This window comes from Natator depressus, chromosome 10 (genome assembly GCF_965152275.1).
Source record: "Natator depressus isolate rNatDep1 chromosome 10, rNatDep2.hap1, whole genome shotgun sequence".
Classification (NCBI taxonomy): domain Eukaryota; kingdom Metazoa; phylum Chordata; order Testudines; family Cheloniidae; genus Natator; species Natator depressus.
This window is the reverse complement of record NC_134243.1, coordinates 66206335-66783050: the sequence shown is the minus strand read 5'-3', so window position 1 is coordinate 66783050 and position 576716 is coordinate 66206335. Positions and strand designations below refer to the sequence as shown.

General features: G+C 40.1%; 5 protein-coding genes across 17 annotated transcripts; 2 read left to right on the top strand and 3 right to left on the bottom strand.

Annotated features, from left to right (window-relative positions):
• Window positions 1–8503: 8503 nt before the first annotated feature.
• On the bottom strand, window positions 8504–159456 carry EFL1 (elongation factor like GTPase 1). 2 transcript variants are annotated; one of them, XM_074966436.1, is made up of 20 exons: window positions 159383–159456; window positions 157914–158016; window positions 156288–156355; window positions 156023–156107; window positions 150634–150767; window positions 149804–149941; window positions 148651–148865; window positions 144234–144357; window positions 143084–143160; window positions 142806–142942; window positions 141007–141129; window positions 136532–136631; window positions 112470–112621; window positions 111239–111414; window positions 106942–107077; window positions 53226–53357; window positions 47369–47516; window positions 38053–39065; window positions 27335–27519; window positions 8504–9997 (listed from the first exon to the last, which is right to left on the bottom strand). In XM_074966436.1, the coding sequence occupies exons 2-20, from the start codon at window positions 158002–158004 to the stop codon at window positions 9809–9811; spliced, it is 3423 nt and encodes a 1140-aa protein (XP_074822537.1). In that variant the 5' UTR covers window positions 158005–158016; window positions 159383–159456; the 3' UTR covers window positions 8504–9808. The 2 variants fall into 2 exon arrangements, with proteins under 2 accessions (XP_074822537.1, XP_074822538.1); XM_074966437.1 differs by lacking the exon at window positions 159383–159456 and adding an exon at window positions 159171–159276.
• Window positions 159457–159522: 66 nt separating this feature from the next.
• SAXO2 (stabilizer of axonemal microtubules 2) lies at window positions 159523–179927 on the top strand. 2 transcript variants are annotated; one of them, XM_074964795.1, is made up of 5 exons: window positions 159531–159653; window positions 164813–164993; window positions 174622–174801; window positions 175763–175965; window positions 177649–179927. In XM_074964795.1, exons 3-5 carry the CDS (start codon window positions 174683–174685, stop codon window positions 178638–178640), a joined length of 1314 nt encoding a protein of 437 aa, XP_074820896.1. In that variant the 5' UTR covers window positions 159531–159653; window positions 164813–164993; window positions 174622–174682; the 3' UTR covers window positions 178641–179927. The 2 variants fall into 2 exon arrangements, with proteins under 2 accessions (XP_074820894.1, XP_074820896.1); XM_074964793.1 differs by lacking the exon at window positions 164813–164993 and having other exon boundaries at window positions 159523–159653.
• A 4499-nt stretch (window positions 179928–184426) lies between these two features.
• Window positions 184427–462892, bottom strand: ADAMTSL3 (ADAMTS like 3). Of its 7 annotated transcripts, none has more exons than XM_074966433.1 (31): window positions 462332–462474; window positions 460505–460594; window positions 420477–420596; window positions 332966–333093; window positions 328641–328686; window positions 321242–321478; window positions 295312–295438; window positions 277234–277308; window positions 267661–267818; window positions 263785–263896; window positions 260227–260365; window positions 258239–258289; window positions 254203–254407; window positions 252718–252865; window positions 250676–250760; window positions 243433–243719; window positions 233128–233257; window positions 230858–231050; window positions 230005–230184; window positions 228305–228458; window positions 222406–223498; window positions 217601–217728; window positions 217166–217294; window positions 201546–201728; window positions 200739–200858; window positions 199178–199390; window positions 195419–195602; window positions 191631–191835; window positions 190207–190316; window positions 187835–188049; window positions 184427–186138 (listed from the first exon to the last, which is right to left on the bottom strand). In XM_074966433.1, the coding sequence occupies exons 2-31, from the start codon at window positions 460577–460579 to the stop codon at window positions 186032–186034; spliced, it is 5337 nt and encodes a 1778-aa protein (XP_074822534.1). In that variant the 5' UTR covers window positions 460580–460594; window positions 462332–462474; the 3' UTR covers window positions 184427–186031. The 7 variants fall into 7 exon arrangements, with proteins under 7 accessions (XP_074822534.1, XP_074822532.1, XP_074822531.1 ...); XM_074966431.1 differs by lacking the exon at window positions 462332–462474 and adding an exon at window positions 462839–462892 and having other exon boundaries at window positions 184428–186141; XM_074966430.1 differs by lacking the exon at window positions 462332–462474 and adding an exon at window positions 462797–462843 and having other exon boundaries at window positions 184428–186141; window positions 460505–460597.
• Window positions 462893–475742: 12850 nt separating this feature from the next.
• On the top strand, window positions 475743–506492 carry LOC141995311 (lamin-B3-like). Of its 5 annotated transcripts, XR_012641297.1 has the most exons (14): window positions 475744–476328; window positions 480018–480174; window positions 481488–481613; window positions 482860–483030; window positions 484578–484703; window positions 484875–485095; window positions 485775–486003; window positions 488555–488662; window positions 489470–489586; window positions 489682–489792; window positions 489936–490001; window positions 493304–493338; window positions 493470–493522; window positions 505998–506016. XR_012641297.1 is itself a non-coding variant. In XM_074966426.1 (12 exons), the coding sequence occupies exons 1-11, from the start codon at window positions 475865–475867 to the stop codon at window positions 493313–493315; spliced, it is 1842 nt and encodes a 613-aa protein (XP_074822527.1). In that variant the 5' UTR covers window positions 475745–475864; the 3' UTR covers window positions 493316–493338; window positions 493470–495019. The 5 variants fall into 5 exon arrangements, 3 of the variants coding, with proteins under 3 accessions (XP_074822525.1, XP_074822526.1, XP_074822527.1); XR_012641296.1 differs by lacking the exon at window positions 505998–506016 and having other exon boundaries at window positions 493470–495019; XM_074966426.1 differs by lacking the exons at window positions 489936–490001; window positions 505998–506016 and having other exon boundaries at window positions 475745–476328; window positions 493470–495019.
• SH3GL3 (SH3 domain containing GRB2 like 3, endophilin A3) lies at window positions 500248–572521 on the bottom strand. The gene is made up of 9 exons (XM_074966427.1): window positions 572201–572521; window positions 517729–517797; window positions 516337–516409; window positions 514335–514478; window positions 511321–511454; window positions 509778–509936; window positions 507963–508066; window positions 506849–506976; window positions 500248–501071 (listed from the first exon to the last, which is right to left on the bottom strand). Exons 1-9 carry the CDS (start codon window positions 572243–572245, stop codon window positions 500866–500868), a joined length of 1062 nt encoding a protein of 353 aa, XP_074822528.1. The 5' UTR covers window positions 572246–572521; the 3' UTR covers window positions 500248–500865.
• Between the last annotated feature and the right edge of the window lie 4195 nt (window positions 572522–576716).

The following is a 576716-nucleotide window of genomic DNA, read 5'->3' as shown; positions in this document are numbered from 1 at the left end:
CTAACAGTGAAACGAGTTGAAAAAAACCATACATTTTAGACCATCTCTGTTTGTCAGCAGCAGTATGCTGTCGCCTTCTGGTCTGGTTCTGCATTTCAGCCAGTTTAGGTGCCTCCCCACCCATAATTAACATCTCACTGTGTAACTAGGGACCCACATATATAATTCTCTGGGACAATGTGCAATACGTGCAAAACTCTTTGATTAGCATGATGCATATCACCTCACCCTGTAGCTCTAATCTTAGGACACAATTACAGATGTATTTCCAAGTGAAAACATACTCGATCAGGTTCATTGACCCTTTTTAATTTCCTCCTAGTCTGCACTGACTGCATATTGGGCATTCCAAATTTTCTTGAACCTGTGTATAAGGCCACTCTACAGAATACACACACCTTACAATGGACGATTTCACACTTTAACGTGTGTTAAGTGCTACTATAACATACAACTGGTTTTGAAGCAAGTAATAATTTTGCTATATCCTTTTCTAAAATGCTGCCTATTGCTTTCTGTATAGACATCTTATTAAAATGAAGGCACTGAGATTCTCTTTTGAACACCTTATAGACAAAGGCTATTTTTTGCAAGGTAGATTTCAGAAAAACACATCTACAGGAGTGTGTGACAGAGGAGAGACTGGTACACACAAACATTACACAAGCTAAAGAGGAAGCTACATGCTCATTAAGTCCTGTCTCTGGTTCTGAGGCTTTCTATTCCAGCAACAGAATTACAGAACATTCCTGGGTAGTTTACATAAGTCTAAGTCATTTGGAGAAGCAGTGAAACGTGAGTGATTCACTACCTGATTTCATTTGTTATTACAGTGCAAAGGACCATATGAAAAATTCTGGAAAAGCTCTCCGCAGATGGGAAAAATGGGCACTGAATTGGTGATGACGAGCAATTTGCCTTCCATTTGTAGTTCCGCTTAAAGATCTGCATATTTTAGATGTGCTGTATGCCCATCTCACAAAAAGATTACTGACGAGGGGGAAAATGGTGTTTGTGCAGATTTAGGAAATGTGGGGGTTAAAAAGTCTGTAGATTCTTTTGACAAAAGTCCATTTCTGCTTCCTGTGCAGATGATTATTTATTGTTAACCTTTTATCCTATCAGCTTTTCTGGGGGAAAATGTACCTAGAAATCTCACTGGAGAATAGTGAGACATCCCAATTTCATAAGGGTGAAGGACAAGCCTTTTATATTGCTGTCAGAAATTCTAACAGGAAAACACTATTGAATTTTGCTTTCTTTTGTTCGGAATTCAGTATCAGTAACTCTTACAAAGACATGCAGTTCCTATATAAAAATCCCTGTAAAGACTAAGACAAAGGGTAGGGGGTCAGCTCCCTGGAGAAATGGAAAAAAAGGCTAACGAGAGGTAAAAAAGAAAGAAAAAGCTTCTGTAGAAAAACAGCATCTGTTGAAACAGTGATCTCCTTGCCAAACAGCCCAAACCACAACATTTCATGGCGTCTATTTTTTTTCCCTCTTGTTTGTCAGGGTTTGAGAGATTTTTATAATCATGAAGTGATACAGCTGTAACAGAGCAATAATCCCAAACTGGCTCTCTCAATAGCAGGAGTATGCCAATCAATACTGACTACCCTCTTTATTAATAGAAATTTTCATCAAACTAGATTTTTCTCCCATTCTCTTTTCAGTAAACACAAACCAGCCCAGAACATAAATAAAAGCAAATGTTCACAACATTGTTGATACCATAAAACAGACTGGCAGAATTGAACTCCATTATAGGGAATTGGGCCACCGGTCAAGAAAGTAACCTAATCAGAACAGCACTTAAGCATGTGTTTAAATATACACTTAAGTGCTACTGAAATCAACTGGGCTTAAGCACATGCTTAAAATTAAACACATACTTCCGTGCATTCCTGAATCAGAGCCATAATGGCTAAATAAGTCAGATGCACTTGTGAATTTGCTGAAGATAGCAACAAGCTCCCTGATAATGTAACTCCTTCCACAATTGCATTATCAAACTGGTAAAGACAGAACTAACAAGAAACAGTTGTATACATTATTAATTATTATTATATATGCACATTCATGCAGGCTTTAAAATAAAGAAAACCTAATTTGGCTGGGCATTCGCTCTTCTCCCCAAACTCTTTTGAACCCAGTTCTGCAGAAAACTCCCAATAAGTGAGCGCTAGGGATGAACAACTGGCATCAGCTCTTCATAAAAGCAACTTTCTGCCTGGTAATAGTGTAAAAAATAAATAGGTTGACAGGTGTCAGTCACAAAGCTGACATGCAACAAGCAAATCCCAAGATGTCTGCCCACTCAAATTACAAGCAAAATAAAGTTAGAGAGTATTTGTTCTCATTTGAACTATTTCCCCCTTGTTTAAACATGATTAAAAGCCAATGGAGAGGGGAGGGGAAAAAAAGATGGAAAAATATACCAGTATGAAAATAAAAACATTGGGTCAGCCATGCTTTACTACAATGCTTCATCGGTACAGGGACCATGTTTGTTTTGAAGTAGTTTTTTTTTAAAATACGAAAACAAAGTACGCTGCCAGAGAAAAGCCATAGCCATGTAAAATGACTTTTTGATTCATAATCAAAGTTTTGGCTCCACTGAGTTTAAGTATATAGCGGAGTATAACATTCCATTGATATCTCGGCAATGATAGACCACCACCACCTTACAAGTTTACATAAATATTTGATCTCCAGAATCGCACATTTCAGAGAGGTTTTCATTCCCATGGATTTTACATATCAAAGGAGATGACAGTTGATTCAGCTTTCTTGTAAGTATGCTGTGAACATGTGTTCAATAGTAGGTAATGAATAAATACTAATGATATTTTGCACTTTTATAGCACCTTCCATGAAAAAGACTCTCAAAGCACTTTGCGAATACTGATGGATTATGGTTCAACACCCATCTCAGGTACAGACAGTGAAGGGTTTTGGGGTCCCCCTTTGTTTTTAATCATTTTTCTACAGAAGGGGCAACAACGGCACAGACTGTTTAAGCTATCTGCCAGTGTCACACAACGATGGTAGAGACTGGAATCCAAATCTCAACTCCCTATCCTGCATTTTAACCACTAGATTGTGCTTCTTCTCATTTCCACTAGACCTATGTTTTTTTAACAGTAAGGATGGATAAACTGGTTTGAACAATCTCTGAACCAACCTGTGGCTGAGACAGAACTCAAACTAAACACCAAATATTTGATGGTAGAATCATAGAAGATTAGGGTTGGGCGAGACCTCAAGAGGTCATCTAGTCCAATCCCCTGATCAAAGTAGGACCAACCTCAACTAAATCATCCCAACCAGGGCTTTGTCAAGCTGGGCCTTAAAAACCTCTAAGGATGGAGATTTCACCACGTCCCTAGGCAACCCATTCCAGTGCTTCACCACCCTTTTAGTGAAATAGTTTTTTTTCCTAATATCCAGCCTAGACCTTCCCCACTGCAACTTGAGACCATTGTTGCTCCTTGTTATGTCATCTGCCACCACTGAGAACAGCCTAGTTCCATTCTCTTTGGAATCCCCATTCAGGTAGTTGAAGGCTGCTAATAAATCCCCTGCTCACTCTTCTCTTCTGCAGACTAAATAAGCCCAGTTCCCTCAGCCTCTCCTCATAAGTCATGTGCCCCAGCCCTCTAATCATTTATGTTGCCCTCCGCTGGAAAAATAAGTTAATTCATTCACATATTCCCTGCACGTCCACTTTTGTTTCTAAAGAAAACCAGGGAGTGACACAAGAAAGACTCTCAGTATTTTTAACCAGGTCACAACGAGAAATAGGTGGACATCTCATAAAAAAGCATAATCTCAATACTTTCAGTTCAAAGCATTTTGCCTGAAAGAAGCTTTGGTTCTATTCCCAGCAATGGCACCAAATCACTATGAGAGAGACTTTGAGCAATTACCCAACTGTGCCTCCATTTTCTCTTCTGTGAGATGATACTTTCCTGCCATTAAGACATTATACGTGAAGCATAATTCATTAATGTTTCTAAAGCACTTCGAAGGTCTCTGATGAAAGCAGCTACTTGTACGTGCACAAGTGCAAACTACCGGTCATATTTTCCTTCTGAACAAAAACATACAAAGGAAACAAATTAATGCTTGAATTCCACGGCGTCACTGGAGATGTGGAGTCCACATATTCTACTCCCCCCATCCCTCATCAGTCTCTGGGACTGAGGAACATACAGGAGTGGGGCTCAAAAAGAAAGTAAAGGTTGAGACCCTACAGAGAACTTCACCCTCAGTTTCACTGATCTCAGGCAGCTGGGTGGCTTCTTGCTTCCATGCAGCACACCCTTTTTCCTTGATATGGCAGCATGGCAAGTCCAGAAGCAGCAAAGCACTTAACTCACTGCTCCCTTTAAATCTGAGTAGGACTGACAGAACACTCCAGTAACATTAATGTTCCCTCAAGCAGTAACCCTGCCACTTTTTCAGTGAATCAAGCCCACAAGTTTTCATGGGAGGTGGGGGAAATCATGTTGCTTAGTGTGTCATCTACTCCAATCCCTGGCCCCACCCACTTTTTCCACATGCCCCAGGAGCAAACTCAGATGGTTTGACAAAATGGCAAGGTGCCTGAACTGTGCTACTTTCACCCCCCAACATGTGCGCCCACTGCAGCTCTCTCGGCATATTGGTTACTTTCCATCATGGACAATCACGGAGGAGCACATGGTTCTACTATACATTGCAACAAATTCAGAGGACATCCGAACTTTTGGATGCTTAGCCAAACCCAATTCGCAAATCTGAGGTTCACCCCAAACCAGTTAATGTTTGGAGTCCAAACACTTTGAAAATCCATCTGTGCTATCAAAATAAAAACCTGACCAATTAAGGGAAGAATCCCAAATCAGCTACATCCAAAACTGCCATTCAGGGCTCAAAACTGTCTTATGCAGTGTATAGCTCAATATTTCTCTCTTCTCATTAGGTCTAATGACAAGCACGACGGACCTTGTGAATGAGTGAGGTGCTCTATTTCTCTCTGAGTATGATTCCAAGTATAATATACTATCCTGTACCCTGAAAAAAGGGTGGCTTAGTCCCCAAGAACCAGGGGGCTTGATAGTTATTTAACCAGAGCTGTTTTTGGAATTATACATTTTGGTGCAGAAGAAGTCTGCTTCTTGCCTTCTCCCTTCCCCACCTCCCCTGTTGTAATACTCTAGGGACTGCCTAATTCCTAAGCTAATACAGAAAAATGAGAAGCAGGAAAAAAACCATACTGCCCAACATTCCTGCCATGCTTTGATTACTATTAACCTACTGTTCTAGTCTTTCAGCTGAAAGTTTTGTCTTACTGCACTCTGCAGACAGGTTAATCTACTAAATTACTTGTGTTTGAGAAAAGGAAAGGTTTCCTAATGTAAGAAGATAAAAGGAGGACCCTATAGACAACTATTATAAGGGATTTGATTGCCACCGGATGGGCCTGGTTTTCTCCAAGTAAACCCAACTCTTACTCCTGCTTGTTCACATCATGATGCAAAATAATCTGGGGCATCAAGAATGGTCATTGCTCTGTGAAGGGTTATAACTGCACAGCTATGCAGAAGCTTGATGTGTTTTTGCACACTAAGGGGCAGACCCTCAGCTGGTTCAAGTTGTCACAGCTCTACTGAAGTCACTGGAGCTATGCCAATTTACATCAGCTGAGGATCTGCCACTGAAAACTTAAAAATGCATTGAAAAATAAAGGCTGAGAAATACATCTTAAAAGAGGCTTGTATTTATTTTAATCAAGCATTACATTTAGCAATAAAGCTGGCAATGGAGGATCAGTTGATTTAATGGTTGAGCTCTCCCAATTAAATCTTACCATGGTTTGCTTCATCAGCAAGTTATCTGTCACGCTTAGCAGAGAGTTTCCAAAACTCTGTCATATTGTCATATGCATGTAACAAGCAGGGAAAAACCGTTCCACGAAGTTGCTTTTGGAATAAAACAGAGAAGTGTGGTTTGAGATTCATGCTTCATAGGCGATCGGATTCTCCTCCCACCAGTGGCTGTTACTGAGAAAACAGATTCTAGATAAAGCTGCTAGAGTGTTTCCAGGTTAGTTACATTTTCTCAGTTCGGTTACTTATTTCAATACATTTTATTTAAAAACTATTTATGTTAAGCACGTGTCCAAGAAAGATACTCAGCTTTATTCATTACCTGATCATTTACAAACATGCACTATAGCAGCATCTTACATTGTCCCCATGCTACATATTTTTTGATGCACTTGAAGACAGACCATGGCAAAATATGAAAATTACTGCAAAATAACATATTTAAACAGCCTCTCCCTGGTTAGTCAAGTTTAATAGCTCAAAACCATTTAAATATTCTAGAATCACCCCTGAAGAGTTGCTGAACGTGGGCAAAATGAGAGGTTTTACCCACCCATCTCTCATGTAGACACTGCTCAGAAGACAAGTAATTTATGGATCACCCTTCTGGAGAGGGTAATATTTCATCTGCTTGAATAAGGTTTCAATAAAATCTTTAGGTGAAACATTATATTTCTATAATGAAAGCAAAGAGGTTGGAAAAGAAAAAGGGTTACTATTACAGTAAAAGTTAAACATTACATCAATTATACACTTGTGCAACACTTAACAGTTGCCTTTACCTTAGGGAGCACGGGCCGTATAAATTACTTCTGACTACTCTCTCTAATTGCCACTCAGAATATTTACATGGAAATGCCAGGTAGGTGCTAAAGGAACAGTGCCCAGCAGTAGCGTATTAAAAATGTGGAGATACTCTGGGAAGAAAATAACCTCGACAACTATGGTTTTATGGTTGTTTGAAACTGAGCACATACTGTCCTCTTCTTCACTATTTGCAGTAAGGTTCTAAAAATAGTTGGAAGAAGACTCTAAAGAACTTATTCCCCTTCAGCTTTATGAAATATCAACAGCCCTCCAAGGATACTTATCTGGATTATTCAGCCTTAAACCCTCCTGAATACACAATAGTTGTCTCCCCTTGGTTGCAGAGCTCTAAACACTTAACAATTAAATGAGTGGATACCTTATGTAGTATGTTTTCCCTCCTCTTTTCAGCTTTCTATTTCATTCAACAGCAAGTTATGGCCACTGAAGAATTTCTTTTCATGTTAATTTAGTTCTGACCCATATAGAGCCTTCTGACTACCACACAGATGCCTGAATCAAATAGCAAAACATCTTGTATACTTTCCTAAGGGGATTCATCTTCACTGGATTTGAGGTTCACTGTGTTTGAAATATTTTCTACTCTAAGACTTAGTGGGCAGAAATTTATTTTATTATAAGTGTGAGTATGTATAAACGAGTGAGAGAGTGCACATCCCAAGCTAATAGTTAGTTCAGAGAGACCAGCTGTCTAAACTTAATTACTTGAGATTTTTGATGGATCTATGCTGGGGAGCAGTATAAAATAAGACAAAGCAGAGTTTCATGTGGCCACCGTTGCAAAATATTACGACTTTTGAACAGTGGCAGGAATCTTTTGCTGTGGAACAGAAGCAGCTTGTAAATCCAACAGAGCTGAAATTACAGATTAATAAAGTATTTATCATGTTTGGCTCTAGGTGATGTGGTGCATTAATGCACCAGCCTTTCAACTCCAGAAAGCTGAATCTAAATCCACATTAAATCACAAATTACAATGAATTCGGTGGTCAGCACAAACAGCAGTTGTTCAAGATAGGTCCAGGGACCATCTTTCTCCTCTGTGTTTATATAGTGCCTAGCACAAGGGAACCCTAAACCATGACAGGCTCCTAGTTGATATTGCAATACAAATAAACAAACAGTAATAATTACAGTTGAGATTCACATCGTAACAAGGGTAAAGGTAACAAGGTAAAGTTTGAGGTGTTTGAGCAGAGCTCTGAGGAAACACACACAACACTACTGTCAAGGTTCCTTCCCCACTCTGAACTCTAGGGTACAGATGTGGGGACCTGCATGAAAACCTCCTAAGCTTACTTTTACCAGCTTAGGTTAAAACTTCCCCAAGGTACAAACTATTTTGCCCTTTGCCCTTGGACTTCCACTGCCACCACCAAACTTTATCTGGGTTCCTGAGAAAACGTAGTTTGGAAACATCTTTCCCCCCAAAATCCTCCCAACCCTTGCACCCCACTTCCTGGGAAAGGTTTGGTAAAAATCCTCACCAATTTGCATAGGTGACCACAGACCCAAACCCTTGGATCTTAGAACAATGAAAAAGCATTCAGTTTTCTTACAAGAAAACTTTTAATTGAAGTAAAAAAAGAATCACCTCTGTAAAATCAGGATGGTAAATACCTTACAGGGTAATTAGATTCAAAACATAGAGAATCCCTCTAGGCAAAACCTTAAGTTACAAAAAAGACACACAGATAGGAATATTCATTCTATTCAGCACAGCTATTTTCTCAGCCATTTAAAGAAATCATAATCTAACACATACCTAGCTAGATTACTTACTAAGTTCTAAGACTCCATTCCTGTTCTGTCCCCGGCAAAAGCATCACACAGACAGACACAGACCCTTTGTTTTTCTCCCTCCTCCCAGCTTTTGAAAGTATCTTGTCTCCTCATTGGTCAGGTGCCAGCGAGATTACCTTTAGCTTCTTAACCCTTTACAGGTGAAAGGATTTTTCCTCTGGCCAGGAGGGATTTTAAAGGTGATTACCCTTCCCTTTATATTTATGACAACTACCAAGCCAGTGCTATTAGTTCCATGCTTTCACATTAGCTCAAAAATTACAAATTTTGAGCTAGAGTTAAGAACTGGTGACATTGGCAAGTCTGTGACCTTGTACTGATCCCAAAGTTCAATTGATTACAGTAATTAAAAACTGAAAAAATCTGATTTTGAATATTTTTCCCCCGCAAAACCTCCCTTGTTTTTTAAAAACAAAGCTTACTTTATAATTGTTTTCCATGTCAGCGTGGGTTATTCAGAACATATAACAAGAATTTTTATTACCTTATCTACAAAACAGGCTAATGAACTGTGCAACTTTATTGTGATTACCTGCAAAAAGAGTGCTGGTGAACTATGACTATTTGCAAACATGTATAATAATGAGGTTTTGTTGACACAAATATTTGGTGAATAGCTGTTCTTTGTACAAACAATAGTATTCAAGTGAGTAACAGGTGTATCCATGCGCTAACAGGAGTATTCACTCTTTCCTATTTGCTATTCCTCTCCTCTTGGAAGAGTTTAAATAATCCAATTTGGGAGCAGAAAGAAGACCATATGATTTAGATGACAACTCACACACCATGAATAGTGCAGAGTGAACAGTTCATGAACATCACACAGGCTGAAATGTGTAGTTATGGCAAATACTTGTGAACAATAAACGCATAAAGAGAAATCAGGATCAATTTGCAACAGAGTTAAGAACAGAAGAAAAGAGCTAAATTCATTGCCTAATTTATTTGCAATGAATAACTGGACCAGGTCTAGTTTTGATTATATCAGGTAAATTAGAAAGAAGAAAGTTTAAGCAAATAACTTGCAATCCAAGGACAGCAGCTGGGGGAGAGTCTGAAAATCGGAGAGAATAATTCCATTGAATTTCTTGTTATGTCTCATTCAAATAAATTACACAAACTGTAGTCTCTATATAAAAGGTTGGAGAGGCTCAAGTTTATTAAAACTGAAGCCAGAGACAAATTACAGCATATAAGAAATCTTGTGTAAAACCTGAAGTCCAAGATGACATTTTGAATCTGCTGTACAGAAAATAATCCACCTGCACTTAGCTGAGTTAGTGTAGAACTGAAAGTAGAGGCAGTTACTTATTTCTACTGAGAGTTCTTTGCTTCTCAGCATGCTCCACGATTTTTTCTTCTACGTAAAGTCCTTTTCGCTTTCTCACTGAATTCATGTACTTGCGGGCCTGGTTCTCAGAGTCTGCCTTTTCCCCAAAGTGCAAATATTCCTCCTCAGTAGTTGGTACCCAGAATGGGTCACCTGAAATTACCTAAAAAGAAAAAATTGTAGAAAGAGGTACATAAATTTTTTAAAAAGCAGATTAGAGCATTTCGGGTAAGTTTTTGTGTTCTAAATTACCATATTTTTAGAAGTGAAATCTGAAAAAAAAAGAAAAGAAAAGAAAAAAAGGTAGGTATGGCTTCCTAGGTGGCGCACAATAAGCTATTCAAGCCAAACGCATTTAAGCAGCCTTAACATGTTCAATGAGTGAAGTACTCACTTTTTGTAACTTATCTTTATGCATTTGCTCTTGGATTTAAAAAAAAAAAAAGCAGAGATTTGGCAGAATGATCATAGAGGCATTAAAATCAAACTAAAAAACTCATTTTAAGTTTCAAAAAGCCACTTCTCATTTAGATTTTTGCTGGATTTGCCCAGCCTGTGATTTTACTGGCGTTCAGTTGCACTCAGAGAAAACACTCATTTCTATGTCTCAGATTCCTCAATCCCTGTGCAAAACCTTAGTAAAACCAGCCAGTGTTCTTGACAAGGCCTGGGGAGAGATGAAATCCTCATTCCTGGAGCTAAAGCTTGCCCCTGGAGCTGCTCTTGTAGCCTAAAGTCTGTCATAATGCCTGTGGGCCTTGTGAAACCTCCTCTATAGGAGGTTTTGGTTGGTGGATCTACATAGTCATGGACTAAACAGACATGCCCTTATCCCAGCCTTGTACCCAAAACCCAACACTCAGCACAGAAAGAGTGGCAGAGGTGTAGAGACCCCCCCTGCATAATCTCCTTGAAGCCTTCCCCACTTTACCCTGGACAGAAGCTGGGAGACTCTTTTTATCATATAACGATACATGGTATTCATATTCACCATCCATTCAACGGTGGGCTACCAGGGATAGCCAATCTTCATTATAAAGATTCTCTGTGCTCTTGAGTAGCTCGACACCAGACTGAAACTGGTCCAATATGCTTCCTTACACAGTGTAAAAATGACACCCACAACTTATGGATATTAACTACGGTAAGCTGTGTTAATATTATGAATTTAAAAGGTAATTAGGGTCTGAGAACGTATTTACATTTCTCTTTATTAGATCAGAACAAATGGAATATTTCATGTGTGATGAAACAAGTAATATTGGATCTTATCATTGGAATTCATATTTTTTATAAGAACACATTACAGAAAAGAATTGAATGGACAACTCTTCACTCACTAACTGAATGAAGCAAACCACAGGCTGGGTCTGTAGGGGCTATATTCACAAAGGGGACTTAGGGACCAACATCCAACTTTTAGGCACCACTGTCATTCACAAAACCATGACTCAGCTGCTGCATAAAACTCTGCAGGGATGTAAAGTCTCTACGCACCCAATTTGCCACTGCTAAAGTCCTTAAGGTGCCTCATTTTTGGTTGCTGGGCATGCACATAGACACTTTAGTCTTGACACTGCTCAGCAGTTTGGCATCTAAATCATGCCTAAGCCCTGGCAAGATTCACAAACTATGTTCCCCTGCCTATCTTGTCTCTGGGTCCTGATCCGGGATGCATGCTTTGAGCACACCTAAACCTACCTTCTGCCCAGTAGTTAGGGAACCCTCCTGGGAGGTGGGAGAACCAAGTTCAAGTCCCTGCTGCATGTCAGGGAAAGTGGGGAGTCAAACCAAGCCTCCCATCTCCTGGGTGAATGCTCTAACCACTAGGCTAAAGGTTATAAGGTGGGCAGCCTTGTCACCACTACCTCTTTTTTTAAGGACTGACTCAGCTTAGGTGCCTAACTCCAGGAGAGGGTTCGCAGTTGTGAATCCTGAGTGGACCTAGGTGTCTCCCTCCCTGAAGTTAGGCACGGTCCTCCATTTGAGGGGCAGGGCTTAGGCAGGCCACATCCTTGTCCTTAGCTTTTCTTACTAGCTAACTCAAGCAGCTCTCTGTTCAATGTGCTGGCTTTTGTGAATCCCTTTTTGGGTGCCTAACTCTCCCCATGCACTGCAGAGGGAGCCAAGGTGCAGAACTTGGGATGGCATATTCCACTAGGCAGGCATGGTGCCTAAAAGTGAGGTGTTGCAGTGCCTCAGACCTCCTTGTGAATCTCACAGTAGGCCTCTATTATCTAAAAAAAACCTGGACTTTTTGATAAGCCACTGGGCGGGCGCGCGCGCGAGAGAAACAGCCATGATAAACTGATAAAGAGAAGACCTGACAACAATGTGTTTGTTCCAGTTATAAAAGATACTTAATTCAAGAGCTCTCAAGATCCCAACTGATATATCCAGATAAAAAGAAAATGTTGACTTTTATACTGGATGGTCAAAGCAATTATTTTTGAGTTCTTGGAAGTCCAAAAAGCCAAGAAATAAACACCAGATAACATGAAGGTCTAGTAACCTGTAGGTGCCCTTTGTTGCTGTTGGGATTCTCGTACAAAGACACTTTAAACATGTCTTCTGACTCATTAAAGATCTTTTCTTGGAAGAGACATAGCATAGGGGGATGTACCCCTCAAAACAGAATAGGGCTGCTTGTTCCAATTAATTGCTTTTCTTAAGCTGAAGAACATATGTGGACAGGAGATTGGAAAAAGCTGGATTCTCCTAGATTGAAGTCACAAAGAAATCCTTACTGGAAACATAATAAGATTTATCATGAATACAGCTACCTGTTAAATGTATCTGTTTTCCAGTCTATAACGAATGATTGCTAGAATCCTAGACTAAAGATTACCATTATCTCCTTCATTTACACTTGTAATACAGTTTTTAACTGTGAATTGCTGAACTATAAGTTCAGCTAAATGTGGACAAATAATCAAGATCTTGTAATAGTTAACAGATATTTTTCCACTGGAAAATGATAAATTTTTTTGTTAATCATGTCCTGAATAAGAGCACTTAAATCAGTAACTCTGTGTTTGTATGTGTGAATGAGAGATCAAGTTACATTCAAGCCCAAATACAGACAAGTACTACTCAGACTACTGTGTTTGAACTTTGAGTTAGTACAGTGCTATCATCAGCTGAGATTGTGGAATTCTGTACACTGAATGAGTATGCAATAATGAAACTCATTTGATTTTACTACTGTTAGTGACTACCATACTGAATTAAGAAGTTATAGATGTATACATGAATGTTCTAAGGACTACATTTAAGAATCCATTTTAGACTTATTCTTACTTAGTAAACTTTATCATAGGTACAAGGAATTAGTCCTAAATCATTAAGAGTGTTCATCAAATCTTAGGCTCATATAAAATGTGTGGGTAATCAAATCTGGGAAACGGTCCTTGGTGAATTGATGTTTGGGTAATTAACCAAAATTGTATGGGGCTTTAGTCCTGAGATTCAACTTTTCCTTTCCATTAGTGGACTATTATCTATGAAGGAGCCTAAAAGTAACTGGAATTAATAAGGCATTGAGGAACTTATAGTTACAATTAACAAGGTCACCTTGCAAGAATGTTACGTACGAATACTGAATGATAAATTTGACTACTGAATGTCAGTTTAAGTTATTCAGTTGATAAGTTTCAAAATCATATGTTAAGTTTCTAATAATCATCAATGCACTACCCCAACAGAAATTAATGAAACCAATACATTTGATAAAAGACCATGTTTCTTTAATTAAATCCCATGAATTACTGAGAACAGCAGTATAGGTAAATATCAATTGTGTTTTACACATTTTTCTCACAATAATCAAAAAGGACATTATTTTAAATTATTTTTGAAATACATGGTTAGAGCTGTTTTAGTACTGAGACAAAGACCAGGAACTTCCAATTTTAGACAGTTTTACCCCCAAATCTGGAATTTTTGAGTGTGGAGGGGGGGAAGGAGTCTTATTGTATTTATTGTACTTGACTCTGTTTTTAACTGCCATATGGCATTTTAAGACAAGGAGCGCCATTTAAAACTATTTAAATTGAACAAAAACAGGATAAGGAGATATTGACTTAAAATTGGCAAAATATGAAGAAAAATTCCCTAAAAGCATCACATTTTATCAACTATTAATTTAAAAACCCAGGTTTTAGAAAGCCCAGTTTTGCTGACATATTTGTAAATTATGAAGCTTAGTGTAATTCAAAAGTAAGAAATTACATTGCACTGTAAATCATGCAGTATCTGTTTCATAATGAGGTTACAGTGACTAAAGCTGGAGATGGCTATTTTGGACAAGATGACTTAAAAGTGCACCATAAGCTCAATCTTGCAAAGCACTAAGCACACTGACCCAGAGCCATCAAAGTGCTGAAACGTGCTTAAAATTAAGCGTGTGCATAATCCCAGTGAAATAAATGGGATGATTCATACACAAAGTTACACCCAAACTCCCACTTCTGTTGGTGCAAACCGAACATGCTCATGGTGGTCTGGCAGGAAACCAAGGAAAAAAATCAGTGCACTATATTAATATGAAAATTAGCTTCCCTAACAGGACTAGATTTTTTTTTTTTAATATGCACATTTGTGATTCACTGACCACAGGAATATCTGTGAAAATAACCTAAATCTGCATGTGTCTCTGGCAGTGGCACTTCTGATTAACCAAGGCTCACAATGCATAGCCATTCTGATATTTTGAACAAGAACTCATGCTCTCATAATCTATACTTAAAACACAAAGACCGTCTCTTGTTTATGCTTATAAGTATGGGAACTTGGCTGCACAAAACTTCCAAAAAAGATTAGAATGATCCAGACTTGGGCCACTTACAAGGCATGTTACTAATTGCTCCACTTTGCTGAAGCTTCCCCATCATCGCAGGAAAATTAACCCAGGCATGCACATATCCGCATGCACACACAATATGCCTCAAGAAAAGCCTCCTCTAACCAAGGAAGGGATATGACAGAACACTCTATGGAGTCCATTAGAAACCTCATTATACAGATTTAATTTAATTGAGAAATGTTTAGATACTATGTGGATGGGTGCTTGAGGAAAAACCTAAGATGGACACATTTTCCCATTAGTGTAGGAAGAAGTTATTTCACTTACATTAACTAAAATTTTATGCCTGGATGCCTTTTCTGTTGATGAAAGAACAGGTGCTATGGACTTCACAGGCATTTCTAGCTCTCAAGAAAGTAGACTGTGTAGAAACAGGCTCCAAGAAAAAGTAACCACATTGTAGTAACAGTTAACAATAGGTTACGAAAAGGCAAGGCTGGCCTGGGCACATTAGATAATATCATGCTAAATTATATAGCATGATAGATAATATCATGCTAAATTATAGCTAAATTATAGCAAAGAAGATACAACTAGAAAGAATTTCCGAGAATTCAGGAAATAAATTGTGCATTTTCCCTGAGAAGTCACCAAACCAGCCACAGAAGTATGACCCTAACATAGCGTGCAGAGCTCTTGTGTGAGGCATAGAAAAAGAAAACTTTACATTGTCGGTCTGTGAAATATCCCCGACTCAGTGGGGTGAAGGCAAGAGCACAGAAGAGAGATCATCTATCTCTTAGTAACAATCAGCCAATGGACCGAAGCAGATGAATGTACCCGGTGGTGACCATCCATATCCTGTTCAGAGAGTGCAGGCAGGCGTAAGAATGAAACACTTCCCTATAATACTGCAGAGCAGTTCTCATTATTTGCTTCCATTGGGGAGCTGTCAGAACACTGGGCATAGGTTCCATAGGAGCAGTGCTGAGTAAGTTTTTGGCTCTTGAACTACTGTTTGTATATTTGGGGGCCACACAGGAAAAGGTTCTCGATGTCTATGTGGCTGAAATGGAATTTTTATCAAAACAGAACCCTAAATGATTCATTATGTTCTCAATGGAATAATCCTCTTGGCATAGTCTGAGCTGCTAAAGAGAAAGCAGTTAAGGTTGATCTTGGAGAGGAAAAAAAAAAAAAAAAAAAAAAGACATCCACAAATGTTATTTATCTTATGCTCCAAGTCATTTTCACTTAAAATTCCATTTGTAAGTTTCCAAATACTTTTTGTTCCAATGCAAAACTTTAAAATATAAGATAAAAGTATATCTTATAATACATTTTAAAAATAGACATACCAAACTATACTGCACATACATGTTAAATATGACAGTTTATTAACATTGCTTTTTGCAGTGGAAAATGTTATATTCCCACACAAAAACCTCTGTCAAAACAGAATTAGGGTTGAGAATGTACTGTCCTAAAACAATAAAATGTTACAGTTAAAAAAAAATCAGGAAATTCAATTAATAATCTAACAACCTTTACTCTGCCCTATTTTCTATGCCCATCCTCCACTTGGCGATTGATAATGCTGACCAGAGGCCACATGAAACTTATCTTAGCCTAGCTATTCACACTAATTCTAATATTGTCTGAGAGACATTGCTGGGAGGCACTATATAAACTATGAAGAGAAAAAATAAACATTGTAATTGTAAATGTAAACTTCACCTGAATTTTTTTTTCAATCTGTGAGATTATGGTTTTCCTGCCATTATGGAATAAATGCTTTTGAGAGAATAGCAAGAAATCCCGAAGTATATTTTAAAATGCCACTACAGTGGATGCAATTTGACAGAGTTACAGAAATAAACATATTCTTTTCTTTATGCAACTAAGAGTTCTCACTACTATATATGAGCTGATTTTTGCTGTAGCATGACCCAACCACTAGATAACAACCTGGTCAATGTTCAAAGGAAGTAGTAGGGAGGATAGTGACAATCCACAGCTACGCAAATATCATCTCAGAGTGGAAAATGGCTACTTCTCAAAAGGGCATACATTATAATTAGAAGAAAAAATGATTTTAAAGTTGATTTGCAAAGCTAATTAAAATTGTGGCTTTTAAAAAGTATATTTTGATTGAACATTTAGGTAACGGATCGTTGAAACATAATTTACTTCATTACAGGTGAAGTACTTTTCTAAACACATCAATATAAAACATGATACAATAAAATGAACTCGAGCACACTTCTGCTGATAATAGATTTTGAGAATGGGATTTCTTAAATGCAAAGCAATCTGTTTATGATGGAAGTGTTTTTATTCTTCCATTTAATAATTATTTCACTGATCTACTTTATATAAAGCTTTTGGAATTTATATTTTCTCTTTATTTAAGATTAAACTAAAAGCAAGTCACTACTAAAATTCCACTATAATTAAATACATCAGTGAAATACATGCTGAAAATTGTGACAGAATAATGGCTAACCTCTTGTGTTCACCAACTCCCTTGCAAAAGTATAAGCCAATTGAAGATATAAATAAGTGGTGTTTATAATAACATCAGTCAAGGGGTGATGTATTTTTAGTAGATGAACACATTAACTCAAATACTGTAGGGTATTCTTGAGAAAAAAAATTGTAAAGCCTAGAAAGATTTAACTACACAGAATCAACAACCTTTAATACCAAATTTCCTAAACAAATCCTCAAAAGAAAGCACACACAACTCATTTACTACAGCAAGCTGAATACTAAAAGGAAAACGAACCTAATTTTCTCTTAATCTAATTGTCTACATGTTAACCATTCAAGGCAGAAATGTCTTTGTGCCTTCAACACAGACACAACTCCTTATTAGAGAGACAGTCTCTAATAATTAACTCATAAAAATGTTCATTTCTATTTAAATACTATTGAGCATGGATTTTTTCTTAAATCCTACAAACAGGTATATAACATGCTTATATGTAAATACAGTAAATAAATTGTTTAACACTTGATATTAATAAGGATTCATTCCAATTCTAATAATACTTGGATTATATTAGCATGGTTTTGATGATGGTGATCCATGTGTATTGCAGTAGCACTCTTGGCTCTATTGTGCGAGGCACTGTAACAACGTATGGCAAGAGACATTTCCCAAGCCTTGCAGCCTAATTAGACAAGACAAGAATGACCAGACACCTCCATTTTCTGAGTCCATTAAGAAGACAGCACTTATACGTTATAGTGATAGGTGCTATTTAAAAAACAAACAAAGAGAGCTCTCCCCTTCTTAGTCTCCTGAGTTCGAAGATCACCATCTGATGGGGGCATATCCTCCAGGGTTTCAGTGACAGATATTGCTTCTCCCTTATCCATATCTGAAGCCATCTTCGAATTTTATTCGGATACAGTTAATTTGCAACTTGTATCCTAACAAACATGCACTCTTTCTCATACACACATGCTTTTTTTTGGTTCCTCGTAATTTCTCAAGCAAATTCCTTTGAAATTATTTTCCATACTTTGTGCTGGCTGAAAGTTATTTTTGGAAAGTTTGAGCCAAGTCCATTCTATTTTTGAGTTGTGAGTGGAGGGGAAATACTTTCCCTATAGTTCCGATTGGGGTGTCTGTTCTTGCATATCTTTTTAAAATGGCCGAGATTAAAAACTTCAAACCTGACTTCGTTTATAGCCCTCATCAAGACGAAAACAAAAATGAAGAATCCACTTTTGAAGAAAACTGGGCTCAGCAGTTTTAAAGTTGTGTATGTTTAACCTCAGCAGTTCTGTATGTGCCCATTACACTGTTTCTGTTTTGGCTTTGAAGGATCCCCTTAATTAAAGGTGCACTACAGTTTAGCAGTCTTCTTTCATTATTTCTACCTTCCAAAAAGGAAGGAAATCCAAACAGGAATATTTGATCCAAAAAGCTAGTGTTAATGCAGTTTTAAGGATGAAAAATGTAGCACACAAGTCATACAAAATCCAAAGGTTAAAGTTTCTGTAACATTAATTGATACTTTTTTTTGGCTGGGAATAGAACTGTTTGCCAGATAGTAACTGTCCCATTCCCTAGTGTATGAACTGGATATATGGTTGTTTTAGGACCATTCATCAAATACCATGGTGAGGAGTGTGGAACATAAGTAGAACAAAATAGAAGACTAATAGTAGTGAAGAGAAGGAGTACCTGTGGCACCTTAGAGACCAACAAATTTATTTGAGCATAAGCTTTTGTGAGCTACAGCTCACTTCATGAAAGCTTATGCTCAAATAAATTTGTTAGTCTCTAAGGTGCCACAAGTATTCCTTTTCTTTTTGCAAATGCAGACTAACACGGCTGCTACTCTGAAAGTAGTGAAGAGATATCTTTAAAAGGAAAGGAGGGGGGGCATACTCAATAAGTGATTTCTCTCCAAATTTACTCTATGCCCAGAGTGAGGAAATAAGAGTAAAGCATTGCACTACATTCTGAGTCAGCTGCTGGCGACAAACGTGGAGGATCTTTTCCATACTGACTCGCACTCTTCGCCACTTATCCTCATCCCCAACTAGATGTTTCGTGTAAGACCTCAGAATCCAAGATCTTTAATGACTGTGATCCCATTTGTTCCCATTATTTAGAAAAAGTAATGGCCCTGGTTCAATATTGCTCGGTTCAAGAATTATATCACTTTGTATTGCTGCAAATACGGAATGGGTTAACATACAAGATAACAAGTTCTGAACCAAAGAATTATAAAGAGTACAATATTTTCTTTTCAAGTCTATTACATGTACTTTCATACAGGTATCTGAAGAGTGAAACTGTAAAAACAGATTGCTGACTTCAGTGACTAACTTGGGAAAGGTATGTAATTTTATTTCTTCTTTCTACTCCTTAAACTATTTTCCCTCAAAAGCTTGACTGGAAATTACATAGGTTTGGTAGAATACAATTGAAAAAAATGACAGAAGTCAGAAACTGGAGAGCAAAGACCATTTATTCCAATTCTAAAACCAACTTCCAAAAGCCTCTACAGACCAAAGCAGTATTTTGATCCATGATATTTAATTCTCTTTCAGTGGCTGGAGATTTCAAGAGAGTCCTACTCTCCCATCAAATACTTTATGGAAAAAGTTTATATTTTTACGACAGTTTTTCCCCTAAGCCAAAGAGCAAAAGTGACATTTTGGAGTACTCTGTAGCTCTTAATATCCTCCGAGGGGACTGATAGGTGGTTTTTCAATTTCTAAAATTTTCCTGGGGGTCAACCAGGGTTAATATCTGCATAGACCATGCAGCACCTTCTGGTTATCAGACCAACACTCGAGGTACCTGATCACTCAATGCTCTGAAAAGGTGGTTAAAAACCTAAAACAGGATCTAGCAGCCAATGAGATTTGTAGCTAGAAGTCACAAATCAGTTTGTTTAATGAAAACAATGACTAAGAATAATGATTTACATTTGTGTAGCACCTTTCAGCCTCAAAACTTATGTCAATACAAGGATTTTTTCTATAGGATTTCCCAACATAGCAACCACTGGTGCATGCCTTTGGTGGTAGCAACAGTGGCAAATTTTATTTTTCTACTCCTTTGACTTCACTTATTCCACAATTTTTATTTCATACAATATGCTGACCTATTCCCAAAACGAGAGGAAAAAAAGATAGCATAAAACCTTGGCAGGTTACACAGCTGTCAGAAAAGGATTAGATTGTTTGGCAGTTCACCAGTATATGTTTCAAACCCAGCTTAGCAAGATATTTAAATTTTAAAATGTGTTCTTCAGTTATGGAATTGCCCTACCACAAAACTAAAGTCACTGAACTAGGGCATACAGTTGCTTGTGTTTATAGTACTGAATTAAGAACAGCCCAGTTTCTCAGCTCAGTGTTACTCATAACATTAAAGTCTTTTCATGAGGTGTTAGACCCTGATCCTGCACTTTGACATAGAAGTAGTCGCCAAGAAATTGACGAGATCACTTGTGTGTGCAAAATAAAGCATATGACTAACTACGCATTTGTGTGGGGTTTCTGTTATTTGCATCCAAAAGTGGAACGGAGACCTTTGTTTGTAAATGCCATAAAGCCAGGCGCACATACTTACATTTGTAAGTTGTGAACTACAAACTGACAAGGTGCATCAGAGATTTTAAAAAAGTTAACCAAAAAAAAGAAATTTACTAACTCACGTAGGCAGACACACATTATGTTATTTTTTTAAAGATGTTTTAGTGTGCGGGGAAAAACTTGAATTTGGTATTTCTAAAAATGACTTATCTTTACAGACAGCAAATTCACTGCTTTGTTCTTCCTCTGTTTTGAATATTAAAATTATCTATCATCTTAGGTAAACATTAAAATTCTCTTTGGAGACATATGACATTTCGAGACTTTAGAAAATTTCCCTAATTAAATTTCTTCAGCTCCTGTTAGGGTGACCAGATAGCAACTGTGAAAAATTGGGACAGGAGGGTGGGGGGCAATAGGCACTTATATAGGAAAAAGCTCCGAATACCAGGACTGTCCCTATAAAATCAGGACCTATGGTCACCCTAGGTCCAGTCCCACAAATTGATCTGTTAAGGTGGACCCTTAATGCCTCCCTTTGCAGTACAAGAGGCTTATGCAGCAAGTGTGAAAGTAGAAGCTGCTATATAAAGATGGAAGTTTCTCCAGTGGAACTCATCACACAGTCTTAATGTTTTGCAAAAACACAGCTTTTTACAGGATGGTGAAGGGTAATATTTTTCAATCTTAATTACCCAGAATGAAATATTTATGTATCAATTTATATTTTACACTCACAAAAACTGCATTAAAAGAACACTGAGGTTGCGAAGTCAAGCGCTCGAAAGACAGGAATGCCAGAATGAATGTTGCCCAGGCAACCCTAGTTCAGGTTCCTTGTGTGAAAGCATTGTGATAATCTTCAATTATATGACCACATACTAATTTTTCTACAGTACCCTTCCTCTTTCAGTGCACAGGCTGGACTTGCTCTGGGAATGAATCAAGGTTGTTTAGTGAAGAAGACTTATCTGTAGTAGTCCTGACTTACTTGTTGAAGAAGTTAGAAAATGTGTATTATTATTTTTTCCCACATATTTAACAAGTGTGAGTGGAAGGAAAAGAAAATTATAGCCACGCTTTAATGAACACTAAAATCACAAAATCGGCTCAAGGAACCCTCTTGTCATTTTTATTTATTTTAAAACCCCACAACTGTTCTGGCTAATTAAATAGCCACCATTTAATATGCCTAACATCTGGAGACAGGGTTGAAAGGTTCCAGATGACTTCCAAGAATTACTTAAGTGTCAGGACTACCATCAAGATGATGATTCATTTGGAGCTCAGTCTGATTTCAGATTAATAGATTTTAAGGACAAAAGAACTGTTATGTCACCCCTTGTCTGACCACCTCAGACAATAGCACAGACCAAAGAACCTCACCCAATAATTTCTGCATCAAGCCCATAACTTCTGTTTGAGTTTTAAATTTTTAAAAGATATAGGCTTGATTTATAGACTTCAGGTGAAGAAGAATCCACCATGTACCACATTCAACCTTCTTTTCTCTAACTTTTCCTTTAACTTTATAGTAAATTGTGGAGATTATTCTAATATTTATCTAACACTACTCTAAAGAATTTGGACAAAGTCACATATTTACTTTTGAAATATGTTTCTTTTACCTTGAAATAATTAAAACACTAAAATAATAGCTATCGTTGCCCAATTTGGAGTGTGTAAATTAGCTTCGACAGGAGAGATTGAGAGAGACATGCCCCAGAACACTCATGCCCCAGTAGTTAATAAGGGAGCTTTCTTGATAGGAAGGGAGACCAAGTTCACATCTCTACCATACATCTGGCAGAGCAGAGACTTCAGCTTGCGTCTCTTACAGCCTGAGTGAGTGCCCTAACCACTGGGCTAAGAATTACAAGTGGGGACCACCTTCCCCACCATGCTGCCCTTCTGGCTGTTTTGTGAATCTAGCCCTTTCAAAATGCCCAGAAACAAAATGTTGTGTTGAATTACATTTCATTTGACACAAACTGGACTTTTTATGTTTGCTGGAAAATGTTGGCATTTTTGGATTTGGTTCAACGTGAACCAATTTTTCCCTCCTGATTTTACAGAACTGCCAGCTAACTGAAAAATCAGTTATTCTCCCAGCTCTAGTCACATATTTCTTCTGCCCTGACCAATGAATCAGGATATCATTTCAATCAAATCTAGAAAATCCCATGACAAACAGATAGATTGTACAAAGTGCACCTATAATGCCAGAGAGTCGTTGTCAGAAACAGATTTGCCCACATTTCCGTAACAGCAGCAATTACATTTTCGGAACTGGAAATTTGCTAAGCAGTTACTGAAACTATGGCTCAGTTGCAGAAACTGTGATATCATACTACACATGAGCATATTCTTTCCATCCTCTTGCGAAAATCTGGGTGTTTACATACATATGGGTTCATTTAGTGGGAGCATAGTAGTTATGAATCCTAAAGAAAGTCAAAGGGAAAATTCATTTTCTGGAAACTTCCTATCTGGAATTAACACCCCCCCCCCCCCCGATTGATTTACCTGCTGGGCATGGATACTGGAGGCACCTGAGATTTGGTACAAAGGTGCTCTGAAGATAAGCCACCCCCCATCAGTTGCTCATAACCTCAGCCATGCAGAACACAATGCCATCCACAGCCTAAGGAACAACTCTGAAATCATAATCAAAAAGGCTGACAAAGGAGGTGCTGTCGTCATCATGAATAGGTCGGAATATGAATGAGAGGCTGCTAGGCAGCTCTCTAACACCATATTCTACAGGCCATTACCCTCTGATCCCACTGAGGGTTACCAAAAGAAACTACACCATCTGCTCAAGAAACTCCTTGAAAAAGCACAGGAACAAATCTGCACAGACACCCCTAGAACTCTGACCAGGGGTATTCTATTTGCTACCCAAGATCCATAAACCTGGATATCCTGGACGCCCCATCATCTCAGGCATTGGCACCATGACAGCAGGATTGTCTGGCTATGTAGACTCTCTCCTCAGGCCCCATGCTACCAGCACTCCCAGCTATCTTCGAGACACCACTGACTTCCTGAGGAAACTACAATCCATTTGTGATCTTCCAGAAAACACCATCCTAGCCAATATGGATGTAGAAGCCCTCTACATCAACATTCTATACAAAGATGGACTACAAGCCATCAGGAACAGTATCCCCGATAATGTCACAGCAAACCTGGTGGCTAAACTTTGTGACTTTATCCTCACCCACAACTATTTCACATTTGGGGACAATGTATACCTTCAAGTCAGCGGCACTGCTATGGGTATCCGCATGGCCCCACAGTATGCCAACATTTTTATGGCTGACTTAGAACGCTTCCTCAGCTCTCATCCCCTAACGCCCCTACTCTACTTGTGCTACATTGATGACAGCTTCATCATCTGGATCCATGGAAAAGAAGCCCTTGAGGAATTCCACCATGATTTCAACAATTTCCATCCCACCATCAACCTCAGCCTGGACCAGTCCACGCAAGAGATCCACTTCCTGGACACTACAGTGCAAATAAGCGATGGTCACATAACCACCACCCTATACCGGAACGCTACTGACTGCTATACTTACCTACATGCCTCCAGCTTTCATCCAGACCACATCACACAATCCACTGTCTTCAGCCAAGCTCTAAGATACAACCACATTTGCTCCAATCCCTCAGACAGAGAAACACCTATAGGATCTCTATCAAGCGTTCTTAAAACGACAATACCCACCTGCTGAAGTGAAGAAAGATTGACAGAGCCAGAAGAGTACCCAGAAGTCACCTACTACAGGACAGACCCACCAAAGAAAGTAACAGAACACCACTAGCCGTCACCTTCAGCCCCCAACTAAAACCTCTCCAGCGCATCATCTACAACCTATCCTGAAGGACGATCCCTTACTCTCACAGACCTTGGGAGACAGGCCAGTCCTCGCTTACAGACAGCCCTCCAAACTGAAGCAAATACTCACCAGCAACCACACACCACACAACAAAAACACTAACCCAGGAACAACAAACCCCATTGCCAACTCTGTCCACATATCTATTCAAGGGACACCATCATAGGACCCAATCACATCAGCCACACCATCAGGGGCTCGTTCACCTGCACATCTACCAATGTGATCTATGCCATCATGTGCCAGCAATGCCCCTCTGCCATGTACATTGGCCAAACCAGACAGTCTCTATGCAAAAGAATAAATGGACACAAATCAGACATCAAGAATTATAACATTCAAAAACCAGTCAGAAAACACTTCAGCCTCCCTGAACACTCAATTACAGACCTAAAAGTGGCAATTCTTCAAGAAAAAAACTTCAAAACCAGACTCCAATGAGAAACTGCAGAAGTGGAATTAACTTGCAAACTGGACACCATCAAAATTAGGCCTGAATAAAGACTGGGAGTGGATGAGTCATTACACAAACTAAAAACTATTTCTCCATGCTAATTTCTACCCCCTACTGTTACTCAGACCTTCTTGTCAACAGTTTGAAATGGGCCATCCTGATTACCACTATAGAAGTGATTTTTCCTCCTGCTGATAGTAGCCCACTGTTATTGATTTCGTCTCATTAGAGTTGGTAAGGCAACCCCCATCTTTTCATGGTGTGTGTGTGTGCGCGCGCGTGCGTATGTATGTATTATATATTTATATTCCTACTGTATTTGATGAAGTGGATTTTAGCCCACGAAAGCTTATGCCCAAATAAATTTTTTAGTCTCTAAGGTGCCACAAGTACTCCTCGTTCTTTTTTCTCCAGATGAGTACTCCCAAAATCGTAGAAATACTTAACACAGTGGTTCTACCCCTTTTTTTTGGTTTGGAGCATCTCATTTGTAATGAATTTGAATGTAAATCATCCCCCCACCCCAACCCCCCGCCCATATTCCTAAAGCTGTCACTGAATCTCACCTATTTTCTGTCTCTTTTCTTTCCCTTCGTTCTGGTCTGTTTTTTAAGGTTTCCTTTTTAAGTACTTTTGAGGTTTTGCTCTCCATTTTTTTAAAACTTTGTTTTCTTTCTACCCCATTGTTTCCCCAAATCTCCTCTCCTCTTCTTTGCCTTTCTGTGAAGCCTGAGTTCTCAGTCTTTTCCCTTTCTTCCTCTCTACAGGTTATTGCATGACCTGTATGTATACTAAACTAAAATTACATAATGCTGAAAGAAGCTGAGAAAGCTACAGTATTATTGCTGCCTGAGAAGGTTAAGCACTTGGCACACCACATTTTGTAATACTGGTGTATGGTACCACCACTGAGAAAGAACAAAAGTAGTTTCTACATGTACTACATCAGGTGTTCCCACACTCTTTCACAGTGTGGACCTCTCCATTGTGACTGCATAGACCCTTCCTCCTTTCCACCATTAGTGATCACATAATATTCCTGTTGTGACTACAGCAATAGTTCACACAGAAATAATATTAAGAATGTATTTTTAGCAGTCTTTCAGTGCAATTTAGAAGCTGGAAATAAAGAAGAGGAGCCAGCATCATGACCAGCCATTTTCTCTGTGGATCACCAGCAAGCATTTCATTGACAAAGAGTGCTCTACAGACCATAGTTAGCAACCACTGTTCTATACTATCACTGTAAGAAACAGATCTCAGACACACTGGGAAGAACTGATTTATGAAATCACAAAATAGCAACTCCACAGAAGATAAAGAGAATATAAATTTGATTTTTAATTAATTTTTCAAAGTCTGATTTCTCACTTTGAAAACAGATTTTAAAAAGTAACCAAAAAAGTTAAACTGCAGCTAAATATTATTTTAAAATATACAGTTTAAATGGATAGTACAGACCTGCTGACTGCTGTTACTCATGAACCTGCTTTTAGCTCCTTTGATGGGTCTGCTGAGTCTTTTTACTATTCACTTTTGTTCCTCTTGAACAAAGAACTGAAACTGAAAGCTTGCCCTGCCTTCTATACTTCAGGATCAACTATCCCTATGATGGGAACAGAGTGGCATGTCTCTGAACTGATTTCATTTCTTAGAAGTTCCCCCACCCTCATTTGTCCCTATGTAGAGGCATCACTTTCATCTCCCCATTTCTTTTTGAAGTGCCAAAGGCAGACACCGTTTCCTTTCCTGCCAATCCTGGCTTGGAATTATCCAAACATATTTAGATACTAGAAAGCACAAGAAATAGATGTTGATTAGTGCCTTATAACTACTGAAACAGGAGTATTGTCTAGAAAAGTTTGCTGATCAACAGAATATTTTACTGACCAATAAAAAGATTACTTCTCATATGCCAGGAATTATATTTATTGCCACATTTGTGTCTTAATGGTAACATTTATTTGAAGCAAGTTACCACAGAACCCACATGAAAACAGCAGCATATCAACTCCAGAGAAAATATTTTGTGAAAAAGTTATTTTGTTATCCAAAACACTTTTTACTTTTCAGAACAATCTATAAATAGCCAAACAGGACAGAAATATTTATTTCTGAAGAGTATAAAAGCTACTTTTTCATCTTTAGTTTGAAAAGAATGAATCAAATGCATGTCTTGACCAAAACATAACCTTTTCTCCCCTTTTTTTTTTGCTGCCACATCTACAGGAAATAGATCACCAAGACAGATGGAATGAATAGATCTTTTACCTCCCAGTGGCTGAACACCAGCTGCGGACTGGCCAGGCCACTTGTCCTCTTCCTGATTTCATCGGCAAACCCAAAGCTTTCTGCTACTGGCAGCACTGCCTTAATAATAAACATGTCAGTCCCCTCTTTCATCTCCTCTTGTAACACTCGGCCTTCTCTTTTGGACAAGACAGCATATACACGACCTGCAAAGGCATAAGTCTTATTAGTTTGCCGAGCCTTTCTTATCCTTTGCTTTAAGGCAAATACATATTTATTTATTTAGGAAAGCTAAGTACTGAATATGGGATATATTTTCTATGACTCAGTCTCTTTCCTGTAAGATTGTGGGTGGACTAATTAAAATCATACAAGGCATACATTTGTTAGTAAAACATGCAAATCTACAGTATATACATCTTTAATAAATTACTACTACTGTGTGGTTGTTACACTGTGTACATTTTATGACAATACTATGTATATTTCTCAAAGGCATACTATAGAAAGAAAGATTTTGCATAAATATCCATTAAGCTTGAATATTTTAAATTGTATTACCTGAAAAGAACGTGGGAGTGTGCTGTTAGGAATATTTTATTTGTAAATAACCCCATTGTCAGTTAACTCACCTTTGCTACAGTACTTGAAAGTTATTATCCGTCACTCCCCACTACTTATTACCTATTCTCACACACTGTATAAACATTCCACACACAAAGATATAGATGCAAAGAGTAATTATTATAAAGTGAAATTAAATCCTCCAAGGCCAATGAATTGGGCTTTCTGTGGGGAACTTCGCAGAGGATGTGAGGTGATGGAATCTAACCCACAGACAGGCCATAACACTTCAGTGCAGCCCCTATGAATGGGAACAATGGCTAGTGCATCTTTGCAGCCTCACTGCAGGATCTGCAGGACAGTAGATTCAAATAATGTGGATCCAACAGCTCTTGCCTATCACCTCCAATAACATTTTCTGCTCTTGCCAGGACACCCCCCACTCCTACCCCACCCCTCATTTGGTCCTCTGCATGTGGGTGAATTTCACCTTTATTGTGTACCTTGTCTTCTTGTTACTTACAAAATTTGAAAAAAAGTGTTTTAGGTTCTAAACTGAAATCAGACACAAAGGTCAAAGCATTTTCAAGACAAATGTACTGGATGTGGCATGCACGTATGAGATTTGTTGATACAAGCTACACAATTTCAAGCCTAAGGAATCCTTGAGAGTGTGTAGAGAATTCTGAAACACCAAAAGGTTATATTCTTATACAGCTCACAACTGCTGATTTATTGTACAAATGCACATTACTGTAAAACACAAGCTTAGACATACATTGCTCAAGAGCATTACCAAGGTCACTGGAAATATTGATGGTAATGTACAGAATTTATTAAAATTATTAAAGGCAAATAAGTTCCAAACTACATTACAGGATATTAATATTATATTTTAAAATATTCATTTTATTCCTTATGTTTAATTGCAGAGCTGAAACCTTATATACAGATACACCAGATATTATCAGCACCATTTATTACAAAGAACTAGTCTGTCAAACCTACTGTAGAGGCACATGTTGAGCTATATTCTGGGTTAAGTGTTATTGAAGTCTGTTTTCCCAAAACATACAAGCTAGTAGAGATTTTTTTTCATCTCTCTAAAGGTTTTTCAATGATATGTATTTCATCCAACCAGTTTGGATTGTTGTTTCAGTCATTTCTACCAGAGAGAAGTTATGAGGATCTGAGTCTAAAAAGTACAACTGTTCTTTGGGATAAATCCTGAAATCCACCCCCACCCCCCACCCCCCCCCGCCACTCCTCCTTTTGGACTATACTGCATAGAGAACTGGGATAGGTGAGAGAGTCAGGATCTTGGAGGCCACAGGGGTTTGTGTGTAAATGTTCTGAATGCTTCAGAGCCTAGCCCTTGAGGAGAGGAGGGGGATTCTGAATCACTGGAAGAGGTGCTGAGGGTAGGCTAGATTAGTACACTGTTTTACCTAATAGGTTAAATACTGGCCACAGAGGGTCTGATCATAGCTGCATGCCCAACTGCAAGTGGGTTTCTAACCTGTGCTAAGTTATCTTTTTGACTGGTTGTGTATGCACATGTACTTGTATGTATGCTGGAAACACTTTTTTTGATCTCTAAATACCTGAAAAGGAAATTTATTCTGAAGTCATGACAGTATCTCAAAAGTAGAGCAATATTGTGATGCTGCAATATACCAAAAAGCCTGAATAAGATGTAATTTACTTATGCATTTGCTCTTAATGAAGTTCAACTCTTTAAAAATAAAGATGCAAACAAAAGTTCTAAGGTATCTATTCATAGCTTTATGTACAGTAAATATGAAATTAACATGAAACTGACTACTCAGGCTCTATGAAGTGAACAGAATTTCTTCCTATATAGTTTTATCTATATATGAGCTAGAGCTGTAAAGAACAGTACCAATGTTTATGTTATCAGTAGAACAGTGCTATGGTAAAAAGCATTTCATCAAAATTTCACTAACGTCAGCAAAATCCAAGACAGATACTTGCCAAAGGAAAAAGAAAAAAAGATCAACAGCCTAAATGATAAATTTCTTACCCGATCATTTTCTTACTGTTAGCAGCTTCTCTCCGAATTCATTACTAATGGGCTAATGCCATTGCCCTCATCTGTGGAATTCAGAAGTGGTCCAATGTTGTTGCTGGAGGCTCTGAGACTAAGCTCTGCCCTTCAGCTCAGGCCACCAGAAGAGTTTTTCCACAGCTGTAGAAACACTTCAGCAGCCAATTAGCATTAGGACAACTTGACAAAACATATTAAATTAACCGCTCCCTTTTGGTTAAAAATTCAATTTATATTCTGGTCATTGAATTTGAAGAGGAGCTGCTAAACAAAGAAAATTATCAGGTAAGAAATTTCTCATTCTGTTGCACACCATCTCTCGTCATTCGTTACTAATGGGAAGTAGTGAGCAGTGAAGCCCAGAAGTAAGGAGGGGAAGGATAAGCAGAGTTTAATTATTATAGTAGAAAAACAGACAGGAATGGAAGTTCACCCCATATAAAGCAAGTGCTTTATAAATTAAGTAGTTATTTGAGAACCAACCCAGTAGCACCTTCCTGCCCAAGGATGCCTCTGCAGAGGAATGGAAACATACTTTGCAAATCTTTCTCTGATGAGGCTCACACACTTTCCCCCCCCGCTTTCTCTCTGGACTTCTGTGAACAGCTTTCCAGATGTACAGCACACCAACTGCTGCAGGATTCTTACATCTTGCCTGCAGCAACCTTGAGGCCCTAAAGCATTGGCAATTTGGATACAATGAGATGAACAGGGTACAACTGGCATATGTAATCCATATGCTTAAAATACATCTTTAGACATCTAGGAATGCCCATTTATGCCGCAACTTTCCAAGGGTCAGAACAAAGTGACGAGAAAAGTTTTTCCCAGGAACTGTGAAAGAGGAGCTTACCTTGAACTGAAAGGTTACTGGAGCTATATGAATAACCTTTTCCTCATGACTAAAGCAGCATGGTTCTTGCATAGCTACGGTAGCTAATTGCAAAATTTACTTTTTGGAGATTACGGTGACTAGAAAGGACAGCCACAGACTTGCCTAATTTGTCACTGTGATTAAACTTGGCAGCTGACACTCAAAAGGAAGATCCGATGTACTTGTCTACAAGATATTGCTAGGGCTGATATCCATGTTTTTAAGGTGCTTCTCTGTAGGATCCAACCAGACTGCCTAGAGAAACGCTAGTGTAGCTGAGATCACCACAGAACTTTGGGATTATTATAATATCTGTATCACAACAGCATCCAGAGGTCAGGGACCCACTGTGCTTGACTGTGCACAAAGAAAGAGGCAATCATCTATGCCCCAAAGAATTTTCTGTTTCCCCTCACATCAGAAACATACATTTGACCAGATCAATGAATAAAATATTCTGGTTGAGTTCTGGATACTAAACTCTGAGAGGAAAACGGAGAATCTGAAATGAACTACAGTTCTCTTCCGATGCCCATGCTGTTAGCTGTAGGTGTTCCCAGTCTGAATGAAGGAGTTCCTGCTTCAAGAGGTCTGATGTTTTCTGCATGGGCAATGTGAGATCCTTGGTTACCTAGCAGGTCCAAAGTGCCTTCTAGATAGGTGGAGGACTAGGAGGACCACAACTCTCCCTTTTCCTCTTTCCTGTATCCTTTATGTGAGCTGTCTTGAAAGGTAGCAGATTCTTCTCTATCAAGGACATCATTTCCATTGCCATGAAGAAGCTTTGCTCTCTGGTTATTCCTTGGTTTCGGAACAGATATAAACACTCACCCCTCAGTCATAAGCCAACCTCAACAGGAGGTAGGAGGAGGTTTCTTCTGTGAGTACCCACTACATTGTTTCTTGCACGTTCTACTGATGCAGCTGGTACTGAGCACTCTCATAGACAAGATACTGGGCTCAATGGACCACTCATCGGATCCCATTTTGCCATGTTTGTTTTTTGAAAAGACACTCAGAGAGGTGTAAAAATGAACTAACAGGATGTGTACCATGGGATTTTTGAAAGTTGTTTTTCCAATGCTTCCATATCGAGTACAGTATGCAAAGGTCTAGAATGAAAGTTGAGGTGGCTCTCAGCATGTTGTTTGTACCTACCTGCCTACAAAGGGGCATTCAGATGTGATCTGAAAATGACGCCTAATTTTGCACTGCATAAAGTGCATAGTTCTATGCCCAAAGAAGAAATTTCAGCAGGTACATTTTGAGAAAACCATGCAGGGGATGAAACTGATGCATGGCACCAGCAAGACTAGGCATTGGAGAAAATTGACAACTGATGACATCTCAGGAAATGAGGGGTACAATTAAGTTTTGGATCTTTGCAAATACTTACCATTATTGTAATTATGCCCAGAGCCATGTTTGTTTTGACCTATGGATTAGCAATTCTCTGCATTAGGATCAAAAGCTCTTCTTGATTTTGAAGAACTGGTAGCTATGGATCCTTTCCGGCAACTGTTCACTTATTGTCTATGCACGGATATAGGTGCATAATATGCAGCCTGTGCCTTGCTCTGACTACAGCAGCCACTTCATACTCTGGGTGCAGCTGGTGGATCAGAAAGGAGAATCTGTGGGGTCTTGTACACAAATGCTTTTTTTTTTGTTTGTGTTGTGCTGAGGATTTTCTTAGTTTGGAGGAAAATCTATCTAGGCATCCTTGGAAACTTCTGCTCCAGATTTTTCCCTCTGCCAGGGGAAGAGATCCTTCTCGGAATTGCTATGGTGGCTTTGACAGTGAGGATAGAGGCCTCTCTGCAGTCCAGCTATTAGTCTCTCTAATGTTTCCCCAATAGCTCCTTCCCTGTAAGTTTACATGCACAAAATATCCATTTAGGATGACCAATGGCTATTCCCGGGTATAACATGGCTGCCTTATAGCCATCAGGTTAGAATGCACTGCTTGTCACAAATCACATCAAGCGTTTGACCAAGACAGAACCTAAGACATCTTGCTCCAAGCAAAGTTCATACTCCTAGAAGATAAGCCACTTTTTTGCCACAAAGTAGGCTTTCCTTATTAAATATATGAAAAACCTTTGGTCTGAATAGCTACAGCTGTGTAGTGTGTCATCACTTTTATGGTCTATGGGGTCTTTTGGAAGGAAGTCCCTTTCTGACGGTGTGACTATGTCTTTCACTACTGGAGCTACTGCTGTACCAGAATTTGGCTCCCAAAATTATACAAAAACAAAGAAATTCCTTAAAATGGTTGAATTTAACATTTAGTTTAATCAGGTGTCCTCATTTGGATCTTATGACTCCCTCAAGGCATCAATGAGAAAATAGGTATCTAATAAGGCTTAACAGGGAAGATATTTGATTAATATTAATGAGTGCCTTGCAAGCCATTGACTGACGTCCTGTTCTGGAAATGTTATGTAGGTTTTTTGTTTTTGTTTTTAATGCATGTGTGGTACTTCTTTCCTCAGCTGTTTACAGGCGGGAGGATAGTACACTATTCATCATGGCACTGGGATCACACAACAGAAGAGGGGTGCTGGTACACATCTCTCGACTATTGCAGGCAGCCTTTCATTCTCACAGGGACAACTAGCACCCAAATAAGTATGGTAGGAGCAACCTAGTACTACTCAGAGCTTTGCTCAGTAAATCTGTGTCATTTTGAACGTCGGAAGGGATTTACCCGTCTGTAATCTCATGAAGGTGTAGCTTCATGGGGAATGGAATCCTCATATGCCTCTGTTCTGGTCACAAATGGCCTGAAGTGCTCCTAAGGCTTTCATGTGGGGTCAGCATGTGGAACAGTGGTGTGCAGGAGAGACTGTTTCCCACCTTTCAGCACCTCAAGCGCATTTCCCTGCTAGAGCAAGGGTTTATGACTGATAAGGCACAATTCCCTGGCAGAATGAGGGCCTTTGGGTTGAAAACCAGATAGGCAAAATTTGCAGTAGGTTGCAGCCTGACGCAGGGCTACACAGGCATCCTGCAAGGTAGGGGAGAGACAGTGAGCATGGTACAGAAGAGAGAACTTGTAGGAGAAGTTCCAAACACTCTCCTAGGGAGAGGGCAAAGGAGAAGGGTTTTAACCCCTAATTTTCGTCTCACCTCTTCATTAACAATATTAATCGCTGCCTTGGGAAGGACAAATTTGCTTTTGCCTTTTTGAGACCTGGAGTTTTCAGAACTTACTCCTGATTATCATGAGAATCCCCTGGTTCACAGTGGGAGAAAGGGGAGCTGTGTAGGAGTTCTGATTCTTTCCGCAAAGAGCTGAGGATCCACGTTAGTATCTGGGGTGGGGGACGGGAGGAGAGGATCCTTTCAGGGTTTCTTCTCCATCCAGCCCAGGTCACCTGTGGGATTTATCCCCTGAGCTGGCCGGATAGCTTGCTCCTGGTCCTTTGACTCTTGCCCCAAAAGCTCCGAAGGCTCCTCATTGGGCTTTTCTGCAATGGACTGGTGCTCCTCGGTGCAGGGTGGGGACCTGACATGCTTGTTTGACTCCAAGTCCTATGCTCTGGCAGTGTGAGGATTGGCTGGCTGGGAACAAGTAGGGCATAATTCACTCTTTGTAGTGCTTGTAAATGCTGCCTCACATAGGGAACACTGCTTAGATTTAAGGCAGGTGTTTTCAAGACAGCTCTGCCATGCCTGAGTGGGAGCAGAGTCATCCAGCAAGGAGGTGCTGTAGCAGCAGATCCAGGTGGCTGAAATCACCACACTGCTATTTACCCAATCCACGGGAGGAAGAAGATTCTAAGTTGCAACTGCATGAAAATGTATAAAAATAAAGATTTTACAACAAAATGGTCAAGAGAAACTGAACCATGAACTTGTTCCATGCCAGAGGCAGCAAATCTGGTGGCCTGAGCTTAGTCCTGGGGTTTCCAGCAAAAACAACCTCGTAATTCTTCACAGGTGGGGGAGCATTGCCCCATTAGTAGCGAATGAGGAGAGAAGCTGTGCAAAAGAAAGACAGCAATATCACAGGGAGCACCAGTTAAATAATCATTGAGCATATGATACTAAGAAGGTTCACGATGTATTTGGAGTTTTCCAGAAGAGAGAGGAGAAGTGGGTATAGAAGGAGTTTTGCAGTGAATGACCTAGAGGAATCAAACACTAAATATACAGTACAATCTACTGGAAAGGAGCAGGTGCTTGTGGGAAAGTTTGAAGGTGTTTGTGAGAGCCAGGTATATAATTTAAAATGAAGTCTCATTCAATTAGACATATGCAAGCTTACAACATATTTCTGCCCCTCCCCCCATTTTCATAATGTCTTCACTGCCAAAAACAGTGGGCTTTTACAACGAGATAGCTAACGGGTGTAAAATCCTAGTGGAAACATGGCGCAAGCAGTTTTTACTGCAGTGCGCCTTGGCAATGTCAATGCAATACTTCCTATCCAGGTTTGACCTTACCTAGCTACATCATGGTAAAAACTGGCTGCGCCTTGTCTCCACTAGGATTTTAGAGTGAAATAGCTAATGTATATTAGTTATCTCGCTGTAAAAACCTCACCTTTTTTGGCAGTGAAAACATAGCCTTAAGCCTGTAAATTACACTGAACTTATAGTTTCAGAATTGGTGTATTTACTTAAAATCTTATGTAGTCAGGGAACCAGGAAGTTTTAAAAGGTAATATATATTGCTGAAGCAGTAATGGGTAATACTTTTAAAACATGCATTTGTTGGAAAAGTCTGAAATTATTTCCAGGGCTACACTGAAAAATATAAAATTGCTCTTACATAACGTCAGGAGTTGTTTCATCTCATTTTTAAAACTCACTCACTCTCTTCTCTAACTTTCCCATCTTTCTTAATAGCATTAATAGCCATTTCAGTCCATTTTGGCCAATTTCCATTATCTAGCACTCAACTCAAGTAGACAAAATGGACACTGAGGAGATATGCAAGCAGGAGGCTGTCAGGGTGGAAGTGGGGGATGCCATGGGGTGAATGACAGGAGGATCTGAATCAGCAACTGTCGCAGATGCCCCAGTCTCACCCACATGCTGCATTCTGCTGCACGGGAAGCTTGCACAGAGCAGGGCGCACTGCTGGGCAGGTGCGTACACCTCAGCATCCAGCAGGACTATACCAGTTCTGTTGTACATGGGCAGTCTGCAGTAGAGGAAGATGGGTGGCTGAAATTACCCATATATGTTAATAAGTATCTCTTGCTTTGATGTGAGGTCTTATATGCACAGAATAGATTAAGTTATAAAAGCTACTTTATTACATATGAAAGTCATATTTCATAATACACTTTTATGGAGAGAAACACTTTTATGTTAAGTTTGTTGTGTGCCTCCTCCCGTGTATGAGACCTATTCCAGGCTTTTGGATCTCAGAGTGTCTCTTGCACCAAACGGAAGTATGAGAGGTATACAAAGCACTACCTAAATCCAAAGCATCTCTCTTCACTAACTACTACCACACACATTCATTCTCATGTTTTGCTCATGAAATGAGTTTCTTGTTTTGTATAACTGCTACCAACCTATATCTATTTACAACCTTAACTCTATTTTAAAGTATTGTGTGTGGCTTCACTTGTGAGCAGTATTTTGTACTAAGTCAAAGTAGATACATTTGTGGCTTTGGGGCAATGGAAAGTTAGTTTAAATATAACCTGAATGTACTGGGCCAAATTCATTGCATCAGTAAGTGGCTGCAACTCCCATGGAAATCTCTGGGTCAAAATCAGAAGCAACAAATGGTGATGAAAGTAGGTCATAAAATGGGTTTAAGTAGGTGTAAGTAATAAAGTAATATAAATTACACAGGTTTGCATTCAATGGGTTTGCCAAATGAGTAATTTACACACTAGTGGGAGAAAAGTGAAGGTTTAAAAAAAAAGGCAGAAAAAGCTACTAACTGGATATGAAGAAGGGTGTAGGATTCCCTTTTTATCTTACTTTTCCTGCTATCCTACCTAAATACACCACTGATTATTTTAACTTCTTAAATCAATGGGGACCTGGGACCTACAATCAAGACTTGGCTCCTCGTTTACAGCAAGGAGAGATTTCCTTTCAATTTTTTGAAGTATGATTTCAGCTTTATATTTAGTGCTCACTGCCTCTTGGATACTACAAAAGCATAAACATTTAAATTGTGAAACAGTATTTTAAATATTTGTGTGCCTATTAAAGCTGCAATTTAATTCTTGTCAGACAATGAATGCTTTCACCTGGCGTCTCCAGAAGCATAATATATTCCTATTGCTGTATGATGCAAATGCATAAAGATCTTTTGTAATTTTTCAGTATGGAAAATTTCAAAATTTCAATTTTTCTAATCTCTATTAGAGAACCAGAGATTCATGACAGTCATCAACTGGACAATTATAAAATACTTCTGGTAAAACTTTTAATTAAGTTAAGCTTTCTGACACAGTATAATGCAGGGACGGGCAAACTTTTTGGCCTGAGGGCCGCATCGGGTTTCCGAAATTGTATGGAGGGCCGGTTAGGGGAGGCTGAGCCTCCCCAAACAGCCAGGCGTGGCCCGGCCCCCACCCCCTAACCGACCCCCCCTGCTTCTCACCCCTAACAGCCCCGCCAGGACTCCTGCCCCATCCAACCCCCCCTGTTTCCTGACAGCCCCCCCCCCCCAGGACTCCTGCCCCATCCGCCCCCCTCTTCTCATTCCTGACTGCCCCCCCGCAAGACCCCTGCCCTATCCAACCACCCCTTCTCCCTGTCCTCTGACCACCCCTGGAACTCCTCCCCTGACTGCCCCCTGCCGCCTGATCCAACCCTCCCTCTCCTTCCTGACTGCCCCCCCAACCCCTGCCCCCATTCAACCCCCCCGTTCCCTGCCCTCTGACCACCCCACTCCCATCCACACCCCCGCCCCCTGATCACCCTCCCCGAAACTCCCCTGCATTCTAGCCAACCCCCACTGCTCCCTTACCGCACTGCCTGGAGCACCAGTGGCTGGCGGCGCTACAGCTGCACCGCCCAGAGCACCAGGACAGGCAGCCGCAGCTCTGCAGCCCCGCCGCCCAGAGCACTGCGCTGGCGGCACAGTGAGCTGAGGCTGCAGGGGAGGGGCTGGGGGCCAGCCTCCTGGGCCAGGAGCTCAGGGGCCGGGCACGAGGGTCCCGCGGGCCATAGTTTGCCCATCTCTGGTCAAATGCATAAAACTATGTGATTTAACATTTAGCAATGGAATTATTTATATTTTCTTTCTTACCTAGAACTTCTGCAGTGGCCATAATTTCACACGTGTACATGGCTGCCATAAGTCTCTGTGGTTTCACTTGTAACGCGTAACGACAAGCTTCCTTCATGGTGGCAATTAGTTGTCCAGAGAAAGGGCCATAACAATCTGCAAGCAAAGTTTCCCCCTTGCGTTTGCTTGATTTCTCAGATGAATTTAGACTACCTTGACAGCTATCTTGGAGTTCTTTATTTTCGCTGGATGATTCAGTGGTATAACTACTTGACAGAGAGGTGACTTTGTCTTCATTTTTTGTCTGTTCTGTAGCATCCAATTCCTCTGAATCCTGCCTATTAGCTGACGTTTGCTCTTCTGCTTTACTCATGTCCCATTTCTCCACTATAAAACAGACACCCATGAGAGGTTCTTCACACATGGGACCTGAAAGCGTCGCCAACTGAAATCCACTTACTATGCTGTTGTCAAAATCTCGATATTTACTCACTTCTTTAGTAGTCTTATCAAGGCATTGCCACACAGTTTTTTTGTAGCCTTCAAATTTACTTAACAGAATATTAGGCCCACATTTCCGTGGGCCAAATGACCAGATCTGATCAACAGCATTTCTCCACTTTCTTCCTTGCAGATTTTGCTCTAATTTTTGTTTAAATTCCTGGATCCTGTCAAGGATCTTTTGATTAATTTCATGCATTTTTTTATCCTCATTCAAAGATGAGTTGAACTGCTCCATAGTACGAATTAAGTCACTGTTTTCTTCAAGGAGTTGAGTTACCTCTTCTGGAAGTGGCATGGCTCTTACACTGAGAGTGGCATATTTATTTGGGGTAGACATTGTTATGAGGCCATCAGAATCAACCTGAACTCCTTCAGGGATTTTATTCTGGTCCTCTTTAGCCTGGTGTATGACTGCGACTTTCTGCTGTTTTCCTATTTCCTCATTCACCATGTCAACTTTTGGGGGTCTTGTTATTGTCTCCCTGAATGGGATAATTGGTTCTGATACACTAATTTGTATCTTTGCAAACCTACAAAAAATTGTAAAAATATTAGTTTATAAACTTCTTAAAATAATGCTCTATATTGTGAAGCAAATATCCATAAATAAACCCAATTACCAAAAAAAGGGCCAGATTGTGGCATTTTGGCTTCTGACTGCGGTAGAGTTGGTGCAAAAGCACACCCACAATGGCAGTGTCCAAAGGCAGTGCACTTCGAAAACAAAGCATGGACACTGTGATATTTTTTAAAAGAGCGCAGTATTGGGCAAGCTTAATTAGCTCTTGTGGAGAGGCGTGAGGCCATCTCCCTATGCCATTCTGGGAGGTGATTACCACTGTGGGTATTAGCCTTGCTCCCTGTATGCAAGGACTATGATTAGGAAATGGAAAGCGTCTTAGCCACCCCTCCCTCTTGCAGACCCATAGATCAGATCATAATCTAGTCCAAAACATATTTCATAAAGCACTGCTCTGACGCTAGAAGTTAGTAACAATCTCTTCTATGCTTATTTGTTCAGTTATACAAAAATCCCTTAACTAATACATTTCAAGTGAAAAACATTACATTATACAGTAGCTCTAAATGGAAAACATCTGAAAGCAAATAAATGGTTTCAAGTGGCCTTCTTGTATAAGCAAGAAGACGACCACACAAGATTGTCAGACACAACAACATAGAATGTAACTACAGGAAATAATTAAAATAAATTTGACACACTACAGAAAAATACTAAACCTTTACACAGCAGCAGGAATGCCAATGACCTATTACTACAGCTCCTAAAATAAGAGTCCAGAATGTTAAAAAAGGGAAAGGTTTTTGAAGAGGGTTCTAAAAATCAAAATACAATAAAAATACCACCAAGCTGTTGGTGAACCCCTTTATTGGACTACGTGAAGAAAGGCAAGTTTTTGATCATTGCCTTCATCAGGTCATAGAAAAACAGAGCAGCAAGGGTGGGGATACAGTGGGTCAGGGTGTTGATTAATAATTCATTTATTAATTAATCATAATTAAAATCTATTGAAAAGTTTAATCAATACTTTCAAACAGATACCAAAAGAAAGGAAAAAATCATCTAAACCCAGCAGCTCAGCTTCCATCTGCCCATTATGCTGTTTCTGTTCTTCTCTGCTACTCAGCATCTCAGAAATCTTTATACAAGTAATTATTTTAGGGTAAGAGTTTGAAGATATGCTCTGAAAAGAACTTTTTATAAATTGATGAGTGTTGCTGTATACAGCTCAAAAAAGGTGTTTTGTAAGCAAAAGACAAACAGAGCAGAGCAAGGGCAAAGCAGGAAACAACTAGTCTGAGTTAAAAGAAATTTCAGCAACATCACAGTATGCTCATAAAACATTTATAAGCACAATTACTGAAGTGCCAATATATTGTTCACCACCAAAATAATAATGAATGGACATTTCTTTTCAGATTTAGCTTCCATTAATTCATTTTCTTGAAGAGAGTATTCTCCATGAAAACCTTCACCTCTTTTCAATCTTGGGTGCTTGTAGCAGCTTTTGAAGGCACAAAGAAAAATGCTTATAATGTCAGAAGCATCACGGGACTCAAACTGCCACTTGTAATTTTCTCAGACAAGAAATTATACTTAAACAAAACTTCATGAAACTACTAAGAAATATTATATATATAATAGTCAACAAGATAATGAAAAATTAATGTATTAGATGATATGCAAGATTTAAAGACCCAGTGGATTATGATTTGCCTGGGCAAAAATGTACTTTTGTGGGACTAGTACTAATGCTTTCAGGACCAGTAAAAACTTTTCTAATCCTTGATTCTAGTTCAATGATCAGAAAGACAGCGTGCTTCAGCATCAAAGTCCCAGACAGATCAACCCTAACCTTCGAGTCAGTAACCCCACTACCCAATAATCACAATGCAAGTAAATTAAGGTGGGACTCTGCACTAAAGAAGGTATACCCAAAGAGAAGGGTCACAGTTAAATTATCAATTTTGACCATCTTGAGTAACAGTTGACTCCTCCATTTTACTCTGTGTGGATTATATAAATTTGGGGACTCTGATACAGTTTACTCCAAATAAACATAGCCAAGCCTTGAGGGCAGAGAGATTTATCCTTAATGCATATTGGCTCTGTTCCCTTTGACCGGCAATGGTGGTGTGTTTAAATTTTTTGATTAGGTCTTGTACTGAACCTTCACAGAGGGTGCAATTCCTTGCATTGGAAGTTGTTTTGAAACAGATTTTTCAGAAACAACTGGTATCTGCCAAAAGTCAGGAATCCACAGGGTGAGGATCTCTTGGGGGAAAAAAAAGAGAGTCTGACCAGGATTGTGTTTGAGTTTGCTCTGCATCCAAGCATGAATATAAAGTGCCAGGATGGTTGCTTCAGTGGAACCTGAAATGAAGCATAGCATCACTGAGACAACCAGCACTAAATTCAATATTTTTACCTTCGGTCTAAGGACTTCCATTATAATGCTTTCTCACTAGAAGGTGATAATGCCTTAAATTAAGTCAGATGAAAAGATTCTAAGCCTACAAAACATTGGATGTGGTGGTATGAGGCAAATGCTATCACAGGAAAGAGCACATTTTTTACATTCCCCTAATAATAAGGATCCAGAACACTGGCAGAGCTGTGAGGTTCCAGGCAGGTTGGGGAGCAGGGTAGTTGGGGTGCCCTGGCATAGCTTTGGAGTGGCTGGGTTGGAGCTTATTGGCAGAGCTGGTGGGTTGGGGTGCACTGGCAGAGCTAAGGGTGCAGGTTGGTTAGGATGCATGGATGATGGGGTGCACTGGGAGACCTGGAGGGTACAGAGAGTTGGGGGGCAAGATGGTTGAGGTACAACTGGCAGAGTTGTGCAATGTAGGGTGGTTGGGGTGCCCTGGCAGAACTAGTACACCCGAAGCATCCAATGAAAGATGCTTGGGGTGTACTAGCAGTGCAGAGGGTTGGGGTACACTGGCAGAGCTGGTGTGGAAGGTGGTTGGGGTGTAATGCCTCCCTCATCTGAGTCCCTAACCACTCTCAGCTCCCCTAACATCCCATTTGTCTTCCTCCCGTCATTGTAGCCCCAAATCCCTCTTCCCCAATACCTCTTCCCCTACCATCTAATGCCCCTCCTCTCCCAGAAAGCATTCACATGTCTAATTATTTCTCCCCAAAGTCTTTGATTACTTTCCCCCTGGAATGAAATTGCTACCCATGACTCTCAAATTGTAGCAACTTCCAGCCACTCAGTCAAAAACTCCTTCTCTCCTAGGTAAGGGCTTGTGATTAACTTCTCCTTAGTTATGTTAACTGAAGGATGATTTCACAGCCATCTAGAGGTCTGTGATTCATCTAGTCATTAGTACCTATGAGGTTAACTTTACCAGGTAGCAAAGTGAAACTGATTTTGGGGGGAGCCCTGCAACTCATGAACAACTCAGTCAAATAACCCCAAATGTGGACCACTAATGCTACCCCAACAGGTACACCAAGTTTCAAAGTAATCAGAGTAATCATTTGGATTTTAGAGCACTTACAAGATTAAGCTTTAAATCATATAAAATGACAGGAATGGCAACTCTCCAGCACTTTTCTTATATTAGTGCACATGCCATGTAAAAATGTACATTTTCTTCAATACCATTCTCAGTTTGGGTCCCTGTTGCGTGGTAGGAAGAATCAAGGAGAATAGAGAGGCACATCTGTTTGCATCTGAGACAAATGCTTTATAAATGATAACTCTAAAGAAACACAGATGAGTCAATACGACCTCCAGATGTAGTGAAATATACAACATTAAGTCTATGGCTACACTACAGCTTAAGTTGACATAAATTATGTCGCTCACGGTGTGAATTAGCCACCCCCTGAGCAACATAATTTACGCTGACTTAAACAGCGGTTTGGACAGCACTATGCTGGTGAGAGAGCTTCTCCCACTGACATAACTATGTACTGACATACACTGCTCCTGGGGGGCTGGTGTAATTAAGCTGATGGGAGAGCTCTCTTCTGTTGGCTTAGAGCAGCTACACTAGAGAGCTTAGAGCGGTGCAGCTGCACCACTGTAAGCTCTCTAGTTTAGCCATAGCCTAGTTTTCAAGTGCTTTCCAGCACTTGTACCTCTTTGTGGCAGAGATGGAGGCCTCTCTCCTAATCTGTATTAGATTTAGGGATAAAATCCAGTCCTTCTAATTCCTGGCACTGCGTTTTCATCACTAGACCATTCTTCTAGGAACTTTCATTAACAACTAGGTTAAAATAAAAGAGGAGAGACCATCTTAAGCACAGGACTAACCAGAAAATCCACATTTTATTTCCATCTTTTTCACAGACTTCCTGCGTCACGAGTAATACACAATCTATGCCTCAGATTCCCATCTGTAAAATGGGGATAATTACATCTCAAGGATGATGTGAGGCTTAACTTTTTACTGTTTGTAAAGTGCTTTAAGATACTTGAAAAGTTCTACAGAAATGAAACCACCATATAGTAGAAAAAAATGCGAAACATTAACTGCGATAGTGAGTCTCCTGGAAAGATCTGATATGTTAGTCTATAAACTCAGCTAAATAGGAAAGAAAATAAAAGCAATTACTAAAACTTTGAAACATGGATTCTTAAAATTAGGCTCCTGAATACATATTTAAGCACTTGAACAAAAGTGGCTTGATTTTCAAAGATGCTGAGCTCCCATTGGCGTCCATGACAGTTCAGCATCTTTGAAAATTAGTGCCCTTTTTATCTGGGTCTCTAAATATATAATTAGAAAACTAAATTTTGTTTTCCAGATTTGAAAAGTTCGACTAACAATGTTACATCATAGCCTCCATGATGGAGATTCTGTTCTGTGAGACTCAGTCACTTAGAATTTCCTTTTAATCTCCAGACTTTTAAATCTCTTTTCTGTACATTCCCACAGATATAGGCCAATTTCCTTTTAGATCCATACTTATTGCAATCAATATATAGGATAAGGATTCAAAATGACTAAGTGACTTCGGAGCCTAAATCCTATTTTCAAAAACTGCAAAGGTACTTAGGAGGCTAAGTCTCATTGATAGGCAATGGGACTTATCCTAAATTCTCCTGGCTGTACAGCAATTTTCTTAAAGAAATTGTTTCCAGAGTTCAACTAACATTGATAAAAAAAAGAAAGACAGAATATCTTAGAAAAGGAAAGTACTACAAAACTGTAACAGAAAATAGTCAAGATAATTTTTGCTCTTTTCTGCATATTGGGGTAACGTGGAAGGGGAAAATACTGTAACACTTATATTTTGAAAATGTACATTTAAATCATTGATCCTCCCATCAACCTTGTGAGGTTAGCAAACATCTCTGTTTTACAAATTAAATACTGTTTACCAAATAGGAAATCAGCTTTGGAAATATTAACCTGATCCTACCAACACACGTGAATAAGAAAGTAAAATACTTGTGTGTAAGTGACTACAAGGCTGAGCCCTTATATCTGTAAGGCTCTGAAATATTAGAAAGAACAAAAAGAGTGGAAAGAGTTGAAAAAGCTATAAAAATGTTTTGATGCTGAAGCTTCCATGCTAAAGTTTATTTTCCATCTACCATACATATTAAATTTAGATTATGTAATAAGAGAAATTAACACAAACAAAATCCAAAATAAATAGGGATTATTTTTTCTTAGTGTTATCTTTTACACATTGCTTTTTCATTAGAATCTTAGCCATGAATAATAGTGAGAATGAAAGTTACTGCTACAGTTATGGTTACATGTATGTTTCTATTCTGACTTTTTTTCAGTCAGTCATTCATAAAACTTTTATCTTTCATAGAATCATAGAAGATTAGGGTTGGAAGAGACCTCAGGAGGTCATCTAGTCCACCCCCCTGCTCAAAGCAGGACGAACCTCAACTACATCATCCCAGCCAGGGCTTTGTCAAGCCAGGCCTCAAAAACCTCTAAGGATGGAGATTCCACCACCTCCCTAGGTAACCCAGTCCAGTGCTTCACCACCCTCCTAGTGAAATAGTTTTTCCTAATATCCAACCTACACCTCACCCACTGCAACTTGAGACCATTGCTCCTTGTTTTGTCATCTGCCACCATTGAGAACAGCCTAGCTCCATCACCTTTGGTAACCCCCTTTAGGTAGTTGAAGGCTGCTATCAAATCCCCCCTCACTCTTCTCTTCTGCAGATTAAATAAGCCCAGCCTCTCCTCATAAATCATGTGCCCCAGCCTCCTAATCATTTTCGTTGCCCTCTGCTGGTCTCTCTCCAATTTGTCCGTATCCTTTCTGTAGTGGGGGGCCCAAAACTGGATGCAATACTCCAGATGTGGCCTCACCAGTGCTGAATAGAGGGGAATAATCACTTCCCTCAATCTGATGGCAATGCTACTACTAATGCGCCCAATATGCCGTTAGCCTTCTTGGCAACCAGGGCACACTGTTGACTCATATCCAGCTTCTTGACCACTGTAATCCCCAGCTCCTTTTCTGCAAAACTGCTGCTTAGCCAGCCTGTAGCAGTGCATGAGTTTCTTCCGTCTTAAGTGCAGGACTTTGCACTTGTCCTTGTTGAACCTCAGAATTCTTTTGGCCTGATCCTCCAAATTTGTCTAGGTCACTCTGGACCCTATCCCTGCCCTCCAGCATATCTACCTTTCCCGCCAGTTTAGTGTCATCCGCAAACTTGCTGAGGGTGCAATCCATCCCATCATCCAGATCAGAAACTTTCTGAAACTTTCTAGAAGGAAACTAGAAACTTTCTAGTTAAAGTTTCCCAGGCTCGCTTTTTGCTCAAAAGATGATTTTCTTCTTCTTCTTTTAATATTCAGCAAAAACAGTTTAGCCTATTTTCGGTAGGAGAGTAAAGTTTAACACAAGCACAAGTAAAACTTTTCCCCATTACGAAAAAAGTTCTTGGGACTTATCTACCTCTAGCTATTTTGGCTGTTCAGAATGATCATTAATAGCCCTCACTGAAGGCCCCTTTGGGTGATCTGGTGAAAAGTGCATACTGAATCATACTTATATATAACCTACAACTCAAGCTGTATAACAGAGAGTAATAGTAAAAAATGTGTATATATCATCTAATTTTATAACTCTGGGCTATTCCAACGTCCATAAGAATCAAATGGAAATAGGCTTTCATAGGAGTCGGAATGGGCCCAGGGCCCTAAATTAGCATCATAGTAATAGTCTCATTTCCTGAACTGCACCTAAGGCAGGTTGTGCTGCTGATTTAAAAGAAAAGGAAGTGTAATTATGTGGGTGCTGACATTACTAATAAAACACACCTTAGGCTTTGTCTACACTGGCAGTGGCATGTTCGATATGTGTAGCTACATGCCACAGTGAAAAACAGGCTGCGTCCACACTGTTGTGTGCAGCCACAAGTGACAGTGAAAGGCTCTGGCACTAGGCAGCGGGAAAAGGCTCTGGCTGTGGGGAGCTGCTGGAGCCTTTTCCTGCTGTCTCTCCCTGCTGCCTGAGTCTTTCACTGCAACAGGCAAAGGCTCTGTCATCTCCTTTCCCTGTAGTGGGGAAGGACTCAGACAACGGGACACTACACTGCTAAAACTAGCAGCATAGATGTGGAAGCAGGGGTTGAGCGTGCAGTGAGCCATGTAGGGTATACATCCTAAGGTTCTGGCATGCCTTTATTCTGTTTGCCTAAGCAGTGCCTCACCATCTACACTGTTATTTATACTCGTGCTAAGGGAGCTGTGCAGTGTACGTACACTGCACATCACTGTAAGTCTAGACATAACCTTAGAGAAAAAGTCTGAGTCAATTAAGGTATACCGGGAATGCAAATAGCGTAAAAGTAAAAAAAAGAAGAAATAAAACAAGATTCTAAACATATGTCTCTAAGACTGGAGAAAGTTCAGTGACATATAGTATATGAGAAATAGCATAGGCTAATGCAATTAAAAACTGTCTTCTGCACAAGGGAGCAGAGTTAAGGGTGCATGTGCAGCCCCAGGCTTTGTTATTTCTTGACTCTAGAGGGCTGAACTCTGAAACCTAAACATTTTCCTAACCATTTATTTTTGGTACAGAATGTTTACTACAATTCAGAATGAAACTCTGAAACTATTGCAATTTATTACTTCTGTAGAGAAATAACCTGCCAAAAAGGTGGTTAAGCCATGCATGAGTAGGAAGTCAGTGGCATTTTCAGCTGTAGATAATTTTATAGCTATTAAAATTTATATTTATGATCCAACAGCAGTGCAAAAAGTCTTGGCTGAGGAGGCTTCAACCTCACTAGAAAATTAATCACAGTTAACTGACTGAGAAATACCACACAAAGCCCTTGAACCTGAAATATTTCTTTTTTCCCCTCCTAACCTTTCTTTCAAGTCATCCAAGCAGCGCTGGAGATGGACTTCTCCTGCTGTAACTAATACATGCTCTCCTGTCTCCTGGATTAAAACTTGGACACATGGGTCAGCTTGGTTTAAAAGCTTCATTCCTCTGACCAACTGAGGCATCTCACCTAGGAAGATAGAAATAAACCACTCTTAATAAACTACTATTGAAGAAACAAATATTTGTATCAGGACATATTTTGGGGCAAAGAGAAAAATTTAGAGGATACTTTTTAAGATAGCACCAACAGAATACATACATAAAACTGATTAGGGGAGGATTAGAAATTTTTTATCAGTAAATGCTGGTAACAGTTGATTTCACCATATGCATTCAAACCGATGAAAAACTATTATGATGATGATCAAAATTTACAGACAGGCAAAGGAAGAAAAATGCTGCTTGAAAACACAGTTTTATTTAAGGTTATTTACTTTTTATATGTTGACAGTTTGTGCTTTGATTGTTATAAAGCTTTAACTTTTTGAATCTCAGCATTTACTGTCATTAAATTATTATAGTCTGTCCGACCTATAATTTCCCGTAACTGTGAAAATTTAAATAAAAATAAAAATACTTAAAAATAAACATCAATATTATCTGTTGAAATTAAAAAAAAAAAAAGAAAAAGAAAAAAGAAATGGATTTCTACCCAAGCCAAGTTTAGCAACACTTGAATACCCTGAACTCAGTCCTGAGGTCCTTACTTACCACTGATTATGAACTAAGTAAAAACTGATCAAGGACCTCAGGATTTGGCCCCTTATTTGTACTGATTGTCAAAAGATAATATATACAATGCTAAATAGATACATTTTTATTTGTCAAAAAGTACCACCACCACTTATTTACTAAAAGCTAATTTAAACTATACACACAAAAAATGATTTGCAAAACTGTACTTGCAAACCTATATGATGCTACGAAAAGTATTCAAATTTAAATAATACTGTATCACTGTTACTAATATCCAAACAGAAATCTTCCAAAAGCACTACTGGAAGGGAGTAAGATTGAAGGAAGCACAGAAAGGATTTAAATACACAAACTGGAAAATACTCAGAGTTATCAAGCTGTGATATTCCGAAAAATGGAAAACTCCCCTATGAGATTTTCATTATTTTGTGTGAAATACATAACAAATTTTTTAAGAGGAAGATGCTTTAAGAACAGAACTGTCTTAAAATTAATGGAAAATTAGGGAATAACCCTCCATATGAGGGAGGCATGGCAGGTGTATGTTGTAATTGTGTGCAGAATTTTTTTAAATCAGTATTTCATGTGTGTCAATAGATTTTCATAATGTAATCAATACAATTTGAAAGCTTTAATTGTTTTTCTCTTTTCTTACTTGACATACAAGGCACAGAATACACATTGATTTTCTATGATCAAATGTTCATATTCCAAGGAAGAGTATGACATCCTGTTTGTTGTCTGCTCCCAAAGGTTATTAAAATAAATATGACTTTACTCATTTATGCTAAGTTCATAAATGTACAAGACAACGTGGGAAGCTGGATAAACTGCAAACATGGAAAAAAAACAAGGGGGAGTTTCTTCAGGCCATATGCCCTAGGATTGCAGGTTTTTGTTCAGCGTCTTTAGCACCTGGCTCCTCAGGAGCAGATAAGTAGGTGGACTTGTGTTGAGAGCTAATGGAAACTCTACATGAAGATTTTGACACAATGTGCAGGACTTGCACCCAGTGCAAACATTTGCAGGGACAGTTATCAATAATTATATTTATTAACAATAATTTTCTCCAAATTAAAACACAGATGCCATTTCAGAGCAGATTAAAAGGAAACTTCTTTCTAAAAACATCTGAGTGGTAACTGTTAGAGCTACACAACATTACTGAAATTGATCTGAACATCTTCCTACCAAAAATACTTTGCAGTGCCACAATCACATTTACTTAATGTTTTCAAGTAAGAAATAGTTTTACACAAGATAAAGTCTTAATGTGTTAGTATAAATGGATTAACGATGGACCCACCCCAAAACTCAGTGGATCTAGAAAATTTCAATCCAGAACACTTCCAAAATTCCATGAACAACTGCAGGATGCATGAGATGTTCTTATCTATTACTCCAGAAGTGAGGAACCTTTTTCGTATCAGTGGCCATAGTCCAACTGAAAATATAAATGGCAGGCCATGCATGTTAAACTCACCTGCCGGGGAGGGGGCTGAGACTCAGCTTCCTGTCTGCGTCAGGGAGAGCCGGCGCTCGTGTAGCCCCGTGCACGCACGGGGGGGGGGGCAAGATTTGGAGTCCCATCCCGCTCCCTGCAGTGGGGCAAACCAGCGCTCGCGGCTCCAGCCCCGCGGGTGGGAAGCCCTGAGTTTCAGCGCCCCAGGGCCGGATCTGTGAGCACCAGCTTGCCCCGCTGCAGGAGGAAGCCCCAAACCTTCGCTCCCCCCTGCCCCTCAGTTGAGTTGAACATGTGTGGATGAAAATGAGTAAGGGGCCAGATCCAGCCCGCAGGTTCCCCACGCCTGCATTATTCAAAACACTGGAACAGTCAATGGTACACTGCCCAGTAATTTGTAACCCACTAACCCCCTTTTTGTCCTATGACTACAGGGGTGTTCATGGGCCACTTCACCTTGAATGGTCCCTTAGAATATGTGCTAAATACTTATGCTGAACCATTTGTTCAATCTTGTACGTAGCTGTGATCCTCTCAGTATCTTTCTCAGACCTGAAGAAGAGCTCTGTGTAGCTCAAAAGCTTGTCTCTCTCAACAACAGAAGTTGGTCCAATAAAAGACATTACCTCACCCTCCTTGTCTCTCTAACTGTCCAGTAACACAGTCCAACCCTAATCTGAAGAACATATAGTCTTAATGTTACAGAAAATTTTATAATTGAATAGAAAGACAGTTACTTTGATTCTGTCAACATTTCAGGAGCAAACGGAAACTGGACAAATTGAAATATGATGAGATTACAATAAAAGTATTCTTCAGCAAAAAAGGTTATTCAGTTGGAAGTAAGGTTCTAAATATGTATCAATACACTAATGATATACCCTAAAAAAACAGCAGTGTTAAAAAGTCAAAGCCAGGCATGTTTACATTTAACGAAACACAAGGATTTTGAAAGTATGGAAATAAAAAATCCAGCTATCAAGTGGTTCCACAGTTGTGGAATTCTGAGGCTAGAAAGTTCATCAGGAGCATGGGTACACCATCACAACTGCCGATCTACTCGGGACCAGAGATGACTGGCTCACACAGTCCACAAAGAGAGGATGAGGCCAGGCCATTCAGGAGATATGCTGATTCAGCACATGTCATGTCAACCTCTCCTGACAGGACTGCAATAGTCAGAATTTAAAGCTATTTCCCTTTCCCCCCCAAGCAAATCCTGGCAGGGATAGGGGGAGGAAGCTGATATGGTGCTGCAGGAGTGAATCTGGCCCACTAGCTCCACTCAGCTTTATTCATGCATTTTTGTTTGATATGCAGTTCGTAACTATTTCTTTATTCAATTTAAAAGCAATATACCATCCGTCTAATGATCATGCAGGAGTTTCAAAGGCTTATGGTTCAAAAGTTTTACTTTCCCCCCCAACATAAGTTGTACATGTACAAAAAACAGAGTTATCCTCTTTGGTATATTCAATGATGTAGTCCCCTCAGAGGATCTGATAGCATACTTCTCTTTTTTGGTCGCTGGTATGTTGTCTGAGTTCTAGTACCAGCACAGATTCATCGCTAAATAATTCTGTTACTAACCAGATTTCATATTTGAGCTGAAAATACACCAGCAATGTCTAATTTGAAAGTTAACAGTTTTAAAGTATATTAAAAAAGCATGAACTAAATGTTATTGTTTACTCTCTATTCTGTTGGAGGCATATTTATTAAACTTATCTTTGGCATTATAATGGAATTGCAGATCAAAATGTGTGCGAGAGAGGGTGGGAGAAAGAGAGTACTTCAAAGAATGAGTCTTGAAGTTCTGAGAGTGCAAAGAGGCCTCCAAAACAAAAGATGGGAACAAAAGAGCCGGATCCCACCTGACCTAAGGGATGAGTGTAATGGGAGATGTGTCAGGTAGTGACAATGACAGGTAAATCATGATAAGACCTTAAGATCATTTAGCTTAGCGTTTACATTTTCTTGTCTTCCTTACTGCAACAGTCATTATTTTAAGATAGACACAGGTGAAGGATTCTGTTTGTTTAGACTTATTTCTTTGTGTGGAATGTTTTAGCCTCATTTTCATAAATATCTGTAAAATAAATGCTAACAGTCTATGACTGAATCCAAATATGAGAGACAAGTGAGTGAGGTACTATCTTTTACTGGATCAACCTTTGTTGGTGAGAGAGACAAGCTTTCAAGCCACACAAAACTCTTCTTCAGGTCTGAGAAAGGTACCAAATATGGTACGCCTAAAGAGAGGAACTATCAAAGTTAACATTGTCAGCCTACGATCTGGGGACCAAAGGGGAAGAACATTAATCTCAGAGTTTCTAAGGTGCCACAAGTACTCCTTTTCTTTTTGCGAATACAGACTAACACGGCTGTTACTCTGAAATCTCAGAGTGTTATACAGAAGGGAATTGTATTTACCAGTGCAACTCCTGAGTGTCTGAGGCTGTATGTCTGAATCACAATGATGAGTACAAATGAGGGTACTCAGGGGAGACAGAGGGGAAAAAAGTCTTTCAAATAGATAGTAGTTTTTTGTTTCCATGTAATAACACATTTAATCCCTTTGTGATTCAATGACTGTCTTTCTTAATCTTTTTCTCACAGCACTTTTCTCCACTACAGTAAGAAATGTGTCCCACCCCACATTAATAAAATGAAAAAAAAACACAAGTTCACACAAATACTTCACAAGTTAAAAAGTTCTCCAGTTACCATTAATTTTGGTGAGTGCATGATGCTATAAAAGTTAAGCACATTTGTTTGGTTCTGTACATTATATTTTCAATATGTAAACATAGGATGAAACTCATGAACCATATGGATTTTAGCTGGAGTTTACTTCTTTAGGTTTTTCTCTCACACCCTCCATTTGTCACTACATTTATTTTGGGCTGTGTTTGTTTGAAGTTTAACTCAGCTTTAGCTTGGTAATCACGATTGTTTTCCAGTAACTGTGACATTTACCCTGTTATCGAAGGGGCTGATTTGGATTTCCAGTAAAAAAAATGTAACTTTAACAAATAAAAAAAGTCTTACATACATCATACAGCAGACTTCTGAAAATATTTTTGTTCTCTTCTGATGCCATAGAAACTAGAGGAATTTGGTTTATGTTCCTTTTTAGTATACCATAATTACAACTAAAAGTGATATTTTAAAAAGATGAGTCCTATGTTCCATAGTTCTAATGCAATTTTTAAAAATTGTTAGAAACAATTGCCCTGATTATGGGCAATCCTGTAAATACTTTTGCAAATGAGAAGTTAATGGCACGAAAACCCTTGTACAAGGGTATTTTCTCTTGGAATGTAAATAAACTGCTATTTGGAAAAGACAAAATTTACAGTTCAGAAATATCTGTGAGCTCAAGAGAAGGTCTTCCCTCCAAGGAAAGCTTCTGGCAGTATGTATGCACATGTAATATATGCATATGATTGTTTTTATTATTTATTACAGTCGTTTCCAGAAACGTATATCAGTATCAATGCCTACTGTAGGACTGGGGCCATGAATAACACCACATTTTATACTGAAAAACATGATACTTCCCTCCCTGCTTAAGGAAAAAGTTAATACTCAAAGACCACCATGTCAAAACTTCACTTATAAAGCTATTATTCAAAAATGAGTTTCACTTATAAAAGAGAAAAACTAAACTCTTACTTGGATGTTTTGGTTCAACAGCAACTCGCACAATAGGGGTAGCTTCAAAGTTGAGAGGCGTAAATGGTGGGCAAGCTGGTGATGTTGATAAAGTTGCTGACTTCAGTACGAACTCTTGCAAACCTCCTATTCCTAATAAGCACAGAAAACAGACGTTTGCGTGTATAAAAGAGGAAAAGTTACCATAATAAAGTACAGTATATTTTAACAAAATCGAATAAAAATTACCTTACCCTGTCAAAGCAATACTAGAAAAAACATACTCTGATTAAAACAAGGATGTGGCAACAAGAGTCTTTAAAAAGTTCTCACTGTTCTTACAAGACATTTGCTAAGCTACCTTTATGCAATTTGGATATGAAAAGATTCAGTTTGGGGTGGGGAGATCATATTTTCTGGCCTCAATACACACTGATTTCCCTTTTTATTTTTTGAATGAACAATGTATACTAGATACAGGTTAAGAAAGGCAGGTTTTAAAACACAGTGATACATGCTAGAAAAAAGATGAGGACTTTTTCCTCTGATATTCCAACTTTTTCCATTAATGCGAAGTTATTCTGTGGTGGTTTGACTTTGCAACATGAAATACTTGATGTAACCTGACACTGAGTCAGTGAGTCACAAGGTCTTAACCTAAAACATTGAGTCCTGTTGGAGAGGATGAAGGGAATTAGCCCAACATTTAGTGATAAAAAAAAACAGAAAAACCACTGAGGAGACAAATGAATAACAGTTGTGCTTATGTAAAATAGCTGTTGTAAATACACATTTAGTTTTGGCTGCCAGGTACAGTATAGCTGGTTCATGCCTGCTGCCTTCAAATTATAAATATGAGGAGCAACCCCCCCAGCACACATGGACATTGTTTATAACTCACTAGTTATAGCTGTTCCAATGACAACCTGACATAGTAAAAAATGACAAAGGTTATATAGATAAATGCAACCATTTTTACTGGTTTTACAACAAATGCTCATTGAAATTTTGAAATTGGAAACATATCTGAAGCACAGGATACATTAATAATGCACACCCTTAATAACTAAGGATTTCAGAAGCAAACCTCTTAAACTTGAAGTTCTCAATTTTAAGCAAGTGTAGGATATTAAATTTGAATGTGCAGGATGAGTGTGTGCTCCCCTTTACAACAGACCAGCAACCAAGTACGAGCAGAACAATTCTTTCCTTGAGCCTTCACTGCCACAACTCACTTATACTTTTTTTTTTTTTTTTTTTTTTTTTTTTAAACACACAAGTCTGGTAGACTTGAGGCCAGGCCCAGAGTTGGTCTGTTCTCACACCACCACGTTGGCCTGAACAAGGGAGCTACTGCATCTCTCGAAAAGCCAACCCATCGTGGAATCAGCATCTGCAGCATTAGGCTGCTTCTACAGCTCAGAAGGCTTCATTTTTTGGCCAACTGGATACATTGTATCTGGAAATAGTACTGCTTGGGGAAAACCTGCCTGGAAGTAATAGAAAATCCAAATGTTTAAAAATAGCACAGCAGATGCTATGAAGGAAAAACTTCTTCATAAACAGATCCTGCACCTGACCTATGACCTGCATACACTTCCTCTTTTTGCTCATGAAATGAAAACCAAACACTGGACCTTCATCATCACTAAGGACTGAGTCAATGGATGCTCAGTTTTTTCTGTTCTTCATCTGGTAAAGAAATGATGTACGGGGAAGTGAGCTGCTTCTTTTCACAGCACAATATGAACCAGAGGAATCAAGTTACCAAATCTGTTATCTCAGATCAAACTTACCTCTTTGCTGATGCATATTAGAGTATAAAAAAAATCAAGTAAAAAACTAAAAAGGCACAGAGTGAGTGTGTATTATATTGGCATCTGGCAATGCAGTCAAAACCTGTCAGTGTTTCCATCAAAATCACAGTATGAGAGGTTTATAGCTTTGCATGCTAAATTACAGCATGAAGCAATTACAATAGCCAACTCCCAACCCAGATGTGAGTTTTAATTTATTTAGTGTGGCCAATTTTGATGTAAATCTGTGCAAAACCTATAAAGATACAGGGGCTTCAGATGTTTTGCCTGCTTAACAGATTTCAACAGGACATTGAAGATTTACAGGTGAAATTTATGTGCACCAATAAGGTGATTATGAAAGTGTAATTTTGATACATAATATTTTAGTACACAAAATTTTGATGACGGGAGTACATAAACAATTCCAATTTACCAGATAAAACGGGAATAAAAGGATTATAGTAGTTACATAGCCATCATGAAAATACCTTAAACATTTAATCATTATGTTTAAACCACTGCAAAGTCTATAAAGATAGACTATTTCAGATATTCTAAACAACAATACTCAATATATTAACAACTATTTGCATTATGGATACAGAGCAGCTACTCCTTAGTTAAGTCGGTAATTGGTTTCCATTGTAAGACTGTTTTTGTTCCCTCCAGCACCTAACTTCATTAAAACAAGGCCATTTTGCCCGACCATTCTTATTTGTGATGTGATCATCTTGCAGAGGAAGATTTTGGGGGACCAGAGGGAAGACGGAATTTGACAGAAAAAAGATAAACTGTTTGAGATAAGAGTTTGAAAAATTATTGGTATTTTCCTTTTAAAAATGCTCTCTAAATCATTTTGAATAGTCATCTCTCAAAAACAGTCTACAAAATCTAAATTTGGTTAATTCATGAAGAATTATGCCTTTAGGAAGTTTTATGGTTAATTTTCAAATTATTTGGTATGATTTTTTTAAACCACTCCAGTCAGCAAGGTCAGGAAACGTGTTGTAGTTTATAAACTCTGCAGGACTAGTATATGTCACTTAGGTCATGGTGTGACATTCCCCTCTGGTGTTATCCAGACCGGTGATCTGCTAGGTCATGCCAATCCTTGACTCTGGGAGCCAGCCTTACCCTGCTCTGCTGTGAGAACCCCCACTCCTAGGCTGTTCATGCACAGCCTTTGGCATGTAAGGTGCTCCTTGGATTGTGTAACCAAATGACACTAGCCAATATCTCTGGTCCCAGACACAACCCTAGGAACCTCCGTCTTGCAACGTCCAGTTATGCCCGCTGGACGCTGCAAGCTTATATGAGTTTGTCAATTTAACAAAGAACTTGATATGTACCAGACTTGTTATCCAAGGGGAGTCTCTGACACACTTCAAACCAAACACACTGCTTCAGGTAGAATAAACAAACAAATCTATTAACTACAAAGATTGACTTTTTGCCTATCACGTAATATCACTTAAAATCTGAGTGGTTACCAAACTAAAAGAAAATATAAGCACGCAGTCTAAACTCTCAACCCTATTAGACTGGGTAACATCTAGATTAAGCAGTTTTTCTCAGCCCACTGGATTATACTAATGTAACACGTCCTCATTTTATTTCCTAGCTGAAAGCAAGGGCTCAAAGTCCAGTTCTGATGGCAAAGAGCCCTATTCAGCAAACCGTTATTGTCCATATCTTTTCTCCTGTGCATAGTCCCACTGACGTTAAAATAACTACAGTTGGGAGTAAGGATATACATGGTACTGTTTGTAGGATCTGGCCCCTAAATTGAAATGTGGTTCCCAGGGATTGGACAGGAAATGTCCAAACAGGAGGTTATGTGAAGACACAACACTACAAAAGGTCCCCCTCTCTCCCTCTGCTCTCCTACTGGTAATATCTCACCTTAAGTGATCACTCTCGTTACAGTGTGTATGGTAACACCCATTGTTTCATGTTCTCTATGTATATAAATCTCCCCACTGTATTTTCCACTGAATGCATCCGATGAAGTGAGCTGTAGCTCACGAAAGCTTATGCTCAAATAAATTTGTTAGTCTCTAAGGTGCCACAAGTACTCCTTTTAACAACAGAACAGTCACTTCCCTCACTCTCTGCCTTCTACTCTGAGGTCTTGTTTATACTAGAGATTTCAACCATCTAGGGTGACCAGATGTCCCAATTTTGGGGTCTTTTTCTTATATAGGCTCCTATTACCCTCCACCCCCTGCCCTGATTTTTCACACTTGCTGTCTGGTTACCCTACAACCATCAGAGGTCACCTATTGGTGCAGCTGCACCAATGCAAACATTTGATGAAGGTAGGATAAACCACTATAAGCTACCTTTGCTCTGGTACAACTGACCCCTGCTTGAAACCTGGGTAAGCTACATCAATGTAAATTGTGGCTTATACTGGCCTTTTTACTAGAGATTTCCACTGGTGGCTGGCCACTGCCTCCTGAAATTGGGGACCATTCCCAAATTGATGAAGTCTAAGGAGCAAGACTAGGAAGGCAAACAAAAGAGTAGACCACAGTGCAAAAGCATTACTGTTATATTTACCACATACAAAACTATTTAAGAATTTACTTGTGCAAAAATCAGAAAAAAAATTTGTAAAAGATAACCCAACTTCTTATGCAAAATAAGACATATTGATACCTTTTGAAATGCACTGTATCTTGAATGTCATCTCTGACCGTAGCAGAGCTGCTCTGTAATACTTTATGAATAGTATACTTTATGTTGAACTGGTTATTGGGATATTTATTTTATTAATATACTAGTTTAATTAGGGAGCTATGGGAAAAACAAGCAGGATGGGAACGGATGGCTCAAGACTAGCCACTTCTCACGAAACACTTGAGATTTGTTAAGACTCTTGGAAGCACAAGATATGAAAAGAACTGTGGCACATTTAAAAAGAAAAATACCCTCAAGAGATTGGAGGAGTTGTTTGGGGGAACTAGACTGAGATACATGAGACCCTACTGGGGGAGTCTGAAGAAATTAGGTCTGCCTAGCTTATCACGGGATAGTAAACCTGTGGGTAAGGTAGGCATGTGTGTTAAAATCTGGTGTTTTAAAATCCTTCTTCTGTAAATGCTTTGTTCCAACTGAAAAACAAAAAATGCTTTTGTGTTAAAAAAGACTGTATGATCACTGTGTACCACTGATCACAGATGCTCAAAGAACTGCAGATGTACAAACTCAGTCGGACTTGCAGAGTAAGAATGATTGATGCACAGGGTATTTCAGTACATGGTCTAAGAGTTATTATTATTTATTTGTATTATTGCAACTTTAGGCACCCCAGGCATGGACAAAGCCCCCCCCTCCCCTTGTGTTAGGTGCTGTACAAACACAAAACTAAAAGACGGTTCCTGCCTCAAAGAGCTTACAATTTAAGCATAAGAGGGGAGACAACAGATGGATAGACAGAAGGGAGAGTACAAGGAAACAATGAGACAATAAGAGTGGTAAACCTGTGGAATTCTACCCCAGGTTAGTTAAAGGTAAGAGGCATCAGACCTGAGGGCATGCATACAGAGAGTCCAGAAAGGGGAAAGAGGTGCACATTGGCCTAGCAACTGTGACATCATGCATAACAAATACAACCTGGCTTTTTAATACCTGGCATAAAGGGTGAGATTTCAAAAATGCTTACCAGTGGCCTTACTCTTGTCCCACTGAAATCAATCCTGTCCAGAATTGCTAGCTGAAAGTCGTACACATTTTTAGCTGTTTTCAAAATGGATTTTTTTTTTTTTTTTTTTGGTTTTCAGCTTTTCAACCAAAACAGAATCAAGACAACAAAAGTTTTTGATGAAAACAAAAAATCCTGTTTTCTTCAAAAATGCTTAGTGGAAAATAAAATAGATTTTTCAACCAGCTGAACTCAGAAGGCTGACCATGCTACAAAGAGAACCGTACAGAAAATAGGGAAGGGAGAATGTTTAAAAAGGATACAAACGAAGGTTGTTTTCTTTTGGGATTGGATCATTTTGATTTTAAAGTTACATATTAAGAACACAGTCCACATAAAGCGTAACTACAACCTCATTTTTTACATAGGCTATGTTCAGATTGGTTTGGCAAATTGTTCACATTGTGAAAGTGAATTTTAATTATCATTAGAGATAGCATCTCTATAGTGGTTACCAACCTGTGAGTTCAAAAGAAACACTGGATTAACATAACTGCCCTACTATACAGACCATGGAATAGGGTTAAGAAAAATGCTGGAAGCCCAAATCACTTGTACGTTTATAATTAGTCTGAACAAATCACTAGCAAATGTGCAATAAGGAGCAAACCTGCACTGATAGGAATAGATTAGATTAACTAAGGTCTTTCCTATTTCTAGAGTATTATAACTATTTGTATTAGTAGCTTCGAGCAACAAATCAACAATATGTGTAGTTGTATGTTCTGGCCAAAGTATGAAAAGTAAATAATGATGTGGTTAACAAAAAAAGTAAATAAAAGTGTCAATATATTATGGCCGAAATTTTCAAAGTGGTCTAGGAGGTTTAGGACATATCTTTATTTGCTTTTTGGTTCTGTATTTAGCTGTCACCCATCACACCTGACACAAAACAACTGTGACCTTTAAAGGTAAAGTATACCTTGTCAAGATATGGACACATGATAGATATATTACAGGATACAAATAATTAATCTCTCTTGAGGTGAAAAGAATTAGTATGTTCCTTCTAGATGCAAGAAAATGCACCAAGGCACAAGCTATTAGAAAACTATTTCGATCAGATAAGGAAATCATTTACTTTGCTGTGTGAAAACCAAACAAAACAAAACAAGGGCTGTTTAAATTTTAACCTCTATCACATTGTTATTAGTCTCAGCACATCAGTTCAGAGGATCTTTATCTACTCTCAGGGATGACATCACCACTTAAGGATCCTTGACTGCTTTGGAATGGAGACCTGTCATGTTTTGGACTAACACTTTAAGTGAACTGAGTAAAACAAAGAGCTAATGGAATAAGCTTCCCAATGAGATACTGTCTCCACTCAAATGTATCACTTCTTATCAATGCTGTTTGTTTAGAAAGATTAAGGTTTCATGACACACAAAGCCTTGGGATTGAAATGCTACAGGCATACCACTCTGGCCAGTGAAGAAAGACTGAGTACTAATGCTTGGTTCATGTAAATAGAGACATGATAAGATTTTCTGTAAATGCACAAAATCTTAAAACTAGTATGTATACCTCATTTTGAAGCGTTTAAAAATAAAGGCTTTTATAACTCTTTAATACAGTACAAAAAGACCAAAGTCAGTATTATTTTCTAAAATATAAGTAATCTATTTGGAAAGAAACATTTTGTAAAGAGCTATTATTAGAAACATCCATGATTACAACTGTCAGCAGGAGACTTACAATTCAAGCAAATCTAGGTTGAAAAACTGTAATTGACTCGGAAGTTCCTAACCTCTTTTCAAAGCACACTGAAAATAAACTTACTTATGCATAGTATTAGTTTGTCCAATACTGCTAATACCAGCTAATATTCATATATTTGGAAATAATATATTTATGAGGCTTTCCCTATAAACATCCACAAATCTACCTCATTCTCCTTTAAATCCCTTCTTAAAACTCTCCTTTGCAATAATGTGTACAATAAACTTGACAATGTCTCGGCCACTGGTGTGCTAATACCACTGCCTATCATGCCAAGCAGTGTTGTTTCACTGTTGCCTTGTATTCCCGTCTCCATCTATTGCCTCTCATCTCATGCTTAGATTGCAAGCTCTTTGGGGTAGGGGTACTGGTCATGACACTATGGATATACAAATAATACATAATAAGATAACTACTGATGATATCTGTGGTATTCTGAAAATTTGTGAAAGCAGTAGATCCAGGGCTATAAGGCGGAAGAGAAGAAGTTGTTTCCTTTACTCTGCCCAACTACTTGCCTCCTTTTTTGGAGAACAAGATTTCCTCCGAATCCCCACTTCTGGGGGACTAGAGTGCAAGACACCTATTTCTGTATTTTACACACACAAAGCAGCAACTGTGTTAACACAGTCCACCTCAGTGCACGTAATTTACAACCATTTTACCTATTTCATTTAACTTCCAAGGTGATGATCATAGGGGAGGAACTCCACTGTCATTTTAAGAAGAGACCTTTTTTCAGGGAGAAGAATGCTTTTGGTAAAAGAGTAGAATTTGATTTAAGAATATGCCTTTCATATTCCAGGTATCTCAAAGTATTTTACAAAGCAGAGTTAAATAATGCTAACTGAAGTGACTTTAGGCAAGCCAAAGTAGCTATTACTGCATAACAATAGTTCACATACAGCTTTGGACACCTATTATGTCCTCAGATTCACCATGGACTCCAGTGAATCCAATAAATGTTGCACTCTGGACATCTGAGGGAAGAATTTATCCTTTATACCTTAGAATCTGTTTTACTAAGGTGGGGGTTGGAGATGGGGAGGGTATGCTAGTCAAGACAAAAAGGCTATCTCCTAGTAGAGATTTTATCAACCTTTTTCAGTGTGGACACCTTTACTCCTATTTGCGATTGTCTGGACCACCTCCCTAATCAATCATGATCATATGATCCCTGCAGCAACTTCAGAATTGCTAAGGTAGAAAAGTAATATTAGGAAATTATTTGCGTGTTCATAGCTGTTTTCAGCATAACTGTTTTGTTCTTTCTGAATAAAAGAGTTAAACACATTATCTTTTTATTCTTCATTTCCTTGTCCGATCAGTTCTATTTCTCTCAGCAGGAAAAATGTGGAGCCCATATCGTGTATCCAAGCCAGGTCTCTTAAAATCACCACAGACCACAGCTTTAGAAATCTTTACACTAAAGTCTTTCAAGAAAACGGACTTCTATCTCTAACTCTAAAGAAGCTTTAAGTCAGTGGTTCCCTAATGGTGGGCCATAACCTACCAGTGGGTCACATAAAAAAGTTCTAAGTGGGTTGCAAAAACAGACAACATGTGGTTGGTGCGTCGCCTTAGGGCTTGTCTACACTGGCAAATTCTGTCACCAAAAACTGCCTTTGGTGACAAAACAGCGATAGCGTACACAGTGCACTGTGACTTTTTTTGAAAAAAAGAAAAAAAAACCACACCCAGTTTTGGTGACAAAAAACTTCCACCCCCCGCGAGAGACTTTTGTCTTTTCCCCTCCCTTTATTGTCAACAGCCAGCCAGTGTAGACACCAAAGCTTTTTTTCCCCCGATTTTACTGGCCTCCAGAAAGTGTCCTACAATTCCCATGCTGCGCTCTGGTCAGCAGTTTGAACTCCGCTGCCCTGCAGCCAACCCGCCCCTCCCCCTTGCAAGCCCCAGGAATTTTAAATCTCATTTCCTGCTTGCTGGCTTCCCAGAGGAGCTTCTCAGGTGGCTTCGCAGGTGAGCATGGCTGACTATCACACCAAACGCGCCCCTGCTTGGACCACGGCTGAGTTGTTGGATCTGATCAGTATACGGGAAGAGGAGTCTGTTCAGTCACAGCTGCGAGTGACCCATAGGAATCGGGACACATATGGGCAAATTTCTCGAGGCTTGTGTGAAAGGACATGTGTGATCAGGACACGCAGCAGTGCAGAGCGAAGATAAAGGAGCTGAGGCAGGCGTACCATAAGGCGTGGGAGGCGAACCATCGCTCTGGTACTGTACCTAAGACTTGCTGCTTCTATAGGGAGCTGAATGCTATCTTCAGTGGTGACCCCACCTCTATCGCCGATAGCCCGGTGGATACATCGGAGGCAGCAGAAAGAGGGGGTAACCCAGAGGCTGAAATTCTGGATGAAGAAGTCGAACTAGAAGAGGATGTGATGCTCCCAGTGGGGCAGGCAGCCAGGAACTTTTCTCCACTCCAGAAGTGCTCAACGGGGAGCAGGAAGCAGATGAGACGCCAGGTAAGTTGCTGTGGCTTGGGTAGGGAATCGAGAAGTGGGAGGCAGACAGTGTTTTCTGTGATCTGGACACTGCCCTGTGTAGTTAATCTGCATGGCCAATCTTGGACCTTGAGACCTGCAGGGAATTCTCCAGAGTCTCTGGAAAGTTTCCAAGAGCTACTTGTTAATCCTCTGCTACAGATTCCAAGGGATTGCAGCCTTGTTAGTTCTCCCATTGTAGGAAACTGCACCATGCCATTTGGCAATCACTGGAGCTGGGACCAAAGTGGCACAAAGCTGAGCTGCATATAGACTGGAGCGAAAGACGCAAGCATGCAACAGTTGTGCGCTCGCTTTCCTGGCAGCAGCGAGATGTCAGCCAGCAGGTTGGCTGCCGGTGAAAAAGTGTGTGATAATTTTAGAATCAGTTCCCAGCAAAGCTGCCCTGCAAGCCGTGACCGTTTTGTCCATACGCACAACCGCCTTCCCTCCACTCCCGACACTCATCATGACTGGGGCTGCTCGCAGAGCTGTGTGTCTGCCTAGAGTCTCAGAGAGAAAGTGAATTCTACTAGAAAAAGGCCCTTGTTACTAAAATGTTTCAATCGTTTGCTGGAATGTAACAATCCCTCTTCTGTTCAGCACAGACCTTGAGGAACACACCACACAGACCAACTTCACCAGATAAGGAAGAACCAAGGCGCAGCAAAGACGACGTGTTGCAGTGCGATGAGAGACAGACCAGGGAATGCAAAGAGTGCTGGAAAGCCGAAAGGCAGGACAGAAAAGAGAATGCTGCATTTGCTAGGCAAGCGACAGAGTGGATGATAAAAGTGATGGAGGATCAGACAGAGATGCTGAAGTCTTTGATACAGCTGCAGACTGAGCAGATCCGTGGTCGACCTCCACTGCAGCACATGCAGATGCACAATTCTTTGCCACCCCCCACCCCTATACCCACACATTCCTTTTCACTTCACAGCACTCCTGAGTTTCCCCGTCACTCCACCCCCTCTCACAGCTTGCACAATGATAGCTGGAGCTACACACAGATGTGAGATTTTACCCTTTTTAACAATAAATAAATGCTAAGGTATTTAATGGTACAACATTTTTATTCTGTGTTCTACAAAAGCGTATAGCAATCAATTCACTCACGGGAACACGTTCTAGAGCATTTTGTTGCATGGATCTTGGGCCCCAAAATTGTACATGGATGCACCAGGGAAGCAACTCCAAAGCAGACGTGTTACTGCCCCTCATTGTCAAAGTGGTTCCTCAAAGCCTCTCTGATGTTAATAGCAGACCTCTGGGCTCCTCTGACAGCCCTAGCATCTGGCTGTTCAAACTGTGCAGCCAAGCGCTCTGCCTCAGTGCTTCACACCTCAGCAAACATTTCACCCTTAGATTCACACACATTATGCAAAGTGCAGCACGCGGCTATGACCATGGGAATATTATTCTTGGTAAGGTCTAGCCTGCCATTGAGACACCTCCAGCGACCTTTCAAATGGCCAAAGGCACATTCGACTACCATGTGGCACCTGCTCAGCCTATTAAAATGCTCCTTGCTGCTGTCCAGGAGTCTGGTGTAAGGTTTCATGAGCCAGGGCTGTAAGGGGTAAGCCGGGTCTCCCAGGATTACTATGGACATTTCCACGGCCCCCACTGTGATCTTGTGGTCTGGAAAGAAAGTCCCTGCCTGCAGCTTTCTGTACAGGCCACTGTTCCTGAAGATGTGTGCGTCATGCACCTTTCCAGACCAGCCTGCACTGATGTCCATGAAATGCCACCGGTGATCCACAAGCGCCTGCAACAACATGGAGAAGTATCCCTTCCTACTGATGTATTCAGAGGCAAGGTGGTCTGGCGCTAAAATTGGAATGCGTGTGCTATCAATTGCCTTGCCACAGGGAAACCCATCTCTGCAAAGCCATCCACTATTTCATACACATTTCCCAGAGTCACAGTCCTCCGCAGCAGGATGCGATTTATTGCCCTGCACGCTTGGAGTAATACAGCCCCAACAGTGGACTTTCCTACTCCAAATTGATTTGCAACTGACCGGTAGCAGTCTGGATTCACCAGCTTCCATACAGCAATTGCAACACACTTCTCTACCAAAAGGGCAGCTCTCAATCTGGTGCCCTTGTGCCGCAGGTCGGGGGACAGCTCAGCACATAGCTCCAGGAAGGTTGCTTTACGCATCGTAAAGTTATGTACCCACTGGTCTTAATCCCACACCTGCATGACAATGCAATCCCACCAATCAGTGCTTGCTTCCCTAGCTCAAAAGCAACAGTCTACCGTATGCAGCTGCTCTGTAAATGCATAAAGCACTGACAAGTTGCTGCTGTCCGTATCACACTCGAGTGCCTGTGATTCATCCTCTGTCAGTAACTTGCGAGTAACTCTGCGAGTAACTGTGCTGCTATGTGTGATGTTGTCACGACAGTTAACAGCGCATAGGAAAGTAGTACAGGATCCATCCTCTCTCACTGCAGATGCTGCACACACTACAAAAGAATGACAGTTGGAAAACCTGCGCGAAAGGAAGCCAGAAACCATTGGAGGGCTGGGACAAAAAGTGGTGCATGAGGGTACACTTTGCACATCCCAGGATGCGCCGCACTCCGTTTCCACATTCCCACAACACCTAGCGACGATGGTGTTGTCAGGCACTGTGGGATACATACCCACAGTCCATTGCTCTCGCCGTCGACAATGGTGCCCCGAATGTGGGCACAATCTGTTGACAGAGGGAGTAAATGTAGACACGCTTTGGCGACTTCGCTTTGTCGATTTTTCCTTGTTGACATTAGTTTAATCGACAAAACTTGCCAGTGCAGACAAGCCCATTACTAAAAAGTTTAGGAACCACTGCTTTAAGTCATACAAAAGACACCCAGGACTGAACTACATTTGAGGTGGGACTTGAACATATGACCTTCTGGCCAGGGTGGAAAGAACTATCAACCAAGGCATTAGCTCAGCTATAATATATTCCCCACTTAAGGATTTCGATACTGTGATGGTGCACTAAATGCAGTTGCATGAAAAACCTCGATTTTTATTGAAGTAATGAGAAATAAGACATACCAATGCACCAAGATGGACATCTAAGTTTTTAAGAACAAAAAAATTGACAGTTCAAAAGCCAAACAGTATATGTGCTTTCTAAAGAGCTATGCAGGTTCCAGATAAAAATGAGAGTTTTTAGGTTGGAATACTATAAGCGGAGCTAGTATCGCCAACTATTAAGATTCCCTGACAATTTACATAAAGTCCTTTATTCAGTTGTTTTGTAACTCTGACAATCTCTAACACTTAGGCTGAAATCTTCCATGCTGGGTGTCTGCCTCAGCCTAAATTTTTTTCTGGAAAATTTCTGAAAAAATGGTTTTCGTTTCCAAGAAAGAGGATAGACAAGAATACATTTTGCCCATGTTAAAAAGTTATGGTGACTCTTTCTTGGAACAGTTCTGGTGCCCCCTTAGCAGGGACTTCAACTTTGGCACTGGGGTGTGGACGTTACACTCCATATTCTTCATAGAAATACTGTTATGATATGAATATGGCATAACTAAGATATGTTTTATGCAAGACTGGTCATTTGAGGTATCATTGGAAAAGTTATGATTTACCCAACGTGATTATCCAATTTGTATGCATGTATCATTTCTGTATCTAAAATTAGGAATATTGACTATATAACAATTACAGCTGTCTGTGTACTTGGGAAACACCCATCAGATAGCAGGCCATCAGCCTTGACGGGCCATTAGAAAGAAACAATAAGACTTTGAGGATATTAATCACTTTCCTTCCTGAGAAGCTAGGACATTGCTTTGACACTACAAAGTCAGGTGGTCATGTCACCTGGTACTAAACACCATCTTGAACTTAATGATTTTCCACTAAAAGGAGGGAGAGGTCAAGACTGGGAAACAAAGGGTTCCCGCCGTATGTAAATTCTATTTAAGGCTGGGCAGTAAGTTGATCTGGGTACACTCCTCACTGAATCCCCACCCAAGATGACAGCTGGAAAGTTCTGAGAAATAAAAAAAAAAAAATGGGGGGGGGGGAGAGGAGTTCAGCTCAGGCTGGAAAACGGATCTGGTCTGTGAATATGGTGTTTGAAGATTTAAGTTGCAAGCAGGGTACCTAATCTTCAAGAATTTCTGCACCCTGCCCCAAAGCAACATTTAGGGTGATAAATTACTTCTTGAAACCAGTCTCTTTAAGATCTTAAGCTTAATATGCGTGTTTTGTTTTATTTGCTTAGTAATCTGCTTTGTTCTGTGTGCTATCCCTTAAAATCTGCCTTTTGTAGTTAATAAACTTGTTTTTGTTTATTATAAAACCCAGTTTGTGCAATTTATAACTGGGGAGGGCAAGAAGTTGTGCATATTCTCCTCCATATTGAGGGAGGGGGCCAATTTTGAGCTTACATTGTATATATTTCTCTACAGCGCAAGACAATATTATTTTGGGTGTACTTTCCAGAGGGGAGCTGCACTTGAGTGCTGGGCAATTCCCACAGCGAGTTATTTGCAGACTCTGTGATTCTACAGTGCATCCCTGCCTGTGGTATGTGTGCTGCGGGAAAGCCTGATTCAGCAAAACAGGGAGAGGGAGCCCAGGTTGGTGGAGCAGGCAGGCTCAGTGAAACCCCAGTACATCAGGTGGCATCTCAAAAGGGGGGGGTCCAACCCATTACAGGGTGGACTTGCATAATGTGCCTCCTGCAGTTGCCATTAAAAATCCAGCCAAATTTGGCCAAGTTATATGCCTTTGAAAAATTGCAATTCGCACATGCTCAGTAGAGACTTTGATTTTAGCAGCTAAAATCTCCAGAGTCTGTCCTCACTGACCAGGCTCAAACTTTTTACACCTCTTCGTGCTGAACAGACTGTGCGTCAGACACAGACCAAATAAGCGTACTCCATCCAGTCCTGGGTTACCAGGGTGAAGTTGGACTTTCCCTGTAATGGGTTCTACCAGATGTTCCAGGGTGGGGCTGAGCACTGGAAATGAGAGGGTCTGTCTCTCTTGTGCTCTCAATGACATCCTCCTGCTCCTTGCTAGCACCTAGGCACCACTGAGGAAGGAAGCTGTTGGATTTGAATGCCGAGGGGAGGGGACTGAGGAACGGAGAGATTAAGATTAAGTATCCACCAATTCCGGGTGCCCAATTTGAAACACCCAGGATCTGATTTCTCCAAGTACTTGGCATCATATAGCACTTGATAGGTAGAAAGAAGTACAGCTCCCATTGACTTCAGCTGCAGCTCTGAGTGCTTAACATGTTGGCAAATGTGTTAAGTTGGGCACCCAGAAAATGAAGAACACAATCAATGATCACTTTAGAAAAGTTTGGTTTAAGTGACTTGATGACCATCACATAGGAACTCTATGGCAAAGGCCAGAACAGAAACCACTTGTCCAGCGCGCTATTTAACGTGTCTTAATCATAAGACGTCCTTCCTCTTCCTGCAGACTTCCTGCTTCATTTACTATACACCTTCCATCTTCTGCAACAAAGGAGGAAGGTCCTATGGCCAACAGCCTCCTCTACTACAAAACCCTGATTCATCCCCAGAGCAGGGCTATTCTGTGCACTCAGTAAGGCAGAGGCGCTGTTGAAAAATAGTATGTGATCATGTAATTTAAGACTATATCATAATGCATAAACACCAGGGGCTGAATTAAGGTTGCACAAGAAATCTTACTTTTGCCATTTCCTAACTTCTGAGTGCTTGACTTTGCAACATTAATTTTTTTCAGCATACAGTTTTTTGCGTTTAATTCTACATAAATCCTTTTCAGGATTAGAATAAGAACTAGGAAAGAAAATGTTTTTTTAGAAAAATTATATAGAAATATGAATATTTCTTAAAACTCTTGGTTAAAATACTTTTAAGTGATAAAATGAACATATGGCAGACAATATGGAAAGCAGACATCCAAAGACATGCTGATGTAATCAGGAGGTTCTTTGCTAAAACATACAAATTTACTCTGAAGAGTGTAAAATCTGAGGCCAACATTACTTGATAGTCCATATAGGTTGAGTGGATTTCACAAACGGCTGAAGCCAAAATTAACTTAATATACAATTCCAAAGTTTTAACATATTATGTTACATTTAGCTTGCTAAATATTACTAATAAAATACATAAAAACTGTCCAATTATATTGTGAATAATGTTTCCCCTGTACTGACAAACACATTCAAGGAACCTATACAAACATTCCATGTGCCATGAGGAGCTAATCTCTGTGGCTCAGAAACAAGTAAATGAACCTGATTTTCAAATAGCTCCAGTGAAACTTCATTTTAATCTAACATTCTTAAAAAACCTGCATGTAAGAGTGTGTTAAGACTGCACAATTAAGCACTGAAAAGCCATGCAATTATAAAGTTCAGGTTTGTGTTCATAACTTTAGCTCTGTCCCCTTATTTATAAGCACCGACAGACTTTAAGAACACGATTACATGCTACACGATCAAACAATGCAATGTTTTATATTTATATATTTTATACTTATTATTCTTATCAGCATGACTCGGTGTCTTTTTGTATAATATATTAACTTCTCTTCTCTCTAAGCTATACATCTAACAATTTTGTCAAGAGTCCACATACTACACATTTTCTTTCTGATTAGCAGCGCAACCTGCTTTAGGCGCAAGTCAGGAGATGAAGCAGTGAAAGGTATTTCAGCTGCACATATATGCTAATACACTGGAATTCTACTGCAGTGGTGGTTTTTGTAACGTGACCACATGCCCACTGTAAAATAGATTAAGGACACAACAAATAATTTAGTATGAAAGTTTAAATCTTAATAGGTAGCCTGTCCATTAAATTAATGTTTCCATTATTATATGTGGAATGTGTTTAACACTATCCAAAGCATCTTAATGCTAAAGGCTCTCTGAAACAAACCAAATTTGAGTGATAATTACTTGGAGTAAATTATTTTAATTTGACCTGACAGGGATACATCTGAACTTACTTAAGACTTGAAAAAAAATGACCATCAGAACTTTAGAGGCAGTTTAATGTGCTTGCTGTAGCAAACAACTGAGATGTAAGAAAGTTTGTTTCAATACAGTCAGCCTGAAATCACGCTGAAATCCTGAACTAGTATCTTTCATTTCACTGTGCTTGAGGGAAACCATGAAACTGCATGTTACTAAAAAAACAGATGTTCCATTTGAATTGAGTAACCATAGATAAAGGAAATAACTTTGCCTAAAAGCATTAAGATAAAAACGAAGAAAACCTTCCATAAAACTGGAGATACTCAACTTTCTGACTAACAAAGTCATCATTTTTTCTTTCAGCATGGTAACAGTGATTTTCTAAGGGTGTCAAACTGACAGCACTGGAAATTGCTGAGAAGCTTCCTTACACTGCTGCACTACTGTCTCAGGGCTCACCTGGAGATAATCACCTTTAGGCCTGAGGCAAGAGTAATTCAGTCAAAAATGTTCCTTCCTTGGCCCCTATGCTGACACCATCAACAAAGGTTCCAGTTACAATGTGGACACCTGCCCACTAGAATCTGAACAAAGAACATTAACTGATCATCAGTGATACTTCACAAGACTGCTCTGCACAAATTATAAGATATAAAATTAATACTCTTAAAATTGCAATTGTGAAAATTTAAATTCATCCAATCCCACAAAAAATGAACAACGAATGAACTAATTTTCCAGTACAGGACTGGTGATAACCACAAAGAGAGATGAATATGATGCAAGCCCAGAGATATTTCCACAAAACCACGATTATATTTGGCCTACACACAAGTTATATAAAGAAAGATTTTTCTGTGTATATTTGGCAGCTGTTTGTCCCTTTCAGCTGTGTTTCTGGGTAATTTCTTCAAAACTGGCAAAACAATCTGATTCTGCAGCTTTGAACCTGTGTATTTATGATTTTTGAAAGCTTGAGGTTTTTAACTTGTTTTATCTTGATCTTTTATTTACACAAGTAAGCCTTACAACAAGAAACCAAGAGAGAAAATAACTGTGAAAAAGAATTGCCTACCACTAATCTGAAATTAATGCCTGTCCTGTTAATATTGAAATTATCAAAGATGGAAAATAGGCCAAAAAAAGCCCTAGAATGACTGAAATTTGTGACCATCTGCCCTCAAGGTTAGTTTTTTAAATATTAAAAAACGAACCTCAAAGGTCTGTCATTAATGTACTTCTGATTGCCCAACACAAATATTGCTCTTTTTCAACTACCCCACAGTCATATGGCAATGAGCACACATGCTATGTACCACCATGGTGCTTCTGTTTACATTCAATAATTACATATACTGTAGGAAAATTAAATACTTCAAGCATGCAAATTCAGTCTCCAACCTTAGGCTCAAATCTTGAGGACCCTAAAGGGTGGCTACAGAAGATCAAAATTACAGCAGGAAATATACAGAGCAGAGGCACTTTGTGGAGACTCCACTCCATCCACAATACCCAAAAGAACTATGCTACATGGTGGCTTTTTTCGTGGGCCCATGTTGGGATTTGGGAAGGCTATTGTAGGTGAGTCTGGAAAGTAGAAGACTCTTGCATGTGCTTACATTAACTAGAGAAATTCTCTGAGCGCTAAGATGCATGTATTTAAGGGGGGGTAGGGTGTGGCTGCTACTACCACTCATGTAGTCATTATTATGGCCATGCTGTGCAATAGCTCAGTGTGCCACGCCTCTTGGTGAGGAGGGAAGATTCAGTTCCTGACAGACGTCTATGATAGTTCTATGATAAAGTTCAATGATCAAGGGAAACTTGGAACAACTTTTCTAACCCCCACATTAGATACAATGATGAAAAAGGTGTTAAGGTATATCTACTAAAAATATGCTTTCTGCGCTACAAGGATCATGAATATATTTTTAAAAGTGATGTTGAAAGGAATTTTATGACATTAAAAAAGACTTGAAAAGTTTGTTGTTGCTGCTGCTGCTGCTTTAAAGGATGATTACTATTTTTCTGCATTTGAAATTCAAGTCCCATCTAGACTACCAGTCTAGATGGGACTTGAATTGAAGAATTGAAGAATCTACGATGCCTGGAGAGCTTGTGAAAACCACCACAAGAAGTAAACAAGTGAAAGTTGAGCTGGTCAGAGGGGAAGATGTTTTTAGTCAGAGTGACTACAACTCTTTTTTGGGTTTGTTCACATCTATTTCATTCCAATAGCTAATTAACACTGTGACTAAAGATAGCTTCTGTTAAAGATCCAACTTCATCGACCTTCAGTTAAAGTGCCAGGAGCTCAAAATAAATCTCCCATATTTTCCAATGGTCCTCCAATAAAGCCAGGCAAGACCAGACAGTACATTCATTACATTTTTAAGGTTGAAAAAAAGGAGGGGGAGGGGGAATCAAAACTTTAAAAAAAAAAAAACTTTTCAGGGCCACTTCATACATCATAGGAAGCAAAAAAAAAAAAAATTACAAATAAAAACCCCAAACAAAAACGAATAAAAAACCAACCCCTTCTCCCACCCCCCCACCCCCCTCAATAAATGGATACACCCAATTTTATGATGTCCTTTGCTGGTCACCTTTAACAGTTCCCTATCCTGTAGAGAAAGTAAAGTGACTATAAAACCACAGATTTGTTTAGTTCTGGAAATATAACAGATAAATTTGGATCTCACATGATTTTGTCAGACACACACACACACACACACACACACACACACACACACACAGAGTGTGCTGTTTTTTAATGAATTTCAAAAGGGTAGGAGAGAGAGGAGGGAAGAAACTTTCTGATCCAAAATTTGCTTGTGGATTTAAAAAAAGGCATCAGCATTATCTTCCTTGTTTGTTTACATACAACTGGAAATCTCTAAAGGCCAAGAACAAAAGTGTTTAGTTAATACGTGGCTTATTCAAAAAATAATCTCTTTCAATAGTAAATATTTATGCAAACATAGTGCTGTCATAATATCCATGTCTGTCAAACTAAATGGTAGCAAGAGTGACACAGGCTTTAGCTGAAAGCCCAGGCACTGCAAAATCATACAAGTTAGAGAAATAACTACTGTGTGAAATTCAATCCTGGTGTAAACTCACTGGCTTCACTGAAGATGTGCCTGTTTATGCTAGGACTAGATTTGGCCCACTAAGTCATCTTTTCTCGTTCCCTGCTCACTCCAGAAGATTCATCACAGTGCATTTTTTCTTCTTGTAGTTTAGATTTTTTTTTAAAATTATCTATTTGTTTTTAAGAGACCCTTTTGAAAATGTACCCCTTGGTCTTTTGTCCGCTATCAATCCCTCCAGCACTCCTCTTTGAAGTTCCTGAAATTTGTCAGTATCCTCCTGATAATGTAATGATCACACTGAACACAATACACAGTGGGACAGATTGCATTACTAAGGATTGCAGGAACCCTACATTTATATATTTTTCTTAATTTCCCCTTCAAAATAATGATCCTCATGCTGTCAGCACACTACAACACTTGTACTCACAGTTAGGCATGCACCAGCCTGTGCAGGCCTGTTTTCAAAATGGGTCTATTCTTGATGCTTCAAATGGAAAGTGTGCTTTACACATTTAAAGAAACCAAAAGGCCTGTTGAGCTATTCAGGCTTCTCTTACCAGAAGAGACCAAAAGTTAAGTCCCTTTTTCCCTCAATTCTTTTATTTTAAACACCAAAGACTGGTTTTAAATGGTACTGAAGTCAGAAGGAGCTGCTCAGCACTTCTGAGAAAATAAAGTTTAATTTTTTCCCCTGCAAATATTGGGAAGGAATGGAAAATTCATATTATAGCAGACTCATGCTCTATTTTCATTTCTAAATTGACTCGTGTTATTTTTTTTTAAAAAGCCATACAGTGTTGGAGGCCTGATGTAGGTAAGTGTTAAGAGTAAGAATATAGTAACATATTATACAGCAGAGACTCTAGACACTACAGTGCACTAAATTTTTTGATCCAAATATTTCCTACAAGTAAACAAATTCACTAATTTCAATTCACATATTAGTAACACGAAAGGACTTCTCTTACAGTTAGACAAGAGCAAATGTGGTCTAACCATCCGCAGAACATTGGGAGGGACTGCTGTTTTCCTTGTTTTTACCCTTAGCGCTATGCCCCAAACATGGGCAGACTGAATTTAGATACTGTTTTCTTAATTTGTAGATTATAAAAGACAAGTAGCATCTGTTACTTGCCAGATGTCGACTATAAATGGTGTTAAAATTAATGAGGCCTTCAGGCAGTGAGCAAAAAATTTGTGGTAATCTGTAGGAGTCTTGGAGGTTTTGTCTTCTTTGCATAGAAAGGGCTAGAGGAACATATTGCTACAAATTCTGCCATTGAAGAAACAGAGAATCTTTGGGATTTAGAAATTAGCTAACTCCTATTTAAAATTTAGGTGGGAAGCCTGGAAGACAAAATGAACTAGATAATTCAAAACTTGCTAAAAGTCTCTGCTCTCACATGGTAGATTTATAAATTGTCTAGATTAAGGGTCCAAATTTGGTTGATTTGCATTAGTTGTTAAAAGTATTCCTTCTAGATTATAAATCACATTCCATTCAAATGCTAGGTGACTGCAAGAATAGAACAGTCAGTTACTAATACGTTTTAAACATTATAAAGATGCATATAAATTAACATCTATGTATAATATCCTGTGGGAAATGCCTTATTAATCGTATTTGATCATTTATCCTGTGAACTTTCAAGAGATGCAAGTACAGTAGAACTTCATAGTTACGGACACCTCGGGAATGGAGGTTGCCCAGAACTCTGAAATGTTCCGGAACTCTGAACAAAAGGTTACAGACTCCAGCCAAGGGGAGGTTGGGGCAGCAGCCGCGTAGGGGAGGGGGCGTCGGGGCTTAGGGCTTTAGACCTGGGGGGAGTGCTGGAGTTTGGGGCTTCAGCCCCAAGGCTTCGCTCCTGGTTTCAGCCTCAGTGCTCCTGAGGGTCAGAAGCCCCGAAGCCCTCCCTCTGCCCTGACCCCGCCTCCTGCAGCTGTAGCCACCCCCCACAACGGCTGAAGCCCTGAGCCCCAGGGCCAAAGCCCCTAAGTAGTACAGTATTTGCTGGGGGTTTTGGGGGGTTTTTTGGTCTGTACTGCTGCCTGATTGATTACTTCCTGTTCCACAAGGCTTTAGATAACTAATTTGTACCTTCAGTCAATATGATGGGGGCATCAGCAATGAGAAGAAATATGCTAACAAAAGTATCTTTCCAACTCCTTTGACATAGAGCCTTTGACACAGTGGGTGTGTCAAGAGACGGCTTGAAATGGAACATGGAGAATGCCTTAAATACACTTGAGAGACAAAGTAGATGAGGTAACCTTGAGTTCCAAACTTCAGATCTCAAAACGCATCTTCTGTTTTTATCTCATGCTCATTCTGAAGGTATCAGAGCAGTCTACAATTGCATGTGAATCCATATAAATGGAATACCCAAAGATTTAATTTACATTCCTATTTCCAAGGACTGGGAAAAAATAAACTGGGGAGAAATTGTCTAGAACGGACCTGTCCTATGATTCTTAAAGTCCTTTTGAATTTCTTTTTTTTTAAAAAAGGAAATCTTATTATCTCACAAGTCTTCCTATATGAAATAATTACCTCCCCAAGCGTGTTCCATCAATTGCTAAAAACCTATACATGTGCAGACACACACAGAGCAAAATGAAATGTTTAAAATACCAACTATTTTATAATCACTAATTGAAAATTGGTCTGAGGTCCAGGGTCTTCTATATTCAGTCCTGGGCCAGCACTCAAACAAGCACTTCTAGAATAAACACCAGAGGGTAAAAATCTAGCCCCACTGACTTCAGTAGAGCCAGTATTTCACCCCTGGAGAGGCTTGACAGTTTTAAGATCTGACATCTCACAAACAATACAATTTCAGTATTCCAATGCTATAAAACAGTATCTCTATCTCCTGGCTTATGAGATAAAGAAGGGTAAAAAAAAAAGTGAAATGATAGCTGCAAAAGCAATTAGTTGGTGAGCCAGTAAATATGCTATCCAGACCAGTAAGCTGTTCTAAATATATTTTTTCAGGGATCAAAAAGATTTGATCACCAATATCATCTAGTCTGTGAATATTTTTTCATACATATTTGAAAGGATTACACACTTTAAAAAAATGATTGACTAAAGGAGAGGTGGGATGAGAAAAGAGTAATTGTGTTTGAGTGCAGTTGAGAAACAAAGCCTGTAGCCAAAAGTGTGTGCACTTCTAAAGAGTAATAAGAAAAGCAAATTACAATTATTACAGCAAAAGACCTAGAGGGTAAGAAAGCCAACAGGAAGAAGCAACAGCAACCTACAGTGTTGCTTTAACAATCAGTCCATTGTATAACTAGTTAGGAGACCTCCTTTCCTTTTATCCTAGCAGCATGTGGAGCAAACACCTCATGATATTGAAACAAGCTAATTTCTCTCAGTGTCTCCCTGACACCAAAGGCCCCTCAGAAACTAGACTGGTCTAGCTAATATTCTGCTGACTTAACAGAGTGCTTCACAAGCACAGTATCATATATCACCCACAAGCAACCCGTGGCTGGGCTGCCTCTTCAAGACAAAGTAAAACCTTAAAACTCAGAATGTCAGCTGCTTTTCTGAACAACAGAAATTTGACCATTTGCTACTGCTAGATATCAGCTTAATATATTGTGTAGAAGTACAACTCAGGCGCCTTACATTTCCACAAAAATGGTTCATGTGGTATTTGATTACTTTAAAGTCTATCAGTTGCGAAGAAATGCCTGTAACACAATGCCATGCCTCCCCGCTGGGATAGAACAGGTTCCTTTAAAAAGGAAAAAAAAGAAAAAAAAAAAAAGAAAAAGGTCTATAAAAATTGTACAGAAATCCCAAAACAATTAGCTTCTTGTGGAAAAACTCCGAAAAGTTTTAGACTTCAGGAACATTTAACTATTAATTCAGACTCAACACTTTTGGGGTCTGGTTTTGAATGGGTCTGCAATTGAAGTACAATGTTGCTCCCAGAATTATGTGCAGGCACAAATCAGATAGTCTGTCATCAGAACATATCATTTTTCCTTACAATTACTTATACTCTCTAATTGGTTAAAAACGGGAAGACAATTTTTAAGACTCTAACCTTGGATTTTATAGCAATATTATTTCTTTGTAAGAATCAAACTTAGGTTCATGTTACCCATGTAAAAGATGTGAAATTATGCCACTGCCAAAGGATGACTCAATTTAATATTGCGTAATTTATTATTAATGAAAATCTCAAAATGCTGCGCTTCCATAGCACTTTTCAAGGAAGTGTATCAAAGAGCAGTGCTCAATAAATTAAAAACTTTAAATATCAGAATAGTAAAGAACGTAGATCACCTTTCATTCAAACCAGAAATGGCAAAGCCTTACCCTCCTCCATTTATAATGATAAACACAAGATTATTAAATGAAAGCTTTACTGAGCCACCAAAATTTTAACCAAAAACTCTCCAATATTATAAATTATACATATTTTCAGTATAAGATTTTTTAAAAAGTACACAGTGCTGGCTTAACTCTGTTCCCACTGAAGTAAATAGGGGCAGGATTAAGCCAAAGCTAAGTGCTTTTGAGAAACTCAATTTCAAATCTATCTTTAGAGAGGAACCTCACTAGCCCTGAAGGAAAGCCTTCACTAAAAAATCCCTAGCCTGTTCCTTTATGTCATTACAGGGTTACTGCCGAGTTCCCACTACCTCTTACCCTCCAATTCAGCTCAGGATCAAAAGCTGGCAGTACACAAATTTCAAAATTAAATTGGTTGAACAATTTACACTCACATCCCCCCACTACAAAAAAATTTAGCAAACATCATAACAAAAAAACGAAAAACAGAAATCAAAGTCCATAACTCCTATGGAAGAGCTACAGCCTTAATAATGGGGCATGAAGTCTTTCATTTTGAAGTCACTTGTTTGTTGTGATGTGCTATGGATCTGGACCTAATTCAGAGGGAAGTAGATTGTAGAAATGAGAAAGAACTGTATGTATTTCAATTTATATTACATAGAAAAAAGCTTCTATCCTTGGTTCCAGGTGTCTTTGCCAAAAATGTAAAATACAATCAAATTAAGAGTAAAGTCAGCAGCTGCTCCTCTTCTTAAGCCAAAAAATATCCCAAAACAAATAACCCTCCCACCAAACCTCAGCCCTTATGCCCTTTCTTACCTAAAAGCCTGCGTAAAGAGAAAGGTTTTCATTAAAAAATGAAGTTCCTTTACTTTTGTTACCAAATTTAGTTGACAAATAAAAATGTTTTATTTATGTGGTTTGCTGTTTGCAGTTTCATTTTCATGAAACTAGAATAGTTAATTTCAACTTTGTTTTCACTTGGCTGTTAGTCAGTCACACTATTTGGGCTGTGAGATCTACAGCAAAATGTGTCAACTAAAAACATTTTTGTTTGGATATAATTTTACTTTTGCTTTCATGAAAGCATTTCTATTAGCTTTTATAATTCCTTTTTCTTTAATAACACACCCACACAACATCTAAATTTGGGGTCTAAGCTATCTGATGGTGTCCCTTTCACATTGCTGATTTTTGCAGTGTTCTACAGAGTTTGACATCACTTGATATTCCTAAATATAGCTCTGCCTTAACTCCCCCCACAGTTCACAAACCAGACAAAGCCAACTTTATGACTCACACCCTTCTTCAGGCCAAAACAACCCTCAAAAACACTTCTGCAATTTACCGTGCCGCATAAAACAAAATGGAAATCTCAGCAAAATACTTCAAAAATATCTCATTAAATGTAGTCTTTTATATAAACCTTCTGACTTACAACTTCCACTTTTAAGAAATAGGATCTCAATCATCTCACCTCTGTGCTGACATACACCAGGATTAGTTGCAGAAAGGAATCCAAAATTGGTAGCAAATATATTTTTCTCTATTCTGTTGCAACTCCTTCAGCAAATTTTAGAAATGGTAGTAACAAAGGATAATGAAAATTATGCAGAAGTAAGCAAAGCAATAAATGGCTTTTGTGGTTAGTTAAAATGCTGAAGTAGACTGAGGCATTTCATAACCACATTACAACAATATCCCACATATGAACACTAGACCTATTACACAAGATACAAATTTAAAATAAACATTTCTTCACATCTGAGGGTCTGAAAGAGTATATGATGCTCTATCAGTTACAAAGGTGGCATGGCTAAGGTAGGAACTCTTCTAGGAGAATTTAAAAAGGATTCAAGGGAATGTCCCTTATCAATTAGTGGTTTAAAATACATAAACAGTGTAAGTGAATAGGGGATAGTATTCGAGTTTGCTAAGCTGTAATTGGCTAAAATGCTCTCAGACAATATCTCATTAACATGGAATAACTTGAGAGTCATCAAAAAGAAAAACCAGGGCACAAGAGGGACCAGCATGTGAAAAGGAGGAGAGAATGGAGGAGTCAGAAGAGGAAGATTTGCTTAACGTTAAAACTGGAGAAAACATGGGAGAAACGGGGGTGGAGGGATTTCAAAGCCACATCAACACTCCACAGACAGGCTGACAAGAATTGAAGCCTAATTTCCACAATCTGCCTGTTATTTTGTGCGGAGAGCAGCTCGTGCAGACACATCAAAGTTCAGAGCTGCCCTGGAGAAGGCAGTAGCACCACCTGCCACTGAAATATTTGTGGCAGCTTTTCTCAGGCCAGATAAAGTGGCACTTTTAAAAACAAGATTCTCATCCCTACACTTCTTCTGGTAATGACAGTGCTTCAGCCTCAGCCATATTGTCCCTGAAGCCATTATGGTATTCATGATTTGGGCTAAAGTAGAAAACCAAGTGCCACACACTGCAGATTTTAGGCTCCTAGGGTTTTATTTATTTAAATTTATTTATTCAATTTAAAATTATTATGATTACGAGGCTGTGTGCGCACATATACACAAAGTTTTTAAAAAATAGATCTGGAGTCAGTATGATATCAAAAGCATCCTGAATCTATCTTTATAACTTTATCCATGACTGAGATCATTAGAAATGCTTTCATTTTATGAAAACTAGTACCCGCCCTATGACTGCAGTCCGTAAATACATCAGGGGGTTAACACCTGTGAAGGTGAAGAGCCATTTAAGTTAAATGACAATGTTGGCACAAGAACAAAGGATATAAACGGGCCATGAACTGTTTCAGGCTGGAAATCAGAAAGTTTCTAACCATCAGAGAAGTGAAGTTCTGGAACAGCCTCTGAACAGTAGTCATGTGGGCAAACAACTTAATTAGCTTTGAGAGAGAGCTGGACAAATGTATGACTACGATTGTAAGATGGGCTTGCTTGTGGTGGTAGGGGGCAGGGCTCAGCAGCCCTGGGGCTCACTTCTGGTCTACATCTTATGTTCCTAAACGCTTCCCTCAGGGCTTCAGCTGGCCACCTACAGGTATCAGTGGTTTGAGCATTGGCCTACTAAACCCAGGGTTGTGAGTTCAATCCTTGAGGGGGCCATTTAGGGATCTGGGGCAAAAATTGGGGATTGGTCCTGCTTTGAGCAGGGGGTTGGACTAGATGACCTCTTGAGGTCCCTTCCAACCCTGATATTCTATGATTCTATGATCAGGAAGGGGAACTGCACACACACTGTATTCTGAGGGGGTTTGGTCTTCTTCCTCTCAAGCCTCAGGGATGGCCACAGCTGAATATGGGACACTGGATAAGATGAGCCAGTGCTCTGAGGTGGCACCAGGAATTCTCTCTCTCAACCACTTCTCTGACATTGCATGTCGTTAAATTTGGTATGTGGGTGGTGTTGGTGGCCTGTGATATACAGGAGTTCTGACTAGATGATCTAGTGAACCCTTTTGGCTTTAAACTCTATGACATTATATTAAATGGAAGACAGCATGGCTCAGAGGATATGGCAACAGTCAGATCACCTCGGTTTTGTTCCCAGTTCTTTTAAGGAGACATTGGGCAAGTCACGTGACCAGTCTCCTCCTTTAGTTTCCCATCTGTAAAATAGGGATAATAATAATTAACTGTTTTTATAAAGCACTGTGAATTTTACAGGTTCTATGTCATTGCACAAGCACTTTCTATTGCAGGTAAACTAAATTACTGCCCAACATCAATAGTCTAAAAATGCATCCTGTAAAAAAAAAAAAAAAACAAAAAAAAAAAACAAACATAGCTGAGATGGAATTTTCACTCTAAACTTGCAAGATTCTTCTCCCATCAACAGCAAAACCTGACAACAGAAAATCTAAAATATAAAGGTGAGTCATAAATACACTAATAGAATCTTGTACCTTTTAGATCAGTGGTTCCCAAATTAGGGGTGCCGCTTGTTCAGGGAAAGCCCCTGGTGGGCTGGGCCAGTTTGTTTACCTGCTGCGTCTGCAGGTTTGGCCGATTGCGGCTCTCATTAGCCGCAGTTCGCCACTCCAGGCCAATGAGGGCTGCCGAAAGCGGTGTGGTCCGAGGGACGTGCTGGCTGCCCTTCCCGCAGCCCCCATTGGCCTGGAGCGGCGAACCACGGCCAGTGGGAGCTGTGATCGGCCGAACCTGCGGATGCAGCAGGTAAACAAACAGGCCCGGCCCGCCGGGGCTTCCCCTGAACAAGCTGCGCCCCTAATTTGGGAACCACTGTTTAGATTATTCAGCTCTTCCAAAGTCCACAGGGGCCCTCGCATGCCCTGCTATAGCACTATTTGGTAAGGGGCAGCACATGTCCATGACCTTACAGTCAGGCAGTTAATGATTTCAGTTAACTCTCTTGCGATAGGCCTCTTTGCAACTTTTCTAAATGCAACTGCTCCAACCAAATCTCCAATCATAATTATTTGATTTAAAATAAATAATATTTTATTGGCACCTGTAGAGAAAGGCAGAACCAAATATACGCTTAAGACTATGATTTTGTGGTGATCTTCCGCAATGTAATTGGATGAATTTCTGTGATAAATTTGATAAATAAGTGGTTTCTAACAGATGAGTTAGAGTGTCTGGCCTGAGTCAGGCAGAGCACATCCACATCCACATCCAGTGCCACAACCACTGAGCTACTGGCTGACTGGGGTCTGGTCATTTTTACCAAAAATTCCATCCTGGATTAGAGAAACCTTCCCAAAGAAATTTTTGTAAAACTGATACCTTTTATTGAACAGTTTTGGTTTTCATAAATTTGGCATTTAAAAACGTTTAGTCAAAAAGTTCCTCTTCAGCTCTAGTTTTAATATTCAAAAACTTAAAAGCACAAAGACGGGGAGCAGTATTATTTATACAACTAGGGCTCAACATACAACTGTCTTCAAGCGTTTGCGTTTTCTGTAACCTGAAAACCAGGGACTTAGAAGGGAATACAGAATTTTAGCAATTAAAGACCCATAATTTAAATTCTGATTTATGAAGAGCTGCATAGGTTGAGACAGATTTCAGGATAAATGAAGGACCAGGAAAGGGAGGATGGTTAAGGAAAAATTAGTTAAGAGGCATGAACTGAGCCACCTAAAGGGCAAACTGCATAAAACCTCTGAAATTTAGGCTGGCCTTTCCCAGAAGTTATTTTTCTGCACTACAGATGCACTGCCTACTTACATGCATGGAGTGAGGACAGCATACTGAGGTGATCAAAAACTTTAATTTCTGCATCCCACCTCTCCCAATTTGCCGAGCAAATTAAAATGTGGTATCTTTCAAAATAAAGGGATACTGCCTAAACATCAGAAATTAGAGACGAATGGCTCTTTGTATTTGCTTTGATTAGCCAAAAATACATTGGAGAGTAGAGCAGATGGTTAATGTAGTTTAGAGAAGTTTTGGGAAAAGCACATTCTTTTCCTTCAAGTTGAAGGAGAAGGAACACTCTACGTAGCAAGATAAAACCTAACTCCAGATAGGAGGGTGAACAGGAATATAAAAAGGTGTCTTTGAGATGTATAGACAAGTTATTTAAATTGACCAATTCCAGGACCTAATCAAAGGAAGTCTCCACTTCGAATTTTGCCTTTCCATTCCCATGTCTTACTAAATGCCTCAGCTGACAAGTATGAAGTAAGTATGCGGTTTCTCTCTCTGGGTTATTCAGTGAAGGGGAAAAAAAGAAAGAAAGAAATAACTAAGCCAGGCACTATAATATGGTAGATATTTACACTTTATAACCACCTTACCATACATCACTTGATTACCTCTTCAATGAAAGTAAAGGCCTTACTTTCTCTGATAGAAAGTAAACCATATCTGAATTGGAACAGATGCAGCAGCATGAGCTGATTAGAACTGCAGATGACTTTTGTAAAGATGTCACCATCTGATTAAAACAAAGAGCACTTCTAAAATAAGACTATAAAAATAAAGTTGCATTTTTCATATAGTCTGTTAAATATAAAGCTGAAGAGGAATTCTAGTCCACAAGGATTTTCTTTCAGTAACATTCACACATTTAAAATAAAATTAAGTGGATTCATGGTGTCTCATTTCATATCTCGAGGCTTTTTTTTTTTTTTTTTTAAATAGACACATTGGTCCAAACTCATTCCAATGTGTGGCTCCACTGACTTCAATCGCAGTACACCAGAGTTGAGTTTTGTCATGAGTTTAATGTTCACAAATGTGCCTTTTTTCCATGTATCATTTGGATGATATAGTTCCAACTAAATCATCTGTCAGTAAGGGTTTGGAATAACCACCACGAGTATAAAACAAATTGAATTGAGCTGGCTAGTTTAAAATTAAAATAAAAGGGAAAACATATGTATTGGTACAATTTTCATTTATTCACTCAGATTTTAAAAAGCCATTATTAAAATTAAATACCACACATTAGTATTAAAGCACCTTTTAACCTGCTGCATATGAAATAGAGATATAACTTATTAATCATTTTAACCAGTTTGTTCTATTCTGCGCAGAACACTGGAATTCTCGATGCATAACAATGTTTTCTCCAAACATTTAAGTGTGCTAGCCTCACCGAAAAATAGAAGGTTAATGGCTCAAGTGCGATAGGCTTGAGTTAAAATCACTGCTTACCCGGATGTCAGATGCACATGACTACATTATGGAGGATGTAGATGTATGTAAAGGGGAGGAGGGGGCAGGGCAGAGATTGGTTACTATGGAATACAGTTGGGCAAATACTTCAAATGTTCTGCAAGTATTTTTCCACTGAAAAACTAGATTTCCTGTGTTCATACTCCTGGTGTGTTCATTTCCCAAGCTGTTTCTGCTAAACAAGTCTGTAGGCCAGAAATATTCACGGAAACAGCAAACATTCAAAAATAATCACTGAAAGAAGATTTTACGCCCATATATGCAAGTAGTTAGACTGGAAACATGACTAAGATTTAAGCTCAACCATGCTGGGAAGGAAACAATACTATTTGTCCAATCAAAACTAAGCAGCACAGCTTGAATCTCACATATGGGATATTTAAATCACTACTTGCTATTAATCTACAGACCAAGAACAATTTATAGAAAATATTCAGCAAATAGGTTCTGATTCAGCTAGGTACTTGTGGGTGCCTAATTTTAAGATCATGAATAATTCTATTAAGACTTCAAATATCCCATTGTACACTCCACACATCCCCTTTCTCTTGTAAACTTCTCTTCAGATCTTCAACTTAAAACTAAAATAAGACCAAAAACTTTCTTATTTCAAACATTTGGCACTTATTTTGTGTCTATATCTGGAATGTCCATGGGTATGTTCAGATTTTGAATAACAGAAGACGTTTAGCTATATGTAACAAAGGAAAAGTTCAGAAATACTTCTTCAAACAGCTTTCTGAAAGTTTTGTTAGGCAAATTTTTACAGCAAAATACTTCTGCAAAGGAGATCTTCCAGGTTGGTTGGTTATTTTAAACAAAGGAAAATAATCCTAATGCCTCTCTCCCCAGAAGAATAAAAAGATCCAGCTGCATAACTTACAGGGGGATCCATGTTAAACCAGCAGTATGCTTCTGTGCTCAAGACTGAACATTGTACACTAATCCCTCAGATTACCTATTCTTAACTTGTTCACCCTGGGGCCTGAAAATCCAGGTTCCTCACTAAATTGAGGTCTCCCAGTTCATCATGCAATATTTCTCAGATACACCCGTAGGCAGGATGCAGTTACATATGAGATTCTAGTTGATGCCCTTGAATCCAGAATTGAAATAGGTGAGGTTCACCAATGCTTTCCAGTTTTAGAGGCAGATACAGTCTTGAAACTTTCAAACATCTAAGATAAGTCAGATGGAAGCCTTCAGAACTGTATCACAAGAATGTAATGAACACATGGCTACACAGCAGACTCATTTATTGAATAGCAGTACTAACATTTCACTCAAGGAAAAAACAAGTGATATTACTGAAGACAGAAAACTACTATGGAATTTATTTCTCATATAGATTTAGGATACAATTTTCAGAATCTCTGAGGAGTACTTCTTTAAATGAAACTTTTGAATGAAACAGTCTGAAAAATATCAAAATAATCTAAAGGCATTCAAGACTGCATTGTAGTGAATCTCTACAAGCAGGAAGGCTTCACTCACATTTTTCTCCTTAACAGGAGTATATTCATTTCCACGGCAGACACTGCTGTAAACGGCTCTATTTTTACTACTGTCAAAATGATTGAAAACAAGGACAATGACTTCTATAACACTTGTGAGCATTTAGAATATGTAATCAGCATAAACTTGGTTGGCTAGGCTCAGAGGAATTCTTAAATATAAGGCAACAAGCACTGTCTACTTCTGCTTAAAAATTAATGAGTTCCTCAAATTATTAAGTACTAGGTGTCATCATGGGAGTTGTATCCCTTTCAACATTCAAAAGATCTGCTGCTAAGTTTATGGACTTTTGAGAGCCACTATGAAAAACCATCAAAATGTACATCCTCTATCTATAGTTCACTGGACAAGTAATTTGAACATTCTCAAGGTGGCTTTGGTAAGATTTTATTTAAACCCACTATATATACCATTCCCCCATCTTTGCTGTTTGGTATTTGTCTATATTGATCTTTAGTGGGGATTATATTATTCCAGCAGCTGTATTTAAGCTTGTTGGCAAAACAGCTAGGAAGTAACTGATTTTGTTTTTCAGCAGTGACCCATCGTCTTTTGAATAAGTCCTTCTGAACTTGCCTTTTGATTTAATGGAACTAGTCAATGCTAAAAAGGTAGATATTAAAAGATTTAAAATGTTAGTTATAGTGAGATCCTAACAAAAGGCGTCTGTGTATTTTGGGGAAAGAAAAAGAAGAGGCTAAACCCAGAACTACACGTAACAGATACATTTGAAAAAAAATTAAAGAAAATAAAATTAACCAGTTAAACTAGTTTCTGTTCCTTTATTTTTTTTTAGTCAATAACTTGCCTTGGTATTTTCTCATTAACAACTCTTTCTGTTAAACCATAATGAAAAAATATGCAAAAAAACCCACCTTTCTTCCTTTCGTCAAGTACAAAGGTGTGGAATTTCTATACATTTTTTAATGGTCTTTTCCATAAGTAGCATTAGTCCGTGATTCAAAATAAAGTTTTAAGACTGTACAGGCTGACATGGTTTTAACACTGTTCACTCAGTAGTTACCGTATTATTTTTTTCTTAAATATATCCACTGCTGCTACCATGGGGTGCAGCTCCCCTGGGGGCGGGGTGTGTGTGTGTGTGTGTGTGTGTGTGTGTGTGTGTGTGTGTGTGTTCCTGCCCAGGTAATTTAATACTTCAGGTCTAGACAATACAGTGGTTAAGATGCCAACAGCTACCAGCACTCTGTATACATACACTGCCACTCTCATTGGTGGAATTACGCAAGTGATAACAATGGTGGGAATCCTCTGTAAAAAAGCCTTATATAAACAAGTTCTTGGTGTGGACCAGGCACAGAAAGTTATAATAGTCAGAGATAGGAATGACCTACTAGGTTAACCAGCCCATCTCCTGCAAACACAGATTAATACCTATAGTCCACATTCAAGCAATGGTTTTTCCAGTGCATTTTTCAAACGTCCAAAAGCAACGGCACTTCCATCACTTGGCAGATCCCTTTACAGCCTAAAAGAGTCATTAGAAAATTTTCCAGATAGTCATCCTAATTTTTTCTTCAATGTTAAGTATATTGCACAGGAATCAAATATTCTTATATCACAATGCAACAGAATGAAGATAGTGTTTTCTTTAAAGAAAACTATATTAAAAATGACATTCTAAACAGAAATTCAACAATGAAATGATCTGTACATCTCAAGAAAGTGTTTTTACATACTGCTTTAGAAACTGAGGGTGGGATTTTCAAAACGTTCAGCGCTGGCCTGACTCTGCTACCACTGAAGTCAATAATAATACTCCCATTTGATTTCAATGGAAACAGAGTTAAGCTAATGCTGACTGCTTTTAAAAATCTCACCCTGGTTTTTTTTTTTTTTTTTTTTTAAACACTATTCTCACTCTATGCTGGTGATAGTCACAATCCTAATGCTCTTGTGCTATATGATATTCACAAGGTTTGGAATGAAGTGCTGTGAAAAATAAAAGTCAACAATAATATGCGTAGCATTAGCCAAAGGAAATGACTGTCAGATAATGGAAAAGATCACTATTCTCAGATATAAAAGGCACTCACACCCAATCAGGCAGTCACACAAAGGGTTCTGAAATTTTACAAGACAGCTAGAACCAGAGGACTAAACCTACAATCAACACAGGTATTGAAACGTCAAGGACCAAGTGTGCAGAGGCAATGACTAGGTAAGAAGCCAATTCTCCCCTCCTCTCTTCCCCACCTCCTCCGCAGTTGCTGGGAAAGGATAGTGTACTGAGATTCCTCTCTAGGGGTTGTCCCTGAATCCTGCTCAGGACTTCACCTTTTGTGCTCTTTGACTGGTAGGAGTCTGAGAATCTGAAAGCCCAATTCTCCAAAACCCTCTCTTGCTGCAGCAAGGTGGGCAGAGGGAGTGTCTGCTACTCTAACCTCTCCCAAGTCTAGTTTTGGAGTCGTCCTCTCCACTGCAATAGCTGCAGTGCTCTCTGCTGCCAGCTTTCCTAAGCAGCAATGGTGTGTAATTGAGCTGATTCTTGTTAGTTTCACTGCTGCCCAGAGGCATATGAGTAACAGCAGTGAACAGTGGCAAGCCCAGGCAGTTTTCACTCTGCTGCTAGGAAAAGCTCAAAGCAGTATTGCATTAGAGCTGTTTGCACACAGACTCCACAATATCAGTTTGTACTTGGTTCATGTAAGGAAGGTTACCTAGAAATATATTATTTTAAATGAAAGCTCAAATTCTGCAGAAGATGATAGCACTTGCCCAGGAAAGATTATTACTTGCCCTAGGCAAGTTGATTCTTCAAATCCTACTTACATTACAGTATTATATAATCATAAAAATTTGCATCCTTAGCTTTAACAATTTTTTGCCACTGTATATTTTGTGGTATTTTTATGTTAGTTTAAAAGTTACTAACTTTAACTTTTGCATATTATAATCCAACAGCCAGGAAGAACTAATTTAAAAGTTCTTTGGTCATTTGAACAGTAATATTACTTAAGTTTATAATTATCCGACACAGCTTTTTTATTTAAAAAAACAGTAATGCATAAAAAGCTTTCCCCCAGAGCTGAAATAGAAGAAGTTTTTATGACCTCATCACAAGAGCCTGGAAAATTAGAGCAGTGCTTATAAAAATTTGGATAGCTGTAAATTGCAAAACTAGAATATTCCAGGTGGCTAACAAAATGAAACTTATATGAACATTTATTCACAAAAAAAATTACTAAATTGACGTGGTATTTTCTTTGGTAATCTTAAACAGGGAAGACTGTAGAAAAACTACACAATTTCCTAAAAACTCTCGAAATGTGATACACAACCCTACTTAAACTTCATTAAGTTTTTTTTAAAGTCAGCAACTTACATCAGCTGTAGATAACCTTCAAAAACATTAGTGTAAAATAAGTTATACTCACATTGTTACTGTACAAAAGATATAGAAGAAATAGACTATTAGAGACATGCATTATGCCTCTGACTCTCAAAACCTCTTACATTTCCTCCTCTCCAATATCTTACATTCAAATAATATGTCAACATTAGGTACAACCACAATGTAATAAACACCTGTTCCTTCATTTTTGCAATGGAGTCTACAAAATAAAACCCTTTGAAATTAGATCATCAGTACAATAATATGCAGACAGTTGCTTGGAAGCATAAAACTTAACAATTGATAAGCATAATACATTTCTAATTGCACTGGATACCAGTTTATTACCAATGTACTATACTATGCAACAATGCCCAATAAGCAACACAAGTGACACGCCTGCTTCTTGGAACTATCAGCACACAAAGAACAATAATTTAACTGAACAATGACTGAGCACACTGCACTAGACAACTATACAACTGAGACAATGGCATTAATATAAAGCACTCAGAAAAAGGCAAACTGGATTCAAATGATAGGTTTATGATTATTCCTTTGGTTCAAAACAGCAATGTGAATACATTACAGTTTGACCAATTTAGTGTTTCATGATATTTATAAAACACTGTACTCAAATGGGAGGCTAACAGACATGAAAAGATACTGGATAGCCTTGATACTTAACAGAGATACAGCCCATTAAATAACAAAATCTATTCAATTATGTATCTTTAACCCAGTAATATTGTCAATGTTATACACCTCTTCAAAATGCTACGCTTCTTGTTTTTGTAATCAGCAAACAGCTACTAGCAAAAATTGTCAATATTATAGAAATAAAGACAAAGGTTCCAGCTTTCTTTGTTTCCTTTACTGTTTTCCCCTCTGTTCAATAACATTCTTGAGAAAGACTGCCCTCCTGTGTTCATTAATCGAGGCTGAGTCAAGATCCTCCATACAGTCGGAATCACTTTAAGCTGGCTACTTTTTACAATCATATCACATTTTCAGAGAGCAAAATTAGTCCACCAAATGTTTGCACAGAAATAAAAGGCTGGTGTAACAGCAGGACTGTTCCGAGGGCTTTCACAAAAGGTGGTAACGGCTTGCTAGTTGGCACTGATCCTGGAAAGCCTTTCTGGGCCTTTAAAATGGCATCATGGCTTACAGCTGCTCTTAGCTCTAAGCAGAGGCTACTTATGAAAAGCTCCCAAATCGTTAGAAGAAATCCCAAAGGGATAAAATACTCGCTAGACACCCTGCAATGAACATAGCCATACTACTCTATACCCCACTCTACGTACTGCCTATAGCATCCTGTGCTTACCTTTAGAGAACAACAAAAAAAACTGGCCATCCAGTAAAGTAAATCCATAATTATGGCGACTCCAGATTTCTTAGTAATGTGAAATTCTAAAAGGCTTTTAATTCCAGAATCTTAAAGTGCTTTACAAAACAACTAAGCCTTGCAAAGCCACATGAGAGAAGCAAGAATGACTGTTTCACATGGGGGAAACTGAGGCACAGAAAGGTCAAGTGATTTGCCAACAGCCATACAGAAAGTCTGTGGCAGAAATGGGAATAGAAGTGACTTCTAGTCCTCTGATTTTAACAGGATCCTTCCCCCTGTAATAGCAAGTTAAAGAAATAAACTCTGTTAGTTTTTCAGAACAGTTCAAAAAAATTCACATGTCCAAATAACTGCATAGGAAAGAATCAGAAAATCACCTCGCCTGTTACGAGTGTCTAAAACAGATCTTAGTTAGGTAACAAGTCACACAATTCTAGAAGTTAGCGAGAGTTTCCCTCTAAAACTTACTCAGCAATATACCAACCCCACTGCAATAAACAGCTATAAGAATCTACTGATTATCGCCTAGTATGTCAGCATACAGCCGAACATCACTGTGGTATATCAGGCAGAAAATACAGTACATGTACTTCTCTGAATTCCAGGGTGCAAAAGCTGTTCTGAACTGTAAACAGCAAACCCTTCAATTTACGTACGCTGATATACATGCTGCAACTGAGAGAAGTGACTCATTTTCCCCTGGAGAACAAAGTCACACTAAGTATTTAAGTTATTGCTCCTCGAATTAACATTTGTTGTGAGCTAACTGTATGAGCAAAAATTGCTAGCACGAGGTACATATACAAGATAAAAGGATCAACAATTAGACAGACATATAGATAGCAATGAGGTTCTGAATATTTGGTACTGATTTACAAGCGTCAAGTTCTGTTTTCAGAAATGTTATTTTGTTTGTAATCAGCCTTTAGCCTAAATCACTTGGCAATATAGCATGCATTCTGAAGTCTATGAAGCATTACCGTGACTTCCATATTCACCACAAAAATACCAAGTCAGCACTTTTTTTGCCTGCTTAAAATAAATCCTATGCATCACCACAAACACAACTGTTTCTGAATCAAAGAGATGACAAACTTATTTTCTTCCATCAAAGAAGAAAAAAGTGCATTTTGCTTCCAATTAAAGGACAGCAGTAAGAAAAATAAATTCCAGGCCAAAATGCTTTTAAGAAGCAGATGCACATAGTAGCTTCCTGTTTTTCCTCATGTGGGCATGCCCTTGCACAACCTCTGAGCTTGTGAGCCAAATTTATTTTCTCTTCAAACATCAGAATCTAATTTTTAACTGTCACCTAGGGGACAGCTGACTAAATTATTTTTATGCTCTTCAATCACAAAAATATCAAAACAAGGGTTACAAATCTACCAGGCTCTATTTGTACTTTTCTTCTGTCTTGCTGAGAAACAAACATGTTCTGACATAGAAACCAACAAATTATCCTTCCCTGCTTCTCCAACTATGTTACTCCAAAAAGAACTTACTATTGCTTTATAAATCATATTAGCCCTGTTATAGCAGCAATTACTGATTTGGACAAACCCTTCTTAAAATACTTTTAACTAACTCCAACTATAAATGTTTGTGATCATCTACTTTGGGTAATTAAAAAATAATAATCTTACTCTCCTTTGTTTTCCCTACTCTCGTGGAAGCAAAATTTCTTCATTCTCTAAAGGTCTTTTCCTACCTGGCAAATATTGCTTTTAAAACTAATTTCACATGCAGTCCTGTGTTCATAGTAGAAATGAAATTTAGTTGTATTTTGTTAATGTCTTTATTTGTGCACTTGCTTCATCAGTCCAGTTATATGTATTTAATAAAGAATGCCCAGCCAACAGGATAACTTACATGTTTTGCATAAGAGATTTAAATTAAATCTATTAGCCTTTCAGTAATGAATTATTCATTTATACCGTTTTCTGTTTTGCTTTTTTGTGAGTGAATTTAAGTAGTATTAATAGGTGCTGAGTTTAACACTCCTAGTGACCAAAGAGGAGGAATTCAAAGGCATTCACTCTGTAGCCATAAGACCCTCCTTGAGAATACCTCTGGTGTAGAAGCTTCAATGGTAGCACAAGACTCTAGTACAGCAGATGTTTCCAGGGTGGGAGATGCCTGGCTGTTATGTGTAGAGGCTATTGTAGCCAGGAGGAGACAAAGAGATTTTTTAAAAAGCAGGGGCTATCCTAATGTACTACTATTTTCAGGGCACTGGGAAAGAATAGCAGTGTCAGTTACAAAAATCTAAAAAGTGTGGTGAGATGTTACCCAAGTACCATTTCAGAGTTTATTACAAAATATTAATTGTCTCCTTTTTTTAAGAAATAAGGCCAATATTTTCAAAACAATTTAAGCACCTCAATGACCATCTAGGTGCCTAATAAATCATCTGACTTCTATTTGGGTGCTTCAGTGATTTTTCAAATGATGGGCACTGTATGTTCCCAGGATCTATGGGCATCCATAAATGATCGTGCCTATTTTTGGGATACTCAGGACCTGGCCAAGTGTTTAGGAATGGAACTGGAATTTTCAAATTTGATGTGGGGGAGCCAAGGAACACTTGGAAGTTAGGTATAGTCAGGATATACATAACTCATTAGGTACATCTTATATTCAACTCCACACTGGCTGATGAGGCTATAGCACAGCTACAAAAAAGGCCACACATACACAAAAGCAGGAACAGAAAGAGGTGGAAGGGGCAAACTCAGGGACAGGTAGATGGACAATGTGCAAGATAGCACACAGAGTCAGGGTTTGTGTTGCATTGTGGTGGGGAGGGGGAGTAGAGGAAGAGGCCAAGGAACAACCTATAAACTGTGCCTCTACATTCTAAGGAAGCTGAAGGAGGAGGAGGAAATGCTCTTATCTTTTTAACAGCGTCTACCAGCTGTGCCAAAACTTGCTGGGGTTCTCAGAGCTGGAGACCATACAGGGGTCCAAAATCAGCCAAAATGCCAAATAAGTGTGATACTCTCAAGGATGAACTAGAGAACATAACACAGGTAGATAAGCCATCCTCTGTTTTTCCTGAGAAGGTGACCATAGGCCTGGGCAAGCTAGCCACCATCTCTTTGCAAAGAACAACGGGTGTGACCACAGGCATCAATTAGTCAATTTTCTCGCCAGCTCTAGAGCATTTCTGAAGGCTCTGATTCTTAAGACTAATGATATCATCTTTCCCAATAACAGGCAAAACAACAGAGGAGAAAGAAACTTATGTAATTATGCTCTGGGACTCTGATTCGACTATGGGGCCATGAGCAGGCACAATGGGATAATCCACAACTCCTGTAAATTAGCGTTGACAGTAAGGGCATTTGTCCTGGAGTTAGACCCATAAAGTGTGTATGTTTTAACCCAAACTTATAATGCAACTGGAATATAGTCCACGGATCTCCTTTATTACTCTGAGGGCAGGGTTGACAATATATTGTTTTCAGAAGGTGTAAGATGGCTACTAATAAACTATTTTCCACAAAGTGCCAACCATAAAGGGCTTGGAAAATTTTACTGATACCTGCTAGCCCAGCCCTAACAATCAGGATGAGAAAAAATGAAAACATGAGCAGCCATGTCCAAGCCCCAATTTCATGATTCCTGCAATTGAAAGGAAACATTTTGTACTGTTTTATGCAGTCTATATTTTATGGTAGTATTATCATCATAATTTACTAGAGTCTCAGGCTGCATTAACGTTTCTGCAAATTTGCTGTTTCTTGCAGCTGGAATGAAACATAGCACAACTATCCTCCTCACATGCTGATCTCTCAACAAGAAGTGGAAGGGGCAAGCTTGACAAGAGGTGGAAGGGACCTCTCTCCTATACTGATTACCAGACCAGAGGAGGACCATAAAATGGTCACGTACGGTGCAGTCAGTTGATACTTCCATATAAGATGGGACAATACCTGTATGGATTCTCGGCGTGTGACAGGGGCACAATGAAGCCCTCTTGTGTTGCAAATACCTCAAATGCAGCAAGATGCTTAATGATGAAATTAAATAAAAATACACTTTCTAGATTGGCTAGCTTCATAGACAATGGCAAATACATGTTATATGACAACATAATGTAAAAAAAATGTTTATATTTAAGACTCCATACTGAATCAGGAAGTTTTCTGGCTAGCTATTTTTCTTTTTAAATCATTATTTGCTAGTCTAATTTAATCCACACATTTACCTCAAGCAAAAGATGTCTTGGTATCATATTCTAAAAAGAGTTACTGTTTGCACAGTTAAGATATAGCTGGCATATGCTTATGATTCTCAAATTAAACTTTTTGCATTTTTAAAGGCCTAGTTTTCCAGTAAGAAATTTATTTGTGTAATAAAAATAAAGAAATGGGCAGCCCTTCAAGATGCTGAATTATATAGTAAAATTATAGGCAAGAAAACATGACTGAAAAGATTGAGATATCTAAAATTTTAGAGCACAGCCAATGAAAGTATCTAAAATTAAAACAAAATTAAGTAGGTTTAAGTTACTGGCTAATTATTTTGCCTTACAATGTTTTCCAAAGTTTGCTTGTATCAATATAGTTGAGGAAGAGTATAATGAAAACCATGCAGTTTCTTTCCATTTGACTTTGTGCTTATGCAAAGTATTATCAGTTGAAAGGATCTGGCTGTGGAACTAACTTCCAGAGGAGCTTAGACAATCCCAGATTCTGACCATTTTCAGAAAAAGCAACAAATAGAGTTGGCTAGAAAACCAGATTTTTGTTTGGTGAAAAAAAAAAAAACCACTGACATTTCAAAATTTGTTTCCATTTTACATCAGAACAAAAATGAGACCTTTCAAAATGTTTTGGAAAAAACATGAAAGCCTTCCACCCCAGAAATAGCCAGTAGCATGGTTTTGGCACTCACCTGGGATGTGGGAAACCCAGGTTCAAGTCCCTGCTCTGAATCAGGCAGTGTGCCCAGACTGCTGGCTATTTTGGGGGGTGGCTCTCTCTTTCTGAGTCCATGCATGGGGGAAAAAAAAACAGATGATGTAGTCATATCATATTTTAACACTCTTCCCATTCCACTAGTATCTCAGGAGGATGTTAAACTGCAGTTACTAAAGTTAGACATTTTTAAATCAGCAGATCTGGATAATTTGCATACATGAATTTTAAAAGAGCTGACTGAGGCGCTCGGTGGACTGTGACTGTTGATCTTCAACAGAGGGGAAGTTCCAGAAGACTAGAAGAAAGCGAACGTTGTGAAAATATTTAAAAAGGATAAACAGGATGACCCAGGTAATTACAGGCCTATCAGTCCGAGATCAATTCTGGGCAAGAAAATGGAGCAGCTGATAGGGGACTGGATTCATAAAGAATTAAAGGAGGGTAATGTAATTAATGGAAAATAGATCCTGTTTAACGAAAATCGATTTTTTTTTAAACGAGCCTACAAGTTTGGTTGATAAAGATAACACTGTTGATATAAGATACTTAGACATTGGGTGAGGTGTTTGATTTGGTATTGCACAACAGTTTGATTAAAAAACTAAAATGATATAAAATTAGTAAGGATCAGTTCTTGGTGTTACAATATTTAACATTTAAATCAATGACCTGGAAGAATGTAGGCCAGGGGTGGACAAACTTTTTGGGTAGAGGGCCACATCTGGGTGGGGAAACTGTATTCAGGGCCGGGGCAGGGGGTTGGGGTGCGCAGGAACCAGCTCATGGCAAGGGATTGGGGCAGAGGAGGGGTGTGGAGTGTATGAGGGGGTTCAGGGAAGAGGGTTGGGGTGCAGGAGGGGGCTCAGGGCAGTGGTGCAGGAGGGGTGCGGACAGCGGGAGGGAGCTCAGGGCAGGGGGTTCAGGTGCAGGGACTGCGGGAGGGAGCTCAGGGCAGGGGGTTGGGATGCAGGAGGGGTGCAGTGTGCGATGAGGCTCAGCGCAGGGAGCTGGGGTGCAGGCAGTGGGCTTAGGGCAGGGGGGTGTGAGGTGCAGGCAGGGGGCTTAGGGCAGGGAGTTGTGGGGGCCAGGTGCAGGAGGGGTTCGGGCTCCGGCCCTGCGCCGCTTACCTAAAGCAGCTCCGGGGTGGCAGTGGCCTGCGCCGGGGCCAGGGCAGGCTCCCTGCATGCCTGCCCTAGCCCCATATAGTGCTGCTCTGGGAAGCGGCTGGCATCATGTCTCTGCACAGCCCCTGGGGGAGGGTGGGGCACAGGGCTCCGTGCGCTGCCCTTGCCACATCTCCAGGTACCTCCCCCGAAGCTCTTATTGGCCGCGGTTCCTCGTTCCCAGCCAACGGGAGCTGTGGGGGGCGGTGTCTGGAAGCAAGAGCAATGCACAGAGCCCTGTGCCCCGCCCCTCTCTCACCCCCAGGCCCCAGGGACATGGTGCCGGTTGCTTCTGAGAGCAGCGTGGGGCCTGCGGCACCACAGGGGACAATCCCGCGGGCCGGATCCAAAGTCCTGAGGGGCCGGATCTGGCCCGTGGGCCGTAGTTTGCCCACCCCGATGTAGGCCATACTTACAGGATGGGGAACTCTATCCTGGAAAGCAAAGACTCTGAAAAAGACTTGGGGGTGGATAATCAGCTGAACATGAGTTCCCAGTGTGATGCTGTGGCCAAAAGGGTTAATGCAATCCTTGGATGCATAAACAGCGGTATTTCAAGTGGGAGTAGAGAGGTTATTTTACCTCTGTATTTGGCATTGGGGTGGACTGCTGCTAGAATACTGGGTCCTTTTCTAGTGTCCACAATTCAAGAAGGATGTTGACAAATTGGAGAGGATTCAGAGAGGAGCCATAAGAATGATTAAAGGATTAGAAAACATGCATGATAGTTATAGACTCAAGCTCAATCTATTCATTTTAACAAAGAGAAGGCTAAGGGGTAACTTGATTACAGTCTATAACTACCTACAGAACAAATATTTGATAATGGTCTCTTCAATCTAGCAGAGAAAGAGATAACATAATCCAATGGCTGGAAGCTGAAGCTAGACAAATTCAGACTGGAAATAAGGTGTAACATTTTTTTAACAGTGAGGAAAATTATTTACCAAGAGGCATGGCAGATTCCCCATTATAAGCAATTTTAAAATCAAGACTGAATAACAAAGATATGCTCTAGGAATTATTTTTGGGGAAGGTCTCTAACCTATGTTATACAGAAGGTCAGATTAATGGTCCCTTTTTGCTGGGACTCTATGAACATCCCTCTATATTCCATGCTGGACTGGAAAAACCTTCCTCACATAAATTTAGTTGAGTAATTCTCTTCAAAAAGTTTCAGTTTCAACAAACTGGCATTTTTTTTTATAAAAATATTTTGTCAAAACATTCCTGACCATCTGCAGCTGCAAAGCCTTCTGTGCTTAAACTTTTCCACCAAAACCAGAATGACAATATTGAACCGTCTCCCACCCACATTCTTAAGTGTTTTGATGGACTGGGACTTTTCACTGAAAAAAATGTAATTCCTACATTCAGTATATGTCCCTTAAAATTCTCTCTGTCCTGCAAGAAGACAATGTGTTTTTAAACAAGAAGTCACTTTTCTGAATGGAATTCATCCTTCAAAGAAAGAAATCCCCTACAGGACAGGAGGAATTTTGACACCAGGACTGAATGAACTCACTACATTCATGCAACCAGATGATGCCAGTGTAAATGATAGTACTGTGATAGTAAATATTTGATTACGAGTGTCCTGAATTCTGCTCTTCAGTTGTTTTAATATGAAACTTATCAAGATGAAATGGTGGTGGTCCTTGAATTTTACACAGTTTTATTCTAAAATAATGCTTTTGTATTTGGTAGAAATTAGAGTTTTTCTGCCTAGATTTTTAAGAAAACAGTTTCATGTTCTAGGATCTTCAAATACCCTTTTTTTCCTTTTGTATTACCTGTATATTGCCACCATTTATGAAAATATAGTTCAAGATACCTCAGCACTTCCATCCTACACCATAATATGCAGGAGCATAAAATTACATTTGCAGAGTCAGTTCAGGATGAATTTAGGCATACAGCTATAAAAGATAACCTGCAAATATTTTAAAAAGCAATATTTAAAGGCATAAGTATCAGGACACATTTAATTTATTCATTTGGTTATTGAGACTGCACACATTATATACGCGAGGGCAGCTAAGTATCCAGTTTTGAGCTCATTTAGCCATCTGTACATACAACCACTAATTGGATGCAAAATTAGGCGCACAATAGCATACCTAAATTTTCTGAATATTTGGACTTTGAAGTTCCAGACTGAGATTGCAGGACTGGCAGTTTGAAAGAAAACATTTTATTTGTAAAATGCATAAATGTGCAATTTTTATTTCAATTTAATTAATAATTTTCTCTATGGTATTCCTCACCACGGTGACTCAACCCCTCAAAACTTTCATGAGTGTACAGTATCCCTACAACATGAAGGAAAGTAGCATTATTAACTTCATTTTACGTTTTAGGAACTCCGGAACAGAAAGATTATGAGACCTGCCTAAATTTACACAGTCTATGGCAGAACCAGGAACTGGACTCAGACCTCCCGAGTTCTTGTCCAGTGCTTTTAACCACAAAACTATCCTCCTCTTTTGCCTATGAGTAAGGCTGCGAGTCTGTCACAGAGGTCATGGATTCCGTGACTTTCCGGGACCACCATGCGCCTCCCTCCCCACCCCCTGGAGCACCATCAGTGGTCTCGGACTGCAAGCCCTCCCCTCCCCCCAAAGCACCAGTGCCGGTCTCAGACTGCACGCCCTTCCCTCCTGCCCAGAGCACCAGTGGCGGTCTGGGATTGCACGCCCTCCCCTCCAGGCCAACGCCCCCCCAGCACCAGCAGTGCCCCCAGGCCGCCGCCCCTGCCCCAGAGCACCCATGGCGCCCCTGGGAGCCCCCGCCCCACAGCACTCGCGGCGCCCCCGGGAACCCTCGCGGCGCCCCCGGGAGCCTCTGCCCCAGAGCACCCAAGATTTAGTCAGGGGTATATAGTAGAAGTCATGGACAGGTCATGGGCTGTGAATTTTTGCTTACTGCCCATGACCTGTCCATGACTTTTACCAACAATACTTATCACTCAATCTTAGTCTTACCTATGAGAAATAAATACACTGAAATTAATGGGGATCCTTATCAGAAGTGTGGATCAGTACTGAACTGATCCAAGGGGAAAAAAAACTTCTATGCATAACATTCATGGACCATTTGGGCTCACGTGTTTTCAAATGGATTTCACAACAGCTTTCATGGGGCGGAGGGAGGGTGAAACAGCTATGGCTGAATATGTCTTAGTTACCTAAACCTTTCTAGCTATATTATAAGACAGGCAGGCATCACCACTGGAAGAATGGGAAAGTGTGAATAAATATTAATTTAAAAATAAAGAGAAAAAAACTTACTTGAGGTGAATATGAAAAAAGTGTAAGTTTTATAGGATGGCCAGAGGGTCAGTCAACTTTTAGGGCCTGAGGAGAAAAATCAGGATAAAACCAAAGGAGGCCTCAGTCTCCCTCTCACTGGGTGAATATGCACAACAGATTTCCAGAAAAAAAAAAAAAGTTTAAATACCATTAAACAAAAGCCTACTAAGATGATGCGGAAATGGGCTATTCAAAACAACTGTGCATACACATAGTTTTCTATATGCAACTCTGCAAGGTCAAAGACCCAGAAGGGAACCTTGCTTGTAAGTAATTGTTTGTTTGTCACAGGTCTCTTTTCTCCCATCCTAGAAGAGACAGAAGACTGACAATGGTAGTTACTTCATCTACCAGAAAGGAAAATATCTATCAAGGATAAGTATTAGCCAACCAACTTCCTGTCAGAAAACTTCGAAAGTAAGAAACGAGTGCATTAAATCTCTCTCAATAAGCAGCATGTCTTAAAGGGGAAGGGAAGAATGCAGCAGAAGAAAAACTACTTTAACCAACAGGAGTTATCACCCTTGTTTTATGACTCTCTCATTCTATCAGAGACAGTAGGGACTGACAAGTGATGTAGCAAGCAATGTACAAAAGAAGGAGGAAAAACTTTAATGTGCCACTTGAAACTTTTTCCAGCTAAATTAAGTTCTTGGAAGTTGACAGGTCCAACTGGTAAAGCTGGATAAATCCACATCCAGAAGACAAAGTGGCCACCTTCTCAATTTGAATGACCGGTGCCCCACATCAAGAAGTCATTATGCTCCTGCCAAAGTGACATTTAACATATTTAGGACGGGGGTGTTTGGCCAAATGATGCGGCAAAAAATACATTTTTTAAAATCTACTTACAGTGGTCTTACAGGCACCTGTTGCTGCAACAATCAAAATATAAAATAATGTTTTAACTCCCTGACGCTATTTATGGGTCAGATAAAACTTCAGGGCACGCGTTACGTAGAAGAGATACGGACTGCTCTTTCCTAAGAAAAAGGCTCAGAGCACTAAGAAGTCAAGTCAAAAGATTTGTTATGTGGAAATAAGAATTAACCTTCAGAAGAAATTTCTGGGAAGTGGAAAATACATACTACAATGATACTACAATGCACAGGGCATATGGGCAGTCAGGTGAAAACTGCCCTGTCCTTTAAAAATTAGGGGCTAAAGAAGAGAGGTAATCAAGAAATATCTGTGAAAAGTGGCTATAACAAAAAGGGCTACAGGATCTTAAAACATCTTGCACTGAATAAATCCTTAATTATTTATAAGAGACAGATTTAGAATCCAAATCACTCTACCTCTTGGTCATAAGACAATACTTTAAGGGTTATATATGTTATGTTTTTAGATATTTTTCAGTGTCTTAGGATTCCGGTCAAGGCTTTTTCTCAGCCCAACTTAAAGAATTTTTCCATACTTCAGTTCAATGGCTCTTAGCTTTTTCAGCCAACAGTCTCAACTAAATCATGCTTCTACAATAGCCCTGAAAACATGTATATTCTAATACAGTGATAACTCCTAAGTGCATTTTTCCAAATCTTTTCCGAGGACTTTGTAAATTTAAGAGACTACAAGTAGGATCTTAATATCTAACTGCTGGCACAGGGCCTCTCCTGGAAGTAAGTGCAGAGGAGAAAGATGAAAAGTAATTAACTGATTACAGTAGCACTCACACTATTGACAAAAGAAATTTTTCGCACATACACATTTGTTGTTGTAAACCTAACAGAGTAGATCAATCATTAGTGCATATAAATCTCTGGGTTTGTCTACATAGTTAGTACACATCAGCATGTTGCACACCAACTGGCTGCATGGATCCTGCTGGCGTACAAAGTTCCTTAATGCGCATAGATGTAGCCCTGTTTGAAGCAAGCAATCATCAATGCACATTAGGGAACTTTTAGTGTGTTCCAGCAGATTCCACATGGCCAGTTAGTGTTCAACACACTGGCACGCACAGGAATTTATACCCTACCTGGTGCACACTAACACGCTATATAGACAAGCTCACAGAGTCTACAAGTCAAATGCTTTTGTTACCAAAGAGCATTCCACATAAGAAAGCAGAGCTCCTGATAAGCAAGTAGTTCAAAATGACCACATTCTTATCCAAGAGACCCCAGAAACATTTTTATTTACTCTGACTGTAAGATATAACTAATTTCTTAACCAAAAACAGTGCAGAAATCAATAACTCATCCAATAGATTTTGGAGAACTGAAATTGCAAATTGCAGGTGGGTACGCTGAGGGAAACGGTATTTTGCTTCTATCAGGATAGATTATGCACGGCAATAGGCCTACTGTTTAAGAGTTTTTAAGAAAGGGTCTATGAAGAATGGTAAATATACACAGAACATTCTTGACGTAAGGTTTAATACAAATTAACAAAAGCAAAATGGAATCTCACTCCTTATACCCTTCTACTTCTATGTAATAGCATACGAAAACATGTTGCCTACCTCTTGAAATTCCCTGCAACATTTATAGATATTAGGGAAGGATTGAGAATGGTGTTTCAGTCCTAACTCTGAATCTCTTTGATTTTGTTTGTCTGTGTTGTAACTCAACCTTACTGTTATTTGAATACAAGTTTGTCTTGTTAGCAAAGTTCCTTGCAGTACTAGGAAGAAGTTTTTGCACATTACAGACATCAACCCCAAATTTCTCAGATTCTTAAACACTTATAAAAATCTTAATTTGTCAAGGAAAAGTAAGTTGAACGTAATGACCAATAGGTGAACACTTTCTCCATCTTCATTTATATACCTTCACATCAAACAATTTATTTGGCCATTACATCTGATTAGAAACCAAAAAGTAACACAAGGCTGCTCATTAGGACATGGCTGAGATTGTGACTTGTTAGAATTCGATCAGATACAACCTATAGCAGAAAAAGTAAAAACTATACAGTAAAATTTTAAAAAGAGAAACAGGCAGTCATGATTAACTCTATATTCCATATGGCAAAAATTTAATTACAAAGGGTAAAACTCAGCTTCCTTAATTTACTACATAATTTACAAGTAATTTCCTTGTATGGCTGGAGAGAAAGCACTTATGCATCCTTTGAAGCTGAAAGATAAATTGGCTTTGAAACAGAAATCACTGTTATTAACTGCAATCATAAAAGCCTAGCACCAGCAATTATTACAAGTTCCCTTTTATATGGAAGATATTGCATTCTGTCATTGAGAAGTCAGAAAAGGTGTTTGTTCAAGCTACATAAATTAACAATGTACCTTTACGGGAAGAAAAAGAAACAAATGAACTAGAAGACAGACAGGGCTTTTAACTCTTTTGGAAATGCTTAAAATGACATCAGATTACTACTGATGCTTCAGTTTGCATGTTCTAGATAAGTATTAATTCAAACCCATTTGTCAATATACTCAGAGATCAGATGTAAGTGTGCTAGAAGTGTGAAATACTAAATATATTTTGGCTAACAGCCTTAATTGCTTTAGTGCCAATTCTGATCTTATGCTACTGGAGAATAATTTTGCTCATAAAATCCAGACAAAGCTTGGGATGTTTCATATTTCTGAAAGGATCTACACTTCAGTTCAATTAAAAAATTGCATATCCAGATGCTCATTATGCAATGGGTGAACTTAATAAAGTTCCAAGATTTTGAAAGAGTTTTTTTGATTTCAGAAATATTCCTTAAAAAAAAAAAAAAAAATAGGAATTTTCTGGAAACAGCAGACTTTCAGACCAGCAAACTTTTCTAAGGGTGCCTACAGCACAACGGTAAATTGCAATGACAGCTATAATAGACTGTTTTTATGGGTCAGATCAACACTTAAAGAGCTGGTTTTGTTCTTTTAAATATTTCATACTCATTCCGTTTACTCTCTGCAATATCAAAAATATACCGGGTGTATATTTATCCACTTATTTTTAACTGAAAAAGGGCAACCTAGCATATTCAAACTACTTTAAGATCCAGTACAAAGCTCTAACAGAAGATGCTTGCAAATAAACTCAGGCTTTGTCTACATCAGTGGTTCCCAAACTAGGGGCGCCACTTGTTCAGGAAAAGTGCCTGGAGGGCCGGACCAGTTTGTTTACCTGCCACATGCGCAGGTTCGGCCGATCGCGGCTCCCAGTGGCCACGGTTCGCTGCTCCAGGCCAACAGGGGCTGCGGGAACTGGCGCGGGCCGACAGACTTGCTGGCCGCCCTTCCCGCAGCCCCTATTGGCCTGGTGCGGCGAACCATGGCCAGTGAGAGCAGCGATCGGCCAAACCTGCGGACGTGGCAGGTAAACAAACCGGCCTGCCCCGCCAGGGGCTTTGTCTGAACAAGCAGCGCCCCTAGTTCGGGAACCACTGGTCTACACTACCACTTTTGTCAGTCAGGGGTGTGAAAAAAACCACACCTCCTGACCGACTTAAGTTTCACTAGCAAAAGTGCTGGTGTGGACACGCTATGTCAGCACGAGAGGCTCTCCTGCTGACATAGCCAACGCCGCTCGTTGGGGGTGGCTTAATTATGCCAGCAGAAGAGCTCTGTCTCTCCAGCTAACAAAGAGCAGCTACACGGGAGACATTACAGCTGTGCTGTTTTAAGGTCCGTAGTGTAGACATAGCCTCACATTCACCAGCTGCTGAGGATTTAGACAGTAGGCAATACACAGTAATTAGAATGTGATACTAAGTGATTACCATGGTTAAATGCCTAGACTACTGGAGCCAGTATATACTAACCTTTCTTTAATTTTTAAAAAGGAACACACTACAATACAAAAAGTTGGAGCAGGGTTATTTCTTCTAGCACCTGACCCAACATGAACAGAGGGCTTTTTTTCTTTTAAAAAGCTGGGTAGCATTTAACAGTCACTGTAATGCAAAATCTGGAATTCTTTAGGTTAGCATGAGAAAGGTAAGTTTATGACAGAATTCATGTTGGCAGAAATCATGGCTTCACCTTGCCCTGATTATCTGAGCTCCATTTGCTCTCTGTCCACTCTGAGTCTTTGTTCCCAGCAGCAATCTGAACAGCAGTCAGTTCACACCTGCCTTCCCTTTGTCTTCAGCTCAAGAGTCAGTTTTTTGGGGAAGTATGAAGTAAAATATAGCATATAACATAAGCTGCTTCAGTCTATATTCTCATTTAGATGATTGTGCTTTATTCAAATGCACTGGATTCATGTAATTTTGAATAATTTGTTTTACACTAAATGTATTAAAATATACTGTTCTTAACTATAGATCCATAGGGTATTGTGTAGGTCTTGGTAAGAAAGTGTCATATACCATGATGTGTAAGCCATAACTATAATGTCCATTTGAATGGAATAAAGGCAAACAACTAACTCTATCACCACGTTTCAGCAAAGGACAAAAATATATTGAACGGGATTAGCTAACGTCTTCTACAAATGATGGATTTCAGCTATCATTTACTAGAGAAATCTGATACTTAGGAAATGTCCCAATAAGGAAGGGAACAGCATCACTGCTTTACATGAAAGAAGCTTTTTAGACTTAGTAGGACACATTTATTCCTTGAAATATACCCTTAGTTGAAACAGTTAACACACCATCTTTACATTATTATATGACTAAGTATCTACACAACATAGGAAAGTTACTTACTAGCACTACACTAAATGGTCCTCAAAATACATAATCATGACAAGTATGGACAAAAATGCAGTTTATTGGTATTCATTAATTTCTCAACACTGACAAAAGATTAATATATTGTGTCTGAGGATGTTTCTGCAGCACTTTAAAGGAGAATGACTTAAAAACATCTGGAACTGATTTAAGTTTCCATGATAGGTCTAAAGATTTGGAAACTTAATTTAATTTCCTGCAGATTTTATGAGAAGCTAGCAAACATCTATTTTTAGAAATACATGTGTGCTTTCACAAAAAGATGATGTATATTAAGAGACTGTTAGCCACTTCTAATTTCATCACTTTCAACCATAGTTAGATTAACATTGACTGGTATTAAATGCTAGATCATCAACAGTTTCACTTCTAGACCATGAGCTGTTTTTATACTAAATCACTTCAAGACTTCCTACTTTCTGTAGCTGAGGTCAAATGTGAGAAGTGCTATATTTACTGGGCTTCATGAGTCACACAAAGTGAACCTTCTACTGTTTATACAAAATACAGTCACCAAACAATCATGAATTGTTCAAGCTAACCATATGAAGTATTTATCTGTTTTTTTGACAGAATTTTACATCTGGAATTTATAAGCCACACTCTTAAGTATCATATGGGTATTTTTATAAACTGGTTTCTATTTTTCTTTAAGCTTCTATTACAAAAATATGACTGATATTTTACTGATGCTGGTTAACACAAGAGCTACAAAATAATGAAAAGTTAGTTGAATCAATAATACTACATAACAGTTTGAACATGGAAGTTCTCTGACATAAAAATTAGTACCCTTGTTTTAAAAATACAACTCTAGTAATATATACAGAAGACCGACCATACCAGATTGCTGTGTTATATTCACAATATGAAACGTATTTTTACATTTCATATGAATCAATTTATAGATTTCAAAATGCTAAGTTTTATTATAATGCAGGCAAATTTTGAAGGAAAACCATAAATATAATGTCAAATTAAGGCCAGGATCATAAGAACAAAATGCTGTTTTTGAGGTAAAAAGATAATTAATAAAAGAAATAAGTAGCAGGAAATGGTCAGTAACTGAAGCACCAAAGCAAAATGTTCAGCACGGAACATTCAGTATAGAGCAGAACAAAAGGATGAGGGCAACTTATTTATTCTTCAAAGAGGTAAGGGCGGGGGCAGGGGGAGAAGTGTGAGAATTTGTCACAGGCATAAGAACGTTTCTTAGCTATCACTGGTCTGAGATGAGGATTTGAAAAGTTTAGTGGTTGGGAAGAATCTGTATTGCTCTAAAGTATTTCCGGTATTGACAGGTTGAGAGATAATCAACCTTAAAAATCACAATTATTTCCAAATACCATATTGATTAACTATCCTCCTACCCCCTCAAAAAAGTCAATGATGATATGATTTTAGCAACCAGTATCAAACAGACATTACAATATGCGTGTAAGCACTTTGGGGAAGAAATATGTAATTTTATGATTTGTATACAAAAGCTGACACAATGGACACCAATCCTGATAATGGCCTCTCGATGCTACCAAACCACAACACAAATATTGCAATTAAAATGGCCTAGTCCTTTTTCATCTTCAATTCACTTAAACCATGAAGTTCAAAGTTTTAAGCGAATATTTATTTCTTATGGACTTTAATCACATCTGAAGGATTTCTACATCTTTTATATACTGAATGACCTCAGGATTCAAGGCTCTATGAACTGAACCATTAACACAGTCCTACCTAGAACATTGCCTGAAGGCACTTCTTCTAGATCCTCCAGTCCTCTTCCCATCAGCAAATAGAGATTCTCTAATGTACAGCAAGCCATGTGAGGTACTGATGGCAGATCATCTGCAGCAGAACAACCTGACGGTAACTAGGTACAGAGAAAAATAATCAGTGCTGGATATTTATCTCTAAGTAACTGCTATTAACTTGGTTCTGAAGTGACTCTAGAACTCCAGAACTGAAAACAAATACATACCTAAAGCATTTTTAGTTTAACAAAGTTATCTGTCAGAAGAAATTCTGATAAAATAGTTTAACACTGATTTCTAAATCAAACTTGTGAGGAAACAGAGTTCATACAGGGAACCCATGAAAAATTACTGTTAGAATGACATAGTAGCATGAGTATAATGTGATTTGTTACTTTTATTAATTTTTATCTCCGAACATATTTTATTTTAAGGGTAACACAGATATTTTCATAAGTAAAAAATTAGTTTTTATGAACACAGTTCCAAAATACCAAAAGCCAAAATTTATCACAATTCATTAACTAGTATTTTCCCCTGCAAAGGGAAACATTTCATTCCTAATCATTTTCTTGAGTTCTAATGGTCTAGATATCGGAGTTAGCAGTGGAGACAGTACTCAAACTATTTTGACAACGTTAACTCTAAATATATGTAACGAGATTGTTGGCTCAACACAGTCAGCTGAAACTTCAAAAACAGTCAAAGAACACCTTCACAGCAACATACTTGCAACATGATATTAGACTATAAGGATATAGAGGGTGTCAGAGTAATGGAGTCTGGACTCAAGTATCAGGGGGTAACCGTGTTAGTCTGTATCCACAAAAACAACAAGGAGTCTGGTGGCACCTTAAAGGCTAACAGATTTATTTGAGCACAAGCTTTTGTGAGTAAAAACCCCACTTCTTCAGATGCATGGAGTGAAAATTATGGATGCAGACATAAATATACTGGCACACGAAGAGAGTTACCTCACAAGTGGAGAACCAGTGTTGACAGGGCCAATTCGATCAGGGTAGATGTAGTCCACTCCCAATAATAGATGAGGAGGTGTCAATTCCAGGAGAGGCAAAGCTGCTTTTGTAATGAGCCAGCCACTCCCAGTCCCTATTCAAGCCCAAATTCATTCAATTTGCAAATGAATTTTAGTTCTGCTGTTTTGCAAATTTAACACCATTAATTTGGGCTTGAATAGGGACTGAAGAAGTGGGGTTTTTACCCATGAAAGCTTATGCTCAAATAAATCTGTTAGTCTTTAAGGTACCACCAGACTCCTCGTAGTCTGGACTGGATTAGAAGATCCTGAAGAAGAAAGTTACCAAATAGGAAAAGTTTCACATTTTCTCTTCAATCTTTTGTGTCAATCCAGACAGTATTTATGAAATAGAAGGGAAGGATTAGTGTTAACAATGCACTGCAAGATGTCCACAGAAGCCAAATTTTCAAGTGACCTCTAATTTTGGGTGTCTAACTTCAGTCATGTAAAGCCTGTGTTTTGTAAGTCCAGAGCACTAACAATTCCAACTTTAGTTAAAGTCAGTATGAGTTTCAAAAGCTCAGCACTTCTGAAAATTAGGCTATAGCTGTCTGGCACTGAACAACCAAAATTAGCTGTCACTTTTGAAAATTCAGGCCTAATTCTATAATGCATTAAAGCATGAAATGAAGCTCAAGTAGTTACATTAAATATCAAAAAACATGTGTCCACCTTCTCTGTTCTAGAAGAGACCATTGATCTAGTAGACTGATCTCAAAGATTTTAGTATTTCCTTTCCACTAATGCAGTAAGCCTCTCGGAGGAATTATTTTATCCAATTAGGTAAAATAGACTTGGCAGAGCCCTTGTGCAGAATGAATATACTTTCTGACATTTACGGTCTTGAACCTTCCTAAGATAAATCATGCTCTAGTAATGTACAAACATTCCTGGCTTCTTAAGTCTTACTTGGACAGGACAAAATAGGGTAAAAGGCTTTGGTCATGCCTGAAATACAAGGAATTGACTTTTGGTGACAGTGTGGAAGAATCCCGGCACTACCTTATCCAAAGTAAAAAATACGATTGCAGCACAGGAATTAAAGTTCACTAACTTGTCTAGCTGAGCAGACATCTATTAGAAACAAAACTATGACAAATCAACTGGGCTCTCTTCCAGAGTTTCAAAGCCTCTCGGAATGCCTTCTAAGGAACATGTCATCATGCTCCCTGCTAGGAGATGGGGAAATGCTAATGAGCAAACAGGGTGGAGGGTGAGAGGAAATGGAGCACAGTTTGGCTTTGAAAGGTGAAGAGCTGGAAGGAATACAAGAAAGAATGCAAGTGTGGGAGACTCCTCTAGTTTCCTCCCAATGAGCATCTATGCCACTGAAGGAGGATCACAGCACTGATGACCTGAAAGCCATTCATACCTCCCTCAAAGGCAGCTTAGTCAGATGCACATTATTGGATATCCAAACCCAAAAGGTGATCCTCTTAAAAAAGATCTTAGATGTTTTTGAAAAAGCAACAATAAAATCAATTTGGCATAATTTAACAGAAAAAGGAATTTAGAAACATCACAGTAACCTTCATAATACTTACTTAGTATACACACTAACTTAAAACCTCCTGCTACAGCATCCAAAAAAAATCCCCCAACAGATGCTACCCATTACAAAGTAGTTTTTTTTATTTATTCTGCATTCAAAACTTAGGTCAGTTCTTCTGTCTGTGCCTGTGTGTCACAATCCAATTATAAAATATGAATTTGCATACCGAAATACTGATTCTAGCAATTCACTGAAGCTAACAGTAAATAAATATGTTTTAAGTAAATTCTGTGTATGTGCAAGTGTGTGTTCAGACAGTGCCTGTGTGTGTTCTGTATGACAACATCTACATCAAATTCTATTTTTACCTTTCCGAATTTCATATTAAATTCAACCAAAATTTATTGAAATGTATGCATTTATCACAAATCTTTATGCATTCATCTGAAAGCACAGCACTGCACAAAACTGAGCACTCTTCACTAGCCTGAAATTAAACCAAGATACTTTGTGCACATTAAGTTTTAATTAGTCAGCTGTCCCTTCCTCCTCATAAAGGTGACCTGCAAAGAAAAAAGAACCTGGACTTATGTTCTATCTTGATAAAGAAGCAGAGAAAGTTCAGAATATTCACCTCCCACACACAACTTTTTTCTTCCTGCTTATATTTTACATTAGAAATTCAGGTTCTGTCTAGCTTGAAAGACTCTGAGATGACTGCAGAACTAGTGAACTAAATGACCTTACCAAAGTCAAAAAAGTGGAAGTTGAGTAACTGAGAAAAGAATTTTTAGCCAGAGCAAAACTAGACATGATGAGAACTGAATTGTCTGATATTCCTAAAGGTAAAAAACACCGAAAATGAAAAAACTTTACACAAAAATTTTCAGGCTCTTTATCATTATGAAGCAGCTAAAAAAGGCACAGGCTCAAATTCTTTGAAATCCTTTGCAGGTCATCTTTAAGCTACCCTATTGGCTTAGTTCTAACATCTGGAAAAGGCTAACTGTTATAGTCATCAAGCTAAGGTTTATTATCTGATCTTTTCCAGTAAAATCAAAGGGTGATCCATTATGAATTGATGAGCACAAATTAAAAAAAATAAAATAAAACCACAGCTGTAGATCTTTGTGGAATAACTACATAAACCCTACCCTAGAGCGTAGTCTGTGTCTCCCATAAGAACAAGGACCCAATCACATATCCATAAAAAGGCATCTCTTACATACTAGGCAAAATCCCATCTTTCATAGATTAACGTTCAGAAATCCTGATTTAAAACCTCCAAAACTTAAGTGATAGCAATGAGTTGGCATTTAGACAACATACAACAACATTCAGATACAAGCCAATTGACTAAAATAGTCACATTATTACAAGTCACATGAAAAAATAGCTAATGTAACACACACACTATGCATAGATTTTATATACACTCTTAAAACAGGACACATGACATACAAAACCACCAATACTTACTTTATCAAATTTCCACTCAGAACTACAATGCAAGTGAGACTGATAGCCCCTCATTTTACAATCTATGATTAGGCACATAATGCTTAATTTTGTTATAATAAAAAATAATAAGTAAAATTTTGGTAATTAAGTTTCCTAACTCACTTTGACTTTTCTGTAAAAAAGTTATCTGAAATTATTAATTGGTGAACAGCATTTAAAAAGCTGTTTAAGTTATCAATGTTGTGAAACAATCCCAAACTATGTTAACATTTTACTATCACCTCTTACCTTGTTCAACGATTCAGCAGGATCATATTTTGGTCCCAGAACGAAGATCTTTTGCCCTCTTCGCACCACACCACTGAACACTCTAGCAAAAGCAATGAAAGACTCTTTGTCTGCTTCTTGTTTCACAGTTTTTGGGGCCATGCTCTCTGTTTGACTAGTGAGCTCCTGCTCATCACCTAATCAAAGTTAAAGAATAATGAAATGTAAAAACAGTTTCTGTACCATCTTGAGAAAAAATAATAATGAATCAAAGCGTCCAGTCACTTATGAAGAAATATGAGGAGAAAGCAAGGAACTGCTGTTATGACTCAAGAGTCAGGCCTTATCCACACGTTTTTTGTTCTGGTATAACCATTTAGGTTAGGGGCAAAATTTTTGTATCAGAATAGTTTTAGCAGTATAACCCCTATGGTGGGCAGAGTTATATTAGGATAAAGGTGCCTAACACTAACATAGCTTATTCCCCTCCCACATAGGAATCTCTATCCAGGTATGAAGCACCTTTATACTGAAATAACTGCGCCCACACCAGGGGGTTGTACTGGGGGTGAAGGCATACACAGTGTGTGTAGACAAGCCCTCAGACAAAGCATTACTAAGAACCACGGAGCCAAATGTCCCTACCAGATGTTCTTTTAAATAGACAAATTAAATGCTTTTGGGAGGTGAAGGAGATTGGTGGAGACAGTCTGTAAGTAACACCACTACCATTAGGGATTAACCTTTTCATTTATTTAAAAGTCCATCATGCATACTTAACAGGCTATATACATATAACCACACTCAGGTTAAAGATTTTTGATTGGTTATTTGCTCCAACCCCTCCCACTCCTTCCCTCATACTCTTCTTCACCTCATCCTCACTCCACCTGGCCTCGAGGCTCCTCTCTTTCCTTCCCTCCCTTTTCATCCCTGCCCTACCCTCTTATCCACCTCCCTTGTCTTTCCATCTAGTTAATCCCACATCTAGAACACTTAAAAAATGAAACAAATACCTAATATGGTATCTGCAAACCATCACTCTGTTTGTGTATATATACACCTTTGTCTTGTCTATTTAGATTGTAAATTCTTCGGGGAGGTAGTCTCTCCAATTCTATGTTTGTACAGTGCATACCCAGCACAATCAGGTCCTGTTCTCAGCTGATCCCCAAGCACTACTGTAATAAACGCAGAGTATCTCCCCATGAGAAAAATGGATGACAAAAGACAGTCCTGAGAAATACTGTACCTTTTGTCTCACCAGTCTTCACAGTCAATTCAGATTCATTTCCAGAAAGGGCCTGTTCTGGTAGCTCTTGTCCTTGACTGGCTATCAATTTTTCTGCATGTCTTCGTCTTGCAAGCTCACGTCTTTGAGCAATTTCTTCTTGTGTTAAACGCCTATATTCCATTTGGAAATACCATTCATTTTCCAATAAATACAAAGTAACTGAAATATTATGTCTTAGAGAGACAAAACTGAACTTAAATTTCCCAAAAAATTTCAAGGTTTGTTAGTGAAGTATTTCCGGCAGTTTTTAAGGCAGTAATAAAATATCCCATTCTTCTGCTACATCCAGGAGGAATCTATTATGCTACATTTCTGCTGATACTTGTGGTGTTAAAAGAAACCCATCACATGTGTAATTGTTCTGAGAATTATCACTCTTTTGGTGAATAGTGACTTGATAACCGTCATGATAACTAGAATCACAAGCTAGTATGCTACACTAGTAGCGGAGAATAAAATGGAGTAAGTGTGCAGTTTAGAAATATTTATACCACACTAACTTCGAACAAATTGCAAGAAAAATTACCATCTATCAGTGAATACATTCATTTTAGATTACTTGTACTATTTTTGGCATTTAAATTTATTTCTCTAAGCCAATATTGGAAGCTACTCAGAGCAGAGAAAAGATTTTGTTTGGTTTACCTGCCCTCTAAGCTGGTTAGTATCTACCCTAAATAGCATGTGAAACCAGGAACACTTGGAACACTTAAGGAACAGCTTAAAAAAAATTCCTAACAAATACTCAGAGTGAAATCCTGGCTTCACTGAAGTCAACGGCAGTTTTACCAACGAAATCAATGGAACCAGGATTTTACTTCCTGTATTTCATACACCAATTCACTGGTTACTTCTACCTTACACTAATCAAAATTAATTCCTATCCAAAATAACTGCATCTTATGTGTCTTGTGGAGCAAAGGAATTGTGTTTAAACAGCCAAAGAGAACTGTAATATTCCCTTTCTTTAAAAAACAAAAACAAAAACAACCTATAGTACATTTGTTTTTGTTTGAAATAAGTAACAAGCAGAATGACCAGGAAAAAAACTAGATTTAAAGAACTTAACAACAAGATTAGCTAGCCCTGAGGGAACCTGATATTTATCATTTTTTATTTTCCTTAGCAGCATAATTCCTTCCAAAAGGTAATATAGGTAGAATTGCTTCTAAATACAATAATTAAATTTTTCTCAGACATTTTTATTGCATGTCGATGGCTTATTTTAAATGTACTTTTAAATTATCTGTGCATTTTTCAAAATCTGGCCATAAATAAAACTTGTGATATGAGGAGGCCATATAAACACTTAATTTCAGTCCAACCACAGTTGCTCCCAGAACACCTTCCATTAGCTTCCCCTCTGTGATGGCTCATCTGTGAGTGTACCTGTGATCTGTTCCATGAGCACTGTTTCCAAGTGACAGGTCTCTGCCTGAACTCCTTCCAGAGTGGAACTCTGCAGTTCATTAGGTTGTAACCATCCCTATTCCCACTGTACCACCAGAGTTACAGGGTAAGTGGTACTTTATACCTCCCTGTAATCTCTCATGAGGGCATCCTCAGATGACAGGTTTTGCTACCTTCACCTCTTTCAGGGTGGAACCCACAGTTCTACCAGTCTCCAACTGGATCATGGGATAGCAGTCCCCATTTCCAACTGTGTTAACAGGGCTGGCCCAATTTTAGTTGTTAACTGCCAGATGCTTCTATCCAGGAGCATGTGACTAGTGGCTGATTAAAGTGACTCAAAACAGCTCCTTCCAAACAGATGTACTGTCCCTATTCTCAGAGGTCCATGGCAAACAGAGAAAAGGGTGAAGAGACAAAAGATCTACATGTCTGGGTCCCACCCAAAACTCAAACTCCCTCAAAGCTCAGGTGAGCCCAGTTACCTCACACACATCACACGGAGTTTATGCCTTACTTCCACCTCCCTAGAGTACTCAGCAAGGTATAGAACTATTTCTGGGCAGGGAGAGACAGGCTGCCCTCCTGCACATTCTCTCTCTCCCCCTGAGCAGCTGCTGGTTGAGCTCCACCTCCTTCATTCTCTTGGCAGAGTTTTTTAAGGGATTAGTGTTCATCTGATTTTAGGACCCTGGAAAAAATCAGCCAGGTTAACCTGGCTGGAAACAGGAAGGTAGATAGATAGGTAGGCATTTTCCAATGAACAGCTAACCCACTGTCCTGTTATGGACTGCTGGTATTTTCCCCAGGTGATACACCTTATCTCTGTTATTGGTTCATTTCCTCCTTGTTTTCAGCTAACAGCCTTCTTTGATTTAACTCCATGAAGTCAGACAAAAAAAATATCAAACAGGTAAAATGAAGTACACATAATATTCATACAAAACACTACAGAACTCCCTCATCCTTCCTATTATATGACAACATTCAATTCAAAGTCCTCCTCACATTCAAGGCCTCGCATAATTTGCCCCCACCTAGATCTCTGCTCTCATTTCCTCTTAGACTGTACATCTTCAAATCCTATTGTCTTTCTTTCCTTTTTTCCTCTTCCTTTGTGGTTCACAGTCTTTATCCTTATACCCCATAAGCCGGGAAGATTCTCTCTTTTCTTGTCCACCAATCACCTTTCCTCTTCTTCACAGCTTCTGATAGTACTTCCAATATTGTCCCCATAAATCGTTCCCTTTCCTCAACTATTGAGGCATGTCTCGTCTTGGTTTTTCCAAAGAAAAATCTCTTTAGGGCATTTTGTAAACATACAAATAGTAATGCTGCAAAATACACTGCTGTTAAGAGAAGGTTTCTGTTATATCTGATGTTGAAAAAAATAAAGCAAAAGCCACACAGAAACTTGAACAAAAATATAAAAGACTGTCCTAGTCACCTTAAAACCGGTTCAGATTTTTTCTCCCACCCCCAGTTCTCTCTCCACCAACTTCTCTTCACTGAAAGATAGGTCACACAAAGTGTTAAGAATAACTAGACAATAAGCGAAAATTTTACCGGACCAGTATGGTGAAAGCTGGGAAACTAAAAATCCCCTCTTTAAACTGCTAAAAAGAAGAGGAAAATGACAAGTGAAGGTCATGACACACTACAAATCTGTAACACAGATGTTTCAACAGGCACAAAGAGGTGGTTTAAAACTTTGTAGACCCTAATATCATGCCCAGAGAACAGGAGATCCTAAGTTCGGGATCATTACTTTAAGGAATTGCATTTTCCATGAAAAATGGATGAAGGGTCCACCCAAACTGATATTCAAGCCTCAAGAGAAGCTTACTTTTTGCTGATGTGTTTCCACTATTAAATCCTCACACATAACTTTTTTTTTTTTTAAGATAAATACTGTACTAAATGTTAACAGTTCTTTCTGAGAGAACGCATAGCTCAACAACTATCACGGCCCAAATAAATCCACTTTGTTGTCCCCCTCCTTAATTTTGAATTTTCAAGCTGACAACTGCTGACATCTTCTCAATCAAACAGGAACCTTACGGATTTTTACACTTTAATAGATATTTACAATTTTAACTACATCTTAAAGATTTTCCCCTAAAATTCAGATTAGTGAAGTAATATACTATTTGTGATATTGTTTATATATTTTAAGGTTCATTTACTCTCTCACTGTAGGCAAATCTTTAATGTTATGCTATGATGATAATTACCAATTATTTATTAGAAATATATCCCATCATAATGCTGCAAAACTGGAGAGAAACTATGGTCAATGGTGGTGGTAAAGGGAAAAAAGGAAAGAACGGACAAAACAAAGAGGTGGAATACCTCCAGTGAAATACTGGCTTATATTTCAACTCTGGAAGCAAATAATAATATCTAGTTAAGATTAAAGGGGCAACACACACGCAACCCTAATTCTATTAATGTTTTGGTGCCAAGCTGTGCATCATGAAGAATCACTTCAAAGCCATAATGGTACTTAACCAAAGTATGTCATAACAACTCTTGATATCACACATGCCCGTAACTAATTTTGTTTTGTTTGGGTAACATTTTAGGATTTACTGGTAGAATTTAGCTAGTGAGACTCCCAGTTCAGAAAACACAACAAGGAGTCCTTGTGGCACCTTAGAGACAAACAAATTTATTTGGGTATAAGCTTTCGTGGGCTAGAACCCACTTCATCAGATGCATGGAGTGGAAAATACAGGAGCAGGTAGGTATAAATACATGAAAAGATGGGAGTTGCCTTACCAAGTGTGAGGTCAGTCTAACGAGACAATTGAATTAACAGTAGGATACCAAGGGAGGAAGAATAACTTTTGTAGTGAGAGCGGCCCATTTCAAACCGTTGACAAGAGGGTGTGAGTAACAGTAGGGGGAAATTAGTATGGGGGAAATTGGGTTTAAGTTTTGTAATGACCCAACCACTCCCAGTCTTTATTCAGACCTAATGTGATGGTGTCCAGTTTGCAAATTAATTCCAGTTCTACAGTTTCACTTTGGAGTCTGTTTTTTAAGTTTTTTTGTTGAAGAGTTGCCACTTTTAGGTCTGTTATTGAGTGACCAGGGAGATTGAAGTGTTCTCCTATGGGTTTTTTAATGTTATAATTCCTGATGTCAGACTTGTGTCCATTTATTCTTTTGCGTAGAGACTGTCCAGACACAAGGAGCCACAAGGACTCCTCATTGTTTTTGCTGATACAGACTAACACAGCTACCACTCTGAAACAAGTTCAGAAAAGCACTTAAGCATGTGCGTAAGTCCATCCCTATTCAGGATACCACGTGTTTCAATCATGACTTCAATTAAGTGCTGTCCTGAATAGAGATGGACTTACGCACATGCTTTAGGCTCCAATTCAGAAAGCACTTAAAGCATTTCTGCATGCTTTATGGATCTGGAGAGAAGTAGAAAGCCTATTCTGAGAAAGTGAGAAGAGAGCACTTCACAGGGCAGTTGTGAAAGGAGTGCTCCCATATGGGAGGCAGTTTAGAGGAAAAAAGTTTTCTTTCTCCCTCCAATCTGTCCATGGAGAGATTACTCTTCAAATAAACCCACTTTGTTGTGTCCCCCCTGAATATTTGAATTTCCAAGCTGACGACTGTTGTGTTTCAACCAAAACAGGCAACATTAGGATTTTTACACTTTAATAGATATTTAAAACTTCAACTACATTTTAAAGATTTTTACTTATATCTAATCTCCACTGAATACATACACAAAAAATTGATTTGATCCAAGAACAAGATGTCACCTTCATCAGCACAGTGCGGGAGCAGAGCTTTATTTACAGATTCCAAGAGAAGAATGAAATCTAATGGGTCACTAGCAACACTCCCTGAAACATCTGGTTATCTTTGGAGGGCTTCCAAAAGTACTGCCTACGCCCAACAATATTTAGTTTATTAGAGGTCATCAGATTACAAAGATTATGTGGCATTATTATTCATTATTCTATCTCAAGAATTAAGTAGTCATCTCAATTGATTACATCATATAAGCAGTGATGGAAAGTGAAATTATTTATTGTCAAGTGCATAATTTTTTTTAAAAAAGACTCTACTCCTGTGCTCTAAAAGACAGAACACTGGTAAATTTATGGAAGGCATATTGTTTTCTAATTGAAGCGGTACTTTTTCTATTTTTAAGAAGTTCACATTTTTTGCCGCCAGACTCATAAGTTACATAACTTCTTTGGTACATTTAACCATTTTTAGTTAGCAAACCATTTTGAGGTTAGGCGGTATGGAGTGCAAACACATCTGAATTGCATATTTATTCTAGTGCAGCTTTTTAGACAAAATGATGAGGGGTTCCTAAAAATAAATTTGTCATTTTCCACTCCTGAATTTTCCTGTATAAAGTTTTATTTGCCATGCTTTCTCTATCATCCTCAAGTAATACCCTAAATAGGCATAGCTTTAGCTAAGCAAAGAAACATAAGCATGACTGATCAAAGAACATTTCTTCCGAACTAAAATTCCTATTATAGGGTTATTATAAAGTATTAAAAATGGACAGAGATTTGAGTCCATTTGAAAACATATAGCAAATTCTATACAGAACTTCTTAGTAACCTTTGCACAAAGTGAAAATTACAACATGCAGATATTTATCAGCATAGTTCTGTTTTTAAGTTTATGTAGAATGTCATGGGAAGAGGATTTAAACAGTCAAATGTTCAAAGTCAAAAGACAGAGTGGTTAACAATATGCAAAGAAAAGTCAGTTTGTCTGAAAAGATGAAACCAAAAACAGAGATGATAAAGCAGGAGTAAACAATGCAGATCAGTTTGCGGTTTCCTTCCTTTCCCTTAGCCTTATTTTCTTCTCCTGTTTTTCTAGTTAGTTTAAAATAAAGCAATGGTCCAACCACAACTCAAGAAATAATCACTTGATGCTGGTCTTCTTGCTTCTTATCAGCCAGTATCACATCTTCCTTTTTAAAGCAAGCTGACCAAAAAGTCAGAAAAAGAAAGGCTTTTGACAAAGTCCCACATGACATTCTGATAAGTAAGCTGGAGAAATGTGGGCTCAACAGAACTACCATTAAGTGCATATATAATTGGTTAAACAACCACAAAGAGTAACTTTTAATGGAATGATGTCTGATTGGAGGGAGGTCCCAAGTGGGATTCCACAGGGATCTGTTCTGGGTCCAGTGTTTAACATCTTTATTAATGACCTGGATATAGGTCCAGAGAGCATACTGATCAAGTTTGCAGATGACACAAAGCTATGCGGGGTTGCCAATACTTTGGAGGCTAGAGCTAAAATTAAGAGGGATCGTGATAAATTGGAGAGCTGGGCGATAGACAACAAAATGAAATGAAAAACAAATGTAAAGTGCTACACTTAGAGAAGAAAAAAGAAATACACAGCTACAGAATGGGGGAAAATTGGCTTGGCAGCAGCACTGCTGAGAAGGATCTGGGAGTTGTGGCATATCACCACCTCAACATGAGCCAGCAATCTGGCTCATGTGATGCCGTTGCAAAAAAAAAAAGGGGGGGGGGCCGGGGGGAGGGGGGCAAATTCCATTTTAGGTTGCATTAACAGAGGCATAGCATGCAAGTCATGGGAGGTGATAGTATCACTCTACTCGGTGCTGGTTAGGTCTCAGCTGGAGTACTGTGTCCAATTTTGGTCACCAATGTATAGAAAGGATGGAGAGAAACTGGAAAGAATCCGGAGGCAAGTGACAAAGATGATCAAAGGGATGGAATGCAAGCCAATAGAGCAAAAGCTGAAGTAACTAGGTACATTTAGTTTGGAAAGAGGAGATATGATAGCAGTCTTCAGATACTTGAAAGGCTGTGTTCCGGGATGTACCAGATCCTCTGAGGCCCCCTGCCAGAGGCCTCATCGTCCTGCCACACCACACCCTTGACAAGGGCCATGGAGAGGGTCCTCCAAGCTGCCTAGGATACAGTCAGTCAGGGCCGAGCAAGCTAGTATAAGAAGAGCTGCAGGGCCAGAGTGAGTTCAGTTCCTTGTTGGAGCTGGAGGACTGTGGATGGTGTGTGGCTGGCTGAGAGAGCTGCAGGACCTCAGAAAAGGCAGTGCTGGCAGAAGTCGGGCAGAGTGAGAAGGCGCTCTTGGCTGGTTGCTGGGACTCCATCAGGACAAGGCCCGGAGGTGAGGGCCTAGGGAATTAGAGCAGCAGCATGGCTTAGATAAAGAGACACAGCGACAGCTCTTATCTACAGGGTCTCTGGGCTGGGACCCGGACTGGTGGGTAGGCCCGGGTTCCCCCCACCCTCAGTTAGCTATTGGGGGAAGTGGCCTGGACTTTGAGGCACCCCAAAAGGGGGAACTGAAGCCTTTAGTGGGCCAGCAGGAGAGCTGGGGCCTGAAACACTCAGAGAGGGTGAGGACACTACCTCCAGGGGGAAGCCCTGGAGTACAGCTCGATACCAGGGCTGAGACCATTGATAGACTACAGGACTAATTAAGGACCTAAGCCGAAGGAGCAATTAATACAGTTTACCACATGTGGTGCCATATATATATATATATACAGTATGTGTGTGTGTGTGTGCGCGCGCGCACACGCGCATGCACCCACACACCTCACCACACCTTAAAAAACATATCCAACAATTTTCGTTTGGATAAATCAACCCTGAGATTCATAGGAAAAAAAGCAGAATGTATACTTTAAATAGCGTATAGTTTGATGTAGGACAGCTCTGATTCCAATTGCTAAAGGAAGAACTAGAAAATATCATGCGTGAGCTGATTTAAGTTAATTATATTCTTGGTCTGACACGTAATCCATTAAATTAGGGTTGTTGTTTAGCCAGTAGGTTCCATCGGGATTTTATCCTGGCTCCTCTCAATGTCAATTCCCACATGACTAGTCATTCCAAGTACCATTATTAGAAATTATATTTAAAAAATAACGCTTTCAAATGAAGTTTATATATGTTACAGCATAAGGGAGCAGAACACAAGATTAATGCACATCAGGCACTGGATCTATAAACATACTAATGACAGTTCATATTTTGATTTTAAGGCCCACGTTCTGCCCAGCTGGTAAAATCAAGGAGAGGTAAAAGCAAACTTGAACTACTGGCTCACCCACACAGACAACTTCGGACTTTCAACTCTCAAGGAAGAGGGATCTGCAGCTAAATGGAGTGGTCAGGACAAAGAGAACTGAAATTGCACAGGAAAGACTGAAAGAGGGAACTAGAGCAGGATGAGAGGCCTTAGGTCCCAATTCCACACATCACAGAGAATCCTCATGACACAAAGACTAAACACTGCTCAGCTAGCACAAGTAGCACTGCTCACTTAATAGGGCTTTCATGCTGTCACTGACTCCTCTGTAGCCGCATACTAGTTCTGCTGCAAGGTAAATAGAAGCCATGAAAACGTAATGGGGGGGCAGTGATAGCTTAGTGGTTTGAGCATTGGCCTGCTAAACCCAGGGTTGTGAGTTCAATCCTTGAGGGGGCCATTGAGGGATCTGGGGCAAAAATTGGGGATTGGTTCTGCTTTGAGCAGGGGGTTGGACTAGATGACCTCCTGAGGTCCCTTCCAACTCTGATATTCTGTGATTCTGCAATGTGTACAACCAACATCAAGCATTCATTGAATTACTATCAAGTAGGTTTTAGCTTGGAAATCCATCGATTTTTTTGGGCAAAGCAACCTTCCCACTGCTTTGCTTGTTCTCTTGCAGGCAGCTCAGAAGCAATCCATGGACTTCCAGCTGCAGAGTGTTTGTGAAGAGGGGCTGAGAGAAAAATCAACCTCTCCCCCCGCAACTTCTGCTTTTTTGATGACCTTTCAGCCTCTTCAGATTCTCCGTTCCTCCTCTCTGGACCTCAGTGCTATGGAAAAAAGCATTCTATGCTAGGATTAAACCATTGCACTACAGTATTAAGGACAGGTATTTCAAATTGAATAAAACAAAAACTCACAAATTACAGGTTAATATAGTTATTATTTTCAAAATAAACTTGAGGTTTATTAAACTTTTAAGTTTAAACTTACATTCTAGTAAGGAACTATTGACTTTGTCTGACATATTAATCAAGAAATAAGTAAATATTAGATTTTAAAGGATTAATTAGATTACCTATGTAGAAATAATAGGTAGTCGGTAGTATTCTTTAGGTTGCAAAAGCATTTATGAGTTCCTTAACTTTTCCCTCATTGACTAAAATTTTCCATGCTTGATCTCAGCTTCAAAATGGTTTTAAATAAATAAATAAATAAATAAATAAATAAAAAGGGGGAGCAACATTTGTTCATGAACTATTCCCCACTCTCAAAACTCAAACACTAATTGAAAATATTTTTCAAAATTTTTGATTTTCCACTAGGGCTGTTGATTTATCGCAGTTAACTCACGCCATTAACTCAAAAAAATTAATTGCATTGTTAAACAAGACAATACCAATTGAAATTTATTAAATATTTTTGGATGTTTTTCTACATTTTAAAAATATATTGATTTCTATTGCAGCACAGAATACAAAGTGTACAGTGCACACTTTATATTTATTACAAATATTTGCACTGTAAAAATGATAAAAGTAGTAGTATTTTTCAATTCACCTCATATAAGTACTGTAGTGCAATCTCTTTATCATGAAAGTGTAACTTACAAATGTAGATTTTTTTTTGTTACATAGCTGCACTCAAAAACAAAACAATTTAAAACTTTAAAGTCTACAAGTTCAGTCCTACTTCTTGTTCAGCCAATCGCTAAGACAAACAAGTTTGTTTGCATTTTCGGGAGATACTGCTGCCTGTTTCTTATTTATAATGTCACCTGAAAGTGAGAAAAGGCGTTCGCATGGCACTTTTGTAGCCGGCATTGCAAGGTATTTACATGTCATATATGCTAAACATTCGTATGCCCCTTCGTGCTTCGGCTACCATTACGGAGGACTGGCTTCCATGCTGCTGATGCTCGTTAAAAAAATTATGCGTTAATTACATTTGTGACTGAACGCCTTGGGGGAGAATTGTAGGTCTCCTGTTCTGTTTTACCCGCATTCTGCAATATATTTCATGTTATTGCAGTCTCGCATGATGACCCAGCACACATTCGTTTTAAGATCACTTTCACAGCAGATCTGACAAAACGCAAAGAAGGTACCAATGTGAGATTTCTAAAAATAGCTACAGCACTCTACCCAAGATTTAAGAATCTGAAGTGCCTTCCAAAATCTGAGAGGGATGAGGTGTGGAGCATGCTTTCAGAAGTCTTAAAAGAGCAACACTCCGATGCAGAAACTACAGAACCCAAACCACCAAAAAAGAAAATCAACCTTCTGCTGGTGGCATCTGACTCAGATGATGAAAATGAACATGTGTTGGTCCACTCTGCTTTGCATCATTATCGAGCAGAACCCATCATCAGTATGGATGCATGTCCTCTGGAATGGTGGTTGAAGCATGAAGGGACATATGAATCTTTAGCACATCTGGCATGTAAATAACTTGCAACACCAGCTACAACAGTGCCTTTTCTCACTTTCAGGTGACGTAAACAAAAAGCGGGTAGCATGATCTCCTGCAAATTCTAACCGAACTTGTTTGTCTGAGCGACTGACTGAACAAGAAGTAGCACTGAGTGGACTTTTAGGTCAAAAGTTTTACACTGCTTTATTTTTGAATGCAGGTTTTTTTGTACATAATTCTACATTTGTAAATTCAACTTTCATGATAAAGAGATTGCACTACAGTACTTGTATTAGGTGAACTGAAAAATACTATTTCTTGTTTTTTTACAGCGAATATTTGCAATCAAAAATAAATATAAAATGAGCACTGTACACTTTGTATTCAGAGTTGTAATTTAAATCAATATATTTGAAAATGTAGAAAACATCCAAAAATATTTAAATAAATGGTATTCTATTAACAACATGATTAATTTTTTTAATCACTTGACAGCCCTAGTTTCTACATATCTCAAAGTTGATGTTTAATATATTAAGATGTTATAATTACTTAAAAGTTATCTGAAAAGGATTAAATAAAGTTGAGCATGTTCGCTGTTTGTTCATTTATGGTATACAAAGAAAGTTTTGATTTTTAAAATTTTTCCCTATTTGTTTTTTTACCTTAGAAATACCAGGAGCATCAACACTGGTTTCCTGTGGTTTTCCTGAAGGAGTCGCTAGAATGTCTCTGAAGATGTAAGCTCTCACACCTCTACTATGAGGGTGGCCAGTTGACTCCCTAAAAGTCTTCCTTTTTCTATAATGTGGGAAATTAGTAGAGGAAGAGTGGGGCGCTATATTTTCTTCTTATATTTTGAAACTTAATTGTACAGCATAAACTTTTAGATAATAAAATATTACTCATGTTTCTTTCTTGGGGCTTGAAACACCCTACCAGACACCTGGTCATTGGGGAACTATAAAACGGAGACGAAGAGCTACATCCTCAGTCCAACTTATGGCCGCTTTGCAGAACCAGTCAAAATAATTTTGACAATGCCAAAACATTTCCATGAAAGGTCTCTCAGATCCAGAATGGAATTTCTGGTGGAGAAAGAGACAGAGAGAGAACGAGAGACAGACACACACACCCAACCTCCACTATGACCCCACCCCCTCAAAAGCCAACAACCTGGGGGTTAGGGCTCTGTCAAGGTTCCTCCCCCACTCTGAACTCTAGGGTACAGATGTGGGGACCTGCATGAAAAACCTCCTAAGCTTTACCAGCTTAGGTCAAAACTTCCCCAAGGTACAAAATATTTCACCCTTTGTCCTTGGATTGGCCGCTACCACCACCAAACTAATACTGGTTACTGGGGAAGAGTTGTTTGGACACGTCTTTCCCCCCAAAATACTTCCCAAAACCTTGCACCCCACTTCCTGGACAAGATTTGGTAAAAAGCCTCACCAATTTGCCTAGGTGACTACAGACCCAGACCCTTGGATCTTAAGAACAATGAACAATCCTCCCAACACTTGCACCCCCCCTTTCCTGGGAAATGTTGGATAAAAAGCCTCACCAATTTGCATAGGTGACCACAGACCCAAACCCTTGGATCTGAGAAGAATGAAAAAGCATTCAGTTTTCTTACAAAAAGACTTTTAATAGAAATAGAAGTAAATAGAGATAAAGAAATCCCCCCTGTAAAATCAGGATGGTAGATACCTTACAGGGTAATTAGATTCAAAACATAGAGAACCCCTCTAGGCAAAACCTTAAGTTACAAAAAAGATACACAGACAGAAATAGTTATTCTATTCAGCACAATTCTTGTCTCAGCCATTTAAAGAAATCATAATCTAACACGTACCTAGCTAGATTACTTACTAAAAGTTCTAAGACTCCACTCCTGGTCTATCCCTGGCAAAGACAGAATATAGACAGACACACAGACCCTTTGTTTCTCTCCCTCCTCCCAGCTTTTGAAAGTATCTTGTCTCCTCATTGGTCATTTTGGTCAGGTGCCAGCGAGGTTACCTTTAGCTTCTTAACCCTTTACAGGTGAGAGGAGCTTCCCCCTGGCCAGGAGGGATTTCAAAGGGGTTTACCCTTCCCTTTATATTTATGACAGGCTCTCACCTGGAACATGTGACACCCAGGGTCAAATTGTTGCTCTGAATCAGGAAGTGCAGGGACTTGAATCAGCATCCAAGGTGAGTGCCCTTACCATCAAGCTACTGGTTATTCTGACCAGGTCTGGGTCTCCCTCTTTCTTAGGTGTTTTCACACCTTTTTTTTTTTTTTTTTTTTGAACGATCTGATGGGGATTTAAAACACAAGAGCAAAAAGTCTCAAAAATTTAAAGTTTTTCCTGAAATGTAATTTCATGCTCTGTTTTCTGGCTGTTCCTTGACAACAAAATAGCCCGTATGGGGCCATTTCTAGCTAAAGTTAGGGCAATTCTTACTTATGACAGCTTATAATGGTCCTCTGACTCTTTCCATTCAATTGCACCAAGGACTGGCTGATCCACTAGTAGGCCTGGGTAATCTCTTGGTGAGAAAATCTAGTCCAGCTTCTGAGAAAGGGGAGGGTGTGTGGGACTGAATCTTTAGTATTAGCTACTGTTAGATATGGTCATTTGAAGCTACACTCCCCTCAAGAGATAAATGTAATCTTAACTCTGCTGTCCTTTGGTCCTTCTGTATACACCTCTTTACCAAACTATTTTTCCCCTCCAGCAGTAGCTGTGGATGTTTGGTGTAGCAGTTGGTTCTGCACAGTGCTTACAAATGTGATTGATTGGGACTGGGTTTACATATACCTGATTAAAGGCTCGTGGGCACACAAACTGTCAGATGAAACTTTCTCCATCAGAAGCTACTCCTTCATGTCAGATATTACTGTACAACAGAGAAGGTGCACAAGGGTCCATAAATAGTTGCTGATGGCTAAAATCTTCTCTGACAGCAGAAATAGCATTTCTGACACAAACTCACAAAACCAAGGAAATCAAAGGTTAGATAACTTAACACTACATACCTTCTTCTCCCTCACCCACAAACACACACAAAACCTTTACCACAACTACTGTACACTACAGACCATGCACTGCAAACTTAACTCTGTTTCCCAAGGGTTGCCAGCTAACCATGTCTCTAACTGAGGTACTTATATGGCCACATCATCACAGAATCTGAACACTTCAAAATCATATCCTTTCAACACCCATGTGAGGTAGGGAAGAGCTATTATGCCCATTTTACAAATGGGGAAAATGAGACATATAGAGACTGACTTGTCAAAGGTCACCTAGGAAGTCTGTGTTGGAACTGAGACCTCGGTGAGTGACCTAACCACTGGATCAGTGCTTCCTCTTCTGCACAAACTCCTTTGCTAAAGTTCCCTCTCCCAACACAACATTCAGTTATAGTTACTGAATGAACAATGGCTAAAAAATTACCCTAAATCCAAATATTAAAACAAAAATAAAAGAGCAGTTAGTTGTAACAGATTTACTCAAGATAGTCCTCTTTTTTAAAAAGATTTCAGTCAATGAAAAGTAGGATTAACATGGACAAATTTCAGACACAACCCAATATCAGACTTGGCATTAATAACTTAAGAAGAAAAACCAAACAAAAATACAAAGAAAATTTGAATGGCATAAAAATTAACACGGTGTGAAATTTCATACCAATTGGCCATCTACTTTTAGAGGTAAACAGGAATTTTTGTCCTTTTAAAATAGCAATCCTAATGGTGAAGTTACCAGGCACCTCCATAATTTCAGACACTGATAGTTCTTTCAGGAAATGTCTAGAGATACCTTTCCTATGTACTCATGAATAGCTAAAGAAGCCTTGTGATCAAAACTGTACTTTAACAACAAAGTCTGAGGGCAATGTGTCTCCAATTTATCTTTTCTAGTTGTTTAACTGCCATGAAGTCATGGACACAAGCAAAATCCTAGCAGTCAAACTAAGTAGGAACCTGCCATCTATAAAAAGCCTTAAAACTGAGCAAATTCCATGAGTGCTATGAGCTAATGCCATATAGAGTGCTTCATGATTATGCGCTTTGTGATTAAATCCAACCCATACAGGCTTTTCTGCCTAGTAAGAGGCAAGATAAATATTTGTTGAATTACATCCTTAACACAAAACTCACAAGGGCAGATTCTGATCATTGAAATTTAGTACACAGATATGACCAAATGGTCTTCCTGCCCCTTCTTAATTTCAAAACATGTTTGTCAGTCTGAGTCCAAGATGACACAATGCTCAAATCCCAACCATGAATTAATACCCAGAAAGCTGACTTTGTGTACAGCAACACCGTAAAAAGCTGAACTTGTAAGAGCAATTTCCATTCACAATAATTTAGAACATAGTAATGAGAAAAATATTTTTTTGCCTCTGCTAGAGATAACTAGAAATTCTAGACAGCTCGTAGTAGAGATAAATGTGGTATAGCAATAAACCAACCAACTGAAAATAACTACAATCAATATATAAGAAAACATAAAACCACAGAGGTCTTATAAAGATGATGCAAAGAGAAAGGTGAATTGAACAGTTTTTCCATGCTCTCTTGTAATAGCAGCAGTCATTAAATTTAATTTCACTATGTATACTTCAAAATTCAATAAGAAGCTACAAAGTATCATCTAGAAAAGTTCTAGTATGCAGCTCAGTGGTTTGAGCATTAGCCTGCTAAACCCAGGGTTGTGAGTTCAATCCTTGTAGGGGGCCATTTAGGGATCTGGGGCAAAAATTGGGGATTGGTCCTGCTTTGAGCAGGGGGTTGGACTAGATGACCTCCTGAGGTCCCTTCCAACCCTGATATTCTATGATTCTATATTCTATATCTGAACTACGATTAGTATGCAAGAGCAACTATAAATGTGTGATTGTGAACCTAAGAGCCCCTCAATGCCAGCTGGTAAAGGGTCCACCATACTGTAGCTCATATCAAGCCTGACACCCTCATTACCTCCAACATACTGTTGTCATAATATGTATCTAGAAGTTGTCATGTAAGGCAGTGGTTCTCAAACTAGGGCCGCTACTTGTTCAAGGAAAGCCCCTGGTGGGCCGGGCCGGTTTACCTGCCGCTCCAGGCCAATGAGGGCTGCAGGAAGGGCAGCCAGCACATCCCTCGGCCTGCACCACTTCCCGCAGCCCCCATTGGCCTGGAGTGGTGAACCGTGGCCAGTGGGAGCCGCGATCAGCCGAACCTGCGGACGTGGTAGGTAAACAAACTAGCCTGGCCTGCCAGGGGCTTTCCCTGCACAAGCGGCGACCCTAGTTTGAGAACCAATGATGTAAGGTATCATATGTAAACTGGTGACACGCTGGTCCTGAAAATCACTGCGTGATGTATGTACAGATTGGGTACAACGAGTTGTATATTTGCACTGGAAATATGTTCTTAAAATTGGTTTGGGAGGCAGTGCATACACCAAGCTGACAAAGCCTAGACAAAGGAATGTGGATTTACCTGTCTAACCAATTTGATTACAGGCAGAGAACAAGACAAGTACATTTACATATAAGGTAAACAAAGCTATCAAGTGGCAGAGGAGACAGCTTAGTAAGCATGCTGGATGACAGAGTCTGCACTCTAGGACAACTTCCTGGCTCTTGAAGCAGAGACAATGGACTTTGGACAACAAAAGGGAGAAAAAAGACATCTGAGTTTCCCATCACTTAATGTACAAAAGAGACCAGAGCCCTTGGAATCTGTGAACGGTAGATCCTCCAACCATGTGGGCTGAAGACTCTGAGAAATGAATACAGGTAAGGAATTGCCTGAGGCCAAGATTGTAGTCTATTAAATTTTAGACACTAGACAGCATGCTTTATTTGTTTTGTTTGTAACCATACCTGTTTGTGTGTCTCTTGCTTAGTATCACTTAATGTCTGTTCTTTATTGATGAATTTATTCTTGTTTTATTATAAAACCCTCTTAAGTGCTGTGGAATATTGTGAAGTGTGAATCTTCAGCTAACTTAACAGGCTAGAGTGTACACTGTCTCTTTGGAGGCAGCACAAATTTAACAATTTCTGTGAGTGTCACACAGAGGGACTGGACAACGGAGAAAGATGTCTCTGGGGGAGTCAGGTTCACTGACTATTCCCTGCAAGGCCAGGTTTAAACTGGCAGAACCTTGAGGAGTTTGCTGGTAGACCTGTGTGGCAGGAAGCTGACACACATTCTAATCTCCAGCTGAGGCAAAGGGATAACACAGTGGTTTACTGTTCTGGGTGTCCTGAACAGAATGTCACAATGATAAATAAAATAAAATCAACGTTTGCTGTGATACTTTTGTACGATGCTTTAAGCTACTCCTTTGTAATCTCACAAATACTCAAAGAGATCCAAATTTCACCCATTAATGCAAACTGTACCTTCAATCAGTTCCATATGTTTTAGTTGAACTCATATGTAGCATGTTTCCATACAAATGAAGAATGTATTTCAAATCAAACACATTAAATAGGTTTTTTCCTTTTCTGAGACCATATTTTACTTTGTTAATTACATAAATAGGTGTCATTCCCAAATGTTGCCCTGTAATTCTGACAGGATGTTCAACTGAATAGTGTCAGTGTTCACTGTTACAGATTACTTAAATAAGGTTCAGTGCAAACCACAAATGCAATCCAGGAACAGATCAGCTCAGAGCAATAAATGTAGCTGCACTACAAGGCACAGAGCACTTTAAATGCAAGTGTCAATTTACCTGCAAGAAGATGGTGAGTTTTCACACAGTTTAGAGCTTTATAAATGTTCACTTCTTTTGATTAAACACATTCGCAATGTTGTTCGTTAAAGTGTAGCAAATTTTAACTGTTTATATTTCTTTAAATATAATCTTTAGGGAATATCAGACAGGAAAGTGAGTGCATTAACAGTTGAAGTATACACCAACCTGTTGGTTTAAGACATGCAAACAAGCAGCTAGCAGAAAAAGAGACAGTCATCATAGTAATTTCATGGAGAATTGTTGGGGAAGTGCCAATTTAATGGTGATATCTAAGGAAAAATGCCGATTTCATGCAGATGGAGCAGAAAGTATCTTTGATATCATTCAGAGGAAAGTGGTAGGGATATTATGAGATCCATACCACCTGCAATAGTCATAAAAAAAGGCAGAACCCCATATAGCTTTTATGTGACTAGTGTATGTGTTCTGTAGGTAACACTAATCAGTTCAAGATAAATGGAGCTTTGGAACTTTTGTATATTTTAATCCCAAATTAGGTGGATAATACCTGCTAACCAGGTATAGCCTGGGTAGATCCCAAGCATTTTCCATCTTGCACTAATGGCTTAACAGCAGAAGAACTATTTGTTTCAATAGTAAGAGATTAACATATATTTCTGATTACAAACATATTTAATCTTATCATTGAACAGTCTGAAGGTAGAAGACATTACTTGTTAATTTCACAACCTTTCAGCAAGATAAAGGCTTCTAGTAGCAGACTCAGAAGAGGGAATTTTAACCAAAATCCCCCCCACCCCTGACCTCCATTACAAAACATGTTTATACAGGACTTAGTAATACCTACTTTTTAATTACTCAGTTTCTAAAATACTTTACTAGAGTAAAACGGGCAAGGTCCTCTTTCAATGTTTTTTCTACCTAGAAGGCAGGACACATCACAAGGATGAAGTTCTTCGGTTTTGTGAACTCATCCTCTCGCTACTGAATATCTCATGAAAATGCATTTTAAATCTAAATATGATATGGATTTTATTTACTCATATTTGTGGTACTTGAGGTTTATCAAATTAGAAGATTTCAAGTCAACAGAATACTATGTCTGAGCTACTTCTCACATGAAACTGAAGGGTTGGTTAGTGAATTTCAATTTTATGTATATAACATGAAAAGTTATGTAATGCTCTCCTTATACTTCAGGTTTATGAAATTAGTATTCAGTACTACTTTCTTGGCAGTCAGACTCTAATCTGGTTTATGATGGGGAGTTCACAAGCTAAAAAATGAAGCAGGTAATTAAAAAAAAAAAAGCAGTGGTTGGCCCAGAAAACAGTTTCATGAATGAATGTAATGTGACTTTAAAAAAACCCATGAGGTTACAAAATTAGACAAGTCTACTTTGTGAGACAGATGCCTAGTAGGTAACCTACATTGACAGTGACCTTCCACAATGCAATAATATTTTCACTCTGATGAACTACTGTTTTCTTCTTCTTCTTCTCTACTAGGCACAAACATGCTTTTCTTCAGTTTCATGGCTTCTTATCGGTCATCCACCTACCCTTTACTATAGTAAAAAATTTCTGTGGCCCAAACAAGAAAAAATTTCCAACCATTCATGTATGTTCGAATAGCCATATTCCTCTCATAAAGAAGGGTCTGCCTCCTCTCTCTTCTCCTTCTTGCCGTTTTAAGAATTTAGGACTGAATGTTATAGAGCAGACTTATGACAAAAGCTGAGCCAAGAATAATAATCACTTTTATGCCCAAGTCATGCCAAGCTGTAGAACAAAGCACATTTACCTTGAAGTTCTAAACTACTAAATGCAGTTGTTTATGATAGATATGCAGGCAAAATACAGTAGATGCTCATCTCCCAGACCTGACACCTTTTTTTCCAGTTGCTGATTTTACAGCAGAGAAAAAAATATGAAGTGTCATCCCAGAAAGCAATTCAGGGCAATTACTTGTCACTAGCTGTGGACAACTGGTTGCTGACTTACAATACACTATCAATAGATTCCTTAACAGGCTGAGCCTCTCCACAGACTAACCTGCCACGTCCATTGCTAATTCCCAGATTCAAAATTTAATTATCTCTTATTCTGAAATTATACAGAATTTATAGGAGTAGGAATATTCTGTTATATGAGAACCCAACAGTTATGAAAAAAAATACAATTTTTTGCTTTGAAGTTTACCCACACAGGACAAAGCCATCACAAAGTGTTGAGCAGGGAACAAACCTTCCTTGGAAGGGAGATGGACACCCAAATTAGTCTAATCTATTTCCAGCCTGTATAAATCCTGTTCTAATTTATTTAGTTTCTTCAGTTTATTATTTCAGTTTGTTTTTGTTATTATAACTAATGCCCTAACAGATTAATTTTAATGCTTATTTCTAGATATTAATTTTTATTTAAAAGATCTAAAAGTATTTCCCCATCCCCGTTTCTTCCTATTGTTGAGCAAGACCCTGTCCTCTCCATGTTAATCACTCCCCATCTGCACAGGATGGGAAGGTTAACCACCCCAAAGCACTGTTGTACCCCAAACCCAGAAGAGCTTTCTCCACCTGGTATTGGAGTTAGTACAGGGAGCAGGGAATAGAGACTGGGGCAGGCCAGGAGGAAAAGCGGATGGTAAGAGATTGCAAATTGTCTCCCCTCCACCCTCTACAGAACTTATGCACATAACCCTTCCCCCACTCTGGGGAACTGTCATGGCCACAGAAGAAACTGTGTGCACTGTGGCCAAGTTAAGATAGCTGGAGCAACTTTCTGGAATTCTTGATCTTGCAGTTAGTACTGCCTTACAGCTGTTTTTGCTGTTAACTATGTATATAGAACACAATGACTGCTGTAATTACAAACACACTTTCAAATCTCTCTCTGCAAAATTAATTTTTTTTTAATAAGGACCATACTTTGCTTCACTAAGGTATTTTTTTCTCTTAAAAACATGAATGGCATACATTTGTGGATTGTTTAGGAATTGTTTAGCTTTAAACTCGAAGACTAAATACAAAAGAATTTATAATTGGCTAAGTCACTGACTTTCATAATGGCATTCAGTGTTTAATCAGATCATTATTTCAATGTGAAATTAATAGAACTGTCTAATCACTAAACCTCTATGGTTTTGATAATGAGAAGAAGTCCTGGCAAAAACAAAAGTGTAATTTAACGATACTATTCAATTATCAACCAAGTTAAACACTTTAATTGGCTCGTTAAAGCTAATCATCTATTAAAATACTTTTGATGTGAATACGAAAACATGAGGCACTAAGTCTTTTAAATGTATTGAAAATGGGGGGGAACACTTTTTTTTAAATCTTCACAATCATGAATATGTCTAAAGTCTTCCAGGAAGAAGTCAATTACAACTAACACCTGCTTTTGATGAAAGTTCTGAAACCTTAACTTTTGATGAAATAATCCAGATACCAAAAAAAGATTAGATCAGAGGGTTTCTGCACCAATAATACATTACTTAAAAACTGCCAGATAGATGCAGGTTTCTCCAGATTTATGGAAGTAGCTTACTCAGCACAGATGCATTGTTAGAGGTTTTTCAAAGCAGGTCAGTGATACTCAGAACTATGGATTTATGTTTCAAAATACCTACCAGAGTGCAAAAGCATAATCCTATTTGTGACTACCTGTATTCAACTAATACTAGCAGAATTTATTCAACTGAAGAGAAAATGCAACAAACATTAAAATTTTGCAAATATATTTTGCACGTAAGTGCAATTTTCACAAACTACAGTCAGTGGTGCATGTCTTCATGTTACAAATCATTCATTAAACGGCAGATGGGTTTGTTTTGGAAACATGACTTTTTAAAAAAAATACATATCCTAAAGAATAAAAAGTGGGATACAAGTCTCTACAAATATCTGAAACATGTAAAGCATCAAGGAGGGAGATGAATGGCTAAGGAGGGTAAAACAGACAAAAGAAAATGTAGGCCGAATACCCAGGGAGAATGGGGGTAGGAGGTTAAGAGTGAATTCTAATGAGCAGTGGAAGAAGTAAGGGGAAGAAGAACATAGATGAATGCTGGCGTCTGAGGAAACCATTAGCTTTGCAAAGTCAATATCAAACGCAATCTGTTTTTTAGGAGCCCAGATTCCACTTAGAGCATAGGACTGACAATTATTACCATGTAATTTTGGCCAGAAATTTGAAATTAAAACTAGCTTATTAATGTTTTGGCCTTTTGTGATCCGCTTGCGTAAAAGCTGACAGCATTTGTCTGAAACACCCCCATTTCATAAACAGGTTTTGATCCTGCTGTGAAAGTGGGCTCTTCTTTCTAATTATTCCACTTAGATATTGGAGTAGCACAATTGGCTCACTAGGGAGAAAATATCTAAGGTTTGGACTCTACACAGTGTGTGGGCTATATCTGTAAAGCAGGCTGAGAAAGGTGCCTTCTCATGGAATGGAAGAAAAAATAGCCACAATGAATGTTAATTAAAAGTTAAGACTAAGAAGACGACAAAGTTGGTAAATTACATCACAGATATGAAAAAAACATGCACTAGATATGATTTGTATCCAATGAAATAATAAACAGAACAGCACCATCTAGTGTTCAAATTCATTCTCCATAAATCCAATGCATCATTCCCATTTGTGAATGACTATTCAAATCGACATAATCTAAAGGAAAATACTTTATAAGCATAATACCTGAAAAAACAGAAGAAGCTAATAGCATAGCTCTCTTTGCACATCACCAGCCAATAATTCATTTTAAAAATGTAGTCAAACATCTCATCTCAAACTTGTTTCAGAAAATGTATCTATTTTCAGGAAAGAAAATGTATCTGTGTGCTGGAAAGGGAAGATTTTATATTGCCTTCATCTGGAGGTTATTTTGGCAATTAAGCATTTGAGTTCTTGAAAAATCAACTGTGTAATCAGTTTAAATGTAATTGTGCTAATTGGTATTCGCACAACCAAAATTACAGCTTAAAACCAAGTATTTTTTTCTTATAAAGTTCCGAAACTCTCAGCAGTCGATCATAAACAAATCTTTTTTGCATAATATCCAGGTAACTGTATTAAATCTATAGCTATATTAAGTCTAATGCTGAATGGAATATATTAAAATGATCACTCAAATACTATATATTACAACTGTGATGTTTCTGCATCTCACAATGTTAGAAATGCAAAACACATTTAGAAATAGTTAACCTTATGATCAAACTGAAGTTTTTAGGGCCTCCTTGAAAAATAAATATGACAAGAGAAAAATGGTTTGCTTAATTCACTGCTATTATACCTCTTTTTTAGGCTGGATAGGGCAAAAAATGAAAATGTAGAGATTGTAAATTACAAAACTGTGTACTGAATTCTTTATCAGTGTTTACAAATGAACATGTGGAGAAAATAAAAATATTTAATTACAGAATTACAAAACTGTGGTTACACAAACAATTTCATTGCCAATTCAGACTCAAATGCAGATTTAAAATAATCTCCAACTAGGAAAATATACCATATAAAACATTCAGAAAATATAAAAAGACTTAAAATGTTGTCTAGAAGATTTTGTTAGATCACAATATAAAGGAAAGAAAATTCATGTGAGATTTTAGCATCAATGAATTGTCTGTGTGTAAAAACTATAGAGATAGTAGTCCTAATTTTCAAACATTAAATATGGCAATAAGCCACACCAAATTCCATTAAGTAAGCGAGTTTCAGCATATGAAGACTAAGTGAAACAGTAATAGGCAAAGATCTAATATAGTAAGAGGACAAGTATTTTCTTAAATGCTTTTCCACATCTATATTCATTCATTCTGAAAAAAGCAGTCCTAGTATTCACAATCATACAGACATGAAGAGGCTACTTAATAGCGTTGTAAACTATTTAAAATGCCCTAGAGATTTACAGAGATTAAAGGTTACAACTAATCCCATTATTATGAATGTCTCAAGGAAATGTAGTTCCTCTTAATTGAATCTGATAAATTATTTGAGTCAGTTTCACCTAAAGCACTCCACTGTCACAACAAAAGGGTGTCAGAGAAACATGTTACCAGACAGTGATCTTTGAATAATAATGAGCAATACAGGTATCATGATGGGCTTTTGAGTAATAATGTTGTTTTCCAAATAATAAGAGTACTTTTTAGATTTTGACAAAAGATTTAAATTAATCTTCAACATGTACACTAAATTTTCAAAATGAAACATGAAGCAAAAGAGTCAGTCTTAAATTTATTTAGTGCTCCTTCTCCTTGTTTAAATCACTTGATATTATTTCAAAGAATAATGAATAACTTCCTTACACCAAAAGCAATCTATCAAAACTTTCATTATAACTTAGTTACATTGGAGTGATGGAACCTTAGTTGGAGGTATCTAGTGTTATCAACGTGGATGATGGCCGAGTGGCACATTTTTCTTACCTTGGTTTGTTGTGTGGTAATGTTTTAGCGTCAATTGCAAACATTTTGGAAACAAAGACAATGACTGGGGCTGTGTCTTCACTGCTGCATTTCATGAACACTAAACAAATGTGAAAGGAAATGAGGAGGCAATTTTGCAAAACTGTGGATACAAGATGTCTATTTTTTTTATGCATTATACATACTTTTTCTTTCTGAACATGTCAAAGGGTAAATTAACAGGAGCAGGGGACACTGATTTAGCATTAATATTCAATAAGTTTGCTTATACCTTCAAGTCTGTTCCACAACATGAAATCAGAAGGGGAGAAAATTTGTGAAAATGAAAATTCTGAGTAATGGATGACAAGTTACAAACACACAAATAAAATGAAATAATCTTAAAATATCAAAATAACATTTAGGACGTTGGTTTAGATTAGACTGAAAAAGAAGGCACAATTTAACAGTAGAATGCTGAACCATCTAGCGTACTGTCTCAAGTTCTTTTATTTCTTTCAAAAGTAAGGCCATGGTCCTCCAAGTAGCTATAAATGAACTGGATGTCAGTGTCTGCATGAATCTCCACTGATTTTAATGGGAGTCCAGCAAACATGGAGCTCCTTGCAGGATGACTGACCTAAAACCTCAATACGAGGTGTTTGTATGTTATTTCCCTCTTTTCAAATTCTGTACTTTTGAGACCATTGTAAATGATTTCCATGACACTACAACTGCCTTTACATTTATTTTTGTACATCTCTGAGCACATTTTGTATATCTACAGTAATTTTTCTTTAACTGGTAAAAACCAATGTCAAATGGTAAACAAAATAACAAATTCCTCTGACCAACTTATAAACATGGAAAACTAACTCTTCTCTTGACCTGATATAGTCAGAAAACACCCTGTAAATTATTTGGCCAAACAACCTACAGGACTATTACTATGAAGCAATAAGACACTCACTAAAATAGCTAGGAATACAATTGTATTTTCATAACTGAAAACAATCAAGAGACATAACAAGGAGGAGATTTCCTCTGATTAACTTTTATTGCCGTAATTTTCAATGTGGCTTATGGAGGTCAATATATTTGATTGCCTTGCTTCATTAAGGAATGCGTTAAACAGTTCCCACTAGTTGAGAAAACAAAACCGAAGGACTGTCAACTGGACAATGATAAGCTCCATCCCCATGGATTTCTTGAAGTTCTCTCAAACATAATGTCTTCACTATAGAAATGAAATTATGTAAATATTTAGGTAGCCAATGTTCAGATATATACTTTGAGCGGTTATTAGCATTTTAAACATATATCTTCCCTCTATTGTTAGTTCTCCTGGAATACTTCCTAAAGCAGAACAGAGGGGATCTTTTTTATTAAATTGTATTACAATCGTATTCTGTAATAAACATGGGTCCAATGCAAATCAAACTTTTCACACAACCCAAAAATGTGTGGTTTCCTATTTGATTACATCCTTTCCTACAGAAAGCTGAAAAATCTGATTACATTTTCTTTAGGATTACTAGAATGTAGGGGGAAAATAAGATGTTTTCTATTGAAATTTCCTTCCTGGAGAGGGCATGGTCACATATGTACTTGGCATTATATCTAACCAGTGTCATTTTTAATATTTTTCAACTTTGATTTTCAACTCTGTTCAATATTTAATACAACTTCACCATCTCCAGCTCTATCAGAAAAAACAAAGATTTGTTAATTACCCTTTCAAGACATCCATAATTTCCGTCCGTATCTTTAATTCAAACATGTATTAAGAGTGAGTTATACCCCTTCAATTTAGTTTCAAAATTTAGTAATGTAGTTTAGTTGTGAAGTGGAAATATACGAGGGAATCAGTTTTCTCCAGGATAAATTATTTTGATCACAGATTAGCAAACATTAACCTGGACAAACGTATTTTCTTCCCATTAAACTATTTTTGATTGTTAACTTGAAATCTGGTGGATCATTAGCACTGTCTATTTTGGGGTAAAGCACTGACATTCACAGATGCCCACCATTTGTGAGGGTAGGGGATAGAAGGAGGGAAGAAAAATAATCACATGGAAAGATCTCTCATATTTAACAGAATCAGCATGGCTTCCAATTCTCAAAGAAAAGCAGCACGCAGTCGATACGTTATCTGTACAAAAGAATTTTAGGACTGCCTCACTATCAAGCCCCAATCTTGCAAGAGCTTCCATGTACGTGATCCCGTACAAATGCAGAGCTCCACTGACTCCAGTGTAGCTGTGCACAGACACGGGGATCTGTACATGTAGAGGCACTTGCAGGATTAGGACCACTATGTGCTTGTTCATATGTGAGCTCATGATTAGTCTGTAAGCTTAAAATCATGTATAGCTCTTAATAGCTCTTCTATTACTGCCTTTATCTGAGCGTAATTATTGAACTTGGGTCATTCTAGTTCCTGTTATTTTTAATAGTTCTGAACTCAGTGCTGATATCAGTCTTGACACACTTTGCTTACAGAGCTTCAGAAACCCAACATCTGTTCCATCCATTAGTAAGATCTGTGGTTATTGGTGATATGGTTCTTCAAAGAAGAAATAGTTTGGTTGAGGTTGGTAGTGCTGCGAGAACCTGAGGTGAAATCCTCGCCCCACTGAAGTTTATGGCAAAATTTCCATTGGCTTCAATGGGATCAAGATTTCACAACTGCTTTGGACTCTCTCACAAGAACGGGAAACTAAGTTGTTGCCCAGTTAATCTTTCATTTAGTAATCTCTCTGATCATTCTGCCAAAATAGTAAAATTATGAAATCTAGATTACATTTTAAGAAATGAAGTTATGTAAGTATTTCACCAATATTATGTACAATGTTTAAAATGTAGGAAAGCAAATGATGCATAAGTCCTCATTTTTTCTGTTTTTTGTTTTGTTTTTTTGCCTAATTTTCCGATTGTGTGTGACCAGATTACACTCAAGCAGAATGTTTTATAATTATTTTGTTTGGCTGAAGATGACCTTGTGAGTGTTGCTGTATTTTTTAGATGATATACCACAGCAGATTGTCACAAAACTAAAAAGTTTAAAAGACAAACACACACCTAGAACTAAAAAGAAAAAAGAAAAGGAGTACTTGTGGCACCTTAGAGACTAACCAGTTTATTTGAGCATGAGCTTTCGTGAGCTACAGCTCACTTCATCAGATGCATAGCATCTGTATCTGTACATAGCTGTAGCTCACGAAAGCTCATGCTCAAATAAACTGGTTAGTCTCTAAGGTGCCACAAGTACTCCTTTTCTTTTTTCTTTTTACGAATACAGACTAACACGGCTGTTACTCTGACACCTAGAACTGACAACTATTAACTGATCAAATGTTCTCCTATACAGATAAGTCATAACTATTCTTAATGGACATCTGCAACACTCAGTACAAAAAAGGTTTCCCCATTCAAATGCCAGAATTAATTTCCACACTATTTTTAAAATAAATAATGAAGCATTTTCTCAATAATAAATCCATATGTAATCATGGTTTAAATTCTTAATGCTATCTTCAAGCTTTCTACAATGAAGTTACTGCCTGTACAGACTCAACGGAACAGCTTTCTTTGTTATGAACAACAGTTTCCCATGGAAACAGGTGAAGATGAGCCTGCTGGACTACCTTTCCACACATTACTAGGGTACGCTAGACTAATTTGTTCTAACACAGATTTAAAGGTTATTTAAAGACACAGCCAAATCAACTGAACATGATTTTTACACTATGATAACATCAGATGGGCATAGCTGATCAATATACCTATAAACATCAGATCCAAGTTTAAACATTGTGACAAAGTTCCTCCTCTGCCTTGGTGGGTTCTGCGCTTATTGGCGGCTTTGCTCACCTCAGAGATTCACGGCAGCCCTGATTAGCCTGTCTTAATTGATTCTAGTAGCTTCTTGATTGGCTGCAGGTGTTCTAATCAGACTGTCTGCCTTAATTGTTTCTGGAAAGTTCCTGATTGTTCTGGAACCTTCCCTGTTACCTTATCCAGGGAAAAGGGACCTACTTAACCTGGGACTAATACATCTGCTTTCTATCACTTTCTTGTAGCCATCTGGCCTGACCCCATCACAACACCTAGTGACTATATATTTAACTTGGTATAGCAGTCAATTCCCTCTCCATTACATTTGCATTTAGTTCTAGACAACAGGAGACAATGCTTACCTCCTACCCTTCTCTCAAAACCCTTACACATAATTTCAAGCCATCAATATACTCTATTTGCAACCTGAGGGGGTCGAAAAGCCATGCAATACACACGGTCTCAAAAACATACTGAACAATAAAATAAGATGCCTAATACTCTAGCACAGCATAATCAAAGATCTGGTGAACAACAGCATGTACACTAAATGACAGTAGCAAAGCAGAGGTTATACAGATAGTTAAAGACAGATATGGTGAGTGCATTTAAAAAAAACCTGACATTTTCAAGCTGTTGAGAGAACATTTACTTACCCTTTTTCAGTTCTTGAGTTTCTGGGGGTAGAGAATCAAAAGTTCTAGCTCCAACACACATCAACTTCTCTACCCTCTCAACAGTAATATCAAGAGGACTGGGAAGTTTACTACACACCATAGCTAAAGCACTTTGTTAAGGATGTACAGAAACTTCATATACGATTCTTTATTAACTAGAAATTAGGTATATGCATCAGATATTGTATTTATCAAAAATGTTACCATTTGTGTGCACCAACTGCCAATGTAGTAATCCTTCAAAAAAAGACTTTTTAAAATATATATATTTATGATCAAATAAACTACAAAATAGAAGCATATTGTAAGCCCATCCGACCTCAAAAAACTTCATAAAATTATTTCTTTTAAATGTACGCATACATGCAGGAACACCAAGATGGTGGAAATCAGAGATTAAGTACTTTAATGTCACTGAATATTAGAACAGAGAAAATAGGTCAATCAGTATACTTATTTGGATAGTATAAACTGCTTTAAATTTAAATCTCAATCATTCTATCAATAAGGGAAACAGACTGAAAACATAACAGGTAAGATTTTTTTAAATTCATTAGGACTATATCAGCAAACATCAGATTACAAAGGAACAAAACCACTTCCAGTGGTGACAAAATAGAATTGAAACTAGAATTGATACGGAGTATAACCCTGGTGAGAAGCTGAATCAGAAATGGAAGACATGTAGGGAAAGATGACTCCATGCAGAGAGATGCCATGTTCACATGCCTCACTAACTAGTCCACAACAGATACAGAATTTAGAAAAATTTTATATGGATAATTAATGGACAAGATCTACAAAGTGACTTGACAAAAATGCAGCTTACTAGAAAAAAGTAACAGGAAAAGAAAGAATTAAGAGGGTATTGAACTGATAAAGTAGACTAAATTATTAGATGAAACTAACGGGAATTTATTGCAGTCCCAAGACATCCTCCCTTGCCAACAGAATAACCACTGAAACAAGTTCTTGGAAGACTGGAGCAACTTTTGACATCAGTAAGTCCTCCCAGCATCAGAAAGCAAAAGTGTTTAACTTGCAAAATATGGCTAAACATGATCTCTTTTTGGAAAAAAATGACTTTTTTTTTTTTAACATAAACACCAGCTTGATTAACTTATTAGCTTCTTTTCAAATAATTATAGTCAACTGTTCGATATACAGTGGGCAACATTATAAACTATTTCCCAGTGTGCAGTGATTCTGGTACACATCATATTCCATGTTGTGATAGGTGCAGGAAAACTATCTGGGCCCATTAAACAAAGAGTTAACTACAGTGCGGTTTCCCTCTCCCCTTGTGCTCAAGAGAAAAACTATAAAGAACAGCTATCTTGGAAGAAGGGGATGGGAGGGAGAATGCCTTCAACTACATTTTTATAATCACATATATTAGTTCAGGGGTTCTCAAACTGGTGGTCAGGACCCCTCAGTGGGTCGTGAGGTTATTACATGGGGGGTCACGAGCTATCAGCCTCCACCGCAAACCCTGCTTTGCATCCAGCATTTATAATGGTGTTAAATATATAAAAACAGTGTTTTTAATTTATAAGGGGGATCGCACTCAGAGGCTTGCTATTTGAAAGGGGTCACCAGTACAAAAGTTTGAGAACCACTATACTAGTTAAAAAGACAAAGATGTATAAAACTAGATTTCTAGGTGATATCTTTTTTTAAAAAAACATTTTACACAAATTATACAAAAATACATAGGTAACCCTTTGAAGTCTAAGAACTGCTGGTAAACAACCAAATAGCTTTTTTCTTAAGGATACAGAGCACTGCCTGGGATATGGGTAACCATTGACTGCAAATGGCATTGAGATGAACTTTAGGATCCGCATGATGTGACTCACGTGTACCAATTTTCAATCCCAAAGAGGTGACAATTTTATCTATTTTCTCTTTGTCTCTATGGAAAAAAACAGCAACAGAATGATGTGTCACAAGCATCTACAGTATTTGATTGTGATAATCAGAATATTTCAAGAATCTTCATCTCTGCAAAAAGCATGTGAAAAGGATTCAAAGAGAACATTGGGACTTCTCCTACCTTTTCAGGACAGCTTCATATAGACTCCAGATGTTGTCCAACACCAATTGCACGAACAGAGGTTTCTTTCCTTTTGACTAGAAGAGCACACACAGTATTTTGGAGCTTCAATAAACATTACATAGCCGATAGCTTAGCACTGATCAGTTTCACAATGAATAGGTCTGTATGATTAAACTACCAACCTCCATAAGTAGTGTTTAAAACTAGTCATATTAGATGAAATCTGTTGTTAATCTGTCTGTATATAAAGTGAGGTAAATCAACAGCCCTAATCAAATCTGGATGGAGTAAATTATTGGACCACATGCCATCAAAAAAGTCAAAGGACAAAAGGTTTAATTTTTAATAAGAGAGACTTATCAATACTGATCATGTCTGTCCTGAGTCTGGTTATACTTAATAAGTATTAATTCTCACTTCTACAGACAGAAGAAAAACTATATTAAATGAAGAGGGAGAGAAACTGCTCTGCTCTCCCAGGTTTAATAGTGGAAATACTTCATACAAGAGAACTGAAGATTCCCAGCCATGGTCTTCATAGGCTAAAAATACCATATTCACTCCATGAAGCAATGGAGTGACTAATGAGGCAATAATCTCTAGTCTGGGAGGGTACGTTTATGATGCTTTCCTGGAGCAAAACTGCTCTAAAGCTGGAAGACTCCACAAATAGCATAGAACTGCCTTAGTGGCTCCTACACACCCTTCCTCTCCTACCAGCTCTCATCTTTCATTATAGAAGCATGGCTAGCATCTCCGTACCCTGATGCCTGGCTGCTGGTATGCCCTGTATGTTGGGCATGGAAATGAGGCATGTAGGAGGGGTTATGCTGGCTCTAAGATATCTGAGGGTTCCTTTGTGCAAGAGGAATCCCTCCAATAGCCAGATTCACCACCAATCTCCTGAGGCAAAGCCGCCCCAATGAATGAGAGGCTATTACTTCTATTTATGCAATATGAATTTTAAAAAATATTGAGGGCAGAATTTTCATGCCATACTGTGAGGAATGGAATTAGAGACTATCAGGCTACAGCTCAAATAATGTATTACCCATGGATATTTGACAGAAAACCTTTTTATTTGTTGGAAAGAAATTATAAAGGTCAACAAGGAGCTTCAAAGTAACATGTATCCCAGCAATATTACCTGGTCACCCTTCATTATCTTCTTTGCCTTTGCATTTAGATAATAATCTCCCCACAAGGTCTTCAAAAGTACTGCATGTTTGATTCCAATCTTTTGGCTATACAGTTTTGCAAAATGTTCAATGCTAAAAGAAAGAAAAATCTATCTTGATACAAATTGGTATGCACAACATTACACTTATAAATGTAAGCCTGTGTCAACTTATGTGATATTCATATCTAAGTAGTCTTGCATCCCTATTTTACCCCCACAGTTTCTACTGTTTTCTCTTTAGTTCAGGACACTTAATTTTAAAAATAACAATATTTAACATACATTTGTATTAGTTTGAACATTTTTTTTTTTTTTCATAAAGGCCAACTTGAAGTCTGAATCTGTATCCTAACTAAAGTAACTGATGTTTGTATAATGTCATTGCAACATGACAGGACACAACATAAATTATTATTCATATTAAGTCAGGAATTTCAAATTCAATCTGCGGAGAGGACCATGTTGTTTTTTAATTAGGGTCCGTGGCCAGAATTGCAAACTTAAAACCTAAAGCCACGTGAGGATTATGATATGCTACTGATTATTTTTATATATACACAAAAAAAGAAAGAACGTGTATCCACAGCTCCCGTGACTTTGCCAATATTTATAGATACAATTTAACAAATCTATTAGCTGCTGTAACTACTCCAAAAATTCCTCCTAACTCCCATACACATCAATATCAAGGGAAAAAGAAAGAATTAAATAAAAACCCTAACACCTGCATAATGGTTCCTCACATGGTTTCAACAGCAAGGGAGAATAAATGGGCTTTACAGTGGACACTGAAAGACAACAAATGCAGACTATTTTAGACCAAGGGAAGAGAGTGAGTTCTAAAACCCCCTTGCTGAGAACACTACCAGCAATTCCCTTTCTTTTATATTGTGAAGTCTCCAGCTGGGGCTCCTCTGCTCATCGGGACTGCAGAGGAGTAATATCTCTGCAGTACAGTAATATCAAAAGGGAATAGAGCCACTCTTTCAGACAGGTAGATCTTAAGATGTTAGCCCTAAATGGCCTAACTCCCACCCAGAAATCAATCAATAGCTACTACAGATCATAGATCACCTGAGTAATATACTCACAGGAAGATCTATGTAAATCTTGTTAAGCTGTGTCAGCCATAAAACGAAAACATCTCTCTTTAAGTATAGATTTCATGATCATATATTCTTCAATATTGCTTTTGGCACTTACGGAATATGCTTCCAAATTTTTAGAATACACACTACTATTGTACTGTCTGACCATACAAAAAATACATTCATGGAAAAAGGCCAAAAGCAAAGTATGTTATATTTTATAAAATAAATCTTTTTACGTGACACTTTTGGCAGTTTTTCTTGGTATTTATATGACTTAATTATCCAGTACATTCAAACAAGAAGGATATATCTATTTTGTGTCAAACAAGTCTTGCTAATTGACTTCTGATTTGATTCACTGTGCACAAAAAAGCTATCTTTTCAATCCAAAAAGATTTCTCTTTAAACAGTAAGAAGGGAGAGAGAAATAATCATTGTAAAACATTTCATTTCTACACATTGTAGTTTGTACATTATCCCTTGTAAAGAGAGAAAATAAAAGTGAGATTTTATACAGAGAGGAGACACAGAAAAATGTATACGTGTGTATAAAATTAGGGCAATGATATTTATACCACACTGGTACCCGATAATCTATCTTCGGAACCTGTAAAAGCTTCTAATTAGGACTTCACACTCCTAACAAAAGACATTAATAACCTGTCCAAGCCAGCAACAATTATGCCTATAAAAAAATTTCAAAAATGTACCTTTTTCAGCAGCTTACCCTAAGGCTTTGGAAGGGAAAAAACCCTCATGATTTGTTGTATGTCAGTGACTGCTGTATATAGATTTACTGCATCCTTTCAACACCTGGACTTGATGAGAAAAGCAGATGCACCATTCACTGCACTGGATCTGGCTAACACTATATAATGACTTCATTTACTCTACCATGAAAACATGGAATCTCCTTAGGAATCGTACCACAAAACAGCCAGAACCTGCCTTGATTAAGGCAAATGCTTCATTGATCCACATTTCACCAGATGGTCATGCTGGCAGCCTGGACAGATCCTCCTGAGATTAATTAAGAAGAAAATGCTCCTTTTTTCATTTAAAGGAAACTCTACCACTGCCATCACTAAACCAGACCATGCCAGCTACTTGAAAGAAAGAAAGAAAGAAAGAAAAAGAAAAAGAAAAAGAAAAAGAAAAAGAAAGAAAGAAAAAGGAATGGTCCCTTGGATCAAACAGTTTTCATCCAACTTTAGCAAAATCAGTAAAGCATTTTTCTGATGACGGAAAAATTACAGAATAAGCAGCATGAGGAAACTACTATAAACAACACCATCACTGTTCTGTTTAAGCTGTAGGATGCTGTATACTTCAGAGAACAGAGTAACAGAAGCTAATCTATTACTTATATATAGATTCAAGAATGAAAAAAGTTGACTTAAGTCAAATAGGATTCCAACAGAAGACTCATGAGCTCCAGGAGTGCTCCCTTGGCTGAAATACTGTCCTGTACATGGAGAACCCAAAATAATTTACTAAGAATTTCAAGTCTTAAAACCGAAGGAAAAAGCTTCCACATTTTAGTAATCCATCAAATTAACCTGTGGGGAATCTTAACATTGAGTTGTATTATCTTTTTGCAAACAAACTTGGGCCTATTTTCAAACTTTTTCTTATGTCTGTATTGTACTGCCATATTATAATCAAAAAGCTTCTCTATCCTCTCTAGCACACCAAGGTATCAAATGCACAAATGAGCTCAGGTCATATTCTTAAATCCTTCTACCATGGGAAGCTTAAACAACAATAAATCAGTTTGTGATTATTTATTTAGATTTCAGTCTTTCAAAAGCTTGACATCCGAAGCTCTGGGCACCCCAGCTTAAATTTTAAACACACAAGAACCAGCCCACAGCAGATACAAAGTAAACATTAAAGTAAAAACAGACCAACACAACTCCCTACCTTACATCCACTTAATTTAATCACCAGTCACGTGACCAATAAAGCTTAAAAACCCATCAAACTTTCTACTAGACAGAAATACTATTTTGTTACAGTTACATATCAAACGTTAACTGATTTGAAATAAAGCACACACACACAAAAAACCACGATACACAAAAACGGTGTCCGAGAAAAAATATTTGAGCTCATTATAAATTGCAGCTCCAATCTCAATCAGTGCCCCTTTCAACTACTTCCATCCAATTTAGCCTTAAAAATTCCCACATGACTGTTATGAACACTTTTCCCTCAAAGTCAAATAAACTTTGTTCTACACCATTCTCTGTGTGTGAATCAAACTTACATCAAGAATGATATAGGACAAGTGCTCCCTGAAAGTATATCAGGGAATTTTCACCAGTGTCAAACTCTCAAGACTGAGGTCATCCCATATTCTTTTCATCTAGCTCTTTGTGTTAGAAAAATAAATAGATTTTCTGACATGTTTGCATACAAACCATCTGCAAAGGAACTATTAGGGGAACAGAAGTGACAAAAAAAAGAAGTTAGCCAATCAGACCATATATAGCATCGCTTTTACCAAAAAGTATTACATTCACGCAACATTTATGAACAAGATATATTTAACTTTTTTTTAAAATCAACAGATTTTAATTTTGTCAAATCATCAACAAAAAATATAAAATTTGAACCTAAATTAATGGGTTGTATCCCTTTAAGTACATGTTAAAGACAAAGACAAGCACTCCACCTTGTGGTAAACAATCAGAATGTTTACAAATCTTTATTACGACCCACCTACCCTTTCTGAAACAAAAAGCTAAAAACAGACACTTAATAAGAACGTAAGCAAAGAAATTCAAAAAACATATGCCCTTAACAACACACTATGAAATACGGAATTCTATAATGTTTTCTGTAGCTGTTTAATGCTTGATTTCTTATGATTTAATGTAATATCTCTGCCATCACTGTGTAACTGATCTACAAATATCTGCTGAAATACAAAAAAAAAAAAAAAAAACTTTATAGAAGGTCACAAGAAAACAAATATGAAATTTGTGTGCATGCAGAAACCTAAAAGAAAGACAGCAACTAACCATCACAGTATAAGAAAATATTTTTGGAAGAACATAAAATCCTCGAAACTGTAACTGTCAAGAACCAAAATAGTGATTTATTTCAAGGTCATGAATTGAAACTTTGGAAAAAAAACTATTCAGCTTTCGCATGCCATTGGATGTACAGGAAAATGTAAAATGGTTACCTCTAAAAAGTATTTAGACCAGTTCAAAAGATTTTCCAGCTGCCTTAGTATTAAATATGGTAAATGACACTTTAATGAAATCCTACACTTATTTACTTACCCAAAGCCCCAACCATCAATTGCACTGGCAAATACCACATTCCCCAGGTCTGGCGAGAAATAAAGATGTGAATCATCAGTATCTTCCAAGCCAGCACTCCAGTCATAAACGTGATCTCCATGTATAGAATCTGAATTCCCTTGAGTTTCTGTTTCTTTCTCAGCTCTTTCTTCTAAGACTTTAGAGGTGAAAAGAGCTCCAGTGATTGCATTAACCTAGGAAGCATATGTAAAACCACAGAAAATTATAGTTAGTGCTCTAAAACACTGCAACCAACCTGTGAAATCTTTTCACAAAGAAGATTTCAATTATCTAATCATATGACTGTTGCTTAAACATCCAAAGGCAGTTTGCTTAAGCTTAGCAAAAAAGTTTATATATAGACATTGTGGATGAAATCCTGGTCCCACTGAAGTCAATGGGAGTTGTCCCAGTGAATTCAGTGGGACCAGGATTTCACCCCATGTCTGTAATACTTCACAAATCATATCTAGTCTTAATGTGATTTAGTTCTCAGCTTTAAAAAAAAAGTATCCTTTTTCACAATGAGAAATGGTGAATTATTATTTCCAATATGTAAAATAAATAAAAACAGAAAGGAAGATATGACATATAAGGAAATAGCTGTAAATATAGTTATCTCAAACCATTAATGAGAAATCAAATTATAATTAAATATTTAAAGATGACTATTTAACAATTCCAACCCCAAATCAGGCAGTCAGTATTTCTGAGATTATAAATATAGTCTTATTTCAGCCTCCAAAAAACTCAAAATACACAGTAAATAGGGGTTTTAAAAATATTATATCGATCAAATCTCTGAGATATGCCATTAACACTGTGAGTATGCCTCCTGCTAACTTGTAGAGAAGAACTCAATATTCTTTTCAGAGCTGTGTACATTATAAATGCCCAGAAAGATAAAGAGGAATAGGTATTAAATAATCATACGTTTTCTTAAAAAGGTTTAATTAAAATAGACAACAATGCATGACTATCAGAAGGTAGGGAAAACTGGTTATCTCACACTACAGTTTGCACTGCTTCTAGTCCAAATAAAAAGGGCAGAAAGTGGCAATTAGAGCATTGAGAAAAAGGGGAAAAAACTACAAAAGGTGTTCTCTTAATGTTGCACTGTAAAGCCTCATACCTGTTCTAAGATATTCTTAAGGTGAGAATATGCTTCCTGAGGAGTTAACTTGAGCTCCACTATCAAACGATCAATTTTATTAATCACCAAGACTGGACGGATATTTTCTAGCCATGCTTGTCGCAGAACTGCTTGAGTCTAGCAGGGGAAAGAAAGTGTTAAAAAAGGCAGGAAAGAGTTAAGGAAACCCTAACATCACAAAATTAATACTTACAATGTTAAAGAAAAAGTCACTAAGTTTAGAAGCAAAATTTAAATAAATACATTATCGACTTCTGATTCTAAACATCTGTGGATTGTAACCCAAAATACATAGAGTTAGTTATTACAGAATTATGCCATAGTAAGCATTTTCATAGCAATATAAATTTTAAAAACATTTCTTATAAAAAAACCTTATAATCATAGGAGGATAAATATACTAGGGATATTCTTTTATTTTGGATAATTTTGCTCTTTAAATACACTAAAATAAGAAAAATATGTAACCTTTAAAAAAAAACACACTCTATACTCCCCTTTATTTTTATCTCTTCTGTGTAATAATATTCCATTGCCAGTGAGAGCATGTACTTGTATCTCCAACACCAAGGCAACAGTATCTCAACCACATATTCATGAACACATTCTATGGTTAATCTCTCAATCACTCAGCAGTAAATCAGACTTCATATGCAATACACAATTTATTAAAAGAGAGTAGCATTTTACAGAAATTCTGACCGTTGGTTTGTATGTCTCTTCTGTTTAATGTATTTAAGACAGCTAAACAGTAACATTTTTGTCTAGTCTCATCTCCATCCTTTCTCAATCATTTTTTAAAATCTCACCTGTGGACAGACTCCTTCCACAGCATCCAGCACTATGATACAACCATCACAGAGTCGGACAGCAGTTGATACTTCTGAAGAGAAATCCACATGCCCTGGGGAGTCTATTAGATTAATAAGATACTCCTGATCACCTAGAATCAAACAACAATTTACTTTTAAATACACAAAGTGACTGCTATAAAAGTTTCTATGTTCATTACTTAGCTATAGACATTAATATTAGCAAGGACACCAGGAGCCTGACTGTCAAACATATTTAGACAACTAAAAATGTAGATGGTGGAATTTTCAAAAGTGCCTAAGCAGGTTAGGAACTTAACTCCCAATGACTCCTGCTTAGGTACTTTTGCAAATCACAATCGGTGCCTAGTTACATCTTTAGGCAGTAAGTACCTTTGAAAATCTGGCCTTACCTAGCTCAGGAGAAAGCATACCAATTTTGGAATGCCAATAGCCAAATCGCCGAACAACCATATTAAAATCTGTGTTTAAAAGACACTAACAGTAGCTCACCATGAAAGTCAACCCTTTACTCTTAAAAGATAAATTTGCTGAAGTATCACTTAAGGTAGAAGCTACATTTTTTTAAAACAATTTTCATTATCTGCATTACTAGCGTATATCTTTAGATTATTAAAAAATGGAAGAATTTTTTAAATCTACTGTCATCATTTGTTCATTTTTGCACTCTACTCATCTTAGAAATGACAATATGGTCGACTATGTTTCAATTTCTAATTTTCATGTACAGTCACAAAATTAAAATGCGTCTGCAAACACTGGAGGGGAACGTTTCTATAATAATAGCTGAAAGAAGTTTTCCTCAAGCTTAAAGAAAACATTTGCATGATGCTGTTAGACTTTATTTTTACAAAATTTAGATTTCAGTCATTCACTATTGAAAGTTGCCCTTTAAAATATATACCTGAACACTGAACAACTTCCATACCTAGCCACCCAAATTTTTATTTCAGATATAGTAATATATTTAATATTGTAATACCTTCCTTTAATAAAGTCTGAAAGAAAACAAATATAGAATATAGCAGAATATTCTAACCAGTTACAGCAGTTTTCATTTCTAATATACCTACTAGGTAGAAAAAAGAAATAAAGACTTATGACATCTAATCCAATCCCCCCATTAGCATAGGTTTGTTCACCACTAGTGTTTTGTCCAACTTCATTTTACACATCACAAGTGAAAAGCTTCTAACACTAACCTTGGGAGGATAAGTCTTCTCTACTACAACTCCTAGGAGATTATCACACAGCCTAACAGATCTCCCAGTCAGGACATTTACCCTGATACAAATAGTGCACTTAACTTGAGCTAGAAAGAATGTTTTTTAATTGAGAACTCGTGAACCTTTTCCCCACTCCATTCTACTGCTGTTGGATGGGACAAGTGGAGGAGAAAGATGAGTTTGCTGAAGAGCTGCAGTTGTGTTGAAAGAGAAAATACACTCAAAAGCAAAAATATACACAAGACGAATCAGGACCACCAAAAAATAAATATTTAAAACAAAAAAAACAAATCTACATTTGTAAATAAGAAATCCAAACCACACTCATCAGCAAACAGCTAATGCCTAAACAACCAAGAAAAATTCACACTCTAAAACAGTGGCTCCAGCATAAGATGTGTCTCTGAACTCAACATCCAAGTATGTAACAAAATTAGTTACGCAATACTCCTCGATAAGCCAAGAGAGACTAACAACAGCCCCAACACCACTTAAACAAGATGTGCTGGGCCAGGAATCTTCATCATGCCTTGATAAGTCAAAAAAAATTCGGTTTATGTATCACTTTTACTCCTGAACAATGTTTATTGCACTTCGAAAGAATAAACATAATTAGTTTCAGTGGCTTTTAGCTGTTTATTCTTTATATACTATGACTTAATTATAGGAATTTCCTAACCAGTTCTTTAGCTTGGCCAAAATTATAGAAATGTGTTTAGGACAGAACAGACTGCATATTTAAGAACATGTTTTGATAAAAAGTGATGTATATTAACTATTATTGCATTAAATTATAATTAATGGAACAAAAATTATTCTCTGTAACTGAGTCAAGACAGTAGGTACTGCAGCATGTAAAGATAAAACACAGGAAGCTATCACTTATGGAGATAAGCTTCACTCATGATATCCCAAATTCAGAAGTGAATTTTTCTTATTGAAAATTGTTGTTTTTAAAGTAACTTTAAAAAAGACAAGTCTGAGCCAGAACCCTAAATGTTCAAATACTATAAAACATCATAAAATTACCAACAAGATTTCCAAATTCTGCAGCAGGCTAGCACCAAATTCATATATTCTTCTTCATTAGTTTTGTGGAGTTAGACACATTGAGATTCTTTAAATTTCATATGAAACTCTAATCTTAAAGCTGGTTTTGTGTAACAGATCCACAAAGTCTCACAATGCTCAAACCAACTGTCAAAGGACAGTTGGCCCTTTAAGGGGAGTTGAGCCCTCCCCACCTGAGACTGATCGGCTACCTCCCAACTAATATTGATATCACTATAATCCAATGATTATAAAAGCCAACTAGTGGATTAGGTGAGTAGGGGAGCTGTTGGAAGTAAATGGGTCCCTTATGGCTAACCCTAGAGCTGGGATGACAGACGAGAAGAAAGGCCTCTGGACCCCTGAAGCCTGCTTTGGGCAGGGAAATAGCTTCATGAGTTTTAGGTGGAAAGAATAAAGCTATGCCCAGAAGGAAGAGCCTGAACAGATTGTGGGCATGGCATTAGTCCTTCCTGGGCTGGGGGAAACACGCCAGGAGCCTCCCACCAACATACACGGAAATGTATTTTAATTCTTTCATGGCTATTCTTTTCAAAATGGACAATCTAAGCACAAGTGAGCCAATTCCCCAACACCTTAACCAAATGGTTAAACTGAAACCAGGAAGATGAAGAAAGAATAATCACAGTCTGGAAGTTCTCTGGTTGTCATTCAAAAATAAGTAAATACAACAGTCTCCCACTTTCCCCAGAAAAGTTGTCTTGTTTCACAGAGACACCAGTAAATGCCTCATGGAGACATTGAAAGCTTAGTTTAAAACTGCTCCCTAACTGAATAGGAAATTAAAGTGGAGAGTTCAACATTTCTATTTTCAAAATGTCACAAATACTAATGAAAAAGATGCATGCAGTTTTATAAAAATCTAACCAATTCTGTGTTAAGAAGCAATAAAAGAATTAATCTAAATGTCAGCACAAACGCTAAAGAGCATAAAGATAGTGGAAAAAAATTAAAAGCAAGGCAATGCTATTCAAGCATAAAGCTAGCCATGTCTTCCAATGCTTGCATACCCCACATTGCCCTCAACTACTTTATAATCACAATGTAACTAAAACGGAAAGGCTTACATAGGTTATTAGTGCCCATGTGTTTATTTTATCTCTCAAAGTTAGCTCTACTATATCAGCCTGGTAGAAATCTACTCTGCCCAATCGCTCCCATACTTGAAGATGGGGGGAGAGAAAGAAGAAAGGGCACTCAGGCAAATTTAGCTTATCCAAACCTACAACTAACATTGTGGCAAACAGACATCCTGAAATAAGAGTATAGCAGACTCTAAATAGGACTGTGTGCAATTATTACAGAATTAGTCAGATGTACTTAGAGAAGTAGTCAAAAGAAGGTGGTGTTCATTGATACCATTGTTTCAGGGCCGAGGACTAGAAAAATAAAAATAGGAAAATTTGGACTTAAAGTAACAAGACATCAAAACCAAAATATACAGGGAACAAATATGGAAGATAATGAACAGTTGATCATCCTACAATGTAGTACTTTTTAAAAGAAAATACAAAATACAGGTTTGTACAAAAATTCACCCCACACACTTACAAAGGCCAACTTTAACAAATCCCACTTCTTACATTTTCCCATCATCATTTCCATTCCAGGAGACAAAGGAAAATAACGTAACTGTAATGAATAATATCTAAAAACAGCATGGAGAGGGTAAGGGAAAGTTCAAATATTAGCAAACTCAGAGCAACAGCAGGTATTTGGGTCTCATCCAATGACGTTCCTATTGCTCTCAAGAGTCAGCAGTTGGGAAATGTGTGGTTAGTTTCATGTATTATCAATGTGGGCAAAACTTTTTTGAGTAACTTCTTCTATATCAATTGATGTAGGCATGTTTTTACTACAAAAAACAAGCATTTCTCTCTCTGATGCTAAGATATCAGCATCACTTACTCAGCACAGGTGAACATTTACTAAATTTAGTGAAATAAAATCTAATTATCCAATCTGGGAAAATTCTGTATATCCATCAAATAGTACTAATGTTGCATTTGCCTACAATCATTCTATCAAGAAGTTAATTGTTCTATATTGTGGCCAAGTTATTTAAAAAACTGATGCTATTTCCGAGTTCGGCAATCTTAGATACATAAAAATGCTAATTAAAAACTATTTCTGTGCATATGATGGAAAGTTTCCACAACTTTGGGAGCAGAGACTGAACCATCCTCCCCATCACTTCCACCTCTAAAATAGAAGGTAGCATGAAAACTGAAGTTCCAAGCATCCACAGAACATTTACACTAGAGGTAGAAACTTCCCAAATACTGTTCCAATCAACATGCTTCCACCATGTAGGAGTGAAAGAACACTTCATTTCCACATGATTCTTCTTGGAATACTCAGCAGAGAAAGGTTTCAGAGTAGCAGCCGTGTTAGTCGGTATTCGCAAAAAGAAAAGGAGTACTTGTCGCACCTTAGAGACTAACAAATTTATTTGAGCATAAGCTTTCGTGAGCTACAGCTCACTTCATCAGATGAAGTCTCTAAGGTGCCACAAGTATTCCTTTTCTTTCAGCAGAGAAAAGATTTCAACTTTAAAGGGGATTTAAGTGATGAACACTTAACCAGTTTTCAACAAATTTATGCTGTGTGTTACATATTTGCATACAGTGGCCATTTTTGCATGAAGAGCTATAGAAAAAAAGATCCTTTCCTCCACAATTCACTTGTAAAGCAGACTCCAAGATGAAGAAAGATATGCTGCACAATGTTCATACGATGTTATCACTCATAAATGTCTACATCTGGCTCATTTAGGCCTTGATCCTCCAAAGACTTTCTCACATCCTGAACTTTAAGCACAAGTGGGTCCCACTGAATTCCCGAATGCATGTGCACCACAGAGAAGTAAAACTGTGGTTATGTTTTTTAATTAGAATTGTTAAAAACACAAGGTTGCAAAATGTAAATCTCTGCAGAACCAAGGCCTAAGGGAGAGATCCAGGAGTTAACTGCAGGAAAAAACTTGAAAGTGATAATTAATAGAAGGAAAAGCAAAGCAAAAAAAATCTCAGTAGTCTGTACATTTTTGTGCAGCATCTCTACCTTACCTTTTTCAAAGTGCAGTGATATAGCACTAGATTTCATAGTAATTCCTCGGATCTGCTCATCTTCTCTACTGTCTAGATATCTCAGCTAAAATAAAAGACCACAAAAAGAGGTGATAAATTTGTACACAGATATTTTCCTAAGCTATTCTTTTAAATGTGAAAGGGTATGTCTGGAAGAAAATTTGTAGGAACTCTCAAAAATGAGACTAATTAATTATATTTAATTATATAATTATATTATAATTATAATTAATTATAACTGTACCTTTCCTGCCAATCGATTGGAGATTATTCCATTGCTAGATATCAGACAGTCAGCTAGAGTGGTTTTGCCTTTAAAGAAAAATAAGTGACTTTGTTTAAATACACACACACCAATGGGTTATCAAACTTGATATTGTTACAACCTAGTAACTATCAACAGGCACACAGGTTTCTTTAAAAAAATTAATAAAAATGCTTTATTAAAAACCAGTTATGGTTACTCAATATCACCTACATCTGCCTCTGACAAGATATGCCTCTCATCTCCATCTCCACAAAAAACATGCAACCTTAACTGTGACCAAAAGAATATGTTGAAGAAACAACAACAAAAACCCAACCATAACTTCTCATTACAACATGGAAATAAAGATTAACCACTACTATTAAACAATAACCTCCCAAAACAATAAACACTATTTCAAATTATTTCCACTTAAACAGCAAAATATTTCTTCCATTAATCATCCAGCACAACACAATTAAAAAAAAATCAACTAAAAAAACACTATATAGACACCTACCATTTACTACAACACACTACCAATTAAACATTCTAAACAATAAAAAAATATTAATTTCTAACCACTCCACATGATCAAAGTTCCATGTTTTACGTAGAAGCCATAGGAAAAGACAACTTAGGTAGGCAGTGAAAGCAAGATAGGTAAATTCACAGTTTTCGGCTTAACTAGGGATTTCCTGGCTTTTATATGGTTGTGTTGGTCATATGTGCCCTTGAGTAACGTTAACCAATTTTAAACAAAGTTCTTCATTTTCTGGAACACATATATCATTTAATGTGTGCATGCACATACACAACCTAGTCCCATGTACACACGTGTTTTGATTACTTTTATTACAATGTGGCTTGGGAGGGTTTTTTTTTTTTGTTTTTTTTTATTATAGCCTACTCCCCACATTTAAAAGCCACATATTATAGCAGCCCTCCCACGCCCATTAATGCCACCCTGCCTCGGCACAAAAATGCAAGGCAGTTAGTCTATACCAAGGGAAGAAAGGGACTTTTCAGATTTCAATGTACGCTGATCCAGCGAGTGAAGAGACATCACTTGACTTCATTATACTTTCCCTTTCATTTTTTCCCCCCAAATAGTATGGATGAGCGCAGTTTTCACAAGTAATACCACTGCCCACTAGTGCGGTGTGAGGTTGGGGGGCAATTTATACCACCTTTCACCAGGGATCAGTGCTGCACCCTACAGCAGATTCACACTCCACTAAATGTTTAAGTTACAGCCAGAGTTCCACAGCCAGCTATGTAAGGGGGAGGGGGAATATGAATAGCATATCACCCAGCAGTTGTTGAGATGCCCCGTTATTGGCCATTACTGTCCACTTTAGGGGCTATGTTGCCTACCACCCCCACCAACACCATAGGACATTGATTGCAGGGGTGCCTTCTAGGAGGACTTCTCACTATCAGTGGCCCTGTGCCTAGGGTCAAATCAGCCCTGAACTGAACCCATGAATTTAAACACATGAGAAATCAATGGTTTGAAACACTTATCTTCAGCAAAATGACAGAAATATTCTTTTACAATTTAATCCGAACACATAAGAACATATCTCTAAATGACTGCTTATAGCAAAAAGTCCCTCTTACCATGGTCCACATGAGCCAGTATACAGATATTCCTGATACTGGCAGGCTTTTTCTGGAGTCCAATCATCTTCTCCAAACTAGAGAGAACCATGATTACCTATTTCTGTGAATAAGGAAAAAGCATTTTATACTAGCATAACTCAAGAAATATCTGAATTTTTTAAATGCACACACAAGTGTTTATAGTTTAGTTTATATATAAATATCAACTAAACCTAAACCCATCCATGGGCAGTACTTAGGTAGCTAATAAATTATGTTTCTATAGCACCAATCACTCCAAATCAGATACCAAAAAGATTTACAAACAGAAAGACAAATTTTCAGTTTTTAATCATATACATTTTTCATGTATTTGTTTATAAATACAACAAATACACAGTGGAAATCTGTCCATTTAAACTGGGCAGAACCACACACAGAATTTAAAGGGACAGTAAATTTGGCAGCCACCACTCTTTAAAAAAATAGGTAAAAATTCCTGTGGCGACTATAATTGAATCACGGATCTCTCTTTTTCCAGTGTGCTTACTTTGTGTGTTTGACAGCACTCTGCATAAATAATACGTTTGACTGTTTCCCCAGATAGTTATGCAAGCCCTGATCCTGCAAACAATTAAACAAGCGTGCAACTTTACTCACGCAAGTAGTCCCATTGGCATCAGTGGGAACACTCATGAGTAAAGTAACACGTGCTTAGATGCTTGTAAGCTTCATCATGTGCGTCTTGCAGAGCAACAAAGTAGAGAAAAAAGAAAAGGAGGACTTGTGGCACCTTAGAGACTAACCAATTTATTTGAGCATAAGCTTTCGTGAGCTACAGCTCACTTCATCAGATGTAGCTCACGAAAGCTTATGCTCAAATAAATTGGTTAGTCTCTAAGGAGCCACAAGTACTCCTTTTCTTTTTGCGAATACAGACTAACACGGCTGTTACTCTGAAACCTGTCAAAGTAGAGAAAATCATTTTTAAAGAAGGAAAAGCACAGTGTAAAACCACAATGGCTGTCGCGGGGCTTGGGGAGCACATGTGCAGTACCCACACGTATTTGATCTTTATTTATGTTTAACTGATTGCAGGTCACACTAATGGTGCCCCTTTCGTGCAAACCCCTCTGGCAAGGAGGGCAACGCAACCGCCAGGTAGACAAGACACTGCACAGCGGAGCGTGGGTGTGCGTGGGGACACCCCAACTCTTATTACGAGTGGCCGGGCCCACCCACCGCAGGAGTGACCGTGGGCCCCGCCCGCTGTACCGTGGGTGTGGAGGATGAAGAGCCGGGGGGACCCCGGAAGGCAGGGCCGGTGGAGTGGATTAAACACACCGTCTGCCGCCCACTCTGGCTGATCCGGAGATGACCTCAGCCTGGTGTGAGGCAATTGAGAGACCCCGCAGCTCTCTTCCACTGGGGGCAGGGGGCACAGGCCGGGCCCCCGGGGGAAGGACAGAGCCCGGCTGGTCACTCACCCCGAGAATACCCCCCTCTCCTCGTGACAGCACAGCCAACTGCCCACAACCGGAAGTCGCTGCGACTGCGCGCACCTTTTGTCTCCACCCTCTTTGTGACGACTTACGGAAGCCGGGAGAGGGCCGTCGGAAGCACGCCGAGGCGGTTGCCAGGCGACGGGGCGCTTGCCTGGTTACCGTGGCTCTGGGGGGCGGGTCAGGAGAGCCGGGCAGGTAGCGGTAGCGGGAGGATGAAGGAGAAGCGGTGCCTGTGCGAGATTTGTACCTGCGGGTAAGAAGCAAAGGGGACCTCCGAAGAGCGGCCCCTTCCCCGAGTCCCCTAAGCCTGATCCACTGGGAGACCTAAATCCCCCCACAGGGACCCGCCCTCGCAGGGCCGAACCCCCTTCCCAGGGAGCCTCAAACCGCGCCCTCCTCCCCCGTCCCCGAGCAGCCCGGGGACCAGCGCCCCTTGCCTCCGGACCAGAACCCGAACGCCAGCCCCGTAACAGGACCCGAACTTCCTCTGCCCCGGGACCGCGCCCAGCCTCCCTGGACACGAACTTCCCGGGATCCAAAACCTCCTGCCCAGCCCAGGCGCTGCCGTGCCCCTTGGCTGGAAGTGGTTAACGTTATATACAGGGTTTACAGTTTGGGTCAATGGATCTTACAAATTGTTCCAGCACCATTGTGCCCCAGGACCCGAATCAGCAAATCCCATCTGGATCCAAAAACCCCCTGTCCCGAGAACCAAACTTTTTGGGACCAAACTGCCCTAGGGCCAAAGCCCAAACCCCCTGGACCCTGGGTCAAACCTCGCTGAGCATGTACCTCCCCTATCCTAAACATGAACTTTCCCTCCACACACCAGATCCCCTGCGTCTGGAGACTGAACCTTTGGGGCCCAAAATCTGCTTTTTCCAAGCAGCCCAAACTGTCCCTCCTTCCCTTCAAACACTCTGATACTGTTCAAGAGCAGGTTTCAGAGTAGCAGCCGTGTTAGTCTGTAGCCGCAAAAAGAAAAGGAGTACTTGTGGCACCTTAGAGACTAACAAATGTAGTTGAGCATAAGCATTCATGAGCTACAGCTCGCTTCGTCGGATGCATGCATGTAGCTCATGAAAGCTTATGCTCAAACAAATTTGTTAGTCTCTAAGGTGCCACAAGTACTCCTTTTCTTTTTGTTCAAGGGCAGTTTCATTGCGACCCTGTCTAAGGGCATGTGCATTTTACCACCATCTCTTCTAGACCCAAGGTGGAAGATTTCCCTAAATTTTTGAATGAGGATACAGCCAAAAATGAAAAAAAAAAATCTACAGAACATTGTTTCACTGTGGATTAGCCAGCTTGTATACTGCTACTCACACACCCGTATATGCTTTATCTCAACGTAGCCTAGCATAGTGGTTTTCAAAGTGCGGGTCACAACCCAGTACTGGATCATGGACTAGAAGGCACTGGGTTGCGGTGGCTCTGGTCAGCACCGCCGACCAGGCTATTAAAAGTCCCATCAGCGGTGCTGCCTGGCTAAGGCAGCCTAGTTCCTGCCTATTCTGACACTGCGCTGCGCCCCGGAAGCAGCCAACAGCAGGTCTGGCTCCTAGGTGGGGGGCCCATGGGGCTCCTCATGGTGCCACCGCCCCGAGCACCGGCTCCGCACTGCCACTGGCCAGGAACCAGCCAGTGGGAGCTGAGGAAGGGGATCGGTGCCTGCAGATGAGAGCCTCAAGGAGACACTTGCTCGCCTCCACCTAGGAGTCGGACCTGCTGCTGGCTACTTCTGGGGCACAGCATGGGTCTGCAGTGCCAGGACAGGCAGGAAGCCTGCCTTAGCACCCCCACTGCACCGCTGACCGGGAGCCGCCCAAGGTAAGCCCGCGCCTCAACCCTGTGCCTCAATCTCCTGCCCCAGCCCTGAGCCCCCCACAACCAAGAGCCCCTTACTGCACCCCAAACCTCTCTTCCATGGCCCCAGCCCAGAGCCTGCGTCCCCAGCCCAGAACCCTAAACCCCTCCTGCACCCCAACCCACTACCCCAGCCCAGAGCCCCCTCCCACACCATCAACCACTCATTCCCAGCCCCACCCCGCAGCCCTCACCCCCGCACCGCAACCCTCTACCCCAGCCCTGAGCCCCTCCCATACCCAAACCTGTCATCCCTAGCTCCGTTGGGTCATGGGCATTAACAATTTTCTTCAACTGGGTCACCAGAAAAAAAGTTTGAAAACCACTGGCCTAGCACACCCTTGTTCCAAGGGCTCCAGGGAAAAGGAGGCGTTTCAGAACCAGTTATGCGAGTTCTGACTGCCCAGGAGGACTTCTGAAACCCAGTGGAGAAGGCTTTACAGCTGTTCCGTGGTCTCTTACACTAGCAGAGTTGACATAAAGGGGACACAATACAACTGTGAATTCCTGCCCTTGACTTTTGTTTTAAGCTCTGTGAACTGTAGCCACATTTTACAGCCCTAATATACATCTGCCACTATGGCCTGATTAAGTCTGGAGAAGTAAAAACAGCTTTTTAAGAAAGTATCTGGTTTCTTTAGAAAAGGGAATTCAGAGACAGGTTTCAACTCTCTTTGGAGTACTGTTCTGAAAAAGGAAAAGAATGTGGGTTCTTCTTAGTAGAAGTGAAATACACTTAGGCTTTGTCTAGACTAAGAAAAGGTGGTTTTAAAATGTTAATTCATTTTTTTTAAACACCTTTTTATGTAGTCTAGACTGGGTCTTAAATTTAGATTGTGCCTTAAAGCATGGCCCTACTTTAATGTGTTTGCAGACGGGCTGCACAGCAGTGGGAGCAATTCTGGCTAACTCATCTAGAATTCATCCTGGGTAGAAAACACTGCCACACCAGCTCTTCATCCTTTTTAAATAAGTGCAACATGCTAATCCTTTCCCTGCTCACAGCCAACTCCGCTCACTATTACGGAGCGGAGCTTGGCCATTGTCTTACTTTCAACCATGTCCTTTGGAAGAGGCCCAATTCGTCATTGTCCTACAGCCTGTTCAAGCCAGTGAGGCTCATGCAAAAGGGTAGGTCAGGAAGAAGGTGTCCTACAGGGAATACTACCTCCTCCCACTATGGGTAGTACACTGGAATGCAGTATTACCTACCTCAGAAAATTTCAAAATCATGACTCAGACTTGAAAAAAATCATATGATTGGCTTAAAACTTATGAGATTTAAAAAATAATACAAGTTGGGGTGTTTTTATTTGCATTCAGTACTGGAACTGTTAGGGTTCACATTTTAGCCCTCATTCAATCATGAGAGCTAAACATTTACAAAGCAAGCAAGCAAGCTGAGATTCTCACATAAATCCTGGATCTGTGCCTTTAAGAAAAACATCAAGTATCATGAGACTTGTGAAATAAAACCATGAGAGTTGGCATCACTTTGTACAGGAGCACAGAACCAGCTTTCCCAACTCTCTACCACCTCTCTCACATGCAGGGGGCATTGCAAGTTCCAGGACAAATAGGACACGCCAGATTAATTGGAGAGGGAAGTGGCGGGGTGGTGGTAACCATAATACAGTGGTCACTTGCAAGGACACAGAATCATCAGGGCATGTGAACACCCCAGCCCTGTGGTGGGGCATCGGCTTTCTGCCCTTAGCTGCAAGTGAGTCTAATGCTGGTCCTCCTTGGCGGACCCCCTGAAACCTGCTCGGGGCTCCCTAGGGGGCCCTGGAGGCCTGGTTGAGAACCACTGGGTTAAAATACACATTGCTGAAGGCTTTGCAGTCAATAAAATCTCAAGAGGTTATTGTTTTAGGCAGCTCATTAAATTTGCTTTGCTGTAGCACTACAGTGTTTCTGTTTTTATGGGAAGACTAGTTGCTTGGCAGTGTTACCTGGGCATTATGATGTACACACAAGAAAACTGTGATATATTGCACAAGTTCTATTTAGCAATCTGCTAGAGTCTTACATACCGTAATTCTGAATTATTTTAGATACATTTATATTTCATTCTGAATATTAAAACAGAGGGAATAATTCTGCTACCTGTAGTTAGGTCCTGGGAACAAAAATGTCAGCCAGAAGGTGTTTCTGTGTCTCAGAATAGACAGTGCATTAAAGGTTAGATTCTGCAGCCATTACCCATACTGAACAGCATTTACTCATGAATAGTCCCTTTTAATTCGGGTAGTAAAGTCTTCGGCATTTGTATCCAGAGGTTCTAGGTTCAATCCCCACTGCCAGCAATACAGTCTAGGGTATTGTGTTACAAATGGTGGCCCTGGCCCATATAGTGAATTGAGCTTGGGTGGTGAATCTCTGAAGTTCAGGAAGAGCTTCCCTAGGGGAAGTGTGTAACCACCTCACTGTAGTGCTTAGTGGGATTTCTCATGCGAATAAGTGCTAATCACTATAGCTAAGGGTTGTAAGATCTGGCCCTTATTTGTTGAATATTAACATTACTAAGAGTATTTTAAGAATATGGAGAGTAGACACCCTTCTCCCTAGGCTGAATCCCCTTTTCAGTGCCAATTAAAAATGTATGCTTTCAACAACTTTTTCCTACAAATAATTGTGCTGCCAAAAAGACTGGGTGTCTGCAGGGGCTGAGCACAGTCAGCTCCCATCAGCTTGTAAATGCTTAACACTTCTCAGGGTCAGAGTCAGTGCTGGAGACTTTTCTGTATACCAGTCACCACTAAAGTTCCTAGCTTCTCAAGTCTAGGATGTGTCTAGCAGTAATATAGGATTGCCCCAAAGTGTACAAATGATCATCTCCCAGTTGGTTTGCTTAAAAGGCAAGTTTTGGTTGTTATTTTTTAAACCAGAAAAATGTTCTTGTAACTGCATTTGTTCAGAATAATGGTTAAATCCTTTATTGCTATCCCTGGAGTATATATCCCCAGACCCCCTTCCCAGTTTCCAAGTAATATTTTTTGAGAATGGACCAGGTATCAACTACCAACTGTTCTTGGGATATTTCCATAATAAGAAGCAAACATTTTTATTTCCTTATTTCCCATGAGTTGCTAATGTGCTACGTTAATATTAAAGAAAATGAACCCCTGCCTGTGAACAGAGTCAGGATTCAGATTGCTTGCTTGATATAAAAGTCGTTAACAGTTGGCAAACATAGGATGTGAATTCTGGCCTTCAGGAGCAGAGAATAGCTGTGCAGTAGTTAGATGACCTCCCAGACTATATCTAAGAGTAATATTTGTTTATAGACAAGAAAGTTGCCCATATACAAGAGTTTCTCCCTATACTTATCTTCATTTTGGTATATAAAGATATAGAACTATTTACTAAAACTTATTTTTTTAGTCAATCTCCCAGTCCTTTTACACTCCCCTCATGCTTTTTATAATTTCCTGAGGAAGATAATAATTTCTCAATAAATGATAGATAAAAGGAAAGGGGAAGTTTGAATGAAATGTTAGATACTTAATACTCAATACATCTAAATGCTTGTAAACCCAACAGAAAATTAAGGATGGAATTAGGGAGTACTAGAGCACTGTGGAAGAGAATGTTTAGTCTTTGTTAGGAAGTCCATCCACTGTCGGAAAAGGAAACAGGAAGGATTAATCAAATGGAACACTACAGAACAGTTCACAGGAAAATGGAATAAGCAAGAAAGTCCCAGGAGCTCTTCATTCAGCAGGTAAATGGAGAATTTAAATATATATTTTTCAGTTAAAATAATCAGAACAATTAAAAAATAGACATTCCAAATAGTTAAAAAGAAAACAAACTGGCCTCATTGCGGTGAGGAGTGCCCTATGGGAGGATCCCTGCAGCCACACACAGCCTCGTTGACTTCAGTGGGGCTCCACTCAGGCACAAATATCTGCTAGTGCAGAATTCCTTGCAGGACTGGAGGCCTAAATAACCTTCACACACACTGTAAATTATGCAATCTTTTAGTTTTTATTATAGGTTTCCTGACACTTTCCTTTATAAAACTGTTTTCAGTTGGATATAACTTTGCCAAATTTTAACCGTTTGGTTTGAAAGTTTCCATGCTGGGTGTCTGCCTCTGGAAGATTATTATTTGTTTGTTTGTTTAATGTAATCAAGATCAGTTTAGCTATTTCTCAGAACGAGGTTAGGAAAAAATAAGTTATTTTCCCATGTTAAAAAATTCTTACAACCATTTTGTTGAGACATTCTAGCACCTCCATGCTTTAGAGCAGGGTCTTGAAATTTGGCAGGAGGGTCACTCTGGTGTCAGGGATATACCTTTTGTTGTCCCTGGAAAAATAATTGAAAATTTTGCCAAATTATGAGTTTACATGTGCTTGGTAAAGGCTTGTTAGCATTTGGCAGCAAAATTCTCCGAATATTCCATTTCTACTGAGCATACTCCATTCCAGGGCTACAATGGCTGAGCAGGACTTTCCCTACAATAGCTCTACTGGCAGACAGAGACTGCTGTGGTGACAGGCACAAGAACTGAGGGCACGGAGACTGTCTCCCCAGTATTCTCAAACTTCCCACTGCTGGTGCTCAGGCAGCAAGGAGAAGGAGAAATAGGTTGATTGGAATGCAAAGAGGGTGAGAAGCTGAGCCTATGAAGGTGGTGAGTCAGGGAAAGTGAGACAGTGTCCAGACAGGAATGGGAAGAGGAGCTGAGGAGGGATTATGGGGGCTGAGCCAAGGAGTCAAGGGAGAGTGGGGAACTGGGACATGGACATGGACCTGGGGAGGACTGAGGGTGTGGCAGTTAGGCACTGAGGTGCTTTTGCAAAACCCACTAAATGCCTATCTGCTTCTTTAGGCTCCTAAAAATATGCCCCATAGTCTCTGCTGAAGTCAATGGAAGTTTTGTCTCCCAGGGGCTTCAGGAGCAGGCCCTCTGAAATGACTAATACAGCAGCCCAGAGCAATGTTAACTAATCATAATACATACTCAAGGTGCCTCCTGGTTGGCTACAACTGACTTTGGTGAAAACTCTTCATAACCTTGGCATCAGTCAGACAATATATGCATCTTGATTGGCACTACAGATAATAGATTTCTTTCCGGACTTGTAATTCAATCTCCCACTTAGAATGCAACTTTTTAAAAAAATTGTTACATGTGGGGCTGTATATACATACCAAAAAACTGTCCAGATATTTCTGATGAGGAATTTCAGAATGTATGTAACAATATACTGATCATGACTACATATTTAAGTAAATATAAACATTTATTGTTCCTCAAGATAACAAGCATTTTTTTTCAGTCCTCCTTACCCCTCAGGTAAAGAAATCTTGATGTTCAAGAGAAGTGAATGCCTGGTTAATATTGGTGAATTGGATTTGTCTGATATTATTTATACAGAAAAAACAAGAAAAGCAATAGGAAACCAAGAGAAAGCACAATAAAATGGTGGAAGGGAAGGATACAAGGGGAGGTCAGATCAGTGATGTCAGAAGAGACAGGCATGTAGGCTACGAAGCAGTAGGTTCATCTCTAGGTGAAGGAAACAGGCAGTTAAATTAGGGTGTGGTTTGAGGATTTTTATGCTCATTAGCAAGGCAGGCAGCAAAGCCCATGGTTCCTCACTTATAGAAACATTAGAAACTTTTAGAGACATTTATCCTCCTTGACATCTCAAAGATACTATATATTACATTTTAGCTGTCTTTATTGAGTCTTTTTATTTAACTTTTTGTATCTATCTGCTAGCGTGCTAGCACCAAGCAAAGAGTAGGCCTGAGACAAAGATAACAGAGAGCCCAGTACACAACTACTAATTCTCCCTTGGAGGATAGTCTGCAGCTGACTCAGTAGAGAAAACAAACCCACCCTACCTCCAGTCGCATTGGATGAATGAGGAGTCCCCTTCTGTCAGTCAGTCAGTCAAGGGATTGCCCTGGGGATTTTCATACCCCAGTTTCTCCTCCTTCTGGTGTGCTGGCAGGCTTCCCCAGTGACATTCCAGAACTGAAGAAAAATAATGGGAAGCCTACACTACTTAGGTTTTCTAGCCATTTTGCCCAGAGCATCCTGGGTGAATGTCCGTAATGGTGTGCTCCCATAATGGAAATTAATTAGCTAGGTAGGAAAATTTCACTCTCAGCCTTCTATTCAAAAAATAAGGTTTAGGACTTTAAACACTTTCAGATAGAGGCTTGCAGTGTGTGAAAGGATGAAGGGAAAAGAGGAAGACAAGGAGGAGGATGACATGCTGACTTACCTTTAATGTTACAATCCAACCCAACATCAAACTGATCATCTAGCAGCACCAGAGGCAAATGCAGGCAGGAAAGGAGGTTACATTTCTTCTGACTGTGCAGGTATTCATCTAGCTGTTTGGAGCACTTTGAGATAGTTGCAAGAATCTAACTATGTAAATATCATAGATGAGGTATGACAGTCACAAAAATTCTCTTTATAGAATCTGTTGTCCCCTCAGTCTATGTGTATAACGCTCATTGATGTTAATGTTTCAAGGTGTTGTCCTTTGGCAGGCAGATATACAGTATGCCTCTCTCAATGGTAGTCAATCCATGACACAATTATAAAGGACTCTGAGGAATCAGCAAAAACAGACAACAACCTTCTCTTTGCACATTCACATAAGAGAATAACTACTTGCTAAAGATTAATTTTGCTTTTGTCATGAAAACTGGATTTCCACATTCCTCAGTTTACTAGTTCTACTTAAAGAGTTTCAATGAGACGTTTCTTTGTCTATAAATCATGTATGTTCCCCCCAGAATTATTTTTCCTGCCAGCACTAGGGAACTCAGGTCATTTAAGCAGCAGAATAGTTTCAGTAATCTAGTGTCCAAATATAATTTCTTTCACTCAGATGGTGATGTTTACCTTGGCAATTAAAAACCTTATTGAGATATTTATTTTGTTTATAAACTCTTAATGATTTAAAGTCTCCTAAAGGAGACTTTTCTCATAATAAATCTTATTCTATGGGAGGGAATGCTCTAGAAAGCTCTCAGGGATGAATCTTGTTGGCATGAGAAAACAAATTATGTGCCAGATCTTTGGCTGATGTAAGTCAGCATAGCTCTGTTAAGTCAACGGAGCTACACCAGTTTATACAAGCTGAGGTGCTCGCCCAAATGGTGTCTATTTAAATTTTTTGAAATTTATCTGTTAACATGTTATCTAAGCAATAAATTAGCAGTCTTGCTCATGGAAGGAAGAAAACATAACCCACCAGAGCTGACATCAATCATTCATGAGTCAGGAACACATGCACTTCAAAGTACATTAAAAGATCAATAATTCTAGCATAAAAGATAATAATGAAGTGTAGGTAACATGTTTGTAGGCAAGACACATAAATCAGAGACTCAAATAGTTCTCAATTAGCCAAATTATAAGTAACCTATTTCATTAGTCATGTCTCATCCTTTGATTGATGGGTTCTCAACAGATATTTAGAATTCAGATCTCATTCTCCACTCTCTCTCTCTAAAAGTTGTGATTTGGTTGTAATCATTTCTAGAAAGATAATAAAAAAATTATCATTAAGAGACTATCATTTGGATTAAACCCCAAACTGGATCTGTCAGTTATCCAAAGCCATGAAGTATACTCTCTGAGGCTGATTCCCATTTACATTAAGGCCTCCTTGACACTGCCACTTACTCCCACTTTCAGTCCTCTTTACACTGCCAGGACAACGTAAAAAAGCCTCAGTGTCAATGAGAATCAGGCCGTGTATGTTTTTTGGTGCATATCTTTTATATTTCACAATTTGTAAGCCCTAGTCTGCTACCATTACTCACATTGATAGTACCTTACTCCTGAATAGTCCCATTAAAATCAAGTAACTGTTTGTATATTATGGGATTATTCAATCTGAGTTAACAATTTTGACTCATCAGAAATAATGGAGTCTTATGCAGTCATGCATAATTACTTTTTGCTAGAGATGCTTTGGCTCTCTTTGACAAAAATAAAATGTCATGGCACATTTTGATCATTCAAACACTGATGGACTCCATTTAAATTTTTAATTCATTATAATCTTCAGGGTCCTTCAGGAGGAAAGTATTTTTCTAATGGATGTTGTTTCTGCTTGTAGCAAGTATGATAAGTGCAGGAGATATAACAATGATGAGGGTAGTGTGGGGGATGCTGCAGAACAGAGTACAGAATGTAGAGACAGCTGAGTGTATGAATCTGATGATATCAGAACAGCCATTTGGAATAGATAGGGTCCTATCAAATTCACAGTCCATTTCATGGTCATAGGATTTAATAATCATAAATTTCAAGATTTCAGCTATTTCAATCAGAAATTTCATAGCATTGTAATTGTAGGGGTCCTGACCCAAAAAGGAGTTGGGGGGGGTCACAAAGTTATTGTAGGGGGGGGGTTGCAGTACTGCTACCTTTACTTCATTGCAGTTGCTGGTGGCAGCACTGCCTTCAGAGCTGGGCAGCCTGAGAGCAGCGGCTGCTGGCCAGGATCCCAGCTCTGAAGGCAGAACCTCTACCAGAAGCAGCACAGAAGTAAGGATGGCATGGTATGTGTGACAGGTTGGATCACAGAAAGCCCCTTGGGAACTGCCAACTTGTAAATTCCATCCTATTCAAATTATGACCTGATACTTGGTAACAGTGTTTAGATGGTTTTGTTTATTGTTCGCCCTTTTGGTTTGTAAAGAAGAAGTAGGCCGCCATGTTGGAAAGGAAAGAATAGGCGGGAAATCTAGTAGCTAGTTGCTAGGCAACAGAAGGATTATATAGCCTGGGAAAGAGCGGGAAGGCGTTGCTTCTCCTTTTGCTCTCACCTTGGAAGGAAGGGAAGTGGTCAGACACCAGTTATCTGCCTATTTAACAGCTCACCTCGGAAGGGAAAAAATTTAGATTATTGTTGGGGTTTATTATTTGAAGGGAAGCATCCATCCATCCATGGGATTTTACCTCGAGTGGTTAGGGCTCTCACCTGCAGACAGGACGTCGCAAAGGGGTTAGGGTGGGAAGTTAGTTGGGCCTCTCACCTGAATCATCGTCATTCATCGCCATTATCCGCTGCGGTAGCTGTTCCAGTGGTGATCATGGTCCGGAGAGTCGTCATCATCTATCGAGTCCCGGTCTCAGCAGCAGCTCCTGGACAGGGTAGAGAGAGCAGTTATCACTCGTCCCGTTGTAATTCCTGTGTGAAAGAGTGCATGGTTGTTAATCTGTTCAGTATTATTAATCCTTCCTCTCATTCCTTTGTTCATTCCATTCCTTTTCCCCCTAATGAATAAAAGTTTGGTTGTTTCACTTGTGGTTTCTGTAATGATTTTATATAATCTCTGATAGATAAGCTACACTGAGGGAATCATGGGAGACTTCTGTTGGCTCCCCGCAGTTTTCTGAAAGTAGGATCCTGAAATAAACAACAAAAACTAACAAACTGATGTCTCAAGACTACTTCTGCCCCTGCTTTCCTGCCTGGCAGCTTAGGACTTCAGAGCCCTGCCTGGTTTGAGCCAGACCTGCTAGCCTGCTGCAAACCCAGACCCAGGTCTGAACCACGTCCCCTAACAGCTGTAGACTTAACTGAAAGCAACTTACAGAAGTGTTCCTGAATTTAACACTCAGATGCCCAACTCCCAATGGAGTCCAATCCCTAAATAAATCCTTTTTACCCTGTATAAAGCTTATACAGGATTAACTCATAAATTGTTCGCCCTCTATAACACTGATAGAGAGATATGCACAGCTGTTCCCCCGCCCTCCCAGGTATTAATACATACTCTGGGTTAATTAATAAGTAAAAAGTGATTTTATTAAATACAGAAAGTAGGATTTAAGTGGTTCCAAGTAGTAATAGACAGAACAAAGTGAATTACCAAGCAAAATAAAATAAAACATGCAAGTCTAAACCTAATACAGTAAGAAAACTGAATACAGATAAAATCTCACCCTCAGAGATGTTTCAGTAAGCTTCTATCACAGACTGGACGCCTTCCAGTCTGGGCACAATCCTTTACCCTGGTACAGCCCTTGTTCCAGCTCAGGTGGTAGCTAGGGGATTTCTCATGATGACTCTACTCCTTTTTCTGTTCCACCCACTTATATATCTTTTGCATAAGGCGGGAATCCTTTGTTCCTCTGGGTTCCCACCCCTCCTTTTCAATGGAAAAACACCAGGTTAAAGATGGATTCCAGTTCAGGTGACATGATCACATATCACTGTAAGACCCCAAGCCTTCATTCCTCCCAGCCTGACTCACAGGAAGGCCTGCCTGCAAACAGAGCCATCCACAGTTAATTGTCCTGGTTGATGGGAGCCATCAAGATTCCAAACCACCATTAATGGCCCACACTTTGCATAATTATAATAGGCCCTCAGAGTTATATTTCATATTTCTAGTTTTAGATTCAAGAGTGATACATTTATACAAATAGGATGACCACACTCAGTAGATTATAAACTTTGTAATGATACCTTACAAGAGACCTTTTGCATGAAGCATATTTTAGTTACATTATATTCACACTCATCAGCATACTTTCATAAAATCATATATAGAGTGCAACGTCACAGTATGGTATTGCCACCCTTACTTCTGCGCTCCTGCCTGCAGAGCTGGGCCTTTAATCAGCAGCCGCCACTCTCTGGTCACCCAGCTCTGAAGGCAGCAGTGCAGAAGTAAGGGTGGCAATACCATACCATGCCATCCTTACTTCTGCACTGCTGCTGGCTGGGTGCTGCCTTCAGAGCTGGGTGCTCGGCCAACAGCTGCCGCTCTCCAGCTGACCAGCTCTGAAGGCAGCACAGAAGTAAGCGTGGCAATACCGTGACTCCCCTGCAACTCCCTTTTGGGTCAGGACCCCCAATCTGAGAAACATTAGTCTCCCCTGTGAAATCTCTATAATATAGGGTAAAAGCACACAAAAGACTAGATTTCATGGGGATAGACCAGATTTCACAGTCCGTGACATGTTTTTCCTGGCTGTGAATTTGGTAGGGTCCTAGGAATAGGTATTGTGGTAGGTGCATGGTTTTCTGAAATAAGGTGATGAAAAAGGTATGAGGATGCAAAAATGAAGCTGCTGTTTGTGTGAATATTATGCTGTTTGTTTCAACGTCTCGTGGGCTGTATGCTTAAAATCCATGTGATAAGTGCCTGTTGGAATAAACTATTTCTGATGGCATGTATGAATCTGATAGTCTGTTTTGTTAACTAGCTTTTGATAGTTATATATAGTATTTTCTATTTGCTCCTTAAGATGATGTTTTTAGTTGTGAAATCTGGAGTACATGCTGTACTTTGTGAATGAATATTATACAGCATAGATGAATCCCTGGAAAAATTCAGGGTGGGTGGAGCTATGTGATCAGAAGAAACACCTTCTCACTTCCCTTTTAATCTCTTCTCTTCCTGTTTTTCCTTCCCTCCCCTAGTGCTTTTCGAACTGCTCAGTTCATTGTTAAGTGGTGGGATTGTGACATCAGAGGTAACGCAACCTTCTCTTCTCTCCCTCCCATTTTTCTTTGCTGCTGCCCTGCCGTCAGGTCGCAGTTAATGGTGGGATTGGAGCATTAGTGATAAATAAGTGACATGGGAGTATTATCTTTTACAGAACCTTCTACTTTATTGTGCAATTTTCAGTTGTTATTGTTATCCCTTTGGTAGACCAGTTTGATTGAAAATAAATTGGCAGCTTGAGGCTCAAACAGACCATACACTCCACATGATGCATCTGCTGAGACTGACTTGTTATGTAAGGTTATTTACTTAACCATTTAATCTAACTAGTGAGCTCCAAAATCACATGGCCCAAAGTGCAACTAAAACTAGCTTTAGGGATTTCCAATCACAGGTAATTCCTTTCTCTGTTTCCTTTTTTACTTTTCTCAGCAGGAATCCTATATGCCTGTTTCTTTAGTCTATTTAATTTTTTATTTCACTTTGATTCAATTTTTTCTTCTTCTCAGTATTCACTGCTAGCCCAATTTTTCTGCAGGTCTTCACTCTGTTCTTTGAATGTCTAGTTTCCTGCGGTTGAAGGGTATTTTTATCTAGTAATTGACATACACTTTTGCCCTTCCAGATCTTGTCACTGTGTCTGCGATTCTTGTACAGCCTTTCATTAAGTTCACTTATTCACCAAGTAACATTTTATATTTGGTAACCTCTCATTAGCTTGTACCTGAACCACTGCTGGAATTGAGCTAGCAGATATAGGAGGACCTACTTTCATTTCGTCTGTCCTCTAAGGGAGAGAGAGGCTAGCATAATTCCAGTGCACACTACACAAAGCAAATTAAGAAATTCTGACCATTCATTCTTGTTTAATGAGTCTTCTCTTTGCTAATGGTTCATTCAATCAAATCTGAAGAAGTATTTTTTAATAAATACGTCAAGAGACAGAAAGCACCCACTAGTTCCTGTAATACTGTTCTATACAATCCGGCTGCATTTTGTATATAAACTGTGATTGAGATTAATGGAAGATGATTCTGAATCACATTTAAACTAAGCTCCTTTATCCTGCTAGCGAGGTGTAAAGAAGCTCTGTGTAAATGACAATTAGGCCCAATGTGTCTAAACCTTAACCTGTATATTATAATTTCTTGCAAATCATATCCCAAAATTACTAGAGTTAAATAGTACAAGACATAATACAGCATATACACCCAATAACAAAAATAAAGCCAGTACTTTTGGGGGATAGAGAATTTCAGAGATATGGGTGTGAAAAAAATAAATTGAGATGAGAATTGAGGAGGGATAGATCCAGGAGATTTATTCTAGAGATCTGGAGCTGCAGTTCAGAATGCCATAGCACCAGCTGTGATGAGATTGTGTAAAGTAGGGAGGTGACTGGCACTGTTATGAGAAATGGTGAAAGACGTATTGAAATACACAGGGAGAAAAGGAATGAGGAAAAGAGAAAGGGCAAGATATCAGAGAAGTAGGGAGAGGTATTGAGTTATTGTTACAGATTAGGGAAATAATAGCATGAAAGAAGGAAGCCAGTGCTTGGCAGAGAAAAGAATGCAAGGAAAGAGTGAGTTGGGTAGGTGACTGATTACCATTTAGAAGACTGACAGCTATATTCATCCTCCCTATTCTGTACTAAGGATGCAATAAATATTCTTTCTTCCTGTGCTGTTGTGGCCTATGCAGTGCTACATAAATGGTAACATCCTTCATAACTACAGAACAAAATAATTTGTTTCCCTTTCACGCTCAAGAAGAAGTGCTCTAGATGCAAGATACCTGTGATGACAATCCTATTTCTTGTTATACACTCAGAATATCTGAAGTGTGTTTCCCATAGATAAAAACTATTTGAAATTATCTTGTTTCAATTTCTTATATAGGCGCCATCATTGCCCTCATAAATCCACAAGGATTTATGATACTGGAGGACAAGCTTGCCTCATGACAGAATACGTGGACAAATATCCCCAGTATGGCAATCTCCCTCCACCCCAGAGTCTTAAGCCAAAGGAGGAGTACCAAACACATCATGGAAGAATGGAAGGAATCACTACATTTAAGTAAATATTTTGAAGCAATGTGTTTTGGAGCTGATGTTATTCTATAGTGTCCTCGTATTTTTTCATTTAGGGAAGACAGCTCTGTTTATTGGAATCATTTTCCATTGTGAAATAATTTGATTATTCATTCTCTTCAAGGATATATATGCATAAAGTTTGAGTATAAGATGGCACAAGTCAATCATGTTTTAGAGTTGGCAGATGGCATGCACAGGAATTTTTTTTTGTCCTTTGGGGATTCATTTTTATCTCTAAAAAAGATCTGAAAGGTTTTTTTGTGGTGGGGATGGTTTTTCTGCTTCGTTTATACATTAGAAATCCAGGACTCACCAAAAGTCAGTACCTGTGTGCTGAAACAGTCTTTTGCATGTAGATATTGTACCTGTTTGGGTGCCCAACTATCCAATGTCCACATACAAAAGCAGTTACCCAGGAAAATGCTGGATCCTTTTGCTTTCAGTTCTCCACCTGCACTGTTTAAATACTTGGCCCTGAATGAAGTTTAATTTTTTCCCCTGGGTTCTCTCTACTTACTGGTTGATCACTTTTTATATAACTGCATAGAAGTTTTTCAAGTCAGATAAGGTATGAAACAATACTGAAAACACATTTATTTTTATTTATCAGAGTTTAGAAATATGAATATTTGTTAAATTATGAATAAAGGTAAATTGCTGTCAGGTTTGAAAAAGGGATTCCACCACCTTACTACATACAAAGAATACACCATATGTCAGACTCCAAATATCTGTTGAATGATTATTTTCTCATTATTGATCCTATGATGTTGATGATGCTGATCCTAAATCAGCAATTGCTTTCAAAGAGTTAACGTTTTAGTCCTTCCACAGTGGATACAATGTAGTTTTTGTTAAGTTTCTATATATGGAAAAATGTCACAAATGTCTCGATCAGAAAAAGGTAACATTGTGAAGCAGTACTGCATGTTTCTCCTTTTCAGGTCTGATTATCTTCCATACGATGTTGTAAATCGACCTCTTCGGGTACAAGAAGAGTATAAACCAAAACCCGGAGAGATTGATTTTGGAACTACATACAGGAGAGATTATAATCTTCATAAAATACAACCAGTGACATTAGTAAGACCATTAGAAAGAAAACAGATTAAGGGAGGAAAATTAGACACCATACCAACCTATCAAGGTAATTACATATGCCATTTTTAAAGAGAGAAACAGCCACAATGATGGTAGTATTCTGAACTGCCATATTGGAGTTGAGGTTTGATTTCTGACTTTGGTCTCTTACTCTCTGGCCCAATAGGTGACAGTAGTGAAGAGGGAATACCCTATGTTTCTCAGCAATGGATTCTATTAATTTAAGAATTAACGTTAATAGGCTCTGAAAGAGAAGCCCTCTCCAGGTTTTCCCAACTGGAAGGAGGGCAGCTGTTAGATTGTGGCAGAAATATAGGAAACCAGCTAAGGGAAGGAGAGAGAAACTTTGGGTTCTAATGCTAGTTATAATCTAAGCACATCTTCAAGATACATTTGGAGAAAATTGTAACTCCTTTGGTAAGAAAGATTATTAAACAATGTCAAATAGAAACATGTTAATATTATTATGGACGCAATGTGCCAAGAGTCTCGCTTTCCTGCTTTGCTGCTGGACTTAATTGAAGCTTTGGATATCAATAATATTTAGCAATGCTTTTGGAAGAGCTAACATTTGGTACAACTCAGGTGTTTTCAGACTCGGCATGGTGATGGGCACCTTCTGAATCCAGTTTTTAGAATGGGACTGGAGCTTGCTGGAAGGACAATATACCTTGTTTTAAGACCATCACTGTCTCCACTATGAGGTCCAAGCATACCTTAGTTTCTATTGTGGTTGAGTTCACAATTACTGTTTTTCTACATAGACTGATGAAACAAACTTGATTTCAGATTCGTCTTTACTATATACTTGGTATAGCATTCTGCTGATGACCTGTTTCAACAAGATGATCTTCTGTTACTTATTGATGCAACAGTTCCTAAACAGCGTCCCTGTAGATTATCCTGACAGGTTACCTTGGTATACAAATAATCTTTTACATATGAGATGTTGTACTTAAAATTTGATTGTAGCACATCTGCTCTACAATCCAGATTAAAAATATCTGAATGTGGATTATGAGCTATGACCTATTAGAGCTGCCTGCATGAAAGGCAAGAGATGCTCTGATGGTAAAGACCAAGGACTAGAAGAGAAAGATACTTAAGATGCTGAAGATCAGGTGAGGCCACTCAGAGTAGGAAGTTAGAAGAATCGGGGTAGAGTTGTTAGAAAGTGAAGAGCGCGTAGTGGCAAAAGTAGAGGTAGTAGAAAGAATTGGGCAGCACTGGGCCTGAGGGGAAAGAATATCTTTGATAACAATATTATTATTCACCAGCTTCTGTACACTTGTAGTTTAAGATGTCACCAGCATCTGTCACTAAAATTATAGTTCATAATTCAGTCACCTTTTGTTTATATGTATTTCATCCACAGTCCTGAGATAAAATGTAGACTTTTGTAGACATATCCTCTATACAGATATTTGTGTGCAATAGAAAACAGAAATCAAGTATGTACATAGAAAATATTTCTTTTTTCTAAAAGAAATAATCATCTTGTGGTACCAGGTGGCATTTTACTGGCTGTTTGGTCTATTCCCATAGTAGCAGGTAAACAGAACTCCTGTATCTAATAGTAAAACAGAATTATCTTTGTTACTGAAACTCAACTCTTTTGATCAAAAGGGTTGGTGGGAGAAGAAATTAGATTTTTTAATATGGGACAGCCACAAATCAATAATAAAATCTGTAATCTTTCTTTCTATCAAGTATTGTTTTTGTCTTAAAGATGACTATAGATCATGGGAAGTTCAAAGAAGGGAGCCAAATAAATTGGGACACACCTATCATCCCCCTACAGAAAAGTTTGGGAATTCTACTACATTTCAAGATGACTTTGTTCCTAGGGAGCTGAACCCCAGACAAAGCTTTAAGCCTCCAGGTGTGGCCAAACTTTCAGATGTACCTTTTGATGGTGTTACTAATCATCGCAGTTCTTACATCGCTCATCAACTGGAACCAAAATTTGTAAGACCAAAGGAAGAATACAAGCCAAGCAGCCAACCCTTTGAAGATCTGACAACCCACCGGAATGATTTTAAAGGGCTACTTGGAGAGTTTACAAAAAGCTGCAAGCCTGAATACACTAAAGTTGGGTCTAATGCTCACTTTGATGGATGCACTGAATTCCGGGATCGTTTTCAGCCATGGTCAGTCTCGTTGCCTGAGGCTCGCAAGATAAGAGATTATGTTCCACCTCCAGGTAATATGGATTTACACTCCACAAGCCATCTTGATTATGTTCCACACGTGATCTGTCCTGTTGCCCCCATAAGACCAGTTTCTTATGGAAGAAGAAGTAATGTCCCTTTCCAGGGGAACACCACAATGAAGGAAGACTTTCAAGCTTGGGCCAGCTGTCGGCAAGAAATTATTAGAAGACATCAGGAAATTCCAAAACCTACTGGAAAATTTGATGGCTTGACCACATTCAGGTCTCACTATATACCACATGAGATAATTCCAGTTCAGAGTTTCAAACCTCTACGTGTTGTAGTCCCTAGTTCTGCTCATTTTGAAGATGAAACCATGTATCGTACAGAGTATACTCCAAAGAAACAAGAGATCTGCCCAGCAAACTATCCATCTCCTCCAGGATACGTCTTTGTAGACACAGATTCTCGTGGTCACAAGTTCTTCTGCAGAGTTACTCCAGAAATCAATACATTTTCCCAGTCAAATGGTAATCATATTCCAAAAGAAGTAGCTGTTACTTCATAATTTTTTAATTTTAGTAGTTTACATATTTTTAAAAATGTTTAGAATCCTATAGCTTAATTTTTTTCCAGGCTAAACCTCAATGACAGTTGGCAAGTAGAAGTTGTTATTGTAATTTTAAAATTGTTAAATCACTTAAACTCATTATAGCTTTTTTTAAAAAACTGGGAATGATTTTATTACAAGATTGATGAAGATTAGGCAGCCTTAAGATGCATCTGAACATTTTGTATGGAATCTGTTCTCTCTAATTATGCATTTTACAATTATTGTGCTTTTCAGTTTTTACTGTCTTCCAGCCCAAGCACATACTGTGTACATTTAAATGAGATTATGACTTGCTGGAAATCATTTTGGAATCACTGAATCTGCCCACACTACTTTTGAAATGTTTTAACATGGCTTCTGTGACCAGTATGGAAAATAATTCCCCCCCCTCCCCCCAGAAATCTTGATAGCCAAATTGCATTACAAACTAGCCTCGCACGTAGCCTATAACATAATCATAAAATAGACTTCAGACAACAAATACCCTTTTTATGCTGGTCCAGGAAACTATGCTAGGACACTGCTAACACTAGTCTTTAACTTAGCTATTATTAATACAGTTTCAGCTACTATGGCCAGAGCCTAACGGTGAGATTCTAACTTCTGATGCATGGTACATATTGACCATATAATAAAAAAGATAATCTGCTAACTTTTGCATACAAATGCAATAGCAGATTTTTTTTCTGAGACACAAAACAGAGCTGATTTGACTTTGGTCCTTAGTTTCCCAACTAAAGAATTTTAACATGTTTCAAATAAGTAGACAAAATAAATGGTTTATTAAGATAATGTGTGTGTGCATATAGGAGATGTTAAGCATTATTTCAAAGTATTATCTCAGTTTCAGTCATCATGTCCAGGATTTACAGTGATCCCTTCTTACAATACTTATTTAACAATATTATGTTGTCTTATCACTTTCAGTATGAGTATCAGTAACTTATATATTATCTTTTACTCATTACTATAGGAAAGCCATTTTAGCTTTGACGTGTCATGTATTTGTATGTATACCAAATCTCCAATAAAAGAACTGAAATCAAGTACAGTACGATGTTGAAAGCAGGAACTGAATCCCATGCGCTCCACTCAGAAAGGCAGAAAAAGAGACCAGGACTGCTGGAAATGCTTGTTTTGTATAACTGTTACACCAGGCTCCCGCTGTTCTTACAAGAGTGGTTGTTTTTAAATGTTCTTGTTTCTCTTTGTGCTATGTCAATTTGCTTTAGTCTAATTGAAAAATCAAGTCAATTAAATTTTTTTTTAAGTTCATACATGTTTTCCAGTTTGTAAAGGGATATTTTGGATTGGATTTTTCATTAAATGTTTAGGGCTGGACTCGCTTGAGCAAGTAGCACCATACAGCGGGCAGGGACTGAATTCTGATTTAGTTGCAGTTATGTCCCTGAGAGGTATTTAAGTGCTTTGCTTCCCTGACTGGACACTTCCCTGAATCAGAGTCTGACCACTGAGTCCTTTTCATTTTTATTTAGCAGATCTCAAATTTCTTATCCTCACTATAGATATATTGTCCTGATATGCATTTTCTTTTCTTGCCTAAATAATTTAAGGAAACTCATATGCTGACTCTACCACCTACTCACAGATACAAAAATGTAATGATAAATACCGAGGGGAAACAGAAGTGCAAACTCAAATAGGTGTAATAGAGTTTGAAGCAGGTGTATTTGGAGATCAGGTATTTGGGGGGATTTTTTTCTCTCTCTCTTATGGCCCTGAATACTGCCTCTAAACTCATTATCTGAAGGATGGAGTGCCTAGGGTGGGGACCCCTACCCATGGGAACCCAAACCCAAGGGCAGGGACCCTACCCATAGGAACCCTAACCTTAGACCCAAATCCCCTACCCATAGGACCACTAACCCTAGGGCAAGGACCCTTTCCCTTGAGAACCCTAACCATAGCCCCAAGTCTCCTACCCATAGCAACCCTAACCCTAGAGTGGGGACCCCTACCCATAGGAACTCTAACTCTAAAGCAGGGATCCGTACTCAAAGGAACCCTAACCCTAGGGAGGGGACCCCTATCCACAGTCACCCTAACCCTAGCCCCAATTCCCCTACCCATATGAACCTTAAGTCTAGCCCCAAATCCCATACCCATAGGAACCCTAACCCTAAGGTGGGGTACCTACCGTTAGGAACCCTAACCCAAGGCCCAAGTCCCCTGTCCATAGGAACCTTAAGCCTAGCCCCAAATGCCACACCCATAGGAACCCTAACCCTATGGTGGGACCTCTACTCATAGGAACACTAACTCTAGCCCCAAGTCCCCGACCCATAGGAACCATAATCCTAGGGCAGGGACCCCTACCCATAGCAATCTTAACCTTAGGCCCAAGTTCCCGACCCACAGGGATACTAACCCTGGAGCAGGGACCCCTACCCATAGGAACCCTAACCGTAGGGCAGGGACCCCAACCCATAAGAACTCTAAGCCTAGGGCTGGGACCCCTACCCATAGGAACCCTCACTCTAGCCCCAAGTCCCCCACCTATAGAAACCCTAACCCTAGCCCCATTCCCCTACCCATAGAAAGCCTAAGACGGGAACCCCTACCCATAGGAACCCTAACCCTAGGGCTGGGACCCCTATCCATAGGAACCTTAAACCTAGCCCCAAATCCCCTGAAATAGGAACCCTAACCCTAGGGTGGGGACTCATACCCATAGAAACCATAACACTAGTGCAGGGACCCCCTACCAATAGGAACTCCCAGTATGATTTGCACCCTCCAGACCTTGTTCCTGCCTACTGCAGACCCCCCCGTCCCCCGGGCCTCAGCTCACCCCGCTAAGTGTAGTCTGAGCCCAGAGAAGAATGGCTGTGCCACAGGCAGGGCAGAGGAGAGACTGGACCGTCCCTCTGCACACCAGTGCCCTGACACAAACTGGTAACTGATATGATGGGGATGTGATGTTGGCTTATGAACTAAATTCTCTGCCTGCTCTCTTCTGGGTGGGGGTTTTTATTTTCTTAAAGGTAAAAACAAAATTCAGAATATATTATCTTAATATAGTTGACTTAATATATCAACCACAGTTGCCAGCTTTCACACAGTAAATAAGCACCCCGACTTGCACAATAAGCCAAAAATCAAGTTAATCCCATTTCAAAACCAGGCCAAAACAAGCCAATCCCTAAGAACCCCAACACTCTATGTGACTAGATCTCCCCCTCCCCCCACGACATGCAGTCTGGGACTGTGGTGGGCCTGCTGTGCATTCCTGACTCTCTCCACCCTTTGCCTCTGCTTGCCCCTTGCCCCGGCTTGCCAGGAGCTGATAAAAAAAAGAAGCAACAAGCTACACCAAGCCACAAACTACAAGCTACACCAAGCAACAAGCTACAAGCCAAAAAACTAGCCAGCAAGCAACTCGCAAGCCAATTAAGCCAAAAACAAGCCCAATTCCTGTGGTTTTTTGCAGGTTTGGCACGTCTGATATCAACATGTTAGTGCCTTGTTTTGTTAATCTTGAGATAGCTGGTATCAAATGTAAATTATATTATCTTATAGTTTTTACATCAATTTTGTCATGGCTTACTAATACTCTGCTAAACATGGCAAATGGTGAAACTGTAAGCATGCAGGTTTATGTTTGATGTGCTCGCTGCAGCAGTTTGTGCTGTTCCCAGAAGGGTGCTAATTGAACCAATGCAAATTTACAGAGATGGCCTTGCAGAATTGGATGTTACACAAACTGGGCAAAATACCTACGTTAACTTTAGCTCCCCTGAAAACAGAAAAATTGTAATTAAGCATCCACCTTGGGTTTATGCAAATACTATGGCACAGATCAGATCAAATCAAACAATAAAATCTCACCATCATTTTCACTACGCTAGCAGGCTCTAATTTAATTATAAGTCAATGGGGAGATTAAGTGAACTCAGGAAAAGCTCAGTACAGTTGTACATTGAAATAGAAAGAATAGGAAAGGGGAGTATTAAAAGGCTGTGAGTGTGCTAACCAGGGGTAGTCAATAGGCAGACCGCGAGCCAAATCCAGACTGCCAGACGCTTTTGAACAGACCCCAAAATCTTTTTATTTACTTATCATCATCATTATTGTTTTTTATTATTTTCTCTGGTGTCTGGATCTCCACTATACCTTGACCAAGAAATGCGGCCCTTGACAAAAAACAATTGACTACCCTGGTGCTAACTATGCTCCTTTTCTGAGCCAGAGCCCAACCGCTGTGCCCCAACTGGGCAGGTGGGCAGGCTCCGCATCAGCTCCTCCCAGCCAGGCTCTGCAGGCAGCAGGTGAGTCCCGGGAGAGAGGGGAGTGAGCGAGGTGGGAAGTGGAGAGCGAGTGACAGAGGGAGGGGGCACAGGAGTGAGCAGGGGCGGGGCCTCAGGGGAAGAGGCAGGGCCCCAGGGAAGGGATGGGGCGGGGGGTGGGGCCAGGCTGTTTGGTTTTCAGCAATTAGAAAATTAGCAACCCTTTGCCTTTCTGATGTTACTGTTGAAAATACTGGAGGTGATGCTTCTAAGAATAACAACATCAAAAGCACAGCAGCCCAACAGTGCTGCAGGTAGTTTCGGTATTATCAAGATTCCTACAGCAACAGACATTTTCAAGTTTTTATGTCAATTCTTCTCCATACAAAGTGGTATTAAAAATGTCAGAATAAATAGGTTGGAATACTAATATTCCCAGTGAAATATCCTTCTTGACCGTTAAAATCAAGATTTTAGGGTGCCCCAGTATTCAAAGATGAAAAAGTAGAAAAATTACTGAAACAGGCTCAATCACAATTCTAAAAGATATTTTATACACCATGCCACCAGAATGGTTATGCAGAATTCCTTATCTCTAAAGGCTAGTCAGAAAAAGAGCTGGTTGGTGGCACATAAACGACACTGAAAATAGGATTCCATGTATAGTATTTCATTATTAACATCTAGGATTACTCTTCAAACACAATTATTTCCTCAGCAGGGAAGAGTGGAAGGGCTGTACTCCACATTTCCATGCAATCCTGGTTCAGTGCTCCGTGCAACTTACGACAGCCCCAGGCGTGTTCTAATTCACACCCATCCGCAATGGCGTCCAAGGAGCTGTTTCAGCAGCTGGGGTTGCTAGTGCACAGCAGCATTTTGGCTATCTCCTCCCCTCTACCACCCACACATATTCCATATGCCGGGAGTTACAAGGGGTGAATGAGAGAAAGAGTGAGAGTGTATTACAGAGCTGCTCACAAGAATTTGTTGGTACTGGAAGAATCTTCTACCTATGTAAGGCAGTTTTAAGTCTGCATCACATCTCTAGAGCAGTGTCACGCAAACTGTAGTGGGGCTGAAGATCTGGTCCAGAAACCAGCAAAATTAGAGAAATACTGCTGTTTTTGAGAAGTTAAAAATAGGGAAGGAACAGAATGGTAACATAACACTGGTAACAGCAACATACCGTACCTTCTATGAAAATGACTTAATAAACAATCTCTGTATAATAGTGCAGATGAATAACTAAAGTAGAGTTTATTTCAGAAATATCAATGAAAAATAAATGTTAGCCATCTTTGGTTACTGGAGTAGCAGTAAAAATAACCTAGAGGAATGTCATGCCAATTGCAATAACAATCATTTACAGCACTGCCTCCAAATAGCATGCATACTTAACCAAAGATAAAATAAAAGAAGCAAAGGAGTGCTATGTGTTAACATTTAAAAACTTTAAATACAAAGAAAAAACATGAATAAGAAATTTTGGTAATAAGAAAAATATATGTCCCAAAATCTTTATTACACACTGTACAAAACAAAATATTGCACTTTAAAATCAGACAATAAATATATACAAAAGTATTTTACAAGTGTTTTCTTTTAATTTAAAAAACTGCTTAAGCAATCAAGACCCATTATTGATTAAAAAGGTAATGATCAGGAATATCCTCCCTTTGCAGTCAGCTAGGACACAACTGCCCACTTTAAACACTTTCTATACAGTAGTGCTAGTCTAATTTTCAGTGATGCAAACCCATGGTATAGGAATACTGTTTCTAAAATTGTTCTTACAGCATGCCTACTAATCACAATTCAATGCAGTCTAATCTACTAACGCAGGCTCCAATTCAAGATATGCATGCAGGCTTCCAATTTGTGCAACAGTTGGAAGCTGCAAAAGAAAAAAAATGCCATCTTCAGCCTTGTGCAGGCTTATCTGGGGTAAAGCAAAATGTTTAGCCCTATCAGGCATATAATTTGTAGTCCAGAAAAAGATTTACTTAAGAATGTCATGGTCAGAATTTACTAACACACAAAAGGCTTGAATGGATAATGATCATGATGAAAAATCAGCTTGAATGAAATTGATTTCTTACACAGTTATCTTCATATATAACAACTCTTTCATCTTACTTTTTTCCATGACTGGAAAATAGAAAATATTTATTGAAGGGATAGAGTTGGACAGGCACATTTGACCAGTTATTGGCTTTAGGTCCCCAATTGACTGTGAGCAAGAGAATAGTGCTCATGAACATTTCATTCACAGCTCTTATAAGAAAGTCTTGAGTCTAATTTAAGATCAATAGAGAAGATTAATCATGCCACTATTTTGATCATATTTCAGTGAGACTGGAGTACAAAAATAGGAGCAAAGGAAAATGACACCTCATTTATTCAAAAACAGAACCATTGCTGTTTTGAAAATCATAACAGCATCTACAATGCATACACATAAATACAGGAATGAAAAATGAAATGTACTGCTGTGTATCCAGCCGACAGCTAATCTCAATAAAATTGTCCTGTGAGATTGACCCTTATTCATAGTTTAAGCTCAGGCTGTTTATGAAAATGTAATCACTGCCAAAAAACGTTATAGCTACAAGCCACTGCTTCTATAGATTTAAATATCTTGTTAAATTTGATAACACAATGAAAATAAAAAGGGACATCAGTTGCTGCATTCCAAAATTCTTCAAAGGATTTTGTGATTTAGACTTTCTTATAAGTAAAGGGAAGTAAGCATTACCTGGTGCTTTCTAGATAAGGTTGTTTTTTCCCAATAAAATTATACTATGATGACCTGTGACGTTCCACAGATGATGTGCCATGATATTCTCCTCTTAATCCAGACATGAAAATGTTTAAAACATTAAATGTTCCACTGCAGTAGAGTGGCCAATGTAAGCTTCCAGCAAAATTTCCGCTCAGGCATATCAATCTACAATGCTGTTTTTCATCAATCCCATGTATCCATTTAACTATTAGGCCTACTGTCTTATTTACAAGTATATTCTTTGAACAGTCTAGATTTAATGAACCTGTTTTCTCATCTCTTCACTGCAGCATCATGAACTTTCCACAGAAGAATTACACTTCTTGACATGACTGACAACACCTTTGCTTGTAGAGGTCTATTAAGCATAACTTTAGATGTTTTACAAATGTACAGTAGTGAGTGGTATCCTTGCATTCGCCTTCTGAAAAATATATTTAAACATTAAAAGGCTTTATAATGAATAAGGGATAAATAGTAAATCATAGTTTCACACAAACAATAGTTTGATGGTAACCAGTGGTGAGCTGGAGCCGGTTCGCACCGGTTCACTAGAACCGTTTGTTAAATTTAAAAGCCCTTTCAGAACCGGTTGTCCTGCGAGGGACAACCGGTTCTAAAAGGGCTTCTAAATTTAACCACCGGCCAAAAGTGGCGCCTTAGGCGCCGACTCCGTGGGTGCTCCAGGGCTGGAGCGCCCACAGGGAAAATTTGGTGGGTGCAGAGCACCCACCAGCAGCTCCCTGCCCCACACCTGGCCCCAGCTCGCCTTACCTCCGCTCCGCCTCCTCCCCTGAATGCACCGCCCCGCCTGCTTCTCCGCCCCCCCCCCCCCCCCGGCTTCCCACGAATCAGCTGTTCGGCAGGAAGCCTGGGAGGGCTGAGAAGCAGGCGGCAGCTTTGCGCTCAGGCCCAGGAAGGCAGAGGTGAGCTGGGGTGGGGGGGCGCGAGGAGGGCCGCCCGCGCCGCAGCAGGTAACCCGGGGGCGCGCAGGGGAATCGCTCCCCGCCTCAGCTCACCTCCACCTTCCTGGGCCTGAGCGCAAAGCCGCCGCCTGCGTCTCAGCCCTCCCAGGCTTCCCATGCGAACAGCTGGCAGCGGGGGAGGGGGGCGGAGAAGCGGGGCGGGGCGGCGCATTCAGGGGAGGAGGTGGAGGCAGAGCGGAGGTGAGCTGGGGCTGGGCGCGGGGCAGGGAGCTGCCGGTGGGTGCTCTGCACCCACCAAATTTTCCTCGTGGGGGCTCCAGCCCTGGAGCACCCAGGGAGTCGGCGCCTAAGGTGCCACTTTTGATGAGACCAGTGTGGGAGCGGCCGCTCTCCCTGCTGCCCCCCCCAGCTATGCTCCCTCGCCCCTAGGAGCCAGAGAGACCTGCCGGATGCTTCCTGGGAGCTGCCCCAGGGAAGCACCTCCGGGACTTCCCACCTCGCCCCAGCAGGTCCCTCTGGCTCTTAGGGGTGGGGTGGGTACCCACTATAGTGGCCCACGAGACCCTCCTGCCCGGTTCTGGGGGCAGTCAGGGGACAGGGGAGGGGGGTATATGGGACAGGGGTCCCAGGGGGGCGCGCGTCAAGGAATGCGGGGGGTTGGATGGGACAGGAGTCCCGGAGGGCGGGGGTGGCCCACGACCCTCTCGTGGGGTGAGGTGGGAGCCAGTTGTTAAGATTTTGGCAGCTCATCACTGATGGTAACAATTATTATGCTAGCATTTCATCTCTAGCAACAGGGGTTCAAACGCCGTCACAAATAAAATGACTGGTGATCTCATCATATCCACTTATCTATTGTCCATTTCACAAAACTACCCCACAATTTGGTAAAATCAGCAATGTGCTCAGAGATTCATAAATGAGTTGTACTGGCACGGCTGTGTTGGGGAAACCTGTATATGATTAACCCATAATATGCCTGATGCTAACTGGTGCTTTTAATTCTTAAATATCAAAGTGACCCAGAACGGGAGAAAAGTATAGCAGGGATAATGAAGTTTTTGTTGGAGAAAAACCTTTGATGTGCAAACAGACGCTTGCAAAATCATTAGGGTACAGTTTGGAGTTGCTCTCTAAATATAACTACTACAAACTATGACTATGCTCAGATATAAATAAATGTTTACATACTGCCACAGGAAGTGACATTGCAATGTTGCCAGGTCATTGGTCTCTTCCTCCACCCACAGTACTGATCAGCCACAGGTTTATTCTTCTTCCTGTGTACACAGTTTACTCGTCGTGACTGGAATCCACTTCCACAGTCTACACTGCAGGGCCTCCAGGGACCTGTCCGCCAATACACATCACACATCTCTGAAGAACAGTTTCTTCTGACAGCTGATCTGTGGAGAAAAAACATGATAGTTAAACAGTTCTGTGCTAGATGCTTCTTAGCACAGAGTTATTTGTTATACGTCAGTCATCACAAAATGAGAAGAAATATGTCCCAGTTTATTTTAACTACTGCTCCTTTACCTTGGGACAGAAGAAACTGTTGGTGTTTATGCAAAATATTGACAAGAAAGTTTTTAGTTAGAAAACAAAACCCCATTTTAAAGTCAATTCACCTTTTAATGTATTGAATGCTATAGATGCTTTATACATAAGCACTCCGATACAGAATAGCATCCTCCCATCCCACTGATACTAAAACTTCTCAAACATTTTTACCTTCTGGGGTGAAATCTTGGCCTGTTGAAGTAAGGGGGAGTTTTGACATTTACTTTCTGGGGCAAAGATTTCAGCCCTAATGTTTAGTGAAAATGCCTTTAAAATGCTCACAATTTAGAAAGACAAGGTGGGTGAGGTAATTTCTTTTATTGAATGAAGATTATCTCTCTCACCAACAGAAGTTGGTCCAATAAAAGATACTGGATATTAGTCACCCACCTTGTCTCTCTAATATACTGGGACCAACATGGCTACAATTCCACAATTTAGAAACACTTTTATTAGAGAAATATACAGAGATTCAGGTCTAATTAATCTAAAAACGTGATAAAAAGTCAAATGTATGTGTGCAGATTACATGTTCTTCCCATACTTTTCATTATCTGTTCACCTACCCACCTAGACATTTGATCCCATATGGGACAAAGTTTTCCTCCCACAGGTCAGTTTAAGTCAGTCCTTATTATCGGGCAAATTGTCCTATTAATTTTTGAGGTTATGCCCATCCTATGTAGGCCCTGATTCAGTAAAACATTTAAGCACATGCCAAAAAAATCTCACATACGCCAACACAATCTGCTGGAATTAAGATCTTGTGATGTCAAAGCTGTAATTTTCCTTTAACAGGGAGCTACTTAGAAGCTAAAAACAAAAGAAAAGGATGCCTAGAAAGAACACGGCTCTGGAGAACAGATTATCAGAGTCATATGCTCATATTTATTCAATTTTATATTTCTTGGCCTAAATGTAAAAGGGTGTACAGCTTTGGCATCATACACTTAGAGGAAGCATAGTGTGTGCTTTCAAAGAAACATCTGCCTTATTTCAGTGCTCACAAAACGTCAAATTGATCCATATGCTGCATATTATGATGCCCAGAAGAACTTTGTAATTTTACAAAACTTAATCTTCAGCACAGTACTCTGAGATCAGTATTATCAGTAGAGGCCCAATTCAACAATGACAAGAAAACTATGGCAGGCCTCTACATATTTAATTAGACTTATTTAATTTTAATTTTTTACTGGACCCAAACATATAGTAGGATATTTAAAAAGTAAAAATCTATCATATACAATATATGTGTGTCACAGAGCAAAAAATACCCCATTTCTCTTGGCCTGTTTAGTCATTAAAGTTGTTCTAAGTCAAAGACACACACTGTGGCCCATTTAGGATTCAAACAGTGAAAAGGCAAGTGACTTTTCTGTTCTGGAGGAATGTAGGGCGTGGACTGTATTGTGGTATCTGACAAGTAGTTCCCTTACCCTCTCTTTCAGCAGGGGAGGGTTTCAATGCAAGGGTGAGGGGGATTCAAAAATAGTAAAGGGTGGTGTTTTATTTCTAATTTTTTTCAGCTTCCATTACAATTAACAGTGATAATTAATTCGAGTGATGCCTGAAAAAAACTCATATACAATCTCTAACCTAAAATTAAGCAGCTTGATTCTATATTTTCTCTCCATCTCTCTTTCTTGTCCATCATCCTTAGATTTTTCTGGACCTGCTCCCTATCCTGGACTAACATCCTTTGCATGGTTAATGTTGTCTCGTGTGCTTTAAACATGGGACTGGGACTCAAGACTCCATGGTTCTAGTCCTGGCTTTGCCATTAACATACTAAGTGACACTTGGGAAGTCAGTTAACTTCTCTAGACCTGGAGTTCACTCAATCTGTAGCACTGGAATATTAATAATTACCTATTTCCTGGGGGATTGGCTTAATTCATTGTTTATAAAAGTGCACTGAAATATTGGATGAAAGATACTATAAAGTAAAAAGTATTATCTAAAGCAGGACAATTTCTATACTATATCAAACTGCGTACCTTTTTTTTTCGTCACAATAAGAATCTGGAACGAGAGATCCATTGTGATGTTTACATATAATGTGACGGTGCTGTAAACCCACAGCATGGCCAACACAGCGACCAGAACACTAAAAATAAAATTTAAAAAATCTTCTATTAAAAAAGATAATCTTTATGTATGTCCACATAAAGTGTAAGTTTTACCTGCTTGTTTGGATATGATAGTGCATGGTCCATTAAAACATTGTTTCTTTGTTATACCGTAGTAAACAGAGCTAAGAAAATAATTCAGAGTGAAAACTTAACTTGCCAAAGTATCTTTTTTTGTGTGTGTGAATTGTCCATCAGAAGCTTTTGAAATTACTACTTGAAATTATTTGCAAATAATTCTTGGTCTGTAGATTGCTCACAAGCAGTTTCTTGTGAGTATTTGATATTTAAAATTCAAACTGTATTTATTAATTTTGACTGGGCACATGGAACAGAATCTGTTCCATGATTGGTTATATGTATCACTTTGAATCAGGCTTTCAGGATGAATATTTGCAAGTACAAGTTCAAAATTTCATTTTACAATAGTTTCTAAAATTCACTTAAAATTAACCATTTCTTCAAGCTAATTCTTCTGGTAAATGCCTTTGTTAAAAGAGCTACTGAAGATGGACATAAAAGGGAAATAATCATAACTGAACACAAATCAATTTTATTTGAGTGAATATTCAGGGAAATGTTTCTGAAATGTTTATTAAGGTCAAATAGTAAACACCAGACCAGTCCTCTTGAAAAAACATAGTAAATTCAAAAGCTATTGCAATTTGTAACATGAAAGTAAAGAGCACAATTCCTCTTGTTTAAATATTGTGTCATCTACTGTTAAAGCACATCCACATGCCTGCCTTTTCACAGATACAGTACAAGTGCAATAAAAGCAATGTACCAGTATTGGGGCGGGAGAGAGAGAGAGAGAAACAGACTAGGTTATAAAATAAAGTGATGCTAACATTAGGGTTTCAAAGCATATGTTTTGTTTTCTGTGCAGGACTCACTTGTCAGATAAAACTTGCATATACCCTGCCTACATCTCCACAGAATATCTTTTCTTTGACCGATAAAGTAAACTTACTAGACATAGCAAAATAAAGGAGCCAAGACTTGTAAAACATTGTTTGAAAGCTAACATTAACCACACCTTTGGGGCTCTTCCTATATGCCAGTGTACAGCGCCTTGCACAACAGACCCTAATGCTGATTAAGGCCTTCTAGGTACCACCACAAAACAAATAATATTAACTACTGTAATATGAAGAAATATCTACAAAGATTTCCAACAGTAAGAGAACTACCAAGCATGGAGGTCAGAACATAAATTTGAAGATTGCGGTATGATGGCATAGCTGTATTTACAGTGAGTTTCAAGTCAAGATTTTCAAAGGGTAGATTACCTGTCCCCATGACTGAATTATCCACTCTGTACATGAACGAACTGTGCACCTTTTCTTTCCCAGTGGACTATCCTTGTTGACACAGGCATCTGGTGACAACATCAATGTAGTGCCATTTGCTTTTGTTTGTTGACAAGATACTTGTCGTTGGCGAAATCCATTACCACAAGAAGCAGAGCACTCAGACCATGGACTAGTTACCCATCTGAGGATGTAAGATAAACTGACAGTAAATAGGAAAGTAATGCAAACACAATAGTATATCACAGCAAATTCTCTAAAAATAAAAACTACAGGAACTTACTATCGTTTGCCTAAAGTCAGCTCCTTAACATGAGAAAAATATGAGCCAGTATTATGACCTCCTAAGCAATGTTTCTTCTGAGCCAGGACTGATAGGGATGATTTTCAGAAGACATCCTTTTAAGAAAATATGCCATACAGAAGTTATGGACTTTATGTAGAAACTATTGGATGAATTTCTTTGGCCTGTATTATGCTGGAGGTCAGGCTACATGATTACTCATAGACTCATAGACTTTAAGGTTAGAAGGGACCACCATGATCATCTCGTCTGACCTCCTGCACATTGCAGGCCACAGAACCTCATCCACCCACTCCTGTGATAGACCCCTAACCTCTGGCTGAGTTACTGAAGTCCTCAAATCATGGTTTAAAAACTTCAAGTTACAGAGAATCCACCATTGATCATAATGGTCCCTTCTGGCTTTAAAAATCTATGAATCCAAGAGATTCTTTCAGAACTGATAACAGACCTCTCTTTCATAGCTTATAAAATGACATGTAGTGACCCAAATGTAATTAATATAACAGGTGTCACAGGTCACCAAAATCTGCTAGATAAAGCACTTGTTATATAAAGGACTGACCTGAACATTTTTCTATCGATGATAAGTTGAATAATTTAGTGTTTATCTGAACAGCTGGGAACAACAGGCACAACAGAAGAAGCAAGAGGTGGTTCAATTTATTCTATTTAATATTTTTCTAAATCCAACCTAAAAATAGGGATTGGGAAATTACTTGTCGTATAATTGTGAAAATAGGAGGGATATGCTATTCTAATCAGCAATTATCTAGTTCCCTTGTGGCCAAGTAGTTTGTCCACTCAGGATGGATTACTGCCTTTAAAAATAGGACACCCATTCTTTTCTTCATTTTACTTTTCTTGCAAGTACTGTACAAATTTACAGTATCTGTACAATAGATCAGTAAGGCCCCAATTCAGCAAGTACTTAAGTGCATTTTAAGCATGTGCTGAAGTCCCAGCATGAGCTTAAAGATAAGCATATGCTGAAATGCTTTGCTGAATTGGTGCCTATGACTTTGACTTTACACTGAAATTCCATATACTTCTATGAGTCATCCTGGGAGTGGCCCAGTGGGTTAATAACAGTGCACAGGCCACTTATGTGGGGAATGGAGTTGGAAGTTCAAATGTTTTCTACTTCCCTTCCCTGGTCAGTGACCATACTGGAGGCAACAGGAAAAGCGACAGTTTGTGCCAGTCACTAGCAGCTCCTGCTACACCCATTTCTTAGGGATCAGGAGGCTCTCTTTATGTAAGAGATATGAGATTCTTTTATTAAAGGAAATAAATATGCTCAAATATTTTCATACTGCTCTAATACAAAATCCCAATATAAATATAGAAAAATTTAAGTACTGTAGATATGGAAACAAACATTTCAATTCATGCAAACAAATGCAAAATTCTAATTCTAATTAACTATATGCAGATTAATAGATATATTCTAAAATTCTAATAATTCTATGCAAAATACACAATACAAGTAAAACAGTACGTTAAAGCACTTTAGTGAATATTTTAGGTCAGAGAGAACTCAGGTATTAGTATGTTTTGTCATATGAATTAACTGTGAGAGTTTTGATGTAATTGCTCTCGGACCAGTTTAATACAGTTTGCCAAGTTGTGTGCCAGAGTTCACTACATGTTCCCAATTCTCCTCAGAGGTGCATTAGTGCCTCAAGTATTTACATTACTCTCTCCTTCTTTCTTTCACCTGAGTCGACTGGCCCGATTTTAGAAGAAAGCCTGCAGTGGAGTCCATGCTTCTCAAACTCCTTCAGATTATTATTTCTGTTTTAATATTTTTCCATTGGCAGGAAATTCACTTGTTATGGGATGGCTTGAGTTCAGACTCACAATTTCGAGTGATCTGTTTTTTGGCTGCCAATATTGAAATATAAACACATTTCTTCTTATATTTATCTGTTGCTATGTTTTGTTTTTTTATATATTTAGAATACAAAGTTTAGAACATACTGGCAATTGTAACTTCCACAATGTCAGTTAAGGACTTAACACTTCCTGCCAACAATTTTCCAATGACCAGCAACTCCAACACATGTGCATGAGTTTTCCCTCCCTCGTGAATTTTACATTGCTGGCAGTTAGGAGACACCCTTTCCTGACAGGAGATGCAAAGTGCTTGTATTCATGTGGCAGCAAGTGTTGCTGCTGCAGGCTGGGAACAGAACTTTGACAGGGAGGAAAGTTCCTTGCAAGCCGTGGGAAGTGAGTGGTAAAACTGGAGTTGAGTTCTTGGCTGTTACAGCTAAAGCTTTTGGTGTGTCTGCATCACGTGCACAGACATGTTGTCCCAAGAGCAGTTCCCAGAGGCATTCTAGTTGACTTAGCCAGAAGGCCAACAAGATTGGTGAGGAACTGCATGCCAGAAAGCGAGCTGCAACACAGTCTGAAAGACTGAGATACTATGGTGATAGGTCCTGTAGGTATATGATAGGTAGATCAGACAGATAAGCAGTTACAGTACATATTCCCCCTCTGCATCAACCCTGTTCCTCTAGCCAGTGGGTAACAATGGTCCATGGCAAGCTCCGCTGTCTAGCACCACTGTTCGTGATAAATTTCAGAGTAGCAGCCGTGTTAGTCTGTATTCGCAAAAAGAAAAGGAGTACTTGTGGCACCTTAGAGACTAACACATTTATTAGAGCATAAGCTTTCGTGAGCTACAGCTCACTTCATCGGATGCATCTAAGGTGCCACAAGTACTCCTTTTCTTTTTGTTCACGATAAACACACTCTAACTTTGTCCTCTGCAAGTGCAAACACCAAGCCTTTGGCTCCTGTGCAAGTGCACAAGGAAGAGAAAGAACACCTTGCACCACTCTCTTCCAAACACCTTGTGAACCCAAGCAGAGCTAGACACAATCTACTTCACAGACAGATTAGCCAGCCCTGGGGATGTCCCCACTCCACTCGGAAACTGTCAGGAATTTTGGGAAGGCCTCAAGTCTATCTAGGACAGGATGCATGGCCAAACTAGATCTCTATCTAAAAGTAATATGCAAGTATATCAATATTTCAGCTGTTTGATTGATTACCATTAACACTTCCTTAGCAAGTATGTTTTACAAGGCGTTTACCATCTAATCCACAAATATGAACTGTTCCATCTTGAGAGTCCACTGTGGTGTTAAAAATGACTTCAGGATGACCCCTCTGGTAGATACTTTGAAATTTAGAGCTCTGAACCATGCTGTTCTGATATCAAGTTGCTTAAAATTCTGACTGAATGCTGCCCTGTCTCTAAAAGAATTAGTATTCCTGTAATTGCTGATGGCAGGTCTTCACATTTCCCTTGCCTTAGGACTCATCACTGCACAAAAGCTAGAATATTTCAGAGTCACAGTAGAACACATGGAAACAATTTCAGGGGTTCATGTACATATTTTAAAAGGAAGTATTAATACAGATTGAAACACAACAGGAAGGGGTTTACCTGGCAGGGCAGTCATGTATGTTGCAGGACTGATAACTAACCACTGGCTTCTGACGGTCTTCACATAACGATTCATTCACTTTTTGTTCTTCGGAATTCACACACTGCAGCCTTCTGAAGTGGGTTCCTGAATTCCCACAGGTAGCAGAGCAAGGCCTCCACTCAGCATACTCCCATTTATAGTCTGTCAATAGGAGAAGAAATGCAAATGAAAATTAGTGAGAGAAACCATTAGATAGTAACTGTGTAGCAATTGTATTTGTGCTACAGCAGTTTCCGTGAGACAGAAGCCGCCATGCTCGTTGTGGAAAAAATCTTAGTTCCTGTCTAACATGTAAAGTCAAATTCTGCCATCAGGTATGCACATGAACCTCCCAAGGAAGTCAATAGGATCAGCGTGTGTGCAGAAGGACAGAATTTGCTCACAGTAGGAACTGATGAACCTCTTTAAAGGCTTTCATAGCATTCTTTATATAGTGAGCATTAAAAAAGGAAACTGTAAATAATGCTCTCCATGTTGCTTGCTGTTCTGTAAAGAACCTATTCTGTATAGAGCTTATCAATACTCCAGACCCCTTGCATAATTTCAAGATTTAAGAGAATCTTGCCTGGTATAAACTACAGAAAATGCACCTAATGCATAAATAATTAGCCACTAAAGCATATGGCAAGATGAAAAAGGATTTTTTTTTTTTTGGAAAAAAGAACCCACTATATTAAAGACTAGTCATCTCCAACAATTATAGCCCTTATATTTGATCACAATTCCAAATGAGTTCCTTTCCACACACTCTTCCCCCCCTCCCCCGTTTTTTGACACTTGGTAAAAGATGAAGTACTATGCAATGCTGACAGATTTTTATGTGATTACAGAAGGAGTCAGATTTTTCTGTAATAACCAAGAATAATTGATAGCTACCAGCTGTATCCACAGCCTCAGTCCAACAGCACATACTGAATTCTTTAACTCATTGTTTTTCAGTGTTTCCTAATTACTTCTGGGTTTCTTAAAATAATACCAAAGGGCTTTTTTCAAAGCAGAAATGGTTAAATTTACTGGCTGAACAGTGATGGAGAAACTGTATTGTTTGTTTCAGAGTAACAGCTGTGTTAGTCTGTATTCCCAAAAAGAAAAGGAGTACTTGTGGCACCTTAGAGACTAACCAATTTATTTGAGCATAAGCTTTCGTGAGCTACAGCTACATCTGATGAAGTGCTGTAGCTCACGAAAGCTTATGCTCAAATAAATTGGTTAGTCTCTAAGGTGCCACAAGTACTCCTTTTCTTTTTGTATTGTTTGTTTAACTATGATGCCACTGTGCAGCAGTGCCCTCAGTATGCCTACTGTACAAAAACCACCAATGAAGTCCTCACATTTTCAAAAAGGTTTGGATACATAAATGATGAACCATCCACATGTGCAATTCTCAAAATCAAAGCTCATGATTGAAAAAAAATCCCCAGTAAAAATACGGACCAATATCAATATGAAATGTATTGGTAAACAAACAAAATGCAGGCAGACAAAAGACACCAGATGCCATATACTTAACTAGATCTATACGCAGAACTCCACTAGCTTCAATAACATACACACTCATGGACTGAGGGCAGGATATGACCCTCACATGTAATGTTTTCTAATAGTTTTAATAAATTAATACTTAGCTTTACTTTTAATTTCAGATTTGTCATCAATAGGCCATATTTTGACCATGGATATATTTCTAGTAAAATCACTACACCGTAGTAATCAGATAACTCTGGCTCTGATCCTGCAAGCACTTACATACTAAAGTAGTCCTCATTCACATACACAGTCTAGTGGCAGTCATTGGACTACTCATGCTTATCGAAGTAAAGGATTGCAGGATCACACATTATATCTTCTGTTGATCTTTTGTCCATAAACAGTAAGCCAAATAATATTGCTATCCGTAAAATATGAGCAAGGCCCTTTATTTCTGATTTTTATGTTGTTTAAAATTCCTCAGGAATTTATCAGTGTTTATAATAAAAATTTAAAAACAGGTGAAAATCAGTGCAAAAAAGTAACATCACAGTTTTCTACATAAATATCAGAATTATTAGGGGACAGGAGGACAACAAAACAGCAACAAATGGAGAAAAGTAAGAGTACTTCCAACCCAGCTCCCCACTCCAGAATGAGAGATGGCTGCTTGGTAACCTGTATGGACCCCAGGGATTCCCAGAGGGAGAGATGGCGACTGGTAACCTGTGCAGCCCAGATAACTGACCTGCCATCTCTCTTTCCAGAGCAAGCCTAGAAGCGGAAGAGGTGGAGGAGGCCAGGGTGCCATCTCACACTGCCTTCTCCACCTCTTCTGCTTTCAGGCTCGCTCCAGAAGGAGAGATGGCAGCCCAGAATTACTTCAACTGCTTAGGTTACCAAGTCACCATCTTCCCTTCTGGAGCAGGGAGCCGGCTCTGGCGAGTTCCTGCCCTTCTTTTTTTGAGGAACTGAGCACTGACATATACATACGTATGCCTACATATACACATACCTCTACCTAATGTAATGTACTGGATTTTCTTTTAGCAATCAGTATTCTCATGTTCTTGAGTGGTCCAAAATTCAGGTGAAAATTGGTAAAAAAAATCCATAATATCTTTTGTAAACCCTGGGGGGGGGGGGGGTTGGTTAAAAAAAAATCAGTAAAAACTGAAAATGAAAGGCCTTGTACATGAGATATATGAAAAATAACTGATTCCAATTTTCCAAAACATTTGCTTTTAAAATCCCTTTAGAATTCTCCTGTTATTGAGTTATTGGGTGAGAATTTCAAAAATGTCTAAGGGAGGCAGGTGCCTAACTCCCAGACTTTCAGTGGGACTTGGGTACATAGCTTTGTTAGGTGCTTTTCAAAATCACACTTCCTACTTTTATTATTTATTATTCAATATGAATGAATTATAGGGCACATTGAAGACTTATGAACTTCACAATATAGTGTTTGCAGATGGGGTCTACTCTCCTGTAAGCACGTATGTAAGGTATCTCTCTAACACCCTCTCTCCCTCAGGCCCCATTCCTACACTCTGTAGCTGAAGGAAGCTAATGGGGCTCTGTACGTGCACATATCACAATGCAGGATCAGGGCCTTACTGGTTACTCTTAAAAATTTAAAATAGCTTAAAATTTAACATTGCTTTGGTATCTTCAGTATTTTCCAGGTATGACCTACAGTAAATACAGAGTAGTATAATAATACAGCCAGCACTGAGGTTACCCTATCTATGTATTAAAGGCAAACTGGTAAATTTAAGGGAAACCACTGGAATAGATTTAACATCATATTACCAATGAAATGTTAATATTCTAATTAATATATTTTCATACACATTCTAAATCATCTAATATTTACAATCTTTATCCCAAAAACAATTTTGCTAGTCAGATAGTACTATCAAGATGATAATATATATGGCCTGTTGAAGCAGAAGTTTGTGTATGATTGGCCTGATTTAATATCTGTGTAACATATCAAGTCACTGAATTGAGCAGTATTATCTTAGCTTTTTGATGACATACTATAAAATAAATTAATAAAATAAGCATTCACATCAAATTCAAGGCCTTGATCCTGCAAACATGTATGCACCTGCTTAACTTTAACTGATTGAAATGGGACTTAATACTTTATATATAAAAATAAGCAATAGAGCAATAAAATTCTCAAAACATTAGGGAGAAATATAATTAAAAAGTAAGAATTTGTCATAGAACTTTCAACAAACCTTCCTTCTTGACATTTACCCAAACAGACAATGGCTTTACACTAGTTGAAGTGTGACATCTGTATTGTCCAGCAAATTGACCAGACACAGTGTTCACCTCTAGGATACGTCCCCCAACCAAGGCTCTATATACCAAGTCTTTAACTTCCTCAACCGGACGATTTCTGAAGAACCAACGAATCATGTTTCTGTGATTAGGATGCACTGGACAACCTAGAAATAAATGGAATTTTAGTATTTTTTCTAAGTTTAATGTATATATTGTGATATCTGTGTTTTCTATTTGTGCACGGGTGTGTGGAAGCTTCCCGCAGTATAAGTAAAAAGAGGAGTATGTATTAATTTACAAAAGTCTGAGGTAAAGCAAAACTAGTCTCAAGTGCTCCCAGGTGAGCTATCTTCCACATAAGCTAAAGTGGAGGCTCTTTTGTATATTTGCCACAATAATTTACATTCTCTCTCCACTTTAAGTGAGAGTTTATTATGTTCTTTATGAACCATAGGTGAAACCCTGACCCCATTTAAGTCAATGGTAAAACTCCCATTGACTTTGACGGAGTCAGGATTTCACTCCAAGACTGTGAACCATGTTTAAACGTGGCTTAAATGTTGCTGCATACCACTTTATAGAAACAGAAAAGAATGGAAACAGACATATTAGTTTAGATGGAGAACTCAAAATCAAGTCGACAGTCCAGGTGGATCTCTCACAGTTTTCAAGGGCAGCTCAAAGAGAAACTTTACTATTCAGTCCAGTGATGATTCATTTAGATAGACCCTATGATACGCAGAGTTACCATTTTAAAAACAGTTTTTGAAAAATTCCTTATATAAAAATTAGACTCCATCATTTCTTACTTTCTCCCGCCTCAGTAAAAATCTGGGAGAGCAAATAGCATGTCCTGATGGCTAACAAATCAGGGCTCTGACAAACCAAGGCAGAAGTAAAGACCATGACCCATAGGAAAATTGGAAGAACCCTCAATATTTCAACAGGAATGTGATGAACCCCTCAGAATGACAAAATTTGGCTAAAAACAATAAATCGGTTTAGCATGCAATCACGATATATTGGCACAGCTATATTTACATGCAGGATCTACACTAAATAGCAAGATGGTTGTGAGCAACTAAGAACCAACAAAATAAAATCACTTATATGTCTGTTATATCTTTATTGTTCCTCCTCCAGTTTTGTTTCTATATTTTTAAGTTTTAAAAATCAGTCCTGAACTACTAGTGCCTTTGTTTGTCAGGTGGTACAATTTTTAACAGCAGTTACGATAATGTTGGAGAATTCACTGCAGACCATAACACAGCACCATTGCTTCTTTCATCACATTGCACCACAGTTGGGGCAGCGTAGAATGTGGTGATGAGGCAGAGTTTCGGGACATCCTCCAGTTCCTGATTGCAGATGTTTCTCAAGAGATAAAAATAGATACTTCTAGGGGTTTAGTCTTTGTGATGGAGCCATCCTAATCATGTCCTTTCCATTTTAATAAAATTATTACTAACAAAAACTTTTAATTCTAACAAGAATGAAGCCAAGGCAACATACCTATCCTTAGCAGATCACCACGTATCACACTAATATTTGTACCAATTCCAGATGCCATCATGACACGCTTCCTCCTGCTACCTTTTGTTGATACAGTGTTAGTCTCTGGAAACTTTTGTTCTGGAAAACAATGCATTTTAATACTTGATAAAAAAATATTTACAAGGATGATTTTGATCAAATTGTCCAATGTTCTATTTATGAAAAGGAAGAATTACAGTATTTTGGAACTCTTTAGGACCACCATCTTGTACATTAATGCACCGGAACACAAAAACCATCTCTCTTTCTTTTGGAGGCTTTTCAGAGCAACATTTGTAACTGACTCTCTTTCAAAATTTCATCTTTTAACAGAACAACCTTGTTATCCTTCCACTGTAATAAAAGATTTACCAAAACTTTGGCCTTGTTTATTGTTTCTCATGACAATGCCATTTATCATTTCATTATCAGACATTCATATAAAGCAATTTTTAAAAACCCTCTCATTGGAGTCAGGTCAACTCCTTGGTTCCTTCTGATGGAAATATGACAAATTGTTAAAATAATAAAAAGAAATCTCTTAAAAATCTGCTCTGCCTGGTAGAGGTTGCATAATATGGATGGAATTATATGCCTGTCAATATAGTACCTTCTTTTCTCAAATTAATGCCAGAATAACTGCTAAAAACATGGGCAATCTGTCAATAACCCATGTCAGGATTAAATATTTCTCCAAACACATCCCTATCCATTCTAAGAACAACACTTTATAACCACAATGGTTTGTCATTGCTTATGAATGATGAACTATGATTTAACACTTACCAAATAAGTAAAGGACAGATGTGGCTACTGCTTTTCCAAGAGCACTGGTTGCTGTGCAAGTATATGTTCCTGCATTTTCAAATGAAACATTCTGCAGAAATAAGGACCCATTCAAAAGCAAGAACGAATTGTTTCGTAGGGATTCTTTCTTCTTAAGCCACGTTACTTTCGGTTGGGGAACACCTTAAAAAGGCAAATAATAAAAATGCTGATTACCTTATATAAATCTTGGGTTTTATCTTTTGCACTGCTGCCCCTCACTGTAGTATCTAAGTGCCTTGAGTTCTAATGTCATTTTTCAGACAGCGCAATCTAAAACAACAACAGTTTTAACAAAATAAGCACATTTTTGCATTCACAACAAAATATCCTCAAATGGCTAGTTCTCATTTATAATACTCAGTTCTAGTAGTATTTCAGCACAGAGCAGCGATGAAAGGTTAAGCACTCTGGGGGATGCTAACAGAACGGCTCTACAAATGATTGTCAATCCTTAGAAAGTAATATATTACAATTTAAGGGCCTAAGCTCTATACCAATGTTCAAGTGATTATTCCCACTGGATGACATGAGACTGCTCACATGAATAAGGACAACTCATGTAAAGGTTTGCAGGATCAGGTCCTTATTTCAAATAGCATTCTTTATACAAACTACATCCCAGAACAAATCACAGGATAAAATAAAGTTACAACATTTTAAAAACAAAAGCAGAGACAGACAGAGTAATTAGGAGGCATAGTATACACCTGGGGCGAAATATACACATATTTGCACATGAGATTTGAGAATAGATGGGGTCAATGTGTACCAAGAATACAAGAAGGCTGTTCCATATGACAGGAGCTGCAGAGATTACTTATATCAGCAGCACGTGAAGGGATAGAGAGGGGAACAGTCTGACATAGAACCTCAATCATTAACATTCTTATTTGTTGTTCTGCAGAAGGCTAACTGTATTCTAGTTGCTTTTTAATTAAAATTCTGTCATCTTTCCTATTATAACCATTAACTTCCAAGAATTCACTCTTGTCTGATACTTGACATCCCAACTGTCAAACTATGAATTTTTTTCTTTTAAAGGAGTGATGTTTGTCAATCAAATAGCATTATCAATACTGGATGCTTTCTAAAGTTTCTCCTATCCCCAAACATCTGCCTTTAAATGGAAATTTTGCAAGCCATTAATTCCAGCACATTAAAAGCACTTTGTTGCTGGCTCTTCATGCCTGCTGCTGGATCAGGGGCATTCTTCTGAAGTCCCAAAGGTCCAGTGAAATCACACTGAATCACTCTGTCATATCTGGCACAATGGCCAACCCGAGAGGGGCAATAAGCATGATGCACATGAAGACGCTAAATTGTCTTCTGCACAGTGTTTTCTTGCCTAAAAACACTTATCATTGGCCATTTAAGGATATTATAATGGGTGGACCTACCTGATTATGTGGGACATTTGGAAATATTAACCATATTGAATGCTAATTCAGCCCCCTTTCTTCACAGATCATTGTGTGGTGTTGCTTTACAGATTATGTCTTCATGATGTGGAATGGCCCTTAAGAAGAACTTTAACAATTCAATCACTGGCTTAGTACTTTCAATGCACACCTCACATTTTTCCTCCAGTTTAATAGAAACCAGATATATTTTTTGGATTCCGCTATTATTTCACTGAAGGAAAATGTTCCTCACACCAATTTGTCTAGAAAGCCACCAGACAGAAACACTCTACCACATTATCAGATATTAAAGATAGACAATTTAGCAACTAGTAAAAGTGTTTTTAGGTTCAAAAGATTGTGTACCACTGAACAAAACAGCACAAAAGAAGCTATGGTCTGTAGAGTGCACAACTGTCCAAAATCAGAAGTTATCCTTCTACTTTTCCAGAAGAAGTTTTACACCATTTTGAGAAATCCTGCTGGGATTAGGAAGAGCTCCTGTTTTAAGTGTCCTTTTTGTAATTAACTCAAAATTTCTGGCTAACATAAATCCTTCTCAGATAATAATGGGCCTGTAATGGGCCAGTTTAAATCAGAGATAGTGTTATTTGTTTGATTCACTAAGCCCTGTGGGACATTGCTCTCAACACAGCATGCACGCGCACACACACACACACACACCCCATCCAAACTGTACCCAATTCCTAGGTTTATCTGTATTCTTAATTTAAATAAAATATAAACCACAAAGTGCAGTCTAAGCTTTCTTACAAGGTAGTCTTGTTTCTACGGTTTCTCCCTGTGAGGTCGCTCTGACCCTGCTCCTCGTTCTTTCCAACTCTCGTTGGGTACATCTACATAGAGAGTGGTAGCCTGTGGCAGCAAGTCTCAGAGCCAGGTTAACAGACTTGGGCTGCCAGGGCTTGGGCTACCGTGCTAAAAATAGCTGTGGATTTGTTGTGACGTGGGCTTTGAAGCCTAGGGAGGGGAGTAGATTTCAGAGCCCAGGCCACAACATCTAAGCCTTTTTGGGCCTGTACTGGAGCAAGTGAGCTCCCCCGACCTGGGCTCCAAAATAAACAAGGAGTCTGAAGAACAGTCCTGCCTCTTCCAGCGGGTCCCAAACCCCACTACCTGTCACACCCCCTTTGTAAATCAACTGGAATTATTAGTAAATAATCCTTCTTTCTGCTTCAATGGCCTCTGTGAATTTCTGCCCGGTAAAGACTAGCAAGCAGTACTGCCCATGCTGGGAGATGGGCCGAGTTCCTCAAGCAAATAAAGATTGAAGCACTGATTTTTCAGACCCTGCCCCTGACAAGGAGGATGGGGCTAAGGAGTAAACAAAGCTTCATGTGGCTGTTTAGCAGTTTACCCCCAACAGAAATGCACAATTATCCTTAAATCTGCTCCGTAATGTCACCATGAGGGGAAAAATATGAAGAAAATCTAACGTCTTTAAAAATGTAATCTAATCTGGGACAACGAACACTATTATGAACTAATCATGATTGTATGGTTATTACATGGTATCACTACAGTGCAGAGCTGAGGTTGTTTGAATTCCTTTACTGTTCATTTCCATGCCTCAATATGTTTGGATTTCTTTTAAGGTTAACCTTAGCTCTGAATTTCCTGGGATGATAATATTTGTTTTGCAGATAACTGCAATGTATTTTACCTTAAATTACTGAATGATACTTGCGTGCAAGTTGTGTTTTTATCTGGAAATTGATAATAATTAAGCTTACCTCTGATACAGAGTGTGTTTATATTACATTTAGTTCAGTTGGCCTCCTTGAGGCCATTCTGGGGCTCTTCCTCTAGTTTTTGCATTTAATATTCCTTCTTCGTTTCCCCCAATCTTCTTATTAACTGAAAAATGATCTTTCTGTGAGTGGGGCTGAGGGCTACTGGGCTTTTTGGTTAAGGGTGGTTGGATTTGCCCTTGGGCTGTCTTTCTTGTTCTTTTAAACACTGAGTGGCAGCACCTGCCTTACAGCCAAGCTAACTGCAGTAAAGACATTCCCGTAGGGCAGTGGTTCTCAGCCTATGGGCTGCTTGTGGCTCAATCAACACACAGCTATGGCCCATAAGACATCCTTGGGGCCATACAGGTAGTCGATATAGTGTGTGGATGTGGCCCACAATAACACAGAGAGAGCTGCATACGCAGCCTACAGTGGTAAATAGGTTGAGAATCACTGCCTTAGGGTATATCTACACAGCAAAGAAAAACCCGCGGCTGGCCTGTGCCAGCCAACTCGGGCTCACAGGGCTCAGGCTGTGGGACTGTTTCATTGCTATGTAGGCTTCTGGGCTCAGGCTGGAGCCCAAGCGCTAGTTTCCAAATCCTGCTATGTCTCTGTCATACTATTCTGGAGGTGACCAGAGGCCATAGAGGACATGGAGCAGGGCAGGGCAGTGCAGGGCCAGTGTATGCTGCTGTGCTCCACCATTCAGAGCAGCCCATAGGCTGCAAAGTCAGATTGCTGTAAATTAGAGCAGCCCCATACTCCATTCCTTGGTGCAGCCCAGAATCTGGGAAGCATAAAGATGGCACAAAGCTTTCCAGGCCGTGCCTTATGAGATGTGTATCCAGAGACATGAAGCAGTCTGTCCAGAAACTGGTTTTTATTGTATGATGCTTTCAGGTCTGGAGATATGCATCCTACAAATGGATTAAAGAAACAAAAGAAAAATATAAAGCAACCCTTTGAACTGCTCCTTTACTTTCTCATAGTGTCCCCTGGCCACTCTTTGCTCTTGGGTATGGAAGCATGCACATTGTAAGCTGTTTTGCACCCCTTCAGTTTATCTGTATGTTCATGCTTCCAGTGACAGATCTATTTCTGCCCTGCCTCTCACTCAAGACACTGAGTTCTTGCACACACTGTGATTTCTCAAATTCCTATCAGTAGAAACTCTGACTTTTGGAAAATACTCTCGAAAAATTATTTTTAGAAGTGCATTTACCTTTTGCACGTAGCCTACATTCAACAGTGCCTTAAATACAACCCTTTCTCTCAAGATTACACACAGTGCCAGAGCCAATTCAAACCTCATTTTTACACTTTTGTTGATTAGCCTTTCATTATGTAGCTTCCCTCTAATTTGACTTCAAAAACTACCCCATATTTAATACGAATGCGCTGAGATATTACTTTTATTTTTGCTTTTGTGCTGCATAACGAACGAACTATCATCAGGTCTTGTGAACAGCGGGGCAAGGCATACTGATTTCTCCCATTCCTCCCGTGACAGGGCTCTTACAGTACTACTTTAAGAAGCACTGAATCAGCTGCCCAGAGGATTGTTCACATACTCAGGATGTGGTACACAGCATGGCATACAAATCAAGAGCTGCCTTTCCTAGAAAAAATAGTTAAGGCTTGTGTTTTACCCTTTTAAAGCTCATGTAAATAAGCTTTAAAAGTTATTATAAATATTAAGACGGTTTCTTTGCCAAACTAGTAATAGGACTATGTGGAGGTTTTCCCTCTTAGCAGTGACAAATTGAACAGAAGCCAAAATGTTATGTAATCCTATTTACTTAAGTAGAACTTAAGCGGTACCTAGCCCTCTGCACAGGAGTGAATTTTACCCTGTGGATCTGATTCTCATTTCCACAAAGGGCCATTAACTGGGCCTTTAAAAAAGCATAAATTATATTTACTCCCGTTTAGGGCCCCTTTACATTCCCAGAATGGTGTGAAGCAGGGGTGGGCAAACTTTTTGGCCCGAGGGCCACACCGGGGTTGCAAAACTGTATGGAGGGCCAGGTAGGGAAGGCTGTGCCTCCCCAAACAGCCTGGCCCCCACCTCCTATACGCCCCCTCCCACTTTCCATCCCCTGACTGCCCCCCTCAGAACCCCTAACCCATCCAACCCCCCCTGCTCCCTGTCCCCTGACCACCCCCCGACCTCTATCCACACCCCCACCCCCTGACAGGCCCCCCGGGACTCCACTCCCAACCCTCCCTGTTCCCCGTCTCCTGACTGCCCCCCCAGAACCTCCACCCCATCCAACCGCCCCCTGCTCCCTGACTGCCCCCCGGGACCCTCTGCCCCCTTACCCAACCCCCCTGCTCCCCGCCCCCTTACCGTGCTGTTCAGAGCAGCAGGAGCTCGCAGCCCCGCTGCAGCCAGCTGCGCTCCCTGCGCTGCCCAGTAGGAGCGGCGGGCCAGAGCGTTGCCCATGCAGCGGTGACAGATGGGTGCCAGCAGAGGAGGGGCCGGGGGCTAGCCTCCCCGGCCAGGAGCTCAGGGGCCGGGCAGGACGGTCCCGCGGGCCGGATGTGGCCTGCGGGCCGTAGTTTGCTCACCTCTGGTGTAAAGTGTCCTTAGTGTACGGTATGTCTGCACTGCAGATGGAAGCGTGCTTTGCAGCTCGAGCAGACAGACGTGCTAGTTCTGCTCAAGCTAGCATGGTAAAAATAGCCGTGCAGCTGGGAGTAGCATGGGTTGCAGCTCAGGCTAGCCACCTGAGTGCAAACTTGCCTGGACCCATTGGGTACATATTTGTGCAGCTAACCTGAGTCACCAACGATGCTACTCCAGGCTATTCTGCTATCTTTTTGAATCCATGGCCCTGTGACTGCTTTAACTTATGCTGAGGGCAGGTTTGACTGCCAGATAAACCAAGAATTAAGGGAGGCAGAAAGGTAGCAGTCACCCTCCCTGGGATCAGTGCAACTGAGGAACAAACCCATGGGTATCTAACCTTCCCCAAACAATCATAAGGTTCTGAAACTCTGGGCACAATCCAGTTCCCACTGATGTCAATGGGGGTTTTGTCATCATACCCTATGGCTTCAACTGAAGAAACCAAGAAAACACATGATTAAATCCATCCCTATTAGGGAAAGCAATTAAGCACATGCTAAAAGTTCAGCGTGTGCATTACTGCCCTTCCTGAACAGAGATGCTTTCCTGAACTGAGGCCTGATTAGGTTTTAAAATAATCTTTACAACTCTAAAAATCAGAATTTTAATCCTGCAATGGATCTAAACCCTCTGATGTCAAAACTGTGTGCTATAGACCTAAGGAGCTATAAAACCAATTTTAAAGTTTAATCTATTTCTCTGACATCAAACAGAGGTTACTTTCCACCAGCACCAGAGCAGCTCTAAAACACTTAATGTTCCATGGAGGAAAAAGAAAGTTATTTCCTACAATGAGTGGCCTTGGAACAGCAAATATTGTGGAAAAATATTTCAGCTCTGGAGGGACTGTGAAACAAGCCTTTTAAAAAAAATCTGCACTATAGGGTATCCTTAAAATATTCAGTGTTCAAAAACAAATTTCCTCCAACCTTGAAAGCCCTATGAATTATTACACACTATAAAAATCTTGGCCTACTAAATGGTTACTCTAAAACATTAGATATTTCTTAAGAACTTTTTCCCCCAGCCATGTAGAGTCTCATAAAGTATCCTGTATTTCCCATTCAAGAGCAAGGCAGAATTGTGCTGGCACAAATCACTTATTGCTGAACACTTTCTTTTTCCAAAAGTTTACTTAACTTAAGAAGCTAAACTAGCATGTCTTCTTTAAGAGGAAAATACCATGGCTCAGTAACTTACTCCATGAAAGTCACCTGAATATTGCTTATCCTACAAACATATCTACAGCAGTCAAACTTTTATTTCTGATAAACTTTTTGAGCTCATTTCAAAAATTCTTCTCTCTAGCAGAAGTGACTTAAATCCTTCTTTACTCACCTGAATTATCTCACAGTGAGCAATGCTGGGTCACAAACCTTCTATGGACCCATTAATTGATTCTACTGAAGTTCACTGCAAGCTAACACTGACTTCAGAAGGAGCAGAATCTGGTCCGCCCTTTGGTTCTCTAGTTGCCACTCAAGGAGAACTCAATCTCTGCTCCACCTACTGAAATTTAAGGCCAAGATTTTTAAAAATAGGAGCCTAAAATAAGGCTCTAAATCCCTATTTAGGCATCCAAATAAGTGGACTCACTTTCAAAAGTGCTAAGTTCTCATTAGCTCCCTCTGAAGTCAATGGGGGCTGCTTAGTGCTCAGCTTTTAAGTCAGGTCACTTATTCAGACACCTAAATATTGATTTAGGAGCCTAGAATTATTTTTGAAAATCATGACCTATTTCTAAGGGACAATATAAGAATTCATAATGTCTGACTGTGTCCCTACAAACCAAAGTAATCACAGCAACAGTAATTCAGACAATTGTTGGATTATCTTGCTTCTACACCTGTGAGCTGCTAGTGCAAGTAATCCCACTGACAAACATTTTGGTGGAACCGAACACTGCAATCCTGCAACATACCCTTGAGTTCAGAGAGTTTTGCCTGAGCAAAAACTAAAGGGAAAAATGCCACCCACATGCATCAATGTGGAGGGAAAATTGTTGGTGCATGTAGTGAAAGGATGAGAATCTCGGTAGCAAGGGAGGAAGACACTTGCCAAGGGTCAATAAATAGCTCCTTCCTCTGGGAGTCTCTGACAACAATTGGCCAGCTGGAAGACAGGGGTGCTGATGGGCCAGCATTCTCCTGGCCTCAGGATTCAGCCCAGTGAAGCAGTCATGTGGAGCTTCTTTCAGCTCCATTCCAGCAGCTCACCCTACCCACCTGAACTAGGAATGGGAATCCGGCCTGACAGATGCTATGGGTTGAGCCAATTGTGTGATTAGGGAATCAGTAGGAATTTTCTCTCCTCTGGGGCAAATGGCAAAGGACCAGTGAGGTTTTTTGCCTTCCTCGTAGCACCTACAAGCCACTATGGGTTAAGTAGGAACGTGCTTAGTGCCTAACTGAGGTACTAAAGTAGTGTTGTTTATTCGTCGCAACTTGCGGCTGGTGTGCAGTGCGGTTAAGAGTATAAAATGAATGGATCCCAGAGATAAAATACCTGAAATTTCAGTGATGGACCTTGGGCTCATGTGAAAGAGTGAGACCTTGCGGCCTTCACAGGCCAAGGTCCCCACTGTGCTGCACTCTCTGTCCCCCTTGCACGGGGAAGGATGCTAGGATTAAGGGAGAGCTGGGTCCTGTGGGTAGGCTGAGGAGAGCCACCCCACATTATAGGTTATATGTTTAGGAGCCCTGTAAACCTGGCACCAGTTACAGGTTATATGGTAAGGAGCCCTGTAACCCACACACTGGAACCAGTTAAATGCCTGGTATCGGAAAATATTGGTGACGGGCAAGTAGCGCCCCTCCCGAGTTAAAGTTTAATGAAAGTTGCAGGCTGCCGCTTCATTTCATGCATTTGTCTGGCCTCATTTTGCCTTTGTGTCCACATCAATGGCCTTTAGTTTCTAAAGTGTAATTGTTCCTCACCAGGCCTCCTCTCTGACCAAGATTAACATTGCCTCAATTCATGTTTCTTTTGTCTTAAAAAGGTAATGCAGCCTCAGGATGGAGAACCCCTCAGTGTCATGGAATAATTTCCCCAGGCCCTTTTTTAGGGAGACTCCAATGGCAATGGTCGCAGGAGGCATCCTGTCCACAGGAAGTGGAGGGGACTGGTGAGCCACAGGTGTCCAGGAGTCAGCATAAAGTCAAATGGACTATCTGGGCATCCACCAAGATCCAGGCAGATTTCTGGGGATCTGTGTGTTCTGGGTTTGTAACTCTTAGCCATTCTTTGTGGAGGTAGTGCTCGTGGTGGGGGGGAATTCCCCTTCCCAGCCCCCTCCCACTCCTACTGCAGAATAATTACTGCAATCTCCATGTAAAAATCTCACTGACTTTTCATTCCCTTGTGCCCTCCAGTGGATTTTTCAGCAGGAGAGGCTAGTCTGGTTCTTAATCACTAATGACCAATATATCTATGGTCACAAAGGGAAGTAAATATAAAGATTTGGGAAAGAGAAACGTGCCAGAAAGTTTCCTTGACTGGCGTGTGTTGTCTGCTGAAGGGAGTTGAGGCAAATGAGGTGGTGGAGGGGGCACAAAAAAGAAAAAAACCCAACAATGTGAACAGGTAACATTTTACGATCAGTCCATATAAAGGACAGAGAGATAAGATTAAGACACTTTCCCTTCATTAAGCTAGTTAGGAATAGGAACATTTTGTTCTGTATTCCTACTACTATATTTGATACTTTTACAAAATACTATAGTGCTTCCCTCCACAGACTTTTGAAACCCACTATTAATTTGCATTTAGAAGCACAAAAAGGAAGCTAAACAACATGAATGATTCATAAACCCAGAGATTTTACTGTTATAGCCTTCTCATCCCCTGCCCCGATTTTTCTGAAGTGAAAAATAAAATATAAAGGATAGAATGACAACATCAAAGGCACATTTGGAATAGTGTAGCTAAATGAAAATGACAGATGGAAGATCAAATTGTTGGTTTCATCTGCAACGATTTCAATTGTGTAAAATTGCTTATCTGATACTCATGATATATAACTGGTTCATATTTGTTTAATGTGTGTAAACAAGAACTTCTAACAAGCTAACACAGAGGTTCAATATGTTTCAATAATGTTTGTATCATTAATGGATTTTAACAGTATATTACTATATGTAGAGCAGCAAAAGTACGTTCAGCGCTATACAAAATATGGATTAAAATGTGGTCCCCTACTCTGAGAAGCTTCCAATACGAAATAAGTTCAGAGGTGCAATAAAATGTGTGTAATCTATACCACTTAATACTCAGCAGTTTTCCTTTCTATTTTCTCACCAGAAGGTGGCACACGATGCACAGTTTATACATATTTGTCCATTTCCCACTCCCCCATTTTACTTCAGCTTAGAACTTTCAGCCTTTTAGAATAAATAGAGTCTGACAGGTTTAATTTATTTTGTGTAATAATCACAAAAGATCCTTTCTGCAAATACAAAAAATGTTATCCAGGCGCAATTTGGAGCAAGTGCTATTGATATTTACACCACATATGTTGATTGAAAAGTAGCTGGCTATAACAGTGCAATATAAATCTCTCCAGAATGCTATAAATATCTCCTAACATACGTGGTGTGGGACCTATAAAAGTGAGTTTATTACAATTAGTGGGAAAATATTTTTATTATAAATTGAAAGGAAAATAGAAATCTATACTCTTAGCTTCAGCAAATCAGTAGAAATAACTTTCTTAGCCCTTGCCATGATGGTCTGTTACTTATTAGAGTATATGCTTTACACGACATATCTCCATTTTTGTAATTTGAAACTGATGATTAGAGCATGAGAGAGTCTTTTGGAGAGAGAGAAAATCAAATTAATGAAACAGTGAGACAGGAAAAAATATGTGGCACATATTACATAATATTAAACCTTTTTGTTTGATGATGTTAACGGATACTTAAATTGCTCCATGTAACACAGGCTAATAAACCTAGCATCCCAAAGCATTCTGTTCAGAGGCATTATTTTTGTAGGCTTGTTGGTCAAGAGTAATTCAATTACAGAGTATACTGTACAGCCACTAGCTGGCCACTAGGGGATGCTAGAAAGTTCATCCCTCCCCCAGTCCTCACATCTGCAGCTCTCAGCATACTCTTTGCCAGTTTGCGTGGCAGGCTGCTCCTAGTCCCAGAAATTCTGCACTGTGGAACAGTGTTCTGTTGCATGAACCACTAAAGTGTCATTTTTGTACGGATCCATCACTAATATTTTCTCTATGTTGCCGTAAGAAAATTGCTACATGCACATCCACATGGCAAGAGAGAGGGAAGTGTGTGTACAGTGAGACAGAATGCAAAAGTACAGTATGTAAAGAATTTCCCAGAGAGAAACCCCTGGATTGCACAGCTGTAACTGAAAGTAGAATTTGGTTCAACTTTAAAAACACCAAAGCCAAGAAATTGCGTAGGCATTTAAAAATTCTGCCAAGAACATGGCACTACATAAAATATGCCATAGTGCACACACACACAGACACCTTGTGGTCCTCTCTAAATACATCCTTTTTTGTGGCATGGCAAGCATCTAAATGGCCCACAGGCAACCATAGTAGCTCAACATCAATGGGACAGCTGCATGAATAAGGTCTGCAGGATAGGGCCTTGCTGAGCCCACCTCAGCATGCCTTGCTGAGCCTTGTCTGGTAATACTTAATGTGCAAAAACAGGCAAGCTGTCATTCAAAGAAAAGAAGTTAGACATTGCAGCTGTATCCTTCTTTTTGCCTACTTACGAGAAAGGATAGTGGGGGAAAAACTCCTCCAGGTCTAATCAGGGTCTCCTGGACACTAAAAGAAGAAGCCTACCTTCTAATCAGCATTATCTGTAGGTACTGATGATGAGGAGAAAGAATGTGTAAACCCATAAATCCTACAGACCTACATTTGATATCACATATGTTGGGATACTCATTCAAATGAATTTCCTAAGGGATGAATGAATAAATAAATACAAAAGTAACAACAACAACATGTGCTTATCACTTTTCATCCTAAAGTCTCAAAATCACTTTGCAAATATGGGAATATATCGACATTTCCAGTTTGCAGGTGAAGTAACTCAGACACAAGTTAGTTACACAGCAAGTCAATGGCAGAATCAGGAATGGAACCCAGGTCTCCTGGATGGCAGTCCACTTGCAATCATGAAACTATGAAGATTCTACATGAAAAGCAAAGCCATGATTTTATCAAAAGTATTGGATATGTTTTATTTACTACTTGAGCTTCAGCTGAACCGTTCACAAATAGGATATGAAAGATAAGGCCAATAACATAACATAGTACACTATTTCCTTTTCCTACATATATGGACTAAGCAGTTTGGAAACTGCAATTTTAGCCAAAAATTGCTTATTCCTCAGCTAGGGCCCTATTCAACATAGCACTTAGAGCATGCTCAACTTTAAGCACATGATGTAATCCACATGGGGACTTGTAGCGAGGCGGTGTGGCTCCCCGCTGCCACGGAAAGGGTCGAGCCCCTCCAGACACCAAAGTGGGCAGAGCCAGGAATCTCTGAGCCCAACCCTCAGAGGGACAGGTGGCGACATGGAAGTAGAAAGGCGCGGCCTGGAAGTATAAAGGGGGGCCCTCAGAGCTCACTAGAAGACCAGCTGTGGGGGAGGCCAGACATAGCCAGCCGAGCCTGCGACTGGGAAAACCCCATGGCCCCAGGTCCGTGCCAAGACTGGCCGGACCTGCCCTGTGCCCGCTCTCCAGGGGAGTTGCCGGGCCTGCCACTTGTCCACTACCCTGAGGAACCCCTGGTGCTGGACCCCCCGGAGAACGCCGCCGAGATCCAGGTACCAGAAGGAGGGGAGCTAGGAAGTAGCCCGGGGACAGCTGACCCTAGTCTGGCTGTAACTCTGCCAGAACCCATGTCAGTGTGTTGCGGTCAGGATCCCCACTGACCCAGCAGCGGGTCGTTTGCCGTGCTCGGATGCAGTGCAGTGGGTGGGCCTGTGTCCCCCCTGCCATGCAACTTGTGGGTGGCAGTCTCCCCCTCTTCCAGGTCCTTGGAGGCCTGGGCCAACTCACACATGCTGTGCTGCTCAGCCCCTGCCTGAGGGCCTGAGCTATTGACTGTTTGTTGCCCTGCCCTGACCCAGGGCCTGGCCTGCTAACATTGGGCTATTTGCTCAGTCCCTGCCCGAGGGCCTGAGCTACTGACTGTTTGGGGCCCCGCCCTGACCCAGGCCCGGGCCTACAGTGCTCCTTCCAGTTACTACAAGGGCTGCTGAGGGAGACTCTGGTGGCCGGACAAAGTCCCCGCCAAAGTCAATGGTGTGTAGCAAGCTGGTGTGGCTCCCTGCTGCCCTAGAGAGGGTCGAGCCCCGGCCTAGCCCCTTTACAGGACTACTTACATTAGCAAAGTTATGCATAAGTGTCTGGAGGATCCGGTTTTAAATATGCTGTCCTTATAGCAGTGGATCATATTATGTAATATGTGCCACATATTTCTTTTGGGGACCACTTGAAAATTGCTGAGGGTCTCGGTGGACGGCTTAATGATCTTTCCAAATGTTGTCTGTACCGTTAGCTATTGTAAAGTGCTTTGGATAAAAGCGCTATATAAATAAAAAAAACCTTAATAATAAACGTTTGTTTGTTCTACAAATAAAAGCACACAACTCATATTTTAAAATCAGTAGCCTTTCTAATGTGATGGATGTGCCCTCTCCCACCGGCTGCGGCAGCCCCCGAGCTGGAGCTGGGAAGGAGGGGGGGCGTGTCTCCCCTGCCACAGAGCTGGGGCTGGGAAGGAGGGCCATCTCTCTCCAGCAGCCCTGGAGCTGGGGAAAGTCATCTATTTCTCTGGCCGCCGCAGCCCTGCAGGTCCCAAATTCCCCCCACCACCTCTTCTCACCCCACTGCCCCCTCCCACCTACCCCTTATTCCCCCCAAGGCCACCACCTCACCTTACATGTGTGTCTTCTCCAGGGTCCAGGCACCTAATTAGTGGAGCTACACCTGCGCGGCTCTACTCATTAGGTGGGTGGCCATTCATTCTCTTGTGTGCGGCCGCCCAGGCGCGCACCTCAGAGGGAAGTATCCACGGACGACCTGAATGGACCTCGTGGACCACTGGTGGTCCACGGATCACAGTTTGAGAACCACTGCCTTATAGAGTACAGAGACAGTCAATTCATTTCCAGTGCACTTTTTCAGAGATCAATCCCTAAAGTGTCCTGCATTTTCACCAGGGTTTGAAGAAATCTGTAAACATTGTGTTACTAATAGTCTTAACAAAAGTTCTCATTTTCGCTACAAAGCAAACTCTGGCAGGTTTCTTCCCCGCTCTTTTAATAAAACAGATTAATAAGGCTATTTAGCTCTCTACTCCTGGCGCAATTCAGTGGTGCACTATTTTTGATTAATGTGTCCTTAGCTCATTTTCTAAGTTAATTTTTCTGCTATTAATTTGATGGAAGTTTTAAAAAATGCAAGCTACATTTGTAATTCACAAATAACTTCTACTTCCTCAGCAATTACAGGAAATCAATAAGATGAATCATTTTTAAGTCAACAGTAGTGTCAGTTTTAGCATAACTAAAGCCTGCCCCACTAACCTACACAACTCCCAAGTGTGTGGAAATCAAAAGTCCCATGTGTGAATATTAATTGATATTTAGATTACTAAATGCTCACCCATCCTAAGAAAATTAATACTAACAGTGTGGCTTAAATTCTGCTGAATCTGAGATGTAGGTCAGTTGTACAAAAAGTTGCCAAAGTATAGCTGGAAAATATTACTTCCCCAAAGCAATAGCTTTGATGCGAATAGCGGGGCCACATGGCCCAATATCCGTCTGTCTGGCACCACCATTATTTAAAGCTATTTGTAGAACTATTCATGTTCATATATTTCTATCACTATTTTGGTCTAATATCAACATCTTTCTTCTGGACAACTGCAAATACAGTTTCCCAAAAACAATAAAAATGGAAATGGCACGCTGACTTGTCTAACAATTTATTTTCAATTAGTTGTAACTCTCATTGTTTCCAAATTCATGTTCTTGATTAAACAAGACACGAAATGTTGACTCATATTTTATGAAAATAATTGGCAAGGTACTATTGTTACGGTGAATTAACTTTTAAGGTGATCAGTTTAAAGCACAGTGAGAAAGAGATTAACAGGTAAAATATCTACCTTGCCTGCACAAACTGAGATCAAGAAAATAAGATGAGACACAGAATTACTTAATATATGTAGCTTCTACTCACTATAAGTGCTGTTCAGAGGTGTTGACCTAAAGAAGCTCTATAGACTTTTGTGACGTGGCATCTAATGAGCCTCTTTGTCTCTTTCCTGCAGCTGCAAAATGCTAGTTGTAATAGACAAACTTATTTTACCATCAAGTTTAAAGTTCTGTGAAGGTGAGACTGGAGATTTTATTTGCAGTTCTATATGGCCGAGACACATGAGCATTTCCTACGAGGGCAAGAGACCAAAAGGGTGCAGCAAATTTTCTGATGAGCAACTCAGCTAGCTGTGGAGCCAGTACCTAAGATGGGCATCAGTTTTGTGGTCCTTAAGTACTGCGGTGGATCACAGACCATTTCACAGACAAGAATTTTCAGAGCGAGAGAGACTCTGTCTGTCTGTCTCAAGAAAAGAAATAGAGAGATGAAATAGAGTGACCAAGGTTGACATGCCTAGTAAAAAGGAATAACATTCTGCTGCTACTGGTAACTTTTTTCGAGACTCCAGGTGAGCTTCTTATTCCAACACTACAAGGAACTCCAATGGTGTTCTTGCTTACCTGTCACGGGACAGTCAATTCTAATGTTTGCTCCAATTCTTCCCACTATCACACCTCCAACAGTTACAGAGAGATTACTAACTTCCAGCTTTGTGACATTTATTCCAGGGGACAAAATGACAGGAGCCTCTTCAAAAGAAAAGGAAAGGAATTATATTTATTTTAAGTTTTGTGCTTTATAGATCTTGTATTCAAAATGATCATTTAAGCAGAATTAAGTTTGAAAAGAAACGTACAGATAGTAGGGTGGATCAGCTAACTTAGCTCATGGCTGTTGTGGCTTTAGTTGAAATACAATTTAACAGCAATCAGAAATCCCTATTTCTAGTTACTAATTCAGTCAAACTCAATCCAGATTTGGGACTGGAGGATGGGTGTTAGTGCTAAACAAAGAAATGACACTCATGATACTACAGATGCCATGATCAACATTACCTGCATACAACAGCAAAGAAGTTTCCATGTCAGAACCAAAGTCATTGACCACCATGCATCCATACACACCAAGTTCCTTTCGGGTAGGACTGAGAATCTGTACTTTTCCAGTGACATCCAAAACCACTCTGAAGAATGTTTAAGGGGAAAAAAGGGTTTATTCATGTAGGAACAAATCTCATGCCCAGCTCACATATCTCAGCTGTAAACCAAGTCTCCCTTCAAGAATATAGGAGAGAGAATCTTCCCATCAAGGATACAGAACAGAAGCAGAACTGCCCTGTAGAAGCTACCCTAATCCAATGAGGAGAGCAGCCTCCATGCCTGCAGTGTGCCCTCTTTCTGGTAGCAAGGAGAAGCACTGAAGGATATGTGCAGAGATGGCTCCTCCAACTCATCCTCTCCTCTCAAACAGCAATGTGGAGCTGCAGTCTGTGCCATGCAGGAGATGGACAGCATCTGCATGTCCTCACCAAACCCTTTCTCTTCACTGTGCAGCACAACAACCCTGCTTCTGCTGCCAAGAGACCCCCCCCCATACCCACAGAGGAAGGAGCAGGATTGGACCTGAAATGAACACGTTTCTGTGGGACAATAATAAAAAATTATGAGCAATTTTTAGAAAAAATTACTGTATGCCCCATGAACAGCCCTCTAGAGCAGGGTGGCCAACCTGAGCCTGAGAAGGAGCCAGAATTTACCAATGCACGTTGCCAGAGAGCTACAATAATAGGTCAGCAGCCCCCCATCAGTTCCCCTCCCAGTGCCTCCCACCCACCGGCAGCTCCGCTGATCAGTGCCTCCCCCAGCTCCCAATCAGCTGTTTTGTGGCATGCAGGAGGCTCTGGGGGGAGAGGAGCGAGGGCACAGCAGGCTCAGGGGAGGGGGCAGGAAGGGGTGGAGTGGGGGTAGGGCTTGTGCCAGAGCCAGGGGTTGAGCACTGAGCACCCCCTGGAAAGTTGGCGCCTGTAGCTCCAGCCCTGGAGTCGGTGCCTATACAAGGAGCCGCATATTAACCTCTGAAGAGCCGCATGTGGCTCCTGAGCCTCAGGTTGGCCACCTCTGCCCTGGAGCATAGTGGGCTTGTCACCTCAGACCAGCAGTTTTGGGAACAACACGGGCAAGGTGGCTGGGGTATGACTTATGGAAAGTCTGAGGCCTGGCACGTGGTGGGACCTTGGGTTCTCAGCAGGGGGAGGAAATAAGGATCAAGGATTTACAATTTTAAGGGTTACCTGACTTTGTGTATTGATATAGTTTAATTATTTTTCCCATTAGCAATAAAGCTGCAGTCTTTCCACAAAATACTGTTTTCCATCTGAACCCCTTTCCTAGTATCTCAGTGGCAAGGTATGTGACCCAAAACCATGTGGGAAGATTCTGAGAATGCCAACCTGGTGTATTTATACTTTTTTCCCCTTGTTAGATTTCCCAGCACTTAGTAACTTCAGCTACAGTGTGCACCAATGCATATATACATACACTGTTGATCTGACATCCTACTTGATTGGCTAAACATACAAAAATAAAGCTATATTATGTGGGGAAACACAAAAGCATGTTAAAAATGAAGTCCTGCTTCATGTATGGGACAAAACCTGGCTTTCCCCCACCCCTGGGGCAAATTAATACTTGTATAGCACAGCACCCATACCTACAACATATTTTGCAGAGACATTAGTATTTGTCTCATACATTTCTAAATATATAGATATAATTTATCTCTAAACAAAAAAGAAGGGAATGGAGACCCAGTTGCTAGTGAAACCCTCAAATGGTAAGGATCTCTATTAGAAAGTGCAGTTTATAATTGTAGACGTTAGAAATAAAAAAATACTTACATATCAACAAAACGTACTAAAAATGAAAACATCAGTTGCAACAAATAAATGGGAAATTACAAATGCCCCACAAACTAAAGAATAATTGGCAGGAGCATCATGCTCCAAAAACATTTTCATTCTTAAAAAAATCTTATTTTTGGCATCCCTGCTTTAACTGATAGCCCTGCAGAACTATATTTTTCTTGGCAATTGGGTTAATCAGTTAAGTATGTTGAGAAATGTCCAAAAATGCCTTTTATCATTTCAGAATAATTCCTTCATTACTGAAAGGCTAGTTAAAATTCCAACAGGCTAAACCATGAAGCTAATGTTAATGTTATCCGGTGAGTTTCTCAATTCCCAGCAGTGGAGTAAAAGTATTTGCTCAAAACTGAACAAATATCTGATAATATGATAACTTTTCTCCAAGTATATTTCCAAACTGTGGTTGTAATATAGGGTCCTTTTAAATTTTGACATTCCATTATCTTTAATAGAAAGATCTGTAGGTAATGAAGGATTAAAAAAATTCACAAGAATTTGTGGTTTCTTTCTAAAACAATATTGTGTTGTACAAATTATGCACAGTGGGCACATCTAAAAGTTCATTCTAGTTTTAGAGAAAGTAAAATTTTCAGAGATGTTTCCTGTACATAAAATGGTGAATAATATGAGAATTGGTAATATCTCTAGAACTGGAAGGAACTTTTAAAGTGATCCCCCTATCTGGTATAGAATCATAGGACTGGAAGGGACCACAAGAGATCATCTAGTTCAGTCCCCTGCACTCATGGCAGGAATAAGTATTATCCAGACCAGTGGTTCTCAAACTAGGGCCGCTGCTTGTTCAGGGAAAGCCCTTGGCGGGCTGGGCCAGTTTGTTTACCTGCTGCGTCCGCAGGTTCGGCCGATCGCGGCTCCCGCTGGCCACGGTTCGCTGCTCCAGGCCAATGGGGATTGCGGGAAGCAGCGCAGGCCAAGGGATGTGCTGGCCACCCTTCCTGCAGCCCCAATTGGCCTGGAGCTGCGAACCGTGGCCAGTGGGAGCCACGATCGGCCGAACCTGCGGACGCAGCAGGTAAACAAACCGGCCCAGCCTGCCAGGGGCTTTCCCTGAACAAGCGGCAGCCCTAGTTTCAGAACCACTGATCTAGACCATCCCTGACAGGTGTTTGTGTAACCTGCTCCTAAAAATCTCTAATGACGGCGATTCCACAGCCTCCCTAGGCAATTTATTCCAGCGTTTAACTACCCTGACAGGACGTTTTTCCTAATGTTCAGTTGGTTTACCTCTTGCTGCAATTTAAGCCCACTGCTTCTTGTCCTATCCTCAGAGATTAAGAAGAACAATTTTTCTCCCTTCTCCTTTGTAACAACTTTATATGTACTTGAAAACTGTTATGTTGTCTTCTCTTCTCCAGACTAAACCAACCCAATTTTCCCAATCTTCCCTCAGAGGTCATGTTTTTTTAGACCTTTAATCATTTTTGTTGCTGTTCTCTGGACTTTCTCCAATTTGTCCACATCTTTCCTGAAATGTGGCACCCAGAACTGGACACAATACTCCAGCTGAGGCGGAAGAATTACTGCTCAGGTCTTGCTCACAACACTCCTGCTAATACATCCCAAAATGATGTTTGCTTTTTTTTTGCAACAGTGTTACACTGTTGACTCATATTTAGCTTGTGATACACAATGACCCCCAGATCCCTTTCTGCAGTACTCCTTCCTAGGCAGGCATTTCCCATTTTGTATGTGTGCAACTGATCATTGCTGCCTGAGTGGAGTGCTTTGCATTTGTCCTTATTGAATTTCATCCTATTTACTTCAGACCATTTCTCCAGTTTGTCTAGATCAGGGGTTCGGGACCCCTCAGGGGGTCTTGAGGTTATTACATGGGGGGGGGTCATGAGCTGTCAGCCTCCACCGCAAACCCCAGTTTGTCTCCCGCATTTATAATGGTGTTAAATATATTTTAAAAGTGTTTTTAATGTATAAGGGGGGTCGCACTCAGAGGCTTGCTATGTGAAAGGCGTCACCAGTACAAAAGTTTGAGAACCACTGGTCTAGATCATTTTGAATTTTAATCCTATCCTCCAAAGCACTTGCAACCTCTCCCAGCTTGGTATCATCCACAAACTTTATAAGTGTACTCTCTATGCCTGCGGTTCTCAAACTGTGGGTCGGGACCCCAAAGTGGGTCATGACCCTGTTTTAATGGGGTCGCCAGGGCTGGCTTAGATTTGCTGGGGCCTGGGGCCGAAGCCAAACCCTGAGGACTTCAACCCTGGGCAGTGAGGCCCAGGTTGGGCTTTGGCTTCGGTCCCCCGCCTGAGAGGGTGGGGCTCGGTTGGGCTCAGACTTCAGACCCCCGTCCTGGGGTTGTGTAGTAATTTTTATTGTCAGAAGGGGGTCACGGTGCAATGAAGTTTGAGAACCGCTGCTCTATGCCATTATCTAAATCATTGATGAAGATTATTGAACAGAACTGGACCCAGAACTGACCCCTGTGGGACCCCACTGATATGCCCTTCCAGCTTGACTGTGAACCACCAATAACTACTCTCTGGGAACTACTCTCTCTACCCCATGGTATATCAAAAATGCTGTCACACATTTTTCCCTTTTATATTTACTTTAGTACACGTCTATTTATTCTCTAATGCAGATAAGTTACTTTAGGCAGAATGTATAAAACACATACAGTATAGCCTCATTTGTGGTATAAAATTCAATCCTGCCATATAATATCATAGACTTATATGTGCACTGTTTCCTTAATAAATGATTTGTGACACAATCTAACACAAATTTCAAATAAAAGTATAAATTTTGTAATAAAGAGATGAAAAGCACAGTGCTCACATTTACTTCATTTTCACAATACATTTTTAACATTACACAACACAGTAGATTTTAGTTTTTGCCAATAACAACATAAAGAAGATCCATATAAAACCAAAAGAATCCATATTTACTTACTTCTCAGAGGATTTTAATGCTTCTCCATCTTTTGTCCAAGTATATTTAGGCTCATTAATGTCTGCAGTTTCACACAGTAAATTGACAGCGCTAGTACTCTGGGTCAGAAAAACTGTATTTCCAATTCGTGCAGTTATTGTTTTATTAAAGGAAATTCTGGGCACTTGTTTTTGCCTTATAATACCAGGTCCTTTTTGATTGAACATCGGCTTGACTAGGGTTTTTGTGTTGAAACGTTCAGATACGTTTGGTGATTTACTGGTGAGCTTTGAGGCTAACTTTTCTTCATTCAAGCCTTTCCATTTTTCAGTAGTAAGTTGTAGTGGTCTAGATAATTCAGCAACTAACTGATATATGACTTGGGATGCCAGGTCATCACTGACCTCTCCAGCTTCAATGAGTTGACTCATGTTTCCTATCAGTCTGTCGAACTGTACAGTGTCCATGCTGTAAGCTCCTTGAAGAATTGCTGCCTCCAGATGTTTGTTCTCGAATTCATGAGGGCTGTATTCTTCTGCTGAATTACTCACATGGGTTTCACCATGTCTCAGAAATGGCTGATCATTAACTTGTCCATCCCCAAGATACAGCTCATTCTTTTTACTCCATATTTGCCACATTTTGCTCATTTTATGCCATTTGGCTCCAAAACTGTTCGCTTCATTGTGATCTGTACCTCTGGTCTCACTTGCGTGTTTTCTAAAAGTTGGAGGTTCTATCAGCCGGTTGTCAGTGCCAATAAGTTTGAGAACAAATGTTTTATGCACAGAGCCTGCAATACACCTGTACACTCCGATATCTGTAGCCCCAAGGCTATGTATTTTCAGTGATCCTGATTTAGTGATGCCAAGTCTTTTAGAGTTTTGTAGATGTTGTCCATCTTTCTCCCATTGGATAAGTGACTTTTGAAACCTTCGTACTGGGCACTTAATTACAACGGATGTTTTTGGAAGCAGATAGGCTCGGCTTCCAATGGTAAAATTAATGCGTTTCTCTTGTCGTGTCTGTATGTAGACTCTGTGTATACTGACAATCTGAGGTCCATGGGCAGCATGCTTCTCTGGACGCTTGGGTTTAATTTCTTGTTTAATCTCTGAAACAGCAATCAAGTGTTGAAAACGATTGAATCACTGGCACTCTCCCTAACAGATTCTGCTTTTCTGAGAATGCTGGTTATAGCATTTTCTCTGATTTGGTTCAGGTCAGCTCCCAACTTGCTGACTTTTTATCTGTGTCACATACACACAAACAGGAACAATGACATAGTCAAATTTTCTGGCCCCAATTTAGGCATTCTCCTGCTTCTCTCTAAATCTCCTGCAGCTCTTATCATATCAATGAGAAAGCACATATAACACATATCTGTACAGAGGACAATACTTGGAAGAGGGGGAAGAGTGCAATAAGGTAGGCATGCTATATCTGCTATTCTTATTGCTGCCAGTTGAAAGGGAAAGAAAGGGGGTAAAGGAAGAGGAAAAAGCAAATAAAAGGTAGAGCACAACATCACTCTTCCCGCATTTGGGCACTGCAGCAAGTGCAGGGAACCTAAATAACACAAAGTCCATTAGAAAAAGCAGGACTCTCTTTTCTCTGGCTGTTAGACCTGCTGGCTGGCTGGCCTTACTGGCTGGCAGGCAGATTGAAATCAAGTAGACAGCAGCCCAGGAGATGAGAACAGGAGTCAATGAATGGGCAGTAAGGGAACAGAGAAGGCCATGCTACTATCATTGGACTGGTGATCACTTTCTTTGCCTAGAAGAGGCTTTGGTCACAGAGTCCTGCTGTTGGCAGGGGTCAGGAATACAGGAAGGAAGGGGGAAAGAAAGAGAGAAAAAAGTCAGATCCCGGAGAGGGCTGGTAAGTCAGAAGATGCCTGTGGGCAAGCTGAAGAGAAAACTGAGGAGAGTTTCATGCAGGAAGATGCGGAGGCAGAATGTTGAGTATGATGAAGCGCCTCCTGATTTACGCAGCAGGAATTTGAACTCTACATGGTTTCTGGAGAGCTGCCTCCATGATGATAGCCAAAGACAGGCCTTCCCAGCAGTGGCCGGATAGACACGGGAACACAGTGTGAAAATGACTACAGTATTTCAGATACCATTTTGTTGACTCATTACTGGCCACTACTATGCCCCTTTCTGATCAGCAGAACTAATCTTACTAAGAAAGCATTAGGTAGCTGAGAAACAGAACAATGCAGAAGGAACGTAACAGAAGCATACACCTCAGCTATTCACTTTGTGCAAGGCAAGGTGAAACTGGCCAGCCAGGGGAGTCAGGAAACTCCCTAGACGAGTGTTAGACAACACTCAGTTTTTACTAGTGACCCATTCTGTTGGTATGTGACAGAGAACAAAACCCAGCAAGCTGCAGAATGACTTGAATGAGTCAGAGAAACAGACAAATTGATCAAACACTCCTGCATGTGGTTGAATCTAAAATCATTACTACTCTACCATTTGGTGAGAACATAAATAAATAAAATGACAAAGCTTGACAGCAAGTTATTGCAAAAATTTGAGTGCTTCAGATATCGTATACTTACATTTTGGATAGGTTGTAAAGGAAGAGGTAAAAAGCTAAATGCTTCAAGCATTCAAAAAGTGTGCACACTGTCTGAACTACAGCCCAGAGTACATTCTTATGCTTATAAAACAGAATAGTTATTTTCGATATTTTGGCTAATGAGTTCTGACCAATGTGGATATCCTGATTTCATAATTACATAGCTCTTAAGTCAGTATTTGTTATCTAGATGCATGGTTCCCTCAACCAACCATTTTATATTGTTCAACAAATAAACTGTTTCAGGCACTGAGAGGAGTAAGATTATTAAAAGAGTGTCCTGTTTTTAATAACTATTGGGCTCAAAATATTAGTTTTAATGAAAATGTTCCAGTATTAAAGCTTCAATTTCCAAAACCCAGCATACATACACAGTAAGTGTAACTTTATACACACAAAATACTTTGTGCTATGCTATGTTTACATTAGTTATTCCAATACAGAATTAAACCCAGCGCGTGTTTATAAATACGTTCAAGTCTGACTGATCAATTTTTCTTTTTTTAAAGAAAGACGTCATCAATTCTTCTTAACAGTGCAACAACAGAGGGCACGTGTGTGTGTGGGGGGGTGTAAGTATGTACTGGCAGAAGAGTTAAAAGTGAGAGAGCATTCAGTTTTGTGTACTGCAGGAGAATAGTCCACAATGAACTTTCTGGATCCCTGGAAGCATCATAATTTGCAGCTTTGGAAGGGGTGATCTTTTTGGGAGGGATTCCATGAAAGGTAAAGCTGCTGAATACATTAGCCTGCACTAGTGCCACAGGGCCTGATCTTCAGCTGATGTAAACTGGTGTAGCTCTGTTGCCTCCAATGGAGCTACACACATTTTTACCAACTGGAGATCTGGCTCATAAACTGTAAGCTCCTAAACTATTTCCCAGGACCTAGGAAGTCAGAGATATTTCTGCCTGGATTGGGCCTTCATAAAGTAAAGAGCATGCCCAGATACTGTGTCTAGGGAGTCAGGCTTAGACTAACAAGCCCCATCACCATAAGCAGATAGTAAAAATTAAGCGCTCAGTTGTGCCCTGAAGTCTGAGCCCTGAAGAGGGGGCATTGAAGAATGCCACTTTAGTGCAAGCTCTGGGAGGCACCACCTCTCCCAAAGCAGCCCTGCTTGGTGACAAAGTGTGCATGGTGCACCATCCCTAAGAACAGTGCAGCCTGCTCTCCTCTTTGTAGCCTCGAGCTCTACTTTTTGGGGTGATGCCAAGTTCCTGTCTCCCACCCACTCCCTTCAGGTGATTTGAGCTGAGCCCCTGGATGTAGTAGGAGGAAACAGTCCCTGAATGTTCCTATGAAGCCCAGGATTGCTACTGTCCCTGGGCCCTGGTGCAAGAAGCAAAGTGAGGATCTGGAGCGTGCTCTCCACTCTCACCTTTTGTGTACTCATATAAATGCCAGGCAGAATCCAGCCTTAGAGGCTAATGCATCTAAAACCTTGTCCTGAACAGTTTGAGAACTTGAAGGGAGAGGCTGGTCACTGGCCTTCTTTCATCATTTCAGTCTGCACCCCATTACCTGCCCTAATAACTACTGTATGTCTTCACATGTTGCTCCCTTCTTACTACAATGGAAGCTGAAATGTTACTTTAACATCACTCTCCACTAAGCAATTTGCAGGCCACATTGCCATTCAACTATCCACAATTAATTAAATTCAGATAGATATGCAGCTCAAAATATTTTATTAAACCTTATGCCAAGGACATTCCTGAAAGTCCATGGGGCTTTATTTAAGTGGTGTTTTGAACCTCAGGATTCTGGCATGTTAATCTGAAATGAAGTCCAGGAAAAGAAGTTTCATATTATGTATGAATCAGAATTGCACTATTATTTTGTGTTGTGAATAACCATTTATACAAAGCTAGAAAACACATAACCAAGTAGCTATTTCTGGACAAGACCATTAACTGGATCAAAACCAAAAAGACTGCACATATTACCGGATATTTACAGATCTGTATGATGCAAAACTTTCAATTCTTCCAAACCTAGAGTGAATGTTTTCAATTGAATAGTTGTCATTAAATATATTGTGTTCAGTAGAGTTTTATCAAATTGTATCTGACATTTAGGCCATTCATAAGAGCCTTCTTTTATAAAGGCACAAATTTATATCCTCCTTTCTAAAGGAAGAAAAACAGAGGCCCACATTGAGGAATGGTTGCACATTCTTCACTAAAAAGAAAAAAGAAAAGGAGTACTTGTGGCACCTTAGAGACTAAACTGGTTAGTCTCTAAGGTGCCACAAGTACTCCTTTTCTTTTTTCTTTTTACGAATACAGACTAACACGGCTGTTACTCTGAAACCTGACATTCTTCACTGTAACTGTACCTAAAAGAAGAAAAGGAGGACTTGTGGCACCTTAGAGATGAACAAATTTATTTGAGCTGTAGCTTATGCTCAAATAAATTTGTTAGTCTCTAAGGTGCCACAAGTCCTCCTCTTCTTTTTGTAGATACAGACTAACACGGCTGCTACTCTGAAACCTGTACCTAAAAGAGACGTCTACCTGGCTACTTTACATGTGCAGTTAACACAGTAGTCTGCCTTGCTATTTTGCATGAGCTGTTAGCACAATTACAATCATTATCATGACAAGATCATGCTCAAATTACAAAACATGCATTTTTCTGGGAACATTTCTAGAAGTAATGAGCCAAATGTTGTATTTTTTTTTAAAGGTGTCTACTCCTGCTACGACTGTGCCTGCAAAACACCTTGTGAAGCCAAAGGGAGTAGGTTTCACACTCCCTTAGGCACTGATAGAAATTATTTCTGCACCTGCCACTGGAATGGGAGTTTTGTAACTTTTAACAGCACTGACGGGAGTGTAACGCCCAGTGTTCTAAGAACACACACTGAACAGATACACATTGGGCCCAATTCTCATTTACACCAAGGCCCCCTTTTACTGCTCTGGCAGTGTAAATGGGCTCTATAGCGGGTATAAAAATAATTTATACCCACTCAAAGGCACCTTTATACCATCAGTATGGTGCAAAGGGTAAATAAGAATCAGGCCAAATATATTTAAGTACATAGAGAGACCAAAAAACCAACCCCTTAACATGTATTCGTATATTACATTTAAAAAAAATTTAAACTGGAACCATTGCTTTGGGCTGAGAAGGTATAAATTTCATAAAATTAAAATAATCCTATTATTGTTGGTCTTGTGATCACAATGCCTAAGTTGCTCTCAGATCAGTAACGTTATGAAATGTAGCAAGGATAGAGAAATGAATTAATTTAGCAGCACATACACAGGTTTTTCTTGATCACGTCAAATCAGCAGGGCACTAGGTAAAGTAACACACTTACTGTTACAGTCATTCACGTGACAGGACCTTACAAGTGAGGAAGTAGGGAGACTGCTACACATTGATACATTTAATGTGACATTTTGGCCCTTTGCTGTTAGCTTTTGGCAGGCAAGTTTCCTTCTCTGGATTCCAACACCACAGCTTAGAGAGCACTGCGAAAGGAAGGATGTAGTCAGAGTGAATTTTGTGTCGTGTCTCATACATGCTACTTTTAAAGTGAATTCTTTAAAGGATGCTGTTTCAGATGGATCCCCATGCTCTCCAAAGCTCTAAGTGCTCTCCAGGCTTTAAGTCAATATGAATATAAAGTGACTAACCCTTTCCACCAAACAGCTCAGAAACAATGATAGGAAAATGACAGTATTTCTTATGGTCCCACTGTGGATGTAATGCAGAATGAGACTTGTTATTCTCAGATGTAGAATTCAGCGAGTTCTAAATTGCCTGGGCCAAGTCTCTCAAGTCACTCTGCATGTTCATATTACATTTGAACAGGATTTTTAATTGTAATCTTTAACTATTATGACAGGGTCGGGCCGGATGGCTACAGGAGCGTAATAGAAGGCAGATATATTAGCCCCAGACTAAGTAGGTCCCTTTTCCCTGGGTAAGGTAACAGGGAAGGTTCCAGAACAATCAGGAACCTTCTGGAGACAATTAAGACAGGCTGATTAGAACACCTGCAGCCAATCAAGAAGCTGCTAGAATCAATTAAGGCAGGCTAATCAGGGCACCTGGGTTTTAAAAAGGAGCTCACTTCAGTTTGTGGTGTGCGTGTGAGGAGCTGGGAGCAAGAGGCACTAGGAGCTGAGAGTGAGAACGCGGACTGTTGGAGGACTGAGGTGTACAAGCATTATCAGACACCAGGAAAAAGGTCCTATGGTGAGGATAAAGAAGGTGTTGGGAGGAGGCCATGGAGAAATAGCCCAGGGAGTTGTAGCTGTCGCCCAGCTGTTCCAGGAGGCACTCTAGACAGCTGCATTCCACAGGGCCCTGGGCTGGAACCCGGAGTAGAGGGTGGGCCCAGGTTCCCCCCAAATCCTCCCAACTCCTGGTCAGACACAGGAGGAGTCGACCTGGACTGTGAATTCAGAAAAACAGCCAAGCTGAGGGCTGCCGTGAAGCTCCAAGGTGAGCAAATCTGCCAATAAGCGCAAGACCCACCAAGGTTGAGCAGGAACTTTGTCACACTATATTTATGCCTCTTAGTGGATCTTTTTTAGGAGGAGACTGGAGGCTTGGATTAAAGGAGAGGGAGAAAAATAGCATTCAATGCACTACTGTGCCTTTCAGAAATTCAACTAGGGAATAAATCTGAGTGTTTGGAAGCTAAACATGCTCCAACCCGAGGCAACCATACTGGAAACAAACAAGAAGCATTATGGCCTCTTGTTTTTCAGTTTAAACATGAGTGCAGAAAGGGGCTACAGTTAGTTGGGTCTCAGGTAGGGAGCTATGTTTTGGGGCTGGGTGCACCTGGATCTGTTGTAGCAGGCCTCTTGAAGTGCTCTACCTCCTTCCTCCCCACAACTGCAAGAACTGCGTTGGGTGGGTAGGGCCTTTTGCCTAATTGCATTCCCTCTGGAGTCCATGCTACTCTATGTACTTTAATGATTATCTGGTAGTCCCCCAGCTAGAAATCCCTTGAGTTCCCTTTGTATTGGGAGGTTTGGTGAACTCTTACTCTGGACCACTCACCTTGGACCATTCCCCTACAACTAGCTGAGGGGGACAATCAACTTTGGCACACAATTTACGAGCAGCCAATCTAGGCTCCTGGCAGATCTCATCAGAAAGTTTCAGGAAGCTTCCATCTGTCAACAACTGCTTACAGTGAACTTTGCGACTCTGAGTCCCTCCGCCACAGGTACGGGAACACTGCAACGAAGATAAGAATGTGGAAAGCCTAGCCGCATGCACACCTGTCTTCACTCATTTATACTGTTATTTTATACAGGCATTTTTAAGGCAGCTATCACCATGTTTTCTTTGAACACTACTGGTTTAGATTAAAAAGTGAGCAGCATTTTCCAAAAACCAAGCAGCATATGCTCCTGGTAGCACTGATTTAGTGAATGGGCTGTGAGCCAGGAAAACCTAACGAATGAGCTCAGTGCCAGACAACTGCAGTGCAAGTACTTAGTGGAAAGCCTAGAAAAAGATGTACACTTTACATTTGAACTGGCCAAGTTAAGGCTCAGGTGCATATCTGGCATGAGCTTGGGAAGCTGCACCTTTGGGACAGGTAAGTTAAGTATTGCTTCCAAATGCAGGTGATCTCACTTGTGGGGGTATGGGGAGAGAGGTGAGCTCTGGACTAACTGGGATCTAGGCCTTTTTGGACTTCCAAGATGTTAACTATCACCTTGAATTTCACCCAGAAGTGAAGTGAAGAATGGAGACTACAAGTATAATTAGTTTGATGTCAGCTGAAACCATGAACAATCACAAACTTCTGAGTGACCTTCCAGGTTACTCTAATTAGAGCACATTAGGAAACTAACCAGAAGAAAAATGCTTACAACTAAACCATTTCCATAATCTGTTGTACCTGCTGCCATTCTTCAACATGCCAAGCAGGGGGACAGTCAATCTGGTTACAGGCTTGTAAAACATGAGGCTTTTCATCATCGCAGTCTTCATTAGTAACAATGGGTCCCTCAGGTTGCTGGCAGTACACATCTCTTGTCTGAATCCCAACTCCACAAGTAGCAGAACACTTTCTCCAAGGGCCAGTTTCCCACCTGTGCCAAAAACACATCGGCAAAAAAATTCACTCTAATTAAACAATGCAGAAGAATGGTGTATTGGGGAGGGATTATCCGGACACAAATGATACCCATACAGAGCAAAACAAAGCAGAAGCAAAGGCATATTTATATTGCGAGGGTCAGACTATCATCTACATTTGCCATAAAAAATATGAATTACATTTATAAGCTTGAATGTAAGGAAGATATGTATTTTATTTACTATAAATACTAAAGTAGTAAAGAGCTAATCCAAATAAATGTTTTGTGGTTCCAGAATTCACATTTAGAACATTCCTCATACGATAATCAGCTTCCTGTTAGCTTCATGCTGACATTTATATGGTTTAAGGGGACTTTTCTTTTATCTATTAAATTTTTATTACATTTGTATACATTTTCTATCAAACATCCTGCTCCTGTTAACTTTCAATCCACATGTTTTGCAGGAGAAAGTCTCTGTAAACAACTTATTGTTTTGGCTTTGACCTTTTCCTCTGAACCATAATTTTCTCACTGAATGCAATATTCTAAGTTTTTGATAGTTTAATTATATTTTACAATTAAAAGGGGAGATCAGAGTTTCCTTCACAAAACATATATCACTTTCTGAACTAAGGCTACGCCCTTTAACTCTATGCAATTACTATTTTAACACTGGGCTCTTGGGAAAAGGAATCTCTCAGAAGGGTTAATGCAAGGTCTGTTGAAGAGCTTTGTATAAAAGTGGTTTCCACAAAGACCTCTGCATTGTGAAGCTAAAAAATTACATCACAGTATATAATAATATCTTCATTCCGTTTTCTTAGGTGAATAAAAAAAGGCTCTGCAGCTGATGTATTTGTTAAATCCTGCCCTGCCTTTCTGAGATGGCTATATTTTCCAAACAGTAAATTGTACTGTTTGAAGATAAGAAAAATAATCCAACACACAGATCTACTTTAGCAATAAATAGTAAATAGATAAGGAACCACATTTATAGATTTTGCACACACACTTATTTTCAAGGAATAAGACTGTCGTTTGTTCTTCCCACAGTATTCCCTCAGAAGACTAACTCAGATTAGTTAAAGAAATTAAACTGAAAGTATTATATGGCTCCTGAAAACAGCATTCCATAACAGGAGTATAACATTCAATCTACAAGAGGATTTCATTTGGGTTTTTAATTTCTGCAAGTGAAAGAGTAAACAGTCAGTCCATGTAAGTGAGGATGTAGCTAGTTTCAAGAAAAGTGAAACACTGTGTCTTTGCATCAAATTTTTATTCCCCCCTCCACACACACAAAAATGAAGAGCAATTTATTTGGTAATATACTATTATTCTTGGGTATTGTGCTGTTTTCACTGAGAAAATGTGGCTTTTTCACTTGTCGCGTTGTCTGAAGATAGTGGGCAAGAGGGGGATCAGGGCTGGGGCAGGGGGTTGGGGTTAGGGTGTGTTGGGGGGTGAGGGCCGGAGCGGCTGGGGGTGCGGGCTCTGGGATGGTGATGGTGATGAGGGGTTTGGGACACAGGAGGGTGCTCTGGGCTGGGACCAACGGGTTCGGAGGGTGGGAGGAGGGAGCAGGGCTGAGGCAGGGGGTTCAGGAATGGGGCATGGGAGGAGGTCAAGAGTGCAGGCTCCAGGAGGTGCTTACTCCCGGAAGCAGTGGCATGTCCCGCCTCCGGCTCCTATGTGGAGGCATAGCCAGGCAGCTCTGCGCACTGCCCTGTCCGCAGGTGCCGCCTCCGCAGCTCCCATTGGCCATGTTTCCCAGGGGCAGTGCACAGAGGCGCTTGGGGCAGGGGCAGCGCCTGGGGCGAGGGCAGTGTGTGGAGCTCCCTGGCTGCCCCTACATCTAGGAGCTGCAGGGAGGACATGCTGCTGCTTCCAGACTTTTAACATCCTGGTTGGCAGTGCTGACTGGAGCCACCAGGATCCCTTTTCAACAGGGCATTCCGGTCAAAAAACAGACACTTGGCAACCCTAAGCCTGATCCTTGTCTGAGAAAGTCAGTAGACAATGTGTGGTTATTTAAGTCGTATTAACCATTTCTTTTCCACAATGTGATTTCATTATTACAGCGTACCTTGGTGGGCACAGTTTCATGTTGCAAGTGCGAGTCATTGCTGGTGGTCGCATGGCATTGTCACACAGGGTGTCGTTGACAGCTTGTTTTGTCAGCACATGCAGGCACACTGCAATGGCTTCTTGTATCCCTAGATTTAAAAATAAAAACACACACATGAGATGCTCTATGGACAGATGAACAATTTTAATAACCTCTTCTTTCTTACCCCCGGTCTCAACCTGAACTCATGCTGGATGCCAAATTAGATGGCGGGTTTAAAATTAATAATTTGACTCATAAAAGCACTGGAAATATTTTAGAATATGTTTGAAAGTCAGAAGACGTTTTTTAAATTAAAAACCGAGTTACAGTGCAACATTTCTGGGATTTCTTATTCACAGCCAGCAATGCCCCAATTTAGGATTTCTTTTCTAGATTCAAATCAGCTCTTTGAGTGGATACAAATAAGCAATATTTATAGGTGCCAGTTTGTCATTGTGCCCCTCAGAAAAACAGAAAATTGGTGACAGATTTTGTCTTTCTCGCTGTAACACCCAGAAAACAAGAAACCATGACTGGCACCCCGATGACACTGATTTTTGGAAAGCTCTCTCTATTTAATCGTGCTACCCCAAGGCAATTAGAGTGATTTGGTTGGCAGTCAGTGTATAATAAATGCCTTTTCATAGGGCTGGAGTCACCCCATAGGAGCAGAATGCTGTTTTATTCCTACTGATTTAAATGGGATTTCAAAGAGCTAAGTATTTGAAGAGACAAAAATGACATAAATCTTTCTAAACTACAGCCAAGACAATGGCTGACTCAGCATGTAGAGATACCCGCTGGGCCAGATCCTCAGCCGATGGACACTGATGTAGCTCCCTTAAAGCCAATGGATCCTCAGCTCCAGCTAAGGGTCTAGACCCAGTGTATACAGCATTCCCTGACACAGATTTTCCCTCAGCTTCTCTCCAAAGTGTAGCTATAATTATAGTTATGCTGAGACATGAAAGAATATTAATAATTAAACTTTTATCAGTCAGAAAAAATGAAGTCCGATAAGTCTGGTTTAGATCAACACAACTCGGTGAACACTTGTCAATTAGTGAGCTTCATCGTTTATTTCAAAATTGCATGGTGTATTCCATTTCACATATACCGTTATTCTGCAAGGCAGTATTATGTCTTCAGTGTGCAAACCCTATTCACTTAATGGAGAAATGCACGTAGAAATAAAGGACACAAAACTTAGTGAAGTGCTTTGGAAATCTTCTGTATCTATGCAATAAAAACAACAGTCATTATCATTGACCTATTGAACAGCACAGCACTGAAATGCACTCTAACATGCACTTTTGTTGGTACCATTTTCATGTGAAAATGGCTAATACAACAGGTAACATGGTCACAGTTCAGAGAATCTGCTTCCTTCCTTCTAATTTCCTTTCCCCCCAAGAGATCTCCTAGGGCTACAAATGTGTTTTCCATAGTAGGTTATATTCTTTGTCTTATGTCTAAAAGCGTGAAAGGTTTCTAATATGTTTGTATTTCTAACTGGAATTCCTCTTGTTATTTATGTATGGTACATTAAAACATCACAGGTGTTTCTGTTTTATCTAACTACCACTAGACAATGATGGTTATAAATACCCTTGCTTCTAGATAAATTCGTACACCATTAATTGTTTCTTAACACTTGTTGGTTATTTAATAATCCGTTTGATTTCAACTGACTCCATGAAATATTCTGTGTTGGAAAATTTTCTGCCTAAGGTTAGTGGTGCATGTTTTATGACTTTCAGGTAATAACTGGTCTTTTTCTTTCCTAGTGAGAGTTACAAATGATTTTAATGTGCTCTGAAATGCTTCCATCTGCCACTATCATCTCAGACTTTGCACTTGTATAGCCAGTGGCCATCATAATGGTATGTAGAAGAACAAACTGAGCTGCCTCATGCACTTTAGCCAGAAGACATATTTTTCTTCATTATTATAATTTAGTAGCAGGTGCCCAGCATTTGAAGTTACTCTGTTAATCATTATTGCAATTGTCTCTCTGTCAAGAGCTAGTACAATCCATTCTGGAACACTGGCAATTCCTATCACAAACCAATATTGCCCACATCTATGAATTATCTTGATACAATCCAGCATATTTATTCTTTCAAGACCAAGGCTGCAAGTCTTCATTGTGATGATACAGGTACCAATGTAACAATTTCAAGCATAATACAAACCATACGTGTAGCAGGAGTGGATGTATACAACACTATGGATTCTAGCTTTCTTTTAGGCTTTCACTGGGATCCATCTTAATCCCTTTTGGGGCTCATGTTCATTCCAGGAAGCCTTTGCTGTGTAATTGTTTTGACTATGTCTGCACAGTGCTGAGTTTTTATGTAACAGGAGCACTGACCTTGTGCATAACTGACCGCCTAGTCACTTCTATTAAATAAAAGTCATTAAGTGTTGAAAATTGCGTTACCAGCAACACATACATTTAATGAAATGTTCTTTCACACTAGGGACTAGATTATATCCTTTACATCAAATGTCCGCACAACATGATCCAAGGGTGAAAATGCAGAATCAAAGCAAATCACTACACACAAGTTTTACAGAACTCCAAGGTTCTATCCCAGAGACTAAAGACCAGGGAACCCTGGATACTGCAGCACCTCCTAAATGATGGATGCGCCTTCAGAAGAATTTATTCAAACATTTTGGTTTCCTTCAGTTTCCTTGAATAAGAAATATGTTGCTTGTAATGTACAATTCAGAAATAAAGATCCAGATGTACAGTTTTGCTGAGGTAGAGCTGTGGAAGAGGTTATCAGATGAGCACTGAAACATATATTTATCATTCATCCAGTTGCAAGGCCCAGGCCTTCACTGAGGATAGTGTTAAGGGTTTGTTTCTGCTTCAAGTGCCTTGTTCTGGCTAGCAAGACAAAATTGGCTTCTTAGTTGTTATTTTAGAACATAACATAAGAACATAAGAATGGCCCTACTGGGTCAGACCAAAGGTCCATCTAGCCCAGTATCCTGTCTTCCGAGAGTGGCCAGTGCCAGGTGCCCAAGAGGGAATGAACAGAACAGGTGATCATCAAGTGATCCATCCCCTGTTGCTCATTCCCAGATTCTGGCAAACAGAGGTTAGGGACACCATTCCTGCCCATCCTGGCTAATAGCCATTGATGGACCTGTCCTCCATGAATTTATCTAGTTCTTTTTTGAACCTTGCTATGGTCTTGACCTTCACAACATCCTCTGGCAAGGAGTTCCACAGGTTGACTGTGTGTTGTGTGAAGAAATATTTCCTTTTATTTGTTTTAAACCTGCTGCCTATTCATTTCATTTGGTGACCCCTAGTTCTTGTGTTATGAGAAGCAGTAAACAGCACTTCCTTATCTACTTTCTCTACACCAGCCATGATTTTATAGACCTCAATCATATCTCCCCTTAGCCGTCTCTTTTCCAAGCTGAAAAGTCCCAGTTTTATTAATCTCTCCTCAAACGGAAGCTGTTCTATACCCCTAATCATTTTTGTTGCCCTTTTCTGAACCTTTTCCGATTCTAATATATCTTTTTTCAGATGGGGCGACCACATCTGCACACAGTATTCAAGATGTGGGCATACCATGGATTTATATAGAGGCAACATGATATTTTCTGTCCTATTATCTACACTTTCTTAATTCCCACCGTTCTGTTCCCCCCACCCCCCTTTTTTTTAAAAAATTTTAGGCCAAATTTTGCCCTTAGAACAGATTTAAATTACATGTCTTTTACAGGGATTGGAATGGAAACATTCATGTTTGTGCAAAAACAAAAAACAGTCAAAGCTGATAACCAAAAGAGCTATTTTGCAATGGGTTATGCTGTATAATATTTTCTAAACTTCTTACACAGAGGGTGATATGATAAGAGATTCCTATATTGAGCCCTCTGCAAGTCAGCATTTCTCTCATCAGCAGTTTATATTACAATGTTGTGGTGAGTATATCCATGGGAAAAAAAAGGCATGTCACACCTTTTCTTTTCTTTTGGCTGTGACATGCCACCTTGGTTTGGTCGGTGTATGAGATGTCTTTCATTTCACTCATCAGAGTGCCACAAACTACTGCAATTCTCTACTCCAAATGCTTTAAGAAAATAAGAAAATAAAAGCTGTAGTGTTTTGGTGTTTTAAGGTATAACAGAACAGATATTGTAAAAAGTTTGTACAAAAACAGACTTGTTTTTCAGATCTATGGTGCTTTCCAATAAACAGTTACACTCCACTGATGCAGCATTTTCTTATAATTTACTTATAAAATGTGTAAGAGATTGATCTTAATTATAAATTTGTTTGCAACCACAATTTAATATTGACTTGTAATGTGAATCAGTGACAAAACTTCTTATATTGCAGGGTTTGGGAAGCATCTTGCAAACCATAAAAGTGATAAAATCTTCAGGCAAACAAACACAGCGTCATATGTGTGAAGTTCTTGCCTTGTGATGCTAACATAGTAGAACATTTACACCCACCCCCCCCCCAAAAAAAGTATTAGATAAGTTACTCAGGCAGGTCTCAATAAAGCACTAAGTATTTTTACAGTATTTTGATGTACTATTACAGTAATTATTCTACTAATCAGTGCAACAGAATATTTTCTATTTTAACTGAGCACACGACCCTCACAAACTCACAGTTTTTGACAGCTGTGGGAAGAAATATACAGAGCACAAAGTTGTGTTTAAAGATCAGAGTGTTTGCAAAATGTGTACTTTACTTTTACTCTAGAAAGGGAAAACAGTAAAGAGTTAGGACAGAAGATGCTAAATGTAAATGGTAGAAGGATGGTCTCTTCACTCAACCTTACACCTAGAAAAGGAAAAAAAAAAGTTTACTTATTTCAGATTACTTTTGCCTTGCTGTCAACTTAAAGAGAAATTGTCGTCAATTGTCTATTAAAAAGTGAGTTAGAAGAAATTTCATATATGACACATGCCTGAGTCTCTCTGCCAATTTTTGTAGATGTACAGTCATATTTCCCTCTGTTAAGGAACAGATTGTAAATCGACCACTCAACGGTGAGCAGTTTTTCTCAAAAAGCCAACAGGACTAGTCATGGGAGTAACTGCTCACCAGCAAGAACACCACAGTATTGCCAAGACACATCATTTTATTGTGAGTCCTGTAATACTTGGTGCTTTACTTAAAGCCCCAGTGCCTGGAGTCCTGTGATTTTGTAAGAATCTCATGTTTCATAAAATAATACATTTCTAGCCCTCAGGATTAGAGAGAAAAGCTTGAAAATGTAACCTAAGTGTACCCTAACATCACAAAATCCAGAAAGCAAAGAAAAAGAGTTGCACGTTTATTGTTTGTTTTTGTTCGTTTGTTGGTTTTTTAAATCTTATGATTTTTAAACCAATCTCATGATTTTGGGGGCTTGGCTCCAGAATGGATGTTCAGTTGTATAGAGGTTCAAAGTCTGTCCCTCTATGTTTTTCTCTCCTCTGTTACTGTGTGAAAGGTCCACACAGCTAAAGCACAAACAGTGAAATCAGCTATATGAAAAGTGCTAACAAATTCCAAAAGTACAAGTAGAGGTATTTCTCCAGTCTCTTTCACCTTTCTTGGATGTTAGGTACAACAATTTCAGAGACAAGCAGGATTCTTAAGCTGATGGCATCTTTTAAAGGGATTATTGAGTTAAATATGGTCCAATTTTTTTGTGCAAGCAAGCTTTTGTAGAACCTTCAACTAAAAGAAACTTTCCCACAATTTAAAATAAAATCCAGTGAAAACAGTTGATAAACACACATTCCCCTTCCATGTTTAAAACCCAAATATTGCAGCCCTAGGAATCTTAAAATGAAACTGGTAATTACTGAAAGTGAAATAGAGTTAACTCATTCCTATTGTCCAAGTAGAAAGAAATGCAAAGAAGTATTCAGAGCATTAATAATGACAAGTACATTGGACTGGCAATTTTTCTTTTATAATCAAAAGCATTATTAGGAAAGTAGGTAAAGAAATCTGTTTTTAAAATTAGACTATAATTTTGAAATAGAGAGAATCTATTTAGAATACTGCATATTCATTAACGAATTGACATAAAGACTGAAGAAATACTGCAGATTTAAAACAAAAACCAAAAAATCTCATAACCAGGCATTTACAAGTACTGGCATTATTTCTTGCAGACAGTATCATGAATATCAATCTTATGCATACGTCCCATGTGCTTGCATCAGGGCCATAGTTCTTCAAACAGTGAAAAAAACACTCACCCTTTCTTTGGACAAATGAGGCAAAACCTGGAGTTCCCCACACAATTTTTACTCAAGCCAAACCCTAAATAAATCAATGGGAGTTGGTCTGATTAATGGCTCATATGAGCAAAGTCCTTGAGATTTGACCCATCATTTTTGTGGTGTGTGGACTTTCTTTAGGTACTAAACGAAATATAGACAATTCTTCACATTTCTGGAAATTTCTGTCTCACTAGGAATCTTTAAAATGATGCCTACTTCATAATTAATTAACATGGAAGAACTCTTACTTGCCTTAATAGAAAGACTGACGACAGAAGTAATAATTAGGATAAGAGACATAACATAGGCTAATGGTCATAAGGCAGTAACTTTTATGACACCCAAAATGCTGCTGCATCATGGGCCGTAACGGTTTATATAGATGCAGTGCAGAATAATCATAAAGAATAACCAAAGAGTTCTTGTCAACAGCACTATTATAATTATTATTACTTGTATTACTATAGCGTGTAGGAGCTGTAGTCAATAGATCAGGACCCATTGTGTTAGGTGCTGTACAAAGAGAGACCAAAAGAAGGTCTGTTCCTCAGAGTGCATACAGTCTAACACAATAAAAAGCCTGGCTAAAATAATTAATTTGAAGAGAAAGAAGCTGTTGGATAATGAATGGAAGACAGGTCTTTCTCCATATTTCTAATAAAAAAGAATGTTACTACGTGCATTTTTACCTCTTTTTAGGAGAGGCTGAGGGAGTTTACACTGAATGCATAGTTAAGGCTATGTTTTAGTCACAGTTATTTTGAGTAAAAGTCACGGTCAGTAAACAAAAATTCACTGCCCATGACGTGTCCATGGCTTTTACTATACACCCCTAATTAAAACTTGGGGGTGGGTGGTGGCTCAGGGGGACGGCCCGGGGGCGCCATGGGTGCTTGGGGGGGGGGTGGTTCTGCAGGTGCTCGGGGAGGGGGCCAGCCTGGGGGGTGCCGTGGGTGCTCGTGGGGGAGGGTTGGCAGGGCTGGGGCAGGCTCCCTACCCAGCTCCTGACCTCCATGTGCTGCCTCTGTTCTACCCCAAGCCCTGGTTCTGCAGTTCCCATTGGCTGGGAACTGCAGCCAATGGGAGCTACCGGGGCGGTGCCTGCTGGCAGAGGCAGCACATGGAGCTAGGAGCTGAGGGAGGGGAGTTCCTGTCGCCTTTCCAGGAAGCCTGGCCTAGGTAAGTGCCACCCCACACCCCAACCCCCAGCCCTGAGCCCCCCGACACCCAAACTCCTGCTGCTGGAGGGTAAGGGGGGAGCGAGATTGCACCAGCAGTAGCTGGTGTGCCTGGCCCAGGGGCTGCCTGAGCTGCTCAGGCGGCCCCTGGGCCAGGCACACCAGCCGCTGCAGAAATCACAGAAAGTCACAGAATCCATGACTTCTGTGACCTCTGTGACAAACACGGAGTCTTATGCATAGTCCACATGAGGATTTGGGGGTAAGGTATAATAAAAATGACAAGCCTTGCAACACAGATTCATTCCTTGCTCAAGCAATATATGACATAGTGACAATAAAGTCTGCAGCTTGGTTAGACTGAGCAGGCCTCCTCTCGGTCAGGGAAAAGTGGGCATTAAGAAACTGAGGGAAAAGTTCCAAATATAGAAATCTTAAGGAATGTACTTTAAAAGCCCTTGATAGATATATGCATGTTAGAGACACAGAAGCTCTAATACTTTACATTAAATTTTGATATTCCTAACTTAAAATGTTATATTTCTTTCCTTATAACTAAAAAGTTAATCTTACTGAAATGAGATACGGACTTAAAACTGAGCTGAAATTGATCAGGCCCTTTGAACTACACAATAGAAAAAAACAGACATTGTGAGATCATTAGTTAGTACACTGCAATCAGTTGGAAACAGAAGAGAAGTCTGGTTTCTTAAAACAATTTATCCACAGGTAATTTTTAGTCTGTTTGAAAGTGTTTGCTAAGGCAGCTAGATGAACAGCATTGATAGGAGAACAAAGTCATGATTATCTAACTAGCATAACAGCAAAGGTATTGCTGTTCAACTTTGATCAAATAGTCTCAAAACTTCCCACATTTCCTAGGAGTAGCACTTATGAAGAACATCTAGACATCTGGTGCTACAGATTCTACAGAAGTCTCAAGAACACATATGAAAAGTCTCTTCATTTCAAACGTTCTGCATTACATGCTGAAGAAATAGTTTCAATTCATGTATATCCAGAGGCGAATGTTTGGTTGAACTGCCTCTTTAAATCACAAAGGACCAATACTGTTCTCAATGAAGTCAATGTCCAAACTCCCATTTGGCTATAACAGGAGCAGAATCAGGCCTTGATTCTGATTCTTAGCCATTTAAAAAAAAAACGCTTTTTGCTTCTCGCATATGAAATTATGGGCCTCAACACAGCCTCCGAAATTTAATCGTCAACTTGCAGGTACAATTTTTCACATGTAAGTTTTTACACTTACAAGGCATATATATGATATCAGTTAAAATTTGAGAGGCTGTTTTTGAAAATCTGGCTTATGTGTCCCCCGTTCTGTGCTCAAAATTCAAAACTACCAGAGAGAATTCAACACCTTTTGAAAACAGGTGGGTTGAGAAGTCCTCCAGTAGCATTGGTAAAATGGATTAAATATGGAGATAAAATGACTAAATGTTACAAAATTAAATGTAGTTAGTAAAATCAAGAGAACTGAAAAAACTTATAGCTCGTGAAAGCCTTGTTGCTAATTTAAAATACCATTTCCTTTATTGTTTTTAAATATTTTGTCAATTTTTTTAAAGCAGATAGATATAACAATCGATCACAATAGTCATTGTCAAAACTGCAAACAAATCATACATACATATAAGTCATATCCTCCTGGGGCTAAGTTCCTGTAATGCCCAATGAAACAAGTGAGGAATGGCAGAAAGCAACACTTTTCATGATCAGGTACATTGTCATTATTAGGGATCAATGCCATCAATAAAACAAGAATGTTAAATGTTAAGGGAGGCTTTTATATTGGTCACTTACCAACATGCTGATAGTTATCTGGGCATCTTTCCCAACTTCTCCTGTCTTCAAACTTCCAGATGGTGACCACTACAAAGGAGGCCACTTTCTATGAGCTCCAGATTGGCTCTTGACTTCCAAACTGTTGCTGCTCAGCCCTTTTCTACTTATTATATTTCTTCTGTGGGTACAACTGTCTTCACTTCCCATTGATGTCATCATTCCTGTCACATACAGGTGTGTTCACAATTCCACTGCTTCCACTTCGCACTTCATAACTCACTTCTACGGCCAGTTCCAAAGTACAGTACATAGTAGCAACACTAGCAACATTGTCTAGCAATATGTACTTCAGAGAGATTAGATTACATCTAAAGGAGGAATGTGCCTAACTACTTGCAGACAGATGTATGGCACAGACTTCCTACAGAAGGATACGCTGGACCAAATCCTAAACAACATCCTATTTGAGTTCCATCTCAGCCATTTCTGGAGAGATGTCTCCCTGTGCTACCATACCACAGATCTACAATACCATAAAAATGGCAGCATTTTGAAGACAGTGAATAGTTAATATGCACATTTTAGTTCAGAAACTGCACATATAAATTCCTTGGAGAAAAATGAACATTTAGGCATATTTGTCATTGATTTGTCACATATATTTTCATTTATCTAAACCCATAAACCAGCTGATAGTCTGAAGTGATTCCTTGTAACTTATCTTTCGATAATACAAGACTAACTGCTGCATCAACACTGACAGAAACTTTTCGTAACTTGACTGACTGAATACAGCCCAGTTTCTCATTCAAAGATTTATAGAAAACCAATTTTATCTCTATTACTACCTTGTGAGGCATGTGGAAGCAAGGGACATTTAGATGCTATCGTCAAAGGTAAAAAGAATTAACACAAGTTAGAAGTTCAGAATTTTTTTTAAATGTCAATGGTAACTAATTTGGAATAATATCAAACAGTTATTTGACAATGTCAAATTTAAACACCATTGATGAAAACATGTTTAAATTACCTCCAACACATGTGGCTGAACATGGAGTAAAACCAATGTATTCCCAATCATAAATCAAACTGCTATCTTCCGCACGTGAAAATTCTGGGGTGTATGGGACAGGATCACTGTCGCAGGACGGCTGGTGGCATATTCGTTCTGTTGCTGGTTTGGGGTCTTCACATTCCTCATCAGGCAGATCCATTTCAGTCTGAGTAAATGTGAGAAGAACACGGCACTTCACATCTCGCACCTGAATGCCATGACCACAAGTAGTACTGCATGGAGACCAGGGTTCTGGAATAAACCTGCAAATAATCATAGTGCAGCAACTTAAAGAAAACTGAAGGAGGAGAAATTTGCACTTGATATGTGTATGCACGTGCAAATGTATGTGGAGAGTTAAAATATTGCTACAAAAAGTTAATGTAATATAACACTGCAAATGTGGCCAACATGCTAACAAAGCACATGATGAATAATATGGGTTATACTGAGATACAGTTTCAGCATGTACCCAAATCCTATCATTAAATCCCAGGAATACATCCTCTTCACTTTCCCCCTACCCACAATTCCACATAACTAAATGAAGACAACAGACAAGATTGTGCGGGAGAGGAAGAAAGGTCATATGGAGCAATGAAAAGCAACTCACCTTTCTGGGGAAAAAAGACAATACCAAAAGGTAGCTCAAAACTCCTGGAGCACTCAGCGGGCCAAACTGTATACATAGGTCTACACATTGAGTTACAGTAGCTCTCAAAGCACACAATGTCATACATATGCCAAAAGCACATCTGCACTCTATTCACATTTCCCAGAAGGGCTACCACAGGACATCATTGTAATGACATTTAATAGACCTAGTGAAAGGTACTTTTTTAAATGTAGCCACCTCCAATGCAGAACGTTACAGGATGCTATTTAGATTTCATCTTGTAGGAGGCCCAACTTTGATGAAGTGATTAACTTGCTCAGTGGACTATCACTTTCATCTGAGTGTCGTTATGCTCCTGATTAACTATAATTAATTCTTTTTGTACACATCTCATTAATATATGGACCAGAGGTAATATTTTAAAAAATGTGTAATCTTCTATTACTTCAAGGGCCTTTATTATGTCACATATTAATGTTCAAACTAGACCATTACAATAGGGCTGAATTCCACAAATCATCTTGGGTGGATTTGTGGATAATTTAACAATAAGTTAAATACATAATTGCATAGGTCATTTTCTTAAGGTTTCAAACACTTTGGTGAAAGAACTAGTTTTTTTTTAAATTTTCCAACTGGAGCAGATGTACGTGAAACAGAGGAAATGAAAACATTTCTTTATTATCTCCTAAAATATCAGCAAAGGACACCTCTTTAGGATCCAAATTAGACATCTATTTGTTCCAACAGCTTTTCCTCCCCTTTCTTCAATTAAAAAATCCATTGCTTTGTTGCAGAGAATTTTTTTTTAAATTTAAAAGCAGCCAGTTATGTAAGACTGAGACACGTATACACAGCATGGTTGATACTCTGAGCTCAAGCTCAGAGTGTTGCTAAATTTGAAGAATAGAGTTTGTGGACAGACTACTATGTCAAGCCAACTGCCTTTTTCCACTGCAGAGAGGCATGAGGAGACAAGAGCATCTGATGACACAGTAGTTATGCTATAGATATATTCCCACTAGGCCTCTGGGCTACTTTCCAAAGAGCACCTGCTGTGGAGAAGAGGGAAGAGTAAATCTTTCCCCTCCTCTAAAGAGCACTGGCTAATATGGGTTAGGAAGAAGCTGATCACCCCTGAGGAGCTGCTGCTGCTGAACTTCCCTGACAAGTTCTGCCCAATAATGATTTCCAAATTTGTCAAGATTTGGCCTTTTTTGAAGTTTACCTGAATGGAACCATCCCAAACTTTGGCCTGATCCTGCAGGATGCTGAGTGCATCCAGAAAGGTGCTGAGCACCTTCACCTCCTACTGAAGTCAACAGGAACTGAGAGTGTTCAGCATGTCACAGGTTTGACAACATTTGAAGTGCACTAAAAGAATCTTCTACATTGGAAGAGTATTGCCAGAAACAAATTACAGGTGCTCATTTACTGCAGTGACAGGAAACATAGGAAATCCCATACTGGGACAAAATAGTTGTCCATCTAGTCCAGCAACTTGTCTCTGACAGCTGCTTATGAGTGAGAAACCCTGAAGTACACAGCAATGGGCAAACCTGCTAACAAAGAAAGTTACCTCAGAACCTGAATAGAGACTAGATTAAGGTCCAAAGGGAGCCATATAAAATTTCTTGATAGTTATGTCAAAAATGGCCCTGATCCTCCAAAACAATAAGCATGTGGTTAACTTCAAGCACTTTAGTAGTCCCTTGAAATCAACGTGATAGTAACATGCTTAGAGTTAAACACGTGCTTATGTGTTTTGTTGAATCAGGGCAATTGTGCATAATGCTTTGACAAAATTCTGATCTTCTCTCCATAAAAAGAACCATATCTGGGTAATATTATACATACATAGAATTTATAAAGAAACTCAGAAAATTCTAAGCAATTATTCCTTGACTTACACCTGACCTAAATTTTACTAGTGGGTTTCCTGTTGAATATTTGTGCATGGGATTTCATAGCAAAGTTCAAGATTAAAAAAATTAAAACATGGGTTTTGAAATTCTACTTTGTCATTTGCTAAACCAAATCACATGACTGTAGAGTTAATTAGAACGACCCCATGTTACAGCAATTCTTTTCAAGTTGATGACCTCATCAAAGGCATGCTGTAGTTGAAATAGCTAAAATTCAGCAAAAACCTATGGAGACTACTAGTACAAAATGAGTTCATATAGCTGATCGGGCAGCGTTACAGAGCAGTAGAACTCTGGAGACAGGACAGTACTCTGTCGAAATCATGAATCTGGATCAGGTGCCAGTTTTGTATTAATTAGCTAAATCCACAGCCTGAAGCAGAAATTATGGAACTTTGCCTTAAGTGTTTGACGGAGGTAGTAAAAAGGAATAATCCATCAACATCAGAGGCTGTATATTTTTCATTGTGTGGCATATTCAGCATACAATTGGCAACATATTGAGCCTGATACTTCTCCATTGAAGTCATTGGTAACTTTGCCTTTGACTTCAATGGGAACAGGCCCAGACTGAGTTTAGATCAGGATTACGTAGCATCAAAGCAGCTCCCAAATTATTGTCCCTTGCAAGTCATCAGGTAGGTTATAATGGAATGTTTAGGATTCTGAAGGTTTTTTGAGGCCTTTAATGAATTTCATAGACAAGGCTCCAGTTTTTAAGATGTGTTCACAGTGATTTGCATGAATGCTTAAAAAAAATCAACCAAATCAAATTGAAAAATCTATTTATGCAAGTCACAGGAGGCCTGATTCTCCATTGTCTTGTCACCTTGTGCAATCACTTACATCTGTGCAAAGTGGGGGTAAAATGCTATCATTATGATTTGGCACACTTTGCACATGTGTAAATGACCAAACACAAGGTGCAATGCAGTGGAGATCAGGCCCACCAATCATGACCTAATGGGGAGGAAAGTGGGTGTTCAGAAGGGCCATGTCGGGATGGCTGGGAAAAAGAAGCAGTGATCTAAACTATTGATGAGCAAATTGGTAAAGAGAAGGCAACAGTCAACCCAAATCTTTGCTCAAACTCAACCCTCTCTGTGTTTCAGAAGATCTGGAAAACTTAACTTCTCTCATTATTATTAAGCTTTCCCATGCCTGCACTTTTGGGTTGGGACCAGAAATGCCAAAATCCCTCAAGAAAGGCTGTTCTTTTGATATTTCCAGTCCAACTTTGCAGATCCAAGGAGACTGGATAAGGTTTGCAGAAGCATCTAAATGTTTGGGTGCTTATCTGAATAGAACCTCTGAAACATTGGAATCCTGCCCATCACTGAACTACCTCTTTAAAATCCAGAGCCACAGATTTTATCATGTTGAGTGGTTACTTACTGGGCAAAATGTATGACCACCTTTCTGTGGAGAGGCTGCAAGAAAGCCTGAAATACATGTACTTACAATAAAAAGGGCACAAATGGGGGAATTTTTCTAAATGCAATGAACAGGAACCTTCAAGGACCCCACCACATTTCAGTTTTAGTAAATGCAATTCTATACAAACCCAGTGAACAATTATTTTTGATGTTCTCATGTTGCTGAGAAAACATACCAGCTTTTGAAAGCATTCTAAATTTATCCTCTATTTCTCTAAGTTATTAAAAGAAAAGGCTGCAGAGGTGTCTATTTCTTTAACTTATTATTAAAAGAAAAGGTTGTAAAATCTTGCTGAAGCCTCATTGCGAATCCTACTGTAACTAAGAAGGCTCAAGGGAGGAACATTTAAAATAATGATGGGTATCAACTGTCATCACATTCCACAACTAAAAACTAAAAAGGTCAAACCTACATTTTTCTTGGCCTTCCTTTACAAGCAGTCATTTTTAAATTTTCCTAATAATAATAAAAAAAGGCTTTTGAACATTCACCCTCTATGTAAATTCAGGACACCAGCCATGGTAGACCACAGCGGCAGAGGTATTTGTCTTCCTGGTTTGGCAAATCCCCTGTTTGTGGGGTTTGAAAACACAGCTGCATTTATTCCCTTATTCATTATCAACTAAAATATCGCCTGAAGGCACAAAAGACAGCTGTAATAAAAGGATGAACTAGGAGCTGAGATTTCATGTTGCGGTTTTAGTTCGGATGACAAAAGAATAAATAAAGTTAAAAGTGGCAACATACCAAGAAAATTGTAAACCCTATGCTAGCCAGAGTTGGGCTAGAAGTTGTCATACTGTGTCACGTATAAACTACAAAAGCAAAGTTAAACATACTCCAAGCAGGAGGGAATTATTGTTACTGTTCTCTCTGGGGGAAGTAACAACCGTGTGTTACAGTTTTCTTTAGACCCTATGCTCTGACCCCAAAAAAGCTTATTCCAGCTGGAAAAGGCCAGATCAGATAGAATACAAGATTCAGAAAGGTGGTGTGACAAATCGTTGTGATTGCAAAGCACTGTTCATGTAACTGAAGGGCAAGCGGAGAGAGAGAATGAAGGCAGAATCCTTCCATTTTGCTGGAAAATGGTGGCCTCAGTAGCCAGTCTCAAGGACTGTAATGAATTTTAATCCATATTCTATTGTTACAGCTTAGTACTACATACAGTATTTTCATTCAAATAAGGAGGTTAGCTGGGAAGTGGCCTACTCTAGTTCATCTACTTTCGTTCAAGGTCAGCTTCACTTGTAGATCTATTTAATGGTGTTTGAGTTCCCTTTACCTACCAGCCTCCTCAGAAGAAAGGGGAAAGAACAGGTCTAGCATCCTAGTGGTGATAGGAGAAGACAGCAGCAACTTATGTAGGTGAATGGGGGATCTGGCTGGGGTAGTAGAGTTGGGTACCAGGGGAGCACAGAGTACCCAGAGTATGAAGACCTGAGGACCCCATGAAAATTAGTAGAGAAAAGGTGTGTCATGGACTCACTAGTGATGAGTGGCTGAGGGGCCTTTTGGACCCAGGTCCAGACATTTTTGCTATGACAATGGTAAAGTCAGATCCTTGAAGGTGGGGCAGGGTAGGATGGTTGAAAGGTGAGCAGGAGTTAGGTCTCCAAGGTGGGAATAAAGATTGTTCAGAAGGGAGGACCAAAGGCAGGAGAATGAGGAGATGTGACAGGGCATGCACTGAAAACCTAATTACATGCATGGTGACTTTCAGAATGTGGGACACCTGAGAGAAAAGGCATCAGTACAGTAATTCAGCCATATTAAAGTGTGTATCTGGTGTAGTTATATAAAAGTAAACCCATTAGAAAGTTTCTGGTTCCACTGCCATTTTAAGACATTCAGACTGCTAAGCTGGGATGATCTGTTCCACTAGTTTGTGCTTTGCTTGTTCTGTAGGGATATCACTGAGAACCCTAAGGGCCTGGAGAGTACATTAGTTCTTGCTTCCCACCAGCATAAACCAGCACACCTGATTTTGGATGGCCAAAGAAGCATTTCTTTATTTTTTCAGGCTGAATCCTCTTTAGAGGAGGTTTCACATCTGTCCATTCCCAGATGCAGACACTCAACATGAAGAGGCTCATTCAGCTAGCATTACTGTCCTCAACAATCACAGTTCACATTCAGACATGGCTTCTGCATTCATGGCCACCAATTTAGAGAGGAGGGTAACCACTCACGAATAGTCAACTCTTGGCCATAGGTGCCAGTCAATGAAAAATTTCCAATGGCAGCTAGCATAATAGTGCAAGTAACACCTGTTTGGCAGGAGGTTTCCTTTGTGAGGCAGTGCAGGTGTCAAATGCTTTATTACTCTTACTGTCATCTGTTAATATGTATGAGCCAAAATAAAGAATAGCTAAGCAGCAGAAGAAAAATAAAATATCAGAGGCCCATATTCTTGCTCTCAGGTACAGTGGTGTAAATCTTGAGCTCCTCTGAGTAACTTCAGATTTACATAATTATAAATAAGAGCAGAATTTGGCCCAGACACAACACATTACAGTGAATGCCTTGGAAACCCATGTAAACACCTGCTGTAATTAAAATATATGAAGGAGATAAGCACCACTCGCAGTTATTCTACACACACGTGACTCTATGAATGCTCATTGCATCACAGATATGAACTAAACTAAAGGGGTGTGAATAGAGCTGGACTCAAGGGAATGCCAGTTATGCACATGCTGTGAACACAACTATTTCTCAGCCCCAGGGCCAAAGTGGTGGGTGGCCCAAGCAACATCTTCTGAATGGCTCAGATTATTATAATTAACTCCCCTCAATTCACGAGCATGGTGTGTAATATTTGGGGGTGGAGGCATAGGGGTATTTCTCTCTCCAGCAATGTGCCCCTCTCCATCTCCAACACAATGATTACATTATGGAGAGGGAGGGAATGGTTAGCTTAAAGCAGCATACACTTGCTTTACATCAGTTGAGGATTCTCCCACACTGGGGAAATCCTCAACAGCTTTCATGGCTAAATTAAGGTCCCCTTGCACTGCTCCACTGATGCATAGGGAGCCATCAATCTGGCCCATATATTCTATGCCACTCAGGACAGCTGTTCCAAAAGCCAGGCAGTCAAGATATAAAACCAGGAATAAAAGCCCACAAGGTAGCCCAGTCCCACAGAGCGTCAAATGCCAAATCCATCTGCATGACAACAGGCTTGACTTGTACAATATATCAGCAACATTTTTTCCACCCAGAAAGGGGAACTTACATTGGTTCTTCTGATGCTGTTCTGGTCTCTTCTATTTCTTGTGCTTGTTTGAACCAGGGTAGTTTAGCTTCTACAGGAGTTTTTTCTGGTAGGGAAAAAAGCATAATTCATTCCATCAAATTCAGAAGCAGTTAATACATATTGCATTATTCACTTTAGCACATTAGTGTCTATATAGTGCATTGATTAAAGATGGGTCCAAAACAAAATACCCAGATCCAAAAATCCTCTTCTGAACTATAGAAAAGTTTGGAACTGAATCTGCCCACAGGCCCATCTCTGCTATTGAAACCACTTTTTCTTCTACTGTTATCCCACACTGTGATTTTGGAAATTAATATTAGTGACACATATTACAGTTGAAGTATTAGCTGTTACTTTTTGAGACTGACAGCTGCCTTAATCTCTATTCATTAAGTTTTTATATAATATTCCATGTGATTTGTCTGCACCTGGGCAAAAGTACAAGCATTTTGCTTGGCAGGTCTCACATCAAGAGGGGAGAAAGCTGCAGCAAGAACAAATTTGGCATTGCTTTGTTTTATTAATAATTGTTGGCATTTTAAATGCAAATTTTTTATTATTTACTCACTTCAGTGTCACTCTATCTATGGAAAGGTAGAACTTAAACAGGAAGTGAATGAGTATTTATGGCAAATTGAATACGACTTGTCTCAATTTCTATTCCTAGCCTTTTCCTTATTCCAACAATACTAAACAAAATGCCACAATATTTCTAAATCTGCAATTTTGAGCAGGGCTGAAGCCCTGTGGCCGAAGGGGTGGAGGCTGGAGTCCCGCATCCCATAGGGCTGAAGGTAAGGGGTCACAATTTTTTCTGGTAGCGGGGGGTCACAACCTTTTTTTTTTTTTTTAAAAGTCCAAAGGGAGTCGCCAGCACAAAAAGGTTAAGAAACACTGGTCTAAGCTCTGAAGTCTTCCAATATATTCTCCATGTACTGAAAAGAATGAAACTTCAAAGAACTTTATCTAAACTCCTTTTGGACCGTGCAGATACACACCACATTCATACCAAGTTCTTCTCCTTGCAGGTCCCCTGAAGTTCCATAATACTTTCGTTACCATTTTTACTGCAAGACTTAGAGAATTCTGTTGTATTTGTCCCTTCATGGTTTTTTGCCTGGAGAACTCCCTAAAACCTCAAAATATCCTGCTCTACCAACTTATCTGTGGTAAGTCATTGGGTTTCAATAGCACTTAACTACATTTGCTATTAATTTTACTATGTAAATCTTACTGTTGAGTTGTGAATATTCCCGACAAGTTTTTCCAATAAATATGAAAAGACTGAAAAGACCTTCCAAGCCTAAGGTTCAGGGACCAGGACTGAGACAGGAGACAGAGAAGCCTACCTAGCTATCTACCTACCGATCTACTGTACTTATGAGATAAGAATGGAACAGGAAATGTCACTTTTATATCGTTTCATACATCTTGCTCTTTGTTTCCTCTTATTTCCCTACATCATCTCATCTACCTTTTATTCCTCAATTAATTTTTAAAGGACATTTGTTAATCCATGTCATTAAGCATTAAAGATTATTTTAAAAAAATTAAAAAGTGGGAAAGAAGAGGAGAGGGAAATCAGCATGGACATTATTTAAGGTTTTTCCATGTTGCCTGCAAAATTCTGTAGTTCTAGCTGTCGATATAGAGGAACAAGGGCCATGGTTATATGTACCATAAGCTCTACGAACATATTACTCTTCCCATTGAAAATGTTATTGAGCAATCCCCTGGCACCTAATGTATTGCTCCCACTTTCCCCCTATTTAACTTAAGTTATGTATTTTAATTTAAAGAGCTTGTCGTTTTCATTACATGATATCATGTTATCAGCAAAAAATATCACACATATACCTTTCTTACCACCAATGGCAACAGCACTTCCGTTTACCAACACTGGAACAAGTCCTGGCAAATTTGAGCTTCTGGTACTTCTGGGAGAGGTGACCACGGACCCTTTACTTCTGTTAACAAAAATGCAAAACAATAACACACGCAGACAAAGTTCCAGTTACCTCTTGGTTTGCAACATGGTACTGGCACAATGCACTCTTCTTTTATATGTAGCTTAAGTTGTGGATTACAGCCCCCGACATGCTGGCCACGGTGGTCAATACACAATACCACTCGGTAACGTAAGCCTCGGCCACAGGTCACCGTGCACTAAGGGAGACAATACAATAATCTTACTCCACAGATTCTTTTAAAATAATTTTTAAAAATAATGTCTTTCATAAATATGATTTTGGAAGCTTTAAGTCCTTACCCAAAGCCCACTGAAGTAAAGTGGAGTCTTTCCATTGACTTCAGTGGGTGTGGCATCAGGCCTTAAGTGAAAACTATAATAGCTGTTCCATCAGATTTCAGATGAACATTATTTAAATATAATCTTGCATTGCCAAGTGACTAAAGTATATTAGTGATGGCTAGTAATGGACAAACCTCTAAAGATGTGTGTGTGGGGGGCAGGGGGGAATGTCTTCCTGGGTTCTGCAAAGCTTATCTGAACAGCTACAGTCTATAATGGAACTGTGAATCTACTGAGAATAAGCTCTCTCAGAACATTTTTAGTGGTTTTTGGTTTAAGTTGGGTCAGAAAAAACATCAGAATGCTTCTCCAACTGTATTTCAGTGATCTTATTTGGATGAACTCAGGAAACATAGAAGTGTTATCTGTCCATGTCAGATAAGCAGAACCAAGATATGTTGGCTCTGTATTCCTGTTACTATAATGAAAGGTAAGGAGAATGCTAGGAAAACCACCCGTACAGATATCTCTCAATTCCCAAACAGCCATGTTCTTGGCAAATTATCTGCAGTGGAGGATTACATCCAGAGGTGAAAGTAAGCCGGTACAGTCCGGTACGGTGTACCGGTAAGAGCCGGTACACAGTTGACCCTACTGGCAGGGGGCAGCTTCCCCAGGGCCTGGCAATTTAAAAGGGCCTAGGGCTCCCAGCAGCGGCCAGAGCCCCTGGCCCTTTAAATCGCCACCAGAGCCCCGGGGCTCCCAGCCGCTGCCGCCACTATCATGGGGCTCCGGCGGTGATTTAAAGGCCTGAGGGCTCCCAGCCGCCGCTAATGCAACTGGAGCCCCCAGCCCTTTAAATCACCAACAGAGCCCCAGCGTGGTGGCGGTGGCCAGGAACCCCTGACCCCAACCCCGCCCCTTCTGGTTGAGCCGCCCACCCACCTTGCTCAGGACCCGGGCTGCCCTGCATACCAGTAAGTCCCTTAAGTTACTTTCACCCCTGATTACATCTATCAAGAAGTGGGAGACAAAAGTCCTGAAGCACAGTTCTGCAGGCACAAAAACCTGTGCATGCATTTTATTCCACAGAGATCTCTTACATCATGAATTGTAGGCTAAATCAGGTAGACAAATATCTACTGCTCAGTACCACAAAATGTGCCTGCAATTATTTTTGCCCACAATTATATCACTGCACACAATTAGAGGCTGCCTTTCAAAATTAGGTACAAATAATTTTTCAGTTTACCTGAGACCATTCCATAGCTACCCACTTAGGACAGTCAAACAGATTACAGGTTTGCATGACCTTGGGCTTGGGGGCATACATGCATTTCCATTCCTCCACTTGCAGTATCTCTCCATGTATGGTCTCCTCTACACAAACAAAGCTCCTCCTCTGAATTCCACCTCCACAGGAAACAGAACATGCAGTCCAAGGATTATGTTCCCATCTAGGGGGAAAAAATAACCAAACCCCAAATACATTAAAAATAATGCCATCTATAAAGCATAGCAAAATATTGAACCCAATCTTATTTCCACTGATGTGAATGGAAATTTTGTCACTGACTTCAAAAGGGAGCAGAATCAGGTCTATTTTCTGACATTTGTACAAAAATGTATTTAGAATCAGAAACATATTGTGCCTTTGTTTCAGGCTTTCTTTCTGCTATGTGCCAAAATGAACACACAAATAAATGGACTAATGTGCCCAGGTAAATTTCCTGAAGTGTTTGGAATAACCTGATTCTCTTGTATACATTTTGAGGATTTAAAGCAGGAATACAATGTATTTGATTATTTGAATAATGTCTAGAATGAATCAACATAATGAAGTGTGTTCCACACTTAGGCTACTACTTTACATGGCTACATGTAATTTTTCATCATTATTATTTGGTTAGCACCAACAATGTGCTTGAGGCTGTATAAAAATAAAAGCCCCTACCCTGAAAAGCTTACAGCCCCAGAGATAAACATACTGAAGATCAAACTTGCTGTGACATCAGAAGTGGGAAGAACGGTAAAGTTATACATTTTCAGTGGCTTTATCTCATACTCTAAGCACAAACCACACATTTAGGCATCTACTCTTTCACAGAAGACAGTAAATAAATATTGAAGACATACTCAAGGATCTTCCTGACGTAAGTGTATCATTGACAATTACAAACTAAAAGGCCTCAATCCTGGGCTCCTACTTTGGTTCTCACACAGCCCTACTCAATCCCTCATTGCCCCATCCACCTGCCCCCACAAAGAAACCTGGGGAAATAGTTGGGTCCTGCACCTGGTCTTTAAAGCTCGTCATATCTTAGCTTTGGCAAATCAAGGCAGGAAGTGAGTAAGAAGACTTTACTATAGCCAGTCTAAAACCTTTAAATATTACAATTGCAGTGGCACAGAAAAGAACTGTGAAAAAAATTACATCATTTATGAATGATAGACTCAGCCAGTACAGAAATATCCCACCTAAATCAATTCATCAAGAGTAACATAGGTTTTGTAAAGGAAGTCATAATATCAGAGTAGATGGAGCAGAAGCCTATAAATCAAAGGCAGACATCAGTAAGTACTACCTACTCCCTACGATACAGAAGGTAACTCAAGAATACTTCCTATTTTAAATAATTCATTAAACTGTCTACAAGAAACATATCAATCATGTTCAAACACTATAGCACAGAGTCAATTTTAAACATACAAAAACCTCCTTTGAACTTTAAACATAGGATATATGCTCAAAAGCAGACAACATATAGCTGACTGACTAAATATTCATTTCACATTACCAGAGAAAAAGGCTTTTAAAATGTCACAGTTATACTTTTCACTATTTTACCTAAACAAATGGCCAGTGTTAAAATCAACTCATTTTCTTTGAAAATATCAGGAACTAAAGAGCAATTAGCTGTTCAATGAGTTAGCAGCTCATGGATTCATATGTGTAAGGCTGACTGTACTAGATGTAATACTACTCTTAGAAGTGTTTATAGCATAAAGTTTTATAGTTGTTTTTCTTTATCTCATCAGTTTCAAACACACTCCAGTTCCCATATTCCCTTGAGCATTTTCAAGATGGAGTGAGGTCCAGGGCTACTGGGGGGAGGAGGGGAAGTGTCGTGGGCAGGCAGTCAAGGAGACACTTTCCAGAACCCACAACTGTCAAGGGATCCTCAACAGTCCAGCAAGTCTGAGATATATGGAGGCATTCCAAAAGCCTTAAAAGAAAATTTTTATCCTGGGAAATTTTTCTGTTTATTTCAAAGATCTCCATCTGTAGAAATATTTCAGTAGGACGTTTACAGCTCCAGCCGCAAGAGAACTCTTTCAAGAGCCTGCAGTGTGCATTGTGACTTTCTCACAACTTCCTCATTTGAATGAGAAAATGGTGGTGAATGCCACAGGATTGCAAAGCAGCCCTCCACGTGGCCTTTGTATTACATGGGAGGTGACTGCTGCTCAAGAAAAGCGAGCCAGTAAAGCTGTGGTGAAGAGCATCTACAGCACTTTGTTTTATGCCTGTTATGCGTGAACAGCCGGGCTCAGCACTTGAACAGGTAAAAAGCAGAATTAATGTGGAGTATCTGCAACAACTTTACAGGCAACAAGCACAGAGTGTATATATGTGAGAATTGCTGCAGTATTTAGCTCCTAACTGGACCAGATTCACCAGCTGGTGCAAGAATGTGCAAAGTGGCCAGGTGTTTCCACTATCACCCTCTTCTAATTCTGTTAGAGAAGGGCAGCTTTCTTCTCCCACTGAAGCTCTTTAAGAGCGCTCCCAGTGAAGGCTAGAGCAGCGATACATTGAATCAGCCTGCCTTGTTCTCGCCCCTTCCTTAAGCAATGCCACCAACTTTTGGGTGTATGCTTGCTGCTCGCTGGTCTCTGAGTGGATGGGGTGATCATGACTGCTTTAAACCAACAAAACTAACACAGCCCCCAGTGAGATTTCACACATGGGGACTAGGCCAGTGTCTGCTGGCACAGACCTGGAGTGATGTGAGCCCTTATCTGCAGTTCTTAATGCTTGAAATGAGAGCAGCTGCCCATGACTTCACCCTCCTTATGATCTCCTTCACCATGGACAGTGCTGTACAGACTCTACAGGCATAGTGCAGCACAGAAGGGAAACGAAACCTTAATTTCAACTGGTTTCCTGAGCCACTCAGAACACGAAGCATTGATATAAAGAAATTGTGTTGAGGTCAACACAGAGAAATCTGCAGTCTGGCAGCAGAAGGAAAAGAGGAAAGGGGAAAAGATAGGAGCAGGATAATTGCAAAACTCCAGTACTAAGCCACAGGAGAAAACATCTCCACCTATCTGACAAAGCCAAAAAACATCAGAGAGCAGCATATCCTCCGCCGTGTAAATTGTCAAGTCAATGGAGCTATGATAATTTACACCAGTTGATGGAATCCAAAGAGTTCCACTCAGTCAAGTGAGTCTGCAAGCTCACTCTTCTCCCACCATATTCAGAAAAATATATTTTTAATTTTAGTTTTTCATTAAACAATTGACCAAATCCTCAGATGGTGTAAATCTGCTTACCTCCACTGACTACACTGATTTAAACCAGCTGCAGATCTGACCCAGTATTTTTAAATTGAAGTCCCTAACTTCTTTAGAAAAAAAACATCTAGCACGTTTCAGAGGAGCATTAAATTAATTTTCTGACCATCTCAGGTGAAACGATGCTCTCAAACCACTTAGGTAATGAAGAAGCACAGAAAATTCCATATCTGCAAAGTACTAAAGCAGTGTGTATATGAACAAACAGCATGTAGGAATAAACAACAAAAAGAACAGAAGAGCAATATATTTTAACAAGCAAAGAATTCATTCCCAGAGTGCCACATTACATGAATAGTTACACTGAATGCACGCATTTTTTATTAATCAAACCAAAATATACCTTCACAGAAAAAAATGAATAAATACATGAATTTTAGAGGAAATTTTAACAGACTATTACTTCTGCACTAAACAGTTATGCACTTAGCAGGTTTTTGCTGCAGTAACAGAGGGCCCAATCCTGCAACGCTTTACTTAGGAATAGTCCCATTCAAGTCACTCACATGCACAGTGTTTGCAGGATTGAGCCCAAGATCTACTCTCTTCTGTATAACTTGGAAGATCAACTACTACGATAGCATGCAAAGACAGTAGATAATGTTCTAAACTATACAGTGATTTGAGTCTTTGTATTTGAATCTTGAATTCCCACGGAAATCTCATCCTAATGCTGACCCACATGTTTTAGTCCCCATACATACCGAGGAAGAGGCTGGAAGTGATCATAGGGCATGATTTCTTTAAATCCATCACTGTCAATAAAAGAAATATGGCATCATTATTTCTCATATCCGAGATGGTATTTGCTCTACATGTTATGCACAATCATATTTAAAAGTGAACAAATCCCACCATGAGATCAGGAAATGTGAGACCATCTACAGGATCTTCCTGTGGAACAAGCTGACCCATTATGTACCCATCATTTCTGAAGATGCTGGAAACGCTCAGTCTATTAACTCCTTAATTCATTCCACAAAAATGGAAAAAGCGATTTCTCCTCAAAAGGCAATGAATGACCATTAAACAGTTCTACGTAATCCTCCTGTGTGTGACTCCTCCCAGGTTGTGCCACTTCCCCGGGATGCATAGTCATTTCTTAACAAAGAAATGGACACCACAGAGAAATCTGTAATGAAGGGATCCGTGGAAGGTGCATGCAGCTGAAAAAATGCATGATAAGGGTTCAATCTATGGAGGTGCTGAGCACTTCCTGGAAGGTGCTCAGCACCCTCAACTGCTGCTTACTTGAATTACAGAAGTTGCTCAGCACCTAGCAGGAGTAGGCTCCGAGGTTAAGGGAAGGTCTATTCCTCAGGTCTGCAAGGAGAAGTGAAATAGGACATTATTTCCCCTCATCCCCTGGTCTGTCTTTGTAGGGTAAATCTGTATAGCAAGAGCTCATAATTTCTACTTTTTTACCTGTCGTGCTCCCACAGCTTTTTCAGATATCCTGTATTAAAATCTTGCTATTCTATCAACTAGCATTTTAGAAAAGAACTTTTAAAGTCTGTGCATCTATACTTAGTAGAGGTCACCATCAATGATTATATTTAACACGGATTAAAGGAAATGGACAGTTTAGCTATAGGAAATGAAATCCATTCAGAGTGTTTCCTCCTCTTCTTATATATAACTCTAGTCCAGCCAGATGGCATATTAATGTGAGGTTCTGGGACCTGACACTGTGAAGTATTTTAAGATACTTCAGCAGAGCCAGGAAACCTCACCAGAGAATCCAAAAGTAAGTTAGTTTTAAATACCACTGTGCAATTCAATACAGTTTATGTATACTGTAGCCTTTATAATTTGGCAATAATATTCAGTGGTATTTGCACCAGAAGTACCTTTATTTGAATTGATTTTTTTCTGACTACCTTGTAACTTTAAAAAATATCCCCCCAAAACTTTAAATATTATGTGACCAATTGTAGAGTGAAAATGGCGAATGAAATTTTTATACCAGACAGATGGACAAACCAGAATAAACCACGTGCAAAAACGTCATGCTGAATGAGGAATGGAGCTACTACCTGCCTTTAATGAGAAATCCTGAATAACATATGACAGCATCGATAAATCCAAAAGCAGACATACAGTCCCGCATGTTCACATAATCCAACAAAATGTGTGCACTGGTGCCATAGGGTATGTCTACACCACAATCGGGAGGTACCAGTACAGCCTGTGTAGACACATCCAAGCTAGCTTTGATTAAGGTAGCTTGCTAAAAATCGTGATGTTGCCACAGCGGCCCGGGCTAGCTATCCGAGTACAACTTCACCTGGGACCATAGGCACATATTTGGGGGGGCTAGTCCATACTGTTGTTTGTGCCACAGCAGCCATATTGCTATGTTTAGTGAGCTAGTTCAACCAAAGCTAGCTTGAATATTTCTACATGTGCTGTTCTGATGGCAGGGTAGACATATCCATAGAGCTCGGCAAGAAATCTGCAGCAAAGGTAGGCCACGAACAAAAACAAATGGACTATTGAAACCACCTCTGTGTAAGATTGAGGAAGTGCTACAAGTCTGTTCGTGTTGGTGCAAATGCCATTTCTTTAATGTCCTGAACAATTAAGATTAAGCAGTCCTGAAGATCAAAGTGTGTCAAAAGTCAAATAAATATGCTTACTTGCTCCTTAGTAACTAAAAATACCATCCCACTTACATATTTGTCATACAAACCTAGAAGGACAGGGATCCATGTTGCATTCCTTAAGTTTAGGCTTTGGTTTCTTATTTTCTGGGTAGTAGTGACAGTAGTGATCAGGAACAACTCGCTTCAAACGAATATCCACACATTCAGCAGAGTTAAGTTGATAACCTAACATGGGAGCAAAAGATGAACATGCTAATGCTTGTGATGAAGGAAGATAAATTCAAACGGCTTTCTTTTCTCAAATACTAAACTATACATCCAGTTAAATGCAGTGATTTTTGTAGGGTTTTTTTTAAATAAGGAAACGCTGGGGTTTTTTTTAATAAGGAAATGCTGTACTCGGACATATAGGGCCAGATCTTCAGTCCGCAACTGAAGTCAAGGAAGCTATATCAATTAACATCAACTGAGAGTCTGGCCCTTTGTTCTGAGAGTGTTTTAGGAAGACACTCAAAATAACAAATTTTTAACAGATGCAGTTATACACATACTAGGACACCTCACTGGTCACTTTCTTGAGGTGCACAATTAGATGGCCGTGTTGTACGTCCACATTTATAAAATCCACACAGAAGGGTTTACTGAGTGCACTACTGAGAGGTGTATTAGGTGGTCATGCGTGGTATGAAAAATACTTAAAACAGAAAGCCAGAGGAATTGGAGATGAGGTCCAAAGACATTGTTAAGTTAAACTTTAGAAAACAAAGAAATATTTTCAAGAACTTTCCTAGTTAAAGAGCCAAGAAAAGAAAACCTGAAGTAACTACTTGGTGCAAATATCTGCATAAAAGGACTGGTTAACAGAAAAGATCTGAGTTTAATAAACCACTAGGTTGCTTTCTTGGCTAAAAAAAAAGCTTATTTACAGGAATTGTCTTTCACTGAAACAGAGAAGACAAGAAGGATGTTCTGATATGTGCTAAAAAAGAAAAAGGATGAAACCACAAGAATGAAAATCCAAATAGAGTCAATAAACTAATAACATAACTGTGTCTACTGAAAATGCTGAAGTATCATATAGCAATAGCTTCACTTATGTGTCTCTTGGCTGATCCAAAGTGTCATCATGCATGAGAGTGATAATCATAAAGAAAAACGAAGCAGTTCCAGCACCTTAAGCATGCATGTGCCAGTTCTTGTAAGCACCCAGCAGACCAAGAAGAATTACCAGCTGCAAAGAAAATTCAGGTTTTTAAAACTTTCCTGTTTATTTGTATTTGTTTTTACAAATACAACCACACCTCTCCTCTCTGCACTCCCGGACTCTCCCTCACCCACACAGAGATTACAGAACTGAATGTGGAGTGATCCAACTGAGACATGATATCCTGGTGAACAGCTGATTCTAATTTTTTGTTGCATGGAACTTTTTCTATCTGAAATGTCTGAGTCATTTTAGTGCTGGTGAAAGAGCTCAGACAGCATCTGGAGACCAAATCTTCGAGAAGATAATAGGTTCAGGCTGGGCAGCAGCAGTGCAAGTTTCCACAGTAACATACAGCCCTCAACACTGCTTCTGTCTGGGGTCAGTGTGTAGCTTAGTCTCCAGGCTCATTTATTTACTGGCCTTTCTCTCAGGACTGCCAACAAGAAACACCAAGCTTTGTTGATAAAGATGGTGTGATTTCCTAATACGGACATCCATCCACAAGGAATTGCACTGAAGCTACCAGCTAATTTCAAAGAGAATAAGCAGCCATTAGATAGTAATAATTTTTCAAGACAACACTCTCTTAGACTGGATTTGAGCCATCAACCTAGAAGGGAAGGTGTCCATTGAGCTATCCAGTGTTTGCAATGCTCACAATAAAAAATATTATACTGTACACTTCTTCCCCTGTGAGGAACATCAGGGAAAAACACTTAGGCTTGCAATTCTACTTCTTTGACGATACCATCCCACAGGATTAGCATTCACATTTCAAATGAGAGTCATGTCTCAGAGGGCCAAAAAATCTTCTGAGATAGAGGAGTTTCCCACCATGACTCTGGCTAGAGGCATGGGACCTAGGAATAGTAATTGTGAGTGTATGTTATTTCCATTTTTATGATGGGGAAACTGAGGCACAAAGAGATGTTGTGACTGGTCTGAGACAGCTGCAAAGAGAACCAGACTCTTCACTTGTACTTTAAGCACTTGACAAGGCTCTCTTATTTTTTTAATAAACAAACACACGAGCCATTCTTTGAAAAACAGCATTTTAATGGGTCCTGCAATAGTGGGGTAATTATTTAGACTATTTTGATTTTTTTTAGTCTATATGAATAATACTAGTGTATTCTCTAAGAGAATGAGTATAGGAGCATTATTATCAGACTCCCCTGGAGAACTTCCCTGTATTAGATGAATCTGCACCGGTGTAAAGCAGGTATAGGTGGTATAATCATTTCCTATGCCAACTGCTTCTCCAACCACCACCTCTGCATAAGGAGAAGATAGCCTTGCACTTGTGATGTCCTGAGGCAGGAGGAGGGGGGGGATGGTGGAACTGAACTATCTTAATCCCCTGGTTGTATAAATTCTGGAGTTTAAACTAGCAGTGGAAGTTGGAGTAGGCCCCCTGCTGGTCTGACTTTCACCAGGACCAACCTGCTGGGGTTCAGAGTGCCATACAGGGGTCACTGCAGCTACCACTGTCTACATCATCCACTTGTAGTGGAGAATCAGGGGCAAAGCAAATAAAATTGTAGTCAAGTGAATAAGCTTTAAAAGTGGATCTCAAACACTGTGCTATTTCTTTTGCATCACTCCATTTCTATCCCTCACTCTTTCTTCTTTCCCAGCTTTTTATTGTCTATAATGTTCCTGTCTTTCCAGGTGGTTCCACTAGAAACTCTGATGTTACCTTTGACCCTCAATGTCCTCTCTCCATACACATTTCTCATGTTGCTAAATATTAGAAATTTCACCTTCTAAACACTTCACATATCCACAAGTTTCATACTTTTGATACAGCAAAAATACTGCCCATGTGCCTCTATTTCTGCAAAGATGAGTATGCTAGTTTGTCAAAAAACCTCTCTTTGGCCACTTCACTTGGTCCAATACCATGCACCAAGTCTACAGTGTTTTGCCTCATTGTTCACCTACCTCATCTCTCTTTTATTCACTCCACCGACTTTCCTATCTATTAGCACCGCTCTAATATTCTCACTCTAACGTTTAAATTTATAGCCAGAAATGCCTCCTTCCTCCCTTCTAGCTCTTAATCTCTATCTTCCCATTTGATCTCTTTGTTCATCTTCCTGTGATCTTCATACTGCTATCCATTCTTTCTCACTTCTAGCCCCACATCACTCCGACTCTCCTCTCTTTATTTTTCTGAATCTCTTTCTCATAAGGTAATTCATTATCTGTACACTGACATTTGATAGTATGTAAAACAATAAAATATGACTAATACGTTTATATTAACCTCAGATATTACCTTGTACTCAGTCACTTATTTATCTGAACAACCACCAACGTGCAAAGCGGCATAACCTTATTTAACTGATTTAAAAAATGACACTGTATGAAAGTTATAAATCAGCCATGTATAATCCACAGTTGTAAACACTCTTGAGCCACAGCCATTACTTACCTCCTCCACATGTTACAGTACACGGGAAGAACTCTGTCTGTCTCCACTGATGACTTATGGGTTGATAGAAAAAGAACTGAACCACACTGTCTTTTGGGGCAGTATACCTGGTCTAAAGAGATTTCCATTACAACACATTTGTATACTGTATGCCAGTATTCATGACATTTCACAACATAACTCATATGTAATAATAATGCAGAGAGCTATTTGGCAATAAAGCAGAAAACCACACAGAAATCTGGAGCAATGCAAACAGAAGTTTCTAATAATCAAACATTTGCATGTTGCCTTTTTCAAATTATTCTCCTGTAATTATGTAACAGTGCTGAGAAGCCCCTCTGGTGATTTTTCTTCCCTTGCTGGCCAAGCTCCTGGGATGTGCCCTGCTGCTTTATAGCACTATAGGCTACATTTTCAAAATTCCGTGGCAAATATATGGGTCTAGAACTTGAACTGAGTACGGGGCATACAGAATCAGGTTCAGATAAGACATTGATCAAATTGGATGTGCACACAATATCTGAGGTGTAAAATATTGTGCATTAGTGTATTTCTACAACATGCAAAACCAATGGCCTGCATCGAAGTGGAGTTATGACATAGGATCATTTGGCTCCAGTGTTGCTGTAGCTGTATTGGTCCCAGGATACGAGAGAGAGACCTGAAGAAGAGTTCTGTGGCGCTTGAAACCCTGTCTCTTTCATGAACAGAAGTTGGTCCCATAAAAGATACTACCTTGTAAGATCATTTGTCATTTTCAATGGAAAAAAACTATGAGTACCTTCCTTTGGGTACAGGCAAATTATTGATATTTTTGCGCACTTTTAATAGCTGCACAGAGTCAGTCTGTGACCTGGGCAGATCAATAACTAATAACCTGGTATAATCAGTACTTGGATGGGCAACTCCAAAGGGTACATCTATGCTTGATAAAAGACCCACGGCATGGCTGTGGCTGTCCTGCGTCAGCTGACGGGCTTGCGGGGCTCAGGCTGTGGGGCTATAAAACTGCACAAGGTGGGAGCCCACACATCTACACTGCAATTTTTAGCCCACGCTCTGCAAGCTCAAATCAGCTGACCCACGCTCTGAGAATTGGTGCTGGGGTTTTTATTGCAATGTAAAGATACCCGAAGGGAAACCTGGGGTGCTGCCGAAAGTGAGGCTGTTGCTTCAGGAAGTGGCAATCGTCCCTTTGATTTAATACTGAACCAATGCTACATCGTTTTGCCAGGGAGCATTGCAACACCATCTGTTGGATTACATTCAGAACAGAGATCCTGGTTGCTTGGGTCATTAATGATCCCATGATGCTTTACGCTACAGTAAGGCTGTTAGCCCCAGAGTCTGGCCAAATTTCAGTTTGGCTCGTTATATTCTGCCCATCTAAATTACTTCCGCAGCTTTAATTAGACAGAATTTCTCCTTCCCTTTGCTTCCTAAACTCTATTGTTGTGTTTGCTGCATGCTGTAAAACAGCTTCTACTTTCTACCCTAAAGTAGGTAAAAGAACATCTATATATAATTTGTACTGTACTTTGGTATCTTGGGGATGAAGTGTGCCCTATAAATGTAAGACATTATTTATAAATTAAAACATGACAGGCTCCAGTCATTCGCCTTAGCTACTAAATGCTTTTCTAGGGCTGCATTAGAAAGATCAGAATGCTGAGTCCTATCTGGGCCCATATCCACACAGGAATAATACCTACAGGATCTTCACAAAGAAATGAAAGTGTCAAGCTAACAGGAGTCAGGCTTTGTCACCAACAGTGAGAGCTAAATTATCTATCCCCATTTGAGCAACACTCTTATTTGAAAAGCAGCTTTAAAAAAAATAAATCATAATTTCTTTCTGCTGTCAAGGACGGAGGCTGGGAAATTTCAGTGCAGGGACCCTGACTGTAGAACGGGCTTCCCTTGCATGATCCAACAAAGACAGAGTTTAAAAATCTTCAGAGCATGGGAGAAGGCACATCTTTCATATTAGACATTTGTTTGATTATGGATGATGGTTCCTGGGGAAAATCTTAATTTTTATGTTGGTGGATAGTTTAATGTAAACACTGTTTGGTTTTTCAGAGGTGCATATGCCATTGTGATTAAAAAAAAATCATAGTAATAACAATAAAAATAATTGGAAGCCATAAATGAACTGTATTAAACCTTAGTAATTTTCCTTCCCTCCTGGGAGTTACGTGTTATGCACCTAGAACTTTTGGCATCGTCTTCAAAGAAAACATTATTTTAAACTCAGAAAGGCATTTCATTCCTTATATATATTACCCAAAATGGGAGAGAAAATTTCCAGGAACCAATCAGCCAATGGCAACTTATACAGAAATTATTTGAGGGTGCAGTGAAAGAAAACAATTCAGAAAAAAGAACAAACATTTTTCAGTGTATCTTAAATTTGGAATGTTTTAATAATTAGGGAGACAAGGTGAGTGAGGCAATATCTTTTATTTACTTCACCCACCTTGTCTCTCTAATATCCTGGGATAAACATGGCTACAACACCACTGCATCCTATTAATAATTAGGATTATTTACCTTGCAATTAATTGAACCTAGACAAGCATAGAGCTCAAACCACTACAGAGAGGAAATGTTTAGAAATGCTAATAACTTCCATTTTCAAAACGGGCAATTAAAATCAGAGTCCATAAAAATACAAGCCCGTATGTTTGAGCATACCAAATAGGAATGTACAAATAATGCATGTGCAAATATGCACATACATTTATCACCATCTTCATAGTCCCCTGCTTGACCCAATATTCATTAGAAGGCATGCTTTCACCCAGTGCACAAAGGCACATAGAATGTTCTTTACATTTAATTCCTGTAGGAAAAACCTCGCCCACACTCCTAAAAATGTAGTCTTTAATCTCCTGATTTGCACCGACCTGAATTTGTAAATCTGATGATTCTGGGAATCTTCAGACACAAAATTCAGTCTCTTAAGAGAATGAAGCTAGGATTGTTTCATATTATTTTGGGGGAGGGGAAATCCACCAATCCTGCTGTTTCTTTATTAACTTGAATTATCTCATATCAGGGCTATAACATGGCTTTGAAATGAAATCATGTGAAATTCACTAGTTTCAAGTGAATTTCACTTTGAGAATTTAAGTTTATTCAAACTTTTAAATTTAAAACAAAAACTAATATGTGTGCTCCCTGATACCTCCCTTCTCTTCCCTTCCCTTGTGAGATAAGCAGGCCCTAGAAAGCTAAAAAGATTAGACCCAACTAACCTGCCTCTTCCAGTTCATCTCAGTCTTGCCTTTCTGATATCTGTATGCACCATTCAATCCCCCCTTTTAATATACATATATCTACTTTTAAGATAGAGCACTAAATTCACCACCAGAGTGAATGCCAGAAAAAGTGTTTACAGCATCTTGTGCCATTGTAAATAATGGTGGAGATCCTTAGGAATGGACAAGGTTCCCATAATGACTGGAAGAAATTAGTTGCATCTTTCCTTGTGTGAAAACTGTGTGTAAAATCCTTCACCATTCTCAGTGGCTTATTCAAAGCTGATAAGGTTCTGACTCTGCAATCAATCAGGTTTGTACACACAGACTGCTGCACTTATGCAGACCTCCACTGAAGTCAATGGAAATACATACAGGAGTGTGCCAATGCGGATCTGACTGACGTATCAAGGCCATAGTTCAGTGCTATATGCAGTGGTCCATTAGAACAAACATATAAAGAACAAGGGAATATACAAATTGCCTTGGAACTATAGCACAGTTGCATACTCTTAAGTATAACATCTTCACTCGCCTTTGCTTTACATCCCAATATACTTCAAATATATTGGCAGACACAGCTTACAGCATGCCTAAACACATATCCTACCTTGATAATGAAATCTGCTCCCAGAGGTCCTTGAATCTTTATAGTTTCTCTATCCAAACTCTTCTGAAATTCAACAGTTGTGTTTTCTACGATAAATATTCCAGGGACAGTAAAGCTGTGTTCTCCCTGGTCTCCCTGCAGTGTCTTTGACTCAATAACTAACAAATAAAACATATAATTGATTAGGTCAAACAGAGTATATTTTTTATTTTCAAGTAAGTCAGAAAGCAATTTGAACAAATCATGACTTGCAAGAAGTAGCAGGTGTGTGCATAGGAAAACTGCATGAGCAGAGAACACTTCAGCTTTTGTGTTGTAGGATGATATATACATTCATGAAGTAGTTCGCTCAGCATTCTTTGGACACAATAATTATCTGCCTGATCATGCCATTCTTTTACATGGGATATAAAGAAAAGTACTGTTAATACCATTGAACACAAATCAATTGCCTCAATATTATGTATTAAGCAATAGATTCAGTATGACAAACTGCAGGTGTTGATACAAACATTTACATCTTGAAGTTTCCACTATCAATGGACAACCACCTCAATATCTTTACCCTTCTAAGCATCTGAAAGCCATAACATAATTCTGAATATTTACTATGTTAACAAAGAGTTAGGCGAGTAGGGATGTCATATTCTTGGAACAGGTGATGATGAAAACCTTTCCACTGCTATTTTGCATTCTTTAGAAACAGAGTAAGCCAGTAAGCTACAATTTCCAAAATACAGAAAAAACTCCCACATATCGACTGTCCTATGTTGTCTGAAACTGGATGAAGAAGATATTAAGGAAGGAAAACTTCAGGGCACCCCATAACATGGTACGTGCCAGTGCTGAAAGGTAATATTGAATGCATGCGTTGGAATCAGGGGTTGGCTATGCTCTTATTGAAGGGGTGTTTCAGAGTAAGACATGGTCTACGCACAGATTTTGTATTGCATAACTATGTCAGTTATGGGAGTGATTTATAATGAAATAGTTATACCAGAACAACCCCTATCATCGATGCAGTTATACTAGTTTAAGGTGCCTTATACCAGTAAAGTTTATTCCTCTTCCCATACTGGAATAGCTATACCAGTATACCAGTATAAGAACCTTTATGAGGTTACCTTTATGTCCATATGAGGGGAAGTTGTACTACCTTATATATAGCATTACAGTTAAAGCAATACAAACTGTGTGTGTAGACAAGCCCCAAGAGATCAGACTGGAGGAATTAAGGGATCTCAGTCATTTCTCCCTACTATCTTCTTTAAAATGACTTTGGATTAATCACCTCTCAATTTTTTCTGTCCAAAGTGCCAACTTCTCTCCCCCACTCCGAACATCTTAAAGGATAAAGCAATTATTTTGCAACATAGAAATTTGTGTTTTTTTCAAGAAATATGCAAAGGACAATTGATGTTTGTAAACCACATTTTTGTCACATATTTGTACATTTGATGGAGTGCCTATTTCCTTTCTTTAGTGACCTAAGTTTACTAGTGAAAGTAGGCCCTTAACCAGGCTAGAAGGGTCCTGTCAAAAGCGTCCTTTCAGTCCAGTTATGACAGAGGAAAAGAAGTAGTCATAGGAAAGGGCAAATTGGCGGACAATGAATGTTTAAGGGAAAAGAAAAGGCAATTGTTTAACGATTAGTAACTGAATTTGTATAATTCACTCCTCAGCACTCATGAGTTGGTTTATCAGCCCACTGAACAATTAAGAGTATCAGCAGCAAAGGGACTATGGGTCAGTGTAGTTGAGGACCTGTCTTCATAATCTCCGACACTGTATGGATTCATAATGCCTGGTGAAGGTGCTACTACACGCCCAAGATAGAGTCTTACAAAATATCCAGGAAGAAGAGCATTTGCAAGAGTCAACTGAGAAATCTGGACCACTGGTCCACTGAAAGCAGTGGAGTTAGAACAGGGAATAATTTGGCTCACTACATCTAGACAGTAAAAATAAAAATATTTGCTTTAAGGGATATAATTAATTAGTTAGATTTCTTTAAAAAGAATTGACATCATTTAAATAGCTTTTTGAGCCATTCTAAGCCTTAATGAGATAATAGAATCTGCCCTTTTGGAGACTTGGTGGACATGCAAACAGAGCTTCAAGACTTACTTTGAAATAGATGTTAAAATCTATGTTTACTTTGGGGGTTAGCAGATATGTTTTATATGATAAAAATTAACTCTTTAAAATAATATTTTTAAAAGGCCTCTTGGTGACAAGAGCCTATACCCTTCACGAAGAAATGTAGTTTATATGCCACAGTAAATACACTATCTCTTCCCAATCTGGAGCCTTGGATTAAAATCCTGAATAAATCCCAAAATGAAATAAGTGTAGAGAAATTAACCTATTTCTTAATTTACTAGTTAAAAAAATCCCTTTGATTCATAGCCATTTTTAGATTCTGTTTTAGAATGACCTGGGAATGCAGTGGTGTCTAGGTTAGGAATGAAGTACATAGACAGAACCGTGTAAGGAGATTTTTTTTAAATCAGAGCCTATAGCATGACTGATTCACACAAATTCCCATAAGTCACACAGAAATGGAAAAAAAAAAAAAAGGGATGAATAATAAAAAGGATACTTTACAAAATACATACCTATTTTCAAGAGGGATTAAAGGTAGCTTGTTAAGGCACTTTAAAATATTACCAGATCCAAGCATTTTGGTTAAAGTTTTCTTCAATATGGATATAGACAGGGTCTGATCCTGCTCCCATTGAAGTGGTTTGAGTTTTGCCATTTACTTCAAAAAGAGCAGGAACAGACCCTTAATTCCTAATCCCATTACTGAAATAAGATCCAAGGGTGTTAAATTACTCTCAGAGACTGTACAGGAGCAAGGAAAGCTGAAATTATGCTAAAATTGCCTTAAAATACAGGGTTATATTAAATTAAATTTTAAAAGGTTTGTCTAAAATACTGGCATTTTACAGGTTGTGGAATTTTGATGGCTATCTAGGCACAAGGCAGAAAAGTGTTGTCATTTGGTGCAATAAATTCTGTACTGTATCATACAATAAAACTTTTTGTTATTGTACTTATTATACTCAAATTATTTAAAGAGTTACTATTTTGCTCATACTTACCCTGATCATGTGACCAGAATTGTCTCAGGGGAATTTCCTGCAGAAGCCAAACTTCTAAAACCAAGCTAGGAGTTGACTAATAGGCTAGCTGTAAATTTCAACTTAATTTCTGTGGCAGTGATGCTCTTGGACTGTTAACACTAGAGAATTACCTAGATCATAAATAAAAGTAAGGAAAATGGCTATTGGACACTCCTTTTCACGTAAGAGATGCATTCCTGAAGCAGCCTCTCTCATTTTCTAATCTCTTTTTAGACTCAAAAGTAGCTTCTTGTGTCCCTAACCAAAAAAGGAGACATACAGTTGTCACTTTAGAAGAAGCAGTCATATCCTTGAACAACTACAGGTGTAAAACTGTAAAAACTGTATAAAATCTGTATTAATCTAACCAGTGCCCACCAAATGCGTTCTAAAGATTGTCTTCTACTCTTCTAATGGATAGAACAGTGAGGGGATCCTGTACATGCTTTGACAGAAATTTCAGTAAAAGAAACTCCTCCAATAAACAATTCCAGCATGGTCATGGGTTAGAAATGTAGCATGAAGTTGAATATAATTATTTTGAGAACCATCAAAAAAGTGATCAGAAATTAAAATGCCCCATTTTCTAAGCAATTGCAATCAGGAACAGATAAAAAATAACCACAGAGAGATCAACAAATTTTTTATAATACTTTAACTCTTATTTTAGTTTCTCTCTCATGTCTTTTCCCTGCTATTATTTTTATTTGAGTATTTTTCCTATAATTTCAGGAAAAGACTGTTTGCCACAGGCTTCAGAGATACTGGTACATTTTGAGGTTCACTTCTGCTAAGAAAAAGACAAAAACCTATTTATGGGTAGCAGTGACTTTTTTATTTTTCAGGAACTGAGTACATGGCTACACTAGAGAAATTCATTAAGGGAAATTGCTGAGCACTTGCAACTCTTGATCTAGTCAATGGGAACTGCAGGTGTTTAGCACCTCTCAGAATCAGGCCTTAGAAGAGCATGAAAAAAGACACCCGAGTATCAGAGAAAGGTGTGAGACACCTGAAGGTTAATCCATCCAGGGAGCTGAGCCAAATCAGTATGTTAACGTTTCCAGTCTTTAAGCTTTTCTTAATAAAGTAATTAAACACAATTTACAAAAAAGGTCGAACGGAGAATACTGGCTAGGAACTGACAATCTGAAAATACAGTGGGTCAAATTCATCCTTGGTGCAATGCCAGCAAATGTAATTAAAGTCTACAGAGCTACACCAGAGAGGAATTCAATATGTTTAACAATTTGTAAGATACAGCTGTGCAGAGACAATCTGTATTTCAGGGGCAGGTCTCTGCTGAACTTAGAACTAGCTACTCAGATTTTCCAAGGAAATGTGTCACCCAGTGAGATGAAGAAGTGTTCCACAGCACAATAGATAACCTTTGCTGCAATATATTCTCACTCAGCCTAAGCCACTGCCTGTCATCTTAAGCGTCCCATACAGAATAAAATCAAACAACTGACATGTAACATTATAACATTACTTCTGAAAACACTTAGGTAAAACACTGAGGATTTTTTTTTCAGGCTACCATCTAGGCATCTAGAAATATCTACAAATAACCTTCCAGGGGCTTCAGCAAATGGCTCTCTGAAAAACAAATATTTAGAATAGCCCTACATTTACCACTCACATCTAGAGAGCTCTGTGTATGTCTATAAAGTTACTACCCACATAGACTTCGATTGTGAACCCCCTATTCCTATTGGGGAACAATTACCTGCCCAAGTGCTCCCACTGATTTCAATGCAGTAAGTAACTGCTAGCTGAGAAAGGAGTCCACAGGGAATGGTAGGAAAAGAGTTCACCAAACACTCACCCAAAACTCAGAAGAACTCTGAGCCCTGTGCTCCTGCAGAAGTGGGAAGCTATACCTCCAAAGCATGCTCCTCAGCCCTGACCCATGGAAGCCTTTCAGGGTGGGGAGCGGAGAGTTCCAACTTCAGAGAGTCAGATGGGGTAGGAAACCCAGCTGGGCTCCTACAGATTCTCTCCTTGACAAACCCCTGAGGAAAGCAGACCAAGTTTATACAGGCTAAGGCTGAGTTAACCTGTTTTGGTGCCTTAAGGGTTTTATCAAGTATGCTGAGGACCCAGGGCTGTACTATCTTGTACTGTTTCCCCCTTCACACTGTGGAACCTCTCTTTCCAGAGGGGAATTTGTGGGGCTAGCTGTGGTTGTGGGATCCCCTGGAAAAATGGCTCCCTGTGCTTTCAGAGGCAGGCTACAGCCCTTAGGGCTCAGCAGCACAGGAGACAGTACTGCTCAGCAGCTCTGCAGTGGCTTGGGACGTTCACAAGGAAGCCCTGTGTAGATCTCCCATCTTCTGCGTAGATATTAGGAGAATATGTTGGTTAAATAGGGGGAAATCCATAAGTGATGGCTATTCCATGCCCAACGTAAGGATGCGCAGGAAATTCTACATGTTAAATTAATGGAGTTTCCTCTCCTCTGCATAGATTATTCTCACATAGGGGGAAATGGGACCCTGGATTAAAAGCAGCTATTCTTTTCCAATTATAAACTGCATACTACTTCTTTTAATACTAGCCAAGAACAAAAACAAGTATTTGTATGTATGGCTAAATACTTAATAGCTCAACTAATGCAAGTAGCATAATCTAAAGTAGAAATCCACATAAGGGGGAAAAGATACAGCATCTTTCAGTTTCTTCTAGTTAAGCTCACTCTCCCAAAGTTCATGAACTCAGTTATCTAGCATTAGCCACTTGTAAAAATATTAGCTTCTGGTTTTCCTGTTTTTTCTGCAGGAGGATTATTTTCAGAGGACTCTCTGTCTTTCTTTTGATTCTAAAGCTCTTTAAACAACTATTAGAAAACCCATAATTTATTCCAAAACAAAACAAAAAATGTTATTTCATAAACCAATTAGGTGCAAAGTGACAATGCTGTTGCCTGTTGCATTATTCACAAAACGCGGGCATTAAAAAGTGAGGCTATGAGAACTGTAAGCTCCCGGGAACAGGGACTAGGGTTTCTTATGTGTTGCATCCAATGAAGTGAGTTGTAGCTCACGAAAGCTTATGCTCAAATAAATTGGTTAGTCTCTAAGGTGCCACAAGTACTCCTTTTCTTTATGTGTTAGTAAAGAGACTAGTGTGGAGTCCCCTCCTGATTGCTTCATAATATGTCATACATCTTAAACTATTCACAAAATAAACAAAAAAAGTGGACTCTTTCCAGCATGCTTGGATACCGACAAAAAACTAATTTTGTGGAGCACTTTTTTGTTTGGAATTTGCTACCTGCTACATGAAAGACCAAATTTTAGTCTATGAATCACCATGACAGCTGTGCTATTCTGGGACAATGCAGATCACAGAGACCAGGATGAAACATGTGAAAGCTGGGGCATAGCATTCTCTGTCAAGGAGACCCAGCTGTGGAACTATCTTCTAGAGGAGATCAGGCAAATCCAAAGTCTGATCATCTTTATGAAATGCTGCAACACCTTCTTCTTTGAGAAAGTCTTTCCAGCATAAGTGGCAATCACAATTCAAAACCCCCTTTTATTCCCAAACCTCTCACAATTCTTTTCCTCTCCCCTCTCTGCACAAAAATGTACCCCAAACAGAGTTCTGACTCCCTAAAAGGGAGAAATGCCAGACTCTATGAAGTCCACTAGAAACATGGCTACTGCTATTGATTTTACATAGAAGGCGCTCAGACACTCTGACATGGGTGGCAATAAAACTGAGAGAGAGAGAGAGAGAATCTACCCCAAAACAAACCGACAAAAGAGCCTCAAATAACCAGAACAGTGTCTGGTATTTTAAAAAAGTCTTCCTAAAATTCTGCCCATAAGTATGCGAACACACTCCCATTGAAGTCAATAGAGTTGCATGAGAATAACAGACTAGCATTTGGCTCTGTCATTAAGTGACCTTTACGACATCAACACACTTCAGTCACAGGAGGGGGTCAGGCAGATTGTTCAGTAGCATATTTCCAAGTGTCTCTACTGTAAAGATTTGACCACAGAGTGAGAAAAATTGTTGTTTCTGCCCAGCACTCACTTTTTTCACTTTTGTCATATTTAAGATTATAAGTGAAATGAATGTGGAGTGTGAGCTAATGGTTTAAATGTGTCTGACTCCTCCCAGATTTGCAGAGGGATTGGTTGGGGAGAGGGTAAGAGTTAAAAAAGGAGCCTCCCTTAAGCTTTCTACCCCAAGGGTATGTCTAGACTGCAGCTGGGAGTGTGCTTCTCAGCATGAGTAGACAGACACTGGCTAGCTCAACTGGAGCTAGAGTGCTAAAAATAGCAATGTAGCTGGGGAACATTGGCTCCACTGGATTCATTGAAGCTGAGGCAACAATCAGCTCCCTTCTACAAGTACTAACAATTAAAACAGGCTAAAACAAAATCAGAGAACAATAGTTCTGCTATGAACTAATCATGACCACTGCATTAAATAGCTCTTGCAACATTTTAAAAAAGCAATATCATTTATGTTGACAGAAGTTTCTGTTTTGTAGACAGTATGGGAGGAAGAATAGCTTATTTTATACATTCATGAAACCTTTCGAAGTTACACTCAGGGGTTACATTAATGTTCTCAGCTGCAAAATTTAAACCTAATATCATTTGAAGTTCTTTTAAATAAAACCACGATGACATTGTCTTAGACCAGTGGTTCCCAAACTTGTTCTGCTGCTTGTGCAGGGAAAGCCCCTGGCGGGCCGGGCCGGTTTGTTTACCTGCCACGTCCGCAGGTTCGGCTGATTGCGGCTCCCACTGGCCATGGTTCACTGCTCCAGGCCAATGGGAGCTGCTGGAAGCGGCGGCCAGTACGTCCCTCAGCCCACGCCGCTTCCAGCAGCTCCCATTAGCCTAGAGCAGCGAACCGCGGCCAGTAGGAGCCGCGATCGGCCAAACCTGCGGACGTGGCAGGTAAACAAACTGGCCCGGCCCGCCAGGGCTTTCCCTGCACAAACAGCGGAACCACTGTCTTAGAAGAAACACATGATACATGGAGGCAAAATATGTTTAATTCTCACTGTTTACACTTCTCACAGAAATGGAAGTCCTTTTAATGATCATGATTCAGACTAATAGCCCTAAAATATTTTAATTTCACTAATAAAATATTGTTTGAAATATCAGATTAAAAAGTTTATTTCATTGTCTGCGAGGATGTTCACACTTTCCATTTAAATGATAAGTTCGATATGGAAAAACTGCTCATTTGTAAAGAAATGAATTCTAAGTAATAACCACAAATGTAACCAAAAGCCACCCGGAAAACATTTGAAAAATAAATGCTTCACAAAGGCACCAAACTCTTGATGAAAGGTGGGAAACACACAAAGATTTTGTACATCAGTTAGAGAGGAAGTACCACACACCTGCATCAACTGTTTGGGAAACCTGTTGAGGTCGGTGGTGAAAGAGGGACAGTCACAGTAGCAAGTGAGGGAGACACTAGGTAGCTTCTCCTCCTGGGAGTCTCTGGCACCCACTGTCCAGCTGTGGGAGAGGGTGCTTATTTGGCCAGTGTTCCCCATTTCCCAGGATTAAACCCGGTGCGGGAGCCACATGGAGCCTCCTTTGACTTTGTTCCAGGATAGGCTTTTTGTAAGTTACTTTACTAGTTTTCTTTGCATTCTTTAACTTTGCTCAGACTTTGTTTTTTCATTTATTTATTTTACTGAGCAGCAGATTTAGGGATGTGACACTGCTCATACACTTAGAGTTAAGCATGTGCATAAGTGCTTTGATGAATCAAGGGCAGAATGCTCAACACCTTTTGCAGGATCAAGCCCTCAAAACTCCATGGTCAGTCATTCTTTGGCCTCTATGCTAAGACTGCCAAGAGTATTACCTATTAATCCCAGTTGTAATAATGGTAGGTTTTGTAACACATATCCATGGGGAACTAGTCTGAGATCACGTTACTCATTTCACAGAGGCCATGGAACCTATTTTGGGTCATTATCAGCCTTTTCTGGATTTGAACTGGTGACTTGGGCTCTAAATCTGATTACCAGTCATCTCTCTCTCTCTCTCTCAAAGATCTGTAAATAGTGCCTACTACTGGTGTATATAAGTGTTGTTGATCTAAATCCCATTCAGTCCTGCACTGAACATAGTTTTGATGGAAGTTTTTCCAAGTCTCGTGAACAGTGTACTTTATTTTAGATACTCTATACAAGAATTCTTGTATAGTTCAGCATTATAAAGAAACCAAAACTACACATATATTCATACCATTGTGATTTTTAAACCAACTTCTTTGAAAACAAGCCAAATGTAATGTTAATGTTCTGTATGAACAATTTGGGTTGAAAATTAAAAAGGGGAAGAGGAATCAAGGCTTTGACCTTGCCAAAACACTTCAAGTTTGGATGCACTCAGATAAAAGTTTCTGGTTTTATTCTCTGTCTAGTAATAATATATAAAACTGTTCATACCAAGGTGTGCTGGTCCTTTCAGTGTAAGTCTCACACTGCGGCTCCCATGAGGTATAGCAATCACAATTTCTTCCCCTAGGAAAATTAAGAAACTGTTTTAGAAATCATCTTGCACCAGGGAATTATCACATCACATAACTAGACTGAAAACTGTCAAATGTGTCTCAGAAAATATTTAACAGGTTCCACAATTTTTCTATTAAAAATAATGTGTTATTTTATTAAGTATAATACACCAAGTCTGTTTGCTGAGCTATGCAGCTATTAAGACCTACATATGGACTTGTAAATCTTTCCTGCTATTGGTAAATTATTTTCTATTAACAAAAACAACTAAAATGTCAGTAGTACATTAAGTACATATTTATACTTTGTTGTCCTAGTTTTATTTCCTAATCACTGGACAGACTTAAGGGATTTGCTAAGTTGTGTTTCCCCTGGCAAACCTTACATACCCCCAGCTGTTCAGTTTCATTTTGCCCACACCTCATTTCCTAGAGCAGGTCACAACTTTAATAAGTGGCAGGATTTACAGGAAATAAATCATCTACATAACACTAACCCTTAACCAATTACAGACCAGTTAAGAGAAAATTATAACAAGGTCTGCTTGTAACTTACAATATAAGATCATTCCTTCCAGGAACAGTCCCAAGTTAAAACTATAAACCAAACCAGCATCAAACAGGACAATCCAACAGAAAAAAGCTTTTGTTTGCCTGAAATACCCCTTAACAATAATCACACTTAACACATATATAACTATTTTTATCTGTAGATCTCGGGGGGGCTTTACAAAGGTGGGTGGGTATTACTACCTCCATTTTATAGATGGGAAACCTGTGATTTACCCAAGGTCCAATGGCAAACCAATGGAGAAGCCAACAGACCCTGGGATCTAATGATTCTGGATACTGGGCCTCTCCACTCCATCATGTGCCACACCAAAGAAGGAGGAAGAGTCAGTGTGCAAAAGGGATCAACACTGTCCTGAGTTTTAAACCCCCATAGGTTCTGGAAGGGAGGGGGATGATGCCACAGAGACCTGACAGCCCCTAGACCTTGCCCCTTTCCACATCCATCATGTTCCAACCCAAACATCATAAAGCCGCAAACCCATTTCTGCACAGATCAACCACATTGGCCAATATCTACCCAGAGACATTCTCTGCAGGCACATCCCATACAGGTTAATCTGTCCTTTAAATTACCTACAATAACACCCAGGTGCTATTAGGTTGCATTGAAGTAGGTTTCTACATCAGAAGTCCATGAAAAAATGTAGAGAGAGATGGAAGATAGATTAATCCTACTTTCATTTAATTCAATAGGAAGTTTGCCATTTGATTCAATATAAACAGCGTCAGGCCCTCAGAAAGTTAAAAATAATGTAGCTGAGGCTAAAGGAATGGTGAAAATCTGATAAGGTTTGCTAGCCCAGTGCCTTGAGAGACCAAAAAAACATAACTTTTCTTTCGCAAAAGAAGAACAAATCCTGCAAAGTTATCACAAAACCATGAACATAATGTAGGATAAACACATTTTACATTTCTCCTAGCAAACTGCCCTGGTATTGCCAAATACCCAGAGGAACAGTAAAGTCTCATATTCAATCGATTCTGTAGATAAGTCTACCCTTATGCTATGTGTTTGATGAGATGGATTTCACTGTAGTGGGTTCAAGAAAATAATGGTAACCTATTCACTGAAGTTCAGTGGTACATTGCTTCAGAAACACTCACACAGTATTTTGAGAATATTTGCGTAATAATTTTTACCTAAAATAATTGAAGAATTTTTTCTTTCCATGTGAAACGAGGCCTTTTTACAGTAGATGCTAAATTATCAGTTTCGGGTTTACCTCTCCTTAGCATAAAGTATAAAATGCTTCCAAATGTTCAGGATACTTCAAGCAAACACTGCAATTATTTTCTTCTGAAATAATCACCTTCTTACATTACAGTTTTTATATTTCCAATCTCTAGGAAGGTTATTTAAATATAACCATTTATTTTGGACATAATGAAATGTGATCCTTATTAATTTCATATATAAGTATTCCATCAGCGTGCAAAATACTACAGTCAGAACCAAAATACAGCTAAGGAGCCCTGGAAAACACATTAACTACTCAGCCACTTAATATCTCTTTGCTTCTTGGTTTTTCATCAACTGAATTGCAATCAATAGCCAAAAGGTAATGAATGACTATACCTTTAAATACAATGAAATAACTGCTGAATTCGGGACTAGGCATTACGGTGATACAAATAATAAACAAACAATAATAAGAGCCCTCCAGCATTAGAAACAAGACAGGTTTCCAGGGGCCTGTCTGATCCCACTTAATCGATGACTCTACCTCTCCTTGTAAGCCAAACAGACCCTGGTCAGGGCACACAGCCTCTAAGAAGGGTTTGATCCTGGAAAGCACTGAGCACCCTGAGCCACTGGTTTCAGTGAGACTTTGGGCGTAATCTGTGAAGTGCCTCAAAGTGGCAAATTTGTAGGGTTGTGTGCTAGGGGTGACTATAACTCTGGTCTTTTAAGAGGGTCAAGGGCCGATCACAGGGTGACACTGGCCCTAAGAGGGAAGAGGCCAGTGCACCTGTGACTGGTCAGCTGACCCCAACTGGGGCTCAGAAGAGGGTCTGGGGGCCCTAGAAAGGAGGATACCTGTTTAGTCAGAGACCTAGCAAATCACAGCGTGAGGGAACCAGGAAGGGGCAGGTGAGAGGTGCTTGCGACCCAAAGGAGAGAGAAGCAGCAAAGAAGAGCTGCCAGGAGTTACTTGGCAGAGGCTGAGTTTGGAAGCAGAGCTGTAACTGAGTTGGAGGAGCTTGGAGGAAGCTGTTGGTAAAAACTGACAAAGCTAGGGACCCCTGAGTAGGAGGCGGCTTGGGCAGTGGCCCCAAGGTAAAGGGGAAGATCCAGCTTGGTCACAAGAAGCCAACTCTGGAAGCAAGAGGGTTGTTGCAGGAGGGTGGATCCCCTGAACAGGGGTATGACTCCCAGGCAGGGAGGTTTGCGGGAGTGGAACCATGCAGGATGAGCAGGCCTGAAGCCTTGAGTGAAGGGCAGTGGGAAGACTGGTCAGTCTCAGTCAGGGAGTCCTAGAGAGTGGTGCCCTGGATCAGGGGCCAAAGGAACTGAGAACAAGTGCTGCTATTGACTCTTGCTGGTAATGTCTGTGGAGAGAGGAACAGGAAAAAGGTTTCTTTACTGTGGCTACTGGAAGTTGGTTTTACTACAAGGTTTGGGGGAAGTATTGCACTGGTGCATGTGAATAAATTATGCCCAGAGGCAGGCTTTGTATCAGACACAAAGAAATAATGTTCCTTTGCACTGGCCGTGGAAAGGGGAAACTGAGACAGGCACGCTTGTCATGCTGCGGCCTGCTGAAGGAGGGTGCTCCAGGCGAAGCCACCCTATGACTTCTGCCATTCTTCCCCCACTTCACTAGTCTAGTTCAATCAAGTAATCCTGAAAGCTCCCGTTTCACATTCCTTCAGCAGAACCTCCGGCATATTCCACACTTGCTGCAATGTTCCCTGGTATGGCCCAAAGTTCTGGTGGGGGTGCTCAGTTCGCTACCATGCTACTTGGGAAGGCTGGCACCACAGCAGGACTTTGCTTGCCTCGTGGGAGACAAAGTGGGCATACACAACAATGTATTGGACCAGCCCAGCCACTACTGCTGCTCAAAACAATATTTCCAGCTGCCAAAGAAAAACTGAGGAGTTTGAAAATGGGACACTCCCAGAGGCAATGATGAGCTGAGACGGCATTCAGAAACTCAGGCAAATGTTCACTCTTACCAGCAACAGAGGCAAATTTCAGGATGAGCAAGGACCATCAGTGTTTCTGTGGCGAATGCAGGGAAAGAACATGATGCTGCTTCTCTGCTGGGCCTGAGCTACTCCTGGATATCACTGGGCCAAGCGTAATGCTTGTATGCACAAACAGAGCTCCTTTTCCTGGTGTTGGAAGCCTTCCTACACCAGTGGTTGCCCTGTATCCAGCCAACAAATGAATTAGTTAGAGAAGGCCCTCAGGAAATGGGCACATTATAAGTGGCTTCCCAATTCATATTATGATCATGGACAATAGTGCTGGCAAGGCATAGCAGTGTGAGTTTTTGGATTGTAAGCTCTCTGGGGACAGGACCATCTTTTGTGTTCTGGGTTTATACAGCACTTAGCACAATGGAGTCCGGGGTCTATGACTAGGGCTCCTAGGCACTACAGTAACATTAATAATGGAGGGGATGAGCGGATATGGAAAGAGCTAGCCTAGGTAGCTCTACATCAACCGAGAATTCCCCATGCCATGGGAATCCTTAGCTACCCCTGCCTTTAGGGGAGCTTTATATCAGTGCAAAGGGGACTTAGCATGAGCCAGGATCTGGCCCCAAATCTAACAATTTAAAAAGTCTCTGGTTCTCACTGTAAAGTACATACTCCACATGCTTACTGGAACACAAGCCCTTGTATTTCCAAAGTGGTGTGCAGTGGTTTTTCAGTGGCACAGTTCCCGTTAAATCAATGGGACTCCTACTGTTAAAAGCATACAACCGCCTATAAAAATTTAAGAGGAAGTGGCTACTCCAGGTTCTGTACTTAGAGATTCCAAAACCATTTTTATACTATTTCTGTATCTTTGAAGGTTAATTAGTAGCTTTTCTCTACAGCTGAAAATCAAATGAGCCAAAAATCATAACACTACCATGCACGAAAGCTGGAAAGAAATGCCTGGCATTAGGTCACCACCGTTCCCATTAAAAACCAAGGCACACATGACTAGCATCTTGTATCTCCTGCCTGAGACTGTTTATTTTATGGACTCCTGTTTTTTTAAAGTCATCATTATCCTGCATCTTGCTGTGTTGGAGTAATATTCCACCTTCTGTCGTAGCTCAAGGACTGGTCACGATCCTCTGTCAAATATCTCAAACACACACAACATTCAGATGCACGTAATAAATTTGGCACTCACTTTTCAGCATATTGGATCACTTCAATTTTAGATGATAATTTAAGATGATCCTGTGGGAGTTTGGACATTGGATTTCAGAGAGAGCCCCAGCGACAGTAAGATCACACCCAGATTCCCCTGGGACTGAAAATGGGGGAGCCACATTCCTGAGTCCCCTCTGAGACTGTTATGCAAATACAAGTGAGAACCTAAAATACATCCTTATCTTCATCAGCTTCCCAATATATGTGATGGAACAATGTAGTCTCTCTCCTGTCTAATTATAAAGCAGACTTACAAAAGGCTCCTAGAATATTCATGCTTTCCTGGAATGCTTTCCAAAGGGAGTTGCATGAAACACTCTTATTACAAACTTGAAGACTGGGGCAGAGAAAGGGTGGCATGACACAATGCAGTAAAGCTGCTCAATTTAAGTTGGTCCAGCCCAGCATAGTTAAAAGTTAAATACATCGTGAGTGGAAAAGTGAACTCACTACAGGCTTGTCTACAGGGGAAGCTAGTGTTGTAAATTTAAAGCACAGCAGCTATTTGGCACTAACTCCCTATGTGGACACTCATATTCCCACACTAAAAATGCCTTTGTGCCATTTAGCCTAGTTCATTTCAACGTGTACTAAAGCTAAACTGCAAAAAGGTTCTCTCAGCGTAGAATAAGGAAGTGCCCACACGCGGAGTTCATGAGTAGCTATTGGACTTCAAAATCACAACCTAGCTTTTTCACGCTAACTTTCTGTGCAGACAGGCCTTAACATTGAAACATTTATGGCAAGTTTTATAAAATAAAAAGGATAATGAATCATTAGAGAGAGGAAAAAAATCAGCTGAGACTGGTGCCACTCAAGACGATGAAATACCAGTTGCTGACACTTCTTCTAAGCTAATGTCGGATCTCCAAGCAGAATCCCCAGAGATGTCCTAGAGTAGGGGATGGGGTGAAATTACATAAATCACAGGATAGCACCAACATTTGGGAATGCTGTTATATTTGCGTAGCCTGCGGCAGAAGCTTAAGTTATTGTAGCTTTAGGGTATTTGTTAGGATACAGCCTTTGAGTCAAACACATATGACTGGTTTAAGGCAAAAACCAAGATGATTCTCATGCTGCCTTTGGACAGTGACTAGACTGTTGAATAGTTGCTGAAATTATTAAAAATATTGTTCCTATAAAGGACACTAGATAAATGAGACTCCATAACTCCTATGAGCTCATGAATGGAAGCTCTAATGTCACTGGCAATGACTCCACATCAAGTAAGGCATGAATCATGCGCAAGACTGGAACTGGCTGTCAACTGTGCATTGGAGAATACAGACTACTTCTGCAATCTCTCCTCTTTCACATATATATAATCTTTAACATTTATATAGCATTTTGCAATAATTAGGTAACTATTAATCCCATTTTTCACCGATGGGGAAACTGAGGCAGAGAGAGGTTAAGATACTTGCTGCAAGTCACTGGCAGAGATGGGAACAAACCCCAGGTGTCTTGAATCCCAGTTCCTGCATCCAAGTCTGAGAGAAATAAATACTGAAGGTTTTATTTTTTCTATCTTTGTCTTATCAGAACCTGATAAATTTAACAAATGAAAGCATTGCGAGTGTTTGTTTTACTAAATCCTAACTTGATTGTTTAGGGTGTATCTTATTTAAATAGCTCGGCAATATGAATATTAAGTATCCTATTGCAATGCACATCCAAACCGCAAATTGCCTATGAATGCCAATACTTCACCACATCTATGGTGCTATGAAGGTGCAATCTCTGGAGTCAAATGATTTGAACAGCACAGACCGCAAGTCTGCTTTTCCCCTCTAGTAGCTGTCTGGAAATCTTGGGCTTTTTGTTTGCTTATAGCTTTTTATAGATCACATTATACGCCTATGCTATAAAATTATTATTATAAAATTACACCCACAATTATTCCCTGTAACTACAGTATGAAGGCAAAGATAACCCACTTCACAGTATCACTGCCAGTTATGTCAACCAACAAGCAATTTATAGTCAGGTTCTAGCCAGTGACCAGTGTGCACATCACTAGCCCACGTTCCTGTGCGCGTTTTACTGTTATTGTCATCATTTCACTTTCATGTTGCATCTTGTCATAAATTAGATAGAAAGCTCACTGAGGCAGGGGCCACATCATCCTGTGTGTTTGTACAGAGCCTAACACATTAAGGGTGCCTGAGCCTGACTGAGGCCTTTGGGTGCTACTATAATAATAATAATAAACAGAAGAAGAAGTCCAACAGAAATATTACATCGCTGTGCATTCATGGCCAACACCACTTGGGACCTTGGCATGTTGGAGCATCATTATCTTAACCAAAATCAAAACCCAAGATGAGAAGAAAAATGGTCTCTTTGTGGCAGGGTTTAATCCAGTTGCCCTAACCTAAATTAATAGTTGTGTAAGAGCTTCCAATCAGCTCCCATTGCAATAAAATACACCAGCCCCCAATACTGTCCTAACAACTTTCTCTTGATAGAAGCTGTTGCTGGGCGCTATCCAACTTGTTATCAGTCCTGGCTCTCACCCCTGTATTCTAAGTGATGCCCTAGCTTGGATCACACTCTACTTTGCAGATGCAGTGAGGCCATTACATTAGCAGAGCAAGTTACATGATGCCTTCTACACTGCTCTGATTGTGTCTGATTACACTCGAGTACATGACATGTCTTTACAGAGGAAAGCTGGACAAATATAGAAGTGTTTGCTTTCCTTCATTTGACTTACTTTCTAGACCATACCCTGCTCAGATTACTTACGTGAGTAGTGCCACTGACTTATGTGGGACTACTCACAAGAACCAGCCATGATTTGGCCCTTTATTTTCAGTTCAAGCAATGTATCAGCTATCCGGCATAGGCAGACAACTTTTGGTGTAGCTCTTAATTCAAAGACAGGTTATTATTCAGTGTTCTTTTTTATTGCTATTTTTAATTGTTTGATAATCAGGCAGCAGTGCAGTATTCTGAACGATACAGGAATAAAGACCACTGATCTGAATGAAAATGAATTGTATTATTATTATCCTGTGATATAGCCTTTATATTGAGATTATTGATTATTATTATTAAAAGCTGATCTACAAACAGAATATACAGCATAAATCATACTCAAATAACATAAAACAGGGGGTCTATATAGCATCCTTGCTTTCTGGTATTCTGTGGCAAGTAACTAGCTTGGCAAGTGAGCTCAGGCTCTGAGCCTGCAATGAACTCTGCATAGGTAGATCCTCACACCCATGGTGAATTTAATTGACACAGGGGTCTGCTTGCACTGACCTCATTGCCTAAGACTACAAATGAAAATACTTATTATATACTAAGCTTCTGTACTATACAACACAGAGACACATTTAAAAAACAGGACAGACACTGTTGAGTTTGAGACCAAGCTTTGTTTTAGATCTATCAGAAGTATCATCAGCCTCTTTTATAGGGAATTTTAGCGTAGGAGTAAGAATTTTTTCCAGTTAAAATTTGGAACAGAACGACTCAGGCTGTAACTTAAATCAACAAAACTCTCTCACTGATTTTTATGAATAAAAACATACAATTAGCAGCCCATCAGGCAAATGGATCTCAGGGAAATGAAATGTACAATACACAATGGGATAGCCAATGCCCATAAACCAGAGTTTTTCTACACAAGCCAAGACAGATCAGGAAAGCAAGCAAGTCTCGTAAGTCCCAGAGTACTTCCAAACCAACCAACAAAACAAACTCCGATGAAGAGAAAGTAATAGACTGTTCTTCCTTCACAGAAGTATGGCTGTTTAGAAAAAACTGGATGGATTTCACTCTGTAGAGTTACTGGTTCATTCTCCATTTGGGGTGGGAATAAAGAAGAGAAGAAAACAGCTCATGCATTACACACAGTGAACAAGCCTTACATTCTAAAATGCGTTTTACACACACACACAAACACTCTTCTTCAGGCAACCACTTACAGAAAAACAAAGTTCCTCTGCATAACAGACTACGTAATGAGAGCTGGTCAAATAGCACTGAACATTTTTTGTGAGCTACTAAGTGAAATACATAATGAATTCTGGGGCACAATGTTTCCAAACCAATTATTTGTTTTGTATGAGTCAAGAACTCAAAAGTTAGGAAATGCCAGAATTAATGTTTCCTTAATTTGTCCCCCTTAAGATTATGCATTATGATATTGTGTTTAATTACATTATCATATGCTATTTTTTCCACAAGATCCCTTCTTCATTCAGTGCACACAATGGACAGTGCTCACTCACTTTTGTTTACTCCTCATTGTTCCAGGTCTTATTTGCTGCACACTAATCGAACCTGCTCTGAAGGAACTCCCTAGGAGGAAATTGATAATTCTGGCATTTCCTAACTTTTGAGTGCTTGAATTGCAACGTAATTATTCTCCTATAACACAGTTTTCCTAGGTTTTTAAAAAAGCAAACTGAAAAAAATTCCACACCCATGAAAAACGCCCATGAAAACCCCCCATGAAAAACACGTCATGGACCGTGAAGTCTGGTGTCCCCCTGTGAAATCTGGTCTTTTGTATGCTTTTACCCTATACTATACAGATTTCACTGGGGGAGACCAGTGTCTCTCAAATTGGGGATCCTGACCCAAAAAGGAGTTGCGGGGGGGGGGGTAACAAGGTTATTTTAGGGGGGTTGTGGTATTGCCACCCTTACTTCTGCACTGCTTTCAGAGCTGGGCAGTCAGAGAGTGGCAGCTGTTGGCCAGGCGCCCAGCTCTGAAGGCAGCTCCCTGCCAGCAGCAGCACAGAAGTAGGGTGGCAATACCATGCCACTGTTACTTCTGCGCTGCTACCTTCAGAGTTGGGTGTCCAGAGAGCAGCGGCTGCTGAGTGAGGGCCCAGCTCTGCAGGCAGCAATGCAGAAGGGTGGAAATACCATACCATGCCAGCCTTACTTCTGCGCAAGTCCTGATGGCAGCTCTGCCTTCAGAGCTGGGCTCCCAGCCAGCAGCCACTGCTTTCCAGCTGCCCAGCTCTGAAGGCAGCTCCACCGCCAGCAGCAACACAAAAGTAAGGGTAGCACTACCACAACCCTCCCTACAATAACCTTGTGACCTCCCCCAATTCCTTTATGGGTCAGGACCCCTACAATTACAACATCATGAAATTTCAGTTTTAAATAGTTGAAATCATGAAATTTACAATTTTAAAAATCCTATCTCCGTGAAATTGACCAAAGTGGACCGTGAATTTGGCAGGGCCCTAATTATGTGGCATCATATTGATACCCATGTGGGTCATCAGAGGGGTGGAATCTTTAGATGCATTGCACAGACTTCAGCCTTTAAAGGAGTAACTAATAGCAGAACTGTAATAGGCCACCATGCTCCATGTGGAACAACATGGGGGATAAGATACTTTGCCAGAGGGTTTCACAGATATCTGCTGACAGAAGAGGAATAGTGAGACTTAGGAATCTTCCATTCCAAGCTCTGGAGGGAAGTGCGCTCTAGTGGGCATAGCCTCTTCTGGCCATTTCCTCTAAGCTTGACTCCTTCTGCCTCGTCCTCTTCAACCTGTCCCTGACCCAGTCCAGTCTCTTCCTCACACCTGTCTCTTTGTCCCAAGTCCTCTCGCTGATCGAGTCCCAGTCTCCACTCCTCTAGCTTCTCATCCCAGTACTAGTCTCTTTACCCAGCTAGTTCTATTCTTCCCCTCCAGGCTCACTGTCTGATTCCTAGTTTCTCCTCCTTCCCACACCCAGCTGAAGTCTCCTTGTCCAGCCGTTCCCAGTTTTTTCCTCCCAACTCTTTGTCCAATCTGTCTCTCCCCTCCCCACCCACTGGCTCACAGTCCTGGTCTCCCTCCCCAGACTCCTTATCCAATCTCAGTCTCCCCACCAAACCCGTTGTGGTTTCTTTTCCAAGTCTCTTTGGCCAGCCACTCACAGGTCTCCCCAGCTCCTTGTCAGATCTATCTCTCCCGCTACACTCCTGGCCCTGTTCTTTGCATTAGTTCATAGTCCCAGTTTCCTTGTCCACCCAGCCCCAATCTCCTCCTCTCTCCCCAGCTCCACATCCAGTCTCATTGTTCTCCCCACAACAAGCCAACTGGGTCCCAGTCCCCCCATATTTCCCTCATAGGCTCCCAGTCTTTCCCCTTCCTCCAGCACCCAGGACGAGTTTCTCTCTTCCTTCTCCCGTCCCAGTTTTACTAGACTCCTTGTCCCACTCTACTCCTTTTCCTCCCTCCAGCCTGGTTTCTGTCCCCAGGGGGTCATTAAGAGTACAGCAGAGACAGGCTTTCTGCTCTCAATTCCAATGCCCACCCCCACCCTGTCCTGGAGCACCTGGAAGCGCAATTACAGGGAAAATCCTTCTGATCCACTGCAGCCTTAGACTGGAGCATGCTAAGGCGCTCTGTGGGGCTGGTGCATACACAGAGGGGTCAGCACTATGTAAGCAGTGTCGGGATGAGCTCCACCCTGACATCTGGTGGTGAGGTGTGGCAAGTTGTGGAAAAGAACTTCAGGGGCCGATCTCATTTGCATAGGCACACCCACCCCGCCTAGAATGAGGCCATAGCTGCCCAAATGGTCACTTTGGCTGCTGTGGGATCCCCAGTGTCTCTGTTATTGGGGCAGGAAGAATAAATTGGTATTATCCTGATTATGGGAACTGTGCTTGGAACTGTACTTGGCCTTTTGTTATGATGGAGGGACTCACCATCAACTAAGTAGCACTCGCTAGGCAAGGGTCATGGGTTCCAAAACTGTGTGAATAGAGAGAGGCTGGGGATAAGTATTAATACTTGGTGGCATGGGCTCCTTAGTGAGGGCCTTACATGCTAATTGCACTTCCTCGTCTCTCCACTGTGGAATATCAGAGCTAATTTGGATTTCATTAGAAGTCTAGCTACAGGCCACTGAGCTCACTTTGGGCTAATAGTGCACCAGCACTGAGGCTCCCCTACTACAAGCTGAATTCACCAAAGAGCTGAACTGACTAAGAGCCGAAATCACTGAGTGTTGTGTTAAGTAGTGGGGGAGCCGGAAGATATATTGTGGAGCAGTTCATAGGACGGTGGGAGCTGCTGGTGGGACGCGGAGCAGTTTGTGGACCGGCTGGTGGAGCAGTTTGTGGGATGGCGGGAGCTGCTTGTGGGCCGCAGAGCAGAGCTGAGCGAAGCAGTTCGTGGGGCGGCTGGCGGAGCGGAGCCCTATGGAGCTGTGGGGCGGTCAGCTTCAGATCATGTAAGGTACCTCTTACCCCCGCCCCCATCTCCACCCGGGTTGGGAGGTAAAGCTCTGCAGATAAACTTTCGAACTCTGGGGCTGCCCTGACCAGGGACAGACACTTTTGCGTCATTGGACTTTTGGGACTTTGAGTGATTTGGGGTTGCTGGACTCAAGAACCAAAGGGAAAGGGCATGCCCCAATTTGCTTGGGGTGGGTTTTTTTGCTCATGGGTTGTGTTACGAATCCTGTTGGTGGTGTTTCCCCAACATAATGCCACATTTTTTCTCTCTGTTATTAAAAGGCTTTTTGCTACACTCAGACTCTGTGCTTGCGAGAGGGGAAGTATTGCCTCTTGGAGGCACCCAGCAGGGGTGGTATATATTTGTCCCAGGTCACTGGGTGGGGGCTCAAGCCGGTTTGCATTGTGTTATTGGAATGGATCCCCTAGATATTGAACCCGGCTCTTGTTGCTGCCAACTCTGACGGGCAGAAGGGTTACAACTAGAAGCTGTGATGGGTGGACCATGCTGCTAAAAATCAAATAATTCTCTTCTGGGCATATGCGAACTGTAATTTTTCAATGGCTTATAAATTTGCCAAATTTGGGCAGGTTTTGATAGGGGTGGCAAAAGGGATCCCTGATGCAAAGGCCCCCTCTCTGACTTATGTGAATTCCCTGCTTCAAAGCATGGAGGAACTAGAACATTTCAAAGATATCTGGAGGGAAAATTTCAGCACTAATGGTCATAGTTTGGCAAAGTTATAAGCAACCAAAAACAAGGTCTTGTAATGGGAAGTATCAGGCTACCTTAATAATAGGCGGTACCTACCAGTCCTACCTATATTATGGTCAAATTTAAATTAGTTTTGTGATTAAATAAATTATGTTTTGGAATGAAATTGTAAAGTGACAATCAGTGACCAACTGTAAACTGCACATTGACAGTAAGAAATAATAAATAATGAGAAAATTAAATTATAATAGTTTGCATCTAAAATCTTTTGTGTAAAGTGTTTAGTGAAAAAAATGACAAAATTTAAAAATCTACAGCTAGCAAAGAATTTTTATGAATTGAGTAAGGCCAGATTTCATTAACTCCCCATTTCAAATTCTACTTCCTGTTAGTGTCAGATCCAGAATCTTTCCTTCTCTGTTGCTACAGAACCAGAACACTTTCCTATCATCTCTTACCAGTCACTGGGCAGAAAACAAACAAAAGGCCCAATCCTGCAAGCTTTCCATGTGCACAACTCACTTGCAAGTTAATGGGAGTCCTATGTATAGAGTACCAACCACATCAGGCCCAGGATATTCTGTTTCCCAATGGGATGGTACATTTTACAATCTATTACGCTTTCTGTTTGAATATCATTAGTCAAACCTTTAATCCTTTTACCAGAAAGTTAGAATCAGACTTGTTCACAGAAGTCTAACTTAGTTTGTCTTGAAAAGACAATTAAGTGTTATTGGGGAAAAAATGTTCAAGAACTTTTAAAATGACCGTTTCATATTTGCAAAACAGTATGTTTCCTTTCAATGTTGTTCAACCTTATGACCCAAGAAAAACATTCCATGTCAAAGATATAAAAGGAGATGATAAAACAAAATATTGAGTCCATTTATGGGTAACCATTTGCTATCAATGTCTCCATTTTTAATAAAAATTATGTCCAACATATCTAGACACTTATTTTATTCTTACATTTTAATACCAATCCTTTTTTTCAAAATGTCATTTAAATATTGTCTCTGGATAAATGTCTCCTTTTTCCATAATAAAGCCTTTGGCTCTCGCTCTCTCCCAAAATCTTTAATTTGCTTCACTGTATAATGGATTTTACGTCTCATTCACAACCTTGCATGCTCTCTCTTTAACAGAGATACATCAGCTTGCCAATGTTGTGCATCTGAACACTAACTCAATAACATTCCTAGATACAAATACGCTCTTGGTAAAGTTTTCTTAAGGGCTGCACTTATTATGTACACCTTTACTGATACACTATCACAAAAGAAACATGGCTTTATTTCCACATTTAATTCACACAAAGGATGATTATATGGAACTACTTCCATATGGTATGTGAACAATCAAAGCCAAAAAACGTTTTAAGTCTGCTAGTATCACAGCAATAACGCCAAGGCAAGAGTGACGTGTGTGTGTGTGTGTGTGTGTGTGTGTTGTATTGCTTATGTGTCTGATATATTCATTTTGATAACCAAACCTACCACAATGAAAGATAACATTGAGGAGAGAGAAAACTGAGCCAAAGGAAAAAGCTTTTGTTTCTCTGCTGCTCTCAAATCAAATTCTTCTTAAGAAATTGTGGCAGCAGAATGAAGAAAACAATGAGCTATGAGTCTAATCCAAAGCTGTCAAAGACAATGGAGGAGTCTTTCCATTGACTTCATAAGGACTTTAGATCAGGCCCCCCCAATCCTTAGCCATGCTGCAAGATCACAAGAACTGAACTAGTATTTACTTGGACCATTTGCCAACTATCTTACCACTACGGTTCCAAAAACCTGGAGCTCTGCTCCTATTTACAAGCTCTTTCTATTATTACTACTAAATATACCCTGAAACTCTACTTCAATTGTCACACACTGGCCACATTCCTCAGTCTGACAAATTTACTGTGTGCTACTCAAGTGGTACAAAGTGCATTTAAACCACCTGGGTTTTACTCCTACACCAGAGGTGGGCAAACTACGGCCCACAGGACCTGGCCCCTGAGCTCCTGTTCCGGGAGGCTAGCCCCCAGCCCGTCCCTCACTGTCCCCCCTCCCCTGCAGCCTCGGCGCAATGCTCTGGGGGGCCGGGCAGCGCAGTTGCAGAGCCACCGCCTGACCCGGTGCTCTGGGTGGTGCGGCTGTAGCGCCACCAGCCGCTGGTGCTCCAGGCAGTGCGGTAAGGGGGCAGGGAGCAGGGGGGGTTGGAGAGAGGGCAGGGAAGTTGGGGGTGGTGGTCAGGGGGTGTGGGTGTGGATAGAGGTCAGGGCAGTCAGAGAGTGGGGAACAGGGGGGTTCAATGGGGCAAGGGTCCCGGGGGGGCAGTCAGGAAGGAGAGAGGAGGTTGGATGGGGCAGCGGGGGGCAATCAGGGCAGGGGTTCCGGAGGCAGTCAGGGAACAGGGAGAAGGGGTGGTTGGATAGGGCAGGGGTCCCAGGGGGAAAGTCAGGAATGAGAGCAGGGGTTGGATGGGGCGGCAGGGGGAAGTCAGGGGTGGGGGATCCGGGGGTGCTCAGGGGACAGGGAGCAGGGGGTGGTGGATGGGGCAGGAGTCCCGGGGGAGCCGTCAGGGGGCGAGAAGCAGGGTAGGTCAGATAGGAGGAGGGGGCCGGGCCATGCCTGGCTGTTTGGGGAGACCGGCCCTCCATACAATTTTGGAAACCCGATGTGGCCCTCAGGCCAAAAAGTTTGCCTGCCCCTGCCCTAGACAATTCACACTGTGCCGGGGAATCCCTGCTGGTTTAAATGTGGTGTAGCCACCTCCTATGGCAGCTGTCCTCCATCCCTGGCATAACGGGAGGAGATAAGACAGAGGCGGGCATGTTGTGCACAAGGCTGGAGTGGGAGGGGGCATGGTGGAACAGAGATCCGTACAGAGCTTATGCCAGCAGCATAGAACAGGCCTCCTGCCACTCTGACTTCCACTGGGGCTAAGAGGCTGGGGGTCAGGAAGCCATAGCCTACGCCTTCTGGCTGCCACTGTTCACTATGTCAGAGTTGTGCTAGGATGCATCAGAGAATCAAAAATAGACTTTACTTAGAAATGTTGGGCCAAATTCTATTCTCAGTTACATCCATTGCAAACCCCATGGAAGTGAAGGGAGTTGGAGAGGTACAACTGAGAACAAAGTTTGGCCATGCATAAAGAGGCCATATGTCTTGATTTTTCATATGAAGTCCAAATGTCCCAAGAACTTGCTTGGGGACACCTGAAATGTCCTGTTTTGATTACATAAAAAACATTTGGTTTTGTAATAATTACCATTTTTCCTCCTGCTAAATTAAATAGAATTTGCTCTGTTTACTGGGGGCAACCAGTCTAGTGAAATGAGCGTTCAGCACAATGAGCAGTGCGCAGAGCGAAGAGAACAGTCAAATGAGCTGCTGTTTTGCTCTACATGAACATTAATCACACCTGTTCAATGTTTTATGATGAACACATTCAGAACACTAAATTACTCGATAAAATCCTCCACTCCGAGAAATATGCCTGTGTCTCTACTGAGTCAGAAGGTAGCACTAGCAACACCAGTGCAGACAAATATTATTATGTGCTTTTGTCTTCTAGAAAAGAATTCCTTGACCCTAAAAAGTATTGCAACAAACGTGTCCCTTTTCAAAATTTTGTTACATTCGCTATACATAATTGTCAAATAACATGAAATATAAATCACAGTGTTGGGGAAGCTCTGGCATGAAATTTTACAGCCCAGTCTACGTCATCACAATGTAATGTAATGTGCATCACCAAGACAAACTGTAATGTATTTCAAATTATGTTCACATTTAAGCAAAGTGTAATATACGAGCCATGTCACAAACAGCATAAAAATATTTAGAGCTCCTGCAACAGGTATTACATATGACTTTACGTACAACAACTCTTTCCAAATCTTATTGATAGTGAACTGTTTACAGGCTGAATTACAATGATTAACCCCGCAGTGCTACAATTGGTGCAGTCCTCCAAGATGGGCAGTTACTCCACTCTTGATCATTGCTAAAATGTCTGTTCATACTTGCACTGATCTCTCTGATTTCAGAGGGGCTAGACTGTCACTCCACCCTATGCGGCTCTGCAGGGGAGTAAGGAGCCAACAGGGCCCCATTCCACTGCATGGTACTGGATTTATCCGCACTGTGAGTCCAGGAACAGTTGTGGGGGGAACAGGCTCCATGCAGCTGCTACTCACCCACTGTGAGCAAGTGGGAAGGGAGGAGGTGAGGATGGAGGCAGAGAGGGAGTTGTGAGGACTGGAGAGCGGGCAAAGCCACAGCTCTGTCCACGCAAACACCTACTACCAGAGCTGGTTGAACAGGAGAAGCAAAACCTGAGCTGTGGAGAAACAGTCAGAGGGGTACCTCTGAGCCGCAAATCCTTCCTGTGGCGCCTCCTGGGGCAACACAACTACATGCCGCCCTCTACTCAATTCTAACCCAAAGGGCCCAATTCTGCCTCCTTCTCACTCTGGTAAGTACCTTAACCCATTAATAGTGTTCCTGAGGTCGACAGAACCACTAGCAGGGTAAGGTGCTACTCACCATGAGTAAAGATGGCAGAATCTGCCGCAAAATGTACAGATTAACTCAAACACACAATAATGAGCAGACACAATCTTACTCCTAATTCTTTAAACCTTGTATGTCCCGCACCATGGAAGTAGTTAACTTGCCTCTGAACCACAATTGTCTCAGAAGCTTAAAAAAGGAGTAGAGTTAACTTAAAAACCAGGCATTTTCAGTCACATGCAACAATTTCCATAAGACCGTCCATAAGATGTTTCCCTGATTTGAAAATGTTGCCACAGTGTCACATACATTGCAACATGAGGATACCCTATAAAATGAGATGCATATCTTGATGGTTATTCCTGAGAGAATAAATTGAATGGCTCTTTAAAAAAAAAAAAAGGAGAAAAAAAGCATATCTCAAATTCTTTCCTAGCTATACTCCAATGTGTGGTATCCCTCACGGAATTTCAATAGACTAATCTAGCACAGACTTTATATTAAGTAGCTTTGGATAACTGCAAACAAGTATACAGTGAAAAGGTCAGACTCTGCAATAGGTTGGGTTAATATATAAGCAGAAAACATAGGCAAGGATAAATCAACATAGGATCAATTTGCAACCTACTTTTTTCTGGTGAAACATGAGCCTTAGCTTGCCCCCTCACAAGCCTGCATGCGGAACCATCTCCTGCGCAGATTCCACAGTTGTCTTCCTTGGCGTTACTCCCAAGTTGTCGATCACAGCCTACTGCCTGCCAACAGCAACATCACAGTCAGAAGAGGGCAAAGTTATAGTAGACATGCTCAGGTTTCTGGAATTTCATTTATTATGTTATCCTTTTGATTTTATGAGCTGGCCTCATTCTTTCAAAGCATACCTTGCTTTTCAAATTTAAGCCACATAGGGTCTTAAAAGCAATTTCTATGATTTTAATGATGAGCTACAACAATCAAATACATTAAGATATCCAAGCACAGAAATACAGGAGTCACTTTCCCACTGTTTTTCCAAATGTATAAAGCTGGGTGTTATTCGCTATAACATACAAGGGTCAGCTGTTACTTGGTTATTTAGAATTTGTCTTTCATCACCTGCTAAATTCAGTCTGAGAGAAGAAAATCATTTAAACAACCAAAGCTAAATATTAAAGAAGCACATTGGTTTTAGATCCGTAGTTAAGAAACTCTTGGCAGTTTTCATGATCTAATATCTTGGTTTTTCAAAATTTAACTGATATGGGCCCAGATCACTAGATACATTTTTTTTTCCAGTTAGTTAGTTCACATCAGCTATTTTGGATTTAGAAAACCCTAGAGGTTTCAATTCTGTTTTATCTGAGTTTATTTTGTGCCCCTGTCTCCAAACTAAACTTCTTAATGCTGACGCAAATTCTACCTATGGGAAAAAAATCTTCAGAAAAGCAAAGTGTTAAAGCAGGCTCTTTGAAAAAATGCTAAATGAAAACCCTCCAAACTATAAAGCACACAGATGTTATATCTGTCCATTTTTATTTGAATCAGTTTCTTCATAAGAAATATGGGGCTCAGGAGGGAAAACAGTTGAAGAGCAGTACACAGAATTTATTTAAAAAGTCTATTTGTTGAAAGGGAGATCAATATTTTGTCCCACATTTTTTTCACCTGAGATTTTGTACCAAGACATGTGCAGGTGGCATCAAATATTAAGTAACATGTTAAGTACTATCTTGCAGCCTTAAGCCTGCCTTGTATGACAAGCTGCTCTAAGCAAGTACCCCCCAAAGGTGCAGCTAATCCATTATGGAGAGAAATTCTTTGCAAACCCAGAAGTGACAATGTGAAAAATGCTGTGGAAACTCACAACTTACAGGTTAGCTGCCAAGAAATGACACCTGCTTTCCTTGGAGAATTAGGGATGGAGTCAGCACATAAAAGGCAGAGTCCTACAATTTCTGTGTAAGCCAGAGATCCATGAACATAGAAGGCCCAAATCATGCAGACAGGTGCTGGAACTAGGGGTGTTGCCACACCTCCTGACTTGATGTGGTTTCCATCATATACATGATTTACACTTTGGTTCAATGGTTCCCAGCACTCCCACTGCAGGCAGATCCATAGCCAGACATGAAGAGGTGGAGCTGCACCATGTCTATGATTTTGTTCCCCTCTGTGCTACATGGCAGAGAGGCACAAATAGCACATTTTGCTTGGTAGTTCAGAACTGGGTAATGTGTCACAATGTGCTGAGTGTCAGGAATCTAAAGGATGTAACCAAGGAACCCTCTTGGGCTAGCCAGCTTCTACCTCCTCCCTCCCACCAAAAGGGCCATCTGGGGGAACTGGAGCCTCATGGCTGGATCCTGAGTGTTGGGGACACACAGTGGTTGCCTCACCACAAATTTGGACCCCTTAGACTTTTGCTTTGAAGGAGACCACAAATATTTTATTAGATAGCTGGGTAACAGATATTTGAGATTCTGATTACTCAGCTGTGGTTTATTGCTTAAACCAAGCAGGACTGTTTGGCATTGCTATATAATTAATGAGTAGCAGAATCAACATTAACTTGCTTTTGAAGATCAAAAAACAAGTGAAAGATAAGATATAAGAAATAAGGGAGAAGGAGCGATAAGGAAAAGGGGAAGGAAGCATTGTGAAAAAAGAGAAAGGAGGAGAGCGTAGGGAGACGCAAGCGTCTCAGGACAGTACCCATTAATTTAGCATTTTACTGTTAACAAAGAAACAAGCAGTGTTTCAGCTTTGTTATTCCTGTCTCCAGGAGGCTTACCAGCCTTCTCTGAATCTCAAATCCACAGCTGAAAGGAAGCAGATCCAGAATTGGAACAAAATGATGGGAAGGCCAGGAGGCTTCTCAGAGTTACTGGACTAGATTCTGTCCTCAGAGTGGCTTGCAGTCCTCTTGAGACAAAGGACAGTCTCCCTGAAGTCAGTGGCAGAATTCCACCAATTCCAAGGGATCAGGATTTGGCCCATTGACTTCAATGGAAGGTGCATACAATTAGCTGAGTTCTGAATTAAGGTGAATGGTAAAACGAGGGTTCAGTATGAAAGGCTCAACACTGTTCCTACTCAGGTCAGTGGGAGATTTACTATTAGTCTCAGAGAGAGCTGAACTGGTGGCAGAAAAACAAAAACAAAGCAAACCCTCAACTGATCTGCAACTACAGATTGTTTATGACTACTAAACAGTATGGAGCATGACACACTGCAATTTTGGGCACATTTTTGGGGGGCAACTCTTCAACTGATCAAGGCATTTTCCTTACCATTCTATGGAACATATGCTTCTCTAGGTACATATGAAGTTGACTAGCAGAAAAAGGGTTATGAATATGCAAAGCAAAGAAAGCAGACTTCCAAATGCCTGCCCCTTAGGCTCTGATCTTTGATTTCCTCGTTAACTGTTTTAAGAAACAAAACTTGTCAATTCTTAACCCAAGGTCAGATGATTTCTGAATTGGTTTTCTCTAATCTAGACATTATTTTGTATACTGTGATGTCAAGATAGAAAGAAAAACTTAGTTTAGGTGTACCAGGAAAGTGCTTACTTAAAAGGAAGTGGCTTTAGTATCATGGTAGGTACTGCTGCAAAATAATACATTTCCAAGAGGAAACTTTTCTTTTTCTGCAAGTATAAAGGACTTTGGTGTGTGCTAACCTGAGAGGTTTAAACCCAGTATTAATTTAAAAAAGAAATACGTGCCAGTCTTGAGCAATTATGCACGGGTCTATAAGAGGGTGCAAAACAATTTAGACAATGTTGCCCATAAACAGCTTAACCCAGGAAAAGTTGTAGAAGATGACAAATGCTGCCAACATCATACGTCAGGACTGAGTTAAGGATTTAAAAGCCAGGACCTCGGATCTTATACTATGATTCTACCCCCTTAGATAAAAGACTGGATGTAAAATTTTACAGAGCTAGGATGCTTTTATAACTTCCACTAAATGCCCATCTGCATCTCTAGGTGCCTAAATATGTTTGAAAATTTGGACCTTAGTCCCTTTGGAAATTTTACCTCAGGTCCATTACTTCAGAGGTAGAATGAGACTCATAACCCTCAATACTTGGTCCAGCCACTAGAGGGGGACAAAGAGTTACAGTGTGTTAATGTGTTACATTTGCATATGCTTTATAAGGCAGAGAAGGGGTATGTTCTTGAGAAGCAGGATGAGCCAGTGGTCAGGGCACAGGGCTGCAACTTGGGTTCAATTTCCTTCTCCACCACAGTCTTCCTGTGTGACCTTGGGCAAGTCATTTAGTCTTTTGGGGTATATCTACACTGCTATAAAAAGTCCGCAGCACCGAGTCTCAGAGCCTGGGCCAGTGGACTTGGGCTTATGGGGCATAGGCTGCGGGGCTAAAAATTGCAGTGTTCGGGCTTGTGCTGGAACCCAGCCTCTGAGACCCTCCCTCCTCATGGGATATCAGCGTCCGGGCTCCACCATGAGCCTGAATTTCTACACTGTAATTTTATAGCCCTGCAGCCCGAGCCCTGTGAGCCTGAGTCAACTGACCCAGGCCAGCCATGGGTCTTTTATCACAGTGTAGACATACCCTTTGGGCCTCAGTTCCTCAGCTGTAAAATGGATAACAACACTTCCCTACCTCACCAGCATGTTGTAAGGATAAATACACTAAAGGTTGTAAGGCTGTCAGGTACTACAGTGATGGGGGCTATCAGGGCTTGATTAACCATTTGTGGGCCCAGTGCCAAATATATTTGTGGGCCCCTGACATAAATATAAAGGGAAGGGTAAACCCCTTTAAAATGCCTCCTGGCCAGAGGAAAAATCCTCTCACCTGTAAAGGGTTAAGAAGCTAGGATAACCTCGCTGGCACCTGACCAAAATGACCAATGAGGAGACAAGATACTTTCAAAAGCTGGGGGGAGGGAAAAACAAAGGCTCTGTCTGTGTGATGCTTTTGCCGGGGACAGAACAGGAATGGAGTCTTAGAACTTAGTAAGTAATCTAGCTAGATATGCGTTAGATTATGATTTCTTTAAATGGCTGAGAAATTAAGCTGTGCTGAATAGAATGGATATTCCTGTCTGTGTGTCTTTTTGTAACTTAAGGTTTTGCCTAGAGGAATTCTCTATGTTTTGAGTCTAATTACCCTGTAAGGTATTTACCATCCTGATTTTACAGAGGTGATTCTTTTTATTGTTACTTCTTTTTTACTGTTACTTCTATTAAAATTCTACTTTTCAAGAACTGAATGCTTTTTTTTATTGTTCTTAAGATCCAAGGGTTTGGGTCTGTGGTCACCTATGCAAATTGGTGAGGATTTTTATCAAACCTTCCCCAGGAAGTGGGGTGCAAGGGTTGGGAGGATTTTGGGGGGAAAGATGTTTCCAAACAACGCTTTTCTAATAAATAAACCCAGATAAATGTTTGGTGGTGGTAGTGGAAGTCCAAGGGCAAAGGGTAAATAGTTTATACCTTGGGGAAGTTTTAACCTAAGCTGGTAAAAGTAAGCTTAGGAGGTTTTCAGGCAGGTCCCCACACCTGTACCCTAGAGTTCAGAGTGGAGAAGGAACCTTGACAGCCCCCATGGCGAGGCAGGGGCCAGGGGCAAGAGCACAGCAGGACAAAGAGAGGGAGAGGTCCGCAGAACAAGGCAGGGGCCAGGGGGAAACGCACAGTGGGACCAGGGTGGCGGTCAGTTCCTGGAGCAAGGCAGGGGCCAGAGGAAAGCAAAATGGGCGGGGGGGCAGAGAGGATCCCCCATCAGGGTGGCACGGAGCCGGTACCTACCTCTCTCCATTGGAGCTGGGTCTTTGAGAGCGGGGAGGCTGGTTGCAGTTACTCCTGTAACCAGACTTTTAGTGTCCAGTCAGCAGTGCTACTCACAAGATTACAGTTAAGTATATGTGTACATATTTTGCTGGATTGAGGCCTTAATGAATATGGCATACATAATAGGTCAATGTTTTCCAATGTGGATGCCTGAAGTTAGCCTCTTAGATCTGTATTTTGATACCTATATAGAGCTGGCCTGAATTTCAGAGTTGCTAAGCACGAACTAATCCCACGAAAACCTGTAGAAGCTGCAGGTTGCTTGGCATCTTTGAAAGTCAGGCCACTTCTACTTGAGTGACAAAATATGCATTTTGGAGCCTAACTGTAGACACTCAGGTTTGAAAATTTTGGCCAAGGGTTTTATTGAAAAATAGTCAGAAATCACTAATTTGGGATAAACATTTAAAACGGGTAGTGTTATATTTTGTTTCAGGAGAGAAATTCAGTGTGGAATCCAGCAATATGCAATAATGAATTACCTTCCACAGCTTGATACTCCATGTCAGCCAGCCAGAAAGGTCTGAAGATTTTAATGATTAAGGCATTTGTTAGGGTTAATCTACCCCATATTGTTGGCTATTTACAGAGCAAAGGGATCAACTATAAATGTTATAGGCAGACTGGGAGAACATCTGCAGGCTTTCAGGGCATATTCAGAAATAATTATATTAGGTGATTTTAACATAGATTGCATAAATGAAACAAGTGACAATATAAGCTGTGTAATGTAAGAATAGGGACCATATTAAGTTATAAAAGAACCAACATGACATAATTATAAAAAGTGATAAAAATACTATAATGAGTGGGTTGTAAGTAAATATCCCCAAACAGATAAATTGAACTGGTACATTTTCAGAGAGAATCAGTGGCCAATAGAATATAATGTAACATAACTGGAAATTTAAAATAAAGAGAGTTTTGAGAAATCAGTGCACAGTGTATCTAATAAAGTTTTTACAATAACTGCATTGATTGGGCACCTGCAAATTTGGATAGACTGCAATTATTTTCAGAAAATGTTTCAACCAGATAACATTTTAGGGCTGTATCTGAATAAATTATTTTGTTACTGTGCTCTCTTAAATAAAAAGGTACTCAAAAACTATGCCGAGGACCCGATTCTCTGCTGGTATAAATAGGCAGAGTAGCACACGCTTATGCTAACAGTGAATAGAGCCCAAATGTTCAACAGCTTTTCCAAAATTTAATATAAGCTGAATATTGTTTCAACTGAGGAAGTAGATTTAAATGAAAAACACGAACATAGGATATTTAATTTTGATTTGTGAAGGTTAATGTACAATCTGTCAAATTCAAGAATCTCCATTTTTTAAACAGATGCTTAGATTTAATTATAATGAGAAAATGGATAGGACTGGAAAGCATTAGCATTATTAAGGCCCCAATCCTGCAAAGAGAACCATCCTGGTGGACCCCTATCGCCACGCCAAACCCCCTTTTAGTCAACAGGGCTCCATGCAGGCACTTGGTTTGCCCATGCAGAGCTCAGTCCAGCATCAGGTCCCAAGCTTCAAATCTTTGGGCATTTGAAAGGTTGTCAGAGTTGCATTTCTTAGAACTGCTTAATCTTACTTTTCCCCTGCAGCTTCCCACTCACCCACCCACAGACACATCCAATTTACTTGAAAATATGAAGTATGCTCTTTTTTTGGTGTGGAATACTAATGCTTCTTGGGCACTTGAGTGTCATGGACACATACATTTCATGAAGCATTGGAGTTAAAATGCACTAACTCCATTCTGAGTTTGTTTTATGCCTGTGTTGTCTTAGACTAAGCTCCTCAGCACAGGGACAACTTGACTTTTCAGAACACTTCAGGACTGAAGTCATTATATACAATAAATAATAATTACTTCCCTGAACTTTCTTTGATGTTACATAGTGCCCTAATTTAATGGATCTGCCTGTCACTTATTCATCTCCTGTTTCATTAAAAAATTGACACTAATTCATTGTGCTTTTCAATAGTCTATATTCCACTGGGAAAGAGGCAGTGAATGCATCACTGCTCTTTCTTAGCATGATGATTTTTTAATAGAACAGAAATAGAAAACCAGTTCAGTCTTATCTCACAATGACACAATTATCGCTTTACTCACTAGTGATATATGGCAAGCCAAACAATGCATTCTGAAATTCAATCTGCTCCCTGTACATTAGTACCTTTGAGTTTCTACTTGCAATGCTAATTTTGAAAGCTGCATAAATGTTTGCACCCATGCAAAATGCTGGTAAGGAAATGAGAAATAGAAACATGAAAATGTAAGTGAAAATCTCCCAAAGCAAAACAAAAACAAAAAATAATTAATTTCGGGAAAAGTCTTGGCTTCCTCTCCACTGGCACATAAGGGTTGAAATACAAAAGGAACACCACATTTCTGCTGAGCAAGAAGACAGACCACAGCCAGGCAGGGTAAGGGGTAGTCCAGTGATGCGCAAACAGGGGGCAAGAGATTCTCCTCGGGAAGCTTGAAGAACCTGGGATCTCGCGGGTCCCACAGGGTTCGCTGTCATAATAGCGGGAGAGGGATAAAAACGGAGTGGGTATTGTGGGGCAGGATTGAAAAATAGTCCTCCTGCTCTGCAAACAACATGAAGACCCAGCCAGCAGCCGCTGCTCTCCGGCCACCCAGCTCTGAAGGCAGTGCTGCTGCCAGCAACAGCGCAGAAGTCAGGGATTACTTCCGATTACAAGTAATGGAGCGGGGACGTGACAAATTCCGTGAACGGTAAAGGAGACCATGATTGGAAGTTTGCACACCCTTGAGGTAATATATGATTCTCCGTCAAATGAGCTCTGTAGAAGTGCTGTACATGGGAACATGGCAGAAGGCATTTTGTTTCAGGGCATAAGCCAACCTCTAGCTATCAGGGGGTAGGAGTAAATTTTCTCTGATAGCAGGTATCCCACAACTGTCTATTGCTTTTTTTTAAACCTTCCTCTGAAGTACTATATCTAGTACTGGCCACTCTTGGTGAAAGAATGATGTATTAGCTGGACCACTGGTCTGATCCAGGATGGCAGGTTCCATGTTCCTATATTCTGGGTGGACAGAGTGTAGAAGGGAGGCAGTCAATGGACTTGCCCACACTATGGATCCATCAAGCCACAAAACCCCACAGGAGGTGATCACAAAGAGCAGTAGCTGCTGCTTTAATCCTGCAGCTATCTCCAGGTTGTCCCACCACAGTTTCCACACCCAAAGTATTTTTAACTGGGCTTTGCATGGGGGAAACCAAGATATGACATTTAATTTTGTATCTTCAGCCTTACAATACTAGGAATTAAAACTGAGCTCAGAAACAGCTACATAAGCTACATATTGCAAAAGGCAACAAGCACTGTGCGAGATAAACATTTCCTCAGTAGTCTCTGGCAGAAATCTCTCCTTCAAGCATTGAATGGGCTGAAAGGGGCCATAACGTTTCTTTCAATGCTTGTAGTTAAAAAAAAAAAAAAGAGTATGGCAAATCCCTGAGTGCTTACTCAAGCAAATTTCCTTTTAAATCGATTGGAGTTTGCCTGCTTATGGCTGATTATAATCCTCAGGACTTTGCCAGAGAAAAAGGATTAATTTGTTGTTGTTGTTGTAAACCACAAAATTGAAAAACAAAAGCTGTAGTGGAATTTATGCTCACATAAGCTCACACACTGCACAGCTCTTATTCCATGAATGACAGTTACCTACTGTACTTTCTCCTGCCTTATTTGTCTGACAACAAAACCACATGACAGGCAGATGGTAAGGATTTTGGCATCTATACAACAGATAGTGAATTTTAAATATGGTCATGGGAATTCCTTTTTATGACCACACAAACATGATTATAAAATCCATCATGGGAAATTTATACTGCATCTTACTCTACCATTTCCCATGTATCTTTGCCCTGTTGTAAATTGCAGAGTTCTATCATGTAAAGCATCTCTCTTTACTCACAATGTAACCCATACTCAACCTTCTGAATCATGATAGAATCAGCAGATAGCTTATGTGAAAGTAGAATGAATTATATTGAAATTATAATTCATTAAAGAAATGCTACTTGAAGGGTTTGTTGAAATATAGTTGTCAGGAAGAGAAACATTAAGGAGTGTGAGACAATGGGTCCTCAAACTAATTAACTTAGAGCTCCTACTGAGCTAGGAGATTGGTAAATGTTAGTATGCAAATAAGATATGTATGTATATTTGTCAGTTTCTGCTTTCTTTTGTCTCTTATGTTAAATTGGCTTTGGCTTAGCTGTATAAATAAGTTATCTTGAGCCTCAGAGAGGGGCTCACATCTGGGTGCATTAGCAAAGCGCTTTGCTAATAAACAGAGTGGTCTGACAAATTATGTGAGTCCTGAATCTGACTTTGACAATTTGGAGGTTCCACCGAGATGGCAACCGTCTTCACTGGGGCCGTGTGACTCCTGACTGTTCTTAGGACGGCCGTGGCAAGCCGGCACCTGGGCATTTGGCCCGAGCAGTCCTCCACCAGAACGGAAGGGTGCATGACCACAGTGAAGTCTACGCCATCGAACCTGTTGGTTCCCACTCTGTTCTGGTAGGGATCCCGGGATCTGACATCAGGAATCTGGTCAGGTAATTATTTCTGTGTTTTGTCCGGACTGAGAACTGTCTTGTCTCTGTGTCTATCCGTCCTCCCTGTGGTGTGTTTGAGTCTGGGCGCCGTCTCCATCCGGGGATCAGCTGACCAAAGGGTTCCTGTCCCCACAGTCTGAGTGAGTGAAATCTGCACAATCGCAGCCGCACTGCGCCTTGGGTAAAACCCTTGGTGTGAAAGCAAGGGCGACTGAGGCAGTAGCCTGTGGGCTCCTTTTGTGCGTTGCACCGGGCATCGCTCTGACGAACCCGACTTTCCTTCTTGTGTGATTGGTGTGTAAAGTCCTCCTGTATGGGTAACCAGACGTCTAAGTCGGGACAGTTCCCTAAAGGAACGCCGGCTCAGTTTATGTATTTTAGGAAGAGTCCGGACTCCCGTAAATTTCTGGAAAAATTGTCTAGGCTAAGGGGGTCAGGTAGAGTTGCTACTACCACCACTACGCTTCTGTCCCCAGAAGCCTTTACAGCTATTCTGAGGGAAAATGGGCCCTTTTCCCACAGAAACGGTCTGTAAGGGACTGCTGCAGGCAGCAGGCAGAGAGAGAATCTGATCAAAATTGTTTGACTATTGGGTAATGTAATCAAAATCACTAAAGGATGTAAGGGGTTTCTATTGGAACTTAACTTGGCTGCTCCTGGGTGTGTCTAGTTGTACAAGATGGAAGTGTAATCGGGGTACAGTTGTGTAAAAGAGTAATCACAGTGCAAGGGATGTTAGGCAAAAGAGAATTGTGTGTGTGTGAATAGTGCTAAAATCTGAAGCTGTGTCTCAGCTATTACCTGAGAATAAACTTATCGCTTGGTACAGCAGAGAAACTATTGCAAACATGGTCTGTTGCACAAGAGGGGAAACTGAGGTACACCACCTCATGAATTTCATAAATGACCAGTGAGTGGGGTAATTCACTAGCCTGACTATAGAACAGCCTGACTATAGAACAAAATAAGTACAGCCTGGAGGTAATTCTTCTGTTTTTCCTGCAATTAGCAAGGAAATTTGTAAAAGAAAGTGGTATTATTATTAAGCAATAATCTGTCCCCACCAGGGGGGTGGAAATTGTTTCTTTTGTTTTTAGACTCTACAAGCAAGCTGGCGACAGCGGAAGAATAACTCAGAATACCATGGATCTATGTTTTGTGTTGTTTGTCTGTGGTGTTTGTCTTGTCGCTAGCATTGTTGTGTTTTAATGAACAGAAAACCTCATGACATGGGTGGGGGATGGCTTCAAAAGGCTGACCTTGAGGGTGGGAGGGGGAAAGATGTGTATGGGAATTCAAAGGGCTAACTCAGGAGAATCCCAAAATTCAGTGGCCACTGTTAGGATCTTGGGACAAAGACCGAGTAGACGTCTTAAAAGACAAACTCGGCCAACCTAAAACTAAATTGGCAAAAGGAGAGGTTGATTGTTTCATGCAGTGGTGTGAAGAGGCAAATCATAGGTGGACAGAATCAAAACTTGCCTTTCTCAAAGATTCTGGCTTCTATCCCACCAGATGCAACTCATTTTACTGTTGTTGATTTGTGCTCTGCTTTCTTTTCTGTCCTGGTTCACCCTGACTCCCAGTTCCTGTTTGCCTTTTCTTACAAGGGGCAACAGTACACATGGACCACACTGCCCCAGGGGTATACTGAAAGCCCGTCATATTTTTCCCAGGCATTAGCCCGAGACCTTGCTGACCTTGTTTTCCCGTCCAGGTCCACACTAGTCCAATATGTAGATGATCTACTCCTCTGTTCCCCTTCATTGTCTGCCTCTGAAACTGACTCTTTAGTGCTCCTTACTGCCCTAGCAAATAAGGGTCACAAAGCTTCTCGCTCTAAACTACAACTCTGTCAAGCTTCTGTCACATACCTTGGCTTTCTTCTCTCCCAGGGTTCCCGTGCACTTTCTCTCACCCGCGTCCAAGCTATCCTTAGCTTTATCCGACCCTGCTCCCCACGCCAGGTCCGGAAGTTTTTAGGCATGGCTGGATTTTGCAGACAATGGATTCCCCAGTATGCCTCCCTTGCAAAACCTCTCCAGGAACTCACTCGATTCTCTGTGCCTGACCCCATGCCGTGGCCCCCTGAGGCCAATTCTGCCTTTGTTTCCCTCAAACAGGGTTTGGCTTCTGCTCCTGCCTTAGGGCTGCCTGACTGTTCTAAGCCTTTTACCCTTTTCTGCCACGAACAATCTGGGTCTGCACTTGGAGTTCTCACTCAGATGCACGGAGAAAGGAAATGCCCAGTGGCTTATTTCTCTGCCACTTTAGACCCTGTTGCCCAAGGCTTACCCCCCTGCCTGCGTGCTGTGGCTGCTGCAGCGTGCCTAGTCAAAATGTCTGATTCCCTTGTTCTCCGCTCTCCTCTTACCCTCCTGGTCCCTCACTGACCTCACCCTGCTCCAAGACTCTGTCCCAGAAACCGAGAAAGAATCCTGGGTTGCCCAAGGTTGCTCTCTACATCCCGATTCCTTTTGGCGCTCGCCTACTGGCGCCTTTGTAGCCCCCTTTTCACTCTACCCATCTCTGGCCGTCCTGCTACACGGTGTTTCGCATGTCGGAAAGGAGGGGATGGTCTCTGCTGTAACAAAGACAGGATGGTGGGCCCCCCCCAATTTTAGCTCTTTTGCAGCCCGCCACTGTGCAGCCTGTACCATTTGCCAAAGCCATAATATTGGTAAACCTGTAAAAGTGGCCCAGGGGTTCCGGAGCCTGCCTCAAGCACCGTTCCTGCACAAATGCCTAAGTGTCAACAATATGAATTTATATTGGTTATGGTATGTTTATTCTCTGGTTGGATTGAAGCCTTTCTTTGTCGCAAGGCTGACTCACTGTCTGTTGCCAAATGTTTGTTAAATCATATTATGCCTGCCAAGGGAATTCGTACTACTCTGTCCAGTGATCGGGGTACACATTTTACTGGACAACTTGTTCAACACCTGGACCGTATATTGCATATCAAACACCTGTTGCACTGTCCCTACCACGCACAGAGTGCAGGTGCAGTTGAAAGACAAAATGGTGTACTTAAGAATAAGCTTGCTAAAATTTGTGACTCTAAGGATTAAGCTGGCCAGTAGCCTTACCATAAGCCCTTATGGACATGAGATCCACTCCATCCCAAAGGCATAAATTAAGTCCCTTTGAAATTGTTATGGGACGCCCTATGCGAGCTATGACTACCATTACTCCCGTTCCAGATTTGAACTTGACTCACAGTGCACTCCTTCAGTATTGCAAGGGACTAATGCATGCTGTAAGTCACTTCCATTCACAGGTTCGAGCTGCCTGGCCCACGGAACCCACCTCCGACGCTTGCCACAACCTCGAGCCAGGTGATTGGGTCTATGTACGGCGCCATCATCGAAAGCACGCCTTGGAGCTCCGGTGGAAGGGTCCTCATCAGGTACTGCTTACTACACAGACAGCTGTTAAACTATCTGGCATCGCAGCGTGGATACATGCTTCACAGTGTAAGAAGGCACCATCCCCAGAGAACCAATCATCACCTCAGGACAACGCAGAGTCAATTTTGACTCCAGAAGAAGATGTAGAGGAAAAGTCTGCAATACCTTACAATCTACGCTCTCGTAAGGGTTGCCAGAAGCAGACGCTGTTCCTCGGCTGCTAGTATCTTATAATCTGGGGAGACCACGATGACAATTCTTTTATTCAGCAGCAGGTGTGGATAGCTCAGACCCTTAATATTTCTAATTGCTGGGTCTGCAGCCACATCCCAGCCCACTCTCAAACTGGTGTTCCTGAGCTGGCTATCCCACTCAAGTCCCTAGACCTCACTGGAGGGCCTCGTCCGTTTAACAAAATATGGAACAGCAATGACACTTGGGAAGCGGTGGGAATAAATGCATCTAAATGGATAAGTGTGGTGGAGGGAAAAGGTCATTGGTGTTGGGTGTGTAATGGGACAGGGCTGGATCTGGGGAAAAGCCATTGCCTTCAGCATATTGTGGCCAATGGTGTATGGGATTATTCAAACAAAACTAAAAAGTGGCGGGCAGGGTATGGAGATATGAATTGAAACAGAGAAATCAATCTCATGTTCCCCCTACAGTCATGCAAATAACACCACTCCTTGTAAGGAGAATTACCCTGAACCCTTTGGGGGATACTCCTCCTCCTTTGCAAACACCTATATGACAAATGGGTGCAACCGACCCTTCCCAGCCTTAATAGGTCATCACTGGGTGTGTGGGACCAGAGCTTATACTGCACTACCAGCTAATTGGTCAGGAATCTGTTATTCCACCCGACTCTTCCCACAATTCCGAGTGCTAGGAACCTTCCTTCGAGAACGCCTCCGCAATTTCAGGTGAAAAAGAAGGGACTTACAGATGCCCAATGGTATGTAAATAACATAAGCCCCTTAACCTGGGAAGAGGCCATTGGCGGTTCCTTCATGCCATTAGGGGGAGTAATACACCATGCAAAAAGGCTCCTAAGGTTACAAGCAGTAGTTGAAATAATGGCAAATGAAACCGGAGAAAGTTTAAGAGCCCTGGCCAAAGAAACAGGGGCAATCCGACAGATGGCCCTCCAAAACCGTCAGGCATTGGACATAGTGCTGGCGGCAAAAGGAGGGACTTGTGCTCTCATTGGAAAAGACTGCTGTGTGTATATACCAGACAACACCAATGAGGTAACAGATTGTGCTAGCCACTTAGAACAAATCGCATATCTTCCCCACAGAGCCAAGTTCTTTATGGAAGTGGCTAAGTAACCTTTTCAATTTCTCTGGCATAGGAAACTGGTTGTTTCAGGTTTCAGAGTAACAGCCGTGTTAGTCTGTATTTGCAAAAAGAAAAAGAGTACTTGTGGCACCTTAGAGACTAACCAATTTATTTGAGCATAAGCTTTCGTGAGCTACAGCTCACTTCATCGGATGCATACTGTGGAAATTGTAGAAGATCTTTTTATATACACACAAAGCATGAAAAAATACCTCCTCTCACCCCACTCTCCTGCTGGTAATAGCTTATCTAAAGTGATCACTCTCCTTACAATGTGTATGATAATCAAGGTGGGCCATTTCCAGCACAAATCCAGGGTTTAACAAGAACGTCTGAGGGGGGAGGGTAGGAAAAAACAAGGGGAAATAGGTTACCTTGCATAATGACTTAGCCACTCCCAGTCTCTATTCAAGCCTAAGTTAATTGTATCCAATTTGCAAATGAATTCCAATTCAACAGTTTCTCGCTGGAGTCTGGATTTGAAGTTTTTTTGTTGTAATATAGCAACTTTCATGTCTGTAATCGCGTGACCAGAGAGATTGAAGTGTTCTCCGACTGGTTTATGAATGTTATAATTCTTGACATCTGATTTGTGTCCATTTATTCTTTTACGTAGAGACTGTCCAGTTTGACCAATGTACATGGCAGAGGGGCATTGCTGGCACATGATGGCATATATCACATTGGTGGATGTGCAGGTGAACGAGCCTCTGATAGTGTGGCTGATGTTATTAAGCCCTGTGATGGTGTCCCCTGAATAGATATGTGGGCACAGTTGGCAACGGGCTTTGTTGCAAGGATAGGTTCCTGGGTTAGTGGTTCTGTTGTGTGGTATGTGGTTGTTGGTGAGTATTTGCTTCAGGTTGGGGGGCTGTCTGTAGGCAAGGACTGGCCTGTCTCCCAAGATTTGTGAGAGTGTTGGGTCATCCTTCAGGATAGGTTGTAGATCCTTAATAATGCGTTGGAGGGGTTTTAGTTGGGGGCTGAAGGTGAGGGCTAGTGGCGTCCTGTTATTTTCTTTGTTAGGCCTGTCCTGTTGTAGGTGACTTCTGGGAACTCTTCTGGCTCTATCAATCTGTTTCTTCACTTCTGCAGGTGGGTATTGTAGTTGTAAGAATGCTTGATAGAGATCTTGTAGGTGTTTGTCTCTGTCTGAGGGGTTGGAGCAAATGCGGTTGTATCGCAGAGCTTGGCTGTAGACGATGGATCGTGTGGTGTGGTCAGGTTGAAAGCTGGAGGCATGTAGGTAGGAATAGCGGTCAGTAGGTTTCCGGTATAGGGTGGTATTTATGTGACCATCGTTTATTAGCACTGTAGTGTCCAGGAAGTGGATCTCTTGTGTGGACTGGACCAGGCTGAGGTTGATGGTGGGATGGAAATTGTTGAAATCATGGTGGAATTCCTCAAGGGCTTCTTTTCCATGGGTCCAGATGATGAAGATGTCATCAATATAGCGCAAGTAGAGTAGGGGCATTAGGGGACGAGAGCTGAGGAAGCGTTGTTCTAAGTCAGCCATAAAAATGTTGGCATACCGTGGGGCCATGCGGGTACCCATAGCAGTGCCGCTGATCTGAAGGTATACATTGTCCCCAAATGTAAAATAGTTATGGGTAAGGACAAAGTCACAAAGTTCAGCCACCAGGTTAGCCGTGACATTATCGGGGATAGTGTTCTTGACGGCTTGTAGTCCATCTTTGTGTGGAATGTTGGTGTAGAGGGCTTCTACATCCATAGTGGCCAGGATGGTGTTATCAGGAAGATCACCGATGGATTGTAGTTTCCTCAGGAAGTCAGTGGTGTCTCGAAGGTAGCTGGGAGTGCTGGTAGCGTAGGGCCTGAGGAGGGAGTCTACATAGCCAGACAATCCTGCTGTCAGGGTGCCAATGCCTGAGATGATGGGGCCCCCAGGATTTCCAGGTTTATGGATCTTGGGTAGTAGATAGAATATCCCAGGTCGGCGTTCCAGGGGTGTGTCTGTGCGGATTTAGGAGAGTGGTCACTTTAGATAAGCTATTACCAGCAGGAGAGTGGGTTTGTGTGTGGGGCGGGGGGTGAGAAAACCTGGATTTGTGCTGGAAATGGCCCAACTTGATTATCATACACATTGTAAGGAGAGTGATCACTTTAGATAAGCTATTACCAGCAGGAGAGTGGGGTGAGAGGAGGTATTTTTTCATGCTTTGTGTGTATATAAAAAGATCTTCTACACTTTCCACAGTATGCATCCGATGAAGTGATCTGTAGCTCACGAAAGCTTATGCTCAAATAAATTGGTTAGTCTCTAAGGTGCCAAAAGTACCCCTTTTCTTGGTTGTTTCAGGGAGCCCTAACTCTCCTGTTTGGAATCCTAATAATTTTTATATGTTTTCAGTTACTTATGTGAGTCCTGAATCTGACTTTGATGCTTATTTCTAAAACGGGTGAAATAAAAGTCAAGTAGAGCATGGAGAAAAGGCTCACAAAGCTCCTTCTCCACACTGAAGATCAGCAACTCAGTCCCCGCAAAAAGATGGACAGATAACAGGACCTGCATACATTAAGGAAAATATCTAATAATTTCCTGCCATCATTAATAGCACATCACCTCCATCAGTGTTATCCCTAGCTTGGATGGCTCATTAGCTGCCACAGACATTTAAAAGTTTTGGTTTTGGCTTCACTGGTTTTGGCTTCACTGTAACTCAGTGAGAGACACAAGGTTAATATGCTCTGTTTTCAGATATCAGTACCTTTCAGTCATGCCATACTGCTTTGGGCATGAATACATGACACAGCATTAAAATGGCTGCAGATACCAATGGGCTGTCTATTCTAGGGCTTCCAACACCCCCCTCCCCCCACCTCGTGGAACTGGACTGATATTAGCGGCAGTGGGAAATGTTAAGAAAAATTTCCCTTGAGTGAATGTGGCCTCTCATGTATGTATGGGGCAAGGAAGTTGGGGGTTGAGAGATAAAGAAGGCAGGGAAAGAAAAAATGAGGTTTGAGGCTTGGGGAATAGGAGCATAACATAAACCAGATTAATGGGGTTTACCATCAAGAGACATAATCAGATGCCCAAATCCCTCTGTCCTCAATACCGGGGAAAGGAATGTTAAGCAATGAAGAAAACAGAAGAAAAAGAAACGCAATACCAAATATTCACTGCGTACTAAGAGGGTCCTCAAAAGACTTCCCACATATTTTGCAACATTTTATATATGAAGGCAAGAAGCTAAAGAATGTGTTCCAGAACATTAAATCCACTTCCATCAAATAAAACCGAGTATTTCAAAACTATTCAATTTTTATGAAAGAACATATTAAAGCACTAGGGGCAGCTCTGAGATTACAGGACCACCCACTATTGGAGCAAGTGCCCCTTCCCACACACCACTGTTTCCAGTTCATAAATATACAGGATAGTACAATAGGATTCCATTGAACTCAGTGGGAGTGGGCTTTGGCCCAATGTGGTTAATCTATAAGAATGCTGTCAACTAACTAACTAAATAAATATACAGAATCAGATTACTCTGTCTCCTGCTTTTCTGATTGGGTGCATACACTTTTACTTTATATTAAGGCAAATTTGGCTTAGAGAGATTTGAAGGTGATTAAGATCCCAATTCAGCAATATACTTAAGCATGTACCTAACTTTAACCATCTGAGTTGTGCCACTGAAAGAAATGTCACTATCCACATGCTTAAGTACCTCGCTGAATTGGGACCTACAACCACATCTGTGCAAAGCTAACACAACAAAAGAAAACATAGCAAACTGAGTACTAGCAGTCTCTTAGATAAGAAAAGTGTGGATAAGACAAATTAGAGATCAGAGGGAATCCACTACATATTTGACAGCTTTATAGAAAGAAGCGATAAAGTGGTAGGAAGTAAAAGTGCCTGCAGGCAATACTCCAGCATTAGCAACAGTAGTTTGGAAAACAAGGTAACTGGCAAAAAGTTACAATGTTAAGCAAAAGTAGAAAGTTACTAGGCACTAAATATAAATAAGGGCTTCTGAAAGACCTTAAAAATGCCTTATTAACACCTTAAATGCCTTCACCATAAGCGCTTTCTGATGCTTGGTGAACGGTGTCTGATGTGAATCACTGTACATACACACCCTGGGGAGTTCACACTGCAGGCACTTTTGGATGTTAGTAAAGTATTTACACACACACACACACACACACACACACACAGAGTAATGTATTATTTTATTGTTGTGTGTATAAAAATTCAGGCTGAGAATACAAAGAAACTGCCTGAATTTAGAGGTCCATTCAAAAGATAATATACTTCAATCAAAAGATATTTCCTCACAGACCCAGTTACGTCTACCCTGGAGCTGGAGATCTGGCTTCCAGTTCAGGTAAGCCTACATGCACTGACTTTGATTGCTTCAGCACACTAAAAATAGCTGTGCAGCCCCTGCAGGATAGGTGGTGGGAAAGGCTCGCTGCACCAAGAACAATCCCATCCAAGACCCTAGGTTGTCACTTGGATGGCTAATCCATCCCTCCACCCGCCCTACTGCAGCTACACTGCTACTCTCAGCATGCTAGCTTGATCAAAGCTGGCATGCATACATGTACCCGAGCAGGGCATGACACCTCCAGCTCCAATGTAGACAGACCCACCTTGGGAAGTGGTTATATTTTGAGACAATGCGAAGCAGCACCAAGGAGAGCATTTTTAATTGTATATGCCCCAAACCTTTACACACTATGAACAGAAAAATGAGAGGAAGGATGGTCTCGTGATTAAAGCACTGGGTTGGGATTCAACGGATTTGGGCTGAGTTCTTAACTCTGCCATAGACTTCCTGTGTGGCGATATGCAAGTGCCTCAGATCCCAATCATTAAAATGAAGTTAATAAATCTTCAGCCAGCCTTGGCCTTTCTTGTCTATTTAGATTGTAAATTCTTCAGGGCAGAGACTTTGTCTTACTACGTGGATGTATAGTACTTAGAACAACGGGGGCCCTGATCACAGTTGACACTTCTATTTGTGACTGTAATATAAATAATAACAAAGACAAGGAATACACAGACGTTATTTCCATGCATATTAGTGGCAAAATTTTCCTACCAGATTTACATAAACTTATATCTGAAACATATTTTAACTGAGGTCTGTTATGGACCAATCCATTTAACTGATACTTTTTGGGATTCTTTATACTCCAACATGTGGTTAGCTCCTGACCCACATTTGCTACATAATGCAGCTAATGCAGATCATAAAGAGAATATGATTTTGGCATAAAGGCTATCTTAGCACAAAGCACCATGAAATCAATTCTTCCCATCAGTAACTTGCTTTAAGTTGAACTACTAAGAGGATGGGGAAGAGGACTCGTGCCTTTTTTTGCTTCTTTCTGCAGCATAAAGAAGACCTGAAAGGTTTTATTTTCTGCTGTTTTTCTTAATTAGAAATTCAGCTTCTCTATAGCCTACACGTCTAGGAGGACTAGAGAACCAGTGGCATCACAAAAGCCAAGAGCAACTTTATTTATTTTTATTAGCAATTAAGTACTAAGACCAATTAATATTTTGGAAAAGGGACATTTCTGGTGAAACCTCAACACTACTTCCCCTTCAATTACAGTGTGAGAATAATAATATATACAAACTCAGATTCCAGTCAAGTGCTCCAGCAAACCCAGTAAAGAACGGACTGAAGATACTTGATATTTTAAGGTTAAAAAAACAAAAACAAAAAACCTATTAAAAACAAATTAAACCAAAAATATTTTCTGTGCTTCTTTAGACATTATAAGAAAGCAAAATAGGAAACAAGCCCTTTTTCAAAATATTTCTTGAAAGTTACATCTGAGATTGAACAATCCCTTAGTGAAAATAGTTGCGCATTAACAAACAAACCCAAAGGGAAAGTACACAAAATACCTCAGACTAGCACTCTGAAGAAATAACATTCAGAATGAAGGAAGTCAGGTTCAGATCAGATGACTAATTCAATCTGATTTTAAGAATTAAGCATAGAAAACAGGCAGGACAGACTACTAACAGCTTATGATAACCATATTTAAGAGATCAAACCAAGAAATATTTACACCTGGGTCAGAGTGTGTTTTATTATTAATTATTATTAATTATTATTATTATGTGGCAAGTGTGAAAGGTACATGACATACCCAGCACAGAACTAATATGGCAGAAGTTGATGGCACTCCACATGACAGCTAAATTTATACCATATGCTACAAAATATAGCACAGTAACTGTCTTTCTTTTAGACCACAGACTGGCTGACACTTGATGGAAAGTTCAGCTGAGAGTTTATATCAGTTTTGACCAGTTTGTGACAAAACTGCCCTGGTTATTCATTAGGACTCCAGTATTTCAGCAGATGCACATACATGCTTCCAAAAGCATTGTTTCAGGTTGGGAAGATTATCAGTTCCAGGTGGTAAAATGAGAAAGGTTTCTGTGTTTGGCAGACAAAATACGGCTTCATGAGTTAAAAAAAAACAAAAAAACAAACCACACACACAAAAACCAAAATGAAGGGTTGGCCCTGATACAGGGATTGTCACTGGTTAAATGCTGCCCACATGTTTCTGACATGCAGATTTTTTTTAAACCTCCCTGCCCACAGACCTCCCGCACCCAGACGGACACAGCAGGAACACATTATAGGGAGAAGTAAGGTAGGAGTTGTGCTGCTGTGCTCATGTACAGAGACCAGCTAAATATCAGAAGTTAAGTGTGAAAATCTTCTTGACAGCAGACCTTTGACTCATTCCTGTTTAACATAAGAGCTCCAGATATTTTCTTTGGTAGCAGGAGCTAGGCAGTGGCAAACGAAGACATGATTGAATGGTTTGGCTGAGTTGAGCCTCAAGCAGCCCCCAAAATAACTTAATGGTTTTCCCCAGAAGCTTTTCCTTGCTGCATTCTCCTCAGATTTTACTCTCCCAGAAGCACCAAACCTCTCTTATCCAGAGAGCAGTTTTGTGGTCTCATGTTTTTGTTTGATAAGGGGTTTTATTTAGTTTGAATCCATCTGTTACGTCAAGTACATCTAGTGAATGAGAAATCAAGCTGGATAACACTGATTTAATGCTACAGTAAATATGCACTGTACTAAGGAGAGTATACTAGGATCTGGGTTGAATGAGAGAATTAGTGAACCAGATCAACCCTACTAAGAATATGAAAACAGATGGAAGTGAAATCATGCTTATGTTAACAAGGCTGAGATCTTATAAAACTTGCCAACATTTTAAGACACTAAATGAGCAAAAACAGGAATAGTTGGAGAAGAGAATCAGGCAGGCCCATCGCCTCATACTAGTTTTTAGTGCTCCCAGGCACAAAAGCAAAGATCTCCACATCAGCAGTGTGACATGTTTATTTAGATGAGTTAACTATAAAAACACTTGCCAAGGTATTTGCAGTCTATGCCAAGTATATGTCAGGACTCAACAGACTGATCTTATAGCAACAACTGTGGAGAATCACAACTTGTGCTGTCTCTCTCCTTAACAGCTGTTGACTACGCAACCACATTTTTCAGGAAAGATTATATAGCAATTTGTTTATTTTCCCTGCTTAAGTAGAGGTATCGAGAAACATTTGTGTCAGCTTCTGAGGAAGTCTCCAAATATTACTTTTTACTAGAGCAACCTCCCTTTTGCCCCATACCAAAAAAAATTCCACGCCCAACTTTTACAGCAATTGATATTATTACACAATAAATGCAATGTACTGTCATTCAATATGATTCAAGATGTAAGAAGTAATGATATCAATTAGTCACACTTCTTTAATAAGAGAGTTCAAGTACTAATGAAAAAAGAACTGCAAGTTAATAAATCCTTTAAACCACGGGTTCTCAGCCTTTTTTCTTTCTGTGCCACAACAACTGCTTTTCTTCATATAAAAGCCAGGGCACACGTTAGTGGGTAGCAAGCATGGCAATTGCCTAGGGCCCCATGCCACAGGGGAACCCACAAAGCTAAGTGGCTCAGGCTTTGACTTCAGCCCTGGATGGCAGGGCATGGGGCCCCGGGCTTCAGCCCCATGGGATGGGGCTTCAGATTTCTGTACTGGGCCCCAGCAAGTCTAATGCCGGCCCTGCTTGGCAGACCCTCTGAAACCTGCATACAGGCCCCCCTGGGGCCATGGGCCCCTGGTTGAGAACCACTGCTTTAAAATATTCATTCACCAAAGTATAATACGTTTTGATTTTTATTCTCTCTGTGGAGCAAAAGCCCATACTGGGTTGTGCCATCACAAAAGGATTTCAGCAGCAAGAGCAGGCTAAAGAAGGAATCTTATGTTTGTGCACAAATACTGTGGCAATAAGCAGTAACTTAGAGGGATCAGAGAAAAAGTGTCTAACAGTTTATTGAGGTTGGATGAAATTAGGAAGCACTGGACCCAAACCCACAAGTCATAGCACAGAGCACACTAGTGTTCTAAGCATTTATTTTTTCCCCCAACAGATGCTGAAGAATCTTCGCACTTAAATTAGTAGAAACAACAATGAAAAGAGGCACGATGAAGAAGAGTTCTTGGGTCATTCCATTACCTTTAACTATGTAACAGGGCTCCCTACGCCTGTCTCAGGAATTACGCTAACACTACCATCTGGGTTATTCTAATAACTGAACATATATAGCTCAAAGTACTTGGTGTCAGCCATACAGAGCATAGGAGCACCTCGTGATACTAGAAAGAGACACTCAGGGAAGCCCTTATAAATATACATTTAAATTGTTCTCCACAAGTTCAAATACTGGTGGGCTGGATTCAAACTTCTCAGATATATAAACTCCATGCAGCATACTTGGGGAGAGGGTAGGAATTTACAGTAGACACTGGAAGTCCCATGGCGTTCTTTGTGAGAGCCCCAAAATCCTGGCAAAACACACACTTCTGTGCTGCTTGCAGTGTGTTATATCCCACATGGCTGCCACTCTGCACCCCAACAGCAGTGGTTGTGTTTAAATGATACTCTATGCACCTCAGTGATACTCTGTGAAGCACTTTGTCATCCTCCAAGGTGAAAGCTGCTCTAAATACTGGAGATACCACTAAAAAAATAATAAAAATCAATATTTGCCAACTGCTCCCACAGTTACTACAGTTAACTTCTATTTCAAAGATAAGGGGAAATGGGGCAGTATCAGAGACCACTGTGTGGTTCTGTTGGCAAATGCTGACTCTTTAATGGGATCACTGTATAAAATTGTTTTTCTATTTCAGAGGCAGCGGATGAATTATGTGTTGGCGTGACTGGTATTGGGAGTACAGAATACATAAAAGTCACATAAAACCAACAGTAAGGTCCAGATCACATACTAGGGTTGCTGTAATCCATGCACCAGTCTTTTGCCAAATGTGTCAAATTTTCCCCTATAACAGAACTACTTCACTCATCAGGCCATGTCATGCATTTCTAAGTCACACAAGTTTTAGGCATTTAATAGAGCAATAGCCACTTGCAGAGAGAAGGAGTCTAATTGCAATACCATATCCATGCTATATAAATGTGTACTATACATTAAACCAGGAGCACAATATTCCTTTGCTAATGGGAAACTGGCAAGGCTGGCAAGCCTCAAATATGACCATTCTTTTCTTCTTCTGTACTTGCTTGCATGAATGACATAATTCCAATTATATATATTATTGCGCCTAGTTAAATTATCCTAAAAATCTATTAGGTTAGGCACAGCACATACTGACTAGCCCTTCTACAATGATTCTCAACACCTGGAACGATAGCTTCTTGGAACAGCTAGTTCTACAGTACACAACAAGAAAAGTTATTCTCAACATTGTCCTAAGTAAAACAGGTGAGTAGGTTCCGATTGAGCCACTAAGAAGTATTGCCCACAGTGGCCCAAATAATGCCTCATATAACCATGCATGCAGAGCACCCTTTGTACGGTTATTTCACCCCTTCCATGCACAAGTGGAGCTCCCTTGCCTGTGCACCACCATCCCCCACCCACCTCCAGAAGCCTCTCAGCCTGGGTAGTTTCCAAGTAAGGAGAAGGGGTGTATACTGGGTAGGCTAGAGGGAGCGGGGAAGGAACATGAGTGGAGCCAGGAGGGTTGCACACCTGAATGAGTATCAGATGGCTAAAAAAGCAGAGAGGAGAAGAGATGATTAAGGTAAAAGGGAAGTTTTTTAAAGAACTGTGCAAAGCTATGGCATCCCCCCATCATGCATATTTGTCCCTGGATTGTCAAGGTAGCACACAGTACTGAGGCCCTGCTGGATGTCTTGCTATTCCAGGACACCCACATAATAACAGTAGCCAGAAATGCTGTGTACATCTTTGGGTTCCAGGCCTAGCCATGGAGATCCATGCATTCATCCCCACCAGGCTCCGGTACTGCAATGGGCTAAACCTGGATATGAAAGTAAAAGCCACAAGAAAGTTTCATTCGGTTCTACAAGCAGTGGACCACCTGCCAGCTAATACAGACCAACAGCAAAATTTCACTCTGATGCAGTGGGTGCTACACTCATTTCCAATACTAGATTCACTCCAGTGTTAGTCTTGCTCCTAATCTACAGAACACTCCCTGGGCTGGGCCCTGACAGCCAGGCATTGGCTCTCTCTTCAAGGCACAGCACAGCAGCCATGTTAAGCAGGAATTTGGTGTCTGATAGAGCTTCGCATATGGTTAAGGGTGCTGTGGGTAAAGCTCTCTCAGTGCCAGGTCTTCTACTATAGAATTTCTGTCCATAAATGAGAAGTTCCCTGGATCTTACTATACAGAAGCATGTCTTTGTGAAAGCCTTCTCACAATAAGAAGACTTGGTGCACAGGCTAGGAATGCTTCCCTAGAAATAAATAATAGGAGTAACACACACATTACCCCAATCCTGCAGCCACAGACGTTAATAGCAAGCCTGTTATTGCTTCAGTGGGGACAGGAGCGAGGCCTTAATGAAATACAAGGCTAGAGTGAAGAATAAACTCCTTCAGAACAAGTGTTATTTTATCCAATTTGCTCAGATGCCAGAGTGATGGGCATACTAGAGAACAGCAAACTAGCTCGTTTTGATAGAGTACACAGATTATAGTTGGCTAGATGTCTGAGAACCAAGCTCTGAATATGGATGCTATTTAATATTATTAACCTATACAATATCTATGGCCATGACAGTTAGGTGCTTATGAATAAACGTAGAAGACAAAACTTTCTACAATGGGTTGTATTTAAGAACTGCTAGTGCCTACAGAAATGTTAGTAGTCATGTTCCAGGGTATAAAGATAAACAAGAACAGAACAAAACAATTTTACATGCAAAACCCAAACAAATGTGCCTTCCATCATGCCTTAATATTCTATAATAAAAGAAAAATGTCTCATGAAAGGACACTTTAGACAGACAATACTGACATACCTGACATATTCCACTGATACACATATCCAGGGATTCAATATTACAGCGAGTACCATCTAGTACTTTTGGGGCAAGCTCCACAACCAATTGTTTCCCCAAAGCTTGACACTTTAAGGCACATGGTGCACTGGGATCATTATATACAGGAAGCCACTCATAAAAATGTCCTTGGTACTTGACATCATTGTAGGCTGAACACTGTTCTGCTCTGAAGTCACCAACATCTGAAGGGCAGTCCTAAAAACAAATAATAGGAAATCATTTAAAAAAAGAAACCACCTCTCATTTGCAATCATTGTGTCTGATGAATTATATAGAAACTACCCACGTTGGCTTGGAGAAGGATTGGCCCAGCCTAACAGACAGCCCATATTAGAGGTCCTACTTTAAGGATTAAAACAATCTATTTTGCTTAATCCTCTATTTGCTGTGAAGGTTACAGTGTAAAGCATGTTACCATAATAGTGACCCCACTGACACAAGTTCATATCCCTAGCTTTTTTACAATGGTCCATACAGCAAATAAATTGTTTTTCAAATTGGATTCTGTAGTAAAAATTGGCTCTAAAAGAATACATATTTTTAATCACTAAGATGAGGTCTCCAATATATTTAATACTTCATACTTTCATAGTTCCTTTTCACCTCAGGATCTCAAAGCGTTTTACAATCATTCAAGAAGTTTCATACAAGGTATGGCTTGCTAGCCCCATTTTACTGATAGAGAAACAGAAACACAGAGAAGTGAAGTGGCTTGCCCACTTTCACACAGGGAGCAAGTGGCAGAATCAGGAGTAGAGCCCAGAACTTCTGATTCCCAGTCCTATAATCTTACACAAAAACATGCTCCTTTTCATGGGAAAACAGTTTTAAAAATAAAACATACCTCAAGTTTGTCATGATGGATCATGTAATTTAAGTTTTATTTAGAGAACTCAATTTCTTCGTTCCCCAAGCACATACTGCTGAATTATTAAATATATGGAATTTCTCATTTACAAACATTTAAATAAATGATTTTTAAAGGTTTAGTACATGTAAGCATTTAACCCAAACATAATATAAAATTCTAGTGGCAGCAGTGAAGGCATACATAGATTAATATGAAAAGAACTTTGGGAAGGATCTGACAAAAGAATTTGGTGTGTCAAACAATCTCTCACGAAAGACTCCATTTAAAAGTATGGCCAGTGTCAAAAAGTCTATATGTTAGACTGAATGCATATTCTTCCAAGAATTCCAACCACACGTACATACCGTATGTGAGACTGATTCCAATAAACAAAGTTTTATTTTCATTTGACATAAAGATGAAAGACTGTGACATGTAAACTAAATTCAAGGAACTAGTTGCTAAGTGTCAGCTAGCCGTGCTGCACCTGAACAATGCATCAATGCCATTCAGATTGATGGATTTAAATCCTCCCTGGAAAATGCTAATGCATTTACAACTACATTTCACAGCACTGGCTACAGCTTGCAGTAGCTGGAAGAGAGATTTATATGAGAAGGGTAAGATTTCCTCTCCGATTATGAGTCCCTTTTAAAGGCATCCTCTTGCCGCCGCCTCAACCACATGCATACAGCAGGACGAACTGTAGAGAAGCCATTTCATTAGCCTACACCACTTTGCAATGATCTACCTTGTTTATTTTAGTTTTAGTATGAAGTAGCAATCAAATTATGTTACTGGCTTCTTTGTACAACGTGTAAAATATTTTATTAAAAGAATAATCCTTAATGTTTCAGACTGGTGTGCAGAGTTTTAGCCAAACATCTTCTGTAAGTCAATGGGTCCCATGCAGTAAAACCCCTGCCAGTGCTTTGAAACTTCATCCAGCGCTAACCCGTAACAGTGAAAGTAGCTCAAAAAGATGTTACTACATTGCATTATTATTGTATTTAACATAGGGCAATTTCATTTGGCAGTTATGAGTCAGATTTGTTTAGAAAATCCACAGTGAGTGAAAAAGAGAAGTTACTTAGCTGTAGCTCAAGAAAGCTTGTACTCAGATAAATTGGTTAGTCTCTAAGGTGCCACAAGTACTCCTTTTCTTTTTGAGAATACAGACTAACACGGCTGCTACTCTGAAACTTAACAATTACTGTAGCTCTTTGAGTGTGTTGCCTCTGCACATTCCTACAAATGGGAATATGCAGAGGCTACCTCAAATAACATCATATATATGCTGCACCAAATTCTTCTCTCATGTGCAGCACTCCCACTTCAGAGAAATTCACAGGACTTTCACTGTTATAATTGACAACAGAATTTGACTTTCTCGTATCTTCCACAGAAGAGAACCTAAAGAGCAGAGAGGAGTCAAGAGACCCTAAAGTTTTTATGGGCACAGCACGGTTCTCTTCTGTCACAGCAAATTCAGTTGCAGCTAGAGGAGAAGAATAACTTACGGAAGTCAGTTCTGAGTCAAGTTAGAAGTTGCATGTCAGACTACAGAGCAGTGCCACTCAGCTCTAAGCAGCTGCAGAGCCACCTTTCCATCACACAGACAGAAGCATAGGCAGCCACCCACAAAATAACTAGGGAGTGATGTCATTAGACAGGGTTGTGACATGATGTTGTTACAACTCATGATCACCAGGTGCTGATGCAATGTCAGGACGTAAACATCATAATGTCAAGACATCACTCACCGGTTATTTTGCAGCTCCCACCAGCTCAACACTACACAACAGCTACTTTTTCCTCCCACTCACTTCTTGCTGCTTGAAAGAAGAGATATTTCTCTTTTTTCCCTATTCTCTCTTGGCTACTTGGAGGGACATGAAGGAACCGTAGCAGCTCTTGTTTCTTTGCTCACTCCACCTGCCTCACATTTCAGCTTTACTCAAACATAGAGACTCAACAGGTGCCCCAGGAGTGACCCCAAAGAACTACATTTTTATTATTTACTATTTGTATTATAGCAGCACCTAGAGACCAACCAAGATCGGGGCCCTGTTGTGCTATGTACAGTACACATATACGGAGAGAGCAGAGCTTACAATCTAAACAGAGAAGATAGACAAGAGGTGGGAAGAAAGGGATGTAGAGGATACAAGCAGAGTGAACAATATAATGATTTGTGAAAAATATGACAGTTTGCAAACGTTAGTTCCAATTTTGTGGGAAGAGGGCGATTAGATAAACAGAAAGGAAAGGAGAGAAGATGTGAATGGAAAGAGGTTCAAAAGTTCAGAAAACAGGCATGAAAGGCGGCCTGAGGGAAGTGATTGCACTAATCAGCTACGTGTGGCCTGAGAGCCATAGGTTCTACGGTGATGAGTGCATCAGCGGCATGATTGCTACAGCTAAAATTAAAAGTGAGTGATACAGGAACATAGATGAGAGATATACAGATAGAAATATTATTGGACTAAAAATATTTATAGGTCAGGCAAGATGCTCAGAGTGGGGTACAATGAGGTTAACATTACTTGGTGATTAATATGTGAAAGCGAAGGAGAGGATTTGAATGCACTGTATTTTGAACAGGTGTAAGAATTATCTGTGCATAATGGAAGTTGATAATGGAGTTTGTGTGGGTAAATCTCTGTTACTACATAGTGTTATTTCTGACTCGGGGAAAGTCACTCTGGCAAATAAACGTGACTTTCTGGCACATAAGAACACAAAATGTATGCAGAAATGGCCCAAATAACTTGTTCTATGAATAGGACCCTAAGGGATTATCTTTAACACTTCCACATACTGCACATCATAGCATTAGAATTTAACAGTGTATATGAAAATGGAAATATAAAACAGAGGGCTTAAGAAAGATTGAAAATCTCACTGGGTAGCGTATAATGAATAGCCTATATAGTTTATTTCTCTGAAGTACCCATAAAAAGGTTTGACACATGCATACATTTTTAAAGAATCAAGTAACTGGAATCTGAGTTATGATCAAAAAAGGTAAGCAGGTTTATAATGTAGATTAATGTAGGTTTATAATGTAGATTTCTTTTGTTCAAACTCATTTTCTGATTGAAATATCATGAATATTACTCTGGGACCTCCATACGGTGCTTGAGTTTTGTGAACTTACTACTATTTTATTAGAAATCCAGATGAAACCAATTTTCTGGTAAAATGATTCTTGTTCTTTTCATTAAAATCACATATATATTAAGTTGTGCTTCATTTGTACTCCTCAATATAGATTTTAGTGGTGCAATGTATCATGTAGCAAAATTACATTTGCAGACAATCAGTTTTATGCAGTATATATACTGAATTTCTCATGTGGTTAACAATAACACCTACTAACACAGAAAGAAGATGGTATAAAATCCTAATTTTCAAACTAAAATTGTGCTCATAGAAGAAGTATTCTTTTAAAATAATACTATAGATATAACAATTCATTTTAAATAAAGTCGGGCTGGATTGGTCAGATCTGGATTAGATGTAGGCTGGAGGGTTGCATTCAAGCTAAAATCGGGACTAGAGTTCAGGTTTTAATTCAGTGGGGCCAAAATGTTATGAGCTCTTTTCTTGAGATTTCAGCCCAAATAAGTGGTAATCTCACCACAGCAACTCTTCTCAGGAGTTTTCCCATCATCTATGCTGAAAGCTCAGGAGAACAGCGGTCCTTGAGAGATTCTGGCCACATCTGAACTGAAATTGGAAACTAGGCTCCTTCCAGACATGGCACAGAACCACAACTGTAAAGGCAGGTTCAGACCTCAATCAGATTCTGAACTACCACAACATTCAAAGGGATTCAGATTCAAGATTCCAGTTTGGGGCCACCTGTCACTTTAAAATATAAAATTCAAACACTCATTGATTTCAGTGGGACTAGGAATTCACCCTGAATCTCTAACTACTTCAATTTTATAAACCAGACTGTTAATTCTCAAAATCAATCCTTTAAATGCATCATCCTTTAAATCCTGAGTGCCCGCAATAGCTCTAACTTTGTGATTGCTCAAGCTTTCGAAAATGCAGCCCGCCGTTTATTACATAAAGATGCTCACAGATGGGTCTCAAATGTTTCTTCCCTTTTTCTATATGCTGCATGTGTATTTTTTTTCTGTAGTTGCTTTTGCAAGATGAGTCACAGATTTTATGTTTAATTTTTTGTATTAGTGTGTAGGTAGAGTTACAGTACATATGTTCAAATGAGCCTAGGCATTATTTCTTTATACACGGCACAGAGTTTATCCAGATCAGGAATGCACCAAATGTATAATTTATATAGTGGCTTGTTTATTTTAGTGCCTGAGTACTTGCTGGCTGCATTTTTGTTTATGACAGCTTAAACTACTTATGTTATTTTCTTGTACATGGTATTTTCATTTTGGGATCATAGCTGTTGTAGCACTGATATTACCCTTTTACTCTTGAAAGGGTGAGTGACTGGATTTATTTCCAGAATCCAATGTTTGCATGCATTGGGCTTGACTCAAATGGTTTCCACTAGCTTCTGCCAGCAGAAACCTGGGCTTCTGGCCCCAGTGGTGGAAAGTTAAGCCCAAGCTGGGGTGCATGGTATCAAAGCAATTCAAGGTGCTTGTGTGCCCCATTCTGCAGGGTTCTACTAGTGACTGGAGAATTGGGAGCCCTAGGGCCTCACACTCCACTAAAGGTACCACCCACAGGGACCTGACTGGAGGATCTCTGGAGTCCCTGATTGAGCTGGGTGCAGTATTTAAGCTGGAGAGAGACATAGGAAATTATCTGTGCAACAAGTGGAACCTAGCTTGCTGCTGATACAGACTCTGCCATATGCAACCTGACTCCCTGCCTCATCCTGTTTCCTGCCTTTGACCCATCCCAGTTCCTGCCCTCAGCCTTGTTCTGCCCCTGAACCCTGTCACCTTGGTGACTGACTGCTCTGGTGCCAACCCTAGGCTAAGGCTCTTCGGCTTCCAACTCAGCGCTGATCCTTGGCTTTAGCTCCTATTTCCTGTCTGACCCCGCCTCCAGCAGCTGACTCCTGACCTATCCATTCATTTCTGATTCCTAAACACCACAACAAGTCAGAAGTCCCAGTCACTAGTACCGGTCATCCACAGACCCTGATCGCCAGATGGCACATCAGAGAAAGTAGGTGTGGTGGGTTGAGTATTGGGTGTAGCCAGGGCTCCCTGGAGATGTAGTGATTCACCATATCTCCTGTGTAGCCACCAATATCAGGCCTCTGATAGTCACACTTTACCCCTGCCCAGTACTGAGGCTGGCAGCGATGCAAACACCATCTGCACTTCACTGGGTAAAATTGCACTGCAAGCCTCACTGGTTAAGGGGTGCTTGTGTGAAAACTGTTGCCCCTTCCCCAGAATCAGTGGGGCTGAATCAAGTTCACAACAACAAAACATAAATGGGGATCTTTTTAAATAATAAAACTATATGCTTCTGTCTTAATTTTTTAACAACCTTCCCTCCTGTCTTGAATGGGATTACCTCTGTGTCAAATTACTCTGGGAGGTAAACCATGATAGGAATTGACTGCTTGTCATGAAACCAACCTATAACAATTTACAGTATATTTACGCATAGGCTTTTATTCAGAGGGATCACAAAGTACTTTACTAACTACAAACCAAAGAAATGCAGCAACTTCTGGGAGAAATGTGACAGCTATTTAACAGCACAAAACAACATAACAAGACAATTTAGCACAACACAGGGATAATTTAGTTGGGGACTGGTCCTGCTTTGAGCAAGGGATTGGACTAGATGACCTCCTGAGGTCTCTTCCAACCCTAATCTTCTATAATTCTATGAAGTGTGCCATATACAATTGATTTTCATAAACACATGTGCAAAAATGCATGCAAAATTTCCACATGCAATTATCGCAGTTATGACAACAGCATACCCACATGTCAACTCATATATGAATTTACTGAAACTGCTTACACAATTGTGGGAATTGCGCATGAAATATAATATACAAAATTGTGTGTGTAAGTAAGAAAATCTGGGCCTGACAGTGCAGAGGAAATACTGGTAGTAATTACCCAATTTGAAATGTGAAAAGGGCACAGGGGTTAAGTGTCCTTGCTCTTGTGAAAAGTGCCATGGGATCTTTCATGACCACAAGTGCTCAAGAACTCAGTTTTATGCCTCATCTGAAAGGCAAAGGCACTAGCTAGTTTAGGATGAAAACAGATTAATTAGTCTAATAATTCACATAAAATATTCTCAATCATAAATGGCATAAAATTCCACAATATAATGTCCGTTCAGGAAACGTAAATTCGAAACCTGATGGTGTCAATTAGGCAAAGAGTCAAATCTTTAACAGTGGGCAATAATACAGAATGGGAAGAAAATGATCCACCATTAGATTTCAAACAAGAATTAGAATTTATGAAACTTTACGTATTATTTGATTTGAAGAAATAAGAAAAGTAGTAAAACTAAATTACAGGCCAGACTCACGTTATTGCTGCAGGTTTTGTATCGAATATTCCGACCTTCACAATTCCTGAAAAACACAAGGGCTTTGACTAGAAGTAAAGTTAAAAAAATAGCATGTTTTACAACTAGTTATTCTCTTGAAAACTGGAATTTTATCACTACTGCCATTACATAATCTGTCCCCAAAATGCAAGGTTTAAACACAAACCTCCACCATAGGTTTTGGGAACTGAATAGGTTACATTGCTGTCCACCTTATGAAACACAGTTTGGCTTTTCCTGTTAGGTTTCATTTATATTGTGATCCTAACCCTTTGCAAAGTTTATGAAAGACAAATTTACTTTCTGAGAAGGTTTCACAGTGTACCCTACACCTGATTCTGAGCCTAACTCAATGGACTTCAATAGAATTTCTTCTGATGTACGTGAGGCAAGTCAGAGAAGAATCTACATTCTGCACATAACTAATGTGTATTGATTTCATTTTGATCATTTTTGTTTTTGCAAAGAAACAGCCGCCTGCATTTCAACCCAAACTTCTTCCTTTTCTCTCCCATTTTTCTCCAGTGGTGTGCGCAATTCTCCTGACCCACAGCCAAATGAGCAGAATGCATTAGAAAAACTTCCTCTACACTCATACCAGTCTTATTTGAACTGAAACACTATAAAGGTAATGTATGTATTTCTCCAATGACCATAAAATGAAATGCATGTAGCCTAGACAATTCAAGTCTTTTACAGTCTTCTGTTGGAAGCTGAAATGGCACTGATTTAAAAAGGGAATTGTCCTATAACTGTCATTTCATTTAAGCACTGTAACCTCTTTGTATTTATATATGTATCAGTGGAGGCTTACACACCACTGATTAAGGGCTAGGTTTGCCACCCTTACACAGAGCACTTAATTCATAAGCAGCCCCACTGGCTGGAACTTTTCATGGAATAAGGCACTACCCATCATGAGTACAGGTGATTGAATCTAGCCCTAAATCCTAAATTCTGATTTTAAATGACTTGATAAGCAATTAGTTAAAATTAACATTGTTTCTAAAACTTAGAATAGTTTTAGTGTTGATAAAGAACTGCTTTCCATGGAGAGAAAATGAGTGATACCCAGTAATTTGCATCTAGTGTACTGAATTTCTTTCTTTTTGTATTATTTCCATTTCAAAAAAATTAGAAAAATATCCAATAAAATTTATATGAAACTGAAAAAAATATTACTAGAAAAAGAATGGTCAACGGAGGCTGGAGCAAGAGCAAAGCCAGCTGTGCTGAAGAGGCAGCTCCCCTAGCTCAGGATAGCACTGCTTTGTTGCCTCCAATTCCCTACCTTGCACAGAGATGGTGTGTGTTAATTATGTTTTCAGCATATAAAAATGTGAAAATGTTGTTTCACAATGTGTATTTCCTGGACATAACAATAATAAAAAAAAATACACAAAAAAAGCTTGGAAACTATAAATTTGTCAAGGTATAGAAAACATGTGTTTTTCCCACAGGGGAATATATTAAAAATATTAATGAAACCACACTGGAATTTATATTGCAACAATTTATTGCATTCATTTCACAGTTACTAACACATTGATAGAGTATTGCGGCTGTTTTCTGCAAATGTTAGTACATTCAAAGATCCCTGTGCAAAATGCACACTGGGAAACAGGAACTGTTTTAATAATGGTCAGCTTTAGCTATGTATTTCATATTGCTGGGACTTGACTGGCATATCACATTACAAGCCTTCATTAAGAGAAGTTGACTTTCTGGCTATCATACCATATATTGTGTAATCATAACAAAATGGGAATTTAAATACAATTGATAAAGGTTTTGAACAATGTAAATCAGCAGGAATTCAATAACAAAAGCAATTATGGACCGAATGGTGAAACCCTTAACCATGTCCGTAATCCTTTCTTATAGTAACAGACCCACTGGATTACTCTTGGGTGAAAGGACCACAGGGCCATATATTAATCCATCTTTACACTTCTAGGAATATTGAATTTAAAGGGTTACAGTCAAATACTTTTGTACTGTTTGGTGGCTGGTTTGGTTTTCCGATTGTTTTGTTTTTACAGACTCTTCACTGAGGGCAGTTTCCTCCCAGGCCCAATCAAGGTTTGTTTGTGAGATTTGTGTGAGCTTTCTGGGCTGCAAGGTTATGGGTAAGTAGCCCTTCTCTCACAGATGTGGAATGCTATATTAGCAGGGCGGATAAAATCAATTATTTTTTTAAAAATAAATGGATTTATTTACTTTAATTTAAATAAAAATTTAATTTAGTGCAGGTTTATTTAAAACAATAAACCTATTTAAAATTAGTGTTGAAATTGACAACCTATGTCAAGGACTAATCTATTAAAATAATTTAAATTGAATACTAAAATATTATTAAGCGGTACATGTTTGCTGCCAAGTTTTAAAGAAAGTCAAATCCCTGAATGGTGGAAGTCACTGACTTAAGCACCTGGCAACAGAATTTGTTGAAGAATTAAACCAGCTTTTGACAGCAGTTGACTCTTCTGCAAGTGCAGAGAGAATATTGTCTTCAGTTAATTCAACTAGTCCAGTTCAATGGCTGACTAATTCAAAGTTTAAAAAGCAATTGGGAGATGTCAAGGTAGGAAAGTTTGTTTTCTTCTTCCAATCTGTGGATAAAGGCAAGGTGTGAGAAGGCAAGATCTACTGGTTTTAGAATCTTTTGAGGACATGGTGACCAGAAACAATCAGTTCAATTCATTATCTAGAGATACTTCCTTTGTTTAATGTATCAGTTTATTTTAAAATTTAAAACATTTCAAAGTCCATTTTTTCTTATGTATCCAGCACTTTTAAGATAGCTTTAAAAACACGTTAAAATGCTGGTTTTGTGCATTTATAATTGTATTTGAATTCCCATCCAAATGAAGCTTAACACAAATCACAAGGAAAAAATAATCATCCTCTAGTAAATAAGAAATGCATCATTCACCATTTTCTAATATAATAAAAATATAAAAATTAAGAATCTGAATAAATATAAGTTAAGTTAAATAATTGCTTAAATAAATACATATAAATATAGTGTATTCTTCTGGCTATCAAAATGAAGCCCCAAAATTTAGTGTAAAGGCTACATTTAGTTCCAAATGAATGTGTTCTAATGGTTACCAACTGATGACAATCAACCTTTCTTTAGGAAAATTACTAAAAGATACAAATACAAAACACAATTAAAATAATCAACTTTAATGAAGGTTTCCTGCTTTCAGATTTAAATCATGCTTAAAATCAGCAATTTAAATTGCTTTGATTTAAATCAATCCACCCTGCTTACTACACATTCTACAGATACCCCTTTCGCCATGCAGTCTGATCACACAATGTTAAACTCAGGGGAAGACATGCAGGTACTACTGGGGACAGGCTGTTCACTAGCAGTCTGATCTAGGAAAAATTTAAATGCACTGTGTATCTGAAGTCTTTGTTCTCTATACTTCCTTTACAAAGTATAGCTAGAGAGAGAGAGATCTGAGGCCACAGTGATGAAGAGTTCCTGTTCAGTCCACCATTGCTCATCCAGGGATAGGCACAGGAGAAACTACAGTTGTTAGTACGGGATGGATGGACTGAAACCCCCTAGAACTGCATGGGAGGGCAGGGAGAATTTGAAGCCCATCACCACTACTAAATGGGACAAAGCCCCCGCGGGCCATTACCCATCTCCAGTGACTGGGGATGGGAAAGCCACAGGAGACAGCTGCTCATGGGAGTTACTCCAGCCTATAGGACTATTGTAACTTCTGAGATCTTCATGGCCCCAGCAGGGCAAAGAGGACAGGAGCCACAAGGGAGAGAAGCAATATGATACATCTCCTGCATGTGGAATGAGTTGTTTTTGATAAGAAGGTGGTCGCAGGCGATCTTCCCCTTACACACTGGGCTAAAGTACACAGCTAGTTTGACATAGACTTGCATATCCCTTTTTATACTGGAGGGGGCTTTTCTGCTGTGCTGAATAGGGATGCTTTCCTGAATCAGGGCCTTAAATAGCAAGAATGACTCACTTAATGTTATAAAAAAACGTTGAGTCATTCTTGTCATTTAAGGCAACAATTCAAGAAAGCCTCCCTGTTCAGCACAGCAGTTAACCATGTACTTACATTTTTTCCTGAATTGGGGCCTAAATTATTTATCTGAGTACTCCCAGAGATTTATAAAAAACACTAGATTTCACACATACGCACAGTCATTGGTTCACAAAGAGAATACAACAATACTTCCCAACATAGTACGGGAGGAGAGGAAATCACACCATAGTTGATGAGGAGTAAAACCATAGCTGTAGGTATGGGGCTAACCTGCCATTTAAACATCTCCTTAGAGAATATGATGCTCCCCCTCCACAAGTCCGCGAGCAATCGCTCCATGCTCCCCACGCATCCCAGGCCCCTTCTTTATCTTCATCAGAACGTGCAATTCTGGAGGTCTGTAAATGCGGGGGGGAAAAAAAAAGTAACTGAATTTGCTTGGAGTATTTTACATTCTTTTGCTGATTATTTACCTTTGGAAGATTACTGCTCTGGTACATGGCAACAAGATTCATATTCAAAGATTTATTTTTCAGATTAAGTTAATATTTTAATGAAAAAGATGTGATAGTTACAATGAGAAAAGAAACAGACTACTTGAACATGAGGTTTCCTCAATACCAGGCCCATTGTTTTACAGCTATTGGTTGGTGCTGTCCAACCCCACACTGAAGTCTGTTATCCACTTCCCCCTTTATTACATGCTTCAGAATGTAGCTCTCAAGAGAGCACAAAGAAAGTGTGCATGGTTTTTCTGTGCCATCTTACTATTTCCTACATTTCCTGTAGTACTAATAGGGATGGAAGGATTAGATTTTTATCAGTAAATGTTGGTAAACATCAATGTCACTGTACACACACAAACCAATGACAAAATTTCCATCCATAATAATAAAAATGTACAGATAGCAAAGAAAAATGCTGCCTGAGTTTAATTTAAAGATACTTACTTTGTATATTTTGACAGATGATGTGAACAATTTGTATTTTAATGGTTATAAAGCTTTAACTTATTGAATCTCAACATCTATCATTAAATAATTATTGGTCTGACAACCTCCCCATTATCTGAGCTCCTCCCATAATATCCCACAACTATGAACATTATTTATTTATTTAAATCTAAAAATTTTCTTAAAACAAAAATATATATTTTCCGTCAAAATTTTAAAAAATTGTATTCTGCCAACCCTAGGTATCAGGCAGTTATATTCCAATACTCAAATGCCAGAATGGGGATGTGGTGGTGTCATGGTTACAGGGCAGGCTGTGCTTTAGATACCTTTCAGTCCCTCTAAAGTGCACCCTTCAGATGACAAGCCTGGCTCATTGCATATCTCCCAAAGAGTGGGACCCCACAATTCAGCCACACTTGGACTGGATCTCTGGCAGCCCACTTATCTACTGGAGAAGTCTGGATGTCCAGCAAACTGTTTCCAGGAAAGAAAGGGAAGACTTGAGAGGCAGGTTGGGTCCTGTGATTAAGGCACTGAACTGGGACTAGGAAAGCTGGGTCTAAGTCCTGGCTTTGATATATACTTGTGTTCACTTATGTTCTGTGCCTCAGTTCCCGCTCTGTAAACTGGAGATAATACTTCCTTTGTCCCATCCATTACCTGTCCCGTAAAATCTTTGGGGGCAGAGACTGTCCCTGACTAAGTTATAAGCATAAAAACTAGCCCTTTACTCAGCTGGGGCCTCTGGGAGCTACCGTAATACAACTAGAATAGCAATAAATTATTATAAATAATGTATAATAACAATAAATGCAACTAACAACAATAATAAGCATCAGTAAAAGGGAAGTAGTCCAATGTAAAAAAGCTGCCATATCCATTAACACAGCAGCCTGAATAGTTTCTTTAACTAGAGACAAGGTGCTAAGAAGATTCTGAAGGAATTATGGAAGATGATATAAAGTACAAAGAAAAAGCCAGTAATCCTAGTTTATCATTCAAAATTTTAAGCAGAGTCTTTTTTCTTCCCCCATAATATTAATATTAAATGCCCCCAAGATGGAGTTGCTGCGAAGTGAATTTAAAACATAATTCACAGTTGTTCATAGTCTGAAATTTTGCAGATGAGCACATTATATTTTGTCCTAGCAGGATACACAAATGATAATCCCTGCACAGGAAATGTACTTCCCAGTACTACAGACTGTCAAGAAATCTATCAGTCTGCACATTAGACCATTTGGTATGAGAAGGATCTTAAACTGTTTTCATTGGCAAAACAACAGTATTTTGACTTTTGCATAAGTTATTGTATGCATTCCAATTTGGTTACTTTTAACAATTTCTCTTAGATACAATTAAAAACACATCATATTATCAATACTCATTTCCTATGCAAACAAAGACACCTCAAGAACTGCTGATTATTCACAGTTCTCACTGAGGTCACAGGGATCTGCAGAGGCTCAGCACCTATCAGGATCAGGGCCACTGTGAATAGTTCCATGGTTTTATTGAAAATGAGCATGACACATCAAAGACCGAGTAGCTTTTTATCATTCAGAAGAGTGTTGAAATATATGGATGCATTTCTGTTACTGTGGTGTGGCAGGACAAGGGCAGGATCTGCTGTGGGATAATTTTCCAAAGGAAATCAGGGAGAGTGAGATTCTGATCATTTTCAGGTCTATATGCAAGACCCATCTCTTTCATAAGTGCTATGACCAACCCCCAAATGAGAAAACGGGACAGAGAGAAGTAGAAGGTAAGAAGAAACAATACCAAAAGCAAAATAAAATGCATATCTAGACCTAGGGCAGCCTGTGAAAGAATTGCCTTTTTGATCACACTGCGTACTATCAAACTGTTGTATGAGCTTAGACACCACTGTGTTTCTCTCTAGACATCTTTTTGAGGTACTTATGTGGTCACCATTACCATACCATCAGGACGTCTCATGAGCATTTGAAAATTACACCCCCCAAGCTCTGCAATCTTGGAGGTGAATCAAGTCTTGAGTTTTACAACCAAATTCTGGTTGCAGTGAAGTCACTTGGAATTATTCTAGTAACTTTTAAAAGAGGACCAAGACTAAAGACCTAATAAGTAATTTTAAAGCTATTTGAAAATTGAACTACTTAATTAGGGAGCCTGAGGCTCCTCCAACAGACTTCAACAGAAGCAGAGTAGACTTCCCCCAACAAACTTTGATTTCTTTGAAAAATGAATAAAATTATGTTCCTCCCTATTCCCTGCTTTATAAAACACACTGCCTTTCCATTTCGTAGAATTATCCAAAATCCCCAACAAGCAATATTTTGGAATGTGGCAATTCCTTAATCCAAACAGGCCACAGTTAAAATGTAATATAATCAGAATTAAGGGCTAACCATATCCTGTTTAAAAGAATTGTGGTTCTGTTCATTATTCTGAATCTATATCCAGCCTATGCTTCATGATGAAAGAATGGGAAAATCAAGTAGCAATTTTCTCAAGCATTCCCCTCTTTTTCAGTACAATTCTTTAATGGCTGTTCTATTTACATCCTACTTTTACCCTTCAATGTTTGAAATTTCTAAAAAACTTTTCCCTGGGGGAAAAAAAAAAGACACACTGTGCAGATCTTCTGTAACCAAGAGACAAACGATGACAAATCCATGATTGCTAGTGCATTTACATGATGGAACTGCTATCCTAAGAAAATCAGAATTTTTATAAACAAACTACACTCTATGAGGAACAGCAGCCATCAATTACACATGGAATGAGAACATCACAATCAGGTGATTTCTGTGTTCCACAAAGCTAATGCTTAGTTATAACCTACTGTAAACTCATAATGTAAATATGCTACTAATATCACTAAAGAATGAAAGATATATTGTGGATAAAATGAAGTAAAAGAAATAGCTTCCCTAAGATGATACAGAACATGAATCAACATCTACCTCAGTACAATCATAGATTGACCAAACACAAAAAATATTCATCAAAGCTTTATTGAAATGATTATATATATACAGTCAGTTATCTCAACAGCAGATCATTTCAACCAATCAACCCATAGCAAACCCACTTATGTAATTAAGAACCTTAAATCTCTGTACTAGAAATTAAGAACCTGATTCAGTGCTCTACGAAGTCAGTGGAGATACTCCCATTGATATCAGTGGGCATAGAATTAGGCCTCATATAGCTAAACAGGAGCATACAACCTCATGTAAGAATGGTGCATCCTATCAAAAGGTGCTGCACAACCCTAACCAATCACTCATCCTCTCTCTCTCTCTCTCACACACACACACACACAGTCTCCAGTAAGAGGATGAATATATTGCCAGTAAACACCATGAGACAAATTAGAAACTACACGAACCTCCGCTCCAGTTTAGAAGAGTCTTTAAAATAGACAAAAATATTTACCTTGATCTCAGCTGTATGAATAAACCCAAGAAATTAGGCCATGTCTTAACACCCAAACTAATGAACATGTAACCATCTGTTTGCTCCACATATCAAACAAAATTTCCTGGATCCTTACCTAGTCCATTTACACAGCACTGCTGAGATCAACGGGATACTAGGGAAAGTTCTCTGCAGAGCCACAAGAGTACTTCTTAAGTTTATTCAACTATTTTTAAGTTTGTCTGAAACTAGATGGTTCTGAGAATGGACCATTTACCTCTACGTAAATAGTTTACGTTTAAACCAGGTCACTAGTGACCAAAAGCTGTTACCAATTGATGATCGGTGACTTACTATATGGGAAATGTGTTGGTTGTCACTGTCCTGTTCCTGAAGGATACTTTTAAATAGGCAAATAGACAGACAGACCCGGGCTGGGATGCTTACACTGCTGCAGTCAATTTTATACTTGTTCTAGGGATACACAAAGGACTTCTTTTTTCACTCCTGTCAACATGGCACTTTGCGCTAGCATTAAACTTATTTAAAAAATAAGCAATATCATTGTTGGATCACCTGATTCAACCCGCTGGGGATAAACCTCACTGAGCAGTAGCCTTAAAAGTTTGCATTAATTATTTCTATGGCCATCTCCTTTCTTCGCCTCATTTACCAATCCAGATGATTCTTAAGAAACAAGTTAACTGAACTCAGAAGAGATCAAGATCTGATCTTATTTTCTTCCAAGGGTATGCCCCAAATCAATCATTTAAAAGGAATCTTGGGTATTGTAATTCAATTGTTATGGTGTAAGAAAATGAAAAATGGTAACATATACAAAGGTCACTGTAAACTCCTCTTAAATCAGAGCAGTGCTGGTATACTTAGCTCCATTGCAAGCCTTGTGAAAGCTGAACCAAGACAGGAAACCCAGGGACGTCTGAGCCAAAAGAGACAAAATCACCAAAGTATTGTTTAAAACAGCACCATGCCAGTAATATTCCATTGGTTAGATATCACTTATGTCAAAATGGATTATCATCCTGCTACTGACAAAATTTAAAGTAATCCTGTAATGCAGAATATAAGTAAATGTCTAGTCTGTTACATTTAGCCAACACTGTTACTTTACCTCTGCCTCACTGATCTTTTTCTCTCACTGCTATTGTAAGGAGTGACTGTTGAACCAAGCAGCATTCTAGATATCCAAAGAGCAAAAATTTAATAACCTTGCCTTACACAAATAAAGTTAAGGACAATTCAGACAATTATTTAGAAACTTCAATAAAGGCAGTCAGATCTACTGTAATAGAAGCATTCCCAATTTTAAAGTATATTCCTAGCCATAGATGGGTAAGTAGGTTTCAGAAAAATAAAAGAACAAATCTCTTGTTACCAAATTTATTATATAAAATATGAACTAAGCAATCTCCATTTGAGCAATAATAAACTGCAGAACTTGGTCTAAACATTTAAATTAGCAGCTTCCTTACCTTCTTGCTCCCAAAGGTTAAAATTTAAGAAACACTTACTGTAAACTTTAAAAATACACTGAGGCCATCTTACTGTTCCAGAAATGATAGATCCTTGCTCTGCCAAGATCCCCTAGGAATTTTAGAATCTGCATTGGGTTTACTTTCACATCAGAAGCAAGGCCAGTGTTGAAATGCCTGACACAGACAACTGAACCAACTGACTTCAGATATGGATAGAGAGCTCTTTAATACTACTGGGAATCATGTCATAATGGGAGACTAACTTCTCAAATATAGATTGGAGAATAAATGCTACTAATACTGGTAAGGACCAGTTATCCCTGAATGTGACAGATAATAGTTTTCTTAATCAAATCATCACTGACACGATGCAATTTTAGACTTGGTTTTGGTGAGTAGTGAAGACATAATACTCAGTCCAGTCTAGAGTGCAAGGGACTGGACTAGACCACCTTCCAGTCCTACACTTCTATGATGCTATGATATCATAGAAGGGCTAGTCATAAAAAATAAACTTGGATCAAGTGATCATGAGTTGATTCACTTTAAATTAAATGGAACGATAACCAAAACCAGACTGAGAACTATGGTTTGTGATTGGGAAAAAGACTTTGGGAAATTACGGGAATTACTTAAAGAAGTCAACTGGACTGAAAGGCTCAAGGATTTAAATGTGGAGGAGGCTTGGAGTTTCTTTAAATCAACTATTAAAAAAACCCCAAAACTATCTGCATCTTGAGCAAGAGGAAACAACTTGTTGGGAAAGACCCAACTGGATGAATAAGCATATCAAAAAGATTATTAGGAGTAAGCAGAGATTCTACAGAAAATGGAAAAGGGGACTGATCAGCAAAAAAAGCTACATTTTGGAGGTTAGAAAATACAAGAATAAAGTGAAAATTGCTAAGAGTCCAGCTGAAATAGCTCTTACCAAGGAAATTAAAAATAAATAACAGAGGGGTTTTAGTTATATAAATAAAAGGAGAATAAGGACGGATGAGGTTGGGCTGCTATGCTGGGGAGGAGATTAAAGTTAATCTAGATATGGCCCCAAAACTCAATGAATACTTTGCCTTGGATTTCAATAAGGATGATAATATGGAACACGGGTATGAAGCCAGAATGGATGATGGAAATGAGTATACAAATATGGAAATTACTACATGGGATGTGGAAGCAAAACTTTCAGAGCTTAATGCATTCAAATCAGGGGACTGGATAATTTGCATCCCAGACAGGGCTGGCTGTAGGCACCAGCAAAACAAGCGGGTGCTTGGGGAGGCACATTTCTAGGGGCGGCATTCCGGCGCCGGCCATGCTGCCCCTAGAAATGTGCCCCCGCCGCCCCAGCTCGCCTCTGCCTGCTCCCCTGAGCGCACCACCACCGCTCCGCTTCTCCCCACTCCCTCCCAGGCTTGCCGCGCATGAAACAGCTGTTTCGGGGGAGGCGGCGGTGGTGGAGCGGAGGCGAGCTGGGACAGGGAGCGGTTCCTCTACCCCCCCCGTTACTTCCTGCGCTCCCCCCACCCTTGCTCACCTCCACTCCGCCTGCTCCCCTGAATGCGCTGCCTCTCCCTCGCCTGAGAGGGAGGGGGAGAAGCGGAGTGGCGGCGTGTTCAGAGGAGCAGGCGGACCGGAGGTGAGCTAGGGCGGGGGTTGCAGGGTGGGAGCCGCAGGAAGCAATGGGGGGAGGGGGAAATGCAGCACACCTGGGGGAGGAGGCGGAGCCGGGGATTTGGGAAAGGGTTTGGGAAGGGGCGGAGTTGGGGCGGGGGGGGCACGGAAAAAAAGCGGGGGCGGCCAAAAATTTTTTTGCTTGGGGCGGCAAAAATCCTAGAGCCAGCCCTGATCCCAGAATACTGGAGAAACGACACATGAGATTGCTAGTCCAGTAGCAAGGATTTCTAATAAATCTACCTATTTGGTGGTAGTACCAACTGGAGAATAGCTAACATTGTACTTATATTTAAGAAAGGGGAAAAAATGTGACTAAGGCAATGACAGACCTGTTAGTCTGACCTCAGTAGTATGCAAAGAAAAAATAATGAAGATAAACTGAAAAGGGGATGTAAAGCAATATGGGTTTCCCAAAAGGTACATCGTGCAAGACTAATCTGATTTCCTTCTTTGAGAAAATAACTAGATTTTTTAGATGACAGGAATGCAGTACATCTAATATACTTGGACTTCAGTAAAGCATCTGACTTGGTACCACATGGGAAATTATTAAATGTAGAAGATGTACAAAACCTGTAAGGTGGATAAGGAACTGGCTAAAGGGGAGAGGGCAATGGGTTGTATTGACAGGTGAATTACTGGGGTGGAGGGAGGTTTCCAGTGGAGTTCCTCAAGGATCAGTCTTAGTATCAATCTGATCCAATATTGTTATGAATGACCTGGGCACAAAAAGCAGGAGAGTGCTAATGAAATTTGCTGATGATGCAAAGTTGGGGGGCATCATCACTGCATGGTAGAATTGGCATATTATACAGGAAGAGCTAGATGACACTGAAAACAGAGGTAACAGATATGGAATGAAATTCGGTAGCACAGAGTGCAGGGTCATGCACTTATGGTCTAATAATAAGAATCTCTGCTACAAGCTGGGGGCTCCTCAGCTAGAAGCAACAGAGGAGGAGACAGCTGTGTGTGTTGGTCCATCAAAGTATGACATTCAGCCACCAATGTGATGAGGCTGCAAAAAAGGCAAATGCAATCCCAGGATGTACCAGGTAAGGCATCTCCAGTAGACACAGAGCAGTATTAATGCCATTGCACAAGGCACGGGTAAGACCTCATTTAGAATACTGTGTACAATTCTGATCAAGCATGTTCAAGAAAGATGAATTCAAACAAACAGGTGCAGAGAAAAGCTACTAGGATGATCAGGGGAATGGAGGGCCTATCTTACGAGAGGAGACTGGAAGAGCTTGACTTATTAAGCCTAGCAAAAAGAAGGCTGAGGGGAATATGATTGTGCTTTGTAAACACATTACGAGTGGAGGGGTATAACCAGGGAGAGGGAAGAGCTATTTAAGCTAAAAGACGATGTTGGCACCAGAACAAATGAGTATAAACTAGCCCTGACCAAATTCAGGCTGAAAATTAAAAGGTTTCTAACTATCAGAGGAGTGAAGTTCTGGAACAGCCTCTCAGTAGGAGTTGTGAGGACAAACAACTTAATTAGTTTGAAGAGGAAGCTGGACAAATTGGTGAGTGGTGTTGTATGCCAGAGTTGCTTCTGATGGTAGGGGGCAGGATTCAGCAGCCCTGGGTACCTACCTACTACTTGCAAGGTAGATATTCTGGGTTGTTTTTTTGTTTTTTCCACCAAAGCATCAGAGATGGCTGTGGCTGGAGATAGCAAACTGAACAGGGTGGGCCAGGGCTCTGAGGTGGCACCGAGCATTCTTTCTCTCGTGTGCTTGGCAGACTGGTTCTTGCTCACATGCTCAGGCTTTAACTGTTCACTATATGTGGGGTTGGGAAATAACTTTCTCTCAGATCAGATTGGCAGTGACCTGGGGGGTGGGGGGTTACCTGTCTCTGCAGCATGGGGTAGAGGTCACTTGCTGTCTTATCTGGGAATATCTCAATTAATCAATTCCTTGCCACTGCAGGGGCCTTAAGCACTGATGAACATCGGACTCTCCTATTCTCTGCCAGTAGCATATAATAGTTTAGGCTCCTGTCGGCTGCAATACTTCAGTCTAATTTCAGTTGTTTAGTGTGTGGATGCTGGGTAGTATTGGTGGCCTGTGATATAGAGGAGGTTGGACTAGATGATCTCTGGTCCCTTCTGTCCTTCAACTCTATGACTCAATGAGAGTAGAAGGTGCTCAGCACCTCTCAGGAAATCACATAACAAGATCAGGCCCTAAAGCAAATGAGAGACAAAAGGAACACAAGAATTATATCATTTAAAATCTATGCGCTAAATCAGAATGTATAATTACCTCATCCAATCCAAAGAGAAATGATATTTTATCCTATTACAAAGAAACCAGAAAAGTGAAGAACCTCATGATACCAAAGATGACAAGTCAAACCAGTCTCTCGCTTTTAGAATAACTGGCTTCTTTGGACAGTGCAGTGATAACATCTAACCTAGTCATCATAACTTCGTTATTTGTATTAAAACCAGTCACATGATGCTAGCAGGCAGAATATCATTTAGACCCCTAAACAATGTACAGTTGTTCACTTACTAAATGGCTTAGATAAAACTATTGTTCTGAACTGTAACTAATTCAAAAACTCCAACTACTAGGCTGATCAAAGCACAGGTTTGTGCCAACAAAGCCTTCTTCATAATCACCAACCTAATCAGTGCCCAGAGTGTTGACTTAAACTTCAGCCAGTTCAAATAATTTATCCCATGGGAAAGAGTTAAAAGCAGCTTGAGCTGGCCTGGTAATTTACTAGCAAAATAATATTGATTTACTAGCTGTCAGCTTTCATAAACTCTATATATTACATTTGTCTACATTGTGGTACCAAATTCAAGTATAAGAAAGAAAAGATTACCAAAGCTATGATTTAAATTCAAAAGAGCTTGAAAGTTCACAGTTAGGAATTAAATCAAGAGCTAATTACAATAGGACACAGAAGAGCTGAATTGTGCATAGGGACCATATTCATACTTTGCTTCTGAACTCTGAGTTTTCATGCTTCTGAAATTTTAAGACAGGATTCTAATGCTCTTTGATAATGAAGGTTTTGTGTGATTTTCCTTTCAAATTTTTTTTAAATGAAGAAGTGTTATGTATATAAGTGTGAGTGTGTGTGAGAGTGAGAAAGAGAGACAGAGAGAGAGAGAGAGATTGAATAACATCACTGCGGCTATAGCGAATCCAGACACAATAACTGACAACAGCTACAAATGTAATTCGGTGGAAAACTTGGGTGATTTGGTGGTTCTTTATATAGAGTTTGATGGCAGTTGGGTCCCATACCATCACACTTCTATTTAGTCCAGCTAGTCTAGATGGGATTGTATCCATTCCCAATGTACTTTATCTGAAATCAGGATTAGAATACATTCATTGCATTTAACAGAATTTTACTTCAAAAAACAGTGCAATGTGTCACAAAAAAGTCACTCCGACTTATAGGCAACAGTTGGTTTTTTTTTAATATTTCATCACAATTTTCACTTCATCTATAACCATTTCTTTAAAAAACAAGACAACAATCCATCCCAATGCAGAGGGTCTGTGCAAGGCTTTCCACAATTCGGAAAGGTTTCAGAGTAGCAGCCGTGTTGTCTTTCTGTATCCGCAAAAAGAACAGGAGTACTTGTGGCACCTTAGAGACTAACAAATTTATTTGAGCATAAACTTTTGTGGGCTAAAACCCACTTCATCAGCTGCATGCAGTGGAAAATACAGTAGGAAGATTTTATATACACAGAGAACATGAAACAATGGGTGTTACCATACACACTATAACGAGAGTGATCAGTTAAGGTGAGCTATTACCAGCAGGAGAGAAAAAAAACCTTTTGTAGTGATAATCAAGATGGGCCATTTCCAGTAGTTGACAAGAATGTGTGAGGAACAGTAGGGGGGAAAAATAAACATGGGGAAATAGTTTTACTTTGTGTAATGACACATCCACTTCTAGTCTTTATTCAAGCCTAATTTAATGGTGTCCAGTTTGCAAATTAATTCCAATTCAGCAGTCTCTCATTGGAGTCTGTTTTTGAATTTTTGTTGTTGTAATATTGTGACTTTTAGGTCTGTAATCGAGTGACCAGAGAGGTTGAAGTGTTCTCCGACTGGTTTATGAATGTTATAATTCTTGACGTCTGATTTGTGTCCATTTATTCTTTTACGTAGAGACTGTCCAGTTTGACCAATGTTAGTCTCTAAGGTGCCACAAGTATTCCTGTTCTTTTCACAATCCTGAAAGTATCTGAGCAGCTACTGAGAGGTGCTAAGTGCTCGCAACTCCCCAAATCTATGGCTATGTCTGCATGGCAATCATGAGATGTGACTGCAGCTCATGTAGACATACCCAAGCAAACTTTAATCTCGCAAGCTCAGGTACTGGGAGGAGTAAAGTTGTGGCAGCCGCACAAGCTTCAGCATGGTCTAGCCGGGCAAGTAAGTACCCAGGGTTCCAGCAGGGTTTGTACTGCCTGCATTAATGCCTGCGCTGCCATGGCTTCTCCGCTCCCATACTCGTGATAGATAGACTAAAGCTAGCTCAGGTATGTCTACCCACCCTTCAGTTGGACGGAATGATTGCAGCATAGGCATCTCCTGTAACAGGAGTTGAGGGTGCCAAATATCTTGCAGGTATGAGGCCCACTTAGGTATAACGTGAGCCCCTAATATGGTCCTTAGGTAGTGAAGAGGGCCTTGCCCTTGGCAAATTTTACTGGAAGTGTTACACTATCAAATATGACAGGTTTCAGAGTAACAGCCATGTTAGTCTGTATTCGCAAAAAGAAAAAGAGTACTAGTGGCACCTTAGAGACTAACCAATTTATTTGAGCATAAGCTTTCGTGAGCTACAGCTCACTTCATCGGATGCATCCGATGAAGTGAGCTGTAGCTCACAAAAGCTTATGCTCAAATAAATTGGTTAGTCTCTAAGGTGCCACAAGTACTCCTTTTCTTTTTACTATCAAATATGAATTTGTATGAAGGAAAGAAAGCCTCATTCTCACCACCTCGCTCTCTCTCTCTTTTGGGGCCCCATTCTGCCTTTGTTACCTTAGCTCATGTTTAGCAGCACCTTATTCTGAAAGCAACCTCATTCATTTTGATGGGACTAAGCGAGTAAGCATTGTAGAAGCAGGCCCTTGAAAAAGCCCAGGGCTGCCGATCAACATAAAACAAAGTGATATTGTATTGTACAGTGTCACGCCCAGTAATCAGTCAATCATAAGAGCTGCACTGACATATATTACAGTGTCAAATACAAAGCTGTAATGAGGCAGAAAAATGGTTATTTGGCCAAACTTTTGTTTGGCTATTATGAGGAATGACATAATTGTATTGAATTTGGTCATGCAGACTTCAAAGGAGATATGGTGCCAAAGAATGAAGGTCAGTTTATGTAGTTTTAGTATTATTCAGACATCCATTACATAAGGCTTGGATATGTGAATGTTTAGCATTCAGTAGAACAAAGATTCTGCTTCTTAACACAAATGCCCTGGTACATTAAATGTTTGTCTTTTCACAATTGTTATACATAATTTAACTTTAACCATACACATACACACAAGACAAGTACAAACATTTTATTCTGTGCCTCAAGTTTGGGTTCTGAATACTTTTTATATGTTTGAATTGGTGCAACTCACAGAAAGTGTTGCAACTGAAACTAAAATAAATGAGAGAGAAGAGGCCAGATTCACATCCTGGGCCCGGACGCTGGTAAATCCATGTGCAACAATGCAAGCTGCCCTAAACTCCTAATCCACCAGGAGCCCAAGAGCCAGTGGGGATAGACCCAAAGTGGACAGGACTGGCCTGGGAAAAGGAAGGGCCAGATCAGCCAGAATTACCACCCTCCTGCATTTAACAAATCCTGCTGCAGGGTCGGTGTGAATGAACCAGGGAGCAGCTGGACTAAGAGCTGCAGGATGGAACTAGAGCCCAGCTCCTGCTGCAGAACTTGGAGCCCAAGCTGATCCCTCAGAGAGTGAGGAGATGGTCATAGCTGTGGGGTGGGTATGTCAGGGCAGGGGAAGGGGTTCAGAGCTGCAGCACTGGTGGAGAAGAAATGGCTGGAGCTGGGAATTGTGGGTGGCCCTTTGACACTGAAACTTTGGGGTATGTTGGTGCATGGGTAGCTTCAGAGGTGGTGTTTTGGGGAGACCATGTTCAGATCCAGCATTATCGGTATGCTGGGAGTTAGACCTGGGGAAGTTGTGAGGGGAAATGTCTGAAGCTGCTTGTTTAGGGTACGTTGGTGGGGCTAGAGGATGTTTGGAGCTGGGGTTTTGGGCTGCAACTCTGTCATTTTGCCACATGTTCCTGATTTTTTTCCTCTGGAAAATCTGGTCCCCTTTTCAACATCCCACCTCAAAACTGACATAAATTGGGGGAGTGGTAAATTATGAAGAGGAATGGTCATTGATGTAGAACAATCTGGATTGCTTGGTAAAGTGGTCGCAAGCAAACCTTCTGTTTTAATACAGCTAAATGTAATATGCATCCATCTAGGAACAAAGAGTGTAGACCATAATTATAGGATGGGGCGAGGGGCAGGGAGCAGGGAATGGGTGTGGGGGGAAGGGCGGTTCTATCCTGGGAACCAGTGACCGAAAAAGATTTGGGGATTGTAGTAGCTAATCAGCTGCAAATGAGCTCCCTGTGCAACATTGTGACCAAAAGAGCTAATGCAATCCTTGGATGCATAAAGGGTAGGAGTAAAGAGGTTATTTTACCTCTGTACTTGGCACTGGTGTGACCATTGCTAGAATACTGTGTTCAGTCCTGGTGCCCACAATTTGAAAGAGATGTTGATAAATTGGGGAAGGTTCAGAGAAGAGCTATGAGAATGTTTAAAGGATTAAAAAACGTGCCTTAGAATGATAGACTCCAAGAGCTCAATCTGTTTAGCTATACAAAGAGAAAGTTAAGAAGTTAGTTGATTACAGTCTACAACTACCTATATGGGGAATGAATATTTAATAATGGGTTCTTCTTCAATCTAGCAGAGAAAGATAAAACAGGATTCAATATTTGGAAGTTGAAGCTAGACAAATTCAGACAGGAAATAAAGCATAAAACGTTTAACTGTGAGAATAATTAACCTTTGGAACAATTTACCAAGAGTTGTGGTGGATTCTCCATCATTGATCATTTTCTAATCAAGATTGGATGTTTTCTAAGACATATGCTCTAGGAATTATTCTGGCAAAGTTCTATGGCCTGTGTTATGCAAGAAGTCAGACAAGATTAACACGATTGTCCCTTCTGGCCTTGGAATCTACAAATTTGTAAGAGCAGATTCACTGCAACTTCCTGGCAGCCTCTGCATGTGAGGTGCTGTGGAGCCCTGAATGGATTTTAAAGATGCCTTTGTCCAGCGGAACTGGTACTCAAAGGGACAAGGCTCATGAATAAAGAATAGTCATGGGAGTAAGGGCTTTTCTACATGGGGAAATTTACTGGAATAGCTATACTTATGCCGGTATGACTCTTCATGTGGCCCTTCTCAGGATTTAGATGGCTTTCTTTGGTTTCACCTTATGTCTCTTTGGAAGTGGTTTATTCTAAACTGAAAAAAGGCACTCTAAATTACAAAGGATATTATACCACTCTACCTATGCTGGACAATTATACTGATATGGCTATACCAGTAATTCCCCCACATTGACAAGCTCTAAGAGTTTATAGGATGAGGCCCTTCAACATATAAGGTGAAATTCACCCCACTTCAGAGGTCCCACTCAAGGGTATGAAAACCATTTAAATCCTGTTGAAGTTCTAAACTACGGAGATAAGTGGTACGTAGGGCCTGGTGCTGGCCCTTTGCACTGAGATGAATTTCATCCCTTGATGGTATTTTTGAACAGAGATTAAACCATTTCATTTTTATTAATTCTTTTCATTCCGGCAACCCATAAATATTAACTCCATCCCAACATTCAGGGTCTTCCAAACCAGAAGGGTATTTTGGTATTCACTGACCTTTATGCATAGCACAACACGCTGCAATTTCTTTTGGTCACACTTATGATGCCTCCAAACAGAGGTAGCTCAAGGAATTATGGCATTGCAGGAAAAATATGCTTCCTGAGTGCCTCTGTGATGTGATTCCCAGATTCTTCTTTCCAGACACTCGACTTAATGGGAAAGATATCAAATTGCACTGTTGAGTGTATCCATGAGCAGAGCTGGTATCTGAAAGAACCAGTATTTACCTGTGGATAATTGGTGGAAATGCCATTCGGCTGTACAATCATATCTTTTTTGGACTGTTATGTCTATGGCTTCACAACAGTCTATACTAGAACTTTGTCTACATGTTATGATCACATGAAAATGATTTATTCCTATAGGTTTAATACAATTTAAATAAGGTATAAGATGTAGATTACATACTTGAAAGGAATGATTTGATTTATTGCAGCAACTAAATAGGCGAACAGTCAAAACATATTTCCTGACAAGTAGGAATAATGAGTGAAATCCTGAGTGCATTGAAATTAATGACAAAACTCCCACTTGACTTCAGCGGGGTTAGGTTTTCATCCCATATGCTTATATTTTTGTGCCATTGTTCATGCATTATACTGAGCTGTTTGCTAATGTAAATGCTATTTAATTAATATTGTTGACCTTATTTTACCTCTTGATAACAAAGTATTAGGGGTTGGTTTTTTTACCTTAACAGGGTTGCACCTGGAGTTATAAGTTACTGAACAGGAAACCAGGTGGTGGGGAGGGGGAAATAGAGATATGCCCACTTTTGATAAAGGTAAATTATGATGTATATACTTGGAAATAATTTTACCCACTTTAAACCGATTTAACATTTTTAGCTACCAATTATAAGTAAATCATTTTAGTATTACTAACACTAACTTTGTTTACACTTATTAATAATTCCTTGTTTCAGGCTTTGCCCTGCAATTGTACTCAGGGATCCCTTAACGTGAATCCAGGTGCAGGATAGAGTCCTTAATTGGGTGTAGAAAAGAACATTTTTAAAAACCAACCTGGTGAAGTTATCAGCCAAGTGGAAGTACCAACACTAAATGAGCTGCGGAAACAAAGGATAGCTCCACCAAGCAGCACAGGAGAATACATGTAGAGCCCCACATAGTGTGGGTCCTTTAGTGCTCAATCCTGCAGCACACTGACATTTCTACAGCAGCTTTGAGTACAGTACATTGAAAACTAGGCTTTTGTGGAATTAAATATGCAAATGAATCATGCACCCAGATAGCATTCACTGGATAATTGTATTTTGATATTAAATTGAAAGCAAATGTCTATATTGGAACGCTTTTTAATGTTATACTGTACCCTAATTTTCATTTGTCAATGTGCTGCAGAATTTCATATTGACAACACAGAACTGCACCATAGGAGTTGTCAGGACAAAGATGGATGTTTTGGCAGCTAGACCTGGGATACTTGAGGCTTTTGATATCCAGAAAGGGATGAAAAGTAGTTTGGCTGCTTGGCATCTAGGAACCAGCCAAGACTTTTGGCACTGATGAGAGTCTGTGTCTCCTCCTTCCCTTCCTGTGAGCAGCAACAGAGGGGAATTGGAATCTGTGGGCATGCAGGAGTTGAATGCCTGGTTCCCGTTCCAACAACCTGTGACAGCAAAGAAATACAACTTTATCCCACCCCAAAATATATCACTGTGTCCAACAACAATGGATAACACGTTACCCGCATGTTTCTGCTCAAATGATAAGCAGTGATGTAGTTAATAAAATATTGACATTTAAATTAGTGTCAGTAGGGTTCATGAGACAGCAAGCCTATTGAGATGGATGAAAGAAGATATGGTATAGCTCAAACAGAAGTTATGGGCTTGATAAAGAGTTTCTGGGTGAGATTTTCAGGCCCGTATTTTGCAGGTGGTCAGACTAGATCAGCTGTGCTCAAACTTTTGAGGGTCATGTCCACTCCTTACCCCTGTCTGTGCCCCCAGCCCCTCCCCCTCACAGAGCTGGGGCTTGGGGGGGGGCATGGGCAAGGGGACTGAGCTGGGGTTCCAGCTGGGGGTGGGTCTGGGGCCGGGAGTGGGGCCACAGCCAGGGGCCAAGGCTGGGGGAAGGAGCAGAGCCACAGCCAGGCTGTGGTGGGGGCCAGCAGGAACAGAGCCGTGGCCAGAGGTGGGGGAGGACCTGTGGATACAAGGCCAGGCGCAGGGACGGGAGCCAGGGACGCAGCTGGGGGCAAGACCAGAGCAGAGCTGGGATCAGAGCAGTGCTGGGTGGTGCTCCCTCCTCGCCCACATGGGGGCTGGCTTGCCACGCACTCCCAGATGTTCCTCCCCGCTCCCCTATGGGGGCACTCCCTACAGTTTGGGGACTTCTGGACTAGATGATCACAATGGTTCCTTCCAGTCTTAAATAGTTCACTCATTCTAGGCTGCCAACACTGCACTGGTTACATTCAGTTCACAATCATTAGGCAAAGAAACTTAGGCCAAAATTTTCAAACCTGAATATCAGGCCACTTATTTAAATGTCTAAATATGGATCTAAGCAACTAACATGAGGCATACAGAACTGAACATTTCAATCTTTAAAGAAAAACATGTTAGTTTCTATAATAAGAGGTGGATTCTGCCAATTTCACCTACAGGTTCACAAATAATTCACAAACAACTCAATACTCTAATATATCTTCACTCTAGACAAACCCTAATAAATTCACTGAACCAGCAGTAAAAATCTTGCAGATACTTAGGTGACGAAAGCTCCACACTTTGAGGTTGCCCATCACTGAAAAGAACACAGTTCTGATTATTTAAGACAGGAGTGGCCAGCCTGTGGTTCCAGAGCCACATACGGCTCTTCAGAGGCCGTGCCCTCGCTCCTCCTCCTCCCCCACACAGAGCTTCCTGCATGCCACGAAACAGCTGATCGGGAGGTGCAGGGAGGGAGGAGGAGGCGCTGATCCACGAGGCTGCCAGTGGGCGGGAGGGGGGAGCTTATGGGGGCTGCTGATGTATTATTGTGGCTCTTTGGCAATGTAATTGGTAAATTCTGGCTCCTTCTCAGGGTCAGGTAGGCCACCCCTGATTTAAGCCAAAACACAGGGTAGAATCATAGAATATCAGGGTTGGAAGGGACCTCAGGAGGTCATCTAGTCCAACCCCCTGCTCAAAGCAGGACCAATCCCCAACTAAATCATCCCAGCCAGGGCTTTGTCAAGCCTGACCTTAAAAATATCTAAGGAAGGAGATTCCACCACCTCCCTAGGTAACACATTCCAGTGTTTCACCACCCTCCTAGTGAAAAAGTTTTTCCTAATATCCAACCTAAACCTCCCCCACTGCAACTTGAGACCATTACTCCTTGTTCTGTCATCTGGTACCACTGAGAACAGTCTAGATCCATCCTCTTTGGAATCCCCTTTCAGGTAGTTGAAAGCAGCTATCAAATCCCCCTTCATTCTTCTCTTCTGCAGACTAAACAATCCCAGTTCCCTCAGTCTCTCCTCATAAGTCATGTGTTCCAGTCCCCTAATCATTTTTGTTGCTCTCCGCTGGACTCTTTCCAATTTCTCCACATCCTTCTAGTAGTGTGGGGCCCAAAACTGGACACAGTACTCCAGATGAGGCCTCACCAATGTCGAATAGAGGGGAACAATCACGTCCCTCGATCTGCTGGCAATGCCCTGACATATACATCCCAAAATGCCATTGGCCTTCTTGGCAACAAGGGCACACTGTTGACTCATATCCAGCTTCTTGTCCACTGTAACCCCTAGGTCCTTTTCTGCAGAACTGCTGCCGAGCCATTCAGTCCCTAGTCTGTAGCGGTGCATAGGATTCTTCCGTCCTAAGTGCAGGACTCTGCACTTGTCCTTGTTGAACCTCATCAGATTTCTTTTGGTCCAATCCTTTAATTTCTCTAGGGCCCTCTGTATCCTATCCCTATCCTCCAGCGTATCTACCTCTCCTCCCAGTTTAGTGTCATCTGCAAACTTGCTGAGGGTGCAATCCACACCATCCTCCAGATCATTTATGAAGATATTGAACAAAACCGGCCAGAGGACCGAACCTTGGGGCACTCCACTTGATACCAGCTGCCAACTAGACATGCAGCCATTGATCACTACCCGTTGACCCCGGCAATCTAGCCAACTTTCTTTCCACCTTATAGTCCATTCATCCAGCCCATACTTCTTTAACTTGCTTGCAAGAATACTGTGGGAGACCATGTCAAAAGCTTTGCTAAAGTCAAGGAACAACACGTCCATCGCTTTCCCCTCATCCACAGAGCCAGTTATCTCATCATAGAAGGCAATTAGATTAGTCAGGCATGACTTGCCCTTGGTGAATCCATGCTGACTGTTCCCGATCACTTTCCTCTCCTCTAAGTGCTTCAGAATTGATTCCTCGAGGACCTGCTCCATGATTTTTCCAGGGACTGAGGTGAGGCTGACTGGCCTGTAGTTCCCAGGATCCCCCTTCTTCTCTTTTTTAAAGATGGGCACTACGTTAGCCTTTTTCCAGTCGTCCAGGACTTCCCCCGATTGCCATGAGTTTTCAAAGATAATGGCCAATGGCTCTGCAATCACATCTGCCAACTCCTTTAGCACTCTCGGATGCAGTGCATCTGGCCCCATGGACTTGTGCTCGTCCAGCTTTTCTAAATAGTCCCGAACCACTTCTTTCTCCACAGAGGGCTGCTCACCTCCTCCCCATGCTGTGCTGCCCAGTGCAGTAGTCTGGGAGCTGACCTTGTTCGTGAAGACAGAGGCAAAAAAAGCATTGAGTACATTAGCTTTTTCCACATCCTCTGTCACTAGGTTGCCTCCCTCATTCAGTAAGGGGCCCACACTTTCCTTGTCTTTCTTCTTGTTGCTAACATACCTGAAGAAACCCTTCTTGTTACTCTTAACATCTCTTGCTAGCTGCAACTCCAGGTGTGATTTGGCCTTCCTGATTTCACTCCTGCATGCCCGAGCAATATTTTTATACTCTTCCCTGGTCATTTATCCAATCTTCCACTTCTTGTAAGCTTCTTTTTTGTGTTTAAGATCAGCAAGGATTTCACTGTTAAGCCAAGCTGGTTGCCTGCCCTATTTACTATTCTTTCTACACATCGGGATGGTTTAAAATACAGCCAGCTCTCCTGGACTCCTTTCCCCCTCATGTTATTCTCCCAGGGGATCTTGCCCATCAGTTCCCTGAGCGAGTCAAAGTCTGCTTTTCTGAAGTCCAGGGTCCATATTCTGCTGCTCTCCTTTCTTCCCTGTGTCAGGATCCTGAACTCGACCATCTCATGGTCACTGCCTCCCAGGTTCCCATCCACTTTAGCTTCCCCTACTAATTCTTCCCGGTACATTTTAATTACAGGATAGATTTTTACAGATAGAGTATTTGCCTCTGCTCCTCATTCTACTGAGATCTTGCTTCTCTGAATCAAGGCAGTCAATCTTATTTTCCTGAATGATATTCTGTAAATCATGACATTTCATACAACATATGTTTAACAAAGAAAGTTCCATTTTTTAAAAACCATGCAAATTTTGTGACAAAAACAGGTGTTTCCCACTAGTCATACAACACAGGCAGTCTACAAATATAGATAGACCTCTACGTGACAACCGTGACAGCCATGTCAAATTTTCTGACTGCAAAGAAAATTCCATAGAAATATGATGCAATTCTCATGTGATAGTAAGGGGTGATGAAAAATCCATTAAAGTGTAATCTTGTTTTGCAGATGAGTTACTGTATTTAAGCATTTGTGCAACAGAGGAAAATGTTAGCTAAAACCACAGTAAGACAATGGATGTGGCTGTACACCAAATGTAAAACACTACAAGGTTCATGATAACATTGGACCAATCTCGAGGCCCCTTACTCAGGCAAACTGCCATTGATTTCAATGGACTGAGAACAAATGGAGCAAGGACCTCAAGATTTAACTATCTGACTTGATTTTATTTCTGGCCAGTAGTGCTCGTTCTGATGCTACACCCTTTGCCTACAATGCTTACTATTTGAATGCACTGTTCAATTAAACTGGTAACCAACTCTAAGAGCTGTCATGCTTCATGCCCTCTGGCTGATTCAGCTTTAGGAAAAGAATACAGAAAAAAAAAACAGTTGAAAGAAAAATGTAATTTTATGTCAGTTGAGCAGAGTGATGAGCGAATTTGGAACTTTTCAGAGTTCATGTTTGGATAATTACCTAAATGTTAGGGGAGTCCATCCGATGCTTGTCCAAGCTCTCTGAGGTGGAAACCCAATCCCCCTACAAGCTGTAACTCTGCTAACTCTGTCCCCATGCACACCCAGAGAGATATCCTGGTCCCACTGAAGTCAATGGGAGTTTTGTCATTGACTTCAACGGGGCCAGGATTTCACACACTCATTCCCTCACGATTTCCAACAGACCCTGCATCCATCCTATCCATCTAAGGATTTATTCCACATTCATCAGTGCAATATTTGAGAAGAGGTTTCATCTTCCGGGGTGTGTGAGAAAGACGAGTAGCCAGCCTCATCTACAGCCTTGGTGGTATCCATTTCAGAGAAGCCAACGCTCCACTAATGCTTTTAGGTACTATCATCCAAGACAGAAACAAGAGATCTCAGGAACTTCTCTACTGGCTGCCAGTACTTTATCTTGTTCAAGATTTAAAAGCACTAGCACAACATGGCTACATGACTGCGAATATATATCTGAAGTCCAATAATATGTTCACTCCACACCCAAAGTAGAAATTACACTGAGAAAGTTCTAAGCGTCACTCTGTTTCTCTCCATCTGCAGAGCTAAGCTGCTTGGAGAACTGTGAAATAAAGATTTGTACATGCAATTGGCAAACAATCTAGAAGCCACAAGACCTGGGAAACATGCACAATTTCTGAAGAGGAACAGAAAGCAAGAGAATAAAATGAACTGCAGCAACCTTTGCACTTCTCTTCAATAACCAGCCAGTAGCAGATACTTGCCTGGGCCTGGAAAAGAAGATGACAAAAAAGGAAAAAGCAAAAGGGAAGGAATGGGATTCTTTAAAATCTTTATATGAAACAGGATATTCGTTTTAAAAATACCATCTATTTTATGTTAATATTCTCAATGCAGAATTTAAAATGCATGATGCATTATTCAAATAAAATTATTTCTACTTTTTTCATGGTAATGAATTACACAGGAACTTGTTACGGTATTATATATGAATGCAAGGACCATTTCTTAAACCATAAATAATATTTATTAATTATTATTATTATCAAAGAAGCAGTCCTTGCATTTGGTTCTGTGGAAGAATTCTTGCCACTCATTCTTCTTCATGAAGAAAAAAAACCCATTTTCATGTAATAACATCTAGTATTACATAGTGCTTTTCAAAAGGAAGTATCATTGTGTCCATTTTACAGATAGGGAACCTGAGGCTCAGAAAGGTGAATGATCTTGCCAAAGGCTACCAAGCATGCTAGTAGCAGAGGTAGGAATAGCACCCATGTCTCCTGCATTCCGTTCCAGTGTCCTATCCATCGGACCACACTGCCTCCCACACTGTGAATACAATCATTCTCCCCCATAATACTGAGTCTATGATAATGAATACAAAATGTGAAGGGGAAAAATAACATATTCTTTATGACCTTTTGGATATGATTATTTCTCAGTCCATCAATAAAATCTGCGTTAGCAACATGCCATGTCTAATCTGGAGTCCATAAAAGGAATAAAATTCATCCATGTCTTATTGAATGCTTCTTTTAGAGCTGCAGTTGGATACACTTTCCCCTCAGCACCAAGCACACACACTTTCACACTGTGCACTGCATGGTCCTCATCCAGCATAAATGTGTGTACGGGGGAGTGCAATATGCAGCAGTCCTCAGAAGCATCACAGAAAAAGGGATTCCCATTTCAGAAACATGTCTGGCATTATTTCTTCTAACTCATTTCACAGATATATTTGCTAATACCTGGGTAAAGTTACTTTCAGTTTATCTCTCAGTTTCATAACCTGGGCCCAAAAGTTACAAACTGCATCACAGTCCTGAACACAGTGGAGTGAAAACAACTACTACTGATTATGAGAACAGGGACACTTGCCTCAAAGTAGGGACCTATTAGGCTGTGGCTTATTCAGACATGCTTGCTAAAAATGAGCTACTTGAATAACACAGTAAAGTGCTAAATGCAACCTAATAAAGAACAATGTGGATTAAAGGCTGATCCTTCTTCCACGGAATTCAGGTGCAATCTGAGCAGGTTTGGGCCCAGAATCTATTAGTAGATTTAAAACAATATTATATAACTGACACTCCACCCATAATATCTGGCAAAGAGTCTGTGGTGTGCTCAGTTTGTTTAAGCATTGGTTTAGCCTCTGCTCTTGCGTACAGAATTTGCATTTCAATTATAGGTTTGTAAATAATATGAAAACTGAGAGTGTAGGTATTTAGATAACTTTTAAGCTACATAATTATTTACCTGACAGTCTACAACAGCTTGTTTGGACACATAAAAAGGTATTATCGGTCTACGATGACTCATGTTACAATGACAGCATGTAGGTGTAAAGTTTAATTTATAATGTTATTCTAAAAGCAAATCACTTTGCAGTAGGTGAGCTATTAATGATTGAAATTTTGCTACTATGCTTATTCAAATATACAGTAGTTAAGAAAGTGCCTAGTCCATATTAACTAAGGAACTTGTCAATTCTTTGGGGGCAGCATGACCAAAAGCACCCCTGTATTCATACCCTGCGCACTAATAATCTTTGTGCAAAATATGCCTTGTGAAGTATCATTTAAAAACTAAAAACACACAGCTCATCAATATTCTTGTGTAATGTATGTACAAAATGCATATTAAGAGTTTTTAACATAAACTGAAATTATGACTACAATGTGTTTACCAGACAAGTCTGGGGATGGAGTAAACCGGTTTCCCAAAGACAAAGGACAAGCTGATGCCTTAGCCAGGTGTCATAAAGGTGATTGTCTGTCACTTGTCAAGTGGCTATTCTTTGGCAATGAAGCGGGGGCAGGAATAGATTGATGTGCATTTTGGCAAACAACATGGAACCTCTATCACCACTAGACCCCACCTCTCCTTCCTCAGAGATGGAATGAACTTTATCTAGGGGTAATCCTTAGGAAAATGCGTTTCAAAAGGTGACTAGATTATAAAAATGAGGTTGCGGGGCAGGAAGTAACAACCTCTCACTGGTCTGGATTGCACCACAGACATGACAGGCAGGGACTATCTTTTTGTTCTGGGCTTGTACAGCACCTAGCTCAATGGGGGCTTGGTCTAGGACTGAGGTTCCCAGGCTCTACAATAATATAAATAATAATTAATAGTATTAATTAGATTTTTATAGAATAAACATTTGAGTAACAGGAATTAAAATAAAAAAGGATTGAAAACAATACATTTACAATTCATTTATTTAAAATTTTAAAATGCTCACTTCTATATTACAACATATATATTTAAAATTTGTTAAAAATAATTTTCCTGGCTTGAGATGATGTCTACCAAATTTAGCTAGAAGCAAAAATTTATGGCTAAATTCAAAACCCATGAATATGGGAATTTATAGGGGAAACATGAACATGAGAATAAACTGTTGCAGAACTAGCTGCTATAGAAAAGACTTCTCCATACATTTTTGCCTGCTCAGAACCTGTAAAACCCTGGTATTCCAATCTTGACTCTGTCTAATGCAGAGATTGTTGTGCCAAATTGTTTTGATAGTTTCATTACATGTTTTTATACCACATCACTCAGATGAGACTTTCAACATCTTCTTCATTTGTGACCTAAACAGAGATTTGACCCACATCTCCTGACTCACCCTGCTATTTAATACTATATATATAATTTTAAATAGTAATATTTCTATAAAACTAATGCAAAACAGATCATAGAATATGTAGCAGATACTCCTGGCAATTGAACAAATCTGTCAATCGGGAAAAAAATTAAAGCCATATTGTTAGCTGACAGCAATTTTAAGAATCTAATTCTCCTTTCCAGAAAGGTTAAAAAAGATAACAAAATTCAGATTACAGAAAATCCATTACATTTATTTCATAGCAGCTTTGTCCTAATTTGTGGTGGCAACTACTGAATTGTATGGGGCTTTTGTTAATTAATAAACTACAGCATAATTCTGTCTTTTCCCTCATCTGAGAAGTGGTTTGAGTGTACTTTATGTTGTCCAAAGTAAATCTAAGATCTATGAGCCTCATTATGCTGCCATTTATACCAGTATAAATCCAGAGTAACTCTACCAACTTTTGTGGAGTAACTCAGTTTACATTTATGTAAGAAAGGGCAGAAATTGACACTAACTGCAGGCTATTCTATCAGCCAATGTGGTATGATTGATTCAGAATCTAAACATAGTTTTAGGGATTCTCTTTATTAACCCCATTTGGCAGCAGTCTCTGTCTTAGGGCCAAATTCACCTCTAGAAGATGCATGCTTAGCTCCACTGCCATCACTGGATTTGCTGCTACTTTACCCAGGTATGGATTTGGGCCTTACTGTGAAAAGTACCCTTTACACAACGGTACTCTGACTCGAATGGGTTGTGAGCCTTAATCAGTGGTTAAATGTGCAAGAATGACAAATGACTTTCAGCCAAGGAAAATTAATGTATGAATTGCTTCTATCTATGCTGATGGCCCTGATACTGCCATATCTAATGCTGAGAGAGACAAGGTGGGTGAGATAATATCTTTTATTGGACCAACTTCTGTTAGTGAGAGAGACAAGCATCTCTCTCACCAACAGAAGTTGGTCCAATAAAAGATATTACCCACCCACCTTGTCTGTCTAATATCCTGGGACTGACACGGCTACAACATTGCATATCGAATATTTGAAAGATGTATCTTTCCATACTCTGCAAGTGCCAATCCATACTCAAAGGCTTGCATACATTCTACTGTCTCCATCCTCCTTTAGATTTCCACACTTATCTACCTCAGAGCATACAGCAAGACACACACCAAAGTTTTGGAGGAAGCATACACCTTTCATGTAATTTAAGTGCAAAAACTACCTGTCTCTAGATATTTTTCCGATGGAGAAGTCTAAGATATGAAGGTGTCAAGGCAAAACAATGTTCTTGGTGTGCAGATTTGTGATGGCAACTCTGTGTAGGTTTCAGTGGAGAGATTTGTTAAGCAAAAATTGCAGAATTAAGGCCTATACTCAGTTTTATAGAATAGTCTTGTTATTTGGGATTTTTAAAAGTATAATATTCTTGTGTGAGGAGGTGTACCAGGCTCTCTCTGTCCCCTGCTGTAGGCAGTACTACCATGACACACCCACTAGAAGGAAAACTGTCATCTAAGAAAGACAGGCATTGAGTTTTGAGCAGCACCTAGAGCAGCCACTCAGACTCTTGTACCAAAAGAACCACCAAGACTTGGTCCTCCAGTGGCTTGAAGGGCTGAAGGAGGCAATAACCAATCAGGATCTATAGGGCTGGCCCACAACATTTTGGCACCTGAGGCGGGGAGCTCAAATGACGCCCCCATGCCTCCTCGCTTGGGCCAAAACTTTGAAAGGTCTCAATTCTGCCTTCTTCCTGTTCTACTCCTCTAATGGTACTGCTCTGCTACCTACCCCAATAAAGGAGAACTTAAAATGCCTTGTTCAAAAATTTGAAGTAACACTTAACTTTTAAACGCCTGAACAGCAAATGTAACATTTCTTGTCTGCGTAGTAAACACTGGCATTTTTATCTGTTTGAATAATCAAAGTGGTGCTTTCCGTGCCTTCTTGGTTGCAAAGATTTGAACTACTTCCTGAAGATCCACAGTCTGGGCCAGCTCATGCTCTGTTGAGATGGTTGCAAGGCTGACCAGCCTCTCCTGTGTCATTGTGGAGCGTAGATGTGTTTTTATTAACTTCAGCTTGGAGAAGCTGTGTTTTCCACTGGCAACTGTTACAGGAAATGTTAGAAGTATGTGCAGAGCAATAAAAGCATTTGGAAAGAGGGTGGTCATCTTATTTGTGCACATATATTCCAGAACAGCCTTTGGAGTTGATCCTGCTGAAATGTATCTTGAAAGGGCTTTCGGTTCATCACCTAAATCACTCACATCAATATCGCGCGTGTCATCATGTGTCAACACTGTCTCTAGTGCCGTGCATTGCTGGTGTAGGTATTCTTCAGGTACAGTGAGGAGTTTTGGAATATCATACAACATCCCAAATATACTGCTGTGTTCCTTGAACAGCATGAAACGTTCTTCAACTGACTGTATTGCATAATCTAGCACTTGGTTAAAGAATTCAACTTTGAATTGTTGTTTGGGGTCTCTTATGGGATTATCCTGTGTCTCGTAATCAAAATGTCGTCTTCTTCCGTGGCTCTTGTATTCTTGAATGGGAAAATAGCTTCAGTGTGAAGTTCCTCTGCCAACTTCTGTGCACTCTTCAGAACGTTTTGAAATCCCCCATCTGACCGATAAGACTGTCGGTATGACTTTGCTTTGTCCAGTTGTTCCATTGTTCCAGATATATCAAGGTCAATACCTTGGAGTCTCTTGCTTACAACATTTATTTCAAACAGTATGTCATGCCACAACACTAAGCCACACAGAAATTTGAAGTTATGTATGTTTCCGGTGATTCCATTTCCCTCTGCCACTGTTCTCCCACGAACAGTTCCTGTCATAGCATTATCCTCTATAATGGCAATTATGGCACCATCTATCTTCCCAGTTTTGTGTTTGATAGGCTTTATTGCCTCCACTTGACTTTCCCATCATGTGGCACTCAGTGGTTTCAGTGTCAGAGAGGATGTTCCCAGATGTTGCTTCAAAATTTGCCATCGATGAGTTGATGCAGAGAAAAATACATAGATGCTTTGAATTACATTAAAAAATTCAGCAGCCTCACTAGAAACTGATGCTGCATCACTGACCACCAAGTTCAATGAATGAGAACTGCATGGGACAAAAAAAAGCTTGAGGCTTTAACTCTCGGTTCCGTGTCTGCACTCCTCTGTTCTTTCCTCTCATGGGCACCATTATCGTAGCCCTGACCTCTCTTGTCAACTATTGCAATTCGCGTATCTTCCAACTTTTAAAGAAGCACATTTGTCATACCAGCTCCTGTAGTATCATCAATGTCAATAAGTTATAGAAAATGCTCTCTGACAGTCACCATTGCAAGGACATTTTCACTAGGTTCTGCTGTTGTTACAAAATGCACCATTAATTTGTTCCGTATGGCTGATGTCAGGTGGGCAGTCCAGAATAACAGAGTAATATCTTGCTGACTTCAGATCTGCCACAATCTTCTGTTTGACTTTTGTTGCCAGTAACTGTATGATCTCATTTTGAATTGTTTTTCCAAGGTAGTTGTGTGTGTACATTCCTTGGGTGGTGACTCTTCTTCGATGCTCCTGGAGTACAGCATCAAACTCAGCCATCAGCTCCACAATTTTAAGGAAGTTTCCATTGTTTGGCACATACAGCTGATCTGAAGTGTCACACTATGCTAGGTTTTGGGTAGCAAGCATTCTCACAAGGGCAATGAGCCTTTTCAGAACATTTTGCAAGTAAAGAGACTCTGATGCAATCTTCTCTTGATGCTCATCATCTATGGTGGCCTTTAACCTTTGTCTCATCTGAAGCTCTTTCCACCTATGGAATACTCTCTGGTGATTTGCTGCCTTCTCATGGCATGCCAGATTTCTAGCCAGATTTTTCCAGTCCTTTGTTCCTGCAGAACCCAATGTGACTGGAACATTAGACTGGAAGAGTTTGCAACAAAAACATATGCAGCATTCTGGGTTTTTGAGTACATAAGCCATGGCCTCTCCACTTTGTCACCATTGGGGATTTCACACCAGTAATATGTTGGATGGAAACTTCTATTTTCATTGTCTTTGGGGAACATGACGTTTTTCACTTGCTGTGGCCCATGCAGTACAAGGAAGTCCCTCAGGCTACTGCTCAAGTGGGTCCACGTCCCTGGATCATCTAGACCAGAGGTTTTCAAAGCTGGTCCGCCTCTTGTTCAGGGAAAGCCCCTGGCGGGCTGGACCGGTTTGTTTATCTGCCGCGTCCGCAGGTTCGGCCGATCGTGGCTCCCACTGGCCTCAGTTCGCCACTCCAGGCCAATGGGGGCTGAGGGAAGCGGCGCGGGCCAAGGGACGTGCTGACCGCCCTTCCCGCAGCCCCAATTGGCCTGGAGCTGCGAACCCCGGCCAGTGGGGAGCCGTGATCGGCCGAACCTGCGGACGCTGCAGGTAAACAAACCAGTCTGGCCCGCCAGGGGCTTTCCCTGAACAAGTGGCGGACCGGCTTTGAGAACCAATGATCTAGACTTAAGGAACTAAACTTAGCAGCAGCTGTTTCTTGTGCCTCCACCATACTCTTCTCTGATCTACACTTTTCTTCAGGAAAGTGCATGGTTACATCCATTTGAGATGGAGATATGGACGCTGCAGTAGCTGCCAGGTTACCCGCACTCTGACTAACTAGAAGATCAGGCACCTCCTCACATCCTTACTGGGGCCAGAAGGCTCCCCATGAACATTTGTGTCTGTGTATCTCAGGAGAGCTCCTTCCTGCTTAGATATAAAAGCTTCCTTTGCTTTCTTTCTTTTTCTGAATGCTGCCCCAGGGGTGCATTTTTTTCTTTCACTCATGACTGCTGTTCTGTGCCAGCTATAGTGGCTCTCAACACTCAGTTGAACGATTGAGTAGCAGGCTGGTAGCAGGGCCTGAGTGAGGGAAGATATCAGCGTCTTAAGGGCCTAACTGGCTCCTACTACTTCAGTTGACTGCCTGTTCTCCTCAAGTGGGTTCAGGGAAGTAGCAGGAAGCTCCCTGAGAAGCTGGTGTTAATCAGTTCAGGCTCCTGGGGGTGCTAGAGAGGTACATAAGAGGCTCCTCCTCCTCTCTCTCCCTGCAGCTCCTGCTGCTTTCTGTTATTCCCTCTCACCTTTTCTCCTGCCTGCCTGTTATGTCTCTTGTGCCCTCCTTCCTCCAGCACAGCACTCCACCATCTCTGTGCATCTAGAGCAGAGAGAATACATATGCACCAGCAGCAGACACAATTTTCTATACTCTGGGTCCTAGTGGTGCCCCCCCCCCCCCCCGACACACACAGACACAGCCTGGCACCCGAGGCGGCCGCCTCAGTTCGCCTCATGGTAAGGCCAGCCCTGAGGATCTACCAAATGAAATAAGAAAGCTTGCTTGATACCCATATGGAGAACTGCTGGGTGGAGCTCAGACAGGAGAGGAGAACCAAGCTACAAGCCCTGGGACAGTGCCTCACAACCTGACTGCACTTTGTTAAACTGCACAACAAACTGTTTCTTTTCGTTGTGGCATTAAAAGGCCAGGCAGCCATTTTGTAGCTAAATTTCAACTGTTACGGGAGTAGCAAGGGGCATACAGCATGAGACTCCTTGTTTCTGGTGAGCTGTGACATCTATATATTTCTCCTGTTATTTCTTTCTATTTTATTGCTACAAATAAAATGCAGTCTAGTGTAACTTACTTGCTATCTGGAGAATAATACTTTCCTTTATTGATTTCCTAGCTCCTAACTTAAAAAATAGGCATCCTGGGAAAAGTTGCACATGAATCGTAGGGTTTGGTTCAATTCCCAATTAAGTTATTAACAAAACTCCCACTGACTTCAATTGAAACAGGACAAAGGCCATACTACATATTTTGTGTAATGCAATACATTCTCTGTTCTGAAACAAGTTAGAAAGTAAGACAGTTTATATTATTTTGTGTCTGGCTTCCCTGTTCTTATTCCCAGAGCATAAAAATTTCAAGTCCTAATTATGGATGATCAGGGAAGAGAGATTATTTTATCTTGAGTCTTCATCTTGACTTTATTCCAGATCTCTACGACTGTGTATACCTAATTACAGCATCTTTAGTACTGGCCCAGGGTAACTAGAAATAACCAATATTAGCATAGGCTATCTCAATAACTATCCAGTGGTACTGTTTCCTATTATCAGTCCAATATGTTATGGTAACTATATTAGCTGCCCAGCAATATTGTCTGAAACCTCCATTAGCAGATGCTAAATACAAAAGTTAGTTTTTTACTTCTAGGTCTTGCAAAAGGCCATAAAAATGAGTGGTCAGCTTGTCCAATTTCTAAAGAATTTTTCCAAGATTTGAATGGGCAACATATAAAAATACTAAAAGTGCTCTTGGCAGGCTATTCATTTGGATTGAGTTCCTACTGCCAAGCCAACTAATGAATAGCTTACTCCAAGATAGGACTTCCGTACGAATTTTCTATAGCAATGGTAAGAGTTTCTATTTATATAATTCTGATAGGTTGCCAGTATGTGAAGGTTTTTGGGATTTTTCCCTCCTTCCTTTCCCTCTTCATTAAAAGGGACATTAGTATTACAGGTTTGATGTATTTGGGACAAACCTACCAGCAAAGCTCCCAAATTCTGTTGCTAAACTTTATACCTTGATAAACTCAATTAATTTAAAACAGAAATAAGAGTTGGCAAGACATTTCTGAGTTGGCAAATAAAGCCTGATCCAAAGCCTACTGAAGCCAATGGAAAGCCTCTCATTCCCTTTAGAGGGCTTTGTATCAGGTCCTAAAAGAAGAGTTGAAATTTGTGCTCTATTTGACATAAAACCAGAGATTCATATTTCATTTCATACTTGTATTGCTAGATAAAGATCAAAGGGGAGAAGGAAAGCCCCTGTTTAATTGCTCCCCTAAAATGTAGTTTTTTGCCAGTTCCACATTTATAAGGATCCTGCTATAAAGTAAGACATCCAGTATCTAAATCTGAGTCCAAAACTATACCTCTCCAAACATCCCAAAAGAAAGGAACATTTAACCCAGTCAAATGCTTTATTTGTGTCAAGAGAAAGGATCAGTTACTTGTTATTTAATCAGCCCAAACGGATGCAGTTCAAGGTATGCCTCAGATTATCAAGGATTCCCCTCCAATAATAAAGTCCAGTTGATAGTTATTAACCAATTTATGGTTAATCTCAAGCCTCATTTCTAGAATATCTGCAGAGATCTTCACATCCATGTTGAAAAGTGTGATTGGAACATACTCAAGAGGAAGATTTCTGATTGTTAACATGTAACTGGAGACTTTTCACAACCAAAGTCTGATATGCTTCTAAGCAACCTAAAAGAAATGTAGCCACAGGTTTTGCTCCAATTTTAAGCTAACAAAGGACTTCTCCACTACTTTAAACAGACAGAAAAGCTCATGTAGTGCTTCTTTTTTAAAAATGATCAAAATCAGGTGGACCTGTTTTTATTTTATCATTATAATGGGATATGTGCAATTTTGTTTTCAAATCTTAAAAACTTGCCTAATGATCTTTGGATCTCTGTAATCATTTCAATTTTTTTCTTATTCTTCCCTATAATCCTTTTCTTCAGAAAGATTTTCCAGAACGATAATAAGTTTTAATTAGACTATCCATTCTATTAAACCCACCAGGTAAGGGATTTTACCAAAGTTCACCACAGTATTGTTTAATCTTTCTGAATCTTTTATATCCGAAGACAATTCTCCTCCTTCTAAGCTTCCAGGTGCATATCTTTTCCCCACAAATAAAGATCAGCATTTCATTCCATATCAATATAGTGATCACTTCAATTACATTCACACTTCTTAACCTACTATGGAGACCAGCATCCACCGTTTTTCTCTTTAGAGTGTCATGGTGCTTCTAACAAACAATTTCTTCTCTCATATACAAACCCACACACCATACATATCTACAAGAAAATATCCGTGTAATAGTAACAACACAACATCTCACTCAGTTACACATAATAAAAGAGACTTGTCTGTATCTTTAAAGAGAGAGATAATTATGAAAGTGAAAAAAATAATACTTGGTTTGTGTTCTTGATCTCCTTTTTTTTTGTGTATCCAGAGCAGGATCCATATAAGAATAAAGGATAAATAAATAAAACCTTTTCTTTCCCCCCGTTTTGTCTCCCATGTGCTTATAGTGTTAACAACTTGAGACTTTTTTCCTTCTTCCAATTTAATGTAGTTAGCAAATGTAGATAAATCAAACACTTTTTTCTCCCCCATCCAGGGAAAACTTCCAGTAGTAATTACAGAAAATTCAGACTTGATCAGCCAGTGTATATGATGCCATATTGGAAATTTGTTGCATGACCTGGAGGGTAGTTTAGTTTCTCTACGAGAAGTGAGGCTACCCTGCCTATGAACATATTCTAGGATGTCAAGAAATGTTTTGGCTTCCTCTGACATTGTCAAGAATTTGGACATTCTATTGTGACTATAATAGTACGGCTGTGCCAGATACTAGAGTGCAAATTGCATGCCCAAGTCCTTATGCTTTTTTCCCCTTCTTTTTTCTGTAGAAGCATGGGAATAAATTCTTCCTCGGGTTTCTGCACTGAAATCAGGAAAAAACACTTAATGATTTCCATTATATTGTACAGAATCCACCTCATGCTAGCCATAGGAACGTTTCCCTTATCCTAATATTTTAATTACATCTGCACAAGTTCTATATCTCAGGGGTAGATTTGGCTGTACGTTTCTATGAGTCCACTCCAGGAGCAGTATTTTTTGTGGGAAAATCCCCTTTAGCAAAGAGTTAAATGGAAGGATGTGACTATCCCATCTCCCATCTGTTTATCCAACCAGTCTGTAACTGATCTGCAGAATCTTCCATATTATCAGACAGTCTTAAGTTCAGTGTTCCTTTTACTTAGGTAGGTAGAGGCAGAGAACTTGCCAAGCTACTACATTTCCCATCCACAGTTCAGCATCCGACTCTTTTGTATCCTCCCCCTCATCTCTTCCAGCTTGAGCAGGGAGCAAGATGCTGACTTCTCTTCAGATTATGCCATAAAGTCTATCCAGAATTCTATTGTTTTCTCACTCCCACTCCCTGCCCCCCACTTGTAGAATGTTTCCCCCAGGTTTATATTTGAGTTATACTTCGGGGGAGGGGGACGGATATAATGTAGTGATTCTGGTGGGGCAGCTGGGATTCAGGAACCCAGAGCTTAGAATGAATCAAGTTACTACCATTTGGATCATTCCCCCCCCCCAGCCCCCATTTAATGCACCGAGCTGGATTCTGTGCTGCACCTCCTAAGAAGGGAAATACAGAAGGCATGGGAGAGGGGAAGGAATGGGTGCAGAGTGAGTTTTATAACACCTTTGTCCCATCTGGATTCTGGGCTGCTGCAGAGGTCAAAATGCCCCCTGGTATAAGTTAAAGCATCCCCAGTGACTGCTCTAGCTTACAGCAGCTTCCCCACAGCTGTGTGTCTATGGGCTTTACTGAAGCCCAGAATCTCTGTAGCACTCAACTCTACAGGCACACCCTTTCTTGCCTATGGAACTCCCCTTATGCTGTTAAAAGAGGGCAGCACGGTGCAGCCCACAACAATCCTATACTTCTCATGCCAAGTGAATTCTCCCAAGCCCCGGGTATCTCCTGCAGAGCCCCTATGCACAGAGGTGTATAAGGGCATGAATGCAAGGCAGAATCAGTCTCACTGTTTTTGATCCCTATTTTAGTCATCTCATTCAATTAAGATTGTTGCTCTCCCTACTGTTAAGTACGGTCTCTCTCAGCTATTACATATACTGCTAGTGTAACCCAAGGTGTGTGGGTTACACTAACAAGGTGGCAAATACAATTTTTCACATCTATATCCTAGCCAGGAGTTTACAAATACAGCAACAAAATCCATAAGATGTCAATACAGGGTTTTAAAAATAAAACTATGAAAACATGACAGGGAAGTTAAACCTACTTTGTGTAATTTGGCTAAAGTTATCAAGTTGCAAGACGATTTATTCATGGGCAATCACAAGGGTTTTTAAAGTCTAGTTCTCACTAGAGAATAAGAAAAAATATTATATAATAAGGAAACAATGCCTTTTTATAGTCTTGGCTAAATCCAAGAATATTTTCAGTTTAAGAGTGTTCATAATCTCATAAAAACTGACACAATTATTGCATTACTTACCCATACAAGTAAGACATCTAAAAATATGTTTCCTGGACAGTTTTCTAAATGTGACCTACAGTATGATAAACAGTACTGTACGCTTGAGCCACATTTACATGTAGGTCCTATCCTGTAATTAAAGACAGATTTCAAGTGTGTCTGTGCATACGGGAAAAAAAATACATGAATATCCCAGAGTCAAAGATGCTCCAAAGGAAAGTAAGGTTCTGCTGGCATAAGGCCCCTCGGACATGCAATGAATATCACCAAATAAAATACATTTCCTCCGTTAACAGTAAAACTCCTTATGGTCTCAAAAAAGCTTCCCTAAAATTACAGCTACTGAAAAGATTTTTCTAAACAGAATGACAAGCAATAGGACATAGCAAGGTCCAGTCAAATTAACCTTGGTTCTGGTACAAAGTATAATAATAAAATAAGATATAATTTGTATTTATATAGCACCTTAAGAAGCTCAGGATACTAATGTGCTTAAATCATTAATAAATTAAACCTCAAGCACTTCTGTGAAATAGGAATAATTTTATGGATTCACAGATTTTTTAAGGCCAGAAGAGACCATTATGTCTTCCAGTCTGACCTCCTGTAACATACTGAAGAATCTGGCACTCAGCTGGCACAGCTGCACTTGTTATAGTGGATTCATAGATTTCAAGGCCAGAAGGGACCGTTGTGATCATCTAGTCGGGATTAGGGTGACTAGATGTCCCAATTTTATAGGGACAGTCCCGATTTTGGGGTCTTTTTCTTATATAGGCTCCTATTACCTCCCTGTCCCAATTTTTCACAATTGCTGTCTGGTCACCCTACATCGGATTCCTGTATAGCACAGCCCATTTAATCTAGTTTCTCCCGAACTAAGCCCAATACAGGAATAAGTATAACAACATTTTCCAATTTTTCATATGGGAAGAGATGAGGTACAGAGTTTTTCTTGACTAGGCTAAAAGGCACTATTTTAGATGGTGTTAGTTAGCCTTTTCTAATTAACATGTTCTTTTGTAGAACAAGGGAATTATAGTTTAGCCCATGCTAATTTGTTAGAATGAAGTTTATGCTGCCTGCATAGGATGATACTGTGTATCTGCTTCCTAAAAGTTACACAACTTTTTTTTTTAAAACAGACTCAACATATTACTTTCATTTGCTCTCCAATATGGAGAACCTGGCAGTCTGGATAACAGCTCAAGGATACGAGCAAGTCAGTTTGTATCAAAGCACAGCTCAATGAGAGAGCAGCACAAATACCAGCTAATGAAACACTTATTCTATTGAAAACTAGTTCAGACATTACACTAATTAATACAAAGGATTATAATCAATCCAATCACTTCATGACTACAACATGGTAGTAAAATCCACTTAATCAGAAAGCCATTAAATGCGAGGACTGGTTAATTGGGATGCTTGCTAGGGAATCCTAATAGCTCTTGATGTTATCTTAGAAGACAATTCTATGGTTAATTGGTATAGGTTTGCCTAATTACCCACTTATAGCCAAATCCTGCAATCCTTTCTCTGTCCTTCAGTAGAAGTTTTGAATAAAGACTGAAGAAATTGGCTCTCAGTTGGCACAATTGCACCTTTTTATAGTGTATTCATAGATTCAAAGGCCAGAAGGGATCACTGTGATCATCTAGTCTGATTCCAGAATAACACAGGTCATAGAACTTCCCCAAATAAATTTCTAGAGCAGATCTTTCAGAAAAACAATCAAACTTGATTTAAAAATTGTTAGTGATGGAGAATCCACAACTCTTGGTAAATTGTTCCAATGGTAAATTAGTATCGCTGTTAAAAATGTACACCTTACATCCACCTGAATTTGTCTAGCTTCAACTTCCAGCCATTGCATCCTGTTATATTTTTCTCTGCTAGACTGAAGAGCCCATTATTAAATATTAGTTCCCTTTGTAGATATGTATAGACTGTAATCAAGTCACCCCTTAACTTTCCCTTTGTTGAGATAAATAGATTGAGCTCTTTGACTCTATCACTATTAGGCATGTTTTCCTAATCCTTTATTCATTCTTGTGGCTCTTCTCTGAACCCCTCCAATTTATCAACATCCTTCTTGAATTGTGGGCACCAGAACTGCGCACGGTATTCCGGCAGTGGTCACACTAGTGCTAAGTAGAGAGGTAAAATAACCTCTGTACTCCTATCTGAAATTCTTGTTCATGTATCTCAGGATGATATTAGCTCTTTTGGCCACTGTGTCACACTGGGAGCTCATGTTCAGCTGGTTATCCACCATAACCCCCAAATCTTTTTCAGAGTCACTGCTTCCCAGGATAGTCCCTCATCTTGTAAGTATGGCCTATATTCTTAGTTCCTAGATGTATACATTTAGCCATATTAAAACACATTTTTTGCTTGCACCCAGTTTACCAAGTGACCCAGCGTGCTCTGAATCACTCACCTGTGCTTTTTATTTACCACTCCCACAACTGTGTGTCATCTACAAACGTTATCAGAGATGATTTTGTGCATTTTTCCAGGTCATTGAATAAAATGTCAGCATAGGGCCAAGAACCAATCTCTGTGGCATCCCACTGGAAACATACCCACTCAATGACTATTCCCCATTTACAAATACATTTTGAGGCCTATCAGTTATCCAGCTTTTAATCCATTTAACATGTGCCATGTTCATTTTATGTTGCTCTAGTTTTTTACATCAAAATCTCCTGCAATACCTAGTCAAACCCCTTTCAGAAGTCTAAGTTCCTTATGTTAATACTATTACCTTTAGCAACCCAACTTGTAATCTCATCAAAAAAAGATATCAAGTTAGTTTGATGGTATCTATTTTCCATAAACCCATGCTGATTTGCATTAATTACATTACCCCCCTTTAATTCTTTATTAATTAAGTTCCATATCACCCTCTCCATTATCTTGTCCGGGATCGATGTCAGGCTGACTGTCCTATAACTACCCAGGTCATCCCATTTAACCTTTTCACATTGGCACAATAGTTTTCTTCCAGTCTTCTGGAAGTTTCTCAGTGCTCCAAGACTTATTGAATATCAATATTAATGGTCCAATGAGCTCCTCAGCCAATTTTTCAAAAACTCTTGGATGCAAGTTATCTGGACCTGCTGCTTTAAAAATGTCTAACTTTAGTAGCTTCTAACATCCTCCAGAGATACTACTGGAATACAAAAAGTGTTATCACCATATGATGAGACTATATCATTTGTTTTTTCACAAAATGCAGAACAAGGGTCTTAATTGAACGTGTCCGCATAGTCTGCATTATTATTGATAATTCTGCCATTTCCATCTAGTTATGACCAATACCATTGTCAGGATTCTTTTTTGTTTCTAATGTATTTAAAAAACTCCTTATTGTCCTCAGCTCTGCTGGCATAGATTTCAGCTTCTATCCCTTTGCTTCCCTTATCAATTTCTACAATTCCTAACTTCAGATTTGTATTCTTTACTGTCAGCTTCCCCTTTCTTCCATTTCTTATATTTTTTATAGCGGTCTTCACTTCCTCTCTAAACCAGGTTGGTTTTTTAACCCATACAAGCCTTCTTCCTTGACTATAGCTTTTTTTTTGGGCATCGAGTAAGATGTTCTTAAATTTTCCCAATCATCATTCGCATTTTTCTGATCAAATTTTTCCTCCCAGCTGATTTGGCTCATAATTGTTTTCAGCTCTGTGAAACTGGCCCTATTAAAGCTCCAAGTACTTATATATTACTTGTCTGGACTTTATTCTGCTTGCACTTTATAAATATGATAAATCATGATCACTTGTCCCTAAGCTACCATTAATTTTTAGTTCTGTGATCAGTCCCTCTTTATCTGTTAAAACAAGGTCTAATAAAAGAATGCCCCGTTTTGGCTGCAGCACCTTTTGAGTTAGGAAATTCTCATATATAATGTTTAGAAATTCCAGGCCTGCTTTATTACTGGCAGCATGAGACCTCCACCATATGCCACTCAAACTGAAGTCCCCCCATGATTACACAGTTTTTTCCCCCCTATAATGTGCATAAGGAGGCGGTCATCCTGTTCCCTAGTGTGATTTATTGGTCTGTAGCAGACACTAACTAATATCCCTATCTTGTGCTTTATCTGTTAGGACATTGATCCATATGCATTCAAGATAATTTTTTTCTGCATTATCAGTGAGGGTGTATTGGTAATTTCCACCCAATTTGGACCTGTTAATAACTTGCTTTCTTCCTGCTGCACTGCTAATCAAAGCAACCTGATAAGACTACAGTGTTTGACACACCTGAACCTCCCCTCAAGTTGCCCTCATCATTAGTAAGGGATTTTAATATTTCAAAGTGCCTGTCTTGGAGAATTACACCTCATGCAGGAATCTTATCATTTCAGGGTCATAAAAATGTTAGTTTGCAGTATAAATGACAGGAAGAGGGGACAATGTGTCGAAGTGACCAAGATGTCTAGCCGAAGAAACTAGGATTTCTGGACCAACGTTGACGCAAAAGCCATTAACTAGCTACAGGACAATGATTAGGCTGCTTGTAGCTAAGCTTAATACACTGATTTGTACTTCCCAAATCTGTTTGTCTGTTTACAGCTGGTGGCTCTTGCCTTATACTTAGATTGTACACTCTTTGGGGGCAGGGCTTGCCTCTTTGTTTTCTGTTTGTACAACAGCTAGCACAGTGGGGTCCTGATCCATGACTAGGGCTCCTATGCTCTACAGTACTATTACTACTTATAACAACAGTAATAAAAGTGAAGAAAACTGTTAACCAGTCGGCTGTCACACCTGAGTGACTGATCTATTACCGATCTATTACCTTCCTCAAAAAATAAGAGTTAAGGTGAACAAACCTACACACTAGTTCCGTTCTTCTAAATAACTTCCAATAAAGGGGATTCTCACTTAACTGGCACATTTGGCTGTCCATGGAAGCCAGTGAATGAGATATCATAATGTTAATACAAGTCCTTTTTAATAAAATGATAAAGGTGAAAGACTGCTTCTGGAGAAACAGCAAAGTGGTGAGCACAAGGTGAAGATGGACAACACAAAATATTCAGTGGGTCCCATTCTTCCACTACTACATACAAGTCTCAGGCAGTCTGGCTGTGGAGCATGGCGGTAGCACAAGGCATCCTATCCGATGGAGCTGAGCAAGAGAACAGACTCCATTCCAAGTACATATATGTCCAATGAAGACAAAATGGGTCACCGAGGTGGTGGGCACTGTTTCTTTCAGGGAAAGCAGTGCAGGCTTCACAGGACGATATTCTATAGTTTATGGTTCTTCATTAAAGGTAGAGACTTAAAAAAATGGGACAGCAAAATTCTACAGTGAGATGATCAATCACCTCACTAGCAGCAATAGAAGGTTACTATAAATATCAGATTAGTAGGGGTCTGGAGAAACTAGGGTATCTCAGAGCTAAAACTAAAACCAATACTTAAGGATGCTTTCCAATCATGCAGAACAAAAGGGGTCAAATCCTGCCCTCAGATGGGTGAAGGTCTGCAAGACTTCAGTGCAAATTACATTCATGGATATGAGGGCAGGATTTAACTCTAGGGCTCCCTTGTTAAGATTTTAATTTTATTGTTGTCTGTCAAGGGATCTTCCCACTGAGCCCTTTCGAATGGGGAGTGCCTCAGATTGCGTGTGTGGAGAGGAAGAATCAAAAGATTAGAGGGAAGGTTTTACTCTAACTCTCTCCCACCAACCGAGGTAGCAATGATAGCTAGTTGGGACTGATAGCCGAAAGGAACTCTGATATCATCAGACACTGTGAAGGTTTGCTTTTATTTCCTGAACTTTCTCGGGCCATTCCTGCTTCCTTAAGGGTTAGGGTTGCCAATTTTGGTTGGAGGTATTCCTGGAGGTTTCATCACTTGACGTAATCTTTCATTCCTAGAGACTCCAGGACAATCCTGGGGGATTGGCAACTGTATTAAATGTAGTTCAGTTCCCCTTTTCACAGTTCCCTGCCCCCTACTACAGTGAACTGCTAGAGCGGCTTCTCTGTAATAGAGCTGCCGCCACCATGTTTCTGCCCCAATTAATTAAAGAGCTGAATGGGGCTGTAGTTCCTGCTGCTGCTGCTCGGCAAAAATCTTCCACATCCTTTGTATTGCAGAAGGCAGTGGGGGAAGGAGAGGCTTTAGGCCACACTCCTTGTTTTGGCACAGTAGCTAGCGAGTGGGGACTTCATCTTCTACTACCCTTCTCAGAATTGGTGGGCACTGAGGCAGAAGAGCTCAGAAGCTGTCACATACCACAGATCCAGCCGTCCAGTAATTGTCAGGCAGAGCCACAGCCCCTGTTCAGCACTGACTCCAGGCCCACTCTTACCTAGTAGTAGCCTCCACTTGAGAACAAGAATTGCCTTTGAATAGCCATGTGCTCCCCACAGTCATGCAGGGACTGTAACACACTGCTCGATGAACTTGCATAAATCTCAGTGATGCCAAGAGAATAGTTCATGTACCGGGGAAAAAGACCACACTCCTTAGTTGTTCAAAACCACAAAGCAAAGGTATCCTTTCACACCATGTATTATCTTCCATTAATTTAATTTTTCCCTGTGCCGCCTTTCAATGAATAAGGAAATGGAAGCACGACTTCTTCCAAAGTGTTGTGATCTCAGCCAGTTTTGTGTCTCTCAATTATATTTGAAACATAATGACAGATTACAGGAAATGAGCATATGGACAGGGTGATTTATAAACTTGTTTAAACAATGTAACTTTTATCAGTTGTGCTACATTAATCACAAATATAGGAACAATTATTTTCTTGTATATGATACTCACAAGAGTGATCAGGACAAGATTTGCTGACAACACATTTTAAAAACTAAATATTACATTGCATTTGCTTTCTGGGCCAATTTAATAGTTTCATACAGATAAGAGAAATCATGTACTTTCCGCAAACAGCCAAGAGTGAACACAGAATCAAAGAACATTTTGTTATGTATGCTGATGGAAAATAGGTCTTGACAAACAATTTTATTCTTTGATGAGATTAGAAGTGTGGTGGACAAAGGTAACGGCATACATGTAGTGTACTTAGTAAAGCCTTACAAAAGGTTTAGGCTTCAGTACTGCACAATATTCCAGTTAAAAATTAGCCCCATACAATATAAATAAAGCATACATTAAATGGATTAAGAACTGGCTAACAGACAGATCTCAAAAAGCAGCTGGCAGTAGGGAGTCATTGAATGGGGGTGTTGCTAGTCGGCTTCTGCAGGGATCGGTACTAGGCCCAGTGCTATTTAAATATTTTCATTGATGATTTGGAAGTAAATATAAAGTTGCTGTGAATAAAATTTACAGATAACACAAAGATTGGAGAAGTGGTAAATAATGAGGAGGACAAGGAAGTCAAACAGAGCAATATGGATCACTCAATAAGCTGGGCCCATTAAAACACATTTTCTTTGAACACAGCCAAATGCAAAGTTATATATCTAGGAAACAGGAATGCAGGCCATACCTACAGGGCAGGTGGGGCAAGGTAGCACTATATACTGGAAAACAAATGCATTGGGGGGGGGGGGGGTGTCAAAGCAAACAAGCCACTAAACTGTGGCCAAAATGGCTAATGAGATCCTTGGATGAATAAAATGAAAATAAACAGTCCAGTACTGACTAGGCGTAGGGACCTGATTTTACCTCTGTGTACAACATTGGTGAGACATACTGGAATACTGTGTATGGTTCTGGAGTCCAGATTTTTAAAAGAACATTGAAAAACTGGAGACTGTGCAGAAGAGATCCACAAAAATAATTCAAGGGCTAGAGAAAATGCCTTACAGTGAAAGACTTAGAGAACTTGATCTATTTAGTTTATAAAAAAAATTTCTTTTTTGAGCGGTGACTTGATTACTGTGTATAAGTATCTACAAGGGGAGAATATACCAAGTACTAAAGGGCTCTTTAATCTCGCACAGAAAGGCATAAGAAGTAGCAATGGCTGAAAGCTGAAGCCAGACAACTACAAATTAGAAATAATGCAGAATATTTTTTTTAATTTTTAATTTTTATTTTTAAACAGGGAGGGTGATTAATCACTGGAACAAACTACCAAGGGAAGTGGCAGATTCCCCATCACTTTTTGTTTTCAGCTCAAAACTGGAAGCCTTTCTGAAAGATATGCTTTAGCCAAACCCAAGTTACTTGGCTTTATACAGGGGTAACTCGATGAAATTTAATGGCATGTGATATAAAGGAGGTCAGATGATCTAATGTTCCCTTCTGGCTTTAATCTCTATGAAAATTGGGAAAAATTAAGGCTAATGTGAATATTTATTAAGGGTATGAGAGAGAGAGAGAGAGAGAGAGAGAGAGAGAGAGAGAGAGAGAGAGAGAGAGAGAGAGAGAGAGAGAGAGAGAGAGAGAGAGAGAGAGGCAAATAGCTTAGGAATATTTAAAGAGAATACAAGTGTTTGTTTTGTCTCTGTATAGCGGTGTGTAAATAGATACAAAGACTGCTCATTAAAAGAATGCTACTAAGGTTGAGAAGTCAAGCACTCAAAAGTTAGGAAATGCAAGAATGAAATTTGCCCACTCCCTATCTGTACATATCCTGAAAGAGAGAAAATATATTCCATATTATCATTTGGGGTGTGAAGCAGTAATCAGGTACTTCTGAAGTGTGCTCTTCATCGTTCACACAAGTACCAAAATGAAACATAGCGGGCTAAAATTCCAAGCTGCCACCACACTAATTCAATCACCTGAGGAATTCAAAATTAACTGGCAACCTGCATGGCTGGCTGTCAGGGAGCCTACCAGCAAATTGTACATTTAAAATGCTGAATGAAATGGAATGTGTGGTCTGGTGTACATATAATTACACACAAGAGGTGCTAAGCTCCCCTAGCTTTGCTTGCCCTGGAGAGAGAGAGCTATAGCTGGAGGAACCGGGGGTGGCGAAGTCAGGGTGTCATCCAAGGCAGCAGCACCCACTCTTCTGCTTGATTCCATTGCGTGGAGTCCATGGAAATCCTTTCAAAGTTGAAGGTCAGTAGAAGTGGAGGGGCAGAGCAGGAGGAACAGCTAGAGTATGTGGAATGCTCTCTATTGAGCCAGTTGGATTTCTCAGTGGTAATTAACCCAGAAGGTAATTCTGGGCCAAAGAAGCATTAACTTACTGTCTGAGCCTTCTATCTCCTCTGGGGTGTTGGATGGGTTGGGCGCAGCACAGGGGCTGGGACAGAGCCGACTGCAGTGTGGCTGCAGAATAAACCATACAGGCAGAAGAGAGGGAGCAGACACAAGAAGCCAGAATTCTGTGCCACAACTCTTGGATCATCAGGGTGGCAAACTGGTTTCACAATGTTGCCTAGGGATATTTTACATTTCCAAGCCACACATTTTGCTGATGACACAAAACAACTTAGGTTAATCTGGAAGGGATAGGTGGGGACGGGGGAATTTATGAATTCCAGAATAACCTAAAAAATATTATTTGATCATCTCAGTTTACAGCATTCACTGTTGGTCACTTCATCTCAGGAATTCCATATGGAAAGCCAGAAAAGGTGCAAAGCAAGTGAACAGAAATTATTGAGGCAGTGGTTTCCATAACAGAAGAGATTCCCAAAGACTTGGACCCTTTTGTATGGAAAACAAAATACAGAAGATTACAGAGAGTTAAGTCTCCGCACTGTTCCCTAAAAGAATGACTATAAGGATACTTCCCACCTTCCTACAAAGACTATCTCAGCTCAGTCTGCATGGCAGCTCCTGGCCTACCATCCATCAAAGATTCTGGAAAGGATGTTGCAAGCCACCAAACCATAACCCAGTGTGACAATATTAATCTGAGGGAGGGTCTATCATAGCACCTATTGGAAGGATGGAGGGTCAAGGGCATGATATGGGTCTCCATGTATTCAGGTAGTCTGGATCAGATAAGCACCCAAATTAAAGCTCTTTAACCCTGATTTTCAATTTAAGGTTATGGACACCCACTTCAGTGGAAGCTGTGGGTGCTTAGCACCTCTGAAAATCAGGCCCTAAACATTTCCATTTTGAGATCCAAAAACTGAGGCCCCCACCAGTAGAAAACATTTGTGAAAATGTCTAATCCTTTCTCTACTCTCTTGCTGTAAGCAAGTTGACACAAATAAAACACACCAATGCTCTCAATCTGAATCATGTTGTAGTCATAGAAAGAAAAAACATCTCTTCAGAGAGGTGAATTTTTAGCACAACACATATAGTTTTTCAGCACAATACATATACAGAGACACCCATGATTATCACGAGGAATTTCACAGTGTAGTGGCCATTAGCCCAAAAGAGAAAGTAAAACAAAATTAAAGAGACTATGGCTTTTTTAAAAAGCAAGAAAATAGCACTATTTAATAGAGCAGTAGAGGGCACTAAAGCCCAAATGTCGTTCTGGAGAAAAGGAGCTGCCAATATCACACTCAAAGCATGGTCTAATGGTTAGAACACAGGATTCCGAATCAGGAGACCTGGATTCTAATTCTCCTCTGACAGCGACATGCTGTGTCCTTGACAAGTGTGTGACCTTGAATAAATCACTAAGCCTCCCGCTGACCCAGTTTCCCCATCAGTAAATGGGATTAAATAAGGTTTACCCTAACTAGCTCACACAGGCATTGTCAGTCTTAGTAAACTAAGGCCTGATTTTCAGAGATGCCAAGTGCCTGCAGCCTCCACTTTAGTCAATGGATGCTGAGGATTCACAACACTTCTGACTATCAGATTAATACATAAGAACGGCCATACTGGGTCAGACTAAAGGTCCATCTAGCCCAGTATCCTGCCTTCTGATAGTGGCAGATGTCAGGTGCTTCAGAAGGAATTAATAGAGCAGGTAATCATCAAATGATCCATCCCCTGTTGCCCATTCTGGCTAATATTGGAGAATGTTTAAGAAGCACTTTGTGAGCCTCAGAGAGGAAGATGCTATTTAAATGCTAAGTAATGTTACTACAATATACTCCTAAGGGCTACAGTTAGATTATTATTATTGTATATTAATCAAGGCAAGGCTTAGACTACCTTAAAATGAGAAGTTTTGATCTTTGCCACTTCAAATAGCAAGTCATACCACAAGGTCTCCAAAAGGAGAGACTTCTATTTGGAAACACTGCATGGTCCCAGATTTTATAGAGGTGCACAAATCTGATTTATGTTTGCCCCTAAATGCTGATGACTCTAGATAAATAGTTGCTATTAAACTTTGTTACAAGGCCTAACCAGCATAGAAGAAACCAAAGTCAGTGGAAAGTATATTATGCAGGAAAGTCCTTCCTGTTATACTGATGCATTCTCACTAGCCAGTGTCATTCAAAAAAGGGACCATCCCCTAGCCCCAAAACAGGAGACCTTTCAAATGACTCGCTAGAAAGAGAGCTAGGTCTGCTCTGTGATATTCGTGTCTGACTTCAGCATCAGTAATGAGGTGAATGATAGATTTGTAGTCCCTGAAGCCATACTTGACGCATCTGGAGGCTTATGCAAATAGTATATTTCTGAGTGCATATATATGAGTGCATATATAATGCACCAGAACTGCATAGTAGGAAGGGAAATCAGTCATTATTTTATCTCTGTGTGCGGTAGAGGTTCTTCTGCTCCATTCATATTTTGCATGTGAAATGCTCAGCTGAGAAAGCCTCCACCAATAGTATCAGTGACTGCACCATGAGCTACAAATCAATCACTTCATTATTGCTGCTGAAGCACAGAGTCAGTTTCTGATCGCTGACAACTATTCTGCTCATTTGAGGAGGTTAGGGAAGTAAAAATACATCAGAAAGGGTGAAATACACACACCCACACACACCGTATTTCATACTCAGGATATCCTGAAGTATGTTGTTATGATAGATATAGGTAATGAAGTGACTCAAAAGGCCACAGGCATATAATGGGGTCAGAGTAGCCAAAAGCAGCACTATAGAGTTGAGCTCCCAGGTTCCCAAATGATTTCCTCACTCCTTACTCGCTCCCCAGATCTATACCTGCTGCCCAGATCTTGTGTTTGTTTCCTTTCATGGTTCACAGTACCTTCCACCCAATGCATTCTAGAATACTTTGTGTAAATGGGACGTTGCCATGGTGCCTTTGATGACCTGGAAAGTTGAATCCAGGTGTAGCAAGTTCTCTTGCTTAAGGACATATTATATTTGTTTCAGCACATGCATATCAGCAGAACCCAAGAGCGGAGGAATGTTCCTGGGGGACTATAACCAAAAGGAAAAGGCAAAAGTCAGAGCTTTGCAGAAGAGTTATTGCTCCCTGGGTAGATTTAAGGGACAAAGATTAAAATCTGCTAGAGGCCAGATTATTAAAAAGTGTCATGTACAAATACAAAAAGAACCTTTCTATTCTTCAGTACATAGACTATCCCCTCTCCCTATAGAAGGTGGATTTGTTCCAAAACACTGTTTTAGGATCTTCTCCTGGTCCCATTGAAGACAATGGCAACACTCTCATTAGCTTCAATTGGAAAAGGATCAGGTCATTACAGGCAAATCCAACGTGTGTGTGCACATTAAACATGGAGGTCCCCAGATGCAGTGTAGCCAGTGTGATTCCATTTGCACAGGGACCTAGCTATCTTTGCAGACTCATGTGAAGGATCTGCTCTCCCTGTAAAGATCTCAGAGGTACCACAGGGTCTGCATGTTTTTTCCTCATCTACACTACAATTTACAACCATGTTAGTTAACTAGTGTAGAAGAGCTGCAACTGAATACTTCTTGATTTTCTACTGTTTGGATTTGAAATGTTGATGTCCCACAATCCAGAAGGTACTAGGATAAGGTCCTGTTGTGTGGCTGCAACCTTCATTCCACCTTCATGTAATTTTTCTATATGTGAATTTGCTATCCAAAGAAAGATGAAAATATGATAACAACAGGATCTGACAAGGATTTACAGGTAGCCTAGAAAAGAACAAATGTTTGTTTCTGGTCATGATTAACCCTCAAGTTCATGCAGCATTTGGCATCCACCTGAGAGTTAAACATGACTAGGATCAAATATCTGTTCATTTTGTCTGCACTACAATATACAATCCGGTTAGCTAACACCACTAGTTAAGACTCAATTAGATGTTGTAGTCTGGACTACTGCACAATGTCTCCAGACATATTCCTGAAAACCTGGAGAGTGACTAGAAGAAAACCCAAAAAACCCCAAACCTTCTGAAGACCAGCAAATGTACATGTAAGGTGTGGATTCACATACAGCCCCATGACTTTTGAAAATAACTCAGGAACCCCTTGTTCAAAAAACTTCAACTCCCGCACGCATCCTCCCGCCTCGGAAATCGACCTCAGCCTCAGATGAAACTTTCCAACTTTCAGGCTGATCCGAGTTTTGTTTGTTTGTATGTTTGTTCGGGGTGGGGGGCGGGAAATAGATCTTGGATGGGACATGAAAATGTGGCTTTTCACAGAAAATCAGTTGCAACCTTGCTAGGAAGAGGCAACTACCTTCCTACTATCAACAAAGCCTTAGGAAATAATAATCTAGCCCTGTGGCAATTGACACATTTCTTTCCTTGCTGTCCAGAGAAAGAAGTTAAAGAATGCTGGTGCAGCTAACAACAAGTTTTTGAAATTGAATCTTAAAACCTCAAACCCAGTAGCTGACTTCAAGTCTTCACCTATCAGAGTCTGCCTGAGCACCAGGCAACACATCCTTGTTTGGAAAGTGGCTCTGGCAGTAACAACTACAACTGTCATTTTACAGTTAGGGAATAAAAGAAGACAATTATATTGCAGGGGAAAATCACCCCCAAGTCTCATCATGTGAAGGGAGATTTTCAAAGTACTACCCAGGCTTTGTGCCAAAGATACACAATATTTATACTGTGTCTACACTACCACTTGTGTCAGTATAACTTATTAGTCATTCAGGGGTCTGAATACCCCTCCCCCCGAGCAATGTAAGTTACATTGACATAAGCACCGGTGTGGACAGCACTATGTTGCTCTCCCACCAACATAGCTACCGTCGCTCATTGTGGGTGGATTAGTTATGTCGACAGGAGAGCTCTCGCCCATCGACATAGAGCGGCTACACTCGAGATCTTACAGAGGCGCAGCTACTTCGCTGTAGTGTAAACATAGCCTTAGTGTACATAAATGGATGCAATCTTTTTTTAAGCCATTTATGGTACCCATCAACCAAAGCTCCTGTTGAGTGCAAACCTTCCACAAGACAAAACACCAGAAGTGGAGATATGAGATAAAAATAACAAACTGGGTTATTTCATTTCTGGGCTGTCAAATAATGTTTCTTCCAGAAGCTTGTTTAAAAACAGTGCCCTAAAAAAATTGATCTGGGTTATGTTCCCAATGATTTTTGGCACAAAAAACAATGTTTCTCTATATTAAGTAGCCAACGATGAATAGAAGTAAATCACCAAGTTAAAGAAAAAAAGCTTTCTCTATATATTTTGAAACATTATAAAGCATGTTTATTCCCTTGGCCATAAGAAGAAAAATTCACTTGGGTTTCTCAGTTGATTTAGTGTCTTCATATGGATTTAAGATTTTAGATTAGAACTATTTCTGAAAAACAGTTTTGTGGTACTTACAGTAAATTCACAGGGAAGGACTGTACTCAGTCCTTCTGTAAAGGGGAGGAAAGGTCCAAGGAGCACAGGGATGCAGGATAACAAGCAGCTTTGTGTGGAGGGAACACAAGAACTGCTCAAAGCTAGCACTGTTGCTGGGGCAGACAAGAGCAGGTGTCACACCCTCGTCAGTGGCCATGCTCTTCCTGCCCACCCTGTAACACAATGCCTTCCCACTGGGACAACTGGTTCCACCTACAACAATGGACAGCCATATTCTCATACAACATTCATATGCCAAATATGGAAAACAAAAACATATTGATATTATCATTGATATTAACATCAAATACCATTATTTTAAAAAGCTGAGCATTCTCCCAATGGGGAAAAAGGTAAGTCTTGCTGAATAAGGAATAAAGGAAAGTTGTCTGGTGTCTACATAAGAGAAGCTGGAGTGGCTGGAGTCTGAGTGTATCACAGAAGGAGAGTGCCTGGTAGGGCCTACTGTCTAGTGGGGGTTAGGGAGCACCTAGAAATCTGAAGCTCTCACTGGGGGGAAGAGTGAATGAGTGAAGCAGACGAAGTCTGATCCTGCAATATTTAAGTCAATGTGAGTTTTGCCACTGACTTCAATGAGAGCAGGATCTGTGCCCTAAAAATGAGCAGATGGAAGCAATAGTCTACAGGCTTTAGGAGCAGATATGAAGCATCATTTCAGACATCAACAAAAATCCAGAGTTAAACCCCACATAAAAAGGTCATTGTGCAAACAAATGGAAGAACAGGGTGGAAAGCACTTAAAATTAACCCTCTTAAATACATTTCTTTTCAAAAATTCTTTCAGTAACTTGCCCCCATAACTACATTTAACCTAGCAGATTCTGAATGCTTAATTAAACAGCAAAAGTTACAAACCTTCCATTCATTTAAATGCCTGTTTTGGAGAAAAATTTGTAACTGAGAAAAGGTAATTTAAATTTAATGACTATTTTGTTGCTAGAGTTAAATAAAGTGAATTTTTATAAGCAGGGCAACTTAATAAAAAGTATCAGTGCAATAGAAATATAACTGAAATAATAACCCAGAGATGGCTAACAATATAAGCTAAAAGAAAAGCAGTACTTGTGGCACCTTAGAGACTAACCAATTTATTTGAGCATAAGCTTTCGTGAGCTACATCCGTGATACATTTCATGATGCATCCGATGAAGTGAGCTGTAGCTCACGAAAGCTTATGCTCAAATAAATTGGTTAGTCTCTGAGGTGCCACAAGTACTCCTTTTCTTTTTGCGAATACAGACTAACACGGCTGCTTCTCTGAAACCTGTCATTATGCAATATAAGCTAAAAGAACACAAGAGTTTGTGAAGCTGAACTAAATTTGGTGAGACAAACTTCAAGGTGACAAAGCAAACAAAGAGCCCACAGTGTCTATGATTTAGTTATGAAGCAGTAGTACAGAAGGTACTAAAATAGTTTTTCCTCTAGCCTATTGAATTACATGTTAAGTTTGTCATTTCTAATTAATTTGGTCATAGAGTATACATGTGGAGAAAAGATTTATTAAAGAAAAATAAACGTTATATATACACAGACGATCATTCATTCTAATTAAACAGCATTCCAGACAGAAATACTGTTCCAACTATAGACTGCTTCATCAGGGAAGATGGAAAAAGCACAGATGAAAGGAGCACCCAGAAACAGGCCTGATTCTGCACATAGAACAATACTGCCATGAACACAAAAAATCTTAACCATGGTAATAAATCCAGGCCCTAGCCCTCATGCTAGCAATTTTAAAAACTCCTTGTGTGTTATTGGAAGGATCTTCAGGTGGCAGGGGATACACAATTATTCTGCAAATAATGTAGTTTTCCCCTAGCGTCAGCCTCAGAGCTGTGACTCAACATGAGAGGGTAGCTATTCTGGGAGCCTGGCATACAGAGTAAGTGGGGAAGAACCCAATACAGTGTAGTGTCGCCAAATCTTGTGATTTTATCATCAGTATCTCTATATTTGGAGGTTTCTGAAAACCCCATCTTCTGGAGTCATGTTAATACATCAGTCTCAGCTTTCATTTAAAAGAAAAAAAATACAAATATGTTTCTAGCCCTCATGGTTGTAGAGAAAAGCTTGAAAATATACCCAGGAAAAAAACCTAAATTATTGTTTTTTAGAATCTCATGATTTTTTGGGGACTTGGCCTGTGATTTTTGAGGTTGAAAATACTGCACTGCCTCTCCATTCTCAAGCAAGATAGACAGGCCAACAGAACCCTCTGCAGCACGTAAAGTAGCCATTGATCCAATATGTGGCTTGATTTAATACTGGAAGCAGCGCATAGGCTGGAAAGTACTTTAAAGAGTTAATGATGTAGACAACCACCAGAAATGCGGATTCCTCTGTTACTTCTGGGTAATTGCCAATGAAGTATTTAACAGGTGTCTGTGGTCCTTACTCCTGCACAACCCAACAGTAGCCTGATCCAGATGATACTACCCTAAGTGGAGGACGAATCCAAATTACTCCAGTGTAGTTCCCCACATCTGAAATCAATGGGATTATTTTGGTGAGTAAACATAGGCAGGATTAGGTGCTTGGATTGTTTCCTACTCAAAAGAAAGTGAATACAGTGGGCTGTTTGATACTATACTATGGGGTTTACCAACAGTGCCTCTTACAGCATGTACTCAAAGGTAACAGGCGCCTTCACAAATCACAGTCTGTCATGCTCATTGAAATATCAACCCAACCAATTTTCAATGCCTATCTCTGTGTTTGGCAGCAGCACCACCTTTCCTTTGGAGCCATTCTAGTTTATCGTAACTGTTTAGGTAAGCAGTTCATAAAAAAGATGCTTTTGGAACTGGCAGACCTCACAGCTCCGCTTCAGACATTATGTGGCTGTCTAAACAAGCTGCACTGTCATATCTATTCAGGGGACACCATCACAGGGCCTAATAACATCAGCCACACTATCAGAGGCTTGTTCACCTGCACATCCACCAATGTGATATATGCCATCATGTGCCAGCAATGCCCCTCTGCCATGTACATTAGTCAAACTGGACAGTCTCTATGTAAAAGAATAAATGGACACAAATCAGATGTCAAGAATTATAACATTCATAAACCAGTCGGAGAACACTTCAATCTCTCTGGTCACGCAATCACAGACATGAAGGTCGCTATCTTACAACAAAAAAACTTCAAATCCAGACTCCACCGAGAAACTGCTGAATTGGAATTCATTTGCAAATTGGATACTATTAATTTAGGCTTAAATAGAGACTGGGAGTGGCTAAGTCATTATGCAAGGTAGCCTATTTCCCCTTGTTTTTTCCTACCCCCCCCCAGACGTTCTGGTTAAACTTGGATTTATGCTGGAAATGGCCCACCTTGATTGTCATGCACATTGTAGGGAGAGTGGTCTCTTTGGATGAGCTATTACCAGCAGGAGAGTGAGTTTGTGTGTGTATGAGGGTGGTAGGGTGAGAAAACCTGGATTTGTGCTGGAAATGGCCCACCTTGATTATCATGCACATTGTAGGGAGAGTGGTCACTTTGGATAAGCTATTACCAGCAGGAAAGTGAGTTTGTGTGTGTGTGTGTTTTTTGGAAAAAAAAAGGGGGGGGGCGGTGAGAAAACCTGTATTTGTGCTGGAAATGGCCCACCTTGATTTTCATGCACGTTGTAAGGAGAGTGGTCACTTTGGATAGGCTATTACCAGCAGGAGAGTGAGTTTGTGTGTGTGGTTTTTGGAGGGGGGTGAGGGAACCTGGATTTGTGCTGGAAATGGCCCACCTTGATTATCATACACATTGTGAAGAGCGTGGTCACTTTGGATGGGCTATTACCAGCAGGAGAGTGAGTTTGTGTTGCGGGGGGCGGAGGGTGAGAAAACCTGGATTTGTGCTGGAAATGGCCCAACTTGATGATCACTTTAGATAAGCTATTACCAGCAGGAGAGTTGGGTGGGAGGAGGTATTGTTTCATGGTCTCTGTGTATATAATGTCTTCTGCAGTTTCCACAGTATGCATCCGATGAAGTGAGCTGTAGCTCACGAAAGCTCATGCTCAAATAAATTGGTTAGTCTCTAAGGTGCCACAAGTACTCCTTTTCTTTTTATTAACTCAACCATTTTCATTTTTAATGCCAACTCCAAATAAAATAATGACTGATACCACTTTGACCTTTTACAGTGCCTTCCATCCATGGATCTCGAAGCACTTACTAACCCTCACAACCCCCTGGGAGGTAGGTATGTGTCATTTCCCTCGTCTGTTAAAAGTAAGGGACAATGAGATACATACTAGTCACAGGGGTATTGTGAGGCTTCATTAATTAATTACAAGACTTCTAATGGCATCTTCCCTTTGGAATAAATGACATGCTCCGTATCACACAGCAAGATAGTGGCAGAGCTGGGAATATAATTATAGATTTCAGATTCACACGATTTTAGTGTAAGTGACTGATTTTAGTGATGCCTTTCTGTGATGAGCATCAATAAAAACTAACCGTATATTTTTTGGAAAACAAGAGTGTTTGGGGATCAAATTTTACAACAACCATTAAAATAAAATAAAAAGTCAAGAAAATTTAAAATTCCTATAATTTAAAATCGTGACCAAATAGATTTTTAAAGCCTCTGAAACTTAAAAGGGTAGAAAGGAAAAGAGCCATAGTGCCAGGCCCAAGGTAGGCCTAGTTTCAGTTCTGAGCGTGTTTTTACAGCCAACTGAAAACTTCAAGGGGAAAAAAATAGGGTTTATAATGGAAAAAGGTGGTAACTAAAAGGTGAAGAATATTTCACTCCTTTTAACCATGTTAACAGTACAGGAAACAGTATTAAAACATTTAAAAAATCATTAGCATTCACAAATATTAACAGAGATGGAAATACAACAAGAAGGGCTCATCCCTTGGTAGGTCAATGAGAATTTTTGAGCTGCTTCTCCGCTGATAGCACCCAGACAGTCTTTTAAACATGATCAGCACTCCAGGCGGAACGGTCAAGTTCAAATGCACAAAATGGGCAACTCTAGTAGGCCTTGCTCAGGCAAACCTTTCACTGAAGTTACTGGGAATTTTGTTTGAATAAGGATTGACAGAATTATCCCTCTGTCTCCCACAATAGTGTCCCATTTCCTTGGCTAGCTCCTTAAAGTTCATAAACCACTGATGTTAACAATACAGAAGCAGAGTTCCAGACTTTTTACATATGCGCACCAATGGTATTACAACCTCCCTCAACATAAACACAGACTGTGCTTCTATTTGGCATCTTTCCTTTAAAATGAAGGAAAATATTGTACCTTTCACTACTAATTAAGAGAAAACCTCTGCTATTAAACTCTGCCACCTCTGACTCAGTGTAGGGCACTCTAGTCTAGTCTCATTTAGGCATAACACCTGACCAGAAGTCAGCCCTGGATGTCACAAACCACCCAAGAAATTAATATTTTATGTATTTTGTACACTACTGAATTATCAGGAATCTACAAAGTTTGGGCTAGAACTGTGAGAAGGAACAATGTTACATATTAATATTTACAAAACTAGCTCAAAGATAAATTGGTCTAAGCAGGCAGTAGCATATTTTTAGAAAGTTATCTTCAAATGATATTCAGATAGTCAAACTGTACAGTGTTGTAGCCGTGTCGGTCCCAGGATATTAAAGAGACAAGGTAGGAGAGGTAATATCTTTTATTGAACCAACTTCTGTTGGTGAGTCAAGCTTTTGACCTGAAGAAGAGCTCTGTGTAAGCTTGAAAGCTTGTCTCTCTCACCAACAGAAGCTGATCCAATAAAAGATATTACCTCACCCACCTTGTCTCCCTAAATGTAGAATAGCAACGTTGCTAAGTGTTACATAACTTTATCAGTGTTGATACGAAGCATTGAGCCAACATTTAATAACCAAAATGGCAACAGATTAGGGCTCCAGTGTCTGTGCATAAACAGAACCTTCCGCATGCAAATGTCCTTTTACACCTCCCTCATGGAAAGGGGTTAGCTGTACCTATGACACTGTCCTGTCCACTCCCATTCCCACCCATCATGGCCCACCAACTCCACAGCACATGTTCAGAGAAGCTGATACTATTTTCATCATAGAACTGTAACTATAAGGAAATGTTTTGTCCTTGAATGCAGCTCATTCTTAATTATTGCAGCATGGTATTGAAGCACAGCAGAGGTACTGGTTGGCACAGCTCAGTCACAAAGACTTTTGGATCTCAAGCACTAGAAAGTGTTCATTTATATGGAAAAAGGGCATAACACTTCTCCATTCAAGAAGAACACAACAGGAATAATACAACGAACAGGGATGATGGATACTTTCACATTATACAGTAGTGAAACAATTTGCTTTTACCATAAAAGGGGCTTTGCCTTCAGCTCATATAAGGAATTTGTATATAGCCTTATTCTCAAATGCATTGTAGCCAATAGCAAATTCCCTGCAATCACAGACGAGTCAAAGGAAAAATGTCCAGAGCCACGTGCCAACAGACGACTGATTATGCATCAGACCCAGAGGCTGTTTTGCAGCCAATTTAGGCCAGCAGTTAAGATTAGCCAAAGGAGCAAATCAGTGCCAAATCAGTATTGCAATTGTTTGTTCCATTAAGCATAAGGAATGCCTTTGCTTCAGAATTTGATATAGCAAAACGTAATATAGGGTTAATGGTAATTACTAGCTCATAAACTATCCTTTAAAAAGTCACTGTCAAAATTTCACTGATCAGATGTCAGAAAAAGATTTTTCTTAACAATTTTTAAATCTGTTTTTAGAAATGATCACAACAAAATTATTGTAAAAAATCTGACTGTAGGATTCTGTATGATGAAGGTTTTCAATAATGTTTCATGGTGTGGTTTCTCCCTTGAATCCACTATCATATATAAAAGCAAAGCGGTAATGAAATAGTGAAAAAATTTCATCAGCAAGTTCTGGTGATGTGATATAAACTACTCAGCCTTGCCTACTGCCAGGCCTGCCAACAAGGATTATCTGAGAAGCAAGAACAGAACAACAAGTAATTTGCACTGTTGTGCCATAAAGATACACACAAACTTTCCACACTTATGCAGGTAGAACTCAGTTTGTCTTTTTTGTCTATCATGTTAGAAATATGTATTACCAGTGTACTGGTGTGTATCTTTGTCTAAATGGGAATTGGTATCCTGAGTGGGAAGCTGGCATACAATACCTTTAGCAAGTATGTGTCTATTAGCATATGTGCTCTGTATAATGAAGCAAATATCATTACTATTTTTATATGGCTATGTGTCTCAGACACAGACCAACCATACATTTTTCTCAAAACGAAGAGACATAAAGAGAAAACTTTTATGCCACAAAATGAACTCAATTATCCTGCCCCATTTTCCTCAAATACCAGCACCACACATACACAGTCTTACAGAATTCTGGCAATTCCAAAGTGAAATATTTTTTAATGTCATTTTTAATTAGCATTTCTAAAAGCATTTATTTAATAAGTCATTTTAAAGTTCAGGATGTTGATTTTTCACAACACTGGCTCATTTCAGTTGAAGCTTTGGGGATTGTAGCAGCTTCCATTCACTACTAACCTAGACTAACTTTGAACCAGTTAGTTTGAGATACAAGACTCCATACCTATCACTGACTGCTTGGACCATTCCATATTCTGTAAGAAATTTTTTTAAAAAAGAACTTCAGCACCTCTGCAGGGAAAAAATAATACCCCCACTTTTAAAAAAAAACTAATAAAGCATAAAATTCAATATATATTTTGACTTAATTATGATGTATGCACGTAACTCATTGATTTTGGGAGAACACGTCCCGAGGTGTTTTTGTTCAACGTTTTATTACTTATGCACTAACACAGAGGTTCTCCAAATTCTCATTCTGTGGACTGTTTTAGAACAGAAACAGTCCTCAGGGATCATCTTCCTTCCAACTGGCCTCTGGGCATGCCTTGTCCGTTCTGATGTGTTACAAAACTAAGGAATGTACTCTGCAGTTCTTAATCAGCAACTCTAACTTCAAAGGAAGTTTTGGTCAATTAAGGATGGTAGAAGTTTGGCCCCCAGTTTGAGAAACATGGCACTAGCATACCCAGTTGTCTAGAAGAGGCAGCCTCCCTAATCTTAGAGGAAGATGTGCCATACACTGCACATTTAAATCCTGCCTGTGTTGATCCTCTTTTCAGTACCTACTTAAACAGAAACTTAGATAAAGGCATTCCATCTGCATGCAGCAAGAACTTAACCTCCTTTCAGTGCAAGTGGATGTAACTGGATACAGTCTGAAGTGCACAGAAAGCAAGAGTTTCTCTGTCTGTGCTGTCCCCCTCTCTCTTCTACTTCATCCTAGATTGCCCACTGGAACCCTGACCGTAGCACCCAGACAGAAAACATGTTTCTTCAGAACTCACAGGTAGTCTAGTGCTATCTTTGGAAGAAGGGCACCAATTCTCTGACCAACTAGAAATAATGATAATTAATGCCGGAATAATAAATGAGTTGAATTCAGGTAATTTCACAGTGTTTACAAAGATTAGCAGTGTTGCGTTAAGTATTTAATTGACCCTTCTAAGTAGAAGAGAGAACTGTGCTACCTATAGGCATTGGGTTATGATATTCTTTTACTGCTTTCTCCCCCTCCCCCCTCCCATCTAAGATGTGCCTATCATATCCTATGGGAACATGTCCAAAAATAAATGAAGTACATATGTCAATATAAATTGATGTATGGTCTTCCAATAAGAACTACTCAAACAAAAAAACTACTTAGACCAGCTTCATGCCACACCTTCAGAAAAACAGGGGAGAAGCAGAGTCCAAAGCCTTCCATTGAGAACTCCAGGCCCCTATGTGTACGAACTGAAGGACAGTCACCAACACTTTTCCAGTTATTCTCAACTGCCAGACAGAAACAAGGAGATGGCACTCTAAAGTACACTGGAAATGAACCTCAAATGGCTTTATACATTAGACCAAAATCAATCACCTGGAAACAAGCTGTCAGTCAGTGCTGTCGATGGCGTTACAAGCGTAATATGCTCCATTGTGAGAAACACAGGTAAAGTAAGTGGGCGGCTGCACTGTGCACTAACTGACGTTTCCATGTAATCTTGAAGGCTCACCCTATTAAAGCATATTGCAAAAGCCAATTTGGATGGTGCAAAGGCATGGGTAAGAATGATGAAGTCTGCACATGAAAAGGAGAAGTTGCAACTCTTCTCAATAAAGATGGGACTCTTGGAACTACCATCATCAGGACATCCAGGAGGAAATAAGGAACCAATGGGAATTCAAGATTGCAAACTTCATTAACCGTACTAAATGAGCACCATTTCCTCTATATGTAAACTTGCAACACTAGGTCATGGTAAAGCAAACTCTGCATATATGCTCCTGTTGACATATTGAAACCAATGGTTTAGAATCTGGAAAGTTTCCCCTGCTTCAAAGGAACCAGTTATTTTTTCCGAAATACTGAAAGCATTGCATCATATTGCTTATCTAAATTCTTTCATAAATTCAAACATTAGCCCTGGCACAATCACAACATTTATGTTTAAAGCTCTGTTCACAGTCATGGCCTGTTTGCTCTGTTATTTCAGTAATTTTGTCCCAGTGAAAACTGACCTAACTCTCTCACAGTCCTTGGTGAATAACTAAGCTTGCTTTTAAAGTCTGCATTAGAAAACAATTTACTGATAACTTAAGCCCTCAAAAGGGCATCACTTTTTGGGGATTTTTTTAAACCATGCACACTATAAACTGCCTTTGTTGTTAGAGAAGTCAAAATAAAGTTCATTTTCCAAAACAATACAAAGATTTCTAACTTAAAATGTAGCCAGAATATCTCTAAGGGATACATCAAGGTAAAAGAGGCACAAAAATTGAGTTCAGTTTTTTTTTTTAAATGCAGAACTTACTAAAGAAATGTTTAATTAAAAAAAAAAAACCAAAAAATGAGAAATTACATTTGCTCCCCCCACAATATTTGCAACCCTAGCATTGCAGCATTGTGTGAATGCAAGAGGTCAATAAGAGAGACTAACTAGTTTACTTCCCCTGTTCCAGGAAAGTGAAACTCAAAGACTAAACAAACAGCATGAACAGTGAAAACTGACTTTGATTTTTAAAGTATTTCTTCTTTCCGTAATTTAAGGAATTATAAGTAGATAATGTAAGGGAATTTTGAATAAAATAAATAGGACTTTTCACCTAATATTATTTTACACCAAAAATTATATGCCATGTGAAATAAAGTGACTACTGATTTTAGACCCTTGTTACACAAGAACGTACGGTGTATATATAGATATATATGTTGTAAAACAAAGAAACAAAACAACAACAACAAAAACTTTGTTTAGGCCTGTGGAAGTTTGAGAATGAAAGCAAAGCATGAACTGCATGATCAGTTGTTAATATGTTCTAATCTGATCTGTATAAACATACAAGCAAAGCTACATAATAGGATTTTTTTCTCAGTTTTGTCTTATTGGCATTGGTATTAGGGGGTGACATAGATACTTGGAATGTAAACATTGTTTACAAAATTGCCTTTGTGAAGTTATTAATCCAACTGGCTGATGATTCGTTGTGTAGGAATCTGACCTAACTGCACAGGTCCCAATTCATTAGCCAGCTGTTGCAAAAATACAAACAGAAAAGCTCTACAAAGACAGTCATTTTGATACCAATGGCTCAAGATCAACCTCCCCATGAATGCTGGCTCTTGCAAGCAGTGGTATGAGGTTTTTGCTTGCTCTGAGCTTTCTGAAAGTGCCCTGCAAGTTCTAGAGCTCAACCTGAAAGTCCTGGAGAGCTACTAAAATTAAGAGAGCAACAGCAGGGCCTAGCTAAGAGGCTGTCAGGCCCCAACACCATGCTAGGTGACTTTGGGGAGACAGGAGGTGCTTTTGGGAAACATCCAGCTTCCCGCCTCTGCTGAAGATATTCTCCACTAGCAAAGCCCCATAATTAGACTTTGTTACTCTCAGCAGCGAGAGAACGAGAGAGAGAGAGAAAAAAACTGTTATACAGTAACCATGCACACACACTAAAGATATGTTCCTACCAAAAAGACAGGGGTGACCACAGGTAGGGTAGGTATGTCCCATTCAGAGGATTTATTTGCCTGCAAGAAGGAAAGAAACCATTTAAAAGGGTTTCTTATAGATTAAGTAAACTGAATTTTTAGGGGTTTATATAAAAGCTGAACCTTCAGACTATTCTGAAGACTCTTGCATTGCTACAGATCTGATACACTGATGAGCATCTCCTAGAGGCCATCTCTGCTACAACGAATGACTTCACAACTAAAGTGGGGCAAAGTTTGTCTGGGACTTACCCAAAGAAGGGCAGCTCTGCTTGGGGGAGAATGAATAATGTGTGTGAATAATATGCACAGGAGGAAGTAATTAATTGCTACTGGAGATTCAAGGGGGGAAGGGGAGGAGATCAGAAACTGCTGTAAAAAAGGTGCTCAGTGGTCAGCTTTGCAGCAGTGACTCACCCCCAGCCCCCAGGAATGTGCATAAATGTACGAAACCTGAGTGGGACTAGTCTCTTTGCTCCACGCAGCGAGGAAGCCAGCACCCACCCTCCCTCCTCTAGTGGATGCAAATGGCAGGCTGGGATGGACCTGCTGTGGGCTTTACACGAGTTGCCCCTTTTAAAGGGGGGCTGGGAAGGAATTTTTCCCGCACCACAATTGGCTTCGGTGGAGTGTGGTTTTTTCGCCTTCCCTACAGCGGGTGTGAGGGAAGACCTTTTCTGGTGAGAAGAAAAAGTGGTAGGCTATATGTCGCAACTTATTTTGTAAGGTTGGGTGGATGTTCAGTGCAGGTACTCCATAGGGAGGGCAGCCAGTGACCGGATAAGTGGCCTGGTAAAGGACTTAAAAGGAGGTACTGCATAATGGAACAGAACGGGGGAGGGGGTTGGGGACTCCTATGATTGGTATGATGGGGAGCCAATCCCCCGGTTCACATAGCCCTCCTTAACCCTCTTACGAGGGTGGTGGATGGTAAGGTCCAAGCCATGGATCGGCTGGGGGACCTGGATGGAAACAAAGAGAGGCTGGTGGAAGCCCCGGAGAACTGCTTTGAATAAGCATAGATTTGCCTGCACTGTACACTTAATCTGCTGGGTAGTCCCAGACATCTATATAATAAAGTTGCGGCCTGATTAAAACCCATAACAAGTCTCCTGTCCTTCTTGCAGTGTACCCAGACACTCACCCAGATAGACTATATATCATGTGCTCCATTATTAGTGTCAGAGAGAACAGGCAACACACTCCTTTTAAATTCTTTTTCTGCCGTTGCATGTTCTTTGGATGCTCAATTGGAGGATATCTACTTCTACAAAAAGGGTCTAATTAATGGCAAACTATACACTTCATAAAGTAAGTGCCCTATTCACAATTGACACATGCCAAGAAAAATCAAATTAATTTTAAGTTACAGTAATGCAGAATTATTATTTACCTCTTGTAGGTAAGTAACTTTCTGTCTCTGACTTCATCTCCTCTTTCAAATGTTGCTTCCTCAACAGAAAGAAGTAATTAAGATTTTCAGAGCACTCTGGAGATGCAGAGCACTATTTTAGTACCTAGCACTGTATCCTGCTTATTATTTTGCCCCCAACCCCCATCCAGCCTCCTATCACAAATCGGGAAAGAACACGCCAACAGAAAAGTTCCCTCCACATCTGTCCCATTTTAAGGGAAAATGAAAGTCAGTTCAAGTACTTTCAAGTGTGCCCTTAATTCATCAGTTATTGTATTATAAAGATTTTAAATTTGTTTTTTCTTTGTAATTGACATTTTCATTTTCATTCTGACTTCCAGTACCAACCTGGAAGTCAGAACCAACCAACCTGTGGTTTCATTAATGCTACCCACAATAAAACATTAATGAGGCTTTTAATTTTATTAAAATATCAACACCAGAAGAGTTAAACACATCCTGGTTTCAATTCTAAATAATCATTTAAAAGCCACAGCGGCAGCTTGAGAAAACTTGTGTCTTTGTATTTTCAATACATTTTGAAGTTTGCACTCTCCTGCAATTTATCCCATATAAAGCTTTAAAATAGTTCAAATAAAAAGAAATACAAACCCATTTCTTGACATTTTTATTTTTGTATAATGAGTCCTCTTCACATGCTAATGTTTAAAGTGATGCAGTTTTTAGTTTCATAATAAGTGTAACAGTTGTGACAAAGCTCTGTTCTTGTCTCCATGGGTCCCACGTTTCCTGGTGGATTTCACTAGCCTCAGAAGCTCACTGTGACCCTCCACGTAGCCGTTCTCTTTCTAGAGGCAAGGGTCACAGCCTACTGAGCCATTTTCATCATAAGCCAGCGAGGGAGGTGAGGAGAAGCTATCCTCCCTTGCACAGTCTCTGTTGTCTCCCAGTCTCAGTGATTAATCAGGGGGCGAAAGGGGAGCCTCTACTCCAGCCCAGGGACCCTAATAGTATCAGCTATGGTCGCTGACTTTTTAGAAACAGGACGTGTACAATTCCCTGGGCTACTTCTCCACAGCAGCCCCCACTTCCTCAAGCTCCACTTCACCCTTACCTCAGGGCCTCCTTCCTTGTGCCTAATATGGTGTGTACTGCTCAGTCTCTCCAACAGCACAACTTCCTCCTACAGCTCCTGACATGCGCACCCACCTGACTATCTGGGAGGCTTTTAACTAGTTTCAGCCAGCCCCTGATTGGCTTCAGGTGCCCCAATCAACCTAGCTGTCCTCCCTGCCTTCTGGAAAGATCTTAATTTGCCCCAGGTGTCTTAATTAACCTGGAGCAGCTGCCATTTGCTTATTCTGGTAACAGGGATTTGTTTAGCCTGTGGCTAATATAGCCATCTCCCATTACTTTACTATAGCCTTCTAGCCTTGCCCCGTCACACAGTATTGTCACTAACTATGTAGCACCTTCAATCCACGGATCTCAAAGTGCTTTACAAACAAATATAGTCCCATATCACACAGAGGATGTGTGTCTGACCCATCAAGCCCTTTTCTATGCCAGAAGTCCCACTATAAGGCCAACTCACATGAAGAAGGCTTTGACGATCAGCCGCATCCTGCAAGGTGCTCAGCACCTTGTATGATCTCACAGGAAGCCTGTGGCAAAATCTAGACTATATCCCAAAATCTGATCCCCGCTTCTGTGCCTTAACCACAAGAACATACTCTACCTTCTTCTGGTCTTTTAAAACCACCACAATATTCTTAATTTTTAAAAAATGAAACAACAGCAACAGGTTTTTGATCTTGTGACTTAAATAGGGTAAGAGAGATGGGCATGGAGATTTTTTTTCTTGCTTTGATGGCCTCATTCAGCATTCTAGATCTCTAATGACAGTGGCAGTTCTCTCACACATGTGAAGAAATAAATACAAGAGCCAACAAGTTTAGTTTTGTCTCTAATATATATTTGAATGCTGAAAAAAATAAGTATAAGGAAGCCAGCTTAATTCACAAGCCTCATCAGGTTGTATTCCCAGGGGGCATTAAGGCAGCCTTTGCATTTAATTCATGCTACTGTAATAAATGCACCATCTCCTATATAAAAAAGAAGCTAGTGACTCGCTCTTTGTTTTTATATTTAGAGTCACAATAGCAACCCAAACTCAAGTTAGAAGAGGAGCATTCAGTTCCTACCTGTGCAGGCTCAAAGCTGATGACTGTGACAGTATCCAGCACTGAGGCATTCTGGGCATGCTTTTGAACAAACATATTCCTCTCTCAGATCACAGCCAAAGACAGGTGGCCATTCTTTCAGCCATCCGCTTTATGACTGACAAACACCTATCAGGCTTCATAGTGATTACTGCTCAATCTGAGTATACACAGAATATCCTCAAATGACCTTATCTATAGAGCAGAGATTTTTAAGGCTGTGCAGAGGAGCTATGCTGCTGATGTCAAGTGGGTCCTTTTTTATCTGGAAGGCCAAATGTTACACGTGCCTTGCAATCAGGTACCAAATTAAATTATTTTCAGCCAAGTTTACAAGTGCAACTTCTAAAGCCCAATGGATATATTACAACACCAAGAGTGGTAAAGCCTGTTGGTTTTCATAGGATTCTCTGCTTGGCAGAAATGTGGGATAACATAATCACTCTCCATAACTGGTCAGAACTACCACAAGGAAATTGATGGCAGTATTTAAGCAGCTATTAGTGTTTCTAAGGCAAACACATAAAATGCAAGGATGACTGATCAGAGATGGAGACACACCTCAATACTAATGCAAAAGTGCTATTAATAAAATGGTTATAACTTTTTTTATCATTAAGCTTGTGTGTGCCTTTACTGAAGCTTACAATATATTTATTATTACTTTCATATAAAGGGTGCTTGGAGAAAAAGTACCTCACATACATATAATTTTGTTTATGTAATTATATGAAATATTCATGTTAAACAAAATCATTCCAGGAGACTTCTACTTTGTCTTCCGACAAAAAAAATGTCTGGAAGATAAACAGCCCTTAGCAATAAAACCATGTTTATTACCCCTAAAAGTGTTATACAAACTCAGAAAAGCTGCATTTTAAACTTCACATTGCTTTAACTTTGTACTAATTTCTTTTGTGCTATGTTTAAAAGATGTATTTGTTATTGAAATTTGTGCTTTTATTAAATATTTTGTATGACTTCTAATTGCTGTAACACATTGCAATTCTAAGGAGCTTGCATCAAGAGATAACAAACCACTAAGAGTACAGTGCTTTATGTACCAACATGGAATCTATAACCTTGTTAAATTATGAAGAAGCCATTTAAGTAGAATATTTATATTAATCGGAAATTAATTAATTATTGGTAGAGCTCAAGCAATTCTCTCACCCAGCTCAGGCAGTCTTTTATATAAAGAACAGGAGCTTTTGGACTTTTTGATAACAGAATTGCATTTTCTGTCAAAATAATAAAATTGAAAAATTTATCTCAGAAAATGGACTGAATAAAAAAAAGTTAAAATTAACGTAAAAAGTTATCTTATGTTTTTCCGCCATGAGAAGAACAAAGGCAAGTAGAAGAGTGTGGCATATTCATTAAGCAGACGGCGTATTCAGGAGCTGAAGGTGTCACCTAGACCAACCCTGAAAGCATGGAGCTAATAGAAGAGTGAAGGCAACCAACTCTGAATCTAAACTACCCTGAAAGAGGTGCATTTTCCTAGTTTCATAGAAATAGGAAGGAGAAGAGTATAAAAAAACCTCTCTCACACACACACACTCACACCCCCTCTTAAAAGCAAGCACTCTACAACTTATCCTGCCCATCTCTACAATCAAGCTGCCATGACAGCTAAGAAGAACAGAAAAGACTCAAGAAGAGACCAGCCCAAGAAAAAACACCCCAACATAGGTGAGAGAATGTTACTAAAATGCTGCCAAGAGATTCAATTTTAAAAATAAACAAACAACTGTCCAGTTATTATTCTGACTGATTAATAATTATTGATAATAATTTGATGGGCTCCACTTGTCCTTAAACAAATATTTTGATATATAAAAAGTTTTCAAGTATCTATAATAAGATACTAAGATTGAATTCACAATAATTTTGGGAAACAATACACTTTGGTCTTAACTTACCAAATGAACAACATCCCACACATGTCCACTCTCAAAAGATGTAATCTCTGCTTAAAGCTCTCCACCAGAAAAGGTTGTAATGGAAATAACCAGTTTATTATTTATTGACTGTCATTTGTGTTGTTTTATTTAATGTTTTCTTCTCCTTTCTTTAAAAATAAAATAACCATCATTATTAACCAGGGCTATTTTGCTTGTTTTTGATTATGGTGTCCCCTAAGGTATGTAAAAGAACCCAGGACTAAAATAGCGGAAGTCATATGCCCTGAGATAGTCTTATGAATAGCCTGTATCAATAATTTCATCTTTTAATTCTGGTTTTCCCTAAATTGGCAGTAAGACAAACCATTAGTAAGAGCTGGCCAGCCATTTCCTGTTTCTCTGGACTAAGTGTTTTAGTAATTTTTAAAATAAAATTACATGGCTGCAGCAATTTAAAATTACACTTTCCACCTCACAGAATATTTTCCTTCCATGCTTTTGCTTTAGTTTTTAAATCATATTTATGATTTTAGCTCAGAAACCTGAACAGAAGTTTAGATGCAATGGCCTGCACTAAGAACCACCTGTGCATTAGTTTCACATTAATGGCTGAACTACACATCTCTCTTCATCGGAGTACTAAGCAGCAGAGAATGCAAGCCCATGCAAAATCTGTCTCCAAGAGCACAATGGATGACAGCTAGTGCTGTTCACATTTCTGGGTGAGGGCAGATGATTGCCCCCTGGACTGTACTGAGGGAGCTCTGGACACACCTCTTGCTACATCTGTTAAGAAAAGCACATCTCCCTATGCTCCCCATGAGGCCTCTCAAAAGACACAGTATTTCCAAGCACTACCATTTAATGATCTTTCCTCCTTCCCCAGAGTAGTTCAGGCTTCAGAGCCATAACTGAGTCCTAAACTGAAAACATATTGATCCCCAAATTTTCTCTGACGGTACAATCCAGTCGTAACTACACCAAAATGTCAATGAAAGAACACACAACATATTAACACTACGATATCACATCCTTCTGCAAAAGTGTAACAATAAAATAATGCATCATGGCTTGGGGCCAGATCCAATACCCAATTAAGTCAATGAAAAGACTCCCACGGTGAAATCTTGGTCCCAATAAAGTCAATGGGAGTTTGGTGACTAACTTCAGTAGAGCCAGGACTTCAACGGGTTTGGATCAGGTCCTGAAGCAGCAGGGCAGGGTACACGTGAGACGCAAAGCCAAGACAAAAGGAAGGAAGGAACCAAGTACACATTTCAGCATCAACATTTTAACAATGCTACCTGTTGACTTGGTAAGAAATATATAATGTGCTGAACAACTTAGCCCAATACATGGTTCTCATACTGACCTGAAGCACCCTAATCTTATCATGATTTAACTAGCTTTTGTGTCTCTTGCATGAACCAAAGGTAATGCCACTAAACAGGAAAGCAAAACCCTGGCTTGACATGCAAACTTCCACGGGTGATCAGAGTTTAACCAAATCATGCGGGTTTGGAAGTGCATTGCATTTGCAATTCCATATGAGCAATAACAGAAACCAGGTAAGTAATACCTTTACTTATTATACACTAAAACAAATGGTTTCAGGCAGGTTTTCATATGACAAAAATCTACCCTCTAGATAATACTTAAAATCAGCAGGAGCCATCCTACTCGAAGGCAAATATACATAGAAAATTTCAGTACTATTGCCAAACAAACTTAAATAGTATCTGCGTGCATTTCTGTTACTATTCATTGGCAAAAAATCTGCTGGAAATGTATTCTTCACTACATATCACCTATGGTATGTTAATTTAGCGGAAAGAATTTTACTTTTAACAAAAAGGTTAATAATTATAAGGGTAGTAAGATAAACTGTAGTAACAAGGGAACATAAATCTTTATAAGTAGTACATGGAGTACTATCACCTAACAGCAGCCCAGGAATGCTCCTAAATCTAGTTTTTTATGTGTATCTTTTCACTTTTAATTTGATATGTATTGCAAAAAATAGTTACAATTTTTTTAAAGGGGCAATTTATATTGTGGACCTATGTATAATAAAACTTGATGGTCCCTGTATAACCATCACTGATAACTATTTAAATCAGCATTCCTTCATGAAGTGGTAGCTAATTAATTCATACATTACAAAATGTGAAATGCTGCTGCAAGCTGAAGGCAAAAAAAAAAAAAGATCTAGATTATTCTTTACAGTGTGCATTTTATTTAACATTATTATTTTCATTCTGTTCTAACAATTACAACAATTAATTCTGTTCAAGACATGAAACGTATCCTATTTATGGCTCAGGATAAGTGATAAGTAGCAATTATGTGTTTTTTTTAAAATGCAGTAAGCCAGAAAATATTTCCATTTTAAAATATAACTACACAGCTCAAAGAAACAAGCAGAAAAATGGGCTACACAATACTCTTACTAGTTTGCTGTTCACAGGTAATGCAGATTCAGAAACGTTATATCTCACGTTGTATTGTATTACCTTTCTACTGAATCAGCAACATAGAGAGTACAATGTGAAAGAGAGTAAATCATTTTGCTCCTGGCACTAGTATTTATGCCTACAGTAGAATTTGTTATATCTGGACACAACAGATAAGATAGAAACACAGCTGTCTGCTGTGGCTGCTGCTTTTTTGTTCAGGCAGCAAAACTGAAACCAACATGAAAGTGAGGTTTTGCACTGGAGAAGTGTTTTTGCTCAAACGTTTAAAGGGACAGGACATTACAGTCCTCTACCCTATTTTAAAATCTTTCCAAATACATAAACATTATTATTCACATAGCTAACATAAAACACTATATAACCTAACTAAAAGTTGTGGGTGGACTATCCCAGACTCTCAAATTGCAAGGAATTATTCTGCCCTGGAATAGCAACTCATTAACTTCACAATTTATAAATTCAGGCTCACAACTGGTTTAGCAGGACATCACAGAATTTGTTACCAATTTTTATACAAAATGGTCTTTAATAGATAAGGTGTTGACACTAACTATAGATTTCCTCCAGTGGTTCTACAGCTGGTACAACATGATTATTAAATTCCAACTGAGAATCAAGCACACATCCTTTATTTTTAATCTGAAACTACTCTTCTAAGCAAGTCCTCAGTATTAGTAACAAAACAAAATAAAGTTGTTCTGTATGGTTTAACTTAATCCATATAATCTAATGCTGTTCAGATAACATAGGTCCCGACTGGGAGTTCTGTCTGCATCAGGAACACAGGATCAGATCCCTACAGTGAGAAACCGGACAGAAACACAAATGAGGCTGTCTTGCTTTTAAAAATATCCCAGTTCCTTAGTCCCCTTTGCACCCCGTTCCACTGCTGCCTCTCTTTTCCTCCAGCCAATTCATTTTGGTTTGTACTTAACAGATACTTGCTCAAGTATATATTACTTAAGCCCAAACCCATGTGGAAGTGCCTTGTAGTTAGTTGACATCATATTCTTGCTTAAAATAATGTTTTGATTCAGGCAGAAATGTTGTTTTTCTAAATGCACCTCATTTATAGTCTCTAAAGAAGTGAAAATTATTCTGAATAGAAGAACAACTAGCTTGCAGAGATGGAAAAATGTTTTACCTGAGCTGACTGGAAGCCCTAGAAACAGATGACTGAAACTTACATGTTTCAGAGTAGCAGCCCTGTTAGTCTGTATTCACAAAAAGAAAAGGAGTACTTGTGGCACCTTAGAGACTAACAAATTCATTTGAGCATAAGCTTTCGTGAGCTTAAATAAATTTGTTAGTCTCTAAGGTGCCACAAGTACTCCTTTTCTTTTTGCAAAACTTACATGAATCTTGTTAATTTCATAGCCACTCACTACTGAATAGCAGTGATGAAACTGACCAGACTTGTTAACTTGACTTGATAACGTTCATGTTTTTGGCATTTTGTCCCAGTTTGGGAGAACAAATATTCCCAAAACCTCAAAAATTTTCATGAAGTTGAAATCAGACTACTTGGCTAGCTGTACTTAAATTCCTAAGTCACTTAGACACTTCTGAAAATTTTACCCAAAGCCCCATAATTTTTAGAGCTCACCTCTCACAGGGGAAGTGCCTCAGTCAATGGCCAACAACATCTCAACATGAAACAAACAAAAAGAATCCTTACTTAAGAATGTAGCATAAAAACCAGGGCATGGAGCGCATGATCCCTTTTTGAAGAAAGCAGCTCCCTCCTTGTCTGTTGTAACCTTTTGAGATCTGGTCTTACGGTCTCCCAACTCTTATGAGAACATAAGAATAACCACACTGGATCAGACCAATGGCCCATCTAGCTCAGTATTCTGTTTTACAACAGGTTTCAGAGTAGCAGCCGTGTAGTGGCCTGGCCAGTGCCAGATGCTTAAAGAGAATGAACACAACAGGGCAACTATTGAGCAATCTATTCTCTAGCATCCACTCCCAGCTTCAGGCAGCAAGAAGTTTAGAGACACTCAGAGCATGGGGTGGTGTCCCAAACCATCTCGGCTAATGGCTAGAGACCTGCATGGATACAAATTTATATCTGTGGATGCGGATATAAATCGGTATGTGTGAAACCGCAGGGCTCTCCTGGGAACCGCAGCAGCGAAAGGAGCAGAATGTGGGGCCTCTGGCACAGCTGTACCACCCTCAGCCCCTCTCACTGGGGTGGGCAACAGGTAGCTGTCCCTGGTCACGCTCTTGTGTTCAAGCAGCACGTATGCCCCAAGACAGGAGATACCTATCCTCCATGAACTTATCTGATTCTTTTTTGAACCCAATCATGCTTTTGGCCTTCACAAGATCTCCTGTCAGCAAGTTTCAAATGTAGTCACTTAAGTTGTTTCTAGTCAACTCATAAAATCTGTCTTTAGCACTTTTTTCCTACAAGAAAAAAAACTAAAAGAAAAGAAACCCTGACATACCTTAAGATAAGATTCTGGATATAATACCAATATGACTTCATTGAGTATCTCGTAAAGCTCCAAAACAATACTAGATGAAAGTTTATATATAAAGTATGAGGCATCTGCCAAAATGAAAGCAAAAACCTAGCAAATTGTATTTCAGGTACGTTGACACATTATGTATGGTCAGTTTCACTGTCCTTTCCTATGCTGTAGGCCGAAATCTTGAATACCAATCTTATTAAACTACAGCTCTGAATTTATCCACTATATGTAACATTCCAGATGTTGTACCAGCTGGGAACAGGCCCTTAGGCCATCTTAGTTGATCTCTTAGTCACTTTCCAGCTTTTGCCAGGCATTCTTCCAAAAATATGAGGGAAAGTGTTAAAAACAGATGTCAGAATTAATGTTTTTTTCTTAGTGGTAGGAAATACAGAAAACTTGCACCCCACACCTATTTTATGAAATATGAATGTTGTCAACAACCATAAGTTAATTTAAAATTAAATCATAACACAGTCAACTTAATTCTTACAGTGCTTTTTTGACAACGGGCCAGTCTCCATCAGTTTGTTCTTTGAAAATATTACAGTCATTTGGATTTTTTCATAAGTTGGAGAAAACCTCTGATGTTGTCAATGCACAAAAAGGAATTTATATCCCTCTTTCTTAAAAAAAAAGTAGCATAAAATGTAAAATGTAGGCTAGAATGACTGATTCACTATAAGCTTTATGAGAATGCTTAAATAACCATACATTATTAAACTAGTCTTGTGCATTGCTGTATTGTGTGTAAAAGAAAGCATGATGGACATAATCACACAAGATGAGTTATTTCAACTTTCATTCACTACAATGTGAGCGGAAGGTGCTTGCTTCCTCTCAGGAGCTGTTTGCTATGGTCAGGAATGGGTCTGATGGGAGTTTTGCCATGTACTTCAAAAGGACTGAATTGAGAACTACACCCTGATCCCTGAATCACTTCTCCATGTGTGTAACTTATGTGAACAGTCCGACTGATGTCACATGAATTAAGTTATACATGTGCATAAAAGTGTTTTCAGGGTCAGGTTGTAGACTGTAAGGTTTTGGGGGCAGGGACCATCTGTTCTGTATGTTCTGTGTACAATCCTAAAAACATTCTGTCCAAACTCACAGAAGTACTTAACAAAACCATGCAGAATGAATCTTCTGACAGACTTCAGCAAAACCTTTGTGCCCTATGTAGTACTTTAAGTCTGCCTTGCAGCATATTTCAGAGGATGATCTGGGATGTGATTAGAAACTGCAGAGCTTTATACCCTGCTTTGGGACAATTTTTACACTGTCTCTTTGTACCTGAAGATTGGGCCCAATCTTTTAAATAGGGTTGCCACCTTTCTAATGCTGGTAACTGGATCCCCAGGGCCCCATCCCACTCCGCTTCTTCCCCCCACAAGGTACCACCCCCATCACTCACAGGGTCTTCATCAGCACAGCTGAGGCTGCCTTGCCCACTACCTGCAGGCTACACAGAGCCATGCACCACCGCAAGCTGGACAAGTAGCCTGGCCCCAGAGGTGGAGCGGCTGCTGCTGTTGTGATGCCTCCTTCCTTCTGCTTATGGTTGCCATCTTTTCCACAGATCAAAAAAAACAGGACATCAGGGCTTGTCAAATGGCATCCGGACACACAAGCCGAAACCCAGACTGTCTAGGTAAAAATGGGATGGGTGGCAACCTTACTTTTAAACCAATTCTGGGGTGTAGTCTACTAAAAGACAGCAAGTCAACTTGACAGGGACATTGGATACACAAGACTTTCACTCACTCCCTTCATGTTCATTAGAACACAGAGCTGAAAATATGAGAAAAACAGAACATTTTCTAGCCTTAACATTAATGCCGCAGAGAAGAATGAACATTAACTGGCAGGTTCATGGCAAAAAGTATTAAAAAAAATTTGCAGAAGGAACAAAACTTCTCTTTGAATTGGAATGATAAAAAGGGAAGGGCAGGCTTTGATTTAGCCCAAGTAATAAAATGTTCTCTTTAGGAGCCAATTCTGTTATGTATATTCACCTAGAATATTACCTTGCTATTGCAAGTAGACCTCCCCCCACACACACACACACACAAATCAACATTTAAGGTGGCAGAACTGGGGTTTCAGAACATAATATTTACTCGTAAGAGAATACATTTTGTACCGTCTACTATTAAAAAGAAAACAGAAAAGGAGTACTTGTGGCACCTTAGAGACTAACCAGTTTATTTGAGCATGAGCTTTCGTGAGCTACAGCTCACTTCATCGGATGCATAGCATATCGTGGAAACTGCAGAAGACATTATATACACACAGAGACCATGAAACAAAACTTCCTCCCACCCCACTCTCCTGCTGGTAAAGTGATCTTCAAGTAGGGCCATTTCCAGCACAAATCCAGGTTTTCTCACCCTTCCCCCCCCCCCCACATACACACATACAAACTCACTCTCCTGCTGGTAATAGCCCATCCCTCTTTGAAACCTCTCTTTATAATGCGCATGATAATCAAGGTGGGTCATTTCCAGCACTAATCCAGGTTTTCTCACCCCCACACACACACACACCCCCCTCCAAAAACCACACACACAAACTCACTCTCCTGCTGGCAATAGCTCATCTTACAATGTGCACAGCAATAATCCAAGTTTAACCAGAACGTCTTGGGGGGGGGTTTGTAGGAAAAAAACAAGGGGAGATAGGCTACCTTGCATAATGACTTAGCCACTCCCAGTCTCTATTCAAGCCCAAATTAATAGTATCCAATTTGCAAATGAATTCCAATTCAGCAGTTTCTCGCTGGAGTCTGGATTTGAAGTTTTTTTGCTTTAAGATAGTGACCCTCATGTCTGTGATTGCGTGACCAGAGAGATTGAAGTGTTCTCCGACTGGTTTATGAATGTTATAATTCTTAACATCTGATTTGTGTCCATTTATTCTTTTACGTAGAGACTGTCCAGTTTGACCAATGTACATGGCAGAGGGGCATTGCTGGCACATGATGGCATATATCACATTGGTGGATGTGCAGGTGAACGAGCCTCTGATAGTGTGGCTGATGTTGTTAGGCCCTGTGATGGTGTCCCCTGAATAGATATGTGGGCACAGTTGGCAACGGGCTTTGTTGCAAGGATAGGTTCCTGGGTTAGTGGTTCTGTTGTGTGGTATGTGGTTGTTGGTGAGTATTCGCTTCAGGTTGGGGGGCTGTCTGTAGGCAAGGACTGGCCTTTCTCCCAAGATTTGTGAGAGTGTTGGGTCATCCTTCAGGATAGGCTGTAGATCCTTAATAATGCGTTGGAGGGGTTTTAGTTGGGGGCTGAAGGTGACGGCTAGTGGCGTTCTGTTATGAGGGGTTTTAGTTGGGGGCTGAAGGTGATGGCTAGTGGCGTTCTGTTATTTTCTTTGTTAGGCCTGTCCTGTAGTAGGTGACTTCTGGGAACTCTTCTGGCTCTATCAATCTGTTTCTTCACTTCCGCAGGTGGGTATTGTAGTTGTAAGAATGCTTGATAGAGATCTTGTAGGTGTTTGTCTCTGTCTGAGGGGTTGGAGCAAATGCGGTTGTATCGCAGAGCTTGGCTGTAGACGATGGATCGTGTGGTGTGGTCAGGGTGAAAGCTGGAGGCATGTAGGTAGGAATAGCGGTCAGTAGGTTTCCGGTATAGGGTGGTGTTGATGTGACCATCGTTTATTAGCACTGTAGTGTCCAGGAAGTGGATCTCTTGTGTGGACTGGACCAGGCTGAGGTTGATGGTGGGATGGAAATTGTTGAAATCATGGTGGAATTCCTCAAGGGCTTCTTTTCCATGGGTCCAGATGATGAAGATGTCATCAATATAGCGCAAGTAAAGTAGGGGCGTTAGGGGACGAGAGCTGAGGAAGCGTTGTTCTAAATCAGCCATAAAAATGTTGGCATACTGTGGGGCCATGCGGGTACCCATAGCAGTGCCGCTGATCTGAAGGTATACATTGTCCCCAAATGTAAAATAGTTATGGGTAAGGACGAAAGCTCATGCTCAAATAAACTGGTTAGTCTCTAAGGTGCCACAAGTACTCCTTTTCTTTTTTCTTTTTACGAATACAGACTAACACGGCTGTTACTCTGAAACCCGTCTACTATTACTATCCAAAAGGCCAAATTAGAAAAAAAAATACCTTTAAGCCAGTGCATTCTATTACAAATATTGACATATTTTAAGTACTTAATTTTTGCAGTGTAAGCAATATGCCAAGTAAGTTTATTTTTGTAGGTGGTGTAACAACAAGAAGTATTTTGTTACAGTGCCTCGTACTGAAGTTTGAAGAGTTGGCTTAGGGAGTGGGGTTTGTTACAACAGCTTAACTACATACAAGATTATCAAAATTAAAAGCACCCAGAAGAACTTCACTGATCCACAGGATACATAAATAATACAAAACGTTATTCACATTGTCACTAAAGATACAGTAGGAGAGTACTAAAGAGAGGTCCATTTTGCTAAGACTTCATGATGTGCTGTGGCACACCATACAAATAATGAAGTAGAAAATCATTAGAACTAACATTATTAAAACACAGTACATTTCATGATTTCTGCTTTGTGTGCATTTGCTCACTTACTTGCTAATTCAGAAAATTCTATTATTGTCAAGGAATCTGTCCATCACTGGTGCAACTTAGTGAGGTTTTTCTATGTGATGTGTTTTTTCCTACAGCTTTTTGCATTTATTACATCAGATTTGAAAATATTATAGCTAAGGGTCTTTCCCTGAAGAGTAATGAAGCAACAGGGGTGTTCATGTTCTCTAGTATTTATCCAATTTTCCATTACCTGCTTAACCTGGCATTAGACAATATTTCTGTTGGTGTATCTATAACACCTCAGTGCCTGATCCTGACCCCACTGAAGTCAGTGGCAAAACTTCCATTGACGTTAATGGTGTAGGGCCTGAACCAAAGCCCATTAAAATCAATGGGAGTTTTTGGATCAAGTCCTAAATCAGCAAGCAAAGTGAAACCTATAGATTTCTTACTACACTCACAACCAGCTCCTACAGGTTAATTTAAAAGCTACACTTCAGCAAATTTTTGCTGTTGAGCCTAATCAGTCACAAATTATCTTGTCCGTCCTTCATAAACTGGGAAAGCAGTTGCCCATCCTCCAGCCCACGCCGTGGATGGGTCCCATTACAGTTTCTGCAGTGGGAACAGTCAACTGTCATCTTTTCCTTTGCTCAGGAACGGACTTTTTGACCTTCTCTCTGAGCATCTGTCAAACAAAGGTAGAGGCTTTAGACATCATATAACAGGAGTGTTGTTCCAAACTGAGAAATTTGTTTATAAAGCAACCAAACATTTTAGCATGTATGGAATCATGAGGAAAGGGAGAGAGTGGCTACCTTAAATCACATTGTGACTGGATCACTGGTTACATTCACAAAGACATATTATTACAGTATTTATAGGTAACATGGCAGCTACTGAGAGCTGGGAAATAAAGAATGTAATCCCCTTTTTACTGTTAATTAGCAGCACTTTAGTATTTCATGTTACAAAGCCTAGTACAGTTTATGGCTGACATTAAGAGCATTAAAAGGCTCAGAATGCCTCTTAGTCTATGTTGACATGTATCACAATGTGTAATCCTTGGTAAATGTTAAAAATAATAATAAGAAACACAGATGTCAACAACTACTAAAATAAATCCAAAAAGGGGAAGATCCACTCAGATATCTACGTTTAGTGTTTTGGCTATTTCCACCAAAATCTTTAATGAGTGTATGCAATCCTCCTTGTGGCCAAACAGCTTTTGAAGACCCTGAGCCAGTGTAAATAAATCAAAATCATTGTCAATGTTGACAATTATTTTTAAGATAGTGTGGAGTGAAATAAATGTTTTAAGTGGCAAAACTACCATACGTTAGCTGGAATTAATGGGTCTGTCCCATGGTTGGTTCATTATACAAGTGTTAACAATATCTGCCACTTTAACTATTTCTAGAAATAGTTAATGAATGCAGATTAATAAAAGAATGTATCTGCATAATTAGTAGCAGATATAAATTAAACAGGACTTTGTTTAGCTTCAAGTATTTGGAGATCGACATGACATGCAATATGTACCATAAATTTACATGCCATGATGGAGAGACATTGAAAGGATAATTGCTGATTCAATGTGAATGTAAGGAGATTTTTCCACATAACCATACGCACTATATTGGTTCTGACACACTATTTTATTTAAATTATCCAGACTATCTTGCAAAGTGATGAGACTATATTAGTTGAAACTTCTTCAGCATGGTGAATTCTGCAAGGCCACAGTTGCACTCAGAATCCTTCTTGAGCCAAATTAACTGAAGCATCTTCAGGGTTGTTTTTACACTAAGTATTTATATGTTTAGCATGTCGCTAACATACAGTAGCTACTACAGATTCTCACAGCAACTCTAAATGTTGTCTGTGATGAAAGCAGCCCAGAAAAGATATCAAATTAAACATACATATTTTTGTTAAAACACTCAGCAATTAAATAATTATTTTACTTGATAATTTGTGTAATTTTTCAGACAGCTTTTAAACAGTTTACCCTTATTATTTAAAAATAAAATGCAATCTATGTTTTCCATGACTGAGAAAAAATATCCTAAAATAAACCTGTGAAAAACTATTGCTACAAAATGTATCTATACCACTTTAGTAACAGAATTGTGTTAATAAGTTGATTATAGGCAGAAAAAGTCCATTGACATATTAATGTCTTCTCTCCATGCAGAGGCCAAAGAATGGCTTTCCTTGACATACAAATACAGCTCCAAATGACATGCTTCCTGCAGTACTTGAAGTATATCTTTTCTGAATTAGAAGCATCCACTGCTCTACTGTATTTCAATGAACTCTCAGTGATAGGTGAGAGCAGTGATGTGTCAGAGCTGTTTAAGCAAGGGATCTCTTCAGCTAGCTCCAGCCTTTTTAGCATCTTAATTTAGAAGGCAAAAGCTAAACCTTTATCAATGTCACAATTCTTGGATAAGTACATGAGCCAACTGGTGGGGAGGGAAATGTGCTAATTATCTTGTACAAATCTGAAAAAAAATGCTACTGTGCAATGCTAAAGAGGGTTTAACAATTTTTACATTTCACTCTATTTATTCATCTTTCAGTGAAAGGATGTCATGTAAAAGATCTGGTATATACATTGTTAATTTAAATCAGATGTTTTCTTTGTTACTAACGGATTATAACAGAAACAAATAAAAAACTTCAAGATGGATTTGTTTTCATGTGCACCACTTTCTAGTAGCTCTTAGAGAATTAAAGCGCTAATCTAAAAATACCACTAGGAATTTAAAAACAATTTGTGAGTTATAAATAGAAAGCCTTGAAACTGGAAAAAATTAGTAAAGTGGATTTTAAAAAAGAGTCTGAAACATTCACAGTAAGCACAGAAGAGGATGGAGAGATAAAACAGAAAGACAAGAGATGAAGGGTTCTGTCCTACGGCAAACCTTACTTATGAGAATAGTCCTGACACATGCACATTCATGTACTCATCAGGGTGGATCCTGCAGATTCCCTTCTCATGTAACTCATGTGTTTCAGTGAGATTACTTGCATGAGTAGAGGTCTGCAGGATCACCCCATTCGGGAGAGAGACAGGGCAAAAGAGAGAGAGAGAGGCACACACACAAACTCACATCACACACAAACGTATATTTTCAAAATAAAATTAGACCTCAAATACAACTGAGAGATACAATTTATTGTTGAAAATATAATTAACCAAACAAGGAAAATACTAAAATGGACAAAAAGATCAGAAAATAATGTTTTAATAATCCAATTGTGTTCACCCTATTAAAAAATAAATCTAAATCAGCTGTCATAACTAAAATGTTTCTTCTCATCTTAGGGCCTGATCCTATTCCCGCTCAAGTCAATGACCCAATCCTGGGCTGTGCCCAAGATGTTCCTAGCACAGTGCAGGGTCTGGCATATGGGAGAAAAAAAGCTAACTTTATGCCACCCTCATTCTTCCTCTTCCCCGCTCTCCCCTGATCCTGGAACCAGCTGGAGTCAGTTGGTCCCTTGTGTAAAAAAATGAGCCCTTCCAGCATCCAAGAACTGTTACAGAGTAGGGAAGTCTTGGCCATGCTCCTTTCTTCCCAGACAAGCCCTCTCTGGGAAGCAGCTGGAGAAGGTTAATGCAGGAGCTGCTCTGGCAGCTTCATGCTATGGGGAACCTCCACCACTAGTTAGGTAAAGACAGAATTATCTCAACCACAGTAAGGCCAAGTTTCTGGCGCAAAACAGACTTCATGGGGACAGGACCAAACTCTTACTTGCTGTTTGTGGCAGGTATTTAATTAACCAAACCTTAAATAATATAGTTTATAACTGGCTAACTATATTTTCAAGCAGGCATAGTGTTTTCAAACTCTTTGTTAAGGCACTGATCTTGCAAAAGGGCCTGTGCAGAGACCCACTTGCTGCAGCACATAAGGGTCCACCTGCACTGATCTTTTTCCAGAGTCAGAACTTATACAGTAATACTAGGTTTGGAAGCCCTTCCCTCCCCAGTCCCATTGTCTGACCCCCTATAACTTCCCACAGCTGTGAAAATTTAAAATTAATAAAAATTGAAAACTATGCTTAAAAATAAACACCAATATTATCTGTCAATTTTTTTTAATTACAATTGAATTCTGCCAAACCTAAGTAACATGAACAAAACCAAACCAAGAAAAGTCTCTACCTACTATATGTGGCATTTATAGTATAAAGTGCAAACAACAAAACCCTTGAACCTAAAAATGTTAGTCAGAGCTTAAGGACAGGTTTCAGAGTAACAGCCGTGTTAGTCTGTATTCGTAAGAAGAAAAAAGAAAAGGAGTACTTGTGGCACCTTAGAGACTAACCAGTTTATTTGAGCATGAGCTTTCGTGAGCTACAGCTCACTTCATCGGAAAGTGAGCTGTAGCTCACGAAAGCTCATGCTCAAATAAACTGGTTAGTCTCTAAGGTGCCACAAGTACTCCTTTTCTTTTTTCTTTTTAGAGCTTAAGGAGTTACCAATCCACAATCCACTTCGCCAAAAGAACTAACATTTGTTTAAAAAGACTATTTAGCTCATCAATCTATCATGCAAAGAATATACTACTACTGCTTTAATTACTTAGGAATAAGCTGGCTACAAACTACCCACAAGTGGTTAACTGAAATGCAGCCAACCAGTTAGCCTAAACAAACGTAAACACATCTACAATTTCAAACAAGGCTATAATGTTTGATTTATAATATATCAACTCATGAGACAAGATCTGCCTTGAACTGTAAGTGATTTTCATTAGTCTTTCATTGATGCCTCCCAGCCCCAACTTCTGACTCCCCAAATCAAAAACACATTTCAGCTGATTAAGGAACTAAAATTCTTTATTCAAATATTTAAATTATTTTCTTTAAATTCACAAAAACACTAGTGACAAACAAACAGAAAACAAAAAAGACAGAGAGTAAAGGAAAGGGAAAAGAGAAGTCAATATAAATGAGCATCTAAAATCATCCTTAGTTAAATTTCACAAACAACGAAACACCTATTCATGATTATATCTTTATATAGCTTTATCAACCTTATGACCTTATTCAACTCCCTTTGAAGTCTGAGGAGCCATCAAAATGCCAACCTCTTCATAAGCCACTTTGAAGAAGAATTTCAAGACAAATGCACCAGGAAACCAATGCTGTATCTGAGATACATCAAAGATATTTTCATCATCTGGACAGACAACTTAAACTCACTCATAGATTTCCATCACAACTTCAACAACCACCACCCATCCATTAAACTCTCTGTGGAACACTGCCACACCAGCATCAACTTCCTGGACACCACAATCAGCTTCAACAATGGAACCCTCCAGAAACCATATACAAGAAACCCAAGGATCATCACACCTACCTTCATAGATCCAGTAGCCACCCCAAACAAACCAAGAGATCTGTTATCTACAGCCAGGCATTCAGATACCACAGAATATGCTCAGAGGAGAAAGTCCAGGATATATACCTCTACACACTCAGAACCGCCTACACCAAACAAGAACACTCCACCCAAGAAGTACATCGCATCATGGAATGGTCCACACAAATACCCTGAGAGAACCTGATTCAATACGGAAATAAAACCCCCTCCAACCAGACGCCCTTAGTTGTCACCTGCCACCCCAAACTGGAACCCATACCAGATATCAAACAACTACAATCCATACTCAATGGGGACTCCATCCTGAAAGAAATCTTTCCTGAACCTCCTCTTCTGACTTTCAAACAACCCCCCAACCTCTCCAAGCTCATCATCAGTCGCAAGCTCCCTACAGACCAGGACACACCAACACAAAGCGGCACCAGACCCTGCCATAACAACAAATGAAAAACCTGCAGACATATCTCCACTGCTGCAATGATCAGCACCCCCACAACACACCTTAGCCAATCCATGGATCCTATACATGCCTATCACAACATGTGGAATAACTTCATCCAGCAGTCTAAATGCCCCAATAGCAACTCCATGGGTGAAACCAGACAATCACTATGCTCTTGAATGAACTCACACAGGAAAACGATAAAAGACAAAACACACTATATCACCTGTGGGTGAACACTCTATCTGACCGATCAGTCTTCATCCTCAAAGTAAACCTGCACACCACCTTTAAAAGATGAGCCTGGGAGCCTAAATTCATAACTTTGCTAGATGCTAAAAATCAAGGACTGAATAGACAGACTGGATTTATGGTTTATTACTACAATATATAACCCAGTAACAACCTCCGTCCCTTCCCCCCCATGACTGAAGGGGTGTTAATGAGCCACTTCACCTTGAAAAGTCCGTTGAAATGTGTTAATTACATATGCTAAACAATCTGTTTAGCTGTGACACGCTGAGTAAGTTTCCTAGACCTGAAGAAGGGCTCTGCGTAAGCTCAAAAGCTCGTCTCTCTCACCACCAGAAGTTGGAGCAGTAAAAGACACCACACCCACCTTGCCTCTCTGATATCTTGGAATGGACACAGCTACAACAACACTGCATACAGTGTTTCTTGTATGTTACACAGTAAATACAAATCTGTTGCTAACTGCGCATGGACACATGAGAAGTAAGAGCTGGCAAATGAGGATTTACATCAGTTCGTTAAATTTCATGTTAAGGCCAAAGACATATAGCTAGCTTCGAAACGTGTTTGAAAACATGCACTATAAACACAGAAGAGGAGCCCATGGTTTCACTGGAGAGAATATGAGTCCAACTGAGAGATAATCCAGTTTCACCTATGCTTATTGAACAAACTGTGGTCACTGATTTCAGATTCTGATCTCAGTTACACCAGTGAAAATCCAGAATAATTTATGAAGTTACTCCAATTTTGCCCCATTGCAAGCGAGACCTATCACATTGTCTTCTGTGTTTTACTATGGATTACAGCATCTTAAAAGCATTGTGTTATTACATGAACCTTAGCTTTATATGTACTTGGAAGAGTAAAAGGAGCTCAGATATTCTTCTCTTGACATCCTTGAGGTCCTCCAGGTCTTTATAATATCATTCCGATAGTTTTATTTTACAAGACAGCAAGGATGTGTGTCCTCTTGGAGGACCAGGCATACATAGACATATTTCAGTCTCCCTAGTTTGACCTGTACCCCACGGTAGATTTCTTTTGCTGGCAAATCCAGAGAAAGGCTAGATATTATCATAGCTACACCAGCTTGTATATTGCAACATATACTGGAAACAGACACACTGGCCTCCATCTCACCTGGAGCATCCAAACACACTCTCTGAACTCTCCAAGTGCAGATTTCCATTATACTAATTTCTTGCTGGGTAATTTCTCAAGAATCTAATATTTACCATCTTTTCTGCTCAAAGTTTTTAAAGATTTGTTTAGAAACACTGTTTCCTTGCCAAGATTTGACAGTTTAGCTCCACATCTGATGCCAAAATCATGACTCTCTTGTTAGGAGTTTAAGATGACACACACATCACAAAACTTAGATGATGCAAGATCCACTAGAGGCAAAGAAGTCAAGAAAGCCTTTTCTCACTTAACAAGGGAAGATACCCTCTTTATTCAAAATCTGTCTTCCCCAACCAACCAAAGTGAGAAGGTGCTTCAAATAGTTTTTGACCAACCAAATTCTCACTGCTGTCTTTGTTGGTGGTCTGTCATGTGGAATGGTTTTAATACTTGGAAGCAGTACCTCGAGTGTCAGAAAATAAGAACATTTTATTTCTGAAAGAAAAATTTCCAGTACTACTAGTATTTTGGGAAAAAAATATTTCCTTGTAGTAGATTAAAAGGTGAGAAGCCAAAAAAAACCCCAGCACAGTAAACTATTCCTTATGGCAAAGTACAACTAGCATCTCAAAATGGGATGTGTTTTTTTGTTTGTTTGTTTTCTTAAAAGCAAATTCAGAGTGAGGGGGAAGAAGTAAAGTTTTCTTTCTGGTCTGGCATGTCTCAGGGCAAGCAAGATCTTTGGCCACATACCAACATTTATTTCAAACTAAGTTTGATTTAAATGACATTGACTCAATAGAATTTTAGAACTGTGGTACACAACGTACCAGTGCAAGATGTAGCTTATTTAACATTCCAGGAGCTATTAGAAAATGCATCCTTCTATGTTTGAGCAAGTTTCTGCTCTTGGGGAACCCTTGAATGTACTAGTTTTAATTTACTGTCTTCATTTTTCCCTGAAGATAAAAGAGAGAATGTGCAAGAAACCATGTTACATACTATTTTTATACAGACATTCACAAAAATATCTAACTGTGGACAGGCAGGCCCTGCACAGTTTCTTCTGCAATCATAGATTTCCTTAGAAAAACCATTTGATCAAACATATTTAACAGTGGTCTCAGAAGCCATCTAAGAAAAGTACTTCATCTGCTTGTAATTCCTTAGTATACTCACAGCAACCCAACATGTGAAAGGTTTAGTGTAATCTTGTAGAAAAATTTAAGCACACTCTTGCCAGAACAAACCAGAACAAAACGTACTATGTTGTATATCCATATGTAATTCTGTCGGGCTAGAACAGAGTACAATGTGTTCCCATTAATACTTACTTGCTTTAAGCTTGTCTTTTAAGATAGCAAATACTATTGACTATTTAAGTAACAGCTCTATTTTACCAAGATTACTTACTAACAAAGGAATGAATGGTCCAGATTAAACTGGCTCACTGCTTGAAAAATATCACACACAACAGCCAAAGAAAACTTCTTTGAAACATTCCTGTGTTTGGAGAACATAAGGAAACTAATCTTGGATCATGACGATGATGATGCTAAAACAACTGATTGCTGAACTTGTCCATATTTTCTAATAAATGCAACTCAAGATACAGACTATTTCATAGATAGTTGGGAAAGGTGGGAAATGGTGCTCCCGAGGTCTGCCAACAATTAAACCATATCAAGAATCTGACCAAGATAATCATGGTTCAGATCTTACGCTGGTGTTTTTCTATTGATTGATGTCAGTTTATACCAGCTGAGGATCTAGCCCAGAGACTTCAGAGAGAATTACCTGGTGAAGAATTTCATATTCTGCCTTTAGAGTTTCTTCCATTCCAGAATGAAATATAGAGAATTAATACATTCAAGGTTTCAGCTTACTAACAAGCATATGGTAAATGCTGTATTATACACACACATATATAAATTCATAGGAATAATCTCAAACATGTGTCACTTTCATAAGTGATAGTAACAGTACCTTTAATTATTATAAATTCGTTTATTTATATCATTAACCAATTCTGCCAAAGAGTTTTCCCAATCATTTAAGAGTTCTTAATTTACTCACAGGAGGCTCAGCCATAGAGCTATAGCAATTACTGTTTGCATTCAACAGTTTGATATTATATTAAAAAATCCTATAGGACGGACTTCCCATTCTAAAGCACTAGTACTGTTATTTGTATTTACTTTTGAGCTCTTCATTTGTAGGTCTACTATGTTAAGAGTTCCAGGAATCCAAAGTTATTTTCAAGATGACTAATTTTAATTTCTTGGGAGGAGCTGTAAGTAGTATAGCATCAGGCTAATTCTAAAAAAAAAGCCCTTTTCCTGCCAGCAAGCTCCAGAGTTACATGTCGTCTGTGGAAGAACTACTCAGGTTGTTCACAGGCAGGATTTGATCCAGGCTGCATTGAAGTGAATAGGAATCTTTCCACTGACTGCAATGGGATTTGGAACAGGCGTTTTCAGAAATGAGCTATAGTGTTCACCATACAGTGTACTGTGATTGATTAAAAGTCTCTGAAATGCACTCAATTATGTTTGGATTTATTGTCTTCTTCTCTAAATGTTGCTCCATTCAATTGAAGCTATTTTCATCAAAACGTGTATAATCTTTATTGGGTTTTTTACAAGTTTGTCATTAAATGCAGCCTAGGCTGCAGCTGTGGTTTACTATTCTGTAACTTATTGCTTTCCCAGGTGTTGAGTCCAGGGGACAGCTCATCTAGGTACCTTCTCTATAAATCAATCAAAAGCCTCTAGGGTAACAGAAGTACGAATTACTGTACATACATTTCAACAGTATTCAGACAAATAATTTACAGTAGTTGAGCATGTTTTCAGATTCTAACTACTCCTTTAACTCTTCCTAAACAGATACACAGTTTTAGGCAAGAAGAGGCTACAAAGCCCATCTCAATCTTTGCCCTTAGAGTCAGTGGTTAAACACGACAATATTTTTCCTAAAAAAAAGATACCGTGATGAGATCGCCCTTCACAATAAAATTGGCAATCAATTGCAGACAGCATACCCAGACCCGAGGGCAAGAACTGCTCTGCTTTCACTTTCGTGCCTTGTTTTCTAAGAATCTTCCTACTTCGCTTACATTAAAAAATGCACTCTGCGTGTCTACAAATGCAACTCAGGCAGTTTTGATGTGGAGTTCAGTGGGTTTCTGGAACACACTGTGGTATGAGTAAATTTCCACAGCATGCCATACACTTCCTAGGTTTACTTTAGATCTTTTGCCAAGATTAACAGGATTTCTTTCATGTACTTTCTGTACATTTATATCTGTATTCCATGTTTAGTATAATTTATCTATAGGGTCTGGAGAAAGCATTACTGTTTTTTAATTAAGATACAAAGTTTGTTACTTTCCAGATACCCTGCTTCATCCATTATGATGCTCCCTGTGTTTGTTTCTTTGCAATTGACTTTAAGAACATGCTAGGTCACTGACCTCTTAAATAAGCCAGAAATACAAAATACCAAGTAACATTCAAACAACTTATAAGATACAATACTTCATTTTCCAGTATAATTCAGCCCATAATGTTAATTCAGTTCTTTTGGTCATTTGGAAAACTGCATTCACTAATCTTTCTTTATAAAAATAGGCTTTCTAAATAATAAATATTTCCGATTTCTTTTTAAAGTGACATATGAAAACTAGCAGCAAGTTTGGGGCAACTAAGCACAGGACCAGGAACTTCTGAGTTCTAATCTTGGCTCTACAATTGACTGTGTAAACTTAGAAAAATTGAGAGACTTGTCACAGAGGTGTTATGAAAATCACTTATTGTATATATGCTGTTATACAAATGTAAAGTATTAACATACAAACAAGTTTCCCCTGTGAAAAAGTCATAGAATTTAATGAAATATGATTTCTGTAGGTTTTTTAAATATCTCAATAGACATCTTCCTTAATAGAAATTTATATCCCTGCTACAGAATTCTTTTAGATAGTCCAAATGACCCACAGAAAGAATGCCAATTGTTATTAGTTGCATGTATTTTAGAGTACTTCTGTAGAAATCTATTAAATATCCTCACAACATTATAGAGTTCCTCTCAATTAAACTCTATCAGACTTTTCCATGTTTGTTTTATTTCTACAAAGTGTTGTTTAATTTCTACAATTAACTTCTCTAATTTTGCTTCTTGTTTAATGTGTTATCATTTGATTCACTGTATTCCAACCTGATGCACCATCCAAAAGCAATACAAAATGAATGACTAATTTGTTTCACAGGAACATTCAAACAATTCTTAGTGTGTCACTATGGGGTGAATATGACAAAGCTCTATTGTTTTTACATACAGCATACTGACCTGATCATCATAGCGGTAAATGAGGAATTGTTCTCCTGTTGTATCTTCAAGAAAACTCCCCTGTGGAGAAAGTGCAAACTCAGGCAAGAAGTATGCACCTTGCACCTGCTCTGCTCTTATCTGTAAGAGATACAAAGAGGTCACTTTATGGCTTCTGGTGACAAGCACCAAAACTTTCAAACACTACTAATTGCAAACACTAATTGCAACACAATTATGGTGACCGCATGCCCACATATGAGCAAAGTACGTGATGTATTTTACGCACAATTTTGTGCACAGGATTTTGAGCATTTGGTCCTGAGTATATGTGATGAGAATGTTACAGGCTGATAGATGCTACCAGCTTCATTTGGACTGTTGACTTGAAATGGAAGTATCAATTATAGGGTCAGTAACCTTAATGATCAATCAGAAATAGACAGCCAACATATCGTAATGGTCTACAAAATTTCAAAAATGTTCCATAGAGTTCGAACACTAATTCTCTGGCCTGAATGGAAGAGAGCCATGATCCTTTGCAAAGAGGCTCAAGCCTGCAACCTGTCTCATATCAGTAGAGTGACAATATCACTGGCAAAGTAGTCTGGAGAACCTTACATTGCTACTGCTTTCCATGAATCCTTTCTGCAGTGAAGATGGGATGACAGATGTTTAGGCTATAAACCCCATCACATATCAAGAGAGCTAAGTTAATTTGTTTTAAATTAATGAATCATATAACTAGAAATTGTTTGTAAAAAGCATGTCTAAATAGGGACAATGGTAGTGTTTTAAAAGTGTGTTAGCAAACAGGATTTTAAACAGGGCTTCACACCTCATGTAGATAGGGCAAGACAGGATTATGTATGTGTTAGCTGGTCATGGTCAACTCAGGGTTCCCACTAAAGTCCATCATACAAATAAGCATAGTTTTCAGTAATGCTTCAGTCAACCCAGCTACTTTTGGAGGTCTGCTCGTGGTGGCTCCAAAATGCCCACAGCAGTCACAACCTTTGACATATTTCGTATGACACTGATCCTAAATCTTTTGAAGAACTCGCTGAGAGATTTTCCATTGATTTCAATGGGCTATGGATCGGGCCTTATATGAGAATATAGGAATAAATGAGAAGAGTGTAATCTAGTGATGTGAGCAAAGTATTGGTGGCTAAGAACAGTGCTCTTGGATAAATTACTTAACATTTCTACCTCAATTTCTTCAGGATTAAACAGTGGATAACAACATTCACTGACCTACTTTACAACAGTGTTGTGAAGGTTAACTATGTTTGTACAATGCTTTGAAAGTGAGCAGTGCTAAGTATTGTTGTTATAAATTGCTAACATTTTGGAAAGAGTTGCTGAGCTCAGGGATAGAAGAGAATCCAAATTATTCCACCACACTTTCCAGAAAAGGGTCTATAACATACTGCTGCTTAATTTCCCATAAACAAGTTTGCCAGAAGGATATGCAGTGATTAACTAACTTGTGTTTCCCATCTTTATAAGGTAAATATTTAAACTACAAAGCATTCAGACATATATCATTAAGCTTTGAATATATAAGATGCCAACATTTGAAGCTGAAATAACAATTTAATAAGTGTTACAAGAAAAATTGAAATATGTTTCACACACACATTTATTTAAGTGTCAAAAGCTAATGAGCAGTTAGCCACTGGGTGAAATACAAGACTACTTGCTAGATTAAGGCAAGCAAACTTTGGCCACAATCATGGAAAATTTCAACCCAAGAGGTGAGTGTTTTAGAAAGTGATATGTGGGGATTATAAGAGAAACTAGTTTGCTTAACTATTGTGGGTGCTACTAAGTAGCGAATAGAATTGAAGAACACAGAGATATATAGCAAAGATTGGGGTCAAAAATAATAATCTACTAGAATCTAATATCAGTCAACTGTCATGGCAAGCCAATGCTGAGATCTAATTGATTGAGCTCTGTTAAAAACACACACAAAATCATGAATAGCTTTCTAAGGAATTTCAAAAAAGTCTCAACAAAGCTACCAGCTAGTCAAAAAATAGAAAAAAGTTCACCAAAAATCATCTAAATTTAGACATTTTTTCTACCAGTTCTACTAATAACATTTGAACAGCTTTAATGTGCATTCATTCCTACACTGTATTTATTTGAATACAGTATGTCCTAGTTTGTTCCATGGTCCATTTTTTTCTATGTGGGATCTTTCAGGATTCTTTATAAAGCTTTTATTATTATGAGTATTTTGCTTAGATAGTAATTCAAATTTTAGAACTTTGTGAGAGTTTACCACATTTTTTAGTTGATGGCATCAATTTTAATGGCTTGGCTAGTCTGCAGTAAACTCATTACTTAAATGAGAGCTGAAGATTTAAAGTGCCTCTACTTTCAGAAAACAATTATACATCATCCTGGTGTTTTAAGAACACTTAACAGTTTAATGCTATTCGCTTCAAGTTAAACATGTCAGGTGGATTATAAATGTACGTAAGATTTAGAACAGTCATTTTAAACCAGATTTTATGCTGTTCTTATATATTATTGTGATGAAGTGGAAAGGTGGTAGGCGATAATAGAGGTGGACAACCATAATAAAAATAGTAATTGCGTAAAATATTTTAAAAATAAATGTCAGATTGCCATTAAAGGAGGAAATATGGCATAGGCATTACCATACCAGGCAAGAAGATTTAAAGGCAGGGAAGAAACAGACAAACATGAGTTTGAAAAATTTCCCAGATACCTGCTAGCCAGAGACCAAACAAACAATGGAGGTCTCCCTTGCCTTTCAACTCCATTCCATCCCACCAGTGAGGTCCAGGAGACATGATGAGATGACCAGTTCACACCTCTGACTGCTGAGAATGGGAAGATAGTAGGATTTCTATTAAGGTGCTCATGTTCCTGAACCAAGCTTGGTATCAGCCTGAGGTTGGTAGATACTTGCTCAAACCGAATTTCCCCAGCCCCCTGACTGCTGGAAGGGAAATCTCTCCCTATTTTTAATCCCCTTCTCCCCTTATCCCTGAACCACTTCATAGAATATCAGGATTGGAAGGGACCTCAGAAGCTACTGGACTGGTGAGGAATTAAACTATTCTCACTTCTCCAAACTTCTGATTATGGGAGAGGAGGAAATCAACCAATACCCAAATCCCCATTCTTGCAGTTCTCCCAGAGACTGCCTCTGCTTCTACTGTAGAGCAAAAGAGACATGTTTTTTGTCAATTTCATTGCTACCCACAGAGTTCTGAGCAGCAGCAGTAAAGCCATCTACCTGTTTTAGGGATTTCTATAGCTACTACAGCAATGAATGCTAAGGGCTCTGCAGATAAATTAGATCTACATAGCCCCTAGCAGACTGTATGGAATCTTCCAGAGTCTGGTTAATTTCACTCTGCGGCTGCCTGGAAAAGCTATGGGCTGCAGCAGAAGTAATGGAGCTGTCTGTCTACAGACTCGGTCAGACAACACCACAGCAGTTCTATTCAAAAGGTCTTCTTTGCAACCACAAAAGCTGGAAATCTGACTTTTTTTTAAAATGAAGGCTTAAATTATGCAAAAACTGATGTCAGGAGACTTTTCCTCCTTAACTTGCCAGGGAAAGTTTCCTATTAACCATTGCCGGTAGATTTTAAAACTCTTGAATTAACGAATCAGTTTTAAAGAGTTCCATAAGACTACTCCTCAAGTTCACACAGGAAATCTTTCAAGTAATGGTCCTTCCTCATTGTGCAATTATGTTAGGGATGTGAAAATTCCCTAAGCCACAATCATTTTGCACGCAAATCTGCCCATTTTGCTGGATTCATATTCATACAAGTCTGATTCTAAAATTCACTCTGGATATTGGATATGTAAAATGGCTTCCTCCAACTGTGTTCACCAAGCCTAGTCCCAGTCCCATTCATTCCTTATGAGAGTGACTCCCTCCCCATAGCTGTTTGACTCTTCTCCATTCACTGTTCCTGCTATTCAGGATTCATATTTAGTATCAATATTCAACTGATACATATTAGTCATATCTAATGAATCCAGAAGTGTGGATTTTCCCTAACCCTAAACATTACAGAACTCTTATATGAATATTAGTCTTCAGCAGCATATTAGACACTATATGTTGAAGAATTCATCCAAGTATTATAATCCATAACTATTAGTATGGTTTCCGATTCCTAATTATATTGAAAGATACAGTTTAGTTTAAAGCTGTTGTAGTCAGTTTGATATGAAGGTTATTACAAAGTTCAACTGAACGTTACGTAACATGCCTCCATTCTATTTTACTATAACCACCGGACATCTATAGTAATTGTTTCATATTTATATATAAATGTCTTCTGGTATTAATTTGAGGTTTAGAATCAAAACAGCAGCACTAGGATTTAACTTCTGTTAATTCTTACTGATGAAAGGTCAAGAATGGAGGTGGAACATCTCAAAGAAATGACTTGAGCACAACTCACTGAATTCTTTCATGCCTATGACATGCGTATGGTGACAAGTTCTAGACCTTCAGCACAGGTTTCTGAGAACCAAACACTCATTAAAAGAAAATGAATGTACCAATAAGTACATTTTCCCTTCACACAAACCTACATTACCTGAGATAAATCAGCTAGTCCCCCTCTAAGCCTATGTGGTGTGTTAGCTAACAGGGGGAAGCATAAGCAGGGTATACTCTGCGCAAAACAAACTGTACTACATAATGAAAAGATAATGAGAAAAATCAAACAGATTTTAAAAATGGCAAAGATTATAAAATACTATACATTTTCCTGGAGCTTCTTAAATGCTTAAAAACAACGGCTGATTTGGAGGAAAGAGGCCAGATTCACTCAATTCACTCATATTGCACAGTATAATTTTACCTCCCTGCCTCAGCTAAAATTTTGTACCACCTTTGTAATTCAAATTTGCTGTCTGACATCTATAGTTAATTATTTCTGGTATGGTTACAACAAATAACCTGCTCATGTTTGAGGTTAGAGATTTTAAGATAGGGTGTTGCAAAATACTTTTTAGTCCAGAAGGGTGTTAGTAGCTCCAAAAGTTTGGGAAACCAAGATAAAGTATAAACAATTACACAAGATTACATTATTTTCCAAGAAAAGCTCAGTTCAAAAGTAGCTTCAGGTTTTCAAAGAAGTCCTGTATTTTACCTAATTTATATTTGGATTGACTGAAGCACAAGGAAGCCAAGTGACTTGCCAAAAATCAAAGAGTCACTCAGTGGTTTGAGCAGCATTAGCTCCAAGATACTCCTGGTTCCCAATACCTTGCTATAACCAGAAGACCACAAATTCAAAGCACTACCATAAAAAAAATTGTATATGTTGATTATGTAACATTCAGTCAGAGATCCACTATAGGGGGAGAGCATACTTAAGAACAAAAAAGAAGACAACAGGATAGACTGAGGTTCACCAATATTTACCTTTCTCTCACCTTCATGCAACACTGTTAATACACAATAACACCCACCTAAGCCTAATAGGTAACTGGTTTTCAGTGTTCCAAGTGAAGGTTAAAAAGCCCCAAGGTCTATGCCACAAAGTAAAATTCCTTCCCAGCCCTCTCTTGGCAATAAAGTTTAATCCTCTACATCCGAGGGTAAAAGGCACTCAGCCTATTCAGTTTACTACTAAAGTAGCAGTAAGGCCCCAAACCAGCAAAATACTTATGTATATAAATAAGTGCTTTGCTGAATCATGGCCTCATACACTAGAAAATGTACAGTAAGAAATAATCCTTCATTTTTATCAAGGACTGGATGAACTATGAAGTCTCTTCCATCTCTAACCCTATGATGAAACAACAGCCTAAGAGAATGCAGCAAGTTCCCTGTGACTTGATGACTCTTGAACTGGCAGTGGTTGGAAAGGGTAACTTGAAGAAAATTTCAGAGTAACAGCCGTGTTAGTCTGTATTCGTAAAAAGAAAAAAGAAAAGGAGTACTTGTGGCACCTTAGAGACTAACCAGTTTATTTGAGCATGAGCTTTCGTGAGCTGTAGCTCACGAAAGCTCATGCTCAAATAAACTGGTTAGTCTCTAAGGTGCCACAAGTACTCCTTTTCTTTTTTTTTTTTCTTTTTTTTTTTTTGAAGAAAATTGGAGATGAGGAGGAAGAAATGGTTAGTCTCCAAAATCAGTCAAAGAATTTTTTTTTAAAGAAAGAACAAACGAACAGATGGCAAACAGAAAAGAATTGGAATCACATTCTTATTCACTTGCAAATACATGTTTGTCAGATTACTATGCACTGCAAGTCCAATCATATACCAAAAAAGTGTGAACCTTTGATTTGATTCTTACAGTTAAATATCTTCCAGTCGGTTAAACTGTAGTAGCATATGATTTGTGCCCTAGGGAAGAAATACACCAGCTAATGAGAAGCTAATTTTAATGCACTTTCAAGGAATCTAGCACAGAAGAGTTGGGTGGGCTATGTCACCAAACTTTATCACAAATCATCCAGTTGTGAAGTATTTAAATAAAGAAAATCACACTGAAAAGGTCCATAGTTTCACAGTATTTCTATTGTTAATAATTATGATGAGCACATATCAAAGTAACTATGACTAAGGCTAGCTATTTGTCATGGCCAATATTTTCAAAAATGGGTTTGTGACGGGGTGATGTCTCTTAAGGATAGTGGGGCCCAATGGTCAGCTCACCCCATCGTGTAGCATGGCCCTTTAAGAGGCTGAAAGGTCTGATTGTATATATAGGAACCTGTCTCCCAAGATTCATTGGGAAAGAGGAAGCAGTCCCAGGAGTGAGAAGCATTCGGGAGGAAATCCTGTTACTGTTTCTTTGATGACCTGGGGCCAGGAGCCTTCCAGAGAGGGCAGGGCAAGGCTCTCCTCTCACACAGCCAGCTGGAGGATAAGCTGGGAGAAGGGGACCAACACAAAGGCTGCCTCCTCTCTCATAGCAGGATAGACACCAGGAAACATCAGCAGAGAAAGGCTGGGCTTGTGAGCACCCTGAAGCCTAATTAAGGAAAGGGGTCAGTGGGTGGAAAAACTGGGCTAACCAACAACTCAGCTCCAGGGAAGAGAGCTAAGGGCTCCTGCTTAAGAAGGAACAGAGGATTGGATTAATAGAACCTAGTTCCAGAGAGGAGAACGGAGGGGAAGGGGGATCCTGTTTAAGGTGAGAACAAGAGACTAAATCAATACAGCCCAGCTCCACAAAGGAGAGCTGCGGACTCCTGCTTAGAGGGACTGAAAAGGAGTAACCCAGAGTGGTACTAGGAGTGGTTCCAGAAATAGAGATTATTTACAAGAGCAAGAAAAAACAATTTCCTGACAGAAGGAGCCAGAGACCACTAGTTGGACTAAGCCAGAGATGACAAATGTCCCCAGGTATATCCAAGTGAACTCCTACTTAGGTTTATGGCTCTTGATAATAAACAAGACCCTTGGAAAAGGGGTGCTCCTTGATTTAAAAGGTCTGTCTGGACTGGTTTATAACCTAGGTGAATAGAAGTGAGGAAGGGTTCACCAGCGGCACCACACCTGACCGAAAGGAAGCACGCTGGAGTGGCCTCCGCTCTACAGGGTTCCTAAACTTAGGCCTTTAAATCTACATTTAGGCACCTAAATAAGTGAGCTGATTTTTCCATGAGAGCTGCCAGGTGCACTGCACTTATGAAAACAAGGCCACTTATTTAGAATATTGAATAATATTCAATTCATAGTTAAATCCTTGAAAGTTCACTTTATAAATATCCACTATAATTAACATTTATAGGTCCGTATCTGTAAAATATTCATGGAGGAATTTTGCTCAGCAGATGACTGTAGTAACAGAGACCAAGCATTTTTATTTTAAAACCCCTCCCTAACATGTTTCATTTTTTGGTCATAAAAACCATGGTCATGACAGACACACAGTGACACGATCAACAGTACTTCGAGTGTGTGACTCTCCAATCCCTCTCCCTAGTGTTCACTCTGACTTGCTGAAATCAGACTTCAAACCTCTCTGGTTCAACTAGAAGCCCTAATGTTTTTCCATTGTCAACTAACTCCTATTCTAGACTCCCTTAGTCCAAATGTAAATGGAACGTGCCTCGGGGAAATGTCCCAGTGGCTCTAGAGAGTCACGTGTAGGTATCTGAAAGGTATTTCACAGAGCCCATTTGGTTTTGAAAGGAGAGTGAGGCACCATTAGTGAACAACTCTAGTCATAGATGGACACTGACTATTTCTAAAGAACATATTTACAAACCAGTCCTACAGCCAGATCCATGTTTGTGAGAAGGCAACATCTGATACAAGTTCTGCTGCTCAAATACGGCCTGACCCAAAGCCCATTCAAGCCAATGGGAGCCTTTCCATGGTCTTCAATGTGCCCTAGATTAGATCCAGAGCACACAGAAAATAGGGTTTAGAGTGAATTTTTCCATTGCCCTAGGTTTGCTCAATTGAAGCCAAAACTGAAAGAGAGAAGGACAATCCAGATGATTTTGTTTTTAAAAATATGGTGTTGTCATTCTTTCAGGCTCTTTTAAAAAAAGCCTATTTTCTCCAAAATTCATCTTGATTAAATATAAATACATTTCCTTTGGCAAAACTTTTGCTGCAGGCTGTAGATAAAATAAATTTGAACATTTTTCCTGTGCTTTTTAAAATTTATCCTGGTGATTAAACTTTTGGATATTTATCAACAACTAATTGTATTTTCTCTTGACATAGTTTGGCTAAGAGATTTAACTTTTCACTGAAATGCTTCAGTAATGCTTAGCCAAAATATTATTTAGTTTCAAAAATCCAGCTTAACTCTCAACTCTGCTTCATGTTTCCAAAAGAAACGAATTCTAGAATTTTACATTTCTTTTCCCCAGATGAGCATCTTCTGAACATTGAGTTAGGCAGAGTGTACTTCTTCTCCACATGACTGGATATGTAGGGTGATCATATTTCCCTAAACTGAAAACTGCACACATGGGGCTGGCCCGAGCTGCCTGGAGTCGCCACTTATCTCCCATGCCCCCGCTCATCCCCCCATTCTTCTGCGCCCCTAATTGGGCCAAGTAGCAGAGATGGGGGCAAAGAGAAAAGGAATCGGTATAAGCTAGGATCTGGGCAGCAAAGTAGGGTGTGAGTGTGCAAGTGTGAGAACTTTTGGGCTTGGAGCCAGGAGTTGAAGCTATTGGACTATGATCCAGATAGCAGTGTCATGCCCCTTTGGGGGCTGGGATAGCAGAGGGGCAGGAAGGAGGCTCCGGGTAGTGGGAGGGACCAAGGACACTCCAGAGGGCAGCCCTGGGGAGGTAAGGGGAGGCCAGAATGCAGGGCTACCATTTCAGATGTTGGTATGGGGAGGGGCCAACCCCCAGCTGGTGAGGGGATGGGGGAGAGGAGCAAGCCACAGGGGACCAGTGGGGGGGTTGCTCACAGCTGGTGGTATGAAACTCAGAAGGCAGAGCAGGTGCCCCCCATTTCCCTCCCTAAATGGCACCCTTGCCAGGATGTGGCAGAAACAGATGACTGGAGGCAGACTGGGGAGGGAAAGAAACAGGTTGGGGTGGGGTAGGCTGGAGAGGATTCTGGAGACCGGCCCTGAAGGATGGTGGGTGGGAAGGACATGAGACTGGGATGGGGGCTCAGTGCCCTGGCACAAGCGGACGCTGAAGGACCCCGTTGGGCACTTACCAGTCGGGTTGCGGGATAGGGCCCGGGGCCCATTAGTCATAACTCCATGGCCCGGCCAGAGAAGAGTTTGAATTAGGCCCCTAACCATGCTGCCCTCTGATTGGGCTGCAGAGTAAAACGTGACACCCCATCACTCCCCAACTGGAGGAGCAGGGCATAACAGATACAATCGGCCAAACTCTTTTCCCCCTCCCCCAAACACTGTTGCTCCCCTCCCCCATGTTCCTCCACACCCTACTAGCGGGGTGCACCCCACTTTTTTGGCAAAACTGGGCATTTTTCCCATTTGCTTTTGGCAACTGATTGGCAAGAGCAAAAGGGACAAATGCCGAGTTTTGCCAAAAGAAGTCAGGACACCAGGGATAGGTCTTAAAAAGGGAACTGTCCCGGCCAAATCAGAATGTACAGTTACCTTAGTGACACGCTTATATTTAAATCACCCACATGAGGGGCTTGAGTTGACCCTACTCTCACTGAAGTCAATGGCAAAGTTCCCATTGACTTCAGTGGTGCAGAATCCAGGCCTAAATGTAGGCATTACATTTTCAACAGTACAATACTACATAAAATTAACTGCTCGTTCATTACTACTATGACTGGAACTGGTTACCCAATGCATTTCAGTTCTAGATAGCTAAAAATGAAGGTGAAAAATATGGAGTAATCCATAGGTGCTGGAACTAGGGGTGCTGGGGATGATATCGCACCCCCTGGCTTGAAGTGGTTTCCATCATATCCAGGGTTTATAGTTTGGTTCAATGCTCTTAGCACCCCCACTATACAAATTGTTCCAGCACCCCTGGAGTAATCTCCAAGAGAAAAGCTGGCCCTGGACTAGATCTCTTCATATCAGTGTCAGAAAGTAAATGGCTGTGGATCAGATTCTGCCCTTAAAAACATGCACACCACTCCCGTGCATATTCTTAGTGCCTCAGTTTCAAGTGTAAAATGGGAATAGTGAGATTTACCTCCATTTGAAAGTGCTTTCAGCTCTATGGATGAAAAGTGCAATATAGGAACCAAGTATTATTTCTACTCATCTGAGGACAAAATTTTCTCTGTCTAACCAAAAGGCATCCAAAAAGTATATTCTTCAAGAACTAGAGCACAGATTTTTATCTTCCATACAAGTCACTTGACTACTCTGACATATAATTTTATTGTGTTGCCTCCGCACAGAAGAAAAAAATATATTGGTTTGTGTGACTCTTTTTCAAAGAACATATTTTAAATAAAGTATTTACCTTCTGTATTGTGAAAGTGTAATAAAGCACATTCTTTTGAATGAGAAAGAGTGCAGGGAGGAAGAGCAAGTCCACCTACCAGCATATTTTCTTGATAAATTTCATTTAAAAGATCAAGTTTAGGTTCTCTCAAAGTCTTGGATGAAAATTCTCAGTGGAAAGCACCTCAACTCTTAAAACAGTAAAAGAGAAGAAATCTCTTGTAAAAAGTCTGGAAATGAGACAGAAAATACTATTTCATTAAAACTCATGTATTTTCTATATAAAAAAAGAAAAGAAATCTTGTGAGCGAGACACAGACAGAGTTAACTAAAGTCTTCTGAAGAGGTTTTTTTTCCTCCCCAGGCCATATGTTCAGCCCCTTTCCAAACAGAAACCACCTTTTTATTATTTATTTAGTAACCTAATAATTGCCAAAATTCTTCTCATAAATCAAGCCCCTTCAGCATTATTAGCAGCATGTTCTCATAGAAATCTATTTATCTCTTACTCAATGATATTTTCTAAGGGTCTTTATAGTCTCTGTAGAAAAAATATATTATAAAGGGATATTTTGTCAGAGTCTTTAGCAGAATCAGGATTTTTTAAAGATTTGTTAAATGGCCCTTTAATGTCTAACATTATACGGTGAAAGAATTTCTTCTTGCCACATTGGCAAACTGCCACAGATTGAATGGACTAATTTGTAGAAAACAAACAGACCATCTTGCTTGTTTATTTATGGGCACATGACTGCAGTTCGCTCTGTGATATTCTGAAGGAGGCTGGAAGTATACTTGGGGAAGAGCAGATTTATTTTTGAAAGGCAAGAAAGGAAAGCAGCTAAAGTAATGTTGGATTACTATCAGAGGTAGCTGAATAACAAAATCCTATGAATGAATACACGCTCTGGAATGAATACAGCCCAGTAGTTTAAGTGGTACAAAAAAGAGGAGAACAAAAGAATCTGGTGAGAATCTCTAGTGGGAAAAATAGTCTTGAAGAGCAATGATTCTGTGCCACCAGCAAATCAGCTGTGGGTAACCGCTCCAATGAAGCTGAAGGGAGGGGAAAATGAAAAGATACGTATATGCCAAATAACCAAAAACTTTGCTGGAAGTGGGAAACCAGATAAAAATAAATAAATGTCAGGTGTCGAGCATGAGAGACTTGACACCACAATCTTGGAATCAGATGTGCATAGGTGGACTCTTACACTCACAAGGTATCCCTTTGATTTCAGTGGGGGTGTGGAGCGGGCACAGGGACTCACCCACAGAGATGTGATTGCAGGATCAAGGCTTTAACCAGCAACATCTTGAAGTTCATACCAGCCATATGTCCACATGCAGGTATAAATAGAATACTAAAAGTTACACAAAAAGCAAGCAAGTAATGGTTTCTATGTGTACTGTAAAGGCCGTAGCAAAGTTCTGGGCACTGCAGAAGTAACCAATTACCAACAGATATACTATTCCCTGATGAGAGATAACAGAACACACATGCAAAAATGAGTACTTAGCTCTTATACCGTGCTATTCATCAGTAGAGCTCAAATCACTTAACAAAGGTGTCATTATCCTCCTTTTACAGTAGGTAGTTTCAAGAAAGTCCGGCTAAAGGGAACATGGGAAATCTGACTCAATTTCCTTATACTTTTTAAATTAAATTATAACCTTAATGTTATTAATGTTATGTTAGTGTAATTATTTGTATTTAATTTCCTTTGGAGTTTTTTTCTTTAATAGTGATATAATTTGAATTGACATAGTAACATGCTTTTCATATACTTGGGTTGAAATTGTGCCCTAGGGCACTGAAATTCTCATCCATAAGCCGTGCAAGCAAAAACGCCACAGCATTAGCTGCCAAACACCTGCTATGTCTACTGGACGATCCAGATTTTTAAGAGGATTCCTGCTGCATAACGAAAGAATGGAGGGAAATGTGTGAGGCTAGAGAATGGTATTGCAACCACAGCAGTTATGGAAAGAAAAGTCCTGTCACCATGAGACACTACAGAACTAAGTAAACGCAAACTTTCATGGGTACAAATATAGATGGCAGGGGGAGAAATGGCAAATATTCCAACCGCAACAGAAGACCAGCCATAGGCACTACTGGTTTTCATCAAACTACATATGCAGTGTTGTCACTAGCAATAAGGTATTATTTGTCACTAACTCAATGTGTAGGTGAAGAAGTGCATGAAGTGGCACAGCTACAATGGAAGAATTCAAGTTCTAATAAAAGGTATCAACCCAAGTGCAAGGCAAACTTTCAGTCCTGAGAGACAGACACTCCTTCAAAAGAAAAAATATCCTTTGGGACAAGAAAGACAACACATACCTTCTATTAAAATATATATCAAATATGGGGCCTAAATCCCGCACAGATGTAGCCGGCTAACAGAGATCTCAAGAAGAAAGGAAGAGGTGTTTGGCAGTCAACACCTAAGGTCACAGATACACTAAAACTGCTCCATAAACGACACCTTCAGTAACTCCTGTAAATATCACATGATCAGCTGTAGTTCATGTAACAAACAACCATGCTATTTTCAGGAAATGGCAGCTAATATAGCACAAGAAGCAAATAATCATCTCTGACCACAGCTAGGTCACTGGGACTTGCAGTTTTGGTCAAGCCATATCAGCTCACAACTGGACCCAAAGAATATGCTTCCAGCATACGTGCAAAGATGACCAAGTCATTGAGGCTAAACAGTGTAGAAAGTGAAGACACTCTAATTGCTTGTTGGCCTACTTCAGGGACTTTCACCAGGAGCGAACATATGCAGATAGGACTAAGTACAGGCTAATAAGCACAGATTCACAGAATGAAATCCTGGCCCTAGCAAAGTCAATGGGAATTTTCCACTGACTTCAAAGGGGGCAGGATTTCACCTATAGATTCCAAAAGGGACCACTATGACTTGTGCACAACACAGGCCATGAAATTTCACCAAGTGATTCCTGCATCAATCCCTTAATTTCAGGTTGAGCTCAAGTGTTCCATTTAGAAAGACATCCCGTCTTGATTGAAAGATTTCCATGTAATAGAGGTTCTATCACATCCCTAGATATGTTGTTCCAATGGTTAATTACCTTCCCTGTTGAAAATTTTCACCTCATTTCTATTGATTTTGTCTAGCTTCTGTTTCAGCCTTTGAACCTTATTATGCCTTTGTTATATTAAAGAGTGTTCTGCTATCAGAAATCTTTTCCCTTTGCAAGTACTTCTAGACCACGATCAAGTCACCTCTTAATCTCCTCCCTGTTAAGATAAATAGCTTAAATATAGCTCTCCCCCCTGTTAATTCTAGCAGATGTCTTCTTACCAGATAGAAAGTGTGGAGTGGAGAATGTCCCAGCCCAATGTTCACTCCATCCTAACTCATGGCCAGCTCAAAGCATGACTACCTCTAACACAAAGGGGACAGTCTCAATTTTCCCCACCGCTAATGATCCATCACCTCTAATAATTATTTTTGTATTAATAAGAGTCCCCTTGTTCTTTGTCCATTCCTCGGTCTCTCTATTGTTCTATTGTCAATAAGTATCTTATACGGATTATGGTCTGAGCAGCCTAGCACACAGACTCAACCAGCCACATTTTCACAATAAAAGAAGCAGTTAACTGGTCATGGCTCTGCTGTAGGAATGTTGGTTTAAGACTAGTAATGAGGCATGTGAGGTGAATGCCTCCCAGCCATGCACCCTTCACTCAGGCACACCTGTTTCAGCATGATTTTTAAGAGACATTTCCCAAAGAAACTCTGTGCACAACATGCAACCCATTACCCATCCAGCCCCACTATAGGTATCATAAGTATATTTACAAATACCCCACTCATCTAGTCTTTTTTGGACTGTGCTGACCCAAAGAAACGCTAACACACCAGGAGACTTAAGAAGCATGCTAGTTCCTAGTAAACTATTTTTTCCCCCTAGGTGGAGATGATCATATGATGTTAATGTCATAAGTTTGTCCATTCCCTCATCATTTCCTACTTCTATTAATGCCTACCCTCCCCGTGGTCCTGACAACCAGATAATCCCCCATCTAATCTGTTACTGCTAAAATTATCTTTCTGGACCATTGATCAGACATTGTCACACCCCTCTGCAAACACCTTTCCAATTGTTCCACATTTAAAGTTCTCATCCTCAACTTCAACGTTTTGATTAACACTCTTGCCCAATACCTCTGATCTCCCCTCAGTCCCTTTCCTGCACCAATGATGCCAGTCTCAGTAGCCCATTCCATTCCCCTCTCCAGTTTCTTTCCATTCCTCTACCATACTGCCCCATATATATGATATGATCTCAATGCCAGGCCCCAACCCTCTCCTGAAACAAATCCCTCCTGAAGTCTCACTTCTGCATAGTCAAGTAACACTAAGCCACAAACACCTTCTCCTCTCCAACTTCACAAAGAGATTAAGTGAGCTTTAAAATAAGCTAAGTTAACACTCTCCTCTGGATCTCCCACTGCAACTTTTCTTCTCAGTGTCTTTCACTGGGTACATGCCTCAGGTGGATGCTGTTTTTAATTTGTGTGCCTTTTATTGCACCAAGCACAGAGGTAAGATTTAACATAAACAGTAGCTTGGGAAAATGCCTGCTTTTTGTTTATGTTAATGGACAATATAGAAAACACAAATAGTAACCAAAATACATTCCCTATGGCAGAAAAATATGGACCACACATCAAACTAAAGGGATGGTGCGATTTGCACAAAAGGGCTAGAGAGAATATAGATGAACACACATTTGTGAGCAAAATGTGCAGACGCCCCAAAACAAATAATATCCCAAACCCAACACCCTAAAAAAGATTCATGTTTCCCAATATGAAAGGGGAGTTATCATCAATCCTATGGTTGTTTCTGGTCACAGCTGATCAGCTGGAATTAGGTTACAATAATTAATGTATATGCTTAATAACAAGCCGATATGTAGGTGAGTATGTAGTATCTGTGCAGAAAGACTTCACTGGAAGGTATTGCAATCATCTGGTCACTGGCAGCCATTAGTAGTAAAGGTCATTAGCTTAATGGACTGTTGATTTTTCTTCTCTCCAGGATGTATGCAGGAACTCAAGGAAGAGCAATTAACCCAGCTGCTGGCCACTTAGCAAATTCAGAATGAGCGTGTACTCTCCATTCTAGTTCTTCATCTCAGGGATTTGGTGGAAGGTACTTTAACATATCAGGGGCTAACACTTCTACTGCTAAGGACCAGAAGTCTGAGGAAGAAGAACTCAGAGGTCCAGAAGGGATAGACACTTCGAAGAATGAAATGGGCCTGACAAACCCAGAACAGAAACATAGGAGGAAATCACAGTCAGAATGAAAAGGAGGCGGCTCTTACAGGAAGAGGCTAAAGATAGCCATGGGATCGCCTACTGGAAAGAGTAAGTAAATAGACTGTGGGAGTGAATAGGAAGTGTTAAAGAGTTAGAGAGAGAGCTGAGCAGTTATATGTGAAATGGAACCAGTCTATTGATTCAAAACAAGATGACTGCCAGAATAATAATTAGAGTGATCCGAACGTAACTATCACACCACTCATCTTCTGTAGCCAGCAATGAAAGTTTAATAACTAATTGATTCAGCTGACTAGACAGACAGACATAAGGCAATGAATGAGGCGGAAGAAGGATGGAGAACCTATTAATGTGGCTGTAGCTTCTTATAGTATATAATCCATGGATGAGGAATTGTCCAGTGTCTCAGTACCAAGGAGAGCAGTAGAAGCTGCAACAGAACATGGCAGAGAACCCATTGTGTTGCCCTGTTTGCTGTTTTGTAGTGTGTATGGAATGGAGCATGAAACTGATTGAAACTCCTGGCTACATATGAAATTGATGTGCCAGCTCATACTTAATTTTATGGTATTTGTTTTGGTACCTAAGGATCTAGAGAGCAGGCGCTATCTTCTTGTAACTGATCAATGTCCACGTTTATGATGTCCACTGAACACTGATGAGAATTTAGCTGCAAAAATTATATCCGAATAACCATTGCCTGACTTTTCACATCTCAAATCATTTTCCATAGAGTGAAAGAGGAAGTGTTTTCACCTCTGTCTCATCTTAAGCTGAATTCCCCCCTTCATCTCAGAATATGCTATAGGTTATTCATTAGCATGCAGAACATCACTCAAGGAACTTTGGGCAGTTCAGAGCAATGTGGCCCCTGATCTATCCAGGCACCTAAGCTGCTTTAAGTACCACTGTCTGTACTAAAACTGATATGGTGATCTTATAAGCCTCATTGTATCTTTATACTTTAACTCTGTAGGTGTTTGGGGATTTAGAAATTATATCATAAGCCACATCTTCGGAGGGTGACCAAGAGTCAGGGCCATTCCACGGGGTGGAAATGACGGATTCGTCTCTTCTGGGACCGGCCAATCACACAAGCCTGCAGGGCCCCCCGAAGCGTGGGGCCCCAAGCAATCGCTCCAATTCTCCCTACCCAAGCTACGGCTCTGCCAAATAACTGCAGGTGGCAAAAAACAGAGTTAGGTGCCCTCAATTAAAAGCTTAGAAAGAACACTGAAAGAATAGCTATCGGATTGTGTTACTTACTAATTAGCCAACCATTTTTTAGTCTAATTCAAAGAGCTGATGTAGGACAAATTGCCTCAATACCTATGCAACATGATACAATCCTGGGAACTTGGTTACTATGTCCAAGATCTGTGATTTGGCAACACATACAACCTGCATGTTGAGGGAACTGAAGACTTCCTGTTGCTGAAAAGCTCCTCATTCTGCATTGGGTGTTTAGAAGCAGATGTGTATGTACAACAGATAGCTCCCAGGACAACTGAATTGAGACGACATGTCATAAGTCATGCATTGTTTTCCATTAGTGGTGTCTTTCTTTGGGAATGTTAATATGATTTTACTTCTTCAGTGTAGCACAGTGAAGTTTATGATGGCATGGCAGATGGCTAGTAAGCTAAATTGTCTTTTGTCTCCTTTTATAGCAGGTTGTCAGGCTGCCCAGTCTCAATACAGCAAGGTACTTAAGTGCGTGCCTAATTTTAGGTTTGCAAGTAGTCCCATTAACAATCAGTCCCATTAACATCAGTGGGATTACTGACATGTTGAAAGTTATACACATCCTTGAGTATCTTGCTGAATTGAGACTAGTCAGGAAGCTTAAAACCACCTTTACTTTGATCACTACAGTTAAGGTGTTGCTGGGCTGACTTTCTCTATGTCCCTATTACTGCTGGAAGAAATCAAATTGGTCTCTTTGTCTCATTTGTCCTTCAGCAAGGTTGAGAAATGCATCTTTTATACATCACCCCTTCTTTCACATTCTCAGTTGCTTCAACCACATTGAGATCGTAATTGTGCCTCTCAGAGGTAGCAGCTAACAGGTGGGACAGCTGTTCAGAAGCAGCTTTATATACACCGAGGCTAACTGCCAAATCACTTCTTTCATCCCACTAAAGTAGTACATATTGTTTTGATTTGCCCACCTTATTTTTGTATTTTGGAAAGATTTTACATATGTCCTTGTGCGTATATCTACACTGCAGTTAGATACCCACAGCTGGCCCATGGCAGCTGACTCAGGATCACGGGGCTGTTCAACTACGGTGTAGACATTCGAGCTCAGGCTGGAGCCCAGAGACCTTGCCTGAGCCTGAATGTCTACACTGTAACTGAACAGCCCTGTAGCTTGAGCCCCGCTAGCACAAGTCAGCTGGCATGGGCCAGACATGGGTGTTGAACTGCAGCATAGACATATCCTATATGATATGGTACACTCTTCCAACTGCCTTTACAATGCCTCGTACCCTAAAACAGCAGGGGCATTGGGAATTGTGCAATTTTGTGAATATGTACAGGACATCTAACCAATAGCAAATAAGGGACTATTCTTGTGTCTCCTACAGCCTCTCTTGCTTGTATTTGCACATAAAGTTAAATAGAATTGTTGACAGTAGAATTTAATTTAAAAAGTTAACCAAAAAGTAGCTTTACCCCCACACTTCCCACAGGATAATTCTTAATAGTTCTTCCTTAGTATGTTTGGATCAATCAGTGGCAATAACTTATCCAGGATTTTCTTATCCATAGCCAGTGCTTGGTTTACTAACACAAGCTAAATTTAACTATGAGACCAGATACACAGGAGCTCAAGTCTACAGTTCTAGCATGGTTCCAGATTCTTATGTTTACCACCTAGCCTTCTCAGACTTTTCAAAATCAAGAATGTACCCAAAAGTGATGGATCATGAAAACATTAAGGAGCCAAATTCATCCATTTTAACTCCAATGAAGTTATACCACCGATAAATTTAATCCTATCTTGAACCTCATGTAGGAGGAGCTCACATCACCAGAAGCTGTTGAAGCTTCGATTTGTTCAGTGTAATCAATTCTCCTTGCAAACAAGACTGCAGAATGTTATGCCACCAAATGCCCGTGCTGATCTTACTCTGCCTAACTATATGGTGCTCCACATCTTTTGTTGCCTTACAGGTAAAAATGCTATAAAATACTCTTACTTTCATAGCCAAATCCTGCTGGCCTTAATCAAGTAAGTAATCCTGTTGACTTCATTGGGGCTATGTAAACAGTGTAGCTCCCACCCTACTCTGAATAAAGTAAATACATTACATATAATCCAAACATACACACTCCCTGGGATTTAGTGACTCAAACAGCAGCCAAACATAAATCTCAACCCACATTTTCTTCCAAAGCTTGGCTGTGCCTAGGATTATCAATGCTGGACCTCTCTGTCCCAGATCTTAGTTCCAAAGCTTGGCTGTGCCTAGGATTATCAATGCTGGACCTCTCTGTCCCAGATCTTAGTTCCCTCTATCCAGAAAGATACTCCAATCCATTTTATCCTGGCTAGAGAATACAAAACCACCAGCTATTCTGGCTCAGCATAACTACACTGCACCTTCATGCAGGTTCAAGCACCTGACATCCAAAGGACTCAGAAGAGTCCTGCACCTACATATAGGGTACTGAAATCTGCCACCCTGTTTCAGAGTACTTTTGAGAATAAGTTGAGCAGGATTTGTCCCTTACTCCTGATTTCTCTCTTCTCTCAAGGTTCCTACATGCATCTATTTTCCTTATCTTCTATTTTATTCCAGCTTTAATAATGGCAGCAGGAACATATTTTATAGAAAACTAAATAATGTAACATAGCAAATTCAAAAAACAGAAGGTTAAAAATGGAAATTTACCCACCTATATAAAATTACTTCCTGGAATAAAAAGGAGCTGAATACTTTAGAAGGAAGTGTGACGCAGTAATAAAATCTCCAAATGTCTGCAAGAAGTCAAAGCCCTCTGTTGAGATAACCTAATAAGGTTTCTAAATCCCAAAATAAGACAAAGTCATTCATCACTACTATTTACAAACAAGGAAACATCCCAGCTTGCTTAAAAGTCACTGAGATCCCCAAACCAGCCACTTACATTATGCAGATTAATGAACTTTTTCTGTAGACTGGGGAATACTAGGTTCCTAGAGCCTCAGCCCCAAGCCAAAATGACACCCATTCTTAATTAACAGGCTTAAATTCCTCTGTTTCCTGGGTAAGCAGCATACAGGGGTCTTTATTTTCACCCCATTAATACATATGAAATTTACATGCAAAACTCCCACTAGCATTAAGGTAAGCTGTACATCTAAATCCTCAATGAAGCAACAAGTTGACAGAACTCTGTGGTATTCTATTAAAATAAATACTTACCTATCACCCTACTAATATTTTTCTCCTGTCAAACATGTAAAACACAGGCAATCCCGCACTATTACTTGGATTATTATTATTCAGGAAATAATAGAAGTGATGGTAGCACCACTTCTTTAAAAAAAAAATCTAAAAAACCAAACCCAATTCAATTTCAGTTTTGAAAAGTTTTAAAGAAATTGAAGTTGATAGAATAAAACCCCCTCTGTAAAGCTCTTTTTATAAATTTCCTTTAGTTAAAGATAACATATTGGATTTAAGTCCATATATAACATATTAAATACTTTTTTGTTACAGAGGATCTATTCATAGCAGTTTGTATTTGCAACATATGCAGCAAATTATGCTATTAAACACTTAATCCTAATAAAGCTTAAATTTCATTCTTAACAATAAAGCTTGTACAAAGCTTGCTATGCTTGAAATAGGAGTCTAGAACTAACCTATAAAAGAAGTCTTAGGTAGCTAAAATGGCAATATTAATTGGACGCTGGGGATGTAAAATTAGCTGGCAGAATTTTACCTGCTATGATTGAAAATCAACAATAATCATGCATAAAAGTTATTTTTTAAATTGCATATTATTTTTTAAAAGCGTGTCATTTCCCCATCTTTTAATTCGAAGATCTCTGCTGGAGAATCCAAAGGAAAAAACAACAACAACAACAAAGGTTGAAATTCCCATGGATGTACTGGGTTCACATGTTGCCCTAAGAACCACTAGAGCTCCAGGTTTACCTTCCATAGGGCAGCGCAAGCAGAACTGTCCAACAGAGGGGGCTCCACAATTCCTGTACATCCTGGGGTACCTGAGCACTGTGCTAGTCCCTTACAGAGCAGTGGAGGGCAGTAAAATGGCTATTACAATTACAGAGATCCACTGGTCTTAACTCTTCATGTAAAAGGTAGGAAGAGGCCACAGCTGCCATGGGAGCCCAAGAATGGTATAGTGATCACAGATGGGTTGTGCCGCAATCTCATTTTGGGTTGAGGGAATAGATTTCAACCCTCTAGCCCCCAGCCATTTCATCACATAGAGCGTGTGGTGCTGGCTTTAGGCAGACAAACTAAATGTCATCCTAACTGAATAAAATTCTGGAAAAAAATATTCAAATGAGACAAAAAAGAGACAGTAAACTATGACAGGTTTCAGAGTAACAGCCGTGTTAGTCTGTATTCACAAAAAGAAAAGGAGTACTTGTGGCACCTTAGAGACTAACCAATTTATTTGAGCATAAGCTTTCGTGAGCTACAGCTCACTTCATCGGATGCATACTGTGGAAAGTGTAAAAGATCTTCTACACTTTCCACAGTATGCATCCGATGAAGTGAGCTGTAGCTCACGAACGCTTATGCTCAAATAAATTGGTTAGTCTCTAAGGTGCCACAAGTCCTCCTTTTCTTTTTACAGTAAACTATGTATACAAAACTGCAGGGTTGGGCCTCAATTCCACAAATGCTTGTGTCCATGATTAACTTTACACATGTGCTTGAATTCATTAGAGCTACACATCTGCATAAAGTTACTCACGCATGTAAGCGATTGCAGGATCAGGGCCTTCCAATGTACTTTTAAAAGAGGGCCAAAGGGCACTAGAGTATCACAGAAGCACTTCATTTACCTGCTGTGTTATAAATAAAAAAAATTAATTTGCTGAACAGAGCTGAAAAATATTGATATAGCAGATGCCTCTACAGAGACTATTAGAGGTCTGTGAAAGCAGGATCCATGATAATCTGTCATGCGTTTTAGTGCATTCTAAATTTCATATTTAAAGTGACATCACCTTTGTACCTCCTAAGGACTAAGTATATAATATTTGTCTTAGAATATGCCTCCTCTAACCAGTTCCTAATATATTTTACTGAAATCTAATGAAATTGCAATAAAACGTTATCCGGAGTGAAGAGATTTTTTCCCCTACTTATACAAGTGCACCATAAGAGCTCATTCTAATTCAACATTCAAGTTTAGGAAGCAGGCCTATCTTCTTACAAAACCTGTCATTCCTCAGTATGAAGCCACAAATCAGAACAAATATTCAAGCTGCCTGGAGCATGAAACTCTTTTTCGATCCCCATTTTTTAGCAGCAGTTGTTTAAACATGCCAGGACATCTGAGTGTGTCCACTTTCTCTATTTAAAATAATTCCAGAGTGTGACCACAAAACCACATACATGTTGTTCTTGCATGGCAGTCTTGAAGCTTAACTGCAGATAAGAATCTATCATCAAGATGCCCACATCTGATATAGTGTCTCTAACTAAGTTCAGGTGAATGCTGTACCTGATTCTATGTTGTTTTGTATACTTTGAGAAGAATATAACAGAGGCTTTGGTACTGACTCCATAGCTAAGGTTGCACTGAGATTTTGCACAAACAGGACTACTATAATCCCGTTGTTTCACACTTTAATGATGAACTTGGTCTCCAAATTTGACATAATAATACTTCAAAGGGAGAATGAATTTTTAAATGCTCCCTTTTTTAAATTTACCCCTTCCCCCCCCCCTTTTTTTGTTTTTGGACTACACAGACTGCAAAGAAACACTCTTTCTCTTCCCCCTCATCCCCAAGGATTTATTGGACATAAGTCACTTCTGAAATGTTAAAATTAAACATATAAAGAATTAGGCACCTAAATACCTTTGAGGATCTGGGCCTTCAGGTTTACAACCCTGTGACTGGGACTGAAGCCAGACCCTCAGAGATATTTAGGTACATAATGCCTGGTAGTTAGGTACCTAAATACCTTTGAGGATCTGGTTCTTAAACCCTTTCACAGGATTGCAAGTCCCTTATGGGAAGCTGAACCCACATTCACCTGTGACTTATCAGCTACCTCCTAGCTGAGAATCAGGTGATTTTAAAAGCTAGCGAGTAACTCTGGGTATGTCACACTTTGAGCTGGGAATCACAATCCCCGTTCAAAGACACATACTCACAGCAGCTCTCACTGAGCTAGCGCATTAATATCAGAACACAGTAATGGGAGCACAAATGGCAGGAGGGGCTCACAGCCCTGAGTGCATGCCTGTCAGAGACACCATGATATTCAGGCTGGCTTGCCTCTCCTGTCTCTTGCACTGCTGCAACTACATTCTATTTTTAGCACGCAAGCTTGATGAGAGCTACCTCAGGTCTGTCTCCTCAAGATGGGAATTATACCCACAGCTCGAAGCGTAGACGTACTCACAGTTGGATGGGAGAGCTGCAGGAACAGATCGGTGCCTGTGGCAGTCTGACTCCCAATCAGACAGCCTTTAGAAGGACTAAGGAAGAGCTTCTAAAAGCAGAGAAGCTGTGACAGGAAGCCCCTGAGTCATGGGAAGGAACAGGTTTGAGATGTGGAATTTGTGTTACCAGTTTTACATGGAAGAAATAGAGCTAAAGACTTGAGGAAAAGGGCCTGAACCAGGCCGGAACCAGACTCCGTGCATGGTGTATATCCTTCCTGGGCTGGAGAGACAGGCCAGCAGTTTATGGTCCTCTACTTAGGGAGAGTCTAATTAAGTTTTGACAGTATCACCTAATTGAACTGTTAAGTTCATTGGCTACTTCCATTTTCTAATGCTAGAAGCCTGCCTTCTTGACTCCCCAGCTACCTTCCTCATGGAGAGCATGTGGATCCAAGGAGGCAAGATAGGCTGTGGGAGAAATGGGGGGTGAGCTCTAGGGGAGACACAGTACTCAGCATGGTAAATAGAGAAGTGACCAGAGCTTTGGGGGTCATGAGGGGTTGAGAAACACATGAGGAGATGGTGAGGTTAGTAGGGATGCACAGGGGCCATGTGGGTGGAAGCAAGCTAGGGGAAGTAAAGAGGTAGTAGTCTATGGATGTACACAGTGCTATGGGTTGCAAGAGGGAATAGTTTATTGCTCCTGCACTGAAATATCTTCAGCACATCACACTCCATTAAAATATATAAGGGCCTGATTCTGATGTCACTTACACCAGGGTAAATCAAGATAAGCTCCGTTGCAACCAATGAATTTAGACTAGTGTAAAACATATATAGTTCAGATTTGCATTAGGCCCTAAATGTTTTCCCAGTGTTGATTTACAGCTTTAATCTAGATCATAATAATGCACAGTTTCCATAATATTGAAAGCTCTCTAAAAGGATTGATTTTTCTATACAATTACTATTAAATTATAGGGGCCAGATTATGCCCCTAAGGCTGAATCATGTTGAGATATATCTCTTTCATGAGTAGCCCCATAGAAATCAAAGACAGTACTCAGAGTAAGGTATGACTCATCTTGAGTAAGGGTGCTAGAATCTAGTTAATAATTATCTTTGATTTTTCTGATGAAGGCATGCATGTTACCAGTTATGAATGAATTATGCAAAAATTATTTTATGCTGGAGCAATCTCTTATTTCATGAGTTAAATTTGATTCATAGTTGAATTCCAGATTCAAAATAATACTGAGCTATTATGGAGACAAAGACTTATAAAAATCAAAAACTCCCTTTGAAACACATGCTTTCCAATAAAAGCAGCTTGCAAAATGCAAAACACGGTCAACATTCCAGCACAATGATGTCAATTTTCATATGCATGGACAAAATGCTATATGTGGAATTCAACTCTATATCAGATCTTCTTTATTTATGATGGGCTCATGTTTTCCCCTTTACTTACATCAGAACAAATGCACTGTGCAGTGGAGAGTACAACCAGTTAAAGGGTTCAAAAGAATCTTTTAAATACAGCTTAGATGGCAAAAAGCCACATAGATTTTTAAAAGTGAATTTCCATGTTCTGCTTCAATTCTTTTGAAAAATAGCATACATGCACTAAGGATCGTTTCTGATGTTTCCCTCTGCAGTAATTCAGGGAAATCCCTGCCAACAGAGATGGTCTGGAACACCTGATAAAACGCTCCTCAATGACACACAATAAAAAGTGGCTGTAGAAAACGGGAATCGCTTCAAATTTTGCAAGGGTTATAAGCAGTAAGCAAATTATCTTTCTGAAGATCTCTGTTGTTCTTCCCCAAAAAGAATAAACAGAGCCAATTTCTAAGAAAACTAACAGCTGTAGAAACAGCTTTAAATGTCATCTAACCTTTGTAGTAAAATAAAGAAAAGATAAAATGATTCACACCATCCAAGAGGATCGGCTATCATAACCAACTAGTTAACACTAATAAAATTCAGCCTAGATTTGCTTCTTATGGGTAGGTCTTACTCAGGAAAAACTCCCACTTATGTCTCAGGCAAAGCTCCCATTGACTTCACTGGGAGTTTTGCCTGTGCACAGCATTCACAGGACAATCCTACTGAAGTAAAAATCCTGAACTTTATAAATTTAAATCCCAGTCTTGGAACTGGCCCACTCATCTGGAGGTTATGCCTGCATAAAGTCCCACCAAAGTGTATGGGGCTCTGCAAACATGGATCTGATTCCAGGATCTGGGCTTATGTCGCCAGGCCTGTAGTCCCCACACAGGCAAAACTACTGCAGAAGTCAGTTAATGGAAATTTTGTCCAGATAATGAATGATCAGGCCCTTATTCGCCATTCCTACATTACAGTCAAAGAGAGCAGTGACTTCCTTTGCACACTACACTGATGGAGTATTGGCATTTCAGGTTGAAATAATAAGCAATGTTGGCTTATAAATTCTTCTACTTTTTTGCAACCATTTTTTTTTTACATAATGGTTTCTAAATGATGGCTGGCTCACAAAATTCTAAAGTCTGCCACAAAAATAAGCATTTTTGTTTTAACATTTCACAGGTGGCCATTGAGGGTGAAATTTTCTCCTGTGCAGAGGATCAGAACAAGCGCATGTATTACATATGTCCCCACTATACTAAAGGGCTTAATTGAGGCCATAGTGATATACAGGTCCTGTGCGGACCCTCTGCAAAGGGGTGTGTCACCACTGAAAGTTTAGTTTTTCTGAATACATTTCTGTTATCCCTAGAGAAACTGAGTGACTTTAAAAAAGTGTTACATTTAGCCTACACTGGTTCAGGATACAACCAATCATATTTCCTATTGCGTATTAATCATGTTTCCATGAGGCAACTTAGACCCATTAAGTAAAAATATGGATAATTTTCACTTTCAAAGAACAACTGTTATTTAAAACTGTGTAAAGATTTAAAAGGTTGTGATTTAAAAAGGTAATATTAACAGGATATTCGAAAGGCCCAGGAGACTCACAAAACTAAGTAAAATGTGTTTTCCTACTAATCTAATTGCTTACTAATTTTCAAGCTATTCCCACAGGGTGAGTAATGCATTTTAAGTCTAACTCTTGGCATTAAAAATACATTTATAGCTTCCTCTTAGCATAAGACAAACAGCTACACAGTACAAAACCATACATTAAGATGGCATTCTGGAGCCTTTGTTATAGTATTAAACTAACCTATTGTATTCTAAAATCTAATTCAAAGGGGTTGGAAAGGAAGATGTAAAGTTTGAGTGCCCGATATCACACTGAGGTTAAGCAAAACACACAGTCATGCAGGGAAGAAGTCTGTGCATCTTACTCACTGGACTAATCACATGGTGAAAGTGCACATTATGCCAAGACTTATTTAGTAAAATATCAGTAGCCATTACTTTGCCGTGCTCCCTCAGTGGCAAGAAAATATTAGCATGGGACTAACAAACAAAACACCACAGCAATCAGTCAGCATAGCCAGTCTCTCTGCAAACCTAAAAGAATGGTCTATAGAGTTTTTGAGTAGAACACAAAGAGAAAAGAATATGAAACAAATAAAGAGTTACTTATTAATCAAAAAACCTGGTACCAACTGGCATTGAAAGTCTGGAGACCAATTTAAAAAACAAAAATGTAAACTTTTAAACAGTGATTTGAGAGTGAAAGCTTCACAGACTGTACACTCTAGACAGAAAGTGCAGCCATTAACCACATAAGGAATCTCACTGGCTTCACTGAAACAACTCTTGTGAGCAAGGGTTACAGAATCAGACCACTTTTGAGTAAAGTACAATCATAGACCACCACCCAAATGGTGCATCAGGTTCTGGTATTATTTGACTCCATAGTTCTACAGAACAGAAATTACATGGTAATACTACTATAGGAAGTGTCCAGAATCTATAAAGCACATACAGAACGTATCTCTGGTAGTAGGTAGACTCTCTCCCTTGCCTTTTGAACAAGTGTTGATGGGGTCAGCTGAAAAAGCAGCAATATGCTGAGTGTACCCTAAGTGCTCCAACTAGATCACTGCCCTATAAGCAGTCTATACTAAAGACAATACTACACAACTGGCTGATCTCAGCCAGCAGCCATGTCAGTCAACCAGGGAACAGTTTAAGATTAATTGGGGTGTTTTCTGAGTCTCCAAATGAATGAGTAGTTCAAGACCTTTTAGAAAAAGGGACTCTCCCCAAGGAAGCCAAATCATGTTTTAAAACAGACCATTATTTGCATTAGTTTTTCACATCTCCTCTGCATGCCAATATATGGCCTGCAGTATCCACAAACAGATACACAAGTAAAATAACTATAACCAAAAGAAAAAAACAAGTTATTTTAGGAGCTAGCTAATTTCTCGCTGACTCAGCAAGCTCGGAGTGAAGCCAATTTCTGCAAACTTGCAAGGGCTTCTCCTGCAAGGTGCAGGTCAGGAAACATTTATAACTGAACAGAGGGATACCCTGCCTTACTCCTCCATTACATAGAAGTGCAGGTATGTCAGTATCAGCCCAATTCTACTTTGCATTAAGTAATAAACGTACAGACGATGTATTTAAAACTCTTCTGCAGTTTGCCATGGCCCAGAGAGCCAACCACTGTAGGTCACCTGACATACACAGTACATACTCCAAGCAGCTTGCATGTACCGACAGAAGAATGTATCCCATAAATCTTAAGCAATGTAGGTTTTTGACAGCAATCTTGGTTTTTGACAAACCAACTGACGACAGAAAGAACATTGTACAGAGAGAGAAACAAGACATTGTTTCCCCAAATAAATAAATGCTCCACTTACTTAGTTCTATAAAATAGCATTAATAAATAATGGAGATCTCCCACCGTGACAGTAATGACAACAGTTAGTATACAGCAGCAATCTAGTAATTACACCCTTAAGTGCATTTTTAACATTGTTTTACATTTCAATCAAGTTGACTTGTGTTCACCGTTTTTCTAGTGGATCCAGAAGTATGACAAACTGACAATTCCTGGAAACCACATTACTCAAAACAGACTGGGAGTACTGTTTTCATTTTCTTTCCATAATGATGTTAAATCTAATAAATATAAATTAGAAACAGAAATAACACCATTCCAAAACAATAATTTATATAACATGATGTCTGGAAGCGATATTTCAGCCCAAATTTTCCTTTTGTGCACATGTAACGTTGCACACGCAATTTTCAAGCACTGGCCGATATCTGCACACGTCACAAACCTATTTTTCAGATTTAAGAGTAAAATTATCAAAAGTGCCTAAATGACTTAGGAGCTGAAGTCTCAATTCAAAAGTGATTTAGGCTCTTAAACCCAGATTTTCAAATGTATTGAGGTGCCTAGAGATGCAGATATATGTTTTTGAAAATCCCAGTAGGCACCTAAGCAGATTAAGTGCCTGACTCCTAAAGAATTCCTAGGAATTAGACACAAAGTAAAATTTACAGAAGTGCCGAAGCAGGTTAAGTGCATTGTATAACCTGTGTGCTGGTGACAGTGGTCAAAAAGCGAGCATGCAAAATTGCATATAAAAATAGACTGAGGATGTTTTGAAAATGTGGCCCTGAAATTCACCCCACCCCACCCCACCGGAGCCTCCGCTGGACATGCTGGCCACTTCCGGGAGCAGCGCAGGGCCAGGCCAGGGCAGGCAGGGAGCCTGCCTTAGCCTGCTGCGCACCACGGCCACCCCGGAGCCGCTCGAAGTAAGCGGTGCTGGGCTGGAGCCCACACACCGAACCCCTCCTGCATCCCGCACCCCAACCCCCTGCCCTGAGCCCCCTAACCCCATCTTGAGCCCCGTACCGCACCCCTCCTGCACCCCAACGCCCTGCCCTGAGCACCCTCCTGCACCCCAACCCCCTTCCCTGAGCCCCCTGCCACACCCACCCCTCCTGCACCCCTGCCCTGAGCCCCCTTCCACACCCCGCACCCCTCCTGCACCCTTGCCCTGGGCCCCTCCCACACTCCGCATCCCCTCCTGCACCCCAACCCCCTGCCCTGAGCCCCCTGCCACACCCCACACCCCTCCTGCACCCCAACCTCCTGCCCTGAGCTCCCCTCCTGCACCCTGCACCCCAACCCCTTGTTTTAAGCCCCTTCCTACACACAGCACCCGCTCCCGCATCCCTGCCCCAGCCCTACATTCATGGCCCTGCATACAATTTCCCCACTCAGATGTGGCCCTCAGGCCAAAAAGTTTGCCCATCCCTGTTCTAGATCCTAAACTGCATAATTCACATGCAGCCCTGTGAAGAAGGATGGGTAGATCTTAAGTAGTGCACATTACTTTTGTGGATCCTCTGCACAAAGGAGAATTTCATTTGTATATGGATATTTGTACAAGTGTGATAGGTTGATCTGAACAACGCACACAAGATTCACAGGATTCCAGTATATTACTGCACAGCTAAGGAGTGAGACCACATTAAAAACAAACACAGGCTTTATTTATGTCTGTGTATTTTCAATTTTATAAGCTTTTGATATCCAGTCCTAATATATGTACAAAGGAAATGTTGCAAAAAGAGAAACAGAAACAATGTTCTTATCCCTAAACTGACAAAGATTTAAAACCTCTTTCAGGACCCATGCACCCAGTAAGGGTATGTCTACACTAGAAACGGTACAGTGGCACACAACGGCTATGCTGCAGCTGCACTGATATAGTGAGTCACTTACTACAGAGATTGAAGGGGTTCTTCTATTACTGCAGTAAATCCAACTTTCCGAGAGGCAGTAGCAAGGTTGATGGAAGAATTCTTCCATAGACTTAGTGGTGTCTATACCAGGGCTTAGGTCAGCTTAGCAACGTCTGTCAGGGCAGTGAATTTTTCACACCCCTGAGCAACATAGCTCGATCAACCTAAGGCTTAGTGTATACTAGCACTTTTGTCAGTCAAACTTTTGTCAGTCAGGGATGTGAAAAAACACACCCCGACCAACATAAGTTTCACCGACAAAAGCGCTGGTGTGGACAGCACTATGTCAGCAGGAGACACTCTCCTGCCAACATAGCTACCGCCGCTCGTTGGAGGTGGTTTGGTTATGCCGGTGGGAGAGCTCTCTCCCGCTGGCATACAGCGGCTACACAGGAGACCATACAGCAGCGCAGCTGTGCCACTGTAAGGTCTGTTGTGTAAACATAACCTAAGTTTTAGGTGTAGAACAGGCTTAAGTAATAATTGAGTGACCAGATTATTGAACAGACCTGCCTTCAAAATAAGACCCCTCTAATGTCAAGCTGCATGCAGAAGTTGACCTAAGACCCACTCCAGCCTCACTCCTTTGAATGCCAACTCCAGTTCCACCAGCTCTCTGCTTTTCGTTTCTAAGGCCTGCCTTCACAACCAGGCTACACTCACTCAGTGGTTTCTGGAGTTGCCATGGCTATACCCAATGTCTAGTCTGGAATGCTGAGCTCACTAAGAACACTAATGAACTGCACTCCAAAAACAAACTAACTCTTTCACTGTACACAAACTATTTCAGGAGGATTTTGCATCTTAAGAATTACCCTGCAACTGTTCCATTAAGACTGTATTGGACTGAAGATAATGTACGGTGGCCATGCACAATTTAACAGCTATACAAAATTTTGGCAGCCATTGATTTAATGGCACATTTGAGCTGTTGTAATGTCCAAAATTTGCATAGCATTAATGCAACACTATTCCATCTCCAGAGGTTTTTTACAGTATTCTTATGAAACAAACACAAATAGAGAGCCCAATTAAATACCTGCTCCCAAGGAAGTTAATAGGAGTTTTGCAATTAACTGTAAAATGTTGCCAACTCCTGTGATTTTATTGCAACCTTTATGATAGCTGGTGTTTTTTAATGCCCCAGCACCTACAGTCAAGTGACTACATAAGAATTTCAGTTTTCATTGTTTAAAAAAAGAAAAAAGCAAGATTCTAGGCCACACAGTTGCAGAGGAAGACTTGAAAGTGGCTCAGAAACCAGAAGGTAAATTTTAAAAATTAAAATAAAACAAATAGTTTTTTAAATTATGACATTTAAGCTAATCTCATAATTTTGGGGGGGCCTAACTCATGATTTTTGATCAGTTGAGGTTGGCAATACTGCTTTAAAAGAAGCAGAATCATGCCCTCAGGTTTTCTGTGGGACAAGGGCAGGAATGGAATTTGGTGTGCTACGCAAAACTGCAGCCTCAATACTGGACTGATTTGGTAAGGAGCATGAAATATCCATTTGAACATAATATAGGCTGAATGAGTAATTATCTGTGATTAAGCCTTCACATATCTACTAAAGCAGGGGGTGGGGGGATATCAAACCAGAGCTATTCTTAGGTTTGTTTACCTAATTTATCTTGTCAAAGTTATGTTATTCATTTACAAAAGATTATTCCTACGCAGAGACTCCTAGGCAAGTTTTTGATATCTTGGTAGCCCAGCTACTATACTGGTTGGCAGGAGGTCAATGCGTAACTACCTGGGTGATCTCAGTGCAATTCTTTGTGTGACCACATCATAAAACTACCAACAAAATTAGTACTAACTGGCACCATTTTTGGAAGTCTCAGGAAACTCAAGGTCAGAACGGTGATGGAGACTGAATCACCTTTTCCCCATTAGGGTGGTCTCTCTAAGACAGTTTTAAGACACATTTGTGAGACAGTATAAGTAAGCTTTACTTGCTTGGACTGTGCCATTACAAGACATCTATGTATGTGACACCACGCACAATCACTACAATAGAAATATTCACTCAAAAAAATGGAAAATGGACAAATAAAATCATAGAAACATAGGGCTGGAAGGGACCTTGAGAATTCAGTTATCAAGTCCAGCCCTCTGCACTGAGGCAGGATCAAGTAAATCTCCCCCATTCCCAACCATCATCTAGACCAACCTGCTTCTGAAAACCTCCAATGATGGGGACTCCGCAGCCTCCCTTAGAAGCTGATTCCAGAGCTTAACTGCCTTTATAGTTAGAAAGTTTTTCCTAATAACTGACGTAAATCTCCCTTGCTGCAGATTAAACCCATTACTTCTTGTCCTACCTTCAGTGAACATGGTGAACAACTGATCACCTTCTCCTTTATAATAACCCTTAACACATTTGAAGAGTTCTCTGAGGGGGTCAACAAACATGTGGACAAGGGCGATCCAGTGGACATAGTGTACTTAGATTTCCAGAAAGCCTTTGACAAGGTTCCTCACCAAAGGCTCTTGCATAAATTAAGTTGTCATGGGATAAGAGGGAAGAGCCTTTCATGGGTTGAGAACTGGTTAAAAGACAGGGAACAAAGGGTAGGAATAAATGGTAAATTTTCAAAATGGAGAGGGGTAACTAGTGGTGTTCCCCAAGGGTGAGTCCTGGGACCAAACCTATTCAACTTATTCATAAATGATCTGGAAAAAGGGGTAAACAGTGAGGTGGCAAAGTTTGCAGATGACACTAAACCGCTCAGGGTAGTTAAGACCAAAGCAGACTGTGAAGAACTTCAAAAAGATCTCACAAAACTAAGTGATTGGGCAACAAAATGGCAAATGACCTTTAATGTGGATAAATGTAAAGTAATGCACATTGGGAAAAATAACACCAACTATACATACAATATGATGGGGACTAATTTAGCTACAACTAATCAGGAGAAAAATCTTGGTATCATCGTGGATAGACCTCTGAAGACATCCACGCAGTGTGCAGCGGCAGTCAAAAAAGCAAACAGGATGTTAGGAATCATTAAAAAAGGGATAGAGAATAAGATGGAGAACATCTTATTGCCCTTATATAAACCCATGGTACGCCCACATCTTGAATACTGCGTACAGATGTGATTCCCTCATCTCAAAAAAGATATACTGGCATTAGACAAGGTTCAGAAAAGGGCAACTAAAATGATTAGGGGTTTGGAACGGGTCCCATATGAGGAGAGATTAAAGAGGCTTGGAAAAGAGGAGACTAAGGGGGGATATGATAGAGGTATATAAAATTATGCGTAGTGTGAAGAAAGTGAATAAGGAAAAGGGGCCACCAAATGAAATTAATGGTCAGCAGGTTTAAAACAAATAAAAGGAAGTTCTTCACCCAGCACACAGTCAACCTGTGGAATTCCTTGCCTGAGGAAGTTGTGAAGGCTAGGACTATAACAGGGTTTAAAAGAGAACTGGATAAATTCATGGAGGTTAAGTCCATTAATGACTATTTGCTAGGATGGGTAAGGAATGGTGTCCCTAGCCTCTGTTTGTCAGAGGGTGGAGATGGATGGCAGGAGAGAGATCACTTGATCATTACCTGTTAGGTTCACTCCCTCTGGGGCACCTGGCATTGGCCACTGTCGGTAGATAGAATACTGGGCTGAATGGACCTTTGGTCTGACCCAGTATGGCCATTCTTATGTTCTTATGTTCTAAGACTGTTATCAGGCCTGCCTCAGTCTCCTTTTCTGAAGACTAAACATACCCAATTTTTTTAAATCTTTCCTTACAGGTCAGGTTTTCTAAACCTTTTATCATTGTTGTTGCTCTTCTCTGGACTCTCTCCAATTTGTCCACATATTTCCTAGAGAGTGGAACCCAAAATTGGACACAGTATTCCAGCCTCACCAGTGCCAAGTAGAATGGGGACAATTACCTCCCATTTCTTACATATAACACTCCTGTTAATTCACCCCAGAATTGTACTAGCCTTTTTCACAACTGTATCACATTGTTGACTCATAGTCAATTTGTGGTCCATTGTAACTCCCAGATCCTCTTCAGCAGTACTACCAAATAGCCAGTTATTCCCCATTTTGCAGTTGTGCATTTGATTTTTCCTTCCTAATTAAAATACTTTGCACATATCTTTATTGAATTGCATCTGGTTGATCTCAAACCAATTCTCCAATTTATCAAGGTCATTTTGAATTCTAATCCAATCCTCCAAAGCGCTTGCAACTCCTTCCAATTTGGCAACATCTGCAAATTTTATAAGCATTGCACTCCACTCTATTATCCAAGTCATTAATGAAAATATTGACTAATACCAGTCCCAGAACTGATCTCTGTGGGACTCCATTAGACATGCCCTCCCAGTTTAACAGCACACCATTGATAACTCTTCGTAAAATATTAAAGCAAATCACTTCATTGATACTGGTGACAAACCAGTCCCTTGGTCATCTTCCAGTGTTGATTTTAGTCTATTTTTGATCAGAGTAAACTTGAAAAAAATGAGCATTCATCCTCACAGTTTGTGACTTTACTCACAGACTCAAATTCATAGAGAAATATTCTGGCAATCCAATTATTTTGAATTGTAAATTGGGGGCAGAAGCAGTTCAAATCCTATGAATATTAGTTGAACAACCACTGTTCGTCATAAATTCACGATAGGAATTTACATATGCTTCTTGGTAAAGCTCTCACTGAATAACTAATCTGTCAGTGATAACAGATACTTCAAGATAAAGTACATTCTGCAGAGTCTCTTAAGTGCTGCTTGTCTGAGGGAGGGGGAAGAGCAGGGTTCTATCTTCAAAACATACAGAATGAAATCCTGTACCCACTGTGGTCAATGGCATCACTCCTATAGACTTCAGTGGGGCCAGGATTTTACCCACAGTGTCTTAAAACTGCACCGAAACAGTTTAACTGTTGTAGCTTTGGCTCAGGATTTGCAAATCTCATCATGACATTTTTTCATGAAGATTATTGAGTGGGTTAAGCATCCTGACTCTCGTATGGTATGTGGATCATAATCTACTTTCTGAACATTAGTATACAATACACTCAGTTACTGTAAAACAGTATTCCAAAAGTTTTCCATGAATATGGTCTCCAAGTTCACTATGTCATATAATGGACATCAGATTTTTGGACTTGCAACATCAACCTAACTTTAAAGACATTTACTATGTTGGTAGTTTTTGGCAGAAGCAATTTGAGCAGATAATGTTTTCAGCATGTATATCTTTTGAATCCAGAATATTACAGATTAGAAAAAGGAACAGAATACATGTAGGGATTGCAGAAACACAAATTAAGGCAGCAACCAACACTAGTTCCAATTATATGTGGACTATGAAACTCACTTTTCTAAAGAAAGCCTGGTTTAATACCCTTTTAATGTCCAGACAAGGTGCATTTGTTGTTATTCTATCCTCAGATATTAGCAATTCCATTTCTCAGAAGATAAAATGAACAGATCCAGAGAGGGCTTATCTAGTACAACTCTCAAACAGTAGCATCTTAAACTGTCATTGTATCTGTGCTTTGAAAACCACACAGCAAAGAGTAACTGAGTGCACAGTATGAAATCTGGGTGTGAAAATTATTGATGGAAATAAATATTTTGTCTATTTAAATTTGCTAGTGATCACTAATAACCACAGATAATCCATTATTAAGGATATAAATTAGCATATTCCATGAAAAGTGTAACTGTGTGTACCTAACAAAACTACCTTAACTAAATGGTATCCCATGATGTTAATCAGGAGACCAAACCCATGATGAGAGGGAGAGGCTGTCTCCATTATCACCGTGCAGAATCAGGTCTCCTTAAGAAATAAATGTAAAAATAACAAAACTGCATTTAAGTACTTCTATTATGCGTATTAATTTTCAAACTATTTGTCTTTTCAGCATCCATCATATCTACAACACATCCTTTGTACCATTGCCATCTAGCAACACAAGGGAGCAGCTCATTTTTGTGCTAGAACATTGTTTGCATACTCAGAAACATATACAAGTGAGTGTTTAAAACCAAGTCAAGGGCAAGTGTGAGCTCACAGAAATATTTAGTGAATAGCCACAAATTCAAGTACTGATTCTGTGACAGTGGGAGTACAGAAGTCTCTGCAGATACAGAGTCATCATCCTGGATCTTTGAAAATAATTAATGCTTTAATGACACTTCTGCTATCCTTTTCACTTAAAAAGGCGAAGAAAACTGTACAGACCTGTTTCTGCTCTGATTTACACCAGTTTCATACTGGTGTAGGTCCACTAACTTCATTAGAGTCACCCATGATTTAAGAAGTCGCACCTATGTATACAAAAAAACCCAAAAATCTAAGGTCTAGTCTATGAATGATCAGTTGATCAATTCTATGGTCCCAAAGAGTCAAATTTGTGCTGCAACCCTTGATAACAACACGGATTTCTTCAAGAGGAAGCCCACACTTAAGCATTCATTGGTAAAATATTTACTGGATTATCCTATGTAGGTGGAGAGATTGCCAGTAATATCGTCTCCCATTATAATGATTAATCTGCACATGACAAACTAGTCTTGCCGCAACTTGAGACAGAAACTGAAAACCTATGGAATGTAATTCCAGAGTCAGAATCTATCTAGACATTTATGCAGTGCTCATCACCATGGCATCCAAGAATCAGAATGAGCTGCTATAACCCAAGTTCACTATATTTCTTCTCATAATAGTACCCTCTTTTGACAAGTTATGCTGCAGTTTTCTTTGCATTACATTCATGCCACATTTCCAGCAGATTCTTTTAACCTGGTCATTATTTGATTCAGTACCTCCTTCAAGCAGGATAAAATTAATCAATTTCACATAAGTGGCATGGCACAGACTTCTGACCTTGCCCAGCATCCAATTGTTTCAAATTGATGAGCTCCACACATAAGCATTTTAATAGCCAAAAACAATACAACTGTAAGTTATGGTACAATATGTGGGTAGAATGGCTCTGTGTGGCCCACAGAGTATGGCCCTAAGCAACCAATTGAATAATTAATGGTTACTAGAAACCAGAAATGGTATGTTAAATAATGTAAAATAGCTATAATGTCACTAAAAGTGCGAAAAAACAGCTAAAACTGAGGAGCATAAGGGGCTTCCTGCAAGGTTGGGTTTAGCATCCATGCCAAAAATCTGCCCATACTGCCCAAAATCATGGCAAATAGATTAGAATATTAAAAAGGACAATCAAGACCAAAATTTGACTGGGCTTAAAATGTTCATGAAGCTACTCACAATGGACTATTGATTACTTCAATGTGTTCTTTAAAAAAAGAGAGAGAGAGAGAGACAGAGACAAGTGAAGCAATTCCAAAACCATTTGTGGGGATGAGGGACCTGTGCCAATACTGGCTTCAAATCTACAGTGAAGAAGAAAAAAATGTAAGATTTAGGTTTTGTCCATGATCACAAGATTAATATACAGAAACTTAGATAACAGATCGCTCTTTACCATGGACATTGATGCAGAAGCTGTCTGCCCTGATGCTTTCGGTGACCAAGACCCAGCCCTGGATGGTGCAGCAACACATATGTCCCTTGAGACTCTCAGTGACCAGGATCTTGAGGTAGATGGGCACTAGCAGTACTCATCGGCTTGCATTCAGGGGATTTTTCAGCACTTGGGTCAGAAGCCAGACTTAAGGCTTGCTCCATTAAGAATAAGAATTTAAATTTGATGTCCCTATTTTTTCAAAATCTACTTTTAAAGGACTTTCAGATTTTACACTTGCTAGGGATATCAGTTCCTCCCAAACAGGAGAGGTACCAAGGATGCCCGTCACTGACCAGGATAGCATCCCATCAGGAAAGACACCTCTTAAAGCCCAAGGATCCTACACACCCCAGAACAAACTCCAGAACAACCCCTTTAAGGGGGTAAAAAACAAAAAAGGGGAAACAGTCCCAACTAACACTAACAATACAAAAACTTAGTTGTGAGGACAACAGGCACGCTGTATGCTTCATCTCAAGCAGAAGGCAGCTGATGAGGAACTGAGGGCAGTTTGCCCACATAGTCCTATATATCCTTATTACCACAAGGCACAAGGATGTGTAGGGTGCATGTGCAGGTCAAACAGGCACTGCTATCAAAAATTTCTGATCAAAGGCACAGCGGCCCATGTGCACTTGAAGTGGAAAGTCTGAAGTAGAGCCCCCACAGGGACACTCCTTGAAGAAGACCCTCATTTTAGTATCCCATTCATAAATTTATCAAGCTCTGGGCTTCGCTACGCTACAGGCACTACAACTGCACAGCTACGGTGCTGCAACTGTGCCTCTGTAGCATCATAGTGTAGATATTTGCCTCAGCAACAGAAGGGTTTTTCCATCACTGTAGTTAATCCACCCCCTTGAGAGGCGATAGCTTGGCTGATGGAGGAATTCCTCTATCAACCTAGCGGTGTCTATACTGAGGCTTAGGTTGACTTAACTACGTCTCCCAGGAAGCGACTTTTTCACATCCCTGAGCAACATAGCTAGAGCAAGCTTAGCTAAATTCTGTGTGTAGACTAGGCCTTATTAATCTTATAATTAGCTAGGCTGTCTGCCCCACATTCCTCTTGAATTAGATTGTAAACTCCTCAGGACCTGTGTTTGTAAACAGCACAACGGGGCTGTGGTCAGTGACTGTGGGACCTCAGTTACTACCACAATACAAATAATAAATAATAATAATAATATGAATCGCAACAACATTATGGTTGCTTAATTCAAAACTATTGTTTTATCAGGCATTTATTTTAAAAGTTTCACCACAGTATGATTTTTGGAGACTGGTAAAATATTGTTTCAGCAATGTTGTCAAACTCACTTTGCTTTCTTCTTCTAAAGATTTCTTGATTTGTGGGGATTTAAAACTTCAAAGAGCACTTCACATTTACTGCACTATGGGAAATATTAGTGCAGAGAATGACATACTGTGATGACATTATGCTGTATGGAAGCACTCAATTTTTAAAACTACTCATTTCTTGGAACTGATTAGACTTATGTGTCAGGCAATAGATCAGTTGACAGCCAAGGCTTTCCTCCATGGATCCTGAATGCAGGAAGGACCTGATCCAAAGCCCATTCTGAAGTCAGCAGAAAGACTTCCACTGGCTTCAAAGGGTTTTGGCTCTAGCTACCCACACACTTATATAGCCCTCTTCACCATAATAACTGAGCACTCTCTGTTCCTAAGTCTCCTGGGGGCAAGAGGCAGCTGCATCACCTTGAAGCAGCCCAGCCACTTGACACCTAGCAAGAGAGTCCCCAAGTTGTAAAGGCAGGTAGAATGTTACTAGCAAAAAGGAAAATACCGATTTCCTGCCTCGATTCCTTTGACTCTAGCTTCAATGTCAGGAAAATCTTGTTCATGGCACCACTGGATACTGGGGCACACAGTTGCCTCAGCAGTTTTCCATTTAAAATCATAAATGGTAGTGTCTAAAATGCTCAGCAGACCAATATCTGGCTGTTAACACGGCAACATGATCATCACCTACCTGTAGATGGGTACAGATGACAACTGCAAGCCAAGTGATCTCCCAGGAAAGCCCTGTGGTTTTGGGGCTGGCCATCTTCCTTCCCGGGCTCTGCTGAGAGAGGTGGTTTCAGTTATAATTAAACAAAGTCAAGTGCCTCCTGCCAGAGTCTCAGTGACTAAAACAAACTGGGCAAGGACAGGGAACTGGGCTTTGGAAGGAATGCAACCCAAACACCCAAGTTTTGTGCTGGCCAGCAAAGCAGACTCGCAGCTTACGCCATAAGCACAGCCTGCAGGGTGAGGTAGTTCCAGTTAGGGACCAGAACGGGAAACAAATATGTTTGGGGAAGCTGGCAACACGGGGCGAGTTAGATTCTCTCCTACGTGTGAGTTAATTTATCAAATCAGCAACCCCTCCCATCCCAGTCCTCAGAGAAGAGGATTTCTCATGAGCTCTTTCTTCAGCATTCTCACCCACTCAGAGCTGAGGGCCCAGCCCAGGGAATTCGACATTCATTTGCACCGCTTCCAAACGTGCTAGCTCCACGCAGCTCATAGGCGAGTGATCAAGAAAGGAAAAATAAGCCCATCAATTTAGCAGCGATCACCCTGAATTAGAAGGCTACATCCATCTGTCTGCCGTTTTTACTGCAAACTTCCATTTAAACCCTCCAAAGGAATCATGTAATAAGCTCACTAATTGTAACTGACCTTTAATGTAAATAAATCTTTTCGCCTCGTACTTAAAGCTGGAGTGGGCTATACAGTCATTACCAAAGTGATCACTTTAAAAAGGTGACCGCACGCTTCCCCACCGCCACCCTCCTCCTTCCAGGGACATTGTGCAAAGCCTTAAAGTGGTCTAAATGCAAATCTGATCTTAAAAAAAAACACCTCACCCCTCCGCCCTCCCCCCCCCCCATAGACCCTTCTCCTTTTTTAAATAGGCCAGATGTCCCGAAGGAAAACTACCTATCCAAACAGCCCAGTTCTTGCACCTGTCAACTAACTCTCATTAAGATTCCTTGCGGAAATCAGGCTGTTTACCACCTTACAATTCGGCAGGGCCGCCGTATGCTTTTGTCATTCAAAAGTTGTAATCAACCACAACATTTCAAGCATGAAGATTCCCTCCCCCCACATTATTGCTCCGGTCTGCGATTGACACAACTGAGCCAAGCTGTCTATTTGACAGGCTTTGGTGTATATAGATTCCCAGGAGGTTTTGTTTGTTTGTTTGTTTTTAAGTGATCTGCCGGTGTAGCAAATGAAGCCCTGCGATGCACAACAAGCGAAGGGCAGGGCGCCTCTGTTTACAATGAACATGACCTGCCTATTGTGGTGGATCGCTTTGTCCAATCTGGAGAATGAGTTACCGGGCGGGAGGCGGGAGGGGGGCTAATGGAATCCGCAAACGTCCGAGCCTCGGGCCAGCTGAGGGCTGGGTCAAAGCGCCTTGGGGTGGGGGGTGTCCCTGGACACAGCCCCGTTCTCAGCACCCTCTTGCCCTCCCCTGAAGCGAGCGCTACCCCCGGCGCTGAGCGGGGCTGCCCCCCGCGTCCTCCCCTCCTTGCATCATGCCAGCCACACTGCCTCGCCTCTCGCTGAAGCGCTCTCTCCTGGCCGGGGAGCTCATGCACGGTCCCGGAGTGGGAGCCGCCGGCCCCTTTCCGCGCCCCCCCCCCCCCGCCGATTTCAGTAGCCCCCGGACGGCTGCAGCGGGAGCCCCGCAACAACCAGGGGCGCCTCCCTCCCGGGGCAGGCAACAGCCCTGCGTAACTGGCAGCCGCGGCCGCTCTGGTCCAGGGCGCTTCCTTCGCTCAGCAGTGGCCGCGACCTCACCCACCTTGTGCAGGGCCGAGCGCCCCGGCTCCTCGGGCAGCGTGTGCAGGGCTCGGCGGGACGCTGCTTCCCACCGCCCGGGCCGGGGGACGCCTCTCCTGTCAGTGCCCGCGGGCTACAGCATCCCGAATTAAAAGCGCCTGCCCCTCCCTCGCGCCAAGCCCCAGCCCACCGCCGGCTGCTGGAAACGGGCCGCCCCCGTCCTGTGACAGCCGAGCCCCCCGCCACCCCCCCGCACCCCGCCGGCGCGAGCCGGGAGAGCGCGCGCGCCTCCACCTGCAGCGCTAGGGCCAGTGCGCTGGGGCTCCCTGCCCCTGCCCCGGGAGGGCGGCGGCCACCACCCCCTCCTCGGTGCCACCGGCCTACAAGCCCCGCTTCCAACTGCCCTGCAGCGGGAGTCCGGCTTCTAGCTCCCCGGCCCCAGCACCCCTATGTCGGGAACCCGGTATCCAGCGCCCCAAGCCACTACCCTGGGAGAGAGCCACCGCCTCCGTGCATCAGGTACCCTCACCTTCCAGCTCCTCCGCCCCAACTCACGGGGCTGCCGCCGTACAGCTTCCTGCAGCAACGCACAAGATCCCGCCTCAGCGCCCCCACCTGCAGCCCCAGGCCAATGCAGACCGATCCCTGAGCTACAGGAGTCCCAGCTTGTGCAGGTAGTTAGACGCTCAGCCGGTCTTGGAAACCTCTCAGTCAGTTAGCAAAAGCCGACTCTCACCCACTGCCTAGCCCATGTGCCCTGCCGGGACAAAGGAACCTGCACTAGCAGACAGTTCTTCTTCCCCGATGTAACTTAGCCAGCAAATTGAGGCTAATCAATTCCCGGACCTCAACAATCCTGATAACTCTCAATACAGCTGCAAATCTCTTTAGACACCAACGACGAATTTAATCACTCTGTCTTTTAAGATATTTTAGGTCTCCGACTGTGTATGCCCCAAACAGCACTTGGTAACATTTTATCCCCTTACTTGAGACGGATGAACTATATATAACATTGTAAAAACCTTTTGCCTTTGCACTGTTGCTTCCCACTCATGGGCCAAAGGACATTTCCAGTTACACAGCATCAATACTCAACAGACAGTAAAAAGGTCAATTATTTTATCTGTGCCACTGAAGTTTAAAATATACACCAATGAACTAAACAACCGATGAAGGGTTTGTTCAAATACGTTGCAAGGGAAACTTTTCCAATTTGTTCAGACTTCTCGAAAGCAAGCTAAAAAAAGTCTCTTCCATAGTTAGGACCGGAGCGCCCTCCAGTGAAACAACTAGTTTGTGAAGAGAACCAAAGAGAAGATGGAAGTTAGGAAGGTGAGTTGAAGGGTCATGTTGAGGGAGGTCCTCAAACCCAACTGTAACATCTTTCACAGTGAAGGTTCTAATGAACTTCACTGACTTTGTAAAAATAGCTTTATGGGGTCCAGCTTATTTGTGTCTCTATCAAACGTGCTCAGTTTTCAAGTAAAGATGTCTATCTAAATGTCAGCCCCGGAAACTCATCGGGAAAGCTGAGAAATGCTGTCTCCTTTCCTGTTCACGCATTACCATGAGTAATAGGCTTGTGTTATAACAGGAATTATAACTAAAAGTAAGAGATTGGCCTGTCCTAGTCACCTGACACAGGACTAGAAGGTTAGTACATCTGCTTCATGACAGAGTTCAGTATCCAGCTGAAGTGAGCTGTAGCTCAGAAAAGCTTATGCTCAAATAAATTTGTTAATCTCTAAGGCGCCACAAGTCCTCCTTTTCTTTTTGCGGATACAGACTAACACGGCTGCTACTCTTAAACCTATACAACCACATTGTCCTTAAATTATGTTTTCAGTTAGACCTTGTGAGCTGTAGCTCACGAAAGCTTATGCTCAAATAAATTTGTTAGTCTCTAAGGTGCCACAAGTCCTCCTTTTCTTTTTGCGGATATAGACTAACACGGCTGCTACTCTGAAACTTGTACAACACTATTACCATTCATGAGGTTGCACAGATTTAACTAGGCTATGCATTGATGCCAATCAGGTTACACAGGTAGCCCAAAATTGGAAAACAGTTAGCAGTTCTGTTGAGTCAGGAGCCTGAAAAAGATATAGTTCACTGTCCCAGAGCTGTGTTGGTTCTGAAGGGCTAACAACAATAAAAAGTGTTTTCACTAAAGTAAGCAAATCTGATTCTGAATGCAGACAGCTCAGCATCTGCTGTATAAGGAGGTGCTCTAGTTACATAATCACTTTTTAGAGCAGAACTACATGGTGAAAATGTGTAGCACTCTTGAGATCGTAAAATCTCTCTGTTCCCAGAATAAAGGCTGCAGAGTAGGGAAAAAACACTTTGCTGTGCTATCCTACAGTAAATAACTGACAGAATACACAGTTTGTTTTCCAAAATGGGCATATTTAGAGAGTATAGCAACATGAACTGCATAAAGATATAGTAGTGCCTATTTGCTCTCAGTTTCGAGAAGTACTGAAATTAGTGAAATTGACAAGGTTTGGAGATGTGGTTCTAATAAATATTTTCCATTTGAGTGCTTGTCCAAGTGTTTTTTTAATTATTTCTTTTCCCTCTTCAACTCTATGCTTTTCAATTTTCTTCTTCTGTCCTCCCAACCCAACCAAATTCTTTCTCTAAGGATATCAATTGCTTCTGACACCCATTTCCAGACTGGTAGGCACAATCAGCTATTGCACATTATACCCATTTTCTACAAAATACAGTGGCACCATGTGCCTGCATATCAGAGGAAACTATCAACCCGAAATATGACTCTTGGAAATTTTGGTTCATCTTCAACACAGTTGTGAAATGGGAGAAAAGTATTGTTATGGCAAGTAAAATAAATTATAGACGTCAGCTACCAGCAGAGTGTTTAATACAGAAAAATAAATATGGATTCTAAGACCCAAATCCTAGCTTTATGCACGTGAATAGATCCACTGGCTTCAGCTAAGCTATTCATGTGCGTAAAGTTACACAGATGCTTAAATCTTTGCAGGGCCTTCAACTGTAAATTATTTGGGAAAGAGACCATGTCTACCTTAGTGTTTTTATAGGACCTAGCACAATGGAAGCATGATCTTGATTGCGAGCTCTGAGCACTACACATTGTATACATAATAAACACTACTAGTGCTTGATTGATTGGTGCAGTCTCCTACAGGTATTTTGTAAACAATACATCTATTATAGTTAATATTTGATAGGAAGTGCTCCTGACCTAAACCATCCAGGTGTCATGATTTTTTTTGTTTTGTTTCTTCCATTCCACGCCACCCCCTGTCTGTTTTTGACTCTCTTGGATTAGACTGTTGCTTCTTGTAAAGTGCCATAAAAACTCATGAAACAATAATGTAGTTGGAACATATATTGCACAGATAATTATCTTGTATACCCCAAATCTTAATTCAGAGTTATCCCACATTGGATATGTGGGACTTAGATGTACTCTTTTTAGTGGGAAACAATTCTGATATACTTGTAGACTCCAGAATTCACACGCATAATTTCTTTATTAATCTGTTGTCAGTAGTTATGTTTTTCATAATACATATTCTTTCTTTTTGCTGGACTGTAAAATATGTATAATTTAGATTAATATTAAACATGGCAATTGTGAGGCCCCCACTGTTCGTAAAACTGTGAAATATGAAGATTTATGCTTATTTCATTGAACTATTGCAACTATGATCCTGTCCATCTGTGCAGCTGGCATGTTCCCCCAAGGAAGCTGGTTGGAACTATGATAGCATTATCCTTTATTTATTTTGAGTTAGCTTAAAACCATGGGCCTTTGCAACTGATCCCAGCATTGAAACACTTTCTCACACCAACACTTAGGCTTGATTTTAACTACTGAAATTTCCAAATGAGACTGAACAGTGCAAACAGGAAAGACATGAGAAAAGAGGTTTTTTTGTGGGGCATAACCAAAGGCAAATCAAAGAGGAAAAAAAATCTGATTTTAGCCAGTCTAATGTTATTTACAATAGGTCAGTTTAAGTGAATTGTGACCATCAAAATTCAGCCCCTAGGTGTATGCCAGCAGAGGATGTGCAAGCCTAAAAAGGAAAATTGCGCATTTTTTTAATATGTCATCATCATATTCAGGAGCAGGAGCAACCTATCACTCTCTTTGAGATACTTCAATCCATTTATGACACAGTTCTCTGAAAGCATGCTCAACTGAATCAATCGGATGTTCATGAGGGCCATTTTCACTACATAGGGAAAGTCTACGATAGGGAGTGTTTGGCAAAGCTGGAGTCTGAGCTCCACTTAAACAATGCAGAACAGCTTTTGTCTCCTAAATCAGGATTCAATTTAATGAGTACCAAGCTGCAAGTGTCCTGCAGAGGCCTCGTGGCTGCAACTGCAGAAACTAATTTTGGCTTCAGATCCCTAAATAATCAATAACAGCAACACCTGATAGACTAGTAAAAATAAAATATTTAGTTTCATGTAACCAATATCACGTGCACCCCTATATTGTATAACTTGTTTTGTGGTTTTGTATTGTACTGGTGTTTGCCTTTAAATGACAAGCTCTTTGAGGCAAGGATCATACACTGACAGACCTCACAAGTGTACAATGCTATATGAGGACCAAATTCTTTGCAGGTGTAAGTTGGTGCAGCTCAAGTATGGTTGTGTAGCCTTGATCCCCAGGATCTGTGGAAGGCATTGTGCTCCACATCACCCTTTATCCAGTGATATTAGTATATGGCCAGAACAGCAGGTAGGAAACAGTGCCTTTAATTTGAATGTTTTAGTTTATGGTTAAATTAGTATAATATTAACTCCTGCAATGAATGCAAATGGTCATTGTTTCAAGTATTTTAATAAAAATTGTCCATCTTTTCTGATCAAATTCCTTTTCAGCCTCAACTGAAACAACTTTGCATTTGCATATTTATGATCCTGTACAGTAGTAGATGTCTTAAATGTCACCACTTTCCTCTCCAAAATAAGCACGACTTGATTCAGATGGCATACATTTTCATTTTTATTGTACTTTAATGGTCAAAGCCCTCAATAAAATGTTAGTACTGACATTTGGAGTTCAATTTTTAACATATTTACATGATTGTTATGTGGTTTTGTGGCATATCTTTTTACAGAGGGATTGAGGTGATTATTGTGTGCATAATTTGAAAATGTGTAAACATGCACAGATGAAGATCTGTATGCAGAGAAGTCAAAGGGAAAGTATACTGCAGAGGCAAAGTATGTTATGTTTACTTATTCATAATGTCTGTATTCCTTACCAATTTTTTTCAAACTTTGCAAAAAATGCATCCCTACTGAGGACTATGAACATGCCAAATTTGAATTCCTGAGCCTGTGTTTTCTGTCCTCCTGCAAATGTGTCACTGATCTACTTCCCAAAGTCTTTGATTGCGGTGACTTCCGCAGTTGTCAGGAGTAAAGTGTTCTGGGGTACATCAGTGCCACAGCAGGTAACGGTAAATAAATTGGCCCAGGAGCTCTGGGGAGATCAGTGTTGTTGCAAGCCATGAACAACAGCAAATAAACAAAACTCAACAGTAGGTAAAGAGTATTACTTACTTTTGCTCACTGAAACTCTGCAGTGATGGTGATGGGAAGGGCATGAGGGGAGTGGGTACCCCAAGTATGAGGTAGTTTTACTTGTCCTGTCACCATGCAAATTACTGAAATGCAGATGAAATGGGGAGAAGGAAATGAAGAGTGAACCAGAGGGGAGGGTTCCAGAAGCATGGAGTGGCTGAGGGAGGGAAAGAGGGATAAATAATGAAGGAGAGGGAAGGAATAATTGAGGGGTCATTGGGACCTGTGAGGAAAGAAAAGCAGTGTGAGTAGAGAAGGTTTAGTAAGGTTAAAAAATTAAAAGCAGACTACTTGGAAATTCTGGAAATTCAGACTTTGAGGATATCAAATACAGCTGGTAGGAAAAGAAGTGTGAATGTTTCTGTTTTCCAATATTTTTGTCAAAATTTTTATTTGATAGCAATTTTTCTACCAGCACTGGGACTTCCTCTGCCTTATAACCTGGGCCATTTTTCCTCAAAGTGAAAACACAGATTCAAATATGACCTGATATTGAAGCCTGCTGTTATCCTGGAATGAATCCACAGTATCTCTGTTTAAGTCAGTACTGTTATAAATCTGGAGTAACTGAGAGCAAAATTTCGGCCCACTTTCTAATTCCACACAGGGATCTTGTATGGATATCGATGTGTGTTCTTGGCAACTGTCAAGGGATGAGAGCATGAGGAGGTAGATATCCTTACAGACTGTGATCATGTGGATAGAGTTATTCTGTATTTGTAACTGAGAGCAAAATAGTTTAATACACTGATAAGTAAAGAAAGAATATGACACTATATCAGACAAAAAAAGACACCAATGGCCAAACACTGCTACCAGGTACACACATCTTACTTCAGATTTTGTCAGGAAAAAATCAATTGTTTTATTTTTACACTTGGCTCATAAATTGATAAAAATCAGTGCTAAAAATTCTATAATTAAAAAAACTAAAAGAATCTTCAAAATATAAAACATATATAGGGATGGGGAAAATGTACACAAGAATACTTGTGTGTATAAAGAAGTACAAAGTGCCACAACTCTGGGTCCAAAAGTAACTTTTGAAAGTCATTTTATTTTAAAATAATCACTCTTAAATGTCTGTCATTTTTCAGTTCCAAAACCTCATTTTTTCTGACTGCTTAACATCTATTAGTAAAAATATGTGATGTCTAGCTGACACTGAGCCATCAATTCTGCAGTATAATGGAAGAGAACCGATCATGAGGCAAATACAGATTTTATAAATAGCTCAGGTGCTATGGCTGTTTCTTTGTTTAGTGCTGACCATTGTGAAATAAGGCAATCTTTAAAAAGAAGCCTGTAGTGCTGACAGAAGACAAAAAACACAAGCACTATGAAACTCGCCCTGATTTATTTAGACAGACAAGTCAAGTATTATGTGTATGATACCACATAGAAATTTCATGTGTGGATATTTTGTATGATTAAAAGGCCAAGAAGGGAGTTAAATCCCTATTTGTGTATATTACAATCAGTGACATGAAGACAGTACTTGCCTTTTCACCCCTTGAAGTGAGGTGTGTTCCGATCCATTTTATAGGCCACACAACTCTAGTCTGGTATTTAACTGTGATATATACTACTTTTCTAACTTCTATTGCTCTAATTTCCTGGTGGGGGACTCTTGACTTTCTCAAGGAGTTTCCATCTCCCACCCAGTTATTATTAGTAATACATTAGCACAACCATTATCAAGCTGTCAGGTCTCACAATCCCACTTCAGTGAGGCTCGGTACAGAGACAGAAGCACTGAGGACTAATGCATGAGCCAGAAGCATTAGAATGTTTACAGGCTGATTTGAGAGTGTCCTGTCCATAAACTGATCGTTATGAGAAATATTTATTCATACATTCAAATGCAACCAGTTTAATCCTCTTCACTTAAAACAGGAAAATAGTAGTGATATGTAAACTGGGTTTTTTGTTTTGTTTTATTGTTACAATACAATTCTGGAGGCTGTCCATTGTTCTGTTTTGTCTCCAAAAGCTGGTTGAGGAAAGGGTCCTCTTGAATGAAAAAGGAGAGAGGATGTAAGAGAAGGGAAACTGCTGATAGGTTGTGAAAACCTCTGCTAACTATGTAAACTCTGCATTCACTCCTAGAATTTGCCAGTGCAGATCTCATTATTTTTATATTGCCTGCCTGCCTACTGTCTGTAGCCTCAAACATTTTTGTTTAAACAATATTTGTAAACTATATCAGTCTGAAAACCTGTTCAGATCAGTCATGTATCGGGGGATATGTCCGTCTAGAGAGCAGGGACTTCTAGAACCTTGTCAGTTCATGATTATTATTGATAGAGTTAGTCAGAAAATGTGGGGGAGAACCTGCAAATAGTTTAGTTGGATTTTTTCCCCCTGATTTTCATTCACATTTTTCATTTTCTTTCACCAGCTCTAGATCTGGTAAAAGAAATAGGGAAAAAACCCACAAACATTTCAGAGGGTTTTTGATTTTGCTGTATTTCATTGTGATTGTGAACTTTTCTGTGCAGCTCTAATTATTTATTATGGGTCAAATTCATTCACTCATGTTGAATACTACCTTATTCCATGAGTAGCCCCACTGCAGCCAATGATATCACACATGGAGGAAAGTGCTACTCCACCCCAATAAAAGTGTCAGAATCTGGCCACATTTTTGTAGCACTGCAAGTTCACCAGCTCTGTACAACAGATGAACTGTGCCAACATATAACCAGTCCCTGTCCCAGAGAGCTGACAGTGCAAATGCACAAGTGGAACTGGGATGGTGCAATGCAATATACAACCCTTAAAAAAAACACTGGGGTTCAATGGCTGAGAGAACATGAATCCAGAAAACAACCATGGGCCAGAATCTGTATTGTTGCCCAAGAGGGAGAAGAGCAAAGGGGGTTTTATGCCATCTTTGCACCTTCTGAATTCTGGCCTGATCCTGTGGAGCCCAGGGCATAACTTTGAGTAGTTCCAAGGTCTGCTCTAAATTATGGATGTCTGCCTACATGGGTATTAAACAGATTGGCATGGCTGCCTGTGGAACACACTGGAGCCCAGAATAGTCATAGTCCAGTGTACTCTGGTGGCACCTTTTCCTGCTCCTGAGACATTCCTGACATACCTCTATGCTGGGAGCTATATGGAAATGTGGCATAGAGTTAATCTGGCCTACATTGTGGGGATTCCCCAATGAGGAGCTCCATCTGGATTCCAACCCCTTTACTCCACCCAAGTGGTGTAAAGAGCCCAGACTGCAATCCTGAATAAGTGAGGTTAGGGCAGAAAATCAGAATCAGCTCTTGATTTCCATTGCCCACTCATAATGTACCTTCCGCTGTCTTCTCCTATTCTTGCATGGGGGGGTTAGATGAAGAATACAACAGACAAAACTGATTGTGTCTATTTTTGAACCCTCTCCTATAGCACTTTTTGTTTGATCTATTACATAAGTTTTGGGAAGCAAAGTGAAGATTCTTAGAATAGCAGATTACTTCCTTTCTTCTATATTTGTTCCAAATGCATAAGATTGCATTTGAACAGCTGGATAGTACACACCACCCTCACACATGATCATGACATATGATCATACTGAGCCTTTGTAGGACACTGAGGATTCAGAGCCAAAGTCTGCCCTCACATGTCATGTAGCTCCTGAAGTCACATGTTCAGATTTAAGTCATCCTCAATAGTTTTCTTGAATCAATCTTCATATTGGCAAATAACAATATTAAAGTAAGAAATGAAGCTGATTTGCAGAAAAGAAGAGGAAGAAGTTCCTGTTATTTTTACAGGGATAAGAACTAGATGGTCATATGTCACTGTCATGTTGCATATGGTTGCATGAACTGTGTGCCACTTCAAATACAATCTTATGCTTTTGGTCTTTTACAGCTGTTATTTGACCAAATTAAGAAGAGTAGAATAAACCCTGAGTCACCCATTCTTCAATTACCCCATCTATTGTATGGTTTCAGAGTAACAGCCGTGTTAGTCTGTATTCGCAAAAAGAAAAGGAGTACTTGTGGCACCTTAGAGACTAACCAATTTATTTGAGCATAAGCTTTTGTGAGCTACAGCTCACTTCATCGGATGCATACTGTGGAAAGTGTAGAAGATCTTTTTATACACACAAAGCATGAAAAAATACCTCCCCCCACCCCACTCTCCTGCTGGTAATAGCTTATCTAAAGTGATCACTCTCCTTACAATGTGTATGATAATCAAGTTGGGCCATTTCCAGCACAAATCCAGGTTTTCTCACCCCCCACCCCCCACCCCACACACAAACCCACTCTCCTGCTGGTAATAGCTTATCTAAAGTGATCACTCTCCTTACAATGTGTATGATAATCAAGTTGGGCCATTTCCAGCACAAATCCAGGTTTTCTCACCCCCCACCCCCCCACACACACAAACCCACTCTCCTGCTGGTAATAGCTTATCTAAAGGGACCACTCTCCTTACAATGTGTATGATAATCAAGGTGGGCCATTTCCAGCACAAATCCAGGGTTTAACAAGAACGTCTGGGGGTGGGGGGGGTAGGAAAAAACAAGGGGAAATAGTTTACCTTGCATAATGACTTAGCCACTCCCAGTCTCTATTCAAGCCTAAGTTAATTGTATCCAATTTGCAAATGAATTCCAATTCAACAGTTTCTCGCTGGAGTCTGGATTTGAAGTTTTTTTGTTGTAATATCGCAACTTTCATGTCTGTAATCGCGTGACCAGAGAGATTGAAGTGTTCTCCGACTGGTTTATGAATGTTATAATTCTTGACATCTGATTTGTGTCCATTTATTCTTTTACATAGAGACTGTCCAGTTTGACCAATGTACATGGCAGAGGGGCATTGCTGGCACATGATGGCACCCCCTCCTCAGACGTTCTTGTTAAACCCTGGATTTGTGCTGGAAATGGTCCACCTTGATTATCATACACATTGTAAGGAGAGTGGTCACTTTAGATAAGCTATTACCAGCAGGAGAGTGGGGTGGGGGGAGGTATTTTTTCGTGCTTTGTGTGTATAAAAAGATCTTCTACACTTTCCACAGTATGCATCCGATGAAGTGAGCTGTCGCTCACGAAAGCTTATGCTCAAATAAATTGGTTAGTCTCTAAGGTGCCACAAGTACTCCTTTTCTTTTTGCATCTATTGTATGTAACTCTTAGTAGTTTTCTCATGTATAATGGATATGATTAGATAGCAAGCTCTTCACTCCAGGGATTGGGTCTTCTGGTATGTTTAGTTAAGTGCCTAGCAGCCTGTGAAGTGGCTGCCATGAATAAATAATAACAATGAAGAATGCAAGTTATAATGTGCTTCCATAAATTTACTAAAACCCTGATTTTTCCTTTAAGACATTTTAAGACTTTGGGGCCCCACTCCTGCAATTTACAATGCATGCATACCACTCATACATTGTAAGCTGTAGGGTAGGGCTTAATTCATTTGTACATAAAGGGCCAGAATGTCATGGTCATGTAGCAGTAGGGTAAATAAAATGGGGAGGGTGCAAGATGCACTCCACAGTGGCCACCTACAACACTACTGAGAGTGCAATCTCTGCTCCTTCCTACCAACTCTATGAAAGCTAAGGCCCAAATCCACAAAAGCATTTAGGCTCCTAAAATAAAAGTTAAGACCATAAATACTTTTGTGGATCTGAGCCTCGGAGTAAAATCCTGGCCCCACTGAAGTCCATCAAAGTTTTGCCATTGACTTCAGGTGAGTCAGTATTTCAGCCTCGCTGCCTAAAAGGAGGCAGCGTGAGAGCACAGTTGTGACTGCTTCTCCCCAGCACAGTACCTGGCCAGCAGAGCTGGTTAGGGGCAGAATAGGCAGCTTGCTATACCCCATTCAAAGTAGTGTAGCTTCTTCATGGGCCTGCACAGCTGAAAGTACCACAGTCACAAAGTACACCTAAATCATCTCCGAGTCACCTATGTCGTATTATTAGTAAAGAAAACAGATGTTGGAATACTTTTCTTCAGAGACTATGATGCAGTCTGAGTGATGGAACCACATTAAAATGGATAGATGGCACTTATTTGTGTTAAAATATTACCTGTTTTTTATGTACCTGGGGCCCAATCTAGTGGGAAGCACCATGGTATACATAGGGCACTGGCCTAGGAGGCCTGGGTTCTATTCTCAGCTTTGCCATTAACCTGCTCTGTGAATTTTGGGCAAGCCACTTCACCTTTCTATACTTCGTTTTCCACTCCCACCCTTTGTCTGTCTTGCATATTTAGACTGCAAGCTCTTTGAGTGCAAGGAACTCTCTCTTACTTTGTGTAGAGACAGCAGTTAGCACATGGGGTCCCTGATCTTGATTGAGGCATCTTGGAACTACTGCAATACAAATGATAAATAATGTTAATAACAACATTCTGAAATCCTCCCTGCAATTTTACTCAGGCAAACTCCCAATAAAATCTGTGGGAGTTTGCCTAAGGTTTGAGTATGCAAAGAACACAGGCTCTGCCCTCCAAACAGTAAGAGTCATCAATGGAAATTACAATCTCAAATAAGAATAAAGGAAATTGACAACCGCCAGTGAATTTCCTTATGAAAGGGACATTACAAAAACAAAGTGTTGTTAAAAAAATCAATTTTATCAAACCTATAATTAACAGAATTGTTTTCAGGATGGCTTCAAATTTAAATGACAACATTTTTATTTGGATGTAAAAATCCCCCCAGCAATTTGCATCAAAAACATTGCACATTGTGGTACATGGATCAGAACCAGAACCAGAACCTGACCTTAAAGCTAAAAATGGCTAGAAACAAACAATGAAAAAAGACTAATTTATTTTTCACTGACCAGTCTGAATAAAATGTTAAAATAAAATAAAGGTAAACAAAGAGCAAAGGACCAACCGGAAAAGGTAAGTGAGATATGAAAGATTATTTAGTGTGTAATAGTCTGAACACAGCAGTGCTTAATTTGACATTTGAATTAAAAGATGTGCGCGGGGTCCGGGGGCTCAAGCAATTAGGTGCCGGGGATATAAACTGCCAAACCTAGAAGGGGAAGGGTGGTAGCCCTGGCACAAATTAAGCCCTGGAACGTGGCTGTGGGTAGCACAAGGAAGGACACTTTTCTAAACATGAAATTTTCAATCTGTCCCTTTATGGTGCTCAGAGCTAGCAACTGTATTAATGGGCTCTCCCCACTCCCATCAGTGGCATGTCTTTGCTCGCACCTCTTGACCAGGACTATGTCCAACTCATCTGAACGGGGAGACTGAAAAGGGAAGCAGCGTGTAGCATTCACTCACAGCCCTACTGAGAAGCAACCAACACAATCCTCCCTCCCTGTCTTCTAAAGGCAGAAAACCCCACGTGGGGCTGGGATCCCTTCTCTGCTTCCTGGGCTGGTGCAGCCGCCTTGTGCTGGAAATGGCCCACCTTGATTATCATACACATTGTAAGGAGAGTGATCACTTTAGATAAGCTATTACCAGCAGGAGAGTGGAGTGGGGGGAGAGAAAACCTTTTGAAGTGATAAACACCCATTTTTTCATGGTCTGTGTGTATAAAACATTCTCACTGCATTTTCCACTTTATGCCTCCGCTGAAGTGAGCTGCAGCTCACGAAAGCTTATGCTCAAATAAATTGGTTCGTCTCTAAGGTGCCACAAGTACTCCTTTTCTTTTTGCGAATACAGACTAACACGGCTACTACTCTGAAACTCGTCTATCCAGCAGCTCTATCCCTTTAAATTGCCGCCGGGGCCGCAGCCCGTGCCGGAAGGACCCTGGGACTGCAGCTGGTGGTGTCTATTTATACCGGGGCCGGAGCAGGGGAAGCCGGATTGGGCCTCTCAGTGCGAGCGTGGGCAGGGAGAGGCCGCGGCGCGCAGGCGGCGGGATTCCATGTCTCCTTGAGGCGTCGGCTTGGCTGTGCAGGGGCTGGGTTTGGGGGTGACCTGCAAAGGGGCGTTTCCTTCCTGCCATGGATGCAGCAGGGGCCTGAAGGTGCCCGCCCAGCCCGAGGCGCCCCGGGTGGCGGCGGCCGCGCTCGCTCCGAGGATCGTGCCCGTAGAGACGCTGCCATGGCCACGGCGGTGTCCTCCACCCCGGGAGGCAGCGGGCGAGCTGCCGGTCGCTCGGCCGCGTTCTCCCCTGTCAGCCCGACTCGGCTCAGCCGGCTGCAGGAGAAGGAGGAGCTGCAGCAGCTCAATGACCGTCTGGCCGCCTACATCGACCGGGTGCGGGCCCTGGAGGCCGATAAGTCCGCGCTGCAGCAGCGGCTGGCGGAGCAGGAGGAAGGGAGCAGCCGGGAGCTGGGCAACATGCGGCTCCGCTACGAGACCGAGCTGGCCGATGCCCGCAAGGCGCTGGATTGCATCGCTATCGAGCGGGCCAAGCTGCAGGTGGAGCTGGGCAAGCTCAGCGAGGAGCACCGGCAGCTGCACGCCAGGTCGGTGTCCCCTCCCTTCCCTCTGCGCTAGCCGGGCTGCGAGAGGCTGCTCTTCAAGGCCTGGCCCCGTCACATGGCAGGGGGAGTATCCTGTGGCTCCAGCGGCTACTGGGAGCGCAGCCTCCCCCCTCCTCTCTTCCAATAGCTAAATGCCTCTCGAAATTCCCTGCTGGTCTCTACTCCTGCAGGCAGCTCGCAGACTGGTGCGTGGTACTGACCGGGATTTCCCGGTGCTTAGCGCTCAGAGACAACCAAATCTGCTGCATCTCCCAGAACTGATAAAAGCATAGGGGATCGCTCACCTGTAAACAAATGACAGGCCTCAACTGTGTTATGAGGGAGCCCGGTTTTAATGGATTAACCGTGTGGCGTATGGTTTATAGATACCTGATTTAACTGACTCCTGTCGAGAAGTGCCTATTAGGTTAAGAATCCTACCATAATGTGTCCCTTACATGCCGATATATATTCCTACGGTTTAGCTGTTGACTAGGTCGCTAAAGTATTCCCATTCCAAACCTGTATAAGACCCTTGCCCTCTCTTGGCATAAAGCCTGTGGGTGTTCCTAGACTGAAGCAAATCTTTTCTCTACTTAGCTACTTTCAGCGGCTTACAACTCTTGGGCTTGTCTTGCATGCTTGGTTTTGGTTCAGAAGTTTAAGCTTCATAAAAACTTAATCTCTCATTTTGTGATTGGAGAGCTAGGAAAGGGCTGGTGCCAGTTCTGAAATTTTTCAACTACTTTTAGTGTTTAGATAACTCCGCAGGCTTTGTTTATGGAACCTTAGACTTGGCTGATCTTTAATCCTGTGAATTGGTGCTTTTTACTTTCTGAAGCAGCTAGGCTTTAGAAATGACTTTACAGCCTCCTGAAAATGGTGAAGTGCTTACATATGCAGTGCGTTCAGCAAAAGATGTACTAGATCGAAGTCCTAATATTTAGAGGTGCTTGTTTCTGTGCAGTCTATCTGCAAGCATCTCCAATGTCTTGGAACAACCTTATCTTCCTGGCTGTCATGAACATGATATACCCTTTAAATAGCTTAGAACTCTTATGGTGTGAACAGTATCCAACACTCTTCCTGCAAGCAATAACCATTAGTTGTTTATCTTGGTTTACTACCTAGTGCTTAGTACAACTCGTTTAATGTATATTAAGAAGTGAGATCTAAGTGCATACTTAGATGAATAGTGGTAACTGACAAGTCAGTTGCAGGATGCTTGAAAGGAATGACTGGCATAGTCACACCAGCTCAGTCAGTCTCATCGCATTTGCAGGAGAAGGATCAGAACAGGAATGAGGGCACAGGAAGAGAACACGTGTATTAAACAGGAAGATACTTGGTGTAATTGGTTTTAGAGATACAAATAACTCTGAATATACAAATATAATGGTTCCACCTCAATGTGTAATGCAATGATGCAAAATGGGGCCTCATAAGTGAATCTTATGAATGTTTTGGATGTCCTCAGATCTTCGACACATAGGTGAACCCCAATGTTTTCTTTCTTTAGTAAGAAACAGGCTTTGAAAATACTGGTTTAAGCTCTTCTAGTCAATCTGAGATCCACATCTCAGTTTGAGGACTGAAGGAAGAATAAAAATAACTCTGTACTGTGGGGTGGCATCCACTATTCCTAGTAGCGGGACTGTCTTAGTGGTTGGTTAATTATGAAATGGCTGATACAATTCTAAAAGCCAGCACAGACAGTCATTCAACAGCTATGTTAAGGAGTAATGTTTAATTTGGTTTTAAAGGAGTAAAGTAGCCTTTTAGATGGCAGGAATATGGCAGCACATTTCCACAAAGGGAAAATGTGTGTAATAAAACTCAAACCTGTAGAATAAGAATTCCACATGAATGGGAACAGATGACCTACAATGTCTGTCCTCTTGCTCATAACTACACAGAATAAAGATTATTTGAATTTTATAGTAGCTGTTGGCAGGGAATCAATTTTTTGTATTAATAGCAATAATACACAATTGTACTGTGAGATAGGGGAGAGAGGACCAACTCAGTGACCAATTGGAAACCCTGGCTTATAAACTGTCACAACTCATCCACTTCCCAGATTGTTTTCACCATGAGAAAATAAGGGATTGTTCCTTACAATCCTAAACTTGAGCAAAGGACTGTCTGACAATCGGAAATGTCACTTTCCAGTGTCTGTTCTAACAAATCCGTCTATCATAGCTGTTTGAGGCCAGAAACCTTATGGTGCCTTTGAATGAGTCCCATGCTCTGCATGAGTCCTCTTTTGTGCTTGGCCAAAACCACATAGCCACTTCCTGCCCTAGCACTATTTATTGCTGGGGGAAAGGTGGGCATGCCATACTTTCCAGTGCATACCTTCATGGGCCCACCAAAGTTCCTACACTGTTTTTTCCACATAAAAATCACTTTACCAGAATCCTCTCCTGGATGCCGGGGTCAGATCTCCCTCTGAGAATAAAGTGGAAGTGGGTGAGCCTGGCAGCCCGTCTAGTCCTGAGGCAGAGGCCTACTGGCTGTCCGGTACCATTCTCCTGGCTCATCTCTTCTCTCCTCTCCCCTTCCACATTACCACATAACCACACTCTATTAAGCCCTAGGCTCCAGGAGGCCAGTGACTGAGCATCTTTCCCAGTGAGCATGCTCAGCTTTGTGCCCTACTCTGACCATAGCCAGGATGGTGGTCTCTTGGGGCCAAAATTCCTCCCTCTCTCATGGGTGGTGCCATTACAGGCTGCTGGCACTTGGATTAGTGGATGGCCCCAGAAATGTTTCCTGTCAGCCAGAGCTGCTTTACCAGAGATTTGGCTAAAGTTTGAGGCAACAGTTAAACATCCCTAATGTTAGTGTCCGCCTGAGCCAAGTAAGATGCTAAGCACGTGCCTGGTGTGACACGGGGGTGTAACTAGGGTGACCAGACATCCTGATTTTTGGGGTCTTTTTCTTATATAGGCTCCTATTACCCTCACCCCCTGTCCCAATTTCACATTTGCTGTCTGGTCACCCGAGGTGTAACTGAACTAACAGTTCAGCTGACTGAAATTACCCTTCTGTCCTGGCATTATATGTTAAACCTGGGCTTGAAGAACTTACCAAATGTGCTAGTCAGAGAAGTAAATCACCTAGCCCAGAGGAAGATGTGAAAGAAAAGATTTTAAGGGTCCTATTTGAAGGTAAAAGGGGCAGTGACCATTCTCACTCCCAGCTGGTGAGAGAAGATTGTTGGCATTTCTACCACTGCTGCCCTTTCAGAGGACTCACTTTTTTCCTTCTCTCTGGCTAGCAGATGTCATATTTTAAAGATCTGTCCTCTAGCTACTTGAAAGGAGAATTGCTCTCACCATTGTCACAGCCACTGCTACAAGAGCTTCTAGCTGCTGTCTGTTCAGAAAAAAAAAAAGGGAGATAGTTAAATTTGTGACCACTTTAGATGGGTGGGTGGGGGTCAATGCCACTGCAGTGAGCACTGTAAGAGCATGTACAAAATGATCTAGTGACTGTAGGGTACAATGAAATACAGATGTCAATGTTTGCATGCACGTTGTCTAGTTTACTCTTTTGGGTGGTGGTGGATAGTGAATTATACTCCAGTGTTACTCTTAACCTTTTATAAAGAGACAAGAAAGCAAGATTAAATAAGTTCCCTTCACACCAGCAGTAAATTCTTATGAATGTAAAACTTTCACTTGCAGGAATTCTAAAAAAGAAGCTGACTTAAACCTGGCACAGGCTCGTATAAGAGACCTTGATGCTCAGCTGAACTCCAAGGAAGCTGACTTAGCAACCGCTTTGAGTGGAAAAAGAAGTTTGGAGGGCAACCTTCAAGAATTAAAGGATCAAATAGTCACTGTAAGATTGTTGCATAGAATCTACACTATTTCATGGTTGGTGATACCAGAAGTTCAGTTATGACTTCCCATACTGGACTCTATTTTGCTTTTGTTGCTGTTCAATCTTATTGTCCCCAAAAAGTTCAGTTTTTAAAAACTCATGAAGTTTGTTGTACTTAATAGGTAAGGATTGGGAGAGACGGACTTACAGAATTTTGATGAAAGCACATATCCTGGTCACCCATCTGCGCTGACCAAAATATTGTGCCATGGAATCCTGTTGCAAGGCTTGTAACCCAGCTTCATAACATGAATTTTTAAATTATAAAGACAGAAGGGCCATTGTTGTCGTCTAGTTTTCATTTCTATAACTGAATGACCCTCTTTCGTCCTGTCCATGTAGATGAGACTGAACTTTGCTCTTAACATGCAGTTACAGCCTGTGTAGCCTCCCCTGAAATGACATACTAGGGAGGGAAAAATTCATGTCTACCTAGTCACCTGGATTGAGGGACCTTCTTACTGTATCTTAAGTACTTTACCCTAACTTTAAGAGGAAACCCTCTATCCATTTGATGTTTTTTGTTAAAGGCTTTCTTACTGTAAAAATTGCCTGAAATGTATTAAGTTTTGGGTTTAGGATTTTATTAGCTCAGTTTAGAGTTCTTTAGGGGTTGGAGGAGATTAATATAATACTGCAGTTTGGGGTCTGTTTCACTAGGATGGTTTAAAATGCTGCCATAAAATGTAGACATGTTGGCTTAGTGTAAGAATTACACTTGCAGGATATAATTGAGTTTGAGAAGGAAGACTTAGTTATAATAAATGCAAACCATCTATTGGCTTCAGGCCTTTGGATTTTCATAATTCTCCTCTCAAATTAAGAGGCTTGGATCATTTAGTGTTATGGAGGGAAATGACAATCGTCTTGTACAACTGATAATGCTAGCATAACTGGGTTCCTTGGCTGGGTAGGGTTAGAAAAAAGTAGTTCTACAACTTAGCTGGTCAGTGATTAATGAGGCTTCTCTATACTTGGTTTAAGAGGCTTAGTTCACTCTGGAGATCTGATCACTTATGGAACAGAAAGCAGCCCTGTTCCATTAAGCTTTATGGGGCAAGACTGCAAGTGTCTTCTGTGTGAAGAACACCAAACATATTCTGGACCTTATTGATATAAATTAATAGTGAACTAAATCAGAGAGGTTCCTTCCTTTACTCAAAGTTGTTGACTGTAGGAGTAACTCTGAAATCTAATCTTTGACTGTTAGTGTAAAAATGTAAAAAAACTTCTTGCATTCTGACCTACCACAAAAATCTTTACTTTCCTAGCTTAAGTTGGCATTGGAAGATACCAAGAAGCATCTCCATGGAGAAATGTTGAGGAGAGTGGACCTGGAAAACCAAATGAAAACTCTGCAAGAACAAATGACATTCCAGAAACGCCTTCATGAAGATGTATGTCTAAGTTAATTTTAGCAAGGATTTCCTAGATGCCAATTGCTATTGCCCCTGGATACCCTTACAAAATCAATGTTAAAATGCACTTATTCCTAAAAAGGTAACTAGCTGAATCAACCTTATGACCCTCTGCCAGCCAGCAAAAGCCACCTAGGTGGGTAAACTCCAGGGATGTGCACAAATTTAGGTAACATCAGTATCTCATACGATATTTGAGCATGTCTCTCCTTCCACGTCACAGCTTCATTGAAATCCAGTAGTTACTATTGTATTATGCTAGTGTAAATCACCCGTAAAGTCTAAGTTTATTTTCTAATACATGTGGGGGGGGTGTGTGGTTTTTTGTTTAAACAATTACCTGCTGGAGTATGAGATTTGGTTTACTTTAGGCTTTCTGCAAACACCTGGAAACCTTTACAGTTTTGACTGTTTTATATTTTTAGCTTTCTCTCAGATTACACCTGCTAAGATAACTACAGTCTAATACTACTTGGGTATTTAATTTAAAAAACAACCAACCACTAACTTCAGAGAACTTAGAAACAAGAACTTGTGTTCCCCTATTTCCTTTTGTATCTTTCATGTGACTTTGCATAATCAGGTTCTATATACTATAGGATTAATTACATTTAGTCTCCATTCAGGTGTAGAATGGAACTTTTAGGATGAAATTTTCAAAAATGTCTAAGTGACTTAAGAGCCAAAATCCCACTAAATGTCAAATAAAGACAAGTAGGGGAAAAGACATGTCTTTTCTAGCTAGACTGGTAACTAGGAAAGAGTGACAGCATAATCCAACAGGCAGGGGAATACACTTTCAGCTTGTGAGAACCCATCTGGAGATCTTTAAAACAAGAATGGAAAGTAATAGATTTACTATGGGGAAAATAACCCAGCAGGGTAGGATGAACTTGACCTAATGAGCCTTTCCATCTCTAAATCCCCTGTGATTGAAAAACAAATGACCAAGTACTTGACAGTAGACATCTGCTTTAATATTGAGTATGTGACTTGCTACATTGGTTTATTGTTAAAGCAGTTGCATAAGATCAGTTACTCAAGCTACCTGTAGCTCACGAAAGCTTATGCTCAAATAAATTGGTTAGTCTCTAAGGTGCCACAAGTACTCCTTTTCTTTTTGCGAATACAGACTAACACGGCTGCTACTCTGAAACCTGTCAAGCTAAATGGTGGTATTTCATTTGACCTTTAAGCCATATATATATATTTTTTTCTCCTCTAGGAGCTCAAGGAAACAAAAAGATTCCATGAGAGCAGGATAGCGGAAATAGAATCTGGCCGTCAAAGGGAATTTGAGAGCAAACTTTCAGATGCTCTGCAAGGACTTAGAAAGGAGCATGAAGAACAAATTCAAGAATACAAAGATGACTTGGAGCGCACATTCAGTGCCAAAGTGAGTCTTCAAAAGTTTCAAATCAAATGAACAAGCTGTCATGCTTTCTGCACTGTATGACAAGGAAGCATTTAACACTTCTTAAATTAGTTGACTAATGTATTTGACATGGAGTATGGTCCATCTGCTTCAAGGAGGAGAGGCCCATTAATTGAAGACTCTTTCTGCATAGGAGCCAGTATCCTGAATCCCTTAATCTCTGAACAGTCTAAGATCTGCCAATTGAACTTGCTGTCTGCTGTCACTTCCCTGTCCAATAAAATTGGTTGAGATGCATAAATATATACTATCCTCCATAACAGGAATAGTTAGTATGAACTATAAAACTTTATACATTCCCATCAGCAAACTTCAGTCTTGGTTCTGACTTGCTTATTACAAATATCTAAACTTTCTGCATAGATGTTATAGGCACAGGGCCAGGTCAATCATAACAAAGCTAATGTGGTATAATTGAGCAGAATTTAGTCTATTGCCAATATCATGATCTTAATTCCTAGGAAATATGGTACTAAAAGTTTGAAACTGTATACTAGTTATAGCAGGGTTAATTATTCCTCTAACAGAAATGTGTGCAGACATGTAATGAAGGTAAATTAACTTAATCTACCAGTTTTGGTAGCTGATAGAATTTCAACCTTCCTACCAGGACAGGATTACACAAGTACCTTGATATTAATGGTGTCACCCCCAGCCCAGAACAGAGTCCAGTTACAATAGATAATGTCACCAAAATACCAGACAGTCACAAGTGAAAAATCTGGAGTGAGATTGGAATCTCGTCCAAGAATTTTATTAATGGAGACATTTCTAGTATTACAAGCCCTCTGTACTATCTGCAGAGACATGCTCTTACTCCTCTGAGTGGATTCCTTGAAGTGTTTGTTCTCACTTTCTTCCTGTTTAGTTTTCAACTTACTAACTTTACCTTTACCCTGCTTGTTCTCTTTTCTCAGTAGGGGTCCTGCTGCTGTTACTGCATTTGTTTCCTCCAGCTTTTTCCCCTTTTCTTAAAGGAACATCTCCTCAAACTCTTTGCTTTCTCTAGGACTAGTTTGACTCCTGAATAGCCTGTTAAACATGGCTATATAGGCCTGTTTGTTCCCAAAGCTCTGGTACCAGCACTGGGGTGAAGGAAGCATTTGATTACTGGCACTCAAAGAAACCTATCTAGTGTCCTGCACTGTCCCAAGGCAGCTTCCTACCCCATTAGCCATGGTATGGCTAGTGAACTTGAGTTTCTTCTCTAGTGGCTTCATTTCTGTGCCTTTTCGAAAAGTCTGTGTAACAGGAAATATTCCATAGTTTAGGCAGTGGTGGAGAGCTGGATTAGGGTTGTGATGTTGAATTGTCTTGGTAAATTGATTTCAGTGGAAATTGATGATAAAATATCTTCTGATTTTATACCAACTGTGAGACACTCTACATCTTCATACACATGCAACTAAATCTGTATCTGTAAATCACTTGGTAACCCTTTCTACTAGAACAAAGGGAAGGGTCACCAGAGTCTTAATCAGTTGTCGTTAACAACTATTTCTTCACAGATGGAGAATGCCCAACTTTCTGCTGCAAAAAATAGCGACTTTGCCAATGCTGCTCGGGAAGAGCTGATGGAAACAAAGATGAGAGTTGACACTTTGACATCCCAGCTTAATCATTATCAAACCCAGGTACCGTTCTTCAGTGAGGTCATTAGATTTTTTTCCTTAGTGACATTTGTATTTTCTGCAATTATCTGCTCCCCCCCTCCCCCCAAAAAAGTTGCTCTTCTGACTGAGCTCTATTTTTAGCATCTCACTCAAAATAATCACTGATAACTAAACCTATTCATTAAATCTAAGAACTGTGTATTGGAGAACAGAATAAGAGAGTTACAGGAGACCCTGGATTATGACCGTGAGATGCATCGAAGGCGTATGGCTGAAAAAGATAAAGAAATGGTACAAACGCGGCGGCAGATGCAAGCACAGTTGGAAGAATATGAGCATCTACTAGATGTGAAACTGGCTCTAGATCTGGAAATAAATGCCTACAGAAAGATGCTAGAAGGAGAAGAACAGAGGTATGATACAATATGAACAATACAAGAAGACTTTTTCTTCCTCAACATACCTTCATTCTATAAGTCTATGTACTGAGTGGGAGGGGAGAAATCTGAAGTTAATCTTGTTCCCCGTTGGCTACTGGGAGAACTCCAACTACTGGCTTCAGTATGTAAAATACTGAAGATGGGCTCTATGCTGTAATATATGCAATCTCTTCTAAATGATAAATGCATGGATTGAAGGTACATGAAGTTTCTAACAGCAATTAGTAACATTATGAAGGGACAAAATGGCAGCAAGGGATTCAAACTTTACTATAGACTATATAGTAATGTTAACTCTCAATGCTTTTTCAAGTCCCGTGGCTGCCTAACCACTTACCATAGAGGGTTTGTTCCTGGAGATCTTAATTCCTGCAGTGCCCATGAGGGAAAGAAACTAATGCAACAGCTGAGGGACAGGGAGAGGAGGAGGTAGAAATGCAATAGCTTGCTCTGAACTCTGCTTGCAAAAATTGGAAAGCAGGCCATAAGCTTTTGCACATTGTTCACTTGGGAGATTCTTTGCCATAAGATAAAATACCACCCTCAAGACTTCAACTAAGCTGGTGTGAGCAGAGGGGAAGCTACACTAGGTCTGGGCACAATGGGGTTGGCACAACTTGCATACCTAACATGGTCACTTCGCTCTTTTTAGGCTAAAATTGTCATCTAGTCCATCTTTCCAAAGTGTTGCAACCCAGGCAACAACCAGCCATGGGCATCGCTTCCTGCATGGAAAAAAAAGAAAACTGAAAGAATCCAAAAAGGGAGAGCACAGTGTCAGCTTTAAGATTGTTCAGCATGCATCATGTTCAGGAAATGTGTCCATAGAAGAAATTGACACAGAAGGGAATTTTGTCAAACTTAAAAACAACTCGGATGAGGTACTCGTTCCCTGCTCTCTAATGGCCAATAGCCCATCAAACTTCAACCACCTTTTCCCATACATAAAACCAATGTTAGCACATTAAACTAAGTGGTGCCATCTAGCCTAGTAACATAAGGCCCAGTTTGTTCAGCATGTTGCTTTTTATTACTCTCTTGATCCTCAAGAACCAGTTTAAATAATATACCCATCTCCATATTGTTCAAGAAATGGTCAATAGCAACTGTTGCTAGTTAGAGCAGCCACAAGACCATTTGTGGGAAACAGACGCAACTTTACTGAAAGCTATAGGTCTCTTTGCATCCACAGACACCATCAGTCCAGCTTAATCAAGGATAAAAGCACTTCTGATAAGCTACATAAGGTGCTTAGTGTCAGATAATACCAATAGCTGTTTAGATCCCTTGTAGCTTACTGTTTTAGCTGTGGCAGGGCTCCTGTGCCCAATTAATCATATAGCTTTGACCCAGTCTATCCAACAGTCTACAGATATCTAACTGCTTGGTGTTGGAGGGTTCTGCTCACTCAGTTAACTGTTTCTGTGCTGGGACGTCTGGCACAAGCCACAGTAAAGATTGATATCCCAGTATTCTTCAACTGGCATGTTAAGAATGTGCGGAGTAACCTACCAAATTAGGTAGTGGTCCAAAGTAGGTTCTCCCAACCCTGGCCAGTTAGTGGTTAGCTTTAGGCTGACTACCTGTCAAAGACTGGACAACATCCACAGCTCTCAAAGTCACTCTTGTACATTCTAAACTTGACTTGCTGAACCAGAGCAGCAGAGTCTACCCAGAGGCAGCTTTTAGTAGCCCAAGCTGCCCACAATCCCTGCTTCACTTGTGCTGGGAATTAATAGTTTTGTGGAGGGGTTCAGAGCAGAATGCCCAGGTGAAGGTCAGACAGACCAGGAAACTTTTCAACTTCTGACTGCTACAGACTCCCTAGAGGAGTAACAAGTGGAATGGGCAGTACTTGTACTGCTGTTCTGACTGAGGAAAATTCAGGGGCATAAGATTCCTAACAAACTCCATGATATCTGTTTGCACAGAGGCTATGGATCTTGGCACAACACCCTTGCCCCATGAGATCTTGGCTCCTGAAGGTACAATGCCATTGGATTACCTTCCCAGGGCAGGCTTTCTACTTCCTTTGGGATGGGATGGACAGGATTGTGTACAAGAATGTCTTAAACAGGGAAATCACAGATTTGAAGGGATGATTCTGCAAATAAGTGGTTTGGTCCTATTCCCAAAAATTGCAGAGCCCTAGACACTAACAGGGACAGGAGGGAAATTCTGCATTACAAGGGTAGCTTTTGCTCTAAGCAGAGGGTATGACTTGATTAGTTCTTAAAATGGCAACTGGACTACAGAAAAGCTCGCAATTCAAATACGTCTTGATTTGTAACACTGCAGCCAAATAAGCCTATGTGAACAATGAACTACAGCTGCAGGGTAGGATAGAGGTTAGATTCTCAGACCATACATCTTGGTCTCAGTTCTCACCTTGGGTAGAGAACTTTAGAACCATTCTAAGTGTCTGGAATCCCCTCTGCCTTACTGACTGGGACTGTTAAAGACCTGTCTTCTGAACTAATGAATAACTTGAAACTGAGAAGGGGAGGCTTAATGTGGAAAAAGTTGAGAATTAAAAAGGGATGTTCTGAAATGTCCCAAATAGTCAGCATAATCCTAGCTGAGAATACATGTAGACTGAAATGGTGAAGAAGCCTGATAGAGGTGGCATTCTTCATTGGAGAAGATGATCCAGTCTGACTTTCATAACCACTATCCTGGAGTAATGTCTCCAAACGCTCGTAAACCAAAAGGAAGAAGTGCTGTTGACACCTGTTACCCTGAATTAAAAGCTGCTTATTGGCTATCCTGAATGCCTCACAAAATCTAGTGCATGGTGAGGCTGAGACAAACGTGTATATAGTTATAAAGTCTAATATTTACTACATGGCGGCTGATCGCTGTTTCAGAAACTCTTATGGGATCAACCACTGCTGCAAGAATCTTCAGTGTTAACATGGAACATAGTGTTAAACTAAATTTATACTTTAAGAATGGCCCCTGTCTTGAAAGGAACAGTACCTTGCAAACCAGAATGTAGAAATGTAAAATGGCTTAGACCAGGGATCGGCAACCTGCCAGGGAAAGCCCCTGTGGGCAGGGCAGGTTTGTTTACCTGCTGTGTCCACAGGTTCGACCGATCACAGCTCCCACTGGCTGGGGTTTGCTGTCCCAGGCAAATGGTGGCTGTGGGAAGGGTGGCCAGCACATTTGGCCTGTGCTGCTTCCTGTAGCCCCCATTGGTCTGGAACTGACCCAGTAGAAGCTGCAATCGTTGAACCTGTGGACTCGGCAGGTAAACAAACCAGCCCGGCCTGCCAGGGGCTTACCCTGGTGGGCTGCATGCCAAAGGTTGCCGATCCCTGGCCTAGACTAACAAATGGCGACAGCACATAGGTGTGATCTCTTTAGGTTGTCCATCTAGTTACAAACTTCATATCCTCTTGTAATGGTATCTTGCCTTCCTAACTGCAGGATCAATCACTAAATGGCTGGGTACTAAGACGACGACTTGGAAGCTTGTCTGAAATAATATACAAATTCCCTGCTTGGTTTGTCCTTCAGGCAGGCCAAGTAGTTACGGTAAGTAACTTAACACTGCCTTGCCAATCTGACTTGCCAAGCAAGTAATTCTGTTTGACTTTAACAGTCTTTTTACCATCATTTAAAGAAGGCAAGTATACTTAGTGCCTGTGCTGGGAAACTTTTTTCCGCTAACAATTTGGCAAGACTGAGCTGGCGTGACTGGTAAACTTAAGTGTAACTTTAGGAATGGAGTGACATAGCACCATTTTAATAGTTGAGGCCTGATCCCAACTTTAGAAATGACTGCACTTGCAATTGTTGAAGTGGGGCATAGTCTGAGCCTAAGACGTTTAGTTTTCTTCCATTACAAGCTAAGAATGGGCCAGTGGGGAATGGGCTGGGTGAACATAAATGCTCACTTTCTAACCTGTGCAATTCTTCCTGTCACCTTCCCACACAACTGATTAGGGCACTAGATAAATGACCTCAAAAGTCTGGCTTAGCAGTACAAAGTGGGTGGCCAGGAACAAGAACCCTCTACATTCAGAGGGTATAGTAGGTAGAGCCTCCCATTAGCAGCTCTTCCTGCTGCACTTCTTCCACACCACTGCCCTAGTGGGTAGACTAAGTGTTCCACCAACTCCAAAAGCAATTAATGGAATCTGCCCTAATTTACCACTTAGAACTGTTTCTGAGCACCTCACAGCAGATTTTACCCTCGACACACTTGGTGTAGATTACATGGGAGCTATAGACACTTACTCCAAACTGAATTTGGCCTTTAATGTTCCAATACCAGTCTACTGACTGTTAAAATGAAGATTTTTAAAGCTCATCCGTTAAATGTCTCCTCTGTGTCTCAAGATCTGGGGTGCTGATGCTGGTGTAAACCAGAGTCCTAGTGATCTGGTCTGGAAATCACAGCGGTCTTGGGGAACTGGGGATAACATTGGTGTTACACTCATCAATGCCGATGGAGAGGTAAGTGAAGCAATAGCCAGTTGTACTTTTTCTAGTCTTCAACTTGCTTAAGAACAAACAAGCTTATTTTGTTGGGGGGACACAACTTATTGCAGGAGACTGCAGAACGGAAGATCATACATGTATCCAGAGGAGAAGGTGGTGAACTGGAAGATGAGTTTGATGAAGAAGAAATAACAGGGAGTGAAATGGAGTTTCATCGTCGGGTAAGAATCTTTCTGCGTTCAGAACATAGTAGCAACAGAAGTAATCAATGGCTTTCTCTTGTAATAGTTAACAGTACTTAAAACATGCCCCCAAAGTATTGCCCATGGCCTACAACTCTTGCCATTTTTCTCCCTGATGTCAGACCAAAAGAAGAAAAAAGAAATGTTGTTTGGTGTCATGATTGTTTCCTGTGAGCATCACAAAATAGGTGAGACCAGAGCAAGCATCATGCATGTTTCAGAGTGCACATTGTGCTTGTTTTCTTGCAGAAATGTTTGCTTCATCAGTAGTGCTGAAATCTCTTGCCTCTATTTAGTCTCTGCATGGCTTTGCACGTGAGTTGAAAGCAGTGCTTCACATATCTGACCTGGGAGCACAATGTTGCTGTAGTTAAAGTTAAATAAAATGTGAACCTCTCTGACCAGTAAAAGATAGTTTATTAACTGAAACGGCAACTAGCAGAGCCTTTCGTGTTTGTTCATGCCCAGGAACAAACTTCACCAGCTAACTGTAGTATAAGACAGGAATGATGGCAAAATACTTATGCCAATATTGTGCATATAGCATATTGCAACTAGAAATCTTGTGTACTGTAACCTAGTTAAATCTTCTGTTGCTTGCACAATTGTGGAAACAAAACAGAAGAGGGAATGGGGAGTGACTGCCTTCATTTGGAATATCCAATTTCAGTGTGTCCTTGCTATTGTTTCAGAATAGCAACTTCAAATCTGGACTATAAAGGCAGATATTTCCACTGAAATGTACTAAAAGCCCTTGGATACTCTTAAGTGCCTTGGGCTCCTATGGCCATTATTAATAGGTGCTTTTGAAACTCATCCACTCATATAGATATCTGCTTAATCCCCACCTCCCACTAGCATCTTTTCCCTTGAGTCTACTTTTCAGATGGGATCAGAGAACAGATGCAGGTCTTACTGTTAAGTAAGCCCCCTGTTAGAGTAAGCATACTCATAATCCTACTGTTAGTGTAAGCATGTTCTGGCTTCAAGTTAACTAGTGTCTTTTGTGGCCACTTTCTGGATCAGTCTCAAGTGAAAGAACTACCCCACACGCTCCAAATGAGCCTTGAGTTGTGGATTGCAAAACAGCTAGTGATAAATCTAATACACCAATTAATCTTTGTGCTGGTCACCTAAATCACTTAAAAGTGAATTCTAATTAAAGTTTGGTACAAAGACTCTTATTGCATCACTTATTTACAGCTGTGAATTCCTCTAACAACTTTCAGCATTCTGACTGGAAGTGCTGACTCCTGTAGGACTTCCAAGTTTGGCTGGAACAGTCATGCAAACCAGTAGACTAAGTGCTGATTTATACTAGCTGTGTTGGGAGGGATATCTAGGTATCCCTCCCAACTTCAGAGCTCTTACCACCCCAAAAAACAGTCAAACATTAGAATAAAATTGGTCTTTGGAGTTGCACCTTCTAGTACGGGAATCTAGTATTGAGCACTGACTTTTGCAGCCCTGGGTCTTAAGAGTGTCTACAGTCTCTCTCATCCTAGAAAATGACTGGCTATACTAAACCAGTTCTTGCTCCAAGTCACACATACAAGGGATACAGGAAATTCCACACAGAAGGAACCAGTTATCCCTCTTGTTCAATATACATCCAGGTGCTTTAGAAGGGAAAATAACAGGCACTTAACTAACTACAGTACTAGGGTCTTGGAAGAATAACTTCTTCCTGATGTTGGTGACAACCTTACAGTGCAGAACTAAGGTACAGAACTTTCTGAAATGTTGCTGTAGATGAGGGATTTTAAATTTTTTTAAAACCATGTACCCCTAATCTCAACTTGGAACTCCCCAAACACACTAATGTAGAATCTAACTTAAATAAATCAGACCTTTTGATTCTACTGTCTAACTGCATAGGCTAGGCAACCTTTAAGTGCATTAATACCCTGAGATCTTTGTAGGTATCAGAGTGCTAGTGGGCTTTGACACCCCCATGCACCAGGTCACATTACTCACTGAAATTTGGCCCTCTATCATGGAGAGGTGGCTGGGCCAAACCTCAATGAATGAGTGGCATTGCAACCTCTGAGTGAGTAGGAAGGCTCATTGTGTCCCATACCCTCCAGTTGAGACCTGCTGGTGTAGATAATGACCTGTCTACACACAAACTGGACACTGGCTAGTTTGAAGAGAACATTCCCCCTCAAGTGTTTGGAAACTGTGGTTTTAAGAACAAATTGATACTGAATCATTTTTCTCTAATAAAATAGTCTTAACTTGGTAAAATTGTTAATCAGTTTGAGTCCAAAACATCTGTTAACCTTCATGAGTGGCTTATGGTGTCATGTAGGTGAGCTCCTGAATAAAAACTGGAGACACACACATTTTGCCATTCCTTAAAGGAGTGCAATTCTACACTCCTAAGCTATTTTGGAAGATGACACTTGGACTTCATATTAAACATTATGAACTCTGCCTGAAACTAGATTGAGACAGGTTGCTTAATTAGTCTAAAATTAAAATGACTCCTTTTCCCAAGTGACACTGTCCTAGCAGGATCAGCAAAATGGGATAGAAATCAAAGGATATGCAGGGACTCAACATCTTTCAGCTGTTTTTGCTACGCAAACTAGCAACTTCTTGCCCATCCACAATCCCATGATTCACTTAACTCATGCTGGGTTGGAAAATTTTCAAATTCTTTAACAAAATAAAGTTTCTATGAAAATGTTTCCATTTTTCAGTCCAGCTCTATTTGTTAAACTCTAGCTCCCATTTTTTAACTGAGCACCAATACTCAACCCTGAGGCTGACAGCTTTGCTTTCATTAGCCTCACTTCAAGCTGAGGAAGGAAAACTAACCCCTCTGTCTGCTGCTATCAAAGCTTTAAATCTAGTACGTTTCTCATGGCTCATCTTAATACATCATTAAACAACTCTTATTGATAGAGCCAACATCTTTATAAGATGGCTCTACTTAAGATTTTAAACCAGGTTAAAATTCAAATATAGTACATACTAAAGGTTTTTTTATAATCCTGTGTAAAAATACCAACACATCTTTGCTAGCAGCCTAAAACAAACTTTGAAGGCATTATTGACTGAGTGTAATAAGAATGTCCAGCTAAAACCTCTGTTTTGCTACCATCTGTTAACAAAACATGGTTTAACTAGCAAGACTCCATACTGTGAGAGCCATAAGGTCCTATAGTATTACAAGAGGGAAAAGCCAGAAGAGTAGTGAAGAGACTTGTAAAAATTCATCATGCATTGGTGCATTGTATAGGTGAAAAGAACATGTGCTGTAGTTTTTAACAAGGCTATCTTACAACTTTTTCTTATTGCTTTGCCCTATGCCATTTTAGCTATCTTAAAGCATGAGTTTTGCATGTATGTAAGACCAGCTTTGAGTTCTTTAGACTGTCTTGCTTGCTTTGAGCAGTTTGCAGTTCAGAAGTCATCTCCTATGTTACAGCTTTTCCTTTCCTTTCATGCAGAAATAAATTTAACCTTCAAAATTTTTCTCTAGGACAAAGAATAAACCACGTGGGAATTAGTTAGAAGGTAAATAACTAAACTCCTAATCATGCACTTTTCTCCATTCTTTCTCTTATGTATCTTGATTACAATAGGGATGCTAAATTGTGTATACCCAGTAATTCATCCAGCTTAACCTATTTAATTTCTCTTTATAGTGTCTCCAGCAAAATGAAGATCCTAGCTGTTCTGTCATGTAACTAAACCCAAGGTAGTGACTACCTAAAACCACTCCTTAAACCAAAGTGACCCTTCAGACTGCATGAATTTTCAGCAGCTTGTGGAACATGTGAATCTAGGAATTTTTTTCCCTATCAGATGTGTTTGGAGAAAGGAAGCTTCAAATTTTGGAGGATGCTATTTGTTGATATTGGGCCCTGCCTTCAATGAAACTAGATCAAAGTGCACATTTCCTTTTTCTAAGTCTCTTTCCATGACAAATGGAAGTATTTGATTTATTCACCCACAACTACTTGCCCTAAAGTTTACAATAACCTCCTCCTAGGCATGTCTCCTCCTAGCCAAGGATGGTAACCGCTCACAAATGTAATAGCTTCAGCTTTCTAAACTCCTGATATATTCAAAATAGTTTTCTCAAAAGCAGACTTAGAAGGAAAACTGTTTCAAGCCTGACTGAAATTTAGGTGGACCAAATACTGCCTTGACTTACACCTTGTGCAGCTCCACTGAATTGAAAGTCAGAACAAATTGTTATCCTTGTTTCAAACACCCCAAGATCTAAGCCAAATGATATGATGATCTACTGGTGTAAAGTTTTAAAATGAGCAATCTATTTGTAAAACATGTGTTTTTTAACTTGTGGTTAAATAAACCAACCATTATACTGTTTCTATAGCCTAGTACCTGTTAACCTCAATCTGTATTTAAACTATGTACAACAGCACTTTGGACAGAAGCTATGTATAGTGAAGTGTTAAACTTTGAGGTGAGTAGCTTTGTACTGTAAATGTGAACTGAGTCTGATGCCAACATAGCAATACTGTGGTTAAATATATCCATACCTAAGTTAACTGCTTACTTGGCAAAATATTAATGGGGATAGAATTTAATTGAACAGTTTGGTATAGCTAGAGATCTCACACTCCAATGATTGCTAAGACTTGATACCCTTTTAAGAAAGTTCCTGTGCTTATTAAACATGTGAAATAAGGATGTGCAGTTTACACTGTCACTTCTGTATTCATAACTGAGGTGAGGACAACTTCTGTTTTGTCAAATAACTAGATATGTTCCCTATTAGAGCACTGAGTTCAAGTGGATTAATATTGCATTGTAACAAGGTACAGCTAAAATGTCTAGCACATAGAGGGGTTGATCATGGGTAGCCACTACAGTTAGCCACTGTAGCTTTATTATTTTGTTTACCTAGTGGCTATACTAAAAAGGTAGGAAATGGCCCAGCAAGAGTCCCTAGTTAAGCAAAGCAAGTCTGTTTCCTTTCTTAAAAAGTTAGCTGATAATGCAGCCCCATCTGAGCACTGGAGCAGCTTTCAGCATTTTGTTGCCTTGCCAAAAGTCTCTACTGCATAGTATGTCTGAATTTTAAGATCTGGCCCATGTTAGGACCATGCTTTTTAGAGTGCTTTAGAGTTCCCTTCAATTAGACTAAAATATAGTATTTTAAGACACTGGACACCTAAATGGTGACTGAATTTGGCCTTTCATATTTTAGCAGACCCAAATCCTTCATTTTGTTGCACCTTGTCACTTTAGAAGAATTTAAAATAAGCTCTGTTTATGATCTTGCTGTGTTGGGCTGTTCAATTGATATTTTTTTTATTAAAGATATTTTCCATGTACATTATCACTCTTGGGGGTTTATTGTTTAAACTTAAACTAAATCTTTCTAGCAAAGTGAGTATTTTAACATCTGTATTGTCTGAATTCTAATTGTAGCTAAGAAGAACATATACCTAAAGAGCTAAGAGTCTTCTTTCCCTTAATAAGCAGAAGCTTTCAACAATAGACTAATCTGCTTTAGAAACTATTGCACACTATTCACATTAGTACATGTTCTGAATAAAGCTGAAATTGCAATGACCCTACTGTACAAAGAAAAGTGGCTTTTTACATGCCAAATAGTAACAGGAATTACTAGTGTATTATGCTGTAGGTATTTGAGAATGAAATGCTGGAAATGTTTGCATCAAACTGTTGCAGCTTCTCTAATTCAGCTGTGTTCAAACAACTAGTAATTTGGGTACTTGAAAACAAGTCTTCTAGAAAGATGTAAACAGCACCACAAACATTAAACCACCCCAGTTTTTTTTCGCTATTAAGCTAAAAAAGCCCAGTCAGCATTGCTTAAATATCAGTTGCATAAGAACAGCCATACTAGGTCAGACCAAAGGTCCATCTAGCCCAGTATCCTATCTTCCAACAGTGGCCAGTGCCAGGTGCCCTAGAGGGAATGAACAGAACAGTAATCAAGTGATCCATCCCCTGTCACCCATTCCCAGCTTCTGGCAAACAGGCTAAGGCTACCATCCCTGCCCATCCTGGCAATAGCCATTAATGGACCTATCCTCAGTGAACTTATCTAGTTTGTGTGTGTGGTGGGTGGGTGGGGGGGGGGGGGTTTGAACCCTGTTAGTCTTGACCTTCACAACATCCTTTGGCAAAGAGTCACACAGACTGTGTGAAGACATACTTCCTTTTGTTTTAAACCTGCTGCCTATTTCATTTAGTAACCCCTAGTTCTTGTGCTTTCTCCATACCAGTCATGAGTTTATAGACCTCAATCATATTTTCAACCTCCCACCCTTAGTCATCTTTTCCAAGCTGAAAAGTCTGTCTTATTAATCTCTCCTCATATGGAAGCTGTTCCATACCCCAAATCATTTGTTGCCTTTTTCTAAGTCTTTTCTGTTTGGTGTATTTTTTAGATAGTATTCAAGATGTGGGTATAACATGGATTTATGTAGAGGCAATCTATTTTCTGTTTTAAATGCATTCCACAGTCGATGTTCCAGTCCTACTATAGTCATCCCTAATTTAATTAACTTAGAGCAGACACTTCCCCATAGTTCTAGCCATAAGCAGAGGAAAGGCATGAAGAGGAGAAAATTTGGTTCTATTTCTTGTTTGTCTAGATAATATATTTTAAGTGAGCACCAGTTTTGGTTACATCTTTGGAAGAGACCATAGTCCCTAGGACAAGGGCTCAAGTTTTAACATCAACCAGTGAGGACTTTGCCCTCATGTATGGAGGAAATTCTGAACAAGGAGAGTCCCCCTGCTGTCTCTGCACTCCTGTTTCAAAATAGTTCCAGGAAGACAGACTGCCCCTTGTACAGATAAAAAATAGAGCCAAAACTACTTAAATATCTCTCCATCCCTCTTTCCCACTAGAGTGAGGACTTCACCTCCATGCCCTCTTTCAAAATATAGACCCTTCCTGGGCCCTTTGAGACTATCCACTTCCCTCTGTGTAGCTCTGGCCTTAAACTCTATTCTCAGTGCATAGTATCCCCACTGGGGGACTGAGTGAATAAATTAAAATGCAACCTGTGGACACACAAAGCACAAGTTTAATGTGAAAGGAAAGGGGGGAAAAGCCAAGGAACAGCTAGATGAACAGGTTAAACCCTGCACCTAATGCTCAGATCCACCTTAAAGGAAATATCTTCAGACTATTGCTTCAGAATAAAAAAATCAGATACAACCCCAATCTGTCCCTAGCCATAGCTGATGTATGTGTACACAGATCTTGTGGTGGAGGTCTAGAGGGCTGCCTGAACAGAAAGGAACTATACAAAAACTAGAGGCTACAGGCCTGTTGCTGATGTGCAATGGAGGTACCCTCCTCCCTCTTTAATGTGCCTGTGGCTCCCTACCTGGAGCCCTTTCCTTTCTAGTTAGGTGAAGTATCCCCAATACTTACAGTTAAAGCTGCAAGGCAGATCTTTCAGTGGCCAGAACAGGTCCCAAGTGGCTCAAGCTCTGGACTTCTGGAGCAAAGGTGGCCTAACAGGTGAGGTCTGAGGAAAATCCTTTCCAGCTCAGTCAGGCTGTTTAGGCTGACAGGTTTTCCTCCCTGCCCAATGCTTGTAACAGCTTGGCTATTTCAGGGGTAGGTAGCTAAGGGGAGATGCACCTTGTGAAGCAGAGTGCTCCTGGTCAACTGGGCCATGCAGGTGAGCAGCAAAATGGAATTCTCTGCCTACCCCTGCAGGGAACAGCTCAGTTTCATTCTGCTGATGCCCAGTAGCCAACTCCCTTCCCCTGAATACTGGCTATCTGGATGGCATACACAGGACTGGGCTGTCCTAGCATGTCAACCTAGCCTCCTAGCTTCTATCCCAGCTTCTACGGCTGATTTGGGGTTCCACATGCAGGCTCAGCCCAGCAGTTGCAGCCAGTCTTTGGGAGGTGTTTCTCAAGATCCTAAAAAGGCAAGTGTGTTACTCACCACTTGCTGTATAGCTTGTACTAGTTGTTGGTAAACCAGGCTACCTTAACACAAAATAGCAGCTCTGGTTTAGGCAAAGATGTATTCCATATTCTCATCTCTGCTGTCCCCTTGGCACCAAGACAATCAAAAGCTAGCTTAAAATGCTTTTCCCTAGGGGTAACTCCCAGGTGGCATATCAGCTCACATCCTCCCATAGTGGGTCCTAGGACTCAGTGCTGGCCTGGGGCTAACTGTTGGTTATTAGACACTAAAGCTAGCCTATTCTGAAAGTACTAGCTCTTGCACAGATAGTTCTACAGGTATACAATGGGGCAAAAAGAACATGTACTGGCTATAGGCAAAGTAATAAATCCTAACCATGTGTTTAATACTGGCTTCTCTAGGGCCCATCTTTGGAAGCTATACCAACCCGCCTTTGCTAGATCTCCTTGATGTCTTGTACTTAAGACAAGCTGTGCCATGAGGGGCATAGATAAATAAGAGCCGTGTATGTAAAATTTCTAGACTTAGGCACTGCAAATAACCAAACTGGAAGCCATTTAAGTGAAAGCTCCCCATTTCCCAATTAAATGCCCCTGGAAAGCACCCAACAGCAGAGATAAGGATGTTCACTGGGTTGCTGTATGTTGTACTGCTCTTATGTGGCTGAAGTGGGCATTAAGGTCAAGGAAGTCTCACTCTGACTTTGTCATGCTGTCTATTCTGGAAACTTCTTTTTGCTAGAACAAATCAGGTGTAGAATATCCTGATTTTTTCCCCCTACACTGCCCTCAGCCTCTGGATTGTGCCCTTGGTATTATTCTGTTCCTTGCTGACTGCAATCAGTGGGAGGAGACCATTCATTCTCTGGTCTAGAACTAGGTTAGCCTACCCAAAGGTATCGATGAAAGCTTTAAGCATTTAAAAGATGCATTTTCCTGTTGAAATAGTATCACTTAGCTCTGATGAAGAATGGGGGAGTTACATATAATAATCAAAGCATACTATCTGTGGGGTTAGTACATTACGCTGTGGAACAGAGTTAATTCCCACGGGAGCTTTTCACTCACACACACGCATGACAATGATTAGCGCAACTGGGAATACACAAGCAGGCATGGAAGAGATAATTCTGACATTCACCTCTACTGTTGCAGACTAGGAACTGGCTGGGGGGAGCATAGTTTGAAACTCCCAGGATTTCAAGGTTGTAACTTCCAAATGAAGAGCTTGAAAGTAGTTTAAAAGCTGAGTCTGAGGCAGGGGAAGAGAAAAAAAGGTCTGCAGAGAAACAGATAAGGCCCCAGTGCCTAGATACTGAGGCAGACCCCCGCTTAATCTTTATGCCTGTTTGTTTTTATGAGGCAAATGTTAAGTTTAGATAAGACAATGTGTTTAGACTCATTACTTTAACTAGTTTCTCTCTGCATGTTAAAATTTTTATGAACAAATAAATCATACTCTTTGAAAAAGAAGCTGCCTTAAGTATCTGCTAGTTTTATACTAGTTACAAGCTCCTGGAGTTAATTTTGTCGTAAGGTCCAAACCTAGTTAGGGCTGCAGAGGTAATATAGTTGGTAAAGGAGTACTGTCAGCTAGTGATCTAGTCAAAGAGTGGAAGTGAATTACAGGATTCCATAGTGGAAGAAACGAAGGTGCAGGCCTCTGGCTGGAAAGGGTGCCCTAGAGGGAGGCTGGCTGAGAGAGCAAAGGTACAAATTCATCCCTGAATTGTACCACCTCTACTTTCAAATCACTGGCTCTGGTGTCTTAGCCAGTGGGCAACTTGGCTAAAGTTCATCTGTTCTTCCCTGCTAGCTGATTTCTTTGGCTATTGCTATTCAGAAGGTCCATAGTTAAGGCCAAGGCAGCTCAAACAGGCTATACCTCCATTGCAGAAATAGACTAAGTCTCTGTCCCTGCCTCAATTTGTGCCTCCTGGGCTATAAAATGGCTTGCATCTTTCTCCGCACATTCTCTGGTGCTCCTCTTCCTCCCTCCCCCTTTAAAAAAAAAAAGTCAATTAGCATTGTCATTTCAATTGGCTACAAGCCCATCTCTAGAAATACACTTCCCCATTCATCTCAATCAAGTTATCTTCTACGCCTCTGGCCATAGCAGACGTGATCTAGCATCACTTTGTACTTGGCTCAAATTAATATGAAGAGAGAGGCTACTTTTCTCCTATCCTGTCAATAAAAGATAATATAAACAGACATTATGAATGAATGTGACTGAGCTACATTTCCATGATTCTATTTTAAGTGAGACCCTTATGTTACAAATGCAGCCGTCGAAGATTCAGGGAATTGGTCCTGACAGTTCATTTTGCACAATGTCATTAAAGTGTTCTGAAAACGGAGGTGCATCTATAGAGGAAACAGAGTAGCAGCCATGTTAGTCTGTATTCGCAAAAAGAAAAGGAGTACTTGTGGCACAAGTACTCCTCTTCTATAGAGGAAAGTGCTCTTTCACAGCATTAAAAACACTTCTTGAAAACAAGTGCCAGAAATCCAACTGTATAAGCAGCAGTCTTTACACTTTCCCCACAGTAATATTTATTAAGTATAGTCAGTAAATTAGAGGAATATTCAATTCTAAGACTTTGTACTTAGTACACCACCATCTTAGCCTTTTGTCAACATACAATGTGAAATACAGATTAGGTCGTTCACAGTAAGTTACACTGCGATGGATGAGAAAGGCTGAGAGACATCAGTAATTCTTAAGAACTGGTTACAGTTAGCTTTACTCAGTGTTTTTAAAAATAGTTTCCAACAGTAAAATCATTGCAGCCAGAGGATTATTAAAAAAGGCTCCACATACAGTAAGAGCACAGGAATGCATTTTTGGAGCAACAGTGAGCTACCAGTAAACACCTCAGACAGTAATCTTCCAGGCATAAAGCAAAAAAAAGTGGAGGTTGAGTTTTTTGCATTTTCATGTAGCCAAGGAAGGGTGGTTGGTGGTGGTTGTTTTTTTGTATACAAACTAAAGGAATACAAAATAAATACATTTAAAAAAGATGCATACAAAAATCTGTAAGTCAAATAGCAAGGCTTTCACAGAATGCCACACTGATGAAACAATTGTGAATCCATTTCAATCATGAAATTATATTCACAGTTTGAATTAGGTGTTCACTGAGGCAAAGGTACCATCACTTCGACATAATTAATGGGAAAGAAGCCAGACTCTCCATTTAACATCCCTTCGTACCAATTCTCATCAATTTGATTGGTCAAAGTAATGATGTCGCCTTCCTTAAACCCAAGCTCGCCTTCATTTTCTGGGTCAAAGTCATACAGAGCTTGGCAGCAAGGCTGATCCATGTGCACTGAAGAACCTGCCCCAATGACAGAAAATAAAATATTTAATAATAGCTTTAAAGTACTCCACTTACCTATTGAGCATGAAAACAAAGAGACAAACTTAGCCCTGCTATGAGCGGCAATGGGCTGAATGGGCCCATATTGTGGGTGCTGTTAGTTTTCCACCACTTCCACCTACAGAAAGTCTGCTCCTGCCATGTAATGTCCTGTACAGCATAGAGGGTGATGAACTGCGGGCAGGGTAGTTCTCTTTTCCTCCCCTTAAAAGCAAATATATTTTTACTGCCATTTGAATTCCTTTGGGAAACCTGAATCACTTTAACATTTGAGGTGGTCATGAATTCTATTACCATGGATTTTTTTTTAAAATAGGTGAGTGGACAGGCATGATGGCAAACAGCTGAACAAACGTCTATTCAATCTGTAAAACTAAGAACTGGGCTGCATGGAATCTACTAGAGGAGAAGAACTCAAAAAGAACACTATACACCAGAATTATAAACAATAGTTTAAAGATCCAATCCTACAAACATGTATGCATGAGAGGGGCCTTACTGATTTCAGCAGCACCACTCTCCTATGAAAATGTTTTCAGGACCAGGACCTTAATTACCAAATGGGGACATGAGGTTCTATCCTCTTCACCACATGAAGAGAGACAATTATCTCTAAGTTGTATTTACAGATGTTTGCTCTGATAAGGCAGCTCATGTATTCAAACCACTCACTGCATCTGCCCTTTAGCTCAATTAGATCAATAGTTATAATAGGAACAACAGTGCCTCTTAAAGTTTTTAAAACTATTTTTTGGATGATGATTAATTGCAGCCCCACTCACACAGTATCTGACTTTCTTTGTGATTTTAGTATATTGTGTTCGGCTTAGTTACACTGTAAGATGTTCGCTCCAAACCTTCTCTTGTGTTTAAATATTAGTGGCATTCTATACATAATACTAAAACCAGTACTTAAATTTATGGGGAAAAGTCAACATGGATAATTATTGTACATGCATGATTAATAAAGTACAAGGAATTTTCACAGCTCGCCAAAGTGGCTAACTTTACAAATGTAATCTTTTCAGTGTTATAGACATTCTCATGTATGCATGGTTAGCATAAATCCAAGCCAGCTAGGGATATGTGAATAATACATTATTATAGTCATTCACTCAATCTCTGAATAGCAAATTATTCTAACAGCTCATCCTCCGCTAGTCATATGCTAGAGATCGGTTCCATGGGCAGAGGGCTACCCATAGGTTCAGCTGAGGTTCATTTTTTTCCTATGATATTGGTTTTTTAAAAAAACTTTTACCTATTTTACTAAAAGAAAAATCCAGTGATTTGGAATAAAGTCTATTCACAAAGGGGAAATGCGGGGAAAAGGTTTCATGCTGCCTCTTGCTAATTTACAGTAGGAAAGTGCATTATATCAAGACAAAGAAGTTTTTAATGCTCTCTTCAATACTTACAGCAAAACAGCTAATGAGACTCTTTAATCTTAAATTATTCTAGCTTCCCTTTTTGCTCAAAATCTTCACTATTCTCAAATATTCTAATCTTGGCTGTCTCTCCAAATTATCTCGCATGCTAATCAAGCAATCCAATTGAGGACTAATTTCTGTCTGGAATAGTCTATACATTCTGTTAAATATTGCAATACGCATGCAGATTTTCAAAACCAATGAAGCTGTTAAAAATTGCATGTCACTCATTAAAATTTGTTTTTAAATCAGTGCTATTGTTATAAAACATGAGCAAAGGAAACTATTAAAAAGTAGCTGCTCAGACAAATTTTTTAGCAACGAGAGGCAGAAAGAGCACCTTGAGCAAGCAAAACTACTCAACCCAGTAAATACTTCCCTTGTAACTGTGGACGAACATTAGCAAGGGACGTTTAAAGCGATGATGACAAAAGTAGGGACGCAATGTTAGATTTTTTTTGCCTCAAAATTTTAACGTTATGCTTCGTGGATGGATTCTCTATTCCTTCCCAGCCTGTTTACACCACTCTAGCAATGTAAAAGGGCAATAAACACAGTCGAAATTGCCCCCAGGGAATTCCCTCAGCAAAAGGGGGTTTCCCTTAGATGCTGAAGAAAAGATGGAGTGCTTTTATGCCATTTCCTTCACAGCCCTGCACTAGGGGACATAATGGGGTGGGAATGGGGTGTGGCCAGAATGAGCTGTGCTCTGGCTATTTCCATTCACAGCCACAATGGCAAATCAGGCAATTCCATGTCAGATGGTTGTTTAAAGCTACTTTTGTACTCTCTTCCTGACCTGTGCTAAGCCCAGCTCGGACGCAAGCCAGGATCTGGGCCATAGTCTTCCACAGAAATAGGGTGAATAGTTTGAAAACACTCAGTTATTCTTTAAACAGCTTCCTCAGTATAGAATGTGAAAGCTGTATCTACTCATATGAAATTTCAACAGCAGAAGCAGCCTTTCTCAATAACTGAAAACATTTCTTGTTTTCACCAGCTGTTCTGGCAGGGTCTTGATATACAACATTTACTCCAGCAATCAGTTTATTTCTGACTCAGCAAGATGGGTAATGTTACATTGATAATGCTGGGTGCAGAATTTATTTTTTTTAAAGCTTGGGTCTTTTAGGTTCATAACTACACAATATATTGCATTGGTTTTGTTTTTCTTAAAGAGAGGAGGGATAAAAGGATTGGGAGTGGGGAAGGAACTTTTTGCCTTTCTCCAAACATTGCGGGGAGGGGGGAAATCTCAGACAACACAGAAAGATCTTAAACTAATGGCCACAGCTACTCCAGAGCCTAACATCAGTCAAGGTCTTCATTAGAGTAATGCAACTGCTGATAATCTACTGCATCTGGTGTCACTGCTATACAGTCCGGCAAAACAAAGCTCCCCTCCTGAACAGAACAGAGGCAGCGCTGGTTCCTAGTTTTAAAACACAATTTAACAAACACAAAGAGGTCACATGGCTCCGTCCTTCTCCACTGTGCAAACTACAGTATCTGAAGGCTGTTGGAGAGATTTAAGAAGCTAAGGAAACTGCAGCAGCGTTTCTATTAATTTATAGTACTGCACCTGCCTCTCTAATTGTAGCTGAAGCAACATGCTGCCTACTGCAGTTGCTGAGTTCATGGATTTAGACTGAGAGCTCTTGGGGCAACAACTGTCTTTTTTGCTCTACACTTGTCTAGTGCTTTGCACAGTGGGGTCCTGGTCCATGACAAGGCTCCCTGGCGCAATGCTAATGCACATAATGAATCATAAATAAACATATCTAAAGGCTATTTGTGCTGACCTATTGGACTTCCCAAATGCAGATTGAATTTATAATGAAAGAACATGGAGAAAGTATTGTAAAGCATGAAGCTGAATGTACTTTTGGGACTAGTAGCTGATGCCAGATGACCGTCTAAAAATGCCACTTTTCCTCAAAAGAAACTTCCAGTAGGTGTCGCTCCTCTGTTTGCTGCACATTGAAGTACACATACAGTAGCAGAAATATATAGTAAAGAAAGAATCACATGCTAGATGTGCCTGAGGATAGGATTATTCTAGCCCTCTCTTCCAGCCTGATTCTGTAAACACTTAGGCAAATAAGTAACTTTACTCCCATGAGTTAGTCCCATTACATTCAAACATAAGACAGCTAACCACAACTACTTTCCTTTGATGAGCAAAATGCATGAAAGGCAAGATGTGACTCTGCATTTAAACTGTTTCATAATGAGCCAGATGATACTCTCAGCTTCTGCTGATTAATTAGGACAACAGCGAATTAGAACAAAACATAGATTTGTCATCTGCACTTAATCAGTAAAGCAGTTAAATCATCCAGGACTTTTTTCCATAAAATAATGTTTCTAAGGACCTGATACTTCACTGTGTTTGCATGTCACTCCTGTAAGTAGTCCCACCGTACTAGGAACCATACAAAGGAAAACACCACCCCTATTCCAAAGAACTTACAATGTACAAGGCACAATGTGATGAAATATGGAATAAAGCATTCCAACGTACAAGCAAAGGGCTGGACTATGATAGCTGTTACACTTAACGAGTAGTACCTTACTTTGCAAGAAGTCCCATTGAATTCAATGGATATATTTGAATAAGGTTCTATTTAGTATGAGAAAGAGTGTCAGGATCTAGTTCAAAGTGACCAGAGGGATGCCAGACACACATTTTGATAGTGTCAGCCAGGATGGAGGGGTGGGCAGAGAAGCTAAGTGTGAAAATGCTCGTTTTTGTAGAAAGTAGAAGAGAGTTTGGAGGAGTGATCTGAATGAGGTGAGACTGCTGAACATACTGTCAAGCTTTCCCAGCTCCTAACATCTAAACCACTTGGCACCATTTTGCATAAACTGTCTGAACGGTATTTTCTAAATCATATAGTATAAGTCAAATCTGTTTCAGTATTCTTGTTCAAATATAAAATAAGCACAGCAAACTTCCCAGGTTATACTGCCAGAGCCACGTTTATCCCTGGCATAGAACTCAATAGTGTTAGTGCTCACTTTCTAATGCAGGGAAGGAAGAGACAGAGGAGAATTACCCATGGCTTTACTGATGATCACACCTGCTGGAAGAGGTAAGAATAAGTAAGAGGTAAGGACAGCACCCAAGTCCTCAACTCTGAAAAAAAAATTCAGAGTGCTAGAATCGGTAACTACAATATGTACCTTTCTGGTATCATTAGAAAGTCTATAGAACAGTTACAAAATATTTCCCTCAATCCTTCTCTTTGCAACACCCACACTGCTATTTGTAGGGCACTAGCTCAAGCAGAGCTAGTGAGTCTATCTACCCGGGCCACAAGGCACATTCCCAGCCTGGTGTAGATATACTGTTAGCCTTTTTTCTCTCTTCAAGCCAAGAGCATGAAGTATAGCCCCATATTTCCATCCTCCTCCATTTCTAATTCTCTCTCTCTCTTTGTTTCCATTCCAGCTCTCTGTAAAAAGAAACAAGACAGGAAGAAAGCAGAAAGTGGAAAGAGTGAATAAAGCCAGAGGGTAGAAAAGTAGCCCAGAGAGTAACTGTGTCTCAGAGTCAGCAGCCAGCTCCTAATGCTCAAGCCAAGTGAAGGATGGGACCCTTTGGATCACTGCTTCCTCGGTGCTTTCCTTTCAGATCCTTGCCTATCCTGGTTATGGGAAAAGTGCTGGTGGCTTCTCACTCTTTTCCTTTTGCCTTATTATTGTTTGTCTTTTGTGTTTCATTATTTGCATACAGCTCACGAAGGGTATAAGAGACAGAGGAAAAGTGCCTCTGATCAGTGAGATGAGAAATAAAGGGTCTGATCCAACATTTAAATCAGTTATTACATTTAGCTTCTCCACTGACCAGTGACAAGATTAATAATATTAAATACCTTGAAGAGAATTTCAAAAAAGGTGACCATCGTTTTTTTCATAAGATCGGGGTCTATGCATGTGAAGTGGTGACAGATACATATTAATAGGTACAGCAGTCTCTTCTACACAGACTAAGTTTGCATTTTATTGATCGGCTTTTCGGAACCAAAAGTGGTTACATGCTAACAAAATAAGTTGTGTTCATATTTTATTTTCTGTGTTACACCTAAAGTTTTACCTTTAACTGTTTTAATAAAAACATAAAGGAGACCATTTTCAAGTGTGGTGGCTAGCTGTAGGCATAGGCAACCTAGTTGCATGGACAACAGTGGGACTCTATGGGTTTTCAACTAGCATTATGTGAGCAATACTTCAACTCCAGTAATTATAATTCCTCCATAAAATGCATACATCAACACACTGATTCCACAATCATGGGCTCACCTGATGACTTCACTGAAGAACTGTATGAAATCCCATTGTGCTGCTGATTATCACTGATTTCCAGAGTTGAAGTTATTACAGGTTTTGGCTTGAATTCATGCTTAGGACGACTAGATGCTCCATTTATTCTGAAACACAGAGGAAGATTGGCATGTGATTTAATTCTGGAAGGCAACAGGAGCTATGGAGCTTCTGCTTGGATTCAGTGCTTTAACAACTGAAGGACAGATGGTTTAAAAAATACAGTTTGTAATTTATTTACCCAGAACTGCTTGACTCCAATGTAACATTTCAGAAAGTGTCTACTTTTACCCAATTTTATAGCTGTGTTGACTGAGGCACAAAGATTAATAGCCTGGCTTTCAGAAGTGCTGAGCACCCACAGCTACCATTGAGTTCAGTGGATGCTCTGGGTGATTGAGCACTCCTGAAACTCAGGCTACAAAATGACATGTGCAGAAACACAGCCAGTAAGCCACTGATGAGTCAGACCATTTAGAACCCAGATCTTTGTTGGTTCTAACTATGAGAGCATAACTACTAGTGGTATTTTTTTCCTTTCGCTCCATTAGTATTGCACAAAGTCTCTGTGGCCAATCATCAACATATCACACCAGAACTGTGCTCCTAACTGGCAATTTCTTGACGCATTGTAGGATTTTATGTTTACAACCCTCAGTATGATAAATATGTCAGTTTTTTAACAAGGCTTCCAAAAATGTGTCTCAGAAAATGTACGGTCATGTTTGTTTGTACGTACAAAACCCACTGGTAAATGGGAAGCTCCTGATTAATTCCTGTATATGTGGGTGTGGGGTTTGGCATGAGCACAAAAGGATGTATCCATAAGCTTTGTGGTCGTATTTCATTGTACAGAGGGGTGTGAACTTTTAAAGGCCTACGGTGCATCAAGAAGTGACAGTTAGCAAGAGTTTAAGGTGATTAAGTCCACTGAGATACAGAGATGTAACAAATGAGTACGGATATAAAAAGATGCATCTGTGAGGTATCTGTGAGATGCTGCTGCTTCTGAACTGCAACTCAATGTCTTCTCATACTCCTGAACGTTAGCTCCAAAAGATGTTGAGAATTCTCTGATCAGGTTTATTCTTACCGGTTTTGCAGTGTGCTTTGCAGTTCCTCCAGAATTTCTGTGGACTGTTTATGGTAGTCTAATGCTGCTTCTATAAATACTGCCAACTGGCTAACTTGCTCTACCTAAAGTATAAAGTAGAAAATGACTTTAAGGAGTCTGTGTGCCAGCTATGGAATCAACTATGAGGATTATAAACAGACAATAATAAACCCAGTTAAAAACACGCAAAATAGACCAGGTATCTCATAAGATCTTGGGATCTTACAGGTCATATTTCTATATAGTAAGGATTTGACATAGCCTGCAATGAGCTTTATGTGGGCAGAGTCCTGTGACTATGCTGACCCTCAGTGGGGCTCACTGCAGGATCCGGACCATAATACAGGGCATGTTCTCGTGTCCATAATGGGGCTTATTCAAATGAAGTAACTTGATCAAATACAAGTATATTTTCCCCTAACTTAACTGGGAAATATTCTGAAACAGACAAGGACAAGATCCCATTTCAGTTAGCAGTGGTTTTCAGATCAATGAGGTCTGGCTAAGTGAGGTTATACCATATCTTATTACACAACCCATTAATGTTGTTTTCTAATTGCTTTAGCCCACAACCTGCAGTCCTAAAAAGGTCCAGACTTATCTCACTAGGTGGCAGCATTTATAAACTGATAAATAAAATGTGATTTATTGGCTCAGATTTAAAAATTGCAGCTAATTGTTCCAGAATCTGTATATTGACATGGGGAAGGGAGGAGGGAAACACCATTTTCTCATGCATTCGCAAAAAGATTTTTAAAAATGGTAAAAATACTCTCCGCTCCACAGCACAAACTGGCCAATCTAAGAATAGCACTCTGATAAAGTAGTCTTTATTTCTTCTCTCTCTCTCTCTCTCTCTTTTTTTTTTTTAATACATGACATTTAGATGATGAGCCCCAACAAAGTGAAATGCAACATATCACGCTTTCAGGCCTCTACTGGGTCTGATTAGGAGAAGGTGTCTGGTTAAGATTAAATTATTGGTTTGTGTTGAATATTTTATCTGCTTTTTCCTACTCAAAGTGTTTACTGAAAACTCTGCTAGAACCCTAATGAAGCAAAACATTGCCACACAATGTACATAATTTAAATACATGGGGCCAGATCCTCAGCTGGTGTAAATTGATGTGGCTCCACTGAAGTCAAGAGACCAACACCAGCTGAGGATCTGGCACAAAATTTTTTCATTTTACAAGACTTCACATATGCATTTCAATACATATATAGACATGCCTGCCAGTCCCTCCCATTACGGTTCAAACACTAACCTAAACGGCCACAGCTGCTGCATTAATTTAGACATAATTTGATGATGTACCTGCATGCTAAGCAAACTCTGACCCTGAGTAAGGCCCAGATGAACAAATTTTGTGCAGGGGACATGCATGGGCTGGTGGGGACAGAATCCTCCCCTCCAAATCAGCAGCAAGATACTCACTATGAGCTCAGCTACTCAATGACTGCTGTTACTGCCAGCTGTCTGTAGCAGCAAATGTACCCTGCACATTGGCTTTGCCTAGTTCTGAGCACGGGGGCCATGACCCTGCCAGCTTCCTCCCTCTGACAACTTTCCACATTCACAGCCCCAGAGTGTGCTGCTCCACAGTGCAGGGTTGTGGAGTCCCCTGACGTGGCTCTGCAGCGCATCCCTTTCTGAGCCACAGAACCATAGCTGCTTCTCTGCCTTTTAGTCCTTGCACATCTAGGAAGGAGAGGAGATGATTTATCCTATCGCACGTACAAACTCTCCCTTCCATGTGCGCCTCAGGACTTGCAGCAGCACGACAGACTTACATCATTTTCTAAAAAGTTGAACATGCTTCTTTCTGCCAGCTCCTTTGACTCTTCAAATTTTTCCACTGCCTGTTTAACTTCTTCATCTGGGATCTTCCCTAAACGCTTCTTTTTATAGTCATAATCCAAACGACGGCCTTCTAGCTTCTTCAGGTGATGCTAAATTAGAGAAAAAGTTTCCCATTAGATCAAATGGAGACAAACCCAAACAAGCATGTTGTGATTGTAAGTAGGTTTTCGTTATGAATACAATTAGACTTATTCATATATGAAATTTAAAATTGTACAGAAATCAAGAAGCACCACCTATGAACATTTTGAGAATTGGCTACCTAAATTTGCTATACAAGACATCCACCTCATGAACTTTGCTAAACATGCAAAAGCTGCAGATTGTCTAAATTAGAAGCAGGATCCAGACTAAATGTGCTTTTCGTTTACAGTCTGGAGGTAATTCAGTTCTAGTGGTTGTATTATTTGTAGTGACAGCTAAAATTTAAGGGGCTATTTTCTCCTCCCACTACAGGAGCGGAACTCCAACTAACCCCTTCATTCCTGAATTCTTTGTCAGTTATTAATCTTACATTCCTACATGAGCAAATTGCACAAAGCTTTCTTACCCCCAAAAATCCTGCACTTGACAAACTCTCAAATTTGAGTGAAAGCAACTGCACAAGGTGCTTAAGGCATGTTACATGGTTTTTTTCTCTTTTAGTCAATTCAGAACAACAATAACTGAGAATAGAGTCATCCAGCACACGAGAAATCTGCAGTCATTGAGAGATTACTGTCTCTCTGCTCTTTAATTTGGGCACAGGTTTCTAAATCCACTTCTGTCTAAGTAAATATGACTTCAATTTCTGTGTTTCATCAGGGTTTTAACTTTCTTATTACTCAAGTCTATAGGAATCCAGAGGCCCAGATTTAAACTGTGCCTGGCGTTCTGGACAGTTGTTCTATCATAAGCAAAAGCAATGAAAAACGTTCTTCTGAAGGCTAAAAATTCATTCCCCAGTTTCCTATTTTTTTTGCCACAATGGTTCATGTTATTTGTCGTGCTGCTCTTTGGTCTCATATATGCCTCACTGTTGTTGTCTATATTAGCAGTCTTATTTGACTGCTTTTTAGAGCTAACTCCAGCATGAGAGAGCCAGAGGCAAGCAACTCAATAACAGAATAAACCAGGCAACTCAAAATCAACCAGAACTAAACTGAAATAATTGGCACCCACCATGCTAATAACAATTAATGAAATGTTATATTAAAATAAGCAACAGAAAATATTAATATTCATTTTCTTTACTGTCCTTTACTGTATTCAACTTTATTATATTGTAAATAGAATAAAATAGGTGCCCATGAGCTATATATCCTGATACTAGTTTTTAAGTAGATTTCATCACTGATTTCACAGGAGAGTTCTGCTTAAAATTTGATGCCATAATATACTGCATAAAAAGTTCCTGTGGATTTGGTTTCTAATGACCTTGTTTATTCATATATTTTCAATGTCATAGGACCATTTTTAACCTCAGAAACTCACCACAATCTCTTTTAAGTCTTTGTCCTGTAATAACTGTAGAGGATCAATGAAGTTTTGCTTGACGTTAATATCGAGAGAGTCCTTCACCTCTGCCATCTGCTTCATGCTTTCACCAACATCCAGCAGTGCATTGCCTACAGGGAAGAACATGATATTTATACATAGTAGATAGCACTTAATGTAAAAACAGAAGACATTTTTTGTTAGATAACTCTTAAAAATGTTGGCTGCAGGCCCTTTAAGATGTAGAATGCAGAATATAAGACTACACTCTTGCCCTCTTCTCCTAGAGTTTCCAGAACTAGAAAGAATTTTGTCCTAATGTTTTCCATCCTTCTTCACTATCCCTCCAAGAAAACTATTTCTGGCTTGCATTATTGTCTCCATTCTTGGATTATTCAATATGGGGTACACAGTTTCTTCTGTAGCTGCTTCTCCAGATGGTAGGACCGCAGAAATATCACAAGGCCAAAAGATACAGTATGTCACTTTAACATGACTACTGTCACAGTTTTAGGGCAACTGCACTTGGTATTCCCCCTCCATGGTCCCTCAAGGGTCCCACTTAGGGTTTCGAGTTCCCACCTGTCACCTCTCTTGGGTGGAGACCGTTTCCCTCTCCCTCCTCTTTGGGGGATTGGAAGCTGCACAGCTCCCTGTTGTACACTGTGATACCCCCAGCAAGCCAGTCTGCCTGAAGGCCAGTGCCCGCACTTTGCTTTCTCTCTGAGGGCTATGAGAAGTATATTGCTAGGTGTTACAAGTTACCACACAGCTCTTTCTAAGCAAGCATATTTATTCTTAAGGTAAAAGCATTATAGAGAAAACATTAAAAACAAGAAAAGTTCCTTTAACACATGCTAAAAACTTACCAGAGGTCACCCAGCACTCTTATGGGCCCCTTTCCAACCCTCCCACAAGGGTTGGAGCCTCCCTGCACAGAGAAGGTGCTGTCTCACTTGTTGGATCAGAAAGAAGGCCCCAAGTCAGTTGCAGCCTTTTTATGCCAAAAGCCTTTTCTGTTTGTTGGTCTCTGGAAAACCCAGTATATGCAAACATCCCCAGCAAGTGTTGCCTCCCTGGATGTGTTTACAACTAAGGTGAGTCACTCAAATCACCTCCCACTGTTTTTAGTTCCTGGAGAAGCTAAGTGCCACCTTCCCCCCAGAATTGCATAGAATCCTTAGCCCACAGGGATACATAAACCATTCATAATCTTAATACAGTATGTTCCCCCAAAGATACTGCATGAGGTCGCAGTAAGTGTACCTACACGTCTGAGAACTCTTGTTCTCAGGGCAACAGATGTGCAAACAGAACAACATGAAGACAGTAAGTGATCTTTTACATTTTACAAGTTGGAAACCAAAATGGCTAATTTGTGTTCAAAGTGCCCCAAAATATGAATATCTTTTAGCTCAAAAATGTAATTTTACAGTACCTCAGATACATTACAATTACTTTTCATTTATCCCAGGTTTTGGCCAAAGCTGCTATTGTTAAAAAATTTTTTGGAACAATGGAACAAAAAAAAACTAAGCAAAAAAAAACTACCATGTTAGTAGTGTAGCTGATTATTTGTTGAGCACGCAGAACATGCTCAAGTGTGCTCTTGCAAAACATTTTGTTTGATATTTCTTTTCCCTTGGCCTTGGTTCCAATTTGCATCCCCATGGCACCTGCAAATGCACAAATATTCACAGCTCGTGACTGGGATTGCACCACTCACTCATTCCTAAGAGAATAAACAAACCCCAAGAATATAACGGCATCCTCCACAACGTGTCTCACAGCCTGGAAAGCTAAGCCTTATCTTGAGTCCTAGGCCTCCAGTGCCTATCTTGCTGTTGCTCTTTCAGCAAGGCCTTCTTATGCAGTACTACAGATACAAACTTACATAATATAATACCAGCTTCCCCCTCCACACGGCTTGGGCACCAGCAGGGAAGTGGTCACAGAGCACAGCAGAGACTTGCTACCAGCTCTCAGTTCCAGTGCCCAACCCCACCCCAGCCTGGAGCAGCCATTACAAGGAAAGGTTTCAGAGTAGCAGCCGTGTTAGTCTGTATTCGCAAAAAGAAAAGAAGTACTTGTGACACCTTAGGGACTAACAAATTTATTTGAGCATAAGCTTTCGTGAGCTACATCGGATGAAGTGAGCTGTAGCTCACGAAAGCTTAGGCTCAAATAAATTTGTTAGTCTCTAAGGTGCCGCAAGTCCTCCTGTTCTTATTACAAGGAAAGTCCTTCTGAGCCCCCGTAGCCCTAGATTGGAATATGCTCAGTCACTCTGTACTACATGTGCAGTCTGTTCACATGGAGAAGCTGTGAGGGGATGGAGCATGCTCAGTTGCTCTGTGGGGATGGTACATGTGCCGACTTGTCAGCCCTAGGTGCTGCCAGAGGCTTTAGCATGCTCAGCAGTTCTCTACTGAGCATGTGCAAACTGCAATTTTTCAAAGCCTGATAACTTGGCCAAACGTCAGTTGGATTTTCCTGGGAACGGCGAGAATCACAACCCTGAAACAAAGGCCACCACCCTACCAAATTCTAGGTCCCTGCTCCAAAGCATGGGGGCCCTACAGCATTTCACAGAAAAGGTTGATATGATTTTTTAACATGGGCAGAACATATTTTCCCCCAGCTTCGTTCTCAGAAATGACTGAACTGTTTTGTCTGAAATTTACCGAAATCAGCTGGAGGCAGACAGTCTGAAAAATTTCAGCCCAAACAGTTGAAGTTTGACAAAATTACAAGCAACTGAACACAGAGTCTTATAATGGGAATTATCAGGCAACCTTGAGATAGGCCATAATACCGGCACCACCTATAATATAATGGAACAAAAAAATGCTTAAAGGCGTCATATATTTACTGTATCTATCAATATCTAATCATTATATATATATATATATATATATATATATATATATATATATATATATATATATATGTAGCGTTACTCCACGTACAACATATGCTGAGACATGCACAGGAGAGCTATACAAACTCACCAAATGTAGAATCCTCCCCAAGTTCTCTGCCATACCGTAGCATACAATCCCCTAATAGCCCTTCTGTCTGGGGATATCCTGTGGTTTTAACTTGTCCTCTGATCTTCGACATAGTGTTCAGCATTCCCAGCTTGGCTCTGTATGCTTAGAAGTATTATAAATCATATGAAAAAAGCATCCATTTATAGCATGATTTTCTGTAATTGGTATGTTACTTTAAATTATGTGACAAATAATTTCAGTGAGTGACTGTTGGTCTGTAGATTAATGAACATTTTGTTGCAGGAATTCGATAATCAAAATGTGAGAGATGTTTTCATATGGGTCATATGAAACTGTTCCGTTCCCTGATTGGATAAGCTTAGCTCTTATAGGTTTATGGTGTCAATACTTGCACTGAAGAGTTCAATAATCACCTTCAGTCGATATATACTAATATTCACTATTCCCAGGAAGATTCTGACTAGACTAAACTCTTTACTAGAATTTTTACAGAAAGCAAACACAAAAGGGATATGAATGCCACCAAAGTCAACTTCATGGTCTTATTTGAGTTAACATTTGCAGACCTACTTTCCCTTGGAGTATCTGCTTGGCTCCACTGGCCAAGACACCCGGAATTATTTTTTTAGAACAGCTCTAATGCTGAATAATGCTGATTTCATCAATGTTCTATGCATTCAGCGTCAAAAGCAGACAATTATTTTTAAAGAGTTTCTCTCACTCCACTCTTAATTTTCGTCACACAATAGCCTCATAATACAATAATGGACTTGTGCTGGACATTCATGGGAATTATTTAAGCTCAGTACCAATGTGGACACAAGAACAAATGGATATAAACTGGCCATCAGGAAGTTTAGACTTGAAATTAGACGAAGGTTTCTAACCATCAGAGGAGTGAAGTTCTGGAACAGCCTTCCAAGGGGAGCAGTGGGAGCAAAAGACAAATCTGGCTTCAAGACTAAGCTTGATAAGTTTATGGAGGGGATGGTATGATGATATAGCCTAATTTTTGGCAATTAATTGATCTTTGACTATTAGCGGTAAATATGCCCAATGGCCTGTGATGGGATCTTCGATGGGGTGGGATCTGAGTTACTACAGAGAATTCTTTCCTGGGCGTCTGGCTGGTGAGTCTTGCCCACATGCTCAGGGTTTAGCTGATCGCCATATTTGGGGTCGGGAAGGAATTTTCCTCCAGGGCAGATTGGCAGAGGCCCTGGGGGGTTTTCACCTTCCTCTGCAGCATGGGGCACGGGTCACTTGCTGGAGGATTCTCTGCACCTTTAAGTCTTTAAACCATGATTTGAGAACTTCAGTAGCTCAGACATAGGTTAGGGGTTTATTACAGGAGTGGGTGTGTTAGATTCTGTGGCCTGCGTTGTGCAGGAGGTCAGACTAGACGATCATAATGGTCCCTTCTGACCTTAAAGTCTATGACGCTACCGTCTCTGGCTTCATCTGGAGCCTCCCAGACAATCATTAAGGGCAGGCCTAATTCTACACTCCTTACTCAGGGAAATCCATTGAAATCTCCCTCTGGCCATGGGTTTCACAATGCACCCACGCTGGGTAGATATCTCACTGAAGTCATTGCATAAGAAATCTGGGATCAGCCTCTGTTCTAGTGTTCTAGTGAAGACAATGGAGGTCTTTCCATTGAACTGAGTGGACAGTGGATCAGTCTCTTAATGCCCTGTGTCTTGATCACATTAAATCAAACCAATGACCAGCATCAATGTCCCTCCTTTCTTTGTTCTCAAACTGAAATTTGAAAAATCCTGTAAATGAACTTCCCAATGTCTGTTATGGAGACTTAGGAGTGCTTAGAAAAGGAGATGAAGTCATTCAAAAAGGGAGAGAGAGACATCCTTATGTTTCACTGATATGTTTCATATTCCCTAAAAATATTAGCAACCCACAGGGGTTCAGCATATCCCTTGTTCAAGTTCAACTCATAGGCTAAGTAGGATAGAGGAACTGTAGGAGTTCAGTTTACCTGGATTTGGCTGAAGATACTCTGTGGATTTTGACAGAAGCTCTGCTACAGCTTTGCTGGTGACATCAATTTTCTGGAAGAGAAATGTAACAGGACATTAAATACCACAATCCCTTATTGAGTATCCTCCCACTAGATACAATGTATTATTCTGGCAAACTAAGACATTTTAATTAAAATCAGTCCAAAACATCATCATTTTAATTTTTGTGGTGCCAAAGCTTTCATTATTGATGCTGAAAAGAAATGAAGTTGAGTGTTGTGTTGAGTAAGCCCAGTTGCCAGCATCGAAGTGTAGAAAGATAATTAACCCTTCAAGGCTCAGAGTTATTCTTCATGAATAAGACTTCCCACATTTTGGAATCATAGTTTCCTCCCCAGCCCTCATCACTACTATATCAACCATCTACCTGGGAAGCAGATTCAGCAATTCCTACCTCCCAGTCCTATGTCCTGTGTACTTCAGTGCATGAGCCCATATTGCATCTCCAGTCACTACTATCTAAAATATACTAATATCTCTTCTCTTTTCCAGTCTACGGCTCACATAGTGTTTTCTTCTTATCAAACAGATGATTATTTTGGAACCAAAGAAAACTGAAGCTTAAACATGTTTATAGATACAAAATAAGTGTGTTGAAAAAAGAAACTATTTATGCAGGACATTTTTCTTAATCCACCAATAACAAAATATCAGAGAGAGTTATGGGGGAGGAGGGGTGAGGGCTGTTTTCCCCCAAAAAATTTCAAGCTTCAGGCAGGTGCAACATTTGTTCCCCCCCACCACCACCACCCACACCCACCCACACCGCTCCATTGGCCTGACTGGAGCTGCTCCCCAAATATAGAAGTTAAACTATGCCCATTGAGAGGAGTCTGTAATATATGTAACAAATATATCTGACAAAGAGCCAGAGCGAAGGACGGAGAGCCAGAGAGCAGGAACAAAAAAAGCTGAGAGTGACATTGTTCCAACTGCCATGCTGCAGTGCTTACACAGTGGACAATTCTTACACGTTTTTAAATTCTTGCAATTTTTTACACTTCTACCAAGATTATATCTGCAACACAAATACTTTACTGTTCATGCTAACAAATTAAATTCTTAGAGCCCAATGTCGTTCCTGATAAAGTCATAGACAAAACTTTCAGGGTCAAATTCTTCTCTCAGTTACAAGAGTGTGATTTCATTGAGTTCAATATTCTTGTGTTACTGTAAGAAGAATTTGCCCCTTATGGACTTCAAGGAGGACAGGATTGGATCATATCATATCTATGGATTTTTTTACCTACTTATTTTTTGGATACATATTTTGTTTATGCTAACGAATGAATGAAAAAAATTATTTCATCAATGGTGTAACCTTGAAAAGCTTATGTTGGTTTCCTTACCCTTTCCATCTCTTGAAATTCTTCATCTAGTTTTGTTCCTTCTGCTCCACTAATTTTTTCACTGAACAACTGCAAAAAACAAAATGAAGTATTGTTACTTTATGAAAGAATACATATACCTGAGAGACAGAAGAAAGTTATTAGAGATTGGAAAACATTAGTCAAGCGTGTGTAGTAAGTACAGGAGAAAAGAAACATTTCTTTCTCTTCAAGGGAAATACAATCTATAAGGAAGGGCAAATGCCCATCAGGTATTTTTAGGAAATCACCAAAGTGATCTAGAAGAACAAGACAGGATTTCTCATTCTTGAATCAGTTGTACTCTAAGAAGCTACACTGTAGGTTTCAGATATAGAAGTCTACCGGCCAGATCACATTTAAATTGGTGCAAATCCAGAGTAATTCTTTCAAGTCAATGGTGTTACTACAATTTAGAATGAGATTAGATTCTGGCCCTGGATTCCTGTAAGTGCATTCATAAAACTCCCTTTAACACTAATGGGAGCTATGCATGCACTCTCCAATCAGACAGCAGATTTATCAACAATGGTGCAGTGTAACATATTTGTACAATCCACTACCTTTTATGCTATTTAAAGGGATGGGGGGAGCACACTGCCTTCAAAACTATGCATCTCATAAAAGCAACTTTAATTGCAGGATTCCAGAACCATTTTAAGATATCGGAAATGTCACCTCATCTTTTTATGCAGGATACATCAGCCCATCAGAATTATTTTTGGTCTTCACCAAAAAAAAAAAAAATTGTCAAAAGACTTGTGCTCCTAATTCACTTAGGTGCTTTAAAAAAATCCCATCTGACATCACACACAAGTCATTGCTTCTTGTAATTTAAGATCTCAGCACTATGTTACTAATAGGATGGAAAATCACAAAGGGCAAGATCCTTTGCTGGTGTAAACTGGCATAGCTGAGTGTCACTGTACTTTGGACAGTGTTTTAATACATCTTCCAAAAAAAAGTAAGTTTTTTCACATGAAATTTGCTCAAAAGTTTTTACCAGTTTAAAGCGAGCTCTTTGCAATCATTTGAAAACAGCAACAATAAAATGTTAAAAACAGAGCACAATAAGAAGTCTATAAAATCATGACTGGTGTGGAGGAAATAAATAAGGAAATGTTATTTACTCCTTCTCATAACACAAGAACTAGGGGTCATCAAATGAAATTAATAGGCAGCAGGTTTAAAACAAACAAAAGGAAGTATTTCTTCACACAATGCACAGTCAATCTGTGGAACTCTTTGCCAGAGGATGTTGTGAAGGCCAAACTATAACAGGGTTCAAAAAAGATCTAGATAAGTTCATGGAGGATAGGTCCATCAATGGCTATTAGCCAGGATGGGCAGGGATGGTAGCTCTAGCCTCTGTTTGCCAGAAGCTGGGAATAGGGGATGGATCACTTGATGATTACCTATTCTGTTCATTCCCTGTGGGGCACAAGCCATTGGCCACTTTGGAAGACAGGTTACTGGGCTAGATGGACCTTTGGTCTGACCCCGTATGGCCGTTCTTATGTGTTATATCTTCAGTGCCATCAGATATACACAGTGTAGTAACTCCAAGTGATGCATCTTACACACGCATAAAATAATCTAGTTACATATTACCTTTTCAGGTTCAATTTTGCTTTCATTTCTACAGCACAGCAAAACACTTTTCAGTGTTCTTTTGTACTGGTGCAGTTTGATCCCACTGATACAAAGATGGAAAATTTACAGTGACAACGAGTCACCGAATATGAGGGAATCAGTAGGCCTGCTGGACTGCCAGGGAGTAAAGAGAGCGATTAAGGAAGAACAAGACGCTGCAGAAGAGTTAAGTGATTTCTTTGCATCAGTCTTCCTCCAAGAGGGAGCTGGAGAGATATTTATCCAACATCTACTATTTGCAGATAATAAATGAGCAATTTTGCATTCAAAATTAGTTGTCCAAATTATATAAATTGAATCCACATATAAATACTAGATTTGCAGGCAGTGTCACATTACATACTTAAACATCTAAATGACCTACATCATGCTCACAACTCATTCCAGGCACAAAAGAATTGGCCAGATTAAAAAAAAAATCCAGCTGTACAGCTTCAAAGTGCTGTACAAACATCAACCAGTCAGGCAATTCCTGGCTCTACTGCATACTTCCTGTATAACCTTGGAAAAATTGTCCAGCTGCTTTCAGCCTTAGTTTTCTTAGCTGTAAAATGGGGTTAGATACCTCATTACCTCACAGAGATGCTGCAAGATTTATTCCTTTAATGTGAATTAAAGATCTAGATAAGTTCATGGCCTGTGAATTCCTTCAACCCCCTCAGACGGAAGGTGCTATAGATGTGTTATTGTTATTATTAAATTTTACAATTAATTTCACATTGGTGCAGGATCAGTTTTACTACTCTCACATTAAGAAACGTAAATTCTTCTGCTGTTTCTGCTCTGATCATACTGAAGTTAACAGTTGTAACAGCGGCACTGCTAATTTGACAATGAAAAGTCACAGGATACCCAACGAATTATTGAGAATGGATGCACCGTGGAAATGACTGCTGAGTTTTAGTTATATGACTATCTGACAAGCATCATTTACATGTATGCAACATAATGGTTTGGATTTAAACAGGAACATGGTTGACCATGGACCTGTGTAATTATAAGGCTATATATATCGGTTTTGATAAGTCGGCTAGTCAAGTAAAGAACCCACTACTACAATTTATATGGGCCTGTGCACTGCAACCATTTAGAATTATTTGTATGGGGCAAATCCTGACCCCTCCCTCAGATGCAGTGGAATCAGTGCAATTCCACTGCACAGTGCAGGGGCCAGCATTTGGGCATCTAACTAACTGTATGAGACCATTGCAGGGCCTCCCTGCACATCCATCCTCAGTGGCAGAGCGAGAGCTATGGATTCACTGGCCATTCTGCTGGTGGAGCTAATGCAGTTTCACACCTAAATAGGGCTGTAATCTGGCTGTCATATATTACACTGATGACTAGAGAGGAGCTCCACAGTGTGGGAATGGGGGAAAATTTCTTCATCTCAAACCTCTGTGGAACCCCCTGCACCAAATCTAGCCACTCACGCTCGGTCAGGGAGTAGAGTGAATAGAGCCTTTATTCACTTCCCACAATAATTCTCCTGTCCTAGATGAGGGGAGCAGAAAAGGGTTCACGGCTTAGAACTTGTTTTTTTCTTTTATACAGTAGGCTGAAAATAATGAGTGAAAAACTGTAATATTATAGTATACAAATTCCACAAGCTAGCAAGAGCCTCCTTGGGTAATACACTGTACATGCTTGTACAGTAGGGCCTGAGTGACATCAGTGGCTGCATTAGAGCACAGAGTTGAGCCCAATTACACTACTGCAATAAAACCCTTTTTACCATCTCTATTACTGTTCTGATTAGTTCTTATTCATAATTACATACTACTGCAAGCTACCAAGTCACAGTTTATAATAGAGCCAGTATTCTGTCTAGCATACAAGGGGATAGTTTCTGCATGAAGAAATACTGTACTTCCATATGCATAAACACGTCTTGGCTCCAATCACTTTCCAGATCATGCTGTTCTTTTTCATACTGAAACATTAAATATAATGTAGCAGACACACAAGCTAAAAGCCTTTCTCTGGAATGTGCCTGACTGACAGATTTGGAGAAAATATTCAATTGGGATTTGAAAAGAAACAAAACATTGTGATGCTTTAGCTAACTCCATATGCGGAATTAATGTTGAAAATATAAAAGACATTTCTGTAGTACAGCTTCATGCAGCACTGTAAACATCCATCTTCTAAAGAATTAACACCTCCAACATCCTCTGGCTTTTGCTGTATGGAAAAATTCTCTTCCATGAACTAAAAGATACACAGGGCTCAATTCTGCTCTCGTACCAGTTTTACATAAGTGCAATTTTACCAGTTTCATTAGAATTCTGATATACGTGGTCTAAACGAAATCAGAATCAGGCCCAGAGTATAATGATCATCGATAGTTTGAAATAAAACCTACAGCTAACTAGCTATTTGCAGTCAACAGGACCTATCTTCCATCTAGCTTTTTAAATATACTTGTTTCCTTTCAACATTTTACGAGAGCGATCTAAGGAATTATAATCTATGTTGCACAAGCAAGTGCAGTTACAATATATATGATGGTGGAAATGTAATACGAATTTTAGAAAACCTTGTCTTGCAAAAATGATTTATAATATCAGATATACCAAGTAATCACCATTTCAAAACATGCTCCTTCTTCAAACTCTGCTAATGGGGGTTAATGAGCATTAGAAATTTCCAAAACAAAAAAAATCTTATTTACATCTTCCGGTAATGCTGCTTTGTCCCTTCAGTGCTAACTACTGTGCTCTGATGTACCACTGTTAGCTCTTCCTTCTTCCTAGCTCTTGTATTGCACATAGGTTAGTTGATATACTGGAAAAATAGGGTAACATTTACTGGAGACGCTCTAGATTTATAATGGTGTAACCGAGCAGACTATCCCCTATCAACCAATTGAATCTTCAATACAATTTGCCTTAAAGAGCTGTAACTTAGAATGTACTTAGGAGCCAAAGGGGCAGATCCTCAATGGAGCTGTGATAATTTACACAGGTTAAGGGTCTGCCTGCCCAAGAATATCTAGTCTGGTGGAAAGTCGGCCCATGCATTATTGAGATCGTTGTCAGAAGCATCCACTAATTTTCGATGCCCAACTTAAGACAACTAAAGCCTGATTTCCAGCGCTCCATGGAATTTTTGGGTGCTCAGCACCTCTACAAAAATCAGGCTGTAGGTGTCTTAAACTGAGTGTCCAAAATTAATATATCTGAAAATATTAACCTAAATAAAAGGCTCCTATTTATTTAAGCCAGTTGCATGGTACTTTGCTGCAGAAGTTCCAGCTGAGGGCATGGAAACAAACAAAGAAACAAAGCCAAACTTCAGAGCTCCATTAACTATGGCTATGCACTCTTTGTGCGTCTAAAATTCCCAACGAATACAGGGTTAGGCCCCCAGTTTACACTAGCTGATGTAAAGGAATAAACAGAACCAGGAAGTTTTATAGCAATCTCTATGGCAGGGGTGGTGGAACAATTTTTATAGTGGGGGTGCTGAAAGCAGAAACTATGTATTTGGTTATTACTACTTCAAAGCCAGGGTGCGCTCCTGTTCGTGCGCACACACACACACACACACATCACCCCTGCTTTATGGAGGAAAACAAAAACAGGGGAATAATTATCTGCAAATGAAAATGGGCAAAATATACAGAAAGATTTTCAAGACTGTGAGAGTCAGTTATAAACAGTGGAGATCAAAACAGTCAAACCAAAAATGTAACCAGCATTTGAGGGTGTTCTTTTAATTAACCTAAATCACCAACTCTGAAGAATCTATATCAATGGTTCCCAAACTTGTTCCGCCGCTTGTGCAGGGAAAGTCCTTGGTGGGCCGGGCTGATTTGTTTACCTGCTGCGCCCGCAGGTTCGGCCGATTGCGGCTCCCAGTGGCCGCGGTTCGCTGCTCCAGGCCAATAGGAGCTGCTGGAAGCGGCGCAGGCTGAGGGACGTACTGGCCGCTACTTCCAGCAGCTCCCACTAGCCTGGAGCAGCGAACCGTGACCACTGGGAGCCACAATCGGCCGAACCTGCGGATGCAGCAGGTAAACAAACCGGCCCGGCCCGCCAGGGGCTTTCCCTGCACAAGTGGCAGAACAAGTTTGGGAACCACTGCTTTAATGGATCAAGATCAGCATGCTCAGCTCCTTGCAGGACCAAGCCCACAATGGGCATCACCTGTATATTGAATACTTTGGGTCATCTTCTCCCACTAAACAGTTGGCCAACTGTAGTACTAACTCTCACTAACATTTATGGGAGTAGCCCACATTATTTCTCCACAAGGAAGTAAAACCTTTTGTTTAAAAAAAAAAAATTGAACAAGTAATTGAACTGGGTCCATTCATATGTACAGATCTATTTTCTGTTCCCCTGTTCCTATGTTGTGTTTTATGCTTCTTACCATTGCAAAAATTAACAAACACAACAAACCAAATTTGTGCTTATTTCTAAATTTGCTAGTTTCTCCACACATCTTTAAAACATGTGCCTCAGAGCAGTGGAAACTTGTTTTTGAAATGCAGGTGCCTTAAGCCTCTTCACATGGAAAACTATTTTTTAAAATATCCTGTGTTGCCATCAAGTTTCTCCAAATATTTGCTTTCTGTGTCAAGCTTTGTGTTATATATGTTTTTTTTTTTCAGAAATCTCTGATTTATGGCTGTCTGTACCTTTGTGGAGGCAGAATAATGAGGTGCAGAAAACAAATATGGCTCTCTTTTTTCATGAGGGGTGTAATATTTCTGATACAAACAATGCCTTACACGTGAATATTTAAGGGACTAGCGTTGTCATTTTATATCAAAATTTTTTCAGGTTTTTTTTTAAACTAAAGTGTATAAAGAATGATGTCGACTTCGTGGACAATATGTTCAGAGGTAAATTTTCATTGGGATGCTTGAGGATATAGGCAAACAATTATTAAATACAATGGGATGGTTATATAATGCATGGTTCTTCTTGTAATTTACTAAGACTCAATTCTACACACCACAAATGGAGAGTCAGTAAGACTAAGCTCTAAAAATATACCCTACACATCCAAGGGCCCTTAGATTCCCACAAGGGACCTGATCCTATTACCACTGAAATGAAAATTTTAGGCATATATACATGCACAGGGACCCTACAAAGACTGAGGCAGCTGCCATAGCAATACTGTATTTCTGTTTGAGAAGGTAGAAAGATCTGCTTGTGGCCCAAAGTATTCATTGCTGCTTTTTGGTGGATCCACCTGCAAACCCTGATCCACCCTGAGCCTCACGTCCCAAGATACCAAACATGTCTTCTCTGCCCAGGTAGCTCTGAATCTGAGGGACACAAACACACACACACACACACACACACCAAACACAAACAGGAAACAGAGCAGGGAGTCTTGGATTTATTTCCTGTCTGTGCTCCAGTCTGTTTACCTACTCTTTATAAATACTTCATTTCTTAATTCAGTATTTCTAATGTGAACAGTCTACAGTAATACAGTGAGACCACAAAAGGTCAAAGGTAAATTTAGGCCCAGAAGACGGGTGTACAGTAATGAGCCTTATGATGAGGAACAGTGGAAAAATCCATTTGCAATGTGACTGGCCTCCACTTGCCTTGGGAGCAGGGATCTAAGGCTGTCCCCATGTGCATGTGTCCTGCATAGTGATATTGTGTGAGCTACTACTACACCACTGTTAGCCTAGAACATTTTTACTGGTAATGGGTTGCATATGGATCTACATAAATCATTATTATTAAACCTACATTATAACAAGGAGCAAATCTTTCACAGCTAAGCATGATCCAAAACCTAAGGCAGTCCAGCCAAGCAATCTGCTGAGACCAACTAGAGTCAATTCTACAGCTGCCAGCATCAACAAGGATGGACTCAGTCCACCAAAAACCCCATATGCTAGTACAGGAGGGGGAAAAAAATTCAGACCTTGGAATGCTAGTCTGTAGCTACCAAGTTCAATCAATGAACAGCTTACAGCTGTTGAGCTGCAGGAGCACAGTCCTGGCAGAGAGTCAGAACTGGCAGTTAGGTTTTATTTAGAAAGGAAGCCCAAATTGTGTGACCAGTCCATGCTGGACTGAAAGTCTCTACATGTGACTTTAAATACATGGAGCTCAGGGCCAAATTATTTTTTGCAAACCAGACGTGTCTATGTAAACTCTCACAATATAATCACGGGCCATTACCATGACATTTGTTATTCAGCAGAACTCCCTAATGAAGTCAATGGGGAATACTGCTTCCAAACCAATGGCATGATAAGACCTCTATTAAAGTCCCAATCCTACTCACACAAGGAGCCCACTGATTTCAATTCCCTAAGCAGAGTCCTATTTTGCTATTACATTTTCAGTAGATCTTCCTACTCACTTCAGTGTGACTCCTTGTAACGACTACTCCTGGGGGAATTCTGCACCAAAAATTAAAAATTCTGTGCACAATATTTTAAAAGTCTGCATATTTTATTTGTCATAACAACACAATATAATCATGCCAGTTTCAATTATTTTGGTAATTTATTTCAAAATACCTGTCAGCAAGTATATCTGTAACAATACAGACAAGAAAAAAGATTCAGGAAATGTTTTTTGAAGAATACATCAGCCACCCCCCTCCCCACATCTCCATGTGGCCCTGCATCCCCACTACCATTCAGCCCTCTCCCCAGTCTGTCCCGCGACTAGCCCTTCTGAACCCTAATCTGTGACCCCCAGTAGTCCCCTGTGCCCATGCTGTCTATCCCTTCCATATCCCACGCCTCCTCATTGGCTCCAAGGTCAGGGTGCTGTGAGGAATGCAGCCTCTTTTCCTCCCTATCCAAAGAGGGCTGCTCCCGCCCAGGAGCGGCTGCCGTCTGTTCTGGTGCCACAGCAGCCTCTGGTGGGTGAAAGGCATAACTGCAGCGCCTCTCCAGCAGAACGGATTTTCTGTGGAGAAAAAGAATTCTGATGGGGGCATGAATTTTGTGCATGTGCAGAGGTGCAGGATTCCTCCAGGAGTAAGCTACAGTAAGCTTTGGTGACTATGGGTTGCAGATTCAAGTGCTAAAATAATAGCTTTGACATTTATTTTATCTAGTGGCCTGGGCTTTAGAAGCCACATCAAATAAAAAAGGCGGGGAGGGGGAAGGGAATTCAAGAAGTGAGAGACATTGGTTAGGAATACAAATGCATTAGGTTAGTTACATTAGGTTAGCGATAGAAGTTCCTTTCATTCTTTCAATATGATTTTTAAAAAATAATTAAAAGAAGGATAAATTTTGCACAGTTAAAACCAAAGATTTCTGCATATGAGTATTATTTGTCAAGAAAGTATTAGGAGATATAACTGCAGACTGTTTTGACAAAGATAAGGATTTTTTTACGGTAACATCAGCTGGTATGTGATACATGAGATGTGGGTGTTTGACCACTTTTGAATGTCCCTAGCAGCCTTGCAACTATTTCTACTGATGTAAACATCATGTGCCTGAAACATTATTGATTTCTGCTTTTTAAAATAAGAACAGGACAAAAGTGCACAGAAGGCCTGGAAAATCTTTGGAGACTCTGTGTAGGTGCTTTTGAAGTTCCAAAGGTTTGAACTAACTGGGAAACAATGCACTTGAGTTCTGGTTGCTGTAAAGAAGATCAATAATTACACAGGCAACTTGAAATGTCCAATATTAACAGTTTAATCAGCTGTAAAAACACCACATTGTGCCAGTCATGGCCCTATCATTTATGAAGGTCAATGATGACTTTTACTGAAGTATTATTTATGACTCAATGTGTTATGCCCCATAGCTGTGAAATAAATTAACGCTGAGTTCTGTTTCCTCTGGCAACAATGCTTTAAGCTTTGCCCCTGTATTATACCTATATTCTTTCTAGTATATTCCACATATGTAACTTTTTAAAGAAGCTGCTTTTTTGGTCATGGGAACATTATCAAGATAAGTTATACTGTGGCTGTGATTCCCTTTCATCCCTGGTCCAGTGGATGCAGGATCAAGCCTCAAATGAATCCAGATGCAGTCTTTTAAATGAATCATCTTCAACAATCTACCTTATTATGATGTAGACTTTACTAATCTGCCTGAACTACATACATTTTACAGTATATACATTGCGTTACAAAGCTCTCTTTGATCTAGACTATAGAATCCTTTCTTATGTTGGCAATCACTTACTCACAAGAACAGTCCCACTGAAGGCAATATAAGTAAAGGCTGCGCAATTTAGACTTTTGGGAATTATGCTAACTCCTCCTCTTCTAAAATATTCCCTTTCAGACGCCATTCTCTTGAATTCTTAACATATTTCAGAATATTTTATCTTCACCATGCATGAAGGTACAGTTGGTTTGGCAATTCATATGGAATTCTCAGCGCCCGGGGTATATCATAAAAGAAATACCATGCCCTGATCAGTAAATTCTACTTCTCATATTCCCTGCTCAGCTTCTGACTTCCATTCTGAGCTCTGCATTCTGAATGGAAAGTATTAATAGAAGAGAAGGTATGCTGAATATGAATAACTATGCTTCCAGTTTATGAAGGCAGATCTCGAAGTACTTTACAAACATTAACTGAAGTTTCCCAGTAATGTATGTATTGATGCCACTTGTTTACAGAAGGGGAAACCTAGGCAGAAAGAGCTCGTCTGCCAGTAAAGAGCAGATCTGGGATTAGAACCCAAGAATCCTGACTCCTAATTCCTTGGGAGTTCCATGCTTCCTCTCATATGCTATTCTGTTTATGTGCTTTTATGTAGTGTAAATAAAGTCTAAGTTATATTTATTAGGGAAAAAGTAATGACAGTGCAATAACTGATAGTCACAAAATTAATTACAAGATTTCCAGATTTTATCAGGAAACAAGATTCAAACGCACACAGTGCATGCATGGTACAGTCTGTTGAAAAACTGAAGTTGAGAATGATGTTAATTAAACTAATCTGGCCAGATGTTTCCTCGGTCATCTGGATTTTCAGATTTGGAATGATAACACTTTTATTAAGATCTGAAATCTGCAAAATGATGATGGTTTACAGTGCTGACCTATGTAATCACAGATTCTAAATAATTCCCGAATTCCAAATAGTTCTATTTTCTAAATAATGGATATGTACACATTTCGAGAAACTTTCTTTAGTCTGGTTCTCATGGCTGCAGTTCTTAGAAATGCATGCCTTATCTGTGACTAATTAGAAAGAAACTGTCAAACATGACATCTACAAGTGAAACTTACAAAATGGAGCAGAAATTCATTTTTTGTCCTAGAAGCACAATTCCAACAATAGGGTAAACTAGGCGTGCAACTCCCATCAAAAATACTGGGAGCTGTACTGAAAAAATTTACCCTGTGCATAAATAGCACTGAGGTGAAACCAGAAATTGCAAGTACACAATATTCAAAGAAGTCATGACTATGGCATAAAAATGAGAACTGCAAATATAACCTAGCGAGAAGGAGGAAAAGAGAAAGTAAGCAGCTATAATAGGACACTTTGCATTGAAAAGTATGCAACTACTTAGGAGCCATAGAATTTTTGTTAGCCTTTTTTAAAAAAAAAAAAAAAAATATATATATATATATATATATATATATATATATATATTTCCCACTTCTGTATCTTTGAGAGTTGAAACAACAAACTCTGTAATTCCTCAGAGCCTTATTGCTAGGTGCAGGAGTGAAAGGGAGAAATATCAGAACATCTGTGCTCCTTGTTTAGCTCCTTGTCCAGCTTTGCAGACAACCTAAATCACATTGTTAATTTTTAATTTAAAAGATACTACAAGATCCAATCATTTTAAAAGTGACTAATTGAAACATCAACCCCTGTCATCTGATAGCCACTGTTAAACAATTAATGAAACCATAAAATGAACATGAGCTTTCTGCACCCAGTGCAAAAGCAAGATGTTCTTGAATGGAATCCAAAGAATAACTATAGATGTGTTCCCATCATTAGTGCAGACACCAACACAGAAAATTGGTTTTTTTTTAAATCTGAGGGGGAAGAAAAATGGCAAAACATCAACTGTAATTATGAAAAGGTCACTTTTAAACCAATACAAGATTGAGATCCCGAAATAATTCAGAGAATAATCTTTGAACTTAATGTTCATCTGCAGCTGTGGAATCAAACTAATGACAAGTAATGGGAAGAAGAGCTGTAAGGACACCACAGTGGAATACACACCGTGCATGAGTTGCATGCTAAGACCACTCAGTTTATGAAGGATCATTTTACACCAGTAATGTTGTGCTTTCACTGGTGTAGCTCACTTCACTAGCCCTGAACAAAATAAACTATCCTGGTAAAAGCACAGCTTTGCCAATATAACTACAACTATACCCCATCAGGAGATCTTTAATGACCCTGTAACCGTGCCTCAGTGGGCCACAACTGAGAATGCCAAACTCAGGACGAACGGCTGAAAAATAGGGCAGATACACCCCAAGACTTGTGGCTAATCCCCCACAGGATATACCAAACCAGCAACAAAAGTAAAAACTTCTGTTTCACCACACTGGCTAACAAGAAGTCATAAAAGCAGTTTCCTCCAGTATTCCAGTCCTTGTATTACCACCAAAAACACTGGATTTAAAGCTGAGTGGTTCTTTACAACCAGTCTCATCAAATAAAAGATTCTTCTGATCCCAATGGACCAGCCATACACCCAGGTCAATACGGAACTTAGATCTTACCCAAAAATCATGCTGATGCCAGTGCTTTAGTATCTAAAATCTAAAGGTTTAATCAAGAAAGAAAGAGTTGAAATTGGTTAAAGAAATCAAATACATACAGTAATTGCAAAGTTCTTGGTTCAGGCTTGTAGCAGTGATGGAATAAACTGCTGGCTTAAGTCAAGTCTCTGTCTGCTTCCAAATCATTGGAAGGTCCTCAGTCCATTGGTTAGAATGCTCCCATCAGCATTGTCCATAGTCCAGAGACTTATATCTTCTGCCATGTGGAGGGAACCCCATTGTTTTAAACAAACACCTCAGCACAGCTAGTGGAAAATAACAGGTAAAAGATGGGAGTTTGTAGTCACATGGGCAAGCCACATGTCCATGCCCAATTACGCTCAGTCATTGCAGGAAGCCATTACCTATATTCCAGACAGCACATTTACAGGACAGTCCACTCAGTGTAGATGGGGATTTCCCATGGTCCACTGTGAGTTAAGTGTCCTTTTGATGCGTCGGTCAACTTGAATAGTCCCTCCAAGATGTGAGGGCTAACTACCTTGTTAGTTACCCCAGAATCAAACATTTGAAATCCAGATATAGAGCCAATACTCATAACTTCAAATACAAAAATGATACATGCATAAAGATAGCATAATCATAATTGGAAAATCATAACCTTTTTATTGACATCTTACATGCCACATTTTGTACAAGATTTGTTGCAAATATATAACAGTGGTTGCAACTATGATCTATATCGGGGGAGGGCAAACTACGGCCCATGGGCCGGATCTGGCCCATCAGGGCTTTCAATCTGGCCCACGGGATTCCCAGCCCTGTGGCGCAGCGGGGCTAAGGCAGGCTCCCTGCCTGCCCTGGCCCCACGCCACTCCCAGAAGCGGCCGGCACCACGTCCCTGCGGCCCCTGGGGTGGGGGGGAGCAGAGGGCTCCATGCGCTGCCCTCGCCTGCAGGAACTGCCCCCCACAGCTCCCATTGGCTGGGAACGGGGAACCGCGGCCAATGGGAGCTTTGGGGGTTGTACCCACAGACGAGGGCAGTGTGTGGCAGAGCTGCATGCCCCACCCTACCCCCAGGAGCCACTCCCAGACATGCTGGCCACTTCCAGGAATGGTGCAGGGCCAGAGCAGGCAGGGAGCCTGCCTTAGCCCCACTGCCACCCTGGAGCCGCTCGAGGTAAGCGGTGCTGGGCTGGAGCCCACACCCCAAACCCCTCCTACACCCCGCACCCCAACCCCCTGCCCTGAGTCTCCTAACCCCCTGCCTTCAGCTGCCTGCTGCACCCATCCTGCATCCCAACCCCCTGGCCTGAGCCCCCTCCCGCACTCCACACCTGCTCCTGCACCCCAACCCCCTGCCCTGAGCCCCCTCCTGCACCCCGCACCCTTGCCCTGAGCCCCTTCCTGCACACTGCACTCCCTCCCACACCCTGCACTCCCTTCCACACCCCGACCCCCTGCTCCAGCCCTACATTCATGGCCCTGCATACAATTTCCCCACCCAGATGTGACCCTCGGGCCAAAATGTTTGCCCACCCCTGGTCTATGTGGTCATATTTTAATCAGATAACATCACAGACCTAAAAATCAAAATGGATGCTATGCCTAGCAAGGAACATAAAAGGGAATAAGGCATTATAAATACATTAGGAGCAAGAAGATGATGAAGGAAAGTGCAGGTTCTCTACTTAGCGACGTAGGAGAGCTAATAACTGATAATATCAAGAAGCCTGAAGGGTTTAGAGCCTATTTTGCTCCAGTCTTCACTAAAAATGTTAATGGTGATACTCAACACTATTAATATTAACGAGAAGGGGGAAGGAACGCATGCCAAAACTGGGAAAGAACAAGTTAAAGAATATTTAGATAAGTTAGATATATTCAAGTTGGCAGGGCCTGATGAAATCCATCTTAAGGTTCTTAAGATACTAGCTCAACCAATCTTGGAACTGTTAGCAATTATCTTTGAGAACTCATGGAGGATGAGGTCCCAGAGGACTGGAGAAGGGCAAACATAGGACCTATCTTTAAAAAGGGGAATTATAGACCAGTCATCCTAACTTCGATACCTGGAAAGATACAGCAACAAATTATTAAACAATCAATTTGTAAGTACCTGGAGGATAATAGGGTTATAAGGAATAGCCAGCATCGATTTGTCAAAAACAAATCATGCCAACCAACCTAATTTCCATCTTTGATAGGGTTACTGGCTTAGTGGATGGGGAGGGAAGCAGGGGACATGATAGATCTTGATTTTAGTAAGGCTTTTGACACCGTCCCTCATGACATTATCACACAAACTACGGAAATGTGCTCTAGATTAAATTACTATAAAAGATAAGTGAATAACTGGTTGCAAGACCATACTCAAAGAGCAGTTATCAATGGTTCACTGTTAAACAAGAAAGATATATCTAGTGGTGACTTACAGGGGTCAGTCCTGGTCTGGTACTATTCAATATCTTCATTAATGACTTGGAAAATGGATAGGAGATTTTGCTTATAAAATCTGTGGGTGACACCAAGCTGGGAGTGGTTGCGAGCACTTTGAAGGTACAATTAGAATTCAAAATGACTTCAACAAGAATTGAAGAATTGGTCTGAAATCAATAAGATGAAACATAATAAAGACAAGTGGAAAGTACTTCGGAAGGAAAAAAATCAAATGCACAACTACAAATAGGGAATAACTGGCTAGGTGGTAGTATTGCTAAAAAGGGTCTGGAGGTTATAGTGGATCACAAATTGAAGGAGAGTCAACAATGAGATGCAGTTGTGAAAAAGGCTAATATTCTGGGGTGTATTAACTGAAGTGTCATGTATAAGACATGGGAGGTCACTGTCCTGCTCTATTTGGCACTGATGAGGCCTCAGCTGGAGTACTGTGTCCAATTTTCAGCTTTAGGAAAGATGTGGACAAATTGGAGAGAATCCAAAGGAGAGCAACAAAAATGATCAAAGGTTTAGAAAACCTGACCTTTGAGGAAAGGTTTAAAAAGGTTTAAAAAGTTGGACTAGTTTCGCCTTGGGATAAGAAGACAGACTAGGGGTGACCTGATAACAGTCTTCAAAGAACTAGATAAATTCATCGAGGATAGGTCTATCAATGGCTATTAGCCAGGATAGGCAGGGATGGATCACGAGTAACTTTATCCACCTAAGTAGTCCTACTGACATCAATGGAACCACTCACCTGAGTAAAGTTACAGCTCAAGCCCATTGTTATACGTTTTGTAAAGAATCATACTAACTTACAATGCTATCTTTTAAAATAAAATAATAATAAATAATAACAAAAAATAAAGCATGAAAGCTTGTAATATCTGTGCTTATAAAAGTTGCAGTTACATTTTTCTTCCTACTCAGTACTGATTAGCCAAGTAAATACAACAGTCTCTCACTTTTTCTGATCAGGAGAACCATGAAAAATTAGCAGAAACAGAAGGACAATACACTACAAAATATTCGTTGTTCATTAATTCTTACAAACGTATTTTCGTTTTAGCTCTTTACATATAAATCCCTCATAATGCACTAATAAAAATGCCCTGTAAAAAAACTGACATCTCAGTAATAAATAAGAGACCATATTGCAGCACTGTGTGATTAAATGTGTGGGGAAAGACTTCCACTTTTCATGTGAGCCACCAGGGGTAAGGATTAGTGAGATTCTGCTCCAGTTTGAAAACGAAATAATCAAACAAACGGGAAGGAGAAGAAAAACAACAACAACAAAAATGGTAAGAAAAAGGAAGACTGGAAGTTACTCAAGCTCAATATGTATATTTATGAAGTGACTCAGTAAAATGGTGTTGGACTATTGAGCTTTTCACCTCTCCGTAGCTCATTAGTTCAAATGTGAGCTAGAAAAGGTAGTAATTGAATACATTATCTGTTGGCTGTTTTGTTCACTATGGGAAATGAGCTGGAGGCCTCAGGAAAGAAGCTAAGTATTTCACGAGCAGTGAGACTGAACTACCTTCTTGCACCAAAAGTTGGTCTCTCTGAAAAATGAGATTGAGACACATTGGCAGGGCAGTGTGGGCAGACTGCTTTGCTGTTACCTTTGTTACATCTATTCTGTGGATAAGGAGAAGATTTCTGCGCCAGGCTGTGAATCTGGTATCTTTCACAAACACTAATTTCACTTAGTAATTTGAACATATATGCAGTTGGCAAACATGATCTCCATTTGCTTTGTTTCAAACATGTATGAAATCAATGGGAGTTAGGTTCCTAGGTGCTTTTGAAAGTCCCACTAGGCACCTATCTGCATCTTTAAGCACCTAAATACCTTTGAAAATCTGGTCCAGAGAGATATATTAGAAAAGTGCACACAAGTAACAGTCCTAGGGTAACAGATGTCTGTTTTATTTCAGATTCCGGCCATAAACACCTAGCATAAGCTTGATTAGCTTCTACTATAGCACCTTATTTTTTTCAAGACGCATTTTCTTCCAGACACTGTTGTTTCTGCACAGAAAAGTCCTTCAGACCTCAAAGCAGAACAGACTGTGTTTACAAAAAAGGAGTGGATAGGTACATAGGCCCAGACTTGCAAGGTATTTAGGCTCCTTACTTTCACTGATTTCAGTGGAAGTTATGAGCCTAAATACCTTTGAGGATCTGGGTCTAAGAGTCTCTTTATTTAAATAATCTTATTCACACACACACACATACACACACACATCACCATGCCATCTGGATGAATGAGAAACGAATGAGAGTAAAAGAGAAACACAATCATTCATGCTGTCCAGTGTCAGCAGTTTGAACAACCATCTCCCTGCCTGGTTCCAAATGATCATGAAGAAAACCACTCCAGAGATGATCCATAGTCACACCAATGCTTGACCACAAAGATATGTGGACAAACATGCAAATTTGTACCCATTATTTCATTTGTAAACTATGTTATGTGTAGAGATCTACAAAAGAGCATCTAACATACTTGAAATATCCTCAGAATTTTGAGCACAGGACCTGAGAACAACACCTAACCTTTTTTCCCAGCAGGATAAATCTCACGTTTAAAACTACAATACAGTATGGAAGTTGATAAATATTTTTAAAAAGGAAGTAATTTGTACTGCACCTATCACAATGAGGTCCTGGTCTATGACTAAGGCTTCTACAGTCTACAGCAATAATAATTATAAATGGATAAAGTTTTGTAAAGTGAATCAGATACTACGGTGATGAGCACAGTATAAAAGCCTATACAGAATAGAATAAGACATTGCACATTTACATCCAAACTAATGTAAATTTCTCCTTGGACAAAAATTGCACAGATAATAATGTTAAATTAATTAATTATTACTGCAGAAGTCCTATAGCAATCCTTTTCTTTCTGTAATGGACTCATTTATTTCTTTTAGGAATTTTCCATTCTGCCTTACCTACTACTTCCCAATCATTAGCATTCTCTGTTATGTTAGTACAGCTTAACCAACTAGATATTTTCAGAGTTGGAAAGATTTCCAAGCCAACTTTCCAATCTGTATCATTAGTGACAGCACTAGCAAAATCAGAAAAATGTTAAAGGAAACTGCAGAGGTGGAAAATGTTTCTATGAAAGAGCAGTATACTTGGTACACTGAAAAAAATGGCTTAACATTATATTTACTATCCTAAAACTATGTGGCTCAACTTCTACCTTCCATTTCACTTATGCAACTCCCATAGGCAGAATTTGTACCTAATACTTTTAAATGAAAGGTAATTGGCTCAATTCACCCCAGGATTATACTGTTTTCTGCCAGCATAACCCAGGGGTCAGGGCATCAGCTTGCAGAAAGTCCATCCCTAGGAGGGCTGTTGCTGTACGAGTGACCATTAACTAGTCAACACAGCTCGAAAAGTGAGCAGAAGTGACAAAGGATGGAGCATGAGTCAGGCAGCCAGGGATGCACTCAGAATATTCCCAAGGCAGCTTCTGACAGCAGGGTTCTTAAAAAGCCCTAGCTACAAGTTAAAGCTTTCTTACCTTAGTGGACTACCTAGGGAAGGCAGCAGTATAAACACTGCCCACGTTCCCTGGGGAAGAGAAGAATACAGTTTAAATTCCTATGTATCATCAAAGGTGAACTGATGCCAAACAAGTTTAAATGCCTTGGGCCAAACCCTGCTCTCTGCTATTTTCCCTTCAGTGGAGCTGATGTAACTGAGATCACAATTTGGCCTAATGCTCACAAACCTAATTAAAAAAAAAGGGGGGGAGGGATCACTTCATCATTGACAACTATTGTATTAGATGCAGCTACATTTCAATGGCATTCAGTTGAGTTAACTGATTGAGCTATGACAGTTTTTCTTTGCAGTCCTATTTGCATGCTTAACTACACTGTAGTATATAATCACAGAGCTGTCACTTTCTCAGATCTCTCGAGTATTTCTACCAAGCTCTGTAGCTTTCTGATACTTCTCTTTTTTTAGTTTCAGGAATGTGAGATGGCTGCCAAGTACCCTAAATTACTGGTATATGGTTTAACCCATTGTAAGCTTTAGATTTCACCTACTCTGCATTCCCCGACCACCACCACCACCTAAACAGGCATATCCATCTGCTTTCAGTATTTTTGATAATGTGTACACATTTTTTGCCTCATGATAAGAAAACTATTTACCTCTTAATCTCACCTCCTTGCCTTGCAGTTTATTCTCTTCTCTCCCTTGCATTTTACCTCCCTGTAGTCTGCTCTCAGTTGCCTCACACCTTGTGATTTTTTCCCCTCTCTCTCTCTCTCTCTCGTTGTTTACTCTCCTCTTCATTTCCTCTCTCTCTCTCTTTTCCTTTTGTCTCACTTTCCTCTCCTCACCTAAAGAGTATAACATGCTTTTCCTGGACAAAAAGGCACTATTTCTGATCTGGTATAAATCTAGTACAGGGGGTGGTGCAGAATCCCACACTAGCAAACAAGAGATGGCACACAGTCAGAAAGGACATGCCCAGGATGCATGGATCATTTCCCCTAACCCCTGCAATTTGCTATCATAAAACCGCCACATGAGCAGAACTATCCATGGAATAGTCTTCAGTCTGTTGTGGTTTTAAATTTAAACCTACCTAAGGTGATTTTCCATTCATGCTAACCATAAAAAGTATTGGCACTGCTGCACTGCAAAAGCTTAAGACCACAAAAGGAATAGATTGCAAAGCTTTCTGTTGCACTTCAGGTCAGTGACATAGTGATAGGTGTCATGGACACCAGTGTAAGATAAAACAGTGTGGGCTGTCATCAGAGTAGGCTACTTGATCATATCATTATCTATCTATCTATCTATCTATATCTCATACAGAAATTTCATCATCATCATGTTTATGGGCCAAATTCTCTGCCATAGTGCCATATTACTCTAGCAACACCCCTTACTGATTTACCAGAGGCTTCAGAGGTTCGGTAAAAGGGAATTTTCCAGAATGAATTAGAATGGGAAATAGGCATCTTTATTCCCACTCCAGAGTGAGCTTCAAAATTGATTCTAGAAACCATGTTTTTTTCCCCACATAGAAAAGTGTGGGTGGCTATAGCCACTGTTTCTGTAGATGACTTGTTTTTGAATGGTTACGTTTTCAAGAAGTTTCCAGAAGCACGTAAGCCCTGGAACAACTGAATATGTGATTTAAAATGTACATAAACTGAAAAAAAAATTAAAATTAAATACTTCTCAGATGCATGGAACTATGAGCAAAATTAGTATTTAAATCTAAACTGTTTTACATATTTATTGTGGATTTGTGGGGGTCACTTCCTCATTATACACAGTACTGATATTGCAAACTTAGGGATATATTCTTTTCCCCACACATGCAAGTAGCACTCAGTGATCGTAATGGGGTGATGCATAAATAAATAAAGAAGAAAAAGCCCCTTTGTTTTGATGCTATTACATTGTCACTATTAATCCTAATCAGCCTTAAATATGGTTTCTTATATTTTCAGTTTGTATCTTATGGGAAAGAAGATTGCCTTCTGTTAGTTTTTTTCAGTAGGACTTCAAGGTTAGTTTGATGAGTTTTTAATAGTCTGTACATTTTGCAACAGACTCTGTGAGGAGTCTCGCATTTATATACTTATATATGTTCCTATCTGGTATAACCAGAGATGGGCTAAACCATTCTTGAGTAGCTTGTTTCTCAGAACACACTGATATCTGTGTTTGTGTGTGTGTATAAGATAATTATTGCTATGCTATCCACACCTCATTTACTATCTTATGATAAAGTCAGTAATTTTAACCACTACTTCAACTGGTCCTGGAGGGATTCAGTTTACAGAGATGTTATCAACTTCAAAACAACATGTTTGCCTGAAAAATGTTTCTTATTATTGTTAAGAAACTAGCCACTAAGAGAGCTACATCTGGAAGGAATTGGGTGGTGAGCAGGAACAGAATCTCTCTTTTTTCAGTTGATTTTGTGCAATTGACAGCTCCTTCTGTCCAGTTATTTCCACTGTTTTCCCTTCAAATCCAGGGCAGTGGCAGTATCTGAAACTAATTCAACTATTTAAAAAATATCCACATTTCAAACTGATGGTGTCCGTTTATGTGAAAGACCTCCTGATGTTGTAGTGCCCTTTTTTATTTTGCCATATAGTCAGTCTATCAGCAAGTTCTGAGTGCTGACGTACACTTCCTGGTTGTGAGACAAGAAACACTGTGGTAAAGTAAACTCAACAAATGCAAACACAAACAAGACAGTGTTATAATACTCAGGTCAGAGGTTAGTTCTGGGGATTGCTAAAGCGATAGGGATGAAGCCAGTTCTATCTATGCCCAAGCTATTCTTAAGTCATTGTGTAGAATGTATTTTTCCCAAAGTATGATAGAATAGATGTATAGCGGAATATTACTTTGGGGCCTAAAGTTTCAATTATTGTTGAGTGATAGAAGCTGAAACTAATACAGCTGTTATCTAGATGTGCCAACACTGTGATTATGAACAGCTGGAAATATGAGATAAGTATTACAAGCCAACAAACCTCAGAGCTGAGAGTGGTGCCACCACCTACAATTAGCTTGCTTCAGCTGCATGGACAAAATAGTGTATAAGAATAACAAAAGCTCTCAGAAAATCTGTTGCAAACTTATGTATTTGAGAGGTTATGGCATGAGAATAGGCTATTTCTGAAGCTACAAATTATAGGGTTTACAGAGGTTTTGTGTGATCTGTAATCCATTATATCTATCAGCAGGAGCTGCATAACAAAAGTATTGATTGGGGATCTGTTCTATGCGGCATTAGGGCCCTTGGCAATTTGTCCAACAGGCAAATCTGGTACAGAGATTTACATTGGACTTAGTTCAAACACCACTTACTTGCCTATTCCCTCGTCCCTGGGATAAGAGTAACACCAATAACAATTAAATACTCCTCTGATAAACCAACACTATATAATACCATAGACTTTTCATGACTGCCCTAAATAAAATTAATTCTCCTTTTTCTTCCCAACAGACTGTCAAACTTGGGCAGGTGGCTATTGCTGTCCTCTGCCCCATGAGATTTCTTTGACTGCATGCAAGCCATAATACATTTTTATTGGAATCACAAGGAAAAGATTTAATATAAAAATGAAAACAAGCGCAATTACAGGGGCAGAGATAGAAATACACTATGAAAGTCAAGAGTAGCCTATTAAATATGATTTACACAACACTGTGGGAATTAATTCAATCTATTGGCATTTTCAAATGCCCTGGCTTCTCCCGCACTCATCAACAAATGTCCATCGTTCATTTACTGCTTGGTGTAAACCATCTAAATCACTTGCTTCCAAAATAGTTTTGAGGTTTGCAATCCAAGGGCCACAGCTTTCTGGCCTTTACTTACAAAAGTAGTCCTTACTCACCAGAGTAGACCAATTAAAAACCAAGAGTTTTTATTCATGCAAGTAATTGCAAGACTATCCCCAAGTTTCCAATCCACCTCCTTTTTACTGAGGTTCAAAAAATTGTTCCAGATCCTCATATGCAAGTCCTTTAGCCTTTGGCACTATGTGTCAGAATTCACTGTGCTAAGTGCCAATTCAAAATTAATCTTCACTTAGAATGAAATTTGCCCCTCTGCAGAGCACCAGCACAAGGTCTATGTGCCATTTAAGTCTCACTTATATGGTATCTTGAGGGCCTAAGTGGTGCCAACGCTTTTTGTTCTGGCTTTCTGCACAATGATGAATTTCATACTTAGGGTATGTCTACACAGCAACTAGAGACACATCCTAGCCAACTTGGGCTTGCGGTGCTCAGGCTGTGGGGCTGTTTCATTGCTGTGTAGACTTCCGGGCTCAGGCTGAAGCCTGGGTTCTAGGAGCCTGTGGGGTGGAAGTGTCCCAGAGCTTGGGCTCCAGCCTGAGCCCAGAAGTCTACACAGCAATGAAACAGCCCCACAGCTCAAGTTGGCTAGCATGGGCCAACTGCAGGTTTTTCTTTGCTGTCTAGACATACCCTTAGTGTCAAGAAAAAAACTCCACTGCCAAGAGCATTTGGTTGACGCATCTACAGGAGGCAGCTTTGTTATATTCACACAAGAAATGTGATGTTTTTAGAGTCTGTGAGTTAATTAGTGATTCTATTTATGATGATGATAGTTTGTGCAGCCTTCTTTCTCAACCACCAATATGCCCTCTCTCTCCTTCCTCTGTACCGAGACTATAAAAATAGGCTACATATTGCATGGCTTTTTTTTCAGTCTCTGCTCAGCAGATGTTTATTGGCTCGCCCTTGTGCTTTTCTCTCAAACTAGGAGCCTAGTTTATATTATTGATTTATGCTGCCTCAAACTCAAGGCTGAAAGAATAAAACGTCCTAGGAGACAAATACTGTAGCAAACAGACCAGAGAAGAAAATGTACTTGCTATTATTTTGAGAAACAGATAAGGAGGGGAGAGGGGGAAAGAAGAGGTAGAAAGAAATATAATGTTGCTCTTCTGCTTCCAAGGAGAAGAATAAAAAAACTTTGTATGGAAAAGCTACTTGCTCTCAGCTTTAACCTCTATCACAATGATATGCTCTGTTTATGATTCTTTGTTTGATTACTCTGGCCTTACTGACTTTAAATTGCCAAAGCACTTTCTCACAAACACACTGACACTTAAACTTGAGACCACAACAGATTAACGCCACCCTCTTGTTGCTCACTGGAAACAGCTAGCTATTAGGATGCCTATTCTGTTATGCCTATTCTGTAATGCTGGGTTCCGGAAAAGATTGTATTCTCATGCCTCCATCATCTAATAGGAGTAGAGGATTCCTATAGAGTTCAGTCACTTGGACAAAAATACCAACACTAGGTATTAAATGGACAAAACATTTAACTCCGAGCATGAAAAACTTGTTCCTTAGGGTCTTATCCTGCTTTCTCTGAAGTCAATGGCAAAACTTCCTTTGACTTCAGCTGCAGCAGGTCAGGCCCTGAAATTCTGTCAGATAAGATTACAAGACAAACGTATAGTCTGAAGAGCATGTGAAATGCTTAATGTTATTCTAACATGAAACTATTAAATATGTTTAAAGGAGTCTATTTGGCCATCTGTAGCTTAAAGAGATTAAATGTTTTTCTTATCCTGCACACTGTACATGGGGCACAATATTTCCATTTAATAATCTGTATTTGTTGCAAACTATTAAGCAGTCAGTAACTGTACATAGCTGTCTCTGGCAAGACAGTGTGCTATAGCTGTAAAAGTGTTGTCTTTTATTTCTTCCCGATTAATATATAACAGCTTCTCCAGCTTCCTAATTACATACATCCCTTATTCTTTTTAAACAGCACCACAGAATTTAAACACTAGTTGTTGAATAATGTGAAAAAATATGGGTTATACACTAGAAGAAAAAGATCAGCTGTCATCGAGCAGAAGCTAGATTCCCAATAAAGAGAACTAAGAGAATGTCTCAACTCAGATGATCAGCTTTAGCTAATCCAACCTATTTTGGCCACATGAATTACACTCTGCTAAAAGAGTAGAGTAATTTGCTATTTGAACAGAATGATAGGCTTTTCCTCTATCCTAAAAAAATTATTAAAAAAAATCAATTCCCTTACATAGCAGGCAAAATATCATCACTAAGCAAAAGAACCAACCTGCTTTCAATTAAATTAGGAGACCATTTGAGTATGCAGTATAGTTGTAGCCATGTTGGTCTGAGGATATTAGACAGACAAAGTGGATGAGGTCCAATAAAAGATATTATCTCACCCACCTTGTCTCTCTAACATCTGAGCACACAGACATCAGACCAGCCTTGAGTCAAACCCAATCCCTTTAGGCTAGATTTTATTACCTGTACTCACATGGAGTCATATCATACGTATCAAATAATCGCACTGAAATCAATTGGATTACTCATGAGTAATGGTCTACTTGTTACAAACCGGTCTGGTAACCAGTAAAGTCACCATTCTGTAGTCAGTGGACCTAATCATTGGGTTCCAAATTCTTTCAAGCCCACAGGTCTGGGTAGAGTCTAGTCACTAATTCTAGCTCTCGACTCTAGGGCAAACACCCGAGTCTCAGACCTCGTCTGATGCCCTTCCTTCAGACATGGAACACCTCAATCCAGTTGTCCTAGACCCTGAAACCAACATCGGACTTCCAAAGGCCCCAGTCACATGCGCATGCTCCCTCAGAGCTCCACCTAGGCTCACAGGCACTCTGTGCTTACTCATTTGACCCTTTGGAGAAAACATGGCAGAAAAGCAAGGAACACAGGCTTAGCAGAGGAATTTCTTAACCAAAATCTCTGGAAAAAAACAAAGTTCTGAGATGCACCCTCCCCTTGTCTGAGCTGATTCCTTCTGAGAGTCCACGGTTTGTCAGCATTTCAGGCTTGACAGAGTCCCTCTTGCAAGACCTTCTTATGTTGGGCAATGGACAGCCCTATGCACAGAGTAAAGCCCACTCTTAAATAGGGCCTCCATTTCTGTGCCACATGCTCAAAATGTGGAGTGCCATATCTTCCAGTCACCCTTGTCTTCCTACACATTGGCCTCCAAGAGAATGTCAACTTTTCCATGGGTGGGCCAGCAGCTGAGATTCAGTCAAATTTGACAGGTTTCAGAGTTGAGACACCCAGATTGCAGCCTGGATGTTGGTCCTAAGTTGGTGCTTAAATGACATGTCAGATGTCTGGACTGCAGCATACCAGGCTGTCCCTGAGCAAGTTCAGTACTCTACATGGGTTTACTTTAACTGCATGCAGTTACTGAAGCAAAACTTAATACCATGGACAAAGGAACTTTTTGTCCATATGCGAATAAAATAAAAGATTTTGGACTACACAATGTGATTTTGCATTTCTGCATAGAGTGAGTCATTTCACACCAGGCAGTGACACATCACAGCATTACTGTGCCTTCTAGTCAAATCTGTCTGCTAAAGCTATTCTTTAGCATATGCACTGTACATCAAAAAGTACTTAGTTATTCCAAAACCTTCAAGACTTGCACAAATTTCCCTAAAGAACATGCACTGAGGCCTAAACATGAATTTATAAATTAAAATCATCATTCATGGCAGATGTCCCAAAAGAAAAGTGTCTGGCTAAAACAGGGGTCGGCAACCTTTCAGAAGTGGTGTGCCGAGTCTTCATTTATTCAGTCTAATTTAAGGTTTTGTGTGCCAGTAATACATTTTAATGTTTTTAGAAGGTCTCTTTCTATAAGTCTATAATATATAACTAAACTATTGTTGTATGTAAAGTAAATAAGGTTTTTAAAATCTTTAAGAAGCTTCATTTAAAATTAAATTAAAATGCAGAGCTCCCCAGACTGGTGGCCAGGACCCGGGCAGTGTGAGTGCCACTGAAAATCAGCTCGCATGCCACCTTTGGCATGCATGCCATAGGTTGTCTACCCCTGGGCTAAAACCTCAAATCTAGCAAACAAATCTGAAATATCTGAGACACGAAATATATACTCAGACATATACATTAAAAAGGAAAAATGGATATCAACAGCCACTGTGGACTTCATGGTCGTAATAAGGGACAGAACTGAAGTCCTTCTGCTCCTAAAGAAAAAGCATTTGCTTCCTGCTCGAACGTGGAATCAGCAGTAGTTTTAGGGTGAAATCCTGACCCTGCTGAAAATCAATGGCAAAATTCCCATTGACATCGGTGGAGCAGGATTTCGCCCTTAGGGCTTATAATAGACAGTCTGATATTCCACCTGCCCAGGAGCAGTGGCACACTGTAAATTACAGGCTCCCAAGAGCCAGAAGTACTTTTTCATTTCATGGCCACTGTTTGCAAATCATCACAGGATTGTTCCAGGAATCTCTTTAAAATCTTGATGCATGTGAACATATCACACAGGACGTTTTTAAAAGGTACCTATCAGCTCCCATTTCATTGCTACCTGCTAAGAATTGTAGCCATGCTGTAACTGAGGAACTGGACATTGCATACATATACATTCCATTCTGCTGATGCAAAGGTGGCATAGCAAGGCAATGGTGGATACTCTTGGCATGGGAAGCCCTTAGTTGGTATAGAGTTATATGGTTCCCCCCTTCATAGCTACTGGTCATAGTCAAGGAAAAGTGGTGGGCCTGGGGCTCCTTTACACCCAGCTGATCCCTGGCACTCAGCACTGGGATGGCCCCAGGAACCGGGTATCAAGAAGGTGGTTTAAAGTCACATTCCCCCCTCCCAAGTTGTGCTGAACACCCCTAACCTGCAGCCCACTTTCTGCCCCTGGAAATTTAGCCATTCTAATAGGAGATACATAGGAACAATGACTAGGAAGTGTTCATTTGTTTTATAATTATTTTGAGGTCTCCTCACTAGAGGCTGAACCTCGAATTAAACAAGGGAATCACCTGCTCCGCTTGCTTTGACAAAACATTAAAGGAATGGATTTGTATTTCTAATCTTTTATGTAGAGCTTTAGAATGAGCTACATGAATAAGAAACCTGCTATCTAAAAAAGCAAAGGCCTTCTAGGCAGTATCAGAGACTGCTAATGAATATTAATATGAGGATTGGGTAAACTGGTTTGGGTAAAATAAATAAGTTTAAGGTGGTCACCTGAATCTTGAACCTAACCTTTTTTGATGTTCAACGGGTACAGCTAACTTTTATTTCTCCTTATGAATTCCAGTGACTTCCCACTCAGTTCTGCAGACTTTAGAGGCGCAGGTAATTCAGATAGACAGTTGTACTTTTGAGTTCTTATTCTGAACTGTGAGCCTTTTGAGGTTCACCTGTCAGACCTGAAGAAGAGCTCTGTGTGGCTCAAAAGCTTGTCTCTCTCACCAGTGGAAGTTGGTCCAATAAAAGATATTACTTCATCCACCTTGATAAGCTAAGCATGATTATGAACAGAAAGAAGATGCATCATGTCTGAAATGAAGAATGTGAGCATTCAGGCAGCATGTCACAGCATTCATTATGATGAATGAGAACTGAGAGGGAGAGTCAAGGCTAAGCATGTAACATGGCATTACATTTTCTGCATTTCTTTCAAATATGTTGTTTAAAAGATAGAACAAATGGCCAATACTCTTCCTCTCCATAGAGAAGAGTTGAGTTTACGAAAACAGGGCAAGGGATTACACTGGGATTTATCATACTAAATATTTCCTTTTACGGGATACCAGAGCAACTACTGAAGCAAAAATTCAGTTGGCAAGGACAGAATTACAGGTTCTAACTCTCAACTCGGCCTTAGAACAATCTCTGCTTTTTGAGATGTACTTTGTACTTATAAGTAGATTATGCCTTTCTGATGACATCCTCTTATGTGTCCTTTAACAAAACTGAGAAGGACTGGTTTGGTGATATAAACGCAATCCTCAACATTCATTTAAGGTGAGTATCTCACTTAACATGCATAGTGCTCTGCTCCCCTCCCTGTACACACAAGGACTCTTCATATTGTCTTTGTAACTCCTCCAACTCCTGCTCGACCTCGATCTCCCTTAGAGAAGGCTCTCAACAGCCAGCTTGAAGCTTGTTTCTATGGACAGGAGCAACCCATCATTAAGAGGTCCCTGAAGAGATTTAATTTTACCCCAAAGAGTATCTAGAAGAAGTTTTTATCCTTCAGTGCAATGAATATTTAACAAGCACATGTCTACATTACACATGTTACTAGGAGGGTGACCAGGTTGCTTCTCCAGGTTTCGGTTAGGGGGGTCATGCATGGTGTTGCAAATGCATTCATTAGGTGGAAGGGCAGTCAGGTTTAGTTGCTTCTCAGAGAGAGTGTAGTGGGGGGCCTGGGGTGTGTTGGTCAGCAGGTTCATCTGAACGGAGGGTTCAGATCTTGGGGACACCGGGCCCAGAAAGTTTTGGCAAGTTCAACAACTGGGTAGAGCAGATTATACTGCATGAACATACATTTGTCTCTGGTCATTCTGGAGGCATTTCTTAGTAATTTATCAGTTTCAGTTCTGTCTTGTTACCTTCTAGTCTCTTTGGAAGTCTGTCCCTACCTAAGGGCTTGTCTACACTTACATTTTATAGCGCTCTAACTTTCTGGCTCAGGGGTGTGAAAAATCACCCCCCGAGCGCAGCAAATCTGAGTGCTTTAAAGAGCTAGTGTGGACAGGCTCCGAGCGTTCCCGCGGCAGCGCTTTGAAGTTTCCAGTGTAGACATACCCTTAGTCTCTGCACTCATTTCATCCCACACCACCTTCAGATCCTCTATTCTACTGCTCAGGATCTCCTTCCATGCTGCCCCTTACACCTGAAACAGGCTCCACTTCCCATGAACCAAGCATCCTCTCTCTTCCCTCCTTCTTCAAAGGCCTGATCAATTGACCATTGAAGTCAACTGGAAGACTCTTGTTAACTTTAGTGCACAATGGATCAGGCCCCAAATTAATGCCACCTTAAAACGTACTCTATCTGCAAAGCTTTCATGTGTTGATCTCACCAATGTTTCCCTATTTACCTGTGTCTGGGGTGTTGTTGCTCCAGTTATTATATTCATTAATACCATTTAGACTGTAAGCTCTTTGCAGAAGGGATCTTACTTTCTGCGCGCATTGTAAAGCACTGTGTACTTGCTTATATATGGTTATATAACCACAAGAATCAAGATTAAAGTCATAGTAGTTGACAACTCTACTGTTAAAGCATTAACAGAGTTTCCTTCTAGTAGGCAGTGTTTTATACTCTTACTGTAGCCTCTTCTAGTCTGTGTTAAAGCTTTCATTCTTCTTGTCAATAATAAATTAAGATCAAATATTTTTACTGATTCAAAAAACCTAATGCTTTTCTGCCTAGTAAAAATAATTGAGCACAACAGTAAGCTAAAACCCTGCTTTTGAGACACTTATCTCCTGTATGTTGGTGCCTCATTGTCTAAAATAAATTAATATTACTTTACCTGCACAGTGTTTCTACATTTCTGTCATTGTCACAGGGCAGTTATCAATTCCTCCTCCATCTAGCAAGTATTCATGCTCTGTTTTGTCCTAGAAAAAACTAGCAGATGTCAGTCACAATTGTGGTAGACCTGAAGAAGAGCTTTATGTAAGCTTGAGAGTTTCTCTCTCTCTCTCACCAATAGCAGTTGGTGCAATAAAAGATATTACCTCACCCACCTTGTCTCTCTAGTATCCTGGAGCCAACATGGCCATAACGAGACTGCATGCAGCATATTTTAGTAGGACAGGGTGGCTACTAGTGGCTGCCTCACATTTTAATGAGTACACTATAGAATGCTAAAAGTACAGCCCCCATTTCAGCACGGTGCAGGACAAAGGCCAAAACAACAATACAAGCTAGGGGTGTGATTCCCAGTTCGTGCACACATACTTGGGCTAGCTCTCGTTGAGCTAGCATGAGCATACGTAGTATAGCTGCAGTATCATGGGCAGTGCCAGTGGAGGCGCCCACTGGTTTCAGGCGGGTTTGTGCACAGCACGACTTAGCCATGCCACCGCTGTTGATGCCCATGCTAATGCCATTACACTGCTATTTATACTTGTGCTAGCTCAGTGAGATCTAGAGTGAATACACCTACACAAGCGGGGAAATCACACTCCTAGCTCAGGGTGCAGACATAGCCTAACTTTAAGCCCATTGACTTCAGTCGGGCTATGCACATGCTTTAAGCTCGACACATCACTTTTTAGTAGCTTGCTGAATCAAGGCCATAGTGAGGTGCCAGTGTATTGCTGGGTATCTACCACAAATACTATGTGTAGCATTAAGTCTCACGTGGACATTTCAGAGAGTTGTGATCAACCTGCAACATTTTTCTGCTAAAAGTAACATAAGCTGGATTTCAAATCAAAGAGTTTGCCCAGTGCAACTCCCAGTGAAGTCAATGTTAGTCTTACAGCACCTCTGGCTTTAATGGGAGTTGGATGAGGCCCTCGGTGAATTGGGAAGGAACCTAGGATGTCTGCTCTCTGTACCGATGCCGCCCAGAGGCTAATTACAGTTCTCATGTATTATTTAAAAAAAACAAAAACAAACCCCCCAGCCTCAAACATTACTGAGACTGTTGAGGATTCTATGCATTCCACAGCACAATTCAATAACAAAAGAAAAAACAAAACACAAATAAGTTTGCTGTTTGCGTTATTGTCCCTGATCCCTCCTCAGCTGCTACTGTTGTGACTGCTATTGAGATGAGGAAGACCCTGCTTCTTCTTGCTTTACTTTATTGCTACACCTCAGAGCAAGCCAGTGTTCAGCTGTCACAACTTTGTTACATGCAATCCTGCACACAGAAACATATGTATGTCTGGCTTGTGGTTCTTAAGCCTTAGCATGGGTGGTTCAGCTGCATTGCCCAGCTAGGGTTCTGCTTCTCCATCCCTCTTTGCCTCTCCTTTCGTAATCTGCTTTCAGGATGGGTGGGAACGGGTCCAGGAGCAAGCAGTCCCTGATGTGGTTGTGACGTTGCACCCCATAATGCTTTCCAGAAATATGCTTATGAGTGTAAATATGACGTGACTGAAATATGTTTTATGCTAAATATGCCATGTAACATAGATTTGCAAAGGTTATGCTTTACTGAATATATTCACACTATTTGTATGCATGTATCATTTTTATATCTGAAGTTATGAACGTTGTATGCTTGTATTTGAAGTGTTTGCTGTAGGACCCGTTCCCACCCAGATTTGGTCAACATAGCGTGAAGGGGTTATTCAAGTAATTGGGAGTACTTAACTAACAATGGACATTGAGAGACACCAATCCACATCTGAGCTTTCTGGGAACATTCAAACTAACATGTAAATGATAGCGTTGGCCTGCAAAAAACTTGAATCATTCATAGACATGTGACTTTCTCAGGTGGCTAGAGACCCTATCTTGTGGCTGTGATGTTGCACAAAAGAAAGACTATATAAGGCCCTGGAAGCCCCTCCATTTTGTCTTCAGATGGCTCAAAAGATAACCTCTCCACCCCAAAGAGATGCCTGAGAGAAACTGGAACAAAGGACAGTAACTACAGGGGTATGAGTGATTGCTGGACCCAGAGTAGGAGGAAGTCTAGTCTGTAAAAGAAGCTTATTGGAACATTTCTAAGGGTGAGATTTACCTGCATTTAGTTTCCTATTGTATTAGGTTTAGACTTGCATGTTTTATTTTATTTTGCTTGATAACTTACTTCGTTCTGTCTATTATTACTTGGAACCACTTAAATCCTACTTTTTATATTTAATAAAATCACTTTTCACTTATTAATTAACCCAGAGCAAGTAATTAATTCCTGGGGGAGCAAACAGCTGTGCATCTCTATCAGTGTTATAGAGGGTGAACAATTTATGAGCTTACCCTGTATAAGCTTTATACAGAGTAAAATGGATTTATTTGGGGTTTGGATCTTATTGGGAACTGGGTATCTGGGTGTTGGAGACAGGAGCACTTCTTAAGCTGTTTTCAGTTAAGCCTGCAGCTTTTGTGGGACGTGGTTCGGACCTGGGCCTGTGTTTGTAGCAGGCTAGTGTGTCTGGCTCAACAAGGCAAGGTACTGAAGTCCCAAGATGCTAGGGAAAATGGGCTCAGAGGTAGTCCCAGCATAACAGGTGGCAGTCCCCAGGGAGTTTCTGTGACCCAACCCGTCACAGTGGTGTGCCACTCTTGTGCTGTGGGGCAAGCGGTGGGGGTAGGAAAGATTCTTGTTTACTCCTCCACATCTGTGCAGCCAGTCGGGCCCATAGCATATAAGACATACAGAAACTGATTTTCAAACAGTGACCTCCTTCTGTGTTTGTGCAAAGTTGTGTGTGAGAGCACCTATGTACAACTTGGCAACACTAATTCCTCAGCAGATGGACAAATGATTTTAACACCTGAGTGTCAACCAACTGCACATGTAGCCAGGTAAAGCTCAATGCACGGACAAAGAAGAAATTATAACTGAAGCTCCTTTGAAAGGCAGCCCTGAAATGCTAGTGCAAGGGATCAAGAAGTATTTCAACCCCTGTGTGGGCACAATGCCTTGTAGTCAAAGATTCCTACTGAAGATCAGTGAGAGAAAGGGATAAATGTGCTTTGCTACAGAGCACAGCTGAAGGCATGTAAAATAAGATCATTTAACCACAAGTTGAGAGATCACTTAAATCTAAATCCCTGGAGCTTGCAAAACTGCTTCCAATGGGAATTTTATGATAGATGCATTGTAGACACATAGTGAAGCCATGGATGCGGTCTTGTACATTCTGACCAAGTGATAAGGTGACCAGAAAACATCTATGGAACTGAGCTCATCATTTATTAATAATATTTACAACTTTAAGAGTGTTTTTGAGATTTCAAAAGAGTCTTTGTGGAAAAATAAATGAAAGAATAAAAAAAAAAAGCTGGGATCAGTCAACACCCGAGTCCCTTTGCTAAATCAGCTCATTGTATTTGTTTTAATATAAATTTGATTCCTGACCCAGACATCTATTCAAATATATTTTCAATGTCTGCTATATTCGCTTGGTATTAGATATTTTTGTGGGGGGATGACAAAAGTCATTCAATATTTGTCATTGTTCTTCATTAATTAAGACTTTAAAAATGAGTAATCCTTGCAAACAGCTTGAATGAATTTTTCTAAATGAATGAAATCTAAGCACATATTGCAATTTTTATGTGTATTGAATACTAGAAAGGCAAATAAAAGGCAGGCACAGGCAGGCTTCCTGCACAGCACTACTGAATCAACTCTAATGATAAGCTATGTTGGAGAGTTGTAATTGTCAGACTTAAAATTAATTCACTTTACATTAAAAAACTCCAAGACAATAGAAATAGAACTTACTTTCACGCAACTTAGAATAGTTGGATTGTATCGGTGTGCTAAATATAAGAATTACTCCAGTTTCATCTGTTAGAATAACAGAAACTGTTAGTGGAGTTATAGTCTTATTGCTCTGTGCATGTCAGAATGCTTATTTAAAAAACATTCATTTGAAACATTTAGCACGTTACATCTGAGAAACTGAACATATAAAAAATACTCCATCAAGCAATGCAATGGCAACATCTTTAGGGTTGCTGTATGAATGAATTAAAAGATATGCCATGTGAATCAATTAAATTAGCCCATTTCTCTTTTTGAAGTGCTTGTCTGCTAGGACTCCTAGATCCTTTTCAGATTCACTGCTTCCCAAGCTACAGTCCCCTGTTCTGTATGTATGGCCTACATTTCTTGTTCTCAGATGTATAACTTTGCATTTGGCTGTATTTAAACACATTTTGTTTGAATGAACCCAGTATAAACAAGTGAACCAGATTGCACTGTATGACTGCTCTGTCCTCATCATTATTTACCTTTTTGCCAATCTTCATGTCATCTGCACATTTTATCAGTAGTCATTTTATATTTAATTCCAGATTATTGATGCAAATGTTGAACAGTGTCAGGCTTAGTACCAATCCATGCAGAACCCCACTAGAAACACCACCATTCAATGATAATCCCCTACTGACAACTTTTTGTAGTCTTTTTGTCAATTAGCCAGTTCTTAATCCGATTTACAAACATCTTCTTTTTATTCATGCTATTAATATTCGTATTTACTCTGTTACTAAACCTCAAATAACTCAAGGAAAGGGGTTAGGCTTTCTGGTTATATATTTTAGCACACACAGGACAAATGCTCATAACTCAAAATATTCCAACTAATCTTCTTGTATTTTATGCTGAATCTCTGTGGAGTATTGCTAAGGACTGCTTAAAGGCCACCATCTCTTCCCCCCCCCTCTCCAGTGGTGCCTGCAGATATTGCTGTAGTTATATCATATGTATAGTTTGTGGAGCACATTGGGATCTTTAGATACAAAGTGTTATATAAGAGAGATCCACAAAGCTTAACTCTGGAGTCAAACTTCCCTGCAGTTTGGGAGCACCTGAATGCGGCATTTTGGTTCAGGCCCATCTCTAATATATATAGCACTTATTTGTCTCAGGATCTACATTTCAAAGCCAAAATGTAACAAGTTAGAACCTCACCCATCTTGTCTCTCAGGCTATCTTTTATTGGAACAACTTCTGTTCAGACTTCACACCTGAAGAAGAGCTCTGTGGTATGTCTACACAGCAACTAGATATTCATGGCTATGGATCAACTCAGGATCACAGGGCTAGGGCCACGGGGCTGTTTCATTGCTATGTAGATGTCTGGGATTGGGCTGGAGCCCAGGCTCTAGCAAAGCCTGTGAGGACCTGAGCCCCGCAAGCCTGAGTTTGTCCTCAACTACAAAGAGTGTAAATCACACCCTTCAGGGCTTAATCCAATGATCACTGAAATCAATAGGAGTTCTTGAACTAATTTCAGTTGGGTATTGGGTCAGGCCTTTGAATAGCTTTTAACATTTCCAAATATGAACCATAATCTCTTTTTATGGATTATCGCAATTTTTTATCATCGTCAGTAAGCAGCAGTTTCCACCAATTATTTTTACAAATTGAAAGTCCTCAAAGAGGAATACAAACTATAATATCCAAAATGTATTGTTTGACTCTATAAAAATGGATCATCAAACCTCAAAGGATAACTACCAGTGAATTTATTAATGGCTTATGAACCATACAAAATATCAGAAGCTATAACTGGATTTAAAAAGTCAAGATACTTCACTTTTAAAAAATTGGTAAGGACTATCCCCTTGAAGGGATATAAGGTTACATTCGCACTGAATGAGCTGTAGGAAAATACACTTAATCAAAAATAGACAAAATTAATTGATCTGGAAATATAGCTTGACTCCTAGAGTAACCAAAATAGAGATAATTGGTGGAAAGACTTTGAAGGAATCTCTACAAAAATAAAGTATTTGAGGGCAGAGAAAACTGGGGGCAATTACCTTATAAAATGGAAAGAAGACTGGAAGAGCAAATAGACTAGACGGCATGTTAAGGAGGTATAAAGGGCTCACAGCTACAAAAACAAGCAAAGTAACTAATGACAATAAGCCAGCTTCTAACACACAAGGATCATTAAGGCTGCCAATTTTGCACCATTTTTTACTTTCCTCCAATTAATGTATATTGTCTTATCCCAGAGAACTCTGTGACAAAACAGGCCTTATAATTAAGCATTGCAACCTGTTGTAGCATTGGGTATGTGAGTGAATTTTATCTTAAAGAGTCACTAAAACAAAACCAAGGAGACACATTCAGTCCTCCTCAATTTTGCCCCTCAGAGGAAGGCAAAAAGAAAACTGCATTTTCTAATGTATATATACAGACACTTGTAACTAACTGACAAAACTGCGTGCTTTTCTTGGTCTACAATCTGGAACTTTGGCAAATTCATTCATTTGAAACCACTGAATACATAAGAAAATCTGAAACTTAAATTCTATCAAGAAAAGGAGTACTTGTGGCACCTTAGAGACTAACCAATTTATTTGAGCATAAGCTTTCGTGAGCTACAGATCACTTCATCGAAAGCTTATGCTCAAATAAATTGGTTAGTCTCTAAGGTGCCACAAGTACTCCTTTTCTTTTTGCAAATACTGTTTGCTGTTACTCTGAAACCTTAAATTCTATCAATTGCTTGGGAGTTTGGGGTGTGGGGTAGAATGGACACTGAAATCCTTAACAAACATTATATCCACCACAATCTTTCCACCACCCAGAGGACAGTCCCTAACATCTAATCACAACGTAGCGATCAAACCAACAGACAGACAAAGAGGGTGCCATCATCTCAATTGTGATGACTATGTCAACAAGGCCAACCAACAGCTCCTCAAAACCACCTACTATAAAGAACTGAAAGAAGGCCCCACACTACAATTCACACAAGAATTTAAGGATATCATCAAATCATTCCCCAAACAACTCCAAGAGAAACTCTACAATCTCATCCCCCATGAATCCAGCTCAGGGACCTTCTACATGTTTCCCAAGATACACAAACAAGGGAACCCAGGCAGTCCCATCATATCTGGCCATGGCATTCTTACTGCAGGAATGTCAGGGCTCATAGAAGCCATCCTCAAACCACTGACCACACAAAGGGCCCGTTTCCTCCAGAAGACAGCCAATTTCCTCCAAAAACTGTGCAACACTAACAACCTCCCTCAGAACACCTCCTTGCCACCATGGACATCACACCCCCCTATATGCCAACATCCTTCACCATGATGGCATCGCTGCCTGCCTCAAATATCTACAAGATAAAGGACGCTGCTCAGAAATCCACCCCAAACATCTCCAAACTCATCCATTTCATCCTCACCCATAATAATTTTACATTTAACAACAAACACTTTATCCATCATGGGAACAGCCATGGGCTCTAGGATGGCTCCTCAATAAGCCAGCGTCTTCATGGACCACCTTCAGAGAGAATTTCTGAACAAATGTGCCACAAAATTAGTGATATACCTGAAATACCTCAATGATATTTTCATTTTCTGGACAGGTGACCTAGACTCCCTCATAGATTTCCATCACAACTTCAACCACCACCACCCATCCCTCAAATTCTCTCTGGAGCACTCCCACACCAGCATGAACTTCCTGGACACAATGGAATGCTTCACCAATGGAATGCTACAGACAACTATGTACAAGAAACCCAAAGATCATCACACTTACCGCCACAGATCCAGTAATCATGCCAGATACACCAAGAAATGTTATTTATAGTCAGTGTGACAAAGTTCCTCCTCTATCTTGGTGGGTCTTGCGCTTACTGGCAGATTTGCTCGCCTTGGAGTTTCACGGCAGCCCTCAGCTTGGCCGTTTTTCTGAACCCACAGTCCAGGTCGACTCCTCCTGTGTCTGACCAGGAGTTGGGAGGATTTGGGGGGAACCCAGGCCCGCCCTATACTCAGGGTTCCAGACCAGGGCCCTGTGGAATACAGCTGTCTAGAGTGCCTCCTGGAACAGCTGTGCGACAGCTACAACTCCCTGGGCTACTTCCCCATGCCCTCCTCCCAACACCTTCTTTATCTTCACTATAGGACCTTCCTCCTGGTGTCCGATAATGCTTGTACACCTCAGTCCTCCAACAGTCCGTGTTCTCACTCTCAGCTCCTAGTGCCTCTTGCTCCCAGCTCCTCACACGCACACCACAAACTGAAGTGAGCTCCTTTTTTTAAAACCCAGGTGCCCTGATTAGCCTGCCTTAATTGATTCTAGCAGCTTCTTGATTGGCTGCAGGTGTTCTAATCAGCTTGTCTTAATTGTCTCCAGAAGGTTCCTGATTGTTCTGGAACCTTCCCTGTTACCTTACCCAGGGAAAAGGGACCTACTTAGTCTGGGGCTAATATATCTGCCTTCTATTACGCTCCTGTAGCCATCTGGCCCGACCCTGTCACACCAGGCACTCAGATACTACAGAATATGCTCAGAAGAAAAAATCCAGGATACACACCTCCACCAAAGAAGTAGATCACATCATGGAATGGGCCACCCAAATACCCTGGGAGAAACTGCTTCAATTCAGGAGAAAAAAAAAAAGCCCACCAAACACATATCCCTACTTATCATCTACCAACCCACACTGGAACCCATACAGGGTATCATTAAATAATTACTACCCATATTTGATGGGGACCACGATCCTGAAAGAAATCTTTCCTGAACCTCTTCTTCTGGCCTGCAAAACAACTCCCAAACCTTATCATCAGAAGCAAGCTCTCCACAGACCAGGACACACTAACTCAAAGCAGCACCTGATCCTGCAAAAACAACAGATGCAAAACCTACAGACGTATCTCCACTGCTATAACAATCAATACTGTCCGTCCGTCTGTCCCCCCGCCGCCAAACACACCTCTCAAGATCCATGGCTCCTACACACGCCTATCACAACACATGAGTATCTTATCCAGGGCATCAAATGCCCCAACAACTATGGAGTGAGACTGGACAATCACCACACTCTTGATTGAGCTCGCACAGAAAAATGATAGAAGACAAAAAGCACCGTATCACCCATAGATGACCACTTTTTCACAAAGCAATCACTCCATATCTGTCATGATCCTCAAATAAAACCGCTTCAAAAGATAAGCCTGGGAATTTACATTCATCAATTTGTTAAGTCCATAGTTTTCAGTGTCCAGCAGAGTCACTGATTTTATGGCCCATTACAACTTGTAACACACCCTGCTGCCTATTAACCCTCCATTGTCCTGTGACTACAGTGGTGTTAAATTGCCCACTTAATTTTAACCAGCTTCCTGTGACATGTGTGAACCCTTGATGCTTAACATTCTGTCCCATCTTGTATTTAGCTTGGACACTAGTTTCTTTCTCCCGACCTGAGGAAGAGATTTGTGAAACCTGAAAGCTTGTCCCTTCCACCAATAGGAGTTGGTCTATTAGAAGATATTACTTCATCCACCTTGTCTCTCACAAAAGAGAAACAGTCATTTTTACTGGATTTTGATTTTTCAAGCACTCTTAAATGAGAATTATGGGTAACAATTTTAATTTCTTCCATGAGGTGCTCATGTTGGGTCAATGTCCCTGAAGTTTTGATAGGCCCAGGCCCTATTTACTGTAATCCCATTTCTGATTCCACAAGAATATGTGTAATTTTCAGTACAGGAAGTAGATATTAATGGAAATAAATTACTAAGAGCAACCATCTGGACAACTGCTATCTCCTAATGAGCTCTCCCCTAACATCTAAGTGATGAGATGGGGAAAAGACTTCAGGAGCAGACCGTGTTTGCATAGACATGCCTGCTCTGCCTAGCACAGCAGATGGAGCTGCTTTGCCAAAATGTTCAGTTTTGCCTGGTTTGGGGCTACAAATCACTCTAGTATTTTGAATGCGGGGGCAATGAAATGTTGTTATCCTTATTGTGTGAGTAAAGGGTAGCAGAAATGTGTATAGTATGCCCTGGTTGAAGGGGTCACCCTAAACTGAACCCCACTTGCTAAGGATGTAGGGATGCCAAATCCCAGTGAAAAAGAGAGTGGGTGGGGACAGGGGTTCCTACCTAGTGCTGTGGACTCTGCCCAAAGAGTCTTAGACACCATTTGAACTGCCTCTCTCCGGCATTTAATATCAGAGCTGATTAGAATCACTTGAGGGTCCTTGTTTCCAGCTGATGTTTCCTAGAGTGGGCATCACTGCTGAGCTGGTCTAGGAGCTAAGCTTTAAACCTTATGTAGGGACAGTGCCCATGGAGACTGCACTGGCTGTGAGGTTCCCCACTATCTGCTGAAATCACTGAGAGCTGAAATTGCTAAGAGCTGGGTTAAATGGCAGAACCTCAGCATATGATGTCATGGGAGCAGGAAGCTCCAGTGGCTAGTGAAAGAAGAGAACAGCGACCAGTAAGTGGAGAAATATTGCCTCAGAGGCACCATGGGGCTGGTGTTAAATTTTCTCAGATTACTGCGTGGGGCTCAAGCCAGTTCTGTTTTGTAGTGTTAAGAGGAACTCCTCGCTATTGAACCTGGCCCTTGTTGCTGACTCCTGCACCTGGCAGAAGGGTTGCACTATAAACAAGCTTTAGAAGAGCAGAACAAATATTTGGAATAAGAAGGCAGTTGTACTCCACAATTCTGACTAGAGAAAGCATCCACTAGAGAAATTCACATTTCACTCTGTGTGTCTTCTGTGGCATTTTCCTCAAAAATTGAGATTTCTGCCAGTTTATTTTTCCCTTGCTTAATTCAATAGCCTGAGTTTCCCAGTGATGGTACTCTGGAATATTGCCAAGGTTATGTTCCCAAGCAACTGCAAGGAGTGGAGTTAGATTCTAAGTAATCCTGGAACGTCTTTAATTTGATAATAAAATGGAGCACTACCAATTGAGTTCTTAGTCTCCAATATTCCTCTGAACTTGTGGCACTATTTCATTTGAATGACAAATTCATGCTGGATTACAAGGTACTCTTATAAAAGAGGCTACAATACCATTTAATACGAGTGCATTAGGATTAGTGACAGTACAGTGAATATGAAACTAATTTATTTTGATGGTGCATTAAAATTAAGGCTTAAATAACAATACTCCCCTTCCTCCCGCTCAACCAAAAACAGAGAGAAAATAGCCTTCAGATTCCTTTCAGTCAACTTTGTACTGATATTTTTTTTAACTGTAAAGCTGCAAATCAATGTCACTTGTGTTTCTATGCCTGTCTTTCCAACTACATGCCATTAATTTAATAAGAGGGGAAATGAAACACTGAGGAGAGAGGCATCAAGATTCAAGCTAGCATGAATGTAAATTACATTATAAGAGGGGCCAAGTTCCACTGAGTTGCAGCATTGTAACTGATGGTAGATCTTGGCCATTGCATGTGTGTGTTGGGGCTGCAGGGAAGGGTGAGGAAAATGCCAATTTTTTGCTATTATTTTGTTTGGTTTTACTATATTTCATACTTTTTGCACAGCTATCTAGTTTGAATCAATTAATGGTCTTAGTATTTTGCTTAGAAAATTATACTAAGTGGGAAATATTTAGCTTTTGAAAGATCACAAAATGAGAAGCTAGCAAACTCTGTGCTGAGTAAAGGTTGAGAGTCAGATTCTCTCCGCATTTACAACACGCTTCTATTGACTTCTGTGGGATTTACTTCGGATTTACACCACTGTAAATGACAGCAAAATTTGACCTGTTTTCTTTTAAAATCTTATCATGACTTTCTTAGGAAGGGATTTCTAGATAGCAAAATGAAACCACTAGTGCTGAAGAGGATGAAAAGTTATAGGCTTTGATTAATAATTTACTTTCATGTGGTTTCTTTCCCCCTTCCTCCCTCTTTGCTGTGACAGAAGCCAGACTGAGAAGCGTTATATCCTCTTCTGGAGATGGAAAACAATGCGTACTGGCAGCATTCCTTGACTTAGGAGACAGTGAGGCCACCTTCCAAAGTTCTGTTTCTACTTCTACCAACAGGAAAATTAAAGGACAAGTATAGAATTTTGAATGGGAGCAACAACCTGAGACAGATATCCTATATTAGATAGATTCTGGTTAATCGCTACCTGAAAATCCTAGCGCTTAAATTGTCACTTGACAGTAATAGAAGCATTTTAAAATCAGAAATGTTAAAGGAAAGGGCCAAATTCATCCCTGCTGTAATTCTGATGAAATCAATGGAATGACACCAGCAACAAATTTGGCCCAAAATATTTATATGAAGGTCATACCAACAGTTTTATGCCAACCAGCAATTGCATGCAAAATATAATGGGGGGGTAGGGAAATATACTGAGCGGTGGATTGTACCTTTCTACACTGATCCAAATCCCATTAAAGTCGGAAGGCAGTATTTCTAACTGAAGGGCACTGGATTTGGAGTAAAGACAAAAGAAATCTAATACTGACTTTGCCACTGACATGCCATATGACCTTGAACAAGTCACTTCACTGCCATGTACCTTAATTTTTCCAGCTGTAAAATGGGAACAATGATACTACCTTCCTTTGTAAAGTACTTTGAAATCTAGGGAAGGAAAAGGCTAGATAAGAACTAAATATTATTATCATTAAGCATTGCTTATATTAGAGTCATAATATTCTATTTCATTAAGTTTCAACAAAGAGAAGAGGAAAATTTCCCCTTCCTTTTGGCTATAAATCTCTAATACAAGCATGCACACAAAGATCATTGGAATTGCCATTCATAGAAAAAAACCCTAGATTTCATATAAGGTCGTAGCCTCTGTACTTAGTCACAGTCATACTCTCTTCCTAACTAGACTGATGTCACTACAGTGATGGCTCTTTTGTAGGATTCGTTAACTTAGGTACAATATAAAAAAATATAGTTTAATTAGTGTAGTACAGAAACAGAACTTATTCTCATCAGAGACTCAAAGCCCTGTTCTTTGGAAAGGAAGCATACAAGGCCAAGTTATTTTTGTGTTTCACTTACACAGCTGTTGATAATTGAGATGCTTTAAGAAATTAAAGTATATATGCTCATACATATGAGTAACGCATATGAGTAACCGATATTAACTTTAATGGTAAAAACGTGTATGATGATGAGAGAACAGGGCTGTATAGTATAGAATTCAACATACAATGTGACAGCACTCAACAGTCCACTTTCTAATAGGGCCTGTTAAAAGTGTTATTAAAAATGGTATCTTGTGCCCTTCATCTCCCAATTTTCTAAATGTCAAACCATAAGACAACTCCAGAAGTGGCTTAATTTCTGTGGTGTGAGTGCATGAGATCCATTTATAATAAGAATGGTACAGAATACAAAGTTCTCCTGTTCTAATATACAAACATGAAAGTGGTATTAATATAAAATTATTTTAACAACACAATTACAAATCAAGGCAGCAATTTTGTTACAAAGGGGGTGACGAAGGGGACATTTTCTAACTGTCAGGTTTCTTACATGTTTATATGCAAGTTACAGAGGGGCCTGATTCATGGAACGCACAATAAGCAGATGGAATATATATTTCAACTCATTCTTCACTTTAGTTTTGTTTTTAAATTGCAACTGTGTCATGCCCTTGAACACACAGGGATCTCCCATTTATGTCAACAGGAATGGTGCATATAGAATGAGGCTGTGAGGGACAGATTCTGATCTTGCTTACACTGTTTCTTTTATTGGTACATATGCATACTCCGAGTCACTGCAGATTTACCTCAGTGTAACTGAAAGCAGAATCTGTCCTTTTGTATTTAAAATATGGCTTCTGGGCTAAATGCTGCATTGGTGTAACTGATAAGAGGATTTGGCTATGTTTAACAAATAAGTAATATTTCAGACAGATTCAAGTAGCATTTAGGTAGTGATGCAAACTAATAAATACAAGGACATTTAAAAGTGACACTGTTACTGTGTGTAACTCGTCTACTTGTCCTTAGTATTGCAGGTTCTCAAGAGAACATAGTGTAATATATCACACAGTATGTTCTGCCGTGACTCAGACAATAATATGAGTTAACAATGGAGTGTCAGCTTCAGCCTGGAGTTTCATTATGCTTGTGTGACACGCTCCAATAAAGCAAGAAAATTTTAAAAGGATACACGACTTAAGGAAGACAGTTCCAGATCTGACTTCATTACAAAACAAATTTTCTCAACTGTAATGATTTTCTGAGAATAGTTTTTAAATACACACCTGCAAACTCTCCAAATTGCAGGCTGCGTCAGTATTAGATTCTCAGCTCCCAGACTTGGTGACCCACCTACTGCAAGCCTTAAGAGTTCCATTTCTAGAAATCATAAATGCATGTTTACATTACTACTGTCTTCTGCTAGTTCATGACCTGGAAGGAGACTGAAATGGTCACAACTGCTTCTCTTGGAGACATGCCCTTATGTGTGGGTTTCCTGGCATGGGATTTAAACATCCTAGCACCCCTAATTGTAGAGAGCAGACAGTTTTTAGAAAATGTCTAGTCTAAAAAGACATTTGAAAACTGGGAATAGGCTTGCACAGACATCAAATAATGTAATCATTTGTATTTCTAAAGCCCCTTTCATCTGGGGATCACAATGCATTTTACATGTTTGGGTAAGAAAGCCCCAGGCTGAAAATATTTCAGGGCAATAGATATTACTGTCACCAGTTTACAAGTGTAGAAATTGAGAGACAGAGAACTTAAGCAACATGCCCACTATTACAGAGGTAGTAAGTGGTAATGCTGGGAATAGATTCCAGACTGGCTTTCCGTTTGGTGATGAACTACAAGTTCATCCTTCTTTCCTTTTTTTCTTGTCCATCTTGACTGCAGCCCTTTTATTGTGCCCTCGTTGTGAGTGTTATTGATGTTTAAAGTTTTACATCCATTTCCTGCTGTGCAAATGAATACCTTAAAGATTAGGGAGGCTTCCCTTCATTCCTCACTGTCCTGCCACCATAGACATGCAAATTTGGCAAACATTTTGCTAACATGCTGACTGTGCAGACTAGCTAAACACTTTTATGACAGGTGTAACTAATTCTGCCTTGCTCAGGATCATCCCATAGTATTTCAGTGGTTAACGGATTTATCCTCCCAACACACCTATATAGTAGGGAAGTACCATCCCTGTTTTACAGATGTGGAACTGAGACACAGGATGATTACATAATTTGCTCTATGTTACATAGGAAATCTGTCACAGAGCTGGGAACTAAACCCATATCCTTCTTTAACAGGGTACTAAGGCTTGTGAATAGCTCAGATATGAAGCAGTAGATGTGATATCTCGACTTTAGTAAAGCTTTGATACTGTCTCACATGGCCTTCTCATAAACAAACAATGGAAATATAGTCTCGGACAAACCTATTATATAAGGTGGGTGCACAAATGGTTTGAAAACTGTACACAGAGAGTAGTTATCAATCAGTTCACAGTCAAGCTGGAAGGGCATATTCAAATGGTGTCCCACATGGATCTGTCTTGAGTCTGGTTCTATTCAATATCTTCATAAATAATTTGGATAGTGACATAGAGCGTACACTTATAAAGTTTGTGGATCATACCAAGCTGAGAGAGATTGCAAGCATTTTGGACAACAGGATTAGAATTCAAAATTATCTTGACAAACTGGAGAAATGGTCTAAAATAAATAGGATGAAATTCAATAAGAACAAATGCAAAGTACTACACTTAGGAAGGAATAATTAATTGCACAAATACTAAATGGAAAATGACTGCCTAGGAATGAGTACTACAGACAAGGATCTGGGGGTTATAGTGGATCACAAACTAAATGAGAGTCAGCAATGTAATACTGCTGCAAAACAAGCAAATATTATTCTGGGATGTACTAACAGAAGTGTTGTGAGCAGGACATGAGAAATAATTCTTCCACACTACTCACCACTGATAATGCTTCAACTGGAGTATTGTGCCCATTTCTGGGCACCACGCTTCAGGAACAATGTGGACAAATTGGAGAGCAACAAAAATGAATCAAGGTCTAGAAGTTCATGACTTTCAAGGAGTGTTTGAAAAAATTGGGTTTGTAGAGAAGAGAAGTCCGGGGAACGGGAGGAGAAATTATAACAGTCTTCAAGTATTTAAAAGGTTGTTACAAAGGAGAGGGTGATAAATTGTTCTCCTTAACCATTGAGAACAGGACAAGAAGTAATGGGCTCATATTGCAGTAAGGGAGATTTACATCAGACATCAGGAAAATCTTCCTAACTGTAAGGGTAGTTAAAGAGAAACAAATTACCTAGGGAGGTTGTGGAATCTCTATCCCTGAAGATTTTAAAGAACAGGTTCGACAAAGACCTGTCAGGGAAGGTCTAGCTAATACTTAGTCCTGCCTCCGTGCAGGGGACTGGACTAGATGACCTATTGGAGGTCCCTTCCTGTCCTACTTTTCTATAATCTCTAAAGTCCCAGACCAGGGCCTTAGCCACAGCCCCCTACTTCCTCCCAGTTCTTTACACTCTTGTACTAAAACAAAATATTTGAAGAAAGAACTTCTCATTTTCCAAGGACCATTTTCTCTAGAGAGAAAAAAATATATTTTTTAAAATATACAGAAGCCTACAGTGTCTCCCTAGAGCCTTTTGCCACTGAAAATCTACACTTATTGCATTATAACTATCAGTCTACAGATTACATGAAAATAAACCACCAACCACATAACATCATCTAATATGTGTGGAAGAGGAAGAGGATACTGCAGATATTGCCTGGTTGAATATTTATCTCTATGTACATGGAAGAAAGAGACACTGATTTTTTGACCTTGGCAGCAGTATTTTTTAAATATTCAAAAGATGTAATATTCCACCATGCATAATTAAATAATTCCAAACCAAAAACACAAGACAACAGATGGAACAATCAAATTCCTTTCCCCACTCTCCTTTCCTACCCAAACTTCTGCTCATTGCTACCCAAAAGAGAACAGCAGACTGTGCTCTGACATCTAGCTACAGGATACAAGGGCTTTCTCTGTAAGTTCCTGATTCATCATACCTAATTCAGATTGGTAGTGGCTGAAATAGTCCACCATTTGATGGACTATGTGATAAGACAGGTTTCAGAGTAACAGCCATGTTAGTCTGTATTCGCAAAAAGAAAAGGAGTACTTGTGGCACCTTAGAGACTAACCAATATTTTTGAGCATAAGCTTTCGTGAGCTACAGCTCACTTCATCGGATGCATACTGTGGAAAGTACAGAAGATCTTTTTATACACACAAACCATGAAAAAATGGGTGTTTACCACTACAAAAGGTTTTCTCTCCCCCCACCCCATTCTTCTGCTGGTAATAGCTTATCTAAAGTGATCATTCTCCTTACAATGTGTATGATACTCAAGGTGGGCCATTTCCAGCACAAATCCAGGGTTTAACAAGAACGTCTGAGGGTGGGGGGGGGTAGGAAAAAACAAGGGAAAACAGGTTACCTTGCATAATGACTTAGCCACTCCCAGTCTCTATTCAAGCCTAAGTTAATTGTATCCAATTTGCAAATGAATTCCAATTCAACAGTCTCTCGCTGGAGTCTGGTTTTGAAGTTTTTCTGCTGTAATATCGCAACTTACATGTCTGTAATCGCGTGACCAGAGAGATTGAAGTGTTCTCTGACTGCTTTATGAATGTTATAATGTTATAATTCTTGACATCTGATTTGTGTCCATTTATTCTTTTACATAGAGACTGTCCAGTTTGACCAATGTACATGGCAGAGGGGCATTGCTGGCACATGATGGCATATATCACATTGGTGGATGTGCAGATGAACGAGCCTCTGATAGTGTGGCTGATGTTATTAGGCCCTGTGATGGTGTCCCCTGAATAGATATGTGGGCACTGTTTGAATAGAGACTGGGAGTGGCTAAGTCATTATGTAAGGTAACCTATTTCCCCTTGTTTTTTCCTACCCCCCCCCGAAACGTTCTTGTTAAACCCTGGATTTGTGCTGGAAATGGCCCACCTTGATTATCATACACATTGTAAGGAGAGTGATCACTTTAGATAAGCTATTACCAACAGGAGAGTGGGTTTGTGGGGGGGGAAAGAAAACCTTTTGTAGTGGTAAACACCCATTTTTTCATGGGTTGTGTGTATAAAAAGATCTTCTGTACTTTCCACAGTATGCATCCGATGAAGTGAGTAGCTCAAGAAAGCTTATGCTCAAATAAATTGGTTAGTCTCTAACGTGCCACAAGTACTCCTTTTCTTTATGTGATAAGAGTTGGTGGTCCCTTGGCACAATTATAAGTGTCGTTCAGTCAAAGCGAGTTTCTCTCTCAATAGTGAGAGAGACTTAGGGTTTCTTTCACATATACTATTTGCCTCTTTTTGGTTTATCCAGGTACTACATTCTCTGCTTCTGTTAATATTTATAAACTCTTATTAGGAGATACAAGATGTGGGAGGTAATATCTTTTACTGAACCAACTTCTGTTGGAGAAAGAGACAAGCTTTTTAGCTTACACAGAGATCTTCTTTGGGTCTGGGAAACATATTCAGAGTGTCACAGCTAAATATAAGGTGGACACTGGGTAATTCACAGGAAAGTTTTATTTACTTAAGACATTATATATGCAGTGTTGTAGCCGTGTTGGTCCCAGGATATTAGATACAAGGTGGGTGCGATATCTGTTATTTTAGTCCTTTTGTTTAGCATCACTTAACCTATGTTATGCAGTTCAGGGTATAATCCAGACCAGTAAGGAGTTGAATCCCCACCTACCCTGTAACCCTGAGTGTTCCAAATGCTTTGCTACTGTAACTCTCTGCCTGGGACATTCACAGGTAGCATCAAGCATGCAAGTCACACCCTAAGTGTCTGTGTATAACTGCAGCAACTCTGACCCCAGAAGCCTGCCAGCAGCACATAAGTCACATTCCCTGGTCTCTACCAGTCTTAGTTACTTCTTGCAGGCTGACCCCAACACACTCCCAGTCCCAAATTTTCCCCAAAATTGTGTGCTCTGTAGTGTCCAGCCCTCTCCTAGACACTACAGAGAAATAAGATTTGTTGGTTCCTCTAAAGCAGGGGTGGGCAAACTACAGCTCAGGAGCCGCATCCAGCCCTCCGGACGTTTTAATCTGACCCTCGAGCTCCTTCCGGGGAGTGGGTCCGGGGCTTGACCCACTCCAGCCAGGGAGCAGGGTCAAAGGTTTGCCCCAGTCCGTACAGCTCCCGGAAGCAGCAGCATGTCCCACCTCCAGCTCCTTTGTGTAGGGGCAGCTAGGGGGCTCTGCACGCTGTTCCCACCCCAAGCACTGCCCCCACAGCTCCCATTGTCCAGGGAACCATGCAGACAGGGCAGGGTGCAGAGCCGCCTGGCCACACCTCCGCATAGGAGCCGGAGTGGGACATGCCACTGCTTCAGGGAGCTGCTTACAGTAAGTGCCACCCAGAGCCTGCACCCCTGACCCAGCTCTGATCCCCCTCCCACCCTCTGAACCCCTCAGTCCCAGCCCAGAGCACCCTCCTGCACCCCCTATCCCTCATCCCCAGCCCCCCCCCAGAGCCCACATCCTCAGCTGGAGCTCTCACACCCCCCAACCCCCTGCCCCAGCCCAGAGCCCCCTCCTGAACCCTGAACTCCTCATTTCTGGCCCCGCCCCAGAGCCCTCACTCCCAGCCGGAGCCTGCACCCCAACCCCCAATTTTGTGAGCATTAATGGCCCGCCACACAATTTCCATACCCAGCAGGCCAAAAAGTTTGCCCACCCTGCTCTGAAGACACACAAGCACATCACAGGTTATTAACTGAACTGGGGTAAATACACCCTTCCATTTCAACACAGCACTGAGTTAGTTTATAGTAAAAATAAAACAAATTGATTAATATCAGGACATTGACAACCTATGTCAGCCCTGATTTAAATAAAGGTATAACAGGTGGGGGTGTTACATGCAGGCGAATGTCATCCACCTTTGAGATATGTACATTAAAGAAAGAGGAAAAGAAAGACATACAGAGACACATTCTTCCGTAAGGAAGTAACTAAGCTCTTGATTCTGATCATACTTACATTAGAGTTACTCCTGATTTAGTCCACTTAAATCAGTTTAATTAGAACAATGTCAAAGAGATCAGCCTCTGGCCTGAAAGTAGGCATTGGTGACAGCGAACAGTACAATCAATACAAGGAGGCCTTCAAAAATATTTGCTACAGATCCATTACCTAGAGAGACGTTTGTGTCATTAAGGGCATATAAAGAGACAAGATCACAGGATAAAATTTCCTTTGCCGTTGTTAGATGAATCATCATTAGTCTTTGGGCATCAATCATTGACATCTACTACTGCTATCTTTCAGAAGCCAATGCAAGGAATATACTTGATAACTATTTAAGCAGAGTTGTTTGAGTAGGCTGTAAATACAGAAGATGTTGTTGCATAAGGACTCCTGCACCAACCACAGGTTTTATAATTATATTTTTTAAAAAGCCAAAAATGTACTGAGAGTGCAATTGAAAGCTCCCTGACTCAGACACCAAGGCATTAATTCTCAAAGGAGAGTAAGGGCATGAGGCACTCAACTCCCACTGAGTGGTGCCCAGCCCCTTTGAAAATACCAGCTCATGTCTCCTTATATTCAGCTGCTGGGCCTTACACAGTTTTGGAGCTCAATAAATAATAATAGCTCCTAAGTGTTAAGGTACATGATGCACCATCTCTGTTTATAGCTTTATTAAAAACAGAAACCTCTCTCTAAAAAACATTCCTAGCTTAACCTGAAAATGAAATACAACCACAATTTAGGTTACCACACACATGTAACTGTGATATGAAAGGATTACAAAAGCAGTATAAAAAAGTAAGACAAACTTACTGTGGCAAAATGTTTTTGAGTTAAAAACAGGAAACAGAAGCTACAACTGTGGTAGACAAGCTATTGATCAAAAGGAAAGTTCTCTGTAGGTTGCTTTTTTTTTAATTTCAATTTGGAAATATATCAATAAACAGGAGAAAACCTGTGTTGTAAATGAGGCCCATAACAGAATTAATCAGCTCTCAGAAATGTCCTGCCCTCAGAGCCAATGATAGACCAATGAGAGTTATTTTGATGTTCCAGTGCTTCTATCTTGTGCTTCATTGGTTAAGTGTCTTATCAGTCAGAGGAGGTAAATGGGAATGAGAATGCTCCTGGCTCCAGTTTGCTTGCATTGTCTGTATTTAAATTCAGCCTAAATAAGATACATAATAAAGTGGTTGTTGCCTTTCTTGTTTTATTCAAGATTCTTAACTCTTTCACTACCACCCCCAAAAAGCTATTATGTATTTAAGGCCAATTTCTAACTTTACTTACACCATCTGAAACCAGAATGAAGTCAATGGGCTTGCACAGGATATAAGGTGGGGCAGAATTTGCCCCTAGAAGCTGAAATAGGCAAAAGTACAATTAATATAGCAAAGAGCAGCTGAGTTCATGTAGTAAATAAAAGACAGACATTCTCATGGCTTTCTATCACTAACCATCAAAAATTACTACCAAACAGTGGGCTGATGAAATGAGGGTCATTGTGGACTTGTACTTCTACCGGGGGGGAATTCAAATAGGGCAAAACTTCAGGAAACAAACATTTATCATGAACTAAAAAATACAGTTACAAATCCACAGGCAAGAGGATCTTTTAGTACCCTGACCAAAGAAGTAAGACCATGTCATCAACTTTCTGTGAACTCCTTTAAAGCAGTAAAAACTGGCCACTTTTATTTAGGACCTTTAAAACAAAACAAAAACAAAATTTATTTGCTCACAAGTTTTGACAAACTACATTAACATTTTAAAGTCATATCCATGTTATTTAAATAGTCAATTCAAATGTTTGTGGTTTATAAGACATTTTGTAATTATTTGTTTTTTCCTGAAATTCAGAACTTGTAAGTAAAATTAACGGACAAGAAGCTTGTAGAAAGGTGATGTGAAAACTGCAACACAGAAAGAAAATGAAAAAGCACTCTCTTTTTATAGAATGTTCTGAAGTCTTCTCTGGTCCCAAGAGCAGCAAGCAGTTCAATGACAAATTTTGTAAGTTATATTTACAATAAATGGAGACATATACTAATGAAATTCCAGGTTCAAGAGACTGGAACAGAGAGCTTTGGGTTATGCCAGCCGAACAGAATATCCTACCTGTTGTAACAGGATAAGAATCTCTTGTAACATGAAATGCCAAGATCTCTGTATTTTCAACATTATTAATGCATTTGGTAAGTGTAGACTCTGATCTCACTTGCTTCTTTCTTTAGATTTCTTGTCTTCAAGTTCTGTCAGTCTTTAAATGTTCTCATTTCCTTATCACATGCCTGGCATGATCCTCATTCCCTTTAGTATTTCCTCGCCCTCCTCTGGGAAATTTGCCTGTTTCTGTCATCTGCCCCCATCCTTCTTTGGGAACACTAAGGCAAAGAATTAATTTCATTTTTCCCCCCAAGCAAAGCCTTCCTACTTCTTCTGTCAACAGTTATCCTTGACATCTCTTATTCATTCCATATACAGAAAGATACTTATGCCTCCTTCAGTGATTTCTTATTCTTTATGCACTTACAAATAAAAAGCCCTTATGAGCAATATTCCTTTCATGCTCCACATTTGCTTGTCTTGTAATTATTATACGTACACTCTCTAAATTTAATTCTATCATAATATTTTCATTTGGCGTAACCTCTTTATTGCCCTGGATTATTTTTTGCTCTCCTTGTTTGTCTGCTATAAATTAGTTTAAAGTATATGAGTATGTGCATGGGGAGGATGGATTGGTGAGGGTTAGTCATATTAGTTAGATAGCATATCAATTTTGACCGTACATAAACTCCTAATTTCTCTTGTGTGTTTTCCATCTACTACTTTACCCTGTTCCATGTCACCCAATACTAGCTGCTGAATTCTTCCAGAATTTGTTCTAAAACAACTGCCTTGGATTTTGTTCAGCATTTTCGAGAACACGATGCAATATGCCTTCCTCACTCCCAGCCCACCTTGGAATTTCAGCTATACTATTGCTTTTACTTAAGAATCATAGGTGTCTTGAGTCACTTTACTTCATACTATGGATTCAATCCTGCACCACAGAAAGAAATGGGAGCTTTGTCTTGACCACAATAGGAGAAACATCAGGCTCTGGGTCATGATGTGCTTTTTAAAATGTCCTAGTTATATGCCGTACTAAATATAGGAAGCAGTGCAGTATCACATCTCACTACATTTCTATTATCTTGTTCCAGACATACACCACTTTGGTTTCTGTTAGCTCATTATCTCCAAGAGGATTGGGTAGATTGCAACACACTGTCACTAGCAATTTCTACACTATATGTTGCTTTTGTTGTGGGTTACGTCTCTAACTTCCTCAGCTATGGGGCTTTTGTTGTCTGTATTATGAAGGCACCACACTTAAGGTTGTATCATTTATCATCATAAGAGATCTTACACTCAAGGTGCACAACAAGCCTGAACTATCTGCAAGTTACCCCCTAAATATCTTTATCTAGGGATCTCCACATTTTGTCATGGGCATGATGAGAGTTAGCACAGCATGTAGATTCATAACACTGTTTCATCCAAACATTAGTCAGATGCCTTGAAAAGACATTATTGCAAGGAAAGACAAGAACATGACTCCCTTCCAAACATTTTTGATGTGTGTGCATTGTTCACAAACCATCAGATACTAGAAATAAGACAACAAAACACAACAAAATGACAGCCAGGCAATCAGGCAGTGAACCTTCATTTTCCCCATTCACAGCAAGAACAAGCTGAGCCTAACTAGACTCAACAGGTTACAGCTGATTTCAGTGCTGCCATTATCATTAATAATAGCAAACCGAATTACATAGCTCTTGGGGCTTAGAACAAAACAAACAAACAAACAATCTAACCTACACAGGTGTCTGGTGCTCAGCATCTTCACTGGACAGATTTCTATACACTTCAGCTATAGAGAATGGCTCCTGAAACTATCAGCAAAAATACATTCTTTTCATGTCAGCTCATGATACACTGCAATCAATTCACCTGCTACCAAAGGGGGTTTCGTATCCTGGAGAAAATCAGCAAAAGTATGTAAGAGAGTCACATGACATAAAGGTGGTAGACAATAGGAGAGGAAACGATCACGGTAAAAGATGAACCATGGGGAGAGGAAGAGGAGAAGTGGCAATTCCTTGGAAGCTGAGAGTGGTAAAGTCCCCTAGAAATGGATGATAGAATATGACACCTAGAAATGGGAGAAACTCCTTGGAAGGGGATAACCCCTGTAGGACAAGAGGGTGACATCCCAGAATGGAAGAGTAAATCCAGGAGAACAACAGGATAGTCCCCCAGATGGACTAGTAAAGGGGCCATTTGTGGAGGGACATGATGTAACTAATAGTTTGGATGAGAGAGAGACCTGTATACAGCACCTAGCACATCCTTGATTGGGGCAGTGCCACAAAACAATTAAGTAACATTAATAAAAGCATGGGGGGGGAGTAATGTCCTGGGTGAGGGGGGTAATCCAACCTCAGGAAGGGCAGATTCAAGGGGGGTCATCCTTCTGGGTGAATAAAGGAATAAATTCCAGGGTACAAGGGGGCGATAAGAGTAGTTTGACAACTCTCTCCCTGGAAGGGGAGGGATTGGAGGTAACCCCCTGGGTGAGTGGGTAACCACCCCCAGCAGGGGAGGGTTAAAGTGTAACCCTGTATGGGAGGGGGTAATCCTGCCACCTGGACAGAGAAGGTGAAGGGAAACCCCTGCGTGAGAGGGGGTAATTCCCCGCAGAGGGCGCGCAGGGGTTACCCTTGCATGCCAGTCAGCTGGGGCACGCCCGGGGACCGCTGCTCTGACCTGGCTGGCTTTGTGGAACTGCTTCTTCAGTCCCGCCACCGACATCCTGTCCCCGCGGCGCCCGCTGCTCTGGGCTCAGCAGCCGCTCCCAGGAGCCTGCACCGCAGCGAACAATAGGCGGCTCCTAGCGCTGCCCAGGCCGAGCGCCCGGCCCGGCCCGTCCCTTCGCGGCTGTTCGTGCCAGCCCGGCCGCTGGCTCTGTCACGGGCACCCACCGCGCTGGAACCCCGCGCGCGGGTGGAAACATCGCCTTCCAGACGGGCTCCACAGCTGCCAGCCCATTGGCCCCCGGCGCAGTCTATGCAAATGAGAGAGCCGCAGCTGTCTGCCGATTGGGGAATCCGATGACGCCCACGCTCCAGTGTTGCATGGAGACGGTAGAAGGAGGGAGCGAAGAGGTTCCAGCATCTCGGGGAGGGAGGGAGCGTTGAGTAGGCCGGAGAGGTCCCTGCTAGGCTGCTACCAGCCCGAGCACACACACAGGAACGTCTGAATGCAGGCTGGGGCATCATTCCCACGCTGCACACTTCTCCAAGCACCCGGAGGCCTGGCCGCCTATCCCTTTATCCATCTGGCTGGCTGCCCAGCTCCCTCATCAGTTTCCTTGTCAATCTCTCAGCCACTCTGTCTCATCTTTCTCTTTCTTTATCTGTAAAAAGAAAAAAGAAAAGGAGTACTTGTGGCACCTTAGAGACTAACCAGTTTATGTGAGCATGAGCTTTCGTGAGCTACAGCTCACTTCATCGGATGCATAGCATATCGTGGAAACTGCAGAAGACATTATATACACACAGAGACCATGAAACAAAACTTCCTCCCACCCCACTCTCCTGCTGGTAACAGCTTATCTAAAGTGATCTTCAAGTAGGGCCATTTCCAGAACAAATCCAGGTTTTCTCACCCTCCCCCATACAAACTCACTCTCCTGCTGGTAATAGCCCATCCCTATTACCAGCAGGAGAGTGAGTTTGTATGTGTGTATGTGGGGGGGGGGGGAAGGGGGGGGGAAGGTGAGAAAACCTGGATTTGTTCTGGAAATGGCCCTACTTGAAGATCACTTTAGATAAGCTGTTACCAGCAGGAGAGTGGGGTGGGAGGAAGTTTTGTTTCATGGTCTCTGTGTGTATATAATGTCTTCTGCAGTTTCCACGATATGCTATGCATCCGATGAAGTGAGCTGTAGCTCACGAAAGCTCATGCTCAAATAAACTGGTTAGTCTCTAAGGTGCCACAAGTACTCCTTTTCTTTTTTCTTTTTACGAATACAGACTAACACGGCTGTTACTCTGAAACCTTTCTTTATCTGGCCTCATCTCTAACCAATAACTCTGTCCAGTCAATCCCATGCACCTTTCCCACATCTCTATTATTGTTATTTATTGTAGCACCCCGGAGTCCTCATCATGGACCAGGACCCCAGGGTGCTAGGCGCTGTACAAACAGAACAAAAAGACTGTTCCTTGCCCAAAGCATTTAAAATCTAAGTGTAAGACAAGAGACTGCAGCTGGGGAGAGAAAAAAAAACAGTTGGGGGATTGCAAGGAAACAATGAAACACTAATGGTGACCATGATAGGCTGTGGACTTAATACACCAGCAGCCTATATTTCTTCTCATCTTTATCTAATTTTTCCTCTCTCTTTCTATCTTCTTCATTTACCCATCCCAGACACCCCCCCAAGACCTGCTTACCTATCTATCTACGCTACACCTATGTCATTCATATAGTGCATTTCACTGTTGTGTTTGGCACAGGATTTTGAGTGCTACAAGAAACTTGGAAGATGTGAATACAGTAAAGAAGAGGCAAGGCATTGCCAGAGTGATTTGGAACTGATTTGGTTAATAATAATGATCAAGGGATGGGACAGCACCTGAACTCAGCCAAATTTCAAACTCCGAAGTCATGGATCCAAATTTTGCAAATAGGGCTATCTGTATTAAGGCAAAAACAAAATTTCTGATCCAAATTTGGTGTAGTCAAAATTCACCTCCTTTAATAGTAAGAGAAATGATTAGTGACACTAATAGTAATAATACTATTCTTTAATTGAGCAGTGCCTGTGGCAAAGGAATAATGTGGTGGCGTTTGACTCATGATTCTTGAATGCTTGGGATGGGCAGTGCTGACTATAGTACTGTCCCTCTAAAGCCTTCAAAAAATAATGAGTCAGGTCCCCCCAAGTCATGAGACTGTCTTAAAAGACATAAGATTTAAATATTTTTTCAGAGGGAGGAGGTAATTTGCCTTGACATGTTTGAACCTTTGCGGGAAGCCACTCACCCCCAAAGTGTGTGTATTCCAGGGTCAAAGTTCAATCTGAAACATGCATAAAAAGATGTCAAATGAAGGGATCTAGTTGTCTGCTGAATTGGACTCTTCTCTTAGCCATTAGAATGGGGCAGTTGCCATTCTACCCTCTCCAGGCTCCTCCCTTATCTTGATCCTGTCTCCTTCACCTCAGTTTTCCTCCTTAGTTCACCCATTCACTTTCCCTACTCTCCTCTAGTCAGGCCCCTGTCCCCAGCTCAGCCCTTATAATTACTACCCTCACATTTTTGTTCTGCCAACCTTTATTCCGTCCCCCTCTTCTCCTAATTTTAACTTTTTATTAAGACAAAGTTACAATAAAAGGTTAATATACTACACTATATGTTACATATTAGGGACCAGGTTAATATTTAAAGAACCTGGCTAAAGATATTGGCTTGTTGCCTGGGGAGCCCTCCTCCTCTGAGTATGCTAAAACTGTAAATACCTGTCCTCTCTTTCTCCTGATCTTCAATCTCCCTCTTGCACCCCACGTTCCCCTTCATTCCACTCCATCTCTCTGCTCCTATTCAGACTCTCTCTCAAATCCCACATTCTCCTCCCTTGCCCCTGTAATCAGTGTTGCCAACTCTTATGATTGTATAGCAAGGCTCTTGATATTTTGAGCAGGAGATCCCCTGCTGAAGAAGTCATGAATACTAATTCTTGGCATGAGTGGGGAGCTTGTTTGTTTCTCTGGGTATTTTTTTTTTAAGTTTGTTTAAAGTTTACAGTGTCGTCTGTTGAGGACTGCGTGTTTGGAAGTAGGAGCCCAGGGGCTAGCTGAGTGGGTGCTAGTGAGGTTCTAGACTCCTCTGCTTTGATCTTCACCTCTGGTAACATTTGCCCCAACATTCTTCATCCTCACCCTCTCCACCCTCTCCTCCTGAGGGAATTCTGTGCCAAAAAAATAAAAATTCTACGCACAGTGTTTTAAAATTCTGCAAATATTATTTGTCAAATAAATGTGGAGACTCCAGAATGGCAGTAGGGAGCACAGGCCACTGGCCGCATGGAGGTGGGAGATCACCCTGCAGCTCTCTCCACATGGACTTGGCATTGAGGCTGCACCTGACCCTGACACAGCGCAAGGACCAGGCCTGCCCCAGAAACACTCCAGGACCTTCCCCTCTACACCAGGTGTGGGGCAAGCAGGTTCAGCCCAGCAGAATCAAAGTGTGGAGGGACTTACTGTGGAGGGAACCAGGTGTGGAGTGAGAGGGTTCTATGTCGGGCAATCTGTCCAAGTGAAGGTGGCTGGGGCTCGGCAGGGGGGTCTGGTTGCTAGGGGGGAGTGGGGCTTGTGCTCAGTGGGGGGCTCTGGGTATGGGGGGATCCAGATGGCGGCAGATGGGGATCAGGTGGCGGGCAGGGGGAGTAGTTCCCCTCACAGTGATCCTTCCCTCCACAGCTGAGGAGCAATGGGACAGGAAGGGGGAGAAGGGGCAGAGCTTCCTCCAGCTGGCCGGGGGAGGTCTGACCTGACCCCAGCTGCTCCTTGAAGGGAGAGAGGAAGTCCTGCCTTCCCCCACCCTCAGCCCAGCCAGAACAGGACCCACTAGCTGGGGCATCCTAAGCCCTGCTCCCCGCTGTGATTTACCTCTCCACCTGCTGCTCTGGGTGCCTGAAACGATGTGCCTGCTCTGCTGGGGAGGGGTGTGTGACCACTCTTGCGGCTTCCCTTTGCTTTCTTGTCAGAAGTAATTTTTCTGTGGGGAAGCAAAGAAATCTGCAGGGGATATGAATTCTGTGCATGCACAGGGAGTAACACTCCTTGTGCCAACTTTCCTAACCTGAAATCCATCCCCCACTCTTACTATATTCCCTTCTCTTGTTGTCCTGGTCCATTCACAATCTCTTCATATGTCACTCTCTCTCCAGCTCCTGGCTCTCAGAGAACTAGATTGCGCCATTTGACACTACCTCTGCAGCTGCCCCCTCTCTTATGGAAGCCTCTCCTTTCACACGCCCCTCCCAGATCAGACCATGGTGGGGCAGTTGGGCTGCTTCTCTCACATCCCTGCTGTTTGCCGCCCCAGTCCTCCTGCTTCCTACTATCTCCTCTTTTGAGCAGCACTGCATCCAACACTTCTCTCCTCTCCCCCTCCATGTTCCTGTCACCTACCATCCACCCAACATCTTCTCATCAGCCTTCCTCTCTGATTTCAATACCTGGTTCTCCCTCTTCACCAAGGATGAGCGTGGG

What these genes read in the sequence shown, in the direction of transcription:
- EFL1 (XM_074966436.1), bottom strand. Translation starts at nt 158,004, where the DNA reads ATGGTTCTCTCTAGTTTGGAGAAGATGATTGGACTCCAGAAAAAGCCT. An exon ending in ATCACTGCACTTTGAAAAAG is followed by an intron (nt 150,768 to 156,022) that starts GTAAGGTAGAGA and finishes GTTTGATTCTAG; the next exon opens with GTGATCAGGAGTATCTTATT. An exon ending in CATATCCCAGGCAGTGCTCT is followed by an intron (nt 141,130 to 142,805) that starts GTATCCTTAAGA and finishes AAAGTGCTTTAG; the next exon opens with CTATGGTGTGTAGTAAACTT.
- SAXO2 (XM_074964793.1), top strand. Translation starts at nt 159,613, where the DNA reads ATGAAGGAGAAGCGGTGCCTGTGCGAGATTTGTACCTGCGG. An exon ending in TGCGAGATTTGTACCTGCGG is followed by an intron (nt 159,654 to 174,621) that starts GTAAGAAGCAAA and finishes TTTCTTATATAG; the next exon opens with GCGCCATCATTGCCCTCATA. An exon ending in CACCATACCAACCTATCAAG is followed by an intron (nt 175,966 to 177,648) that starts GTAATTACATAT and finishes TTTGTCTTAAAG; the next exon opens with ATGACTATAGATCATGGGAA.
- ADAMTSL3 (XM_074966431.1), bottom strand. Translation starts at nt 460,579, where the DNA reads ATGGCCAGCCCCAAAACCACAGGGCTTTCCTGGGAGATCACTTGGCTT. An exon ending in GAAAGGACCAGCACACCTTG is followed by an intron (nt 267,819 to 277,233) that starts GTATGAACAGTT and finishes TTTATTTGTTAG; the next exon opens with TTATTGAGTCAAAGACACTG. An exon ending in TACTGTAACATGTGGAGGAG is followed by an intron (nt 260,366 to 263,784) that starts GTAAGTAATGGC and finishes CTCCCATGTTAG; the next exon opens with GTTATCAACTTAACTCTGCT.
- LOC141995311 (XM_074966424.1), top strand. Translation starts at nt 475,865, where the DNA reads ATGCAGCAGGGGCCTGAAGGTGCCCGCCCAGCCCGAGGCGCCCCGGGT. An exon ending in AGCGCACATTCAGTGCCAAA is followed by an intron (nt 483,031 to 484,577) that starts GTGAGTCTTCAA and finishes ATTTCTTCACAG; the next exon opens with ATGGAGAATGCCCAACTTTC. An exon ending in TCATCAATGCCGATGGAGAG is followed by an intron (nt 489,587 to 489,681) that starts GTAAGTGAAGCA and finishes AACTTATTGCAG; the next exon opens with GAGACTGCAGAACGGAAGAT.
- SH3GL3 (XM_074966427.1), bottom strand. Translation starts at nt 572,245, where the DNA reads ATGTCGGTGGCGGGACTGAAGAAGCAGTTCCACAAAGCCAGCCAG. An exon ending in TGGGGAGGATTCTACATTTG is followed by an intron (nt 511,455 to 514,334) that starts GTGAGTTTGTAT and finishes TCTTCCCTGTAG; the next exon opens with GCAATGCACTGCTGGATGTT. An exon ending in TTCTTCAGTGAAGTCATCAG is followed by an intron (nt 501,072 to 506,848) that starts GTGAGCCCATGA and finishes TCATTGGGGCAG; the next exon opens with GTTCTTCAGTGCACATGGAT.